The sequence below is a fragment of the Natator depressus genome, chromosome 2 (genome assembly GCF_965152275.1).
Source record: "Natator depressus isolate rNatDep1 chromosome 2, rNatDep2.hap1, whole genome shotgun sequence".
NCBI classification, from domain to species: domain Eukaryota; kingdom Metazoa; phylum Chordata; order Testudines; family Cheloniidae; genus Natator; species Natator depressus.
In genome coordinates this window covers 154,946,075-155,522,790 of record NC_134235.1, presented here as the reverse complement: position 1 = coordinate 155,522,790, position 576,716 = coordinate 154,946,075, and the positions used below count along the sequence as shown (strand labels likewise).

General features: G+C 42.3%; 1 protein-coding gene and 3 long non-coding RNA genes across 4 annotated transcripts; 1 reads left to right on the top strand and 3 right to left on the bottom strand.

Annotated features, from left to right (window-relative positions):
- Positions 1-13,977: 13,977 nt before the first annotated feature.
- Positions 13,978-20,618, bottom strand: LOC141981585 (uncharacterized). Its single transcript, XR_012637842.1, has 3 exons — positions 20,514-20,618; positions 20,182-20,325; positions 13,978-14,074 (listed from the first exon to the last, which is right to left on the bottom strand). It is a non-coding gene; the product is annotated as an uncharacterized LOC141981585 (long non-coding RNA).
- Positions 20,619-37,461: 16,843 nt separating this feature from the next.
- Positions 37,462-46,300, bottom strand: LOC141981584 (uncharacterized). Its single transcript, XR_012637841.1, has 4 exons — positions 46,262-46,300; positions 44,831-44,933; positions 42,853-42,946; positions 37,462-37,960 (listed from the first exon to the last, which is right to left on the bottom strand). It is a non-coding gene; the product is annotated as an uncharacterized LOC141981584 (long non-coding RNA).
- A 58,235-nt stretch (positions 46,301-104,535) lies between these two features.
- On the bottom strand, positions 104,536-511,123 carry MOCOS (molybdenum cofactor sulfurase). Its single transcript, XM_074945194.1, has 15 exons — positions 510,861-511,123; positions 462,196-462,285; positions 457,362-457,428; positions 347,648-348,289; positions 274,130-274,206; positions 190,605-190,804; positions 160,862-160,978; positions 157,853-158,284; positions 149,251-149,413; positions 142,540-142,621; positions 134,117-134,241; positions 133,372-133,471; positions 127,609-127,735; positions 116,283-116,387; positions 104,536-104,731 (listed from the first exon to the last, which is right to left on the bottom strand). Exons 1-15 carry the CDS (start codon positions 511,036-511,038, stop codon positions 104,585-104,587), a joined length of 2,652 nt encoding a protein of 883 aa, XP_074801295.1. The 5' UTR covers positions 511,039-511,123; the 3' UTR covers positions 104,536-104,584.
- LOC141981583 (uncharacterized) lies at positions 260,444-265,212 on the top strand. Its single transcript, XR_012637840.1, has 4 exons — positions 260,444-260,585; positions 262,666-262,718; positions 263,314-263,380; positions 264,153-265,212. It is a non-coding gene; the product is annotated as an uncharacterized LOC141981583 (long non-coding RNA).
- Positions 511,124-576,716: the final 65,593 nt, after the last annotated feature.

Below are 576,716 nucleotides of genomic sequence, written 5' to 3'. Positions count from 1 at the left end.
GGAAGGTTTTGTTCAGCCAGGTGATTAGCTATAATCCAAAACATGAGATGTAACTAATCTTTCTTTTGCTTTCACAGATGCAAAAGTTACTAACAGGCCACACAATTATTCAGCTACAGTATTTCTTCTTCTGACTCCCTGCAGTAGTAATTACAATACAGTATGAAGTAGTATTTCCTTTTATATTTTAAAAATGTACAGACCCTGGATTTCACATTCCCTTTTTCCTATATTATTCTTAGACTCATTCTCAGCTGCCTCTCTCTCTCCTCTATTATCTGCCTCGTTCCTAGATACACCATAACTTCATACCATTGAATGATTCAAAGAGGAAAAATTCTCTTGCTAGATTACACTATTCAGTGTTCCATTTGTTTCACATAGCCATCACTCTCCTCAAATATTACTTTAATTTGCCCCCACAGCCAGAAATCCTGATGTTATCTTTGGTCCTGATCTCCTTTCTTCTCTGCCTTCGTTGCCTGTGAAGGGAATTTTCCTCTTCTTGTCTCTGGAAGTGCTAAGCTTTGTCAGCACCTCTTCTCACTGCCCTGGTAAAGATTCTTATGTCTGCCTTAATCATGGCCCATTTTACTCACTGCAATTCCCTGTCTGATGCTTTTTGAAAAGCTGTAGAAGTCTCTAGAAGATAGGCTCTGGATTTGCAGGAAAGCATATAAACCCCTAGCATTTTATTAATCCCTTATGATTTATAAAACTCATAATTTTTTTTTTAAACACACATCAGCACAGGAATGAGAATCTGATGTGACTGTTTTCTTATGAGGAAGCACCCCAGCCTATAGAACATCAAAACATTGGCCTGGTAAAGGCTTAGAGTCATAGTCTATCAGGGTGGGAAGGGACCTCAAGAGGTCAGCTAGTCCAACCCCCTGTTCAAAGCAGGACCAAGCCCCAATTTTTGCCCCAGATCCCAAAATGGGCCCCTACAAGGATTGAACTCACAACCCTGGGTTTAGCAGGCCAATGCTCAAACCACTGAGCTATCCCTCCCCCCCTTCTAACACTATTCCACAGTTTCACTCTCCCCTGCTGTCCACTATCATGTACACTCAATATTTTCTCAACAGACGACCTGTTCAAGGAGGTGCTTATTACCTCTTGTAAGGTACTTGGACTCTGAGGGCTGGGAGGTTCCCCAGAGCTCAGGCTCCAGACCGAGCCTAGAAGTCGACACAGCAATGAAACAGCCCCGCAGCCCAAGCCCTCCGGGCCCGAGGCAGCTGGTGGGGGCCAGCAGCGGGTTTTTCTTTTCTGTGTAGACATATCCTGAATGACCTCAGTGAGGTTGTTCAGATCTGACTTGGAGAGAGCCCTGCTGAGTTGTGTGAAGGCCAATGACAGAGTGGGTCATCTTTTGCCAGGCTCTCTGACCTTTGAACTATTGGGCTCTGGTATTGAGGGTGTGCCCGACTACAAATGGCATGAAATATGAACCCTCTGGCTCTGAGCAAAATAAGTATAGTATTAGGGAAATCTTTGACCCTTTTTCTGATCATATTCAGTATCTCTGATTCTAGTACAGATTTTGTAGAGCCTAATGATTTCTGTGCAACACAAACACATCCTGGATGGCTATTATGGGAGGAAGGCTGGTTTTTCAGAAAGACTTACATGATTCTCAGCTTGGAATACAATTGTTTATGACAATAAATCAATGGACTCCACTGATGCCGTGCCATGCAAAATGACTTTGCGAGTTGGGGAAAAAAAGTTGTACAGAGAAGAGAAGGAGCAATAGCATTTCCCAGGCTACTTTGACCTTCTGAACAAGAACTGGAACTGGCATAGTAATTTAGATTCTAATCAGACTATCCAGTGTGTGGGCGTGCTCTGAGTCACAGCCACGATGTGCACTCGCTCCTAAAACAGGGCTTCCTAAATGTTTTTGTAAGTGTAACTTTGATTTAGCTATCGTTTGGCAGAATCCCACGCTACGAATGGCTAAAACCTCAAGTGGGAACCACACCTTGTGGATGGAACTGCTACCAACAACTTTGAAAGTTTTCAGATTTTTAATGAAGAAACCACAACTCAGATTAAGAGGTTTATTTTCTCTCAACCAGTTGCCAACAGCCACATCGGTCAGGCTTCAAGTGGTCTTTGACAAAAGTTTGTCCATGCTGCAAATAAAGGTCTAATTTTTCCCGCTTGGCATTTACTGTATTTTTTAATGGGTGCCTAATTACAAAAGACAACACACAAACAATTCCAGGGGCATTTACTGAGGACATTTCAACCAAATGTAACTGCCCAGGCATTGTGCAAACAGGATATATTGACCATGGATACAGTTAATGGCAGCAAAATACTTCAAGGAATCCTGCTCAGAGAAAAGTCTTTTTCTAGTGTTGTTACTATTACATAACTGGAAACAGAGAGAAACAGGCTTCAGTAAAAATCAGTTCACAGGTGCTACACACTGCTTTCTCTCTTTGAGATCCTGTTAATGGTGGTGATATGACCTTCTGCGTTAGTGAAATAAGCTTGAAAAAAATCCACTCATTCTATTCTGTAGGAGTAGAAAGGAATGAATAACTCCACAGGCCATAGATCTAAGCTGGACCTTCCCTCCAAATGGAAACAGTGGTTCAAGTTCTGCTCTCAGTTACCCCAGGTAAATCAGGAGTAACTCCAGTGACATCACACTAGGGTAACTGACAGCATAATCTGGCCCCAGGTGTCTATAGCAGAATCCTTTGCCAGATGAAGGGCCATGTAATCGCATGGTGAGAAAAAAAGGCAAGTCAGCAGAAGAGTTACGATGTGGACAGTACAGCAGACGGTACTAGTTGCTTCACTGCACAGCCAACTCTGCAGAATCAGCATGGGGTGTGATCAAGAAAACGTTGACCCCACCCACAAAGGGTGAAATACACCACAGAGAAGCAAGTCTTTCCAGTACTCCCAATGCAGTTCTCCAGTTCTCAGTAAATCTGCGGAACAATAAGAGCAGCAGGAAACAGATGCCCACCTGTACTATGTGAAAGGTATGCTAGGAAGGCTAGGAAATAGACATTCATGAGCCCACATTTCCTCATAGGCTCTGTCTACACTATCCTTTTTTGTTAACATTAGCCTTTGGTGTTGTCAGGGTCCCGTCCCCCCTGGCCTGAACTCTGAGGTACAGATGTGGGGACCCACATGGAAGACCCCCTACGTTTATATTCTACCAGCTTAGGCTAAAACTTCCTCAAGGCACAAATTCCTTTCCTTTTCCTTGGACTGTATTGCTGCTACCACCAAATGATTTACACAAAAATTCAGGGAAGGGTCACTTGGAATCCCTATCCCCCCCAAAATATCTCCCCAAGCACCTTCACCCCCTTTCCTGGGGAGGCTTGAGAATAATATACCAACCAGTTGCTTTAGCAATGTGAGCACAGACCAGACCCTTTGTCTTCACGACACTGAAATCAATCAGGTTCTTTAAAAAAAGAACTTTCTTTAAAAGAAAAAAGTAAAAGAATCTCACCTGCAAAATCAGGATGGAAGGTAACTTTACAAGGTAATAAAAAGACTTAGAACATAGAGAATTCCCCACTGGGCTCAGCTTCACAGTTACAAAAACAGGAATGAAATTACCTCTGTAGCATAGGAAAATTCACAAGCCAAAACAAAACATAACCTAACGCATTTCCTTACCCTGCTCACAGTTTCTGTGGTTTTGGATGGATTATTCCAGGTATATTTTCAGGAGATATTGTACCTGCTTGGCTTATCCCTCCGTCTGGAGAGGGAACAAAACACAGAACAAAAAAAAACAACAAATCCTTCCCCCCCCTTCCCTTTCCCTTCTTTCCTCATTGGTCCTTCTGGTCAGGTGCCAACTAGGTTATTTGTGGACTGTTTAACCCTTTACAGGTAAGGCAATCCAGTACAGCTGCCAAGGAGGGATTTTATGCGACTGCATAGATAAAGGTTGCTATGCTTCCCCCTATTCATGACAGGTGTGAATCTAGTATAGCCTGGCCACTGGCATTTTGAATGCTGTGTGACCCCTCTGCCCCGCAGAGCAGGTGTTAATGACCTGGTGGGTAAAACACAGGTGGACGTTGGTGGCCTGTCTGCACTGGCATTCTCACCCTTGCTACCATCAGAATAGCTCTGTATTGACAGGAGCAGCAGCAGAAGATTTTTAAGAAAAATGTCTCGTGCAGGCAAGGCCCCTGTATCTCCCATATCCTTGGGATACCTGGACAAAGTGCGCACAACCACAAGTCCCTTGGGAGGACTTTGACACTGCCTCAGAGTCCTTGTCTGGCCATGCTTGAGCCATTTCTTTAGGGCAAGTACAGTCAGCTTGTCTTCTGAGTGCATTGAGCAGCCGGTATTGATCACCTTAGCCTCAGATGTTTTTCACAGAGGCATGTCAATGGCACTTCATGCAGAAAGAGTCAACATAACTTATGTTGTCTGTCCAATAATATTTCTCTGCAATCTTTGAATGGTACAATGTTCATTGTGCTTCCACTTCGGCTCCGCTCCACCCATTGAGCATGCCCCTGTGGTTATAATCGGGCCTACAAGTTTACCCTAATTGTGAGTTCAACCATGAAAAGTGAACAAGAGATCATAAAGTATCACAGTAATAAATAACTATATATGCTGATGGGGAAAGTTACAAAGGGGAGAAAAAAGAATCAATTAACCCAAACAAGGTGGTCTACTAATATAGCACAAGGATTGTATTAAGATTATTCCTGGGAAACAAGAGAAGTGTGGGACCAGAAATCATAGATCTAATTTCTGACACCAATTAGTTCAAAATGGTGGACAAAATACTGGATGGGCTATTCTGCCCATCGCTCCCTTTTGGGGTTCTTAAAAAGGGAAGACTTTGGGGGCAAGCTGGTTACCATCACACAGGCTACCTTACTGATCAAAGAAGGGGAAGGAATGCCAGCCCTGCACTGCTGATCTCCTGGGACCCTGTCTCTAGCTATATCTTCTGTGGCCCAGCCCTCTGGCCAGGTCACCTCTTTCCAGTTTTGTCCCATTTTTGGCATAACAAGAGTCCAGCTAAAAAATCCACACCCCCATCTAAAGGGAAGATCCTTCTATCTCTCTTGAGCTATGCTGAAGTTCCCCGCTTTTCACTCTTGCTCCTGGGGACTGCAGAGTTCTCTCTTGGCTCGTTAGGCTGAATACAGCCTCCCAGGGCTTTTCTCTTGGAGGTCCTTCTTGCCTGTAGTTCCCTCGAGCCTGCCTTCACCAGGGCCCTATTCACAGAGAGGGTATTCTACTTGCTCCTCTCTCCTGGATCTCTTCCCTCTCCATGCACTTCTTCCTGACCCTTCCACAGCTGGGATCACTAACTGTTATTGAGTTCCCAGATGAGGATCAGCTGGGGGTTAACTGCTATGTCACAGGAAAGGCTGAGACCAACTCCCTTTAAAGGGCCAGCCAGCTGGTAGCATGGACCAATGGTGAATCTTTTTGGAAAAACTGAATGAAATCAATCATTTTTAAGTTATGTGAACATGGGGAAAATGTTGTGCCTTTTAAACAAATTCTTGGGTCATTTTTTGTGTTTTGGTAACTCAAGTTTTTGGTTGGTTGGTTTTGTAGAGGGCTTATTTGGTCTGTTGCATTTTTGTGATCTATTCTCTTGAAAATACAAAAATATACTTCTGGCACCTGCAATATAGGGGTGCTGTCATGCAGAACAAATGAACAGAGAATAGTGCTATAAAATAAATCCAACGATTACTAGTTAAAAGCTATCAGTAACCAAAACACCTGGCTCTGCAGGAGGAAAAAATAGAAGAAACATCCCAATATAATTTTTTAAAACTCTAGAACATCCATGAAATAGCTTTTCATATAGATACCACATGGATAATACAGTCTACAAGATTCTGTCATGTGGTCTAAAGGATTTATTGCCACTCCTTTAGAAGGAACCACATAACTCTGTTGTGACTTTGAGAAGATCACATTGCACACAACAGCAGCAAACTCCTGCTGTTAAAAGCCTTTATACCCCATAACACAATCACATTATCTTTCTCTTTCCTATAGCCATTTTTAACGAATCCTAATTAACGGAGGGTCAATGTTCTCTGCTATCATGATTCTACTGATATACATTGCCACACACACACACACACACACTCTGCTTTCTGAGTTACTTAGAGTTCTTGGTAAATATTGCTTCGATACATTTTTTCATTCCATTCAAATTCCATTTCTCTCAAAAGAAGTCTGGCTGGCAGGTTCAAAGGGGTGAGGAGGAAAGGGGTGGTTGAGACAGAGGAGAGTGCTGTGTTTTCAATTATTCTCAGATTCTTGGTTGCCCACACATAATTCCCCCTTTGAAGTTTTGATTCAGCAAAGTAACAATGGTGACAACAGTAAGAGTAGCATGAAAACCCTGTATTTTAATAAATGACTAGCAGTTTGGATGAGCCTTGTACTGTAATTGTGCCTGAATGTGATGTTTGCAATGCGCAGGGATTTACTTTGGCATTTAACTAGTTTTGAGGCAACAAAGGCAAGAAGAGATGCTGAAAGCTTAAGTTCACTGCCACTGTTCCAGGACATTTTACCCCTCTGCTCCTGTCATACTTAACACACAGGTCAGTGACAAGGGCAAGACAAATATAGTGCATGCAGCATTTATCACTAGAAATTCCAGGCACAAACATGTCCCCAGCCTCCCAAGATAACGCATGAAAGAAACAGAATGACAGATCACAAAACTGCCTGACTAAGATTTAAAGAGACAGGCAAAGTTGTCACCTTTTAGGTACGATTTCTCTCCCATGTCCTTGCCCTGTAACATTGTCTAACAGTTTTCTCTATGTGGAGAAACATCCACATACCTACGAAAACCATATCCCCTGATTAATCATGTGCTACGTTTCCAGTGATGGAGCCCCCTGTGTCCGACTGCATTAGGCTACACCGAGGAAGGTGGACAAATGAAGTGATTACCTTCAGCGTTTCTTTTAAAGAGGTTTAGCTAATATGTTGTTCTGAGATAGAGAATGGTACATAGAATACACATGGAAGTACTTGATCAATACCAGAAAGACCCTACATTTCATATAATGTATGCCATCATGTGCCAGCAATGCCCCCCCTGCTATGTACATCGACCAAACTGGACAGTCCCTATGTAAAAGGATAAATGGACACAAATCAGAGATTAGGAACAGCAATATACAAAAACCTGTAGGAAAAGACTTCAATCTCCCTGGACACACAATAGCAGATTTAAAGGTAGCCATCCTGCAGCAAAAAAACTTCAGGACCAGACTTCAAAGAGAAACTGCTGAGCTTCAGTTCATTTGCAAAATCTGACACCCTCAGCTCAGGATTAAACAAAGACTGGGAATGGCTAGCCAACTACAAAAGCAGTTTCTCCTCCCATGGTGTTCACACCTCAACTGCTAGAAGAGGGCCTCATCCTCCCTGATTGAACTAACCTCCTTATCCCTAGCCTGATTCTTGCTTGCATATTTATACCTGTCTCTGGAAATTTCCACTACATGCATCTGATGAAGTGGGTATTCACTCAAGAAAGCTTATGCTCCAATACGTCTGTTAGTCTGTAAAGGTGCCACAGGACTCTTTACTGCTTTTACAGATCCAGACTAACGTGGCTACCCCTCTGATACCCTACATTTCAGGATACCTGGCTTTGAGTTTTCCATCAATTATCACTAGCCCTGTTTGTTCTCCACAGCCGTTAATGTTTTCCTTTACAGTTTTGATGAGAGGAACTCAGCTTAAAGAGCATTACACCACTTAGCACTATACACAAAAATAAGGCCATTGTCCCGAAGAGCTGCATACTCCTAAAGACTTAATACACTGATCAACCACAACAAAAATATCTTCTTTAACACACTTAGGCTATGGCTACGCTACAAAAATGATGTTGCTCAGGGGTGTGAATTAGCCACCCCACTGAGCGACATAACTTATGTCGATTTAAGTGCCAGTATGGACAGTCCTATGCTGGCAGGAGAGCTTCTCCCACTGACATAGCTACCACTGCTCACGGGGGCTGGAGGAATTAAGCCAATGGGAGAGCTCTCTCCTGTTGGCATGGAGCGGCTACACCGATACAGCTGTGCCACTGTAAACTCTCTAGTGTAGCCATAGCCTTAATCAGTTATCCTACAAAGTGCTGATCTCTGTGGCTCAATCCAGAAAGCACTTAATTTAGTGCATAACTGCTTTTCTAGATCAGGTTAGATTGCGCTGCACCTTGCAGGACTGAGCACTGTCCAGCTTGATTTGGAATATTCAGTCTTAATTTTGTTTTTTAATTGATTTGTCAAACATGCCAACTCCCTTTTTAAAAAGCCAAGTAACTCCATTGACTTCAGCGGAGTTACTCCTGATTTAAACCACTGTGAGCACTGGAGGCTCCAGGTATTTCATCATTTGGAAGAAAAGGGTTCATTCCTCCATCAGTTCACTCCCTTTTGGTGCAGTCCTTGCTATAAAGATTTCTCTGTGTATCTGCTGCAGATTCTACAGTGCACAGCATGTTGCAGCAGGCTTGTTCTTATATAAAATATTAATTCAACTGAGTGCCAGGATTGAGGCTGGATAATCATTCACACTCCTTCGCAAGTTATATATAATACGGAAAGTTGAATAATTTAATAATTTCATTCACGTTCTGTTTTCAGTAAAAAGCAGCCATATAATTTCAGCCCAATGTGATCCTTAGTTTAGATTAAGGAGAACAACAACGAAGGACAAAAGTAAACTCTTCAAGGAAAGAGCACGACGTACACATTTAATTTGTACTGTACAGGCTGCAGCAGAAACAAAACAGCCGTCACCCCCAGAAACACTGATCTCATAGAAACGTAAAAGATGCAATATACAGAAAAAAAGATCAAGAACCATAGTTTCATAGCCACAAATACCGCAACTCTAAATATCATTTGGGGAGTCCTGAAAACATCCATTGCATTCACTTTACATCAGTTCCTACTAGGGACTGGATCCTTTGCCAGCCAAGCTGAGCCTGGTATAAGACTAATATGGGGGCAAAGAAGGCTTAATGCTGCCTTTTTAGCTCCCTGCTCTAGAGGCTTGCCAGGGAGCTCCAGGGATTTGTTCAGTCCCCATAACATCCCCGGTCTGCTCTAAGTTGCTTCCTACTACGGGGCACTTTGTCAGTTGGGGACAGCTGTGCTCTGACCACACCTCCTTGTGATCAGCCACATCCCCTACACAGAGGCCTGAGAGCAGGAGAATAGCTATTGAGTTCCCCTAAACTTTCCCTATGCAGGGATTATCTTTAGGAGGCCAGTTAAGCCAGATTTACAATCACTTTGAGCTGAGTGATGCAAAAGGGCTGAGGATGTGGCCCTGAGTCTTTCCCTTTGGGACCTATAAAATCTTCAGTAGTGGGTGCAGAAAGACTCTGCCGACTGCCACGAACAAGACAAAAGTACAAAACAATCAGGGAGGATCCGCCTCTTTAATGACATCCTTATCTGATTCTCTTCTTATTAATCAATGTAAAGAAAAAAATCTTTCAGGAATTTGGAAAACCCCAGAGAACATGAAACAAGCTACATTTCTATTTTCAGAACCAAGCTGATCCGTCTCCTAGAAGAAAATTTTAACTTAAGACATCCTACTTAAGCTGCCAAACCAAACAAGCCAAGCAATTTGAAAGCTTTTAGCCTGCCTCCGCTCTTTGCATCAAAGCTCCACTGTGGCAGCGTGTTCAAGTGGTTCATGGGCACACCAGTTCCAAATTCCACCCTGACTGTTTGGTTTAAACAGCTCCAGTTCCAAGTTATTCAACCCACATGCACTAGTTTGCAGCCAACTAAGCTTTCAGCTTCCTGCTACATGGTTAGTTGACGGTGCCTAAAATTCCCCTTGCTGTTGCCTGAAAGAGGGTTGATTCCCTAACATTAAAAACAAAAACAAACAGACAACGATTTTTTTCATTCACAAATTGTTTAATTTTTCCCATAATAAAGGAACTATTATGGATTGGCTGAGAAGCTCTGTAATGGCACCTTTTTTTCCTGGATCAATTTAAGACTCCTGTCATTGCGCTGTAATTCTCAGCTGACATTTGGACAAGGTGAAAGAGAGCTTGCTGGTGAGTCAGAAAAAAAAAAGTTTTGTTTTTTTTTGACAATGCAAAGAAAGACATTGCATGATTAAAAACACACTGTTGCTACAAAATGCTCCCACAGCACTTCAGTCTGTCACTCAAGTTATTTAAACTCATTGTTCAAGTCCCCTCCACTGAAGCAGCCACTACATTACTGTTCTTTGCTAATACAAGCAGTAAGTCCAACAATAAAAAAAACAACCTTTCAAGATACTTCACACAAGAGTCCTTCTCTTTTGTAAGTAAAAACCCTGGTCATATTGCAAGCCTAGAAATATAAAGTTAATTGTTTTCTTCTTTACTCATTTTTAAGATTTCCCCTTTTCCTCCCCCATGTCTAATTGTTAAATTGTTTTTTTTTCATTTCATCTATCCACGTCATGTTTTTGTTTCTTACACAAAAATCAAATGTGGTCACTTACACTTTTCTTGAGGACAAACACATCTTGATAACATCTCCTGCTCCACCATGATGCGCCTATTGGATATTGCAAAGATCCCTTGAATAGCACTTTGAAAAGCCAAGCTCACTTATGCAAACTTCTGGTCTTCTCTGATACGCTTGGCTCCTGTGCGTTGTCACATTACAATTCCTAAGTTGTTGTTATTTTCCCTCCTGAAAAACCTGTGAAACAGGTCCAGGAACACACATCTAATGTTGCAGAAGAGGTTTTAATTGATTCATTGCAACAAATATCCACCCTTAACAAAAAAATGCTCTGTGCAGTGTGTTGTTAAAGGGAGTAGTCACCTAACACTTCATCTGAAGTTCCACAACCCACAGAGTCTAGCAGCTTCAGTACTTTAAAGGGAAATTAGTTTAAAATTAATTTCTGGATTTGTGAAAAACACAGGAGAGAATTTAAAATAAAAATCACATACTGAATAAACTCTATCCATCTGCGTATTACAATAGGTCTGCTCTTTCTGTTATGTAAGTATTTGGGTGCTTGCTTTCATTAATGTTGCTTTGTATATGTCACTGGAAAACAGCCTTGTTGTATGGGCAGTTTGGGTGTACATATTTTGGTTGTGCTTGGGTACAAATGAAAAATACAGACAAATTAAAAAGCTATTCAATCATTTAATCACTTTGTCATTCTTAATGTTTGGTATTTGTCCGCTCTTCTATAAACGTCTGTCTCTTTTCTCCTAATAAATAGTGTTCTGGGGACTTAGGATATTTTGCTGCTGTGGAATAATTAGTGTTTTTTCTCTTTTAACCCTGGGCTGGTTTATTATTACATTCATGGAAGCACCTTACTCCCATTAAAGCCTCAAATGAAACAATATGACTGGTCAATTAGTAGAGGTTATTCAGCAGTAAATGCTTACACTCATTAGTAAAATGATCACACTGAGATAATAACATCATATGTCTGTGAAGTGCCAGGCACACATGGGCACTATGCAAATAAAAAGTGAATACTGAACAACTGAAAAAGGCCTCTTGGTTTTTCTTAGTTACATTAGATGATGCTTTTGTCATTTAGAAATAGAGCTCTGGATTGTTGTTTGCTCCTGAGCAAGTAATTACGGTGAAGACAGTGGTATGGAAACTTCCCTACCACTTATAACCCCATCTCTGCTGAAGCCAGTCCCAGTAGTCTGTACCACTACAGAGTGCAAGGCTAGCTCCTTGCTAGGGGCTCCTGGGATACACCTCACTCTCACCTCTGCACCAGACAACAAAGCTGGCTGGCCAAAGACGGGACAGACTCTGCATCCTCCTAACTGGTGGGAGAGCAAGAGCCTCCCTCTGTGAGCCAGGGAGAATAGAGTGGGCATTGTGCCAAAGATACAATGTCTTTTGGGGCAGAACAGCGGTAGACTACCCCAGCACAGTTCTGTGCCTTAATGGCACAAACTGTTCTTGAGTGATTTGAGCATCGTGGGCCCAATTCCATTCTGCATCTCCTGGGATAGGCAGCACAAAAGCTTGCAGTCCAAGGCGTTTTTACACCACCTTTGCATCAAAATGGACCTTGCCATAACTTAGAACAGCCTCAAGGGCTGCTTTTCCTTATAGTAGCCTTGGCCTCTGCTGTGCAGCCTAGCTGCACAGCGCTGCATGCTTCATCTACTCCCCGCCTCCTAACCCTTTCCATGCCCCTTCCCACTATGGTATGCCCTGTGTATACATCAGCCATAGGGTGCTCCTGCGCTGCGGGAATTCTCCTCCAGTCCAGTTATGGCCCCTCTCCTTTGCAAGAGTGTCATAGAGGGGCCAGCGCAGGATCCAGAACTGTCCCCCACGAAGACTGTATTCATTTATTAGATATAATGCCCTGCTAGACTGATTTTCTAACTGCAAGCAACAGCCAGTAACAGCCTCCTACCTCTGTTGCTACTGCATGCTTGTCCATACCATGCCATGTTGAGAGGGAGGCAGTACAGTTTAATGGTTAGCAGGTAACTGGAAACCAGGAGACCTGAGTTCTGTTCCTGACTCTGCTTCTAATTTGTTCCGTCACCTTAGGCAAGTTGCTTCATCGTTCCATGCCTCTTTGCCTAGCTCTACAACAGAGATAATGATAGTTCCCTCCCTTTGTAAAGTGCTTTGAAATCTCTGGATGAAAGAAGACATGAAGGAGCCAAGTGATGTAATTAGTCACTTGCAAAACATTATGATGAGTCAGACGACATCTGAAATGCCACATATATAAAGTGCTGTGTTTAAAGAAAAGAAATTAGCAATGGAATGTGACCTTATCATAATAATACTAAAAGAGATACTGGGTAATTTGGCAAACGTTCAATTTCTGTTCTCACCATGGAATCCTGTCAAACAAGCTAAATCACTTGTCACCTCTAGGAACAATAAGTCCTCATGGAAATAGCAAGTCCATTGGAGGCTGCTCAGAGGAAAATGACATAATATGGCAATTTCCTGTCTTTATCTCACCTGGATAAATAAAATCTCTCATTTTTCATACGGCTGGTGCATCACATTCTCCAGATATTGTCTGTCTCACTGAAACACAAACATTCAAAGGGTTATTTTCTCGTTTGTGGATAGTTTTGAACAGATATATTCCAGTTCAAATAGGTTGTGTGGCTGGACTTAATTTCATGTGAGTATTTTACTTAATACTTAGTCAACAAAGTAGACGAGTTGTTTGTATTTAGTCACATTTTGATGTGACTGCTCATAGAGGACACCCTCCATAGTTAAGAGTTTTGTAAAGAAAATATCAAGGTATAATTCACCCTTGCAGGCATAGGCGCCAACTCCATGGGTGCTCTGGGGCTGGAGCACACACGGGAAAAAAAAAGTGGGTGCTCAGCACCCACCAGCAGGCCTTGCCGATCAGCTCCTCCCCCTCCCTACCAGTGCCTCCCGCCCACTGAGGATGGGGGGAGGGATGGAGCGAGGGCAAGGCACACTCAGGGAGAGGGAGGAACCGAGCAAGAAGAAGTGGGGTGGGGTTGAAGCAGGGGTGGAAAGAGGTGGGGTGGAGGCAGAGCGGGGGCGGGAAGAGGTGGTGCTGGGGTGGGGCTTTGGGGAAAGGGGTGGAGCGTGGGTAGGGGTTGGGGCGGAGAGGGGGTTGAGCACCCCTTCGTCAGCTGTGTTGGCCAGCCCTGAGCTAGGATTGCAGGCATCTTGCATCATTGTACAGCCATTCTGAGACAGACTTTCTGCAACCAAGGGCCCACAGCCTGGGTTCCAACTGCAGAGCTTACTCCTTAATCTCCACGTTAGACTCCTACACAAAAGGCGTTGTTAATTTAGGATTAAGTTTGCTAGACTTCATATCCCACCAACACAAGGAAATACAATGTTCACTCATTCAATATCCCACCTACACTCTACTCATCAGTTACCTTTCTCCAGCCCACTCACCTCTTTTCTCCCCTCCACGGCCCAGGCACACTCATCCTGAAGAACCAGCTGACACGCTTAACTCTGCCATGATGTGCTGATGATTCACATAGGGCTGATAACTATTTGAGACAGATTTAATTTGGCTTTCATGAATTGCATTGCTTGTAGAGTTGTGCTGTTGTATTTAAGGGAGCAGGGTGATTCATTGATTCATTGTGCCCTTCTCCTCCTCCCATACTCACTAAACCAATTCCAAATATAAATCTCTTTATCGTTTTCCTCTTCTTTTTTATGAGCTAAAATGCTGGAGAATATATTGAATGGAGTTACATCAGCCTAACACTAGAGTAACTCAGTGGTGAATCGGACCCTCAAAATACAAAGGTCTGTATTTGAGCCTTTTGGCATTATCATCGTATGCATTGGTCAATGCTGACTGTGCAAAACACTTATGGGAAAGACTATATGGAAACATCTTTTCAGGAAACTCTCTCATTGTTTGCAAAATCACAGTGACCCATCCTGGAAGTTTGCCTTGCATCTTGATACAAAGCCCTGTACATGATTTAGCATGACTAGTCAGTTTTATTACACAGACAAATGGTAGATGTATAACGTGTTCTTTTCTTATTTCATAACCCATGAACTTCAGAGTCGGACTCTAAAGTTAGAGAGCTAGCATGTTACAGTAATTTTTGATAATGAGCGAATCTCTTTGCCTCTGTATGCCTCAGTTTCCCTGACTATAAAATAGAGCTAATCAAGGATTCATTTATTATCCGCATTTTACAGGGTGGGACACTGAGACACAGTTGGGGTTTATCAACACTCTAGGTCTGTAGCCCATTTGTAAGCCGCTGACTCCCACATGTTGTTCAGATCCTATGCATAACACCACTCAAAGCATGTGTTCTGTGCTCAGCCCCTATGGAACAGCTGGGCTGGACAGCCTTTTATCACTGTGCTGTGGGGAGCAGGTACTGGGCACTCCGGATCTGAAGAGGCTCTCAAGGTTACAACCCGTATAGGAAGGGGAGAGAGAATAAAAGTGGTGGGCTCGTGGCACTTGACATTAGACATATCATTACCTGTTTACAGTTCTTGGTTATTGAGAACCCCAAGACCTTGAATGGACAGGGGTCAATCTGCTAACTAACCCAGCCCAGCAGGGGAACCAGTTGGGGCTGGTAGAGTTCACTGAATCCAAACCAGGGAGCAGGTTCAGTTTCTCCTTTAGCACCAGTCTGACTTGTGGAAAGATAACTGAGTTCACATGGGGCACTTCCTATTGGGAGACAGACTGGGGAGGTCTCACATAGCCAGTAGTAAATGATCCTTGGAGATTTTAAAAAATTATAGATACTTTTCTAACACAAAGTTTTGGACCCAACTAGGGGTGACTGTATTGTGGGCCTCATTGTGGTGGAGAAAGATGAACAGATCACTGGACTGGGTATAACAAAAGCAGGTCCCTTCTTCCCTCAGGGAGGGACCTACAGGCAGTTGCTGAGGGAGAGCTCCTGCCTTCATTCAGGACCTGCAAGGTAGAAGTCCTTCCTCTTGCCCGGTCTGCCCACAAGTGAGCTGTTCTGCTCCCATCAGGGTTCCCTCTCAACTGTGAACTCTGGGGTACAGATGTGGGGACCTGCATGAAAGACCCCCTAAGCTTATTTCTACCAGCTTAGGTTAAAAACTTCCCCAAGTCACAAATCCTTTCCACGTCCTTGGACGGTATTGCTGCCACCACTAAGTGATTTAGACAAAAATTAGGAAAAGGACCACTTGGAGTCCCTAGTTCCCCAAAATATTCCCCCAAACCCCTTCACCCCCTTTCCTGGGGAGGCTTGAGAATAATGTGAGTACTGACCAGACCCTTTGTCTCCAGGACACTGAAAATCAATCAGGTTCTTAAAGGAACAACTTTATTTAAAGAAAAAGTAAAAGAATCACACCTGCAAAAATCAGGATGGAAGGTAACTTTACAGGGTAATAAAAAGATTTAAAATACAGAGGATTCCCCTCTAGGCTCAGCTTCAAAGTTACAAAAAACAGGAATAAAACTCCCTCTTAGCATAGGGAAAATTCACAAGCTAAAAGAAAAGATAATCTAGCGCATTTCCTTGCCCTTACTTACAATTTTTGTAATTTTAGATGCTCATTTCAGGTATGTTTTCAGGTGATGTTTTTCCTGCCTGGTCTCTCTCTCCATCCAGAGAGGGAACAAAAAAAGAGAGCACAAACAAAACCTCCTCCCCCTCCTCCAATTTGAAAGTATCTTCTTTCCTTATTGGTCCTTTTGGTCAGGAGCCAACCAGGTTATTTGAGCTTCTTAACCCCTAACAGATAAGGATTCAGTACAGCTGCTCAGGAAGGATTTTATGCTACCCTTAGCTGTATTTTTATGACAGCTCCCTTTTAAATCCTCCCCCAGTCTGGGCATCCCCAGCAGGTGTGTTGGGGCAGGGCTCAGCTCCTTAAGCTCTTCTTGCCCAGTGTGAGGTTTGTATTCCCCATCACAAGTCCAAACAGAGGGGAAAAAACCTTCACAAGTCTAAACAGAGGGGAAAAATTACAGCTTTCCATACTGTTAATGGCTAAGAAGCCCAGCAGGCCTGAGGGCCTATTTTTGCAAGTGGAGCTTTTTGTTATATTGGGTTCATTGATCTAAAGCGGCAGATGCATATTTTGAGTAGCAAGCTGTTACCGCACCTAGCAGTAACAATGTGAATTTTGAATCCTTTTTTATCCTGGCTTTTCCTTAACTCCTTGGAAGGTGGCTTTAGATGATGCTTCATGCATCGGGCATTCTTTTGCCCTATTTTGTCCTGGCTTTTCTTTTGCTGGGCTCGGGAGGAGGGTTTGGGAGAACCCACTCTGCTGCATGCAGAAGGCTGCCTTCTAATCCAAAAGTTAGTTAATTTTGATCCTGATTTCCTTCCTCTCATGGAAGGTGATGTTCAGAAGTTTTCCATGGAGCATGAATTCTAGATGACTTTTTCAGATTTCTGGGTAGAGAGAACTTTTGTAGACCACCCTCCCCTTGTCCCCAGTAGCTTAATAAACCATTGTATGCATTGATGTGCTGTTCACACATCATTTCCGTGAATAGATCCTCTGCATACTTTGCCTGGAAAATTACTAAGTTTTCCAATATTTCTAAAATATTAAGGGATTCCCCTGCCACAAAGAAAGTCAGAGTCAGTAAATTGGTAAATGTCCCCAAAACACAACTTCAGCCTATCCTGCATCAGCCATATCCAGCTTCTTAAGTTTTTGGTATTGATTTAAAGTAAAATCAACAAGTTCAGGGTTCAAAAAATAACTAGATAAATTCATTGAGGATAGGTCCATCAATGGCTATTAGCCGGGATGGTGTCCCTAGCCTCTGTTTGCCAGAAGCTGGGAATGGGTGACAGGGGACAGATCACTTGATTATTACCTGTTCTGTTCATTCCCTCTGGGGCACCTGGCATTGGTCAATGTCAGAAGACAGGATACTGGGCTAGATGGACCTTTGGTCTGACCCAGTATGGCCGGTCTTATGTTCTTATGTAAAATCAGGGTTACTCACACACCTGCACTGGGTGGGCTTGTGCGTGTGGGAATCTTCCAAGGGCAGAAACATTCCACAATGTTGCAAATCATGGCCTTGTTGACAGACAGAAAGCAAATTGGGGGATTCTTTCTCCCCCCCACCCGCTCCATGGTAATAGAATGAGTATTGCCTCTGTTGCATTCCTTGGAAGACACTCCAATACCTGCTGGGCCAAGCCTACTGCCTGAAACTGCGGGTGTAACAAGTGGCAGGCAGTAGGCCAGAAGGAGGAGGACCATGCATGAGCTTTTGGAGATAGGGGCAAGGAGGAGCAAAAAGCACCTTGCTTTCAAAAGAGCCAAGGAGGAGAGGGATACGGTCCATGAAGAGAGACTGCTCCAGGGGTTCCTGGATGAAGAGAAGAGAAGCGAAGCAGGACCAATTGCTCAGGGAGAGAATGCTGGATATGTGGGCCAGCAGGGTGGTTCATCCAGCTCACATCACAGTGCCAGCACCAGCGCATGTGCCAGTTGCAATGTCTGCAGATGTGCAGGTCCATGTAGACCTGACAGTGGAATGGTGTTCCTGGACCTGGTTCACAGTGGTTGGAGGGTGGAGTTTGTGGCAGGGGCATTGAGCAAAATAGCAGATGGAATTTCTGTTCCAAACTATTGACAGTTGTGTGTCTGAGAGAAAGATCCTCTAACCCCTGTCGAAGAGACATACCTGTCTCCAAGACCAGTGAGGTGGCAGAGTGCATACTGGTTTATGCCATATACTACACCTTTTCTGACCAGCCCATAACTCTCCAATTCCCTGATTAATGTTCTTCTGATACTTAATAGCCTGTATATTTTTGCCATAGCGATTATTCAGATGCTCAGCAAAATCTGCCAGGTCCTGCTCCCACGTGGTGCCTTACTTTCCCCCTCTCTGAAGTGGGGAGAATCCTGACCCATATGCAGAAAGTGTTTGATCCTCTGTGTTTGCTTCCCAAGTCCCTACCCTCCTTACCCAACCCGGCTTCTGCCCTATTCCCCAAACTTCCATGCCCACATTAGTGCTTCTCTCACTCCCAAATCTGCAAGGTCTCATACACAGTCCCTGCCAGCAAAGGGAAGCTGCCCTTGGCTCTGGAGCTGCAATCATATGCCCTGAGCACTGTCCTGCACCATATTCAGATAGATCATCAACTTCCATCTCTATCCCAGGTGCAGGATGGCCTATGGTCCTTGCTCCCTCAGGCAGCTGGAGCTGCTGAGATAGGAGTGGGGTTGGCAGAGCATGGGAACAGCCCATGAGGTTAAGAAATGGCAGGGAGATCCTTTTCCCTCCAGGGGAGATTACTTTGTCCCTCCATGAGAGGTCCTTTCTTTCTTCATCCTGTGCTTTGGTTCCTGACTCTGCCCAGAAGCCCAGCGCCCATCCCTCCCAACTTGGCTCTTCCATACCCTGCTGTGCACCTAACCTTCCCTGTCTTTCTCTCCTAGGGTCTTGTCCTCTGTGTTCAGCCTGGCCCCTTCCTGGCTTGTCCCTGACCTTTAAAGGATTATCCAAGCCCCTCCCAGGCCTGCTCCCCTTGGGGTCTCTCTCCTGGCTGAGCACAGGCTGCCCTTATATCTCCCAGCAGGCCTGGTTCCTAGTCACATGCTGCTCCTTGTCACATGACCCCTGCACTTATTCCCTTCACCCTAGGGAGCTGCATAACCTGAGCTAGGTGCAGTTGAGCTCCAACCCCTGTCCTGGCCATCTCACCCTGGGACAGGCCGAAACTGGAAGCCTGTGGGCTAACAGTAACTGTTTGCTATGTAAGGTGCTGAAGACACAATGGAAGAGGAAATCCTTTGGCCTGGATTTAAATTATTCCAGCTGAAAGTGAATGAGGGAAAATATATCCAGAGTTATCTTCCTAGCAGCAGAAAAATATTAAGGTACGAAAGGACCATTATGTCCATCTGGTCGGCCCTCCTGTATAACACAGGCCCTACAATGTCACTGAGTGGTTCCTCCAGCAAACCCATGACATGTGCCTGAGCCAGAGCACGTCTTTTGGAACGACATCCACATGCATTCGAGCCAGCTGGCTGACAGAAAATCTTTCTTCTGCAGTGACGTGAAGTTGAAGGAACATGGAGAAGAAGAAAACCTCTACTCGGGCTGTGACTGAAGTTGGAGTAGAGAGACCAAGATAACCAGGTCTAGGACCCAGTACTCACTATTAGCAGACCTGCCATTTTCTATTCCTAGCTTTTTGACCATGAGGGAATCTCTTTCCCTCTGTGTGCCTCAGTTTCCCCAACTATAAAACAGAGCTAATCAAGGTTTTGTTTATTATTTCTGTTGATCATTTGATATAATAAGTGATTATAAATGTTTAGGATAGGTTTTTACATTGTTTCCCCTCATCCATATGGACTTTGGTACTTTTCAATATGGAGTCAAATCTCCATTTTGTCCCCAAAGCAGGGAAAATTAAGGCACCAAAGCTGTGGCATGAGGGCTGGTTCAAACCAGTTGGAACTGACTTGTAACTGCCATCTCCTCGGAACTTTCCCGCCACTCACTCCTTATAAGGAACTGTGCTACGTCATCATGGGGCTATCCGTCCGGGGGGCAACCGTGTGCAGCTGGGCTTTTGCTTGGGTCTCCGGATCAAGAGCTGTGAAAGATCCTGTGACACTATCAACGTACCTGCCATCCAGGGTTATTTGGTTCAGCAACTTCAGGTCCAGCAGCTTGTCACTGTCCAGCAGCCGAGACCCAGTGTTCCTCCCCAAAGGCCAGCGTTTGGCCGAGGGTAGAAGGTCCTGGATCCACCGCTCCCTACCATCTGACCTGCCCATAGATGACATCTGATTAGCAGTAGGCTATACCTGGGATTTGTTATATTCTTGTTGCCAAGGGAGGGGTAAATTGGGTCTGAGCTTCAAGCTTCTTTGTTGCAGTCCACTGTTTGCTGAGTTTTATGTGTTTACTTGTGGTTTTCCCCTTACCCCTTAATCAACCCTTAATACACTGCTTACCTATTTCAAACATAACTTTTGTCTCTCCTCTTTCCTACACCACACTTGTGGGATAGGGGGTGGGATACAGGAGCTGCTTCCTCGGAGATAGACCCTGATAATAAGACCAAGAACCTGTACCTGTAAAAGGGAAACAGATAGACATACTGGGGTCAATTTAGTTTTAATTTTCCCTGATTACATTCCTATTTATCAGGGTGGGAGACTGAGACACAGTTGGGGCCTGTCTACACTCTAGGTCTGTAGCCCATTTGTAAGCTGCGGACTCCCACATGTTGTTCAGAGTCTATAGACGACACAACTCCTAAGCGTTTCTTTGTTCTATGCTTAGCCCTTATGAAACAGCTGGGCTGGATGGCCTTTTCTCACTTTGCTGTGGGGAGCAGGTACTGGGCACTCAGGATCTGAAGAGGTTCTCAAGGACTAATTCTTGAAAATAATTGTTATCAATGAACTAGAAGACACTATAAACGCACTGCTGATAACATTGGTGGGTGACAAAATACTGGCAGAGTGGTAATTACTGATGAGGACAGGGCAGTGATACAGAGCAATCTGGGTCCCTAGGTAAGATGAACCCATTCAAACAAAACAAGTTTGACCAGAGCCAAATGCAGGGTCCTATACCTAGCAACAAAGCATGCCAGCCACGCCTACGGAATGGGGAAGTGTATCCAGGAAAGCAGTGACTCTGAAGATGATTGAGGGGCCATGCTGGGCAAGCCATTCAACATGAGCTCCCAGTGTGGTGCTGTGGTGAACAGGGCTAAACCCATCATTAGATGTATAAACAGAGCCGTGAGTATGATAGGGAGGTGACACAGCAACACTGAGACTGATATTGGAATACTGCATCTAGTTTTGGTGTCCACCTTTGAAAAAGATGTTGAAAAATTGGAGCTGGGGCAGCAAAGAGCCACAAAATGTTTTGAGGGCTGGAGAAAACATGCCTTCTAGTGAGCTATTGAAAGAGCTCCACCTGTTTAGCTGATAAAAGATCGAGAGGTGACTTCATTGAAGTGTTGAAGTGCCTTAAAGGAGAGAAAATATCGGGTCTTAAAGGGCTTGTTAATCTAGCAGAGAAAGGCATAACAAGACCCAGTGGCTGGAAACTGAAAAGAGCCCAATTCAAATTAGAGATAAGGCACAAATATTCAACAGCCAGGATGATTCACCTCAGGAACAAAGTACCAAGGAAAGTGGTGGATTCTCCATCTCTTGACGTCTTTTAATGAAGATGAGATGCCTTTTTGAAATGTGTTTGGTCAAAAAATAGCTACTGTGCTATAAAGGAGGCCTGTGATATGCAGAGGCTCAGATTAGATGCTCTAATGGTCCCTTCTGGCCCGAAAGTCTACTAATTTATGAAAAACTGAGTGGAGCATGGGAAGCAGCCTGTGATGTTTTAATGTGTAGCCTGACGGATCCCCAGAATCAACAATCATTGAGTGGGGTGATCCACAGGGAGCAGCTCAAACATTCAAGGGGGCTGGCCAGGGGCAGGACATTTGCCCTGAAGGGGAGGAGTGGGTGTGGCAGGGACCTCACAAGGGCCATTGGCAGGACCTCAGCCTATTGGGCAAAGGTTGTGGGGAGATGGTGACCTCACAGAGAGATGCTGATATCAGCCAGGCAGGACGGGGCACAGGGCCAGGGAAACCTCAAAGACCCCTGTGGCTTTGCCTCAGCAAAGTTTCCTTCTCGAGGTCTCTCCTTGAGGACTGAGAGAGAATTCTGGTTCTCGTACGGGAGTGCTAGGAGGACCCTCTTTGGAGTTTTCTCCTTTCTTCTGATTTCACTAGAAAACAGATGTCCCTGTTTAGAAGGTAAGGGCCTCAGAGAAGTGTGGAACCTGTTCAGTCTGATCCATCTGGTACCAGCTGAATTCTAGGCATGGAGAACACTAGGTTAAGGTGGCAGAATTTTATTCCCCACCGAGGACTTTGTCCCTTAGAATCACTGGGGACATTGGGGTTTCTCCTTTTTGGTTTCCCTTTTCCTCCATCCCTTCCTCTATTTTCTTCTTTTCTTGTTTCTTTTGTCCTTTTCTCTGCTCCCATCCTACCTCCAGGAGCTGCGGGGCTGGGGGAGTGCACTGCAGCTCTCATTCTGGGAGGCCCACACAAAAAGGTGGGGCTGGAATATTTACATCTACAGTGAATCCCTGTGATGGTGACCTGGGCCATCCTTTGGGCTCTTTGGTGAGAACACTCAGCCTCACACCACTCAGTCTCTACCCTGATTGGAGGAGCAGGGGGCTATTGACAGGAAGGAGACTCAGGTCCTAGTTGTTCTCTTTTAAGACCAAGCAAATAAGTCATAACCAATTATATGTTTGACTAATTTTGATGCTTCTCTGCATTCATTGACTCTGAGCAGTTCATGATTCTCTCTAACATTCCAGTTCTTCTAAAATAGTTGCTGAATAATTACTAGGAACAATTGTTGGTCTATAGCTCATTTGAGAGCACTTTCTTCTGATCATTCAATGTGTGAAATTCAAGATATGATGGTTAATTTGAAAGTCAGGACCCCTGGGTCCTATTCCCAACTCTGCCACTGACTGGCTGTGTGACCTACAACAAGTCACTTCTCCTTTCTGAGCCTTAGTTTCTCCCTCTGTCAAGTAGAGATAACAATCCTTTCCTACCTACCTCACGGGGGGTGGAGGATGGGGATCCATTGGAGTGTCACTAGGAGCAGTGCATAATATGAGGTGTCCCATCATGTTAAGTCATATCAGATTATGACCTAATATAATAGCTGAAAGATTCTATTTTATTTGTATTTTATTATTTTGAAATTATTAAGAGCAGCAACTACTTAGCTCAGACTGAAGCATCTCATCTAATTTTCTAGATCACAGTGTCTCCTCTTTGTGTGCAACGAGACAATTTAACACACTGTGAGGAACAGGAGATGCTTTTGTATTGCAAACAAATATTTTTGCAAAGAATTTTCTTCCAACTCATTATGATTTCAAAAAACAAACTAGTTTAGTCTGAATGGAATTTCATGACAGAAAACTGTTTCCATGAAAATGTTCCCACCGTCTTGATTCCTAGGCCGTATCCCTGCCTCTGCGGGGTTTCTTGTCTGTTAGTTAGAACAGGAGTCAGGACTGGTGGCTTCTCTTTCTAGCTCTGCCACCGCCTTGCTGTGTGGGACCTGGGGTAGGTCACTTTCCTTCTCTGTACCTCAAGGAATAGGGACAATTCTCTAACTCCGGACAGCAGTGAGCCTGGGTGAGATAAGGGGCGTTAGAGCCCTCTGCGAAGGAGAAAGGGATGTTTCAAGGTGTTGAGTGACAAGGAATTCTAAACTTTGCTTAAATGGCTGGTCTGTGGAAAGAAGGAATGGCCAGGGCCAAATTTTAACCATTGTCTTTTTAAAACCCCTTTCAGGGATGTGAATCCCGCTATTTTAGTTACCTGGGGCTTTTTGCCAGGAGGAGAGAAGAGGATCCTGCCTCAATTTTTGTGGCCTTAATAAACCAGTTCTCTTCTGAGCTCCCAGGAAAAGAACATCTTTCCATCCATTAACAAAACAGGACGTATCTTTAGAAGGGGAATAAAGACAACCCCGGGACTTACAGACTACCCAGTCTCACTTCCATGTCTGGAAAGATACTGGAACAAATGATTACTCAATCAATTTGTAAGCACCTACAGGATAATTGGATTATCAGGACTAGTAAGCACGGCTTTGTTAAGAACAAATTGTTCCAAACCAAGCCTATTTCCTTCTTGGACAGGGTTACTGGCCTAGTGGAGGTGGGTAAAGAGTAGATGTGACATAGCTTGGTGTTAATAAGGCTTTTGACACAGTACGATAGGACATTCTCACAAGCATACTAGGGCAGTGTGGTCAAGATGCAATCAGTATAATGTGGGTGCACAACTGGCTGGAAGCTCATACTCAAAGAGACCTTCTCCATGTTTGGCTGTCCAAAGGGTGTACCTAGTGGGTCCGACAGGGATCAGTGGAGAGGGTGTACCTAGTGGGTCCGGCAGGGATCAGTCCGGGGTCTGGTACTATTCAATATTCTCATTAATGATTTGGAAAATGGAGTGGAGAGAATGCTTATAAAATTTGCATATGACACCAAGCACTTTGGAGCACAGGATTGGAATTCAAAACACCCTTAACAAATTGGAGAATTGGTCTCCTTGAGCCAAACTCCATGGCTGGACCCTTCTCCCAGCACTTTACTCTAGTGGAAAAGTATTAAATCCGCATTTGACTGCTGGGGACAGAGCCATAGATAGGCAAACAACTTGCCCAAAGTCCCACAGGTCAATAGGAAAGCTAGCAATGGAACCCAGGAGTCCTGCCTCCCAATGGCCTGGTCCAGTCACTACAGGAGAGCACACACCCTCTCCAAGGCAGGGGGACCGGACATGAGGGCCTGGTTGTAATGGCCAGGTGTGGGAGGGAGTGTGCAGCAGTGTTTAGTGAAGGGGCCTGGAAATAAGGACTGCTGGTCCCATCCATGGCTCTGACACTTGGTGTGACCCTGAGCCAGTAGCTTCCCCTCCCCAAGCTCTGTTTCCCATCGGTAGGGTTGGGGTCCAGTCCCTACAGCCCCGGGGGTTTGGGAGGCTTCATGAAAGTGTGTAAAAGACAGTTACCTTTTCCGTAACTGGTGTTCTTCGAGATGTGTTGCTCATGTCTATTCCACAATAGGTGTGCATGCTCGTCACGTGCACCTGTGCCGGAAGTTTTTCCCCTACCAGTACCTATATGGGGAGTGCCCCAGCGACCCCTGGAGTGGCGCCTCCGTGGCACGGTATAAGGGGAGCTGCGTGCTCCCCCCACCCTCAGTTTCTTCTTGCCAGACAACTCCAACAGAGGGGAAGGAGGGCAGGATGTGGAATAGACATGAGCAACACATCTCGAAGAACACCACTTATGGAAAAGGTAACTGTCTTTTCTTCTTCAAGTGATTGCTCATGTGTATTCCACAATAGATGATTCCAAGCTATATCTGTTGGAGGTGGGTAGGAGTTCACAAATTCCCGGGATGGAGTACAGCCCTGCTGAACCCAGCGTCATCCCTGGTTTGAGAGACGATAGCATAGTGTGAAGTAAAGTGTGAACCGAAGACCACATGGCAGCCCTCCAATGTCCTGGATGGGGAAGTGGGCCAGGAAGGCAGCCGACAAGGCCTGCGCTCAGGATGAGTGCACCTTCACAATTGGTGGCGGGGGAACACCAGCCAGATCATAACAGGTGTGGATGCACAAAGTGATCCAGTTGGAGAGTTGCTGAGTGGAGATTGACCGACCCCTCATGCGCCCAGCCGAGGCAATGAACAGTTGCGAGGACTTTCTGAATGGCTTAGTCTGCTCGAGGTAGAAAGCCAGAGCCCTTCGCATGTCGAGTGTGTGGAGGTGGTGTTTCTCACTGGACGCGTGAGGCTTGGGGCAAAGGACTGGCAGGAAAATGTCCTGACCCATGTGATAGGCGGAGACCACCTTAGGGAGGAATGCAGGGTGTGGGCGGAGCCAAACCTTGTCCTTATGAAAAACTGTGCACAGGGGCTCAGAGGTCAGGGCCCTGAGCTCCAAGACCCACCTGGCCAACATAATAGCGACCAGAAAGGCCACTTTCCACGAGAGGTGAGACCAGGAACACGCAGCTAGCGGCTCAAATGGGGGCCCCTTGAGACAGGATAACACCAGGTTCAGGTCCCACTGCGGGACCAGGGCCTATCATATGGGAAAGATGGTCCAACCCCTTGGGGAACTGGCTAGTCATAGCATGGGGGAATAAATACCATGTGCCCCTGTACCGGTGGATGGAAGGCCAGTGTGGCAGCCAGGTGCCCCTTGACTGACGAGAGCGCCAGGCCCTGGGCTCTAAGGTGGAGAAGGTAGTCTACGATAAGCTGGATCGGGGTGGCCACTGGGGAGACACCCCGTTCGGCTGCCCATCTGGAGAACTGGGACCATTTTGCCAAGTAGGCGCGGTGTGGAGGGCTGTCTGCTTTTCAGGAGGACGCGCTGGACCCTTTCTGAGCACGTCCTTTTCCCTCTACCTAACCATTGAGCAGCCATGCCGTGAGGTGGAGAGCTGTCTAGGTTGGGTGGAGGAGGCGGCCCCAGTCCTGGGAGAGCAGGTCAGGGCGGAGCGGCAATGGCCACAGTGGAGCAACTGCCAGGCCCATGAGGGTCCCATACCAATGTAGCCTGGCCACACTGGGGCAATCAGGAGGATCTGTGCCTTGTCCATCTTTATTTTTTCCAGGACCCTGCTGATCAGTGAGAATGGGGGGAAGGCATAGAGAAAACTGGCCTGACGAGGACAGGCAGAAGGCATCAGAGATAGCGCCCTGTCCCAGGCCCCCCCCAGAGCAGAAGCGGGGACAGCGCCAGTTCTGCTGCGTCACAAACAGGTTCACCTGGGGAGTTCCCCACACGCGGAAGAGCTGGTGAGCCACTTCCGGGTAGAGAGACCACTCGTGTTGGGAGGAGAAGTTCCTGCTTGAGCGATCCGCCCGCATGTTCCAGGTGCCCGGCAGATGGAAGGCCCTCAGGCAGATGTTGTGGGCTATACAGAAATCCCACAGCCTGAGGGCTTCGTGGCAGAGGACCAGGTCCCACCTTGCCTGTTGATATGGAACATCGAGGCCGTGTTGTCCGTAAGGATCCTGACCACCTTGCCCTGCAGGTGCGAGCAAAAGGACACGCACGTTAGGCGTACCGCCCTGAGTTCCTTGACATTTATGTGTAGGGACAGATCCTGCGCTGACCACAGACCTTGGGTCTGAACATTCCCCACATGGGCCCCCCAACCCAGGTTTGATGCATCGGACACCAGCTCCAGCGAACTGGACGGGAACGGAACGGGACCCCTTGGAGCATGTTGCTTGGGGTGGACCACCGCCGCAGTGAAGTGATCACTGAGTCAAGCACAGTGAGGACCTTGTCCATCCTGTCCCTGGCCTGGGAGAACTCCCAGGCCAGTCAGAGCTGGAGGGGCCCCATTCAGAGTCTGGTGTGGCGATCCACGTAGGTGCATGCCGACATGTGACCAAAGAGCTGGAGGCACGCTCTGGCCGTAGTCACCAGGAACCTTGTGACCGTGTCGATGAGCCTTTTAGGGTCTCGAACCTGTCTGGTGGGAGGGAGGCTGTGGCCGACGAGTTCTCCAGGAGCGCCCTGATAAATTCTATGCATTGGACCGGGACAAACGTGGGCTTGGCATCATTTACCGTACCAATGTACCAACTAGGGGCAGAGCTCTTCTTGTCCTGCTGCTCACAAATCGGGAAGAATTAGTAGGGGAAGCAAAAGTGGATGGGAATCTGGGAGGCAGTGGCCATGAGATGGTCGAGTTCAGGATCCTGACACAAGGAAGAAAGGAGTGCAGCAGAATACGGACCCTGGACTTCAGAAGAGCAGATTTTGACAACCTCAGGGAACTGATGGGCAGGATTCCCGGGGAGAATAACATGAGGGGAAAAGGAGTCCAGGAGAGCTGGCTGTATTTTAAAGAATCCTTATTGAGGTTACAGGGACAAACCATCCCGATGTGTAGAAAGAATAGTAAATATGGCTGGCGACCAGCTTGGCTTCACAGTGAAATCCTTGCTGATCTTAAACACAAAAAAGAAGCTTACAAGAAGTGGAAGATTGGACAAATGACCTGGGAAGAATATAAAAATATTGCTCGGGCATGCAGGAGTGAAATCAGGAAGGCCAAATCACACCTGGAGGTGCAGTTAGCAAGAGATGTTAAGAGTAACAAGAAGGGTTTCTTCAGGTATGTTAGCAACAAGAAGAAAGTCAAGGGAAGTGTGGGCCCCTTACTGAATGAGGGAGGCAACCTAGTGACAGAGAATGTGCAAAAAGCTAATGTACTCAATGCTTTTTTTGCCTCTGTTTTCACGAACAAGGTCAGCTCCCAGACTGCTGCACTGGGCAGCACAGCATGGGGAGGAAGTGACCAGCCCTCTGTAAAGAAAGAAGTGGTTTGGAACTATTTAGAAAAGCTGGACGAGCACAAGTCCATGGGGCCGGATGCGCTGCATCCGAGAGTGCTAAAGGAGTTGGCGGATGTGATTGCAGAGCCATTGGCCATTATCTTTGAAAACTCATGGTGATCGGGGGAGGTCCCGGACGACTGGAAAAAGGCTAATGCAGTGCCCATCTTTAAAAAAGGGAAGAAGGAGGATCCTGGGAACTACAGGCCAGTCAGCCTCACCTGAGTCCCTGGAAAAATCGTGGAGCAGGTCCTCAAGGAATCAATTCTGAAGCACTTAGAGGAGAGGAAAGTGATCAGGAACAGTCAGCATGGATTCACCAAGGGCAAGTCATGCCTGACTAATCTAATTGCCTTCTATGACGAGATAACTGGCTCGTGGATGAGGGGAAAGCAGCGGACGTGTTGTTCCTTGACTTTAGTAAAACTTTTGACACGGTCTCCCACAGTATTCTTGCCAGTAAATTAAAGAACTATGGGCTGGATGAATGGACGATAAGGTGGATAGAAAGCTGGCTAGATTGTCGGACTCAACAGGTAGTGATCAATGGCTCCATGTCTAGTTGGCAGCCGGTATCAAGTGGAGTGCCCCAAGGGTCGGTCCTGGGGCCGGTTTTGTTCAATATCTTCATTAATGATCAGGAGGATGGCATGCATTGCACCCTCAGCAAGTTTGCAGATGACACTAAACTGGGAGGAGAGGTAGATACGCTGGAGGGTAGGGATAGGATACAGTGGGTCCTAGACAAATTAGAGGATTGGGCCAAAAGAAATCTGATGAGGTTCAACAAGGACAAGTGCAGAGTCCTGCACTTAGGACGGAAGAATCCCATGCACCGCTACAGACTGGGGACCGAATGGCTAGGCAGCAGTTCTGCAGAGAAGGACCTAGGGGTTACAGTGGGCAAGAAGCTGGATATGAGTCAACAGTGTGCCGTTGTTGCCAAGAAGGCCAATGGCATTTTGGGATGTATAAGTAGGGACATTGCCAGTAGATCGAGGGACGTGATCATTCCCCTCTATTCGACATTGGTGAGGCCTCATCTGGAGTACTGTTTCCAGTTTTGGGCCCCACACTACAAGAAGCATGTGGAAAAATTGGAAAACGTCCAGCAGAGGGCAACAAAAATGATTAAGGGACTGGAACACATGACTTATGAGGAGAGGCTGAGGGAACTGGGGATGTTTAGTCTGCAGAAGAGAAGAATGAGGGTGGATTTGATAGCTGCTTTCAACTACCTGAAAGGGGGTTCCAAAGAAGATGGATCTAGACTGTTCTCAGTGGTAGCAGATGACAGAATGAGGAGTAATGGTCTCAAGTTGCAGTGGGGGAGGTTTAGGTTGGATATTAGGAAAAACTTTTTCACTAGGAGGGTGGTGAAACACTGGAATGCGTTACCTAGGGAGGTGGTGGAATCTCCTTCCTTAGAAGTTTTTAAGGTCAGGCTTGACAAAGCCCTGGCTGGGATGATTTAGTTGGGGATTGGTCCTGCTTTGAGCAGGGGGTTGGATTAGATGACCTCCTGAGGTCCCTTCCAACCTTGATATTCTATGATTCTATGATTTACCAAACGCCCGGGGCTGCTCCTGTGGACAGTAGAAGTGTCATGTGATCCCTTACCTGCGGCCGGGAGCTGACCGGGAGCCAATCGTCCAGATACGTAAAGATCTGGACCCCCCGGTGCCTGAGGTAGGCCGCTGCCACGGACATACATTTTATAAATACCCTGGGGGCAGCGGATAAGCCAAATGGGAGGACTGTAAACTGGTAGTGATTCTGCCCACATGGAAATGGAGGAAGCGTCTGTGCCCGTCAAAAATGTGAATGTGGAAGTATGTGAACTGCAGATCGAGGGCAGCGTACCAGTCCCCGGGGTCTAGGGAGGGAATGGAGGCCAATGAGACCATGCGGAACTTGAGCCTCACCATGAACTGGTTTAGATCCTGCAGGTCCAGGATGGGCCTGAGTCCTCCTTTGGCCTTTCAGCCGTGACCACTCTGGGAGGGAAGCACACAACCAATTGTAGAAGGGAAGCTTCATTGAGCGGTGGGGGATCTCTGGGGAGAATTGGCAGGGTGCCCCCAAGCGTCCCGTCAAAACCGCCTTTTTCCCGCCTGTTTGCCCTTGGAAGATCCAAGTTGCGGGACAGGCTATGACTGCCTCTGACGGCGCCTTTTATAGACCCTCAACTTGTTATAGGCAGCGTCGTACTTCGGCTGCGTGGCCTGAGTGGGAGCCTGCTGTGGCCTGAACTTAGATTTGGCCGGAGCTGGGACATAGAGATCCAGAGTCTGGAGGGTCATGCGGGAGTCCTTCATGCCATGAAGCTTTGTATCTGTTTGCTCTGCAAACAGAACTTTGCCGTCAAATGGGAGATCCTTCATGGCAGCCTGCGCTCCACTGGACAGCCCGGACAGCAGGAGCTATGATGCCCTTCTCATGGACACCACCGAGGCCATGGACCGTGCTGCCGTGTCTGCCACATCTGAAGCTGCTTGCAGGCATGCTCTGGCAGCTGCTGTACCCTCCTCCACTAGCGCCTTGAACTCTTTCTTATCACGCTCCTGGAGGGAATCCTTGAACTTGGGCAGGGAACCCCACAAATTGAATTCGTACCTGCCCAGGAGCGCCTGCTGGTTTGCCACCCGCAACTGAAAACTTGAGGGAAAATAAAGCCTTCTCCTGAAAGAGTCCAGCCTCCGTGAATCTTTAGTTTTTGGGGTAGGGGCTGGTTTGCCCTGCCGCTCCCTGTGGTTGACGACTTGACCACCAGGGAGTTGGGTGCTAGGTGGGTGTAGAGGTACTTGTGTCCCTTGGCGGGTACAAAGTACTTCTGTTTCACCTTCTTAGAGATGGGGGCCAGCGAGCTGGTGTTTGCCACAAGGCATTTGAAATTTTTGCCACCCCTTTGTTGAGGGGCAAAGCTACCCTGCCTGGTGCTGAAGAGGACAGCATGTTGAATAGGGAGTCCAAGGGTTCCTCCAACTTCTCTACCTGGAGGTGAAGGCTTGATGCCACCCTTTTAAAAAGTTTTTGATGGGCCCTAAAGTCCTCCTGCGGGACAGAGGGGGGCAGGGCCATTATCGCCTCATCCGGGAGGGCGAGGAGGCCGGCACGGTGCTCTGGGTGTCCGTTGGCACTGGAGGATGCACCACTTGGTCGGACTCCGGGGACGGTACTGAGAACGTATGTCCCACCGCCCCCCTCCTCGGAGGTCTGGAGAGGGAGGCCAACGGTGCCTCTGAGGCTCTGGCTACCGAGTGGGCCCCCACCGGGGGCACTGTGTCGGGGCCATGGTGCCCACGGGCTCTGGTTGTTCATCCTGGCTGGCCTGTCCCATGGAAGGGTGACTACAAGCGGAGGCCGGGCTGACGAACAACCTGCGCTATCTCGGGACTGGGAGGAACGGCGGTGCTGGAAGCGGCGTCGCCCACAGGACCGTAATCTCGATGTGGAGGACTGGTACAGTCTGTAACTGCTGCTCTGTGATCGGCTCCAACGGGTGGACCCGCGACTGTGAGGTGCCGGCGATCAACGCCCTTGCCTGCGGAGGCAATGCCTTGGCGGAGTCTTGGAGCGGTATTCCGAGCGGGAACAGCATCGACGTCCATGCCGTGACCAGCCATGGTAATCCCTATGAGACAAGGACCTTTGGTGACGTTTGCCTCGGTCCCATTGGTACTCACTCTGTGATGCGGAGGATGCCAAGAGTTTCGGTTGGACGCCACCCGACCAGACAGTCTGGTGGGAGTTGAGGGCAATCCATGTGGACTACACCCTGAACTGTCAATGGACGATGAACGGCATTCGGAACATTCCCTGGACTGAAACCGGTGCCGAGCTGGGGGTGACTGCGGAGAGCCCAGCGGTGGCTTGCCCCTGGAGCATGGTGCCAACATCGGTGGTGCTCCTGGTACCAGCATTGACATGACGACCCGGGCCGCTTGCAGGGCCTCCAGCATTTCTGAAGCGGCCAGGCTACTCCACTCTAAGTGAGTCAGAGGCCTAGAGGCTGGAGGGGATCGAGGACTGCTCAACATGGGTCTAGTCTCTGCCCCTGGATTCCCTCGGTGCCGCTGCGAAGAAGGCGTTTCCTTTGCCTTCTTATGCCCCGTGGACGGGGAGCAGTGCCGACTGGTCGAAGGTGCCGGAAGGTCGCCATGCACCGATGCTGCGGTGCCCGGTGCCGACTTGGAGCGGCACACCGGAGTCGGGGTCAGCGCCGACTCCATCAGAATAGCCCCGAGCCTAATCTCTCAGTCCAAGGTTTAAACAACTTGCAAATCTTGTAACGATCGCTGATATGGGTTTCTCCCAAACAGCGTAAACAGTCTGCTTGCAGGTCACTCCTTGGCATAGATCGCTTATAAGTGTCGCATGACTTAAAACCCGGGGCACGGGGCATGCGCGGGGCACTCTAACTGTAACAGCTAACTAACTACAGGTACTAGGACTGAACGAACAAAAAGTTCTGGGGACGAGCTACAGCAAAGCTGGAGCAGAGTAATTCCGATGCACCTTCACTGGCGGCAGGAAGGAATTGGGGCGGGGGGGGGAAGAGTGCAGCTCCCCTTATACAGAGCCATGGAGGCGCCATTCCAGAGGTCGCTGGGGTACTCTCCCTATGGGTACTGCTAGGGGAAAAACTTCCTGCACCGGTGCACGTGGTGAGCACGCACACCTATTGTGAAATACACATGAGCAATCACTCGAAGAAGAAAGTGCCAGGATGTCAGGAGCTGGGAGGCGCTGTCACCCCCACACTAGTGCAGTGTTCTGGACCCACTACTGCTGGCCGACTTTCTCCGTCCTTTGGCAATCAGACAGACTCTTTTTTTCACAGCCAGTCAATCGCCCAGTGTCATCACCCTGCTTGCTGGCTGGGCAGGGTAACTCCTCAGGTTACCACCCTCTCCAGCCTGCCTTGGGCTCGGGGAGTGAGGAGGAGGGCGAGGGGCAGCTGGCGACACTGAACATCCTCCATCCATCGCTCCATCACCTACAGCAAGTGAGTGGCACTAGGGTTCCTCAGTGGCTTCCCCGTCTGTCTGGGGAGAGGCAGAAATAGGGGGAGAGAATCTCTCCCAAAGGAGATTTGATTTGCAAACAGCTCCCAAGAGCCCCTCACTCTGAGACCTGGCAGGGGCTTCTCCAGAGCCATCTCCGGTGTGTTTGGAAACGTCTCAGCAATGGGGCTCCCAGCCCTTCCTTTGTGGGAGATGTTCCCCAGGCTGAGAGTCTCGGAGCAGGGCCAGACCCTGTGAGCAGCTGAGCATGGAAATCAATGGGAAACAAGGGGGCCCTGGGCTTCCTATGACTTGGGACTTTGTAACATTGATGTGGGGAATGGTTTCCCAAGAGAAGTCTGGACCCCTGGGTTCTGTTCCTTCTCTAGCCTGGGGGTGGGGAGTGTGGCCTGCTTCTCCAAAGTAACCGACGGTCTTTGTGACTGACCCCAGTGCTCTAAAAGGAGGAGACTCCCCGGGTATTGCAGCACCGGGGATGACGAGGGGCAATGATGGGAGCAGACCATACAATAAACTCCTGCCAGCGTGTGTAGCTTGCACTCCCTGCACCCCTGTGTGGGGAGAAGGAGCTGCTCTGGCTGGGGCAGGGATGGGGCGGGACCAAAAAGGCCCGTTTGTGAGAGACTGCCTTGACCCCGGTCTCATGCCTGCTCCCTGCTCGGTTCCAGGATGGCCAGGCTCCTGAGGGTCTTCAGGAAGAAGCTCTTCAGGTGGCCCCAGAGCCTGAGGGAAGCAGGCGCCATCTTTCCTAGGAGCCGAGCTGCCCCTTCGTCCCCACTGGCGGGGAAGCAGGTCTTGGCCAGGCCAGGAGGTGGAAGTCCCCAGCCTTCTGGCGGAGGAAACCTGCTCCCAGTGCAGGCGCCAAGGCAGGAGAGGCACCGGCCAGGCCCCAATGGAGCTGGCCTAGGATGCGGCTGGGCAGGCGGGACTCAGCTCAGGAGGGGAGCCGGGCAGGGTGGCTCTGGGGCTTGTTGTGTGGGCAGCACTGGCCCCAGGAGCCTAGCCCTGATTCCCAGCAGGAGATATCGCTCTGCCCGATCACTGAGGACCTTCCAGCCTCCCCAGGGCAGGAGGTGGAGGATCCCTGTCCCCCAGCACCAGCAGCTCAGCATGGGACAGCAGCAGCTCCTGGGACTCTGGCAGCAGCGAGGCTGATGGGCACCACTGCTTTGTTCCAGGTGAGGAGCTGGGCTGGGCTCAGGGAGGGTAGGATGGGGCTGTGAACACCCTGGGCCCAGGTGCTCTACCAGTGCTATTGGGGGTGGGTCCCCAGACCAGGTTTCTGGCTTGAGGCACACGAACCCCACTGACACCAGCAGCAGTCACAGAGCTGCCCCTGCAGGAAGGGAAACTGGGGGCAGCTGCTATCACTTTGGTCCCTGATGCTCCGGGGGGAGAGGGGGCAGACACCTGCTAGGGAGTCCAGGACAGTGCGGGAGTGGAGGGGGAAAGCTCTCTGCTATGGGCTGCTGAAGCTGTTGGGGGCTGAAGGCACATCGCTGAAAGGAGGGAGTGTGGGGCCTGATCTGCCCTGGGTCCCTGAGCTGGGAAGAGGGGACATTAACCCTACTCTCCCCACCACACCCTTTCCTTCCCCCGAGTGGCAGCAGGAATCACCCTGTCCTCTTCTGTCCCTGTTGCAGGGACCCCCAGGGACTCAGGGGACGAGGAGGAGGAGGAATGGGTGGACATGGCAACAGAGGAATCTGCTCTCGAGGTCATCAGAGAACAGCTCCAGGGCCGAAAAAGGTACAAATGTTCCCCAGCCTGGCTGGAACAAAGATTGTCCTGCCCCTTCCCAGGATCCCCACACCCTGCAGAGGGTCTTGTCCTTAATGATCCACCACCCCTAATGGGGACGTTTCTTCTCCATGATCTGGGACCCCCAACATGGAGGTGTTTGTCACACACCAGCCAGGGTCTACTCCCCCCACAGGCACTGTCCCAGTTCCTGACTCTGCTTGTGTAGGAGTTGTGGCTGATCTGAACAATGGGTGGGTCACCAGTAACCTCCATTGGGGCCTGAGCCCTGGAGCTGGTGTGGGTGGGGCTGGGAGGTCCGTGGCTAACAGTCTGTCTCTACCCTAACCCCACTCCTGGTGGGTGCAGGAGGAGGCCCAGCAGCTCATGTTCCTGTACGCCATCCACTCCGTGTGTCTTGCTGCACAGCAGAGAGGGCAGGACACGCAGGAGCTGCACTGCTGCAAGGCAGCTATGGTGGAGAGGATTGTGGTGAGCGAGACACAGAGCCTGGGACAGTGGCGGGGGGGCTCTCTGGAGGGAGGAAAGAGACATGGAACAGGCAGGGGTCTCCTCAGGCCAATGGATGGGGGCTGGGTGGTGCTGGAGGGGGCAGCAGAGGGCAGGGATTGCTCGGGTTGAAGATTGGGGAGAAGGGATGGGAGAAATTCTGAGATTGGTCACTAGTGGGCAGTGGGGGAATCGCAGGGCCGGAGGGGCAGCTGAGGCTGGGGGAGAACGGATCAGATGGTTCCAGCTCAGTAGTCGGAATGGTGTGGGATGGGGGCAGTTTTGACAGGGAGGAGGGAAGAAGGGGAATGGGGCCAAGTTTGATGGGCAGGAAGGAATGGGAAGAGCAGGAGGCGGGGGGGGGGGGAATCCTGCTGTAATCTCCTCACGGGGAAATGTCAGTGGGACCCGAATCTCACATGCGCCTTTGGGTCTCACAGGAGCTCATTAAGGAGTTTCCTGGCAACTCTCCACTCACTGGAGTCATCTTGGCCAACTCCCTGATCGCCGTGGGCAACCTCAGGTACCAAGACCTCCCTGCAGCTCCCCTAACCCCAGTTCTGCTCAGGCCCAGAGCTGGGAGTCACTGCCTCTCCCACTCCCAGGTCACCTCCCAAGGGTGGCTCCTCTGGCAGATGTGGCGGGAATGTCAGGGTTCCCTCCCCACTCTGAACTCTAGGGTACAGACGTGGGGCCCCGCATGAAAGACCCCCTAAGTTTATTTCTACCGGCTTTGGTTAAAAACTCCCCAATGCACAAATTCTCCCTTGTACCTTGGATTAGGTAACGCTGCCACCACCAAGTGATTTAGATAAACTCAGGGAAAGGACCACTTGGATTTCCTACTTCCCCCTAATATTCCCCCAAGCCTCCACACCCCATTTCCTGGGGAGGCTTGAGAATAAACAAGATGAGCACAGACCAACTTTGGGTTTTTTTAGGACACTAAAAAAAACCCCCAATCAGATTCTAAAAGAAACAGAACTTTATTATAAAGAAAAAAGGTAAAAGAAGCACCTCTGTAAAGTTAGAATGGAAGATAATCTTACAGGGCAATCAGATTCAAAAACACAGAAGATTGCCCTCTGGGCCAAACTGTAAAGTTACAAAAAGAAAACCAGGAATACACCTTCCTCTCAGCACAGGGAAAATCACAAGCCAAAACAAAAATAAAGTAACGCATTCCCTTGCTAGTACTTACTAATTCTAATGGAGTTAGATTGCTTGTTTCCTTGATCTGTGTCCAGCAAGCACACAGAACAGACAGACCAAACCTTTCCGCCCCCCCCGCCCCACCCACCGGGCCCCAGATTTGAAAGTATCTTGTCCCCTTATTGGTCCTTTTGGTCAGGTGCCAGCCAGGTTACCTGAGCTCCTTAACCCTTTACAGGTAAAAGGATTTTGTGCCTCTGGCCAGGAGGGATTTTATAGTACTGTATACAGCAAGGTTGTTACCCTTCCCTTTATATTTAAGACACGGAAGGTTCACTCTCTCCTGGCTGGGCTGTTCTTTTCACTCCAGTAATGCTACGGGGGCCTCGGGGAGAGGCTCACTCCCGGGGTCAGATACAGGAGGGGCAGCAGGGTCCAGGGAACAGGCGTTATTCCTGCCCTGCCACTGTCTGTTTGTGAGGCGTTGGCCTTGTCATTCCCAGGCTCGGTGCCTCAGTTTCCATTCTCACCAGCCTGTGCCTATTTCCCTGCAGCTTCACATCCGTGTTGGTGCCAGTTGCACCCCCATACTACACAGTCTAAAACCAGCTCCTCTCTTGCCAGCACCATGACACCTGCCCTGGCTCCAGAACTGGAGACCCACCTCCTGAGAAATGCCCTACACATGGTCTTCACCCTGAGCTCGGAGAAGGACACCACCAAAGTCCAGGTAGATCATCCTCCTAGTCCTCCCTGCCAGGAGCACGAGTGGCCTCTGGTCCCTGCTCCCTTGATTCGCTGGAGCTCCAGAGATAGCGGTGGGGTGGGCACAGATGGAACAAGCTGCAGGGGATTCCCTGGGGGATTTCTTCCTTCCTTCCTTCTGCTGTGTTTTCCCCAGCAGCCCAGCTTCCATCCATAGCAGTTTGTCTGTTCCATATTCTGCTGCCTATGAGGCCATCCACAGAGACCTGCTAAGCTCATGGATCCAAGAGCCAGCTGTCATCCTGCCATGAATCCTTGCTAATTGCCTACAGTGGGATGTGAATAAGAGAGGCCAGGATATGTGTTTGGGGATCTCACCGGTGCTTCCCAGAGACCCCTCTTCCCATTCTGTGCCAGGTGTAGCCCCAGTTTCCCTAACTTTGACCCATGGCTCTCCCTTGCTTTGCAGGCTCTGCACAAGGTCATGCCAGAGCTCCTGGATGCCATGCTGGGGAACCTGCTGGCAGAGTCCCCAGACACAGCCAGGCTCCACTACATCTTGGAGGTGAGCCCCCTGAGGTGGGCGGGAGGCCAATTTTACCTTAACTGTTAGGAGGACTGCTAAGGAGAGACTAGACAATCCATTTTCCAGTCTGTTGTCCCAGCTCGTCCTTGGTCGGGGCAGTCAGTGAAATGCAGTGTCAGGCCGTTCCTCCTTGAAGGACAGAGGAAGGAGCTGGGACTTCACCCAGAGCTCTGCCTGGTTCTGTTGAGCACTAACCACAGGGCCCCTGACTGGCTTGGGGAGTAAGAGTCTGAATCCCACAGCCTGTGAGATCCAGTAGATGGTCCTCAGAGAAGAGGCATATGCTAGAGAAACAGGAGGGCCCCCGGGGTATCAGCCCTTCTCTCCAATCGGTGCTGAGATTCCTGGAGGGATTGTGCTCACAGTCACTCCCTTCATCCTACCAAGGACTTGAGAGCCAGGGAGGGGTGAGGGGTCTGTCTCTTTCCTGGTGAGCTGTTCAGGAATCAGGAGTTCAGGGAGGATGGGACCAGCCCCGACACCAAACACTATCCCAATCTAGAGAGACACTGACAAATTGTGACCTGCAGGATACAAGCACCATCCTGGGGGCAACAATCCCCTTCTGAAGCTCTGTGATAAATGACTCAGATATTCCACCCTACACACAATGTTTCAGAGCCCTGTGGATGGGGAGGGGCTCATTTGCACAACTCGTGCACCTGCCCATTCATCCTGACCTGCCTCCTTCCCCCACAGCATGTTAATGTCTGGATCGTCTCCAAGGTGTCCCAGGAGAGAGTCTGGGCCATTAGGAGCAGCACAGCCCTGCTCAGATTCACCATCACCCTCCCTGAGTTTGACGTAAGTGGCCTATGACCCCAGCATCCTCACTCCAGGCATAGGTGGGCTGGCTCCGATGGGCTGTAGAATCTGCTGCTGCAGGGGCTGTGGGTTAGGAGTGTTCCTCTTGGGGAGACAGACAAAGTCAGAGCAGGGAATGAGTTAGGATTGAGTCAAGTTCTTTTCCTGGTTAAGTGGTGACCCCAGCCCTTTAAGGGGACCATGCTCCAGCCCCTGCTCCAACCAAGTTCATGCCTGGCCTTCGGTCCCTTCTTGCCACCCTGGAGCAGTTCTAGGCTCCCTTGGGGGCAGAGAAAATGAAGGGTCTAGCTCTAGCTTCTCTCCCCCAGCATCTCCTGCAGAGGGGCTGAGGGGAAGGAGACTCCTGGCCCAGGGGGGACTGGGAGCTGACAGGAAAATGCTGATGGAGTCCTCTCTCCCTCTCCCTTCCATTAGAACTCAGCAGAATTCCCTAGGATGGGTCACCATGTGACAGCTGGCTCTGTTTGTCAGTGACCCAGATAAGGAGATCAGCCGGCAGGCCAGCGAGGGACTCTACCAACTGCTGCTGCACCACAGGGGTAAGGAACCCAGCTGGGAAATGGGACCCAATAGGAGACGGAGAGTGACCGCAGGTGGGTAATGGGACCCCAGCCAATTTATCTCAGACTGACCCCAGCTGGAGAATGAGTCTATTTCTCTGTTCTTCTCCACCCTCTGCAATTCTACTGGACCAGGGATGCAGCGAGGACTCTGCCCACTGTGCAGCCACCAATGGGATTGGAAGGACACAGACACTTCAAGCAGAGTGACAAATGTGTGTGTGTGTCTCTGTCTCACAGGGCTGACCATCCATGAGGTGGAAGACCTGAGGTGCTGGGACTGGCACCAGGACAGTAGGCTCCTGGGCTACAGGAACACAGCCAGGGTGGGGGAGGTAAGGACACTCTGCCAGGGCATGACACGGCTCAGGGAGTGGGGCTAGCTAGGTTCCCAGCAGTGCCTACCTACTGGAGACAGGACAAGAGCCCACTCCTTATTTCCAGCTCAGAGTTCCTTATCCAGCACCCAGTGGGACAGGCTGGTACTAAAGGTCCCATGTTGGAACCTCGCTAGTTGCCCTGATTTGTTTGTCTGACATGGATCTATTGCTACGTGGCCTAAGGAGAATCCCCAGTGGGTGAGTTAATGTGGAATTATGACTCTGGGTGTGTCTCTGCTCTGTGTCTCCTTGGCTGATACCCAAGTGTCTGAGAGAAGAGCACTGGGTCAGTGAGTCACTATTGCCTGTCCAGACCTAGCACTTTAGCAAGGCTAATGAATTACAAGTGTTACCTCATCATGGACTTATATTCTTAGGACATGGTGCTATCGCTCCTGGGAAGGGCAGGAGAGTCCCCTAAGTGCCTTCTGTAAGCCTTTCCTGCCCGCCTCACAGGGCTGCACCCAGTTCCCTGTGGCCTAGTGTCCGTGTCACCCAAGCCACCACCCAGAGTTGCTCCCATCACTGGCAGCCTGGCAGGCCAAGGGCTGACTGGTGATGGCGACTGACCAGGCAGGGCTGAAGCACATGGGAGGGGGAAGCTTGTCTTGCTGCTGGCAGGCTGGGCCTGCTCTAGAGAGAACCAGAGGATTCAGTCAGCAGGGGCTGCCGAACTGCCCCATTCACGAGGGCTGCAATCCTGTGGCTTCAGCATTAGTCACTGAGATGATTTGGGGAAAGGCCTCAATCTCCACCCACCCCACTTCAAGGTCGCCACAATCCCTCCTGCGCCCCCTGCTAGAGCCCTCTCTCTGCCCTACCTGGGTGGGGTGGAGTGGAGGAGAGGGTTCTGAGAACTTGAGCTGTGTCCCCAACTCAGTTGGAGGTGGAACAGCTGTCAGAGGCACTGAGGGGGAGGTGGCAGGAGCTCACCCTAAAAGGAGGGGGGCTGGCACTGGCGGTCACTGGGGTGGACAACAAGACTCCATCCTGGGGGTCAGGAGGGTGAATCTATCCCTCAGACATGGGCAGCTGCTGGGTTGAAATGCTGCTGGTTCCAGGTGCCGTTAATCCTCCCTGATTACTGGGGGGTGTCTGAGTCTGTGACAGGTTCTCATTCCCCTGCAGCAGGAGGACGTCATGGCCAATGTGATGTGCCAGCTCCCCATCATCTGGCACTTGCACCAGGTGCCCGAGGTGCTGCAGGGACTGTGCCTTGTTGGATGCCTTTAAAGATTCACCTCCCATGTTCAGCAACTCCTGCTCTCTGCTGCAGGTACTGCTCTATCTCACTGTAAATAGGGGGCTGGCGGAAGGGGAAATGGAGCCCCTGGCACTAACAAAAACTCTCTCCCCTCTCTGTGGAGCAGGGTCCTTCTCTTTGCCCCCAAAATTCCTTCATCTGGGACAGGAGCTCTTCCCCTCACTCCCATTCCCCTCCCCCCATTTCCTTGGCATGACCCCCATTCCATTCCCCCTGCTCCCAGGCAGAGCTCTCCCTGCCCCATATGGTGCAGAAGGGCCTTTGTGTCAGGGCTACAGCCCATCTGCCCAGCTGAAGCTCAAAAAGGCCCACTTTTGAGGAGGTGGGGATGGGACAGAGGCTCAGGGCTAGCTTCACCTCCTGCCCTTTATTCTCCACTTGACCCTTCTATGGGGTCTCAGATTGTGAAATGAATAGGAGCCTCCTTCCCAGCTGTCTTCCAGGCCCTGGGATCTGTCACAGCCTCTAGATGGGCACAGCCTGCAGCTGAGACGCCTCAGGGAGCAGTGGGGGCAGGTCACCTTGTCCTACCAAACCAAGCAGTGCTGAGTCTCAAAGAGGCTGAGAGGAAGGACCCTGCTCCTTCATGGAGGTAAGAGCCATTTACTCCTTGGGGCATGGGGGTCTCTTGGGGGAGAAATGGGATCCCTGATGCATAGCCTGGCTGAGAGCTTCCCCCATCCCTGGATCCCAGCCCTGGGACAGAGACGTCTCCATCAGTGTTCCACCCTTGTTTTTTTCCTATGAAGAGGCTCCCCAGACATGTCCTTGTACCTGGACTCCTGAGAGCATTTCTGGAAGGAGGCTCCAGCCCCTCAAGCATGAAGAGAGCATCATGCAGTCTCGTTCACATGGCATCTTGGTCCCTTACCCCAAACTAGTCATGGGAATGTATACTGTTTAGTGTTAATTGACCCCTTCACCAAATGAATAGAAGGGTACCCGACCAGAAATTATACCGCCAGTACTACACTAAAGATGCTATTAGAAAATGCATTTAGTCAATTTGGTTTTCCCTGGATCATAGATTCAGATCAAGGCATGCATTTCACAGGAGAATTAACCAGGCAGCTGTGCATAGCACTGGGAATACATCAAAAATTTCATGTAGCTGATCACCCCCAATCTTCTGGCTTGGTAGAAAGATCAAACCTTACTTTAAAACTGCGCTTAGAAAAGTAATCAATTCATCTGGAAAAAACTGGGACAAACATTTACCTCTTATTTTGATGGCAATTAGATCTACTGTAAGTGTTCATGGATTTACTCCATATGAAGCACTCCTTGGAAGGCCTATGTTAACGCCTGAACAATGGTGGATGACAGGAGGGGTACCCCTGATGAGTACCACCCCAGAACTGTAATGGACAATTACGTAAAGTCAGTATTGAATACTATATCAGAGGTGCAGAAAGTTGTTGCGGTTAACTTGAAAGGAAATATCCACAAAGTAGACCAAAGGTTAAATAACAACTTGAAACATGTTGAATGGAACGTAGGGGATCACTTTTTTTTCAAGTATTTCTCAGAGAAAAATCATCCTCTGAGTCCTAGATGGGTTGGGCCAGTAACCATTCTCAATAAAACCAGCCCAACAACTTACCTGCTGGAGTTAAAGTCTGGAAAACACCGAGTTCAAAAGTGGCTTCATAGCTCACAACTAAAAGCATGGAAAGGAAACACCCATGCTGATCCCTCTGAAAGAGAAAGTAAAAAGAAAAGTGATCAAAACCCACCTTGAATTAATGATTAACACTCTCATGTCTTTCCTTTCACAGGTACCATAGGAAGCATGAGTGCTACTGGAAAACTTCTATTGTATATAGTTACAACATAGCGATACCTGTGGGCCAGTTAAGGTTTAACCATCGAAGAGAATGAACACTGGTTCTGTAAAGTCAATGAGAACCTAATTTACAAATGGAAGGTTCCCATTTTTGAATACGACGAATATGCTCAAGAGGATACAAAAGGACAGGAAGAAAGAATATATACCCAAGAGGATTTTGAAGATGAGGACTATAATGAAGATTATGATGAGGAATATGTTCACGGTTACAAGAATCATAAAGGAAGTGTTCAAAAGATATCTGAAGTAAATCAAATGAGACCAAGGGTACCACCTGAGACCCCTACAAAGCCATTTCCAGAGTAAGGCCAGATGAAACGACAAGGTAAGTGCCACCAAGGGTACGCATACCCTTTAGATTTGGAATGGGGAGGGGACGAAAAGATGTGCCCGTAACTAAAGTTCCTCCCACACCTGCATATTGGATCATACCTGAGGATGTAATGATTGGCTTGGCCACTACCTATGCATATGTGGCAGAGGGATACTGTTATTTGGTAATAAAGGAAATTAAAAGTAACAATTCATTGGTATCATTCACTCTGCATGACAACTGAGTGCAAGACCCAACAATGAATCCAACGGGGCAGCTGAAGTATATAAAAAAGTTATCCTATGGATGTGGTTGGATGTTGGATCCATCCCTTTTTTTAGGCTGCTCACAGGATGTAAAGGATTGGGATTCATCCAAATGCCTAAATCTTAAAATTAATACACCTTCTACAACAACTCCAGGACTCATAAACATCACTGCCATTTTGCACCATCATAATCTCTCATCTACCTCAGTCAAACTGTGTATCCTCTGCATGATCATGAATATTTAATTATGAATCTGTCCTGTCAAATTTGCAGAAAACAATGTTCTATCTCATTACATGGTTTTATTTCATCCAAGTTTTGTAAGTTAGACGATTCAATAATATACCATAACATTACTTGCATGGGCACTTTTATGTTCAATGTTAGCACTTTGCACTCCAGACAATGGACAGTTAAAGGCCCATTTCAAGTAGAAACATTGTTTAAGCTAACTATTGTTCTGCCTCTGCAAGTTAGCTATGTGGGACCTTTTGTTATTAAAAAGGATGTGGCAAGAGTCATGATGATAGAGCCTCAATTTGCTCTAAAGAAAATTATAATGCCTATCCAACTTTCCATCATTCCATTGCACCTGCCTTGTGCACCTTACGTGACACCTCTGCTAATGGGATGGAGGGCATGATTACAAGGGATTTTGCCACCCTCCACACAACAGAGGAAGAGAAGGGATGTTGTAGTGAAGGTACTTGCGGGTGTAGGGGCTGGTCTCAGAGTAATTAATGCAGTGGATCAGAACTTCCTCACCAAGAGAATAGGGGATCTAGGACATGACGTTTCCACCTTGTCAGAGCCCTGTCATTGGCATTGATGGTGCTGAATTTAATATTGTAAACATCCTTCCCTGCTGGTTAGATATACAGGAACAGGATCATCTGCAAGTATTGGGAGCTCTTGGCATCCTCCCATCAAACCTGTCCAAGGTATTTGCCTGTGTGGAAGCCCAGGAATGGCTGTTAAGTGTAGCAAAATCGATTGTGCAAGATGGCCTAAATGGAGACATGCCCTTGGAGTTAAAGAGAATCATCGGAAGTAACTCCAATGAGTTTGAAATAAATCATCATAGGTGGTGGAAACTCGTTCATTTTACATATTTCCCCTACAATGAACCTATCATAGCACTCGTACTTACATTAAAGTCAGCAACCGAGGAGAACATCAACCCTCTGGTTCCATTAGGACTCTTCACCAATCAATCCGTACTGCTGCCAATCGATGATTGCAAATGGGTACATCTCAAAGGCAAAGAATATAAGCCAATCAACCTACAAGCCTGTACCGAGCAGAAGGGGTTGGGGTACACTTGTACATCTGGAATATGGGAAGAAGCCCATGTGTGCTTAAACTCCCAGACATGGCCATGTAATTATGAATTGCACCAGCACTCCCTTAATAACCAGTCCGCCATAGTGCAAGTAGATAAACATTGTTTATGCATAAGAAGTTTGTGTCTGGTATTTACTGTAAATAGATTCTATAAAATTGTTGTTAATTTCACTGTAAATATATGTTCATGCCACATGTTTAGTTTAAGGGGTTGTGACATAAATGTCACCTTGCATGATTTAGAGTCGGAGGTTATTCAATCAGAATATCGTTTGTATGACTATATTGAGCTCATACATATTGGAGCTGACGTAGAAGCAATCAAAAGGTTATTACATCATAAACAGCTCACGTATTACATCAACAATTTAAGGTCAGAAGATCTTAAGACCCTCCTTACAGTCCATCATTCTGTAGCTAATATAAAGCGAATCCTTAAGAAGGTAAAGGAGGAAACTACACCACCATGCTGGTGGGAAGGTATTTTTAGTACAGATGCAGGTGAGACACATGCTGCTTGGTTCATAATGCTTCACCCGATCATGGTACTTTTAATACTTCAATTTCTTCTGATCTTCTATGTAATTATATTAAATGTTTGTCTGTGCAGGCTCAAGAAAGCTAAGAAAATATCTAAACAAACCCCTTTTGATATTTCAGCACTTAACGCTCTAACAGCTTGACTTAAAATACACGCCTATCCTCTTTTGTATTTTATACATAATGTTTTGTGCTAATATGTATAATAATGGGGTGGTTATTGTGATTGTTAATCTCAAATACCACCAAGGAGGGGATATGTTAGGTATAAATAAGTAAAGAATGTTGGTACTTTTTAATGTGTTCAATTTGCTGTCTTAATTGTATTTATGAGGTAATGTTATGTGAATCACTGGTTTTAATTAAATCCAACATGGAGTATATGAACTGTGACCCTTAGATTCCATCTTTGAAAGCTGACTTGTTTACAGTTAAGACGCTGGATTCCCCTGGCTCAAACCGGACAGAACCAGCTTTTCCTGCCAGAGCCAGCCCCCCACATTCCATTCCCTCAGAACTTTTCCCATCATAAAGGCTATATGAGATCTTGCTCAGTGCCTGCACGGGACTGTCCATTCCACCGGCAGCGCATGTACGGTCAGGTCTTCCCAACTCTCCAGAGCCAGTGAGAAGAACACCATCCGTCCCGTAGCGAGACTGAGGAAGGAGAGGCCTACCATCACCATCCCCATCTTACCTGTGAAGGGTCCTGCTGCTTTCCTGTGATCAGCATCCCAGAGGGTCTCTCCGCCTGCGACGAAGTCCATCAGTTGTCGGGACTCCCCAGTGGTCCTCCTCAAAGGCTTCCAATTAGCCAGAGAGAACATAAGAACATAAGAATGGCCATACTGGGTCAGACCAAAGGTCCATCCAGCCCAGTATCCTGTCTACCGACAGTAGCCAATGCCAGGTGTTCCAGAGGGAGTGAACCTAACAGGTAATGATCTAGTGAACTCTCTCCTGCCATCCATCTCCACCCTCTGACAAACAGAGGCTAGGGACACCATTCCTTACCCATCCTGGCTAATAGCCATTAATGGACTTAACCTCCATGAATTTATCCAGTTCTCTTTTAAACCCTGTTATAGTCCTAGCCTTCAAAACCTCCTCAGGCAAGGAGTTCCACAGGTTGACTGTGCGCTGTGTGAAGAAGAACTTCCTTTTATTTGTTTTAAACCTGCTACCCATTAATTTCATTTGGTGGCCCCTAGTTCTTATATTATGGGAACAAGTAAATAACTTTTCCTTATTCGCTTTCTCCACACCACTCATGATTTTATATGCCTCTATCATATCCCCTCTTGGTCTCCTCTTTTCCAAGCTGAAAAGTCCTAGCCTCTTTAATCTCTCCTCATATGGGACCCGTATGAAGGTACTGGGCCTTGCATCCGTATATTGTGTCCACTGTGCCTAGAAATAGTAGGGAAAGGTTTCTGAATTGGAGTATTGTTTGTTGTTTTCTCAAACACCAAGGGAGGTTTTGTGGGTCTGAGCTTTACGCTCCTAAACCAGTCACTGATTCACTGTTTTGTTTATGCTCATGTTTCTTCCTCCTATTTTACCCTGTTTCTGTACCTTTATCCTTAATATACTTATCTTTGTACCATATTACCCTGTCTTCTCTTTATTTTCACTGTACCACACAGGGAGGGAGGGACACGTCTATTGTCAGCAAATCTAACCGGTGACAGACACGGAAGAGAGTCGAATCTGCCCTTCTGAGAAAAGGGGCTTTCCTTTTCTATTTCCCCTCCTCTACCATTTCTAGAGTTTTCCCTTTTGAAGCGTTACCTTATTCCCCTTGAGGTAATAGCTCCCCAGCTCCACTTCTCAGAGCCGGACAAACAAACCCTTCATCTCCCAGAGTCCCGACTCTTTGACCTTCTTCCAATCAGCAGTGGGGTTTCTCCAGCTCCCTCCCCACGCCTGTCAGCCTCTGAATGATGAAGGGCCTGAATGTCAGAGTCACCAGAACAAGCAAACTCCAGTTCCACCCACTGGAGCCTGTGCTTACTCAGCCCCTCTGGAAACCAGGTCTGAAATGGGGAGCAAGGGCTTCAACCCAGTAATAGCAGGACTGGGCAAAGCAGGCCTGTAATAGGGTGCTTTCCCCTGGGCTGAAGAGCCTGGGGCTTAGCCAAGCTGATTACAGAATGAGCCCTAACTGAGATTGTACGGGGAGATTTTGGCAAACCAGTAAAGTGCCTGAATCATTATTGCTTATTGCTAATAATAGCCAAGTCAGCAGGCAGTAGACTGGCCATGCAGTGGCCTTAGTTTAACCAAGGCAGGAGGGGAGGAGATTTTGGGTGCTACAGAAAGGGCAGCTTGACCCCATGTCTTTCCTGCTAAGAATGTTGAAATAGCTGATATATGTATTTTAGAAAAACAGGAAGCTTGTCTACATGTGCCATCAGGAATGTGTCTGTCAGGGCCTCAAGGCATGCTCACTCTGAAATAAACACATCTGGTTAATTGATGATCAGAAAGAAACCTCTTGCTTGACCTTTAAAAACTGCTTCCTTAGCAAGTTTTCTTTAAGTGACATGTCATTGTATTACTAATGTATACATAAGGGGAAAAAGTTTGAGGTAGTTGGACTCTCCTGGAGGCACTCTTCAGGGACTCTCCCTCTGGGCGCATCTTGCGGTCTCCACTGGCAGACGTGCCACTCGAGAGCCACACTCAGCTTTGGTAATTATCAAGGGTTGGGGGTGTTTTACTAACCTGTTGTGGATGTGTGTAAGTGCTATGAAACTAAGTAAAGTTTACCTTTAAGTGAAAGCACGCTTGTGTTGTCCTGTTTGTGTCAGCCATCTATCGGTCGGATGGCTGTGTCTCCCTTGATTTATTTCCTGACACCACCTCGCACAGAGTAAAAGTTACCAAGAGCTTTGGGTTGAAAAAACCCAGGGTAACAAGAGGGACCATGTACCTTCCCCTAAAGAGCCAGATGTCTATACTGAATTTAATGTGTTTTTAACATATAGTTATAAGGAACTGTGTTAATTAAGGTAATGTGGCTAATGGACCCTCTGATTCAAAAGGGAGTCTAGACAATTAACAGCTCTTGATTCCATATTTGTCACCCTTCTTCTTGTCATTGTGGCAAGGAGTAACAGTCACGAGGGGTCCAGTTCAGACCAGGAATGTTCACACCATAGAATGTATAAAAAAACTGCATGCTCGAACCGACGGTCTGTTGAGAGGCAGCCGGTAACAGACTTGTTTATGTGGGCTACGAGGATCACCTCTATGGATCAAGATCCACCCTATAGATCTGGACGACATCTTACACCTGAGTCAACGTCATCTAACATCTGAGACAACCTACCTGATCCTGGTTCCAGCATTGCTATTTCCTGGTTCCTGTACGTGGATGGTCTGGTGTTCCTCCTGCCCTCAGCCATAAGGTCATCCATCATGACACAGTAGTTTTGGGGTATTTTGTTTAGGGTTTATTCTGTTGGAAATTATTGGGTTTATTCTGTTGGACGTAACAAAGGGGTTGTGAGGGACCAGGCTTCACGCCTACTTTTCTGGGGCAACCACAATTGCAGTTTATTGCTTCCTTAATAAATCTTTTAGGTGTTTTCGAAAAATATCTCTTTCTGTCTTTTCTTTATTAAAGTTAAGAGGGTGGTGGGCGGGATTGACATCTCTACTCCACAGGTGATAGATACTGTAGGCCAGCTCAAGTACCTGACCTCTGTCTACTAGTTTGAACGTAACAGATTCTGACGACTGCGGCAGGACTGGCAGAGGAGTAGCTAACCTTTGTCAGTCCTGACCTAGTGATTTTATTTAGTTTACCCTTTTATTTTGCATTGTGTTTGCAATCGGCCCAGTGACTTGGAGAGGGAATTCTACAGAGGGGAGATCGGCGGTTTGGATAGCTCTGTGGGCAAGCAGGCATCAGCTCGAATAGTTTGGTGGGCCTGACTTGTGGGCAGACATTGGGCTGTTGAGTGGCTAAGGTTGCTGCCACCCTTCCCAAAGCAACTGGCAATTGGGACTAGTGACCCTTTGAGGTTACTGGAAGGTAGTCCTGGGATTGCCTCACAAGGTGGTGAGGAACAATCCCGTTTGGAGGGAGCTGACTTTCCTCAAAGTGGGAGGAAGCAGTCTGGAAAAAAGTCTCAAGTTTCAGGGAGAGGCTTGGCCAGCCATCTGTCCCAGGGAAACTGAGCAGAGGCACTTTACAAGCGAATCCCCTGCTTGTGCCATTAAAGGGTCTCGGCTCATAGGAGTCTGGGTACATGGCTGCAGCTAGGGTCCTCGACAGGGCCTGGGGAGCTGTCAGAAACAGTGAACTTTACTGTGTTAGTCGGCGATAAGACAACTAAGGAGATGGAGAAAGTCTTCAGGATCTCGGGCTGGACAAGGCAGCTTAATAATACCTCACTCGAGTACTGTGTGTCATTATTTGGAAAGGCTAAAACCCATGGCAGGACGGGTTGTTCTCTGGGGAGGATTCCCTCCAGAAGTTAAGCAAAACATGGGAAAGGTACATGGTGTGCAAATCACAACCTAAAAAGAAAGCACAAAAAAAGGCTCTTATTTACAGTCTAGCCATGGTGAGCAAGGAGCTTGACAAACAAGCAAAATTGCTTAAAGACTCAAATGATCAAGCTCAAAATAAATTAGTGAGTAAAGTTCTGGACTTAGAAAAGCTGGCGATGAAACACAATGCCACAGCTGCTCAAGTTACTAACCAAACTATGCAGCTCACACAGTTGGAAGAACAGCTGCGAGACCTTAATGAGAAACTGATGACAGCTGAGCAGGAAAGCTTTGTCCTCAGTAAAAAGCTAGAAGAATCCCAAGCCACTGTAAGTCAGCTGTTAAAAGAAGCAAAACGGTCTGGTGAGAGCAGTGCTAACCATGATGCCTGCCAGAAGAAGCTGCAGAAGCTAAAACAACAGCTTCAAAAATCATAAGGGGTAATTCATGCTTTTGAGGCAAACTCTTTGGCTGGATTTGCCTCTGATGGGTGAGAGTCAGATGCAGGCTCTGAACATGAACGGTTACCAACAACCTACACACAGTATAACGGCTCATTACCATTGGCTCCTATCAGCCATGAAAAGAGCCAGGAAGGGAGGCAGTGACCCCTGTTCGCTCTGATAACCACCACAGTGGTTCAGTATAGACCAAATCGGCCACAAGAGACAAAATATGAGATTAAGGTTTTATCTCCAGAACAAGCGAGAGCAATCAGGAAGCAAATAGGTCCCCTTAAAGAAAGTGCATTTGATTGGCTCGCTCAGTTGAGTAGTACTCCTAATCTCAGCAAGGAAGATGCAGTGACTATTGTAGTGTACGGACGGTGAGGATTTCAATGCATTGCCCCATGAAATACCTCTGGGCAACATTAATGAAATGATTGACATTTATTTGCGGGTAATTAAATTGTTTTTCCCTTATAAAAACCTGATGGGGAAAGCATACGCAGAGATGCAGAAGCCCTCTGAGCGCCCTGAGAGATATTTAGCCAGAAAATGACTTTTATACTGGCTCACTGGGTTGGCTCCTGTGGTTAATGGAATAGTCAGTTATGATGCCCCTGAATTCCATGAGCTTTATGTACAAAGTTTGTTGCCAACGACAAGTCTGGCAATAGGTCTAGTGAATTCATGTGTGGTAAGCCTCAGGGAACTAGAGGCTAGGGCTCATGAAGCCTATGAACTGGGTAAGGAAGCTCACTGGGATCAGGTGGAAAAAGGAAAATAGCAGCATTTAATGCCACTGCTAAAACACAGGATGCAAGGAACAAAAACCCTAATAGCAACAAGGTTAATTCCAACTATAAGGAAGGGTTTAAACACCCTTCCAACACCAAGAGTCCCAAATACAGATGGTGTGTTTCAAGGCACTCCTGTGGAGTTGCGGGTGTTCAGAAACACGTTATGGACAAGGCTATTAAAACATGAGCCATGGGCCCAGATAGACAGTCTACCCATGGAATAATCCTTCCTAAAACTTTCTAAGCATGAAGGGAGCACACAATGAGGGAACAGTGCCCACTATAACCCAGGGTCACCATCTCCTCAGCATGCCTTCTGAGGAGGCCAGGTTCTCCCTCCCCCTGGATTTGTAGCCCCACTGACCAACGAGAAATGGGGGAGGCCAACAACAGATATCACGTTGGCTGGAGAGTTCGGTGAGTTTCAGCACAGGGTGCTGGTAGACACAGGGGCTTCAATGTCTCTGATTTGTACACATGCTGCACCTCAAGCTGGAAAGATCCCCATAAAGAAGATCAAGACTTCAGAAGTTATAATCACAAGGAAAGTGTGGTGCTATTTATGGTGCCATTAACATGTACTGTGGGCTCGTTTAAAACAAAAGCTTCACTGGGTTTATAGGCCTTGGATGGCTATGGCATACTGGGAGTTAATATCCTAAAAGATCTAAAGGTTATCGTAGATCTGCCTAACAAAATGTTGTGTAAAAGCCCTAGTGAAGATTATGGACTTGTCATCTCTGAGGCACACAGGGTTAGCACCCTAAAGGTGCCAACCAAACTAGACTTACCAGACTGGACAATGACATAATGATCGTGGTCAACAAGCACAGGTAAGTTTTTGCTAAGGACAAAATGAATTGTGGTAAAATAAAGGCTGCCATTAGGGTAGAAGATCCTGATCCTGAGCACCAGCAGCAGTACAAGTACCCGCTGGAGGCAAAAGAAGGCATAAAATCCACAATAGAGGCACCTGAGGCACAAGGGGTGCTCATTCCATGTGAAAGTATTTGCAATGCACCCATTTGGCCCGGCTTGAAGGCCAACAGGAAGACGTGGTGGTTAACAATTGATTATAGAGCTTTGAATCATGTCACTCCACGCTTTGTCCCAGTTGTAGCAAAGTTCCCTGAAATTATGTCCCTAATTACATCAGGTTCACAATGGTTCTCTGTTATAGACATTTTGAATGTGTTTTTCTCAATTTTCCTCCACCCTGAATCATTCTACGAATTCGCATTCACATATAACAATCAGCAACTGACATTCACGAGGGTAGCCCAGGATTACCATAACGCTCCCTCGATATGTCATAAAATAGTCGCTGGAACGTGGAAGGACCTGCCACATAAAAATAATATCATTAGTTATGTGGACAATGTCCTGGTGGCAACAACAACCAGAAAACAGAACCTAGAGGCACTAAATGAGGTATTGCAGAGAATAAAAGACACTGGGTTTCTAATTAATCCCCCAAAAGCTCATCTGGCTCAACAAAGGGCACTTTACCTTGGTGTGGAACTGGACACTGAGGGAAGGAGGCCTGATGCTGCGAAGGTTGATTTAATTTGCAAACGTCCTGCACCAACAGATATGTCAACGTTGTGCTTGTTCCTCAGGTAGTGGGGTTCTCTCTGAACTTCATTCATGGACACTCCGAGATGACATGGCCACTTTGTTTTCTTCTCAGGAAGAACCAGCCCTGGAAGAGGGAAGAACCAGAACAACAAGCAGTTTTTGACCTGAAGCAAGTGTTGATGCAAACCCCAGCACTCACGTACCCGCATACCACATCGCCATACCACCTGCAGCTTGCCACAACAGACAAGGCCATCAGCGCAGTGTTGTTGCAACATGCAGGTACCTTGTTAAAACCAGTAGCTTTCGGTTCTAAAAATCTGACCGAGGTAGAGAAGCAATTCTCTGCATGTGAAAAAGAAATGATAGCTGTGGTGTGGGCCCTCCACCACTGGGAATTCATAATAGGAATGTCTTCCATTGTACTCAGAACGACACATACCTCTGTGCAATATGTACTGTCTGCCAAAGCCAACTCTGGCTGGGTGTCTAACCCAAGGCTTGCCGGGTGGACTGTGAGTTTATTAAATCAGGAGGTGGAGGTCAAGCAGGTAACAACATTAGCTGCTATTAGCTTGCACTTCTTATACAAGGTCAGAATCATGAAAGCCCGTTCCTGGATGTCAAGATACCAACAATCAGGTCACCATTTAAATTAGAAACATGCTATGAGTCTGTCAAACAAGCGGAGCGAGAATTATGGGCGGTGGATGGGGAGTAGCTTCCATCACGAGGAAAGACCAGTGACAGGATTTGCAACATTGCAAGAAACATCAGACAAAGTCAAGCACCATTCAGCAAAGTCTGCAGAGGTAGTGGCTGTGATTGCGGCTCTCGAGTCTGCTGTGCCAGCCACTAAACTCATGATATGTACGGACTCAGATTGGGTGCTCCATGCTTAGTCGATTGGATGACAGTTTGGAAAGAGCCAGGCATGACATCTTTGGACAATAAACCGATAGACTATGCTGGGTATTTGCTGCATGTCTGGCACCTAGCTGAAAAACGTACTGGGGATACATTTATGTTTAAAGTAAGGGCACATCGACAAAACCAAGCAGAGCTTTCCTTACTAAACAACCAAGTGGACAAGCTGGGACCTGATAGTCTATAGGACAAAGCAGCTAGCACCATCAGTCGAGTCAATCAAAGCAACATCCCAAACCAACTGGACATTAAGCAGCTCCAAATGAGAGACACTGAAGTTAAGGAGCTTCTGCAAAAGCAGCAGTGCAGAGCTTATGAGGTGTTTCAACATAAGAGCGGCTTAATAATGGCAAGAAAAAGAGATAGCCAAGACAAAATCCCGGTGTTGGTCATACCATCCTGTCTTCAAAAAGAAATGCTAACTTTGGCCCCGAGAAGATGGATCAACAGTTACTGACCATCAGCTGGTGGCCCAGCATTGCAAAGGACATTGAGGAGTTAATCAACAACTGCTTAAGATGTGCAGAGGATAACCCCGATCACCGGGTAAGGAAAGGTCTGGTCTTGCACCAGCCAGTAGATGGACCTTGGCATCGAATACAGATTGACTTTATAGGGCCATTGCCTCTTCAGAGGGTCAATCTTTCCCTGAGACATGGGAAGGGGCTGGGTAGAAATGCTGCTGTTTCTGGTTGCTATTAATCCTCTCTTATTCCTGGGGGCATCCAAATCTTTGACACAGTTCTTATTCTCTTGAGGCAGGAGGACGCTAGGGCCAATGTGATGCATCAGCTCCACACCATCCGATCCTTTCACCAGGTGCCCAAGGCTCTGAAGGCCTGTGCCTCTTAGGACACCTCTGATGGGGTATATAAACCCCACACTGGGCCAGGAGCAGGGAAGCTGGAACTATTTTTATAGTGGGGGTGCTGAGAGCCAGTGAGCCAAACTGTAAACCCTGTATATGATGGAAACCACTTCAAGCCAGCGGGTGTAGCAGCACCCCTAGTTCCAGCACCTATAGCCAGGAGGAGTTAGAGAGCAGTCCTGGGCCACTGTGATCCCATCCCACCACACCTGCAGAACCTACTCAAGCGGGAGGAGGACTTTAAAAGGGAGCCTGTCATGGGGTGTATGTACCCTACACTAACCCTGCAACCAAAGGTTAGACTGATTGGCAGTCTAACAGCAGCTGGGGACATAAAAGGGCTGGGAAGCTGATGGGCAGGGCAGCTAAAGAGGAGAGAGAAAGCAGGAGAAAGGAACTCCTGTCAGCAGACTGGTAGAACGCCTCCCAGGGACAACACCCCAGAAAGGGGCGAAAAGGCCTGTGATGGGTTGGACCCCTTGGGAAGTCATCTGATGTGCTGAGATACCACTGAGTCTACCTGTTCTGCCAGCATGGGCCCCCTTTTACCTGTCTTGCTGAGCCAGGCTCTTAAAACTTTCTCTAACACATGTTAGGGAAAAAGGGTTTCCCTCCCGTCTAGGGTTGGGAGGGTAGCCTTCCCTGGACTTCTGTATTAGCCAAACAAACACAGAGTCAGGACTCTTAGATAAAATGAGGCACTTTAATGCTAGCAAGTACGACAGCTGAAGGGCTCACCAATTCCTACACAGAGGAATATGGCGAAGCCCAGAACAAAGAACAAGGTAGACCTTTTATAGCTTGGTTCAACATACTTTGTGATATCTCTTCCAGTTCAAACCGGTCAACCCCTGTTGGTCTGAGTCCTGAGGTATGAACATGGAGGCCCATCTGTATAAGGAATTCCTTCCCCAAACGGGGAGTACAGGTTACACATAGTTCAAATTCTTTCTACCCATAAACATAGGGAAAGGACAGATAAGCATAGAAAAAAGACAGAAGCCTAGCTTTACATGATTATAGGGTTGTTTTCTGGAAATGTCCGTGGAAAACCCAGTCACCTTACTGCAGCTCCTGGACTTGATAACTCAGGATCACAGCTGCCTCCAGCACCCGAAACTCATATCTCTTCACCTCAGGGCGTGGAAGCTCCATGTCTAACCCAGTGGAGCTGGTTTGTTCGGGTCCAGTCAGGGAAGTCCTCCTTGGCAGTAGGAAACTGTCTACTAGGGCTACCTGCCTAGCCAAATGGAAAAGATTCACAATTTGGTCTTCGGAATATCTCCCGTCTCCAAAACTCTCATCAATAACCATGATATTGGACTAACTCCTCCACCTAAAGTGGCAATGACTTTCTATGTCATCAGTAAAAGTCCACTTGGCTGCCATTTCTGCCTTCCATCCAGGTGTGGAGGGCCAGTCAGTCTTTGCCAATCCAATAGTTGCTTGTTTTCTTAAAGGTCTTGACAGACTATATCCTCACGTGCGACAGCCGATTCTGACCTGGGACCTTAACCTGGTCCATTCTAGGCTAATGGGGCCACCCTTTGAACGGCTTGCAACATATTCTCTGCTTTACCTCTCATATAAAGTGGCATTCCTGGTAATGGTAACTTCTGCTAGGACGGTGTCTGAGCTCAAGGCTGTAACATCTGAGCCTCCTTCACAGGCGTGCGTATGGGGTGTGCCAGGTGTGCCCAGGCACACCCTAATGTCTTAAAAAAAAGTGGCTTTGCATTTTAATTTAATCGCATGATACGCTCTTTTAGTTTTAAAGTATGGATTGTTGTATTATGCAATAAGCGCTGAACTGCGTACTACAGATGTTGCAGAAATGTATAGAAAGCCCGTGTTCGCTCGCAGCATGGGTCCCCACTACTGCGGCGCTGCATTACCATTGGTCCTCCCCTTCCCCCTCCGACTACTATTCTAGAAAATTCTTTGACCTATATAAGCGACTGCGTCAGGCGTGCCCAGTGCAGTGTCTACAGTGTTTGTAATCTTTGTCGCGTGTACTCTACTGAATAGCAAAACAAACCCATGGCTTTACATTTTAATTCAATCATATGATACCCCCTTTTAATTTTAAAATATGGATTGGTTTGTTGTTAAGATAAGAAAAGGAGCAGAGAAACTGAATTATAATGAATGTGCTGAAAGCAGTGCAAATACCTTGGACTCCTTGGTTAAGAATTTACATGAAGATAATGCCGCTACCAGTTCCAGTGCATGCAATAAACTGAGTAATGACCAACAGAAACAGACTTTGTCTCTTAGTTCAGGTCAGAGTAGTTCCTATTCAAAGCCATCAAACATTCCATCTAATGACCTGGTCTGTGATATTCCAAAAAATAGATTAGAACTTCGGTCTTGATTATCTAGAGGTCCTTATCAGCCTAGATTGAGTATGTTTCCTAAAAGTAAAATAGGGAATAAACAAACAAGTTTTCAATCCGATTGGTATGAAAAGTATAGGTGGTTAGAATATAGCCCATCAAAGGATCCAGCATTTTGCTTTTACTGCCATTTCTTCTCCTCTAATGATGCAGCAAACAAAGGTCACACTGATCCAGCATTTATTGATAAGGGATTCAGAAACTGGCATAGGGCTAACAAATGTTTTAAAAACCACCAACTGTCAAAATCTCATGTGTTGAGCTGTTCTTCATGGTTTTAATGAAGGGAAACCTATTGATGTATTGTTGGATGAGGGCAAGCAGGCTTATCTGTCTAAACAAGAAGAAGAATGGTGCCATAACCGAAGTGTAATGGAGCGACTGATTGACATTGTTTTGTGTTTGGCGAAAGGTGAGAGACCATTCAGGGGTCACAATGAAAAAGCTATGTTCTATAAGGACAAGGTTCGGCTTAGACTGCATACAGTCTTTCTCCCTAAGGTTGTCTCCCAGCTTGTTAACCAGGATATCTTTCTTCCAGTTTGCTACCCCAAGCCACGCACAAGCAGCAGGGAGCAAAAACTTCATTCACTGGACATTTGCTGGGTGTTAGCCTTCTATACCAATCGGACAAAGCTATTTCGAAAGTCTATTCAACTATTTGTCACAGAATGAAAGGGCTTCCAGTCTCTTCTCAAAGAATCTCAACATGGATTACTTCCTGTATCTGGGCATGCTACAATCTGATGAAAATACCTGCCCCTCCACTGACAGTACACTCCACGAGGGCACAGGCATCGTCAGTGCCGTTCCTGGCCCAGGTTCTGACCCAGGAAATTTGCAGAGCTGCGACGCGGTCCTCAATCCACACCTTTATCATGCATTATGCCATTACTCAGCAGACTAGACATGATGCAGCCTTTGGGAGAGCGGTGCTACAATCAGTGAACCTTTGAGCTCCGACCCTGCCTCCAAATTTAGGCTTTCTAATCACTTAATTGGACTCGACATGAACAATCACTCAAAGAAGGAAAATCAGTTACCTATCTCTCATAACTGTTGTTCTTTGAGATGTGTTGCTCATGTCCATTCTAATACCTGCCCACCTAGCCCTCTGTTGGAGCAAACTGGCAAGAAGGAACTGAGGTGGCGGCGGGTCAGCAGGGCCCCATATTCAGCACCATGGAGGCGCATGAAGTGACCTGACAGGTGCTGATAGGGGGAAAAAACCTTCCAGCTGCCATGCATGCAGCGCATGCACAGATAATTGGAATGGACATGAGCAACACGTCTCGAAGAACAACAGTTACAAGAGGTAGGTAACCGTTTTTTTCCTGGCTCTTCAGTGTCTAAGTGACAAGGAACTGAATCTGGCCTCCTAGGCCCAGAATACTAGATTTTGGAGTTGGAAAAGCCTGTTAGCTCCTCTCTCTGCCCAGGCGGCCTAATCCTTCTTGAGCCAAACTCCATGGCTGGGCTGAATCCCCAGAGCCAAAACACTCCTCACTCTGGGGTCTGTTACAATGCTGCTTAGGACTGACAGATCACCTGTCCTGGGGTACTCTCCCAGCACTTTACCATAGTGAGAAAGTATGAGATCCCCATTTGACTGCTGGGGACGGAGCCATAGAGAGGGGAAGCACTATGCCCAAAGTCCCACAGGTCAATAGGAAACCCAGCAAAGGAACCCAGGAGTCCTGACTCCCAATCCCCTGGTCCAGTCACTACAGCAGAGCACACTTCCTCTCAAAGGAGAGGGAATGGACACGAGGGCCTGGTTGCAATTGCCAGCTGTGGGAGGGAGTGTGCAGCAGTGGTTAGTAAGGGGCCTGGAAATAAGGACTGCTGGGTCCCATCCATGGCTCTGACACTTCCCCTCCCCAGGCCCGTTTCCCATCAGTAGGGTTGGGGTCCCACTCCCTACAGTCCAGGGGGGTTGGAAGGCTTCATGAAGGTGTGTAAAGTGCCTGGATGTCAGCAGCTGGGAGGCGCTGTCATCCCCGCACTAGGGCAGTGTTCTACACCGGCTGCTGGCTGAGTTTTTCCATCCCTTGGCAATAAGGCAGACTCTTGCTTTCACAGCCAGTCGATCGCCCAGTATCATCACCCTGCCTGATGGCTGGGCAGGGTAGCTCCTAAGGTCACCACCCTCTCCAGCCTGCCTTGGCCTTGGACAGTGAGGAGGAGAGCGAGGGATAGCTGAACATCCTCCATCCATCGCTGCATCACCTAGAGCAAGTGAGTGGCATTAGGGTTCCTCAGTGGCTTCCCCTGTATGTCTGGGGAGAGGCAGAAATAGGGGGAGAGAATCTCTCCCAAAGAAGATTTGATTTGCAAACAGCTCCCAGGAGCCCCTCACTCTGAGACCTGGCAGGGGCTTCTCCAGAGCCGTCTCTGGTGTGTTTGGAAACGTCCCAGCAATGGGGCTCCCAGCCCTTCCCTTGTCGGAGACTGTTCCCCAGGCTGAGAGTCTCTGAGCTGGGCCAGACCCTGTGAGCTGCTGCGCATGGAAATCAATGGGAAACAAGGGGGCCCCTGGGCTTCCTATGACTTGGGACTTTGTGACTTGGATGTGGGGAATGGTTTCCCAAGAGAAATCTGGACTCCTGGGTTCTATTCCTTTTCTAGACTGGGTGGGAGCGTGGCCTGGGACAGCAGGAGGGGGCTGATTGTCCAAAGAAACTGATGGTCTTTGTGACTGATCCCACGGCTCCAAAAGGATGAGACTCTCTGGGTATGGCAGCACTAGAGATGACGCGGGGGAACGTTGGGTGCAGATCATGCAATGAACTCCTGTCAGTGTATGTAGCTTGCACTCCCTGCACCCCTGTTGGGGGAGGAGGAGCTGCTCTGGCTGGGGCAGGGATGGGGAGGGACAGAAAAGGCCCACTAGTGAGAGGCTGCCTTGACCCCACACTCACACCTGTTCCCCGCTCAGTTCCAGGATGGCCAAACTCCTGAGGATGTTCAGGAAGAAGGCTTTGCAGGTGGCCCCGGAGCCTGAGAGAAGCATTTTCCCCAGAAGCAGAGCGGCTCCTCTGTCCCACCGGCAAGGAAGCAGCTATTGGCCAGGCCAGGAGGTGGAAATGCCCAGCCTTCTGGCGGAGGAAACCCACTCTTGGCACAGGCGCTGAGGCAGCAGAGGCAGCGGCCAGGCCCCAACGGAGCTGGCCCAGAAGGGGAGCCAGGCAGAGTGGCTCTTGGGCTTCTTGTGTGGGAAGAACCAGCCCCAGGAACTCAGCCCTGATTCCCAGCAGGATCTGCCCTGGGTCCTGAGGTGGGAAGGGGGGGACATTAACCCTGCTCTCCCCACCATGCCCCTGTTCTTCCCCCGAGTGGCAGCAGGAGTCACCCTGTCCCCTTCTCTCCCTGTTTCAGGGACACCCAGGGACTCAGAGGACGAGGAGAAGGAGGAATGTGTGGATGTGGCCACAGAGGAGGCTGCTCTCAAGAACATCCGAGAGCAGCTCCAGGACAGAGAAAAGGTACAAATGTTCCCCAGCTGGGCTGGAACCGAGATTGTCCTTCCCCTTCCCAGCATCCCATGTAGGGGACCTTGCCACCCCTAATTGGGACTCTTATCCAACATCATCTGGGACCCCCAAGATGTGGGCCTTTGTCTCCCACAATCTTGGGTCCCCTCCCCACACAGGCACTAACCCAGTTCCTGACCCTGCTTGTGTAGGAGCTACGGGTGATTTGGAAAATGGGCAGTTCACCACCATCCCCTTTTGAGGCCTGATTCCTGAAGCTAGTGTGGGTGGGGCAGGGAGGTCCCTGGCTAACAGTCTGTCTCTCCCCTAACCCCACTCCTGGTGGGTGCAGGAGGAGGTCTAGCAGTTCATGTTCCTGCACACCATCCACCCCGTGTGTCTCGCTGCACAGCAGAGAGGGCAGGACACACTGGAACTACACTGCTGCAAGGCAGCTGTAGTGGAGAGGATTGTGGTGAGTGAGACACGGCACCTGGCAGCTGGAGGGAGGAGAGAGACATGGGACGAGAGTGGTCTCCCCAGACAAATGGATGGGGGATGGCTGGTGCTGGAGGTGGCAGCAGTGGGCGAGATTGCTGGAGCTGAGGACAGGGGAGAAGAAATGGGAAAAATTCTGAGATTGGTCACTAGTGGGCAGTGGGGGAATCGTGGAGCTGAAGGGGCAGCTGAGGCTGGGGGGACAAGGAATCAGATGGTCCCAGCTCAGTAGTTGGGATGGTGTTGGATGGGGGAAATTTTGACAGGGGGGAAGAAGGGGAATGGGACCAAGCTGGGCAGGAATCCTGGGCCAAGTTTGATGGGCAGGAAGGAATGGGAGGAGCAGGAGGCAGGTGAGGGGGTCCTGCTGGCTGTGTGGGGTGCTGGCTGTGTAATTTCCTCACTGGAAAGTGTCAGTGGGGCCTGAATCTCACATGCTTCTTTGTCTCCTTTGTCCGCAGTTTCCCTAACTCTTACCCATGACTCTCCCTTGCTTTGCAGGCTCTGCACAAGGTCATACCAGAGCTCCTGGATGCCATGCTGGGCAACCTGTTGGCAGAGTTCGCAGGCACAGACAGGCCCCAGTACATCTTGGAGGTGACCCCCATGAGGAGGGGTGGGGAGCAATTTTACCTTAACTCTTAGGAGGACTGATAAGGAGAGACTGGAAGATCCACTTTCCAGTCTGTTCTCCTAGCTGGGCTCCCAGTGGGCCATCCTTGGTCAGGGCAGTTGGTGCAATGCAGTGTCAGGCCCTTTCTCCTTGAAGGACAGAGGAAGGAGCTAGGACTTCACCCAGAGCTCTGCCTGGTCCTGTTGAGCACTAACCACAGAGCCCCTAGCTGGCATGGGGAGTGAGAGTCTGAACCCCACCCACCCTGTGAGATCCAGGAGACGGTCCTCAGAGAAGAGACACAGGCTCCTTCCTAGAGAAACAGGAGGACCCCAGGGAATCAGCCCTGCTCTCCAATGGGCCCTGAGATTCCTGGGGGCATTGTGTTCACAGTCACGCCCTTCATCCAACCAACGACTTGAGAGCGTGGGAGGGGTGAGGGGTCTGTCTCCTTCCTGGTGAGTTGTTCAGGAATCAGGAGTTCAGGGAGGATGGGACCAGCCCCGACACCGAACATTGTCCCAGTCTAGAGAGACACTGAGAAGTTGTGACCTGCAGGATACAAGCATCGTCCTGGGGGCAACAATCCCCTTCTGAAGCTTTGCGATCAATGACTCAAATATTCCACCCTGCGCACAATATCTCAGCCCCCTGGGGTGGGGAGGGGCTCATTAGCACAACACACGCACCTGCCCATTGATCCTGACCTGCTTCCTTCCCCCACAGCACGTAAACTTCTGGATCATGTCCAGGGTGTCCCAGGAGAGAGCCAGGGCCATTAGGAGCAGCATGACCCTACTCTGATTCACCATCACCCTCCCTGAGTTTGATGTAAGTGACCTCTGACCCCAACTTCCTGACTCCAAGCGTGGGTGGGCTGGCACCGACAGGCTGTAGGATCTGCTGCTGCAGGGGCTGTGGGTCAGGAGTGTTCCTCTTGGGGAGGCAGAGTCAGAGCAGGGAATGAGCTGGGCTTGAGTCAAGTTCTTCTTTTTCTGGTTAAGTGGTGACTCTGGGCATTTAAAGGGACCATACTCTAGCCCCTGCTCCAGCCAGGTTCATGCCTGGCCTTGGGTCTGTTCTTGTTATCCTGGAGCAGCTGGGAATGCTCATGGAGGGCCCTGCCCACATCTCTTTGCTCCAGACTCCCTTGGCAGCAGAGAAAATGAAGGGTCTAGCTCTAGCTCCTCTCCCCCAACATCTCAGGCAGAGAGGCTGAGGGGAAGGAGACTCCTGGCCCAGGGGGGACTGGGAGCTGACAGGAAAATGCTGATGGAGTCTCCTCTCCTCTTTCTGCCATTAGAACTCAGCAGAGTTCTCCAAGATGGGGAACCTCATGGCTTAGCTGGATCTGCACATAACTGAACAGCCAAGGACATCAGCCGGCAGGCCAGGGAGGGGATTTACCAGCTCTATCAGCTGCTGCAACATCAGAGAGGTAAGGAACCCAGCTGGGAAATGGGACCCAAGAGAAGACAGAAACAGAGGGAAGCTGGGCAACGGGACCCCTGAAGAAATGACCCCACTCTCCTCCCGAGACTGACCCCAGTTGGGTAATGGGATCCCCGCTGAAACCTGCTGACTCCTCTGCGATTGACTCTAAGTTGATGATGAATCTTTCTCTCTCCTTGTTCCCCTCCCTAGTTTAGGATCAGACCCCCACAAGGCACCGAGGATGCTCCACCCACTGGAGGGAGCCCTGCTATTCCATTCAGCCAGGGATGAAGAAAGGGCTACTTCCACTGTGTAGCCCCCAATGGGACTGGAAGAACACAGACACTGCAACCAGAATAACAAATGTATCTCTCTCTCTCTCTCCCAGGGCTGACCATCCATGAGGCAGAAGATCTGTGATGCTGAGACTGGCACCAGTATAGCAGGATCCTGGGCTATATGAACACAGCTAGGGTTCGGGAGGTAAGGACACTCTGCCAGGGCATGACACAGCTCAGGGAGTGGGGCTGGCTGGGTTCCCTGCAGTGGCTGCGTCCTGGAGACAGGACAAGAGCCCACTCCTTATTTCCAGCTCACAGTTCCCTATCCAGCACCCAGTGGGAGAGGATGGCTCTGTAAGTCCAGGGTTGGAGCTTTGCTAATGGCTGTGGTTTCCATGGATCCATTCTTACATGGCACGAAAAGAATCCCTGGTGAGTTATTGCAGGATTCATTCTCTGGGGATCCAGTTCCAGTTCCTGTCCCTGTCTGCCTAGCTGACAAGTGAGTGGCTGAGAGGGGAGCGGCTGGGTTGGTGAGTGGCCAGGACACACCCAGCTATTGCCTGACCAGATCCTTGTTGGATTCCCTGCTCCCTGTGGAAGCCCAGAAAAGGGGTGGGGTTTGCCAAGTTCCATCACATGTCAGGAATCAGACCCCCGCCCCCCACAGGGGACTATTGTCTGTGTGATGGGATCACATCGATTATGTTATGCTGCAATTTGGATTCCCCTTGGAACAAATCCACAAACTGCAGACCCAGTTACTAGAGAAATCACAGAGGGGAGGGGAATAGCCCCACGCCCCTAGCATCAATTTCCAGGCAGTATCTCTGCTGAAGGCAATGGAGGGTACCCTAACATCTCAGAGAGCTGCACTCCAGAGCATACCAGCTCACCCACACAGATATATTCTCAGCACATCATGGCCCCTGCTGTGAATCCCACTCCAGAAAAAGCCACTAGAAGTTGCTGACCTCTCAGTGTCTGTGACTGGGCCACCAGACAGCAATACGATTCCAGTCCCAGGATTTGGAGCAGTCTCTGTGCAGTCATCTAAAGACTCATTTTCTGTTTGTTTTAGGTCTTCGGAAATATAGTCTCAGAGGAGCAGAGAAGATCGTTCCTCCAAACAGCTATGCTGGCCATCTATGACCCCATGCTATGGATCATCCAGGCTGGTCTGGTCTTAGCCTACTCCATTCTGGGGGAAGCCGACCAGCTGTTGGGGGATGAAGTAAACAGCTGGATTAGATTTAATGACCCGTGGCCTTTCGCCTCTAGACCAGGGAAAGTCATTCCCATTTTACTGCCATTTGGAGCAACAAGCCTGGAGGGAAATGAGAGTCAGAGTGGATGCCATTGGGAGAGGAGATTAATTCACCTCCATGACCAGGATGGAGCCAGTTTGTCCATGAACAGTTCAGAGCAGGCTCTTTAGCAAGGCTATTTAATTACAAGTGTAACATCAAGAGAGGAAGCTGCCATTGCTCATAGTAAGGTCAGGAGGATCCCCTTGAGATGTCTGTGAGCCTTTCCTACCCCATAGGGCCTGACCCAGTTCCCAGTGGCCTAGTGTCCATGTCACCAGAGCCACCAACCAGAGTTGCTCCCATCACTCGCAGCCTGGGAGGCCAAGGACTGACTGGTGATGACGACTGACCAGGCAGGGCTGAGGCACATGGGCAAGGGAAGCTTGTCCTGCTGCTGGCAGGGTTGGGCCCGCTCTAGAGAGAACGGGAGGATTCAGTCAGCAGGGGCTGCCGACCTGCCCCATTCACCAGGGCTGCCATCCTGTGACTTCAGCATTAGTCACTGGGGTGAGTTGGGGAAAGGTCTCAACCTCCCCACACCCCACTTCACCGCTGCCACAATCCTCCTGCCCTGCCTGCCCCCCCCCTACAGCCCCCTCCCTGCCCTATCCAGGTCGGAGGGTGGGGTGGAGGAGAGAGTTCTGACAACTTGAGCTGCGTCCCAAGGTGGGTGAGAGGCTGAACAGGTGTCAGAGGGAGGCTGAGGGAATGGAGGCAGAAGCTCACCCTTCACTGGAGTGTGTGTGTGTGGGGGGAGAGGGGGTGTTTGTCACTGGAGGTCACTAGAGAGGAAGACAAGAGTCCATCCCCAGGCTCAGGTGGGTAAATCTGACCCTGAGACATGGGCAGATGCTGGGTGGAAATGCTACTGGTTCCAGTTGCCATTAATCCCCCCTGATTCCTGGGGACCATCCCAGTCTCTGACAGGCTCTTGTTCTCTTGCAGCAGGAGGATGTCACTGCCAAGATGATGCGTCAGTTCCACACCATCTGTTCTTTTCATCAGGTGCCTAAGGAGCTGCAGAGACTGTGCCTTTTAGGACACCTGTGATGGGGTACAAAAACTCCTCACTGGACCAGCAGGGGTTGGAGAGCAGTCTTGGACCACTGTGAGCCTGCCCCCATTGCACTTGCATAACCTGCTCCAGCTGAAGGAGGAGTTTAAAAGGTAGCCAGACAGTTCGGGAGGGGGAGAGATAGCAGCGAACAAGAGACTTACCTCAAGAGCTCCTGAATAAGGGTGCAGCAGGAGTCCTGGCTGCAGGAGAGGTTCTGCTGGCAGCAGCTACCCCAGGCTCAGAGAAGGGGCTAACCCTCCCCTAAGACTAAGGAACCCTTTGCTCTAATGTCTGGAGGACCATGGGGGAGGCATTTGACCACATGCCCAGTGAAGAGGGAGGGTCCGGGCTCCCCTACCAACCCCCATTTTCATGGAGGGATCATAAAACCCATTCCCCTCCCTTGGAGAAGAGGAGAGGATAGAGACACTGGAAGCCCTGAGTCAAGGGTATACCACTCACAGGCGACCAGATGTGGGTTGAAGACCCTTTCTTTTGTGGCGATGTTGGACTATATACATTTTGTTGGACTTTCTTTCCCCGGAAGGGGGGTAACTAAATTGGTGACCTGGCCAGAGCGCCAAGTCACGTCTTACCGAAAGCTGGATGCAATAGTGTTGGAGTGATTGCTGGTGAAGGAGGCCAGAAACGGGAGAGTTGCGACCCAGTGACCTAACCACTAGTTGGAACCACTGGTAGTCCATCCCCCATCACAATTTGGCAGAGAAAGCAGGCAACATCCCAGATCTTCTGTAAGGCCTAAAAAAGAGGAAAAGGGATAGATATGGAAAAATTATTTAAGTGTCTGTTGGACAGCCAACAACAACAACAGGCGGCCCAATAGCAGCAACAATTGTACCTGCTGTTCCAACAAATGGCCACCCAGGAACAACAACAGGCAACAAAACAGCAGGAGCTTATTCAGAAGTTGGCAGTTCAGCAATAAGAACAGCAACAATACCTAGTCCAACAATTAGTGACCCTCTTACAATGCAGGGGCCAAATGTAAATTCTGCAGCAAGACCTTCAAGCACCACTTCAGCTCCAAGCATTCTGATAAAATTCACAAAGAAGGGGCCTGAAGATGGCCCAGAAGGCATCCTCATCATCTTGATCAGGTCATCATGGCTGCATAGCGGCCACCCAAGTACTAGAATCTTGTCTGATGGGGCCAGTACAAGCCTCATATTGTGGTCTGGATGCCAGGCCATGCCTGACTATGGTCAAGGTGGCCATCTTTGACATCACAGCCAAAACAAAAGAGTGCTTTCACTGGGAGACAGACCCACTGAGGGCCTGATCTTGAGCAGTGGCCTAGAGTCTTTCAAAACACTGTTGGCTTTGGCTCCAACCTGAAAGGTAACCTGGGCAGCAGGTGGCTGCCCACTAGTGCCTCTCCCAGTGGCTGGAGAGCACTTTGAGAGGATCGGTATGGTCAGGTGTGAAAGGACTTCCTGATAGGAGCTGCACCCCGCCCCCCCACTGCAATCAAGAAAACACGGAATCCTTTCACCTGCCCCCCCCAGACCTAAACCCGATAGCATCAAGCGTGAGCTTTGTAGACAAACAAAAGAATGATCTGAAGGTGTACAAAAAACTCGCCCAAGTAAATGGTGAACTAATTGACCTGCAACTGATGGAGCAGTGGCCCAGTTCTGTTTTTCCCCTTTTAACTTCACCCAGAGACTTTCAACAGGGATGCCTCTTTTCTCTTTGTGGCCCTCAGAACAAGTGTATACATTCTTGAGGTATGATGCAATCTAGCCTCTCATTTTTCCCTGCCTATACTTCAAGCTATACCCATCAATATCAATATTCTAGTTGTGCAGTTTATCCCATCAACTCTCTGTGATGAAGACTAAACCATAATTTTGTTTGTGTACTAAGACTTCCAGTCTGTCCTGTTTATTTCTCATACTCCTTGCATTACTATATAGACAGCTAAGAGGTTTGGTAGGTTGTCCCATTATTTTCCCTCTTGTCTCTCTTATGACCCTACTGCAATTTCCCATGTATCTGCCCCCTCTACCCTCCTCAGCTTGCAGATTATGTTCCAGGGTACCATTTTTACTTATCTGTGGGCTTTTGTCACTGGCCCCCTTCAGCCATAGTTTAGTGAGCCCTCCTCACTAGGTTGGTGAATTGGAGTCCTAAAATGTCCTTCCCCTTCTTTGTCAGATGGCACCCATCTCTTCCCTGCATATGTCTTCCCTATCATGCGATGATGTTCTGTGAATGCTAAAATGATTGGCTACAACCTGTTTATAGGAAGGACAGAGTAAGTAGAAGATGTGGGGAGGCTGGTGCTCTACATTAAAGACACCATTATGTGTCTTAAGAGTTATCAGTAGTTCTAAACAGCTGGATCGTCAATGCATATAGATTAATGTGCTAACTAACAAAGACCAGGAAAGGAACTGGTGGGGATCCCATGGAGATCACCAAATCAAACCAGAGAGCAAGACGAGCTTCTCTTAAGCACCTGTCTGTAATCTGTGGAAATAAATAGGGTTCGACTTTGAGTACTTGCTCATGTAGATTCCTATCAGGTGTGTGTGAGTACCATGTGCACAGCTGCCAGAAGGTTCTTCCCCTAGTGGTATCTGTCAGGTTGGCTCCGGTGCGCCCCGGAGTCATGCCCTCATGGTGCTGTAGGGCCCTGCTTACCCCCCACCTCTTCAGTTCCTTCCTACTGCCTGTGATGGTTGACCAGAAAGCTTGGTTCTCTCTTGCTTTCACAAGTGCTTCTCTAATAGACTTTTGTTTCTCACCTGTAGATAGTTAGATTAGTGTTAAGTTAGGGTAGTTAGGACCCCGCTAATCAGGGTCACCTCCCCTTTTTTTTCCTTCTCCAGGACCTGGGCATGCCTCAGTCTCCATGGTTTAACCCATATTGGGCTTGTCATAAATCTATGCCTAGGAGTGACCCCCTCCCACACACACAGCTTGCCTGAAGTGTGTGAGAGAATCCCATCAGAAGGATCACTGCAAAATTTGCAAGGGATTCCATCCCAGGAATAAAAAGGGAGCGAGATCAAAAGCTGAAGTTCCTCCTAATGGAGGCAGCACCCTGCCCGCACTCGGAGCTGAGTTCAGCCAACTGTCCATGCAGCATGTCCGTCCCGGTGCAGAGCACAGCAGCATCAGTGCCCAAGACTTCAGCACTGAGAAAGGACTCTGTCAGAGATTTTCGGCACCAGCAGGGCTCTCCGGCGCCTAAGAGCTCCGCACATGGCACTGCTCTCAATTGCCGGTGCCACACAGGAAGCAAAAGAAGTCACAGTGTGCTTGCCTACACCAAGGCCAGCAGGGTGTAAGGATTCGAGCTGAGTGCGCCCCGCGCCGGGCCACTCAACATCTGTACCACCCAGTGCGGTACTGTTGACTCCGGCCTCCATGAGAGGTCAGTTGAGTCCGGTCCTGCCAGACTCCCTTCCAAGGGAGACCCAAGGGAGATTTTAGAGCTTCCCTCCACACCAGAAACAACTGAGGTGACTATGGAGCTGAGAACCCTCATGGCACCACCATTTCCCACTAGAAGGGAGCGGGCACCAGACTACGAGAACACCAGCATAGCAAAGACCCTTGGTACTGTCAAGAGGGAAGCCAGCCATGGTACCACTCGCCCTTGGTCGCCTTCGGAGTCTGAGCCAGAGTCCTACACTTTGAGGGGGAGCCGGCACCTGTTGGAGCAGAGACATTCGAGGACTGACGTGGGGCAGCCCTTTCCTCCCATGCTTTGGCCTGCACAATGGCAAATGCCAGCACAAAGGTTCTTTTGGACACTATGGGCGTTCCAACAGGCTCAGGGGTCATATTCAAGGAGGTCTCTCTCAATGGTTTCGGAGAGCAGAGCTCCTCCCACTTCAGTTCAGGAACATCACGGCACTGAGCCAGATGCCAAGCTAGAGGAGCTTGTACCGCGTGATCCCCTTGGGGCAGAAGGACAAAAGCAAGGACCTGTCCCTGTCTGAGCATCATCTTCCTTGTCCCCAGACAAGGCTGTGGTGGGGATACCCACGACACCCACCTTTGAGGACAGTAAGACCCATGAAGAGCTCCTGAGGAGGATGGAGCAGAACTTGGGGCTTCAAGCAGAGTAGGTCTCTGAGACCACTGACCCCGTGATGGACATCCTGGCCCCTGTGGGCCCCTCCTGGGTCGCCCTGCTACTGATTAAGACTATTAAGGCCACAACTAAAACTTTGTGGCAGACTCTAGCCTCTCTGCACCCCACGGAAAAGAGGATGGAACACAAGTACTTTGTCCCATCAAAGGGGTTTAAGTATTTATATTCTCACCCACCACTGGGCTCATCAGTGGTAGCAGCTGCAGATGAGAGTGAGAGGCAAGGACAACAGGGACCCACGCCAAAGGCTAAGGACTATAAGAAGTTAGACCTCTTCGGTACGAAAGTATATTCTATCAGGAGGCTCAGGACTCCGCTTCCCAGATTGCCTAGAGTCCAGAGCAGAGACAGAACAAGCTGGAAGCTACCACCAGACCCAATCGTAAGCCAGAATTCAGAGACAAAGGGTTTGGTTTACTAATTACATTCACTTTTGGCTGTTGTTAGAATGGAGCAGAGAGAAGCATCACAGCCTGGGAGGTTCCCATTAAACTTCCCCTTCTGACCCAAGGGGGCTCTCTTGGTGGGTAGCTAGTGGGTCACTGAAGGATGTCAGCCCAGCAGAGACCTGCAACCCAGGAGGTTGAGAAGTGATTCCAGGTCAGGCTACTCAGAGCCGACCTAATTTTCCAATGGACTGCTGACCAGGGAGCCGCAGGATAATCCTACCGTTTTAGGGTGAAGACCTTGTAAAAAATCCCATGTTTGTTTATTTTGCTTGTGAGTTTTCAGCCAGCCAACAATTACAGTGCTGCATCTCAACTCACTATCTGCCTAGTCAAGTGCTGGGAGGGAGCTGGGTAACAAGGCCCATTGTAAGTGTTTGTGACAGGTTCCCCTGGGGTGCAATCTGGAAGTAGGGTACCACTGAGCCCCCTGACCCACCAGCCTGGGGTCCCTCTCACACTGTACTGCTGTGACAAGCTGCAAAGCCCTCCAGCCTGCACTTTCACCAGCCTTCATACAGGTAGGGCCACACCCAGCTGCAGTTACATGCAGGCTCTCTGACCAGCCCCTGCATAGGAAGGCTATAGCAAAGGCAACTCCCAGCTCCCCATGCACGCACTCCTGCGGAGTATAAACCCAAAATTATACCATCTTGCGCTGCACAGGGAACTGTACAGCTGTGAGGTGTACTGATACCTCACATGACTTATCTTGCATAAAATACATCATAATTATGTCATAATTGTATCATAACAACATCATTATGAAGAATATGGGATGCAGTGTCCCAGAGGGTTTAAGGTGTTGTGCTAGTGACTCCTATTCTTACATTATCCCCGAGCCTTTGTTCAATGTCCCTAATAAAGTTCCCCTGTTGTTGTATAATTACTTCGGGGCTTGTGATAATTATCTTAATTCTTGTATGTTGAACTACACACCCAGCAGGGGTGCTAGGACAATGTATATATTGGGGGGTGCTGAGATGAAGTGAGCTGTAGCTCACGGAAGCTTATGCTCAAATAAATTAGTTAGTCTCGAAGGTGCCACAAGTACTCCTTTTCTTTGAACCAAACTGTAAACCCTGCATATGATGGAAACCACTTTAAGCCAGGGGGTTCTCTTGCACCCCCAGTTCCAGCACCTATCACATCCCGTATATTAATTTATAGTAAACATTTTCCCAAGGGACAACACCCTGGTGTTCCAGGCACTGGGAGGGGCCCCCTTGAGTGGATGCAGCAGAAGCCAAGATACAGAACTCAGGGCCCATACCCCAGAGAAGAGAGGGGGAAAGCCACTCCAAGCAGCAGACAACTCGGAGAAAGTTTAAATCAGAACTGTCACAATAGTTATTGCAGCCAACAGGAGGCAAGTATTTTGTACCTCATTATGATTCTTAAAGATTAACTGATCACAAGACAGGAAGTTGGTGGTTGTTCAGGGACCAGTGATCATGACCTGATTATACTGAATACAGGCAAACAGAGGACAAGCCTAATCAGTAATATTTATACTTGGTACTTCAAAAGGAGAACTTTCCTGAGGCTGCAGAAAATTATTAGCAAAACCGATTGGGAGAAAATACGTAGCCAGAAATACGTGACTGAACATTGGAAGCTGTTTAAGACGTTTGCTGTGTGGGCAAAAAGGTACAGTCCATAATCAAGAATAACAGCAAATTTGGCTAAAAAGTGTATGCTGGTTAAGATCAGAAGCCAATAGCGACAGGTTCTTGAGCACTCACTGCTGCTAATGGGGGTAGGGAACAGCAGTATAGGCGCAAGCACAGCACATGGCTTCCAGCACAGCACAGAGATGCCTCACGATCAGTGGGGTTGGGAATCATTTTTCTACAGATGATCAGGCCTTGTGGAGTTCCTAGCATACTAGAAACTGACCCCTGACATGAGGCAAGGGTATTTGCCTTTGGAGACTTGATCCAGGTCATGCAATATGTCAGGAAATAACACGCGCATTTCTTTGGATTGCACCAGAGGGCCTGTTTGTCAGGCTCTTGCTACATAGCTCTGGAAGTGGGTTCACGCCCACTCCTTCAGTACCCAGTGACTCCACTGATAAGCCTCAAAGCCAAGACACACCTCTACACACCCCTGACTCCAGGGAAGAATCTAGTTCTACCAATTACTGTGTCACCCTAAGAGGGGGGAGGATTTACCCCTTAGGTACTATTGCAGGGGAAGCGAGGGTGAATAGATGGATTTTGCATTTTGCTCTAAATGTAGAAACATTAGTGGTCATTCTTGTTTAACCTGGTAGTGAGCGAAATTGTCTTTGCCTAGGTACTAGGAAGATTCGATTGGTTGCCCTATTGGTATGCAGGTCGTTATTGCAATGGATCAAAGCTACCTTGTGAGGTTGTTGTTACTGAGTCTCAGGGAGCTAGGCCCACTTTCACATGCAGGGCTTTGAAAGTCAGGGCAGAGATTTTGAACTGGGCTCTGGGTGAAACAGTACCAGTAGAGAGATCAAAATATTGGAGGAATATGTGTTGCCAGCCAAACAGGTAGGCTGCTGAACTCTAAAGCAGCAGGAGCTTTCTCAGGGCATCTCATTGCTAGATACAGAAAACTGCAGTAGTCGAGTCTAGCTGTTATGGCCAAATGTGAGTTCAATAAGATCAGGCTCAGTCTTCTGGCTAGTGCAGATGGCGATGACCATTCCTTAGCCCTGTGGTTATTCTGGTGGCCAAGAGCAATGAATAGTCTAAAGGGATTGCAAAGCTTTGAATCAACTTCATCATGACCTGGGGGCAGGTAACTTTATTGTGTGGGACTGTTACGGGGGTGGGGAGCTCTTTCTGTTACCATCACCTCAGTCTTGTTCATTTTCACTTTTGGCCATATTCCCTTTATGCATGTGCTGATTTCATCTAAGTACTGAGAAAGCTGGGAGAGGCTACTGTTAACACTGGAGGGAAAGGAGACGGTTGACATATTAATAACAAATTGAAAAACTTCTTGAAGGTCATGCTAAAACATGTTTTCTTCTACTAACTTCAATCTCATATTGCTTTGGAAATGTACCCATGTATAAGTGCTTCCTTAACCCTTGGCTTGCCTGTTTCTCAAAGGTCAAATTACAAACCATTGCGATCATTTAGCCAGTGTTGTTTGCTGCATATGAACAAAGTTGTGATGTGTTTGTTAATCTTTATCATCTCTAAAAACAACCTACCAAACAGCACCTGGCTCTTATTTTGATGATCTAGTTTTGACTGAGAAAATGCTAAGTGCGTATATGCCTTAACAAATGCATTTTAACCAGCACAGCCCTGTTTTTGAAAGGAGGCCTCATGATGAGTCACAGTAGCAGTCTGTCCTTTTATTTTCACATTTAGGCTGGATTGAGGGAAATACAAGTAATTCACAAATTAGCTTATTATAGGTTAGACTGAGCTCATACAGGGAGCATTGCTGATACAAATTAGATTCCTTCATTATTTTAAATTATAGGTTTAACACAGGAGTTGCTAGCTAAATATAGAATTATGTATTTATAATATGACTGTGACCAAACATAGTGAAGAGATGTAAGCTGCTGAGTGAGCCAGCAGGTCCAGGAACAACAAGGATCTTTCACAAAGCGAGTAATTTTCCCTAAGGCTTTCTTGAAACCTAAAGAGCACTATTTACATTAAAAAGGCTTTTTACAGAAGAAGCCCAGCCTCCGTTATGACCAGCCGATTAACAACTAGGTGTGGAGCTCTCCCTCCCCTCAGGCTTCTTGTAAAACCAAGGAACTCTTTCTAAAGTTCTCTGGTTTTGTCCTGAGTACCTGATCGGGTGTTTGGCTCTCTGATTCATTATCCCTGCCCCAACCCTGTACACCTGCAGAAGATCAAGCCAAGAAATTAGCTCCTTGCCTCCTGGCATTCTGGTAGGGCTTTGCATCTTGTCCCAGGGTTTTTTTAGTTTACTTTTTATTATATTGTTTGCAAATAGACAAGGAACAGCTCTCTTCTGGGCAAGATGAAGTGGTTGTTTCTAAGAAAGCAGCAGGAAGCACCCACTATGTACTAGACACTCAGGAGGACAGTCCCTGCTTTGAGGAGCTCACAATTAATCAAAGGAATGGGGAAATGATAGCAACAAGATACAGGTGGTGATCTGAAAGAGCAGATTTGGGATGGAGCCTACAGAAAACTCCATCCAGCCTTCTTCAGCAGTTCTCTCTTCTTCTTTCTGAGAAAGTACATTTATTTTTTGCTATCTGCTATCCTGAACACAACTGAGGATAACATATAGAATGGACCTGCAAAGCATAGGCTCATCCAGAAGCACAGAATTTTTTTAGAGCATCTTGATTAAATATTTAAAAGTATGATGCAGAAACATCACATAAATATACAGTACAATATAACCCAGACCAATCCAAGTAACAAATGTGATTAAAGTACCAGTTTACTTTCAAGCCCTATTCCAACTACATTTCAGACACCTCTCACATTATGTATATTTTTTCTTCTAAAATGGCCTATGAACTCACGAACTATATGTAAGGGGACTGTTGCCCCCTTACTAACATTCAGTGGGGGTGTTTTGGTTGGCTAGCTCCCGGTACTAAAAAGGGAAGGGTCTATGGAAAACCAGAACCCTGAGACTGATAATCCCCAGGAACAGTGGGGAGAGGCCAATGCTCCAGGTCAGCCTGAATGACAGGGCAGGCAGGCTAATCAGCGAGTCAGGAGGCCAGGGAGGTCTTGTCCTCCGTGTGAGCTGGATTTACCTGGGTCAGACAGAGTGGGGGCCGAGCTAAGGAGAAAGCAGGGGCCCAAGCTGAGCTGGGGAGCAGAGCTGTGCCAGATTCAGAAAGAGCAGATCCTGTCCTGGGAGCAGAGCTGCAGCCCCAAAGCGAGAATCACAGTCCAGAGAGAGCAGACTTGCCCTGGGAGGAGAGCTGCAGCAACCAGAGCCAGAGGGGCCAGAAAAGCAGCCCAGGAAGCAGGTCAGTGCTGGGAGCAGAGTCACAGAAGCAGCCTGCAGAGCAGACCTGTCCTGGGAGCAGAGCTGTAGCAACCAGAGCCAGAGGGGCCAAAGAAGCAGCCCAGGGAGCTGGAGGCAGAGCAGCAGCAGCACTGCTGAGACAGAGTGGTGGAGCTGGAGCAGTCCGGAGCTGGGTGTGGTGAGCAGCTGGGGAGAGCGAGGGGGACCCTGGGCAGCGGGCCCAGCAGAGGGAGACGCCTCAGCCAAGAGGCTCTGCAGGCCAGGCTTGGATCGTAACCCTGACAGGGCAGGGACAACGCTGGGAAGAAGGGTCCTACCACTTAGAGCCTGAGAGCGTGTGGCCACCACCAGAGCAAGTGTCCAACCCACAGCATCCCTGCAGCACAGCCAGGGCCTGAGAAGAAGGCCTGGGACTTATAAGGAACAGACTGTGAACTGCCCTGACGTTCCAGAGACACTGTTTGTGATGTTCCCTGCCACAGAGCGGGGTGATGTGTTTCCTTTAACCTTTCCCATTTTTCCTTATTCTTTTTAAAATTAATTATTGATTAAGTAACTTGCATTTGCTTTAAATTGTATGTAATGGTCAGTGGGTCAGAGAAGTGCCCAGTGCAGAGAGAGTACCCCGGAGTGGGGACACCCTAGCCCCTGTCCTAGGTGACCACAGCAGGGTTGGGGGTCGAGCCCCCCAGGAATCCTGGGCCCAGCCTTGTTGAGGTACGAGGACTCTGCCAGCAAGGAGAGTGGAAGGGGGGTCCTCAAGGGCAGGGAGGCCACTGGGTAAAGGAAGTGGGAGCGAGGACTCAGATCCTTTCGCTAGCCCACTTCACCGGGGTAGTGCAGAAGCCAGGAAAGTTCCCCACAATAGCGGGACTATTCCCCCGCTTACATATACTTCTCTATTTATCAAATGAACGAATAAATGACCTGCTGGATTCTGATCTTATTTACATTGGTTTTATTTGTGTGACTCCACTGGCTGTCCTGAAGTTACTCCTGATTGATGTTGATATGAGTGAGATTGGAATCAAAGGCAAAATATTCACAGGAGGCTGCTTCCTGTCTACTGGGGGAGTGCATGAGGAGAAACATTTGAAGAGGAGTGAGAGTTGTGGCTCTGCTCATGCCCTAATCCCCACACACACTGAGCAGCAGAGTTGGCAAGTTCAAGGGCGATAGGTGCACTCCACAAAGGGATGGGGTAGTTTCCATACACTCCAGGAGACCTGACATTGTGTCCTGCGGCAGTGGGACTACAACCTTCCTAAACTTTGGTGTCATTCGGTGTGTAATTTGCATGACCTATTCCCATGTGATTAGAAGCACGCAAAATTAATTTCCTCAGAGATTTTCCATTGATGTTTGTGCCAGGATGCCAGAAAAATCTAAGCCATGAAGAAATACAAATGCTTCAGGACTCTGACTGCGTATTTCCCAATAATACAAGGGGAGGAATAGAATATAAATTCCCTGAAAATTGATGCATAGGGTGATCACACGCATATCCACAACAGAATCATAATAAAAAAAGAACATAAACATGAACTGTTCAGCGGACGACACAGAATCTACAGCATGTATCACACAAAAGTCAGTAAGGAAATAAACCCTGAGCTCAGATCTCCCAGCAAGCACATGGCCACTCCTTCTGTCTCAGCATATTTTGCACAGAAGTCAATAACCTAATAATTTTCCACTCTGGCCATGGTCTTGTTTCCCCAAGAAGTTTCCTGGAGTTGTCCTGGCTCTCTAGGATGTGACCTTGGAAAACAAGAAGTATGTCTTTATATCAGTTTTGTCATTAGGAACTCCCTGAATATGCAGAAAGTAAAGCCTACTGCACTGAGACAGTTATAATAAGTTATAATACAGTTATAATAATATTATATAATATAATATAATTATAATATTATATAATAATATAAGAGCTAGCTACTTCTCTCTTCCCTGATGTAAAACCAAGGCATTACATTGCAGGGAAGTGTGTAATGCACCACAAAGATCTGTGTGTGGTCCGGTCTTATTTGACATCTTCACTTGTAGTCTAGAAGAAGGGTAAACAGCACATCAGTGTGATTGATAGATGACACTAAGCTGGAGGGTGTTTTGAGCCCTGGTGAGGGCAAAGAACCCATTTAAAGGGCCATAGAGAGAGATTAGAAATATGAGCAGGAAGCAAAATACGATTCAACAGGCAAAAATGAAAGCTAAATCTATCTGTGAAACCAGAGAACCAGATTAAGGAAGGAAGCTTTGTGCGCACTGTTGTGCCACGCCCTATGAGGATGGATGTACTGTGTGTTACAGGGTCAGGGTAATTGCACCAGTATCCTTCCCTCCATGGTCCATTCCAGGAGTGGCAATTCAGGTCTCAGGACTCCAGACATCATCCATCTCTGGACGGAGACCCTTGACCAAGAGTTTTAAAGCTGCACAGCTCCCTGCCTTACACTGTGATATCCCCAGCATGCCAGTCTGCCTAAAGGTGAGCAACTGTACTTTGTTCTCTCTTTCTGAGGACTATGAGCATGGTATTGCCAGCAGCTGCAAGTGACCACACAGCTCTTTCTAAGCAAGCACATCTATTCTTAAGGTAAAAGCATTACTGAGAAACATATTAAACAATAAACAGATTTAAACCCGCATGAAACATACCAGAGCTACCCACCAGTCTTAGGGTGCCCTAGTAGACCAAAATCTTTCTAATCTTTCTGCAAGGTCCGGGACCCCTTGGACAGAGGAGTCCTGTCTGTTTGCTGGATCAGATCAGAAGGGCCTTTTTATTCCAAAAGCCCTTTCCTTGTTTGAATCTCTAGAAAACGCAATTTAAACCAGGGGTTGGTACCTCTCTAAAACAGTTTAGCTTTAGCAAGTCACCTTCATCACCCCACTGTTTTTAGTTCCTGGAGAAGCTGTGGTAACCATACCCTCCTGGAGTAGAACACAATCATACTTGAACCATTCATAAATGTAATACAACTGTACCCAGAGATACTGCACGGGGTTGCAATATCTGTCACAGCATGTCCACCTCATTGCCAACCAACATTGTTGCCCGGAGCAGCAAAGGATTATTAGCTTCACCCAATCATTCCTTGTCCTTTTTGGGTGGCTAGTGCTTCTGGGAAGCTAAAAGGGAGCTCAGAAGAGCACAAGAACTTGAACTGTGGCTGGCACAATAGGGGGTGAATATGAAGAAAAGGCTCCTTGTGTTCCTGCAACTTGCACAGCTGTTAAAGTGCCAGCCACAATCTGGCTCATAATCCAGAGCACAGGTATGCACTGGGAAAAAGAAACCTGGAAAGCTGTAATACTGGAACAGGCCTAGGAGTGATCATGGTTAACAAATTAGACATGAATGTGCAAATACAATATGGCAGCAGAAAAAGCTACTGCAAGAGGCATTGCTTCAAAGAGCTGTGAGAACCTTCTCACTGTGGCTCTGCTGAGACCACACCATCAATATTGCATTGAGTTCTGGGGAATCTCATTATCACAACGATAATTACAAGTTAGAGGGAGTTCAAAGGGTACCAAAAATGATCTCAGGGCTGGAGGGATTGATCTGAGGAAAGATTAAGATTAGGTTAAGCAGTCATAAAGGGTATGAGCCATGATAATAATCTGCAGGTATTTGAAGGGCGTAAAAAGAAAGGAAGGAGACCGATTATTTAGGGCAGTGGAACTAGTATAACTGGGATAATTATTTATTTATACAGTGCTTAAAGTTTACTCAGATGTTTTACAGAACAAATAAAAATCCCTAGCCCAATCTACAATCTAACTGTAGACATTACACAACAAGTGACTCTAACAAGAAGAGGAGAAAAGGCAACAAGGAGGCTGAGGGTTGTAATAATAAGTAATGGGATGAAACTAAGAGAGGCCAAACTTATACTGAAGAACAGAATTAAGTGGAGATTATTAAGGTTGTGGAGATATCTCCCAAAGTAAGTGACAGACTCCATTGCTGGACTATTTCAACATGACTGGACAAAATACAATATGGAGCAGAGTACAGCATTGGTTGGGAGATGAACAAGATGACCCCCGCTCCCTCCAAAAAGTTTACAAAGTAATTTCAGACACGTCACCTGGGGAAAGTGACAAGGGCAGCTTGGACAGTGGCAAGGACTGGAGCGGAAGAAGGTGCAAAATGTTTTTGAAAAGCCCCTGCCCCCTTCAGTGTTAAACACAAAGCTTAAAGTACTGGGCTGGGAATACATTCTTGTTTTCCTGATGAGATGGCAGACAGACATATGGGCCTGATTCTCCACTGCCTTGCACCCTGTGGAATCATGTACACCAGAGTGGGTATGAAACACTTCCATATCAGAATGGTAGCATAGACACTTTGAAGTTAGGTGCCTAAACAGCTTTGAGGATCTAGGCCTTATTTTGTACTTATATAAGTGACTATACACGTACTGGATTGTCAAGGCTTTATTATTTGTACTTAAGATTTATACTGTGGTAACACCTAAAGGCCACAGATCTGGTATCATTTTTATTTCAGTGGATTTATGTCTAATTTACACTGTGGTAGGTTAGATCAGAATCAGGCCTCAGGGCTAGATTATCCATTTCTTGACTATATATCAAATTCCTTATACTTGCTGTTTAATTACACACCAGTAATGAAGTCAATGACTGACATTAATAAACAATGAGATTGTACGAGGTTTATGTGTGGCAAATACATCTGAGTCCAAAATGAGTGACACCCTTCATGATCACGTGCAGGGGAAAAGTTTTCATGAAACCTTGTCTTTGGTATAAGACTTCGCTAACATCCCTTACAAATCATGTTAAACAACAAAAGGCAAATCTTAAGGACTTTATATAACATCCTCTGACTTGTTTTCTGACAAATTGTTTTCTAAACAAATTTACCTAGGAATCTAGGACTTGCCATTCCAGGACTGACCGATGGCCCTGTCACCCAGGATGCTGTCTGCAGTGTGGCCAAGCTAGAATATATTTACTACTTTTGAATAAGTGACAAGATTCATAGAAAAGATCAAGTTTGCCATCTAGAGGCACAGTAAGGAAATCCACTTTCTCTTTTTTTACAGAGCCTGATGCTGAACAATTGAAGTCAGTTAGAGTTAGGAATAGGATTGGGCCCTGTCACAGGTGGTACCACTAAGATGCTCCGTTGGTGTGAAGGTGGACATCTCTACTGCCCCCAGGCATCCTTCTATCAGTAGGTATTGCTGTACCACTCTTTTGGAATGGGGGTGCAGTCCTCTGACTCTAAGTCTTAGGGACACAGCTCCCCACCCTTCTGGTCATGTCCGCAGTCCACAGTGCTGTAGCACAAAATGTGGAGGTGTCCTTCAGGAGAACCTAGTGGCCCTCCCTTTCCATTAATAATATTCCTTTACCAGTGTAATCAAAATATGCAAATAATGATGTGTGGCAATTCACAACTAGTAATTGACTGCAAATACCTTCAAAGAGAAACAAACAAACAAACAAATAGCCTGTTTTACTTTTGTCAGTGGATAACTACTGGAAAAAAAGTATAATGAGTATTTTTCTTGCCTTGTTTATGCTGAGTAATCTGGGGCACTGGAATAATTTTTATCATGCGGGTGCGGAGAGCCAGTGAATCACACTGTAAACCCTGTACATAATGGAATCCACTTCAAGCCAGGGTATGCGACCCAGAGCACCCCTAGTTCCAGCATGTATGTGACCAATAGAGTGCTGTATTGATGAATTGTTCTGTCAGGTCCTTGAAGTCCAGAGTCTTGCAAATGTCACTGTCTATGGACAACGTAGCCAATCCTACCAAATGCTCTTAAGACATGGTAGACCTCAAATACCTTTTTATTAACTTAAGCTTTGAGAAACTTCTTTCTGCAGGCACCACAGATACTGGAGCTGTGAGAAACAGTTGCAGAGCAATACATGTGTTTGGGGACACCATGGACAAACCACTCCAGAAAATGAATTGAAGCGTCTCAAGTGCATCCACAGACTTTGGCAAAACACCAGGAAGATGCTGGAGTTCACGTACCAGTAGACGTCTGCATCCATAATACTGCCATCAGAGCTGATTCCAGATTCCTGCACAATTTTTCCAATTCACTTGTTGGAAAAAAATTTGCAATGTTCTACACACCACACAGGAATCCAAACACATTCATGTGTTCTCACAATAATGCAAAACATTCTCCCAGCTTCATGAGAGCAGAGTGCATAGCAATACTGAAGAAGTCAAATATAAATCTCTTTTTTCCCATTGCCAATGACTTGATCCTCTGCTTTGTAGCTGAACAATTTCTTCTTTCTGCGGGCTTCTGTTTCAGCTAGCTCCGCATGCACTGATGTTTCTTCGACTATCTGTTTAGAAATTAACAAGGACTCTTCAAATCCATTTGCATGATAATTCTGTATTTCTGTCCAAGTAGCTTCAATTAATTTCCTGACATAATCAAAATCAAGCACTGAGCTCCGCAATTTTTTGCTTACAATATCAATTTTAAGCAGTTAGTTAAGCCAAACCACAAGTGAGACAATGAACTGAAATGAGGAGAGTTCTTCCACCAGTGATCCAGCTTCTGCATATATCCCATTATCTTTTGTCATTTCTCTCCGTTTCAACGGCGCCGATTGCACACTCTGTGTCTGAAACTGCAGGGCTGGAGAGAGGCTTTCATTTTTTTTCCCCACAAAGGATTTCAAAACTGTCCACCGACTTGTTCAAGCTGCAAATATATTGTACACTTCTTGAAGAGCACCACTTAAAAGTTTTCAACCATTTGAGGAATCTGCTGCACCACTCAACACTAGATTTAAGGAATGGCATCTGCAAGGAACAAAATATGCCTTTTTGTTCTTTTGTATTAAACGAGCTTGCACACCTTGCTGCTGTCCTCTCATGTTAGCGCTATTATCATATCTCTCTCTCCAGCAATTATCAAATGTCATACCATGTCTGGATAACTCCTGAAGTATCTCATCTGATAGAAGGCACATTTTCCCAAATCATTGCAGGAGCAGAGGGCATGTCCAGCTACTGGAGAGTTGTACATGCATTCTGGTGTATTCTAGACTTTTGCAAACATTAATTGCTTAATTGCACAGTGCTTATCCACGTCAGCACAAGAGTGTTTTATAAATAACACTAATATTAATTACAAATAATTAGGGCTGTCAAGTAATTAATAAAATAAATCACAATTAATAGCACTGTTAAACAATAATACAATACCATTTAAATAGTTTTGCATATTTTCTACATTTTCAAATATACTGATTTCAATTACAACACAGAATACAAAGTATACAGTGCACACTTTATATTATTATTGTTATTACAAATATTTGCTCTGTAAAAAACAAAAGAAATAGTATTTTTCAATTCACCTAATACAAGTACTCTAGTGCAATCTCTTTATCATGAAAGTTGAACTTACAAATGTAGAATTTTGTACAAAAAAATAATTGTACTCAAAAATAAACAATGTGAAACTTTATAGAGCCTACAAGTCCACTCAGTCCTACTTCTCATTTAGCCAATCGCTCAAGCAAGTTTGTTTACATTTGCAAGAGACAATGCTGCCCGCTTCTTGTTTACAATGTCACCTGAAAGTAAGAAAAGGAATTTGCATGGCACTGTTGTAGCCGGCATCGCAAGATATTTATGTGCCAGATGCACTAAAGATTCATATGTCCCTTCATGCTTCAACCACCATTCCAGAGGCCATGTGTCCATGCCAATGACTGGTTCTGTTCGATAACAATCCAAAGCGGTGCAGACCAATGCATATTCATTTTCATTATCTGAGTCAGGTGCCACCAGCAGAAGGTTGATTTTCTTTTTTTGGTGGTTCGGGTTCTGTAGTTTCCGTATTGGAGTGTTGCTCTTTTAACTCTTCTGAAAGCATGTTCTACACCTCGTCCTTCTCAGATTTTGGAAGGCACTTCAGATTCTTAAACCTTGGGTTAAGTGCTGTAGCTATCTTTAGAAATCTCACACTGGTACCTTCTTTCTGTTTTGTCAAATCTGCAGTGAAAGTGTTCTTAAAATGAACAACATGTGCTGCGTCATCATCTGAGACTGCTGTAACATAAATATATGGCAGAATGCGGAGACATGCAATTCTCCCCCAAGGAGTTCAGTCACAAATTTAATTTTTTTTTAACGAGCATCATCAGCATGGAAGCATGTCCTCTGGAATGGTGGCCAGAGCATGAAGGGGAATACAAATGTTTAGCGTATCTGGCACGTAAATACCTTACAATGCCGACTACAAAAGTGCCATGCGAACACCTGTTCTCACTTTCAGGTGATGTAAACCATAAGCGGGCAGCATTATCTCCCACAAATGTAAACAAACTCATTTCTCTTAGCGATAGGCTGAACAAGAAGTAGGACTGAGTGGACTTGTAGGTGCTAAAGTTTTACATTGTTTTATTTTGAATGCAGTTATGTAACAAACAAACAACATGTACATTTGTAAGTTGCACTTTCAAGATAAAGAGATTGCACTACAGTACTTGTATAAGGTGAATTGAAAAATACTATTTCTTTTGTTTATCATTTTTACAGTGCAAATATTTGTAATCAAAAATAATAACAAAGTGTGCACTGTACACTTTGTATTCTGTGTTGTAACTGAAATCAATATATTTGAAAATGTAGAAAAACATCCACAAATATTTAATAAATTTCAATTGGTATTCTACTGTTTAACAGTGTGATTAAACATGTGATTAATCACAATTAATTTTTTAATTGCGATTAAGTCTTTTGAGTGTTTCATGAGTTAACTGCGATTAATCGACAGCCCTACAAATAAAGTAATTTTTCTGAGAACATTTCTAAGCTAATATAGCAAGTCTGTACTGAAATCACAACTGACATTTTTCACTTTAAGATCTACCACTGCATAATTGGCCATCAAATTTTGTTAAGCTTCATGTCTTAAACTTACTCATTATTGGCCTTTCCAGGGTGCCCTTCCCTACTGGAACAATCCCAACCTAACTTACAGAAGATACAACATTTCCCCAAATTTGGGACAATACTGCATTCTCCAACCTGTCATTCAAAACTTCTGGTGGACCCTGGGCAGCAGGCCCAGCACAGGGAGACACCTCAGCCAAGAGGCTCTGCAGGCCAGGCTTGGATCGTAACCCTGACAGGGCAGGGACAACGCTGGGAAGAAGGGTCCTACCACTTAGAGCCTGAGAGCGTGTGGCCACCACCAGAAAAAGTGTCCAACCCACAGCATCCCTGCAGCACAGCCAGAGCCTCAGAAGAAGGCCTGGGACTTACAAGGAACACATTGAGAACTGCCCTGACATTCCAGAGACACTGTTTGTGATGTTCCCTGCCACAGAGCGGGGTGATGTGTTCCCTTTAACCTTTCCCATTTTTCCTTATTCTTTTTAAAATTAATTGTTGATTAAATAACTTGCATTTGCTTTAACTTGTATGTAATGGTCAGTGGGTCAGAGAAGTGCCCAGTGCCGAGAGAGTACCCCGGAGTGACCACAGCAGGGTTGGGGGTCGAGCCCCCCAGGAATCCTGGGCCCAGGCTTGTTGGGGTTACGAGGACTCTGCCAGACAGGAGAGTGGAAGGGGAGCCCTCAAGGGCAGGGAGGCCACTGGGTAAAGGAGGTGGGAGCGAGGACTCAGATCCTTTCGCTAGCCCACTTCACCGGGGTAGTGCAGAAGCCAGGAAAGTTCCCCACAATAGCAGGACTATTCCCCCGCTTACACTTATTCTATACAATCCTGCTTCACGCACATCTTCTTTACTTGATTGTTGGCAAACAACGCAAAGACTGTAGGAAACTGGCATGAGACTTACTACCAATTCCATAGTTTACATACGACTTTAACCACTGTGAGTGTCAAAATCCCCACCTCATCTAACTACTGTTGGTCTATTTGTAAAAAATGCAATTACCATCACTTCCGTGTTCTCTTCTAACTATTGTGCATTATGTATTATAAAACAAATATTAAGAATGCAAGAAAATGAGATGATTTCACATATTACAGAAAACATAACTTCTGTGTTATGTTTAACTTATTTCTAATATTGTGATATAAGGATCACTCTTCTATAAAAAGTTGAATATTAGGGTTCAATAGATGTTAAAACCAAGATGTGTCTCTTCTCATTTCTGTTTTTAATAGACTAAAAGTGAATTATGCCAAGCAGTTGGATTTCGCTAACAAGTTCATGCACATGCTGTTGGTGTGTTTCTGGTTAATTTTGGTGGCCATATTTATTTGCAAGTCTGAGGGTCTAAACATCAAAATTCAGCTTAGTAAAAACCATTTTCAAAATCTGTAGGTTCAAATTACATTGAAAAAAGTTGTTACTGACTTTTAAAAAAAATTCCTTTAGACCTCTTACAGAAGATTGACTCAGAGTTCCATATAGTCTAGCCCACATTGGCTGTTCAACAGCACTATGGTCACAACCTTTTCTCCCAGCCACACCCTCCAAGACGCCCTCTATGCAGAGCAGCGGCATGCTGTTCACCTAGTCGGCTAAGTCAGCTTTCCACCTACTTTGTGCAGCTGGAGCAGATCAAAGCATATGGAACAGAGGAGCAGGACGGGTGTAAATGCCTACAAGATACAAGGCCAAGGAGAATCAGGCCTCCTGGCTTTAGAAATGAAAGGGAGCTTGAATGCTGGAGTTTTCGGTAGGGATGCATTGCCATGTACCCATTTAAAAAATGCCAAGTAACTTCAAATTACTTTTGGAGGCTTAAGAATCCATTAATTAAGCAATAGGACACAGCAGGGTAAGTGCAATGGAGTAATTATTTATGTCTGGGTGTACTGCTAGGCATAAGGTCATCCACCAATTAAAAGTTGAAAGCATTGTTCGTAAATAAAGCCTCTACTTCAAACTTTGGCTTTGCCCTCTGGCACATATGCTTCAAAGAGTTTGCCAGCAGAGTGAGAACTACTCCTGTTTCATTGGCTAGAAAGTAATATCTCCTTCTGCCTTTAAGCACAGCAGGGTAAAAGAGTAAATAGGGCTACCGAGTAATTTCCATTACATTCAATGAGGATGACTTATTCAAATTAAACAAACTGCTCCATCCTGCTTCTTTAGAAATCAAACATACTTTTATGATTTGGGCCCAAAAATAGCAGGAGAAAAAATGTTATGTTTGTGTTTGCCCTTTCATGGGCATATTTATATAGGAGAGGGTGATGTGGTTAAACTCTGCCCTGGGTACAACTCTCTGACGTTCTGCCTCGTTACACCAGAGGTAAATTTGGTCAGACTGTTTGTTAACTAATTAGCTTCCTGTTCTTCCAAATTTACTTTCAGGGATCAAGGATAATCTTGTGGTTAAGGTGTTTAAAATACATTGAAAATCTCTCCCTTCCAATAAGTACATCACAATGAGATACCTTAGGACCTGTGTCTTGCTTGTGTATCACCACTTCTTTGGTGTCAACAAGCACTTGTCCTTTAGACTCAGACTTCCCAATATGGTGATAGCTCAACATGACATGCACCTATGGTTTAATCACACCATACTTCTTTTAATGAGACTCATTTATCTTTCTTTCATGCTTCAAACTATTTCCTGCTTTAATGAGATTTATGATGAAAGACAGAAAAATGCCTCCTAAATGATTCTGCTCAGCTGGCGTATTATCGCTTGCAAAAACTCAATCAGCTGCGGTAAACATCTGCTTGACATGAATTTGCCTTTTTATGTTCTGTTTTGGAAATTTAAGAACAGCTAACTTTCTTCTGGTAAAAGGTATATGATGAGCAATTTAAGGCCCTAATTTGAAAAATAACAGATAAAAGGAGGTTTGCAGTAGAAATCTCACAGACGTCTGTAGGGTTTAAAGCTATAATAAGATTTAACTGGCCAAATTGGCAAGAGTCCTTTAATTAGCAGTTTCACTTCCCACACTAACCTTTGTATATGAGCTATGCACATAACGTAGTTCTGGCAAAAATATGTTAATGCAGAATTCAAACCAGCTCAAAAGTAAGCAGTAAAGTGAAAGGAGGTTAAACATGGCTAAGTGTGCTGGCATCGAAAATCTCTTTCAGTCCCTTCATAGTATTCTTTCTGTGGCAAAGCACATTACTATATACTGGGGTCAAATTTATCCCTGACGTAACTTTACAGAAGTCAGTGGTGTTCCACCAGGAACTAACAGACCTCTTGGGAATCTTTCAGGTTACCTGCTGGCTTTAAACAGTTCCCCAGTACTTTCACTCACTAATCGAGTTATCAAGACATTTTAAGAGAGAAAAAACTCCAAACTAACCCAGTTTTGGCTGCTTTGGATAGTCCATCACTAGAATTCACTATATGACTGTAAAACGCTAAGATGCACAGGTAAACAGACTTATTTTTAAACTTATTAAGCTTAGCTATTATTCCACCAGCATTATCCAACAATTTCTAAGGCTATTAAACCAGAAAAGGGAATGGCAAGGCAAATTATTTTCTAGCTTTCTCATTTCAAGTGGACAAAGGCTTTTGGTTCCGCATCCTCCACCCAATCAAGCAGTCCCAGTGAACCTGATCCTTTACTGTCTTCTATCTTGTGCTGATTATTTACCCTCAAGAAAAGTGACTGGAAAATGTGACTACATCAGAATTCTCCACTTACACAGTGGTAGCCTTTTATGCTCACTTTGCATAGGTGTGAACGAGCACACAAGGCAGTGACAAATCAGGCCCGTTGACTGTTTAATCCTTTTTTCATTTTCAGATAGTTTTACAGCTGCCACTTGTGTCTTATTTTTGTATTAACATATACTGTCTGAACAGCACTTTTTGCACAAGAATATATGCTAAGATAAACATACAAGATATAACTTTCAACAGCTGTCACCATTTTGCCTGCTGGCATGTGGAAAGTCTTATAATCTCCATTTGGATTAAGTTAATTTAATAAAATACGAATATTGGCCGAAATTTTCAAAAGTACTTTGGGTGGCCAATTTGATACACCTTAAAGGTGCCTGTTTTTCAGCAAGTGCTGAGCCCACACCTTAGGAATATCAGACACCTGTAAAGTGTTTGAAACTGTGCATCAAAAAATTGGAGGCACCCAAATCACATATTACTTTTTAAATGTTTGAAGATCATTCACACCCTATTGAGGAAAGAAATAGTGATTAACTCCAGCCTTCAAATGGAGCCAGGATTTCATCCCATCAAAGTCAATGGGAGTTTTGCCATGGACTTCAACGGGGCAAGAATTTCACCCATGTTCACCATCCCCATCCAACTGTATTGTTAGATACACGAAAAATATTTACAAAAATATGCTTTTTCTTATCTAGCTCTCCTGGACTGAGTTGAAAAGGGAAGCTGCCAGCAAATTGGCAATAAGCAAATGAATATCCTGGATCTTAAAATGGGATAATGCTAAAAATGAAATTAACCCCATTCCTCAGTGTGAGTGAATTTAAAAGCCTATCTTGCCAGGTTTTTTAAATCCGGTAGGTAAAATGGAGATTTACTATTATAAATCCTGTTGCAATTTACTTTTTAAATTATCTGCTCAGTAGGTTACCTGTTTACTACTTCCATCAAAAAGAGATTATTTGAGAGAAATCCATGTACCAGTATCAGTGCAGTATGAATAACTACAGCCTTCATGAAACTTAATTTTTCAAGGAGGAAACAAGGCATGGGTGTTGTTGGGCACTGTTCAGTCTTTCCTTTCCCAGGCAATAGTTCAGGTTCCTTGCAGGTTCCTCCTGCTACCCGCCTGGTTTGAGATATCCACTTCCGGAGTCTTTGGTAAGTATTTAAACAATAGCTTTTATTAAGAAAGTAAAATCATTGACACTGGAGCTCTGTTGGACAGAAACCTGGCCAGCAAATAGCTCCTGGCCAGGCAATGCCAAAGAGCTGGTAACAGTATTTACCAATCAATACAGACTCATGTGGGAGTTATTGATAGGTTAACAGATTAACAAATCAATAGCTGTTGCTGGGTAAACTAGTAACTGTTGCTGGGCAGAGTAAGACTAGTACCCCCCCTCCTCAGGAGAGGCGTTCCTTCTGCACATGTGCAGATCCACAAAGGTCGTAGAGAGGACATTGTGATTGACAGCCCCTAGGCTGCACTCATACTACTGGCTCTATGCTATTAGCACAGCCCATAGGTGTAAATTTGGTGTTCTGTGCCTTTAAGGCAGCGGTCCCCAAACTTTTGAGGATCGCCTCCCCCCTCTTACCACTGTCCATGCCCCTTCCCCCCACCCCCCGGAGCTGGGGCCGGGAGCAGGGTTGCGGCTCAGGCGTGTGGGGAGGGGGGGACACGTGGACAGGGTTAAGGTGGCCGAGTCTGGAGCCACAGCTGGGGGTGGGGCTGGGGCTGGGAGCGCGGCCACAGCCAGGGGCCGAGGCTCGGGGCAGAGGGGGGAGTAGAGCTGCAGTCAAGCCTGTGGCCAGGTGAGTCTCTGCTCCTGGCCTTGCCCCCAGCCTCGGCTCTGGGCCGGGAATGGAGCCCTGCCATCCCCCCTCAATGTTCCTTCACACCCCCTTGGGGTAGGGGGGCGCCCCACACTTTGGGGACCTCTACTCTAAAGACACTGGGGATTCACAAACTTTTTCATTCCACTCACCACACCTTAAGAGGCTTACCCTCCCGGCCATTTGTGATTACATAGCATCCTCTTCTGACAACTGTAGCAATTACTTATATGGAAAAAGTCATATTAGGAAAGTATGTACATATAATCAGTAATGTCAGTAGCAAGAGTTCACAAATCATCAGTCCCTCCATAATCATGAGATTGTCTTAAAAACTGTGAGATTCATTAAAAATAATTCATTTGAGGTTTTGTTTCTTTGAGCCTTCAGGGTTTCCTATATTTATGGTTTCCTGCTTTTTTCTGCACCCATGAGGGCTAGTAATTTACATTTTCTTTTTAATGAAAGCTGAAATTCTCCCCTAATCAACTTCAAGAAAATCAGGAAACATCATGAGTCTCATGATAAAATCACAAGACTTGGCAACACTGGTAATTAATTGTCTCTCAATACAATTTCACACCTGGAAACTGGAAAAAACATCATCATATGGACCTGACAGCTCTCCCTATTCCGCCAGCAAGTGCACAGGACCACGGGTTAAGAACTTTTGGCTTAAATTTAAGATTTTCCCTGCTTTTAGAATTAATGCTCTTTTTATTTAAACTAAGGATGCACCCAAACAAAAATTCTGCAGCTAGCCTATGCTGACCTGTGGGAATCTTTGCAATCAACTTCATGAGTGTAACTTAAACAGCTCATCCCAACCCCATCACTGATATTCTTTACAATAGTTACTTGACCAACACTAGTAAGATTTTAAATAAGAGAGTGATTTTAGCTAGGACCCAGAAGTTAGTGAGTTGTAGTAATATGTGGAACCACAAAAATCAAAAAACCTTTCTTTTTCATATCAGTGAATTGCATAGGACTGAGACGATTTTATTTAGTTTCATTATAGTCAGTTCCTTCTTTCTTTCTAATATTAATTTTATACCTTATTCTGAGGTCATTTGTCTTCAGGGACTGCAACTGATAGCCAACAAATTCCATTATTTCCCTGTGTTCTGTCATTCATGGCCCCACACAGCTTTCCATTTCAATCTGTACCTGTATTGTGTAGCATAAAGCACACAGTTCACCATCAGAGATTTAAGAAAAATAACAGTGAGTAATGCACATATCTGAAAACCTTCCTATTATGGGTGGTTTCTAAGAGAGATATATCTGTATGTTAAGAAAATTCTCTCCCTGATAACAGTCCTTGCCCCAGAAACATAATAACTATCTGAATGTCTGCCCAGTGACAATTGTATCATCCTTGATTTTCTTCTCTTTGATGAACGTCATGGTCATTTTTACAAATGATTGAACATGTAATATCAAGATTATGGTTAACCGCCAGATTTTAGTCTTTCAGCTCAGAAATTCTGGGCATCCTAGGGCCAAGGAAAAATGAAGTATTTTTATTTTTGCCTACTCCAAGCAAAATGTGGATTGTTGTTTTTTTATATTTTTGCATTTCATTACTCTACCATGGAGCAAATGGTATGAGAAGAGATGAGAAATATGACAATAGGACATTCTTTCAAATCAATATGTTCTTATCCAAAGCAGGATATTTATTTAATACCATTCTGAATAAATATACCTATTATAGTGCCTGAGTATTTCATTGAAATTGTATTTATCTTTCAAAATAAATAATATTTTTCAATTTTTATTCATTTTTGCATCTAGAGAGAGAATCAGGAAGGAGTCCACTTGTTTCTTTTTTTTTTCTTAACATTTCCACCAAGGCCCAAATATATAAAGCTCTCAATCTTCTTTGACTAATTTAACCAATTGTTTCAGGTTAGTCACTCAATGAAATGTCACAGTCTCTCTTTCCTGACATATTCTTCTCTTTACACTTAAATAGTTTCAAATTAACATGCACCACCTGTGGGAAAGGCATATGAGATTCAATGAATACCAAATGAATTTGTTACACCAGTGTAAGAGTACAGAAAATAGTAGGACTTGACATAAAAGTGCTCCTCTAATACAATACATGCACAAATAACTAACTAAAATCCTCCAAGCTTTGCAAGGTAAATTAGCTACATCCATTGGCTTTTAATTGTAACAAGGATCTCTGAGTTAAGTATACACTAGTAGCTGAAAGCCCATGCAGCTGGGCCAAGTAATCCACCATCCCAGCAGTCTCCCTCATACACCCAATGAAGCTCTTGGATGCAAGTTAGCTGTAGATAAGGGTGGTGATTGGTTGAGTTACCTCTGATATCAGAATGGTCTAAGACTCTTGGGATGGCCTAGATATATGTGTCACTGTAGCGGTACACCTCACAGGTGTCATTCGTGAAATCAGAATGGCTGAGAACTTAAAAATTTGATGGTAATATGCTGCAAATCCCAGTGACAACTGAACCTCATGATATTCTCAACAAACAGAGCCTTCAGCCATGTTTGTAGCTGTTTCCATTACTTCACACTGGTTCAACAGACATTTTAGGCTTCAGAGTGAGAGAGACACAGCTGACAATCCTGTAATCTTATTATATAGATAATAATGCATTACAACAACAGCCAAACCTCTGCAGTGACATTGTGGTAACCAGGGATAGTTCCTAACCAAAACTCTAGATTTGGACATCCCTAGACTTTGGTGTTGTTGGAAATCCAAACTCAGGTCTTAGCTTAAGCATTGCCAGGTGCTCACTGGTTTATAAGGGGATAAACTGGAGCTTGAAAGTATGATTTCTTTGTTTTCTGTGTACTGAACTTTTACGTTTCTAACAACTCTGCCTGTTGACAGTGACAGCAGCTATTTTGTTTTCAGAGTTGCTGCTGCCTGATATTAAAAGACACACTGTACTCTCATGAAGACTTTACTTTTGTTCTTTCCTGTTTTTTCTTGACTAAAAGAATATCGGTTTAGAGGGTTTTGCTCTTGTGGATGGAAACACACAACACCATGCAGACTCCCAGCACTGAACTCTGAGGTGTTTGAGATCTGGGCCTAAACTTTGTGGCTTGGGCCTTATGTCTAATTGTAAAGTAGTGTGCTGTGGCCCACTATTATAGAATATTGTGTGTTTATTCTATTCGGGACCCTCTGTATTAGAATACTTGAAAGTGTTTTCCTCAGACTACTCACTGGTGGGGAAAAAACAAACCAGACCAGGGTCTGTCTTCTCTAATTAAGTCAATATACTGAGTTTCACACATCAAGTCTAATGATTTTACAGTCAAATACTTAATCATCTGAACTGCTGAGTAACTCAGTGGATTTTCATGCCTTAACCTATTGATTAAGATACTCAACTGATAAGAGGCAAGTTCACTGAATTGTTTAAGGACCTAATTTATTAACATTTTCTAAAAAGTCACCAAATAAGGGAAATGGGTAGGATGTGTCCAGAGCTATTTAAAGCTAGTTCAGATATAGCTAAACCCATGAAATGACAAAACAGTAATACACATCTCATAGCTAATTGAAATCACCTATCCAGAGGATGAATGCCTTAAATAAAGCAGTCATTGAAAACAACAGTATAATTTTCACTTTGAGAAGTGAAGAGAACAGAGTAAAAGCTTAAGACAGACATTGCAGGCCCTACACCTGTGTTTTCCTTTAGGAAATGAGAATTCCCGAACATTTAACAACTTGGGGTCATCCATACACTACACCTACCACATAGTAACATACTTTTCCCATAGACAGCAATTTTTCAAACACAGTTTGGTGAAAACTTTGACCATGCCAAAGCAAAATGGCAATTTGATCTTGTAACTGAGGGATCTTGTCTGCACCAAAAACCCTACCCAACATACTGTATAGTCTAGACAGAATATTTATATACTTAGAAAAGTCCATACAGAACCCAAGACAACCTCAAGGTTGGCATGCACTGATAATTCTTGGGGAGCTGATGTTAACACCCTGTGAGTATCTGCATTCTAGTTCTCTGCTGGTGAGTGTTGGCTCTGTGTCTGGAGTTGACTGGCTCAGAGCAGTAATAAGGATACCCAAATGAATGCAAGAGTGTGCATAGTTACAGAATACATTTCCAGAACTGCATCTCTCCAGATTAGTCATGAAACTGCAGTATGATGATCACACTAGGAACTTTCCCCAGTATTTTCAACTGTCCATTAATTAGATGGAAAACAGTAACTCAAATATGACCCACTCCAGTTTGGCTGAACTTGCATTCTAACATTATTATTGGCACAAAATGGGGATGGAACAAATGATCTTTGTGGAACCCCTTTGCCTCTCCATACATGTACCCAGGCTCCAAGACTACATGTTAGTCGGGAGTGCTACTGAACCATTTTCATTCTAGTCATGGATTGTGTTGTGCAAATAGTGGCTGAAGAAAAATGGAAACTTTGCATTAACCATTTTTGCTGGGGTATTTCAAATTAGATGGGTTTGCGATGGGTTGGATCACAGAAACCCCCGGGGGGCTGCCAACTGATGTGCCAAGACTACTTCTGCCCATGCTTTCCTGCCCTAGCAGCTTGGGACTTCAGTGCCCTACCTGGTTTGAGCCAGACCCGCTAGCCTGCTGCAAACCCAGACCCAGGTCTGAACCACATCCCCTAACAGCTGTAGGCTTAATTGAAAGCAGCTTAAGAAGTGTTCCTGTCTTTAACACTCAGAGGCTCAACTCCCAATGGGGTCCAAACCCCAAATAAATCCATTTTACCCTGTATAAAGCTTATACAGGATAAACTGATAAATTGTTCGCCCTCTATAACACTGACAGAGAGAAATGCAAAGCTGTTTGCCCCCCCCCCACCCCAGGTATTAATACATACTCTAGGTTAATTAATAAGTAAAAAGTAATTTTATTAAATACAGAAAGTAGGATTTAAGTGGTTCCAAGTAGTAAGAGACAGAACAAAGTGAATTACCAAGCAAAAATAAAATAGAAAACACAAGTCTATGGGACATAGACACACAAGTCTATGACACGAAACTGGGAGGAGAGGTAGATACGCTGGAAGGTAGGGATATGATACAGAGGGCCCTAGACAAATTAGAGGACTGGGCCAAAAGAAATCTGATGAGGTTCAACAAGGACAAGTGCAGAGTCCTGCACTTAGGATGGAAGAATCCCATCCACCGCTACAGACTAGGGACCGAATGGCTCGGCAGCCGTTCGGCAGAAAAGGACCTAGGGGTTACAGTGGACGAGAAGCTGGATATGAGTCAACAGTGTGCCGTTGTTGCCAAGAAGGCCAATGGCATTTTGGGACGTATATGTAGGGGCATTGCCAGCAGATCGAGGGACGTGATCGTTCCTCTCTATTCGACATTGGTGAGGCCTCATCTGGAGTACTGTGTCCAGTTTTGGGCCCCACACTACAAGAAGGATGTAGAAAAATTAGAAAGAGTCCAGCGGAGGGCAACAAAAATGATTAGGGGACTGGAACACATGACTTATGAGGAGAGGCTGAGGGAACTGGGATTGTTTAGTCTGCGGAAGAGAAGAATGAGGGGGAATTTGATAGCTGCTTTCAACTACCTGAAAGGGGGTTCCAAAGAGTATGGATCTAGACTGTTCTCAATGGTAGCTGATGACAGAACAAGGAGTAATTGTCTCAAGTTGCAGTGGGGGAGGTTTAGGTTGGATATTAGGAAAAACTTTTTCACTAGGAGGGTGGTGAAACACTGGAATGAGTTACCTAGGGAGGTGGTGGAATCCCCTTCCTTAGAAATTTTTAAGGTCAGGCTTGACAAAGCCCTGGCTGGGATGATTTAGTTGGGGATTGGTCCTGCTTTGAGTTGGACTAGATGACCTCCTGAGGTCCCTTCCAACCCTGATATTCTATGATTCTATGTCTAATACAGTAAGAAAACTGAATACAGATAGAACCTCACCCTCAGAGATGTTCCAGTAAGCTTCCTTTTAGAGACTAGTCTCCTTCTAGTCTGGGTCCAGCAATCACTCACACCCCTGTGGTTACTGTCCTTTGTTCCAGTTTCTTTCAGGTATCCTTTGGGGGTGGAGAGGCTACCTCCTGAGCCAGCTGAAGACAAAATGGAGGGGTCTCGCACAGGCTTAAATAGACTTTCTCTTGTGGGTGGAGACCCCCTCCTCTCTCCTATGCAAAGTCCAGCTCCAAGATGGAGTTTTGGAGTCACATGGGCAAGTCACATGAACATGCATAACTCAGTTTTTACAGGCAGCTGCCGTTGCCCACATCCTACCTTGAATGTCCTCAAGTAGCCTTCTTATGTGGATTGGAGCATTCCAAGATCCATTGTTCGTTAAGTGCTTCTTGATTGGGCATTTAATTTGCACATTCCTTTCTCAAGAAATTGACCAAATGCTTTACTAAGGCTACTTAAAAATCAAGCAGGTACACAGCCAATATTCATAACTTCGAACACAAAAACGATACATGCATACAGATAGGATTAATAGATTCAATAGATCTTTACAGAGATACGTTACGTGGCATACGTAGCATAAAACATATTCCAGTTATGTCATATAGACATTCATAAGCACATTTCCATAAAGCCTTATAGGGTTCACCATCACCAGGCTCAACTGTGCCTATGAAAAAGGCAGTATTTGGGATTTTTTTTCATGTTCTATGTACTGCAATGGGTAGTATGTATTTCAGATACTCTTGCTGACTTTTTAATGGCAACTTTAGAGCTTGCTACCGCCGACCTCGATTTTAGCATGATCGTTCTTTCTTCTGAAGGCACTTCGCCTGAAAATGGTCCTCTCAAAAATGGCATGTGAGCAGTGGGAAGAACAATGACTTACTAGTGCTGTGCTACATGTACATAGATGTACCACTATTAGCAGTATTTCTGCACATGGCACCCAACCATAGGGAACCCTACTTCAGGATGGTTCGTGCCACCAGCTCTCAGTGAATTCAAGGTTAGCTGCATTCCATAATGATGAGTTTACTGCACAACTAGGCATGTCAGGTGTACTATATATTTTATTGGTCTCATTTCTGAAAGTGAAGCAATGAGAAAAAGAAGAAGAAATGCCAAGCATAATCTTAATGTAAAGGCAGCTCCTGAGGGCCTTACTCAGTCCTTCGTTCAGCTTTTATGGGAATTTTATTAACTGCATGATGACTTTGTGATTTGGTCCTCATTTTATAAAATGCTTGTCAAAAACATATATAAAGACTGTGTCTGACGTGTCCTAATCGTGTTAAGGAACCGAAAGTTCGGAGGCTTAGGGTCAAAATACTGATTTCCATTTAGCAATATTAGCCTCTTAGCTATTATTAGAACTTGTCATTATTTTTTTTTCTGAGATTTGAGAAGGAGGTCAGCCACGCAGAAAATAGAATGCATGTGAATAATTTATTGTAAGGAAATATGGGTTTGGTCTTCCAGTACATAGAGAACTTACTATGTACATTATTCTGGAAATACTTTTATTAAGTTGATTTTCTTCCACAAAGAGATTGAAGTACTGGTAGATATATATTTAAAAACTTATTTTTGCAGCAGCTGGAGTACCTATTTGCAAAATTATATGTCCCCATGAAACTGTCTTTTTCCTATATTCTCAGAACGTGGATGTATAACCCATCAAAATGACAGTTAAATTCTATCTATTGACTATATATTCTATTGAGGTATTTATAGCTTTTTCATTACTGTGGGACTTGGCCTTGTACTATGAAAGGCTCTTTCTTACAATGTTTTCAAATTACTGTAAGGATATTCTCATATAAAACTTAGAGGACATGTAATTTAAAAGGTTCTAATTTCTAGTTTTTCTACAAAGTGCTTGGTACCCTGCATAATTTGCCATCACTCATGGGAACAACAACATTTTGATGCTGATGGGAGGACTCCTGTTATTAGGAGGAAAAATACTATCGTCTGCTGAAGTGAGAGATTCCTTATGTGAGATCCATCAGTATAAAGCAGTGTGGAATTTTCTATCATCATAGCACAAGGATATGCCTTCTGCGAAATGCACAGTTATGCTGTTGAATATGTTCATATATCAGGGAAACTGTATGTTAAATTACAAAATTATTGTTGTTCTAATATTACTAAACCACAGGACAGATAAAGCATAATGGCATTGTAAATAATAGGTCAAAGTGACCAAGCATGACTTTTTTAAAGTTCAAATTCTCTCATCCTTAGTTATCTTACATTGTACTAAAGCTATTCACAACCACCAGTTGTCAAGCTATTTTGTACTAAAGTGACTTATTCTGTTGTATAGCCAATAACATGTGAAAGTGAGGCTATTTCCTTTTCTAATTCTTGTGCCATTTTAAACAAATGGCATATTGGAAAGTTAAAGTCAAGCAGAAAAAGGTGTCGGTGATCATCTGAAGGCCAAAATACAGCAAGTCTTCTCACATGGAATCTGCCAGAACAGTACTGACATTGTATCCAATAAAAGAAAGGTTTTTATGAGAGATTGTTAAATTATTATGTTTGTTAAATATTATGCATTTCTAGCAAAAATGACAGTTTTGATAAACATAAAACACCTCTTTTTTTTCTGAATATTAGGGAAGTTCCTACTTGCAAGAAATAGATACTGTCTTTCCTAATTTCCATCACAAAGCTTACTGTTTAGAGAACTTTTCAAATCTACAATGGTTTGGATACATTCCCTCTCTCCAATACATCGGATTCTGTGCAGGGCAGTGAACACCTAGTAACTAACAGCGGAATTTCTGTGGGAGTTTGGCCTCAGAGGAGAATGGTAATTTTATGTCCTGACTTGATCCAGTGTTTGCTAATATTGCTTAACAAGGGAGAAGTGATGATCTAGTTTGGCTAGGTTTACAAGCCAGTCACTAGAGAACATTGGAGCAGAGAATGGCTAGCAGTTTCAGCAAGAGTTTGAGGGCCAGGGTCGGGGGTTGTGACATTATGCCCCATATTCTTCATAGAGATGTGTTACAATATGAATATGGCATAACTAAGATGTGTTTTGTGCAAGATGAGTCATGTGAGGCATTATTGGAAAGGTTATGATTTACTGAATATGATTATCCTATTTGTATGCATGTATCATTTCTGTATCTGAAGTTAGGAATATTGACTATGTATCAATTACAAGTGGGTTTACACCTGGGGAGCACCCACCAGACAGAATGCAATCAGCCTGGATGGGCCATTAGGGGGAACAATAGGACTTTGAAGATGATAATCTCCCACCTTCCTGACAAGTTTCCTGGGATGCTGCAAACAACCTTGACTCATGGCTGCTTTGACACTGCAAGGTCATGTGATCGTGTCACCTGGTACTGGATTCCATCTTGGACTACTAGTATTTTTCCACTAATAGGGGATGGGGATCAAACTGGGAAACAAAGGATTCCCGTCATATGTAAATCCTATTTAAGGCAGGGAAATGAGTTAATTTTGGTTCATTCTTCACTGAATCCCCGCTCAGGATGACTGCTGGAAACATCTAAGAAACAAAGAGAAAGGGGGAGAGAAGGACTGAGCCCAAGCTGGAAAAGGTGTCTGGCCTGTGAAAGAAAGGCCTAAAACAACATTTAGGGTCAGAAACTACTACTTGTAACCAGTCTTTTTAATGTATTAAGCTTAGTTTGCGTGTTTGTTTTATTTGTTCCGTAATGTGCTTTGATCTGTTTGCTATCCCCTTATAATCACTTAAAATCTATCTTGTGTAGTTAATAAACTTGTTTTTGTTTTCTCTAAACCCAGTTTGTGGAATTCATAACTGGGGGAGCGGGGCAAAAAGCTGTGCATATCTTCCTCCACTTTGAGGGAGAAGGCGAATTTCAATTAGCTTATGCTGTACAGTTCTCTGTGCAGCACAAAACAATATAGTTTTGGGTTTACACTCCACAGAGGATATGCACTTGAGTGCTAGGCAATTCCCTAGTTGAAAGCCTTCCCATGCAGAACTGATTTCAGTGTCTGTGTCTTTCTGCAGCTGGGTGTGTCCCTACCTGTGTGTGTGCTAGCGGAGGCCTGGCTCAGCAGGGCAGTGTAAGGGAGCCCAGACTGATGGAACAGGTGGGCTCAGTGGTACCCCAGAAGGGGGGTCATCCTCTCTTTTTCTTTAGGAGCAGGGATTAGGAAGAGAAGACAATGATGGCTACTGAGGCAGCACTAGAAGCGACCCAAGGAGGGGAGGAGACAAAATAGATGGTAGGATGCAGAAGCTGCGGGAGGTATATCATCCTTGAATGGGTATCTGATGGAAGCTACTTATACATGCTAGATGCATGATAGAGCTCAGGGCAGAGAAGATCCAAGGGTTAGAGATGCAGCTAGACACAGTGATGGAATTCAGACGGGGATTTGAAGATATAATGCATTAGAAAAGAAGAGGTGGTACAGACAACTCAAGATTTGTAGATGCCTGCTGAACAAAAGGATCTGAAAGGCAGAGTGCAGAACAAGAGTGTGATCCATGGAAAAACGTGATGCTAAGGACAAGGCAGAGGAAGAGACCAGCTAGTAGGGGTGCAATGGAGTAGAGAAACAGTTTTGCTGCATTGGGGCACAACGATGAGAAACAGGCAGTAGATGGGGTGGTGAAGAAGAAAAGAAATGAAGCCAATCCCTGCCAAAGAGAGGAAGAGGCAATGGAGATAGTTAGGGACCAGAGCATAAGAAAAAATGAGGATGGTGTACAGGGGACTGCTAGAGAGCGTAAAGAACAGATTGATACCAACATCAGGAAGAGACTGATCTACGTGATTGGATTCTCCATACTAAGAAGAATCAATGGTCTGTCAGCAGTCCATATTCAGAGAACAGAAGAGTGTGCTGTAAGGAGCAAGGATACGAGATCTGGATGTGAGGCTGAAAAGGATCCTGATGGGAGTAAGGGGGAAAATGCCACTGACCATGCTGCATGTTGGGACGAATGACACTGCTAGGTTCTCACTGGAATGGATCAAAAATGATGATGCTTTGCCATGTAAGATGCTTAAAGAAGTGAAAGCTCAGGTGATCTTCAGGGGAATACATATGGTCCCTAGAGAAGGAGAGTGAAGGCATGACAAAATAATGAAGAAGAACAGATGGCTCAAGGACTGGTGCTACAAGGAAGGTTTTGGGATAATCAACCATTGGGTGGACTTCACAGAAAGATGACTTTTTTTGACAGGTGGAATTCACTCGTGTACCTGGGGCATTAACCTTTTGGGATCAAGGCTGGCAGAATGGATAAAAAAGGCTTTCAACTAGGAAATATGAAGGGAGAAGGTTGGGAGAAACTCTTGAAATCTCCATGCCTGGCTTCAAGACCCAGAATTAAAAGTAGCTAAATGAAGAAATAGTAAGGGATAATGGAACATCATAAGGTAAGGGTATGGACTGCAAGGAGAAAGAAAGCACAATTATTGATTGGAGTAGTAGTCAGGGAGGTGAAAGGACTATATCTAATCTGTCTAGAAAACTGGGTGAGGTCCGAGGGAAACAACTGAGATACTTGTCACAAATGCAAGATGTCTGGGCATTAAAATGGAAGAATTGAACTACTGGTGCAGGAGGTCAAACCAGATATTATAGGGATTACAGAAACACGGAATAGCACTCCTGAGTGGAATATAGATATTGATGTATATGTGCTGTTTAGGAGAGAGAGAAATAAAGGTAAAGGTGGTGGGACAGAACTGAACATCAACTAAGTGGTTGTGAGGGTCTGTACTCTTATGATCACCCTTTTTACAAGTCTATGATACATTTTTTAAAAAGTATGCCTTGTGAGCTATCATTTGAAACTCATAAACTGTTGAGCATTATTGTCCTGGTAAAATCTGCGTGGCAACACTGTATGCAAAGTTATGAAATTCTACTGCATAAGGCATGTTCCAAGTCTGGGGAAACAGCTTCAGATCACTTCCACAGAGACAAAAGTCTAGCCAACACCTCATCCAGGTGTAAACATAATCAAATGAACTGTCACCTGGTTAAATGACCATTCTTTGGCAGAAAGAATGTTGTGAGTGAGACATTTACATCTTAGCAAAGAAACAGACTTGCTGTCACCTGAACCCAGCTGGAGATGATTCTCAAAGAGGAGGAAAAGGTATAAAAATGAGGCACAGAGGCCCCCAGATCACCTCTCTTCTCACGGCATTAATGATACCTAAAGGAACACTGAACTGGGGGAGGAGTCCTGACTGAAGGTGTTCAGCCAGTAAAAGCATGTGGTGAGAAAAACCTTTGCTTTGAATTCATTTATCTTGTTGTTAGGTATTTGTTTGCGTTTTACCTTTTATTTCTTTGTAACCAATTCTGACCTTTATGCCTCATTACTTGTAATCAGTTAAAATATTTCTGTAGTTTATAAACTTGTTTTATCTAAACCAGTGTATGTTTAGATTGAATTGTTTGGCAATCTCCATTTGAGATAACAGGTTTTGTGCATATCATTTTCTTTTAATAAAATGATGGACTTTCTATGAGCTTGTATTGTCCAGAAGGAAAGAGCCAGGCAGTACAAGAGGCACATTCCTGGAGACAAGTCTGGGACTGGAAGTTTGCTGGTGTTGCTCTGCAATATAATTCAGGAGTAGCTGGCTAGAAGCACTCATATATTTCAGCTGGGAGTGATTTTACTTGCTGGAGGCTATGTGTGAACAGACCAGGAGTGGTAGTTCTCAACGAAGCAGCATAAAAGCCACCCCAGGTTGGAGAATGAGGGGACACAGCTGTCCATCAGTCCAGACTGTACCCTGGGGAATGGTCACAGCAGTAAATGGTAAAGAAATACTAACTGATACCCTGGACAAAACAGAATCTGTTTGACTCAAAAAGATTCTGTTAGGATAGTGTTAGAGGTCTGCTCAGTGTCAGACTCGGATATGGCTCATCAGTTGGAAGTGGCAGAGGAGGAGAGAGTCCTGGGTGTACTGGTCAATCACAAAATGTCTATGAGCTACCAACGTGATGCAGCAGGGAAAAAAAAGAGGCAAATGTGATCCTAGGATGTATCAAGCAAGGCAGTTCCAGTAGAGATAGACAAATGTTAATGCCATTGTACAAGGCACTGGTAAGACCTCATGTGGAATACTGTGTACAATTCTGGTCATCCCCATTCCAGAAAGATTAATTCAAACTGGAACAATTGCAGAGAAGAGCTACTAGGAGCTCAGGGGAATGGAGGGCCTGTCTTATGAGAGGAGACTGGAAGAGCTTGACTTGTTTTGTCTAGCAAAAAGAAGGCTAAAGGTGGATGTGATTATTCTCTATAAATATATTGGGGGGTACACACCAGGGAGGATGAAGAGCTATTTAAACTAAAGGATAATGTTGGCACAAGAACACATGGGTATAAACTGGCCATGAACAAATTCAGGCTGGAAATTAGAAAATTTCTAACCTTCAGAGAAGTGAGGTTCTGGAACAGCCTCCCAATAGGAATCAAGTGAGCAAGCAACTTAATTAGTTTTAAGAGACAGCTGCATACATTTCAGACTGGGGTTATATGATGGGGTTGCTTCTGTTCTTAAAAGGACATGCTTGAGGGCTTTAGCCAGTCATCTGCAGGGGTCAGGAGTGGATTCCCCGCAATAGTTTGTTGATTGTGTGTGTCCTTCCTCTGAGACATCAGAGAAAGCCACAGCTGGAGATGAGACTGGGTGGGGAGAACCAGTGCTCTGAGGTGGTACCAAGCATTCTCTCTCTCTCTCTCTCTCTCTCTCACACACACACACATGCAAGCACACGCTTAGCTGGCTAGTTCTTGCTTACATGCTCAGGATCTAATTGATCACCATATGTTGGGTTGTGAAGTGATTTTTCCTGAAAGTCAGATTGTTAGTGACTTTGGGAGGTTTTCATCTTCCTCTGCAGCATGGGGTGGGGGGTCACTTGGTATATCTGAGTATATCTCAATCAATTCCTTGCCATTGCAAGGACCTCAGACATTCATACACCTCAGTCCCTCCTATTCTCTGCCTGTAACACGTAATAGTTTAGTTTTCTGTGGGCTGTAATACTTTGACCTAATTTTAGCTGTTGGGTTTAGTGTGTGGGTCCTGGCTGGTGCTGGTGGCCTCTGATGTACAGGAGGTCAGACTAGATGATCTGGCCTTAAACTCTATGTTAATAATTCCTGTTTCAGACTGACTGTTTGACATACGACTCTCAGCAGGCCTACTTTTGTGCTTTCAGGCTCTATTCAAATTTGAAATAACCAAGGGTTACCGCAGATCAGAAGCCTTATATACAGCCTACGCCAGCTTTACTCCAGGGAAACCCCAGAGCATACCAAGTGGAAATTCTGACATCAACTTCGATAGGGCTGGAATTTCACCTACCATAATGCAATAAATAGACTGAGCAACCAGCCTAAAGTCAGTAATCGGACTTCAGACCCACTAAAAGGATGAGAGCATCCTTGAAGAGAATATCAGAAATGGTTGGACTTATTTGGGGGTCAGGGAAGAGTTGATCTTCCCATCATTAAGATTTTTTTTTATGACAATGACATTAAACTTAGTATTGGAGTCATCCACCCTGCAATAAATCTCGCCCAAACCTGTTGCATCTTAAAGCAGCTGAGTAAAGAGAGTTGTTAGGACTGATGTAACATATTCACAGGAGGGTTTAAAAAAAAGAGTTGGTGGTGTGTAATTACTAGGTGTATAAAGACTGAGGATTCTAACATCTTCATCAAACAAAAAAATAATTAGAGTAGAATAAAATTAGAGCAAATCCATGGAAATTTTTTTTTAATAATTACCAGATTTTTTTAAATACATGTAATGTGTTTGTTAAAGAGCCTTAATTATGCATGTACAACTTGTCCAGCCAAGGATGCTATCCTGATGTTTTTTCTTCATTGGATAGAGGACTTCGAATTTCTCTATCTTCCTTCAACACTGGAAATACATGAGATCCCACTGACAAGATATTTGGAAGGGATGAGCACAGGGACTGGTTCATCAGATATATACCAAAGTTTGTCTGAAGAACAAGAAAAAATAATCAGTGTATGCCAAATCCAGAACTGTCAAATCTCTAGTAGATCTCATGACAAGGATAATGTTTATAAGCACAATGTTGCTATAAGGGCAAAACTACCAACTCTATATTATTAAATAAGTTTTCATTAATTAAATACAACAGAGTGGTAACCAAAAGCCAACGTCAGATTATTCAAGATACAGACCTAGAGAGTAATTGGATAAATAAAAGAATATTTCATCACCAGTCCCTTAGTTTACCTATTTAATTTACATTCCCTCACAACCCAGTAATCTAATTGGGATTCTGGCTTTCTGAACAATACATTTAATGTATTTCTGAGATAAATATCCACAAGCTAAACAGAGTAAGGATGCCCATATGTTCAAACAGTGAAGCAAAGCTTTGGATCTCCTACTATGCATTATTTGCTTTGTTAATAGAACGTTGTTCTGACTAGCCTTTGTGACTGTTCCCTTCATTTGTTTTTGTGCATATTTTGGTAAATTTTACTGAAAATATTCTGGAAGTGTGTTGATTAGTAACACTGTAGCTTGGTGTCTGTCATTAGCTGTGAAGCTATCCAACAGATAAATATTAGAAATATTTATATACATATCCCTGCGATACATGTGAATACTGAACAATGGAGATAAATAATATTGCACAGCTGCTTTACTCATTGATAAGGCTATGGTTATGTCACAGAGGTCACAGAATCCGTGACTTCCATTGACCTCCATGATATTTTCTGTCACTTGGCTGGAGCTCCCAGCCAGCGGGCCCCCTGCCCCGTCTCCCAAACCCCACAATGATGGAGGCACCCTGCAGTTGCCAAGCCTGCAGTTGCCAAGTGGTGGCCCCGGGAGCCCCAGCAGCAGTGGGTGGTGAACCTGCCTCCCCATTTTGTCAGGGATATTTTTAGTGAAAGTTAGGGACTGGTCACAGGCTTCCGTGAATTTTTGTTTATTGACTGTGACCTATCCATGACTTTTACTAAAGATATCCATGACAAAAACTTAGCCTTACCCATTGACCTTTCATCTATCTGGTGTGCTACAGTTTGATTCTCTAAGGTGCTGAGCAGTCTGGCCCCAGTCCAGCAAAGTACTGACCACATGCTTAATTTAAGCATATGAATAGTCCTATTGACTGCAATAGGTGTTTGGATGTATTTTTTAAATGTTATGTTAAATAAACTGATCACTACCCAAGTGATTCAGGGTGTGTTTTCCCCAACATGCTTTTCTTTCCTAACTGCTGGTAATTTTAAAAATGTGCAAGAAAGGACTTGCTATCAGTCTTGCTATCTTGGACAAATATTCCCAGATCCTTAGAATAGTTTTAGATGAAGAAAATTGTCACTTGTGCATTAAAACTTTTTTTAGAGTGAAAATTGAGTTTTAAACTAAATGAAAATTTTCACAGAGTGTCTGCTTGACTAAAATTTTTTTGATTTTTCATTTGAAAACCAGAAACCTGAAAACAGAAAATTTTCAGCTGCAAACTGCAGTGTTTCATTTTTTATTGCAGATTTTGGTCAATTTTTTGGTTTCAGGCAGTCCGCAGGCAAATTTTTTCAGTTTTCAATTTCTGAAAACTGTAAAAAATTCAGGTTGAGACATTTGACAAAAAGTCACAATTTCCCATGAAACCCTCTCTCTATTTTCTGACCAGCTCCGTTCTCAGTATTCAAATAAAGTAACTAAAATTGAGAAATAGAACAAACCTATTCAAGTTAATTAAATATTTGCTAAGTAAATGGGTCTTTAGTAAATAAGAACCATGTAGTAGCTGAATGTAGGAAAGTATGCTTAATACCTTTCTTGTCTTATGCAAGGAAGGTAACATGGAAATATACAATAATTTTAAGTCTTAATGCAGAATTAGTGAGCATGACTCAATGCAGAGGTCTTCTCCTTTTAGACAAGGTGAATATTGGACAGCAGGGGCCTGGAGAGTGTCTCACTGGGGCCTGAAACTCTTGTCTCAGTTTTTAATTTATAATCTTGAAAATAAGAAACACTGCATGGGATTATTTTTGTTTTACTCCTTATATATGTTCCCGCAGACTCGCTGGGATCTCATACATCCAGCAAAGCTGCGAGGACTGACCAGTGTTTACCATAAATGCCTCCTCCTTGCCACCAGGGCCAGTGCAGCACCAGCGCCAATGGTGTCTTTCCGCCTTCACTCTCAATGATTCGCTATTTAATGAATAATTGACGTATGTGAATATTGTCTCTACCATATGTAAAGGTGAGGCCTGACCTAATTTGCACTGCTATTTCAAGTGTGGTACAATGGTACCATATTTGAGAATCAGCGCTGTACAGAAATTCTGAAAACCACTAAGGTAATAATGATGTATCAAGATGCTTTTCAAAAACTGTAGCTACCAGATCAGCCATAACATTAAAATTCAAATATTACTATCCAGTTTATTTAAAAATCTTCTATTGCATTAAATGATTACTCCCACTTTGCTTTTTCTGGGCAATAAACTGCTTTCTTCGTGGGCATCAATTATTTGTTTTCAGCCTTGCAGTTAACCTACTGGGAATTGGTTTCTTTCCCCATAACATAATACAAAGCTAATATTGTGCCTTAATTATATTATACTTTCAAAAATCAGGTAAACAGAAACATAATATTGTAAAATGAAAAATATTAGGTTACAATGCAACACATTTCACACAAATTTCATTACTCCTCATTCTAAATAAACTTACTCTACTATTTATAATAAAAATCTATTTCTGTGTACATGTTATTGTATTGACTTCTTGGTTTACTTCCAGAACAGAATTGGACAAATTATTCACAATTTATCTTTTTTAAAATTTATTTTTCTGAATTATTTCAGACCCAACTTTGATTTTTACAAATTTGTTAATTAGCTGAAATTATTAAACAAATGGTATATGTGAACATATTTCAGAATTTTGGATTGCTCAAACACTATTTCAAATACTCACCATTCAATATTTGCTGCTTGATCAGCCACCTAAGTGATATTATTTATTTATTTAGCTCCCTAACTGGATGACTTCCAAAGAGCTTTCAAGATGGCTGTGTGTGAATAGTTGTGCAAATACTTATTTGGATAAGTAATGTGTGCTAACACAGTCTCATGCAAGTATTCCCAACACTTTCATTTTGTACACATTCCTGGGAATAAAATTTTGCCTCTGCTCACTAAAAGTAAACAAAAATACTTAATATCACTGAAGCAAATTTACCATTTTTATTGAATTTTTAAAAATATTAGATCAGCAATATTTTTGACAATGAATAGCAAAACAAGCCTTCCTAAAAAGACTTCCATGCCAAGCCAATTTTACTTTGAAGACCACAAAAACTAGGATTTTGTCCTTTTAACATTTTGCTATTAAAAATATGAGGCTTTCAGTCCCTGAGATTATAGTTTGCAATCTTAATCTCTCTGTGTGGCTACCCCTTTCTGACTTCAAGGGCATTTTATTCTGCATACCATTTCTCCAGTACAATCCAAGAATAAAGCAGAGAGTGCTGAGCTGTGAGGTCTGTGGCTTTATATACTACTGATCTCAGCAAGGGAGGAGTAACATTAGCTTCCATTGCTCTTAATCACCATAGGGGAGAAAACTGTCAAACCATTGGTAAAAGCACAATACAAAACAGCAGGCATCTGAGTGCAATACACTTATCCTCATAGGACTGTCCTTATCTTCCCTTTGGGTGATAGATATAAAGTATTGCCATTCTTAAGTGTTATTTCAATTACATATACCACATAAATGGGTCCATGCAATGCATAGTCCTTTATTCACATATAAATATATTGGGTCTGATTCTCCACAAGACACTAGCCTGAGGTGCTAGGGCTGACAAAAGGGTGGACAGCAGAGACTTTAAAATACTTCTCTTCATTTTCTACTTAGTTCAGATTATAACGTGATGAGAATACAGCCTTGCTGGAACTGGTAACCATCACATTAAAGGTTTAGAGTAGCAGCCATGTCAGTCTATATCCGCAAAAAGAACAGGAGTACTTGTGGCACCTTAGGGACTAACAAATTTATTAGAGCATAAGCTTTTGTGGGCTATAGCCCACTTCATCGGATGCATAGAATGGAACATATAGTAAGAAGATATATCATTATCACCATCATCTTAACGATACAGTGTTTTACACTGTGTTAGTACCTTTCATTCCAAAGATCTGAAACACTTCTAGAAACATTGATTACTGTAATTAAACTTGGCAACACACTTGTGAGTTAGTGAATTGTTTATTATATCCTTTTGCTACATACTGTATGGGTAAAATGGTGCTGCATATTAGCACTTAATTCAGGGGGCTGAGAGTTAGCACTCCTTGATTCCATTCATAGACAGCAATCCTCTGGCCGATCCATCAGTTGACTAATTAAACTCGCACACTGCCTCATTTTACCTATATGTAGCAAATGGATATAATAAACAATTCACTAACTCACAAGTGTGTTGCCAAGTTTAATTACAGTAATTAATGTTTGTAGAACAGTTTCAGATCTTTGGAATGAAAGGTACAAGCACAGTGTAGAGCCCTGTATCATTAAGATGATGGTGATAATGATTCATCAGATAAGAGAAGTAATTATCTAGCTTTAGCAAAGTTTGTGTAAACAGTCCAATAAGCTAGAGTCTCATTCTGCAAGATGACAAGCACTCCTAACTCACGCTGACATCCCTGGGAGTAAAGAGGCGCTGCAGCCCACAGGAGAAACTTGGCATCTTGCAGGACCACGTCCCATAGTGAGTATATGCATGGTAGGGAAATTTGCCTTGGTGTAGCTATATCCATGTACAGTAGTTACACCAGAACAAACTGGCAATGTCAACACACTGCAGTGGTGCATAATGGGGTTTGCAACAGTGTGACTAATTCTGGTAACTGAACAGCAAGCCAGTCTTACAAGGTGATCTCCATCTACACCGGGGGGGCTCCACTACAGCAAACGCAGTACAAACGTTAATGAAAAGATACCCAGGAAATGCACTGTGTACATTTCACATAGGGAGCACCCTAGAGTTAGTGGGTATTTTGACTTCTGTTTGATTTATATTCTTGTCTAGTCTTTTCCACTCTACTATAGAACATACACCTAGGAACCTCCAGCATCACAGAGTTCTGTCACATTAGGAGAGTTCATTTTTTTTTCAACTCGGCCACAAAAGTTAGAGGGAATTCTTAACTAATGTTATGTTAAAATTGATGGCAGTGCTCATCAGGTTTCCTTTGCAGGTGTGTTTGAATGTTGATTAAAACAACATCATCAAAGTTTTAATAAATAATACATGCAGTTGGATAGGCTGCATTGTTCTGGTTTATGTTAGGTTATCAACAACAATGCAAATCTGTGTGTCACTAGTTAAAATTAGTGGGGCTGATTTTCAGCAGTGCTAGGCACTTGTAGAGCCCATGGTCTTCAACTGGAGCTCCAGATGCTTTGCATCTCTGAAAAATCAGGCAAAAATACTATGTCAATAAACATTTGACGATCTTTGTATTTCTTACTGTGACTTAACTTACTACTATATCTCACTGGCAAAACGCTACTGTAGGGCAACTAGGTTGCTAAAGTTTGGTATATTTTTGTCATGGAAAAACTTACTACAGTAAAAGCTGTGTTATCCGGCACTTTACTAACCGGAAAGCTCTATAAACTGGCATTTCTGATCTTCAGTAGGGTTGCCAGGTGTCCGGTTGATGTGGGGCTGGCAGGCTCCCTACCTGGCTCTGCGTGGCTCCCGCAAGTGGGGACGTGTTCCTGCTGTTCCTAGGTGGAGGAACGGCCATGGGGGTTCTGTGCGCTGTCCCTGCCCCATTCCACAGCGCCCATTGGCCAGGAAGTACGGCTAAAGGGAGCTGCGGGGGCAGTGCCTGTGGGCAGAGGCAGTGCACAGAGCTGCTTGGCCGCACCTCTGCTTAGGCGCAGTAGGGACATGTTGCCACTTGCGGGGAGCTGCCCAAGGTGAGCACTGCCTAGATCCGACACCCTGAAACCCATCCCGGGCCCCAACCCCCTGTCTCGAGCTCCCTCCCACACCCAAACTCCCTCCCAGAACCTCTGCCCCACACCCACCTCCCACGCCCCAACCTCCAGCCCTGACCCCCTCCTGCACCCAAACTCCTTCCCTCTTAGTTAACCAGAATTTTTGACTTACCGGCACCCCCCATTCTCCCAACATGCTGGATAACAAAGCTTTTACTGTAATATGAAACATGGGGAAAATGACCAATATATTTTGATACTTAGCTTTTTTATTGAACATGTGGAATCTGATATCATAGAATCATAGTAATGTAGGGCTGCAAGGTACCTTGACAGGTCATCAAGTCCAACTCCTTGTGCTGAGGGGCCACGTAAATCTAGACCATCACTGACAGGTGTTTGTCCAACTTGTTCCTAAAAACTTCCAGTGATGGGGATTCCACAACCTCCCTTGGAAGTCTGTTCCAGAGTTCAACTACCCTTACAGTTAGAAAACTTTTCCTAATATCTAACCTAAATCTCCCTTTCTGCAGATTAAGGCCATTACTTCTTGTCCTACCTTCAGTGGACATGGAGAACAATAGGTCACCATCCTCTTCATAACAGCTCTTAACATATTTGAAGTCTGTTATCTGGTCCCCCCAGTGACCTGAAGAAGAGCTCTATATAGCTCGAAAATTTGTCTCTTTCACTAACAGGAGTTGATCCAATAAAATATGTTACATCACCCACCTTTCCTTTCTAATAGCCTGGGTCCAACACAGCCACAACAATACTGCAAACAATCAGTCTTCTTTTCTCAAAATTAAACACACCAATTTTTTTAAACCTTTACTCAGATGTCAGGCTTTCTAAAACTTTTATCATTTTTATTGCTCTCCTCTGGACTCTCTGCAAGTTATCCATATCTTCCTGAAGTGTGGTGCCCAGAACTGGACACGGTACTTCTACTGTGGCCTCACCAGTGCCGAGTAGAGTGGGACAAAATTACCTCCCCGGCTAACATATAACACTGTTATTAATACACCCCACAATATTAGCCTTTTTTGCAACTACATCACATTGCCTGGTCATATTCAATTTGATATCCACTATAACCCCCAAAATCCTTTCCAGCAGTACTACCACATATCTCCATTTTTGTAGTTGTACATTTGATTTTTCCTTCCTAAATGTAATATTTTGTACTTGTCTTTATTGAATTTAATCTTGTTGATTTCAGACCAATTTTCTAATATATCAAGGTTGTTTTGAATTCTAATCCTGTCCTCTATAGTAATTTACAACCCCTCCCAGCTTGGTGTCATCCTTAGATTTTATAAGCACACTTTCCACTCCATTATCCATGTCATTCATAGAAATATTGAATAGTACTGGACCCAGGATTGACTCCTACAGGACCCACTTTATACACCCTCCCAGTTTGACAGTGAACCATTGATAACTACTCTTTGAGTATGGTCTTTCAACCAGTTGTGCACTCACATTATAGTAATTTCTTCTAGACCGTATTTCCCTAATTTGCTTATGAGTCATGTGGGACTGTGTCAAAAGCCTTACTAAAATCAAGATATATCATGTGTACTGCTCCCTCTCCCCATCCATCCACTAGGCGAGTATTTCTGTCAAAGAAGGAAATGAGGTTGGTTTGGAATGACTTGTTCTTCACAAATCCATGCTGGCTATTCCTTATAACCCGAATATCGTCGAGGTGCTTACAAATTGATTATTTAATAATTTCTTCCAGTATCTTTCCAGGTATCAAAGTTAGGCTGACTGGTCTATAAATTCCCTGGGTCCTCTTTGTCCTCTTCTTATTGCCTTTTATGTCGCTTGCTACGTGTAACTCATTTTGTGCCTTAGCCTTTCTGATTCAGTCCCTACATGCTTGTGCTATTCTTTTCTACTCTTTAGCAATGTGTCCATGTTTCCACTTTTTGCAGGATTCCCTTTTGATTTTCAGGTCATTAAAGAGCTCCTCATGAAGCCATATTGACCTCTTACTATTCTTCCTAGCTCTCCTTCTCATGAGGATAGTTTGCAGTTGTGCCTTTCATTTTGTCTCTCTGAGAAACTGCCAGTTCTCCTCAACTCCTTTCCCCTTAGATTTTCTTCCCATGGGACCTTACCTAGTAGTTCTCAGAGTTTGTTAAAGTCTGCTTTTTTGAAGTCCATTGTTCTTATTCTGCTGCTCTGACTACTTCCTTTCCTGGGAACCATGACATGTATCATTTCATGATCTCTTGTACCCAAATCGCTTTCCGCCTTCACATTCACTACCAATTTCCTCCCTTTTGATCAGAATCAAAACGGCTGCCCCCTGGTTACTTCCTCCAATTTCTGAAACAAAAAGTTGTCCCCAGTATATTCCAAAAACTTACTGGAAATTTTATGTTTTGCCATATTACTTTAACTACCGAGATAGCTGTTGGAAAAGTCCCTCATTACTACCAGATTTTCTGTTTTGGATATTTCTGTTATTTGTTCTAGAAATGCCTCAACCACTTCCTCTTCCTGATTTGGTGATCTACAGTGTTCCCGTAACCATGACATCACTCCTATTTCGACCTCCCCCTTTTTATCTTATACCCAGACACTTTCCATTATTTCCTTCTGGACCTCAGTACAAGTGTATATATTCTGGATGTATAATGCAACACCGCTTCCCTTTTTTCTTCCTGAACAAGCTGTACCCCTTGTATTTCAATCATGAGACTTATCCCCCCAAGTCTCTGTGATGCCAGTTAAGTCATAATGTAGCTTATTTCCATAATGCTAAAATATCTACACAACATTGCCTTTAATAACTTGGCTACCCGAGCTGCAAAAACAGTGCATTTATTTATTTATTATGTATTGATTCACCATGTAACAACTATTAACTTAAATCCTGTTCACTGTGTTTGCTTGTTGCACTTGTAATAACTATCCTATGGACAATTATTTACTACGAACACTTTGCTGGGGTTCTTCCACTGCATTTGTATCATTGTGTACTGCTAGCTTCCTGTGACCCTCAAAAATAAAAAATAAGTAAACACCTCTGAGGAAAAGAACAGGGTGAAGATGTGTGGCACCTGAAGTACCAAAGGAGCTGCACATCTTCCGTTGTGTAGGCATTTGAACCACCCTCTCCACTATGAATGGTGAAAGGTTCAACAATAGGGGAGCAGAACTCTTTCCCCTTTGTGAATAGCAGCAATATGTTTTCCAGCTCTCTCTGTTTGCTACATTTCACTTATCTGATGCTAGGTTTTAAGGAGAGCAGATTGCTCCCTTTGCTTGAATTATGTGTCAATGCATTATTTGGTTCTAGGGGTACTCGTATCAAGAGAGCCTTTGATTCTGATTAAATCAGAAATGCAAACAGAAGCTTATCACTGCGGTGGGGAGTATGCTTCATTTCGGTCTCTTCTGTGAGCTCACAGCCCAGGGACAGTTTTCTTCCCTCTTGAGAATTCCCTTGAGTTTGGAGAGGATTCCCTCAATGGAGACTGAGTAAATCCTAGGGGCCACGTTGAGTGTGGGTGGCACTTGTGAGGTGGAGAGAGTCTTATCCAACACCTCCCTCCACCAAAGCTGTTATGCAGCAGGGCAGGATTCCTATCTGATTCTCAAGAGGGCACAGTGCAGTGGCCCAGTTACTGCAACAGCTGCTCACCGTTACCCTAAGGAGCTCTTGTCCTGAGGCTTCGTGGTGTGGCCAGGAGCCCAGCTACTTAGTGCACATGATGCTGTCATCTGTATGTACTAGCTGGGAGTACATTCTGCTCCTTTTCAAATCAGCCGTAAATTGTGCCTCGAAATGCATCCCCCCAACCTATCCTTTTTTAATCATCTTACTCTGAGCCAGGCTGGTTGGCTTTTAGAACTGACTGAACTGTTCATTGCAAATAATATTCATGACAAACCTTGTTTGGTTAGTGAGTTGTTCAAAGTGATCCTGTTTTTTTCCAGTGAATAAATTCGTTTATCTGAAACCCTATTATCTGAACCTGTGCATTATCCAAATCCATTCCTTGTGCTCCAGCATGAGATATGTGCCCTCCACAGCATGTATCATATGCTAGGGGATGAGGAGGCAATTTGGATAATGAGGAGGTTTGGATAATAGAGTAGAGACTCTGTCCAGGACAGCAAGGAAGAAGGAATAGCCCCCAGCTGCAGGGGAGGCCACCCTGCTGCTGAATGGCACCCACAGCAGCGCAGGGAGCTTTCTGCAGCCCTGCTGTCACAGGTGTGAGTGAGTGACCATGGAGCTGCAGAGAGCTACCCGCACTGCTGCAGGGCCGGTGACGCCCGATCCCTGCAGGCTCAAGCAAGGTGCAGAGAAGGCTGCGGACCTGGAGAAGCAAAGCAGAGTCCTGGCTGGTGGTCTCTGCTGTGGCCCACCAGGACCACAGCCTCCCCCCATACCTTGTGCCTGCAGGGATCAGGTATCATCAGCCCTGTGGCTATGCAGGGAGCAGGGCAGGGCAGAGCAGAGCAGAGATTTCGGGGCAGAGCAGAGACCCCTGGCCAGAACTGAGAGGAGAGGAATGAACCCACAGGCCACCCCACTGCTGAATGGCTCCTGCCCTCTTGAATATCCGAATTCCCGATTATCCAGATAAAATCCATGTGCCCCGTGCTATTTGGCTAATTGGAAGCATACTGTATCAGTGTTTGCTGCAGTCTGAATGAATAATTTCTCCACAAACTGTTAGCTTTGACTATGTGCTATTTTTAGTCATATTGTATGACTGATCAGCTATGTCACATGGTATGGCTTTTGCTCCCTGGTTGGATAACAAATTGTATAAACAGGAGAATAATGAACAGGACATAATCTTGAATTTATTGGATGAATTTTCATCTACACAAACATTCATGGTGAAATTTGTGATTCTTTTAGGATTCATGAATACCTAGTGGCTGTCTGAATACTCACAGTTCCAGACCAACATGACCTCAGGAACCACAATGAACCATACCAGGCCTTTTTATTCACAGATATTCACAAATCAGTTCTTTACTATTTGATCAGCTCTCTCTTCAACCACACTCACATCTCGGATCCACCCTTCCAGGGTTGTGACTTCCACAATAAAGGCAAGATTTCCGTAAGTAGGGGCTAGGTTACAAGCTAACCGTATAATCACAAAACATGGTGTAGGCTAACAATGATTTTCTGCAGATCTCTATTCCTGAACAACAAAAAAGGCCCATAGGAATCCATTTGGTTCCCAATGATCAAAATAAATATGTCAGAAAGCTGAAGGTATAAAAATAATCATAGCAAATATTGGTAAAAATACATATTCCATCTCCTGTACATTGATGACCAATTTCTGAACCAAGAATGAAATGAACGTTTTTATATAAATAAACTATGTCGTGTTAGGATTTCAATGCAACATCTTTCTGCAGACAAGACAAATGAAGATCATTGTTACACCTTAAGATTGAATATTCCAGCAAACGATGCTGCATTATACATGTCATCAAGACTCTAAACCTTTCTGCATGGATATTTTACAGGTAACACTGACCTTTCTACCTCTGGTGGAGGACAGAGTCTGCAGAAATTCTTTGTTTCGTTGTCCAGTTTGTGGATCTATGCAGATTATTTGGCATCTGTTGCATGGACCTACAACCTGAAATTTCAACAGAAATAGGTTCTCAGACAGTTACATATTAGTCAAACAGTTACATATTAGGACTTGTCTCTGACCTTCATGGTATTTTAATAACTGAAACATTTCAGAGACCTTTTTGAACATTTTTTTACTATGTAAAAGGTCTAAATCATGTTCACCTGACTCAGCTATGTAGTCAAAGGGTCAAATTCTGAAGTCCTTACTCAATTTTTGCTCACTCTTTACTCAGGCAAACTCCCACTTGGCTAAGTCTGAGAAATTCCGAGCACCTGTAGTTCGCACTGACTTTGTTTGGCTTATTGACTTAAAGGGAAAGTTTGACTGGTAGAGGAATGAGTAAAAACTGGGTAAGGCCTTTAGGATTTGACCAGAAGAGTTCTCTCAAAAGTAAGATAATAGGATGTGGTACGTATTTGTTCACTGTGACTGAAATGAACAGATTTGTCCTTATTTTGCATTCTTTTCCGTGGTATTTTGTGAATGTTAGGAAAGCAAGATCTGCATTTTCTTAAAATGAACTATAACTACACTGCTGTGAATTTCTTTTTGTCTTTTTTGGGGATTAGAATAAAGATGACACATGCCAATTCCACTCAATTACTGCATCAGAAATTTTTGCAGAACAGTACAGTAATCAACAGTTCTTACAATATTTCAACTTCCATTATCTCATACAATTTTACCTAGTTTTGTAAGATTAAGCATAAAACTCAAACAGATAATGGGGCAAATAATCAAAGGTCATGTTGTAAATATTTCTATATGCTGTTTTGGGTGTCATTTGGATTCTCTAGGATGTATCTATAGCGAATAGTAAAACTTTCCGGTGTAATCATCCAAACCATACGTTTGGCTCTGATTCTTCAGATAATACATTGCTAATTCTAGCATAGTCAATATTTTATTAAAAAGAGAAAGAATAAGAGATAAAGAAGAAGAAGTTACTCATCTTGTGCAGTAATGATGTTTCTTTGAGATGTGTGTCCCTGTGGGTGCTCCACTCTAGGTGTCGGTGCGTACCTGCGCAGGAGATTTCTTGCAGCAGTACTTGGTAGGGGGAAGGGTGCGCAGAGGAGTTGTCTCGTGCAGCCGTTGGCACCTCCTGTAGCGCGCACTCCCCGGACCGTCCCTCTGTTCCTTCTCTACCACAGAGCTCGGCTGTGTGAGCTCCAAAGTAGAAGGGAGGAGAATGGGTAGTGGAGCACCCACACATCTAGAAGAACCATTGTTACTGCACAAGGTGAGTAACTTCTTCTTTGAGTGGTGTCCCTGTGGGTGCTCTACTCTAGGTGCTTATAGAGCAGTACCCACCAGGGATGTTAGCGGTTCGGAGTATAACTTATGTATAAGTTTGTGATGAAAGCACTGTAAGGCCAACGATAGAGTCTGAGACAAGGCCTTGCAAATGTGTGCTCCGATAACCAGGTTGCAACTCTACAAATATCTATTAAGGGGACATTGTTCAAGAATACAATCAATGTTGCCATGGCTCAGGTTGAGTGGGATCTGATGCCCATGGCGGGGTTCTTTATGATGCAGGAGGTAGCAAGTTTGAATACAGGTAGAGACCCATTTGGAGAGTCTCTGAGTCAATATTGTAGAGCCCTTGGAGCGCTCTGCTGTAGAGACGAATAGTCTTGGTGACTTGCAGAATGGTTTAGTTCTGTCCAAGTAGAAGGCTATGGCCCGTCTGACATCTAGCATGTGCAACGTTGCTTCTCGAGAGTCGTTAAGTGGCTTGGGATAGAAGGCAGGTAAGTGTATGGTTTGGTTAATATGAAAATTTGTAGCCACTTTGGGCAAGAATTTTGGGTGAGGATGTAACATAATTTTATCTTTGGTAAATACAGTGTAGGGTGGTTCAGCCATCAGTGCTCCTATTTCACTGGCACGTCTGGCAGACTTGATTGCCACTAGGAATGCAGCCTTCATTGACATATGAAGGAGCGAGCAGGTTGCTAGAGGTTCAAAGGGAGGTCTTGTGAGACATTTTAGCACAAGATTGAGATCCTATGGTGGTGCAGGTTGGCGTACTTCTGGGTACATGTTCTATATATCTGCTAGAAAGTGCCGTGTAATCAGGTGAGCAAATATTGAAGCCCCTTCTGTCTGTTCATGGAGGGCCGTAATGGCAGTGAGGTGTACTTTAAAAGAGCTTATGGCTAACCCCGTTTCCTTCAGTTCTAGTAGGTAGTCTAGGATCATAGATAGAGGCTCCTTGGTCACATCCAGCTGTTTTTGCTGACACCAAAAGGGAGAATCTTCTCCACTTGTGTTGGTAAGTATTTCTAGTGGTGAGGTGATGGCTATTTAGTAATACCAGTTTTACTTTCTCCAAACAGTTCAATTCTCCATGTTTGAACCAGAGAGGAGTCACGCTTTGAGATGGAGTTCTGCTGGGTCTGGATGGAGTGTCAGGCCTTTGTTCTGGGACAGGAGGTCTGTCCAGAAAGGCAGCGGCTGTGGGGCACAGACTCCTAGACATGAGAGATATGGAAACCAAGTCTGACTGGGCCATATGGGGACAATGAGAATGATGTATGCTCTGTCGAGTCATATCTTGCGGATGACCTGTGAGATCAGTGGGATCAGCGGGAAAGTGTACATGAGTGACGCGTTCCATGGGATGAGGAGGGCATCCCCTAACAATCCCAGTGCTAGGCCTGCCTTGGAGCAAAATATTGGACATTTGTGATTTGTTGCTGAGGCAAAAAGGTCGATTACTGGGTGACCCCATTTTTGGAATATTTTGTCGAGAACACTGTCATGGAGTTCCCACTCGTGTTTTTGTAAGAAGTGCCTGCTGAGGTTGTCGGCTGTAGTATTTTGTCACCTTGATAGGTATGATGCTGTGATGTTTATATTGTTGCGGATGCAAAAGTTCCATAAATTCATGGATTCTACGCATAGCGAGTGAGACCTGGCTCCTCCTTGGCGATTGATGTAAAACATGCATGCCACATTGTTGGCGAGAATAGAGATTGAGGTTTCTTGTATGAGTGGGAGGAAGTGTTGGCATGCATTGTGTACCACGTGGAGTTCCAGGAGATTGATATGTAGTCGGGTTTCTGTCGCAGACCACTTGCCTTGTACATTGTGGTGACCGAAGTGGGTGCCCCAACCTATCAGGGAGGCATCTGTTATAATAGTCACTGATTGGGGGGGTCTTGTTGAAAGGGAATCCCGGAGCATACATTCCCTGGCTTTGTCCACCATTGTAGGGAGAGGATAATCCTTGGTGGTAGTTTCACATGTCTGTTGAGAGAGAGTGTTTGCTGGGTGCATAGACCGTGCTCAACCAGTGCTGCAGACAGCGCATATGGAGTCTGGCATACTTTACTATGAAAGTTGTAGCTGCCATATGTCCCAGAATCTGAAGGCATGTTCTCACTGAAGTTTGTGGACTGATGGTCACCGTGGAAATAAGATTGGTCAATGTAGTGAATCTGTGGTTTGGCAATATTGCCTTAGCTTGTATGGAGTCTAGGTCGGCTCCGATAAACTCCACTTGCTGGTTGGTTCCAGGGTGGATTTCTTTTCATTTTTCTGTAGACCTAGCTGGTGAAACAGGTCTATTGTGGTCTTCAGCATGCCTGCCGTTTGTCGGCTGGCACCCTTGAGAAGGCAATCATCCAAATAGGGGAAGATTATGACTCCTTTGCATCTTTAATGTGCTACTTCTACCGTGAGCGTTTTTGAGAATGCGCAGGAAGCAGTGGACAGTCTGAAGGGAAGGACCCTGTATTGGTAGTGGTTGGGTCCTACTGTGAACCTCAGGAACCGTCTGTGGGCAGGATGTATTGTAATATGGCAGTATGCATCTTGAAGGTCGAGGGCTGCAAACCAGTCCCCCCATCTAACACTGGGATTATTGTGGCCAGAGTGACCATTTTGAACCTGTGGTTGCGTACAAACATGTTGAGTTTTCGGAGATCTAAGATTGGTCTCCATCCCCCTCCTCTCTTTTCTGTCAGGAAATATTTGGAATAAAAACCCCCTCCCTCGGTATTGATGTGGTACTGGTTCTACAGCACCCAGCAGTAGGAGGTGGTCTACTTCCTGTTGCAGAAGGTGCTCATGAGAGGGGACCCTGAAGAGGGATGGGGAAAGGGGGAGGGTAGGGGGGATAGCTGTGAAAGAAATGGTGTAGCCAGATTGCATGATCTCCAAAACCCATTGATCTGTGGTTATCGCAGCCCAGGCATGGTAAAATGTGTGTAGGCGGTGTCCAAAATTGTGGGATGGGGTATCTATTGGTGCTAGAGGTGTGGAGAGGTCGTGCATACCCTTGACCAAGACTTCAAAATTGTGGTTTAGATGTGGGTGGACGAGGCCTGGTTCTGTGGCGCTCGTCGTCTCTAAACCCGTTGTTTGGGTCTGTTCTGAGTGAAGTATTGTGGTTGTTGATGGTTAAACGAGGTGTCTCATGACCTCTGGTATGGTGTAAAGTGAGGGCATTTGTCAGGCGGTGGGTGCATGCCTAGTGTATGCAGCGTCGCTCGGGAGGCCTTCATGGTATGGAGGACGTCGTCTGTTTGAGTCGAGAATAGTTGATCCCTATCGAAGGGGAGGTCCTCCACTTTTAGCTGTAGTTCTTTTGGAATTCCCAAAGCCTGCAACCATGATGTTCTTCTCATAACCACAGCTGTTGCGGTTGTTCGGGCAGCTGTGTCCGCTACATCCATTGAGGCTTGCAGCGCTGTGAGGGATATTAACTGACCTCATTGATAATGGCGTTGAGTTGAGAACATTTATGCTTGGGGAGGTCTTCCACGAGCTCTTGTAGTTTACTATAGTTAGAGCAGTTGTAATTGCTGGTAAAGAAGAATAGCTGGAAACTCTAAGCAGAAGGGTGGCTGACAAGTAAACTTTCCGCCCAAAGAGGTCCAGTCTCTTGTGTTCTTTATCTTGCAGTGAGGAGTGGAAATGAGGCTGTTTACTGCGCTGGTTGGCAGCCTCTACCACCACATAACAGGCTTGAGGGTGTGAAAACAAAAATTCCATGCCTTTGGCTGGAACAAAGTATTTTCTGTCAGCCCTTTTGTTGGTGGGTGGTGCTGATGCCGGTGTTTGCCATATTACCTCCGCAGGCTCCATTATAGCCTCATCCATGGGGAGGGCAATCTTGGTCGATGATGGGGGTTGTAGGATTTTTAACAACTTATGTTGTTTCTCCTGCATCTCATGTAAAGCAATTTCTTGGCTGTTTGCTACTCTTTTGAAGAGGTCTTGGAACTGTTTCAGGTCATCTGGTGTTGTAGGGGTAGATGGCGTCACTACTTCATCTGGTGCAGAAAATGAGTGTGGGGCAGGCGGTGAATCATCCAGGTCTCCCGGTGATAGTATCTCTTCCTCTTCTATCTCTGTCTCAGGGGGGTCAGAGGTTTGTGTGTGTGGTAATGATGGATGTACTCTGGAACCTCTTGCTGCTGGGGAAGGAGGACCAGAACAGGGGTTCTGGTATGTGGACCAAGGACCCCATTGTGGCCATTGCATGGGGTAAGGTGGTAATGGGTAAGGCCAGTGCTATGCATACCAGGGCTGTGAGTGCTCGGAGGGATGAGGCTTAGGCTTCATAGTGTTCCATGTAGGTCTCCTCTGTGATGGGGATGAACGTTGAGAGGAGAAGCGGTTGTCCTGCACGTCTCCTTCCTTGCCACTATGCATGGAGAGTGGTGCAGGAGATGAAGGTTAGTACTGCACTATGTAGCTCGGGGAGTGTTCGGTGCTGAGCAGTGGTGACTGCGGTGCCAAAGAGACTGATATGTCAGCAGGATGCAGGAGTTGCACTGGTCCTGCCTTGGGGTTCGGTCGACCGTTGTAGAGCCGACCAGTGCTGGATTCAGCTTGTTAGGCGGCAGCAAGTCTTGGGTCGGTGCCAGTGGTGGCAGCATTGATCGTGGTGCCACTGTCTGTGCCGCACTCTGCAATGTGGTAGTCGGTGCCGTGGAGGAGACTTGACATCTCAACTCTGGTGCCTCACGTTGGGGCTCAGCAGGGGTCCTCTGAGGGATGGTGCTGGAGGAGCCTGGTGCCTCATCAGTGCTCACTCTGGATGAGTTGAGCACTGAGGGTAAAGACCTTGCTGGGGAAGCCCTCTTTTTCTGAGAGACCCTTGCTGGAGAAGTCGAGGCTCGCTTCCTGACAGTTTTGGAAGTCGGAGCCTTGTCAGAACTCAGGGATCTCGGTTTATGAGACTCCCCAGAGGACATCTCTTGCGGAGGTTGGAGGGATTTCTCTAGCAGAAGCATTTTCAAGTGGAGATCCCTGTCAGGTCTTGCCCTTGTTGTCAAGTTGGTGCAATGTATGCATTTCTGGGAGATAAGAGTTTCTCCCAGACAGCGAATGCAGGATGTGTGGCCGTCAGAGACCGGTACTGGTTCACGACAGGACTCACCCTTTTTAAATCCTGTGGAGTCCGGCATGACTGCAGTTAAGCCTCTCCCGCCTCTCGAGAGATAAGGGTTAATTGTAATGGTAAACTGTAGAAACTGTTCCCAAATGGGGAGTAAAGGAGAGAAAAAGTCATCTTCTTTCTTCTCTTTTTTTTCCTTTTTTTTTTTTTTGAAGTAAAACCTCTCAGAGGAACTAATGAAGCTATATAACTATGTGTACACTAAGAGGAACTAAATAATGTAACTAAGTATAGACTAAAAAGAAGTTCCTATGTAACTTATAACTTTTTTATTTTTCCCAGAAAGTATCAAGGAGAGCACTGCTGTGGAGTGCCGTCTGCAGCCGAGGATGGTTGAGAAGGAACTGAGGGACGGTGGGGGAGTGTGCGCTACAGGAGGTGCCAACAGCTGCATGAGACGACTCCTGTGCCACGCCCTTCCCCTGACCGAGTACTGCTGCGAGAAATCTCCAATCTCTGGCGCAGGGACGCACCGACACCTAGAGTGGAGCATCCACAGGGACACCAATCGAAGAAGGAGGAGACTTTTTTCCTCTGCTTTGCTTTGTCTCAGTGCAGTAGCACCTTCTGCTACCATTTCACTGGCATCAAGCACCATGAACATAATTCCTCCTGTTATTTCATCAGTATTTGCATCAACTCCAAGTAAGGATTTACCAGAGGTTGGAAAAGACCATTTAAGTTGCAGGCAAAGGGTAAAATTTCTAAAATCATTCAGCTATAATATTTCTAAACTAGCGATCATCCAGAATCAAAACCCCAGCTCCAAATATCCTTAAGTTTGGGAGTGTTTGATATCAAGATCAGTTGAAAATTTTGCTGCTTCAGACAATCTCTACTTTAAATTGGAATGCAACTCTGTTCTCTGTTTTTACAATACCTAGCACAATGGGGTCCTGAGTTAGACTCCTGAGCACTATGGCAGTATAAATAATAAATAATAATAATTCTAAAATGATTTGGCCGCAGGTCAAGGCTGTCCTTTGTAAAGTGTTTTAACCCACAAAGAAATTTCTTAACTTGATGTGTCCCATATTTATTATAGCTAATTGAGCAAAGAACAACAGGGGCTCAGACAAGCAGAGGCAAGTCATATATTTCCATCTGGTACATACTGTAGACAAGCTGCTAAACAATTGCCTCACTTCCTTTTACAGTGCACTGAGCTCAGGAAAGGGCAATTATTTTCATGAGAGCATCAGCACTTCTGCTGTCCACACATTTATCACCATCATTAAGCAGAACAGTGAACAAGCCACTTCTATGTTCCAGGTGTACATTTCCTACAAATACACATCGTATAGATATGGACCAGTCAAACAAATCAATGTTCAACGCATATGTGGATCGCTACCTAAGGTTTCACACTTGGCTTCTTCATTGACGAAATATCATAAATGCAACCCAGATTTCTGTCACAAGAATTACTTGATCCATTGGCTTAACCTGATAGTGCAGTATTTTCTTGGCAGTTAATGTTGTATTAGGCATAGGATTGCATTAGGCATGGTTCACAAGGTTTACATTAGTGATGTGTATCTATGGTGTTATATACAAATATTAACAAAATAATCATATTGATGAGGATTGGTGAATCCCAAAAGGTTCATTGTTTATCTGAAGCATAACTGACTAGTACTCATTGATTTCGTCCAGATTGGAAATACCAGGGGAGTAGCCTTTCTACCATATTTAGGTAAGAGATGGCCTCTAGGAACAAAACCTTCTCCTGGCCCAGCCTCCAACCCCTTAGGGTGTCTACGCAGCAATGTAAGCCCAGGCTTGAGCCTGGGCTCAAGCCTTGCGTCCACACACCAATTGTGTTAACCTAGGGCTTGAACCTAGGGTCCCAGGACCCTGGAGGGCTGGACAGTCCGAACTCATATTCAGGTGGGACATAGGCTCTGAGCCCTATTGCTTTCCTGTGTGTACATGGCCGCAGTTTGACTGGGGTCCTGGAAGTCCTCTGGATGCATCCCAGAGTTCCCTGGGGCAACTTCCTTAGTCCTCTCTATGCTGACAATCTGTAGTGCAGTCTACTGCACTCTATTGCAAAAGGAAGCCACACCTCCCTGTGCACAGCAGCTCAGATCAGTGTTAACCCATTGTCTGCTGAACACCGATCTGCCAGCATGCTATCAGAGAGACTGGCGGGTTTTCAGTGGAGACTGATCAGAAGAAGCTTTTTGCAAAGAGAGCTGCTCCCTGGTCACAAGAGCACAGCCAGATTTTGGTGCATGGTGCCAGGATGCCCCTGCACACGCAGCCCCAGGGAGGGAGGAGGCGGCCCAGGAGCAAGGGCCAGAGAGTGCAGCAGGAACTAAGCGACTGCCCTGCAGGAATGGGGAACAGCAGGGCTCCCAGCTCAGCACGGCTGGGGGAGGATGACCCCAAATTCCCCAGCAGCTCCCACTCCCTGCAGGACAGCCACCTGGCCCCTGCTCTGTTCTCGCCCCTGCTCTCGGGACAGTGTATGAAGTAGTGCCTGGGCAGCGTGCACTGGCAGGGTGGCGAGTGGGAGCCAGCCCCCAAAACTCCACAGCTTACACTGCTGTGTGGACATACCCTTAAAAATCTGGGCTGCTGGGACCTGGAGTCATTGTTTGGCTCATTACAAAGGTAGAAGTCATTTGCCCAATTTTAATCTAGATCTGAATGCTGATCCCTTCTTCCACAAAGTTCATCCCTGTAGTTTTGGTTTGTATTCATCTCTAATTTCACTATTCCAGAAAGAAACCAGGAAAACTGCTAAAGTTCAGAAGTGAAAAATTTTTCACACCTGAGAGAAATTTAAGTTGAAGTTTTGGGTGAAGGCCCAGGTTGCTTCTTGTTCTAGTTAGGCACGGGTGAATGAGTTCTGATGAAATATTATCTAACATTGCAACTGATACAATGGTAGAATTTAAGGGTCTTTTCTTTCAATGCTAAAATAAATGATGAAACAAAAATAGGCTCTTGATTTTTTAATTTTTTTTTTGCTAGCCCTAAAAATAAGAAAACAAAAAAATGGCAAGATTTTCTTTAAGACAAAAAAGACATTGATAAGAATAGGAAGAGACAATCTGAGTGAACTGACACTGAAACTGTTAAGATTTGGACTGCTAAGATCCTTTAATAGATAACTGCTACAGCTTGCACCCAATTTGCGTAGCCCAAGAGTCAAAGGTGCCCGTAATCTCCATTCATGCACCTATATATAGGGAGAAGAGATGCACCAAAAACAAGGCACGCAATCCCCACTAAATGTCCCAACCAAAAGGGCTCTGTGGAGCTGGTGTACCAGCAGTGGGTTATCTAATAGAGTGCACTATCCAGAAAAGTACACAGGAGGTTAATACAATTTAACCCCATTCCCAAACCCCCTCACACACATATGCAGACAGCTCAAGATGGCAACCCCAGTGTCTCAAAATACTTACGAGGCTGTAAGCCACAGAAATCAGCATATCTCAGCAGTGGCTTGTATAAAACTTTTCTAAGTTCTCTTTATCCTACGTTCTCTGTGCCTATCGCTTGGTGTTTGTGTTTGTGTGGGAACAACTTCCATTTGCTGCCTCTACTGTTGCTACGGCATTTTTCAGCCTTGGTTTTATTCCATCAGGCTTGCTTCCTTCACAGTGAGCAGCCCGTAGCTGATCTTAGAACACTGATAAGACTGATTCCCTTGCTGCTTGACACAGCTGTAAAGGTGTCTGACAATTCTGATGAACTTTGTGTGTGACTGTGTGAAAGGGTTGTGTTGGTCCAGCACAACTTTTATTTTGGGCAGTCGTTGTCATTAACATGTCTTCATTTAGCCACTGTGGTAACTGTTACTGTAATTATTTCCCATTCTAAGGGTGTGTAACTTAAAAACCAAGTGGGCTAAATAGTGACTTTGTAAAATTCTGATTCATGGAATTAAAACTATGCCTAGATACTATGGTGTCAAGCAGAAATACGAGAAATAGTGAAAATTCATGATTATACACCTTACCCCTTAGCTTAATTTTAACTTTTAAAGTACTCATATTATATTTACTAACAAGCAAAACTCCTCAGTAAAGAATGTAGTTGTAAATCAAGTGGTGTTTTAAAAATTAAACTGTGAAGAAAAACTATGTCTTCATTGCTTTTTTAAAGGCATATGAAGGCACAAAATATCAAAAATGGCTTCTGATTTGGGTACACATTTTGAGGTACTTTATGTCTCAAGTGAACATCCAAAATTAGGGCATTTGAAATCGACGGTCACTTCTCATAATCTGGGCTAAAATATTCTGTGGATGTGCCTCAATCTATAAATTTTTAATGAAAATAAGAGGCAAAGGTTTCTGCCTCAAAAACTGCCAAGAAGGACTTTTCTTGGTGGTGAAAAATGCTTTTCATTTAGAAAGGGAAATTTGCGATTTGGTGAAATTTAAAAAATGACAACATTTGACAGAACCTGCCTTTACATCACAGTCAAGACTTGTCTACATGTATAGTGATGCAGTGGGGAAGCTGCACTGCTGTAGCGCTTTAGTGAAGATGCTACTACATGGACAGAAGAGCTTCTCCCATTGGCATAGTTAATCCACCTCTGCAAGAGGTGGTAGCTATGTTGACGGGAGGTCTTCTCCTGTCAATGTAGCACCATCTCTACCGGGGGTTAGGCTGGTATAACTCGGTTGCTTAAGGGGGAGGATTTTTCACACCCCGAGCAACATAGTTATACCGACGTAAGTTTGTAGTTTAGACTTGGCCTAAGTTTTGTGAAGAATTGCTCTGTTTTCAAGTCAGAACACTTTATAACATAAAAGTACTACTGAAGTCAGACTGTACCTGGAAACGCAAAGCACCAATGGAAATCTCAACCCACTCCTCTTCTTCAAAAGACACTGTTGCACTGATCACAATGTTGGCACGGAAGCGCTGAATTAGTTCCTCAGTTTGTAATGACTCCTCCAGTCTGTCCCAAAGATTCACAGAGCAGAAGAAAATAAACCATACTAATTAGCCTGCATTAATTATTGACTCACTTAGAATATCCAGTTGCTGGTCTTATTCAGTAAGATTTTTCTTCTACACAATTGTTAAGAACATGTTTAAAATGCAATATTATTACAGAAGTTATGACAAAGGGACAGGTATTTGAATACAAATTGTAGTCTGCTAGGAGGCATTTTGAGAGGTGTAAACTAGAACAAAAAGGGTAGATATAGAAGTAGGTGGTACTGCAATGATAAATATGCACACCAGGGAAGGATCACTGTAATTTAATTTCAGCATTAGCTACTGTACTGAAGGGCTGTAGTACAGCATTTGTGGATCTTTTGGGTAACTGATCAAATAACTGGTTAAATCTAACTAAAGAGGAAACAGAACAAATACAGGGGGAAACTCAGAGGACATTCAGTGGCCTGTGAAAGCGACAAGACCAGTAAGAGAATGTTGTGAGAGAGAACTTATCCCTGACATTTTTTGGAATGCATCAGATTGCACCAAATGGCAGACATAAAAATAAAAAATCCACAGGTGAAGATTTCCACACCTCCCTACGAAGTGTTTTATTTGCCAGCGTATGGATGTGTGAGTGTGTTGTGTTTGTGTGCATGTGCAAACGTGTGTATGTGAGAGAGACAGAGTGGCAGATAGCATATAGCATAGAAATTTCACAGAGCTGGCTATAACCTGGAAATCTCACTCCTTTCTTTCATTTTTAAAGTGGAAACTTTGCTAGTGAAAAGAACAGGCCAGCCTTAGGGTTTTCAGAGAATGCTTTCTCAAGTGCTCCACCACTCCTAAGCATATGAGGGCCATTTAATTTTGTCTAAGCTCAGATGTACATGAACTACTTCAAAAGACACCACCACCTGAGACCTGAGGAGTTTTAACTGTCACCCAAAATAGAGACAGAAGCCTGGAGATACAGAGAGGATTCTCTTTTCGAAAAATATTTTAGGAAAATATTAAAAAATATTTTAAATTGTTTTGTATTTTAATTAAAATGGTGGAAAACTGTGTAAAAAAACTTCTACAAAAATTGTTAGCTTCAAGCAATTATCTTGGTAAAATTGATGTGTGTTTGTTTTTAAAAAATGAGCTTGTCTGGTTCAAAGTAGCATGGCTTTTCCTTTAGGAGACAAATGTGCATACTAATAAACATGTGTATGTAGATTTCCACACCAAATCACACAACCTGGCCCCAACATTACCAAAACCTAGATGTCTTACTGTATTGCAGAGAGTCTAGGGATTAGTTGTTGGGGGGCAAAATTCTCCATAGTAATACTACAGCACATCACACACTCTTTTTAATAACTTCAGCATATGAGAGTCAATAAAAATTGACACTGGGCTACTGATAGTTTATAAGGGAAGAAATTAGTGTGTCATAAATAAGCAATCATTTTACATAGGTTTCTTCCCTGTGTTTGGGATGGGGCATGAATGGGGGCATGGAGTGAAGGAACATTTACATTTTAAAAGTGTGGAAGTATATACACTTTGTCAGAGCCAGCTTTCGGTATGGGCGGGATGTGCTATTTATTGCACATTAAGGCCCTGCACAACACAGGGTCTTGGTGCTGGACCAGAGAAAGCAATAAACCTTGTTGCTGCCAGTGTTTCCAGTTTCTGGAATTAGAGAATAATCTATCTTTTGCTTTGATAGTTGTGGCTGTCCCCAGGGGACAGTGCTCCTCCACTTAATAGCATACGCTCCTGCTGATTCTTTGAGGATCACCATGTCTCTTGATCTTGTTTTGAAGCCCATACATTTAGAAAGGAGTGGCTATATGTAGAACTGTCAGTGGAGAGGGTGTGGGGGAATTCTAGCAGTGGAGAGGGATTGCACTTGTCACTGCACTAGATGGGAAGGTTTCATTAGATGGGAGGAGGCAAACAGGAGAATTGTTATTGGGGATGCAGAAGGGATGGGGAAGGGCTGGCATTAGGGTCAGGCTGATGTACTCATCACTTGGAGGAGGGGGAAAATTTGGCATGGGACCCATAAACTAGAACAGTTATAGATATTTATTTCTAAAGAAGAAAAGCGTATTCACTGAGTTACACAGTAATTTCATTAACTCTGCTTAATGCTCCATAAAATGCAACATATCTATGGTTCTTATTTGTTGTCCCTGTCTCATTAGAGATGGGACCATGGCATAGGAGTGGGTTATATGTCCTGCTTAGGAAATGCTGAACAATCCAGGGAATATGGGTGTCTTACCAAGTTCATGGGGGCCATCCCAATAATTAGTGCACACTAAAGTATTTGCAACTACATGAAATATAGTTTAGTGCCAGACAGAAGCTGGGTTTTAGGAATATTCAGATCTAGGTTTCCATTCTGGCCAATTAGAAATCCAGAGGCTGGATCCAGAATCTTAGTTCAGGTCTACCTCTCTTATTACATTTATTTAATAAACAAAACTAAAAATAATTACGTGCATCTTCCAGTGCATATTTCAACCAAAAAACTTGAGTGTTAGGTCAGACAATGGCATTTTTTGTCCATCTTCAGGGAGGGAGTCAGCAACAATAGCACCAGAGAGATGGATGCCTCTGCAGGGATATGATTCTGCAGCATTTTGTTACATTCTTATTTTTAATTAAATTGCAGTTACTGTTTTAGATCACCTCCCTAGAGCTGACTGCAAAGTGGAAGATTCATTTTTACATTGGAAAGGTAAAAACAAAGAAAACTATTAAAACTGAATTGAAAACTTAAAGTGTCTACAAAGTATAACCAATTTTCATCAAATAAAACAACCCTATATGTAAAGAAACTAATTACTGTTTCCCGGGGGAAAAATAATTTTAATACAGACTTCGCAGGTATAGGTTTTTGAAAATAAATCCTGCAGTTCAGTATTTGGAAAGTTACCATCCAGTGATTTAGGAGCAGCTACAGAGTGGTGCTGCACCCTTGGGCTAAAATTCTCTTCTCAGCACCCTTATAAAGTTGCTCTGCATGGTGGAATGGGGGGGCGGGGGGAATTCTTCCAGCCTATGCTGGTCAACAAGGAAAGAGAGAGGGAGTTCCATGCATAGGAAGCAGGAGGCTTGTTAGGAAGAAAGGCAGGGAGGTGGGAAAGGGGAGGAAATGAGAACAACGAAGTAGCGTGGGGCAGTACTGGGCAGAGGCTTGAAGTGAAAGAAGATTGAATTTGAAGTGCAACTTAGGGAGGAAAGCTAGTCCTAGTGATATACTGTAAATAACAAACCAACAATATTAGCTTTTAGCATTTAGATTCTAAGGGTCTGTCTTGTGATTGACGGAATGCTTGGTTTTTTGTTTTTATTCCCCATTTTTGTAAGAATATAGCAACATTCAATTAAGAACAAATGACAAAATAACTCTTTTGTGCTGAACATTTAGCTTTCCAGTAAAGAGATAAAGACTGTCAAAGGGTATTAAGAAATGTTATGTTTTCAGTTTAACATGTGATCCTTCAAGAGATTTATCTTGTGCAGTGTTGCATCCTAGATGAGAAATCTAATTAATATCTTGTTCCCAGCAATTGGACTGACTTGTTGCCTGAACCTTAAAACATATTGTCAACTTAGATGTTGGCATGTTCCTAACAGATTTCTGCAGACAGATTTTTTGACAAGAAAATGGGTTGCATTTTTCTGTAGGTTACTGACAGATAGATTAGGTTCAGTCATTTAACCTGAACTTTCAGATTAGTAGCTGAGTATGATTGTGGTAAATATTAATATAGCAGTTTGCGATTTACAGTTGTAAAGGACACAAGTTTAATTGCAATTCATCCATTTACTTCTGCAAACAGCTGAAATTGTTTTCAAAGGAACTTCGTTGGAAAAACACTAAAGGGGACATGAAAGTAGGTATATTACAAATATATCATATGGGTATTAACTGCCTTCTTTTCCAGGTTAAGAGTTACGGATAAATGTGATCCTAAAAGATACACTGTAGGGAGACTTTCTATTGATCTTAAAGGAACCATATGATACTCTCAAAATAGTGCTATTTGCTGACCCAGGGTTCATAAAGGTTTTCAAGAACCTGAAATAATACTTAAAGATATTTTCAAATAAAACTTGTCTTAAAGAGTATTATTTGATCTGAGAGCAGATCATCTCCTCTGAAATATAAAATATTATTCAAGAATTCAAGTGATTGCAGTCAGCCTTTTTCAAAAAGAGGTTATATAGTTCTGTACTTAGTCACTAAGAAGGACTAGCGTATCAATTTTTGTGTGAAAAATGTTAAGCATGAAATAAGAAAGAAGGAAAACACAGACTCCTGGTAATGACATTTTGTCAACAATTCATCATTTTCATAGATTTACAGAGGAAGAAAAAAGTGCTGAACCAAATCCTTAAGTCTTTGGCCTATATTTTCCCACTGATTTTTAGACAGAATTCCTACTTAAACTAATTAATACTCTGAGTCAGGTCTTCTGCATAAAGGGACCCTCATTATTCAGCTTTTATTCATTCCTTGCTCTGGCCAAACTCTTACTGAGGTCACTGACTGCTTGATCAGAATAAGGATTCAGTAGAAACAGCTTTAGGGTTGGACCTGATGAAACCCTGTGAAAAATAAATGGTAAATTTGGAAATTATAACCGACATGTATGTGAGATCTACTGATTGGTTTTACACATATATTTAAAAAAAACAATAAAAAATGCATGGCTTTAACATATGTGCCAAATTCCAGTGGTCAATCACATACTGATTTCTGATTAGTTTCAGTCTTCTCCCTCCATTTGTTTTGAATGACACCTTTACATGTCTGCAAGCCGCCTAGCAGGCTGTTAGTATGTCATTAATAATAATAATAATAAAAAAATATAGATGAGAGAAATGGCTACTGCATTTTCCTGGCCCACAGATTCTCTCTTGTCCATTATGAATAAGTATGAACCCTAGTAATCCTAGAGTGGGCTCCATTAAATAATGCTGCAGTAATTTAAATTTATGGTGGATTTTCTGACATTTTCCATTCTTAGGGCCAGACTGTGCCATTAAGGCACAGTACTGAGCACTGGGGCAATGTGAAGCTTCACCAGCAAAGGGGAGCTTTTCTCAGTGTGGCAGGCAGTTCCATTGGCTGATGTGGTGGGAAGGGATAGGACCATGCTTTGTCCTGCACTGATTCAAAGTCTGAAAAGTAAAAATCAAATTTCTCAACGGTAAGTTGGTATTTATTTCTTATGACAGGATTCTGGATGCCCATGCCACAGACTGAGAGGGGACATGATAACAGTTTTCAAGTACATAAAAGGTTGGAGGGAGAAAATTGTTCTTCTTAAGCTCTGAGGATAGGACAAGAAGCAATGGGCTTAAATTGCAGCAAGGGCGGTTTAGGTTGGACATTAGGAAAAACTTCCTAACTGTCAGCGTGGTTAAGCACTGGAATAAATTGCCTAGGGAGGTTGTCGAATCTCCATCACTGGGGATTTTAAAGAGCAGGTTGGACAAACACCTGTCAGGGATGGTCTAGATAATACTTAGTCCTGCTTTGAGAGTAGGGGACTGGACTAGATGACCTCTCGAGGTCCCTTCCACTTCTGTGATTATATGATTCTATAAGAAGGCTACCTCATCAGAGGGGGCTCTTACCTTTCAGTAATTTTCTCTTTCAGTTGTAAAATACTTGCTGTATTTATCAGGAGATATTGTGCTTCATTCACAAGAGAAAGCGAGACTGTTGTAGCCTGACCTAAAATCAATACAGCATTATAAAATGATTGTTAGAAACAATGACTATCATACTGGTAACTACCCCCACCCCTCACCCCAATGACCTTATCCGTTTTAATTAAAGAAGTTATTCATTAGACTTCAGTTGCTAAGGAAAGATTCTATCCTATTAAGTTTAGAAGCATGGATCCTCTCAGACTCATAGGGATGCAATGTATTTTAGAATCGAGATAAAGCTGAGAAGATATCCCCCCCCCCATTTTTGTGGAATAATTTTATAATTGTAATCAATATATATGGATTTTCTAAACATTCTTCTCAATTTATTCTGTTCAGGAAGGAATTTCAGCATAACGATATTTTCAATATTAATAGATTTTTCATGTTTCTAATTGTTATAACATTTTCAGATGGAAAAGTGATGGGGTAACAAAAACATAGATCTATAAAGTTTCCCCATATGCACCAGACAGAGGAATAGCATAGCAGAGTATGAGCATATATGTACCCTTTGTTGCCTATTGGATTTAATACCTCAAGTCTTCTCCCACACCTCTTCATTGAGGGGATTTTTCACTCAGCATAAAGTATGTGAGTCATGCTAATATTTTAATATGCTGAGCTGGAGTATCTATTTTCTAATAACCATGCCAAATTGATATACCTTTTTCATGTTTCTGATTTGCATTTCTTTTGAAGTCTGAACTCTGCCTGATCAGGTGACACTGGCGACCAAGTAATTCAGAGAACCATTCTGCTATTCTCTCTCCACAGTCATATGTCTGTACTCTATCAAGAGGGGGAGAGAAGTGATTAGTATTAATTTAAGCAATAATCTGACTGCTAAAACCTTCATTTGCAAAACTAAGGACAGCTGGTGGAGATATTTAATCAGATATCTGCTCTGCCGGTTTCAATCCACAATGCAGCATCCATTATAACACTAATGAATGAAACAGCTGAGATGTGAAGTACTATTATGCACAAATATATTTCCCAAATTTGCTGGAATTCTGTCAATCTTGACTTCATTATTGATGAGACATAATTCAGTTTTATATAACTTATGGTGGGATAGAAAGTCTGTATAATTATAAAAAATCATGGCACTGACTCTGAGACACAGTAATCCATGTATGACAAACGAAAAATGACCCTTTTTTTCAATCACAGTACTTGCAAATACTTATAAACATATAGCTAGTAATGCTGTCCTCTCTATGGCCCCAATCCTGTCAACATTTATGTGCATGAGTAATTTTATGCAAGTATGCAGTCTGACCATGTCTATGAAACCTAGATAGATCTCTAACATGAGTAGTCCCATAATGTGTATAATGTTACTCACATACATGTATAGAGGATTGGGGCCTGGATTAGAATTTTCCAAACACCTGAACTTTTGAAAGCAACCAAGTCTATCTAGAATTATGCATCTCTTTGCCATCCCACCAGCTGTTACACAAGAGTTACAGAAACCTCATCCTTCTGACGGATCTGGACTAAATGTATTTGTCTAACGATGACATCTAATTAATCTATATCAATCAGCATTCTCAAGTGTTTTCATAGCACAGACTACATCATAGCACTGCCCTTCCCATTCACTGTCACACAGCTTCCCTGTGGCAACAACAGCAATTGCATATATGGAAAAATAACGTTAGGACAATATTTAACCACAGTCTCTTTTAATGCAATATTATTGATGGAAATATGGAGGAGAGCGAGCACCAAGAGTGAACAGTCAGTTTTCTGTGGACCATTATGTGGAAGCTTCTGTTGTAAATGAATGTAGCACATCTTCTTCAGTGCGCTAATACATATGCATTTAAAAGGGGGTCAAAACTGGGTAAAACGTGTAAGGGATAGCTTGATTAATTATCATTATTGTTGTTTGTATTACGTAGGTGTTATAATAACACAAATAAGAAAATAAAATAATAAATAATAGGAAGAAACAATTAGGGGAGCCTCCATTGTGTTGTAAATTTTCAAATAAAAAGCTTCTTAATCCCAGTATTTTAGCCAAGAAAGGTGTTTTAAGGGAGTCTGAATGTTTTTGGTTTTGTAACTCAGTGGCACAATCACAGCTGCCTTTACTCCTGTCCCCTGGAGCCAGACAGTAAGAATTTTTTAAATGATCCATCAGTTACAGTGTTGCCCACTGCCTAATTCAATCCATGTTCTTAGTACATAAACTAACAGCAACGGAAACAAGATGGTAGCTTGAAAGGTTGCTCCTATCAAATGGTTCCTTTAGTACTAATTCCACGATGGTATTCTTCAGGGTTGGTGGACAGATTTTCTCCTTCACCTGTAGTTCTGATAATTAATCATAGAATGGCTTCTGGATTCTCTCTCACAAGTCAAAAAGGCCATGGAGACACCCTGTTAACCATTAGTGCCCTCATGACTACGGGGAGAATTATTGGAAAGAGGATGGCAGTGTGTTTTTGGTCCTGTGGTCGGCTTGCTGTTTCTTCTATCTAGAAAGATGATTTTGAATGCAGGTGATCTACTTTGTGAAATAAAAAATAGTCACCACAGCAAAAGATGCTAAATTCTGGGATTGAGCTTGGAGGCAGTTTGTCTTTGTAAAAGATATGCACACTCAATTGATTTACATTGATATGATGCCAATATAAGTGAGATCAGAAGTAGGACTCCTATCTCTTTTCAGCTGATGTCTGGAATTCTGAAGAACATACTGAAAGAAAAGATTTTAGCCAAAACAGGTCAAAATTATTGAGCCATCAATATCAATTCTCTTCCTTGTTCTTTTACACAATTTACTTGAATCCTGATTTTACTACAACTTTCAAGCTCTGGCCTAACTATATCCCACTCCCCCACGCCCCATAATGGGGTCCTTTTTGCTGTTTTCTGTACACATCAAAGTCAGCTGACTGCTTTGCTATATATAGTTAAGGGTCTGTCACAGAGCTGTGAAAAAAATCTCACTATTTGTGAAAACAGTGAAAAATCATGTTAATGAGGGTGAAACATTTGTCATGTTTACTTGAATATTTCATGTTTTCTGATGTCTTAAGGCAGAGGTATGTGAAGGTAAAAATTGCCTTTCATCTTAGCACATGGCCTGTGACTCATTTCTATCTTCACAAGCACACATGGTTGTTATTTAAACCAGTAAACAGCTATGACATACATACAGTAAATTCTTATCATGACTTCTTTTCCTGATTCACAGTGAATGCAAGCAATTCCTTAGATTTTCAAACTCAGTTTTGAAAATGTTCTCATAAGTGCAGTAATAACTTCTGTATCCTCAACAGCCCCAGTGGCAGGGAGAAAGAGGCTAAGGCCAACACGCAGGGCTGCTGCAGTATGGTGGGGTGTGGAGAGTTCATTTACACAAATTCTTTTCCTTGCTCAAACTCCTCCTGCCCACAGAGCAACTAAAAGCCCCCTTCCTGATTTTCTGTGCTTTATATGGTCTGTTGGGGCTTACATTCGCCTTACTACTGCATAAACATGTCTCAAAATGTGGCCCTCTTTTATTACATAGCTAAAGTATTTTACACCACACAGTGGCTGAGATGAAAAACTACAGCTATAGTGTATTATAGTATTTCATCGAAGGTCACTGTGTAGTTTCTGAATTCTGAGTCTGCTTGGTCTCAAATTGCTTTCCCATATTGTCTAAACATTTTCAGAGTGAAGCCCATTGTCTCTTCAAGGTCCCTGTCAAAGTCCTTCTGCTGTAGTTCAATTCCATTCATTTTGTTCGTGTGTTTATTTTGCTTGAGTATTACTTTACATTTGTCAACATTACATTTCATTTGTCGCATGTCAGCCAATTTATAAAGCGGGCCCTAATTCTTCCAAATTTTACCTGCTGTGTGTCTTGTGTTCACTACTCATACCACTATTGTGTCATCAACAAATTTAGCTTCAGTACTTTACAGCTGGTCCCTCCAGATAGGTAATTTATAGACTGAAAAACAAGGACAGCCAAAGTCTGAATATTGATTCCAGTGGGATGCCACTTACATTCCCCCACAACAAGCTGAATTCACTTTGTTTTGCTTTTTAACCAGTTCTTTGCCTTTTGCTACCATTTATGCTTTCCTTGGCCTTCTTGGTTTGGACCCAGCTTGTGTAGACATACCCGTGCAAGCTCTGCTCAAGTTAGTGCACTGAAAATAGCAGTGTAGCCAGGGTAGAATGGGCGGCAGCTCAGGCTAGCAGCCAGAGTACATACTGTGGGGGTCTGGGCAGGTATGAGCTCAGGTGGATAGTCTGAGCTGCTGTCCATGCTACCCTGGCTATGATGTTATTCAGTGCACTAGCTCAAGCAGAACTAGCTCAGGTTCATCTATGCAAGCTGGGAATCACACCTCCCAGCTCAAATGTAGACATACCCAAGGAACTCCTTCTGGTGACTGTACAATAGATTTGGGCCACATGTTTTTCCCAGCTATATCAGCATAAATCCAGATTAATTCCACTGAAGTTAATTTACACTGGAATAATTGAAAGCAGAATTTGTCTAGGTCAGTCTGTCCTCATGTAAAGTTTCTATTGATTTCAAGCATTTCTTCTGAGTTGGAACAATGGCCAGTCCAGTGACTTTACCACAGACCTCCCCAGTTAGAACATAAAAATGGCCACACTGGGTCAGACCAATGGTCCATCTAGCCCAGTATCCTGTCTCCCAACAGTGGCCAATGCCAGGTTCTTCAAAGGGAATGAACAGAACAGGCAATCATTGAGTGATCCCCTTGTCATCCACTCCCTGCTTTGCTGCAGAAATGTGGTGCCAATCTCAATGTATGAGATATACTGGGAATAAAGTTACTAAAAGCTGAAATTATATAACAGAAACAGGAAGCCTGGTAAGACTGATATTGCAACCATGCCTCCAGTTCTGGTGGATGTAGAAAAGAGCCACAAAAATGATTTGAGGAGGAAATGCCTTAAAGTGAGAAATTGAAAGAGATCAATCTGTTTAGTTTATAAAAATGTAGATTGAGTGGGTGACTTTATTACAGTATGTAAGTACCTTCAGAGAGTACTAAAGGGCTCTTTAATCTAGCAGAGTAAGGCATAACAGGAACCAATGTCTGGAAGCTAAAATCAGATAAATTCAAAGGAGAAATGAAGCACACATTTTTAACAGTGGGAGTGATTAACCACAGGAACACACTACCAAGGGAAGGGGTGCATTCTCCATCTTGAAGTCTACAGATCAAGATTGGATGCCTTTCTGGAAGATATGCTTTAGTCAAACACAAGTTATTTGTCTTAATACAGGGTAACTGTATGAAATACCATGATTTGAAATATACACAGGACAGACTAGATCTAAATTCCTTAAATTCTGTGACTCTGTGAATCTATGGAAGATCCCAATGAAGTCCATGGGTGCTGTTAGCATTTGGCACCTTTGAAAATCAGGCTACCTTCATTTAGCAGGTTTACTAGGTCTTTATCTCTAGTTTTTTTTCATATGGTGCATTTCATCATAACATCTGAGTGCCAAACATACTTTAGTGGATTAGCGTCACAACACTCATGCGCATTGAGGAAACCGAGGCACGAAGAGGTAAAGTGACTTGCCCAAAGCACAAGATGTCCAGCAGAGGTGGGACTAGAATGCAGATTTTCATTCAGAATCCAGTGACTTTACCACATGGTCATCTTGCCTCTCTGTTAACCATTGTGAAACAGGTCTTAAGATACGGTCAATTATCATTATTTATTCTTCTTGGATTGCTCAGTAAACTGGGTGCAAGTAAACACTATGCATTTTAATAAGCCTAAATGGAAAGGTATACATCTAGGAATAAAGGACGTAGGCTGTACTTCTGGGATGGGAGACGGTATCCTTGGAAGCAGTGACTCTGAAAAAGATTTGGGTCCTGGTGGATAATCAGCTAAACATGAGCTGCCAGTGCAATGCTATGGCCAAAAGGGCTAATGCACTACTTGGATGCATAAAAAGGAGAATGTTGAGGAGGAGCGGAGAGGTTATTTTATATCTGTATTTGGCACTGGTGCAACTGCTGCTAGAATACTGTGTCCAGTTCTGGTGTCCACATTGAAGAAGGGTGTTGATAAATTGGAAAGGGTTCAGAGAAGAGCCATGAGAATAAATACAGGATTAGAAAACATGGCGTATAGTGACAGACTCAAAGAGCTCAATTTGTTTAGTTTAATGAAGAGAAGGTTAAGGGATGACTTGATCACAGTTTATAAATATGGAGGAGAAATTTTTGATAATATAATCTTCAAGCTATACAAATTTATAACATAATTCAATGGCTGGAAATGAAAGCTAGACAAATTCAGACTGGAAATAAGGTATACATCTTTAACAGTGAGCGTAATTAACCTCTAGAACAATTTACCAAGGGTCACGGTGGATGTTCTATCACTCACCATTTTTAAATCAAGATGGATGTTTTTCTAAAAGATCTGCTCTATGAATTATTTTGGGGAAGTTCTATGGCCTCTGTTACTCAAGAGGTCAGACTAGCTGATCACAATGGTCCCTCCTCGCCTTAGAATCTATGAGTGTCTTGGATTTCATTGCCCTCCTTATTTGTTTAATGGAGCTACTTTTTAACATACATTCTTTCTCTCTGTTATTTCCAGTATTACCCTTATTCCCTTTGGCTACCATTCACTCATTCTGCTTTTTCTGTTACCCGTATCTTTTACCTGATAGCCCTAATTGACTCTGTATTCTTGTTTGGTTCCTTCCCTGCTTTGCCATTTCCACTGCAGGCTTCTGTGCCCCTGAGAACTTTGAGCAGCCTCTCATGAAAATTTCCCTTTTCATACAGTTAAAAAAAAAATGCAGCCAATGACATTGAGACAGGCTATGATGGTATTACTGCGAAAGAAATGCAGAGAGAGCAAGGCAATCAAGGATATTTTAAAAGCAGGGTCTATTAGAGATGGGCTAACCTCGGGAAAGATAAGGATGAGTCAACACTAAGGGAAATTGGACAGATGGTTAGAACAAATGACTTTTGGGTGGTTTCCGCTATCCAGACATTTTTTGGGAAAAATATGCTTCCAAAGAAAAGTCCTTTTTTATTACTTTAATTTAGTGGAGGATACTTTCCTAATACAAAAGGTAGAAAAGCAAAATTGTGTGTGTATTATACATGATATAGACATATCTTACGCATTCCATTTAGACTATTCATGAAAGCAAACTTCATGATAAATTGATTAAACATAAGAGAAACTGAATTGAATTGTCCATAAACTAACTGAGTCTAGAAACACCAGGCAAACAAACTGTGGCAAAATACCTTGTTCGCCTCAGCAGGCTCAGTCCTTTTTAGCCTTGGAGACTCAGGTTTGGGGCAAGGCGAATCCTTATAGGTGGCACAGGGTCCTGCTACTCCTGTCCTCAGTCAGTCCCTTGTGCGTGTTTTCCTTCCCTTCTGGGGAGTGAGTGCAGCCTCCCTACTGGGAAGGTCTGGTGTCTTGCTGCAAACAGCCTACTGGCAGCTTTCCTGCTCCTCTCACTCCCTCACTCTCCCCCTCCTTCCACCCAGGGGAGGGTTTAAAAAGGTCCCAAGTAGTTGGAGTCAACTGAACCTAATTGGTTCCCTAGCAACCCCTTTTCCAGTTGAACCTTATTGCCCTGGGGTTCTCTCTCCTCAGTGGATAGAGGGGGGCCTTTTAATCCCCTGGGACTAATTAATACCCCCCTTTTGTAGCTGTTTGTCCTGGGTTTACCACAAAACCAAAATGTTAAACTATGACATAGGGCCAAAACCTCCCTGCTGCCATGGGGTGTGCACTAGGGGGAAAGAGGGTGAAAAGAGCCTCTTCTCTCCTTACAGCAGTGGGGCAGCATTCCAATCTGGCACGCAAGAAGTTGCCAACTGGGGGACATGCTAACTACCATCATGACCCCATAGGAGGGCGTTCAGGTCCAATGACAACTTATTGCTGTTTTGGGAAGCAAGTGCTAGAGGGGTAGAGAAAATAAACTTGTATCAAAGAAAATATCAGAAAAATCTTGGAATTCCTGCAGTGCTCAGGGCCTGACGGAAGGTTAGTGTGGGTCCAGTCTTTAAAGAGGGAAGTACAGTAATTGTGGTATGTACATATATGACCTCTAGGCTGGACTTCAGAACTCTGAAAAATATCTGAAAACTTATAACTGTACCATGGACAAATTAAGAGAGGAAGCAGAGTGCAGTAAATAACTGTCGGTGAAGCACAAGTTACTCAAATCACTTTAATCAAATGGCTTCTTTGGACATATCAACAGACTTGGTGGGTCAGTGGAATGCAGTAGATAATGAACATGGATGTCAGCAAGTCATTCAGTACAGAGCTACTCAGAAAACTGATGTTGGAGAAATATTTGTTTTATGGATAATCATACCACATGATGGATAAACACTTGGCTCACAAATCGGAAACAGAGTTATTAATAATAGCAGTGTTATATCTTATTGAAAGACAATGCATGAAACGGTGTACTGCAGGGAGTTGGTGCTAATGATATTCAACATATTTACTAATAATTTTTCAAAGAAGTATAACTGAATACTGAGCAACACTGGTGCTCAAAATAAGATTAGGAGTTCTTGTGAATATGGAAAATTTATTTTAAAAATCAGCTGGGTCTAGAAAATTTGAGACAATGCAATGGGAAATGGGACAAGTTACTAACATCAGCACAGGTGAGTAATTTAACAGAAACGGTATATGCCAAGTTGGGGCAGCCACATAGCATGTGAAAACGTACAGGACACTTGCACAGTTTTCTTATTGATAGTTTTCTGATGGCAAACCAGGCAAAGATCTTTCCTAACTTATGGGCTGCAAAATCCTCAAAACCTGATTTTTATTTGTTTTATCAGACCTGCTTTGTGTGCTACATTTTCCACAGAAGTCTAACCCACTCTGCTGTTTGTTTCATTCCATCATTGAACTTTTTTTCTTCTCTTCTTGTTTTATTTTGTTTACGCGAATATCTTCTGGACTCTCACATAACCCTTGAACTTGCATTCCAATTATGGTCATCCTGAGCTGTCCCTGCAAAAGGTCATCAGCTTAGAACCTTCTAGGGTATCTGTTCTCACTCACCTGTGTGCACAAACTTTGCTCTGACCAATCTGAATCTCTCTTCCGGTGTTTTCCTCTAGAGGCACGGATATGGGGTCCATTCCTTTATGTATCAAGAACAAATTATAAGAATTAAGTATTTGGGCAGAATCATATGTTATGAAAAAAAAGTACATATTCCCTGACTGTTTTGGACTACAGCAGTCACAAATTCTGCTCGCTTTTTGACAGAGTTATATTCTCTGCCTGCAGGTGGCTCCAAATGATAATACAAGAACAAAGGCTTTGGATGACCTAGGTACCCAAACCACATTAACTAATATACAATTTCAGCTTTTAGTAACTTTATTCCCTGTGTATCTCTTACATGGAGATTGGCACAAAATTTCTGCAGCAATCATGGCTGTTGTTGAAAGGACAGGCTTATCATAGCTCTACTATCCCTAGTAAATCAGGATATGAGTATAGCCATTCTTAGCGAGAGAGAATGGAAATAAACACATTTTAAAAAGATAAACATAGTGTTCAAAAATGAAATATGTTTCACAAACTACTTAGCTGTGTAAAGGGGCATACATAATCTTTGAATTTAAACAGTATAATAAAGCTCAATGGGCTGAGAGGAGGGCCATGCTATACTGATTTATGAAACAGAAAAAAACCCATACAGCACTGCTCTTTGTTAATTGAAAACAATAATCTTAAATGGCCAACAAAGCATTTTACTATCAGGCTGCAGTGAACCCTAATGCTCTCCATATACACTTCCACATAAAGCAGAAAAGACTCTGATCTCATGTACACTTGCTTTACATCAATGGACTTTGATTTCACTGAAGTTACTTCTGATTTAGGCCAGTGAAAATAAAACGAGAATCGGATTTGTTTGATTTTATTTTGAAGAGTAAGGAAGTTTAACTCAGATTCACCATGCCACAATTCTGTTCTACATACACGATTTCAAAAGAGAAAGGTTTATGGTATTTGTTAACTTCAGTATCATCCCAAACTCGACTGACTGGTGGTATTGCTGTAGCACAGAATGATAAAGATGATAAGAGAACATAAGAGCTGCCATGCTGGGTCAGACCATGGTCCATCTTGCCCAGCATCCTGTTTCCCGTATCAGTGATTCAGGGGGAGTGTACAGAACAGAGCAATTAGGGGGTGATCCCCCCGCCCCTCATCTTCCACTGCAGATTTCTGGTAGTCAAAGATTTAGGGTCACCACAAGCATGGAGTTGCGTCCTGGACAAATCTTGGTTAATAGCCATTGATGGCCCTATTCTTCATTAATGTATCTAGTTCTTTTTTGAACCCTGTTATACTTTTGGCCATCACAACATCCCATGGCAATAAGTACCACAGGTTTGTTGTGTGAAATTTAATTCCTCTTGTTTGTATTAAACCTGCTGCCTATTAAGATGGGAGAAGAAAAGCTGGACACACTTGGAAAACAAAACATGTAAGCAACAAATCAGTTTAACCCAGCTGCAATAATCCAAGTAAAAACTGACAAATATTACTATCTTGGGAGTATAACAAACACCCTTCTATGATTATTCCGCCCACATCCCCCATGGAAAAATATCAGTGTCATTCACTTGGAAGAAAAGAAAATAAGAAAGGTTTGAACTTTTTGTGGGTTTAACTGTAATCATTTATAAAAACAATTCTTAACAGAGAGCACACATGCAAGTTCCTCAGATGGGGGCTCAGGGTTTTATAGGTGATTGATTTTACACATCAGCCAGTATATCATACTCTGATTGAAACACACACATTTTACAAAAAGAAAAGGAGTACTTGTGGCACCTTAGAGACTAACCAATTTATTTGAGCATAAGCTTTTGTGAGCTACTCACGAAAGCTTATGCTCAAATAAATTGGTTAGTCTCTAAGGTGCCACAAGTACTCCTTTTCTTTTTGCGAATACAGACTAACACGGCTCTTACTCTGAAACACACATTTTACAGCCATATTTAGGTCAGTTTAACATTGTTAATTATAACTTTATTCCATCTTAAGAAAAAAAAGCTGGAAGATTGCCAGTAACTTAACTGTAAAAGCTGGCATTCTCCATGGTCATTTGCTTGATGATAAATTTCACAGATGTGTTCACAGTATTAGTAATAAAGAAAAAAACCCCTGCCTTTAAAGCTACTCTTTTGAGTCAATGGCAAAAATTAGAAGTCTGCTATTTCAACATACTGAAATATAAACTATTCATGTGCATTCTCTCTTCAGCATGTGCACGTAATTCCTATTAATGTTACTGGCAGTACACATGAGCATCGAAGGGAGAATAAAATCTATAAAGTGTAATTAGTTTCACAATTTTGCTAGTATCTTTCTACTTCAATGTTTTAAAGAGATTTCACAACACTCAAAATTCTTGCTTCTGTGCAACGACAAACTAATTCACAACTTGCAAGAGTAGTGCTGACTCTGTTAGCTGAAATGGAAAGAGATAAATTGGCCTTTCACAGCAGCATACTCTCCGTCTAATTCTCCTCTCACTTACACCAGTGTAATCAGGAACAAGTCCGGTGCAGGCAGTGGAACAGTTCCATATTCACAGCAGCTCAATGGCAACCAGAATTTGGCCGTCTGCATTTAACAGAGGCAAGACAAGAAGGATTCTATTTTCATAACATGCAATAGATTTTTTGAAATGGAGGACCTGCTCATGCTGTCGTTCAAGTCAATGGGAGCTAGGCCCAGACAGAATAGGCTTTCACTTCCAAAGAAGCTTACATAAAATTGTATTACTGGTTTATCAGAGATAGTCTTAATATGACAAATGTTTGTTATAATTTGCATATGAAAAAGCTTTGTGGTGAATATAACGAACGTTAGCCAGAAAACCTGTAGCTTAGGAAAAACGGGCTTAACAAAACTTAAAATATGATTCTTAGAAACCACAGATACAATAAGTTCACATAACACAAAACAACCAAGTACAAAACAAACACCACAAATTCCCCTCTTCCACCACTCCTCTCCTCTCCTCAAGCTTAGGAGAATAGATGGAGTTTGTAGCATGCTGACAGGTTAACAGATTGAGCTATTTCAGAGAGCAAGTTCCTAAGTCATGTGGCGCTAGAGGAAACACCCTGAGCATCTTTACTTACTACAGCGGCGGCAGTATCGCATAGAGAGAGAGGTGATCAGTAGAGGCTCCTCCTAAGCCATTCAGGACTTCCTAGGTCAAAACCAATACCTTCAGCTTTTATCAGGGGGGGAATCAATGCAACTGATGAGAATCAGTATATCATACTGCTGGCAAGATACACCATTTAGCTAGCAGAATGCTGCCAAACTGTGTACCAGCTTTAGTTCGTTGGTGGAGTTAATGTATGGCACAATATAGAGACCAATTGAGTAATCTAATCTTAAAGTGACAACGGTAGTGTGAGACAAGGTGGGTGAGGTAATATCTTTTATTGGACCAACTTCTGTTGGTGACAGAGACAAGCTTTCGAGCTTACACAGAGCTCTTCTTCAGTTCAGGAAAAAGGCCATCATGGCCACTGCTGTTACCTGATCATGTAACAGCAGCTGGGATTGCAAATTCAGGGAGCAAAAAGTCCTTCAAAGGGACATATATAAATCCTCACTTTATTTTCTAGTTACTTCCCCCAACCCATCAACATCAGCTCAGTCTTATCCAGGTTAAGCCTGAACCGGTTAGTCGTCATCACTACCCCAGATGTCAGGCCAACAGTGGGTCAAGGCCACTGCCAACGCTGGCTGGATTAGATAAGAAAGATACAGAACTGGGTATCGTCAGCCTACTGAAACCACTGCAACCCCTCTCTCCTTATTAATGATCTGAAAGGCCATGTCCAAGCTTACCGTGGCACAGCTGCATGGGGACAGGGACAGAGCTCTCCTGTCGACATAATAAAACCAGCTCAATGAGTGGCAGTAGCTATAGTTGTGTCATTCAGGGTTGGGGACTTTTTACACCCCTGAACGACAAAAGTTTTGCCAACATAAATGCTAGTATAGAGTGAATAAAGAGCAAGATAATGAATTTTTTTCATGGTATTAAGCTGAGAGGGGCAGCATATACTAACAAAGACAGAGAAATCATACTAAAAGCAGCAAGGGAAGTGGAAAGGAGAAAGAAAAGATTAATCTTGGAAAGATGCACAATAATACAAATAATCCAGATGAACGGTATCCACAGTGCTGGAAAAAATCACAAAGAAATAATGCTGAGAGAGAACTAGAGGTGATCATAGTCAACAAATTAAATATTATCAATTTGAAATATGAAATGACAGCATAAAAGGTAATGAAGTTTGGGCTGCAGAAAGAAAGGCATCACATCACAGGACAAAGGGCTGACAGTTTCTCTCTGTAAAGATGTGGTGTGCCTATATGAACCTGAAATATGGCATTCAGTTTTACACACCTCATTAGCAAAAATATTGACAAATTGGAGGGAATTCAGAGAAGAGCAACAGAAATGATTTTGAGCCTGAAGGACTGTCTTACAAGGAAAGATTAAACAAGTCAAATAAGAATAGCTTTACTATGAGGTGACTAACTGGGAGATGTAACAATCGTTTATATGTCTGAAGGGTGTAAACACCAGGAAGAGAGAGTAATTATTTAGTATTGTACAATGGAATATAATTCTGAGGTTGAAGTTAAGAGCAGGAAAATTAGACAGGATATCATGAAGGTCTTCTCAATTAGTGTAACTATTCAGGCTTCCAGTCAGGTTCTTATATGCCCCCATTACTTGGTATCTGACTGCATGTAATCTCTGGAATAATCCCCTTAAGTAAACAGCAGACATCACCACATGTTTAGTCATTTAAAACTATTACTAGACTGAAACTATACTATAAATACTAGAAAACAGCATTGCTATTGCAAAGGGGTGGGCTAGATGACCTAAGGTATTTAGGGACAGTTCCAGATCGTTCCACTTGACAAAGAGACATCTCTGTGAACAGGGCAAAGCCAGATCATTTATAGGTGGGTTTTCCAATTTGATTTTCTTTTTGAACCCTATCCTATATCCAGTATCTCCCACAAGAATCACCCTGAAAATAGTTCAGTGGTGACACTGCATTACCGCTCACTGTATATTTAGGAGTCTAAAAAAGTGCCTCTCCTTTCTCTTTCAGCATGAATACATCAAAACATGAAAAAGAGTCAATACAAAATAAACAAATAAAAAAAGATGAATATCCTCACCCAGGATACCCCTCCATTGTCCAGATGAATAAATGAAAAGCCCCCCTCCTTCAACCCTATTTATACTCTCTATGCATCCCATTCTTGAAAACCCAGCTACATGCATAAGGCATGCTCTGAATAATCACACCCAGGTCCTATACAGGACCTTTCAACAGTAGACCACAAAGCAATTGGCAAAAAAACCCAACCCCCCCGCCCCCCCCCCAAACCCCCCAAACCTTAGAAGTAACTTTATCCCCATTTTATAGATGGGGAAATGGAGGCTTCCCCAAGGTAATCCAGAAGGCTAGAAGCAGCACTAGGAATAGAAACCAGGTCTCCACAGTCCCAGTCTAGAGCTCTATCCACTAGGTCACTATTTGAGCTTTTGCTGGATCTAGGGAGATACAACTTTCTGAGTCAAATGCCCTTCATCAGGGATGCCCTGCCAATTAAAACAGGGAACTTGTAGCTCAAACACTCCCACTGATTTCAAATGCCCTAAGAGCAAATGAGAAGAGGATGGGGACTCTCACTGCACAGGTAGGTCCTGTTGACCTCACTACTGTAGGGGTATCATAGAATCTGCGCCTTAGGGCTCTGAAGGTAAAACCAACATCCTGAGGGAGGAATCTCTTGTTGCAGTTCCGCGAGGAAAGAGAAAAAACCCTGACAATGAATTATGACAATAGGAAAAAACCTAAAGGAGTTAACTTGTTTGGGCCTAGCTGCTCAAATATGAGCATATACATTATTAACAGATGGAGAGGCTGAGCAAATGTTAGACCCCAGGGAGAAGGTAAATACTGTTCAGTTATATGCAAACAAGGCGTTAATAATGAGCTCTGAAGACGACAAGCCTGCTGTTTAGTTCAATGTTAATAGTTTTGTCAGTGAAAGAAACAGTATATCCCCTCAAGTTGGGAAGAACTTTCCAGAACCCCAGCACTCTCCAAATATGGTTCTCTTGTGTATTCATTGATAGTGTGCTCAGAAAAGTAGCCAGAATGAAATATTTTCTTTTATCTGAAAGGATACTGTAAAGCAATCAGTTAAAAAATGTTATGTCATCACCTCAGTGAAACCAATCCCCACTGATGATCTACTCAGCAAGCAGGAAAGTCTGTCCCCATTGCACAGCCCAAGTAACCCAGCTGTGTGCTGAAGAGATTGTGGCCAGCTGTGGAGTGGCCAGTTCTTCAGTTTCCGGGCTACAGTAGCCCCTTGAGACTGGTGTACTGTCTCCATGATGTGGAGAAGCAGAATGGCCAGTGGACCTACATAGTTGTGAATTTCACCAGCACTGTCCATCCCTGCCCTTGGCACCCACTCCATAGTTGCATGTAGGGAGCCACTGTGGAGATCTCCCTTCCCCATACATAACCCAAATCTATCCTTTGTGGTGAAGTCTGGAACTTCCATACCCACAGCTGGAAGAGCAAGATTTGTTCCTAGTATATTAGTGATTCATGACATTCTGTACTTCTTTTTTTATTATTCAGTAAGGGAGAGGAATGGATGCTGCTTACTAACCTTCTGCTTTGATGACCATAATCCTTTGCTCCAGGTCAATTAAGGGGTGTACCAGACACAGTCTAGGTTCCTGCTTCTGACTGATGCAAACGCCATTCTGATTCACAACCATCCAGCTTCGGTCATAGAGCAATCCTTGGTTTCCTACAGGCCACTCAGAAACCTGGCATAGCAACAGAAAAAAAAAATACAATCGGAAAGAAAACTCAACATCAATTATTTAATAAAGATCTCTAGCTGCAGTAGTGGAAAGGCACTGCACAAAAAGGAAAGGGAAAAGAAACTTTCCCTTCGTGAAATCCTTTGAAACTGAAATAGGAAAACTCATGTATATGTCAGTGTCAGCCTTGTTAACAGAAGCTTTAATTATCAAATCAAAGACAAATATCTCTGCAAGAAGGTGCCAGATCTAAATTGAGTTTTATTGCTATTGTTTGTTACATGTCACCATGCTTTTAGTCACCACAATTAACAAGTGGGGCTGTGAGAAGATAGTGAACATCATTCGTGAAATTTGTTGGAAAATGTTCTCAGCTTTATTCTGGGCCACTTTAGGATTCTCGCAATTCCACTTTTCATATCCAACTATAGGACATTTAACAAAATGTGTCTGAATGCAAAAATCAATTTTTTTAAAAAAGAACAATTTGAAATTCAACATATTGAAAATTTCAAGATTTTTTGCTCAAATGAAACCCTGAGTTTTTCTGTGAAACTGAAACTACTTTATGAAATCCAAAGTAAAATGAGAGAACCTCAGTTTAAGGATTTCCATTTAGTTGAAAGCTGGGCTTTTAAACATATTGCCTCAGATCATGTGTACTCTCCAGTAGCAGTAAAATATTTAGAGAGTTAACCATGTCTAAGCTTTGTTGTATTTTCAGATATGTTAGTTGAGATACTCCCTGAACAGTCCATGTGATTATTGGGGAGCTAACTGGCAAGATACCTCTAGCAAGTAAATATTGAGGGCCAAATTCTGCTCTCAGATACATGTATACACTTCCTATTGTGCATCTACTGGAGGGCAAAATTCAGCCTCGAGTGACTGATAATGTCAGCATAATTTACATTTTTTTTAAATCAAGTTTCTGATAGAACATCGTTAGCATCTCCACAACTGAAAACAAACTTTAAAACTTCTAAAAGGCTTTATTTTCCCCCTTGCTGATATTTATAAGGGCCTTTGCAACCTCTCAGTCAGACCTTTCAGCAGCAGCCGTTTAAAATTCCTGGCCAGAGTGCTGTAAAATGCATCAAGTGCACAAACAAACAAATATTTTTCTACTTCCTTTTAAAAATTAGAATAATTTTATGTGTTCCTTGTTACCTATACTGTAGGTATAGAATTTTCAGCCAGAAATCTGATATTCAAGCTGGCGAATAAAGGCAACACGACTTATGAACATACTTAGAACTAAACATGTCTTAAGTGCCTTCCTCAATCAGGGCCTTAAATAATGCACTATATAGCGATAGGCACTATTCAGAAAAAAAATCAGATAGATAGATAGATAGATAGATAGATAGATAGATAGATAGATAGCAACAATCATCCCCTGCAATTTACTTTGCTGATTGTAGATTCAGGATGATTATAGGAACCTCCATGATCCAACTTTGAGATGCTGCACCCCTGACTGCATGTCCACAACACAATTCTCCCTCTTCCTCAGGATATTGATCACTATTGCATAGCTAACCTAAGGTGCCCAGTAATAAGGCCCCTCCACTTATGTCACTGACATTTGCCAAGTGCTTCCTTTTCCCTCTACATCAGAACTCCTATCATCTTTATACTACCAGGATCCCAGATAATAAAGTTGCAATAATATAAGCTAATTGCATGCCCCACCTCTTGGGCACAGCATCAGTAAATGACACAGTTAACTTTTCAGCATATGATGTCTGGAGATGCTCAGGTGAATATGAAACGCCTCCATTCACCTATGTATCTAGGCCTGAAACTCAGGAGGATCAGAGCTTGACAATCCATTCCTTGATTGCCCATTGCAAGAAGGGCAGGAGACCAACAGAAAGACCAAATTCTTCCTATTTCCCACACTGGCTAATCTTCTTCTCCACCAGTCATGAGCCAGATCATTGCATAATAAAGTCAATTCACGTTATTGGTCCACCGATTGGCCTACCTGCTTTTAGCTAAAAAGAGTTCTGTGCAAATCAAACAAAATTTAGCCAGAAAAGTAAGCAGAGCACAGTGCTTAGTGATGCTACAATTCAGATTTTCCATTAGAAACCCCTGTTTTCATCTTTTTAGAATTCTTTTTTAAAATGCTTTTTGACTTGATTTTTTTTCTAATTACAATAGAGTGGGTATTACAGTTTGGAACATATGAAGAGAATTAACTGAGCAGATTTTAAATTATACAAGTGTAAGAAAAGTTTACGTTCACACACCTGTATATATTGTTGTCCACTGATAACTAAAAGTATATGTTGTATTTTCAATGAAAACTATTTATATAGTCTTGGGTGATACCATGTAATTTTTATAGTTTAGAATCTGTGGTAAGAATAATAAAGTTATTAATGTTTAAAGTCTTAACCTTTTTTCATTGAGCATGGTGCATTATGTAACAATACAAAATTAATGGACATGAAATGTTCATGTTTAAAAATGCATACTTTAAACAATCTTGTGTATATTAAAAGAAGGTGGGTGAGGGTGAGAATTTCTTCATCTCTGGTTTGATTGTCCCCCCCCACTTGCCTGAAATAAAAACTGAAAGGACATGAAAGTAGAGCTTCCTCCCCAAAAGTCCATAAAACGTCCTCTTCCATCTGGGTCCTCTGCTTTCTGTGCATTTGGTAACACGTGCATGGAGCAGGACTGGGCAGTAGACAAATTCTCCTTGTCAAACACATTTTATAAGATATATGGAGTAGAAACTAACTATCCCCCTGTTAGTTCCAGATCCCCACCTTAATTTTTATCCCCTGCAGTCTCATTTTCTCTTGGCATCCCGTGCCTTATGTGCTAGGGCAGCTAGACACAGGAGGAGTGAAGTTTTAGAGTTAGTGGGTTATATTAACAGATTTTTCACTAGAGAGGAGGTCAAACAGCGATTTTTAATTAGTCATGAGATTGGGTATGGAGGTACCTGCTGCATCTTGCAGTTCTACTCCTAGTCATTGAAAAAAGGCCAAGTAATACACATGTTCACCAACTTTATCTTTTGATGACCCAATCCTGCACCCAATGTCAATGGCAGTTTTGCCAAAGCACAAACAGTTTAACAGAACTTTCTTCTGCACATGCACAGTCTGGCATTTCTTTCTTTCTTTCTTTCTTTCTGAAATGCAACAGAACATGTTCTTGCATTCAGACCTATTTACTCTCCATGCCAAGTTTTCAAACTTAAAAGCATGGGACTCAAGCCTGCATTGAAGTAACAAACCTGATCTTGATCTCCTGTATGGAGGCAAAAGGCAAGAATGCACTTACTGCAGTATAAAATTTAAAGCCCTAATAGTTTAGTCCATTTAGAGATGTTCCACTACCATCAAAAAGTAGAATCCAAATTGTAAGTGGTAAAAACTTTTTTATCCCCCGATAAAAATGACCAAAGGGATTTTACTTTTAAAAATTGAAATGGAACTGAAATTCTAAAGAAATAGAACCTTGTAACCAGTGACTAAGCATAGACAATTTCAATCAAAACGACAAATGTTTCAGAAAGTTATGAGCTTTGTGAAGGCTGGTATTAGAACATATATTGTTCAGCAACATTAACTGAAACAGTCCCTATTACTAGGATCACTATATCTGGAGACTGGCAAGTCTGTGATTTTCTGTATAAGCTAACTTTTTTGTGACAAATGACAGAGATGCAGAATGATCGAATTCCTGTGACAATCTGAAAGGCCATATTTAGTTTTCAAAATTTCATTCCTTCTCCATTCCTTTTTGGGAAGGTAGTTCTGGAATGTTTCACTTCAAACACCAATGTGTCTAGCATCTGAGCCTTTCACCCTTCAAAATGAGGAAGGCTGAAGTTGCAATAGTGACACTTAGGGTATGTCTACTGTGACAGGGTCGGGCCAGATGGCTACAGAAGAGTGATAGAAGGCAGATATATTAGCCCCAGGTTAAGTAGGTCCCTTTTCCCTGGGTAAGGTAACAGGGAAGGTTCCAGAACAATCAGGAACTTTCTGGAAACAATTAAGGCAGACAGGCTGATTAGAACACCTGCAGTCAATCAAGAAGCTGCTAGAATCAATTAAGGCAGGCTAATCAGGGCACCTGGGTTTAAAAAAAGAAGCTCACTTCAGTTTGTGGTGCGTGCAAGGAGCTGGGAGCAAGAGGCGCAAGAACCTGAGAGTGAGAAGACGTACTACTGGAAGACTGAGAAGTACAAGCATTATCAGACATCAGGAGGGAGGTCCTGTGATGAGAATAAAGAAGGTGTTGGGAGGAGGCCATGGGGAAGTAGCCCAGGGACTTGTAGCTGTTATGCAGCAGTTACAGGAGCCACTGTAGACAGCTGCAATCCACAGGGCCCTGGGCTGGAACCCGGAGTAGAGGGCGGGCCCGGGTTCCCCCCATCCCTCCAACTCCCTACCTGATACCGGAGGAGTTGAACTGGACTGTGGGTTCCACCAGAGGGGAAGGTCTCTGGACTGTTCCCCGATCCACTAGGTGGATCAGCAGAGACTACGGAGATTGTTTTTCTTCCTTTCCCCATGCTGCCCAGTGATGAGGCTGAGTGAACAGCAGATTTGAGCCGTGAAAGTGGCCAAACTGAGGGCTGTCGTGAACCTCTGAGGCGAGAAAATCCGCCAATAAGCGCAGGACCCACCAAGGCAGAGGAGGAACTTTGTCACACTACCCTGTAATTAAGAACAGCAGACTTGGGTTCATGGGGCTTGGGCCAAAGGGCTGTTTATTTGAGGTGTGGAGATCTGAGCTCAGGCTGGATGGAGCCCAGGCTCTGGGACATTGTGAGGCAGGAGGGTACCAGTGCTCAGGCTCCAGCCCAAGCATCTACACCACAATTAAACAGCCCCTTAGCTTGAGCCTCGTGAGCCCATGTCAGCTGGCACTGGCCAGTTGCAGATGTCTAATTGCAGTGTAGACATATCTCTACAGTCTTAGAGAGAGTGACTCACTCTGCAATTAGCAATGAGATGGGGTGTGGAGATATCTGCTCCATCTTGAAGTCCCACTCCTAGCCATTGAAAAGAGGCCAAGCAGTAACTGGATTTAGAATGGATTTAAGTGACTTCCATGAAATATTGATAACCAAAGAAATCTCATCTGACTTGAAAAATACCATGTCAAAATAAACAATAGCTTTTAGATTTTACCCTCAGCTGGACTGGTAATAAAATGAGGACAGTAAGCCTTTAGGGCTTTTTACAAATGGTGAGCTGGGGGTTGCTATTTTTACTGCTTTTGCAGGCAGAAAATTTGATTGAGTGATTTTTCATAGGGCAGACCTACACATCAAGTGGTGAGTGACAAGTCTAGTTCTGTTTCTAAGAGTTTTGAAGCAAGAACTCTGTGAAGACAGGTGTGAATGATGAGGATAATGAAATTCCTGACCTGCTTACCTTCTTCCAGTTCCACATCTCTTCCTGCTTCTCTAACATCTCCTCCTGGCGGTCTCATCACCAACTTAAAATTAACACAATCAACACTGAACTCCTAGTCTTTGCTTCCAAACCCTTTCCACTCCCCCTATTCTCTGTCACTCTTGATATGACCTCCATTCTCCACATGGCTGGAACCCATAATCTGGGGTCTTCTCAACTCTTGACCCTCCCATCCAGGTCTGCTTCCATGCTGTTCTTTATGCATAAAACATCCTTCCTGAACTGATCAGCAAGGCCATTTTACTCTCTTTCTACCAGTCCCTCCTCAGACCCTACCTCTGCTCTGACATGTATAAGAAATGGACCAATTAATGCTGGCCAGTTTGAGGTGAGGATAGCTGAAACTTAGATATATATAAACTCCAATATCTAATGCACATAAAGCATGTATATACTTAATTGTGTATCCACATTATTGCCCAGATTCTTAAAGGTATTTAAATGGGAGGTAGATGCCTAAATACCTCAGAGGATCTAGGCCTGTGTCTATTTGTATTTGTACAGTGCTTAGCACACTGGGCCTGATGCTGATTGAGCCTCTATCCACCGCTTCAGTGCAAGTGTCAAATACTAAACAACTATAAATTACATTTCTAATACTATTAAAAGCTGACTATAAACCTGGGAGGCTGGATGGCCATCTGTCTTGGATGGTTTAGACACAACAAATCCTGCATTTTGGCAGGGGGTTAGACTAGATGAGCTTTGCGGTCCCTTCTAACCCTATGATTCTATGGCAAGGCTAACAAAATTTCATAATCTACCTGCAATTTCTCAGCTAACTTAGATATGTTTAGTCTATAAGCATATACAGTAGGTGCTGCACCACAGGGGTGCATGGGGAAGGCCGGGTATCATGAGAGTGCAAAGAACCCTGGAGGCCTGAGCCAGGCACAATCACAAAGCGGTTCTTCAGGGGAGTGCAAGGTTTGAGTGAGTTTAGCACTGCTGTGATGCTAACCTCCCCAAAGTGGGCTTGGAGGGAAGATATCTGGCCCTGCTTGTGTGGGAAAAATGCATAATGCACCGTTTCACTCCAAGATACATCCTGCCTGTGCCTGGATACACAGCATCCAAATCCTCTAGCAGAGACTTATTGTGTGGCACAACTCTCCTGACAGCAGCCTACGGCTTAAAGCCACAATTTAACCCTATGCATGCCTGCCTGGTGTATGGACGTCTAGGCAGCAGTAAAACATTTTGGCAGGAGTGAGCTTTTATAATACAACTCAAAAAACTGCAGCAGTTGAATTAAGGTTAAAACATTCTTTTATAAAATGCAGGGTGTACTTGGCTTTTGTAGACAGGTAATTAAAGTTTGTTTTTGTATTTTCCAAGGCTGTGTTTTTGTATTTTCCAATTAATGGCAGTGTTCATCATACACAAAACCAAGACATTTTATATGTTTATATAAAAATTGACTTCCATGGTCATACTTCATTATATTTTGTTTTAAACTCCCTCATATTTTAAAAATATGATTATCGTATCATTTGAGAAGCTATATTTTAAACACAGGTGATTTGTCACCAAGCTTGACCCCAATTTTCACTCAGATGTGAGATAGTGACCCGCACTGGTAAGTTTCCATAAGGAAAGTTATACCATTATTGACATTCATTAAATTGCTCCACAGCACAGTGCGAAGCAAAGTCAGATTCTAGGTCAATGTGCAGCACATACACCTATTTCATCATGCATTATTTAAAAAAAAAAAAAATCGCAGCTAAGGTGACCATATTATTAACTTGGCAAAAAAGCAATTAAAATCTTCAAAGACTGAACTTTCAAATAGGGCTGCAACACTTAAATGTCATATTTCTGTTGCAAATGCATTTTTAATGATAACATTTCTTTGTAATGTAAATTAGCCTCTTCTCAATTATAACATGTTAATCAAGTTATTTCTCAATTGCTGCACACCCATCAATGCTTGGGCTCCATCACGTGTCATTTAATATAAGCATACTAATTACCTGACTACAATTTATTCAAGTTTTTCGGAATCCAAACTATTCATTTGGATACATATTACATGACGATTTTCTGGAGGGGGGAGGTTGGGAAAATGTAATAAATTTGCATTCCATGACTTCAGTCTAATTGAATTTCCCTCAAAAACTAAATATCCAAGTGTTCAGGAAATTTACAGTATAATTTTGAGAAAGTGAGCACTGCTCCTTGAAATAAGATTAATACTCACCTGCTATTGCCTTATACTTAACACAGAATATTCCTGAGAAGCTACGGGGGAAAAAATGGGGGATGGCTCAAACGAATCTCTAAAATTCATTTAAAATATATACAGTAACTCCTCACTTAACGTTGTAGTTATGTTCCTGAAAAATGCAACTTTAAGTGAAACGATGTTAAACGAATCCAATTTTCCCATAAGATTTAATGTAAATGCAGGGGGTTAAGTTCCAAGGAAATTTTCTGGGGCAGACAAAAGGCATTATATACTGTACTGTACTGTGGTTGGGAAGTGCTCCTGGCTTACCCCACACAGGCACAGCCCGCTGCAGGCAAGGACACTAGGAAGCACCTTCGCAGCAGCAGTGGCAGCTTACCCAGAGAAGAACAGGCGCCGACTTTGCTGGGGGATGCTCTAGGCCCACCTCTTCCCATCCGTGCTCCACTCCAGTCCCACCTCTTCCCACCCCCACTCCACCTCCTCTCTGGAGCACGCCGCATCCCCGCTCCTTCCCCGCCCCCAGAAAGTCCTAAGCGCTGCCAAACAGCTGTTTGGTGGTGGGGACAAACTGCGAGGGAGGGGGAGGAGGCGGAGAAGAGGAACTTGTGCAATGCTCCCTTGTAAAGTCGCTGCTCTTCCACAAAATCTTACATGCAGTGTACAGATCAGGCACCCAAACAACGTTATAAGGGACCATTGCACAACTTTAAATGAGCATGTTCCCTAATTGAGCAGCGACGTAACTTTGAAACAACGTTAAGTGGGAGGACATTAATTGACGAGTTACTGTACCTCAAATGCAGAACAAGATTTGATTGGGTAGAGGTAAATGTTGGTGACAGTGATTGGCTTGCTCCCACTTCTGTATACTGGTATAGCACTCTCAGAAACAACAGCCCTGCTAGTCTCAGGTGTCTTCAATGCTGCAGATGAATTATTCCAGTGTCCCATCTCTGAGACAATAGTTTTCAGAGAGAATTTCTTTGCATTGTTATTGGCAGAATGGTCATTCTGTATTGGAGATTTGACTGACTGTGTAATAGTCTCTCTTGTGGTGGTTTGGGAGGGAAACTTGAAGTCTGATTCAGATAGCCTGGTTGCTATAATGAACTTTAGAAAGGTTTGTGCATCTTCAAAAGTAGACATATAGCCAAATGATATTCTCATGGACCCAGTGGGACGTCCATCAATTATATCTATGTCATCTCCACAGACATGGCCAGCCTAGATTGAAATAAAAGGAAAAGCAATGAGCTATTACAAAAACTTTTCATTTTTTCCCTTCTTGTTTTACAACTTTATACTTCATTTTGCTAACTTCAAACAGAAAATCCATTCCAAAAACAGCATAATGAATACATGAATAGATTGGGAAAATGGAGAAAATCTTTTCATCTGTCTCATTTGCTACACATAATATCTATCTGTTCATCTAACTAAGGTACTTATATGTCCCCAAATACCATATAGGTAAGAACCTTGTTTGTAGACAAACACAAGCATAACCAACCCATACCATGTTTTTCCAGAGCTCAGACATCAGCATTGCTATGAAATTGCTGGGCTGTATTTAACATCATATGAGCAACATGCAAAACACAGTAGAAGACTCCAGAGGTGTGTGAGAAAGAACAAGATGGTGAGAGCTTTTAGTTTGAACAATCTGGTTTAATCCCACTGATTTATTGTTTAATGTTCAGTCAAAATTAAACAATGTGGATGCCTATGGGGGAAAATAGTTCATTTGGGTCACATTACAACCTTCAGTTACAAATCTAGAGAATCACAATTTAAATGGACGAAGTTACTGTGGATTTACATTGGTGTGACTGAAGTCTGAATCTTGCCTTTTGCTTAGATTTATTATTTCTTCCAAAAATGTTTCACGTGTAGTATACATGGCAATCTATAAAATACTAACAATATTAGATGACCAGTTTTCATGAAGTTTAATGGTAGAATACATTTGAAAGATCTTTAAATTGTGTCCCCATATCACATAACAGGAGCTTTGGTGGCACTTTCACTATTTCCATGCCTGCCATGAAATCATGATTTACATAGGGTCCTACATCTAATTGCAGCATCTATGTATTTGCAGCTTGTATCTAGATGTCTGAATGTAATTACGAAGAACATACCATATCAATACCGTCATAAGTTTTTTATCTTTTGAAAAATGTCTTTAATAAGCTTTTGGGCTTGTTCCCTGCTAATTCATTGTAATATCAAACGATGACATGTTTACAACTATGAAGTCCCTCATGGTTTTTTGTAACATATGCTGCATACTTACCCAAATCTTTTGAATGACAATCAGCAGAAAATAGCTCACAAGAGTGCAGCTAGCAAGTTGAAATTTGTTCATACTTTGGCAACTTAAAGTTTAAGTTGCTCCCTATCTAACATATCTCTAATCTCTGTAGACATGTCATATGCACATGTCTTTTTAAACTGTCATTGGTCTCTCAATGTTAGAGTACTTTCTTATTGTTTTTCCCCATCTAATTTTGGTCTCTTTTAGACTATGCATCCAATGGGGAAAGACTAAGGGCAGGTGTACACTTAAAATGCTGCACCACTGTAGGGCTTAAATTAAACCGCTCCTAAATTAAGAGCTTCTCCCAGCGGTTTAGTTAATCCACCTCCCCGAAATGCAATAGATATGTTGACAGGAGATGCTCTCCTGGCGACACAGTGCTGTCTACACAGGGGATTAGGTTGGTAAAACTATACCACTCAGGGATGTGGATTCTTCACAGCCCTAAGCAACAGTTATACTGATATAGGTCAATAGTGTAGACTTGGCCTAAGGCTGTGTTTACACTGCCACTTTCAGTGCTAAAAGATTAGTTGTTCAGGGGTGTGGAAAAAGCACCCCCCTTAGCGACAAAAATTTTAGTGCTGAAAAGCGCCAGTATAGACCACCGTTCGTTCGGGGTGTTTTTTGTTTTTTATTGCTGGAAGAGCTCTCCCCCAGTGATAAGGGGAATCTATACTGCCCATGTCACAGTGCAGCTGCAGCCACACTGTAACATGGACAGTGTAGACATACCCTCAGTCTTTATTTCTTGAAAATTGAGAAGCACAACTAAGACACTTTAATAATAATATAATAAACATAAGATGATCACGAGAACTGATCAGGAACTAGAATTTCCATTGTGTGGAAAATTCTGAGATTTCATTTTTTTCCATTCTGAATCAGAAAAAAAGGTCAAAAATTCATTCCGGTGAAACAAAAATTCAGAAGGCTTTTGTTTCAATAGCACTGAAACATTTTGTTCTGATAGTGTCATTTGGATTAATTTATTTTCAACTTTAACAGTACATGGTATATATTGTATATAATATTACAATTAATATTTTAATGTTTAATAAAATATTAAAGTCAAAATGAAATGGATCGAAATGAAACTATTAGAATGAAATATTTTCAAAAGTTTTGACTTTTTCCCCATCAAAATCAAAATCCCATGAAACATTTTGATTTCAACTAAACCACATTTTTTGACAGTCAAAAAATTTTCAACCAGCTTGAATGAAGCAGGTGCTATTAAATGAAGGTACCTTCAGTAGTAGTGTGTTAAACTGAAGTCTAATGGAGAACAATACAAACCTGTCACCATTATATAAATTGTCTCCCTCCCAAATCTAAAGCCCATGCCCCGTGATACATGAGGTATATACATGCTTTAAACCCACGTTTAACAATACTCAGTTTTTATTCTTCCCTTCAACCCTCTCGTTATTCAATCATTCAAGTAATTTTACTTGGCCTCAACAGGATTTGGTCCTGACCTGAAGGTTCCTTTTGACATCCTCATTGCTGAGCCTCAAATGCTGCTGGCAGGCGCCAGTGTTACAGAAACATCCTGTACGAATATGTATGTTGTAGAGACTGGCAATCTTGTCCACCTTAAAGAATGAAAGAGATAATATTAAATATACTCAGTTTAAATAAAGGCTGCTTGAAGTAAGTTATTTCGCTAAATTATTAACAGTTTGGTTGTTGGAGCTGTTATATTTTCACATACACTATGAGGAAAACAGGTATTTTTCAGCTTTATTATTAAAACAAAGACGGAAGAAATACAGACAAATAAGCCATAATCCTGCAAATGCTTGCACACATGCTTAATTTTGAACAACACATGGAGAAGCCCATTGAAATCAGCTAGGCTAATCACATGCTTAAAGTTAAGTACATGTGTAAGCGCTTCCAGGGTCAGTGCTTTACACTGTAACATTCTGCATCTGAATGGAAATAAAGCAGCAACTGCTTTGCTTGGAGGTGGGGGGTTGGGAGCTGCTCTTCAGTTAAATCTGCGGTATCTAGCCCAGTGATTCTCTAACTTTTTGTATTGAAAGGACGACTCCTTTCACACAGCAAGTCTCTGAGTGTGACCCCCTCCCCCGTTATAAATTAAAAGGGGGGGGATTTAATTTAAATTTAATTTAAGAGGGGCTCAGGCTGTCAGTCCCATGCCAACTTGTGACCCCCAGTTTGAGAACCCCTGATCTAGCACAACCTGGTCCATGCCTGGGATTTCTATGTACTGCCACAACCCAAATAATAACAAAGACAACATCTTTCCTTTGCAAAGCTACATACTCCATGGTATAAGGGATACTGTCAGTGCAGGAAATTATTGAAACCAGTGAGATTTCTGCACACTTGAGATTTCTGCAGGCTTGATGGATGAGGCCATAAGTAAGCAATAGCATGTGACAGGGAAGACACTAGTCTGGAAGGACAGGACGAGAGAGACCTCTTTGAATGTTCCACACATGAACACTTTGTTCACCAACTATGCTGACCCTGATGTTATGCTTTTACGTCTCTGAATATTTCTAAAACTGCCAGTTAAAGAAAAAAAACCTGAATAATTAATGGACACAAATACAATAATGAATGGATGAATCATTGGGATGAATAAATTATGTGAATATGAGAGAGAGAGAGAGAGAGAGAGAGAATGAACATGTGAGTGTGCAGGGGAGATGGGAGATCATGTCTGTCTGTACAACAGAAAGAATCTCACAGAACGAAGAGACCTGTGGCAGGAGAGGAGGGATATACTTTTAGGGACTCCCAGTACTCCTAGAAAAGCATAAAGAAGAAAGACCGTTAGAGAAACATTATGGCTCCCCAAACTCTCCAAGTAAATGGATTTTAACAAGAGACAACAAGGGCTGTAAGGATAATATGGTATACATGATTATTGCTGGAGTATGGGAACCAGGGTCCTGGGCAGATGGGTTAGCTCAACACTGCCGCCTGTGCTACTGTGGTTTCACTGCCTTATATGAAAGTCTTTACTTGCTGCAATCACACTTCCCATGTGCAGTGCAATGTAGTATAATAGCCTTATTTATATAGCCTCTGTAATAGAGGAAGTATGTATGGAGCAGATAAATTAAGGGACTGGCTTAAGTTTTATTCCTGACTTTGCACATTCCTACCTGCATGATTTTGGCCATGTAACTCAACCTCTCTTCAGTTTACCCATTTAATACACAATAAAAGTAAGTTCTTGTGGAGCTTGATTGTGCGAGTTGCTGAGCAACCTCAACTTCCACTGTCTCCAATACTCCTTTGCTTAGCACCTTGCAGGATCAAGCCCTACATTTCAACCTAGTGCAGGAATTATTTAGTCTGTGTCAATCTTTAGACCTGCTGAAAGCAATCCTAACAGTATTTGGTGCACACAAAGCATCTGGAGCACTTTTATGTGTGGATACAAGGGGTTTTACACAAGAATGCTTGGGGAAACAAATGGAAATATAAATGTAAGACACCTGCGTAAAGTGAGTGTGCAGCAAGTGTAAAACACAATCAAGCGACAACTGGGAATGGTTCTACACCCACTTGGCACAGCTGTATTTACCCAAAACTCAAAACAGTGAAAAATCTGGCTCCTTAAATTGTCTGTTAAAATAACTAAGGGTTGTTTTAAATTAATGGTCCTGGTCTCAAAATCACAATTTATTACCCAGGACACAAAGAATAACCATGAAACTAACCGTGCATTCAATTTCAGTGAATAGAAGGTGAACTCACATGCTTTGTTGCATTTACAAGGGCAAAAATTGTTTGTCTCTGTTTATATTATATTTATTATTTGGGGGTGACATATTTGATCCAGGGTGTACTCTTCAATTTCGACCAACGTACACGAGTAAGAGTGTCTCTGTATCACTAACATTAAGACAAGGAGTACACTTTTCAAAACCACCTAAGTAACATAGGAACCTAAGACCCACTGATTGTAGATCAATGCTAGAAATGGCAGAGGTTGACCTCAGTGAGATTCCGCATGGGGAGCTAGCGGATCCTGTTATCCAGGCCCTAAAACACCAAAAATATCATAGATAGAAAAGAGTCAAAGAAAATGCAGGCAAAAATGATGTATGTACACAGCCAGGATATTGTTATGCAATGTACTAATCATGTCTATCCTTATTTTGGTACAGCAGTGGGACCCCAGTCCTGATTGAGGCCTCTGGGAGCTATCATGATGTAACTATTGAATAATTATACCTATGTATATTATCTCATTAATTACCAGAGGAGTTGCATTATTAGAAATAAAATATATATCCTTCAATTGACTGTACTCTTAGTAATTGGAAAAGGCTGCAGGTGCTGTATCCTCTTGTCTGACCTGGTTAAGCATGTGTCCTTGATAGAAGCACTCATTAAAAGCATTACATTTTTACTTAAAAAAGGATGGAGAGTTGCAATCATGGTTGCAAACTTCTCAATGAGATCTGAATGGGTGAATCCCTGCACACCGAGGTGCAGGGATCTGTTCTCAAGGAGCTCATTGCAGGCTCATGGTCTTAGCTCCCAATCCTGCAAACTCTTGTGCATGTGCTTAAATGTACTCATGTCTGTATTCCTATTGCCTTCAATGGGACTCCTCACAGGAATTAAGTTATTCCCATCAGTGTGAGTACTTGCAGGATCAGGTCCTCAGTGCCAGTGTAGACTGCACTAAAACAGGTCACAATGAAAACAGTGAGGTGGTCCTCCCACTGCTTCCTGACTGTGCATTAGGGTTCTTTTGAAGTTTTCCAGAACCCACTGCTTTTGTGCAATAAGTTACCAGAGACCATTGCAATTGAAACACATTAGAAAAACGATATTATGGCACAGGCCGAAACTGCAGCATTGCAGAAAGTAAATCAGCATATTCGTGCTTCAACTGGTTCTGTCCTCTTGCTTCAATTATGAATGGTTCAGTTCTCTAATGTAAACACAATCAAAAGCACGACACAGATCCTGATTAGCAAGTGCAATGGAGAATCAGACCCAAGGTCTCTATTTATGATTAGTGCATCTGTGCAGTATTACAAGCATGTTTCTGAGAATCAAAGTCACAGTAAAAGGCATCTGCTGAGAAAAACTGTTGTGGTGTCATTTAACTTTGTTTTGTCAGAAGGCGTCTATCTGGGAACCGTGACATTTTCTTGCGTTATTTTCTCATTTGGATGAGAAAAGTTGTCATCCTGACATTACAGGGTTTGTCATGGTTCTAGTGACTTGTGGGTGGATCTATCATTCAGTTAATGATGACAAGCAGGGCAAAAATCATGACAGTTATTTCACTGCTGAAGTTGTTCCGCATTTAGTTTGGTTTGTTCACTACATTAAAAGCCTTAATCCAAAATTTATAATCTTTCTCAAATAATAACCCCTTTCACTTTGTTTGAACAGCCTTGCTTTTAAAATTACAGGATGTTTAAAGACGGAGTTGCCATGCCCTGACTTCAGGAAATGTTTTGCAAATAGATTCTCTCTTTCTTCTTCTCCTTTTGTTTTGTTCTTGTCAGATAAATCATCATTATTCATTAATGCAAAACCTGGACTTTTGTTCCATATAGGCAAGTGTCAGAATTCCAGAGAAAAACACTGCAACGTAAGACAAAACCGTTCTCAAATAACACTTTTATATGATCGGTTTATGTTCATTTTTAGATTAGACCAGTGCAAGGATTATTGGCAGAGAAAAAAAGAGACCAAATTAAAGGAAGAGAGAGAATTATTTTGAAGACGAGAAAGACCAGTTAAGCATAACCTTTTGTATGAACTCTAGAGAGCTTCATTACCAATCTATGCAAAGCATAAACTCACATGGGAATCCTGCAAGTAACACTTACTAATATGAAGTGCTCCCCATTGCCATCAATTGGACTACTTGAATGAGTAAAGATTGCCGGATGCAATGCTACTGTAGCAGTGTCAGTCCCGGGATATTAGAGACCAGGTGTGGGAGGTAATATCTTTTACTGGATCAACTTCTGTTGGTGGGAGAGACAAGCTTTTGAGATTACATAGAACTGAAGAAGAGCTCTGTGTAAGCTTGAAAGCTTGTGTCTCTCACCAACAGAAGTTGGTCCAATAAAAGATATTACCTAGAGTTGCCAACCCTCCTGGATTGCCCGGGAGTCTCCCAGAATCAGGCTCAATCTCCCACAGGCTACTGAAGCTGATCTAGGAGATTTTAGGCTGCTAAAAACTGGCAGTGAAGTGGGGCTAAGGCAAGCTCCCAACTGCCGTGGCTCCATGCAGCTCCTGGAAGCAACCGGCATGTCTGGCTTCTAGGCACAGGGGTAGCTACAGGGTCTCCGTGTGCTGCCCCCACCTGAGAACTGACTCTGCAGTTCCCATTGGCTGGGAACTACAGCCAATGGGGTCTGCGGGGGCAGTGCCTGGGGGCAGGGGCAGTGCCTGTGGGCAGAGGCAGCATGCAGAGCTGCCTGGTTGCCCCTGAGCCTAGGAGCTGCACATGCTGGCCGTTTCCCAGGAGCCACCCGAGGTAAGCGCCGCCTGGCCAGAGCCTACACCCCTCACCTCCCCTGCACCCCAACCCTCTGCCCCAGACCTGAGCTCCCTCCTACACCCAAACTCCCTCCCAGAGCCCACACCCCTCACCCCCTCCTGCATCCCAACCCCCAGCCCCAGCCCTGAGACATCTCCCACACCCAAACTGCCTTGCAGAGTCCACACCCTGAACCCTCTGCCCTAGGCTCAGCCTGGAGCCCCAGGCTCAGCCTGGAGCCCCCACCACACTCTGAACCCCTGGGCCCCGCCCCCAAGCCCAGAGCCCACTCTTCCTCCTGTACCCCAATCCCCTGCCCCAGCCTGGTGAAAGTGAGTGAGGGTGGGGGAGGGTGAGTGATGGAGGGAGGGTGGATGGAGTGAGTGGGGGTGGACCCTCGGAGAAGGGGCGGGGCCCCAGGGAGGGGCAGGGTAGAGGGCGGGCAAGGGTGTTTGTGCGATTAGACAGTTGGTAAAAATAATATTACCTCACCTACCCTGTCTCTCTAAAGATTGCAGGACTCGACCTACGTTCTTTGGACAAATGCTTGATTTTCACTTGGACATATGCTGTTAGGTCCTGTTGCTCAGCTTCACCCTGGAAATATGTTACTTAAGGAGTTAATTTCATCTCTTTCTGTGGTGTTAGCATACAGCAAAACAAATAGAATATAAACCATCTGTTAGAGTCTGTTCGATGAAAAAAGTCTTCAATAATACACATTTTGAAAACTGCCATAAGGAGCAATAAGAAGTATAGACCTATGGGTTGCAAAGTACAGCAGAGTGTTTGCAGCTCAGCATGTAACAACACAGGTTGCCATTTAGGAGCCAGGGATATGTTCATCAATAAGGGCATGGAAGCGTGAAAAAGTGCTAATGGCAGGTACACAGGTTTAGGTACTCAGATCATCAGTTTTGGTGCCTTCCTGGGTCTGATATTTAGAACTAGGGTGACTTGGTCTTTTATAAACTTGATTTTTTACAATTTAAATGCTATCTAATAGACCTTACAGCATTTTTATTGATTCTATACTGAATGTACATGGTAATTAAGACACTACGAAGACCTGGAGTCCTTTGTATCAGCTAACCCTTAGTATTCAGTCCCATTTCTGAAGCAGTTTACTATGAGCCTGAACGTGCCAGGATGCCAGGCATTTCCTGGATGGGAGTGAGCACCCTCATATCCCTCTTGAATTTAATGAGAGCAGAGGACGCTCATTGCCTTGCAAGGCTGGGGCCTTTGTGCTTTAACAGGGATAGGTGAACTAGCTAGGAAACAGACATCTATTTTTTACTAAGATCACACAGTTAAAACTTTATTCTTCTTTTTCAGAGGTAATTTCTGTTTTAACCACAGTCAGCGCTCCTACTCCTCCTTCCTTTTAATGATGCCATTTTGCTTTGATGTCTGAGCATTTTTTTTAAATACTGCTTTATTTGTTGTTTTCTGCTAGGGTTGTGAATTTTGGTTGGACATATTCCTGGAGCTTTCATCGCATGACATAATCTTTCATTAAAGATTAATCTTTAATTTCTGGAGACTCCAGGACAATCCTGGAGGGTTGGCAACCCTATATTACTACTGTACTTTAACTGTTTAGTGTCTGGAGCATCTAAGTTAGAGGGATTCATGAATAATAACTACAACAATAATAATGTATAATCCGAATATAAATCCTCCTCCATATTCTAGTGCTATTGATAGGCTTGACAGCAATAATACTACTGTAAGCAGATTTGAAATATGTAGTAGTTAAGATTTATAGATACCATATGGGTTTGCATTATTTTAAATCACTAAAAATGGAAGGCACCCACTTCTATTGGCTCCTTTAAAAATCTCATCTTAAATCATAGGACACATAACTCAAACAAGCAGTCCTTACTCATATGAGTTGTTCCATTACAGTCGACAGAATTACTCATATGAGCAGAAGTTGTCAGACTGCGCCATTAATCTTGACATTTTTATAATTTCGTACGAACAGGATGGAAGAAACTACCCAGTTCAAGAAGCCTCGTCAGAACAGTGTTTATTCTCTTGGAAGAATGGCAGTCTGGATTTCTACTCAGTTTTTAGACTGTGACCAAACTTCAGAGCATAGTGTTTCTGGAGTAGGTTTGTCAGATGGATTTGCTCATCACAAGAATTTCACTGCACACTACTGATGGCTGGTTATAAAGCTGACTTTGTGACACTCTTCTCCAAATCAGCCGGTAAATTAATTCACTGATTTATTGCATGAAATTGGAGAGAAAGTAAGTTAGCTCCTTTTGTCACCCAGCTTTTGATTGTGAAATGTTGCGACTGCCAAAGATGCATGCTTAATCTCATTTAATGTAATTTAATCCAGAAATAGATCTGAAGAGAAATCAGCACTTGTTTCCAAATCATTATTTAGAAGAAGGAAAAAAATGACATCTTTGTTCAGTTACTAAGACATAAAAGTTTAACCAGATCGTCTCCTGCAAAATGATATTTTTTATACAAAACATATACATTCCCATCCGAGGCGCTAATTTCTAGTTGGGACAGAGCCCATATTGTCTAAAGGTCTGATTTTCTTCTCCCTTGCATCTTCTGTAGTCATTTACATATGTTTAAACTAACTGCAAAGTGGATGTAAAGCACTCCCAGATCAGAATGGTAGCAGTTTACACCCATTCAGTGCTTACTTTGCTCCAGTAAAATGAATACACTGGATACAAGGCAGTGGAGAGTCAGACCTTAAATGTATATTGGAACTGCACATTGGATGCATTGAGAGTGGGAATGGTAATGTATTACTATTAGGCATTTTTGAATTGATGTATGTACCAATTTGTCTACTTGCCTTAGGACCGGTCTACTACTAAAAATTAGATCCACGTAGCTAGGTGGCTCAGGGCTCTGAAAAATTTCATGCCGGTAGTGCCGTAGTTAGGTTGACCTAATCCCCATGTAGAAGTGGCTAGGTTCATGGCTTGGTGGATGGACTGTTGAGCTACCATCTCTCAGAGAGGTGGATTAACAACATTGACGGAAAAACACCTTCTGTCGAAAAAGGAAGCATCTACGCTGTAGCAGTACACAGTAGCTGTGCTGCTGTAGGGTAGGCCTGTACTTAGAGTTGGGCATGATCTGGTACTGATCTCTTCTAAACCTTATGGGTGCTCTGAAGCAGGATTTTATTTGGGGCCAGTTGTTAATTGGTTTGAAATTCTATGTTAAATCTCTACCTGAGATGTTTTAATTGGGAAGTGTGATGAATATGGGGGAATCTGGCACATGCAGCACAAGGATGTGTTTATTGGTTGCTCATAAATGTATTCATTATTGTTGGACTGAAGATCTAAGTGGAGATTAATAATGTTGACATTTTTACTGTTGGGAAAAATGTCAGCCAGAGAAATGGATGAAGTGCCAGGTGTCTAGCAGATGAAGAGACCCTTTCTAGAACTTCTGCAAAAAGGCAGCTCACTTGGTGGAACTGTCCTAATAGCAGGGAACATCCTGGAAAAAGAACCAGAGGACCCTCTGGAAGGGTGAGTAAATCAGAATATGTAGGTAGTCATCCTGTAGGACCCTGCCCCAGAAGATTTCTCCTGCTTGTTCACATGCATCCTAAAGAGTCCCTGAGCTCTGTGAAAGGTATATCCAGAGGAAGAAGCATAGGAAAGTGAGAAAGTATGGCAAGAGACCACCCTGGCAAGAGACCACCCACCCAGGAGATCTTCAATGCTCTAAAAAAGAAAGAAAAAAAAAGAGTCCTACAAAAAGTGGAAACTAGATCAAATTACAAAGGATGAACATAAACAAATAACACAAGTATGTAGGGACAAAATTAGAAAGGCCAAGGCACAAAAGGAGATCAAACTAGTTAGAGACATAAAGGGCAACAAAAAAATATTCTACAAATACATTAGAAGCAAGAGGAAGACCTAGGACAAGGTAGGCCTGTTACTTAATGAGGGGGTGGGACTGGGGGGCAGGACGGGACGGGACACAATAACAGAAAATGTGGAAATGACAGAGATGCTTAATGACTTCTTTGTTTTGGTTTTCACCAAGAAGGTTGGTGATGATTGGATGTCTAACATAGCGAATGCCAGTGAAAAAGAGGTAGGATCAGAGGCTAAAATAGGGAAAGAACAAGTTAAAAATTACTTAGACAAGTTAGATGTCTTCAAGTCACCAGGGCCTAATGAAATGCATCCTAGAATACTCAAGGAGCTGACTGAGGAGATTTCTGAGCCATTAGCGATTATCTTTGAAAAGTCATGGAATATGGGAGAGATTGCAGAAGGCTGGAAAAAGGAAAATATAGTGCCCATCTATAAAAAGGGAAATAAGGACAACCTGGAGAATTACAGGCCAGTCATCTTAATTTCTGTAAACTATCCCAGAAAGATAATGGAGCAAATAATCAAACAATCTATTTGCAAACATCTAGAAGATAATAAGGTGATAAGTAACCATCAGTATGGATTTGTCAAGAACGAATTGTGTCAAACCAACCTGATAGCTTTCTTTGACAGGGTAACAAGCCTTGTGGATAGAGGGGAAGCAGTAGATGTGGTATATATTGACTTTAGTAAAGCTTTTGATACTGTCTCGCATGACCTCCTCATAAAGAAACTAGGGAAATGCAACCTAGATAGAGCTACTATAATGTGAGTGCATAACTTATTGGAAAACCATTCCCAGAGTCACGATGGAAGGGTATAACGAGTGGAGTGCTGCTGGGATCAGTTCTAGGTCCAGTTCTGTTCAATATCTTCATCAATGATTTAGATAATTGCATAGAGAGTACACTTATAAAGTCTGTGGATGATACTAAGCTAGGAGGGGTTGCAAGTGCTTTGGAGGATAGGATTATAATGATCTGGACAACCCGGAGAAACGGTCTGAAGTAAACAGGATGAAATTTAATACGGAAAAATGCAAAGTACTCCACTTAAGAAGAAATAATCAGTTGCAAACATACAAAATGGGAAATGACTGCCTAGGAAGGAGTACTGCGAAAAGGGACCTGGGGGTCATAGTGGATCACAAGCTAAATATGATTCAACAGTGTAACACTGTTGCAAAAAAAGCAAACATTATTCTGGGATGTATTAGCAGGAGTGTTGTAAGCAAGACACGAGAAGTAATTCTTCCGCTCTACTCTGTGCTGATTAGGCCTCAGCTGGAGTATTGTGTCCAGTTCTGTGGGCCACATTTCAGGAAAGAGGTGGACAAACTGGAGAAAGTCCAGAGAAGAGCAAAAAAAATTATTAAAGGTCTAGAAAACATGGCCTATGAGGGAAGATTGAAAAAATTGGGTTTGTTTAGTCTGGAAAAGAGAAGTCTGAGAGGGGACATGATAACAGTTTTCAAGTACATAAAAGATTGTCCTACCTTCAGAGGTTAAGAAGAACAAGCAGCAATGGGCTTCAATTGCCACAAGAGAGGTTTAGGTTGGACACTAGGAAAAACGTCCTAACTGTCAGGGTGGTTAAGCACTGGAATAAATTGCCTGTGGAATCTCCATCATTGGAGATTTTTAAGAGCAGGTTAGACAAACACCTGTCAGGGATGGTAGAGATAATACTTCAGTCCTGCCATGAGGGCAGGGGACTGCACTAGATGACCTCTCAAGGTCCCTTCCAGTCCTATGATTCTACATATGTCAAATCCAGAAACTGCTAGATGTTTTGGGACTGGGGAATTAAAGTACGAGAAAAGATTTGAAATACTTTCTTGATTCTTAATGGATGATCTTGCATCTTCTGGACTGCCCTTTTCTTCTGTTTGGTGCATCTTGTGAACTGAAAGATTAAATCATTGAATTTCAATAGGCCATATATGCATACCTGATGGACTAATCAAGCAAGATGGTGTCCAAGACTCAGTGATTCAGCCATGCCCTGGAGTCTTCCCCTGTAAGGGGCATATTGCCATGGACCTATGTATCTTCAGGCAGAAATGTTCCCTCTCCCTGGCCACTCATTTACCTGCATTCATACCCAAATACAATTTGGGCTCATATATAGGATATTTAAAATGCCATCCAGCATAGGAATGAAAAGTACAAAAAGAAAAACAAAGAAATAAATCATCTGTGACATCATAGATAACTTAATCAGAGCTTCCTCTCATGGGTATTGAAGCAGGCATATGTAATCCAATATGCATCTCTAGCCATTCTTCAGGATAATAATTATGCAACGGATTAGAGCAGGCAAAGCAAAGGTGCATGGTGTGGAGGTGAGAAACAGGGCATATAAAGCTCCTCTGCCATTCTGCACTCCTGCAGAGGGACCAACCAACATAATGACAGGGAAAAATAGAACTGTGATAGACTAGTGGTAGTGGCAACTCTAGCTTGAACTTTGGGTAGGAAGGATGATGTAGTAGATAAGACTCAGTGACTCAATAAATCTGTGTTCCATTTTTGGCTCTAACCTCAGACTTCTTGTGTGACCTTGTGCAAGTCACTTAATCTTGCCTTGGCCTCAGTTCCCCATCTGTAAAAGAGGGATAATTGTACTTCCCAAGCTCATAGGGATGTTTTGAGGATAAAATTCCATTCATGCACCTGAGGTGCTCATATTTGACAGTGATGAGGGCCATATGAATACTCTGATAGACTCCCCAGAGGGGACAGGAAGGAATAGGCAGGGTGATAGTAAGATGGAGCCATGCTCCTACTTTTCGCTGGCCAATGGAAGTGGGCTGGAGGGTTAAAATTGGATGCTGCACACTTTCTAAGGGTAGCAGAGCTGCTTTGCCACAGTCCCAGGAGGAATTCCGGCAGAACCTGCTGCTAGTGGGGATTCTTGCTGATGCCCCATGGTTTCGTCTCACATTCCCTCTCCCCCTCTTCAGTGGAGTCAGTGACTTAGAACCTCACTCTGGTTCCATATCTACATATTTTTGCTTTAATGTTCTCCCTTAGATGCTTTCATTTTAAGAGCTGCATGAGTTTCTTTCCTTTATCTCCATCACAGTTTCCCTAGCAACACAAAGCACACAAGGACACTCAAAAGTGGTGATGTCAGACAGCCTCCTCAGCATAGGATTTGATGGAGCTTTGTAATAGCAACCCTTTCTTACTAGCATTTCAATAGTAGGAGATTTCAAACACACCTGCTAGGATGCTTTTTGCTCCCCACAGAGCTGAACTATTACAAAGAACAATCCCACCTGATCCCTGCCACCCAACTTGCTCAGCAAGTAAGAGACCTGAATTCGCCTGCAAGGATGCTTATTACCACATGTAATCTAATCCCTCTACACAAGCACAGCATATCTCCGGCCTGCATGCTAGGTCAATGAACACAGAGTCCCCTGTTAGGAGAAATGACTTTTGATGTCTAATACCACATAACTAACTTCCATTAAATGTAAGCAAGGACACATATTGTAATGACCCATCTTGTCAGTTTGAGATGATAACACACCATTATAATGACAACTCTGGTTTACTGGACCACAAAAAGGTCTCTCCCAGTAGTACAGGAGATAATGCAAATCACTGCTGTGGCAAGCATGCCTCTTACAAGATGTCTACAGCACAAACTGATGAGAACCAAAGAAATTAGTGGAGTTTTAAAAAGAGTCATCGCAACAATGTTTTTCTCCTTGTAATCCTGTTTGCATTCTACACCACTGGTCTATCAGCTGCCCCTGGTTTCCTGAAGTCTTAATAGCTAAATCAATAACGAAAATCAATAGCAAGCAATCACCCCAGTAATTTTTAGGTAGCTGTTGGGAACATGGCCAAAAATCCCATTAGGCATGTCATTAATATTTTTCTTTCCTTGAGTCATCGCATTTAATGTAATGAGTGGATATGTTCCAAAAAGCATTAGGGTAAGTAATTCAGAGTCTTTTGACCATCTTGTACAGACATATTCTTTGTTGGAATTAAAAAGTGTTTGTTCCCTGCTCCTACACTAATATTTTAGAAGAAAAATATATGGTGCATACTGTCAGCTTATGCATCTACACAATAATAGTTTTACATGATATCTAAAAACACCGGTGGATCAGAAATAAATAGATAAACATGTATGTATGTATATATATACATATACACACACATATATATAAACTGAAAAGATCTCTTGATTAAGTTGCTTTGTCTAAAAAATAAACTCACCTGTGCAGATAAGAATGTAAAAAGGACACCTTTTTTCTGCTTAATATCAACCCACTAGCAGCTCTAAGGACACGGATTATGAATTTCAGGATAAGTACAGTTACATAGGTAGGTTGACCAAAATCCCTTTAGTGATTTTGACAAATTGATCTGGCAACTCCCTTCCATTTGTGAGAAATGCAGTAGTTTTTTCATAGCTATAAGCTGCTCTTCTAAGAACACAGACATCTACTAGCCTAGAGTAGGACTGGCACACTACCGAAACACAGGCTACTCTCTGAGAAAGTCACTTTAAGTGTCCTGCAACTACAGTTGCTCCTAAAAAAATCTACTTATCTTAGGTAGTTCCATGGTAGCTATTATCCTGTTGATATATCTGTGCACCTCACAGTCTTTAACATACTTATCCTCACTATACCCCTGTGAGGTAGGGAAGTACAATTGTCACCGTTTTACAGATGGGAAGAGAAGTGCAGAGACACTCATGTTTATGCCTACACTGCAGCTGGGAGCAATTCTCCCAGACTCACGCTAGCCAGACTCAAGCTAGCGTGTTAAAATCAGCAGTTTGGACCTTATGTGTGGTGGCTTCAGCTAGCCACCTGAGCTCAGACCAGTGGACCGGGGGTGCTGGAGAGCCGGAGCTACCACCCAAGCTACAATGGCCACACTGATATTTTTAGCATGCCAGCTCAAGCTCTGCTAGCACAAGCCTGCATACCTGTGCGACACTGTGAGCACCCTATCTGATTTGCTCCAGGTCACACAGGATGTCTGTGATACACCAAGGAATTGAAGCAGTTTTCCAAGTCCCAGGCTAGTGCCCTAACCCCAGGACCATTTTTCTTGTCTTATAAACATCTTATTAAAGTAGTGTTAAAGGAAATCAAAATGTACAAAATAGAAAGGACAGAAAATAATGAAGCCAGTGCCAAGGAAGGCTACTGTGTATTAGGGAATGTTTCCCAAGACGGTTCTGAGCATTTGGTTTGATTATACCAACGATGTGGTATTTTTCCCACCTAGACTTACAAAGCTCTGCCAGTGCCCAAGCCTGGATCAAAAAGGAGGAAGGTTGGTCGATGGGGAGGCTTCCCATCACCGTAAAAAAAGTTCTAGCTACAGAAACTACTCACATAAGCCAAAAATCATGGTGAGGAGAATGGAAAGTGTTCAGATGCACATAGGAAAGTGGATGATCAAGCCCATTGGGAAGTCATCCACTCGATGGTCCAAATTCTGACGGCCAAAAAGAATATATCCATAGCTACCTGGAATGTATGAACTCTAAATAGTGCAGGAAAATTAGCACAGGTAATCAAAGAAATGCATAGATATAAAATTGACATCTTAGGACTTTGTGAGAGTGTAAAGTTAGATGGAAAGATCAAGGTATGATAACATCTGGAGAAAAAACAATGTGCTATTCAGGGAAAACCAAACATGAGAGAGGTGTAGGAATCATCATGAATAGCACTGCACAGATATCACTAATGAATTGGCAGCCAATATCAGATAAGCTTCTGGCAGCTAGATTCCACTCTCGGCACATTAAATGCACCATAGTCCAGACATAAGCTCCAACAAACGATGCAGATGAAGAGGACAAAGAGATTCTATACAAAATTGAACAATGTAATGAAAAAAAATATCAAAACATGATCTTGTCCTGGTTATGGGAGATTTTAATGCCCAGACTGGAAATGAAAGAAGAGGTTAGGAAACGATGGAACAATGACAGACAATGGCACAAGACTTCTTGAATTTTATACTGAAAACAATCTTAGCATCCACAATTCTTTCTTCCAACATAAAAACATACATAAAAAGACATGGATTTCACCAGATGGCCGTACACAAAATGAGATTGACTATATCTGTGTTAGTCAGAGGTGGAAAACATCAGTGTTAGACACAAGAGTATTCAGAGGAACAGATATAGGGAGCGATCACTATTTGCTGAAAGCAAATATCAAATCAAAGTTCAAAGTGCTTAAAAAGAAAGAACACAGACTAAGATTATTCAATACGCAGAAACAACAAGATTGCAGGATATGAAAAAAGTACCAGATAGATGTCAAGAATAAGTTTGAGGCCCTTATAGATCTTGAAGAAAACAAAGTGGAAAAATATTGGGATCTTTTGAAAACAGCTATGCTAGAAGCAGCTGAAAAGATAATCGGTAGAAAGAGAGGAAGCAATAATGAACAGTGGAAACATGGAAAATTATAGACAAAAGAAGAAAACAAAAGGCTTGAGTACTACAACATGCAACTGAAGAAACAAACCAAACCTACAGAAACCTTAACAAAGCAGTAAAGAAATAATGCAAAAAAGATAAGTAAAATTGGATAGAAAGTAAGGCTAGTGAAGCTGAAGAAGCAGGGGAAAGAAACGATACAAGAACAGTCTACACACGATCCTTAAACAGTTAACAGGATATGGATCAAAATTCAGAAGTGTCCCAGTGAAAGGGAAACAAGGAGAAATTTTGAAAACATAGGAGGAACAAGAAAATGGGTGGGTGGAACACTTCAAAGACGTGCTAAACCAACCAGAACAAATTACAAGACTGGAGTTTAACCATGATAAACCATTAGACCTAGATATGGATGTATCTGAGGTAAAAATCAAAGTAGTAAAAAAAGCATTGCAGAAGCTGAAAAACAACAAGGCACCTGGTCTGGACAGCATTCATCCTGAGATGCTCAAATATGGAGGTGAAGATGTGGAATCAGTCATCTGTTCACTGTGCAACAAAATATGGATGGAGGAGAAAGTGCCGGAAGAATGGACCCTCGGTATCATAATCAAGTTACCAAAGAAAGGTGATCTAAACAATTGTTCAAATTGGCGGGGAGTAATACATCTATCTATCACTGGAAAAGTATTAGCAGCAGTCCTCCTGAACAGAATGAAAAGAAAGATGGATACCATCCTACGAGAACAACAATCTGGATTTAGACAAGGGAGATCATGCACAGATGCTGTTTTCACCCTGAGATGGATTATTGAGAACACAATTGAATTCCAAGGCAGTCTTGCCATCAATTTTGTGGACTTTCAAAAGGCATTCAATAGTGTAAGCAGAGAAACAATGTGGAAAATTGTGGAACAATATGGAATTCCAACAAAATTAATTAACATTATGAAGGCATTCTAAGCCAATTCAAAATGCTGCATTAAAATGAAAAATGGATTGAGTAAGCCATTCAGCATCCAGACAGGTGTAAGGCAGGGGTGCGTCCTATCTCCATTTTTGTTTGTGCTAGTCATAAACTATGGATTAAAACAATGAGACAGTGATACATATGGCCTAAAATGAAACACTTCAAGACTATTTGATGTAGACTTTGCTGACGATATTGCTCTTATCAGTGAAGATGCCAACGGACTACAAAAATGCACAAACCAAGTAAAAGAAGTAATTGAGAAGATAGTTTTGAGATACAATGCAAAGAAATGTAAAGTAATGTTAATGGGGACTATAGGGACAGAAATCAAAATTGAAGAAGAGAAACTGGAAGGTGGACAATTTTACGTATCTTGGAGGTACCATCAGCCAAGATGGTACTAGTTCCGAGGAAATAAGAAGAAGAATTGGGAAGGCAAATGCTGCATTTGGAAGACTCAAAAACATCTGACAACTCAAAAACATCTCCCTTAAGACAAAACTGAATGTGTACAAAGCAATTCTTATTGCCAGCACAACATATAGCAGCGAGACATGGCAACTTACCAAGAAAGATATACAAAAGCTGGATGCATTTAATCACAAATGTCTGAGATGAATATTGGGAATAACATATAGAGATAGGAAGATGAATGAAGAAGTCAGAAAATTTACTGGACAAGGTACCCTCACACAAATAATCTACAAAAGACATCAGTGGCTGGGACATGTGCTGAGAATGGAAAAAGAACGCTTACCAAATACCACCTTTGAATGGAAGCCAGAAAACTCAAGAAGAAAGAGAGGAAGACCTCAAATAACATGGAAACGAACAGTTCTGAATGACATCAGGCACCTCAACATGAAATGGGAAGATTTGGAGAGAAGGGCAGTTGACAGGCAAGGATGGCAAATGTGGGTAGCCCAATATGCAGCATAGCATGGGATGGACTAAGGTCTAAGGCAAGACTTACAAACCCCATAACATTCTATCCACATTTACTGTCATACCCAAGTAATCTAAAAATGTGAAAAAAATCACAACTTCACATTACTGATAAATCTCTCCTTACCCCACTAACACCTCTCCCCTGCGATAGAGCTTCTTGCTGCTTCCCCATTCCTTCCTTTTACCCTTGTCCCTTAATCTGGGGTTTCCCTTTCGTTCCTTTCTTTCACATACTGGGATCTCTCACCTTGCCCTGTCCTTTCCCCACACCCTCCCTTCTAGCAGCATGGAGAGGAAGGAGCTGCCAGCTGGGGAGCAGTAGAAGAAAGCTGAGTTGTTGATCAACTGAAAGACACTGGGTGGCCTTCTGTTGTGCCATCCTAGGTAACTACATGGCCTACCTAGCCTAGAGCAGGGCCAGCCCTGATATTTTCATTATATTCTGTAAGGAAAAAAAAAGTAGATAGGAAAATACAATCACATAGCCATCCATCATCCAAAGTCTCATTATTAAAACAAGAAGCAGAGGAGCAGACAAAGAGAAAACGGCATAGTATGGAAAAAAGAGTTCAACACAAACAGGTGGGAGACTACAGCACCTATCACATAATCACAAAAGGTGGGATTTTCCAAAACACCTAAGTGATTTAGGAGCACAAGTCCCATTGGAAGGGTTCTAACACTTTAGAATTATAGAAATTAGAGATGGAAAAGACCCAGTAGGATAGGGGTCTATCCTCTACCAGTACAGGTTTAGGGGGGAAATGCCATGGTATATAAGGTAGGTGCACAACTGGTTGAAAGACCATACTCAAAGAGTAGTTATGAATGGTTTGCTGTCAAACTGTGACGATGTATCTAGTGGGGTCCTGCAGGGATCAATCCTGGATCTGGTACTGTTCAATACTTTCATTAATGACTTGGATAATGGAGTGGAGAGCATGCTTATAAAATCTGAGGATGACACTAAACTGGGAAGGGTTGCAAGTATTTTGGGGAACAGGATTAGAATTCAAAATGACCCAGATGAATTAGATAATTGGTCTGAAGTAAACAAGATGAAATTCAGTAAAGACAGTGCAAAGTACTACCTTTAGGAAGGAAAAATCAAATGCATGACTACAAAATGGGGAATAAGTGGCTAGATGGTGATGCTGTTGAAATCATTCTGGGGACTACAATGGATCACAAATTAAATATGAGTCAACATAAGTCAGATTGAGGCGTATTAACAGGAATATCATATGTAAGACATGGGAGGTAATTGTCCTGCTCTACTCAGCATTGGTGAGGCCCCAGCTAGAGTACTGTGTCCAGCTCTGGGCACCACACTTTAGGAAAGATGTGGATAAATTGGTGAGAAAGTCCAGCGGAGAGCAACAAAAATTATAAAATGTTTAGAAAACCTGACTTCTGAGGAAAGGTTAAAAAAAAACTAGGCTTGGTTTAGTCTTGAAAAAAGAAGACTGGGGGTGGGTACGGACCTGATAACAGTTTTCAAATATGTTGAAGGCTGTTATAAAGAGGACGGTGATCAATTGTTCTCCATGCCCACTGAAGGTAGGACTAGTAGTAATGGGTTTAATTTGCAGTGAGAGAGATTGAGGTTAGATATTAGGAAAAACTTTTTAACTCGAAGGATAGTTAAGTTCTGGACTAGGCTTCCAAGGGAGATTGTGGAAATCCCATCATGGGAGGTTTTTAAGAATAGACTAACACCTGTCAGCGGTGGTCTAGGTTTACTTAGTTCTGCCTCAGCACAGGGGGCTGGACTTGATGACCTCTTGAGGTCCCTTCCAGCCCTACATTTCTGATTCTATGAAAAGCCATAATGAAAATTGCATTCTAGATCTGGGCTGCATGTACATATCCTGAGAGGTATCTGTTGAGAAGCAGTGTTGGAAAAGTTGGGTTTTCATAAGTTTACAGTGTTGCGCTTCTCTCACTCCTCCTGTGCAGATAGGATCAGCCAGGGAATGTTAACATACACTTAGTCTACATTTACACTACCACCACTTTCGGCAGCATGTAGGATACGTGTAGCTACACACCACAGTAAAAAGCAAGCTGTGTTCACACTGTGGTGTGGAACTACATATGTCAGTGAAAGGTTCTGACAGGGGGAGACAGCAGCAAAAGGCTAGGCCTTTCCCTACAGCCTCACCCTTTCAGGACTTTTCCCTGCTGCTTCCCTCCTTGCAGGGCCTTTCCCTGCCCCGGAGTATTTCCTTGCAGTGAGGAAAGGCTCTAGCAGTAGGGAGCTGATGGAGCCCTTCCCCCACTGCCTCCCTCCTGCCACAGCCTTTCCCAAATGCTGGAGTCTTTTCCTGTGCTAGTAAAAGGCTCCAGCAGCGGGAGAGTATATGGCTAAAAGTAACAGCATAGACAGGAAGGCACAGCTTGAGCGAGTACGAGACTTGCCTAAGCTGTGCCTCACTGTCTATACTGCAATTTATACCCATGCTAGGGGAATTACTTAAGTATGTACTCTACAGGCTGCCAGAAGAAGCATGCAGTGTAGATGTAGCCTGATTGCCAAAGTTGACCACAACCTATCTGAGAAGTGTTCTCAGTAATCTTAAGAGAGGTGAGGAGGGCAAAACTCACTGACATGTAAAGCTACAGTCAGGCGCCTTTTGAGGAGAACTGAAATGTTCGCCTTTCCTATTTTTTGCAGCGGCTGCCTGTTTTAGCAGTTTGTCTATCAGACTGAATGTGATATGGCCGGGCTATAGGTCGGAAAACTGGAGCTGCTAATGAACTGTTGTTTGCTGTCTTCCTGACAGGATCGCTAGCAGGCATGGCAAGAATGCGAGACATTGAAGAAACTTTTGCAGGTGAGGTGATCAAGGAGGACTACCTTCTCTTTTGCTTTAGGCTATAGGCAAAGGAGGTAGAGATGAGAAGTTGAAAGGAACCTGCTAATCCTCTGCTGAACTGATGGTCACTTTTCAAAGGTAGCTATGAGGTAAAAAAAAAAAAGGCTTAAGGCACAAACAATTAGAGAGGAAAAAAGTTCTCTCAGGACTCCATAGAATGGAAGCAAGTGAAGTTTCCTAAGAGAAGAGTTATTTTTCTTGAGGACTAGAGCCCAGCGAGCTGCATAATGGCACAGAGGTAATTAAACTGGGGAATAGCTATGCATGGCATATAATTAAAAACCAATTAAAGTTGCCAAAAATTCAGCTGGCCTTCTCTGGCTGTTACCAACTCCTCACTACACTAGCTAGCTGTGACAAGTGCTTAATTTGTAATGAAAAGAGGTGCCGGGCCTCAAGCAATTTTTTTGCATTCGTAACCAATACAAGAAGCCCAGAGGTGCCAGGGCTATGAACTGCCAAGCCTAGAGGTGCCAGGGCTCAGCCCTGGCAAGCCCTGGCACAAATTAAGCATCGTCTGTGACCAAATACAAGACTAAGTTATGGAAGAGGGGCAGGTATGGGAGCTGTACCCCTTATGAAAATATGTAAAGCAAAAAAAGAGTATTTCTTTAATTGAATATATTGCCACATTAAAGAAGTAAGGAAAGCAAAAGTGTGCAAATAATAACAGCACAACAGGCATCTTACAACAAAGCCTATATATTTTTCTAGATCTTGGAGTGGAAGAAGTAAAACAGATTTGATCTAATTTCACATGAATCAGGGTGGGGGGGTTGTTAGTTTTTGTTCCGTTTTCTGTCACTTTATTGTCCTTGTTTTTTAAATTTCCAAACAATTTTGCTTTCTTACAGCTGTTCCATCTCCTCTTCCTGTTGCAAGAAGAAGATGCTGGAACCTTAAAAGTTGCACACATATGGAGTTATTTACAAGTTTCAAACAACAAATAATTATAATGACAACTAAGAACGCAAACTGTAGTCCACTAATTGTCCAATGGTTATCGTTTGAGAGACTGGAGAGCTTGAGTATTTGTAATGAGATATGAATATGATCACATATTTGAATACAATACAAATGATAACTATTCATTATTATTAATGATCCAATGGCTGTTTCATGTGTGGAGGAGTCCAGGGCCTAGTGAACGTGTGACCTCACTTTTGTGACATCACAAAAAGCACAACCACATCTCGTGTTAAGTGGTACCCTTCCTGGCAGTCTCAGTAGAGAAGCAAAGGATTGCTACAGAGCTACTTTGGTGAAGCAGTGTTAGGAAGCCAGCACTGTTACTTCCCATATTGTACCATCACTCTAGATAAACAGACGTCTTCGGTCTCCAGCACTGTTACTCTGCTACCTTTCACAAGCACCACGTGTGCTAAATATTTATACGTTGCTGCAAATATCAATAGAAAAAACTTGTAATGCCTATGTTTTAGTTAGTAGAGTCCACACAGTATTCCATAAAGAGGCAATCACCATACTGCTTGATATATGCAGCAAAAGCTAGACAACTTGTGAGTCGAATGCAGGTGTCTCTTCAGTTCATTACTATAGCAGGTTACAAATGGTAGTGTACAGACCGCTTTACTCAGAGGAAGCATTTTCAGGGGAAGGAATAGGAGCCCTAAGGGGCTAATAGAAGAAAACTATTATTTAGTATAGTTTAAGAGCAAGAAGATTATTGAGACTTCAAAATCAAAATAGCCAGGCCCTGGCTCAGAAAGCAAATTTACATGGAAAGATTGGGATGTTAGCAAAACCTTGTGAGTGACTACTGTGTTTGGAGTCTCCAAATCACTTTTGTTTAAATCATTTTAACTGGCAGCAGTGTGCTGAATGGATTCCAGTGACTAAGCTGCCCATTAAATTGATAACATACTTTTAATATTCAGGTCAGGTTTCTTCAATGAACAATATTTGAAAATAGTGATAACCTTCAATAAATGAAAAGATATACTTAAATAAAAATGGGATAACAGCACAACTTTTCATAATTATTTCACTTCCAGCTCATAACTTCTAAACCTTCAAGCATTATAAATCACACCTATTGGGACAGTAAGCTGTCAAGAACATTGTCACCCTTCAGAAATGCAATCATGACAAAGTCTAATTTGTGCGTTATGCTTCAAGGGGATTCATTTATTTGATCTTCAACATTTGAATGAAGTGTTTACTCAGGGATCAGTCTGAAGCCCATGGCTATTCCCTCACTGAATAAATGACCCTGTGTGTGTAATTCAAGTATGTTTGTGTTTAGTAACACAATCTTGTTAACTGTGGATGATAATACTCTGACAATAGTTAGGAGCGGACTTTAACATTAGTATCAGGCTAAGAATTGGTTCCTTTCAAAATGCTGCACAGACAAAAGACATGATTTTCCTTGCTTTCATGTTGCAGTAGCAGTGTTAAATGTCACATATTTGATTGCATGCCTTTCAAATCTTAAATATCTTGGACTTATTTCAGAGTTTTGAATATTGAGTAAATTATGTAAATCTCAAGGATTAACTGTAAGCTTGGTATCCTCCAAAGAGACTGTCACTTTTACTTTTAAAGTCTTTCTGACCAAATGCAAATGCTACAAATAAAATTCTCGCAACCCTCACCATAAAATTCTCTGTAGAATGAGTAATTCAGCTCAGATACCATGGCAATGGGCACAGAAGAAATACCAAACAGACAGAAGAAATTATTTGAATGATTGGTTATGAATACATTATTTACAACAGAGGCATCAACAGTAATGAAATAAGACATTTAGGAATTTGTCTATTTGAATAAATTAACTGGAGCACAATCTGAGTAATTAATTAGTAGTTAGGTGTCTACTAGTAGACAGATACTTCTCGGAAGTATTATTTTTCTCAAATAGAAATGTTGTCTGATTTTCCCTTAATTAAGTGATCCCAAGACCAATGCCTTAACCAACTGGCCTCTGAATCTGGTGTCTTCCCTACATAAGTGGATGAAGTTTACATCAAGGTTGAGATATGTTGTATACCAAGCAGTGAATCCTAAAATCAAAGACAAACTTTAAGCAGCTTTCAAATTAGCAGGTCACAAACATGACTACACTAAAGTAATCATATTTCATTTCCATACTAAAGAAACCAAACTATTGGATTTTGCTCTGATTTGAATAGACCTACCTGTAGGTAGACATATATAAAAACAATGCTGTTCATATAAAGCAGATGAGATTACACTGCTAGTTGGACGTAGCTTTCTCAGCACTGGATATACTCCTTTTGTCAAATCAAACTTTTCTACTCTTCCACCTAGTATACTAGATCTGTGAAGAATGTGACTACATATAAAAGCCAAATGGGGTTCATATATATTCTTTATATGGACTGCACTGTGTTACTTGGATGTGAATTCTAAAATATATGAAAACTATACATTATTTTAACTAAATAATTAGCCTAACATCTAGTGCAGATACAATGTTGCTAGCATGTATTTTTAAAAGAAATGCTTACTTACTGTAACTGTGGTTCTTCAAGATGTGTTCACTCAGCGCATCGGAGCCGGAGAAAATTGCCTAGCAGTACCCATAGAAGGGCAATGCTTGTGCCTCATGGCCTTAGACCTTCCCCCTGGCTACATGAGGTGGAGCTGCGCTGACCCTCCCTCAGTTCTGTCACACCAAATGCCTAGAAATGAAACTCCGATGCAGAAAGGACAGAGGGTGGGTCGTGGAATACACATCTGCATCATATCTTGAAGAACTACAGTTACAGTAAGTAATAATTTCTTCTTCTTTGAGTAGATGCAGCTGTGTATTCCATGTAGGTGACTCACAAACAGTTACCCCCCGCCCCAGCAAAGCTGGAGTCAGAGTCTACCAAAACAAGGACTGTAGGAATGCTCTACCAAAGCCTGTATCCACCTTGGAAGAAGTGGTTAAGGAGTCATGAACGTATGTATCAATGACCATGTAATAGCCCTGAAATGTCCAATATGGAAACATCACTGAGGAATGCCATGGACATTGCTTGTGCCCTTGTAGAATGAACTAGCACCCGCTGAGGGTGCGAAGCCGAAGCTATTTCACATGCAGTCTTGATGCAGCATGTTATCCATTTGGAGTTTGTCTATGAAGAGACCACTTGACCTTTCATGTGATCAACATATGACACAAACAAATGAGGTGAAGCACAAAATGGTTTAATCATGTCCAGATAAAAGGCTAGACACATCTAACATCATCCTCCAGAGATCAATAGATTTAGGAAAGAATACAGGTAAATATACCGCTTGTTCAAATGAAACTGAGAAACCACTCTGGACACAAATTTTGGATGGGGTTGTAAAGTCATTTGTCTTTGGAGAATTGTGTATAAGGAGGCTCTGCCACCAGAGTCTGCAACTCACACACTCTGGTTGAAGATGTTATCACTAAAAGGAACACAGTTTTCTGACATAGAAGTAGAAAGAGACTAGATGCCAGGGTTCAAATGGAGGCCCCATTAAGGCCACTAGGACTGAGTTAAGGTCCCACAGAGGAACCCGTTCTTAGATCAGAGGATGTAGACAAAGGAACCCTTTAAAGAATCTTGTTACCATGACACTGGAGAAGACTGATCTTCCCTGAATAGTGGGATGAAATGCCAGTATCGCTGCCAGGTGCACTTTCAATGAACTCAATGCTAGCCCCAATGACTGAAGGTGCAACGGGTACTCCAAAAGGCCAGTGTTGGTTGGATTCCATGTGCTAATGACCACACCAAAAATAACTTCCATTTAGCTGACTAGGCCATCCTGGTGGAGGTTTTTTTACTGTTAAGGAAGACTTGTAGGTCAGCAGCCGAACACAGGTCTTCCTTCTCGTTCAGCAATGCCGTGTGACATAAACATACAGCTAAGGGTAGCGTAAAATCCCTCCTTTACCTGTAAAGGGTTAAGAAGCTCAAATAACCTGGTTGGCACCTGACCAAAGGGACCAATAAGGGAAGAAGATACTTTCAAATCTGTGGGGGAAGGTTTTTGTTTGTGCTCTCTTTGTATTCTTTCCGGGACAGAGAGGGAACAGGACAGGAAAAATACATTTCCTAAAGCCATATCTGAAATAAGCATCTAAGATTACAAATTGTAAGTAATAGCAAGGAAATGCATTTGGTTATCTTTTGTTTTAGCTTGTGAATTTTCCCTATGCTAAGAGGGAGGTTTATTCCTGTTTTTTCGTAACTTTAAAGTTTTGCCTATAGGGGAATCCTCTGTAATTTAAATCTTATTACCCTGTAAAATTACCTTCCATCCTAGTTTTACAAAGGTGCTTCTTTTACTTTTTTCTTTATAATAAAGTTCTGTTTTTAAGAACCTGATTGGGTTTTTAGTGTCCTAAAAACCCAAGAGTCAGGTCTGTGCTCACCTTGGTTTCTCTCAAGCCTCCCCAGGAAAGGGGGTGAAGGAGCTTGGGGGGATATTTTGGGGAAACAGGAACTCCAAGTGGTCCTTTTCCTAAATCTTTGTCTAACTCACCTGGTGGTGGCAGCGATACCGTCCAAGGACAAGAAGAATTTGTGCCTTGGGGAAGTTTTTAACCTAAGCTGGTAGAAATAAGCTTAGGGGGTCTTTCATGCAGGTCCCCACATCGGTACCCAAGAGTTCGAGTGGGGAGGGAACCCTGACACCATGTGATGCAGGGAACTGAGTGCTGGATGCAAGGTGAGGCTTTGTTTCTGAGTGAATAAGTTCAGGATGGAGAGGGAGCAGTATGGGAGGTTGAAGAGAAATCAAGAAGGTTGGAGAACAAGCAATGTATTAGCCACACCGGGGCACTGAGAATGACCTTGGCCCAATCTTCCTAGAGTTTGAGAATGATTTGAGGGATGATCGGGATTTGGGGAAGGCATACAGGAGCGCCGACTGCCAGAAGAACATCTACTCAAAGAAAAATCTTTATTAGCCTTTCATTCAACATACTGATGTCAGCAATGATCAGAGTCTAGTGCAGTGGTTTCCAGCCTGTGGTTGGCAGACACCTGGGGGTCTGCAGACTATGTCTAAGATTTCTAAAGGGATCCACATCTCCATTCTAAAATTTGTACGGGTCCGCAAATGAAAATAATCTTGAAAACCACTAATCTACTGTATTTCAAAATCCAGAGCATACTGTTCACTAAGTCATCTTTTTATGAGCAGCTCTAACAGCAAGCAGCAACAATGAAATTACATGACTAAAAATATTTTTCTTTAAGTGTTCAGAGTATTTTTTATGTTTAAAAACATTGTTTGGCTCAAGCAGCAGTTGTGTTTAATTTTTGCTTAGAGCTGGTGGCAACTCAAAGGGAATGTTGTATGGTTGTTCCCAACTACAGTACATAATGATGATAATAATTAATAACTTCACTACCTTATTTTTATATATCACCTTTCATCCTGAAAGTCTGCAAAGCACTTTACAGACCATATGTAGAATTCATTCATCCCTGAAATGCAGTGACCTCTGGAACAAAATGTGGCAACTGTTTAACACAGCATAGTAACACTAAAAAACAGTTTTTAGGTGACTAAGAAAAGAATAATAATGTCTCCAGCTCTATAACTTCATCAGTGTGTTACATGAGCACTTAAATACATAAAAATGCAAGTTGATGTTCTACTGTTTCACTTCTCTCTTTACTTCAAAGGACAGGATGTATTCTTCTCATCATTTAATTATAGAAAAGTTATGGCACAGAGATTGGAGAAGTAATCTGTTCAGATGGTGGTAAAATTTGTGGCCGTTCTCAACTGCTTTAGTAGTGAATGCCACAGGAACCATTTCAGAGAAAGTTTTTCTCTAGCTTGCACTGATTTCTCCTTTGCTGTTCAGAGTTTCATCTTCCCACAGGAATGCAGCTGTCTTGAAAGTTCTTGCTTGCAGAGGGAGAGGGGTTTCTGAGGCAGCCTGGGCCCAGATCATTGAAAATCAAGACAAGACTCTTGAACTTGACTTGTTTGATGGGCACTCAGTGAAGAGAATTAAGAAGTTAGTATTAAGCAAAACTAGTTTTATGTGCTCTCATTGGCCTAAGTTGCTCAGCAGGAGGACTGCTGCTTTCTGGACCAACAATTTTCTTCACAGTCGCTGATTACACTCCCAAATACAGTGCATTGTGTTGTAAAGTTCGAAGGTCAAGAAGTCATAGATGACCATGGCCAAGTCTCATCTGTCTGAATGGGGCAAAGTCTCCTGGATAGCCATAGGATGGGGAAAGGTGCTATCTGAATTGTTGCAATTATAAGGGTACTATACATAAGGCAATCTTTGGTAGTCAAAACTGTGGCATAGGGCCATTAGGTGGATCCTACGAGTATGTAACAGGAAGTAGAGTGAGAGAAACATTGAGACAGACTAAGGACCTGTCTACACATTGTGGCGATGTTTATTATGGGGACATGACCTCTAAAACGTTGCACTTTAATTGATCCTTGTAGACCTGCTGGTGCACTTGAAAGTTTCCCTACTACGCTTTAATGTAGAGCTGCTAAAGCGCCCTCGGGAACCTTTAGTATGCACCAGCAGTGACTACAAAGACTAATTAATGCACAACATATAAAACATAAGAACGGCCATACTGAGTCAGACCAAAGGTCCATCTAGTCCCGTATCCTGTCTTCCGACAGTGGCCAATGCCAGATGGCCCAGAGGAAATGAACAGAACAGGTAATCATCAAGTGATCCATCCCCTGTCGCCCATTCCCACCTTCTGGCAAACAAAGACTAGGGACACCATCCCAGCCCATCCTGGCTAATAGCCATTGATAGACCTATCCTCCATGAATTTACCTAGTTCTTTTTTGAACCCTGTTATAGTCTTGGCCTTCACAACATCCTCTGGAAAGGAGTTCCACAGGTTGACTGAGTGCTGTGTGAAAAAATACTTTCTTTTGTTTGTTTTAAACCTGCTGCCTATTAATTTCATTAGGCGGCCCCTAGTTCTTGTGTTAGGAGAAGGAGTAAATAACACTTCCTTATTTACTTTCTCTAAAGTGCACTTTAGAAATCACATCCCCATAGTGAGCAATACCTCACCATGTAGACAAGCCCAAAGTTTAGGGGCTTTCTGAATCAGATAATGAATCTGATTTAAAAACATTACTCTGTTCATGTAATCATTAAATAAAAACATTTCAATGAAACCTAAAGTCTCCCTGCTTCCTTAAGAATATTACAAAAAAAAAAAATACTGCTAGAGCTAAGTAGAGAAAGGTAATTCTGTTTTGTGGAGGTTTTTTTATTCTGAAATTTGGTTTCATTACAATTTGGAAGCCCTGACGTCCCCAACTCCCAGGCAGTTCACTCTGGAGCCAGTGACCTGGAAAGCCTTGAGGTCCCTGATTCCAGGGCAGTCTGGCAAGCAGCCAACCAAGAAGCCAGGCAGACAAGCTGGCAGGAAACCAGGCAGGGTTCTGTTGCAACTTAGTCAAAACTGAAGTCTCCATGGAATGTTTCAATTTTGACAAACAGACAAATTCTGACAAAAACAGTTGTTCTGCAGAATTTTGCCAACCATCTCCAATAATTATCCATATTGGGAAATGGGGATTAATCCTGGTATCCTGGCCAACTGCTTGCACTTCTGTGGAATCCCTTAGGGACAAAAATGACCAGGACATCATTTTTCAAACTTATCTAAAATGGCAGCACATGCCGTAGCAAAGTACTCCCTAGCACCATGCTGGAGCATTGGTTGAAAGAAAGAGGAAAGGTGCCTCCTATACTGAATCATCCCCATATTTTGGACTGCTAATGTTAAGTCTAATTCTACGCCAAGAGCTAGAGGTGTGATTCCCCAGCTCGTGTACACCTATTCACATCTGCTGTCATAGAGCACGTAAATAGCAGTATAGCTGTGGTAGCATGGGTAGCAGCTGAGCCATGCTGTGTACATACCCACCAGTTTCAGGCATGTTTGTACACAGCTTGGCTCAGCCAGGCCTCCATTGCCACCACCCGTTCTACTGCAGCTACACTGCCATTTATACTTGTGCTAGTTTGGTGACAGCTAGCGTGAGTATGTGCACACATGCCGGGGAATCACACTCCAAGATCATAGATGTAGTCATGGATAAATAACACAGGATAAACGGAGGACAAGTTTTTAATACTTCAGCACAGGTCCAATATTAAAAACTGCAATAGAAGTTGGCATCAGCTACTATACACATTACATTCGGTAGACATTTTTATTGCCCTATCTTTCAATTACTTTAAAAATAAAAGAAAAGGAGTACTAGTGGCACCTTAGAGACTAACCAATTTATTTGAGCATAAGCTTTTGTGAGCTACAGCTGACTTCATCGGATGCATTCAGTGGAAATAATGCTCAAATAAATCGGTTAGTCTCTAAGGTGCCACTAGTACTCCTTTTCTTTTTGCGAATACAGACTAGCACGGCTGCTACTCTGAAACCTTTACAAATAAACAAACACTAAATGTGTCATCTAGAGGTATGAAGAAAAAACATACATATAGGGAATATTTTATGTACAGCATATTTGGTGGGGAGGAAAAGATAATCACAAAGGTGTTTAATGTATAAACTGAACATTAAGATGAGCAAAATGAAATTGTTCGTGTACCTGGGAATAGCCGATTACATCTCCATTTTCATCCAGTACATTAAAATTAATTATTGGACCCTGGACATCAGGACTGCTGAAGTCTGAATCACTGTAGATACGCACAATGGATGCTCCATTAGCATATTTTAAGGTAGACAGCACTGTGTAGGTGTAGCGAGATAAAGCAAAGGTATGATGTTTTATGTTCTCCATGCCACCTAAGAGGTAAACAACATATCTGTCAAATACTTTATTCTCTTGAAACTTTTTGTTTAAAAAGATAGCACAGCTAGAAGCCAACCCGTGCAAAGCCTGGAAAGCCAAAATTAGCTCTTTTAAATCATCATACTTCTCAAAATTTTCTTTTCTTACAATGAGCTTTAGTGGTGCTATAATGTCACAAGAGCCACCTACCTCTGAGTTAATCCACGTCACTTTTCAGCTGGGAAAATTTGAGTTTAAATTTGAATGGGTTCACACAATGAATAATTGTGTTGGTTCCAGTCTGTACACATCACAGAATCATTCTGGCCTACATTTGTTAGAATGGTAGTTTTTGCTCAGGAGTGCCAAGGACTGGAAAAGTAATGCTGCAGATCAGGAAACTACATCAGTACTAACATAGGATGGAAGATTAGTTGTAGGGCATAGTCCTATATGAGGCTACAAAACAAAGGTTTTCATTTGTGATCCCATGACAGTTATTTAATATTATACAGAAGGGATACTCTTCTCAGTCTACATTTCTGCAGAAGAGGAAAGAGAAAGGATGGCCCATATTCTGCATTAGCTCACACTCATGAAAACCATTTGTTTCAGTGGGGTTATACAGGGAGTAAGTCAGCACAGAATTTGGCCTGGACAGTAAATAGGAGTATGCTTTCTTTCCCTTCTTCTTTGCTACACCCAACAATTCGAAAGTGCAGACCTGCAACCGAGTACCAGGATATCTGGAAGTTGCAACATTAAGCTCTAATCTCCTCTGAGCAGCAATTGTGTCATCTGTTTGTTCTCGTGTGTATTTTTAACACAGAAAAGAGCTGTCGACATCTCTGAGGGTATGTCTATACTACCTGCCATACTGGGGGCAGCGATTGATCCAGCGGGGGTCGATTTATCGCGTCTAGTCTAGATGCGATAAATCTATCCCCGAGCGCTCTCCCATCGACTCCTGTACTCCACCGCCGCGAGAGGCGCAGGCAGAGTCAATGGGGGAGTGGCAGCAGTCGACTCACCGTAGTGAATACACCGCGGTGAGTAGGTCTAAGTATGTCGACTTCAGCTACGTTAGTCACATAGCTGAAGTTGTATAACTTAGATCGATCCCCCCACCTAGTGTAGACCAGGGCTGAGTCTAATCAAAATAATAATAATATGCTTTTACTGGCTGAAACAGAAAAATTACATTATGTTTGTAGTATTTATTTCCAGTTTCAAAATGGCATGCTGTCCTTTTTAGCTATGTTAGTTGGGAAAATGAAGTGAGTGTAGTCATAGAAATGGTGGACATATGGTGAAGAACCTCTATGTTCTGCATAGTGAGGAGAAACAAGATTCAGGATGAACACCAGAAAGCCCTTCAAGGAGTCTTGTGAGAAGCTATTTAGCATGATTTGCTGATGTTTGTCATGATAAACTTGGCAAACTTCTCTCTTAACACTTAGTTCCCAAAGGACTTTCATAGTGTCACAGACTTTGAGAAGAAAAGGGCTGCCTAGCCTAAGATGTCCTGCACATTTTCTGCTAGAAGGTGGTAGTGTTGTTGAGAAAGCTTATTTCTGCGATACTGCCAGTGCTATTATTAGATCTGACTGCACTGTCCGTTTCTGAGATGTCTTTAATCGCCAGATGCAGAGCTTTTCCAAATTGGCAGGAACTTTCTGATGGAATATTAAGATACTTTCTTTGTGACTTGTTGAAGAAATCTCTCAGTCTATTTTTCAGAGCACAGATCCTGCCGTCGTTACAGCATTAGCCTTTAGCCATTCTTGATTTAAAGTTTCTTAATCACATTTCTGTGTGCATTGGTGAGAAACTGATGAGTCTCTTAATTATTTATCCTCACACAAATGCAACAGCCTGCATGTATCCCTTCCCTACTCCTGCCCCCTGCCAAGGAGGTAGATGGCAAGTAATGTAGCCAAGTGCCTGTATTTTCACATAGCAGAATAAATCACAATTAGGGCTGATGGATTGTCAAAGAAAATTCTTCAAAACAATTGCCAGTGGGTCATGGTTGATGCTGACCAAAAAACAAAAAAAAATCACAAATATATGACTCAGTCATGATTTTTTTTTTTTTTAGAGAATGATCTGTGCTGCCCCCTACATAATTTTTGCGATTCCCCAACCTCCTTTCTGCTTGCTGTGACCCAGGGAGTGGAAGGAGGGGGAAGAAGAATTCCAACAGATCTTCAGCCTCCCACTGGGGGTATGTGCTTGAATCAATGCATGTCTAGCACACGGTCATACATGGTGGTAGAAGGGAATAAAATCAAGGGGGTGACGCTATTTGAGATAAATAAGGTTTGGTTACCATATGTTACAACTGATTACCTGGTATTTGTTAGTGTATTTGTTAGTGTATTCTGCATTTTGTCCCCTGCATATAAATTTCTGTGACTGTTCTTATGTCAGGTTCCTTGACACTGAACATCTGGATTTATTTTTTTATTAAGTGCCTATTTGGTGTCAGGCACAGTGGCAGATTTTAAGTCTTTTGAAGAGGATATATTTGGGGATTGGCCTGTGATCTTCAGCTCATTGCAAGCGGGGTCTAAGACTCACTCAGTCTCCATAATTTTAGTGAATTTTAGCTGTTTTATTAAGAGACTGCAGTTATTTATTAATCTAAATGATTTTTAAATGGTGAGCAGCATACATGTTATATACTATTATTTTAGAGATGGACACCTATCTAGGGCAGACCAGGTAACACTTACTGATGGAGTTTGATTACTACTGTTGACCAAAACAAGGTGTGCAGGCACATATCTATTGTAAAGGTTATGCATGGATGTGTAATTTGCATTCACTATTGTATACCTCTGCCTAAGGCACAAATGCATAACGTAGACTTCCTTGTCTGGTCTAAATTTATATATTTCCACTAATACTTTTCTTATTGCTTTATCCCTTGCATGTATATTATATGTGTGTGTGTGTGTGTGTGTTTGTTTTATTAACTTAACGTCATTTCAGGCTGTAGCATTTCACATTTTCTGTTTCTAGTGACACAGCATTTTTTACACTATCTGTTGGCACAGTGAATAGCATAACAAGTATTTGCAATGGTTTTTGAACATCAGAGATTGCCGAAAGCAACTCATTACTTTCCCGCACTGACCCCCTTCCAGCAATATGCCATTTACCCTGTGGTGTTAGTGTTAGGTACCATGCAATCCTTGCTGGCTGTAACATTTCTTTGTTTGTGCCCTGAGGCATCATGACAGTGTCAGCACAGGCATCCACACTGCTGCTTTACCCATGAGCTGTTCATACTGATTACAGAAACTGATGGGGTGGTGGTGTTGAAATGTCACTGGGTCCGAGGTGTTCCTTTACTCCATGGCTGCTATGGTGCTGTTGCCATCACTCCTATTGGCTAGCTCATTATGGTATACTGCTCAGCCAGAGCAGCAGTTGTCTGTGGAGGGCATATTGCAGGTACAAGTTCATATCCTGCCTTTTTGAAGCAGACTATATTTCTTCGGTCTGGATTTGTTCTCTTATGGCCTGATCCAAACCCCACTGAAGTCACTGAAAGTCTTTTCACGGACTTTGATGGGCTTTGCCTCAGCTCCTCTCATGTGTAATTTTATTGCCCCTCTGCTGTTGTGCAAAAAAGAAAAGTGTTTCCTTTCTACTGTCTACCATTATACTCAAATGAAAAACAAATACTTCTTTTAAATGTGCTTGGCTGCTGAGTAGCTTTCTAGGTTATATCAAATCTATTTGATGCTGCCTGGAAATAAATCCAATAAACATTATACTTTATTCAGTGATGTACACAAACACAATGTGGGATTTCACTCTATTCTGCTTCCTTTTCAGTGCTCCATATAGATTAACCTAAAATGAATTCCCAGTCCCTAGACTGTGATGATAAACAAATAACATAGAGTTATTACTGATGTCTTATGCAAGTAGGATACACAAGTCAATACAGACTGAGTCTGTTCCTGCAAAGTGCTGATGCCTCCGACTGAGCTTAGCATCCTGCACGACTAGACCTCTGCCAGTGTATTCTGCCTTCCCACACCTATTCACCATGAACAGGAACAACATGGCCAGGCAGGAGGGTGGAAGCAGAAGAGAACATGTAGCTTTTTGGTCTTACTTCTTCTGTAGAACCAGGGAACAGACCTTATGTAGAGTTTCATCTAAACGGAGAAAGCATAGAAGGTATAGGCCAGATTTTGAAATCCTTATCCACGCTAATGGGTAGTTGCTCGCTAGAACAGTCCCATTTATTTTAATTATAAACTATATGAGTGGAAATTATTTTTTAAGAATAAAAATATCAGTCATGGGAAAGATTGTTACCTCCTTATTCATACCAATCACCCCATCGATGGGTCTATCTGTGTGAACACGGGGAGTCACAATCTGTCTTACTCTTGGGATTTTTATTCCTCCAAATTAATTTCTAGCCATGTATAAATTATGACACACTTTCTCATATGATCTTGGGATACAATAAATAATTCACAGAAGGAAAGAAATTTCACTTTCTGTGACCAACATGTGCTACTTTCCCCACAGGACCAAGTGTCTGTGCCTAAAGTTGGATAGAGTCTTGCAGCATATTCAAATCTTCAAAATGCACCTACTGTGTGTACAATATGGAGGCCTTGTACACCCACAGCACTAATTCCATACTGTGTGCAATATAGGGATCCCTACTCTCTCAGCACTAATCCTGTGCATAACAATTTTAATCCTTTTATTCTCATCTCTCTTCCCCACCACCTCAACAGTTTTAGACTGTGGAAAGCAATTGCTTAATCCTCCATTCAGGACGTTCTCCTGAGACCAAACATGAAACAAATATTCGGTGTTTATCTTAATGAGCAGAAGGCTTTTTTGCGGCCCCATCTCTCAGTTCTTTAGAGAAGCTAGTTTACACTCCTGTCTTTATATGGTAAGGAAGGTTCAGAGTCTTTACTCTGAGTAAACTAAGCAGAACATTCTGAGAAAAGCAGCTATTAATTTTCAAACATCACAACCTCAAGAATTTCCTTGTTCTCAACTTCTTGGGAGCAGTGTGGAGAGGAGATGCTGCACACATTCTTTGGCTTGATTCTTAACATATCTATTTTAATTATTAGTGAAACTCAATTTTGTTTAGGTATTTCTTTGATGGAATACCATACAGTGCTACAAATCAATTACAAATTTAAGTCATTTCAATGACTACTTGCAATGAGATCCCCCCCTCCCACTCCCTTTCATGAACACAGGCTTTGGTCATATTACTAAAAAGACTATAAAAAGCATAACATTTCAGAATGGCCCTGGCCCACCAGAGAAGTGGTAGGATAAATGAGAACAGAAATAGAGAGGATTTTGTAAAACCCAGGATATTTAGTACACTATATATAATAGCTTATAAACAGACTAGCTCTCCAAAGTACTCAGGTGATATAAGTCCTCAGAGTTTCTTTAACAGAGCAATAAATCCATACCCAAAAAACTTACACAAGCAGAGCTCCAGAGCTCCCAGGGTCTTTCCCAGTCCAGCAGACACCACTTCCTCCCTTGGTAGTCCTCTCAACCATTAAATGGGAGAGGAGCTTGTATTATAAAGGCACCGAAATCTTCCTCTTTTCCAGCATCACTTGCAAAGAGGAGTGTGACAGCCAAGCCTCTCTATTGCCCCTCTGTTATGAGTGGCTCAGACAGCCTCATGTGGCTTTCTCCTTTCCCTGTCTACTGGAGTAAGTCTACCCCTGTACAGTGTCTTGAAATCATCATGTAAGAGCTTTTCCAGAGTTTGCTTCTTGGTTTTTCCAACTCCTGAAACCCAGTCTGCTGGTACTGAGAAAATCATGAAGCTGTGACCTCTTCCTCTCTCAATGCTCCAATCTCACGCAGACGGGTAATAAATCTAGCTTACTGTTAAGCACTGACTTTTTTTCCCCAAGACCCTTACTTACTTTATTCCCCAGCCACATCTTCTTACTGTGCATTTTATTATGGCAAAGGGGCAAAATGTACTTCATTATGGCTAACCACCAGAGCAACTTTTTACACTAGTTATTCCTCTACCTTGCTTGGCAAGAGAATCTCTGACACCAGCCGGACCTGAGATAAATGCAATTCCTCTCTCCAAGAACTTTTCTTTGGGGCCTCAATCTGCAGTCCTATTTTGTCTACTTGAAGGCCTCATGACTTCCTTACTGGTCCAGTAGTTTGTTCTGAATGGGCCTGGAGATCAATGTAATATACATTTAACCAACAGCTTGTAGCAACAATAATCTTTAAGGAAAAACTGAAGTGCAGTTGTCACAGAAAGGGATTTCCCTTATCAGCAGTGAGAGTAGCTTACAAAATCACACACAAAAAACCAGCAATGTTTTCCTTACTTTTTCAGAGTAAGACAGATCCAAATCAAAGTCATCACTAGGGTATAAACTAGGCCCCAATCAAAGCTCACCTTCCTTCCCGTGCATAATCAGAGTGGGTATTTCCCCTTTCTTCTTCTTATATTTAACAGCTAGGTCCTATAGTTTAATAAGCCACTTAATCCTTGCTGGTCTGGCTCTACCTTACTGAAGGCAATACCAGACAGCTTGTACTAGGGCCTTTTCAGAGCTGGATTGGTAGTTTAACCCAGCATAGCAATATAAGAGCTAATTACACAAAAGAAAAATGTACAAAGTGTAAATGTAAAAAAAAATAATGGAATTGACAAGTGGATGATGCAAAAGGAAAGCAGATTCTATTGCTGTACCTGAGCAACTTCAAGCAGTGCATTAAGCAACATGATTGAGATCTGTTATGTGTTGTTTGTTCATTCACCTTCTCCCTGGAGGGAAAAGTATATGCAATGGAGTGGATGAAGTGGCCTTGCCATTAAAAACCTATGGAAATCTGAAAGTTTAACTTTTTGTAGGTAAGTTCTATTGTTTTCCATTTTTTATTTAAATAACAAAACTTCCCTTATCTCGACTTTGAAGCCTCCTTATTGCTTTCATAAGACAAAGATGATTCTTTGACTTCTGTACTGCCCCATCATGCTAGGCAGCATCATGAGAATAGCAGCAACCACTGAAGAAACACCAGCCTCATTCACTCCATGGAGATACTGAAACAGTGACAACTATTGCTAAAAACCTACTTTGAAATTGCCTTTATTTAGACCTATTTTACAGGTATTAAAGATTATTTAGCTAATATCACAAATCACTGGAATTATTGGGCCAAAGCCACAACTGAGCTACAACAATTTACATCAGCAGAGAACTTGGCCCATTGCCTTAACCAGTCAAAATGACACTACACAACACACAGATAACTCAGTGATTCAGGAACTTCCAGCTGAATAATTGTGTTTTACCCTTTTATATTCTCTTTTACCCAACAATCGCAAAGTGCTCAACATTAATTAGTTTCACCTCACAACATGCCTGCGGGGAAGGGAAGGACAACCTATCACCATATTTTTCTTTACACATGAATTTCTTCTGGCAGGGTCTGGAACTACAAAGTCCTTCAGGTTCAGGACTCATGTAGTTTCTCGGCCATGTACTTGTGTGGGCAAAATTTTTGAGTCTTCATAAAATTTCACAAATTAAAGAACAGGAGATTTGAAAAGCAGAACTTGCTACTTTGACACAATGCTGCACACTCTTAGGGAACAAATCTGGGTGATCATGGCAATTTCCAGTGCCAGTCTCACTCATCAAGAGGTCCTTCAAGAAGACATGAGAATTCCAGAATTCTTAATCAAAGTACAGCCAATCCTGAAGGATATACTCAATCTCCTCTTCCAATCTCCTGTTCCAGTGGTTCTGTTTCAGTGCTGCACAGTGCTGCTATAGGTTAACCATCAGTAAGTCATCATCACAGTGTTTGGTCCTAATAGCTTCTGAAATCCCTGGCACCTAAAATACTGTGTGCACTCTAAGTACCAGGAAGTAAAAGTAATAATAGAGTATGGTGGTTAAAAACTGAATACCCATAATTTTGTAAAAGTATAGGGTAGATGTATTTTGATCAGTTGCAAGTGCTCAAGGCCACTAAAAAGAAAACTAAAAGAGAAAACAGGCATAAAAATATCAGAAACAGTAAACAGGAACAGTAAAAAGGAGAAAAATATTGATAATCTTGTTATAGTCACAAAGTATTCCTAGATTATTAAAATAAATTTCAATAAAGCAATAATTAAAATTGCTTATTTTTTTGCTTCCTAGTTAAGGAAAATTACTTCCTAAATAAGTAGTGTCTTGACTAAAAGCTTTTATGCAGCATCCTAAATATACTTACTATAATGACATAAATAAGCAGCAATTCCCCAAACAGATGGAATCTATGCTTTAGATCCAGTTCAAGAGACCTGAAGTATTTTACAACATGTGTGACTCGTGCTTGTAAATTAAGGTTTCCGAGTCAAATTAATATCTGACCATATGCATCAAAGTAGAGAATTGCCTCTACAGATAATTCTCCATCCTGGAGGCAGGAGCAGATAAAGACCTTGGATTCAAATGGAAATTCATAAGGGAAAACACTTCCAATTCCAGCTAGAGTCGTATATGAAAGAAATGAAGGGCCTATTAGTAGTGTGGACAAGAGACACACTAATAACTTCAGACCTTCCTTCCTCAGATGCCACCTCTCTTCCTGTGACATACTGCTACAGATGATGTGAGCAGAAGCACTTGAGCATGTCCCCTCTCAGTGGAGGGAAATAAGAGAGTATAAAAGAGTGGAGTTTGCTAGCAGGATGTCCCATGTGAGGCTCTCTTTCTTTTCCCCATACCTTGGTCTAAAACTGCTGAACTTCAGGGCATACAATGAGATATTTATATTTTAAGATGTCTGCTGAAGAAGTTAATATTATTAGGGGTGATAGATAGGAGAAATGGAGAATATGGTTTATTTTTTGTACTTCTTGGCTATTTAGTACTGTATGTGATGTGGCTGTTTCTTTTTTGATTTATTGTATTTGTCAAGGTTACCTGGAGTGCAGAGACAGGTGACTCTAGTTTCATAAAATAAATAAATAATAAACTGGGCTCTTGGTGTTTAAAGAACTACATGTACAAATAATAATTTCTTTCTTCCTGCCTGAATCATCCTGCCCCTCAAAATGAGAAGGAGACGTGCAGTCCAGCTACTATAAATCAAAAGCATGACTATGAAAAGGGTTTGGTACTTACAGCATTATCAAAGAGCAATCTTTAAAAATGAGTCAGAGTCCATATGACTGCTATACAAAACAGATAGTAAGTATTATTTCTGTCAGCAAAGAAAGTTGACACAAGTTTAGCTGAATGACCTTTAAATACACAGAGATGCTTCAGATTATGAAAGTTTACACATCTCCAGTTTTGCGGCACTGAACAGATTTAATTACGATAGCCTTTATGCAAAAGCATGGGTCCCTTGATTTAAAAAAAAATCAATTTATAAAATGCTTTTCTTTTTTATTTTGATTTATCCTTCTGCATATTATTAGGCCCAAATCAGTGTAAATACTAAATATTTGCAAAAACAAGCCAAGATAATGCTCCTAGAGTTGCCAATTTTGGTTGGATGTATTCCTGGAGGTTTCATGACAATCTTTAATTAAAGATTAATCTTTAATTCCTGGAGACTCCAGGACAATCCAGGAGGGTTGGCAACCCTAACTGCTCCACACAGACAGAAGTATAACAAAGGGAACTCATTAATCACAATACATGCTTACACACTGATACCATTAATACTACTATTTTGAATTTCTACAGTGCCTTCGTGATCTTAAAGAGCTTTATAATCATTAATGTAACTTGAATATAACATTGCTCTGAGGTAGGTATTTCCTTATCTATTTTAGAGACAGGTAAATTGACTTTCATGAAAGGATAGTTACTGGCCTACTGTAAGACCTTTTAAATCAAAATATAATCATGTGAATGTAAAAATTTTATGTGAGTAATATATGTTCACCTAATGCTCGTTGGCTTTCCCATCCTAATGGGTTCTTTACTCAGTCTGTAAGAGGCATTCAACATCTTTCATTGAATATTAAGGGATTACTGTTTATACTGCCTTGTCTGGAGTTAGCCTCACTTGCCAATTAATTTTGAGGCTTATTTAGCAAGATTCAGTCATTTTTTCTCTTTTTGTTTCCTAGGACACTTTATAGAATAGATACCCTCTTCTGAATTAAGTAAAGACAGAGGTCAATGTAACTTGGTTTTTTGATGCTGGAGTTTGTGATACTTCTATAAGCATATACCAAGGTCTCTGGTGGTTTTGGTTGTACTGTGACTGAGAAGAATCCTAAAGTAATAATGCCAACCCACAGTGGCAGATCTTAAGAGCTGCACTGAAATGCTGCAAAAGAACCAATTCAGGAAAAGCTCTTAAACCTTAACCAATTAGGGCTGCAATGATTAATCAAACTGTTCAAATATTTAATTAAAACCCACAAGGAAAAAAAAGCTTTGATAATTAAGAACTGCAGTTTTAAATGCTGCCTGTGTCAGGTGTGAATGTGTGCACATTTAGGAGAAGTTTACTCATTTTACTCAGTGTAACTCTCCTGCATGATGGTGTGTTTCAGGACAGGGGACAATCAATATGTCAGGGAACATTATCGTTCAGTTTTGTAAGAGAAAAAGCATCTGAGACAAACTGTGTGGTCCTTGGCAAAACATTCATTGAACTCAATGGAAGTATTACAAGGACTTCCTAATTTGGCCATTCATGTTTAAAAACCACTTGGATACCTTCCATTTGTTCATTACTATGAACAGAAATTACTGCACATAGTTTTAAACATGAAAAGTTACTGAGTCACTGAAGACAAGTTTACTTTCATGTAATTCTGTCACTCCTCCACCCCTTCCATCTCAGTCTGCTTAAAAGTTGTGTGTGGCACACATCATCCATAAAAAACCAACCTTCCACACAAACTTCCTCGTGGCTGGACTTTACTAAAACTAGACAAGCCATTTACGACACACACTTTGCTTCTCTACAAAAGAAAAAGGACACTAAACTTTCTAAACTACTACATGCCACAAGGGGCCACAGCAATGGTTCCCTCAACCCACCCAGCAATATTGTTAACCTATCCAACTATACTCTTAGCCCAGCAGAAGCAGCTGTCCTATCTCGGGGCCTCTCCTTCTACCCCTCCACCCCCACGAACATGATACAGTTCTGTGGTGACCTAGAATCCTATTTTTGACGTCTCCAACTCAAGGGATATTTCCAACACACCTCTGAACAACATACTAATCCACAGAGACCTCCCTACCAACACTACAAAAAGAAGGATTCTAGGTGGACTGCTCCTGAAGGTCAAGACAGCAGACTGGACTTCTACATAGAGTGCTTCCGCCGACATGCACGGGCTGAAATTGTGGAAAAGCAGCATCACTTGCCCCACAACCTCAGCCGTGCAGAACACAATGCCATCCACAGCCTCAGAAACAACTCTGACATCATAATCAAAAAGGCTGACAAAGGAGGTGCTGTTGTCATCATGAATAGGTCGGAATATGAACAAGAGGCTGCTCGGCAGCTCTCCAACACCACTTTGTACAAGCCATTACCCTCTGATCCCACTGAGAGTTACCAAAAGCAACTACAGCATTTGCTCAAGAAACTCCCTGAAAAAGCACAAGATCAAATCCGCACAGACACACCCCTGGAACCCCGACCTGGGATAGCCTATCTACTACCCAAGATCCATAAACCTGGAAATCCTGGGCGCCTCAGCATTTCAGGCATTGGCACCCTGACAGCAGGATTGTCTGGCTATGTAGACTTCCTCCTCAGGCCCTACGCTACCAGCACTCCCATCTACCTTCGAGACACCACTGGCTTCCTCAGGAAACTACAATCCATTGGTGATCTTCCTGATGACACCATCCTAGCCACTATGGATGTAGAAGCCCTCTACACCAACATTCCACACAAAGATGGACTACAAGCCATCAAGAACACTATCCCCGATAATGTCACGGCTAACCTGGTGGCTGAACTTTGTGACTTTGTCCTTACCCATAACTATTTTACATTTGGGGACAATGTATACCTTCAAATCAGCGGCACTGCTATGGGTACCCGCATGGCCCCACAGTATGCCAACATTTTTGACTTAGAACAACGCTTCTTCAGCTCTCGTCCCCTAATGCCCCTACTCTACTTGCGCTATATTGATGACATCTTCATCATCTGGACCCATGGAAAAGAAGCCCTTGAGGAATTCCACCATGATTTCAACAATTTCCATCCCACCATCAACCTCAGCCTGGTCCAGTCCACACAAGAGATCCACTTCCTGGACACTACAGTGCTAATAAACGATGGTCACATAAACACCACCCTATACCGGAAACCTACTGACCGCTATTCCTACCTGCATGCCTCCCGCTTTCACCCTGACCACACCACATGATCCATTGTCTACAGCCAAGCTCTGCGATACAACCGCATTTGCTCCAACCCCTCACACAGAGATAAACACCTACAAGATCTCTATCAAGCATTCTTACAACTACAATACCCACCTGCGGAAGTGAAGAAACAGATTGATAGAGCCAGAAGAGTTCCCAGAAGTCACCTACTACAGGACAGGCCTAACAAAGAAAATAACAGAACGCCACTAGCCGTCACCTTCAGCCCCCAACTAAAACCTCTCCAACGCATTATTAAGGATCTACAACCTATCCTGAAGGATGACCCAGCACTCTCACAAATCTTGGGAGACAGGCCAGTCCTTGCCTACAGACAGCCCCCCAATCTGAAGCGAATACTCACCAGCAACCACATACCACACAACAGAACGACTAACCCAGGAACCTATCCTTGCAACAAAGCCCGTTGCCAACTGTGCCCACATATCTATTCAGGGGACTCCATCACAGGGCCTAATAACATCAGCCACACTATCAAAGGCTCATTCACCTGCACATCCACCAATGTGATATATGCCATCATGTGCCAGCAATGCCCCTCTGCCATGTACACTGGGCAAACTAGACAGTCTCTACGTAAAAGAATAAATGGACACAAATCAGATGTCAAGAATTATAACATTCAAAAACCAGTCGGAGAACACTTCAATCTCTCTGGTCACTCGATTTCTGATCTCAAAGTGACTATCCTTCAACAAAAAAAACTTCGAAAACAGACTCCAGCGAGAGACTGCTGAATTGGAATTAATTTGCAAATTGGATACAATTAACTTAGGCTTGAAAAGAGACTGGGAATGGTTGAGTTATTATAAAAAATAACCTATTTCCCCTTGTTTATTCCTCTCCCCCCCCCCACTGTTCCTCAGACATTCTTGTTAAACCCTAGATTTGTGCTGGAAATGGCCCACCTTGATTATCATACACATTGTAAGGAGAGTGATCACTTTAGATAAGCTATTACCAGCAGGAGAGTAGGGTGGGGGGAGAGAAAACCTTTTGTAGTGATAAACACCCATTTTTTTCATGGTTTGTGTGTTTAAAAACATCTTCTGCATTTTCCACAGTATGCATCCGATGAAGTGAGCTGTAGCTCATGAAAGCTTATGCTGAAATAAATTGGTTAGTCTCTAAGGTGCCACAAGTCCTCCTTTTCTTTTTGCGAATACAGACTAACACGGCTGCTACTCTGAAAACTATGAGCTAGGGGTGGGATTCCCCTGCTCGTGTTCACTTACTCTCATCAAACTAGTATTAGTATAAATAGCATTGTAGCCATGGCAGCACGGGTATCAGCAACAGAGGCAAGGTTGAGCCTTCATAAATACCATGACAAATAACCACTCATAGCTCTGCTGCCAATAGTAGTGCTGTCACGGCTACACTGCTATTTATATTTGTGCTAGCTGGATGACAGCCAGCATAAGTAGTTGTACACAAGCAGGGGAATCCTAGCCCCATCTAGTAGTGTAGACGTAGACGTGATATCGAGCATTCCCCAAATAAATTTGGCTTACATGGTGTGATACATGGCTAGAAAGGGTTAAATATCTCGTAAAATAAATAACCCTCAAAAGACATGAGGGGAGATAATGTTTGTAGTTTTGTGTATTTACATATGTATGAGTAGGGTGGACAACGTAATCAACAATCCCTGTCTATGCTGTATTCTGATCATTCAGGGGTCAAAAGAACATCCTATTATGTAAATGAATTTGTCATAAATATAAAGGGAAGGGTAAACACCTTTAAATCCCTCCTGGCCAGAGGAAAAACCCTTTCACCTGTAAAGGGTTAAGAAGCTAAGACAACCTCGCTGACACCAGACCAAAATGACCAATGAGGAGACAAGATACTTTCAAAGCTGGAGGGGACGCAGGAAACAAAGGGTTCTCTCTGTCTGTGTGTTGCTTTTGCCGGGACCAGAGCAGGAATGCAGGTCAGAACTCCTGTAAAAAGTCAGTAAGCAATCTAGTTAGATATGCGTTAGATTCTGTTTTGTTTAAATGGCTGATAAAATAAGTTGTGCTGAATGGAATGTATAGTCCTGTTTTTGTGTCTTTTTGTAACTTAAGGTTTAGCCTAGAGGGATTCTCTATGTTTTGAATCTGATTACCCTGTAAGGCATTTACCATCCTGATTTTACAGAGGTGATTCTTTTACTTTTTCTTTAATTAAAATTCTTCTTTTAAGAACCTGATTGCTTTTTCATTGTTCTTAAGATCCAAGGGTTTGGGTCTGTGTTCCCCTATGCAAATTGGTGAGGATTTTTGTCAAGCCTTCCCCAGGAAAGGGGGTGTAGAGCTTGGGGGGATTTTTGGGGGAAAGATGTTTCCAAGTGGGCTTTTCCCTGTTATATTTGTTAGACGCTTGGTGGTGGCAGCAATAAAGTCCATGGACAAAAGGTAAAATAGTTTGTACCTTGGGGAAGTTTTAACCTAAGCTGGTAAAAAAAAGCTTAGGGGGTTTTTCATTCAGGTCCCCACATCTGTACCCTAGAGTTCAGAGTGGGGAAGGAACCTTGACAGAATTGTAAACACAGGATAGCTCAGTATTCATCTCTCTTTGAAATGTACTGTGAATGGTGGAGGAACAAGCAAATGGCCTTATGTTAATCTGTATAGCTAAGTACCGGTGATGGACCTCCATCAAGGCATCCTAACTACCTTTTGTTCCCTGGGGAATCCCAACTTGTCAAAAGACATGAAATTGTATAAAAGATCCTTGGTTTCTGATTCTGTCACCTCAGATCTGCTTAGACTTCATCAGGGGAAGTTTGAGTCACAAGACTGAGGTCCCAGTTATGCTGGTACACCCTGACCATGATATTTGGACATTGGACTAAAAACTATGAACTATTTCTGAAAGAACTCTTTGCAACCACAAAGCTCACCATCTCTGCTATGAATCTGCCCCTAAATGAATTGAACTCATGTCTGTATGTATTGTGACAGGGTCGGGCCAGATGGCTAGAGGAGAGTAACAGAAGGCAGATATATTAGCCCCAGATTAAGTAGGTCTCTTTTCCATGGGTAAGGTAACAGGGAAGGTTCCAGAACAATCAGGAACCTTCTGGAGACAATTAAGACAGACAGGCTGATTAGAACACCTGCAGCCAATCAAGAAGCTACTAGAATCAATTAAGGCAGGCTAATCAGGGCACCTGGGTTTAAAAAGGAGCTCACTTCAGGTTGTGGTGCGTGTGTGAGGAGCTGGGAGCAAGAGGCACTAGGAGCTGAGAGTGAGAATGTGGACTGTTGGAGGACTGAGGAGTACAAGCATTATCAGACAGCCCGCTTCTAAATTTAACAACTGGCCAAAAGTGGCGCCTTAGGCGCTGACTCGGTGGGTGCTACGGGGCTGGAGCACCCACGGGGAAAGTTTGGTGGGTGCAGAACACCCACCTGCAGCTCCCTGCCCCGCACCCAGCCCACCTCTCCTCCGCCTCCTCCCCTGAACGTGCCGCCCCGCTCTGCTTCTCCGCTGCTCCCCCCCAGCTTCCCGGCAATCAGCTGTTCGCGCGGGAAGCTGGGGAGGGCTGAGAAACAGGTGGCAGCTTCCCGCTCAGGCCCAGGGAGGCGGAGGTGGAGTGGAGGTGAGCTGGGGTGGGGGGGGCACGAGGAGGGCCACCCGTGCCACAGTGGGTAACCTGGGGGGCACGCAGGGGAAACGCTCCCTGCCCCAGCTCACCTCCACCACCCTCAGCCTGAGCGGGAAGCCACCACCTGCTTCTCAGCCCTCCCCAGTTTCCTGCGCGAACAGCTGATTCGCTGGAAGCTGGGGAGGGGCGGAGAAGCAGAGCGGGGCGGCATGTTCAGGGGAGGAGGTGGAGCAGAGGTGAGGTGATCTGGGGCCGGGCGTGGGGTGGGGAGCTGCTGGTGGGGGCTCTGCACCCACCAAATTTTCCCCGTGGGGGCTCCAGCCCCGGAGCACCCACGGAGTTGGTGCCTAAGGTGCCACTTTTGATGTGATCAGTGGGAGGAGCGGCCGCTCCCCCTGCTCCCCCCCAGCTACGCTACCCCACCCCTAGGAGCCAGAGGGGCCTGCCAGATGCTTCCCAGAAGCCGCCCCAGATAAGCACCACCGGGACTCCCCACCTCACCCCCTGGCAGGTCCCTCTGGCTCTTAGGGGCGGGGTGGGCACCCACTACGGTGGCCCACGAGACCCTCCTGCCCAGTTCTGGGGGCAGTCAGGGGACAGGGGAGGGGGGTGGATGGGGCAGGGGTCCTGGGGGGGAGAGGATACAAGGAACGTGGGGGGTTGGATGGGGCAGGAGTCCCAAGGGGCGGGGGCGGGCCACGACCCCCTCATGGGGTGAGGAGGGAACCGGTTGTTAAGATTTTGGCAGCTCATCACTGGACATGGGTACCTGGATGGTGGCCTGAGGCTGGATCACTTTAAGGGAACTGTGTTTTTGGACTTCTGAGTAACCAGTAAGGGAATAAAGAAGAGGTTTTATGCTGGCTTGGTAAATCTAAGTATTGGAATATCCAGCACCTTTATGGGGATTGTCAGCCCCATTCTTTGCAGTCTGTCCTAACTGAGTGACTGCCGCTGACTCCCCACTAGGACCCCAGTCACACATGGTGAGGTCCCTAGTGGACTTCACTGAATCTTTTGCTCTCGTTCCTTCCCTGCTATAGAAACATTTGGGATATGCCGCTATAATTTTCCCATTGTGCTTATTATTGGAAAGCGGTTTTTGTTTTTAAAAGAGAAGGGATTGAAATATTCTCTAAAAGTGGAAGTGGGCATCTCTGGCCACAGCAGGCAGTCCACTCCAAGTCCCCTCATTGTCTGAGTAGAGAGTCCTCTCTCAGTAGGCTAGTACAACCTCCATGACCTGGAATTGTAGGTCCAAATCAAGGCACAGCTGGAAGTTTGTAGAGTGGAACCCTTCACAGATTTTGCTTTCTCCTGTCACTTTGTCCGCTTTCAGGAGAGAATGCACTGGCTAGAGAGTGAGAAGCTACAGCTCTCTATATTTCTCAGTTCTTTCCAAAAATACACTATGTCCTTCCTTTTCTTCACTCTGTCTCACTCAGCCCACTCCCTGAGCATTGCTTAAAGAGTGAGAACAACTGACTGCAAAAGCAAATATATCCACTTTCAGAAACTGCTTTGTAGTTGTGCGGAGGGCTTGGACAAACACCGAGGGTACAATACCTCTCAAGAGTAAGGTGTATTCCAAGGCTGTAGTATCGACACTAATTTAACCTTAACTAGCAGCTTTCTATAATTCCTGCCTTCTGTAACACTCAGGGAAAAACAGTAAAATTAATCCCCATAAACCGTGGTAAGACACAATATATTTTAAGTGGCCAAAAGTTGAAACACCTCAGTTGTCTGTTTGATGGTAAAACTGATGATAAAAAATAGAGAATGCAATTGGAAGGTCAAACCCAACAGGACTTTCCTCGGTCAGCCCAAAGAGTTTAAGCCCCAGCTTGCTTCAGCCAAGTCCAAAGACAAACTTCAAAGTGCATTTTATTCAACAGCCAGAGTCAGCTATCACTGCTTCTGTTCTCAGCTGCTGCCCTCTATATCTTGACTCTCACTCAACCCACATCACAACATCCATCTTACATACTGTGGTGCAGGTGAGGGGAATTAATTCCCCACAGCTGACTCAGCCCAGCTATTCTACGCCCCCTACACTAACACTGCCATTTTCCTCCCTCTGGTCGGGTCCCTCCCTGTTAACCTCTGTGTAGGATATATTTATCATTTACTCGAAATACATTCTATAAACAGGAAGCTAAACACATTATTATAAAGTTCTGATCTTCCTATGGAGAGGCGCCTGTAGCGATTAGTTTGCTTTCCACAGATTTTGCCCCTTGATCTTCACACATGGAAGAGACAAACGTGTGTGTCATAGGGATCAGACAGTTTAATGTCAGTTCCGTGTTAGCCCGCTTGCCAGTAATGTATTTAGAGCTCATTAAAATGGACAAGATTCTTAACAGCTGTAAAGCTCTTCTGGACTAATCCATAAGAGCTTCTTTCTGTCCCACATGATATTGAAATGCGAATCCACCTTTTCAAAATGTTATCACGTTAGCTGAACATTATGAAATTTTATCATGTTAGCTGAACATTCTGTCTGTTTGTTTATATATATTATATAATTAATTCTGTTTTGCAGTGGGGACAGGAAGTCTTTGACCAAATGACAGAGAGGCCAGGTCTCTATTTCACACAGCTGTTTGTTGAGCAGACATTTACTTAAACCCGTACCTGTCAGAACAGAATGATCTATTAGTGCTACAGAATGGCAAGATGCCCAGAGACAGATTTTGAGAATTTCTGATGTCAGGAACGGGAAGACATTTTTTAGGACCAATTTATGAAACAGAGTGCACAATATATATTACTGATCACTTAACACAGCCATAAAAATGGACTGCTTTTAAACACTTATGATGTTAGTCAATTAATGGATTAGTTTTGTTACTGGGTAAGATTCTGAATTTATAAAATGCTATCTATAAAAAGGCACTAGTTTCAACTTCTAGCACTTTCTACACCCCTTATTTTATCTTTTCCTTGTTCTCATTTTTCCCGTTACTAACTCCTTGCTTTTGTAGTTTATTAAAGAAAATCAGGAATGATCTCTAACAGTTCAATTAAATTCTGTTTTAAACAATGTGCTTGCTTTTGCCTTTAGAACTACATTGCAGATTTTCAGCATTCAGAACAATCAAAGGCCATATCATTTTTATGATATACTATTATCATGAAATGTGCCCTTAATTAGTCCCAGACAGGAGTATGTTAATAACGGCTACATGAGCCTCCCACTTTTGGTTAACCATACCCCATTTTTGTTAACTACTTGCCCTGCCATAGGAGTGTTACAATCGCTTACAGGCATACCCCTGATATAGGCACCACAATCTTGGGCTTTTGCTGTGTGGTCTAAGCAACTATTTCCCTTATGCAACTTTTGGTGAGTTGCTCCCCTTACCCCAATCTCTCTTGCTGAAAATGGTTTTATGTTCTGGTTTATTGATTTTTTTCCCCTTCTAATTTTGTGGCTGCCCATACTTTTTTACTTAACGTAAAATTTATACTATACAACCAATCCCCCTGGGGTCAGCCTTTCCCTGACCACTGAAAGCAGATAGTTTGGCACAAATACACTAGAAAATTGGGATAGAGCTCTTGCAAAAACAGATTTACTTATACAATTTCAAATATTTTCTACTTGTAACAGAGTCAGAAATACAACAAAAGTAGCCTTTCATGTGTCTCTCTGGCCTAACACTGGAAACTGCAGAAGTGCAGGAAAATAAATATACAACACTTTTTTTTTAGTTAAAGATTTGGTTTAAGGGATGGACAAACGGCATTGCTAATCCCAAGCATTCAAAAGTCATGATTTAGCTCCTCCAGAAGAGAAAGTGGGCTAAAAACCGGAGGGGTGTGTGTGGGGGGGTATTGCCTTTTCATTTTTGAGCTTCAGGTTTCACATTCTCAAGTTCTTCTCCACAACCACGAGGGCTAGCAAGTTTGTTTTATTTATATAATGAAAGAGGAAATTCTCATGTAATCACATGACTCTAGGAGTTTGGGATTTCAGAAAAACACCAAATAATATAAGACCCATGACAGAAATCACTGGAGTTTCTTACTAGAGAAACTTACTGCTTCAACTTACAGTTTGTACTTAAATTCTAACATTCTATGCTAAATTAAGTCATGTAAACTTTGAACACTATCGTAGCAGTCTTTATTTTCTGTAATTTCATTGTAAACTTAAGTTCTATCAAAGTTCACCTATGCTTTAGCTTAAACAACCTGAATTTCAGTGAATGTGTCAGAAGCTTAGTATGGTTAATCAGTTGGTTAAAATTATTTAGTCAGTGATATCATCTCTGTCCTAATGGTCTCTTAACTGACACACTTAAAACAATTTTTCTGTTTTCCCCTTTTCTTATTGTAACTCTATTTGTTTCAGTCAACCTTATTGTTGCTGTTTAAAAGTCTTAATAGTAAATGAGGTTAGTTCCTTTCCTATTTGAAGGAAGACTCTAAGAATTGAATGGAATAGTTTTTCTCTGAAACTTGCCTTCCATTTAATGGCATGCTGCTGCCTAACATGGTGTGTACAAGACTTGTAAAGAACTAGTGATACTTTTACAACTTACATATTTTCCAGGGTGCAAAATATATGGGAAGACAGAGTAGGTGGGGGAGTGGCACTATATGCGAAAGAAAGCATGGACACAAATATAGTAAAAAACCATAAACGAATCAAACTGTACCATAGAAACTCTATGGATAGAAATTCCATGCTTGAATAATAAGAATATAGTAGTAGGAATTCACTATGGACAATGTGACCAAGATTGTGATGGCGACTGTGAAATGCTTTCTTTGGTAGATTAGAGAGGCTACAAAAATAGAAAACTCAATAATAATGGGGGATTTCAGTTATCCCCATATTGATTGGGAACATGTCATCTCAGGACAGGATGCAGAGATAAAGTTTCTAGGCACCATAAATGACTGCTTCTTAGAGCAGCCAGTTCTGGAACCCACAAGAGGAGAGGAAATTCTTCATTTAGTCCTAAGTGGGGCACAGGATCTGGTCCAAGAAGTGAACATAGTTGACCCACTTGGTAATAGTGCCCATAATATAATTAAATTTAACATCATTGAGGAGGAGGGGGTTCCAGGCCAACCCTCTGCTCTGGGTTCCAGTCCAGCGACCCTGTATTAAGCAGCTACATCTACTCCTTCAGATGTGCTGCTGTTTCCATGGGCCACATCCTGCCTCTAAGACTTTTGTGCTGCTTCCCTGCAGCCTGCGGTTAACACAACCTCTCCTCTGCTTCCTAGCCCTCTGGCTTCTCCCTAGGTCCTCCTAGCTCCTTCTTTCACAGCTGAAGCACTTCAGGACTGCCTCTCTGTGACTTGCCTCCTTTCCATAGTCCATCCTAGGGATTAATTCCATCCCTGTGGCCTGCCTTCCCCAGACCCTTCCCAGAGAGAGGGAACTCCTTACCTCCTCTCTCCTGGGTTTTTCTGGAGCTCACCCCACCTTCCCCCCAGCTGGGCCTGATAACAAATCAAGTCTGACACACACTCCAGATGCAGCCAGGTGGGCTAACTGAAACCTCTGACACCTGTTAATATGTTGGGGGTAAACACTCCCATCACAGGACCAAAATCTTTCCTACAGGAAAAACAGGCCATATTCTGATCTAATTTAGGGTACGTCTACACTAGCAACTGTATATGTCTCCATGATCAGGCTTGTGCCAGAACCTCCCCATTGTCCACATTTAACCCTACAAGCATTTGTCTCAAGGTGAGTGGAGAGCAAATAAGCTAGCATGCCTTAGGCTGTGGCACAGCCCTGTTCTTGTTTGCTGTGTGAACAGGGGTAAGGGACACATACTAGGTCTCTAGTTTAATTAATACTCCACGCCCATTCCCACAATGCACTGAACGCTGTTCTTCTGGACCCTTATGCAGTCCAGGCCCCCCGCCCCGCTATGCGCCGGCAGCAGCCTGCTGCACTCACTGACTGCAGCAGAACAGCTTTTTTGCTGTGCTCTTTCCAGGTGAAAATGGATCCAGCTCCAAGACCAGCAGCTTGGTTTGCACACGTACTGGGAAATTTCATGGCAGCTGGAGCAGGCAGGCACTCAGTGGACCCCGTCCTAGAGCTGGGAATGCATGAAGCACTTGAGACTTCTGTACTGTATTTTCCACTGAATGCATCCGATGAAGTGAGCTGTAGCTCACGAAAGCTTATGCTCAAATAAATTGATTAGTCTCTAAGGTGCCACAAGTACTTCTTTTCTTTTTGCGAATACAGACTAACACGGCTGCTACTCTGAAACCTGTACAGGAAGGCCACTGATCTGGGAGGGCTCATCATACATCCCCCTTCTACGAGGAGCTTGACTGGGTGATATCAAGGGCTTCTAGTACAGAGCCTGAAGTGGCCCATGATCCCCTCTTCAACCCTGTTGACCTCACTGTCCAACAGGACACTGAGGAGGGCCAGGGCGAGGAGGCAGCAGTGACCCCAGAGGAACATGTGATTCTGCATCTCTACCTGGAGGAGCAGGTTGAAGGCGCTCACCTGCTGAACCTGAGGATCACCCCAAGCCATGGCAGGAACCAGAAACCAGAATACAAAAGGACTGTCTATAAATATAACCACCACCAGCGCTCAAACCCACTGTCTCCTTCGTGGACTGAGAAAAGAAATGGGGCTGGCAACATGTCTAGAGGGTTTACAAATAAAGGCTCTGGCAAACCAGCAGGAAGAGCTAAGGTATAAAAAGCTAAGTTCAAAGCTAAGGACTCCTCTCACTGAATGCCCATCAGCTTGCCCCATCTTGTTTCATTGATAATGTTTACAGGAGACACAGAAATTGGGTAAATAATGAAGAGGACAGGTCACTGATTCAGAATGATCTGGATCGCTTGGTAGATTGGGCACAAGCAAACAATATCTGTTTTAATATGGCTAAATGTAAATCTATATGTCTAAGAAAAAAGAATGTAGGCCATACTTAAGTGATGGGGGACTCTATCCTGGGAAGCAGTGACTCCGAAAAAGATTTGGGGGTTATGGTGGATAATCAGCTGAACATGAGCTCCCAGTTTGACACTGTGGCCAAAAGAGCTAATGCAATGCTGGGATACACAAATCGGGGAACCTTGAGTAGAAGTAGAGAGGTTATTTTATCTCTATAGTTGGCACTGGTGCCACCAGTGCTGGAATACTGTGTCCAGTTCTGGTGCCCACAATTCATGAAGAATACTGATAAACTAGAGAGGGTCAGAGAAGAGCCATGAGAATGATTAAAGGATTAGAAAACATGCCTCATAGTAATTACAGTCTCTGAGTCTATCTCTTTAGCTTAACAAATAGAAGGTTAAGGGGTAACTTTCTCACAGGTTGTACATACTTACATAGGGAACAAGTATTTAATAATGGGCCGTTCAATCTAGGAGAGAAAGGTATAGCACACTCCAATGGCTGGAAGTTGAAGCTATACAAATTCAGACTAGAAATACGGTGTAATTTTTTAATGGAGAGAGTAATTAGCTATTGGAACAATTTACCAAGGGTCATGGTGGATTGTCCATCACTGTCAGTTTGTAAATCAACACTGAGTGTTTTGCTAGAAGATCTGCTCTAGCAATTATGCTGGGGAAGTTCTATGGCCTGTGTTTTACAGAAGGTTGGACCAGATGACCACAATGGTCCCTTTTGGCCTTGGAATACATCCATCTATACATTTCCTCTTTAGTCCAGCTGAGAATTCCTGTCTGCTGAGAAAATTCTCAGCTTGGTGGCTGTGGCCAGATTTTGGTCCCTCTATATTGCTCAGAAACAGAGATTTTAGCCCAGTAATTGTTAACAGGGATTTTTGGATTTTGCAAACATTCATTCAAATATAAATGTATAAAACTGTTGCTTTAAGAAGAAGATCTTTGGTGTGATTGTTGTTGTTTTGTTTTTTATTTTAAAAAGAGAACATTACAATAATTAAATCCCAAATATTTTTATTAAATGGTTGTAAATGTCCCTCAAGGATCACATAACACCTGTAAAACATGGAAATTTTGCAAGGAAATTTTGATTGCAGTCATAAAAAGGTACATTTCTTGCAAAGAAAATGTAAAGAGCATTATGCTTAATAGGACAGTCTCATATTTTTGACATACAAGGCAACACCTTCAAGTTTCAGAATATTTTAGTAGAGTCCTACATATACATGTTAAAGCAATTGCAAAGAATTAAATCATAGAGTCAAATTCTTCCTTCAGTCATATGCACACAATTCCCACTGAATGCCATGGAAGTTATATGTGCTTTTATGAATGCCTGAGTCATTTTTTAAAAAATTTTGTCTTGATACAGCTCTACTGGGTAAGACTGAACCTCTACAGTAGCACAAAGCTTCTTTTTTATATTCTCTAATTTCCAGGACTCACTGTAAGTGTGCTTCACTGCATTTGTCCAGAGAGTGCAGAGCACTTCAACTCTCCACTTCTTACCTACCTTTTTAGGTGTGAATGTACTTCTGTTAAAAAGTTTCCAAAACTACCAATACAAGGCCCTAAATAGTAGAAGTATAAGCACATTTTGTGATGAATAAATATTGGGATGAAGAGATTCAAATAAAAATAATTGTTGTTTTGTGATTAATTTTTGTATCGATTTTTGTAAAGAAAAGACAATGAAAAATATAAAAAAGGTAAATGACTTACAGCTTGTATATGTTTATAAATATTGCATGCTTCATGGGGCTCTCAGCACAATTATGAAATTACACAATTTTACAACTTGTCGAAGCTTTTGCAAGACCAGACAATAACAAAACCCGACAATACTACACAGACATAACCCATTAGGATGCTCTTTTATGCTCAAAGCAAAGTCACTGAAAGCATGTTGTAAAGTAATGGGTTGAGATAGTGGTGGCATGGTCTCTCTGTAGCTACACACTACAAATATTCTATTCCACAGCAATAGCTTCACTCTTTGCACGTCAAACATTTTTGCTGAAGGAATATATGTTGGCCTGGACAGCAGGGTTATTCCATATTCTTTTTCAAAAAGCCATTTAAATCATCTGAACTGGTATCAGAACCTTGTAAAAGGGACCTTGGTGCAATCTCTCATTCAAGGATGGCACCTCTGACAAGTGCAGCAAGCCCCCAGGTACTGCACTATGGTATTTATGCTGAGTCATAGGTTGGTAATTGCTCAGCATTTTGGTCCCGAGGCAAGAGCACTAATATGGGGATGGTTGTGTGTGTCACACTGATCAGTGTTGAAGGCCTGGCTATTAACATGCTGCCAGTCACTACACAACAATACACAGAAATGGAGAGAGAAAGGGGCAAGTGCTGAAAAAGGGGATTAACAAATTAAAGAGAAAGATACTAAAGCACCCAAAAACACCATTTACTAGCAGTTATTGAGGAAAGCTGAGGGCATGACAGGTTTTTTGAAGGGTTTTTGTTTTTTTATTTTGTTGGGGTAGGGTATATTTTGCTGAAAGAGTGGCTGATCTTGCTCATTTAATTTTGTTGCTTCTAGGCTGCGTTCTGCTGCTGGGTGGTTTTTCTTGTAATGAATGTGGCCTTTTAAGACTGTTGTAGATGTTTATATTTTTCTGCATTTAGATCAAAATATGTAAAACAAAATGTAAAGAAAGCCTGTTCTGTTTTACATGTTTACCGTGACACCACGATGTTTTCTATTTTCGCTTTGACGAATCCAACAAATTTAGCACAATCAGCCTATGCTCCTAATGACAAATAGATTACATTAAATGTAAGTAGGTGTCTGAGATGAAATGAAGTAGAATTTTGAGCTCCCGAGAATAGTTTTGCTATCTCTAAGCAGATAGCAGCGACTGCCAAGTATAACAATGGTATTTCCCTTCCCCCACTCCAGCCCTCAGCCTCCTTTAACTTTTCTAAGCTTTGAAATGAACATGTTCTTAATACCATAAAAAGAGGCTTTGCATATGAGATAAAGGGAACGTTTAAACTCAGATGAGATGCATCCATTTAGGGCAGGAAGAATTGCATGAAAGAAAGATACCTTGTGATCTTTCCCTTCTTGATGCTTATTGTATCATTGTTGTACCGTCACTGGAAATGGTTTGTCCAAGGTCACTCAGTTGTTTGGCATTTATGAGTTAGCAGCCCATCACATGCAGAAATGGCACATACAATCACTATTGATGCTGGCAGTCTCCACACTTGACGAATGCAACTTGTTCTGTCAGCCAGTCTGCTAGCTTGTCACAGATGAACATAATTATTCTTTGAGCAGTATTTCAGATTTGCATTTGAAGGGGATTGTTTGATGACAGACCACAACTAAGTATCAAATGGGTCATACCTATTATAGTACATGTAAGTCAACAACTACTGTTTACTTAGGGTTAAATCCTCCCATCCTCAGCAAAACTGGAATATTAAGCTGTGTCCCCGGGGAGCTCAGTGGAAAAAAATCCCCCCACACTCAGCAGACTGGGGTGGTGGAATTGCTCTGTTAATACGACTGTAGCCCAGATGCTACAGAATCCTCCATGACCATATTGTTCCATTATCCAGAGAGGATACTGGCAATGGACTCTCCCATGGACTCCACCCTGTCTGTCAAGCTGAACTCCTCACATCTTGCCCCTTCCCCTCATAGAAAGGACTATCAGGGGATCTGTAGCTATGGGAGGAGGAGTTAGGACTAGATCGTCTCATGAAATTTTTTTGATCCATGAAATATGTTGATGAACAAACAGTATTCATTTTAATAAAAATATTTCTTCTAAAGTTTTCACTGAAAACTCCAAAAGAAACTATTTCAGTGAAATAAAACAAAACCAAAAAAATTTGGTCTTCAGACATAAGTTTTCGGTGTTCACTGCAGAACATGAAAAAATTCAATTTGTTTAAACTTTACAAATTTTATCAAAGCAAACATTTCCCACAGAAACGTCTGTTTTGACAAAAAAGCCATTTTTGTAAATAAAAAATCCAATGAAAAATTTTACCCAGCATTAATTAGGACAGTTATTTGCTACTAATACTAATTATTTTAGCAGGGCCATCCATAAATATATCATTCCCCATCTACCTTGCAATAGACCCTGTATCCCAGGGAGCATGTGCTTAGAGACTGGAGCTATAAAGTACTGGACAATCAATTCATTTGGTTTACAACTTTAAATAAAATCTGGTTGAAGGGAATCAGAACATGATATTATCTATTATTTTAATATATTCTGTCAAAATATGTACTGATAAATAATCTATTCTACGAGAATGGGAAGAACATGAGTGTTCCACTATTCACAAAACTATGGAAAAGGTGGTACTGATATTTCCAATAATAATTTGTATTTTGAAGGGATTATAACGCAGATGTGAAAGTTCACTCCATTTAAGACTTGACATGAAGACCAGCTGAAATCTGTTTGGCAATATTTAGATTTTAAAAGTAGGAAATTCTAGAATGGCAGTTGGTTTTAATATTTTTAAAATAAATGAATATTATTTTTAGTGAATATATTGCTCATGAAAAGTGCCAGATTAATACCATCTGAATATGAAATAATTATTTATACGTAGACTAACGGGGGTTATGATATGGATGTTTGGCCAGGACTTAGACCACAAAGTCATTTTACATAGACCACATGAAAGCCATTGAACACTAATGAATTTGAAGTTGTATGATTCCTTTTTGCAGTGTTATCATTCAAAATTAGCCCTGATTTAAAGCCTCATACATCTGACAAGCGATCAGTCCATAATACATACCCCTGTAATTTTTGGTTTGCTGGAGAAAAAAAATTAAAAACAACCAAAATTAAAAACTTTTTTTGCGGAGGTGTGTTGCCTCTCTTTTAGAGCCATATTGTCTATTAAGAATGTGCACAAACGTTGGGCTGCATGTATGTGTGTTTGAAGAAGAGACCTTTGACTGTTACTGATACACACACTTCATCAAAGGTATAGCAGTTTCACTCACTGTAAACACAACCTTAACCACCCATGGACTTTTACTGTTTTTCCCTTTTATTATGATATTGTATATACAGATCCTCTAGTCTGATGTATACATACCTCTAAAGATACTGTCATTTAAGAAGAATACTTAAATGCTTAAACAATGTGCTTTTGAAGGAATACTTTCTGAATGCAGAATTACTACATCACGGTGACATTATCACGTAACTTTGACTGGAAGTTTAAACTTTATTAAGGCTTCAGTCCTGCAATCAGTTTATTAATTTTAATTAATACTTTATGTTCTTGTAAGAAAACCTTAATGTTAAAGTCCTATAAAATGTAATAAGATGTGATCCATTGGGTTCTCTAGAAATTACTGTGAAAACCCAGAGAGCTTAATAGTTTTATGATATACTTTCTACAGGTTGGGGAGGCGGGGGTTATTTATTTTTTTATTTGTCTTTAAAGCAATCCTATAGGAGTCTACATCAAGGACACAATTCTCTATTAAATGCTCTCACATGGTTAGAAAAGTTATAGAAAAGTTTTTATTTTTTATATAAAATTCTTTAAAAGATTCTTTCCAGAAGGGAAAAAACCTTGAATATTTTAAACTAGTTTCAACTATTTTTTTATTACTATGCCCACATCATCCTGCAACCCCCACTTTCCTCTGTTACCACCATAAATATGCATACACTATACATTTGTTCTTATCCTAAATGGCACTCCATCCTCATATACACCAGAAATTCACTAAATCTTGCTATTGAAGGACTGACCATATACCCACTGAAATCAATAGGAATATTGTCATTGATTTCAATGACTACTGGATCACGCCCATATTCATTCTCACCAAAATCCTGGTGCTCTTGCCCAACTTCTCTTTATAGATAGAAGACATAATAAAATACACTTACTGCTGAGGGCCAAAATCCAGGTATTCATTACACAGCCCAGTGAGTCAGCTGGGTAATAGGTATCTCCAACATGGGGATGGTGGAGGAAACAATCCTTCTCCCCTCAAAATAATAGAGCAGTTACAGAGGCTACTTCAGTGCAGTCGCAGAAGTAGTCTTAGGTGCCCAGCCCATTCTGACTGATATATGATATTATATATGTTAATATTTTGACAGTAATAAATAAGCCAAACTTTAGTCTTTATACTGTCCCGATGTCTAGAATAAGTATCACACCAGCTACATCCACACCTTCAGTAGGAGTTGGATCAGAGACCGTTGGAGAGTGAGGAATGCAACAACCACCACTGAGAGGGGAAAAAAAGGCTTCAGTGGATTTATCCTGCACTATAATTTCAGACTCAGCTACCCTACCCTTGCTCTGAAACCTCTGACATTAACAGAAACAGATTCTTCAAAACAACCAACAACAGAGTACCCTGCCGACCCAAACTTATAAATATGTACATGCTTTTATGTACGTGAATTAACAAGTCTATGTGAAAACATTAATTTTATCAGTTGTATTACTTAGTGTGTTTTTAAAATGCATATTCATAGCTAAATCATAATCTAGCTTTATTTGCATTTTTCTATTGACTAATATGCTTAATAGTTAAAGACATGATTAAGGTTCTCTCTCACTCACGTTTAGAAATATAATTTAAGTTATTGCTTGATACCATGCTTTCAGTTTTTAATCCTTTTTGTTTTGATTACTTGTAGTGCATAATTACATGGCATATTTTGGAATTAATGGCCCTGCTGCATGATCATTCAAAATGCACTAGGTTATATGTGCCGCTGACTGAGTTACTCATTATGAATAAATTATCTGGCAAATTTAGCCTTTTATTTTTCTTGTTCAAAATCACTGGGAAACTGAATTTCTACTAATGTATTGGGTATTTGTAAATATTTTCTAAATAATTTGCATGAATAAATTTCAACAGGTTGTTGATCACAACTTGCTCATTTTGAAAATCATAGCTTAATTTAGCTGTATGTAAGGTGTGCAACTGGTCACCTAAGTTATAAATTATTTTTTCTGCTCCCTCATTAGATGATTGACACTTTTGAAAAATGGGAGAATGATGAGTAATTCACATCTGGTACTAATTTTAAACAAATTATCATTCACCTTTTATTTGGAACATGGATTTGGGCACATTTCCATGATTAAAGTGGTTGGCAATTTGAATTTTCATGAACAATGCATAATATTATCCCATGAATAACAGCGGACCCCACTCATCATAATTGCAGTAACTAAACAAATAATATTTTATATTATTTAATATGCTGTAATAAGGTGATTTCATAATTTGTGGACTGGAATACAATTCCAAAAAAATGTTAGCTAGGTTGACCTATACCACTATTCAATTATCTATTTTATAAATAATATTTACTTACATAGTGCTTTACATATTCTGATATTAACTAATAATATTCCTTTAACTAAGCTTCACAACAACCACAAAATAGCATTATCCCTTTTGTAACTAAGAGTCTTCATGAGCCTGATTATTCACTATCTTGCACCTTGTATACTCATTTACATACAGGCAGAGGAAGCGTAAATGCTACCAAATCAGGATGATTTTGTTTTACACTGACTTAGCACTCATTCTGGATAGATGTAAATGACTACATGAAGTGGAAGGCAGGGGACAATCACTTGCTGGGAAATTCAGACAGATTAAGAGCAGGACCCAAAATCCCCTGAAGTTAAGAGAAAGATTTCCATTGACTTCAATGGGATTTGGATCAGGCTTGAAGTACAAGAACTTACTGTGGGTTGTTGAGAGACACAGGAAATGAATTTAGGAATTCCATCTCTAAGTCCTATACATGCATCATTAGTCTGTATATAAACTAGCATATTTATTTATAGTTATAAGCCTTTTAGGTGTAGTTTATTAAGTAATAACAGTAGATTGGATCTGAATTTCCATTCTCAAAAGATGGATCATGAATTTAATATACAGCCGTCCACTAGATTTGACCAAATATGAACAATTGTGCTCACAATTTTTATATTCCATACTATGATGTCTCCTATTGCTTTAGTCACAAGCCTGCATTGGGAGCAGTGCAGTATTGCATCTCTTATGCAGGTATATAGAGGCATTACATGTTACCTCCTGGAGTTTCCTGGCAAGAGGAGGGAAAAGCCTGATCTTACATCCTGTACAGAATTCTCTCTCTGTGTGTGTGTAGCTAGCCAGTTCTACTGGCTGGTATTAGAGATTGGCTAGCACTCCCTGGGGTGCCATCCCTGTGGTTACGAGGTCTCCTTGCTGCTTCTCCATCTCTTAGTAACATATGTAAGGCACAGTCTGGCCCTATAGCTGTCTCAGGCTCTTTCATATGTACAAACAAGAGGTCATCACATACCTTATTGCAAGAAAGCAAAAAGAGGTATAGTCTGAAAAATCAATTTGGAAGGAACCAACTCTGAAATTGTTTGGACTTTTTGGTGAAGTGAAAAAGTCAAAATTGGGTCTGTACCACAGCAGGGATTCAAAGTGGGTCTCCCACATCTCAGGTGAGTGCCCTCACCTCTGGGCTAAAGGGCAGCAGAAGCAGCAGCACCATCAGCTCCTCCTCCAGCCATTTTGTGAATGGCCATATCTCTTTATGTCAATTCATGAATAGTTTCAGGGCACAATGTGGATGAGGTAATATCTTTTACAGAACCAGCTTCTGTTGGTGAGAGAGAAGCTTTCGAGCCACCGAGAGCTCTTCTTCAGGTCTCAGAAAGGTACTCCAAGTATCACAGCTAAATGCAAGCTGAAGCATAGTATCCTGGGACTGACACAGCTACAACTACACTAAACAGATGAACACACCTTGATAGATCATCTAATCCAGTCCTCTGCACTGAAGCAGGAGTAAGTGTTATCTAGATCTTCCTGGACAGGTATTTGTCTATCTGCCCGCCCTTCAAAACCTCCAATGACAGAGATTCCACAACCTACCGAGGTAATTCATTCCAGTGCTTATCTATCTTATGGTTAGGAAGTTTTTCCTAATGTCTAACCTAAATCTCCCTCTCTGTAGTTTAAGCCTATTATTTCTTGTTCTGTCCTCAGTGGATAAGGAGAACAATTTATCACCCTCTTTATAACAACCCTTTACGTATTTGAAGACTGTTATAAGACCATTATCTCCCTCCTCAGTCTTCTCTTCTCCAGACTAAACAAACCCAATTTTTTCAATCTTTCCTCATAAGTTGACCTAGACTTTTCAAGTTGTTTTAGCAAGAGATCTCAAGCCTTTCTATGGAACGAGTAAAGTCTTGACTTGAACATGAGTCTAAAACTCCACAATACTTTGAAAGGCCTTTTTGGCAGGACGCTGTGTTTGACTGCAACATGGCAACCTAACATGAATTTTCTGCTATGAATGCATGACATTAACATTGGTAATATTGTCTGTGCACTTGTTAAACTGAATAAATGAAAACAAACATAGATGCAAGAAACTCTCCATATCACCCACAAGGGTCAGAATGGAAAAAAAAGTGACGGTAATCGCTGAAGCCCCACCAATGAAGCTCTGTGCACTCCTGAAAAAACACAGGCCAATTGACAGTTACCTAGTACCAATTAACTCTATCAGTCCATACAATACAGACTGCTTAATTCTTCCTTCCAACATTAATTCTGCCTCTACAAAGGACACCCACTCAATTCTGCACCCCACACTCGGCACAAACCCTCCATGCACAAGACTGATACAGAAACCCCACCCAAAGACTGTTGATGCAGACCTCCACACAATGTAGAGCCTCACCACAATTCAGAAACACCTCTCTCTCTACATAGAAGCACACACAAACAATTAATGAAGACCTCCCACATTTGGTGAATTCCACACATTTTACAGACCTCTCCTGTCACATACCCACAGAGGCTCCTCACAGTTGATGTGTTCTCTGCAGACCATGCCCTTCGCACACAGGTTCTCCCCAACTGATATGCCCTCTATAACTTATATCAACCTCCACCCGTTCTCCCCCCACCACACACAATTTATACACCCACTCTTCTATGCCCGATGGGTGTAACAGTATTGGGGGACCTTCATCTTCCAGACTGAGTGGGAAGCAGAGGAACAAAGCTACTGTTCCTCAACCAGCTCCAGCATTCAGGAGAGAGCGGAACACTCATCAGAAGGTATGGAAGGGGTGGGGACCCTCATCAGCACAGGGAACAGTTTTGATAGGCCAGTGAAGTTGAATGGGTGGGGCACGATGGTGGTGGACTCACAGCAGTGCCAGTACAGCATGTGGGCATGTACCAGCTCTTTCTGAGCCCCGGTTTACTCTTTATATAGTTGTAGACAAGTTATATGTATAAAAACATGATAGAGATTTCATTTATTTTATGAGGTGATTTGCTTAGCACACATTTGCAGTGTGGTTTCCCATATTACAATTCTGGAAGCATGTATGTGCAAATATCAGGCTAGGGAGAAGTTTGTAAGCTCTGGGCCTGATATTCTTCTCTCACAAGTGTAAATCAGGAGTAACTCTGTTGAAGTTACACAGATGTAAAGCTGGTGTGGGAGCAGAATCAGTCCCTAGATGTTTCCCCTACCCCAGAACGTAAAGTGGGCATGGATGTTTTCTCTACATCTGAAGGCCTTAACGCTGTTTTGCAACAGTTCTGCCAGTTTCATTAACTGCACTTCCTTTCCAATCATTTCATAAGAAGACAGTACTTATAATCTGGCTATTTATTCTAATCTTTGATGTTTCTGACTCATAAATACATTAAGTTGGAATGCAGAAAAGTACTTTGCATGACAAATTTGAGATTTCTGCTGGAAACATTTGACTGAAATTTATTTTTGTTATCCATAGGGAATCATAGAATCATAGAATATCAGGGTTGGAAGGGACCCCAGAAGGTCATCTAGTCCAACCCCCTGCTCGAAGCAGGACCAATTCCCAGTTAAATCATCCCAGCCAGGGCTTTGTCAAGCCTGACCTTAAAAACCTCTAAGGAAGGAGATTCTACCACCTCCCTAGGTAACGCATTCCAGTGTTTCACCACCCTCTTAGTGAAAAAGTTTTTCCTAATATCCAATCTAAACCTCCCCCATTGCAACTTGAGACCATTACTCCTCGTTCTGTCATCTGCTACCATTGAGAACAGTCTAGAGCCATCCTCTTTGGAACCCCCTTTCAGGTAGTTGAAAGCAGCTATCAAATCCCCCCTCATTCTTCTCTTCCGCAGACTAAACAATCCCAGCTCCCTCAGCCTCTCTTCATAAGTCATGTGCTCTAGACCCCTAATCATTTTTGTTGCCCTTCGCTGGACTCTCTCCAATTTATCCACATCCTTCTTGTAGTGTGGGGCCCAAAACTGGACACAGTACTCCAGATGAGGCCTCACCAGTGTTGAATAGAGGGGAACGATCACGTCCCTCGATCTGCTCGCTATGCCCCTACTTATACATCCCAAAATGCCATTGGCCTTCTTGGCAACAAGGGCACACTGTTGACTCATATCCAGCTTCTCGTCCACTGTCACCCCTAGGTCCTTTTCTGCAGAACTGATGCCTAGCCATTCGGTCCCTAGTCTGTAGCGGTGCATTGGATTCTTCCATCCTAAGTGCAGGACCCTGCACTTATCCTTATTGAACCTCATCAGATTTCTTTTGGCCCAATCCTCCAATTTGTCTAGGTCCTTCTGTATCCTATCCCTCCCCTCCAGCGTATCTACCACTCCTCCCAGTTTAGTATCATCTGCAAATTTGCTGAGAGTGCAATCCACACCATCCTCCAGATCATTTATGAAGATATTGAACAAAACCGGCCCCAGGACCGACCCCTGGGGCACACCACTTGACACCGGCTGCCAACTAGACATGGAGCCATTGATCACTACCCGTTGAGCCCGACAATCTAGCCAGCTTTCTACCCACCTTATAGTGCATTCATCCAGCCCATACTTCCTTAACTTGCTGACAAGAATACTGTGGGAGACCGTGTCAAAATAAGAATAAGACATTACATCATTAGATTGTTATACACATTTTGGTAATCGCATTATGAACCTCCACTAAGAAATGAAATGGGAATGTGCCTTTTTTTCCCCATTAAGAACCAAACTTCTCCCTACCTACTCCCCATAAAAACAGAGTCACTTAAAGAGCAACAGAAAATTAAAAAGAAAAAACTAATATAAATGCATTGTTTTATTTTCAAGTATTTTGAGATTTCAGCAAATCTTTTTCAGAGTCACTCCTTCCCAGGATAGAGTCCCCCCACCATATAAGTATGGCCAACATTCTTTGTTCCTAGTGGTATACATCTACATTTAGCTTTATTAAAGTACATATTGTTTGCCTGTGCCCAGTTTACCAAGTAATCCAGATCGCTCTGAATCTGTCCTCTTCATTATTTACTACTCCCCCAATTTTTGTGCCATCTGCAAACTTTATCAGTGATTATTTTATTTTCTTCCAGTTCATTAATAAAAATGCTAAACAGCAGAGGGCCAAGAACCAAACCCTGCAGGACCCCACTGGAAATGCACCCACTATATGTTGATTCCCTGTCTACAGTTACATTTTCAGACCTACCATTTAGCCAGATTTTAATCAATTTAATGTGTGGATGTAAACTTTATATAGTTCTTGTTTTTTAATCAAAATATCATATGGTACCAAGTCAAACTGCTTACAGCACTGATTCTCAAAGCTGGTCCACCGCTTGTTCAGGGAAAGCCCCTGGCGCGCCGGACCAGTTTGTTTACCTGCCGCATCCACAGATTTAGCTGACCGCGGTTCCCAGTGGCCGCGGTTTGCTGCTCCAGGCCAATGGGAGCTGCGGGAAGTGGCGCAGGCCAAGGGATGTGCTGGCTGCCCTTCCCGCAGCCCCCATTGGCCTGGAGTGGGGAACCGCAGCCAGTGGGAGCTGCGATTGGCCGAACCTGGAGACGCGGCAGGTAAACAAACCAGTCCGGCGCGCCAGGGGCTTTCCCTGAACAAGCGATGGACCGGCTTTGAGAACCACTGCCTTATAGAACTCTAAAGATATTACACCAACACTATTACCTTTAGCAATCAAACTTGTAATCTCAAAAAAGATTAGGGCTATCAAGAGATTAAAAAAATTAATCACGCTTAATTGCGGGATTAAAAAAATTAATCACAATTAATCACACTGTTAAACAATAATAGAATACCATTTATTTAAATATTTTGGACGTTTTCTACATTTTCAAATATATTGATTTCAATTACAACACAGAATACAAAGTGTACAGTGCTCACTTTATTTTTGATTACAAGTATTTTCACTGTAAAAAAACCAAAAGAAATAGTATTTTTCAATTCACCTAATACAAGACCTGTAGTGCAATCTCTTTATCATGAAAGTTGAACTTACAAATGTAGAATTATGTACAAAAAACCCCAAATCAATGTAAAACAAGTCCACTCTGTCCTACTTCTTGTTCAGCCAATCACTCAGACAAACACGTTTGTTTTCATTTGCAGGAGATAATGCTGCCCACTTCTTGTTTACAATGTCACTTGAAAGTAAGAACAGGCATTCTCATGGCACTGCAAGATATTTACATGCCAGTTGTGCTAAAGATTCATATGTCCCTTCATGCTTCAACCAACATTCCAGGGGACATGCGTCCATGCTGATGACAGGTTCTGCTTGATAAAGATCCACAGCAGTGTGGACCGATGCATGTTTATTTTCATTATCGGAGTCAAATGCCATCAGCAGAAGGTTGATTTTCATTTTTGGTGGTTCTGGCTCTGTAGTTTACGCATCAGAATGTTGATCTTTTAAGACTTCTGAAAGCATGTTCCACACCTCATCCCTCTCAGATTTTGGAAGGCACTTCAGATTCTTAAACCTTGGGTCGAGTGCTGTACCTATCTTTAGAAATCTCACATTGGTACCTTCTTTGTGTTCTGTCAAAATTGCAGTGAAAGTGTTCTTAAAGTGAACAACATGTGCTGGGTCATCATCCGAGACTGCTATACCATGAAATATATGGCAGAATGCAGGTAGAACAGAGCAGGGGACATACAATTCTCCCCCAAAGAGTTCAGTCACAAATTTAATAAACCCATTATTTTTTAACGAGCGTCATCAGCATGGAAGCATGTCCTCTGGCCAAAGCATGAAGGGACATATGAATGTTTAGCATATCTGGCACGTAAATACCTTGCAATGCCAGCTACAAAAGTGCCATACAAATGTTTGTGCTCACTTTCTGGTGACATTGTAAATAAGAAGATGGAAACATTATCTCCTGTAAATGTAAACAAACTTGTTTGTCTTAGTGACTGGCTGAACAAGAAGTAGGTCTGAGTGGACTTGTAGGCTCTGAAGTTTTACATTGTTTTGTTTTTGAGTGCAGTTATGTGACAAAAAATCTATATTTGTATGTTGCATTTTCATGACAAAGAGATTGCACTACAGTACTTGTATGAGATGAATTGAAAAATACTATTTACAGTGCAAATATTATAATAAAAATAATACACACTTTGATTTCAATTACAACACAGAATACAATAGATATGAAAGTGTATCAAAACATCCAAAATATTTAATAAATTTCAATTGGCATTCTATTATTTAACAGTGCGATTAAAACTGCGATTAATCGTGATTAATTTTTTTAATCATGATTAATTTTTTTGTGTTAATCATGTGAGTTAACTGCGATTAATCGACAGCCCTGAAAAAGATATCAAGTTAGTGCAACAGGATCTACTTTTCATAAACCCATGTTGTTTGCATTATTACACTACTCTCTTTTAATTCTTTATTTATGGAGTCCAATATCAGCTGCTCCATTATGTTGGCTGGGATTGATGGCAGGCTGACAGATCTATAATTACTCAGGTCATCCCATTTATACTTTTTAAAAATTGGCAAAACATTAGCTTTCTTCCAGTTTTGTGGAACTCCAAGACTTATTGAAAATCAACATTAACTGTCCAGCAAACTCCTCAGACAGCTTTTTTAAAAATCTTGGATGCAAGTTATCTGAACCTGATGATTTAAAAATGTTTAACTTTAGAAGCTTCTGTATAAAATTCTCCAGAGATGCTAGTGGAATGGAAATCATCACCATATGATGAGACTATATCATATGTTTTTCGCTAAATACAGAACAGAAATATTTATTGAACACTTCGGCCTTTTCTGTGTTATTATTGATAATTCTACCATTACCATCTAGTAATGGGTCAATACCATTCTTATCATTCTTTTTGTTCTAAATATATTTGTAATACTCCTTCTTCTTGTCCTTAACACTGCTGGCCATAGATTTCTACTTCTGTCCCTTTGCTTCCCTTATCAATTTTCGACAATTCCTAACTTCTGATTTATATTCATTACTAAGGTTAAAATTCGGTCACAGGTATTTTCAGTAGAAGTCAGGGACATGTTGTGGGCCAAATACCCTGGGGGTGGGGGGAACAAACAGAGTAGTGCTGGGGTTTGCACTTGCTCCAGCTCTGCTGCTGCTCCAGAGGCAGGGCTTACAGCTGCTGCTCCAGCCCCAGAGGGGCTGACCCAGCCCTGATCACTGTTCTAGTGGACCAGGAACTGCTACCCTGGCAGTAGGCCACTGGTCAGCTTTCAGCAGTCCCGGGGCTGACCATTGGTCAGTTTTTTCCAGTAGCTGCTGCCGGGGCAGTGGTTCACAGCCCGCTGGAACAGCAGCCAGGGCTGGGTTAGCAGTCAGGCCCAGGGCTGCCGGAACAGCCGACTGGGGCCACAGAGCACAAGCTGCTGTAGTCAGCTGTTTGTGGTGTTTAGATGTTGCTTGTAATTATTAGAATTGGGACCACTGGCTGTTGGGTGTCTGAAAGGACAGGAAACAGGAAGGAGGAGGGAGGAGTTGAAGAGGCTGAGGGAGAGCGACTGAGGGTGCAGCAGCAGCTTGGAAAAGAGGTTTCCACTTTGAAAAAATAAAGTCCTCTTGAAGTTTGTTAGTATCTTGCCTGGCTACTACAACATTTTGGTGACGAGGATAGATCTGCCTCTGAACTCACCTGCACCCTTTCTGCAAAGCCCAGGTGAGCCCCCAATTGCTTTTACTGACTGGATCCATATGTTTGAGACTTATCAGTCCTACAGAGACTTCTGAAGTAAGAAAATGCAAATTCACTGCCTTGGAGCAGAAGGGCAGCGTATACTTTACACTTTTCCCCTTGCAGATGATAAACACGAGCCTGCACTAATTGCATTAAAGAACTTTTTTGTACCAAAAGTGAATCTAGTAGCTAATCGCTACAGATTTCGCCAGCACGAGCAGAAAACAGGGGAGACTATAATGCAGTATATTACTTCCCTGAGGAGTCTGATTGTAACTTGTGACTTTGGGAATATGGCAGATAAGATGATTAGAGACCAGTTCATTGAGAAAACAACCATGCTTCGTGTAAGAGAACATTTACTTCTAGAACCACAACTTACACTAGAAAAAGCAATAACCATTGCTACCCAGATTGAGTCACCTACAGCTGAAGCCAAAATAATGAGCATGGATACAGGAGGCACAGTCCAGGCTGTGACTCCTTTGCAGAAAAGTTCACTATCCCTGCAGACAAACAATTACAAGAGGAAAACTAATGAAAAACCACGAAATCAGCAAATTCAAAATACAGCAAAAGCATGCTTTCGCTGTGGATCCCCCAACACCTTGCAAGCTACACAGGACATCTGGCAAAAGTGGCTCAGTGCAATCATTGCAAAAAGATTGGACATTTTGCTAAAGTATGTCACAGCAGCCAGTTCAATCAACAGGTGCATGCAGTTACAATACCAGATGTTACCGTGCTGAGCATGGACAAAATCACTACTGCACATAGTCCAGAACAAATAAAGTGCACTGTAAATGTTTCCGCCATACCCTCAGGCAAATCACACTCTATGCAGCTAATGTTGGACACTGGCTCAGGTGGAATCAGGTAGTATAGATACTGCTATCTGCATTATTTTAAAGATATGCCTCTTACTAAACCCAAGCTTCAGCTGGTGTGCTATCTGAAAAACCATATTCCAGTACATGGCTGCCTGCCAGCAATAGTTACTTTTGGTGATTGCTGTGTAACTGCAGAGTTCTACATTGTCCACAAAGGCACTCCTATTCTTGGCAGAGATTTATTGGCTGCTTTAAATCTCAGGGTAGTTAATGGATTAATTGATCTTCCTCAGCAAAGCACTCTTGCGGTACAGACACCAGTTTCAGCTGGGACCCAACACCACGTTGAGGAAAAACTCAGCTGTGCTTATGGGTTTCTGCATAAAGTTAAAATGCAGAATAATGTGATGCCTGTACAACAGAAATCATGGTGCTTACCATTTTCAGTCAGGGAAACTATTTCAGAGAAACTTAGAAAACTTGTTCAAGAGGACATTATTGAAGAGATCGACCCCTCGGAATGGGTTTCACCTATAGCAGTGATGCAGAAGAAGGGTGGAGGCATTCGCCTTTGTGTGGACTTAAGGGAGCCAAATAAAGCTATTGTGATTGACAGCCATCCTCTTCCTCACATAGAAGAAGTATTTGCAGAACTCCGTGGAGCAAAGATGTTTTCTACTCTTAATTTGCAGAGCACATACCACCAGGTTATGTTGCATGAAGATACCAGAGACCTCACAGCATTTATTATACACGAGGGACTATTCTGTTTTAAATGTGTTCCATATGGTCTCACATCTGCCCCAAGTGCCTTCCAAAAAATGATGTCATTGATTCTGAAGAATCAACATGGAGTTCAGTGCTATCTGGATGATATTACTGTGTTTGGAAATACTTCGGAGTAGCATGACAATGACCTGCAGTCTGTACTAAACTGCATCAGTAAAGCAGGCCTCAAGCTCAACAGGTCCAAATGCAAATTTAGACAAACTGAACTCTCCTTTCTGGGGCATACAATTTCACAGGCTGGACTAAAACCTGATCCGGCTCATATCCTGGCAATTTCAAATGCTCCTCCTCCAACAGATTTGCAAACCTTACGTTCCTTCTTGGGTCTTACCTCCTGGTATGCAAAATTCATTACCAATTATGCTTCTGTCATTGAACCGTTACGAGAATTTCTACAGGGAAGTTCAACCTTAGCGTGGACAACGGATGCACAAGCTAGTTTTGAAACTGTGAAAGACTTGATTGTACATAGTCCAATACTTGCACTATTGAGTCCTGCATTGCCCACAATTGTAACCACTGATGCTTCTGATTATGGACTTGGGGCTGTCCTCATAAAGTTGTGTGAGGACAACACAGAGAGAACTGTTGCATTTGCTTCAAGGACACTAAGTAATGCTGAGAGGAAATATTCTACAGTTGAAAAAGAAGCACTTGCTTGTGTCTGGGCTACTGAAAAATGGAGAACTTACCTGTGGGGCCGCATGTTCAAGTTGTGCACAGACCACAGCCCTTTGACAATGTTGCTCACCACAAAAGGACTGGGAAGAGCAGGATATCGTATTGCTAGATGGTCTGCAAGACTACTCTCTTTCAATTATGAACTGGAATATAAGCCTGGAAACTAAAATGTGGTAGCTGATTGCCTTTCTCGCCTGCCTTTGCCTTCACCAGATGGTCCACCGGAGGATGAGGATGTAGTAGTTGCGCTTATTACAAGCACTCTTACTGCAGTTACAAGAGAACAATTTCAAGCTGCTTGCTTAGTGTGTCCAATTCAACAAAAACTACAGGAATTTCTGACAAAGAGATGGCCCAGTAACCATAAAAATCTTGACCCAATTTTGCTGCCTTATTTTAGAGTTCAGGATGAACTTTCTTTGTTTGATGGCTGTGTGCTACGAGGCACACACCGGCTACTTGTGCCAGAAGAATTACAGTCAAAACTCATACACCCGGCACACGATACTCATCAAGGAATTGTCCGAACCAAACAACGACTACGGGATCTGTATTGGTGGCCAGGGATGGACTCTCAAACTGAAGCACTCATAAAATCCTGTGTCACTTGCCAAATGCATGATAAGACAGCAGTGACATGTAACCCTCCATTACAGCCTCTTCCTCTTCCTGAACCTGCATGGGAAAAAGTGGCGATTGACTTTGTAGGACCCTTTGATACTGCTCCAAGTGACTGCCATTATGCCATCACTTTAATAGACTATTTCAGTAAATGGCCTGAGGTAGCGTTTACATCGCAAATCTCTTCTGCTAAAGTTCCTCTCTTCACTTTTTAGCAGGGAAGGTAACCCCAAAGAACTGGTTTCAGAGAATGGTAGTCAATTTACTTCCCTGGAGTTTGAAACTTTTCCAGCAGAGAGGAACATTTTACACAGAAGGTCATCCCTATATTACCCTCAAGCCAATGGGGAAATCGAACGGTTTAACAGAAGTTTGAAAGAGAGTTTGCAAACGGCTAAACTGGAAGGATGATTGTGGATACCCTTCACTACTGATTTCTTGCAAGCATACCGGGCCACACGACATGCCACAACGCAAAGATCACCCCCAGAGTTACTGCATGGGAAACAGATGAATACTAAACTGAACATTGCTGGATTGTTAAAGCCATGACCTGATGCCCCAAACAAGGATGATGTGAGAAAAACAGTCGAACAGAACCAAGCAAAGTCTAAGGCTTTCACAGACAAGCGGCGGGGTGCTAAGGAACAAAAGTTTGAGTGTGGTTCCTTCATTAGAATACAAAAACCTGGAATTTTACGCAAAGGGGACCATAAATTCACAGCTCCTTTTAAAATCATAGAGGAGAAGGGATCTTACTCCTATCGACTTCCTGATGGGCGGGTATGGAATGCTTCTTATCTCGCACCTGCCAATGCACCGAGAGGAGATTATGCCAACACCCAGTCTGCATTGGATGACTCCACTGTACTATCAACACAACAAGACATGGCACTGGAACCGGGGCTTGAGAGATGGCCTGTCAGACCCAGACGACCACCTGTCTGGACTAGAGACTATGTTATGTAGTATCTACAGTGTTTTCAGTGTAATATTTCTGTCAATAGTATAGTGCCTTGTTTCCTATTTGTTCCTGTGGTTAGAACAACATTTATTGTTATTGGGAGAGTTTCTGAAGAGAGGAGGAATGTGGTGTTTAAATGTTGCTTGTAATTATTAGAATTGGGAGCACTGGCTGTTGGGAGTCTGAAAGGACAGGAAACAGGAAGGAGTGGGGGAGGATTTGAAGAGGCTGAGGGAGAGCTACTGAGGGTGCAGCTGCAGCTTGGAAAAGAGGTTTCCACTTTATTTTTTTAAAGTCCTGTTGAAGTTTGTTAGTACCTTGCCTTGTTGGATCATATTAAAGAAGTTCTGTATTAAAATCACAAATGAGTTTGATTCCCCATAGTTTAAATTCCAGGGTATTACTAATTAAGAGGTCTCTTGGTTTTTGGTACTGTTTCTCTCCCTCTATGTGTGAAACTTGCAAGCTGCTAATTGCGTTAGTACATTCTAAGACAGAGTCTGTTCTCAAAGCAATTCACACAGAGAGACTCAAAGCAATACTCTGTAACAACAGAAACAGCACCCAGAGACTCCCCGCCCTTTTGTTGTATTAACAATTGTGATTAAAATAGAGATAGAGGATGTATGCGGATGGATGCTTGGTGTGGATAATAACTGAATGATCAGGGAGGTGCCAGCCTAAGAATCCAGTGTCCATCGGCTGAAGAAGGCGTCAAGTGGAGATAACCAGAGGACCCCCAGAGGGCAGACTGGAATCCACCCAACAGCCTCAAGAATGGGAGAACCAAAGAACAAGATAACATCTAGCAGCACGGAGCCGTCAGGAATGTGCTATCTGCTGATTGATTCAGCAACAGCATGATGAAGCAATTCCCATAGACTGGCATAGGAAGAAACTCCTATAAAAATGGACTCTAGAAAGTGAGAACTTTGGGGTCTGATTCTGCAAACCAACTTCCAGGAGCATCAGATGAGCATCTGACAAGGCCCTGCTCCCTCCTCATGTCCAGGCCACCTGGCCAGTGGCTTGGCATGAGCAACTCTAAGGCTGGTAACTATGATGATAACCTTGCAGAACCTGTGTATCTGTGTGTGTGTATGAATGTGTGAATAAATATGAAATTGAATGGAATATTATAACTATAACTAACTGCTTACTATGATTCTTTCTGTATTCACAATAAATGTGGTATTTTGCCTTTTCCTCTTTAATAAGATCCCGCTGGTTTTTATTTTGTTGGTATAACAGCCTGGCTACTACAATACTGTTCTGACGGCCCTGGGCTGACTGCTGCTCAGCTGTTATGGGGGCTGCTTCTGCTCTGGGGCTGGCCACTGTCCTGGTAGCCCCTGGGGCTGGTTGCTGGCCAGCTGTTCCAGAAGCTGCTGTTTCAGCAGCCCCAGCACTGACAGCCACTCCAGCCCTGACACAGAAGTTGTCACAGAGGTCCCAGAAAGCTATGGAATCCATGACCTCTGTGACAGAATTGTATCCTTATTCATTACTATTAATTTCCCCTTTCTTCCATTTGCCATCTATTTTTTTAATTTTTTTTTTTTACAGCTGCCATCACTTGCCTGCTAAATCAGGTTGGTTTTTTAACCAGCAGAGCCTTCCTCCTCAGCTGTGGGATTGTGGATTTTTGGGCATGTAATAAAGTGTTCTTAAGTAATTCCCAAATATCATTCATATTTTTCTGATTAAATATTTTCTCCCAGCTGATTTGGCTCACAGAGTTAGATGAGCTGTTTTGAGAAATTTAAGAATTCCTACTGTATTTTACATCACTGTAATGTCTACCACTCATGTAGTAGATGATATATGCTGATAACAGATAGAGGGTTTCACAATGTAAAGTTCTGTGTTTGATTAATGGAACTATGGCTACCAATTTAACTTTTATTTTTCCACTAAAGAACTTCCTCGAAAATAGCACAACTCAATGTCTCTGAATTTATCACGTGGAAGACAAAATAGCCTGTAGCTTGAACTTCATTGTTTTGTTTAACAATTAGATGTACACTGAAGCTCAACTATCCAGGTCAATAGTGCATGTTGACTAGCTCAAGGCCACTTCATTGGTCTTTGCACATATGGCACATTAACCACTATGATAGGAGCATGCAACCCCCAAATCCATTTAAATTTTTTTGTACTTATTGAATCAAGTGGCAGATGAAGAATTGGATTGTCCTTACAGTTTCTTTCCCTACTTTTGAACAGATTTTCCCCTTGTGGTGATTTATAAACTTGCTTCTGAGAATAGTAAAGGCCATTCCAACTAGCAATAGTTGGAATCCAATCAGAGTCTTTTGTGCACTAGAAATAAGTTTTGTGCTTCTCAAAAGATGTTTTAAATCTAAATAACCATTCTACATTTTGATAAATAGAGAACTCTTAAAAAGTCCCTCTAGCAAACACAGAAAGATGACAACCTACTGATTGTGCAATACCTTCTTCAGGTTGGTTTTAATAAGCTAGATAACGCAAATTGCCACAACAATAAATTTAAGCTTACGTAACTCTTCTCATCTTTAGGTCTCAAAGCACTTTACAAAGATGTATCAGCATTCTTTTTTCCAATGAGGAAAGTGTGGCATAGAGAAATTCAGTGATTTGCCCAAGGTCACATATGTTAATTGCTGATCCAGGAACATAACCCTGGTCTCCTGACCCCAAATGTAGTGACCTATCCACTGGATAATATTATCCCTATTACATTATCAAATTAGTAAAAGTATGATAACATCAACTCTGGTGCATGAGACTACTGACTCCATATAGTTATTTCTCTATGTTTTTGGTAAAGACTGCCTTTAATTATTTTTATTTATGAGCACACCATCAAAGCCCAATGAACTCAATAGAAAAAGTCCTTGAGAAGTCATCTAGTTCAGTCCCCTGCACTCATGGCAGGACTAAAGTATTATCTAGACCATTCCTGACAGGTGTTTGTCTAACCTGCTCTTAAAAATCCCCAATGATGGAGATTCCACAACCTCCCTAGGCAATTTATTCCAGTGCTTAGCCGCCCTGACACTTAGGAAGTTTTTCCTAATGTCCAACCTAAACCTCCACTGTTGCAATTTAAGCCCATTTCTTCTTATTAAGAAGAACAATTCTTCTCCCTCCTCCTTGTAACAAGCTTTTATGTACCTGAAAACTGTTATGTCCCCTCTAAGTCGTCTCTTTTCCAGATTAAACAAACCCAATTTTTTCAATCTTCCCTCATAGGTTATGTTTTCTAGACCTTTAATCATTGTTGCTCTTCTCTGGACTTTCCTCAGTTTGGCCACATCTTTCCTGAAATGTGGTGCCCAAAACTGGACATAATACTCCATCTGAGGCCTAATCAAGGCCGAGTAGAGCGGAAGAATTACTCCTCATGTCTTGCTTACAACACTCCTGCTAATAGATCCCAGAATGATGTTTGCTTTTTTTGCAACAGTGTTACACTGTTGATTCATATTTAGCTTGTGGTTCACTATGACCCCCAGATCCCTTTCCACAGTACTCTTTCCTAGGCAGTCATTTCCCATTTTGTATGTGAGCAACTGATTGTTCCTTCCTAAATGAAGTACTTTGCATTTGTCCTTATTGAATTTCATCCTGTTTACTTCAGACCATTTCTCCAGTTTGTCCAGATCCTTTTGAATTTTAATCCTATCCTCCAAAGCACTTGCAACCCCTCCCAGGTTGGTGTCATCCGCAAACTTTATAAGTGTACTCTCTATGTCATTATCTAAATAATTGATGAAGATATTGAACAGACCCAGACCTGATTCCTGTGGGACGCCCCTCATTATGCCCTTCCAGCATGAATGCGAACCACTGATAACTACTCTCTGGGAATGGTTTTCTAACTGGTTTTGCACCCACCTTATTGTAGCTCCATCCAGGTTGCATTTCCCTAGTTTGTTTATGAGACGGTCTGCGACACAGTATGAAAAGCTTTACCGAAGTCAAGATATACCACGTCTACCACTTCCCCCCCATCCACAAGGCTTGTTACCCTGTTAAAGAAAGCTATCAGGTTGGTTTGACATGATTTGTTCTTCACAAATCCATGCTGACGGGTTACTTATCACCTTATTATCTTCTAGATAATTAAGCAATCAATTTGCAAACATTTGCTCCATTATCTTTCTGGGTACAGCAGTAAAGCTGAGTGGTGTGAAATTCCCCGGGTTGTCCTTATTTTCTTTTTTATAGATTTACACTATATTTGCCCTTTTCCAATCTTCTGGAATCTCTCCAAAGTTTTCCATGATTTTTCAAAGATAATTGGTAATGGCTCAGCTATCTCCTCAGTCAGATCCTTCAGTATTCTACGATGCATTTTATCAGTCCCTGGTGACTTGAAGACATCTAATTTGCCTAATTAATTTTTAACTTGTTCTTTTCCTATTTTAGCCTCTGATCCTATCCCATTTTCATTGGCATTCACTATGTTAGACGTCCAATCACTACCATCCTTCTTGGTGAAAACCAAAACAAAGAAGTCATTAAGCACCTCTGCCATTTCCACATTTTTTGTTATTATTTCTCCCCCTCATTGAGTAATGGGTCTACCCTGTCCCTGGTCTTCCTCTTGGTTCTAATCTATTTGTAGAATGTTTTCTTGTTACACTTTATGCCTCTAGCTAGTTTGATTTCGTTTTGTGCCTTGGCCTTTCTAATTTTTTCCCTACATACTGGTGTTATTTGTTGATATTCATCCTTTGTAATTTCACCTAGTTTCCACTTTTTGTAGGATTTTTTGATTTTTAGATCATTAAAGATCTCCTGGTTAAGCCAGGGTGGTCTCTTGCCATACTTCCTATCTTTCCCAGGCAGTGAGATAGTTTGTTCTTGTACCCTAAATAATGTCCCATGTACGTTCATGAATTTATTGTCACACCACTCCTCTGAGGTAACCCCATTTTACAGGCAAGAACTGAAGTACAAAGACAGGAAAGGCGAGATTTTACCTCTCCCTGCATGAGAGGGCTGAAGGAAATTGCTCCTCAGTTTGCACACCCTGCATAAGACAGAATTAGTGAGGCATTGTTACAATCCCTCCTTACTCTTCTGGAGACAGAGAGCACTTCAAAGGGGGCTAAGAGGGCCGAGGAGGAAGGGGTTCATCATGGCTTTAGTACCCTCTCCCACTTCACACCAGCCACTAGAATGCTCTAAAGTGTGCAAAACATGGGACTGGTTCCAAAATCAGGATGCCATAACCAGCTCCTCTGCGTTCTCCTCTCAGTTGCACGCACAGGACAAATGATAAATCCAACACAATACGTTTTGCCCTTGGTACTTCATTATGCACAGGAACTGAGGAATTGCCATACTGAATCAGATGTGTGGTCCATCTAGCTCTGTATCCTGTCTCTGCCAATGGCCGGTTCCAGATGCTCAGAGGTAGGTTCAAGGAACTCCACAGTAGGCTAATATAGAACGAGTCCTCCAAGTGAGTCTCTTCCTAAATTCTAACAGACATTACCTTTAACCCTGATACATGAGGATTTACACCCCTTCCAAAAACTACTTTAAAAAAATATTTACTATAAACAACTCTGGTTGTTTTTGTTACTCATATAAACATCCAATCCCTTTTTGAATCATGATATGTTTTTGGTCTCAGTGACATCCTGTGGCAATGATTTTCACAGTCTAATTATGTATTATATGCAATACCATTTCCTTTTATCAGTTTAATTGAATGTCCCTTCTTGTGTTATGAGACAGAGAGAATAGCTCCTGATCTACTGTCTCCAGTCATTATTTTGTATACATATATTTATCATGTACTCTCTTATTCATCGCTGTAAACAATCAATGTTTTTCAATCTCTCTTCATGAGAGAGCTTTTTTATGCCTGTAATCTTTCTTGTTGCTCATCTGTAAACTTCCTTTGATTCTGCAAAATTTTTTGAGGAGGAGGGGTGCTATTACTGCACACAGTATGTCAGATAACAGTAACTGATTTATAAAAAGGCACTATAATATTTTCTGTATGATTCTCAATGATAACTCTATGTAAAGTTCATGTCCTCTACGCCTAACATATTATATTACAGTTATGTCCTATTTCACACCCTGAATTACATTATTATTTTTTTAACTTTTTATTCACGTTGGTCTATATTTTGTATTTCTTGGTGTATTTATTGCTAGTAGAATACGACAGGTTTACATTATGATTCTCAGCTGGGGTACATGTATGCTGGAGGAATATATAGGTCTTCCAGGGGGTACATCAACTCATCTAGATATTTGCCTAACCTTTACAACAGGCTACATAAAAAGTACTAGCGAAGTCAGTACAAACTAAAATTTGATACAGATGACTTTTTTATACCGCTCTATCTACTATACACTGAAATGTAAATACAATATTTACATTCCAGTTGATTTATTTTATAATTACAGGGTAAAAATTCTTCAGTAATAATGTGCTGTGACACTTCTGTATTTTTATGTCTGATTTTGAAAGCAAGTGGTTTTTAAGTGAGGTGAAACTTGGGGTAGGCAAGACAAATCAGACTCCTGAAAGGGGTACAGTAGTCTGGAAAGGTTGAGAGCCTCTCTTAGATCTTTATATTTTTGCTTTTCTTTTTCTCTCCATCACTATATCCCACTTAATTTTACCCCACTTTTCCAGAAATTTGCTGTTTTGAATTTTTGTATTATAATTATCCTTTGGTTTGAGCTAATTAATTACAGATACCAATTACACTCTGGTCCTATTCTGTGTCCATATTTTGCGCTAAAAGATTTTTTTCCATTTCTGGGACACGCCCCCCCCCTTTTATATTGTGTGAATGAGTATTCCCATGCCCACTTATGTATTGCTTGAGTTAACCCAGCTGCTTAGTGTCCCAGTTCTTTAGCTTGTTTGAAATCTGTTTCATCATTACATAATATATAGTACAAGCAGGGGAAATAGATACACACAGAGAGAACTTGGGCCTGATTCTCTTCTCACTGACACTACTGCCGGAAACTTAGGGTACATCTGCACACACTGAAAAAACAAACAAATAATAAAAAAACAACCCATGAGAATGAGTCTCAGAGCCCTGCTCAACGGACTTGGGCTCGTGCTACTGGGCTAAAAATTTCATTGTAGATGTTCTTGCTCAGGCTGAACCCCAGACTCTGAAACCCATCCCCTTCTTGGGATTTCAGAGCCCGGGCTCCAGCTAAGGTTGACAGGCATCTGGTTTTCGACTGGAACGCCCGGTCCAAAAGGGACCTTGGCGGCTCCTGTCAGCACTGCTGACCAGGCTGTTAAAAGTCCGATTGGTGGCGCAAGCAGGCTCCCTACCCAACTGTCAAGGTTCATCCCCCACTCTGAACGCTAGGGTACAGATGTGGGGACCTGCATGAAAACCTCCTAAACTTATCTTTACCAGCTTAGGTCAAAACTTCCCCAAGGTACAAAATATTCCACCCTTTGTCCTTGGATTGGCCGCTACCACCACCAAACAAATACTGGTTACTGGGGAAGAGCTGTTTGGAAACATCTTTCCCCCCAAATACTTCCCAAAACCTTGCACCCCATTTCCTGGACAAGGTTTGGTAAAAAGCCTCACCAATTTGCCTAGGTGACTACAGACCCAGACCCTTGGATCTTAAGAACAATGAACAATCCTCCCAACACTTGCACCCCCTCTTTCCTGGGAAATGTTGGATAAAAAGCCTCACCAATTTGCATAGGTGACCACAGACCCAAACCCTTGGATCTGAGAACAATGAAAAAGCATTCAGTTCTCTACAAGAAGACTTTTAATAGAAATAGGAGTAAATAGAAGTAAAGAAATTCCCTCTGTAAAATCAGGATGGTAGATACCTTACAGGGTAATTAGATTCAAAACATAGAGAATCCCTCTAGGCAAAACCTTAAGTTACAAAAAAGATACACAGACAGAAATAGTTATTCTATTCAGCACAATTCTTTTCTCAGCCATTTAAAGAAATCATAGTCTAACACATACCTAGCTAGATTACTTACTAAAAGTTCTAAGACTCCATTCCTGGTCTATCCCCGGCAAAAACAGCATATAGACAGACAGAGACCCTTTGTTTCTCTCCCTCCTCCCAGCTTTTGAAAGTATCTTGTCTCCTCATTGGTCATTTTGGTCAGGTGCCAGCGAGGTTACCTTTAGCTTCTTAACCCTTTACAGGTGAGAGGAGTTTTCCTCTGGCCAGGAGGGATTTTAAAGGGGTTTACCCTTCCCTTTATATTTATGACACCAACTCTGAGCAGCTCCCAGGAAGCTGCTGGCATCTCCTTCTGGCTCCTAGGCGGCGGGACAGCCACAGGGGCTCTGCGAGTTGCCCCCACCCCCGGCAACAGCTCAGCAGCTCCCATTGGCCAGGAACCATAGCCAAACCCCAAAGCCCTTATCTCTGGCCCCACCCCAGAGCCTGCACCCCACGCTGGAACCCTCACCCCCTCTCGCGCCCCAACTCCCTGCCCCAGCTCGCAGCCCCCTCCTGCACTCCAAACCCCTCATCCCTGGAGTCATCGTGCCTCCATGGGTCACAACTGAGAATACCAAATTCAGGACAAACTGCTAAGAAATAGGGCAGACACACCCCAAAAATGATGGTTATTCTCCCATAAGATATACCAAACCAGCAACAAAAGTAAACTTCTGTTTCACCACAAGAAGTCAGAATAGCAGTTTCCTTAGACATTCCAGTAGTTGTATCACCACCAAGACACTAGACTTAAAGATGAGTGCCTATTTAAAACCAGTTTAATCAAACAAAAGGTTCTTCTGATCCCATAGGACAAGCCATACACTCAGGTCAATATCTAATTCAGATCTTACCCAATAATCACGCTGTTGCCAGTCCTTAAGTATCTAATATCTAAAGGTTTATTTATAAAAAGAAAGAAAGAAAGGTAAGAGTTAAAACTGGTTAAAGGAATCAAATACATACAATAATTGCGAAGTTCTTGGTTCAGGCTTGAAACAGTGATGGAATGAACTGCTGGCTTAAGTCAAGTCTCTGGTTGCTTCCAAATCATTGGAAGATCCTCAGTTCCTTGGTTAGAATGCTCCTGTTAGTATAAGTTCATAGTCCAGAGGTTTGAGCAGGAAAAAAGAAAGAGGTTTGAGCAGGGAAGAGGCAAAATGGAGATATTTCCAGGGCCTTTTATGGCTTCTGACATGTGGAGGGAAATCCATTGTTTCAAACAAAACCCTCAGCACAGCCAGTGGAAAATTACAGGGAACAAGATGGTGTTTGGAGTCACATGGGCAAGTCATATGTCCCTGCCTGATTTTGCTTAGTCACAGTAGAAGCTATTACCTATACTTCAGATGGAACTTTCACAGGAAAGTCCCTTCAGTGTAGATGGGCGTCTTCCATTGTAAGTTAAGTGTTCTTTTGATGGGCCACTTAACTTGAATAGTCCCTTCAAGATGTGCATGCTAAATACCTTGTGGGCATTGCTGCAGGAGCCAACATATTTGAAATACAGGTGTAGAGCCAATGCTCATAACTTGAAATACAAAAATGATACATGCATACAAATAGCATAATCATATTCAGCAAATCATAACCTTTCCATAGACACCTTATTTGACATAATTTGTACAAGATTTGTTACAATTATATAACAGTGCTAGCAACAATGATCTACATGGTCATATTTTAATCAGATAACATCACACTCAGCCCCACCCCAGAGCCCCACACCCCCATCCGGAACCCTCACCTCTTCCTGCACCCCAATTCCCTGCCCCATGCCCTGTGAAAATGAGTGAGTGAGCAAGGGTGGGAGAGAACGAGCAATGGAGGGAGGAGGGATGGGGTGCAGCAGGGGGATGGCAAGGGTGTTCAGTTTTCTGCAGATAGAAAGTTGGCAACCCTTGCTCCAGCCTGGGCGGGAGCATCTATTCTAAACTTTGTGAGCCTCACAAAATTGATTGACTTGACCCAGGCTCGGAGACTCGCTGCTGCAGTATGTGTTGTTTTTTTGCAGTGCAGATGCACCCTAACTGAGATCAGACTCAGGCCCCATGTGTTTAATATGAGGCAACATATTTTCTCAACAACAACAAGAAAAAGAACAAATCCTCCTACAACACACACAATGAAGTACCAAGAAGTAAGAAAAAGACTCTAATTGACCCCATGTGTTCCGTGACAGATGATTACATAACCATGTTTTATCTGAAAACAATTAAAAATATTTCTGTAGTGCCTCAACCAGCAAAAATGCTCCCAGTTTAACACAAAATATATTGCAATTAATGGGGAAAATCAAAAGTGGGTTAAAAAAAAAATCAAGAGCAGATCTGTGCAAAGTCCTTGATAAAGCAGTACTGGGATTTTTCCTCAGTTCTGGTGTTGTTCATTCCCACAACAAAACATTTTAAAAGACAGAATATTATAAGCATTAAATAGAACATTCATAGTTCCTTCTTAATCATATTATCACTCTCTCCCTCATTCAACATAGCTTATGCTTATTCATTAAAAAAACAAATGCAATAACACTTCATGCTTAACATCCGCTTGCAAGAAGGGAAGCCTATCATTAGTATGACCTTTGAATACATATTGGAAAAAATAATTAAACCCTAACCTCAAAACAAAAAGAACAAAACAAAAGCCACCCCAAACCTAAATGCAACCTTTAAAAAAAATATAGCTCCATAAGCAACCAACCAGTCTAGTCATCTCCTAAGTCATCTAAAAACTTCATTCCTTTTGTAGTCTTAGATCTCTTTTTGATTAAACTTCCTAATGAATGGAAGATGTGCAAATATCTAACATTTCATCTCTAGCTTCAGTAGAAACATTATTTCTGCTATAGCATGTTGCTAACTTTGGGTGTCATCAGGAAAAGAAACACAACAGAAAGCTTGATAATGCAGTCTCCCTGCTGGCATGTTGATGTCCAGGACTAAATTCTCTGCTGGCATAGTTCTGTTGATGTCCATGAAGTTATGGCACCAGAGAATTTGGTTCTTAATATTTTAAGAATGTTTCACAACTATGCCTATAAATGGCATCTTCTTCCACACCATAATTTACCTGTGAATTTAAGGATGTCAACAAATCCTTCCCCAAACAACTCCTAGAGAAACTCTACAACCTCCTCCCCCACAAACCCATACCAGGGACTTTCTACATCCTTCCTAAGATACACAAACAACTGAACCCAGGCAGACCCATCATATCTGGCCATGGCACTCTTATTGAAGCAATATTGGGACTCTCAGAAATTATCCTCAAACCACTCAGCTTCCTCCAGGACACAACTGACTTCCTCCACAAACTCTGCAACATTAACAACCTCTCTCAAAACACCCTCCGTGCCACCATGAATGTCACCTCCCTATACACAAACATCCGCAGACCAGACCCTACTAGAACAATGATGCAAAGCCTCTAGACATATCTCCATCACCATGATGAGCAAAAAGAAAAGGAGTACTTGTGGCACCTTAGAGACTAACAAATTTATTTGAGCATAAGCTTTCGTGAGCTACAGCTCACTTCATCGGATGCATTCAGTGGAAAATACAGTGGGGAGATTTATATACATAGAGAACATGAAACAATGGGTATTACCATACACACTGTAACCAGAGTGATCACTTCAGGTGAGCTATTACCAGCAGGAGAGTGGGGGTGGGGGGAAGGAAAGACAGGACAGTCCTTGCCTACAGACAGCCCCCCAACCTGAAGCAAATACTCACAAGCAACCACACACCACACAACAGAACCACTAACACAGGAACCTATCCTTGCAACAAAGCCCGCTGCTAACTGTGTCCACGTATCTATTCAGGGGACACCATCATAGGGCCTAATCACATCAGCCACACTATCAGAGGCTTGTTCACCTGCACATCCACCAATGTGATATATGCCATCATGTGCCAGCAATGCCCGTCTGCCATGTACATTGGTCAAACTGGACAGTCTCTACGTAAAAGAATAAATGGACACAAATCAGACGTCAAGAATTATAACATTCAAAAACCAGTCGGAGAACACTTCAATCTCTCTGGTCACTCGATTACAGACCTAAAAGTGGCAATACTTCAACAAAAAAACTTCAAAAACAGACTCCAACGAGAGACTGCTCAATTGGAATTAATTTGCAAACTAGATACAATTAACTTAGGCTTGAATAGAGACTGGGAGTGGATGGGTCATTACACAAAGTAAAACTATTTCCCCATGTTTATCCCCACCCGCACCCCCCACTGTTCCTCAGACATTCTTGTCAACTGCCGGAAATGGCCTACCTTGATTATCACTACAAAAGGTCCCCCCCACTCTGCCCCCCGCTCTCCTGCTGGTAATAGCTCACCTGAAGTGATCACTCTGGTTACAGTGTGTATGGTAACACCCATTGTTTCATGTTCTCTATGTATATAAATCTCCCCACTGTATTTTCCACTGAATGCATCCGATGAAGTGAGCTCATGAAAGCTTGTGCTCAAATAAATTTGTTAGTCTCTAAGGTGCCACAAGTACTCCTTTTCTTTTTGCGAATACAGACTAACACGGCTGCTACTCTGAAACCTGTCATGATGATCAAGACACTATTTAAGATTCATGGGTCCTACACATGCCTATCATAACTTGTGGAATACCTCATCCAGTGCAGTTAATGCCCCCAATAAAAGCTATGTGGGTGAAACCAGACAATCACTATGCTCTCAAATGAACTCACCAAGAAAAATGATGAGACAAAAACACGATATCACCTGAGGGTATACATTTTTCACAAGCAAACACTCTATATCTGACATCTTAGTCATCATTCTCAAATGAAACCCGTACAACACGTTCAAAAGAAGAACCTGGGAACTTAAATTCTTAACTTTTCTAGATACTAAAAAAACAGGGACTGAACAGAGACACTGGATTTATGGCTTATTACAAACAATCTGTAAACCACTTTACCAGCCCCTGCTCTTTCCCACCTGTGACTGGAGAGGTGTTAATGGGCCACTTCAACATGAATGGTCCAATGTGTTTACTACTTATGCTAAACTGTTCCACCTTGTATTTAGCAGTGACACTCTGAATACAATTCCCAGACCTGAAGAAGAGCTCTGTGGAAGCTCGAAAGCTTGTCTCTGTGACCAACAGAAGCTTGTCCAATAAAAGATATTACCTCACCCACCTTGTCTTCTTTGGTGGCAGCCTTCAGGGGGAAAATCCTCCACTGGTGTCAGTGGAACTGTTGTCACCAGCTGAGATCTAACACCAAGGCTTGATTATCCATTGCCCTGCACCACAGGCATTCATTTACATAAGTGGAAAGTGGGTATAAAATGCTGCCAGATCAGAATGGTAGCATTACACATTCACTTTGTACTGGAGTAAAGGACTGCACATGATGCAAGTCATGAGAAAATTAGGTCCTCACATTTGAATGTCATTTCTGTTCCTCCTCCCAAGCTAAAGTCTTGTCTATATTTAGATGTTTTGCCAATATAGCTCTACCATCAAAACTCTCCTACTGTAGACACAACTTATACTGGCAAAAGTGCTTCTGCTGGTACAGAATATTCCAGTTCAGCATGCAAAATAAGCTATAACACAAAAATACTTTTTGCTGGTGTAACTGCACTTACACTAGGGCTTCTGCCAGCATAACCATACTGTTAAAATGTCATCACTTCACACCAATATAGTATGCCAGCAAAACTTGTAAGTGTAGAAACTGTTGTCCTTAAATCCTCACTGCTTTGGCTATTAGTAATACTCTACATTGTAGCCAGAGATCTGATTATGCTGGACCTTTTATTAAAGTTACTTTGTCCAGTCTGTCCCAAGGACTGAATAATGTAAGAAGTCTCTTACATGTCTACCTCCTCTAATTACATCAAAGTAGCCTTTATTCAATAGAATCTTACTGAAGAATTTTCAAGATTTGTGTTGCTGTACTGTTTCCAAGCTCAGCTCCATTTGATAGTGTTGAGGATATCATTGACATTGGCCTAATGGTTACAAAATATATAGATTTTTATGATTGTCTTAAAATCTTATGAGCCATAGCATGCCTGTAGAAAAGACAGTAAAGGTTCCATCTGCTTCTCAAATTTATGTTTTAAAATACAAACCAAGCAAGAATTTGAGCATCAAGGAATTTCAGTTAATACAGTGAAAAAATACTGAAACTACTAATTGAGTCAAAATAATAGTATTGATTGAAATTTCACTTCCAATTTGAGACAGCACAATGAAACAATCAGTATTAGCAGCAACCCAGTTACACTCAATAAATCATAGGGACTTTGTATTAAAGTTAGTTCAATAGAATATAATCCTTTGTTAGGTCCTCCACAAAACATGTAAAGCTGTTTTAGTTTAATACACCAATGTCACCAAAAATAAATATAGGATGTAATGGAAATGTACAACTGACTAATTGAAGGAAAAAACACAGAGTGAGACAGTAGGCCTATCTAAGTCCCTTTTGTACCATTCTGGGTGGGCAGAGGAGACTTCAAGCTGTCCCCAAAGGGTAACTGAGGATACCCCTGACATGAAGACATCCCCAAATGGAAAAGAACTGTCCTACCGCTTTGTGCTCTAGCAATCCCCCCCTGCACAACGGCCCTTAAGGGGCCATTGCAAGATGGCATAATTAAGAGCAGCTCTGAAGCTCCACTTATTTGGGCAAGGGGCTGGAAATTACGCCCAGGATTTGGTGGCAAAAAAGTATCACATCATCCTCTTTGGGCCCCCTTCAAGGTACACAGAACAGAGTTCTGGCACACTGAAGAATGTATCCTATCGTCTGCATCAAAAGTGGCTCAGTGAATATTTATCTCAGAGAACAGTAACATTTTACTTAAATAAATACAATTACTTTAAAAACAAACCACTGCCACCATAGGTTTGTAACAGGAAAAGCTCATGTCTGTTACTATGACTCCATTAGTATTTTAAATCCAGACTTTAAAAGATAGGTATTATTTAATATATTTTACAAATTGAAATCAACAATAAAGAAGATATGCATGGAGAACACAATCAGGAGCCCATTTTCAGTCTCTTGGAACAGTAATCTAATCAAAATTGCAGAGGGTAAACTGAAAAGCAGAGTTATTATACCATTTTTTAAAAAAAGGCTTAAAATTAATAAAAAATACTTAATCTCTTCACTTCCTTTGATGATTTAAGTAGACCTAATGCCAAATTCAGTCCTGGTATAAGTGGACACCTGTTAAGAGAATGTCAGGGTTTAGCCTACTGCAGGGAGAGACAGGACTATTCTGCTGATCCATGCTGGCTTCTGCAGAAAGCCAGACCAGACTGGGGTCACTAAGATAAAAGAGGGTTGACTATGTTGACATTAGATTTTGTTTAATTTCCTAGCATTGTTATCCTTGCCACAGATCCACAGGTGGGAGTACTGGTGGGAACTGCAATGTAGATCAGCTCCGAGCGTTTTAACCTCTGCTGGCAGCAGTACTCCCACCAGTGCTGCAACGGGTGGAGGTGCACGAGTGACAGCAAAACAGTGTAGACAAGACCACTGAGATATAAGAGGAAACGAAGGGCCTTACTGAGAGAAACAAACAAACCAAGCTAAGGAGAAAGCTTAGGTTGATAGTTATATTTTGTTATTCTATTGAACAAGAAGAAACTCGAAAAATGGGGTAAGAACTGGATATTAAACCAGTTAGTGTGTTTGGTATGCTGACTCTTCTTATTCACCACATAAAAGACTATGGAGACTTAGTTTGGCTACTGTATCATTTTAGTATCTGTCCTGATCTCTTGAGGTGGGGTATTCCTTTAATCATTTTCTCCCTCTTTTTTTAATTTTTCCCCCCCACTCATATATACACCTCCAATTATGTTCAGATTCAAGAACAGAAATGCAACAAGAAAATTATTTTACCTTTGGTAATTATTTTATTTGATTATACCTATAATATTTCCTCTGAAGTAATAGTATTAATGCTTTCTGTATTCATGCAAAGACTCAAAACCCTTTTAGTTTTCTTTTTAAAAGGTCTTCCTTGTGGAAGTGAGAGAAATAGAGTCCTAATATTTAAACAGGGGATTGCTGGTTCATTTTTTAAAGACAGCCAGCAGATGTCTCTGCTAAACATGTTGTAGTTAATATAAGTAGTTATAAACTTCAGTAGGAGCCATGGGTCAATTTGCATCTTTTCACCTTAAAGTTAGGAAAAAATAAACTTTACAGATGATTTCTGAAGACTTTTATTTTAAAGTAGCCAACACAGTAACAATCAGTTGTTATTTATTTAATGTCTAATGACTTCTAGCTCATTAAATATTCCTTTTCCCTCCTAATATCTTGCAAAAGATATCTTATTAATTATTATTATGTGTGTTATCATAGCACCTAGTCATAGACCCCACTATGCTACCTAATATCACAAAAGGCTGAAATGATATGTTAGAATTCTTGACAGTAAAATAAATAGAATATTCATTCTTGAAAAAAACTAAACTCTGGCTTTTGAGAGACACAACAGTCCCTTCTAGAATATGGCGTATTTGTTAACCATTCCTATTTCCAACAGAGAATATTATTTACTTAATATTCGCCTTCTTACCAAAAATCAGCATGTCGAACAACAAGCTTTTATGTTTATGATATTCTAAAACAGCACAGTACACTATAAAATAATTGTACCCCCAATGGATACCATTCTAGTGATCCTTAGATTTTATTTACATCTATAGGTTATCGGGCATTCCTCTTATTTGCAAACACAGTTTCTGAACAGTGAAACTACTATTAGTTTCTTTTAATTGGCACTTGCCTTTCACATATAGAGCTGTTTTCTGATTAACAGTGAAAAAAAAGTCTCATAAGGCACAGAGCAGCTGGAAAGGTATCTGTTTAAAATATATACACAGTAACTAGAAGAGGACGTCAAACAGACGATTACATATTGCATGGGTATATGTCAAAGAGCATAAAGCAGTTGACTTAACCCCAGGGTTACTTCAAGAGGATTTACTATATCTAGTGTTTGTGATTAGCACCATATAATCTGGAGCTGCTGAACAACTGGAGTTTTACACAATATGCAAATTTTATTTTGCTTTAATTTAGCCCTTCTGGATTTAGCATAAAATCTCTGCATTTCATCAAGAGCTGGAACAGCTGGATCCAGTTAGTTCAGGAATTAAAAATGTAAGAAATGAAATAAGGTAATCCTTGCTATGGTACCCAATATGCATTGGAATTAGAACATTGACATCTGCTAAAGGATGACTAAAGTGCACATATAAGATTCCACTGAGATGCATACTCTTATGAATGCCAAAAACCGATACATTCTCTAATCAAAGACTGCTCTTCTTTTTCATATATATTAACTCTGTTTCACCAGCCTGTCAAGATTAAGTCCCCAAGTGTGTTAGGTAAGGAAACAGATCATACAGCAGTCAAGGAAAAATATATCCATAAGGTAACATGTTTTTCTTTGTGTTTTTTTGTGTTTCTTTTGTTTTTTCCAGACATATTAATAATTAACTGAAAATGCAGAGCATTGTTTAACATTTTAATGGAATTTAATTTATGCATAATTTTTCATTTACCTTTCAATTACAATTTATAGTTGTAACTTTATAAATATCCTATATAAATAGAAAATATTTGAATATCCCTTAACTGAGGTTTTAAGAATATGAGCACAACAGGGAAATAAGTTCCTAGGCTAAAGATCACATGTAAACCAAGCCCTATATTTCAAAAATTAAAAATGAAAATATGTCTAGTTGTCAATTTGATTTTATGGTAATTTCACACATTCTCAATTTAGATGGGGATCTCCAATAGACACTATTATAGGAACTTATCCCACAATCCTTATTCAAGTCCTCGTTTCACACAAGGAATTCCATAGGCTTTCATGACCTGACTGCCCAATGTCAAGCATTTTGCATGACACTTGCATTGGCAACTCTTCCATGCCTACCTGGCATCTGGGGGTGGGTAGGCCAGGAAAGAGATACACAAATACCCTTTGCCCTGGGGGAAGTTGCACCAAGCTAGGAGCCAGGGGACAATAGGTTCTGGTATTACCTCCTAACTGTTAATATTTCTACACACTGCACAAGCCTTATTACAGACCAAGGTCTCAAATCTTTACTCCCAAGAGGCAGTAAACTATTATTTCCCTCATTTAATAAATATGGTAACAGGGATTTCATGATGCCACTTAAGGCAGAACTGGGAATAGAATCCACCTCTGTAGTACAACTGAGCCAAGTCATCCATTCACTCACATAGGCTTTTCAGATGGAATATGTGTACTTTGCTATCCAGTCTGTGGCTGCTGCTTTAAACTCTGGACCACACACTGCTCCCAGAGAAAAGAATAGAGCCCTGGAACCTGTTATCTAACATGCCACTACTCTCTTACAAATAATTGTATAACCTACTTGCAAAGGGTTTGTGTCACGTCTCCCTCTAAGGACTGGTCAATAAGAATACAGCTTATACATCTGCCAACAGTTACTTCTCAAGCTCAAGTGGCAGGGGTCTTTGCTCTTAAAGTACTGGATTCAAAGACTAAAGATAATCCATACAGGGAAAGGGATAATATGTAAACATGGAAATGTGAAATTAAAGTCTGTAGCACAATCCACACACACAACAGACCTGCTGCATTAAGGCTGGACCGCTCACCTCAATTCTGACATCCCCGGCTGGTGGTGAAATATACTGATATGCTTCACCAGTGCAAAGCCACTAAATATTTGTTAAGATGACACTATAATTATATGTAAATTATTTGAAAATATAATAAATGAAAATGAAATAAAAATAAAGTAATTTGCATATATGTCATATAGAGCTGCACAACACATGGTATGTGTGGATCACAGGAACACACCTATATACTCCTATTCTATGGGGGAAAACATGATTTGGCTGAGCTTTTTTTTAAATCATGTCTATGAATTTTTTCATATAATCAGGCATAATCTTCTGTGTTTATAAACTAGCCTTCTGTTTTATTTTTATACATCAGATTTGGCCAGAAACATCAATATATCATTTTGAATAGTGCACCACATCTTTGCACAATGTCAAGGGGCAGGTGGGTATAGGGACACAAGCTCAAGTAGGCACATTTTATGTCCTGATTCATGCTTTCAAGTAGGAGCTATCATAATTAAACCCTTTCTTTTCTCCTGATATCACATACCAGGGTCCTGAATTGACAGGTGATACAACTTAATGAAAAACCACAGCTTAAGTTCTAAAACCCTAGATAACCTCCATCTATTAGCTCAACAGCACCAGAACATATGTTATTTTATATTAAAAACAAAATAGGAACATAAATAAATATATCTTAACTGACCATCTAGCATTTCTCCAGGTACTATTGTATGGATAGGGAGACTAGCTTTAGGTTAAAGTAACTATCCTCTAGTTTATTAGTTTTGATCCAGCTTAGGTCAAGTGCTGCTGAAATTCAGCATCATTTGATGGGTGTTTGGTAGCCTAAGTAGTTAGTTGTCTCAATCAGATTTCTTGCAGACAAGCATCAACATCTCAAAAATCAACTTCAGAAATGACATGTTTTAGTAGTCTCAGCAAAAGGACCCTGGACTCCATGGGGACGGAACTACTTGAGCAGTCAGGTGGTCTCTAGAGGTTACATTTAAGGCATATGGGTAAGTAGTACGGTGAAATTAGCTCTATTACTGACCATGATGCATCTGTTCTGAAAATCAACAGAGGACTCTATCTTCTAATTTATGGTAGGAAGGAATGTCTTGGGGCTGGTCACTGGATGACGACGCAGGAGACATAGGTTCAATTCATAGGTTCAATTCCTGGCTCAGACACAAAATTCCAATGAGACCTTGGCTATATAACTTCATCTAACCTATGCCTTGGTTTCCTGTCTTTACAAATAGAGATATTTCCCTACCTCGCATGGATATTAAGAGGATAAAATCTATTAATGTTGTCACATACTCAAATGTTATTATGGTGAAGGCTAAATAAGTACCTAGGCAGACAGGCCCCCTAGACCTTTTAGTCCAGCACATTTCATAACCACTACATTCATTTGTTTTTCTTTTCATATTTTTTAAATGATTCCATGGTACTTTTCTACAGTTACTGTGAAGAACAAACTTGGATGCCTAGAATTAGGCATGTATTGTAAATAAGTGACCAGACTGGCAGAAGTGCTCAGCCTCCAAAGCTCTCATCTGTGATAAATCAGACCACGTATTTAAGTGCCTAGATTTTGATTGAGGTGCATAACTTTAGGCCCTTAAGCTTGTTGACCAAAGTGTCTTAGCCATCATACCCAGATAGGGTGACCAGATGTCCCAATTTTATAGAGACAGTCCCGATTTTTGGGTGTTTTTCTTATATAGGCTCCTATTACCCCACACCCCTGTCCCAATTTTTCACATTTGCTGTCTGGTTACCCTATGCCCAGACCTGGTAGAAAAAGTTATCGTGGCCTTGGCTATAGTATGCAACAGCTGTTGTTGACTGAACAATGGATTTGACCTACATAATTAGAGTAATGGCAACATTTTAATTAAGGAATTGGTCAATATGATAGTTTGGGACACTAAGTTTACATCAAAATCTATTTTATATTTTCTCACAGTCACACAGGGATGTTTCTTGACTATTTCCTAATAGTCTTTAATTGCGGAAAACTGTTTTTTTTTTAAACTAATGGTTATAGATAGAATTATGTGCTGTGCTAAGATAAGCCTGTCTTTCCTAATAAATTAATACTATTCCCAACAAAAGCTTCTTTCTTTTCTTTTTTGGCTTCAAGCGAAGCCCAAATGAACTTGGCCTTCTAATCCTCTTTAGTCAGTATTTTAAAAATCATTACAACAGTTGTCATGCTTCATGCAAGATGTCTTCTTGACTGTTCTTCTCTAGCATGGATGTTCTAGTTTTTGGGATGGGGATTTTTTGCCTTTGTGGGATTGCTTATGTGTTTTCGTATTCTGCATTAAGTGCTCACTGATCTTCTAAAACTCTTAAATTAATAGATTTCAATCCCCTGTAACCGATAATACAATCAACATGGCAATGCCTTGCTGGCTGTAAACCCATCACCCTTGTCACTGTTTGAATCTGCCTTCCCAGAGAGAATGGCATTTATCTGCGTGAGCTTGGAACTGCAACATAAAAGACTTGCTGCAATGGAATAATGACTCTCAGGAAGAGAAAGAAGGAAAGATAAAGGGTTTCACAAACAGAAGGTCCCATGCTGATATTGAGATGAGGGACGTAGAGAATAATCTTACAGGGCATGATGATATTACGCATTTATAACTTCTTAAATGAAAACAGAATGTCTTAGCTAGCACAAGATAGTTTAAATCCTCATTTTATTTTTCAGGCTATCAGGCAGTCCACCTAAAATCTCTAATAAGTTCATCCACGCTGATAGGAGGTGTTGGACCCAATCTGCGAACTGACAGTGGATTCCCAGTGTTTCACTGCAACCTGTAGATTTATTAACTTCACCGCATTTAGAAGGTATATTGGAGCATTTCCCTGCAGTGTGTAGGATTGACCAGTCCTCTGGCAGGAACCCTAAAAACAACCAAACAATGGAGAATTCTGGGGCATAAATTTCAGTTATACTATGAAAATTATGTTTTAAAAAAACCTATATTAAAAATATTACAGTTACAAAGTCAAGCACATACATTGTCTTGTCCAATATAACATAGGAGGAATGAGGCACAGACAGGAATAGAACCCAGCTCTTTAACCAAAAAAGAACATACTTACTCTTCTTACAACATTTTGCCTTATTCACTGTCCGTCTTATGCAAGCAATGAAACATGGGTCCAGTAGAACAAGCAGTACATGAAGTTATAATTAAAAATGGCAGGGGAGATTTTCAAAGGCACATATGGGAGTTAGGTGCCTAGCTGGCAGTTAGGTCCCTAGCTGCCACCTCTGCCTTTGACAATCAACCTGCCATAGGGTATATGAACAAGGGGCCTGACTTAAGTTTGCATGGGCATCCTTAATTTTGGCATTTCCTAATTTTTGAATATTTGATGTTGCAACCTTAAAGTTCTTTCAACAAATTAGCAAAAGTGAATGGATTTTTATGGATAAACTACATCCAACTCATTTTACTCTTGGTTTGTTTTTTGCCAGCAACAAGAGCACAAGTCTTGTGAACTCTATCATGCAGATTGTTCCAGATCTTTAGGGTACAGCAACCATACAAGTCATCACTATCCTTAAAACTTCATGGTGAAACATTCAAGGGCACACATGTTGGTTAGGTGTCTAACTCTCCTTGTCCTAGACACTGCAGAAAGATGGACAAGACACTGAGAATGTGGTAGGCTACAAATTTATTATATAATGCACTTGGGAACTATCCAGCAATAACTTGTCAAGTTCATATCATCCTTCCTTATGTAATCTTTACCACATGGTGGTAAAGACTGCCATCAGCCCTGCCTCCCCTCCACTCCTCCACACCATTAACCTTGTCCCAGCGTTGTTGCTGGACCTTAACACCTCCCCTCGTATGAGGGTTAAGGTGGTAGGGAAGAAGTGGTTGTCTCCTCTTTGTACCAGATATTAGAAAGCCCAGCCCAATTCCACACCTTCTGTAGGAGATGCCTTCTCCTAATCCACTCCCTGTTCTTGTTTATGGGGGAACAGGACCCCTATGGAATGAGTACCTGCACTGAGCACCTTCCAAGTTGCAACAAAACAAATCTTACACCTTAACCTATCCACTGGGTCACTGGGCTGCTGAGAGGAGGGTGAAAAAAACTTGCCCTGGCCAGACCAAAATGGCAGTGAGGGAAAAATTCCTTCCCAACCCCCAAAAGGCGACTAGCATGATGCCCACAGCAAGGCTCAAAAGGCCCACTTCTACTCTAATTCTATGGGGAGAGGGAGGAGGGGAAAAGCTTTTCTTCTCAGCACAGAATGGCACCCGAGGCAGGGGGGAGGGCTTATAAACCCTCGCCTTTGATGAGCAGCAGCCAGTAGGCTTATACTGTACCTTTCTGTCCAGCCAATCTTCTCTCCCTCCTGAAGCCCACAAGGAGGCTGAGGGCACACAAGAAAGGGAGGAAAAAGGGGAGGGGCACAATCTTGAATGGAGCCACAGGGTTTTATTCCCCCTTGCTGGCCCAGATAAAGGCTATCCAATTCCGAGGCTGCAGGAGGTTGGGATCATTTGTGCCTTTGAAAATCATCCCCACAGTCACCATGATATTATTATTACAATGGATGCTTATTTTCTTCTCTATCCCTATATCCCATATTTGCGATGGAACTTGCCTCCTGGTAACTGTTCAATGCTTTTACTGAGATCTAACTGTAAGCCTTTTACATCTGAATTAGTAAGTGACAAAGTCCTATTCTGAATCTATTTAAATTCAAATCCATTTTGAGCTGGTGATTCTCTAATACTTTTCCATGTATAGAAAAGATTTGTATTAATTGTTTCCCTCTTTATGCTATTTTTGCATTTATCTTGCCATTTCAAAAGGAACTGCTGATGAGATCCCACATCTAATAAGGGACTGTCAGGTCGCATGAGTACAAAATTTGTCAAATTACTTTATTTTTCTTTAAACAATTCACCCCAAAGATCTGTAGAAGGGACTGCGCAAGAACAATAAAAGTAGCTTCTTTAACTCGTTCCATCCCATTCGTAGATCTCCAAGTGCATCACAAATACTAGGGTCCAGTTGTGGAACCCATATTCACATAGATGAGCATTTTACCCTTTTGATAAATCTGTCTTAGGTACTTAGATGGCCCCCACCACCTTAGTATCTGAGCATCTAGAAATCTTTAATGTATTTATCCTCACAACACCTCTGTGAGATAGCCAACTGCTATTATCTCCATTTTACAGATGGGGAACTAAGACACACAGAGACTAAGTGAAATGTCCAAAGTCACACAGGAAGTGCATGAGAAGCAGATCTGAGTCTCAGGCTAGCACTAGTCCGTACTTCCTCTCATAGTCCCAGTGTCTTCATTGGGATGGCTCACATAAGTGCTCACAAATGTGAATAAGGAATCCCCAATGAGATCTTGTAATGAGTTTAGCATCACAGCATCCCTCTGAGGTAGACAAGACAAAAAGTTCACAGAGCTTAATTAATCTGTGTGAAGCAGGCTATACAGAATTATTAACCAAAAGAACTAGATTGTGCAACCCTTCTCCACTCATGTGAGAAAGTGCACACTAGTGTGAATACAGACTGCACAGTCTAATCCAAAAGAAACAGAATCACACACAACTGTATTCAAAAAAGGTTCTTATGCTCAGTGACTTAGTACACCCCGAAAAAGTGTATTTATTTGGTTAAAACCATCACTGATTCTTCTGAATGAAGTACCATCCACTAGCAATTAATCACTGAACTTAACGGATTCTCCTGCCCCGTTTCTCCAGTTCTACTCTATTGTAACCCCACTGAAATCATTGGGGCTACAAGGGCATAAAATGGCATAAAGAGTGGAGAATCAGGTCCAGAGACTTAATTCTGCCTAGAGTGGAGTTACCATCTGAAGAACATCTCAAGGCAAAGACAGTCAACAACTTCCTTGAGGGAACAGAACTATCAACATGCAGACAAGACAGATTTAATCTAACCAACTCATATGCAAAAAGATTATGCATCTGTATTCAAATCTCTTCTCTTCATTAGGTGTCGGGGAACTGTACCAGCATCTCCCACTCCCACATCCTGGGTAAGTTCCTTAACCATGAGCTAAAGGTTAAAAGAGAGGCTGTCCACCTGCTCCCGCCAGCTATTTTGTGAATCTATCCTTCCTTTGCTTTTGTCAAAATACTTGAAATTGAGAGGATAGTTTGACTTTGTCCATACAAAAACACTCAGTTTCAACTTAAAATTTAGATGACTTTTCAATCCTCCCAAAAAATTGAAAAATTTTGTTTCTGGTTGAACTTTCTTTTTTCTCTGGAAGTGCCAGCAAACAAAAACATCCATTATTTGCTCATCTCTCAGCTGCAGCTGGAGCCAATGGGAGCTGAGCTTGTATACATTAAGTGTCACATAACACTATGTACACTGAAAAACCAGATCCTAGGCATCTCAAAGTGTGCACTTGAATTTAGTGGATACTTTTGACCTTAACTTCCTTGTGCCTCAGCTTCCCATCTGTAAAATGGGGATAGTACCACCCCTACCCCTCACAGGGATTTTGTGAAGATAAATTTATTAGTGTTTGTGAAGTACTCCGATATTACCGTGATGAGTATTATAGAAAAGAATTATTAATTTCCTCAGGGTCTGTCTTCATAGCAGGTTTCAACAGTGTGAAGTAAATTGGCTTAGGGCCAGGCACTGAACAATGATAAAACAATATATTAAGTAGCTCCTCATTAAGTGAGCACCATTCATTCTGTGCATTGAATAAGGTAGGAATGCTGTGGGGAAAAAATAGTGTGTGATCCTGCAACTAAACACTGTGTCACAATACATACGCACAAGGTAAGGAAATTAAAGTTACAGAAGCAGCCTTAATTCTGGCATTTCCTAACTTTTGTGGGTTTGACCTTGCAATCTTAATAGTGTTCTTTAAATGTAGTGGGGTTTTTTTTGTGTGTGTAATACAATATATACAGGTAAGATGTTCCTTACAGGTCACTCTAGGCTCGATTATTAGACAAGTTTAAAATGTATATGAGAGAAGACTGAAGCTCACTGTCTTTTCTCTTATTGCTGCTGTAACTTTAAATGGAATTTCAAACTTCTACCTAAATTTATTTGTTAGTAAGATTAATCAGAAAGATGCTGACCTTTTCATTCATTTTTTTATTTACTTGAGGTATAACATAATTAAACAGAACAACAAAAAACCAGAAAACAAAACAATTATATATACTGATTTCTCCCACATTAATACAATTGTAATTTCTGTATCTACTTTCCGGGGAAGAACAGAAAGAATGTATCCTAATCAAAATGACCAAATAATGATAGAATGTATCCTAATCATAATGACCAAATAATGAATTTTTAAATTATTGTAAATTATTTACATTGCTTTTTTTTCTAAATGGATAAAATGTAGGAAAAAAATATTTACTAGCTAATACCAAGCATGTGTTAAAATGATAAAAAAAAAAGATCTCTGAAAAAGAATTAAGTAAACACGCCCCCACACACTATGCTGCAATTTTAACAGGAAATACTCCTTCTTGCTAAATGTTATCTGAAAGTTGAGATCAGAAAGATCAGATTCAAACAGTTTTTTGTTTTAAAACATATTCTTATTATCAAATTCTACTGCCGATTTACATTCCATTGGTTGTTTCCTTCTTAAACGTAAAGCATCACACTGTTACAATTCAAATCCAATCCATACGACATGAACCAGAGGTGCTTTTATTAATATTTGCACAAAAGGGAAAAATTAACAACAACAACACTTTGTTTCTATCCCAATCCATTTGTGTAGGATTCATACGGGGTTCATGCACTTGGCAACATTCAGGGTACACCCGGAGTGTTGTGTAGGAGCAGTGCACACACTGCTCCATCCAAGGGCATGAACCTTGGAATCTCGCCCAGATGACATGAACCGTGGGAAGCCTCCCAGGACTGGGCTCAAGGCCCGAGAGCAAGGAATGCGGTAGATAGAAATTGGTAAATAAGAATGTTAAACAAAGCCAGTGTATTCCTTTTATCTGTTGGAGAATGTAATGCGCAGGGGGAGAGAAAGAATAAAGGAGAGGGTGGAAAGCTGACAGGACCAGTCCGTTGGCAGACCAGCCTGCTTGCTTGCTTAAAGCTTTGTGCTGTCTTGTCATTGAACCGCAACAACTGGCGCCCAAACGTGGGGCCCTCAGCACTCACCTCGCCCGGCAAGGGTTTCAGACACGTCACTCATCCGCTTCGCGGATCCCGGTGAGTATTTTTCATTGTGGTAAGTATGGGAAGCTCCCTCTCTGCTTTGCAAGTGCAACACCGTAATGAGCTATAGTATTTGCTGCGTAAGGCTCAGCATGATTGCCCCAATCAAGAACTCACTCTCCTGCTACAGGAGGTGAGTGCCCAATGCCCGTGGTACCCTGAAGCCGGAACCCTTAAGCTAGCGGACTGGGAGCGGTTGGGCCAGACATTGCACAAAGAGCCTCGGGCGCCTGTGCAGGCTTTACATGCCTGGCACCTCTGCCGCGACGCGATACAGCGTGTCGCCTCGGAAAGGCCCTCCCTCGCAGGGCTGGTGATCTCGCCTCCTGCAGCCATCCCCCCTCCTGGCGATGCGACACAGCGTGTCGCCTCGGAAAGGCCCTCTCCCGCGCCAACAGAGGGGCTGCCGATCCCGCCACCCCCGTCCGCTCCTGCAGCCATCCCTCCCCCTGCTTCGCCCCCAGTGCCTCTATTACCACCGCCTCCCTTGCCTTCCCCACCGGAGCCGGTGTGTGATCACCATCCCCCCGTGGGGCCCCATGCTCCAGGGCCCCCCGGGGGGTCGTCCGCGTCTGCTCAGGGGCTTTCGCTGGTGCAACAAATGGTTCACGCAGCGAAGACTCGCCCAGATCTTACAGCAGAGGAATTAGCTGATCTGGTCTCAGTTTGCCCGGTGACCTGGCAGGATGATGGCCAGGGCAACCAGGTTGCAAACTGGGTCAGTTTGCCCTACTCGGTGATCTGGGAGGTAAAGAAAGCGATTCGCGAGTTCGGCCTGACTAGCACGTATGTACATGGTCTCATTGAAGGGCTAGGTTCTGGGTACACCCCGATCCCTGAAGACTGGAAGGCGCTGTTGCGCATGATGCTGACGCCCAGTCAGTATGTTATTTGGCTTAGTGAGTATCGGCAGATGGCGGAACGCCAAGCCCAGGTATATAGAGAGCAAGGTGTCATTTATGAGCACTTGGCAGGGGAGGGCCAGTTTGCTACCGTTCAGATGCAGTTTCAACTCCCTCAGGCCGTCTTCCCCATTATTTCCACCTGCGCCCAGCATGCCTTCCGGAAGGTCCCGGATTCAGGCAAGCCTACAAAAAGCTTTGCCAGTATCCGTCAGGGTGCATCAGAGTCCTTTATGGATTTTACCAACAGATTGCAGGAGGCTATCCTCCGACAGGTGGATAACCCTGTGGCAGCTCAGGAGATTCTGTTAAAAATGGCGGTTGAAAATGCGAACGAGGATTGCCGCCATGCTCTCCAGGCAGCACAAGCCGCTGGCGTTCTAGAGCTGTCGGACATGCTGCGGGCGTGCCAAAACATCGGCACACAAGCACATAAAGCTGGGGTTCTGGCCGCCGCCCTGCGGAAAAGCGGGAAGGAGGGAAGCGTTGTTACCGCTGTGGTAAGGAGGGTCACTTTCAGCGGGAGTGCCACTCATCACGGCGCCCGCCCGCCCCTCAAAGAAGTGCCCCAAGTGTCGGAAGGGCTATCACTGGGCTAATCAGTGTCGTAGTGGGTCGGGAAACCGCACGACGGGTCCCCCCCAAACCCATGGCCAAAGGGGGTGTTCCCCACTCAGATGACTGTTCCTCTGCCTTAAAATCCATAGACTCCATGAGGGCGGCGACTGCTGGAAGTGCAGGGCTTGATTTGATTATGCAGGAGGACGCTGATTTTCAGTTGCCGGGGGACGTTTGCGCCATACCTACACAGGTGACGGGACCTCTCCCTGCCGGATTTGTGGGTCTGGTTCTCCCTCGCTCACACGCTGGGAAACAGGGGTTTTTTGTCATCCCAGGGGTCACTGACACTGATTACACCGGCGTTATTAAGGTTCAGGTGTGGACCCATCTTCCTCAGTCGCTCCCGCGTGGACGGTCAATTGCACAATTGATTTTAGTCCCCTATCAGGTGCCAGCCACAGAGGATCGAGCCCGGGGCGGGAACGGCTTTGGATTGACGCTGTCTCAGTTGCCGTCTCACAACACGTCCTCTCCACTTGTTGCTCTAACAATGTCGGTCCGCCCCTCGAAACCTCAGTTAACACTTCTCTTAAATAATGTTCCTTTTACAGGGCTGGTGGACACTGGAGCTGACGTTATGGTGATTCGTGATCCGGAGTGGCCGGTCAGTTGGCCAACAGTTCCTTCTAAAGAGTTGTGGGGGATCGGGGGTAGCAAACCCGGGCGCCAAAGTTTGTTTTGGGTCACGGTCTCTAAACCAGGAGGCCGTGCCCTTGCTACAATCCGCCCTTTTGTGCTCCCTGTCCACCTCAATATTTGGGGCCGTGACTTACTTACAAAGCTGGACACCACCCTCGATATTAATATATAATGGCCCAAAATCCTCCCTCACCCACCTTGCCCTCCGCATTACCATTGGTATGGCAATCCTTAGAGACCGTATGGATTGACCAGTGGCCCCTCCCCCTAGAAAAGCTGAAAGCGCTTCATTCACTTGTACAACAATATTTGCATGCACAGCACTTGGAGAGCTTTACTAGTCCTTGGAACTAGCTGCTGTTATTTTGGCCTTTCAATTTTTTGCTGATTGTCCCTTTAATTTGATCGTGGACACGCAAATGTTTATCAGGTAATTGATCATTTATCCCTTGCCCTCAATTACCCCTTCAGGTCGATGCGGACCTTCTTCGCCTGTTTTTGTCCTTACAGTATCTCATCACCACTCATAATTTCCCTTATTTTGTTGCTCATATTCGCAGTCACACCCCTCTTCCTGGGCTACTCACTGAGGGCAATGCGCGCGCCGATCGCACATTACGTGGTCAGGTAAATTCCCTTTTTTCTGACCCCATTGAAAGCCATTCCTTTTTTCATCAGTCTGCCTCTGTTTTGGCCCGACAGTTTCACATTCCTGCTGATCATGCACGTTCTATTGTTCGTTCTGCCCCCCACTGTGCCGCTGCTGCCCCTACCTTTTCTTATGCCGTCAACCCCAGAGGTACCGCAGCGAATCAGTTGTGGCAAATGTATGTCACTCACGTGCCACAATTCCGCCCCTATTTGTTTTTACATGTTTCCGTTGATACCTATTCGGGATTCCTTTGGGCGACCCCACAGCGTGGGGAAGCCACTCCCAAAGTTATTCACCATTTGCTAGCCTGTTTTGCTGTTATGGGTCGCCCGAGCCAGATAAAAACGGATAATGCCCCAGCCTATTGCTCCACAGCACTTTTTACCTTTTGTGCCCAATAGGACGTCCGTCTCAAATACGGGATCCCTTATAATTCCACAGGCCAAGCTGTTGTTGAACGTGCAAATCGCACGCTAAAAACCTTGCTTGACAAACAATTAAAACAAGGGGAGCTGCGTCTCTGAACCTTAGGAGACATTCAGCAACAATTGCATATCCTTTTGTTTACTTTAAATAATTTAACGCTGAACGCAGATCAGCAGACCCCTGCGGATCGGCATTTTCACAAATCCGAGGTACTGGAAAGACCGCGTGTCTATTACCGTCAGCTGCCTGATCCGCAATGGCTGGGCCCAGTGCCTTTAATCACTTGGGGTCGGGGATATGCCGCTGTCTCTCTCCCTGCAGGACCGTTGTGGGTTCTGGCCCGGTGTGTGCGACCGGCACTGAAACAGCATGGCGTGGCACCAGGGGCTGTCGAACCCCATACCGGAGTTTCAGCTGACCTTGGAGGAGAATGCGGTGCCTCCCAGGTCGACAATGGCGGGACAGAGACGGAGGAGACGTAGCGTCCCAAGCCAGCCCGTGACATGGGGAGCAGTGAAAGCATTGGTCGCCACGGCTCAACGAAGACTAGCAGCAAACCAACAGCCAGAGACTCCTGAGACTCTGTTTGTGGCCATTCTCGCCCAAATTACTGCTAATTTTGTATTGATTGTATGCCTTTTGTGCCTGCTATTTCCTGTAGGGGTTGGCTCGGGAGCGCTTCCTCCGTTACGGGCCCGAATGACATATAACCTATGGGAAAGATTGGCTTCAATAGCAAATGTTACTCACTTTTGTTTATTTGATTTTGTAGCAGCTGAAGAATTGTTAGGTACGTGCCTTATTTCAGTATGTCATCACCCTGAGGAAATAGGGAATGAGATGATGCTCACCTCTTACGCGAACCTCTCTTCCCAGTACTCTAGCATGGCTAATTGGGGCCCGGCCAATTACACTTTACCTTCTTGGGCTTATTTTTTGCTGTTGCTGTGTGCAATGTATTTCCTTTTTGTTAAGGCTTTGTCGAGACCCGCCCTGGCAGGCTCCACGAGTTATGACCTTGTCTGTCCGGGAGTTAATTGGCTTGCAAAAGCAAATTGATGGCTACCATGAGATGGCCGAGCACAAATAAACAAAAAAGGAGGGGATGTAGGATTCATACGGGGTTCATGCACTTGGCAACATTCAGGGCACACCCGGAGTGTTGTGTAGGAGCAGTGCACACACTGCTCCATCCAAGGGCATGAACCTTGGAATCTCGCCTAGATGACATGAACCGTGGGAAGCCTCCCAGGACTGGGCTCAAGGCCTGAGAGCAAGGAATGCGGTAGATGGAAATTGGTAAATAAGAATGTTAAACAAAGCCAGTGTATTCCTTTTATCTGTTGGAGAATGTAATGCGCAGGGGGAGAGAAAGAATAAAGGAGAGGGTGGAAAGCTGACAGGACCAGTCCGTTGGCAGACCAGCCTGCTTGCTCGCTTAAAGCTTTGTGCTGTCTTGTCATTGAACCGCAACACATTTGAAGCCCAGAATAAGAATCTGTTTTTGTGTAAGATGAATACAAAGCAAATCATAGAATATCAGGGTTGGAAGGGACCTCAGGAGGTCATCTAGTCCAACCCCCTGCTCAAAGCAGGACCAATCCCCAACTAAATCATCCCAGCCAGGGCTTTGTCAAGCCTGACTTTAAAAATTTCTAAGGAAGGGGATTCCACCACCTCCCTAGGTAACACATTCCAGTGTTTCACCACCCTCCTAGTGAAAAAGTTTTTCCTAATATCCAACCTAAACCTCCCCCACTGCAACTTGAGACCATTACTCCTTGTTCTGTCATCTGCTACCACTGAGAACAGTCTAGATCCATCCTCTTTGGAACCCCCTTTCAGGTAGTTGAAAGCAGCTATCAAATCCACCCTCATTCTTCTCTTCCGCAGACTAAACAATCCCAGTTCCCTCAGCCTCTCCTCATAAGTCATGTGTTCCAGTCCCCTAATCATTTTTGTTGCCCTCTGCTGGACGCTTTCCAATTTTTCCACATCCTTCTTGTAGTGTGGGGCCCAAAACTGGAAACAGTACTCCAGATGAGGCCTTACCAATGTCTAATAGAGTGGAACAATCATGTCCCTCGATCTGCTGGCAGTGCCCCTACTTATACATTCCACAATGCCTTTGGCCTTCTTGGCAACAAGGGCACACTGTTGACTCATATCCAGCTTCTCGTCCAATGTAACCCCTAGGTCCTTTTCTCCAGAACTGCTGCCTAGCCATTCGGTCCCTAGTCTGTAGCGGTGCATGGGATTCTTCCGTCCTAAGTGCAGGATTCTGCACTTGTCCTTGTTGAACCTCATCAAATTTCTTTTGGCCCAACCCTCAAATTTGTCTAGGTCCCTCTGTATCCAATCCCTACCCTCCAGCGTATCTACCTCTCCTCCCCAAATACTCTGGGGTCAACGGAAAACAGACAATTTATAAGCAATACACGTCTCCCTGTACATCTCACCACAGAAAATTTTAGGACAATTCAAGTGTGCGAAATGTGCACCAAGTGGTTTAACACAAATCTGCAACTGTTTTTTTAATTAGGAAGTGTTTCTCAGCTAGCTCACATTGTATAAGTGCAAATACTGATGACCTATTTTGCATTGATTGTGCAGGCATAAGTATATACAAAGTACAGTATATGGAAAGCAATGTGCCAAAGATTTGCCCACAGGTGACCCAGCGCACAGCAAAAGCATACAGATTGTTCTGCATTGTACACACCTCTATCCTTTGCCACCTCATCTCAGTAGGGGCCAAAAGGGGCATGTTGGGGATTAGGAATGGGCAGAGTCAAGGCTCAGAAAGTTCACCCTAACACTAACTACTGTAAGCAGGCATGCAGAAGACATTTTTGCACTGAATAATGCACTGCTGCTCCATACTACGGGTCATGCTCTACATATCACCACATCTTCCAATCACCTTTCAGGGCTGTGCATGGTTATAAATACTTGATCTGGTCTCTGCAGGATCAAGCCCTTAATGAAAAATATTCTGCTGCTTAGGCTATGTCTACACTTAGGGCAGTTGTAGAGTACCTATGCTGCACACCCTGTTAGCACAGGTATATATAGCAGTGTTAGGGTGACCATATTTTCGCAAAGGGAAAACGGGACACTGCATGGAGTGGCCTGAGGCCCTGCGTGAGCTCCCCCCCCCACCTTCCCTGCTTCCTGCCCTCAGGGCTGGCCCAAGGCCCTCCTTTCTCCCCCGCGCGTGAGGTTGGCACAAGCCACCACCCCGCCGCCAACCTGCATGGGGTTGGCTCGAGCCCCCCTTCCACCTGCCCGCCCATGGGACTGGCATGAGGCCCCCTGCCACACACCCAGGACTGGCCCGAATTTTCCCTCTACCCCTTGCACTCGGGGCCAGCCCAAGACCCCCTGCCACCTGCCCATGTCGAGCTGGCCCAGCCTGAGCCACTCTCCTGAGCCCTCCCTCCTGCGCAGGGCTGGTGTTGTTGCTCACCCCCCTGCCACATTCCTCCACACCCCACTAAGGGTTGCACTCCATGTTTTTGGCAAAACTGTGCATTTGTCCAGTTCGCTCTTGCCAGCTGATGATCAAAATTAGAATAATCTGAGACCACAAATGCTACTACAGGATCACATGAATTGTAGGCATAGTTTGGAGAAAACAGTGTACCCACTGGTTAAGGTGCTAGCTTGCATTCAATTTCCTCCTTCGCCACAGACTTGTGGGACCTTGAACAAGTCACTTAGTCTCTCTGTGCCTCAGTTCCCAATCGGTAAAATGGGGACATTATTATTAATCATGTTTATTATGATAGCACCTCAGGGCCCATCAAGCATGGATCCCATTGTGATGGACATTGTGTAAACAAAGAGTAGTAGACAGTTCCTGCCCCATAGAGCTTACAGAGGGCAGGGAAAAGGGTAGAACACACAAGCAGAGTAAACAATGTGATGGCGGAAAACGTCATGTCAGTACCACAATTTCTTTTTTTAATGGGTTTAGTCTGGAGGGGATCCCCTAAATGGGAAGAAGAAGGAGGGGAAGGGGGGTGAGGGGAACACAGCAGGGGAGGAAAATGAAGGAGGGGCAGATGAAACTGAGATGAAGGAGGAGGATTGGAGCAAACAGCCTATCAGCACAGGGCAGAGTAAGTTGCAGAATTTCAACAGGTTTGCCTGAAATATTCAGCTCCCGGCTTTGGCTGCAGCTCTGAATGGCTGCTCTCTGCAGTTTTCCCCCAAGGATACCACCTGGATCTTAGTTTCCCAAAGTCAGGGAGTAGGGTCACCCCTGCCCAGGAGGGTGCAAGGGATGGGGGTGGCCCCGTCTGGGTCCCATTTTATCCCCTTCTCCTAGTGCAGCTGTATTTCCCTCGATGTGGTCAAGACAAAGACATTAAAATTGGGAGGCACTCAGATACTACTGTTATGGGGGCCACAGAAGAACCTTAGCTAGATTTGTCACACAGAAGAATTACTGCTTAATCTTGTGATGGAACATAATTAGGTACAGCTGGTCAAGAAACTGGGGGAAATTGTTAAGTCACTTTTGTTCCACACAGGTTTCAAAAAGCAATAATTTTTAGTTTATTTTAAAATTTTATGTGAACATTTTTATCACACTGTTTAGGTTTCTTAAATTTCATTTTTGAACTTTTTCCTCTCCTCCTCCACTCTCTCCCCCTTTATTTTTATTTTCCTCCCCTTTTCCAAGTTGCCACTGAAAAGCAAGGAGTGGGGAAGGGGGAGGTGGAAAACCAAAACTGAAACATCCAAACAGACAATTCCCCCCTCCCCTAATTCGTAGTTTTCCAATTTTTAAAGAATATTTAATACAAAACAAAACACCTCCTCAGTTGCACTTTAAAAAAATCACTAAAATTTCCAATTTCAAAAAAGGGTAAAAATAAAAAAGGTCAGCCCTATAGCAAGAGATATCAGTGGAAAAAAATTAAAGTTCATCCTAATATTTAATTTTAAATCACACCATCTACAGTGTATTGCAAGAAAGAATTCTAAATTATTCTATGAAGTTATTTCAATATATAGACATTGTTATATATAAAAATTATGGCAAACTTATCGAACCATTTTTAGACTCTTGAGAGTAAGCAATGTATAATTCTTCTGAAGGTGATAATGAACACCATAAGCTCATTAGAAGACCGTTTATTCACCCATATTGGCCACGAACATGGTCAAAAGGCGGTTTGAGCAAATACAATAATTCACCACACTCACCCCAGAGTAGTATAAAAACATCTGATTTGCAGTTAAACATGGCTACCGATGAATGATAGGGAAAATAAAAATTTGATGTATCCAAAATACCAGAGACAGATCTTTTCACACAGAAAGCCATCATTTCAAGCCTGTCCTTGTGAAGCAATTTATTCTTGCCTTGAAGCCTTAGTTTGTATTCTACAGAAAATTCATGACAAGAACTGACATACAAGCCAGACAAAGAAAATGCTGCCTCAAAAAAAATAAAAAAAAATAAAAAAATAAAAAAGTCCACCAGTGACAAATGAATTAGTCCAAAATTAGAAGACAAAAGACACTGCAGAGAATTTAGACAAATCTACACACACACACAAAGTCTTTTTTTGTGTGTGTATGGTCTTAGATTTTCATCACTCATACAGACCAGGAAGCAAATCAAAAGCGGGAACAAAAGGTCTCAAACTGTTCATTCATGCCTATATTTATCCTGTCATCACATTATTATCACGCATCTTATCCAGGACCAGGACTGGAGGGGAGCAGTTTTTTCCTCAGCCTAGTACCCTCATTAGATTTATAAATTCTTCAGCTGAAATAGGTGCCAGAAGGAAGCGAAGATGAAAAAAGAAATGCATTGGGAGGGATGATGTTTTGCCTCCTTTCCTGTCAGGTCCCTGGTAATGTTTGTGCACTGTCAACCAAAGAAGTTTGCTCCTGAATTCCACAGAACTGCTCCTTTACCACAGAACATGTTTGTCTAGTGAATATACATACTATTAAAGCAGTTTATTCTATGGATAGATCAACAATATACCAAAGTCTCCATTTCTGAACTGTAGTCTGTATACGGAGAGCGTCCAAAATCTCCTTATTCATTTGGGTCTCAATCCTGCTCACATTAACATCAATGAAAGCTCCGCTATTGATTTCAAGAGGAGCAGGCCCTTGAGGAGCTATAGAAGTTGTGACTCTGAATGGAATCGGGGGCGGGGTGGCGGGCACTTTAGGATATTATGAATACCAATATTGTAAAATTGCAGTGAGTTATGCCGGATATGCCATGGAAGATATCCGCAAAAATGTTATAATTTGCCAGATGTGATAATCTCATTTATGTGTTTGTATCACCTTTGTATTTTGGGTCATAGGCGCTGACCTCCCCTCTTCCTGGTGGGTGCTCAACCCCCCCGCACCCCTGGCCCCACCCCTGCACCGCCCCCATTCCACCGCTTTCCCAAAGTCCGCACTCCCATTCCATTCCCTTCCCCCAAGTCCCCACCCCTGCCCCGCCTCTTCTCCACCTCCTTCCCTGAGTGTGCCGCATCCCCCTCCCTCCTGGAAAGTCCTAAGCGCTGCCAAACAGATGTTAGGCGGCGGGGCGGTGGGAAACGCTGGGAGGGAGGGTGAGGAGCAGGGATGCGGCACGCTCAGGAGAGGTGGTGGGGGGAGAAGGAGGCGAGGAGGGGGGAGCTTGGCTGCCAGTGGGTGTGGAGCACCCACTAATTTTTCCCTGTGGGTGCTCCAGCCCTGTATTACAAAATTTGTACTATGCTTCTGGGTGACATCCCCAGAAAGTTTGGTATCAGCACTGCCTAGCCTGCTTGATGGCTCATTAAGGACCATCAGCTATACAACTGGCCCATTGAGAGAAGACAAGGGATACACCTTATGACTCAGCAAGGGATGCAGGGGCATGCCTATGGACAGAACTCTAAGGCTTCCAAGCCATGTGCTGGGCAGCTTGTGTTTGGGACAAAGGTAGCACAGGCTGTGTGGGAAAAGACTATAAAAGGCAGTTGCATCTTCTCCAAAATTGTCTTCAGTCCTGCTTCTTGTCTTCATTCCTGATTCTTACCTCTGTAGTAACATTTCTACAAATGAACCTCTGAACAAAGGACTGAATGACCCATCCAAGCTGTGGATGTGTTCCAGAGGGACTTTCAAACCAGCAAACTTACCAATACTGCTAGGAACCTGATACATGGATGTTGAAGTCTTTGTATGTATGTGACTGTTTTACCGTTTAACATCTCTCTTCTTGTTCTTTCTTTTTTTTTTTTTATAATAAACGTTTAGTTTTAGACTCTAAAGGATTGGTTGGCAGCATGGTATTTTGGGTAAGATCCAAACCTATATTGACCTGGTAATGTGGCTGACCCTTTGGGGTCAGAAAAACATTTTGTATATGTGAGCAGAGTTTTTTAAATAACTTCTCACTGTACTGGACTTATGTGCTAACTGGGAGCCAAAGAACTGAAATGCAATAAAGGTGGCTGTGTGATTTCTTTTTTTGCTTTTTGTTAACCAATGTGAGGGATCAGAAGCACAGTTTGTGACTGGTTGGGGAGTTTAACTTCAGTGTTACCCCCAGGCTTGGAAGTATCTTTTCTCCCTTTTGCAGCCTGCCCTGACCTTGGCATTTCTAGTGAGGGCAGCCCCAGGCACTCCGGGTCACAGAAGACTCCTCACAAAATCCTTGGGACATCAGAAAGGAACACAGCCACTTTTCAAACACTGGGCCAAATCCTCAGGCACTGAACATCTGAAATCACTATGACAGCCAGCAGGTATTACAAAAGCCCCACAGATGCTTAGTGCCTCTCTGGATTGGGGCCACTGTTATGTCAGGTATGTGTTTGATGCATCTGTGCTTGAAAATAACAAATTGAAGAGTGAGCTGAAGAAAGTTGAGAGATGTAGGCCTTACACATCACCTATACCTACATTTGCGCCTGAAACTGATATGCCAAGAACACATTTCATAAGCACAATATATTCTATGTGTGTGCTAGTAAACAATGCAGTTAAGCCTCATCCTATATGTTGTCAATAGGGAACTCTCTGGCTTCATGTAATTTTATGTATCTTTCAGAAAAATCTCTGACTTAAATGCAAAATCTGGCATTAATGGTCATCTCATGGATTTGCGACACTGGGCCAGATAAGCACCAGCTGATGCAAGGAATAATGTGTTATACATCCTGGAGTCAAGAAGACCCTTTGTGACTCTGGGAGACTCACTTTAACATGGAACTGTTGGTTCTAATACCCTTCATTCCAAAGGTTTCCACTAGGGAATGCAGCTTTGATTCCTGCCAAGGGCTTCGCAGGAGCTCATACAGAGAAGGTTCTGAGTGAGGACATCTCCTGGCAGCCTTGTTCATGCCCCTTTTGGGGTATGGTTGGCAGCCCTCCAGGATTGTCCAGGAGTGTCCAGGAATTAAAGATTAAACTTCAGTTGAAGATTATGTCACGTGATGAAACCTCCAGGAATACCAACCAAAATTGGCAACCCTACTTTGGGGGCTGTTTTGTTTCCTTAAAACTCCCAAATCTCCTGCACAAAGGAGGCTATCACAATGTGGCCACTGTGACCTCCTCTCCAGTGGACCTTCTGCAGAGATTTAGACTAGTTTCTGGAGAACTTTTATTCCATAAACCAATGAGTAGCACTCACCCATATGCATCTTTTTACGTGATCCACCCAATGGGATATGGGGTAATAGTAATAAATATGGGTAAATATGTGGATAACGTTTAATAAACCTCAGTATTTTTCAGTGCCAATTACTAACAGAAGCTGAAAATACTTTTCATTTTATGTAACTGTGTCCTACTACCATGTAGGACAGTGGTTCTCAAAGCCGATCCGCTGCTTGTTCAGGGAAAGCCCTTGGCATGCCGGACCACTTTGTTTACCTGCCGCGTCCACAGGTTCGGCCGATCACGGCTCCCAGTGGCCGCGGTTCGCTGCTCCAGGCCAATGGGGACTGCGGGAAGCGGCGTGGGCCCAGGGACGTGCTGGACGCCCTTCCCGCAGCCCCCATTGGCCTGGAGCGGCAAACCGCAGCCAGTGGGAGCCGCGATCAGCTGAACCTGCGGACGCAGCAGGTAAACAAACTGGTCCGGTGCACTAGGGGCTTTCCCTGAATAACTGGCGGACCGGCTTTGAGAACCACTGATGTAGGAGACAACACAGCAGAAAGGAAATCACTTACCCAAATGTGAAAGGGGACTGCAAATTTCATGGAACGTGGTGTGCATCTCAATAAATAGGAAGATTTTTTTTGAGGGAGGGGATTACTATTTTTTCCCCAATGGATGCATGTCACTACTTAGGTGGGCTACTATATCAGATTGTTATACTATACTACTATATCTGATTGTTATAACAATGCCATCTAATTATGCAGAGAGTCACATTTGAATTATAGAATATAAATATTTATGAAAAAAATAAAAATGAGACAACACAGAAATTCACTCATAGGATTAGTTTTAAATCATGTCAGCCGAGGATAGGAAGCCTTCTACAGAACTGAATTCATCAATATCTTTCAGATTCTTCTATGAATGATCTAAAAAGTGATTACTCATACTCAAATCCTTAAATTATTTCTACAGTGGCTTCACAGTCATGTATTTTTTTCCTGAGATGTAGCTGCCCAGAAAAAAAAGGCTGAATAAGGAATGTAAAATGTAATCTATTTTAGAATGGTTTCCATTAAAAGACATCATGATAATGCAATATATACTGTTGTAAAAAGTAAAATTGCCTGGAAAGTTTACTGCCTGAAGGTAGCCAAACAGACAATGGAACCCTATTTCTTATTTAACAAGAAGCTTTTGGGAATTCACTAAATTGTTTTTACTGGTTTCCCTATCACAAAATAGCTCTTCAGCACCAAGCCACATCATCAAGTTCGAATATGCAGTAGGAAAAATTACTGCTGCCAACTACAGCTGAATGAAGCCCAGCTAATTAATGCAAATATTTTTCTACTAAATCCTTCCGTATATCTGTGAATCTGATTCAGGTTACAAATGTGTCACCTGCTCAAAACTTTACACGTTTATTTAGAAGAATCCCATTGATGTTTTGTTTTTCTTATAGATAGTGACAAAATGGCTTGGAAAAATCTGATATTTTAAAATTGAATACACCACTGACACGCACGATTCCAATCTCAAATGAGTGAACAACAGTCATAACTCTATCCAAGTGAATTAAGTTAGTGGTGTCAACAAGATCAGAATCAAGCCCTGTGTATTAATCTGGAACTTCCTTCTTTGGTGTTAGAGTTATATGTGCGACTGACCTGTAAGTCTTTCCAAAGCATCAAATCCATGTTTCAGTGCAATGATATCAAGGAACGAAACAGTGCCATCTTCAAACCTGCAGAAAAGGAGAGGGGAACAAATGAGCCCAGTAAACCAATCACGTAGCTACTCTACATACATGATTTTAAATACATTTCATAACACTATTAGAAATCTAGTGAAACTAATTCACAGAGAAATGCGTTCTTCCCATAGGGATTCATCTCCCACTCCTGTACTATCCTGTGCAGTCAGAATATACTCTTTGGGCTAGATTTCCACATGGGCTGTACACCTCCACCAGGGGAACAATACTCTCAGGCATGACCTTGAGTCTGAGGGCATAGGGGTACGGAGCACTATGCAACTGCTGACTCCTCACCTTAACTAGCTAGTCAGGAAGGGCTGGGGAAAAGTTGGAGCTGTGCCTCTTCCCCTCCCCCACACACCAATCCAACTAATGCAAGTAATAAATTACTTCCCTTCCCCAGGGCAAGGAGGAAAAATAGTACCATAATTCCCACCCTGCACTGCTCCTGGAAATGGAAAATAAGTCCACTCTAATACCACTGTTCATTAGAAATGGTAAGAAGGTAGACTGGGACATTCTGTTCACCCAGTCTCATAATGCTAGAACAAGGGGACATGAAATAAAATTGAAAGGTGACAAATACAAAACGGATAAAAGGAAACACTTTTTCAAACAACATGTAATTAGACAGTTGAATTCATTCCCCTAGAATGAAACTGAAGCCAAAATTTAGCAAGATTCAAAGAGTAATTGGATGTTTACATGGATAAAAAGAATATTCAGAATTATAATAATTAATGCTAATGGCAAAAGGATTGGAAGGGAGATAAAACCTTATGCTTCAGGGTTTAAACCGATCTCTGATTATTAGGGATTAGGATGGGTGCAGATTATCCCACATCAACCTGATCTGTTTTTTTCTCTACCTTTCTCAGAAGCATTTGGTACTGGCCACTGACACAATACTGGACTAGATGGAGCATGAGTCTGACCCAGTATGGCAATTCCTGTGTAGCAAAGCATTATGCTGTGTCAGCACACATACACATGCACAAAAAATGCCCTAGAGAACAGATTTTGGCTTTTTAGATATGACACAATCGTTTTCAAAATATGGAAAAAAGATTTGTCATTGCCACAACTAAAGATAGAGTAAAAAAGGCACAGAAAGGTTAAAAAACAAAAATCAATCTGATCCAAACTACATGTCTTTTTTAAACAAACAAACAAAAAAACCCACCCTTAATAGAATGGCATAATAGTTCTCACGCTACCTCTTGAAAAGTGAGAAAAATCCCCTGAATTTATCTTTTTCACTTATCTACAATTATCAACTAATTCAAACAATATACATTACACCGTTAGCCCATACATATACATTAGATGTACTATACACCACATTAATAGGTAGTAGGTGCATGATATTACTGTAATATTACATTTTATATATGGAAGTTGGGAAGTTATGTTCATGTATTATGCTCTTCCCACAATTTTGTTCACCCATGTCAAGTATCTCACAACATTTTGCAAAGCTGAAGTCAGACTAGAAAATAGGAAACTTGTCAAAGCAAGCTTTGTGAATACTTTGTACCAAGTACTGTTAGGGAGTACTTTCAGGGCTCAGCAACACTTTGAATGAAGTATTCAAAACACAACATGAGAAAGTATAGGAGGACACCTTCATGGACAGTACCTGGAATGGTAGTATTCAAACAAAGATAACAAAGGTACAGAACTAGTTAAGGAACTGGTACACACTTGTGTGTTGGATTTTAGTGATGTGTAAAGAGTTTTGTAACCTATAAAACAAATACTACTGTATAAATACTGCTAGTTGACATTTGTAAGGTGAATACACTGTGAAAATTTGCTTCTCAGAAAGAGGATATGTAGGCCTCCTTTTCATATTGTTCTTCTTTGTCTTTAGACAATAAATTTGGCTAAATTTAGTTATTTAGTCTCTTGAACACTTTTAAGAATGAACCATGAGTGCAGTAAAACAACTGGCTGCGTCTTTTAATCAACAACTCTAATAGGAGAATCGAGTGAAGGAGAACATATAATACTTGAAAAAGAAGTTTACTTTCACATAAATGACTAATCTAAAGTTAGCAAGTACTGTCTTGATGGTGAAATGCTCAATTGAGTAAAATAATTGTGTGGATAAAAGAGGCCAGAGAATGGGGTAAATAATTACAGATCTAGTAGGAATAGATAAGTGGTGGACTGCCACAAGGGAGAATAGATTAATAGATTTTAAGGCTAGAAAGCTAGACTAATTAGGGCCCAAGCCTGCTTCCAGAGAAGGCAATGGAAAAACCTCTCTTGATTTCAATAGCAGCAGACACAACCCAATGCTATACATTAGTGACCAGTAATTAGAGATCAGCTTATGCACATTTGCAGGTGATATGAAATAAGAGAATGCACCAATGCCTCAGAGGGGCAAGACTGAATCCAAAGGTGTAACACAGAGGCCCACTGATGCCAAAGCACAAAGCGTTCACTGTTCTTTACAAGCAACTTCTGTCCCAGACCTGATAAAATCACTACACCTAATACACTACTCTCATGGTATGTATCCATGAAGGTCTATACAGAAAGCTTGTAACTCATCAATACACATAATCATCGTGAAATGTTTATATAGGAAATATTTAAGCGATAATGTATAGTGAAAACAATGCCTTTTGGGTTTTGGAGTAAAAGTGAGTCTCCAGGGAATCGCATGTCTCAGTGATGGCACATTCAAGTGGGAGGGAATTGTCACCTCCCCCTGGTCAGCCAGTGGTGTAAAGCCAGGTTCAGTTGTCTACTCTTGCCCCATCCCACAACAGTCAATGAAAAACCATCAAAGACAACTCCAAGCAATCAAAACCCTTGGAGGTAAAATGGAACTTTATAACAGATCACCCTTTCTGTGAATTAAGATGAAAGACTGGTTAAGTATATCACAGGGTAGAGAAAGACACTCTGCAGCCATTCACTGAGGAGACTCCTTGTTGAACAGCGTGTTTCATGAACATTTGTATTTGGTTCCTGGGATGCCAGCCAGCTCTGCAACAGACTGAACTTTGTGGGGAAAACCTACTTTATTAGATAGGAAAGGTAACTATTAATAAGTGTAGGCCTTAATTCACGTTTTATGGTTTTCTTTTGTATTGTAACCATGTTTCCATCACTTGCTCTTGTTTCTAGTGGAATCTCTATTTTATTTTAAATAAACTTTCTTTGGACTTATTACAAATGCTCACAAGTGCAGTGTGTTAGCAGTGGCAAAAGGGAAAATTGGTCAACTGGGGTACACTGTTCCTTTGGGAGCAAAGGATCAGGGATTTCTTTGAGTAGCCAGTGTCAGGGGCTGGATATCACAGGGCAAATGCTCAAGGGGACTGGGTAACCTTTTGTTAATCTGCAAGGCAAAGACAGGTCTGGTGTAGCCCAGAGGAGAGTGCTTGAGTGGCTGAAAGGCTGGTGGTGTTAGGGAGCTGACACCCAGGAAGTACAGGGAAGACTCATTCATTCTCTCATTAGAGGCAGATGCAACAACATGGCTCAGTCCAGGGTGCCTGTGACAGGTGTCGGTCGGTCCTCCGAGCCCCTAGGGGCGATGGAGAGCTATGGTCTCCGTGGCAGGCCTCAGCCACACCTTTCGGGCGTTGGGGAATTAGCAGGGAAGGTGTGCAGGCCGGAGTCAGTAGCGCGCCCCTCAGGCAGGGGTGCGCCGGCAAGAGTCAGTAGCGCACCCCTCAGGCAGGGGAGCGCCGGCAAGAGTCAGTAGCGCGCCCCTCAGGCAGGGGAGTGCCGGGGTAGGGGAACGCAGGCCCACCCAACTCCACTGCGTTCCAGCCCAGGGCCCTGACAGTGGCGGGAGGCGAAAGTCCCGCTGCTGGGTCAGCAGGGCCGTCCGTGCCCGCTGACCAAACACACCCACCCCACGGTGTAGTTCGGCCCCTGGGCTACTTCCTACCCGGTCTCTCAGGCGGGTCGCTCCGGTCCCTCCATCTCCTCCGGGTATTCCGTGCGGGCAGCTCCGGTCCCTCCATCTCGTCCGTGTATTCCGCTGCGGGCCACTCCGGTCCCTCCATCTCGTCCGTGTATTCCGCTGCGGGCCACTCCGGTCCCTCCATCTCCTCCGGGTATTCCGCTGCGGGCCACTCCGGTCCCTCCATCTCGTCCGGGTATTCCGCTGCGGGCAGCTCCCGCTCCCCCTCGGTATCGGACTCACGCTGGCCCGGGCTGCAGTCAGGCCCCTCCAGGTCCTCTGGGTATTCAGCGGCTGGCAGCCCTGGTTGCCACAGGCCTTCCTCCCGGTCAGGCTCCTCCTTGCCCAGGGCTTCGCCTGGGTCAGCAGCAGGATCGTGAGGGAACAGCCAGCAGCCTGTGTCTGCCTCCCTCCCTGGTGCTCTCTTCACTGGGCAGAGGGCCCCCGCCCTTTGTACTTCCTGTCCCACCCTTTCCCTTCCGGGGATTGGCGGAAGCTTGGCCTGGCCCTGCCCACTCAGGCTGAAAGGGTGGCTCTTTACCCTCTGGTTCGGAGGGGAGCCACCTTGGCTCCCTACAGTGCCTCAAGAACCATCACAAAGGACAATGGCAAAAAGGAGTGGCTTTCAAACTGAATGTAGGAAAGGATTAAAGATGTAGATAAGTTTGGGAAATGGCTTATTGGGTTAGGTCCCACATAGTCCCAGATGACAGGTTATAGAAAAGACCTGAGAGAGAGACTTGACAGAAATATACTATACTCAGCTCATTAGCTAGCCACAGTTAGGAAAGCAAACAAACCTCTGGAACTGTGTCAATAAAGAAACAGAGCAGAAATGCTGGCACTGTACAGAACATCTGTGAGCAAAAATAACCTGGAGCCCTGCACAATTCAGAGCATGCTGGTACAGGAAGGAAAATGAAATATTTCAAAAGGTAACAAAGAGGGCTACAGAAAAGATAAAAGGCCTCAGGAGTCAGAACTACAGTAAGAGGAGAGGTTAAGAAAATTAGGATTATATTCATGAGAAAATAAGCAATTAAGCAAGGAGATGATTGCAGTATATCAAATTCTTTATCAATATGAGATATGTGAAAGCCACAATACTATTTTAGAGAGCAAAAGATCCATTCAGTCAATGGATCTGAACTTAGGAATCTCTTCCTTTTTAAAGCAAACAAACCATCTTTTTTTTTTTTTTTTTTTTAAAGAATTGCTATAATGGTAGTATGATTAAGAAAATAGCATACACAAACTACATTGTCATGAACTATATTATTACTTATTATTTCCGTTTGCATCTATTGTAGCCTCCATAACAAACACAGAAAATAACTAGTTTCAGAGTAGCAGCCTGTTAGTCTGTATTCGCAAAAAGAAAAGGAGTACTTGTGGCATCTTGGAGACTAACAAATTTATTTGAGCATAAGCTTTCGTGAGCTACAACTCACTGCATCCGATGAAGTGAGCTGTAGCTCACGAAAGCTTATGCTCAAATAAATTTGTTAGTCTCTAAGGTGCCACAAGTACTCCTTTTCTTTTTAGAAAATAACTATAAATTTATAAATATCTGTCCATATAGTTGTGTCCCCCACCAGCACAGTCTCTGACCAGAAGAATAAATCTAAGGACCATTACATTTTCAGCTGATTGCAAATGGTTACCTAGTCACTACTGAGATGGACTCATTACAAATATGATATATTAGATTCAATTTCCAAAGAGAGGCAGGCTTCCAGATACATTTGTAGCTATAGCCTACTCTTTGCAAATGCCCATTTTGTATTTTATATGTTTATATCCTCCTGACCAAAGTCTAGTTATGCTTTACTTTTTGTTTATCATTTTATACCCTTTGCTGAAGTCAGAACAATTCTTCCATTATTCCTAGAATTTGTATATTTACCTTTTCTTTAAGTGATTTTCATCCACACCTTCATCGTTTACTCAATCCCAATACATGCTATTTCGGACAATCATGTAATCTCCCCACTATTCAGTTTCTGAACTGAACACTACTTACAAACCCCCTGTGCCTCTGGGAAATTTGTGGAATGCATATATAATACTGTTTTTGTAATGAACGAAGCCTTAAATGCCTTGGCAATTTTAATTAGTATTAAGCTAAAGCATAGGGCTACAAGGGGTAGTTATCTACCTCTTGGGACATAGGGAGCGTTCTAACTGAATATTTAACAGCATTTTAGGTACAAGAGCAAAGAAACTCCTTGCATCACAATACATTTATTTCAATGGCTACTTTTATCTTTGATGTAATTGATGCTTCAAATAACTTGTTTCCCATTCAACCGTAGTTCTGCTAGAATAATGAGCTTAATCTGATCTTCATTTGAATGCTGATCCAACAGTCATTTCCTGAAGTATCAGAGAGTTCTCACAGCAGACAACATAGATGCATTTCAGACTACAAAGAACACCTCTTCAGAATCTCAACAACTCACTACAGACTAGCTCCCTTATCTACTTTTTACTACAACTGAGCCCACATAATTGCAGCCTGGATCAGCAGCTTAATGAGATGTTTAGAAAACCTATATCACCTTATATTAACCAGTTATCTGACTAACTGGTTAAAAATAACAAGGAGTCTGGTGGCACCTTAAAGACTAACAGATATATTTGAGCATAAGCTTTTGTGGGTAAAAACCTCACTTCTTCAGATGCATAGAGTGAAAAGTTACAGATGCAGACATAAATGTACTGACACATGAAGAGAAGGGAGTTACCTCACAAGTGGAGAACCAGTGCTGACAGGGACAATTCGATCAGGGTGGATGTAGTCCACTCCCAACAATAGATGAGGAGGTGTCAATTCCAGGAGAGGCAAAGCTGCTTCTGTAGAACTAAAATTCATTTTCAAATTTAACACCATTAATTTGGGCTTGAATAGGGACTGGGAATGGTTGGCTAATTACAGAAGCAGCTTTGCCTCTCCGGGAATTGACACCTCCTCATCTATTGTCCCAGAGGTCATGAAAGAACTGCCTGTGAAAGCAGTTATAGCAGAGGTTGGGGACTTGCAAATGAATGAGTTGTTTAAGCAGTTTACTTTATTACTCTGTCCCCTGTATATAATATCTTAACTATTTTGCAACCTACTTCTTTGACTTCTAGGACTAACTGAGGACTTTATTCTTCTATCGAAACAGCTTTAGAGTAAATTGTCATGTTAATGTATCTAGAGCCCGGGACAGGTGCAGGAAACAGATCTAAACATACAATTTTCTGTCACATATTTTAGAAGACAAATCGTTTAAGCATTAACCCGAAGGAAACTGAAGACACATATATGTATATGTAAGCATCCGCAAAAGCATTCACTTGGTTGGCAGTCTGGAAAAATCCAGAGGTTCAAGAAGCTGCTGGACTGTACTTGGTTTTCATCATCCAGTTTCATACTTTTATCTTCCCTTTGAAGGAAAATCCTGAGCAACTGGCCTGGCCAGCACTCTCACACTACATTAATAATACACATGGTCAAAAAATCCGGCTCTTTCTGTATGGTTTTGCAGAATCAATGCAAGAGAATGCAAATAGCAGAAATTTAATTATGGACCATATTATATATATATATTATATATATAATTCAGCTCTCATTTATGAATGTATGTATCTAGAATAACTCCATTTAGGGTCAAACAAGCAGAAGTTGTCCCTTGTCTCTAAAGCAAGCAAAAGTGAATCTGAATATACAGAGAAAGCAGATTTCTTGAATAAGCTGCTTTTTTTTCTATAGTCCTTTCTCAGAATAGAACTGCACTTTGAAGTGAGATATTGCAGAAGTTCCTTTCATCTTTTCAATTCATTTATTTTCATCTAATTAAAAAAGCATAACAATATGGGAAATGACTGACATATATATTTAAAAGTAGCTCATTCATAGCTTATTTTCACCTTTTAGATCTGTTCTGTATTACCTATATTTGAAACAAAATACCTTGATAAAATGTTATTTTTTATGTTTTGTAGAAATACAACTGTTTCGTTTATTCTGAACTGCCATGTAGTGGAACTAACGTGGAGCTGAGGTCTTGAAATGCTGAAAGTATGACCTCAGGAACAAACTACTTTCAATCATATACAAGCTTTAATGTTAGTGGCAAATGCAATCTCTAAAATTATCAGGGGAATGGAATTTAATTGATTCACTGCTTATTCACAACAGTAACACCCACCATTGGCAAAATAAGCTATATTTTCTCTCTCTCTTTAATCTAAACATATAACTACTGACCACTTAAATAAATAGGGCCCAATTCTGTCTTTAGACAGGCCTACAAACTCCAATTGTGCTGGGTTTCTGGGCCCCCTTATAATTATAGCTGGGGCTCTCCACTGGAGACTGACTTACCATACCACATGCTGCTGATTTAGTGCAGCCTCCAGTTAGTTTGGAGTTGCCTCTCCTGAGCCAGTGCCACGCACTTTTGGCGCTGTACCACCTAGCTGCAGTCTCATTGTCATTAGTCACTTCTGAAAACAGTGGCCAGAGTCCATGGGAATGTCAATCACTTTTGAAAATCATGTGTGAACTCCTAGGCTCATTAAAGTCAATGGCAAAACTCTGCATTAATTTTAATGTGTCCTGGATTTCAACCCTTGGCTTCTGATCCTGCCCCACTGTCTGAGGCCAATGGTAGCTTGCCATTGACTTCACTCGGAGCAGGATCAGATCCACGGATCTCAAAAATTATTTTTACAGATACATAACTTCATTATCATTTGAATATATTTGCCTCACAGTTATTTCCACATTCCCATACAATAGATGCCACCTGTACAAATAAAAATCAAATTTAGAGGTGGCCCATTGTAAAGGATATGCATGCTATGGTTAATCTATACTTATACAGTAATCTGAGTTTCCTGTAATTGCCTGCACAATGGTGTGCTTCAATGAACCAAGAATTTGAATCATAGCAGGACTGTAATAAATTACAGACTTCTAAACAAGACACCTTTCTAACCATTTCAGCAACTCATTTTTACCTCAGTTAGAGATACATTACATGTTCATGAGTGATGACTGTTTCTAATGCAATGAGATTAATATGCTTCAATGACTACCATTCGTGGGGTAGAAAACAGAATGAATCAATCAATTTTTATTTCTCAGATACCGCTGTGCCACAGGGGCGACAGCCTCTTGTATTGGATCTGCTTTGGTGAACTTCTAATTGCTAACCTTATCCACCATTTACAGGTGTAAAAATCATCCCTCTTTCTGCAAAAAAAAGTCTTTGAATTCGTTACTCAAATCAATCTGAATGACACATTCTGATTTTATAGATTATCAGGACCCCTCAATCTGTGAACAAGAGTGATGCTTCTGAGAACTAGATATTACATACTGCATTTCAATTAGTTTCAGCTAGATGCAAATTTTTAATAAAATATTAAAATTCTTGCATGACTTCAATTTTTCAGCTGGTAGTCTACAGTATTATTTTTTAAAGAAATGACTTAAACTTCTCTTACCACCACTTAAACCATATAGTGTTACACTGCCATTCAACAAAAGATCATTTGCATCCAGAGGATAAAAAATTCTCCACAATGTGATCTCTACAAGGCCACAGAAGATTAAAAATTAATTGTTTTTTTTCCTAGTGAGAAGTTCCAGAAGTTACAAAAATCTTTATATTACTACAGTCATTGATAAAAGATTCCCTTCTGGATTCATAAATTGCACCAGTAAGACTGTATTTGTTTCAGAGTAGCAGCCGTGTTAGTCTGTATTCACAAAAAGAAAAGGAGTACTTGTGGCACCTTAGAGACTAACCAATTTATTTGAGCATAAGCTTTCGTGAGCTACAGCTCACTTCATCAGATGTTGTTTCCTTTAAAGATTCCATACAGCATAGGAATGTCTCTTTATGAAACATAATGCATTTAAAAAAATGCCCAAAGACATCAGACTTGCTGGCTAACAGACGCTTGTGCTATGCTATATTACTCTTTAAGATAAAAGTATAGTTTACCTAATCTTGTTTCAAATCTAGTTTTTTAAAAAGAAATAAAAACATAAGGGCCAATTTCTACCCTGAGATATGCACTGGCAATAACAGTTGTCCTTGAAGTCAGTGGCCTCTTCCTGTGTGCATTTTGAAACAGTATTATCCCATTTAAGTATAGCTCACTCTTATACTTTCAATGTTAGTTACATGTAGAAGTTTGCAGACTCTGGTAAGTTTCTTTTATTTAATCATTGTTGTATGAATTTGACATTCCAGACAGAATGAGACTACATAGAGTGGGTGGAACTTGACCGTGGGCCAAATGTACCACTGGCTCAAGTGGGCACAATGCTGTTGAAGTCAGAGTTGCATTGGCCTATGCCAGTGGTGAATTTGGCCTGTTGTGTGGCCAGGTACTTTGCAAGCTTTCCCACAAAGTTACGCCAATGCACCTCAGTCTGAACCTCCTTCTTGTCCAGTTTGTAGTGGGCCAGCTGCCTCCCACTCTGAAGCCCCCTGCTTCCATTTCCCACTCTTAAGGTCCCCTGACACAGACTCCACACACCGTTTTCTGTGGTCAAAATATCCCTCCTTGAGGACTGAGTTTATTCACAGAAAATAACTCAAACACAACGCATAGTTGCAAAGTCTAAGTTCAACAAACAAACATTTCTCTTCCTACTCCTAGGCATCTCTGCCTAGAGAGCTTTTGCACTCTTTCTGCTCTTAGCTCAGGTCTTCTCCTGCTTCCGAAGGCAACTCCAAGCCCTTTCTGGCTGGAGTCTTAGGTCTGATCTACACTGAGAAGTTACATAGGCATAGCTACATCTCTCAGGAGCATGAAAAATCCACAACCCCGAGAGATGTAGCTAAACTGAGCTAAACTCCAGTGTAAACAGAGCTAGGTCTTCCATCAACCCAGCTACTGTCCTTCAGGCAGGGGATTAAGTACAGTGATGGAAGAATCCCTCCTGTCACTGTTGTAAGTATTGTGACAAAGTTCCTGCTCTACCTTGGTGGGTCTTGCGCTTATTGGCAGATTTGCTCGCCTTGGAGCTTCACGGCAGCCCTCAGGTTGGCTGTTTTTCTGAACCCACAGACCAGGTCGACTCCTCCTGTGTCTGACCAGGAGTGGGGAGGATTTGGGGGGAACCCGGGCCCGCCCTCTATTCCGGGTTCCAGCCAGGGCCTTGTGGAATGCAGCTGTCTAGAGTGCCTCCTGGAACAGCTGTGTGACAGCTACTACTCCCTGGGCTACTTCCCCATGGCCTCCTCCCAACACCTTCTTTATCGTCACCATAGGACCTTCCTCCTGGTGTCTGATAATGCTTGTACACCTCAGTCCTTCAACAGTGTGCGTTCTCACTCTCAGCTCCTAGTGCCTCTTGCTCCCAGCTCCTCACACGCACACCACAAACTGAAGTGAGCTCCTTTTTAAAATCCAGGTGCCCTGATTAGCCTTCCTTAATTGATTCTAGCAGCTTCTTGATTGGCTGCAGGTGTTCTAATCAGCCTGTCTTAATTGTCTCCAGAAGGTTCCTGATTGTTCTGGAACCTTCCCTGTTACCTTACCCAGGGAAAAGGGATCTACTTAGCCTGGGGCTAATATATCTGCCTTCTATTACTCTCCTGTAGCCATCTGGCCCAACCCTGTCACAGTATCTACACTGAAGTGTTGCAGCAGTGCCACTGTAGCATTTTAAGTGGAGACATAGCCTTAGTCCCAAATCCCAGGATTCTGCTGGAGCCTGCTGTGGTGTTTAGATGCTGCTTGTAATTATCAGAACTGGGACCACTGGCTGTTGAGAGTCTAAAAGGACAGGAAATAGGAAGGAGGGGGGAGGAGTTGAGAGGCTGGGAGAAAGCTACAGAGGGTGCAGCAGCAGCTTGGTAAAGAGGTTTCCACTTTAAAAATAAAGTCCTGTTGAAGTTTGTTAGTACCTTGCCTGGTTGTTACAACATTTTGGCGACGAGGATGGCATCTTCTGCCTCTGAACCCACCTGCATCCTTTCTGCAAAGCCCAAGAGACCCTCCAATTGCTTTTTCTGCCTGGAGCCGTATGTTTGAGACTCATCTGGTTGCAATCAGTGCTACAGAGATTTCTGAAATAAGAAAGCGTGCTCTGCTAATCCACTGCCTTGGAGCAGAAGGGCAGCATATATTTTACACTTTTCCCCTTGCAGATGATAAATATGAGACTCCACTCACTGCATTAAAGAACTTTTTTGTGCCAAAAGTGAATCTAGTAGCTAATCGCTACAGATTTCGCCAGCGCGAGCAGAAAACAGAGGAGACTATAATGCAGTATATTGCTTCCCTGAGGAGTCTGATTGTAACTTGTGACTTTGGGAATATGGCAGATGAGATGATTAGAGACCCGCTCATTGAGAAAATGACCAAGCTTCATTTAAGAGAATGCTTACTTCTAGAACCACAACTTACACTAGAAAAAGCAATAACCATTGCTACCCAGATTGAGTCACCTACAGCTGAAGCCAAAATAATGAGCATGGATACAGGAGACACAGTCCAGGCTGTGAAAAGTTCACTATCGCTGCAGACAAATGATTCCAAGAGGAAAACTAATGAAAAACCACCGAATCAGCAAATTCAAAATACAGCAAAAGCATGCTTTTACTGTGGATCCCCACAACACCCTGCAAGCTACACAGGATGTCTGGCAAAAGTGGCTCAGTGCAATCATTGCAAAAAGATTGGACATTTTGCTAAAGTATGTCGCAGCAGCCAGTTCAATCAACAGGTGCATGCAGTTACAATACCAGATGTTACCGTGCTGAGCATGGACAAAATCACTACTGCACATAGTCCAGAACAGAGAAAGTGCCCTGTAAACTTTTCCGCCATACCCTCAGGCAAACCACACTCTATTCAGCTAATGTTGGACACTGGTTCAGCAGTATCTATACTACCTGATTCCACCTATCTGCATTATTTTAAAGATGTGCCTCTTACTGAACCCAAGCTTCAGCTGGTGTGCTATCTGAAAAACCATATTCTAGTACATGGCTGTCTGCCAGCAATAGTTACTTTTGGTGATTGCTGTGTAACTGCAGAGTTCTACATTGTCCACAAAGGCACTCCTATCCTTGGCAGAGATTTATTGGCTGCTTTAAATCTCAGGGTAGTTAATGGATTAATTGATCTTCCTCAGCAAAGCACTCTTGCGGTACAGACACCAGTTTCATCTGGGACCCAACACCAGGTTGACGAAAAACTCGGCTGTGCTTATGGGTTTCTGCATAAAGTTAAAATGCAGAATAATGTGATGCCTGTAGGACAGAAATCATGGCGCTTACCATTTTCAGTCAGGGAAGCTGTTTCAGAGAAACTTAGAAAACTTGTTCAAGAGGACATTATTGAAGAGATCGACCCCTCGGAATGGGTTTCACCTATAGTAGTGATGCAGAAGAAGGGTGGAGGCATTCGCCTTTGTGTGGACTTAAGGGAGTTAAATAAAGCTATTGTGATTGACAGCCATCCTCTTCCTCACAAAGAAGAAGTATTTGCAGAACTCCGTGGAGCAAAGATGTTTTCTACTTTTGATTTGCAGAGCGCACACCACCAGGTTTTGTTGCATGAAAATAGCAGAGACCTCACAGCATTTATTACACAAGAGGGACTATTCCGTTTTAAACGTGTTCCATAGGGTCTCACATCTGCCCCAAGTGCCTTTCAAAAATGATGTCATTGATTTTGAAGAATCAACATGGAGTTCAGTGCTATCTGGATGATATTATCATGTTTGGAAATACTTCAGAGGAGCATGACAATAACCTACAGTCTGTACTAAACTGCATCAGCAAAGCAGGCCTCAAGCTCAATAGGTCCAAATGCAAATTTAGACAAACTGAACTCTCCTTTCTGGGGCATACAATTTCACAGGCTGGACTAAAACCTGATCCGGCTCATATCCTGGCAATTTCAAATGCTCCTCATCCATAATTCATTCCCAATTATGCTTCTGTCATTGAATCGTTACGGGAATTACTACGGAGAAGTTCAACCTTAGTGTGGACAATGGATGCACAAGCTAGTTTTGAAACTGTGAAAGACTTGATTGTACATAGTCCAGTACTTGCACTATTGAGTCCTGCATTGCCCACAATTGTAACCACTGATGCTTCTGATTATGGACTTGGGGCTGTCCTCATAAAGTTGTGTGAGGACAACACAGAGAGAACTGTTGCATTTGCTTCAAGGACACTAAGTAATGCTGAGAGGAAATATTCTACAGTTGAAAAAGAAGCACTTGCTTGTGTCTGGGCTACTGAAAAATGGAGAACTTACCTGTGGGGCCGCATGTTCAAGTTGTGCACAGACCACAGCCCTTTGACAATGTTGCTCACCACAAAAGGACTGGGAAGAGCAGGATATCGTATTGCTAGATGGTCTGCAAGACTACTCTCTTTCAATTATGAACTGGAATATAAGCCTGGAAACCAAAATGTGGTAGCTGATTGCCTTTCTCTCCTGCCTTTGCCTTCAGCAGATGGTCCACCGGAGGATGAGGATGTAGTAGTTGCGCTTATTACAAGCACTCTTACTGCAGTTACAAGAGAACAATTTCAAGCTGCTTGCTTAGTGTGTCCAATTCAACAAAAACTACAGGAATTTCTGACAAAGAGATGGCCCAGTAACCATAAAAATCTTGACCCAATTTTGCTGCCTTATTTTAGAGTTCAGGATGAACTTTCTTTGTTTGATGGCTGTGTGCTACGAGGCACACACCGGCTACTTGTGCCAGAAGAATTACAGTCAAAACTCATACACCCGGCACACGATACTCATCAAGGAATTGTCCGAACCAAACAACGACTACGGGATCTGTATTGGTGGCCAGGGATGGACTCTCAAACTGAAGCACTCATAAAATCCTGTGTCACTTGCCAAATGCATGATAAGACAGCAGTGACATGTAACCCTCCATTACAGCCTCTTCCTCTTCCTGAATCTGCATGGGAAAAAGTGGCGATTGACTTTGTAGGACCCTTTGATACTGCTCCAAGTGACTGCCGTTATGCCATCACTTTAATAGACTATTTCAGTAAATGGCCTGAGGTAGCGTTTACATCGCAAATCTCTTCTGCTACAGTAATTAAGTTCCTCTCTTCACTTTTTAGCAGGGAAGGTAACCCCAAAGAACTGGTTTCAGAGAATGGTAGTCAATTTACTTCCCTGGAGTTTGAAACTTTTCTATCAGAGAGGAACATTTTACACAGAAGGTCATCCCTATATTACCCTCAAGCAATGGGGAAATCGAACGGTTTAACAGAAGTTTGAAAGAAAGTTTGCAAATGGCTAAACTGGAAGGATGATTGTGGATACCCTTCACTACTGATTTCTTGCAAGCATACCGGGCTACACGACATGCCACAACGCAAAGATCACCCCCAGAGTTACTGCATGGGAAACAGATGAATACTAAACTGAACATTGCTGGATTGTTAAAGGCACGACCTGATGCCCCAACCGAGGATGATGTGAGAAACACAGTTGAACAGAACCAAGCAAAGCCTAAGGCTTTCACAGACAAGCGGCGGGGTGCTAAGGAACCAAAGTTTGAGTGTGGTTCCTTCGTTAGAATACGAAAACCTGGAATTTTACGCAAAGGGGACCATATATTCACAGCTCCTTTTAAAATCATAGAGAAGAAGGGACCTTACACCTATTGACTTTGTGATGGGCGGGTATGGAATGCTTCTTATTTTGCACCTGCCTATGCACCAAGAGGAGATTATGCCAACACCCAGTCTGCACTGGCTGACTTCACCATAGTATCAACACAACAAGACAGGGCACTGGAACCGGGGCTTGAGAGACGGCCTGTCAGACCCAGACGACCACCTGTCTGGACTACAGACTATGTTATATAGTATCTACAGTGTTTTTTGTGTAATGTTTCTTCCAACAGTATAGTGTCTTGTTTCATATTTGTTCCTGTGGTTAAAACAAGAATGTTTATTTTAATTGGGAGAGTTTCTGAAGAGAGGAGGGAATGTGATGTTTAGATGCTGCTTGTAATTATTAGAACTGGGAGCACTGGCTTTTGGGAGTCTGAAAGGATAGGAAACAGGAAGGACGGGGGGAGTTGAGGAGGCAGAGTGAGAGCTACCGAGGGTGCAGCAGCAGCTTGGTAAAGAGGTTTCCACTTTAAAAATAAAGTCCTGTTGAAGTTTGTTGTTACCTTGCCTGGTTGTTACAACATTTGCTCACTCCTAACAGTCTCTGCTCTCCATAAGCATCCCCCTACCGTCACTGCAACTTCCAGTTGCTTGTTACAGGGGACTCACGTGATCCCTCTTAGATGGGGCTCATTCTGTCATTAGGGTTTGCTTAGCCACAGACTCTCTAACCCAGTGGGCGATACACGCTGTTACATGAGTTTTGAATGTTTCAGGGAAGAAAATTGTAAACTGTGGTCCTGTGATGTAGACAAAGGGCCACTAAGTACTGAGCTGGGGGAAGACATCATCACCTAGAGGATTGGATGTATAGGGTTGGGAATCAGGAGTGGCTCAGCTCTAGTGCTGGCTCTTATCACTGTGTGTTCTTGGGCAGGTAGCTTCACCTTTGTGCTTTAGTTTCTATGTCTATAAAAAGGGAGTACCAACATCTGCCTACCTTCTACACAGTGATACTCTGGCGATCAAATAGTTAGTGCTGGGACAATGCTTTGAACACGTAAACTGCTAAGTAAGTTCTAAATATAACTGCAGTTCTTATACCAAGTTTAATATCACTGTCTCTGTCCCACAAAGACAGAAAACACAAAACCTCTAAGATTTCTTCATATTTTCAACACTTCTAACATGAGCTTTTACTTCTGCAGTATAAGCACACAGTATTCCATACAGGGCTATTCAAAAGTAGAAGTCTTTGTTCTGCTGAAAAATGATGAACACGCTTTTATTAGAACTGAGCAAATACTGCAAGATAGTGCTCACCAACACTTCTCACATTTCAAACAGTGATTTCTTTTGATCATATGCATGTCCCTTGTTAATTGGCTGTTTACAAAGAGATCTGTGAACAAGTTTATCACATCATATTTGGGAAATGGCTGTTCTACATACAAATGCCTGCTGTGCAGATTGTAATTCTCTTTTAGTACCTTACACCATGAGTTATCCTATTGAAGTCAGTGGGAATACTTGTTAAGTAAGGTAATACTCAGTATGAGTAAGGGTCTCACAATCTGTTTCTATATTTACCGGTGAACATGGTATGCACACTAACAAGAGTATTTTGATTGCTATTTGTTATTCTATTTAGGTTGTAATCTAATCAGGGAGCAGATATGATATCATGTGAATCTGATGTCCAGTCAAGGCCACAAATAATAAATAATAATTATAAATATTATTATTGGGGGGAAAATGTAGTGGAAGGGGAGGGGGGAAAAGTTAGAGAGGGAGACCGTGTCCTGCCCCACACTTGGTTACTTTTTTCAGCTGAAAAAGAAAAAGTTGGTCAAAAGTTACTTTCACTCACACTTTAAACATTTTTAAAAGATGCTGATGAGGAAGAATGAACAAGAGACTGAGTATAATCTTGCAGGATCTGAGCATGCCCTGGAAGTTGACTTCCCTAAAAGTTTAGGTTGCTTAGCACCTCAGAGGATCAGGCCGTACATGAATTAATTTGGTGAACATTCAAGGCCAAATCCTTGGCAGCTGTAAACTGATGGAGCTCCACTGAAGTCAGTGACTAGATGAAATTCTGACCCTCAATGTTCAGCGTAGCAGTAATAATGATAAATTGTACTTATCACCTTTCATCTCTACATTGACTTGAGGCAAGGTACAATTAAGAAACTATTTTCTTTCCTAGAAATAGAAATGAGAATTGAGAGTATGTCATATTCAGAAGCCTGCATTTATATGTCGGTTATGTAGCAGTTAGCATCAAGAATACAATGTTATCAACGTTTCCTACCAGTCATTTACTGTTCTTTCCTTCTGATCAGAATATGTACATATGTGGAAGTGTCTACAGTCACTGGTTTATGTTAACTATAAAGAACCATTAAGGGGTAAATGCTAGGCTGATAAATTATGTTTAATGTACAATATACACAAATGTCAACTTAGGTATCAAAACAGGTTGGCAGCGTGATGCAACTGGCATTATTAAATCACAGTTATAAAGCTGCTTGGATCCAGAATAAAATCTGATTAGCTAGTTTGCATTTTGAGACCTTTGTGATAATAATAAAATTGTCACGGCAGGTTGAAAAGGGAGACAAATACAAGTAATACTTCTGTGCACAGTTCTCATCTAATGATGACATCCTAAGAAACATGTTGGTTGCCATGTGCACCACACACTTCAGAGACAGGGGTGCTTGGATATAACTCACCGAGAGGCGATTGTACGAGAAATCATTTCCCGTTTCCCCTCTTGCTTGATGAAACACTAACAATAAGATGTGGCACATCAGTTCAATAACATTCAGGCAATAAACTGCTTTATTGCAATACTGGGTTTAATTCTAGACAAAGTAATCAGTTTACATCTTAGGACTGAAGAATCAGTATAATAGCTGGAATTTTTATGTTTCAATGTTAAGCCTTACAACAGCCCTGTGAAGAAGGGTAGTATTACTATCCCACTTTACAGATTAGAAAGTGAGGCTGAGCTGTTAAGTGACTTTCTCAAGGTCCTAGCCAAACTGATTTGCAGAGTTGAGACTGGAACTCAGGAATATGTGATTCCCAGAGTCCCATATTCAAACAGAAGCAGATTTAACAAGCACTCCGAAATTTCCCCCTGCAGTGGGGAATTCTTGAGCAGGACAGAGTTTAGGGTGGCCAACTTTCTAATGTCTGAAAATCAGACCCCCTTGCCTTGCCTCTTCCCCTGAGCCCATACCCCGCCTCTTCCCTCGAGTCCCTGTCCCCCACTCACTCCTCTCCCCCTCCGCCACTGCTTTCCCCCCTAAACTCCAGTGTGAGCAGCCCCAAGGGACTTGCAAACTCCAGCTTCAGCGGGCCACCTGGGAGTGCAGGTCAGAGGAGTGCTATGGCCACACGGGAGCAGCCAGGCAGTCCTGCTGGCAAGCTGGGACGTGGCCCTCCTGCACAGAAGCCTCCCGCCTCGCTCTGTGCTGCCTGCCCAGCAGCCCTCTTCTCCACCTGCTCAACCCCTCCCTGCCCTGGAGATGCCCGTGAGCGCAGCCAGAGGAAGAACTGGCTGCTGGGGCAGCATGCATTCCTTCCCTCCTGGGGAACGTTCGTTCCATGCCAGCTGGGAGCTCCTTATCCTGCTTGCCATGGGCCCCCATACTCTCTCCTCCGCCGCAGCCCTGCAAACTGTCTCAAAAGGGCTGCCTGCAGCCCGAGCTGGTGCATGCACGCTGCTGTGGGAGCCACCACTTCAGGGCCAGGTAACAGGCTGCCACTCCTCCCACCCAACCCACTGTAACTGGATTTTTAGTGTCCGGTCAGTACATCCAACTGGACACCAGCAGGTTCCCTTTTCAACCAGACTTTTAGGTCAAAAACTGGACACCTGGTAACCCTAAGAGAATGGACACCTGCTAACTGGACACCTGCTAACCCTACACTTGGCCCAATAGCTCAAGTATGACTGTTGTGTAGATTATTTTTCTCCCCATATTATTTATCTTGCAATTCAGTTAGAAGCTATCCTGGGAAACAGCCTCATAACAGATGTTTCAAACTTTTAAAAATATGCCAGTTGTGTAGTTGGATTTTATCCTGTATCTTGTTTTACCGGATAATTTTGCTAAACTTGAATATGGCAGCATACACTCTTATACTTTCAATCATGTCACCTTCTGAAATTAGCTCACATCATCAATTTTTACTTCTCCACAGCTGAAAGTACTTGTTATTTCAAACTAAGACAAAGCATGTGGTGGATGAGGGCTGTTTTCTTTGAAGTTGATATCTCATGGCAAAGCACCTCCTTTGCCTCACTGGGCTCAGCGTTTCCCCCCTCCAGAGAATTTTTATTCTCCAGTGGGGTTTTATTTTTCAATATTTACAAGATGGGCCTTAGGGCAGGCCCAGGCAGTACTCTTCGCTAAACAAAAAACCCCCCAAAAGGAAATACCTCTCCCTCTCCTCTCACTCTCTAACCAGAAGAGGGGGTTTTAAGGGTCACAGGCAGCCCTTAATTGGACTCAGGTGTCCCTAGTTGACCTGAAGTTACCTCTTTTCAGCTCATAGGGAAAAGGGCCTTTAACATTCTAGGGCTGACATACCTGCTTTCCCCTTCAGGTTCCCTTTTTTTGACCCTTTGACTTTTCACACCTGTCCTTGTTATTTCTTCTGTTGTCCCCCATAATTATTTGAGTCCCGGGCTCAGTGGATCCTCCCCATAGACTGGGGGAAGGTCCTTTAGCCGTGGGCCGGCTTGTGCCCGCCCACCTCCCCGGAACCCAGTGGGACCATTCTCTGTCCATCTGACTTTGTCACAATATGTAATCTTTAACTCTTTGTGATTAAGCAGGGTCCACACAAAATATATCACTAAAATCATATTCAACTTTACATCACTACGCCTTCCTCAAAGCAAAGCAACACATGGGAGTGTTACTTTAAAGGGGAAACATTTACCTTTCTGCAAAGTAAACACTTCATTGCAATACTAGACGCTAAGGATCCAATCCTGGAAGCCTATAAATGCATGTAAGCTGTGTGAAGGCCCATTTACCTCCATTGGATTCTGTGCAGGTGTCACACTCTGGCCATGCAGGTCCCCAGTAAGGTCTAATACACATTATTTTACTTATGGTTTATAGTTTACCTGGAGAGCATCGTAAAAGAATGAAATGCAACTGAAGTTTCCTCCAGGTGAATGGCATGGCTATCTGGCCAGCATGCATTGGAACTGGACTTGAATATTGGTATTTTGTTGGACCTGGTCCTTCCCCCCCCCTACCATTCACAGCTGTGCAAAGTCTGCAAGCTGCTCTGTGGTTTCCTGCCTTCAAACAATTTGCAGGTCCAGAGTTCCTTGCGTACATCATTCTGCTGTCTCAGCTCCTTCCCTTCATTCCATTACAGGAGCAAAGCCCCCAACCTGCTTTCTCCCAATAACATCCTGTCTTTTGACACCCAAACCCAGCAATCCTTTCACTACATGGAATCAGATACCTATTTGAGGAATACAAAAGTAAAGTACGCGACAGTCAGTGAATCTGAAAACAGTGGGGTCAACCAATTCCTTATGATCCAGTCTGTTGTAATTAGTTCTATTCATAGTAAATTAAAATGTTACTATCATGCTACCACAAGTACGTGACATTGCTAGTTAAATTGCTCATATTAAGAGCAAAAATAATTGCACTTAGTAACACCCATTTTGTTCTGAATTTGCACAACATTTTTATCAACATAATAGTATGATTTATTGACTAGTTCTGAATATTTCCAGTTGCAAGGATCTCTGGTTAAAAAAGTGCAATAATTTTAGTTAGATTGTCTTGAAATTTGATTTTGACAGATGTATGATTTTATAAAATCATGCTAACACAATAAAAATACCACCCCTGTGAATGCATCTCTCCCTCTCTGTCTGCCTCAATCATCTCAGATACAATAGAATTGTCAAAAGAGAATTTGTGCAGAGACATTGCAATACAAAATACTCATCTGGCAATCTCAGTTTGTACCATTAAACATGTTATTTATTCACTCTTATCAATAAAAGCACTTGCAGAATCCAGCTCTCAGTGCATGTGTAATCCTATTGCAGGCAATATACTGATTCTTAGAAACATTGCTGGGAGCATGATAGTAAACATAAGATAAAAATGGCAGCATGAAAACCTCATAGAATTATATCCTTCCCCAAACAAAAGGATGTATTCTATTCTTCTTTTTCTTTCATATGGCTTGGGTAGGTAGCAACAACTACAAATTTATATCTAAGTTTGATAGCCAGCACATTGCTGCAGCAGTGAGGTGGTGAATGTCCTTCAGGCCCCCGGCAAAAGAATGAAGGGGCCATTCAGATATGATGTGCTCTATCGCTTGTGCCTGGTGACCAGAGTCACATACGGATGTTTGCCTCAGGTTCCATTTAAAGAGGGTTTGTCCACATCTCCCATGAGATGTCCTGATGCGATTCAATCTGCACCAGTCTTTCCGACATAAATCAAAACCTGGTGGTTCCTCAGCTGGATCAACGATGAGCTGTTTGTTTTGAGCGATCGAAGTGCTCCATGTGACTCTCCATTGAGCCTCAGACGATAACAGAAGCACCATGTGAAGGTTAAGTGCTGGTGTTTTTTGTGCTGTGTTTTGTGCAAATCCACCAATATATCAATGTTGTCAATTGGCCACTGGACATTGTTTTACCGACCTCCCAGTGAACATAGCAACGATGTATTCTATAAGAACTCTCCTAGACAGGATTTTTTAGTTTGTCAATTTCAAGTCAACCGCAGCTGAAAATGCATGTACCAGATCTTCTCAATTACAGAATTCACAGATATCAGGAAAATATTTTCAGGTAACAGGACTCAGAATTACCTGACAAAACTGCCACCTAAGTTTGCTCTAAGTACAGTGGCATCACTTTAAGCTTCCCAACAACCTTAGATAATTAAGCATGTGGCTGCAAGTAGGTAATTCAGTATCCACAGAATTCAAGGAATTTCAAGCAACAAATATAGGAAAGTACAATGGAACTTAAATAGATGTTTAACATTATGCATGTACGTAAGTTTTCACAGAATCAGGTCCTTAGGAAGGTAGCAGATAAAACAGAGTGGAAATCCAAGCTTGACTGAATCTACATAGCAAATTCTGTTTCAGCCAACAAGGTGCCATGGCACTGTGTCATCATGCGACTGGGCTTATGTCATGAGGCAAATGTAACTAAGTCATAAAATCATCTCAGAACAGCCTGAGCTCCAGGGACCTTTGGGCTTGTTTATACTGTGTATTAGTTTGCACTAGAGAGGGGTAAATTCTAGTATGGACTAGGGTGCTAACTGGCCCATGTGGACCCTGCTGGTGCACACTAAAAGTTCCCTAGTGTTCATTACTCTAATACTGTTGGAAACAAGACTACATTAATACACACTAGGGACCTTGTAGTGCATCCCAGAAGGGTCCATGCGGGCCAGTCAGGGTATGTCTACACTGCATTTTAAAACTCGTGGCAGCAAGTCTCACAACCTAGGTCTACAGACTCAGGCATGCGCTACAGCACTAAAAACAGCTGTGAAGACGTTCGGGTTTGGGCCAGAGCCCAGGCTGCAGAGCCTGAGGCTTCAGAGCCCGAGCTCCAGCTTGCACCCGAACATCTACACCACTGTTTTTAATGCCATAGCACGAACCCTGCAAGCCAAAGCCTGTAGACTCGGGCTCAGTTGCAGGTTTTAAAACACAGTCTAGATATACCCTTACTGCACAATACCCTAGTATGCCCTCTAGTGTGGACTACTGGACAATCCCGTCATTTCCCAATGCAAAATAGACTAACTCCTGTTGAATTATAGGAGTTACCTGTATGCTGCAGAGCGAGTTCACAGGTAGAAAAGGAGGGCCGGTGAGATTCTCTTAGATGAGAAATGACAACAAAAATATTAAAAAGATGAAGCATAAAAATATGGACCAGATGGAAGGTTTTTAGAAAATAAAGGATATACAACTAGTGAGCTCTAAAACTCAGTTCAGCACAGCTCAGTGTAAATAAACAACAGAATTTTTATAATATCTAGTTTTTTGCATCAGAGAGCTGAAATATTTTCAGATCTCAATTTGCTTAATAGGTTTGTACCATTGCACATTTTGGCCCCAATCCAGCAAAACACTTAAGCACATGCTTAATTTTAAGACTCAGTAGTCCTCTTGACATGGAAATGGTATTATATTTTGGGCGTTGCATGAGATAGCAGGGGACTAGATTCAATGACTCAGGAGGTTCCTTCCAATCCTATGTCACTATGACAAAAGATTTACTCATGTGCTTAAATTAAGTATGTGCTTAAGTGGTTTTTTTTCCAGCAGAGCCTCTGATAACTTACAAAAATGGGATGTGATCTGGTGTGGAAGCCTTGCACATCATTATAAAGCAGCATAACCATCTGGCTGCTGCAAACATGTTTTGATTCCAAAACAATTAATTTTACAAAACAAATTTTGAATAAATTCCAGATATTTTGATGTCTCTTTTTTAACATATAACAAATGTAAGTTAAAAAAAAAGGCCTATTAAGACTTGTCAGGCCATTCGATATTTTGATACATTGCCTGTGTTTATGAAAGACTCCCCCTGTATATGTAAATGTTTGCCTTTACAGGCTATAATTACTGAAAAGATATCCAGTTGAGATTAGATTTCAGTTATAATTAATGATGAATGTGTCAACGTATTATGATGTTGTTTATCATGCTGCCTGCAATGTAATTCGGTGCAATAATACTAAGACTTGCTATGTGACAGTTATTTAGCATTTAAGTCTTCTTAAGATTCTCTGCAGAGTATCTTGAATGTTAACAATGTGAAGATTATTCTATACAAAAGCAGCTTCAGGCAAAATGTAGCGACAAGTTGCCAGAACCCAGCAAAAGCTCTTTAAGTCTTATGTCATCTGTTAGGTGAAATATGATCACTAAATAATTTAGACATGTAGTAAAGTTAATGATAAATCCAAAAGTCAAAAATAAAAATTCATATTATCAGATGGTATGTGGGGAAAATACTCTTTGTTCTTTATGCTAATGCATTTTAAAAGATGAGACATCTCCCTCTTGAACACACAGACACAGGGTTGAAGATTCTCAGGCTTAACCCCACCCCCCAAATTTTAGGCCTGCTATAGATAAGATAGGCTTCAAATGTTTATGTTATTTCCCGTCAGTTTCTGTAGTCAAAGTACGATCCCATTTGGTCACTTTAGACTCAGTTCTGCATTAGAATATTGTACCCATGAGGAGTCCCATTCCAGCCACAGTTGTTCATGCTAGCAGATCCTTGTGAAGGACTGGGGTCTTGCTTCACAGCTTCTCTTGAAGAGCTACACACCATATTCTTATAGTACAGATGTCAGTGACTCTCTCAGATTTTTGTGGAAGGTAGTTTTACATTTATTAATGCACATTAAAAATAAACACATTTATAACTGATAGCTCTAACTGGTGTCCCAGAAAGTTAGCATCTGTTTCTACTCAAAGGGAAAAGATTGGGCAGAGAGGAAGAAATAGCCACAGAGAATAAATTCATTACTTTCACAGTTGAAAAACAAATGGTACAGGAAGTCAGCAAAGGTTTATACGAAAATTCTACTCTTAGGAGACTGTGTAACCATATTTGAAGGGAAAAATTTAATTCTCCCTGTGTTCTTTGGGGTTTTATTTTTTATTCTTTTGACTTTGTGACATACTGAATGCTGGCCAGATGGCTTTTGCTAGAATTGGGGGAAAAGAAATACAGCCCTGCAAAAGTGTGCCTCACCACACATCATTTCTGCACTGTTATTCTGTGGGAATATATTCTTGTAGGAGAGTTGATATTCCCTGATTTTGATTTTTCAAACTCCTGCTTAATCACGTTACATTAACAATGATGAATTAATCCTCTATTGTTAGAATTTTGCATGTCTAGTGTGAGACATTCCATTAAACTCTAATTCATCAATACTTTCCTTTAAAGTAAATAACATGTTATTAAATATGCTCTACAGTGATCTCTTTAGAGAAAATCACATGCTTGCTTGGATCAACATTCTCGATGCAAAAATGAACTCTAAAACATAAGTATAAATAGTATGGGCCAGATTCACTGAAACTGGCACAGAACAGTATGAATTACATCTTCCTGTGTGAGCTAAATGTCTTGTGTCCAGGGAGGATTCACTCCTAGGGAGGGAGGACAATGCTGCTATCGCTGACCTCTCGCCAGGTCTGGAGCCAATGCTCCACTGGTGGAAGCTGCAAGGGATATGCAATGAATCAGTATTCCCTTCCACCACCACTTGTAGCTAGCACCACCCTCCTTTTTTGGACTGTTCTGGGCCCCTACAGATCTCTCAGGAGAAGGAAGGTTGCAGCCACTGTACATCTCCTGCAGCCTCCTCCCTGGGCAGGCTTTCTGGCTGAAACCATAGTATACCCTATGCTGATGCTGGACCCTTGTATTTTTGGTCTTCCACCAAATACATTTATTTTAAAAACATCAACATTAATTTTCTGAGCCTCACATTATTTAAAGGTTGGGTCCTTTTCGATTTTTAAAATTTTAAAACAAAAACGTGTAGGGTCAGTAAAAATATAACGGATTCTGTGGCTTGCAGCTCTCCTGGCTGCTTCTGATAAACTTTGTCTCAAACATTACTAGGTTATATGCTTAGACTTTGTGGCTTTTTTGATTAATGTGGCCCTGGAGATTTAGCCACACTGTGACCAGTAATCCCTACCAGCTGCCTCTGTAGCTAGATGTGGCTGTTACAGCACCATCCACTGGAGCTCTCCCTAGAGGACCAGACATGATGAACCCCTCAGCAGGGAGCCAACCAGATGGAGAGAGGGGCATGGCCACATAGAGTAGGCATCCTAGTCCTAGAAGGATTTTTGGAGACTCAGGCCCGTCTTTTTTCTTCAGCCGGCTGCATCAGCTGACAAATGTACTGAACTCACCACCTGCTGGAGTTCGCAACAACTGAGCTCACTAAGTAGGCAAAACCACTGTATTCAGGAGGTGACACCAATAAAAATGTTTTGGGTACTTGTCTTGATCTGCTGGCCAGTGGGAAGTATGTCCAAGTATCTGGATTGGCTTAGAGGATGGAAGAGAGAATAATAATGTGAGCAATAGGAAGAAAGCAAAATCTAAGTGAGGCTTGTAGAACACCAGATACCAAAACCAAGAATTGGTTCCCAGATCTACTACTACTACTATGACTGACCACACTGTAGAATTATCATTTAGAATCTCAAATACTAGAAAAATAAGACATATACTTTTCTCTGATTGGTTGAGAGAGAGAACAGAAATGATGCAGTCTCTTGCTGAGGAAACAGTTAAAATAGCTTCTGCTGAACTCCCTGAACACTTGAGGCACACACAGCCAATGAGAGAACAGGACCATTGATAACATGTGACCTCCAGTGACCAGCTCAGTTAATAAGAATACTTGCCCCCTTCATAAAATATTTTGAGATTTACAGATGAAAAGCACTAGGTATTATTAATATTATAATTTAAAATGTGAAATGCACGATGGCCATCCAAGAGAGGAGAGGAGAGAAACACTGTCCAAATTTGTCATCATTGTTTGCTGATAACAATTGTGTATGAAACACTGTCTGGCTTGAGAATCATTTGAAACTCAATACTATGTAACTTACAAGTCTTTTTAGTTTTGCTTGTATACTTCATTCTACTCAACACTTGTCCATTAATATGCAGTAAGCCAATCCCAGTATTGTTAAAGTTGACACTAAGGCCTCAGTTCTGCTCTTAGCTACGTAGCTGCAACTCTGTACTGAAATCGTTCTGAAGGCAGAACTAGCTGCTAAGTATTTAAATTAATATCATTTACAGCTCAACTGAGATATGAACGATGTTTAACCTTTTATTGAGCTCTGCCAATCTTATGAAAACAATACTGAGACACCATTACTTTGGTAAAAAGAAAAGGAGGACTTGTGGCACCTTAGAGACTAACCAATTTATTGGAGCATAAGCATCCGATGAAGTGAGCTGTAGCTCACGAAAGCTTATGTTCAAATAAACTGGTTAGTCTCTAAGGTGCCACAAATACTCCTTTTCTTTTTGCGGATACAGACTAACACGGCTGCTACTCTGAAACCGGTCATTACTTTGATGTAAACCTGTAAAGACACCTGAATGACATCATGTTATTGTATTTGATGTGTTTTATGAACTTACCTCTAATCCCCTTTCAGTTATAACCCCTTTAAATAACTGTTGGCTTACCTTTTTGAAATAATCAAATTCTCTAAGGTACCTCCTTAGCAACTCAACATTAACTCCTTTTGATACAGTTGGTGCTTGTTGCTATGTATTTTCTTGGTAAGAAAGATGCAGCTCACACAACACACTACCATGAATATTTATCTAACACAAAACTGCATTTTCTAGAGTTGTTTTAACTAAATTTACTAATGGACTTCAGCTCTGCAGATAACGTTTCTAATAGAACTTGGCTAATGTCTGTGTTCAATTAGCTTTTGTGCCATCTATCAGAGCCCTGATGTTTAATTTCACAACAGTCTTTTTCAACTGATCTCTTGAGAAAAACAAAGTGCATTGATAAAGTATTTAAAATCTTCTCCCATACAAGTATTAGGAACCTACTCTTCAAAAAGCTCCCCAAAAGTTTTTGGGATTTTTAAACTATGCAAAATCAACCAGAAAGTATCTATAAAACATGTTTTATTTCACCTAAATAAATGAATACGAAACAATTGAATTCACTGAGGACTATTGACTTTATGATGAAGAAAAAACAGACTGATGCAACAGAGACACCATGTGACGCAACAACAGAACCCTGGATGAAGGCTTTTGCTGAAGACACAGCTCTCTGAAGAAGTGACAGTTCAACAAGCACGCAGATAGAGACCTAAAAGCTGTCCAGTATCACCACAAAGATGGGAGTAAATAGTTATGAAAAACAATTCTAATGAGAACCCCAGCAACCCCCAAATCAACCATTATTTTAGACGCCAAAGCAATACAAGAGGTGAGTCAATTCACATACCTTGACAATAACGTGCAAGCCAACAGGGATGTCCGGATGGAAATAATATCACAAATTGGCAAGACAGTAGTTGAATTTACATTTAAACAAGATTAGATCATTCAAAAATTACAACTCATAGGCCAAACTACCAATCTGCAACTCAGATGTTATTTCCATCTTAACATGGCAATGTGAAAGCTGTAAATCCATCAAAGGTGCTTTCAAAAGCCTTAGAAAAACACTAAGTATTAAAAGGAATTAATTTATAAGAAATGCAGAGATTTGTCAGAGAATTCAATAATCTCTTATCTCTAAAGTTACCCAGAGAAAAGAAGATGGAAATATCTGGGACATGTATTAAGAATAAAGAAAAGGAGTACTTGTGGCACCTTAGAGACTAACCAGTTTATTTGAGCATGAGCTTTCGTGAGCTACAGCTCACTTCATCGGATGCATAGCATATTGTGGAAACTGCAGAAGACATTATATATACACAGAGACCATGAAACAAAACTTCCTCCCACCCCACTCAGGACAGTGGGGTGGGAGGAAGTTTTGTTTCATGGTCTCTGTGTGTATATAATGTCTTCTGCAGTTTCCACAATATGCTATGCATCCGATGAAGTGAGCTGTAGCTCACAAAAGCTCATGCTCAAATAAACTGGTTAGTCTCTAAGGTGCCACAAGTACTCCTTTTCTTTTTACGAATACAGACTAACACGGCTGTTACTCTGAAACATGTATTAAGAATGAAGACACAGCATGTACCGTGGTAGGCATCCGATTGGGTAGCAGAAGTATCATGCAAAAGGGGCTGTCTGAAAGAACACTACTAACAGAGGAAAACATATGGGGCTTAACACAACACAGAACATACAAAGAGCAGCCCAGGGTAGATGTGGATGGCAGAGCCTTGTTTGTGCCCTGTCAGGGTTCCTTCCCCACTCTGAACTCTAGGGCACAGATGTGAGGACCTGCATGAAAGACCCCCTAAGCTTATTCTTACCAGCTTAGGTTAAAAACTTCCTCGAGGTACAAACTTTGCCTTGTCCTTGAACCCTATGCTGCCACCACCAAGCATGTTAAACAAAGAACAGGGAAAGAGCCAACTTGGAGACGTCTTCCCCGCAAGCCCTACACCCCCTTTCCTGGGGAAGGCTTGATAAAAATCCTCACCAATTTGCATAGGTGAACACAGACCCAAATCTTTGGATCTTAAGAACAATGAAAAAGCAATCAGGATCTTAAAAGGAGAATTTTAATTAAAGAAAAAGTAAAAGAATCACCTCTGTAAAATCAGGATGGTAAATACCTTACAGGGTAATCGGATTGAAAACATAGAGAATCCCTCTAGGCAAAACCTTAAGTTACAAAAAGACACAAAAACAGGAATATACATTCCATTCAGCACAGCTTATTTACCAGCCATTTAAACAAAAGGAAATCTAATGCATTTCTAGCTAGATTACTTACTAACTTAACAGAAGTTCTGAAGAGCATTCCTGACCTGGTCCTGGCAAAAGCATCACACTTGTCTCCTCATTGGTCATTTTGGTCAGGTGCCAGTGAGGTTATCTTAGCTTCTTAACCCTTTACAGGTGAAGGGGTTTTGCCTTTGGCCAGGAGGGATTTTATAGTTCTGTATACAGAAAGGTGGTTACCCTTCCCTTTATGTTTATGACATGCCCTAAGCAATGTCAGATGCTACAGAAAGATTCATACTGAGGACACTAATGTTTTATAGAGACGTGGAGAATGTTTAACTCTGAATAAGCATGAGGTCCTATGGCTGGGGACATTGGATCACACAGATACTAACTTAAAAGGTGACCTGAAAAGCTCGATTCATTTTTTTCTAATGGCACTCATATGCTAGCAGTGACATCACAAACTCCATAGACTTGTTAATAACTATAATTTGAGTTTGAGAGCATTTTACCTGAATAATATTTTCCCCTTCCCATACCCTGTGTCCTGGGGAACACTTTAACCCAAACAACATAGCCTCTTTAACACAATGATGTATAAATAAGCAGGGAGAGTGAGAGAAACAGGAATGGTTTTTCCTCTGCTTGGCCTGCAAATAGCAATGATGTCAGCAGGGGGAAGGACTTTAAAGGTTGATTTATATGGGAAACTGACCTGAAGAACTACTGCAGAATAAACTATTCTGGAATTACTCCCCTCATGTGGATACTTATTCTGGAATAAATGTGTCTATACAGGGAGTTACTCTGGAATAGCCACAGTGTTTAAATTCACACCCTATCTTACTGCAGAATAACTACCCCATGTAGACAAGCTTCTAAGTCTGTCACACTTGGATTTTTCCACAAAGAGAGTGGGGCATCAACAACTACTGTTTTTAATTTTAAAAAAATATGAAAATGGGGGTTTGACAAAAATAAATAAAGCAGAAGATGCTCTTCAAGGCCCAAGGAAGACGAAAAAGGGAGCCCACTCAAAACAAAAACCACACTGCAGGTCACATTTACTCTTTTCCTTAGTCAAGCAAATCCTTGCTCATTTTGGGTTTAGTTTATGAGCAAGGTACATCTCTGTGAACTATCCTTCAGTATGGAAAGATATTTTCTAAATTATTTCAAATCTCACTCCCATGTGCCAGTGAGATATATGACTTCAACCTCTGTCTGGCACAGAGCTTTTCTTGACTAGATTAAGAGGTTGGTTTTTTTTAAAAAGAATCAGTTTCAGAGTAGCAGCTGTGTTAGTCTGTATTCGCAAAAAGAAAAGGAGTACTTGTTGCACCTTAGAAACTAACAAATTTATTTGAGCATAAGCTTTCATGAGCTACAGCTCACTTCATCGGATGCAAGTGAGCTGTAGCTCACGAAAGCTTATGCTCAAACAAATTTATCAGTCTCTAAGGTGCCACAAGTCCTCCTTTTCTTTTTAAAAAGAATGTTAGCTAGCACATTCTAAGTAGCACTTTCTGCAACAGGGAGAGACTAGTATTCAACTCAGCCAGCTAACATGCTAAAGACAACTTGCCTTGTCTTCACAGGAGCTTTAGAACATCCTAGTTAACATGTCTACAAAACAGCTTTTATCTTAGTAAAGACATAACCATAAGGAACACACAAAGGCCATAAAGACAGCCCTGCAATCCAGGCAAGCTATACTAACTATGCAAGGTAGGGTTGCCAACTCTGAGTGAAGCTATTCCAGGAGATTTCCCCCGCCCCCCTCACCCATGATGTAAAGTCATTTTCTTAAAATAGCCTATTAAAATCTCCCAGATTGCTTTCAATAGTCATCGGGAGATCAATGCTGATTCCAGGAGACTCCAGGCCAATCCTGGAGGGTTGGCAACCTTAGTATAAGGTATTATCTTTAGTTACATTCTTTTCTATGGTGATCACCACCACAGAATCTGAGACCCTCACATTTGTTAATTAATTTATCTTCACAACACTCCTGTGAGGAAGTTTCATTATCACCACTTTACAGAGGGGGAACTAGCACTGGGATTGAGAGAAGTTGGCCAGATTTTCAAAAGTGATTTTGGGTGCCCAATCTGAGACATCATAGACTCATAGAATATCAGGGTTGGAAGGGACCTCAGGAGGTCATCTAGTCCAACCCCCTGCCCAGAGCAGGACCAATCCCCAATTAAATCATCCTAGCCAGGGCTTTGTCAAGCCTGACCTTAAAAACTTTTAAGGAAGGAGATTCCACCACCTCCTAGGTAACGCATTCCAGTGTTTCACCACCCTCCTAGTGAAAAAGTTTTTCCTAATATCCAACCTAAATCTCACCCACTGCAACTTGAGATCATTACTCCTTGTTCTGTCCTCTGCTACCACTGAGAACAGTTTAGAGCCATCCTCTTTGGAACCCCCTTTCAGGTAGTTGAAAGCAGCTATCAAATCCCCCCTCATTCTTCTCTTCTGCAGACTAAACAATCCCAGTTCCCTCAGCCTCTCCTCATAACTCATGTGTTCCAGTCCCCTAATCATTTTTGTTGCCCTCCGCTGGACTCTTTCCAATTTTTCCACATCCTTCTTGTAGTGTGGGGCCCAAAACTGGAAACAGTACTCCAGATGAGGCCTCACCAATGTCGAATAGAGGGGAACGATCATGTCCCTCGATCTGCTGGCAATGCCCCACTTATACATCCCAAAATGCCATTGGCCTTCTTGGCAACAAGGGCACACTGCTGACTCATATCCAGCTTCTCGTCCACTGTCACCCCTAGGTCCTTTTCCGCAGAACTGCTGCCTAGCCATTCAGTCCCTAGTCTGTAGCAGTGCATTGGATTCTTCCATCCTAAGTGCAGGACTCTGCACTTGTCCTTGTTGAACCTCATCAGAATTCTTTTGGCCCAATCCTCTAATTTGTCTAGGGCCCTCTGTATCCTATCCCTACCCTCCAGCGTATCTACCTCTCCTCCCAGTTTAGTGTCATCTGCAAACTTGCTGAGGGTGCAATCCACACCATCCTCCAGATCATTTATGAAGATATTGAACAAAACCGGCCCCAGGACCGACCCTTGGGGCACTCCACTTGATACCGGCTGCCAGCTAGACATGGAGCCATTGATCACTACCCTTTGAGCCTGACAATCTAGCCTGCTTTCTATCCACCTTATAGTCCATTCATCCAGCCCATACTTCCTTAACTTGCTGGCAAGAATACTGTGGGAGACGTGTCAAAAGCTTTGCTAAAGTCAAGGAACAACACGTCCACTGCTTTCCCTTCATCCACAGAGCCAGTTATCTCGTCATAGAAGGCAATTAGATTAGTCAGGCATGACTTGCCCTCGGTGAATCCATGCTGACTGTTCCTGATCACTTTCCTCTCCTCTAAGTGCTTCAGAATTGATTCCTTGAGGACCTGCTCCATGATTTTTCCGGGGACTGAGGTGAGGCTGACTGGCCTGTAGTTCCCAGGATCCTCCTTCTTCCCTTTTTTAAAGATGGGCACTACATTAGCCTTTTTCCAGTCGTCCGGGACTTCCCCCGATCGCCATGAGTTTTCAAAGATAATGGCCAATGGCTCTGCAATCACAGCCGCCAACTCCTTTAGCACTCTCGGATGCAACTCATCCGGCCCCATGGACTTGTGCATGTCCAGCTTTTCTAAATAGTCCCGAACCACTTCTTTCTCCACAAAGGGCTGGTCACCTCCTCCCCATGCTGTGCTGCCCAGTGCAGTAGTCTGGGAGCTGACCTTGTTCGTGAAGACAGAGGCAAAAAAAGCATTGAATACATTAGCTTTTTCCACATCCTCTGTCACTAGGTTGCCTCCCTCATTCAGTAAGGGGCCCACACTTTCCTTGACTTTCTTCTTGTTGCTAACATATGTGAAGAAACTCTTCTTGTTACTGTTAACATCTCTTGCTAGCTGCAACTCCAGGTGTGATTTGGCCTTCCTGATTTCGCTCCTGCATGGGGATCAATATGAAAATTGAGAGGTGGATAAGGAACCGGTTAAAGGGGAGACTACAGGGGGTCACAGTGAAAGGTGAACTGTCAGGTTAGAATGAGGTTACTAGTGGAGTTCCTCAGGGATCGGTTTTGGGACCAATCTTATTTAACCATTTTATTACTGACCTTGGCACAAAAAGCGGGAATGCGCTAATAAAGTCTGTATTGCAAATACAGAGAAGGACCGGGATATCATACAGGAAGATCTGGATGACCCTGTAAACTGGAGTAATAGTAATAGGATGAAATTTAATTGTGAAAAGTGCAAGGTCATGCATTTAGGGATTAACAACAAGAATTTCTGTTATAAAGTGGGGACGTATCACTTGGAAGTAACAGAGGAGGAGAAGGACCTCGGAGTATTGGTTGATCACAGGATGACTATGAGCTGCCAGTGTGATAGGGCCGTGAAAAAAGCTAATGCAGTCTTGGGATGCATCAGGCAAGGTATTTCCAGTAGAGATAAGGAGATGTTAGTACTGTTATACAAGGCACTGGTGAGACTTCATCTAGAATATTGTGTGCAGTTCTGGTCTCCCATCTTGAAGAAGGATGAATTCAAACTGGAACAAGTACAGAGAAGGGCTACTAGGATGATCCGAGGAATGGAAAACCTGTCTTATGAAAGGAAACTCAAAGAGCATGGGTTGTTCAGCCCAAATAAAAGAAGGCTGAGAGGAGATATGATTTCTCTATATAAATATATCAGAGGGATAAATACCATGGAGGGAGAAGAATTATTTAAGCTCAGTACCAATGTGGACACAAGAACAAATGGATATAAACTGGCCATCAGGAAGTGTAGACTTGAAATTAGATGAAGGTTTCTAACCATCAGATGAGTGAAGTTCTGGAACAGCCTTCCAAGGGAATCAGTGAGGGCAAAAGACATACCTGGCTTCAAGACTACTCTTGATAAGTTTATGGAGGAGATGATATGATGGGATAGCCTAATTTTGGCAATTAATTGATCTTCGACTATTAGAGGTAGATGTGCCCAATGGCCTGTGATGGGATGTTAGATGGGGTGGGATCTGAGTTACTACAGAGAATTTTTTCCTGTATGTCTGGCTGGTGAGTCTTGCCCACATGCTCAGGGTTTAGCTGATCGCCATATTTGGGGTCGGGAAGGAATTTTCCCCCAGGACAGATTGGCAGAGGTCCTGGGGGGTTTTCACTTTCCTCTGCAGTGTGGGGCACGGGTCACTTGCTGGAGGATTCTCTGCACCTTGAAGTCTTTAAATCACAATTTGAGGACTTCAATAGCTCAGACATAAGTTAGGGGTTTGTTACAGGAGTTGGTGGGTGAGATTCTGTGCCCTGCGTTATGCAGGAGGTCAGAGTAGACAATCATAATGGTCCCTTCTGATCTTAAAGTCTATGATTCTATGATATACTTGGCATCCTCTTCATGCATATAAACTGAGGCAATGGGCAGCAAAATCCATGTTCATTCCTAACAAATAAATTAACTTAAGATTTAATTCTTCTACAGTGAGCAGTGTTGTGAGAGGAGTTTGGTGATAAACTATACACTGAATATTGTGTAATTACATATAATTGTAATTGTATTGGTAATTATTTTTCTTAATTTGAGGCTTTATCAAAGTACTGAGAAAATATTTGTAATGTAATTGTCACGCTTATTGGCACAATCATAATTCAAGCTGCAAATACAGGGCACACTCTACAGCTTTTCTTAAGAGCTGAGTATAATCAGAGGATTGTAATAAGAAAATAAAAAAGACAATAGGGAGAAAATAGAATAATAAATCAATCCCTCACTGGGATAGTCTTACAAGGAAAATCCTAAAAATATAACTTAAAAAAGTGTGTCACTAATTTTGAGTTTGAATATCGACATTTTCCAAGGAAGCAGAGTTTCTGCAAATAGGATTATTATTGATCCACCTATCATATGACACCAACTAAGTCTGATTTCCTTTGGATACTGCTGTAAGGCAATGCTGGAAGGGAAAAGACAAACTTTGAACATCTGCATCATGAAGTAACACTAATTTTAAAAAGTAATCAAATTCCATGGGGCAAACAGATTTAAGTTCTTACCACAACATTTGCTATGTTCCCCAGAATCTAAGAAGGTTTCAGAGTAGCAGCCGTGTTAGTCTGTATTCGCAAAAAGAAAAGGAGTACTTGTGGCACCTTACAGACTAACAAATTTATTTGAACATAAGCTTTCATGAGCTACAGCTCACTTCATCGGATGATTATGCTCAAATAAATTTGTTAGTCTCTAAGGTGCCACAAGTACTCCTTTTCTTTTTGAGAATCTAAGAAGTAATTGAAATAAACATATTAAGGTAGGATATTGAGAATAGTGTAATGTAATGCTGTCTTGTGAAGTCTGCACAAACTAAAAAGAAAAAACCCAGAGGCCTAACCGTCCAAACCTAATTGTGACTGTCTAGATGGGTACACTACTAAACAAATCGAGAAAACACAACTGTCAGCATGTATCATTGAATTTTAATTGCAAGAGGTTGCAGAGTCAAATTCATTCTGGAGTCTAAGATACCATGAAGAAAATTAGCAAACTAACAAATCTCCCAGACAAAATCAGTCTCCAAACTAGACACAGCTCATTTATACTGATTTAGGAGTTTTAAGGTTAAAAAAAAGTACACTTTTAGAGAAAAGCAAGATTAGAAGACTCACTCTATCTGTTTAGGCTTAAGGTTTATCCATAAGTATACTGCCAAATAGATTATCTTTGTTTCCTGTGCCGTTTAGCCTGCTGTTATCCAAGAGTGTTGTCAGAAAAGGCAGAATTCTTTTTTCTGCAGCAAATTGAAACAGATGCCACACAGATATTTTCCCCTGTGGAAATCAGACAAATGACACTGTCATTGTTTTCTTCTTCTTCCGCCTTCTACCCTCACAGATTTGTAATGCCTTTAGAAATTATAACCCCACGGGATGTCAAATCACTGCTGTGTAATGAAACCACAAAATTTCTGTTAAAATTAATAATTATATGTTCCAAAACAAGTAAAAATATGCTGTACTTTTTTAATTAACTATTTTTCATCTTTGTAATAACGTTGAGTTTATGCAAGTTACACATGAATTTGGTTCCCAGTTTAACTAGCAACGAACCTGAAATAAAAGGTCGTGTTTGGAGCTGTATTCAGTTTCAATGGTGAATCAAGGCTAGGTTCTTGATTCAGTAGTGCTTAAATCTCATGAGTCACTCTGGCAAGAATTTGGCCAGGACAGGAAAACAGGCCTTTTCTGGTTTTGAATCCAATCAGAACCAAAATCACAGAAGCAGATTCAGAATAAAATCTGTAACAGCCCCACTTGCAAATTAAAGAGAATTAGGCTCAAGGTTCTGGTTTAACTTAACCTTTGAATTGGAGATCCCTCTTAAATGTTTATGTTTCTGTGCCAACAGGAATTCACACCACAATAATAGCAGTAATACTCCTAAATTAAATGTTATAATACTTAAGAACAGGAATATGCATTTCAAACATTAAACACTTCTTTTTACATTTTTCAAATTTTTCTTTGTAGTTAGTTCATCACTTTAAATTAAAGGAGGAGATGCTGTTAAACAATGATGTTCACAGAAACTTATAACATTCAGATTTTCTGAATCCAAAGAAGTTCTGAAATTGACAGAGCATTGTCATGTTTACTAGGCCAAACGCGGATATACGTTGGCATTTGACATACCATCAAGTTCTTACAGTGCTTTCTGGACTGAGATGTTTGTAACCAATCCACATTTCATCCCAAATTTTAACAAAAATACAATTCTGTCAGACTAACAGTATCTAACCCTGTATTAAGACCAAGTTCTTTAGTGCACCAAGACTTACTTGATGAATATTAAGGAGCTTGTTACAGCTCCCTGAGTCTCAATCTGCCCTGGCCCCAGTGTAAATTAGATCTGCCTAGGGGCTGCTCTAAATTACAACCGGAGGCTATGGTCTCTAAGGAACTGTCCTCCAACATTAAAGTGGCAGAGCAGAGCTACAGCCCCTGCTGTCTCAAACACTTTACACTGGAAGCAGGGAGTTCTTATGACATAGGAGTCAAATTCTCTGGCTTTACACCTTCAGAGAATTCTTCCCCTCATGGGAAAGGAATTCTGAAATAGGCACCTTAAGCCAGATTTCAGCCTGTTTGCACCACTCAGGAGATTCTGATGCTCAGTATTGTATTCAAGAGAAAACTGTTTATCATTTGGAATAAAATATGTGTGTTCCTATAGATTAGAAACCATTTGTCTGATAATCCCATGAAAAACTGCTGATGCACTAATCATATTCCAGTTATTTTTATGGGTACATTTTCATATGGATTTCTTCCCTTTTTTTGGTGCAATTTGCACCTGCAAAATGTGTTGGCAATATCATTTGTAGGCATAGATCTAGTGAAAACTCCCTGCACCATCTCTCCTCTCTAGTACACCCATATAATCACAAGCATTATTTAGCCTTCCCTGACAAATTTGTAAAGCATTGTCTTCTATTTTTTCACATCCTTTCAGTTCTTCACCACAGATTCAGATGCATATAAAGGAACAATACACAGCTGAACAGTTCACTTAGCTACAATTGTGGTTGTGTCCCCCCCCCCCTTTTTTTTTTTTTTTACAGATTATTTGCAAACCTGAAGAAGAAATGTATCAGAAATATTAAATTAATATATAGTTAATCCTTGACCGAGAAAGGTATCTGAGATAAAAAGAAAATGTTTTCTAAAACAAGACATCATGATGAGAATTTTTATAAGCATATAAAATTAGAAAATTCTTTCAGCTATTTAATTTGCTAAAGGTAGGTCTCATTTGCTGCTAAAACTGCTTCATTAACTATGAAATGATCTCCCTGAGACTTACCCCTAAAACACAGAATTTAAGTAATTTAAGTTACAATGATATATCTCATTTTATCTTTGATTCATGATTCTGATTGTGACTCTCACTCTTACTCTCTATCTTACTTAAATGTATCAAACTGTACCACAGAATCTCTATGGCTAGAAATTCCATGCCTGAATAATAAGAGTATAGCACTATGAACTTACTACTGACCATTGACCAGGAATGGTGACAGTGATTGTGAAATGCTCTGAGAAATTACAGAGGCGACAAAAACAGAAAACCCAGTAATAATGGGGGATTTCAACTATCCCTATGTTGACTGGGTCACTGCAGAACAGGATGCAGAGATAAATTTTCTAGACACCATTAATCACGGCTTCTTGGAACTGCTAGTCTTAGAATTCACAAGGAAAGTGGCAATTCTTGATTTTGTCCTAAGTGAAGCACATGATCTGGTCCAAGTGATGACTGTAGCTGAACTGCTCAGTAATAGAAGATTTAATGTAATTAAATTTAAAATCCTTCCAGGTGAAAAAATACCAAAAAAAACCCCACCACAGTAGCATTTAACTTTAAAATGGAGAACTATATAAAAATGAGCAATCTAGTTAAGTAGAAATAAAGAGGAATAGTCACAAGAGGGAAATGCCTGCAAACTGCATGGAAACTATTTTAAAACACTGTAATAGAGGCACAACCTAACTGTATACCCCATTAAAAAAACAACAAGAGAGCCAGAAAAATGTCACCATGGATAAACAAGAGAATAAAAAAGAGGTGATTAGAGGACAAAAGAATTTGAAGAGGAACTACTAAAAGACTTAAAAACTGACAGCAAAATTGTTTTTAAGTACATCAAAAGCAGGAAGCCTGCCAAACAATCAGTGGGGCCACTGGATGATTGAGGTACTAAAGGAGCACTCAGGGAAGACAAGGCTGTTGTGGAGAAGCTAAATGAACTTTTTACATCAGTCTTCACTGCAGAGGATCTGATTCCCATACCTGAGCCATTCTTTTTAGCTGACAAATCAGAGGAATTGTCCCAGATTGAGGCGTCAGTAAAGGAGGCTTTGGAACAAATGGATAAATTAAACAGTAATAAGTCACCAGGACCAGATGGTATTCACCCAAGAGTTCTGAAGGAACTCAGATATGAAATTATAGACTGTGGTATGTAACCTATCACTTAAGTCAGCCTCTGTATCAGATGACTAGAGGATAGCTAACGTAACACCAATTTTTTTAAAAAAAGGCTCCAGAGGCAATCCTGGCAACTACAGGCCAGTAAGCCTAACTTCAGTATTAGGCAAACTGGTTGAAACTATAGTAGAGAATGGAATGATCAGACACAGATGAACACGATACATTGGGGAAGAGCTAACACACATTTTGTAAAGAGAAATCATGCTTTGCCAATCTATCAGAATTCTTTGAGGGTGTCAACAAGTATTTGGAGAAGGGTGATCCAGTGGATATAGCATGATTGGACTTTCACAAAGCCGTTACAAGGTCCCTCGACAAAGGCTCTTAAGCAAAGTAGGCAGTCATGGGATAAGAGGGAAGATCTATCCAAAGAGGATGGATCTAGACTGTTCTCAGTGGTAGCAGATGACAGAACAAGGAGTAATGGTCTCAAGCTGCAGTGGGGGAGGTTTAGGGTGGATATTAGGAAAAACTTTTTCACTAGGAGGGTGGTGAAGCACTGGAATGCATTACCTAGAGAGGTGGTGGAATCTCCTTCCTTTGAGGTTTTTAAGGTCAGGCTTGACAAAGCCCTGGCTGGGATGATTTAGTTGGGAATTGGTTCTGCTTTGAGCAGGGGGTTAGACTAGATGACCTCCTGAGGTCCCTTCCAACCCTGATGGTCTATGATTCATGGATCGATAACTGATAGGAAGCAAAGGGTAGCTATTAATGGTCAGTGTTCACAGTGGAGAGGGATAAATAGTGAGGTTCCCAAAGGATCTGCAGTTGGACCTATGCTGTTCAATATATTCATAAAAGATCTGGGAAAAGGGATAAACTGTGAAATGGCAAAATTTGCAGACAATACAAAATTACTCAAGATAGTCAAGTCCAAAGCTAACTGTGAAGAGTTACAAAGGGATCTCACAAAACTGGGTGACTGGGCAATAAAATGACAGATGGAAATCAGTATTGACAAGTGCAAATTAATGCACATTGGAAAACACTATCCAAACTATACATACAAAATGATGGGTACAAAATTAACTGTTTCTACTCAAGAAAGAGAACGTGTATAGTTCTCTGAAAACATTGTGTGGCAGCAGTCAAAAAAAGGAAAGGGCTAGATAACAAGACAGAAAATATCATAATGCCAGTATATAAATCTATGGTATGTCCACACCTTGAAGAGTGCATGCAGTTCTGGTTGCTCCATCTCAAAAAAGATATATTAGAACTGGAAAAAGTACAGAGAAGGACAACAAAAATGATTACAGGTATGGAACAGTTTCCATATGAACAGAGATTAAGAAGACTGGGACTGTTCATCTTAGAAAAAAGACAACTGAGTGGGAATATGATAGAGGTCTATAAAATCATAAATGGTGTGGTGAAAGTAAATAAGGTAGTGTTATTTACCCCTTTACATAACAAAAAGAACCAGGGGTCACCCAATGAAATTAATAGGCAGAAGGTTTAAAACAAACATAAGGATGTACTTCTTCACACAATGCATAGTCAATCTGTGGAACTCCTTGCCAAGGAATGTAGTGGAGGCCAAAACTACAATTGGATTAAAAAAAGAATGAGAAGTTCAGCAATGGTTATTAGCCAAGATGGTCAGGGATGAAATCCCATGTTCTGGGTACCCCTAAATCTCTGACTGCCAAAGGGGATGGATCATTTGCTAATTGCCCTGTTCTTTTCATTCACTCTGAAGCATTTGACACTGGTCACTGTCAAAAGACAGAATACTGGGCTAGATGGACCACTGGGCTGACCCACTATGGCCATTTTTATGTTAGTCTAAGGCGTTTTGGGGCATTACCACAATGCAAAAATTCATAACAAATTGAAAGATTTGAGAGATCTTTTGTACTTTCAGGGAGTTAGCTATGTGCTTCCTATTAAAAATCAATGTGAGCTTTCACATTTAAACAAAATATAAACAAACAAACAAACACCTTACGTGATATTTTCATTTCTATGTATCCACAATTTAATAAGCTTGATCCAAAACTCCTATAGTATTGCTCAGTTAGAGTCTGCAGAATTTGATCTTCCACATAGCATACAGTATCTCAGATTAATATGCATTAATACAACTATGGGCTAATATCTGTTCTCAGATCTATAAAGCAAATCTGCAAAAGAGTGAATATGTTGTATGACATATACATGTGTGACCCTAGGACCTCCTCTAGGCACAGGGCACGCCAGACATTAACTCACATCAAGTCTGACACTCATTGCCCCAACATGCTGTCGTCATAATATATATCTCAAAGGTGTCATGTAAGGTGTTGTACATAAATTAGTGATACGTTAGTCCCAACAGTCATTGTGTGATGCATGTACGGCTTGGGTATAAAGAATTATAGATATGTGCTGGAAATGTGTTATTAAAATGTGTTTGGGAGGCAGAACATAAAACCGAGCCAGCCCTATTCAAAGAAATGTGTATGTACCTGTCCGACCAGATTGGTTACAGGCAGAGGACAATGCAAGTACATTTACAAATAAGGTAAACAAAGCCATCAAGCTAAGCTAGCGGGGAAGAGGAATGTTTAACAATTACACCAGGGGACAGAATCTGCAGCCCAGGAAGCCTTCCTGGCTCTTGAGGCAATGGACTTTGAGTAATATAAGGGGAGAAAAAAGACCTTTTAGTTATCCAACACTGAGGGGACATAGGGTACAGCATGCTCTGAGCCTGTGAAAGTTGGATCCCACAGTCTGGAGGTCTAGGGATGCTGATAACTTAATGTAAGGAAGAAAACTGCTTCAGCAAAGATTGTAACTTGCTAAGATGAAGTTTTCATCACTAGAAAGCAAGTTTTGTTTTATTTGTAACCTGGTCTGTCTCTTTTACTCTGTCTTAATACAGTTAAATCTCTGTTCTCTATTAATGAACATATTCTTGTTCTCTTACAAAGCCCTCTGACTGCTGTTTATTAAACTGAAGTGTGAGTATTCAGTTAACCTAACAGGCTGATGTGTGCTTTGTCCCTTTGGAGCCAGCAAACCTAATAATTTCTGTAAGTGTTCAGTGAGAGGACAGGACACTACATGTGGATGTCTATGGGAAACCTGGGAACTGGGGTTCACTGATTGTTACCTAAAAGGCAAAGTTTAGACTGGCAGAGTCTTGAAGAGTTTGCTGGCAAGGCAGAGAGGCTGGTATGTCTAGGAGCAGACACAGTTTAGCAGCAGCAAAGCTCTCTCTATTGCTAAGGCAGAGGAGTAAGACAGTGGCTCAGTTTTGGGTGTCCTGAGCATGACATCACTACATATCCCTAGCAATACACTAAAAATCAGATGTGCATTCATTATGATCTGTATGAAACAGGGTGGCTTTCAGGATCTGCATCCAATCCAGGTGTGAGAATGCACATTCAGAAACAAGGAGCATAGCTAAACATGGGATGAGTGTTTCACATGCATAAATAAAACATAGGAACATGCAGTATTCAAAATGGACACATATTGTCACACAATGAGTGTATACATTTATGTTGACCCTAGGTGGAACCGTATATACCATGCTCATTAGCTAACATAGGGTATGTCTACACTGCAATTAAAAACCCATGGCTGGCCCGTGCTAGCTGCCTCGGGTTTGAAGGGCTCAGGTGAAGGGGCTGTTTACTTGAGGTGTAGATGTTTGGGCTAGGGCTGGAGCCCAGGCTCTAGGACTCTGTGAGGGTTCCAGAACTCAGGCTCCAGCCTGAGCCCGAACACCTACACCTCAATTAAACAGCCCCTTAGCCAGAACCCTATGAGTCCAAGTCAGCTGGCACAGGCCAGACATAGGTGTCTAACTGAAGTATAGACACACCCATAGATTCGAGTTCATATGTCATATACACACCATCTGATCTAGCATACTAATGTCTGAATACACTGAGATGTGCTCCTAATTATGTACTTTATGAGATCAGAGTGACATATCTTTTGGGGGATATTCTTTGGTCCTAAACCTCTCACACATTGCAAACTCCTTTTTTAAACTAAGAAAATTTCTGCCACATGGAGATGAGATTTGAGCCACATTGGAAAATGACTGTCCATTTACACAGTATCAACAAGATATGACTAGATAAAATTTTGTCTTTACACATTATGTGAAGGTTTATGAACTCAAGGAGAAGAAAAATATTTATTTGCATATATGTGTCTTGTTTAATTCAGTCACAGCTAATCCATTTCTAAGGTTGTTTTTTTCTCAGCTTTAAGTTTTACTTTAGATTTGAAAAATAGGAACAAAAAGTCTGATGCTATTGATGCTTGTAGATTTTGTGTCTGTTGACAGCACCAGAATGTAAATGAAGTCTGCTTTAGCAAGTAGGGTTAATTTGGGTATCACAATTTGGTTTTATTTCCTTTTATGCCTAAGAAGGCAGGCTAGGCTCTATGTATTGTTGATTGAAAGTTAACAGAAAGGGCCTCATTCCTCTCTACACTTACATTGGTTGTACATTGGTGTAACTCCACTGACACTCAGTGAAGTTGCTCCTGATTTACTAGTGTGAATAACAGGAGAATACGGTTCTTAATCATCACCTCGTTGTCAGAATCATCAGGTGGCTGGCTGAGGCAGGAACAGGGGCTGGCTAGTGTTGAAACAGGCACAGGCTAGAACAGGAGCAGGAACGGTTTGTTGAAACAACGGGCAACGGGAGTGTTCTCAGCCAGGCAGTACCACTGAGCAGGCTAGAGAGACTGCTTCCCTTAGGAGCCAATATACCTGCCTTAGGATCACGTAGGAGGGTCCTCACCTGTGGATTGGCTGACTCTGGTTGAATGAGCTGGGGCCTATCACAAGACCTTCAGTTAATTGCGTCTGATCACTCATCACACTCTCTGTCTCAGGAATGACTCATCAGGCAGGCTCAGGCTCAGAGATAACTCAGGCTTAGCCAACTCCTCACACTAGTACAATTCAATGTTATGAAAAAAAAATCTATGCAGATTTTTTTAAACTTAGTTTTATAAAGCAAGCTTGACAAAAACTGGGCAAGTTTAGATTGGTTCCCAAAATCAAAACTGCAAAGCGTCTGCTCTGAAGTGTGAAATAGGAGATTTAATCTGTTCAGCTTCAGTACATATTCTTCCGCAAGTCTGAAATCTTTTTTTTTTTTATTATAAATTGTACCAGAAATGAAGCTATTACAATCTCTGGATGTAGTTAAGACATACAGATTTTAAATGATCATACAAATGTGTGCAAAGTGAAAATAAATACATTCTAATAATGTTAGAGAATCCCTCTGAACTTGTTTTTAATTGAATGTGAATGTGCTGAACCATGATGGCTAAGTGTTTCACCAAATCTTAGTAATTTCTGTTTCAGTAAACTTTGGGTTTTAGTTCAAAAGTCATGGAATGATTCTAAATCTTTTCGCTTAATAGCAGAAATTGTTTCCTTTTTCCTCTGAATTGAGAGCTTCTTGAGAAAGTCTTAGATGTTTCTTTTCCATGTTCCCAACAATAGAGATACAAAATGCATTTTTGCACACAGTATGCATTAAGAAGATAAAATAAATATGGAACTTGTATTTCCACAACTAATCTTCAAGTATTATCCTGAATGATATAATCTAAACATTTGGAGTGCCCACTGTCTCTACAATAATTCTTGTCTTCTACTCGAAGAGTAAATGTCTACTAGCATTTTTAAAATCTAGTCCCTTATAGTTTAGTTTAACATGTAAATAAAATACACAATATTACAGAAACCTTCCCAAAATAATCTTTTCTGAGCATTTTAGTTTGTAAGACTCTTTTGTGATAATTCTGCTATTAACCCACTATTTTCTATATGCACTGTAAACCGCTGTTTCACTGTATTCTTTGTTTAGGCTACTTATTGGTGGTACTTGGTTATCTCACAAAGATATGCACAAGATTACATGGAACTCACCAAATGGTCAGACCAAAAACCAGACTGACCCCATTACTATCTGTAAAAAGTACAGCTGGTCACTGTTGGATGTTAAAATCAGTGGTGGATTAGCCACTGGGTGGGAGCCCCGGCCAATTCTGGAGATTTGGAAAAATGGGTACACCCATACCCCGACCCACTCCTCCCACCCGGCACTCCTGCCAGGGAGCGGGTCAGGGTGCAAGGGCTTGCCCGCTCCTCCCGCCTGCCCGGCACTCCTGCAGCCCCCCAACAGGAGCACTGGGCAAGTGAAGCAGGGCAAGCCCCCGCACCCGAACCCCGATCCCTGGCAGGAGTGCTGGATGGGTGGGGCAAGCCCCCATACCCTGACCCCATTTCCCCAGCAGGAGTGCCAGGGATGGGCAGGGGGACTGCACACAGAAGAGGTGGGGAGGGGCCCCCATTTGCTCAGACCCAGGGGCCCCACAAAACCCTAATCTGCCCCTGGTTAGAGTATATAGAAGTGCCACGTGTGGCAGTGATCAGGAACTACTAATGGGAATTATTAAGATTAAAGTTCAAGAAAAAGATGGGTCCAGCTAGAGTCAAATTCCACCTTGACAGGTTAAAAGGATAGTTCTGTGAGGGTGGCATGATGCTTGGAGGGATTTTAGGCTATTAATTTGTGGTGATGAAGAAGATCTCACTATAAACTGGATGGGAAATAGTCAAGGAAGTGAGACAAAGTACAGTGGAGGACATTATTGGAAGGGATAAGCAAACAAGGAAAAGCTGGACAAGCAATGGAACAAGAACATTACAGAGAAAGTGTAAACCAGCCAAGACTTCTGGGAAAGCAGTAGAAGTAAAATCATTCTGCAAAGCGGTGAAGAAATCACAAAGAGCGGAAAAGCCAATGTTTTGGAAAGAAGAGGCTCAACAACTAGAGGAGGTTACAACTAAAGGAGGAATCAAGAAAGCAAGATATGAAAACAATATATAAAAAGGTTAAATTGCTGGGAAACACAATCAGGCCAACAATGCAAGTGGTAAAAAACACTACCAGTGACTGGAAACCAATGCTGAAGAGCTGATGTAATATGGAAGGAGCATTTTGATTGCTGAACCCTGCAGACCGTCCAGGTTAACATAATAGATCAATATTTGTAAATAAAACTAACAAAAAATATTTGAACGTCTCCTTTAAAAAACTTAATTTCCCACTCATCACAGTAGCAGATTAAAGCAGGTCAATAATTAAGAATTGTTTACATTCTTTTAATTCCTTATTGCTGATGCTGCAAATCAATATCTAAGAGAATAAGAAAGAATGCAAATGCACCAGGAGGAAGTATCTAGGGAAGTTAAAGGAAGCAAAAGACACATCTGGAAATTTATGATGTCATATTGATAGGAAGAGAGAAATCATCAATAGGAGCTACTTTATGCTTGTCTTGGGGAATAAACACTCTGATAGTCTGGACCACTGGCAGTGAGCTAGCGCTATAGGTTACTCCTTTTTATTGGGGTAAAAGGGTCAGTCTCATTCTTGAGGAGGCAAATGCTGCCTTTTCAATAATCCTGCAAAATGCTAATCCAGGAGCAAGACCTTTCTGGATTAAGGCTGTATAATATTAGCTACTTTCTGCTTGAATCTGAAGGACAGAGTAAAATGGGATTAAATTCTAAATGAAGTTGAACACTGACATTTGCCCTCAAAATAATCTTAATTATGCTATGAACTTCAAAGCTGAGGAAGCTTTGGTCTGAAGACTCACCAGGCTCTGGCGGGTTCCTTGGCAGCATGCATATTTAGGAAATCATTAAACTCAGTCAGTTATTACTGACATTTGGACATGCCTAAGAGGTTCTTACACCACATGTATTTATAAGATAGATAGATAGATAGATAGATAGATATAAAATACAACTCATATCACAAAGTGCAGATATTTACTATCATGCCATTAAGCATACACAAAATGACACCAGCAAGCTACATTGCAGCCCAACCCCACCCTTTATTCACATTGCTGAGATCAGTGAGACTACTTGTGTGAATAACTACCACTAGTGAGAATAATAAAGGTCACAATTTGGCCTGAAGACATTTTAGGAATGGGAAAAATCTACCTGGACTAGTCTGTCTCAGTCCCATTTTCTGTATTTTTTCCATTTCTCTAAATCCCATTTCCATTTCTTTTAGAATATCCTTTAATCCAGTGTTTCTCAACCTTTTTAATACCAAGGACCAGCTTGCTGCCTTTCTAAACTGTGTCAGGGAGATCTCAGGAACTGGCACTTGTCCATGGACTGTAGGAAAAAAACCGCTACCTAACAAGAACCTTTGCTAGAAAAGAGTTAATGGGGCATCCAGCTATCACCCCAAAACCACATCACTTTTTCTTTACTAAAATCTTACACCCTTACAATGTTAGAACATACAGAAATGAACTAAGGGATCCAGCCAGTTCCCCACTGTCACATAATCCATCAATACCTACTGTGACCCCATCAGATTAATTCATACTGCTCAGTCAACCTTGAACTTTAGCAAAATGGCAAACTATCCTTCATTTACAAAATCTCTTTTAAGCAGAATAGCAACACACTGTTTCCTGCTTCTTCCTTTCTACCTTATTTGCCCTTGGGGAGGGAGAACATTTCCTCTTCCCCTTGGGGCTACTCTCACAGCTTTCCTGAGACTGCTTTTATATCCTCTCTCTAATAAGTGTCTAGTTATTATTTATATTACAATAATGTCTAGAGGCCCCAGTAATGATTGGGCCGCATTGCACTTGGCAATGTACAAACACAGTCCCAGCCCTGCGGCATTTATAGTCTAAATAGAAACAACAAATAAGAGCCGAGAAATATGAGGTAGTATCATTCCCTTTCACAGATGGAGAATTGAGGCAGTAAAAGATTAAGTGACTTCCCTGGTGAAACACAGGAAGTCTGTGATAAAGCCAGCAAATAAACCCAGATCTCCTGAGTCCCAGTCCAATGCTATAATCGCAAGACCATCCTTCCTCCCACTTTCTTTCCTACTTACCTTAATGTAGGGTTTATTATATTATAAACTGTTCAGTTTATATAACTCCATATTTCCTTAGATTCCCTCACAAAGACATTTCTGTAAGAAGAGTCTTATATATTCCGTGATTCTGTGGCCACTGAATTCACCTGAATGTGCAGAATTTTGCTCCACAATCTGAATTTTCATTTTTTAAAAATTATGCTTTTTAGCCCTTATGGTTTTGGAGAAAAATGAACAGACTGTAAACCAAAGCAGTGGGTCCTGCGCGACCCTGCAGACAATCTGAAACAATAGCTCTGAGAGGTGTGAAAACTGCCTCATTCATCTTTTTCAGGGATCCTGGGATGCTGCAATTCTGCCCCGTGACACCAAACAACTCAACGTTTCTACCATGGAATTTGCAAATTTTTTGGAGCCAGGCACCGTATATTTTATTTTTAGTCTGGAACTGTCTGCCTGCTCTTTAGTTTTGCCCGCAAGGGGGAGTTCATTTGGATAACTGTGCAAGCTCCCTGCACTGTTCTATGCAGCCAGGCAGCAGGCAAGTGCGGAGCCACAGCTGGAGTTCAGCTTGCAGCCAAGGAGCAGGCGGACCCAGGACGGGAGTTGGGCAGCCTAGAGACCACAACAGAAATCAAAGTACAGGGTGTGAGAGCCAGGTAGTCTGGAGAGCAGAAAGAAAAACTATCCTTTAAAATAATTATATACAAAACCAAGCAATAAGCGTTATGTCATTGACTATATTCAAGAGGGAGTCGTAAACTGTGTATGTTTGTGTGGGGATGAGATGGAAATGAAGGATGTCTTACGGCAAAAGAATAAATTAATATTTCTATGGGTTTGCTGCCACCGGACACATTGGTAAAAAAAGCCCTGAATCCTTGATTATCCCATCGCTTCCACCACTAGGGCTGGGAAATCAAGATCTGAAAAATCCTAATGTAAACAAGGCACATGGGGAGCTACTACTTGTTAGCCAGTACATAGTATACACCACATTAATGGATATTATGGAAATGGTATTAATATGTTATATATATGGGAGCTGGGAAGTTATATTAATGAAATGTATTATGTTCTCCCCACAATTTTCTTCACCCATGTCAGGTATCTCACAACACTCTGCAAAGCTAAAGTCAGCTTTGGCATTTGAAAATAGGAAGCCCGTCAAAGCCAAGATATGTGAATGGTATGTCCTAGAAGAGATTGGATGTAACTCTAAGCCCAACTGGTTTGGAAACAGAGATAAGTACTAGGGCTGTCAAGCGATGAAAAAAATTAATCGCAATGTTAAACAATAATAGAATACCATTTATTTACATTTGTTGATGTTTTCTACATTTTCAAATATATTGATTTCAATTACAACACAGAATACAAAGTGTACAGTGCTTACTTTATTTTTATTACAAATATTTGCATTGTAAAAAACAAAATAAATAGTATTTTCAATTCACCTAATACAAATACTGTTGTGCAATCTCTTTATCATGAAAGTTGAACTTACAAATGTAGAATTATGTAAAAAAAAAAACCCTGCATTCAAAAATAAAATAATGTAAAACTTTAGAGCCTACAAGTCCAATCAGTCCTACTTCTTGTTCAGCCAATCATTCAGACAAACAAGTTTGTTTACATTTTCAGAAGATAAGGCTGCCTGCTTTTTGTTTACGTCACCTGAAAGTGAGAACAGGCGTTCGCATGGCACTGCTGTAGCCAGTGTCACAAGATATTTACATGCCAGATACTCTGAAGATTCGTATGTCCCTTCATGCTGCAACCACCATTCCAGAGGATGTGCATCCATGCTGATGGGTTCTGCTTGATAACAATCCGAAGGAGTGCGGACTGACACATGTTCATTTTCATCATCTGAGTCAGATGCCACCAGCAGAAGGTTAATTTTTTTTTTGTGGTGGTTTGGGTTCTGTAGTTTCCGCATCAGAGTGTTGCTCTTTTAAAATTTCTGAAAGCATGCTCCCCACCTCATCCCTCTCAGATTTTGGAAAGGACTTCAGATTCTTAAATCTTGGGTGGAGTGTTGTAGCTATCTTTAGAAATTTCACACTGGTATATTCTTTGTATTTTGTCAAATTTGCAGTGAAAGTGTTCTTAAAATGAACAACATGTGCTGGGTCATCATCCGAGACTGCTATAACATGAAATATATGGCAGAATGCAGGTAAAACACAGAGTAGGGGACATACAATTCTCCCAAGGAGTTCAGTCACTAATTTAATTAACACATTTTTTTAACAAGGGTCATCAGCATGGAATCATGTCCCCTGGAACAATGGCCAAAGCATGAAGGGACATGTGCTTTAGCACATCTGGCAAGTAAATATCTTGCAACGCCAGCTAAAACAGTGCTATGAGAACACCTGTTCTCACTTTCAGGTGACATTGTAATTAAGAAGTGGGCAGCATTCTCTTCTGTAAATGTAAACAAACTTGTTTATCTTAGTGATTGGCTGAACAAGAAGTAGGACTGAGTGGACTTGCAGGCTCTAAAGTTTTACATTATTTTGTTCCTGAGTGCAGTTATGCAACAAAAACCCCTACATTTGTAAGTTGCACTTTCATGATAAAGAGATTACGTTACAGTACTTGTATGAGGTGAATTGAAAAATACTATTTATTTTGTTTATCATTTTTACAGTGCAAATATTTGTAATAAAAATAATATAAAGTGAGCACTGTACACTTTGTATTATGTGTTGTAATTGAAATCAATATATTTTAAAATGTAGAAAAGCATCCAAAAATATTTAATAAATTTCAGTTAGTATTCTATTGTTTAACGGTGCGATTAATCATGATTACTTTTTTTAATCGCAATTAATTTTTTTGAGTTGATTGCATGAGTTAACTGCAATTAATCATAAGAACATAAGAATGGCCCTACTGGGTCAGACCAAAGGTCCATCTAGCCCCGTATCCTGTCTTCCAACAGTGGCCAGTGCCAGGTGCCCCAGAGGGAATGAACAGAACAGGTCATCATCAAGTGATCCATCCCCTGTCACTCATTCCCAGCTTCTGGCAAACAGAGGCTAGGGACACCATCCCTGCCCATCCTGGCTAATAGCCACAGATGGACCTATCCTCCATGAATTTATCTAGTTCTTTTTTGGTCTTGGCCTTTACAACATCCCCTGGCAAGGAGTTCCACAGGTTGACTGTGCATTGTGTGAAGAAATACTTCCTTTTATTGTTTTAAACCTCCTGCCTATTAATTTCCTTTGGTGACTCCTAGTTCTTGTGTTAGGGGAAGTAGTAAACAACACTTCCTTATTGACTTTCTCTGCAATCAACAGCCCTACTAAGTACAAAGCAAAACAACAAATTAAGGAACTGTTGCAAACTGGTGGGTTGGATTTTAGTGACGTGTAAAGAATTTTGTAGCTTGTACTATAAATACTACCAGCTGAAATGTGTATCTTTGAAGCACACCTTCTGTGAAAGGAAAACATGCTGCACAGTAAGGGCATGGCTACACTTGCAAATGTGGAGTGCTTTGAGTTAAACCAGCCTTCGGAGAGCACAGTAGGGAAAGTGCTGCAGTCTGTCCAAACTGACAGCTGACAACGCACTGGCGTGACCACATTTGCAGCAATTGTAGCAGCATTGGGAGCGGTGCATTGTGGGCTGTCCCACAGAGCACCTCTTCCCATTCTGGCGTTGTGGCTTCTGGGAAGGGGGCAGTGGGTGTGGGGCATTCTGGGTCCTGTCCCAACACCCCATGATGCATCGATTCGCATCCCAACAATCCCTCTGCTTCCGTCCACAATTGGCGCCATCTTTCAATGGTTTTTGTGCTGCGCACGCTGTCTTCCTTTTGGGTCTGTGGGAATGGAGCCCAAACTGCTGAGGAATATGCTGATGAGTCTCACCAGCACATCACGTTTGGCAATCGAGTTACTCTTTAAGATCCAAAGTGACAGTGAGGACTCCGACGATGATATCAACTCAAGTAACGCATACGACACGAGATTGCTTGTGGCATTCACGGACGTGCTCACCACCGTGGAATGCCGCTTTTGGCTTCGGGAAACAAGCACTGAGTTCTGGGATCACATCGTCATGCAAGTCTGGGATGACGAGCCATGGCTGCAGAACTTTCAGATGAGAAAATCCACTTTCACGGGACTGTGTGAGGAGCTCGCCCCCACCCTGCAGCGCAAGGACACGAGATTTAGAGCTGCCCTGCTGGTGGAGAAGCAGGTGGCTACTGCCATCTGGAAGCTGGCAACTCCAGACAGCTACAGATCGGTCGCTAAGCAGTTTGGAGTGGGAAAGTCGACCGTTGGAATCATGTTGATGCAAGTTTGTAGGGCCATTAATCGCATCCTGCTCAGAAGAACCGTAACACTGGGTAATGTGCATGACATTGTGGCTAGCTTTGCACAAATGGGTTTCCCTAACTGCGGAGGGGCGATAGATGGGATGTATATTCCAATTCTGGCACCAGCCCACCTAGCCTCCAAGTATGTTAATCGGAAGGGCTATTTCTCTATGGTTCTCCAGGCGCTTGTGGATCACTGTGGGCGTTTCATTGACATTAATGCAGGCTGGCCCGGAAAGGTGCATGATGCATGCATCTTTCGGAATACTGGCCTGTTCAGGAAGCTGCAAGCTGGGACTTTTTTTCCAGACCAGAAGATTACCGTAGGGGAAGTCGACATGCCCATTGTGATCCTTAGAGACTCCGCTTACCCTTGAATGCCGTGGCTCATGAAACCCTACACAGGGAGCCTTGACAGCAGCAAGGAGCAGTTCAACAACAGGCTGAGCCAGTGCAGAATGACTGTGGAGTGTGCTTTTGGCTGTTTAAAGGGCCGCTGGCACTCTCTATATGGGAAGCTGTGTTATACCAATAAATTAAAAACCAGCAGGATCTTATTAAAGGGAAAAAGGCAAAATACCACATTTATTGTGAATACAGAAAGAATCATAGTGAGCAGTTAGTTACAGCTATAACATTCCATTCAATCTCATATTTATTCACACATTCATTCACACACACACACACAGGTTCTGCAAGGTTGTTATCATAGTAAGCAGTTAGTTACAGCTATAACATTACATTCAATCTCATATTTATTCACACCATTCATACACACACACACACACACACAGGTTCTGCAAGGTTATTATCATAGTTACCAGCCTTAGAGTTGCTCATGCCAAGCCACTGGCCAGGTGGCCTGGACATGAGGAGGGAGCAGGGCCTTGTCAGATGCTCATCTGATGCTCCTGGAAGTTGGTTTGCAGAATCAGACCCCAAAGTTCTCACTTTTTAGAGTCTATTTTTATAGGAATTTCTTCCTAGGCCAGTCTATGGGAATTGCTTCATCATGCTGTTGCTGAATCAATCAGCAGATAGCACATTCCTGACAGCTCCAAGAAGTTATCTTGTTCTTTGGTTCTCCCATTCTTGAGGCTGTTGGGTGGATTCCAGTCTGCCCTCCGGGGGTCCTCTGGTTATTTCCACTTGACGCCTTCTTCAGCCGATGGACACTGGATTCTTAGGCTGGCACCTCCCTGATCATTCAGTTATTATCCACACCAAGCATCCATCCGCATACATCCTCTATCTCTATTTTAATCACAATTGTTAATACAACAAAAGGGCGGGGAGTCTCTGGGTGCTGTTTCTGTTGTTAGAGTATTGCTTTGAGTCTCTCTGTGTGAATTGCTTTGAGAACAGACTCTGTCTTAGAATGTACTAACACAATTAGCAGCTTGCAAGTTTCACACACAGAGGGAGAGAAACAGTACCAAAAACCAAGAGACCTCTTAATTAGTAATACCCTGGAATTTAAACTATGGGGAATCAAACTCATTTGTGATTTTAATACAGAACTTCTTTAATATGATCCAACAGCTGGACCTGGCCAATAACAGCATCCTGCGGTTATATCTGCGTGCTGTACCCTCCATAACATTTGTGAAGGGAAGGGTGAAAGATTCACTCAGGCATGGAACTCGGAGGTTCAACACCTTGAGGCTGATTTTGAACAGCCAGAGAACAGGGCTATAAGAGGGGCCCAGTGCAGCGCTGCAAGGATTAGGGATGCCTTGAGGGAGTAATTGGAGGCTGAAAGCCACCAATAATATCTGGTGCCCTGCACAGGAGTGAAGTGCAGTGGTTCCAATGTTAGTAGGAATCTGTATTTGCTACGTATGATACACTGACTTGCAGTGCCTGTTGCTTTCCTGGGATAAGATATCTTTTTACGTTATACAATAATAAAGAAGGTTTTCAAAAAAAATCCATTTAATGAAAAGAAAATGCATTTATTGAAAAGAAACAACTGCTTGGGAAACACAAAGGGCAAGGGGGTGGGGTGGGGAACGGTACAATCACAGGTTTGTGTATGTCCTGTTATCCTACTCAGACTTCCTATTTGGAGTGCTGTGCAATGAGTGCTGCACTTCAGGATGGCTGTACTGCATGGTGATGGGGGTTGAGTGCAGTGGGTAAGGGTCGTAGTTTTCAGGGCTGGGTGGTGAAGCTATAGGTATTGGAGGCAGCTGGTGGCGATAAGAACCCTGATGTTGGGGAAAGTGGGTTGCAGGTGACACGGGGGCACAAGGGAAAGAGTTTTGGGACAAGGGCTGCAGTGGGGGGCGGGCACGGTAGTGCTCCACCTACATGGCTACGAGTGCCTTGCTCGAGTCCTCTTTGCGCTCCATGATGCTTATCAGCCACCCTGTGCTTTGGTGCCATCGATCCACATTCTGCTCGTGGACCCTCCTTTCACTCTCCCGCCACTCCTGCACTTTTTGATTTTCATTAAGGGAGTGCTGCATGACTTCATGCAGCATGTCCTCTTTGCTTCTACATGGCCTCTTCCTGATCCTTTGCAGCCTCTCGGACGGTGATAACACGGATGGCTGAGATCTCAAGGTTGCATCTGTAAAGGCAAAATGCAACTTAACAGATGCAACATTGTTCACACCAGACAGAGCAATGATTCCACCGTACTTAAGGAGGGCAAGCACAGTCTACACAATAGCATAATTTGTCCATCCCAAAGCGAGTACACATAACTCCCGGGAGCAAAAAAAGGTGAGTAGGCACAAGATCAAGGGGGACTGATTCTTTCATGGCTGTAGTGTCCTCTGGGTTTCTGTGCCTTGGGGAGAGTCAACAGCTGCAAGGGGCCCCTATACTGAACACTGACCCCACATTTTCCATTGGAAGATATCTCACTGCTGAGGGTAACCTGGGATGCAAGGGAGGGTCTTCTACTACAATGCAGCTTCCACCCTGGCCCATATGCATCTTGCCTGTGTGCAGCAATGGTCCCCTCACCCCTCACGGCAGAGTGGCGCGGACATGTTAACCTGACTGGGACAAGGACCACAATGGCTCTTCCACGAAACCTGCACAAGTGCATTGCCCAAGTTCTGGATGAGACCTTTGAAGAGATCACTGAGGCTGATTACCGCGATGTCAGAGAGCAAATCAACGCCCTATTCCGCATCTAGGCATGCATGCAGCCCTAACCCTCCTCGCCCCAGGAGCCCGCACCAAATAACTTCCTTCCCAAAATAAAAGCAGCTTACCGGGAGACTCCTCTGGTGTTTGTCCTTCCCCAAGCACCGGCCATCGCGACTGGCTAACTTCCTCCTGGCTTGAGAACAGCTCCTGGCTGCATGCATTTAGGGATGCCAGGGTGTCTTCCTCCTCCTCAGCACCCTCGCTCCCGCTTTGCTCCTCCTCCTCCTCCTCCCCCCTTGTTGGACTGTTCTCTGAAGTGTCCATGGTGGTACTCAGAGTGGAGGTGGGGTCGCCCCCAAGTATCGCATCCAGCTCTTTGTAAAAACGGCAGGTCACGGGCGCAGCACCGGAGCAGCTGTTTGCCTCGCGGGCTTTGTGGTAGGCATTCCGCAACTCCTCACTTTAACCCTGCACTGCAGTGCGTCCCGGTCATGGCCCCTTTCCATCATGTCCCTTGATATCTGCCAGAAGGTATCGTAATTCCTACAGCTGGAGTGCAGCTGGGACTGGAAAGCTTCCTTCCCCCAAACACTGATGAAGTCCAGCACCTCGCCATTGCTCCATACTGGGGATTGCCTGGTGCGTGGAGGCATGGGCTCCATACTGGGGATTGCCTGGTGCGTGGAGGCATGGTCACCTGGAAAGATTCGCTGAGAGCACTCCACACCTGGCTGAGCAAACAGGAAGGGGATTTTCAAAATTCCCAGAGAATTTAAAGGGCGGGCCTGGCGGTTGGTCACCTGAGGGCAGGGCAGTAGAGCTCGAAGTGCTGACCAGAGTGGCTAGAACAGGCATTGTGGGACACTTCTGGAGGCCGATCACAGCGCACTAACAGACCAGGGCGTCCACACTAATGCTGTGGCACTCCAGCGGGGGCGCATCAAACGTTATTCAACTCGCCGAGGCGGAGTACCGGGAATGCTCTAGCTGTGGAGTCAGAGCGCTCTACTTGCCTTGCCAGTGTGGATGCATCATGAGATAGAGCTCACTGGGATGCTTTAATGCACTCTAACTCGCAAGTGTAGCAATGCCCTAAGAATTGCTTCCCCAAAGGAAGGTAGGTATGTCTCTTTTTTACTGCTTTGTCTTCAGACAATACATTTGGCTAAGTTCGGTTATTTGGTTTCTTGAACGTTTTTAAGAATGAACTGCGAGTGTAGTCAAACAATTAGCTACACCTTTGAATCAATGTACTCAGTGTCACTAAAGTTGGCAGAATCTGGTTCTTAAAAAGAGTAAATGAGGCACAAAAATTTTACCTCTATCACCTATGGAGTTAGAGAGACAGGGCTGGTGGGAATGAGAAGGATTGGAAGCTGAGAGACAAATGACGGGTCTGGGACCCAAGAAAATTTAAAATAAATATGTACCCTAAATGACAGCCTTGATATTCATTGTAGAGTGGCAGCTGCATGGAGTCTGTTACAGCTTCCTGATTCAAAACAACACAGCTCACTGCAAGTTAGACACAGGGTCTGCTTTAGCATAGGTCAATGGCAGATTGAATAAAGTGCAACCCTGCTTTGCCATACCCACTGCCCCTCATATTGCTGAAGTGTCCCATCTCTTCCACTTTTATAGGGGTTGACTGACATAGCCACCTCTACCAGCACAAGGAGGAGACTCTCCTCTGGCCTTAGAGCAAAGTATCCTTAGCTGACCAGAGAATCTGGCCCTATGATTTTTAAAAAGCATATAATTGCATTCTACATATTAGCAGGTTTATAAAATGTATTGTACAACAACAGTACTGACTGTATTTTTTTCCCCATGGCTCTTTTGGAGTCTACCGCTCTGTATATAGCAGTAGGGATATATTACTGACCACTTGACCAGGATAGTGATAATGACTGTGAAATGCTCAGGGAGATTAGAGAGGCTATAAAAATAAAAAACTCAATAATAATGGGGGATTTCAGCTATCCCCATATTGACTGGGTACATGTCACCTCAGGATGGGATGCAGAGATAAAGTTTCTTGACACCTTAAATGACTGCTTCTTGGAGCAGCTAGTCCTGAAACCCACAAGAGGAGAGGCAATTCTTGATTTAGTCCTAAGTGGAGCACAGGATCAGGTCCCAGAAGTTAATATAGCTAGACCACCTGGTAATAGGGACAGTGCCAAAAGCTAAATTCCTGCAGGGTGCATGGAAACTTTTTAAAGACACCATAATAGAGGCTCAACTTAAATGTATACCCCAAATTAAAAAGCATAGTAAGAGAACCAAAAAAACTGCCACTGTGGCTAAACAACAAAGGAAAAGAAGCAGTGAGAGAAAAAGGCATCCTTTAAAAAGTGGAAGTTAAATCCTAGTGAGGGAAATAGAAAGGAGCATAAACTCTCGCAAATGAAGTGTACAAATATAATTAGGAAGGCCAAAAAAGAATTTGAAGAACTGCTAGCCAAAGACTCAAAAAGGAATAGCAATTTTTTTTTAACAAGTATATCAGAAGCAGGAAGCCTGCTCAACAACCAGTGGCACCACTGGACAATCAAGATGCTAATGGAGCACTCAAGGATGATAAGGCCATTGCGGAGAAACTAAATTAATTCTTTGCAATGCTCTTCATGACCGAGGATCTGAGGGAGATTCCCAAAGGTTTTGAAACAAATTGATAAAGAAAACAGTAATAAGTCACCAGGACCAGATAGTATTCACCCAAGAGTTCTGAAGGAACTCAAATGTGAAATTGCAAAGCTACTAACTGTAGTTTGTTACCTATCATTTAAATTCTGTACCAAATGACTGGAGGATAGCTCATGTGATACCAATTTTTAAAAAGAGGTGATCCCAGCAATTACAGGCCGGTAAGCCTGACTTCAGTACCAGGCAAACTGGCTGAAACTATAGTAAAGAACAAAATTTTCAGACACGTAGATGAGCATAAGTTGTTGGGGAAGAGTCAACATGGTTTTTGTAGAGGGAAATCATGCTTCACCAATCTACTAGAATTCTTAGAGGGGGTCAACAAGCATGTGGACAAGGGGGATCCAGTGGATACAGTGTACTTGGATTTTCAGAAAGCCTTTGACAAGGTCCCTTACCAAAGGCTCTTAAGCAAAGTAAGCTATCATGGGATAAGAGGGAAGGTCCTTTGATGGATTGGTAACTGGTTAAAAGATAGGAAACAAAGGATAGGAATAAATGGTCCGTTTTTCAGAATGGAGAGAGGTAAATAGTGGAGTCCCTCAGGAGTCTGTACTGGGACCAGTCCTATTCAACATATTCATAAATGATCTGGAAAAAGGGGTAAACAGTGAGATGCCAAAATCTGCAGATGATACAAAACTACTCAAGATAGTTAAGTCCCAGGCAGACTGCAAAAAGCTACAAAAGGATCTCACAAAACTGGGTAACTGGGCAACAAAATGGCAGATGAAATTCAATGATGATACATGCAAAGTAATGCACATTGGAAAACATAATCCCACTCTCTCTCTCTATATATATATAAAAATGATGGGGTCTAAATTAGATGTTACCACTCCAGAAAGAGATCTTGGAGTCATTGTGGATAGTTCTCTGAAATCATCCACTCAATCTGCAGCGTCAATCAAAAAAGCTAACAGAATGTTGAGCATCATTAAGAAAGGGATAGATAATAAGACAGAAAATATCATATTGCCTCTATATAAATCCATGGTATTCCCACATCTTGAATACTGCATGCAGATGTGGTCACCCCATCTCAAAAAAGATATATTGGAATTGGGAAAGGTTCAGAAAAGGGCAACAAAAATTATTAAGGGTATGGAACGGCTTCCGTATGAGAAGAGATTAAAAAGACTGGGACTTTTCAGCTTGGAAAAGAGATGACGAAGGGGGGATATGATTGAGGTCTATAAAATCATGACTGGCACGGAGAAAGTAGATAAGAAAGTGTTAATTACTCCTTCTCGTAACACAAAAACAAGGGGTCACCAAATGAAACTAATGGGCATCAGGTTTAAAACAAAGGAAGTATTTTTTTCACACAATGCAGTCAACCTGTTGAACTCCTTGCCAGAGGATGTTGTGAAGGCCAAGACTATAACAGGGTTCAAAAAAGCACTAGATAAGTTCATGGAAGAAAGGTCCATCAATGCCTATTATACAGGATGGGCAGGGATGGTGTCCTTAGCCTCTGTTTGCCAGAAGCTGGGAATGGGCGATGGGGATGGATCACTTGATGATGACCTGTTCTGTTCATTTCCTCTGGGGCACCTGGCTCTGGCCACTGTTGGAAGACAAGATACTGGGCTAGATGGACCTTTGGTCTGGCCCAGTATGGCTGTTCTTATGTTCACCCTCTGCCCTATAGCTAGACATCATCTTGAGCACTCTGTGTGAAGAGCAGTGAAAGATTTGCCCACCGTTGGCTGATATGTGTTTTCAATATTCAGCATGTACCCTAAGCATAGTAGTATTCCGGGTGATTATTTCTCAGTAATAAAGCTGCATTGTTGCCTGAAAATGTAGAGGGACTTAACACAATCACAATAAATCTGCAGTACAATTCACCGAAAATGTAAATATATAAATAAAGAAATCCTCAAGGGGTTGAATATTCAAGTAGGAAAGGCACTGTTGATAAATGAAGGAAGGGGTTCTCTGTCTTGCATGCATACCTTTTATTTGGTCACTTAGGGCATGTCTACACTGGAATTTTGCTTCTGTTTTAACTAGAGTTACTGTTGTTGACTGCCAGTCAACCTGAGTTAGCTAACCTATTTGTAGGTGCTAGTCTAGACTAGAGGTGGGTGACATTTTTCAACTGAAAATCAATGGGAGTTAGGTGCCTCTGAGGATCTGGGAATATGTCTGTAGAATTTATTAATTCCATGTGAGATTATGAACCCTGTGTATCTGTGTTGGGGTGAAAACTTCATTTTGAATGTGCAGCCTTTTGTCTTTTCTATTGTCTGTTTGCCTCCATGTTGGGGTGAGATTCCAAAGGCTGGTGGCAAAAGAATAACAATAGGAGGTAGTTGACACTAACTACCCAATTGTTAGAAATCTAGTCACTCTAGACAAAGGACTGGTCCCTGCCCAGGAAGTCACCTTAACCACAAAGTCACCTGGCAGGGGATTGTACTCATGTGGGGAAGTGGGAAAGGGTGTCACCTGACACAGGGTGCTATAGGTTTTAAAGGGGCAGAAGTTGGTCTTAGTGGGACAATTTTCTCCAGTCCATAAGGGAGAGACCACTCTCTTCATAGTGCATCCTGCACGAGGCAGGGGACAACCTGCCTGCCTAGCTTCCTGAACCCAGGTTGTCCCCCAAAGACTCCATAGGAAAGGGTGAAATAGCAGGTGACATGTGTAGAGCTTGTTGTTTTGTATGACTAGTACTCTCCTGTGCTTTACATGATTAAGTATAAAAGTGCATAAAGGTATTAAACTCCTGTGCAAAGTGTGTGAATGTGTATTAACTGCTTCACAACTGCTGCATGCCCCTGAGAGAGTTAAACAGTAAACCAGAAGCTTCACACCTTTTGGGTGGAGTTCTGGGAGAGTAACTAGGATATCTTGGGGGTCAGTGCTGATCCTGGGGGCCTAGAGCAAGTCAGATGAAGAGCCCCATTTCAGAGAAGGGATAGCAGACTGAGAGCCACTACCCAGGAAATGTACCAGAGAGGCCCAGGGATGAACCAGATCTGCAGACTGCTGAGGCTCCAGAAGCTTAACACATCCTAGGGAACCCAGAACAGCAAAGGTTTGGATTCTCCTTGCCACAGCAGCCCTAGTGGGTGGAGAGGAGGGGGTGCTCGCTAGGCACTGTCACAGATCCTAACTCAGGTGCTTTTATAAATCAGATTGGGCAGCAATCTGTCTCCTTGGGAACCTACATCTGACCTCTTGCTTTAGTTTTCTGGGTGACAGGGCAGAGTCTCCTTGGGCAATTGGGGCAAATTCTGCCCAGGAGCATGCACAAGGGGGGCCAAGCAGGGGCATGGAGCCCTCCAATAATCATCTCCACCACAGCCCATAGCTTCTGCCATAGCCCCTGCCCCAGGAGTCCCTCCCACGAATTTGCTAGGGTGGGAGCCAGGTTAAGCGTGGCTAAAGAGATGTGCTTGGGAAAAGCCCTGCAGCTAGCACTCTCGCTGAGCCCCACTAGATGGCACCAGGAGCAGGGAAGCTGGGCTGGTAGCACAGTCTGCAAGATGGGGTGCAGGAAGCAGGGCCCAGGGCATTGGGTAGGGGGCCGGTGTTTAAAGTGCCCCCCCTCTCCCCCCCCTGCAAAAGTAGTCACATTTAAATCCCTGCGCACATCCCTGATTCTGCCTCTTTCTCCAACCTGGCCCAAGTCATCATACCACAAACTCAAGCTTAACATTAACTAGAAAATCAGATTTTTTATTATTAGAAAGAAAACAAATGTGGAGTTATACATGGGATTTCAAATGAGTATTGTCGGGATGAGAACAAGACTTGAAGGAAAGGAATTCCAATGCACACCTATACTTGATTTTTCTCTTTGATCAAATTTAGCTAAGGGAGTTTTGCCTGAGCAAGGATATGTGTATGCAATCACAATAGCAAGTTGTCATGATACATGTTTGACCATGTGGTGTTCCTACTCTCAAATTAGAATCAAGTCTTCACCTTCAATCTCTTGGAGAAGCTTTGTAAACTGTTAGCACAGGCTGTTGGGATTTTATAGCATTTGATTCCCAGTGACAAATTTATTGTATTGTGTTATTTGTTGTACTCTGTAGGTTTCACATTGGTTACTGATCATATTGTTTGATAAAAGAAAGAAGATATTAAGTAGTTCAGTGTAACAATAAAATTGTTCATTCCAGTACTCTAGTTATAAGATGTACTTATACATTCATGATTAATCATATGTAAAAAAGTGAGGCTGGCTTTTGATTCATACAGTATTTAAAATATACACACCAGTCCTGTTCAAATAATGTTCAGGTACTGATTTAAATCAAAGACCAGGAATTAAAGCATCTTGCTCTATTTTTGCCTCTGGCGGTTCTGCCAGGAATGGTATCAAATCCTTGATGGTATACTATATAATTAGTATTGTGCTCCTGAAATCTTAGCCACAACAGCATGAGTCGAGGAGGACAAAGTGGGAAGCTATAACTAGTACCAGGGGGTTAATTTAGACACTCAACATTATTTAAACATAGTTTTTATGTGTTTCAATTCCTTTGGCGTGTGCTTTTTAAATTAATTGACAGTGTCACTGAAATCACCACAAGTTGGCTATTGAAATTTTATTGGCTTCTTTGGAATCACTTTAATTTCAGGGTATAAAACACTGCTAGTGGTGCATCAAAATATGCCAAGCCTTAGCAATGCTAGATAGTGAGCTAGACTGGGCCTTTAGGCACAGCCCTGTGTAAGGGACAGCATGTAGCTATGACAACCCAAGAGCAGCCAAAGAAAGAAATTGTGGCTCAGGGCATGTCTACGCTATGGGGGCTGCAGGAGCAGAGCTGCAGCTATGCTGCGATCGCGCCATAGTGCAGTGGACGCTTCCTACATCCTGGAAGGTGTTTTTCTTTTGTTGTAGGCAATCCACCTCGCTGAGCAGCAGTAGTTAGGTTGACAGAAGAGCTCTTCCATCATCCTAGGTGCATCTGTTAACTATGGTGCTCAGGGGTGTGAATTTTTCACACTCCTAAGCAACATAGCTACTTCGATCTAAATGTTAAGTGTAGATCAGGGCATAGTCATTAATGCTGCCCTGATTTTTTCAGCTTGTTCCCAGGGAAGAAATTGCTACTATCCCTTTCCAGTGTCCGATGATTTACTTCCCACTCCCATTACCCTCTCCCAGTGCTGGCCAGAATATTGGGAGGCAGAGTCTAGATACCACCTACTCATGGCATGTAATCAACAGCACAGCAGGACCCACTGTGTGTGTACTACCTGTATCAGAAGTGTCAATGTAGAGAGGTTGAGCAGAGGAGGGAAGAAAGTGGGTGTTATCCTATACTCCCCTCTTATATCCTTAAGTGGCCACATAAGGCTGGGCTGCAGTCTGGTCCACTGTATGTAGTATGGATTGAATGGTATAGTACAAACGAGTGATGAAACACAGTCCCTGTTTCTAAGATTTACGCTCTCAACAGACAAGCAGAGACAAGGAGGAAGAGGATGAGCTAATGGTAACCACAGAGTAGGAAAAGGAAGATGAAGGGTTAAGCGTGGCTACAGTGACACCAGGCAGAACAATATAATATAAAATGCCATTTGCCAGAATCAAACCTCTAAAAAGATGACAGACTAAATTGTAAGAGGCTTTCTGGTACATATTTACACTTGAAGCAGAGAAGGAAAAGAGTAATAGGTCAGCTGAATGTATATTAACTCAGCAAGCAAAACGTCCCTGTTCCTTTTTACACCTTTGTTTTAGAGTGAATTTGGTGGTGGTTGTGAAAGCTGACAGAGTGATAGCACTGGAAATTGAAGTGCTTTATTTATCCTTAGAACAGGGACAGCAGCAGCATGATCTTCCTACACTACTCAGCTCAGGCGCGACAGTCCTGTCAGCTGTCAGGGGAGGATAGTTCATTTTCTGCAGCCTGGTCAGTCCTTGATGTCTCTGTTGATGCTGCCAAGTGCCAACAAGACTGTCAACAGTAGTGGTGGTTTCATAATGGTTTCTAATCAACTAGAAACTGGACTGAGACCACCAGTACATTCTACAAAGGCCTTTAAAAGACCCATCAAATAGTTTTTGCTAACTTCCAACTAGAGATGCATTTGAACTGGTGACCTAGAGACAGGACCGGATTAAGCTTTTGTGGGCCCGACACCAAACATTTTTGTGGGCCCCCATGGGGAACGATTATAAAAGACAGGAGATTGACACACAAGTTGTCTGACACAGCACACAGGTTTTATTTAAAAATTTAAGTTGCAGATGGAGGTGGCTGCCACTAGGGTACCAGCAATGGGAGCCCTAGGGCAAAAAGAATACACACAAGTGTACATAAAATAAATTATACAGTAAAAGAAAATATACAAAATAAAACACAGTGGGTAAAAACAGCTAACAAAAGCTAAAGCTGGCCAAAACAGTAGCCAAGTGCTGCTCCCACTAAAAGGCAACCTTCACACTATTGCACCATTTCTCATAGGAACTATCAAGATTTGAATTAATTTTTTGTATGAAATTGGGGCAGACATAAAACTGTTTTAAAATAAAAAATATGAAAAACTTTAATACATTTTATTTAGTGCCATTATTCATATTAGTCTTGCTTCAGATAAGTAATTTGCATATTACATAAAAAGTATTAACGTGAATAACTTACTCAACAAAACCATTGCATGTAGCTATTGTTCTATTTACAGAGATGAAAAATTTCTTCAGATTTTTCAGCATGCCTTTACTGCAGCAAATGTTTCAATTAAACAGGAGAAGTCTATAGAATAAGACTATCAAGTCTTTCTTGAACCACTTTAGCACTTTTTAGACTTTTTAAATGTGAAAAAGACCTTTCTCCATTGCAGTTTGAGACTGGTAGTGTCAATTAAATGTGTAGTGCAGTAAAGACATTTGGAAAGGCTGTTTGCAAATTATGCATGTTCATTATGGTCAGCATTTGCAGTGATATAGGCAGAGCTTGTGATAATGGCTTGGAGGCAAGTTGCTTTACAAGTGAGCATCACTGTACCCATTTTTCAGAGATCTTTTAATTGAGTTCATCTGAATAGAATTCAATTAAACTTCTGAGAGACGCCTTAACAGCAGTACTCAAAAGGTCAAAGCAAAGCTGGGCGGGTCATGTAGTCCACAAGCAAGACAAGAGGTGGACAACCCACATCAGTGACTGGATCCCCAGAGACCACAAGTGATTGCTGGGCAGACTGAAAACACGCTGAGCTGATCCCATGACAAAACTCTTTGGTCAGAAATGGAAAGAACGTGCTCACAACAAAATAGAATGGTGTGGTGTCCATTTGCATTCATGGAGGGATGGACGAGGACAAGTCGGACAAAGGAGACTGTCAAGGTCACCTGTTAAAAAACAGAAACTGTTGTTTAGTTCTGAACATGCATGAATTCTTCTGTTGAGATGGCTGACAAGTGAGTCAACTATGGCAGAGAATGATTCAACTTTGAACTTCTCTTCACCAGTCAGCACAACAGCAGTGTCTTCACTATCATCCATAGGTGTTAGAACAATTTTTATAGTGGGGGTGCTGATATACAGGGTTTATAGTTTTGTTCAATGGCTATGATGGAAATCACTTCAAACCAGCGGGTGCTGCCACACCCCCAGCATTCCTAGTTCCAGCACCTATGCTATCATCAGCCATATGCTTTGGATGATGTTACCACTTTAATTGAAAGTTAGTTGTAGAACTTAAAGAGGTCACAAATTCATGGTATTCCTCAAAAATTTTCCGTTGTGCTGCGACAAACTCAGATAGTCACCCCAGCAGTGCCACAGCTGTGCCTAAGTCCATTGTTTGAGACTGCAGAAGTTGACTTGTTTTGTTTATTCTTGTAAGGATATTACTCCAAACTGTTGTCAAAAATGCAGTCTCCAACTGATCCATGGTTTCAGCTAATGGGTTTGCCTCTGCTTGTGTGTCACTCTTCTGCAGAGTGTCCACACCAAGAGCCTGAGGCACAGATTTGTAGCTTTTGTGGTTGCATGATAAACTGCAAAGTGCATCTGCTCAAGCTGACCACCTTGTGTCACTGAGGCACTTGGGGAAAAATTTTCTCTTACTGGCCTCAGATGTCTCCTCATTCAGAGAATCTCACTAGAGGCTCCAGCGATAAGTTGATCCTCAGAAAAAACACATACTGTTTTTGGACAAATCAAAAAAATTTAATTACATCAGTGCATGACTGTGCAGCAGGAACACCACATAGATCAAGTGAGTGGGTCATGCATGGGATGTACACTGCTTTCTTGTTGACCGCGATTACCCGAGCTTGCACAGCAGAATAAGTGTCAGACATGTTACTAGCATTGTTGTATGTGTGACCTCTGCAGTCCTTTAGATTGATATTTAGTGCATCACTTAGGGTTTCATTGATGACATTAAACAGATGAAGACCTGTATGCGGATGTAATTGGAAAAATTCCAGAACTGTTCCACAGGTATACAGTTATTCAGCACATAGCCTACAGTAAATGTCAGCTGATCAGTATGGCTAATATCTGGCATGGAATCAATGCTGGCAGGCCAGGAAAGGGTCGTACTCTGCTAAGAACTCTAAGCAGCCAAGGAAGTTGCTACTATTAAGACAGCCAAAGGTTTTATTAGTCCTTCTCAGTGGCAGACCTTGTTTTGTCAGAAATGTTATTGCTGATACGACTTGCTTCAACACTGTCCAGTAATTTCATTCTTCAATATATGCACCTGCTATATGTTTATCAAGGGTTTGAGTCTTTGATAAACATATTGTATAAGTGGCGAGAGCTTGTCGGTGCTCAGTAGAACTTTCATGGTCACCAAGTCTGCCAATGTGATCCCATGAATCAAATCCTCTCTTGGCTAGTGCAGATGTGCTGTTCAGAGAAAACAATTTGCACACAAAACAGAAGACATAGCCAGTCAATGGCGAGTATATGAGCCAAGGCCTTTCAATAGTTTCAACATTCGGGGACACTTGTTTGAAGGCTATATCCCAGAATTTCCTAAAATCAAAAACATTTAAGTATTAATGCATACTCTCCAACATTTGAGATGAAAAAAGGCACACTAGTGGGACATTAAGAGAGTAAGCTGCTCATAGTATAGTAGTGAGCAACCTAGAATGTACATTTTTACATTTAGATACAACAAAAATCTGTTTATTTCAATTGTCTCACAAAATTAATGGTTAAGTCAACCCCTGCTGGAAAAAACTTGATCTCATAAAATGACTCAATATATATAAAAAAAGCATAAAAAGTTATAATTACCTTGTTCTGTCCTTATGTGGTCTTGATGACATTGAATATTTTCCATCACAATTTCAGCAGAAATTGGGGCCCATGTCTATGCAGTACTGTTGAGTGAAAACATCAACAGTCCACAGGGCAGCATCAGAGGAAGGTAATCGTGATGGTGTATTTTGCAGCAGCAGGTTATTGCTGTGTTCTTTATTTGGCAAAAGGATTTAATTAGAAGAAACAGCATGTTCTTCAGAGTCATGATCAATGTAGGTGGCACCTGCTGCCATACTAGTATAATCAGTTACATGCTCATCATCATTATGAGTACTGCTAGTATTATTAATATAATCACTGAGAGTCTCTGTACTGTTATTAATGAAGTAACTGCTTAAGCAATGCAGTTTTGCATTCTGATCTTCTGATTCTGCTTTACGCTTCCATTTGTGAGTGCCACTTAAATGTTTTTTCCTAATTATTTTATTTATCACTTGGACTTGTTCATTCATTCTATGTTTATAGTTTCCTGCTCTGCACCTCATCCGTGCCTGCAGTAGACTGCAGTATGTGCATACGCACATTACACCATTGACAGTGTGACGCAATGCGCCTTACTGTAAATGACTTCAGTGCAGAAATAAAATGTAAACTACAACACCATAACAATATGATTATGTGGCACGTAAAATATGTATACACTTTTCAAATAGTTTGTTTTTAAAAATGTAGCACCAAATTCTTAATATATACACACATTCTCTATTGAAATGTATCGCGATTCATGAAGTGTACCCTTAAATATAAATGTAGTTGCTATGGGCCCCTTCCGAGTGTGGGCCCAGTGCAACGGCACCATTGGCACCATAGTAAACCCGGTACTGCCTAGAGGTTAAAGTCTCTGTAGCTCTTTAATGATCCTTTGAGCTTTCCAGTCACCAAAATCACATTTCTTAAAGCAACTGAGGGGAGAGACAGAGTGAGAGAACATACATTAGGGATGGGTGAATTTTTCTTAGTAATTCTGTGAATTTGAAATTTAGAAAATAACAAGGATTTTTTTGGTAGGGACCTTTACCACTTTAAATACTATAGTGCTGTAGAAATAATAGAGTAACAAAAGTCTTTGAACATAAAGAACTAGCTAACGGGGAGAAATTTATCCAGATACAGACCCCTATACAAGCCCTATCTACAATTAAGTAAGTAAGGACAGATTGCCTTTTACTCGGTGGGCATGGACCTAGTGTACTTTTGTAGTATAGGGAAGGCAGGATTCTAGATAGAGCCATTTAGGTATTATGCCCTCACTGTGTGAAATACAGGTGCACAGAAGATCCCCACTTATTGGTATGGAGAGTGTGTTTAAAGTAGAGTCGGGGAGTGGACCAGAGCATCCACCACTACATAGATCCTCTGGTCTTTTCCTCCCGCTGAAAGAAGGGGTGTAGTAGAGCTACAGGGGCTATTTACAACAGCCTGTCAGCAGAAGTAGCCTCCAAAGAGTGGATCTACTGCTGCTCCACACAGAGATTTCAGCTCCTGCAGCACTCCCCGGTACCCAGCCAAGGTAATTCGGCTACATACTGTGATCAGAACTTGCCCTTTAAAATGGGTTTGAAGTGGGAGCTAAGTAGTACATTGGCCCTTGTGTAGCCCCTGGAGTGGATGTCAGGGTGCTGGATTTCAAGGTTGTTCTTAAAAGATACACTCAGAAATGAAACGTGCTCCCCAAACAAGCAGTTAACAAGTTGGGATACTCCAGATTAGTGGATAGACACAACCATCCTATTGACAGGTATAGAAACAGCTTCTGGTGTCTTTTAGTTAAGTATTCCAGAATGATCAGCATCGGAATAGCAATCCCAAATACAAAGGAAAAATAGGGCAGAGGATGAATATTTTATCACTCCACACTTGCTGTACAAATCATATGTTATTATCCCCTGATGTGCAGAAAAAAAAAGACAGAAAATGAGGCTAGATTGCTGAATGACGATAATCTGTCAAGCTGTTTGATACATGGATGAAAATATAAAAAACTAAGTTTTTAAGGGTGTTTAGGGATAGGAAGAGAGATTACTACCATACAATGGGAAAAAATCAGAGGTGAATTTAAGTGAGTCTATGGAATCTAAAAGAGTCCAAGATGATGTCAATTATACCTTATTTTGGTGCTCTCAATATGGAAGTAACATCAGCAAAAGTGTACCCATAAGGCAAAAGTATCAATTGTGTCAGCCTTGAGAAGGAATGACAAGCAAGCCACTACCTTATAAATCTCCACTCAAGTCTCACACAGCCTTGCAAGAAGCCATTTCCTTAGTAAACTAAGCCCTGATTATGTGTGGACAGGGAATTCCTTCCGCCAGATGGGTTTCCGAGATACATTTTCTAATCTACCTTGTGAATATTTTTTAGTTTAAAAAAAGTTTCCTTCTGAAATAAAATATATATCTGAATATGTCTTCTTATATTCCCTCCTAGTGTGAAGCTAGCACTTTAAAAAGAACTTTTTAGCACTTTTAAGAGACTAGCACTTTAAAAATATTCAAATATCAAATGATAAAAGACAGAAGGAGCCCCAAAGAGGTGCATCTGATAATAGAAGCTGGCAGAGTTATAACTTGGCAAACGTTACTGTCTCTATGAGCACAGATGACCCTATTTGCTTCAGTCATGGGCCCAGAAATATGGTTAGCATATTAGCCTTGTCAATGATGGCCAGGAAGTACATTTTAAACGTAACAGCTGGGTCCCAACAGTTTGATCTGTTCCAGTGTTGTGACTAGAAATAACACTTACAACAAAATCTCATAACCTTGTAAAGAAATGTCTTGATAAATAGTTGAGAGATTCAGACTGAGATTTTCAAAGCCACACAGGTTCCCATTAATTTCTAATAGGAATTTAACATGCAAATTCCTGATGTAGTTTTGAAAATTTCAGCCTCAATAGTCAAAACTGTAGACAGGCATAATACCGTTATAATTCTGGCTAGCACTGACTATATGCTAAATGTGAATAACTAGAAAATATTATGAGTTCATATAATCAATAAAGGGTTAGACATCAATATTCAAACACGATGACTAAAATCCAGCATTCAGATACTCATATTGATACTTTGGTATGTGAAATGGTAATTTATGTGCTTGAGTATGCAAAGGCAGGGTCTGGGTATCTAAGGCCCCCCATATTTGAAAATCAGATGAGGAATCAGATTGGAAAATGCCCTTATTTCCAACTATGTAGTGGAAATAAATAAAACTAGCTTCTTTGGATTTAATAGGACACAGCCTCCAAAGCTCACAGTCAGAGTCTTTTAGGCAAAATAGCATGGCTGATAATAGGACTGTCAGCTGAATATTTTTGAAATAAGTGCTATAAACAGATCTCTGTTCAATGACAGACTGACATTTTTAAAATAGCAAAAAACATTTCAGAACATTTTATCTTACACACAGTCAGTTTCAAAGAATAACATTCTCATAACAACCAATTCCCAATTACCTCTAGAAATACAGTACTCCCTAGTTGAAATATGCATTGGTCAAATTAATGCTCATTAATACTTGGCTTTCGATGGGAGGCTGGGGTTCCCTGAGATCCTATCATTTTGGTGTCATTTACCCTCACCACCACCACTACCTTCAAATACCTCCATCATACTTAGAATAAAAGAATCGTAGGACTGGAAGGAACCTCGAGAGGTCATCTAGTCCAGTCCCCTGTATCCAAGGCAGGACTAAGTATTATCTAGACTATCCCTGACAAGTGTCTGTCTAACCTGCTCTTAAAAATCTCCAAAGATGGAGATTCCAACTTCTAACCCCTGTTGGCCTGAGAAGCAAAAGACTGAGCTCGCTGTTGGAGATATTTTAAAAAGTAAACACTAAGTGTTCATTCAGTGTCGATCATCATTCAGTGTCGATCATCATTCGGGAGATAATAAACAGCCTGCAACTATAAAATGCAGCCAAAATGAAAGTACCACTGCACACATGTGGAACATTCTAAATCTAGTCTAACATACAGTTAGGTGAAGAATGCATGCAGCCGTTTGCACTATATGTAAAGCAGAGACAGGTAAATTATTACAGATACAGGCTTTTGTACAGCTGACATGTGTATACATTATGATAGTCATTTCTATAAATGAATGATGGGCATAATTGGTTTTACATACTATTCCCCTCCCCTCCCCCCCCAACTATTGTAGTTTAATTTTAAAGGCTAACCTTAAGCCTGCCCTCTGTACATTTGTGCTGGATGTGAGAAACGCAGGAGGGACCCACATCTCTTCAGTGCATCCACATAGGTGGTTGCTAGCACTGAGGGAGTGGAGGAAAGAACCCAAATATCACTGAGCTCAGCTTTCCAGTTTCCAGAGGGGCGTGTGTCTGGGAAGAGGGGGAACGTGGCCACAGCCCCAACTTTCCTTACACGCCAACCCTCCGTTCCGTCCCTGAGAACTGCTCCTCCTCCAGGCAGAGCTCCTGCTCACAGAATCACAACAGACCTTGGAATATTTGCCCAATGTAATATACTGTATTGTAAGCACAAAGACTTTTACTCTGATTAATCTCCTAGTAACAGCAATCCCAAAACCCTTTACCGGGTATACCTATGGACCTTAACTTCAAATTTAATTGTGACCTATCACCATGTATGTCCTACTGTGGTTTATTTGCTCAGAATTTGGAGATTCCAAAAGACAGCTTTATTTCAGTGAGGTCTTCGGTTCTAAATTAAATAAAGCCATTGACTGGCTTTCATGTCACGAAATGAATGCTTGTATTTTTACCAGTCACAACAAACTATGTCAAGCTAAGGATGGGATATTTTTAATGAGGATTTTTAATAAGAAAGGAATATTCAAATACTAAGGAACCAAGCTAGATATTGAGTTCTTTAAAACTGCATACATAAATATGGATTTATTTCATAGTTTAATAAATAAGCACTGCCAGAACACACACACTTTTCTAATGCAAACAACATCCACATAAATCCTGATTTTGCGAAAGAACACATTACCTTTCTGCTACGGATGGTCTTGGGGAGTAAAATTCTTCTCCTGCAAGGTACCCAGCTGCAGTTCCACCTCCAAAATAACTTTTCCTCAAGAAGGGTGCAATTTGGTTGTTTACCAACAATGCTCCTAAACCAGTAGGGAATCCAAAGATTTTATAGAATGAAATGGGGATAAAGTCTGGTTGGTGAACTGTTAAGTCTAATGGAGAGGTACTGACATATGAAGCCGCATCCAGTAGAACAAACCACTTTCCTGGTGTTGTGATGGGGCAGAGCTTTCCTGATTTTATCTCCTGTATCCATGAAAGAGGATATTTGGTACCTGAAAAATTGCTCTGAGCTGGATAACAGAAAACATGAGGTGTCATGCAGTTCTGTTCTTTAGCTGGTACTCTGTTTTTCTCAGATAATAAAATGTCCTTGGGTTTCACTGGAACAGATAACACATTCATCGCAGCAGTTATCCCCCTCATACCCACCACAGATGTGTGGCTGTCAGTTAGGTAACAAAATCGACTGCTGGGATGCCCCGAGCCTTCAGGTATCCAAGGGAATGTTTCTGCTACCAACTTAAGTGCAGCTGTACTTCCAGATGTGAAAATGATAGTGTAATCTTCTGCAGTTGTATTGAAGTGTTGTAATATTCTGCAAAGAAAAGAAAAAAACCAGATACCAAAGGAGTTATTTTCTTGTATTTCATATCTGTTGCGCATTGTATCAAACAGTAACATTTGTTTTTTTCTTGCTATGAATTATTTTACCCCAGGACCTAAATAAAATCTAAGTCAACAGGCCTGGCCAAGTACTGTTCCCAGTTAGCAGAATGGAGTTGCACAAGTATGACTGAAGTTACTCTATTCACATTTTGCAAAAACTGGCACAACAGAGTTGTACTGATGTCACTGTGAGCAGTGTATGTCTCAATCCTACAAAATATATACCCAACTCTGCTTGCATTGAAGACAATGGCAACATTTCCCTTTATTTCAATGGCAGTCTATGGTTGGGTGGGTTGAACTCTACATGAATTTTGCTTGAGTTCTGGTTTTGATCACAAACTTTTAATGAAAATCAAAACTGGGTGAAATTAACACAATGCAGCTGCAAGCACAATGTCTATTCACCATTTAAGCCTCACTTAATCCCAGTTTTGATGTTTTATGCATCACTTAAATCACAAAAATGCCGTCTTCTGGCCCTCCATGCAGGGTTGAATTTCACCCAGTATACACAGTGATGGAACACTCTATTAGGGTCTTGTATTTTTATTAAAATGAGATAAGCATGTTCTGATTTCCCCTAGTAGTTGTTGAAAAGCCAGAAGAGCACAATACAACGTTTATTACCAACAGATAACGATAATTTTTTTTAGTTCAAGTATTGAACCAGTTTATTTTGGATCTGAGAAATCTTAATTCAGATCCTAGCAAGAACAGACTTATTCCATCTTCTGTACTTTTTAGTGTTAGAAATATCATTAGAGAGAAGTAGACTGCTCTCAGAAATCAACAGGTGCAGACTTAAGTACTTTGGTCACTGTGGGCATAGAGATAGAAATAAACTTATCATGCAAGGAAGGTTATCAAGCAAGGAAAAGTGGTGGGTCACTATGGTAGGGGATGACCAGCGTGGAGATGGATGGAAGGGGTGTGCAGTAGATCCCTATGAGGTCAGCTGTTGAGAGTGTGAAGTTAGCGATGGATTGAGAAGGCTTCTGAAAATTCTGCTATGATGTCACCAAAAGTAAATGAACTTACTTTTTAATGATGATGTTTGAACTGTAATAGCTAGATGGAGACCCACCACCCACTCTGTCCAATTCATAACTCTCAAGCTATTTTAGATTGTAAATTCTTTCAGGGCAGATTAAGTGTCTTTCTGGATAAAGTAAATTCTAACCTCTCTTATCCATTGTACACCCCAATGAAAGTCAATGGGATTGTATGGGGGAGTACGTTAGCACAGAAAGTTGCCCTCTGTTTGTAAAATACTTATACAATAATAATACCACCACCAAAGATAAGAAGGGGGAAGCTGGAATAAGCAGATGAGATGGATAAGGCTGTTCTCGGTGCTGCCTCATGAGAGACGCTACATAGAAGCAACCTTGTGACTTCCCGTGATCCAGACTGAGAAAACTGAACATGTTTCAGAAGTGACACTTGGTCTCTTAGGAGGGAGACTAGCAGCTGCAACTCTTATGCAGTTTCCTTGCTAGCCACAGGGGTCTTTACTTACGATGCGCATTCATAAACTTCCATTAACATCTATGAGAGTTACACACAGTTATTTAAGAGAGAATATACCTGGCATGTGAAGCAGAACAAATCACAACTCTGACAGAGAAAATCAGAGCATAGGTGCTGCTGACTCCAGTGAGGGAGTTATTAGAACTGGCCCTATTGCATGGCATTGCTGGGAGTGTTGTAATGTATTAGTCCAGTCTGGTCCGCGGGCTGCCAGCTTTACTCCAAGCACTGGGTTCTACAGATCTAGCCCTCGATGGGTCCCCATAAACTTTTTAAGTAACAGAAAATTCCTTTACTAAGGCAGCCAGAAACTAAAAGGTGCAATTCTCTAGGCACCATTACTTCAGATCAACCCAAGGCTCCCTAACCCATGAGTGGGCAGGAATCCCTTACAGTTTAGGGCCTGCCTCAAAACGCAAAAGCTGGGCCTGGCATGCAACTCTGATAGGCATTGGACAAAACAAATAACCAGTACGAGTGATGGCTGAGAACTGAACACAGAGTTAAAAAATCATGCTGAAATTATTCCAACTCCACCTTCATGACCACCAGGAAATTTTAATTGTGCTGGAAATGAGGTGACCAGACAACAAGTGTGAAAAATCGGGACAGGGGGTGGGGGATAATAAGAGCCTATAAAAGAAAAAGACCCCAAAATTGGGACTGTCCCTGTAAAATTGGGACAACTGGTCACCCTAACTGGAAAGAAAATAGACTGCAGCAGATTTATCCACACACGTGTGTTCTACTAAGTATTTTCTTGACTGTACCTTTCAGTCTGGCTTCTTCAGAATATTAGCTTTTTGAAATGTGATGTAACCAAGACTCAATTGAGGTCTTCAATGAGTAAAGAAAAACTCTTAGGATTTGCAGTAATATCAGTAGAACCTGAATTTAACCTTTAAATACAACTGTTTGATTAATCTGAAAGAAATTAGATAGGTATTTCTGAAACAGATCAGCTGAGTTTGAGTTTCTGCAAATGTTTATAGTCTGAGAGTGTATTTATTTTTTAGGATAATTTATAGAGCAACCAGATAACCACACTCAATTTCCAGCATATTTGTCTTGGAGGGGAAAAACCTATAGCAAGAGATGCAGATTAGCCTGGTGGATAGGACACTAGATTGGACTCAGGTCACCTGGGTTCTAATCCCAGCTCTACTACTGATTTGTTGTGTGACCTAGGAGAAGGCACCTCTCTGTTTCCTGTCCCATTCTGTGTCTATTGGGATCTATTTTCAGTATGTTTTTGTATAGTAACCTAGTACAAAGGAACCCTGATCTTAGTTGGAGCTTCTAGGAGCTGCCATTATTTTAGTAAGAGGGGATGTTTAGGTGTGCAGTGAGAGAAGCGTTCACAGGATGAGTGTGTGGGCAGGAAAGAGAGTGCAGATTTCTCCCTCTTACATTTTCTGTGCTTCTGTCCTCTCTTCCTTTTCCCAGACATTTTCTCTACTCCTTTCTCCCCCTTTTCTACTGTAGGTCTTGGCCTCATATCCTCACCACCCACCCACCCATTCATTCTATCACATCCATAGTCCCTGGTCTCCACCCTTTGTACTCTCCTACCTCCAATACTCTGTCCCAATCTGGAGCTCACATGCAGTGCAGAAGAAGTGAACAGAACCCTGGCTGGGACAGTAGCCCTCTACATATGGCAGTAGAAGGGTAGTTGAACTGCCTGCCTTGACATTAATCTGACTCAATTAACCTGATTCTCTTCTCATTCATTCAGATTAATGCAGAGAGGTGTGCGGATGGGGGACTAGAATTGTCAGAGCCTGGATCAGCTGACTAACTGCAACTATAACACCTCATTGACCAGAGCACCTTATTGCCTAAGTGGCATTGCCAGGTCCACTCTTAAGCCCAGCAATGGCTGTTGCTAGCAACTGCTCAGTGCTTCAGACTGCAGCTGTGATAATTTCTATGTGATCATTCCCAGCTTTGCTCTGACCATTAGGCATGGCTGCCCATGCCCCAGTCCCTGACAAGTCCGTTAGCTTTTTTTTTTCTTGGGGAAAGGGTGGAACAGGAATAAGTAATTTTTTGGTGGGTGGGTGAGTCAGTAGGATTATCTGTGGCCAAAAAATAAATTAAAAAAAAATTGCTAAGATCACTTCTGTAGCCATGATGTAGTGCCTGTAACATTAAATTATAGCTAGCACTCTCCCTCTGTGTGTGTGTGTGTATATATATATAAATAAAAGAGAGACCCTAACTATAATCACAGTGGGAGATTATAGTTAGGGTCTCTTTTTTTTTTAATTGAGTTTTGAAAGCATTTACAAAAAGCAAGACTGTGCGATTACAAGCCAATCTCTATAACACAGTGAGCTCTTTATCTGTTGATGCGTCTCAGCATTGTAGCGAAATATATAACCACTCTCAAAGGATACATTTTGAGCCCACAGTTTTATTCCAGAGACCAGGTAACATGAACAAACCACTCAGATTTAGCATCTTTTCATAAGAGCAAAACAGCCGTAAAGAAAATTTTATACTGAAGGAGCTTATCAGATCTGTCTCAGCTGAGCCCTCATCTATCTTTTAAACATTCCTTGCTCTTCTTCCCAGCCAGCCTTTCTGTGCTGCAAAGCTGAGATGGAAGAGAGGCAGACCTAGACAGAGGGACAAATTCAACCCCAGAGTAAACAGGGGCAACTCCCACTGGGAGTTGTACTCACTTGCCCCATTACTAAATTTGGCCCAAGACTTAAAATGACAAAAGCTGAGATACAGGAATGGGGGGATTAGAGTTTAATAAAACCATGCTGTTGCCTAACAACGCATAGCAGAGCAGGTGAATACTCTTGTAATAAGACACATGAATGAATATTTTCCATCATTTAAAGGGAACTTGAGCATACACACAGCTTTGCAAATCTACAGCGGAAAATATATTTTGGTTTCTGGTTAAAAAATAAGGATATGTAATTCAACTATGTAGACTTGAAAGAGTCATATATGCTGAATAACTGACCTTGAAGAGAAATCAATATTTTAACTCCACTTACTTTTATACGTTAAATTTAGGAGCTGCGAATAATTCTTAGAATAAAATCTATGGAATATTTTTGCTGTATTTGATTCTAAGTATTTCAATTTAGCCGCTGCAGGTGACAGTTTCAAAGAAATGAATCAAGATTTAGGGTAAAAATTAAGTGCCTACATGACTTAGAAGCCTAATGGGCCAGATTTTCAAAGGTATTTAGGCACCTAAAATGCAAATAAGTGCCTCATGGAATTTTCAAAAGCACCTAAGCAAGTTAGGGGCCTAGGTCCAATTGGCTTCAATGGGAGTTAGGCGCCTAATGGGACTGACAAAAGTGTCTAAGCAGGTTAGGTGCCTATCTTTAAGTGCCTGAATACCTTGAAAATTTGACCCTAATTGACTTTTGAAAAAAGGGAGTTAAGACCAGATTTTTAAAGTTATATAGGTGTTATTCCACTCATTATTGCAGTGCCAAATTGATTTAGGAGCGTAAGCCTCATTTTCAAAAGTAACAGGCATTTAGGCACCTAATCTTTAAAATTAATGGGAGTTGGGCACCTAAATTACTTTTGAGATTAAGACAGTCTCCTAAATCAGTTAAACATCGCAACACTGAGTGGAGCAACACACGAATAACTTGAAAAAAATCTAGGCCTTAGTCTGATATTTTGGCTGAAGCATTTTTGACATCAAAAAAGTAAAAAATCAAAACAAAAAACCACCTTTAAAGTAATTTTATCCTCCCAAATTACTCCTGTTTGAGAATTTATAGTCTACACTAGAACACAGTGCTGATGAAAAAAGTTGACCTCAGAGCACCTCAGAATAAGGTTTATAAAAGAAATACCATCAACCCCTGAACTATAGCAGCACTGCCATAACTAAATCAGAGTATTTAACGGTAGTAGCATTCATACTTCTGAATGAACACTGCAATTCACAGTACTATAGTCTCCTTTTTGACATAATTGGGAAGCACTGGCTATTTATTCCACATAGACTCCCTAATGTTCTGTGTCTCAGTAGAAAACATATCCCATTATAGTGAAATGCAGTTCATGTTCATCACCTTTATTACACTCTTGAAGATTTTATTTATCGCAGTACATAAGGTGGTGGTGTCAGCGGGACTAGAGACTTGCTGTAGGAAGCTCTGATGGCTTGATCTACTGTAGCTCACTGCTGCAAGCTGTAGTCGTATTTTATATTGTTATAAACTTTTACCATCCAAAAAACTTGCAGCAAGAAAGAAATGATTACCAGGATAATTGTTTCCTTAAAGATACTGATGCCACTGCCATGTGGGGAATGATGAATGAAAGTCCGAGACCTGACTTGCTCCTTTGCTGTGGTGCGAGCAGGGTTTGACAGGGCTGAGGAGGCAGCAGTCCCAGGTTTTGTAGTCCAGCAGGGGAAGGTAAGCAGAGCAACTGGTGTTGCTCGGCAATGGTCCCTCTATAAGCTGATCAAAACAGGAGAAGGAGCTCACAAATTCTGGTGGGGGTCACCACAGGTCTTGAAGTCCACTACAGAGAAAGTGCCAGCAGCCACTGATATTTAAAGCACTATGTCATCTAGATGAAGACTAACCAGGATGAGACAACACTGTGGCAGGACTACCAGTAGCCATCTACACTAGCACCTCCACTGTGGCTACGAATGGCAGAGCTATAGCAGCGCTTGAATAATGGTGGAAGAGTTCTCCATCCCTAACATGGCTAGTGTAGATGCAGCCTTGGACTTTCCATTTTCCTTTGAGAGAATAACTGATGTGAGATGATTTGATTCTTAACAGTCTTTGTTTTGTTTTTAGGCTTTTAGGCTTTAAACACTTTCAAAATGTGCTACCTTGCAAAGTCCTGCCTCTACCCTCCCTACTCTCTGAAAATCAAGGGGAATGAAAATTTTTCCAAAGACTTTTAAAACCCTGATAAAAACTCACATTGCTTGATTTGCTTCCCATGTTACAATATAATTAAAACTGGTTCCCATATATTCATGTTACTGTTAGCATGACCCAAATGTAGCAAAGTAGTTTGTGATTTTTAGTGCTGACGTTTACATTCACTTTTGAATTGGATATTTTTTCTGTTGGTGTTAGCTGGCAAAGCCATTTACTCATGGCTAGGGTTTGGGTTAGGGTTTCTGAATTGAAGATATGGCCATCATTGCCTATTGATAGGCATTAATTTAAATCATGCTCAGCAAACAGGGTGTCATCATCAGCTGCCCTTGTGCACATAATTCTTTACTTTTATCATCATCAAATACTTTTGTTACCCTCATGCTCAAAGGCTCCACTCAGACTCTGGGACTCAACTGTGGTGCACAGTCCTGGCCCCAAAGACTTCACCATCTCTGTGCTTTTCTGCTCTGGAACCAATCTCTCTCTCTTTGAAAGGGTGTAACATTTCTCCTTGATCAACTAAGGGCCTGATCCAGTTCCTGGCAAAGTCAGTTGAAAGACTGACTTCAGTTACAGTCCTGCTCCAAATACGTGACTTCAGTGAGGACTAAAATTACACCCTAAAGCAATGTACACTGTTGTAGTCATTAACAATATCTGCACAGGACCCAGCCGAGAGTCAATAGAGTCATCATACTACTGAACCTGCGATATGTAGCAATGACCCTTTTAGTGTGTTCTTATTTCCTTCTTTCTTTACATGACCCCTAGGCACAGTACCCTCAGTTAGGGTGAAATCCACCCCAGTGCAAAACCATGTGCATCACTTAAACCAATAGCACACTCCAGCATTTTCCCTTCTTTCCCTGCAGGCAGTAATAAAAGTGCAGCATAGCATAACTACTTATCATTATAACCCTCATTTGAGCATTGATTATCTGAATTAAATAGAAAGCTCTTCAGGAAATGTCTTGTACTTTGCGTTGAACAGATACAATTTCTTCATTCCCTGTTTTCCACAGCATCCAGTGAAAAGGTAGATCTCCTTTCCTTATTACGTACATCTCAATTCCTAACCAAAACCAATTTGAAACCTATACATGTTTTATACACTAAGCATCTTCAAGCAGGAACCTAATCTACCCAGTTTATCTTTCCAAAGCAAAAAATTCTTTGGATGAGAAAATATATAAGTTTTTCTTTTTCTTAAAACTGTTTTCAAAGCAAATCTAAGATGCACTATCTCCCCTACATGCACACCAAGTTAGGTGCAGCTCCACTGACTTCAATGAAGTGACCCTCATGTAAATGAGAACAGTATTTAGTCCTGTGTATTTCTCTTTCAACATCCTTTTAATTGCTTTTTCCAGCTTCAGTTTTTTTCTTTCTGCTGCCAACATGCGAGTTACAATCATGCTCCAAATACCTGATTCCCTACAGTTACACTACTTATACACCAGTTACACCCAGTTATACTCATTTTCTGATCAATTTACACAAGGGTCAGATTTGGATCTCAGCTACTCCCACTATCTCTGATGTACATGAGAATGGAATCTTACCCACTGCATGTAACTTACATCACTGCTGCTTATGGCATCACTGAATTTGGCCCACTAAATCTATAAAATATCCTGCCAGTGGGGATGTACTTGATAAGCTCCAATTGTCACGGCTGGAGGATGGAAAGATTCCTCTTTTTCTATTTGAAAGCAATACATTATTTAGCCACTTACAAGTCTGAATTGAAGCATTATGTTCCATTATATTTATCTCCCTGGGAACCAATTGATCCATAAGAGATATATAGTGGAATACCCATTTGTTTGTCCATGGACATGGTTGGTTTTTACTAGGTGAACCTCCCCCAAATTCTGTGAAGCTACTAACGTAGCAGTCTGTATGAGATTTGCCTCATGTTATGCTCAGAGTAATATTTGGAGTCGAAAGGCTACCTGATGGTCTCCTGCAGGAGAAGATGCACAAGCTGGTAAAGTATACAGAAACATACACTGCAAAGTAAAGATACTGTTCAACCCAAGTTATAGAATTAAAAATAAAAATAAAAAAAAAATATCTATGAATTCAGTCCCAGAAGGTGTTTGGATCCTGGGGTTTCTCTCAGGCATATCTGAACTACACAGTAGAATTTCAGTTGGTATTATGGTATCATATACAATCTGAATCTTGACACAAGCACGGGGCACTGACAAACACACCAAGCAATATCCCCCAGACTGACTCCACATTGTTGGAACAGCATTGTTGTAAAGCAAAAACATCCCTATCATCTTTGACAGCAGCCCGCGCTAATAAACATGGCAGGCATATGAAAAAACCTCCATGTGGTAATTGTGAATTCTGTGTAATTAAGCCTACATTTTCTCTGATAGACAAGGGGATAAAGAGTCATACAGTTTCAAAAATGATTTGTGAACATTTTAGTGAATAAAAGTTGCAAAATCATTTTCCTATTAACTGGTAGGGATCAGGTATTTGGATAGCTGCCAGGTATTTGTGAAAATGCTTGTGAATCCCAAAAGTTTCATCAGTTGTAGCAAGTCTGCAAATTCCCACCATAAGTCTTTTATTTGTTATTTTGAATTAATTATTCATCGTGTGTATTATTTGAGCCATCCTGCCAGGAAGCACAAAAAATACCCTGTAATTTAGGTGACCAATTACTCAAGACTACACATGATTAGTGAATAATCGCTGTGAGCAGTTTATGAACAAACCATAATGAAATTTATTTGCATAATCTATTTGGCAGATACTTACAAATAACAAATGAACTAGAATAACTCAGAACGAGTTTGTGAATGATCTGTGAAGTAAAAACCAGGCTATATTTACAGCAAATATTATTTCCAATGAATAATTAAACCACTTGTAATAGACACCAGGAAGAAGCAAGATCACAGGCAGCTATCAGGAGAGCTTCTTACTAGTATGGACATTTCTACTACATCACAAGCTATTGCTGCCTAGGCCAGCTTTAAATTTTGATGGGTTTATTATATCATTTTACCCTGAAGGACACCCTGGCAAACTACTGTTACTGTATTCCTCCCCCCCCCACAACTCCTCCCATCTTGCTACAGACCATACATTCCTTTTTTATGCATCTCCACATAGTCTATACATTGTAAAATGTTAGGGCTTGAATCTAGTATATCATAGGATACCAAAAACCACTCAACTTTTACAAGAACTGCTGGAGGCAGGTTGAGTAACCTGTTTCAGACTTCATGCCCAGCATACTAGTTACAGGCGCATGTAGCAAGTTATTCATTTAAGGTCTTTGTTCCTAGAATAATCCCTATTTCTGATTAGCAAATCTAAGGGCTTGTCTACACGACAAAATTAAGTCGATTTATCTAATTTGACCTCGAGCCTCTGAATTAATTAAGTTGATTGTACGTGGCCACACCATGCTCATTATCTCGGTGGAGTGCGTCCTCACTAGCAGTGCATCGTGGGTAGCTATCCCAAAGTGCAACTTGCTGCAGTGTGGTTTGGGAAGTTTGTGCAATGCCGCAAGGGACCAAAACATTGTCGCAGGGGAAGAATGGGAACATTGCGTCGGCATCCCATGATGCACTGTGCTCAATGGCAAACAACACAGTGGTTTTCGCATCTTAAAACTGCCGTGCATAGGCCATAACCCCAGAAGCATGGAGCCTGCTCAGCTGTGCACTCTTGCTGTAAGCATCTCAAACATCTCGCGCTTTCTCCTGCAGTATTTCCAGAGCCAAAGTAGGGTCCGCCACGTGGAACATAGCAATGTCCTGCAAGCCGCCCTGCTGCAAGCCATTGAAGAAAACAATTCACAGTTGCTGCTGGCAGTCACAGAGCAGCTGCACTCTGTTGAGCACCGTACCTGGTCCCATGAAACAAGCACTGACTGGTGGGACCGCATCGTTTTGTGAGTACCGGATGATGAGCAGTGGGTGTAGAACTTTCAGATGTGGAAGGCCACCTTCCAGGAACTGTGTGCAGAGCTTTCCCTGTCCTGCAGTTCAGCAACACAAAAATGAGAGCTGCTCTTACAGTGGAGAAGTGAGTGGCGATCACTATTTGGAAGCTTGCAATGCCAGACAGTTACCAGTCAGTGGGGAATCAAGTTGGAGTAGGTAAATCAGCTGTGGGAGCTGCTCTGCTTCAAGTGTGCACGGCCGTTAATTGACTTCTGCTACGAAGGGTAGTGAGCCTGGGAAATGTGCAGGACATAGCGGATGGTTCCCTAATTGCGGTGAGGCGATAGATGGCAAGCATATTCCCATCTTGGCACCAGACCACCTTGCCAAAGAGTACATAAACTGAGAGGGATACTTTTCAATGGTGTTGCATGCGCTGGTGGATCACAGGGGGTGTTTCACCAACACCAGCGTAGGAGGGTCATGAAAGGTTCATGATGCGTACATCTTTAGAAACTCGGGTCTGTTCAAAAAGGTGCAATCCAGGACTTGCTTTCCAGACCACAAAATGAACATTGGTGATGTTGAGATGTCTATGGTTATCCTGGGGGATCTTGCTCCCATGGCTCATGAAGCCATACACCAGCCATCTGGACAGCAGTAAGGAATAGTTATAGGCTCAGCAAGAGCAGAATGGTGATTGAATGTGCCTTTGGTCGTTTGAAAGGGTGCTGGAGAAGTTTACTAATGAGGTCGGATCTCAGTGAAGAGAACATCCCCATGGTTATAGCTACCTGCTGTGTGCTTGTAGCGGGGTGGTCACCTGCTCCTGCCCTGAAGGGCCTAAAACAGCCTAGGAGAGGGCTGTGGCTGGGAGCAAGCAGTTCCCAGGCTGATTGGGCGAAGCAGGCTCAGCTATGGCCACACCCCAATCAGGGCTCAGCTGGCCCTTATAAGAGGGCAGTGGGCCAGGAGCAGACAGACTTTCTGCCTTTAGAGGGAGAAGGGCCTGGCTGCTGGGGAGTGTAGCTGGGTACCTAAGGTGAAGCAGGGCTGGGGAAGGCCAGAGGAGCTGGGAGGCTCCAGACTGGAAAAGCCCCAGGCTGCAGGCCTGGCAGACAGCCTAAGATAGGTACTGGAGTTGCAGGGGGGCAGCCTACGGGTAGGCAGAGGCAGCAGGTCCAAAACCCCCTTGCCTGTGATGACTGGCTTATATACTGCAGTCTGCCCCAGTGAACGGGGGCTAGATGGTGACTGGGCAGTAGCCATATACTGAGGCGAGGTGGGGATAGTGGGTGGGGGTTCCCCTGGGAGGGAGAGACCCAGATCTGTGGAGGTACTGCAGGGGGCAGCACCCTGGGTAAAAGGGCACCGTGGGTCGGAAGGAACATGGGGGGCCAGCAGCAAGTGGGACACCAGCCTGCAGAGGGCACTCCGGAGGCTGGAAGAGCTAATTCCCAAGGACGACCAGCAGGAGGTGCTGCAGGGGTGAGTCTCGCCCTGTTATAGTGCTCCATAATATCTGTGGAAAAAAAGGGGGGAAATTTTCCTGCAGCAGTAGGCATTTGAGACAGATCATATGGCAGCCATTTTTGAGCAGCCAGACACCAAGGCAATAAGAAGAGCACAGCAAGGGGCGCTGCATATCCGCGAGGCTTTGAAAAGCCGTTTCAGTAATGAGTCACAGTAATGTGAGCTATTTGTCTACATTGTGCTTTCCCAAACCTTCACCTGCTTTGTATCACTGTTCTTGTAAAGCTCAAGCTCACTGCTTCTACTCAATAAAGAACATTTATTTCTCGAATCCATTTACTTTATTTAACAAACGTAAGTAAAGAGGGAGAACAGAAAAAAAAAAGGTAACCTTGGGGAAAAGGAGTTGTAAAGTTGGAATGGGAGAAACATTTTCAGCTGTGTAACATAACACCAATTCCAGACCATCAAAAGTCTGTGAATGGGTGCCTTCTGTTCCTTGTACCCTCCCGCTGAGTTAAGTGAAAGGGATAATGGACTTTTTGCCCATGCCTCATAGAACGCTTGGGGGAGGGTGATTCTGTGCCAGATGATGCTGGCTGCCTGTCCACCAGGGTCTGCAGAGGACTCTACCCTTCTGTTTCCGTTCCTGCAGTTCAACCAGATGCATCAACATGTCTGCTTGGTCCCTCATAATCCAAAGCATCTCATCCTGCACCCCAAGCTCTGGCTCATTGGAAGCTTTCCTGTTCTCAATGTCCATGTCTAACTTCTTGGACAGTGAAATCCTCCATGCGCTCAGCTCTGTCTCAGCTGTCCCAGAGGCATTCATTATCTCAGTGAACATGTCCTCCCGCGTTCTCTTTCCCCTCCTTCTAATCAGTGAAAGTCTGCTTTCAGGTGTGGGTGACACTCCAAAGGACAGATTTCCAGCCGTCAGTCATGGGGGAAAAAAGAAAGGCACCACTGTACATGAATAAAATGTTTCCATAGCAAGGCTATTTTCATTTAAAAAAAACCAATCCTTATTACACTAGGCGAAAGCCATAACATAATCAGAATCCGTAACCATTCACTGTGCCATTTTGCTGCTCCAGCCATGGTGAGTAGGCCCCCCCCAGATCATGGGTGACCAAATTTTAATGAAGTTTATGGCAGGCTCATGTCGGGAGCAGAGGTAGCTAGTCGAACAATGATCCTTCCCCATAGCATCACGGGAAGCTGTTTACGAACAGGGCAGGGAGGAACATTTTCACTCCCAAATTGTGGAATTTCTCATGTGGGGCCCCAGTCCTCTATCAGCCACTTTAAACTACTTGCCAACCCATGCCGAGGACAGTAAAAGTACATTAGCTGCCACATGGTTTGGTGATCCGGAATGTGGCAGGGGAGGGGGGTGTTTACATGCCCTTTTTTTTCTTATAAGAGCACTTTTAATGAGAACTTCCCCGTTTCCCCTAGAGGACCCTATGTGATGTGATAATCTCCTGAGGGTAACAGAGGCAGAAAGGAAGGCGATGCTACAAGTCTCTGGGTATAGACCCGGTCCTTATGCTGCGTACCGCAATGATGCCAGCAGAATTAATTCAGGAGTTGCGTGGGAAAGTCTCCTACCATGGTGGAAGAAATAAGACTGCCCTGCCCAGAAACCTTCTGCAAAGGACTGCAGAGTACCTCCATGAAAGTTTCCTAGAGATATGCATAGAAGATTCCTGGGCTATCCCAGTCCACATAAACAGTTTTTTCCGGGGGCCACCCTCTGTGTAGCTGGAGCAGCCTCTTGTAAGCAGAGAACCACAGCACCTCGCTTTTTCTTCACAGTAAGCATGCAATGCCACCGAATGTGTGTGCCTGCTAAAGTTTAACTGGACTTTGATTGTAACTATTGTGGCAGAGCTCCGACCTTGTCCCTGTGGGTCCTGCACTTCCAGATGGTTTATGCTAGCTTCAGAGGCTCACTGCGACCCTCCACATAGCCCTTCTCTCTCTAGGGCCAGGGTACAGTCTACTGAGCCCTTTTCATCATAAGCCAGCAAGGAGGTTGGTGAGAGAACTCCCACAATCTCTGTTGTCCCTACAGGGTTATTCAAGAACAGTTTAACCTCCTGTCCTAACAGGGGCCTGTCTTCCCCTCCCAGGAGGTGTTTCTGTAGTGGCAGGTTGAGGGGAACCCAGGCCCACCCTCTACTCCAGGTTCCGGCCCAGGGACCCTAATGGCAGCAGCTGTTGGCAGCCAACCTTTCCCTGCCAGAGTTACTATATTTCCCTGGACCACTTCCCCACAGCTCCCCCACTTCTCTCTCTTAACGCCTTCTTCACCCTTACCTTAGGGCTCCCTTTCCATTGGTTTGAAGGTGTCTTCCTTACCCAGCCCTTCAGCCGCACTTCCTCTCCTCTGGCTCCCTGGTTCTCTCTGGCCTGACTGGAGTGAGCCCTTTTATAGTATCAGAGGGGCCTTAATTAGAGTCAGGTATTCACATTAGCTTAACAGTCTCACCTGACTCTTTGCAGGCTAATTGGAGTTGTGGTGTTTTTATTAGCCTAACGACTTCAACTGACTCTTTGCAGGCTAATTGGAGACGTGTCCCCACCCTAGCCTGGAGCAGCCCCTGCTCTGGTCAGTCAGGGAACAGAAAACTGCTTATCCAGTGGACAAAAATGCCTTCTACTACTCTGCTGTACCCAACTGCCCTGGGTCTATCACACTATATACTCACCAGAGGTGCCTTCCCCAGCATCACGGTCAGCCACTGTGATCTCCTGTGACCTACAGAGCTCCAGGGTTCTCGGGGAGAATGGATCCACCTCTCACCACTTGTCTCCCATTCTCCTCCTCCTCCTTCTCATTCACCATATCATCCTTCTTGTTGTCCCGAGACTCTCACACCTGTGAGGTGTCCACATTGCTTGTGGGGGTGCTGGTAGGGTCACCTCCGAGAATCACATGCAGCTCATTGTAGAAATGTGGGGTTCAGCACCAGAACAACTGTTTGCCTCCCTTGCCTTCTGGTACGCTTGGCAAAGTTCTTCTATTTTCACACGGCACTGCTGTGTGTCCCTTGTGTAGCCCTTCTCCCCCATTCCATGAGCGATCTTTGCATAGATGTCAGCGTTTCTTCTGCTGGATCGGCACTCTGCCTGCACAGACTCTTCTCCCCATGCAGCAATAAGATCCACCACCTCCTGTGCAGACCAGACTGGAGTGCATTTGGGGCGTGTAGTCTCCATGATCAGCTGTGCTCAAGGTGGTGTGCTCCCAATGCTGATCAAACAGGAAATGGGAAATCAAAAATTCCCAGGGCTTTAGGAGGGGAGGGGCTGTTTCCTGCGTGCCTGGCTGCAGTGCAGCAGAGTTGACAATTATCTCCAGAGCGGTCACAGATGAGCATTGTGGGACACCACCTGGAGGTCAATTAAGTCGAATTACACAGGGCTGCATCTGCACTACCTCTCAGACGACCCATGAAAATTGAATTAAGCGCTACGCCTCTTGCTGAGGTGGAGTACAGAAGCTGACATTAGAGGTAACTTAGGTCAGCGTAAAGGACCAAGTAGCGTAGACACATATATTAACTGGTCGATTTAAGGCGGCTTCCTTCGACCTAACTTTTTAGTATAGACCAAGCCTAAATCTCTAATTACAGCACATTTTCTTAGCTCTTAGCACAGAGCTTCACCCCTTAGCACAGATTCTCCAAGGTTTCAGTATCTCTCAGCAAGCATCATCTGTGTAATGTCTATATATGTGATGAATACTTGCTTATAACTGGCCAGCAATTAGTTTTATTTGCTTGCTGTTCCTGGTAAATCTAAATGTAAAAGCTGGCTGTTTTATTTCCTCCCACAGTGCAGAATAATGTGATAGGTGAAGATTTAAAGGCTGTTTGAAAAAAATGTTTAAAGAAATAGTCTGCTTGGGTCTTCTCCTGACTCTAGTCTCTTTAGTCTGTTACAATCCTTGACCTACTAAATAACCTCTCAAGAAATTAAAAATTCTTGACACTTCCACCAGAAATGCAAGGTGTGTATGTTTGTTTATAATTGACATTGCTATCAGATCTTTAAAAATGTTATTCTTTGCTTAATTTGTCTTTAAGGGGGTTGTTTCTATTTGAAATGTGCTCTTTCTACTATACATTCCGGTGAACTTCTCTTCTCTCAGGCTGTCTGCATCTTTCAAGAAGTGGCTTTGCACCCAATTAAAGTCAGCAGGAAAAACATTCTCAAGACATTGGAAGGAGTAGAAAATTGATTGGGATTAAATTTTATGAAACAATATGGCCAGTACTCTAGACACTATAATCCTAGTCAATTTCATTCCACTACTGGTGCCAGAGAATGGATTTGCAGCAGCCAGTAATTGAATATGGTCAATCACAAAATAGATTTCCAAATGGAAAACTATAGTTTTACACATCTGCATGTCATTTTGTGTTTTCAATAAGTGCAGAGACCATTGCAAAGCATAGATTCAGACCCCTGACATTTTCACACGTTCATGCTATCGAACGAGAATGATGCTCACCCTGATAAGGAGGACCCTCTTCACCACTTTCCCGCCCTGGTGGGATTGCTTGGGACTGAGGATGGAGTTGGAGGTACTGGCAAAGGAGCGTGAACTGGGGGTGGAAGGGGCTGTTGGACCACTGCATGCCGGTTGGGTTCTCTATACTGGCCCCCACGCAAATCAGTACAGACAGTGCCACAGGGGGAGAAACAGAGGAAGACATGAGATAGTGACCACAACACCCCACGTTAGTGCACAGAGTGTACTTGGTCACTACCCCAGCCCACAGACGTAAGGTGCCCTGGATTGCTGGGGCTGGATTTCACTTCCCCGATTCACCTCCTCCAGAACTTCACCCACAAAGCCCCTGGTTTTATACAGGTGCAATGAATTTCACCCCAATGGAATAATCAGAACAGCCATGTGAACAAGGTGCAGTGTGCATCATATCTGAATCCCGTTAACATGACTCACTTCATCTCAACTGAAACCCCATGGGCTCTGTTCTCGTCTATCATTACTAGGCATTTCACTTGTATCTGTTGCATCTTTGCTTTACAAATTCACACAGGAAAGGACTCCTTAGTCTGAGTTCACTTGACCAAGGATCCCAAGTGGGGTAGGTTCCAGACACCCTTCCTTCCCTGCCTCTTCTTAAAGGTTGGAGGTTATTTCCCAGCTGTGTGAAATCCCCAAACAAATGAAGGTGTGAAGCATCAGAAGTTCCATTCAATTCATCACCAAGGCTTGTAGCATTAATGAAATAAAAAAATCCTTCTCCATCCATCCCCCCACCCCCACCCCCCAGCAGCTTGCTAGGAAACTGTCCCTTCATTCTGGATGAGAATCTGGTCACAATGATACATGCCTCTGTCACCTCCAGGCTAGCTTACTGTCGTTCAGTATCTGTGGCTGAATATGGAAGCAGTGCACAGGCTACAGCTTGTTCAGAATGCAGCTGCCTGCCTTCTCAAAGGGTTGAGCCACTGTGAACACATCACTCCTGTGCTCTCGTCCCTCCACTGGTTCCCAGTTCAATTCAAAAGCCAGTATAAAGCCTTGGTCCTGATCTTCAAAGCCACTAACAACAGGTCAAGACCCAGCTACAGCACTGATCACATTTTCCATCCTTGACCTACTAATACAGATGTCTTCGACTGGGACAATTAATTTTACAAAGCCCAGGATGAAGTGGGTGGGAGCCACAGCAAAAGCATTCTCAGTCAAGGGGATTGTGCTGTGGAGACTGACAAATACCAGGATGACCTAAAAGATCCTCCTCTTTGACAAAGTATTTTGATCATAACAGGCAACGATGGCCATTAAAAGTATTATCCCAGAAACAGAGCCTTCTTATTCAAGGAGAGGAGAAAATTCCTTGAAACTCACTAAGGATCTCATCATTAAGACCTAATTTACCTGGAAAGTGTACAGATTCTATGATGATGGGGGCTATAGATAAATGAGCACTGATCCACCAAGGGCTGTATATCACAGCTACCAAGCTTTTCCACGTTAATTGTTTTGAATGGAGGGTCAACCTGAAAACTCAATCTGCTTTTAAAAGTACAAAGTTTATATAATTCTATTAATACATTTCAAGATCATTCTCCTTTATATAAAATCTGAATCCTGGACAAACTAAAACTAACCTGCAACTTTGGCTTCTACCTCCCCTTGCACAAAGGAAGAGCTATAACTTATTTATTGCTATTCATTTTTTATGTTATATGGTTGGCCACCTAAGTGCCCTGATATTGTTTCTGCTAAATAGATGGCTGCAACATTTTAAACAGGAGGACAGATGAGTGAATATTAGTATGAATATTAGAAAAAATAAACTATTTGTACTAGAATCCTTGAAACTTTCAGTCATCTCATATATTTTTTATGAATAATGGCCAGTTGTCTGATCACTTGTGAGTTACAAATAACAGAATACCATTACTAAACCCAACTGAGTGATCTTATTCATGAAAATATTCCCAGATCAGGTTCATTATTTTTTTTAAATTAAGCCAGTTCAAATTATCAGTGTGCTTCCATTTCATTCATGTTCACATTTTGGTTGAAACTCTTAAGAGTTATGACATGCTATTGATGGATGCTAGTTCATATAGGAAACATCATCTCAGCCTGTCAAGTTGAGAACTGCACTTAGTTCATTTTAAATCCTGACAACTATGTTTCCATTACTTCTAGCAGTTGAGGGAGAGACTGTTCTACACATGACAGATGCAATAAGGCATAAATGACTGTTTAGGGATATTCCTGACTTCTCTTAAACAGGATCTGCTTGCAGTCTATGACAAACATAAGGAGACACCATAACATTTTAAAAAGTTTGGAAGGGGATGTTTTTACAATCATGAAATGCAACCAGCTTAGGGAGCTCTCATAAAATACAGAATCATGAAACTCATGTAAAAATGTCATTGCTTTACTAATTTCAACAGAAAATGTTATTCTGGTTCAAGAACTAACTATGTGAGAGAGAGAATTTGGAGGATTTCTGTAATCCACTGCCAAATTTCTCATGCTCTCTGAGACCATTCTGTTTCAGAAAAAGACAGACAGAAAAATCATAGTCTAAGATTAGGTAATACTGTTTAAAGTCTCCGATCAGTTCATTCTGATGTAAATTTAAAACCCCTATTAATAAGAAAGTTCACTTTATAGGACACCCATTTTAATTAAGCTTTCCTTTTTGCACCTTAGAGGCACAATTACACTGCTTGACAGTGAATAAAAATGTCATGAAATCCAAAGGTAAGTAGGAAGTGCACCGAAGAGCACAATTTTCTGCAATTCTTCTATATAAAGAGTGTTCTCCTTGTAAAGGTTGCTAGTCATGAAATCAGAATAAAAGACTGACAGTTACCTTTGGATTTCCCCTCTCCTTTTCCAGTATTTAGCAGATCGGGAAATCAGGATGCACACGGGACCTAATCCATTTGATGAATGTGTTCCAAGTATTTTGGAACAAAACTTTTTAAGGACACAAATGATGGCCAGAGCCTCAGTTGGTGTAAACCAGTGTAACTCCACTGAAGCTAATTGAATGAGCCAATTTACACTAGCTGAGGCTTTGGATTAGTATCAGTGAGCTCTGAGGCAGGTTAGTTCCCTTTTTTGAACACCACCTTGTAAATAAGGAAGTGAAAGATGTTCTGTGAGGTCATATCTCAAAAAAAAAAAAAAAAAAAAACCAAAGCCCAAACCAACTCAATCTGTGTAATTCAAAAAGTCACAACCAGGTGAATAAATCTTACCCCTTAACACAGATACCTCCCCTCCCCTATCCACACACACTTAGCATATAAGTGAAATATAATAAAAGAAAGCTAGGCCTCCTTTGACTTTGTCTTTTGAATCCTGTTTTAACTGCATGGCACTCTATGCACTGGAATAAGATCCAGTTTTTGAACACATTCTAACTGTGTGTTGAGACAGGCAACACCCAATCAAAGAATCTAAAATTCATGCCATCCAGTTATGCAAAACAAAATAAAAACCTGTGTTTTAATTAGATATGTCATAAGATTTTGCTCTGTGTTGAGGAGTAGAAAAGGAGCCATTATAGACAACAGGAGAAAACAGATTTCTCACACCACCCCCGAACTTCTTTTTACAGTAGGGTGGTTATTGGTTTGTATACTATGCGAGAATTAGTGGCAGTGCTGTAACTGTAACATAGTAAAAGCTGAGTAGCAGTTTCTGTATCAAACTGATTTTTCCAATTTTTTCTACAAACCATATGTATAGTCAGATTGGCCTAAAACAGGGGTTGGGAACCTTCGGCATGCAGCCCATCAGGGTAATCTGCTGGCGGGCTGTGAGACATTTTGTTTACGTTGACTGTCCACAGGCATGGCCCCCTGCAGCTCCCAGTGGCTGCGGTTCACCGTTCCTGGCCAATGGGAGCTGTGGGAAGCTGTGGCCAGCATGTCCCTGAGGCCCATGCCACTTCCTGCGCCTCCCATTGGCTGGGAATGGTGAACTGTAGCCACTGGAAACTGCAGGCAGCCGTGCCTGTGGACAGTCAACGTAAACAAAATGTTTCGCAGCCTGCCAGCAGATTACCCTGATAGGTTGTGTGCCGAAGGTTGCTGACCCCTGTTCTAAAAACTGCTATGCCAAGAGAGGGGAACTGGGTAGAGTTTGTAATGCAGCTTTGAGGGTCATATAGTGCACAGCTCATATTTGTTCTTGCACATCCGCAATAATATTCAATTATGGCTTGATCCTACAGAATGCTGAACATTCTGATCCTGACTCAGCAAAGCACTGAACTTCAACAATTTTAGTAGTCCCATTGGACTATGTGACACTGTATGGAATCTGGGGGACACTTGAGGATATTATGAATATTAACATTATAAAATTGTAATGAGTTATGCCAGATATGCCATGTAAGGTATCTGCAAAAATGTTATAACTTGCCAGATATGATAATCTCATTTATGAGTTTGTATCACCTTTGTATGAGTAGTTATAGATATGTATGTCTGTATTTCAAACTTGTGCTATGCTTCTGGGTGTCACCCCCAAACAGTTTGAGCATCATCTCTACCTAGCCTGCTTGATGGCCCATTAAGGACCATCAGCTATACAACTGACCCATTGAGAAAAGGCAGATACACCTTATGACTCAGCAAAGCATGCAAGGGCATGCCTATGGACAAAACTCTAAGGCCTCCAAACCATGTGCTGGTTTTTGTTTGAAACAAAGGAAGCACAGGCCGCATGGCAAGAGGCTATAAAAGGCAGTTACATCTTCTCCATTTTGTCTTCAATCCTCCTTCTTACCTCTAGAGGAACTTTGCTACAAACTGAAGCTCTGAACAAAGAGCTGAATGACCCATCCAAGTGGTGGATGTGTTCCGGAAGGACTTTCAAGCCAGCAAACTCAGCAATACTGCTAGGAACCAGATATATGGACTTTGAAGTCTTTGTATGTATGTGACTGCTTTACTATTTAACATCTTTCTTCTTCCTCCTCCTTTTTTTTTTCTTTATAATAATCCTTTAGTTTTAGACACTAAAGGATTGGCTGGCAGTGTCGTATTTTGGGTAAGATCCAAACCTATACTGACCTGGTAATGTGGCTGACCCTTTGGGGTCAGAAGAACATTTTGTATATATGAGCAGAGTTTAAAATAACTTCTCACTGTACTGGACCTATGTGCTGATTGGGAGCCAGAGACTGGAATGCAATAAAGGGGTGTCATAAATATAAAGGGAAGGGTAAACCCCTTTAAAATCCCTCCTGGCCAGAGGAAAAATCCTCTCACCTGTAAAGGGTTAAGAAGCTAAAGGTAACCTCGCTGGCACCTGACCAAAATGACCAATGAGGAGACAAGATACTTTCAAAAGCTGGGAGGAGGGAGAGAAACAAAGGGTCTGTGTCTGTCTATATGCTGCTTTTGCCGGGAATAGAACAGGAATGGAGTCTTAGAACTTTTAGTAAGTAATCTAGCTAGGTATGTGATAGATTAGGATTTCTTTAAATGGCTGAGAAAAGAACTGTGCTGAATAGAATGACTATTCCTGTCTGTGTGTCTTTTTTGTAACTTAAGGTTTTGCCTAGAGGGATTCTCTATGTTTTGAATCTAATTACCCTGTAAGGTATCTACCATCCTGATTTTACAGAGGGGATTCCTTTACTTCTATTTACTTCTATTTCTATTAAAAGTCTTCTTGTAAGAAAACTGAATGCTTTTTCTTTGTTCTCAGATCCAAGGGTTTGGGTCTGTGGTCCCCTATGCAAATTGGTGAGGATTTTTACCAAACTTTCCCAGGAAGTGGGGTGCAAGGGTTGGGAGGATTTTGGGGGGAAAGACGTGTCCAAACTACGTTTCCCAGTAAACCCAATTAGAGTTTGGTGGTGGCAGTGGAGATCCAGGGACAAAGGATAAAATGAATTTGTACCTTGGGGAAGTTTTAACCTAAGCTGGTGAAAGTAAGCTTAGGAGATTTTCATGCAGGTCCCCACATCTGTACCCTAGAGTTCAGAGTGGGGGAGGAACCTGGACAAGGGGGCTGTGTGATTTCTTTTTTTGCTTCTTGATAACCAGTGTGGGGATCAGGAGCACAGTTTGTGACTGGTTGGGAGGTTTAACTTCAGTGTTACCCCCCAGTCTTGGGAGTATCTGCTCTCCCTTTTGCAGCCTGCCCTGACCTTGGCATTACTAGTGGGAGTTGCAGCGGGCACAATGGGTCACAGACTATTCATATGCTTATAGTTAAGCACATGCTGATGTAGTCTGTTGGATTGGGTCTGAATGCTCGTAACCCATACTCTGACAAATAATAAATACAAAGTTCAAGAATTTGTGCTGAATAGGTTACCTTCCACATTAGTCACAAAAGAAGACTGTGGCTCTTGTTGCAGCATCTGACTGGATCCCTTAACACTTGCCTTGTTTGGAGGGGGTGTTGTACTGGGATGTTCACATGTGACCAACCCCTTAGTCAGATTCATGGGACAAAATTTTAGCTACATGAACAAACAAGAGTAGTATGTAGCAACCCACAGGCAAAATCTGGATTATAGCAGCACCTAGGAGCCCCAGTCATGGACCGGGAACCTGTGGTGCCAGGCGCTGTACAAACACAGAACGCAAAGATGGTTCCTGCCCCAAAGAGTTTACAATCCAAGTACAAGACAAGAGACAGCAGCTGGCTATGAGCAGACTGATGGGGTAGTTCAAGGAAACAAGGACAGAAGATTGGTCAGCATGACAGGCAATGCTCACAGCTGCAGCCTTTCAGTGCCCTCAATCCGCCAACTAACTGAGTCTCTTGCTAGTAAAATCAGGAAAACCATTTTTCTCTCTTAAATCTAGACACTTTCGGACAAATGTAGACTTTGCTAGGTGGGCACAACTCCATCATTGCACATGCTCACACCAGGTCTGAATTCAGCCGCACGTCCCCTGCTCGCAGCTGTTCTTCCCCATGCCCACAATCAGTAGTTTGTATTGTTAGATTTGCATGCATTGAGGCAGTGCCACCTATCATAGTCACTGGGCGGGGAGAGGGCTGAGAGTCACATTAGACGGTTAGGTAATTGCAGCAACACATACAAGGGAATCCTCTATTGATTATAAATTACAGTTACTTCTAAGAAAAAATAGCCTTCAGAATTTATTGGCATCCCAAATGAGTGACAGCTGCAGGAATCAAAGGTCCTAAAGTCTGTTAAAGCTCAGACTAAGGACTAGCCGCACTAATGCATATGCTATTGGATTGCACAATGATAAAACCCTTTTGAGAAAATGTAATTGAATGAATAAATCTTATACCAAACATGGATATAACCTGTAACCCACTTATTTTAGGTAATCTAACCGTACTATAAATTCACCAAAATTGGAAAGTGGGGCGGGGGGAATAGTCAGAGTTTTATTGATTGCCAAAAGAATTATACTCCACAAAACTGAACATGCCAACCATCTCCATCCATTACTGAGCTACACCATTTGGAGTAGATTAGGTGCTCTGGAAATAGTTTCCTTTTAATATGAACCAGATCAGATATAGGATGTAAGAGCTGGTCGGCTTTTACAAACAATTGACAGCTTTAGTGGTCTAAGCATCAGGTGTGAGACAATTCAATCCCCTGGAAACCCAGGTTCAGATTCCGGATCTCAGACCTCACATCCGTGAGGCAGGGAAATAGAATTCCACACAGGTTAATGTATAAAGGTCTTTCATATTGTATACAAATGGTCCTCTCGGCTCATTTATTTGATGTTTTACACAAATTCATTATGTCTTTTTCATGCCCTTTGTGCGTTGCTTTCTGGAAACATATCTGCAAATCAGCAGTGAGTTTTAGAATGAATATTACAGAATTTTCAAGAGAAGCAATGTTGATCTTGTAATCTTGCTCTAGAAACCTGATTTTAAGAGTCATGCTCTGCCAGTCAGGGAGCAGAAACATAACATGTGACTTGTGTCCTATCAAACAACTATGATTTTGAATAGCAAATGCTCAAAACAAGCTACTTGTGTACAATCTATGGTGCAAGAGTGATGTACAAAAACTACCCAGTTACTAATAAATGCTTTGTGGGCAATGTCCAAAGCAAAAGAAGCAAAATTCATCAGATAAATTATTCATTCTAAATTATATGCCTTGCTCTAGTTATCGCTCTTTCATGCCTTGCCAGGAATTTGTCTGGAACTGGACTCCGTGAGGCAAGGTATTCAACCTCTCTTTTCACATAGACCACTTTTTGAAGGAGAGTGTCTTCAGCATAATTTCAAACCCTGAGTTCAATACCAGAGGGATTATATTATATCTGTTGTGCTGCAGGACTTGTTTTTAGCCATTATAATTTCAGATTTCCCCATGTTTATTCCCCCCCCTACTGTTCCTCACACGTTCTTGTCAACTGCTGGAAATGGCCAACCTTGATTATCACTACAAAAGGTTTTTCCTCCCCGCTCTCCTGCTGGTAATAGCTCATCTTACCTGTTTACTCTTGTTATAGTGTGTATGGTAACACACATTGTTTCATGTTCTCTGTGTATATAAAATCTCCCCACTGTATTTTCCACTGCATGCATCCAATGAAGTGAGCTGTAGCTCACGAAAGCTTATGCTCAAATAAATTTGTTAGTCTCTAAGGTGCCACAAGTACTCCTTTTCTTTTTGCAGATTTCAGGAGATGTAAGTGGGGGGTGGCTATTCAGTGTTTATACTATGGTCATCAGTTCAGACCATCTGGCTTTGACTCAACTGTGTGAGTAGCTAGAATTAAGGGTGACTGCATGAGTTATCAAGGGAAACTATCGAGGGAAGATACCTATGGCAACTGGGGGAGGTCAGAAATGTTTAGGGGAGAGAGACTCATTTTTAACTACAGAAAGCGGAGGAGTTCTTTACAAATCTGCTTTCATACTGGCTTAAGTGATAGCTACGTCCATTACAAAAATCTGATTGGTGCGGGGAAATTTCTTTTTCTCTCTCTTTATTCACATTACATAGTTATCATGCTTTTCCTCATTATGCAAGGATCTTTTTAAAAGTTTCTAAAGGGATGAGTTTATTTTTTAAACTTAACACCCTCCCCCTCCTAAACCTTCAGACCTTTCATAAACTTGCACCTTTGTTGTATATTAAGCTATAAAAACCAAGAGCAAAATGATGGTCCACGCCACAAAGCCCCACTGAAAGGGCTCTATGCAGGTGACATGAAAGGGGAGGCTAGGATGGGGCAAGACATACTTTCCCCTAACACAACACATAGGGTAACATCCTGGCCCCACTGAAGTCAATGAGCATTTTGCCATTAACTTCAGCAGAGCCAGGATTTCATCCATGGGGTCCTACCCAATCAGCCAGTGGTTACTACTATAATTCCTACATAGGATTTGTTGCAAGTAAATCTGTGTAGCTCCCAGAGTCATTGGCCATGTTCTCCCCAACTTCGGTTGGGAGAGAATTGCTATGGTGCCCAGTAGCAGAGCCCCCCTGTGCGGTTTCTCCACTTGGCATCCATTCTACAGAATGTTAGGCCCTTCGTCACTACAGAAAGACTGGCAGGATTTGGGTTTATAGTTTTAAAAGCTTTATTTTAGATTTATTGTAGGGGGAGAGGGCAGTGACTCATATTTTGGTTGCCTAACAGTTTCTATTATAAAAAATTTCTTGTGCCTTTTTCTGAACATCTCTCACACCTCCATCGTTTGAAATTTAAATAATGATCGCTGCAACCAAAATAGCTTTCTTTTAACACAGGTATTTTTGGTATATAAAACTGTCTTCACAATCGGTGCACTTGAAACAGTCACTCCAGTTCAGAGACATTACTGGTTCCTGCAGTATGACCTATTTAAAATCTCTCTGAAACCTTTACACACTGAAACCAGAAAGAATGTTCTCAGTGCATGCTTTGGCTAGATATTGACTTCATATCCAAGTTTCATATTCCTCATAAGAATCCAGACACCAGAACCACTCTGCTTCTTTGATTTCACTTCAGAACCACGCAGGAGACAATTATTTTATCCCAAAAAACGTAACTTAACTGTACATTTTTGTTTATGCCTACAGCTAATGTATAGCTCAATATCCAAGACCCACCACTGCTAACTATTGACATTTATACCATATAAATCATTTCAGGTGACTGTCTGAATATGCCTCTGAAGGCTAAGTGCCAAAAACTGTTGATTACGAAGAAGACCTTGCTGCAGTATGTTTCCTGAACAGTTTTTCATACAACAGATGCTGGGCAGACTCTTCGATTCTTTTCATACAGCTACTGATTAATTTCTTTTCTTGAAATAAGAATGTGACTGTTCTCTCCCCATCCCGCACTTGGTAGCTATTATAGACAGCTCTGCAGCATGTGACTTTCACATCACGGCCTTTTTTCATTGGAAGCTGCAGATGTGGTGAATAGGGAAGTGTTTTTGTGATGCGTTTGTGTTATAAAATCACAGTAGATTTATTGGGTGCGTGGGCCCTGATTCAGGAAAGAATTTGAGGATGTGCTGAACTTTTAGTAAGTGATTAGTTCCATTGTCCTCAATGGACTACTCATGTGCTCAGAGTTATATACCTGCTCAGGTACCTTCCTGAACTGGGTCCTTAGGTCTGGTCTACACTGCCACTTAAGTCTATGTAAGTTACATCACTCAAGGGTGTGAAAGAATCACCCCTCTGAGCGATGTAGCTTGCATCGACCTAATGCAGTGTCTACACCATGCTATGTTGGTGGGAGATGCTGTCCCACCAACTTACCTTCCGCCTCTTGGGGAGGTGGAGTACTGAAGTCAATGGGAGAGCACTCTGCCATCGACTCATAGCATCTACATCAGACCCACTAAGTCGACACCACTGCATTGATCACAACGATGCCAATTTAGCATGCAGTATAGACAAGCCCTGAGTTTGCAGTCCCTTCAGGGCAGAAGGCTTTCTGCCCCTCGTGAAGCACCAGGCATGCTATTAGTGCTTAAAAATACCAAACCACAACTAATGCTCACCATCATATTTCAGATTTCACTGAAATATAAGCTATATAGGAGTACTATAGTTCTCAAAAAAACAAGCCCATTGAAAGTACCCCCATCAGAATGTCTAAAGTAGCTATTTTCTCACATTTACATGTTATTTGAACTCAGTCTTCTTGCTTGCACATTATTTTACACTACAATTTAATCAGAAATAATTCAATAGGAGTCTTCAAAACACAATGTTCCATTTCCCATGGTATTGCTGATGTGTGACTGGTCACAAGTCAAATTTCTGTTCCCTGACGTAGCCACTGAAGCCTTGGTCTTCCTCAAAGAGGATAGCAGTTTAGGGACAAGAAGCAGATGAGCAGGATTATAATGTTTTTGGTGCCACGGACTGATTGTTTGCATGGATATCCTGCAGGCAGCAACTCTAAGAAATTATTCAAGTTACAGAGATCCTGGGAGAGAAATGCTCAGTCTCCTAAAAGCACTGCACTTCCACTAGCAACATGGTAACACCTCCAAGATATAATTGCCTCTACATTCAGTTAAACAGAACTTGAAAGGTTATCTTTAGTAGTGCAACCTAGTGAATTCCCATATTACTACAAAGATAGAAAATTTTTTAAAAATTGTAAACAGTTGCCTTTTCTGACCACACAGTCTTTACCTAGAGCATCTTTCCTAGAAAAAATAAACTACTATAAAATTAAATAGAATAGGTGCAAAGTGAAAAATGGATTTTATTTCATTACAGAGAACCATATAGTGGCATGGGTCTACATATTATTATAGGCATGCAGCAATTCTCAGAAAGGGCCATATAGTTTGGTGTTTAATGTACTCACTCTAAACACACCACATCATATATCATTTGAAAGCTTATTTTCTGTACATTTAGACGAGGCATGATGTGGAGCTGTTGAGTGGTGTCATAAATCCATAGGTGAGGTGGAATAAAGGTACCCAAAATGAGAAAGTGTCATTTTTAGCACAGTTCCAGAATAACTGAACAGGACTATGATGACAGTTTTTACTGTTTAAGTTAATTTCAGCACCTTAATGTCATGTTTATTGGTCACAACTACCTACCTGACAATGTATGAAAAGACTTATTGGTTTTGCATGGGCAAGTAATTCTTTCTTAGAAATGTTGAGGCTGTTTAGCATGTGGCAAAAACGGTGAATATCAACATTTTGAAAAATACTAACATGAAATGTTTTCACATCACATATTCATAATTGTCAAAGGATCTCACAAGTGATTATTACAGTTTTCTATATTTTCAACTGAAATTTGTTGACCAGAACAGTCTCCTACTGACAGTTGTGCACCAGTAGCAATTGATTGCATGGCCACAATTTGTACGGCATAGCGGGTAGTTAAATGTATGTGAATTCCTGTTGTAATGCTTCTCCATTTGTAAGCTTTTGTACATTCAATGTAGCATCTAGGCTGCCTAGTAGAAGGTTTTAATTTGAATCCATGAACCAAGGGCATGCAACAAAGACACCACAGTGTACACCAGAGATACCCTGGCTATCATACAAATGATGGCTGGAGACAAATTTCACATTTGATAAATTAGGTGCGAGTATTTGAGGTACGTCCTAAAAGGATTTGACAAAGCTAATTCTGTAAGCGAAGTCTTTGGAAGACATGACAACAGTAACTCTGTGAAAACTGCAGAAAGACAGCGCCAGAAAGGATCTACGGTTGGATGTAAGAAATACCAGGCAACTGGTGGACGCCCTGCACCTCCATGGAAAAAATTTCTGAATGTGACATCCAACAAGCAGTTACTTGTAAAATTCCTGTATGTACATATGGTTCAAAATGCACCTGAGAGCGTAGGAGCACGTTCAGCAAAAACACTCCTCCTTGCTGGAGGCTTTTCCAATGGTGAAGTAGCAAAGTTCATCACCAGCAGAGGTGTTGAAGAAGTCCAAGACTTGTACAGTACTCAGTAGGAAGCAGACACATGAATGCTTCTGCATGCTGTATCTGCCAATATGGCTTTTGGGTCTCTTAGTGTCAAAGAAACCATAGTAACTAGGTCACCTGATACAGATGTTTTGGTCCTTGCTGTTCACTACTTTCCAAAAATGCAGCACATAGAAACGATGTAGATTGAAGCATTGACCCATTACCAGCACAACTGACAAGTGTTGCCTCATACCTGTGCATCCAAATTGTGACGCACACACTCCTGACTTCTGCAGCATACTTCCTGCTATTTGTGCAATAACAGGATGTGACTCTGTGTCCTCCCTATTTGATATTGGGAAAAATCTGTGTTTAAAGTTGTCAAATCAACAGGAGTTTATTGCTTCAGAAATCTTGCCAAATTGTTGGGAAGAGTGACAGACAAGCATAATTTCTGCTGCAAGGATGCTGGAAGCAGTGCTGTGTGACCAAAGCGAGAAAGAAAAGGAGAACTCACAGAGCCCTGAATTGCTTGTGCCTCAATCTAGCCATCAACAAGGAAAAGTCACTGGCCAAACTCCCACCATGTGATGACAGTTTTGAACAGCATGTCAAAAGAGCATCTTGAGAAACAAAGATTTGGATGTCTTTGCACATGGGTAAACCAGATATTGGACCATCATTGCCACATGGATAGAAACATGTGGATGATGAACTACTTCCTGTATCCTTCAAGGGCCCAATGGCACCTGAACTTCTACAAGTTCTTATCTGTGCCTGTACCAGTAAGGGTCAGTGCAGAATCAACTGGATCTGTAGTCAGAGCAATCTTCCCTGCACAGAACTGTACACATGCCAAGGCAATGAAGACTGTGGTAACCCTCGCACTCTCAATGGAGATCATAATGATGAAAAAACATGACGATAATGACGTTGACTAAAAATGTTAGAAGTGCTATTACATTTCAGTGATACTTATACAAATTAGTAGATTTTGTTTTATGCTTTAGATTGTTGTTTCAATACTTTGAGGTCACAGAGAAATCCAATTTTGTGTCTTGAAATAATACATGGAGTCATTAAAGTAACAGGAGCAAATGCAAGTATTCAAAAGTGGTCATTTTCACATGTTGGTGTCGTCATATTTTATACCCATTCATAGATTCATAGATATTAAGGTCAGAAGGGATCATTATGATCATCTAGTCTGACCTCCTGTGCAATGCAGGCCACAGAATCTGACCCACCAACTCCTGCAAAAAACCTCTCACCTATGTCTGAGCTATTGAAGTCCTCAAATCATGGTTTAAAGACTTCAAGGTGCAGAGAATCCTCCAGCAAGTGACCCGTGCCCCATGCTACAGAGGAAGGCGAAGAAACCCCAGGGCCTCTTCCAATCTGCCCTGGAGGAAAATTCCTTCCCGACCCCAAATATGGCGATCAGCTGAACCATGAGCTTATGGGCAAGATTCACCAGACAGATACCCAGGAAAGAATTCTCTGTAGTAACTCAGATCCCATTCCATCACAGGCCATTGGGCCTATTTACCATGAATAGTTAAAGATCAATTAATTGCCAAAATCATATTATCCCATCATACTATCTCCTCCATAAACTTATCTAGTTTAATCTTAAAGCCAGATAGGTCTTTTGCCCCCACAGCTTCCCTTGGAAGGCTATTCCAAAACTTCACTCCTCTGATGGTTAGAAACCTTCATCTAATTTCAAGTCTAAACTTCCCGATGACCAGTTTATATCCATTAGTTTTTGTGGCCACATTGGTACTGAGCTTAAATAATTCCTCTCCCTCTCTGGTATTTATCCATCTGATATATTTATAGAGAGCAATCATATCTCCCCTCAGCCTTCTTTTGGTTAGGCTAAACAAGCCAAGGTCCTTGAGTCTCCTTTCATAAGACAGGTTTTCCATTCCTCGGATCATCCTAGTAGCCCTTCTCTGTACCTGTTCCAGTTTGAATTCATCCTTCTTAAACATGGGAGACCAGAACTGCACACAGTATTCCAGGTGAGGTCTCACCAGTGCCTTGTATAACAGTACTAACACCTCCTTATCTCTACTGGAAATACCTTGCCTGATGCATGCTAAGACTGCATTAGCTTTTTTTACGGCCATATCACATTGGCAGCTCATAGTCATCCTGTGATCAACCAATACTCCAAGGTCCTTCTCCTCCGTCGTTACTTCTAATTGATGTGTCCCCAGCTCGTAACTAAAATTCTTGGTATTAATCCCTAAATGCATGACCTTACACTTCTCACTATTACATTTCATCCTATTACTATTACTCCAGTTTACAAGGTCATCCAGATCTTCCTGTATGATATCCTGGTCTCTCTCTAAATTGGCAATACCTCCCAGGTTTGTATCATCCGCAAACTTTATTAGCTCACTCCCACTTTTTGTGCCGAGGTCAGTAATAAAAAGATTAAATAAGATTGTTCCCAAACCGATCCCTGAGGAACTCCACTGGTGACCTCCCTCCAGCCTGACAGTTCACCCTTCAGTATGACCCAATGTAGTCTCCCCTTTAACCAGTTCCTTATCCACCTCTCAATTTTCATATTGATCCCCACCTTTTCCAATTTAACTAATAATTCCCCTTGTGGAACCATATCAAATGCCTTACTGAAATCAAGGTAAATTAGATCCACTGTGTTTCCTTTTTCTAAAAAATCTGTTACTTTCTCAAAGAAGGAGATCAGGTTGGTTTGCCACCTTTTGTAAAACCATGTTGTATTTTGTCCCAATTACCATTGACCTCAATGTCCTGAACTACTTTTTCCTTCAAATTTTTTTCCAAGCCCTTGCATACTACTGATGTCAAATCAACAGGCCTATAGTTACCCGGATCACTTTTTTAAAAACTTTCTTAAAAATAGGAATTACTTTAGCAATTCTCCAATCATACGGTACAACCCCTGAGTTTACAGATTCATTAAAAATTCTTGCTAATGGGCTTGCAATTTCATGTGCCAATTCCTTTAATATTCTTGGATGAAGATTATCTGGGCCCCCCAATTTAGTCCCATTAAGCTGTTCGAGTTTTGCTTCTACCTCAGATATGGTAACATCTGCCTCCATATCCTCATTCCCATTTGTCATGCTACCATTATCCCTAAAATCCTCTTTAGTCTTATTAAAGACTGAGGCAAAGTATTTGTTTAGATATTGGGCCATGCCTAGATTATCCTTAACCTCCACTCCATCCTCAGTGTTCAGCGGTCCCACTTCTTTTTTCTTTGTTTTCTTCTTATTTATATGGCTATAGAACCTTTTACTATTGCTTTTAATTCCCTTTGCAAGGTCCAACTCTACTTGACTTTTAGCCTGTCTCACTTTATCCCTACATGTTCTGACCTCAATAGGGTAGCTTTCCTTGCTGATCCCTCCCATCTTCCACTCCCTGTATGCTTTCTGCTTTTTCTTAATCACCTCTCCGAGCTGCTTGCTCATCCACCTTGGTCTATAACTCCTGCCTATGAATTTTTTCCCCTTTCTTGGGATGCAGGCTTCCGATAGCTTCTGCAGCTTTGACTTAAAGTAATCCCAGGCCTCCTCTGCCTTTAGATCCATAACTTCTTCAGTCCACTCCACTTCCCTAACTAATTTCCTTAATTTTTGAAAGTCAGCTCTTTTGAAATCAAAAACCCTAGTTGCAGATTTATTTTTGTTTGTCCTTCCGTTCAGTTTGAACTGAATTAGCTCATGATCACTTGAACCAAGATTGTCCCCTACAACCATTTCTTCTATGAGGTCCTCACTACTCACCAAAACCAAATCTAAAATGGCATCCCCTCTAGTCGGTTCAGCAGCTACCTGATGAAGGAATCCATCAGCTATCGCATCTAGAAAAATCTGAGCCCTATTTTTATTACTAGCATTCCTCCTCCAGTCTTTATCTGGGAAGTTAAAGTCTCCCATGATCATGCAGATTCCATTAGAATTTACTTCATTAAAAACATTAAAGAGGGCTCTATCCGTATCCAAATTAGATCCCGGCGGTCTATAGCACACTCCAAGCACTATCACAGGGGAGGCTCTAATAGTTTTCTTCCCCAATGTGATTTTTGCCCAGACGGACTCTGTCTTATCCATTCCATCGCTTCTTATTTCTTTACATTCTACCTCATCATTGATATACAATGCTACTCAACCACCTTTACCTTTATTTCTGTCTTTCCTAAACTGCACATACCCTTCAATACCTGTAGTCCAGTCATGACTACTATTCCACTATGTCTCTGTTATCCCTGTAATATCTGGTTTCACTTCCTGGACCAGTAGCTCTAGTTCCTCCATTTTGTTACCTAGGCTCCTCGCATTAGTGTACAAACATCTTAATTTTTGCTGTTTGGCCTCGCTCACATTCTGTACCCGATTAGGCACGGTCATTCTATAGCCAGTATGACCTATTAGACTGGTATCCACACTGCCCTTCCTCCTTATGTCCATTCTCCTACCCACGGCTGTATCCTTTCTTACTTTGTTTTCTTCCCTCTCAATGCTAAAATCAGGCGTGGAGATTACCTGGACTTCTCCCAACCATCTCCCCCAAATTCTAGTTTAAAGCTCTCTTAATCAGTTGTGCCATCCTCCATCCTAGAAGTCTATTTCCTTCCCTACTCAGATGAAGTCCATCCCAAGAGAACTGTCTTCTGTCCATGAATGCCTCCCAGTGGCCATACATCCCAAAGCCCTCCTTATAGCACCACTGCCTAAGCCATCTATTGACAGTCATAATCGTGTCACACCTTTGTTGCCCTTCTCTAGGAACAGGCAGAATCCCACTAAAGATCACCTGAGCCTCGATTTCCTTAAGCGTCTTCCCCAGCCTAGCATAGTCTCCCTTGATATGTTCCAGTGAGAATCTACCGGTATCATTTGTTCCCACATGAAGGATAATTAGGGGATTCTTTCCCACTCCCTTTAGGATCCTTTTCAACCTCAGGTCTACATCCCATATCTTAGCACCTGGAAGACAGTACACCCTTCTATTCTCTGGATCAGTTCTGGTTACAGGCCTGTCTATTCTTCTCAGTAAAGAGTCCCCGATCACGTAGACCTGCCTTTTCCTGGTGACTGTGCTATTCTCCAGTCTATCTCCTGGTCCCTCTGGCTGCAAGTTCTTTCTATTCCTATTCTCCCTTGTAATCCTCTTCAACCCATCCTGTATCCTCCTGGGACTCATATTTGGTGTAGTCTCCATCGACTCTTCCCCTTTTCCTATAGGACTAGCTGCTCTTCTCTTCTTCCTCACCCTTACACCTTCAGTGACCACCTGCTGAGCCCCTTCTTCATTTTCCAACTCTGCAAACCTATTCTTAAGCTCTCTTTCTCCTTCACTAGCCCGTCTTTTCTTCTGCCTGGTTCTCTTAGTCACATGCTTCCACTGTCCACTTTCCTCACCCAGCAGTCTCCCCTCAGAATTCTTCAGTCCTGCTTCTATCTGCAAGTCTGAGCTTTTCCCTTCAGCTGCCTCATGTCTTTGCTCCATAATCTGCTCAAACCCCCTTCTAAACTCAACCAGACTTTCCACCTGCATCTCCAATCCTCGGATCTTTTCCTCCATCAGCTCTATAGACAGCATTTCATGCAGACAAAACTCTTACCATTGCTATGGTAATGGCACAACTTGACAGCTCAGTGTCATACCTCATCTTAAAGAAGACATATTAGGCTTTCAAATGATGTATGATGTGCATGCGTGTAGAGAGGATACATTTAGTCATCCAAATCATTTGTGTCTATTAGTATTAATTATTTGTATCACTTGAGTGAATAGGAGCCCCTAGTCATGGACCAGGACCCCATTGTGCCAGGTGCACAATGCGGAACAAAGAGACGGTATCCCTGCCCCAAAGAGCTTATAGATACACCTGACCTCCCATTGATCCCCCAGGATCCATGAGGTTTGTGGCAGGACCTTGTGAACCACTTCACTGCCAGGTAGAATGACTGGGAAGAATTCTGAGGAAAACCCTGTAGTTTTCACCTCTTGCTGATTTTGCTGCAGGAGAGGACAATCAGAAACAAAGAAAGGATTTTTATTGTATGCTTTTTTATTTAATATATATAATTTAATGTGTAAATTTCCTTTTTATATTGTAAATATCCATTGTGCGCATAGAAAAAAAACTTGTAAACAAAGCAAGCATTATTTCAGAATATTTGGAAGTCTTTAGGATATTTGTGAAGCTGCCTACTGGGTATCAGTGTGGATACTGTGCATTAGAGCCTTCTTCCAGTTCCCACAGGACAAAGCTAATTGATCAGCGTGCATGAGAAATAGCAACTGTGAAAACAACAAAAGCTTCTGTGAGGTCTTCAGCAAGAATTCTGTATACAGTATTTGGAACTTAATGCGTACACATGGAGATAATTTTCTAGCCTTGTTGTTCCCATGAGTTTTAAACCTGTTGTTTTTAAATATGGCTCAGCAACATTACAGAGCAGGAAAAAAAACACTCCAGGATAGATTGGCCACAAAACTGCATTGCTTTATAATCAACAGAGGTGCCATTAGCACAGTCTGAATGAGAAACCTGGCAGAGGTTTGCCTTTCAACCATGATGTGGAGCTGGTAAAAATGGCTGTTATTTATTTTCTGCATTACAACTACTGCTCAGAAATCAATGAACATTTCATCCTAACAGAGCAGGTGAACAATCAGAAAATTTTGTAATAACTTACAAAGTGAATGCAGTATTTGCTCAGATATCAGCTTAGAGTTCACTTGTAAAATTAAGGTTCAGCTCTGCACTGTCCTTTTGAATGCCTCCAGCCAGCTATGGCACTTCTCCCATTCCCAGGGCCCTGCTCCTTGCCAATTTCTTTCTCAGTAATTTGCACATTTGTGTCAAATAGGTGGGGCTTAGGCAGGAATTGCAATGTGCTAGGCCCTTGAGTGCTTCTTGTACCCTCACCTCTGTGCACCGGCATAAGGGTGAGCTACATTTTAACTAGAGCTGAGGCAATAATTGATTTTTCAGCCTGGTGGTCAAACCAAAAGATTAAAAAAACAAAACAAACACGTTGGCTCATTTCATTTTAAATCAGACCTGATTTTTGTTTGGTTGTTTGTTTTTGTTATTCTGAATGAAATAGTCCCTCCCAGTCCCAAATAGCTCGGTTTGAACAAAACGTTTTGAAAATGTTATTTCAAAATTGATTGTTTCAAAAATGCTGAAACAAAACATTTCAATATTTCTAAGGAAAAAAAAAAAAGAAAACCAACAATTTTTTTTCAGCCAAGACTATTCACCAAATTTGACTCAGAACAGGTGAAGAGAGGTTTGGTGCCCTGAAAATGCATATTTTGGCAAATTTATTCACTAGAGGAGTTTCACCCAGCTCTAAGTCTGACCCCTTAATGTTCATTTGAAGCCAGATCTTGCAGTCCCTCTTCAGCGCTTAGTCAGGCTAAACTCTCTTTGAACTTCCTCAATAAGGACCGTAAGATCTGAGCCATAGAGTTTTTAAGTTTTAAAGTATGTAGGCCAGATCCTGCAAATCCTCACCTAAGCAAGTAGACCCAGTAATGGGATTACATGCATGAATAAGGACTGTAACACATAATTAAAAAGTAACTGTGTCTCTGGGTTTTTTTCTTGACCAAAATTATTAGCATTCATTGTTTCTTTATTTCATTTGAGTCATTTCCTTCTATTTCTTGAAAAATTATTGGCTTTTGAATTTCTCTGAATCTTTCCAAAGAATTGAGGATATCTCATATGTCACGGCATAACATCCCAAAGATATAGCCTTTCCTATCTATTCACACACCTAAAACTGGTGTCCAGTCACTCCTCATATTGCATCTCAACTACCACAACACCCTCTTCTCTGGCCTTCACAAATGCAATTGTACCCCACTAATATCCATTCAAAATGCTGTCCCAAAGATAATTCTCCTAGCTGGTCACTTTGACCATGTCTTTGCATCCCTCCACTAGCTCCCCTGTCTCTATCACATCAAACATAAATTGCTTCACTTTCAACCCTTTATAGCCTTTCCCTTGCTATCTATCATCTCTCATACGCGATCAAGAAGTTGACTCTTGCCTCTGATTGGTCAGTGATTCCAACTTTCATCATCCACTTATTAAATTTTAAAACAGTCATCTTCATACTTTCTCCCACACTTGCCCCTCTAGCTTGGGAGTTGCTCCATGTAAACATCCACAAAGTTACCTCATTATCCTCCTTCAGATCATTATTTAAAACTCTCATGAGTTGTGAGAACTACAAAAATCTTGACAATGGTTAGGCAGATGGTGTGCTGAGACCACAGCCTACCACCATGCTGACCACAATTGTCTCATTTTCTTCCCGTGCTCCCCCATCTGTCTGTATCCATCTGCTACCTTGTTTCTTATACTTTAGATTGTAAGCTCTTGGAGCCAGGGACCATCTTTTTGTTCTGTGGTCCTAGCACAATGGAGTTACTAGTTCCCAAATATTATTTCGTTGTATTGCAATAATATTCATATGATAACTTATCTGCTAAATTTTGGATAAGGAATTCATACAGTGTGAAATTACTGGGAAAGGATGCAAGTAGTAAATACAAATTAACGTAATGATACTTCGCAGTTTTACAGCACCTTTTCAACTTTGGATCTCATTGCATTTTGTAAAGGTGGGTAAATATTATTACCCCCCTTACACAGATGGAATAATGGAGGTTCAGAGAGGTTAAGGCCAATGTTTTCAAAAGTCACCTTTGATTTCGGTTACCTAATTTAACACTACCTCTGAAAATCAGGCTCAGGAGAAGTACCTACAATACCAACTGATGTCAGCAAGATCTGCACTCACTCAGTACCTTTGAAAATAAGGCATAAAGAGTCTCCAGTTGGGCACTCAAACTGAGCCACACAAAATCAGAGTCCACTTTTAAAAATTTTGGCCTAAGGGTAACATTTTCAAAAGCACCTAAGTGACATAGGAGCCAAAGTCCCACTGAAAGTCAATTTAGGCACTTTCTGATCATTTTACCCTAGATGCCCAAGGTCTCTCCTTTGAATAGTAAAACCTAGAATGTTTCATGATAAGTGCATTTCTGGGCAGGTACCTATTAGTACCAGTGAGAGAGAAACAAACAAACAAAACATCGTTATGCAAAGGTTCCCCAGAAGCCATAAAATATTCTGAAAACATGAAATTTTGTGGCATCAGAGCTCTATCTCAATGCCAGAAACGCAGAGTAAACATACTACTGGGACCAGCAGACCCTATTAAGATACATCCTTATAAAAGTGTCCATCATCAATAAAATAATAAAAACATGGAAAATGATAGATGGACTATTCTTTTGATCCCAAGATGATTAAAATTATAGTGTATCAGTTTGAAGTTGCTCATAAGTAATAACTGATATGTAATAATTTGCCAATAATCAATAACCAATTAATTGATAAGTAATTGACAGATAAGAGTTTACTGTGATTACGTGTCTAGCAAGAGGAGTTCTCTCTAATAGCAACAACAAACTTCAGGTAAGTCAGCTTGGCTGGATTTATTGATTAACAGTTAGTAAAAACAGCTCAGGCACAAAGAGGCATGCAATTTCCTGCAGCTGTGGAAGACCTGCCCTATAATTTTCTGAGGATCTGAATCCAGTCTGTAGATAGCCTTACTTCCTCCTGATGTTCTAAAGTGTTTATACCCTTTGTTGTTCTAGCCCTTTTCTGTTTCCTCCCTTTTTGCACATAGGAAATAATCCAAGGTGATAAGAGGTAACACATTTTGCACTTAATATTGTTAATATGTTTGCAACAGCAGTTTTCACACTTTGCAGGTAAGATTGCCAAAATCTCTATAACAAACAATTTTGCAAAATATGCTATGGGTTACTGTGTGGTAACATTCCACTGTTTAAAGTCATCCTTGTCTTAATTGCAGAGCACCATGGGAATCTTGCTTCCAGGCAAGCCTTAGAAACTTTCTTGGTCAATCTTAGGTATCAACAAAGTGCATAAATCACGTTTCCTTTAAGAGATAACCGGTCGTATTTCTCCTTATTCTTCGTAACCTACACCTTGTCCCATCAACTTGGAAGATGCGCTTGACAAGAACACTTGGAGATGAAGAGTAAGTTGACATCAGCCTTCTTCATGTCTTCCTTCACCATCTTGAACCACATTTTTCAAGGTCTTCCTTATGGTCTTCATCCCAGGACTACTAGATCTTGTACTCTCTGGCCAACATATCCCACATCTCATTGTCTCATATGACCTGGCCATCTCAGTCAATACTCCCTCAGCTTTTTGTGATGGGGACTACCTACACCATCACTCAGACCATTTCATTACATAGCCTGTGAGCTCCCTTTTACTCAGTATCCACTGGAACATTCTCATTTCAGCAGTGTGAATTAGTTGTTCTCTCTTCCTAAATGAATCATAGAATATCAGGGTTGGAAGGGACCTCAGGAGGTCATCTAGTCCAACCCCCTGCTCAAAGCAGGACCAAGCCCCACTTTTTGCCCCAGATCCCTAAATGGCCCCCTCAAGGATTGAACTTACAACCCTGGGTTTAGCAGGCCAATGCTCAAACCTCTGAGTTATTCCTCCCCGCTCCCAATGACTAGCATTCCAATCCATGTTATGACCGCCCTAATCATGACTGAGCAGGACTTTTTAGGAACCCCTCTGCTCACCCCATACAGGGAAGGGGCTAGAAAAGGTGCCCCAAAAATAGGCTATCCCACCATACCTGATTGGATAATCATTTCCAGAGGGATCACTCCCAATGCGGTCGAAAACCAAAAATGTTTCTTGCAACAGGGAATGTCTGTACCCTACTAGATGAATCAAAAAGTGAAAGACCCAAACGCAGAACATCAATTGTTGCCCGAGAACTCTCGAGGTACAACATTAACATCTCTGCTCTCAGCGAAACAAGACATGCAGATGAAGGCCACTTGAGGGAAGAGGGCGGTGGTTACACTTTCTTCTGGAAATGAAAAACAGCAAGCAACAGGCGAATACACAGTGCTGGCTTTGCAATCAAGAACCTTCTAGTCAACCGCCTGACTGAGCTCCCCATCAGCATTAATGAGCACCTTATGACCCTCCGCATCCAATTTGCATATGCACCAACACTTGACGCTGAAGAAGAACAGAAAGAATCCTTCTACACTGACCTTGACAAAATTTTGTCATCCATTCCAAAAACAGATAAGATAATCTTCTTAGGGGACTTTAACGTAAGAGTTGGCCAAGATTCTAATGTATGGAGTAGCACCATTGGGAAGGAGTGGGCAAGACCAATTCCAATGGCATCCTTCTACTCAGCAAATGTGCAGAGCACGACCTTTTGATCACAAACACAATCTTCAGACAAAGAAACAAGTACAAAACAACTTGGCAACAACACTGCTCGAAACAGTGGCAGCTCCTAGACTATGTCATTGTAAGAACACAGGATCTAAGAGATGTCCAAATCACTTGTGTCATGAGAGGAGCCAATGACTGCTGGATGGACCACCACCTGGTGAGGTCAGTCATGTCCATCAGGATTGCACCGAAACATAGAAAGCAATCCATATCACAGACAGCGATACAACATCCAAAGACTTCAATCCTCAGTGCACCAAGAGAACTTCCAAACACTCCTCAGTGAAAAAGTGACCATATGAACATCTGGAAATGACAACAAGTGTTGAAGATGACTGGGAAGCCCTGAAACAGACCATCCAGGAGGCTTGTGAGGAATTCATCAGCCTTCCTACCCACCGCCATCAGGACTGGACAACAACATTAAGATTACATCCCTTTTGGACCAGAAAAGAAAAGCCTTCTGTGACTGGCAAAACCAACCACTATCTAGTCAGAAGCAGAGTTCTTTCCATCAGCTCAAAGCTGAAGTCCAAAGGAGGATCCAAGAAATCAAAAACAAATGGTGGGAGGACAAAGCAAAAGAAATCCAAACATTTGCTTACATTTAATTATTAGTTAAATTGGAAAAGATGGGGATCAATATGAAAATTGAAAGGTGGATAAGGAATTGGTTAAAAGGGAGACTACAGCAGGTCATACTGAAAGGTGAACTGTCGGGCTGGAGGGAGGTTACCAGTAGAGTTCCTCAGGGATCGGTTTGGGAACAATCTTATTTAATCTTTTTATTACTGACCTCGGCACAAAAAGTGGGAGTGCGCTAATAAAGTTTGCGGATGATACAAAGCTGGGAGGTATTGCCAATTTAGAGAAGGACTGGGATATCATACAGGAGGATCTGGATGACCTTGTAAACTGGAGTAATAGTAATAGGATGAAATGTAATAGTGAGAAGTGTAAGGTCATGCATTTAGGGATTAATACCAAGAATTTTAGTTATAAGCTGGGGACGCATCAATTAGAAGTAACGACGGAGGAGAAGGACCTTGGAGTATTGGTTGATCACAGGATGACTATGAGCTGCCAATGTGATATGGCCGTAAAAAAAGCTAATGCGGTCTTAGCATGCATCAGGCAAGGTATTTCCAGTAGAGATAAGAAGGTGTTAGTACTGTTATACAAGGCACTGGTGAGACCTCACCTGGAATACTGTGTGCAGTTCTGGTCTCCCATGTTTAAGAAGGATGAATTCAAACTGGAACAGGTACAGAGAAGGGCTACTAGGATGATCCGAGGAATGGAAAACCTGTCTTATGAAAGGAGACTCAAGGACCTTGGCTTGTTTAGCCTAACCAAAAGAAGGCTGAGGGGAGATATGATTGCTCTCTATAAATATATCAGATGGATAAATACCGGAGAGGGAGAGGAATTATTTAAGCTCAGTACCAATGTGGCCACAAAAACTAATGGATATAAACTGGTCATCGGGAAGTTTAGACTTGAAATTAGATGAAGGTTTCTAACCATCAGAGGAGTGAAGTTTTGGAATAGCCTTCCAAGGGAAGCAGTGGGGGCAAAAGACCTATCTGGCTTTAAGATTAAACTAGATAAGTTTATGGAGGAGATAGTATGATGGGATAACATGATTTTGGCAATTAATTGATCTTTAACCATTCATGGTAAATAGGCCCAGCGGCCTGTGATGGGATGTTAGATGGGGTGGGATCTGAGTTACTACAGAGAATTCTTTCCTGGGTATCTGGCTGGTGAATCTTATATGCTCAGGGTTCTGCTGATCGCCATATTTGGGGTCGGGAAGGAATTTTCCTCCAGGGCAGATTGGAAGAGGCCCTGGGGTTTCTTCGCCTTCCTCTGTAGCATGGGGCACAGGTCACTTGCTGGAGGATTCTCTGCACCTTGAAGTCTTTAAACCATGATTTGAGGACTTCAATAGCTCAGACATAGGTGAGAGGTTTATTGCAGGAGTGGGTGGGTCAGATTCTGTGGTCTGCATTGTTCAGGAGGTCAGACTAGATGATCATAATGATCTGTTCTGACCTTAGTATCTATGATATGTGGAGCTTTTTTTTTTTTTCTTTTTGAGACAAAGACCCTGTATGAACCAAACTCATGTGGCCTCACACCTCTGAGATCCGAAGATGTAGTACCTTTCTTAAAGATAACGAATCCATCAAAGAGCACTGGAAGGAACATTACCAAAGGCTTTTCAGTTGAGAATTGACTGAGACTGACGACACCATTCCTTCATTCCTCATCACCCAATTTGGGAAACTCTTGCCAACCCACCCACACCTGAGGAGGTCTGCAAAGCAGTTAAACAAATGAAGAACTATAAAGCACCAGGTCCTGATTGCATGCCAGCTGAAGTACTGAAAGTGGGGGGAGAAACACGGACTAACAAGCTTCATTTGCTGCTCCTCAAAATCTGGCGCACCGAAGAAATCCCTGCTGATTTACGTAATGCTAACATCATCACCATTTTCTAAAAGGGAAACAGGGCTAACTGTAGCAACTATCGAGGCATTGTCCTCCTCTCCATCACTGGGAAGATTCTTGCTAGAATCTTACTGTTATCGCCTGCTCTGTCTTGCAGAGGAAGTACTTCTAGAGTCCCAGTGTGACTTTAGACCATCACAAGGCACCACCGACATGATTGTCACAGCCAGACAGATCCAGGAAAAATGTCAAGAACACCAGGAGCTGTATATGGCCTTTATCCATTTGTCCAAAGCCTCTGACTCTGTCAATCACGAGGCTCTGTGGAAAATCATGTCAAAGTTTGGCTGACCAAGCAAAGTTATCATCATTGTAAGACTCCTCCATGACCAGATGACTGCCTCCATCCTGTGCAGTGACACTACCTCTGAGCCATTTGTCATCCAAACTGGCATAAAACAAGGCTATGTACTGGCACCCACCCTTTTCTCCATTTTCTTAGAAGCTATGAAAACACTAACCCAAGACTGTCTACCACGAGGCATTGGCATCCAATATCGGACTGACGGCAACCTCTTCAACCTTTCTCGTCTCCATGCCAGAACTAAGTAATATCAGCAACAGTAACTGAACTCCAGTACACAGATGATTGTGCTGTAGTTGCACACTCAAAGGAGCTCTTAATTCCTTCTCTGAAGCTTACAAAAGCCTAGGGCTAACTCTGAACATCAGCAAAACCTCCATCAGCCAGTCCCTGGTCAATCATCAGACCCAGCAAGGAAGATTCACATCGACAAAGAATAACTGGAAAATGTAGAATACTTTGCCTGTCTTGGCAGCCATCTCTCACAAAGGGCAGACATAGACGTCGAGATTCAGCACAGAATCCGCTGTTCCAGCCTTGCCTTTGACACACTGTCTCGTTCAACAATCACAACATCAAAACACATCCTAGACTTTTAATTTATAAAGTGGTGGCAATCCCAACTCTCCTCTATGGCTGTGAAACTTGGGTGACCTATAGAAAACACCAGAAAAACCTGGAACGCCATCACCAGCACTTTCCTCAATATAAAGTGGGAGGATTGTCACACTAATGTCAGTATCCTCACAGAGGCTGACATCTTCAGCTTTGAGGCTCTGATTATCCAGCACCAGCTGAGGTGGAGCAGGCACCGTGTGCTCATGCCTGATATACTCTTACCAAAACAACTGCTGTACACCCAACTCATGAAAGGAAAATCGCCTTGCCCTGGTCACAGAAAACCATCAGAAAAGAAAGGAAAGACAACTGTCACGCAGCAATCGCAGCCCAACCCCACCCGAAATGTCTGCCAATGAGCCTGTGGCTCAAAAATTGGACTCCTCAGTCACCAAAGGACCCATGAAAAATAAAACCTGTGAAAAAGGTCATCCTCAACCTCAAGGGATTGCCTATGAATCATGATCTTATATACTTTGCTATTTAGTTTACTTGACATATTCTTATAGAAGAGAATTCCTGTCAGCTTCACCCATCTAAATTATTCATGCTTCATGAGGCTCCTAACATAGAATCATAGGGACCCCACAAGGGTCATCTAGTCTAACCCCCTGCCAAGATGCAGATTTGTTGTGTCTAAACTATCCAGGATGGATGGCCATCCAGCCTCCTTTTGACAACCTCCAGTGCAGGAGCTTCCGCAGCCTCCCTAGGCAGTCTATTCCATTTTCCTACTGTTCTTACAGTTGGGAAGTTTTTCCTGAGATTTAATCTGCATCCACATTCCCATCATGGCTCAAAACTAAACAGAGATATTTAAATTGTTGCACAGACTTTATCTCCATACCACCTAGTTTGGCTGGCTTCTTGTTGCCCCTCTCAATGAAGCATTGCATGTATTCTGTCTTTTGTCAGCTGATTTATAAAACATTTTCTTCTAATGCAGTCCCTTTCCAGTTCATATTTATTTTCATGGAACAACATAATGCCAGCTAAACTATTACGCTATTCAAACAAAACATCCACACAGAAAAAGACTAATGACAAATTATTGTAATGTAAAAGTAACTAAATTAAAAGAATATCTACTATCTCATTAAAATAATTTTTTCTTTTAAAAAAACTCAGAAGAAACATTGTGCAGTACTCAGAAAACCCATCTATCCCCAAAAGATTCTGAAATGCTAAGCTATTATTTCTGGATACCATATGTAAGTAAAGTGCAACCACTCTAAGTGCAGTCTATGTTAGGCTGATCAATAATGTATTACCTCTGTGCTCAAAATAGCAGGTCATTGTCACTGGGGATTAGCAGGTACTGCAGCTAAAAAGAAGTAAGCAAAGAACATCTAAAATTAATTCAATATACGAAGGGCCAAATGCTGCAGCTTTTACTCCGTCCATAGACAGGCTAATCTTACACTGAAGTAGTGGAAGCTTTGCCTAAAAATAAGGACTGAAGGATTTAGTTAAATATAAATAGTTGACCAACTCTTCTCATTCTTGGTGAGTTCAGCCTCTGGGGAAGTAGTTAATCCCCACATGGATGTGACCTGGGGACTGGCTAGTTTTCAGCGTTTTCCCTGTTAACGGATATTCCCTTTTTAACTCGAAGATGTAAATTTACAAAAATCTGGCATAAAGTTTCTTCATACCCTGTGTCTCTTATTACTTTGTTGCCCCCATTAGGAGTGTGTCTGATCCCTCTCTTCCCTACCACTCTCTTTATGCCCGTTATGTTTTTCCATACACCCAGAGAAACTTCTAGGCTGATTCTTTTTAACATTAAGAGAAAGCAACAAAACAAGAAAGAACAAAAGTGAAATGAGAGTACAGAGTGTGTGGCTCTTCACAAAATGGCTGCTGCCCCAGGAGACTCAGAAATGTAACAATAAAGTACACAGAAAAAAAAGGCCTACATTTTTAAACACAGGAGCTTAAAGTCAGGCTCCAAAGTTCATACAGATGGGATTTTCAAAACTACTTGTGTGACCTAAGATCACAAGGCCCACTGATTTCCATATTTTTGAAAATGTTGGCCAAAATTATAGTTACCATTCTGCCTTCTTGCAGATACGAATGTCTATGTCATTATGTGATGAAAGCCTTTAACAATGGACAACAGGAGATGCAAGAGAACAGAGGGCTTTACCCATAATGCATACTTGCAAGCCTGCAGAAATGAAAGTGGTTGGGAAAGGGGCATCTCATACCATTGATATTAAAGCATTTCATTTTCATCAGACAAACAAGATGGTTTTGTTTAGTTTTCAAAGAGAGTGATCTATCCCCATTAAGGACTCAGTGCTTTTCAGATCCTATTTAGCAACATTTGAGGTATCTGAACACAAAAAAGAAGAAAAACCTACAAAATGTATTTTCTTTTATATGTTTCTGTATTACAAAATTGAGTCCTGATTCAGAAGCACATCCCTATTCAGGACAGCACTTAAGTACATGCTTAATGTTAGGTGTATGCTTAAATCCCATTGAAACAGATGCTAAGTTCGGATTTAAACTCATGCTTCAGTGCTGTCCTGAATAGCAATGGACTTAAGGATGTGCTTAAGTTCTTTCCTGAACTGAGGCCTGAGAGAACAACATTTTCCAAACAATTGGGGGGAAGTTCATTCTAGTGATAAAACCACCTATATCAAACTCTAGCTACATCTGTTTAGGTTCTTATGGTGCCCATCACCACAGTATATGAGTGCTTTACAGAAGAGAATAGTAGTATTAAATGCCAAAAGGCCAGTGGTCTAATTTTCCATCTTATTTCACCTAAAATAGTCAGTGATTTAAGATAATAATAAAATAAGAACGGCCCTAGTGGGTCAGACCAAAGGTCCATCTAGCCCAGTATCCAGTGCCAGGTGCCCCAGAGGGAATGAACAGAACAGGTCATCATCAAGTGATCCATCCCCTGTCGCCCATTCCCACCTTCTGGCAAACAAAGACTAGGGACACCATCCCGGTCCATCCTGGCTAATAGCCGTTGATGGACCTATCCTCCATGAATTTATTTAGTTCTTTTTTTAACCCTGTTATGGTCTTGGCCTTCACAACATGCTCTGGCAAGGAGTTCCACAGGTTGACTGTGCATTGTGTGAAGAAATACTTCCTTTTATTTGTTTCAAACCTGCTGCCTATTAATTTCATTTGGTGACCCCTATAGACAGGGGTCTCTTTCTCCTCCTTCCTTCTTGTTTATTATTTTTATTTGTGTCTGCACGAATGAGTTGGAGACCTCAATTCTTCAATGGCATGAGGTTCAGGAACATAAGCATGAACCTCTTCCATCTTTCTTTCAGCTCAGAAGGAATGCTTGCGCTAAAATAAGCAACTATGGGTGTATCTACACTGGAAGTGGAAAATGTAATTTCCAGCAAGAGCAGACATACCCGCACTAGCTCTGACTAAGTGTGCTAAAAATAGAAATGTAGCTAGCTGCCTCAAGTACAGCCCCCCAAAACCACATGTACATACTCAGGAGGCTGGCCCCTCCCTCTGTGGAAGCTATACTTCTATTCTTAGTGCATTAGCTTGATCAAAGCTAGCACAGTCATGTTTATTTGAGCTGGAAATTAGACCTTCCAGCACAAACATTGCATTGTAACACCCACTTGCTTATTCAGATCATCATTTCTTTTCTTTTTTTTAATTTCCTCTCTCTATTTCTAAGCTCCTGTTGTACCTGAGCTGTATTGAATGTTTGGAGCAGGAGGTTTGTTTTAATCTAACCCACTAAACAAATAGAACTACCTGCACAAACCAGAATGGACTGTCACCCTGATTCTGATCTGTTTCTCTTACAAACTTTTTGTCCTTCCTTTGCTGAGGAGCAAGAGGGCCTTTTTCAGCATCATTTTTGAGGGTTTATTTGATGAAGCAGCCTTCCAATCGATATGGTTGATTCAGTCAGCTTGCTGCTGTCCAAGTAGCACAGGGAAATAATGTTAACTGATTGTAGCTTCTAGTACCACTGGGGAACCTGCTGGCTAATAGTGCATTTGCAAAAGCAGAAAATGTGCTTGCAGAGTTCTAAAGACATAAAATTGGAACCTTAGCATGCTGACTTGTTATTGATTGGGGAAAATTACCTTGATATTTTATATAACTCCACATTTTCATTCTCCCTGTCCTCTTTTGTGATGTTAATAACAAACACAACAAAAAAGTTCTTGTTGCTTCTGTGAAGGATCTGTTAAGCAGGGGACTATAACCCCTCCCCGCGACACATCCCCTTCCCCTGATCAGGCAGGGAACCCAGGAAGTGGCCAGGCTCTGTTTGGAAGCAGCAGCTGCATGATGAGATAGGAGCTGCAGAGAAGATGGATGGAAAGAGAAATCCCCAAGGCTGTGACTGCCAGATATCACAACTGGGTGCAGGTCTCTGTGGGACCTATGGGGGAGCAGCAGTAGCAGCTGGGCAGGGAGTCAGTGCAGAAGGGCCCCAGTGAGAAAGACAAACTGAGCCTGGCTGGAATCCAGTAAGCACCTCTCTCATTGTTCTTCAATTGGTGGCCAAGAGTCACTTCCAGCCCACCGACCGCCAAGTGTCAGCCATTCCTTCATGCCTCCTGGGAAGTAGCAGCGCTTTCTCCTCCTCCCCTCAGGATCCTAGCCAGTTCTCATGCGGGGGAGGGGGAGCAGCAGTTTGTGCTCCCAGAAAGGGAGTGGTGAACAGAAAGAGCCCTGCCGCTTGGCATGGCTCCTCTCCTTCTTCACCCTTCCCTTTTTGAGAGCAGGGATGGTTCCTCTGCTCTTTCCCCCCTGTAACACCCGGACTGGGAAAGACGAAGTGGGGGCAGAGGGGGAAGAACCCTAGAGCTGCTCCTGTCTGCAGCCCTCCTCCCAGTCTGGGATGGTGGGGTAAAGAACCCTAGTAGGAGCAGAGGCTGGAGAGCGGAGAGCTGAGAGCTGTAAGGGCTGAGCAGACAGGTGCACTACCAGGCAGATCCAATGGGGGCCTGAACTGCGGGGGGCTGGGTAGATGCACTTCAGTTTATTTTCCCTCTGTTTACCATCATGCCTTGTATTTAATTTAGAAACTTTTCATTTGCATGTAAACATATTCAAGCTAGACTGTGTTGATCTATTTCAACCTATAGTGGTACACTTTTAATCAGGCACTTAATGAGGTGCTTATACAACATAAAGTGATCAGTAATTGACATGCTTTTATTAGTTAACTTGATAGCTGCTCAATTTTATTTCTTTTTTTTTTTAAAGACAAGTGTCAAAATTTCAGGCAATAGGAAAGGGAAATTAGATGGCCATTCTTTTCTTGCGAGTTTAACTTCTAGTTTTAATTTAATAGGTTTAATAGAATTAATAGCATGCTGTTTAAATAGTATTACAGGGTATCTGTATAACTATTTGTTTGCAGGATTTCATTGGTATTTGGACTACTGGCATGTTTAACCTGTTATTTTGAGATTAATAAATACAGTCCAGCACACCGTCCTGAAATGGTCACTGTGATCCGCGGCGGGCTCAGTATAGAACAAACACTTGAAGAGCCCTTTGGCCTGCCAAGATTTGGATATTGCCTTAGCCAGGCTGCCATAAAATGTAATTGAATACAACTATGCTATCTGCTTGAGTAGAGACCTGACTGAAGAGGGCACCCCAGGCAGTAGGCCTGAAAAGTCCTAGCTCTCAACTGGACTGCTCCAGGGACCCAAAACAATTAAGTCTATTGCTAACTTGAACTGTAATATTAAGCCTCTGTACCTAAGCTATCTGCAACCTACCCATTTCCTGACAGCCCCAGGTAGCCATGTGTCTGAATGGTTATTGGTACCTACAAGGGTTAGCTCCTATAAGGCCTAGCTACTGAAGCACCTTCTGTGCTTGCCTTGAAGTCATGGGATACCCAGTACGCTACTGCTACCTTAAGGGTTTGCAGTACTCGAACTCTGAGCAGCTTCAATAATTACACTTCTTTAACATACCCAGTTCTGAGTAAAGAAATCAACAACACAGCAAACAATAAGAGAAGCTTAACAAAAGAGACTCCCTGTAAAAAGATGGTATGCAGACAACTCTAGAAGCAAACAATACACTTGTGATTCAATTCTTAGCCACCCCCAACTTAGACCTCACTTTTCTGCTTGTTTATAATTTAGAGAATCCAGGGCCTCTAGCTAAAGTGTTGAGTCCCCACCAGCATACAATTTTCCTTAGATGTCACTGATGGGAAGAGAGATGCAATAGCCTCTTATCTTGAGATGCCAACCCTAGAGCTGAGCAGTATTAAAACAACTTCACATTAAATACCAAGGAAAGCAGAACAATGATTGTTTTCTTAGGTGTAGAATTAAATTTAATTTTGATCAAGAAAGTTACTCTCTGTTTATGGGGCTCAATCCTGCTGAGTGTCCTGGCCCAATCCACCAAAGCCCTTACCCAGTGTGTTTAACTTTAAGTACATGAGCAGTCCCATTTAAATCAATGGCCTTTAGACTCATGAACTTTAGTAAAGTGTAGGATCCCTACAGAGGATTCTCAGCTGTTGTAAATCATCATAGCTCAACTAAAGTTATCTCCATTCAAACTAGGCCAATTTATATCAGCTGAGGATCTGGCCTATCAATTTACATGGAAGAACAGTAGTTAGAGTGCTCTTAAAGCATACTGGTTATTTGATTTATGATGTGGTCTCGTTAGGAGAAAGTATCCTATGGCTTGCTCACCATCAACAAAATCATAACAGGCCTTAAGTCTGAACTAAGGAAATGGGGAGTTATTTTAAACCATTTTATCAATTAACCTTTATATTTTGGTTGGGTAATTTTACTTAAATGTTTTCATTAAACCAAGGAAAATTAAAATTTTACACCAAATTTTTCAAGGTAAATATTGACTCTAATATAGAAGGTGATAAAGAACAATGACGTAATACCATGTATTTTATAATGTCAGTGTATAATGGATCTAAGAATGTTGACATCATCTTATTAAGGGCCTGATCCAAAGTCCAGTAAAGTCAGAGTAAAGACTCCATTGACTTCAGCTGGAGCTAGATTAGAAAAAGGTGCTGAGCATTCCTCCAAGGGCTGAGCACCCTCAACTTCCAGTGGTAACATTAGGTGTTGAGAGTTCATGGCATATCCCAAGAGTGCTCAGCATGCTCCAACAACTCTACTCTTAGCAACTTCTTCTGTCTAGAGAAGAACAGAGATCCAAAGATGCATGTTTGTTTTAAATGGCAATAGTAATCAAAAGACTATACGCCTGAGGGATGTTAATAGGTTCAGATTTTAAAACAAAGCCTCATTCTCTTTTGACTTAGTTATAACTTAGCTATAATCAGCACCTACACCTTCACATTTTTAACTAATTGGTAGGCCTGTTTAATAATGAGAGCAAGAAATATGATTATTTTACTGGAAACGCATTTATGTAGCAGTAATCAACAGCTAATTAATGCAGCAAATAATGGTTGTATATTCATTAAAATCAGGTAATAATTATTTATCAAAATACGAATATTTGGATGTCTGTTTCTCACATTAGAATATTCAGTAGCCTATTGTGCTTTTCCACTTGATTAGTTCATGATATTCACTGGATTTCTCTTTAAGATGTATCTTGGGAATTATCAAGAACACTAGCCTCTGAAAAAAAACAGAACAGAACACACTGATAGAGTATGTTGCAAATGTACCACCTCAGCACACTCAGTCAATTATTTTCCCCACAGAGTCTCTACAAAGAAATCAATCTTTGTTACCATGCATATAATGCCAATCGTAGGTCCTGTTTATGTAGTAGTAAAGGTCATGTTAGCCCCGGCCCTGGCAATAAATGGCCAACCCACTATGTGCACAATATTGGAGATGACCAGCTAAACATCTAGCCAAAAAATTAGTGGGTCGGTGTCACTTTTGAGTGTTTTTCCAGGTGGTTAGGCTTTTTATGTGCATTGATCAAAACTGGAGTGCACTGGGTTTTTAGATGTGCATTAGCATGGACAAAATGTAAAAATGAAGTCCCAACCACTTGTGGTTATTACAGATTCCCATGGCACATTTCACAACAATAGAAATTTGTTAAATTAACTCTTGTGCTTTGGCCTAATTTTGACTTGGATAATTACAATATATTTTTCCTTTTCCTCACTTGACTATACTATTCTTTTTCACTTCCTCTAACGTACTCTTGTATAGTGTTGCTGTTAAAACAGCTGCTGTACTTAACCTCAGTGGCAGGTGAAGTGATCATTGGGTGTGGGGAATGAATTGTGCATAGTTCTTTTTGTTTTTGATTTTGCTATTTATGACTGTATGTTGGGGAACAGATCATCTGTTAGACAGTACAAGCACAAAGTAGCTATTGATTTTGGTAACAGGCCACAGTTAAATTTTTCTGAAGATTAAAGTTTCATTTTTAAAGATTTAAAATCTTTTTTTTTTTTGAGGACTGCCAAATAGTGTTGGGTTTTTACAGCCCATTATTACTATTAACTATTTGTAATACCATAGTGTGACACTACGCCCCATATTCTTCATAGAGATATTCTTATATGAATATGGCATAACTAAAATTGTTTTATGCAAGATGGGTCATGTAAGGTATCATTGGAAAGGTTATGATTTACTGAATGTGATTATCCTATTTGTATTCATGTATCATTTCTGTATCTGAAGTTAGAAATATTGACTATGTATCAATTACAAAAAAGTGTTTGCACCTGGGCAATGCCCACCAGACAAAATGCAGTCAGTCTGGCTGGTTAGTCAACAAACCATTAAGGGGAACAATAGGTCTTTGAAGATGCTAATCTCCCACCTTCCTGGGATGCTGCTTTGACACTGCAGGGTCATATGATCATGTCACCTGGTACTGGACCCCATCTTGTCCTGCTAGTATTTTTCCACAAAAGGGTGGAGACCAAACTGGGGAACAAAGGATTCCCACCATATGTAAATCCTATTTAAGGCAGGGAAGTGAGTTAATCAGGGCTTATTCTTCACTGAATCCCTGCCCAGGATGACTGCTGAGAAGATCTAAGAAACAAGGACTGAGGGGGAGAGAAGAGCTGAGCCCGGGCCAGAAAAGATGTCTGGGCCGTGAAAGAAATGCCTAAAACAACATTCAGGGTGAGAAATTACTACTTGTAACCAGTTTCTTTAGGGTATTGAGTTTAGTTTGCATATTTGTTTTATTTGCTCAGTAATCTGCTTTGATGTGTTTACTAACTCTTAAAATCTATCCTTTATAGTTAATAAACTAGTTTTGTTTTCTAAAACCCAGTTTGTGGAATTCATAACTGCGGTTGGGGGGGACAAAAGCTGTGCATATCTTTCTCCACATTGAGGGAGGGAGTGAATTTCACGACCTTACTCTGTAGAGTTTTCTGTGCAATGCAAGACAATACAATTTTGGGTTTACATTCTAGATGGGGTATGCACTTGAGTGCTGGGCAATTCCTGAGCTGAGTCTTCCCATGCAGTGCTGATTTCAGTGTCTGTATTTTTCTGCAGCTGGGTGTGTCCCTACCTCTGTGTGTGTGTGCTGGAGGAGGCTTGAAGGCCTGGCTCAGCAGGACAGGGTGAGGGAGCCCAGGCTGGTGGAACAGGCTGGCTCAGTGGTACCCCAATATATCAGGTGGCACCCTGGAGTGGGGGGTAGTAGCCTGTCACATATAGCACCTAGGACCCCTAGTCATGGGCGAGGATCCCATTGTGCTAACCACTGTACAGATAGACAGATGATACAACGGCACTGAACGTGCAACCCCCGCCCCCCTCCAACGATATAAGAACTTTTCACACGTTTTGAAATAACATAATAGAAATAAATATTTAAGCAGAAAAAATGCATCATTTTGACCTGGCAAATAATTTTTATGTTGGAAAGTGTCATCTTTCCTGTAAATATCTGTAATCATACAGGCAGAGTATATTTCTAACATTCACTATGGTCCAGATAGCAACGCTTCACTGTCAGTTGCTGACATAAATAAAAATCAATCATGGAAGATGCAAGTATTATCTAGCTCTGTGCAAAGCATGGGACCTTCTGAGCTACCTAATTTTACCTCATCTGACTTCCTTTCTCCTTTGCAGAGACTAGAAGCAGACACCAGTAGCATTAATTATTGCAACCAGGCATCCATTTTTCTGGTGCACGTTTCAGTACTTGAACAACAAGTTTCACCATAAAGCCACATGCATAGGAGGAACAAAACACACAGGGTAGAATTCTCACCACTGCTCTGGCCCTTTTACACTGGGTAAAAGGGCAGGAACGGCAAAAATGGGCCCTACGCTGCCTTCCGTGGACCCCATCACCAACTCTGGTGTGTGCAGTGTGCTCAGCGCAGGTGGGGTGTGTCAGGGTGGGAATGCGGTGCACAGCATACAGAAAATTGAGGGAGTGCAGCAAGCCATAGGGACACCCAGAGAGTATCTCATAACTTAGATGTGGATACAAAGGTTGTCTGAGGTATGCATGGGGCTTCTCCATCCCTTGAAGCAGCTCAGAATCAGGGGACACAACAATGGCTTAATACCACCTTTACTTGGGGGCTGTAAGTTCAGTGCTACCCCTCTCATATGCATAGCACAGAATTTCACCCACATGCCTTAATAAGGAAGAAGGTGAAAGATAGAGCAAAGTTTATCTGGTCTCCACAACCTATGCAAATGTGGTAGTAGATGCTTCTCATGCAAATAAAGGTACCTGCCATCACCATGCTTTTACTACAGTTTTGGTACTACCTGGAACCAGGGCAACAAAAATGATTAGGGGTCTGGAACACATGACTTATGAGGAGAGGCTGAGGGAACTGGGAATGTTTAGTCTACGGAAGAGAAGAATGAGGGGGGATTTGATAGCTGCTTTCAACTACCTGAGAGGTGGTTCCAAAGAGGATGGTTCTAGACTATTCTCAGTGGTAGAAGATGACAGGACACGGAGTAATGGTCTCAAGTTGCAGTGGGGGAGGTTTAGGTTGGATATTAGGAAAAACTTTTTCACTAGGAGGGTGGTGAAACACTGGAATGCGTTACCTAGGGAGGTGGTAGAATCTCCTTCCTTAGAAGTTTTTAAGGTCAGGCTTGACAAAGCCCTGGCTGGGATGATTTAATTGGGGATTGGTTCTGCTTTGAGCAGGGGGTTGGACTAGATGACCTCCTGAGGTCCCTTCCAACCCTGATATTCTATGATTCTATGATTCAGCAGCAAAGCTAAGAAGTAAATAACCAAGGGACCCTGAACTAACTTCTTAACCCAAGAAGTGACCCTTCTAAAACAAGGTTGTATTGAGAAATGATCAAGATATTCACTGGGAATAAATTATCTGACCAGTAGAGCTCTCTTTTTTTGCTTGTAAATTGTTCATGAAGTAGTCCTGATTTCCCTTATTGTAGGCTTTTAGCCAGTAGTTGCTGAATAGTTTAAATGAACAAACTTTAGATCAACGGTGTGTTCATAAATTGTTACTTTGGCTATTCACAATTCATTAACCTTGGTGAATGATTGGTCATCTGGTACATGGTAATCTTTCTGCCTCCTGAGTGGATGGCAAATAGGAAAAGCAATAAACAATTAGATTACAATGGGTGGGATCTGTGCTTGTTTGCATACATATACCCTTATTTACTTGTGGATGCAGGTATCTGAACAAAAAAACATCATTCTGAAATCAGTCATGTAACCAAATACATATTCAAGGAAGATTCAGAAATAGTGAATTAAAAGAGGTGTAAACATGGTTCAACAGGACAGCCATTTGGAAGTCAAGCAAATACTCACTCTGATGTCTATTTAATGTAAATAAGAGACATCCAAAATACGAGAGCTGGGCTGGTAGCATGAATTGTTATGTCATGTCCTTTATGGTGCATGAACATCATAATGCATTTACTGTGAACAAGCACAAGGAGACAACAATGGTGAAAGCACTACCCTACTTTCATCAATACTAGTTCTGTCACATTCAGTCATTGCTAGTTGAAATATATTGCCAAGGTAGTGTGTGGTAGCTCTCCCTGCTACTGACTAGGTGCTACCCGCTACTCTGTGAAGGAAATTTCATTCAGCAACTTTCACTCTCACTAACTTCATTCTAAAACAGTGGTCCTTAACCTATTTATCATTGTGGGCTGCATTTACAGAGACCCCACCACAGAGTGGGGCTAGAAGTGGAGTCCTGGGCACCATGCTGGGTGGAAGAGCAGCCCGGACCCTGACTCCGGGGGGCGGGCCAGCAGCCCGAACACCGACCCCAGACCCTAACCCCATGGGGCAGCCCCCGGACCCCAGGCTCTGTAGGGCCAGTCAGCAGCCCCTGATTCTGGACGCCGCAGAGCCGCCCGGCAGCCCCGGGCCACGCCGCACTGTCCGACAGCCCCGGGCCACGCTGGACAGCCAGGCACCTGGGAACCCAGACCTTGCTGCATGGCCAGGTGGCCTTTAGCACACAGCTGGGCTGCAGCTGTGTGCTAACTGAGCTGCAAGCCGGGCTGTGGGTTGAGAACCGCTGCTCTCAAAACAAACAAACAAAAACACTTAAAAGCATGAAAACTGTTGTCAGGTCACGTGACAATACATCTATTAGGTCTACATTGGGCTCAGCAGAGCCAGGACATATGGCATAAACAGAAAAGCCAAAATCTGTATGTTTCCATCCTGAGAGCAGAAGAGGAATCATTTGCTTAGCATGATTAAACAGCATGGTAGATGATTTTACCACATGGAGCTTGCAATCACACTGAAAGGATAAGCTGTACAGCCTCCATGTAGCAAGAGAAGCTGACCAAATATGCCACTCCAAAATGTGTGTGGTGTGTTGGATGCCAGTTGGCTGTATTGCTCCCTACAACAGAAGCAGCACCGTTGTTAAGCATATTGTTGTGAACTGCTTCTTGTGAACAACGGGAGCTACAGGTGCTCAGTACCTAAGAATTCCATCCACTTCTTATATATAACAAGTGGATATATATATATATATATATGAAAATGGTCTTGTGGTCAAAACACTGGACTGGGATCTGATGACCTGGGTACAGTTCATAGCTATTCCATACACCTCCTGTGGGTCCTTGGGCAAGTCGCTCGAACTCTGTGTCTCAGTTCCCCATCTGGAATTGTGAGGGGAAACTACTGTCTTTCTCCCACCATCTGTCCCTCTTGTCTGTTTAGACTGCAAGATCTTCAGGACAGGGAATGCACAGTGTTTCCAACAATGAGGTCCCACTCTCAGCTAGGTGCGGTACAGGTGCTACTGTAATACAGATTATTATTATCTCAGTGCCTAACTCTGGGCACCAACTTAGTGGCCTATATAAATATAAAATGTTAGAGCAAGACGGACCCAAGCGGGAAGATTCAGACCCAGTTTTGAACTCTCCTTGAGATGGGATATTCAGATCTGAAGCTTTGGGTTGGGTGAATCTAGAAATAGGGACCAGTTGTGAAATTTGGGTTTGGATTCAAATGTCCTCATGCTTTCAGAGGCAGGGCTAGCATGTTGCACAGGGGAAGTAAGTTGAAGAGAAGCAAGAGAGTTCTTTCCACTCTTCTGCCTTAGTATGAATGAGCGGCAAGGGTCAGAATCTGGCCCTGTGTGGTCTGTCTCTAAGCTTATGGCACACATCCATCCACGCGTTTTAAATTAAAATGTTGATATTGACATTGAAATGACAAAGACTTACAGCAGGAAGTTAAATGCATAAAAATGTGTAACCGTAAGGTATCAATTAAACTACACTGATGTCTATGTGAATTCTCTTTCCATTTTAAAACAAGCATTTTTGTAAATCAATAAACCATAGTTGCCATGTCCGTACTTTTGCCAAGATTAATATTCCCTTCCCTTTGTTTGACTGTTCAGTTTTTAAATGTCCAGGCCCTTTTGGCTTGATAATAATTTCCTCCGTTTTAATATGTAGTTTTACTACCATACAAATGCTGATGTTCTAGGAAAGATTGCTTGCCTCTTAAAGTATCAAATGGCATGTCCTCTTAATGTTCATCTTCAAGCAGAAATCTGCCTTCTGAAATCACTGATCTTTGGCTTCTGCTGTGTCTATTTTTAATACCCCCGATTTATAATTTAAATGAATTTTATCTAGTTAAAGTGGTTTAACATCTGCAAACACACCTAAACCTGAGATAGGAAGTCGCTCTAGTCACAAAACTAGATTTATTTTAGTAAAGAACATACATTATTGTACAACATGTACATTTCAGAGACACAAAACAAGAAACATGCTCACTTATATGGTGGTATTATTTACTAAAACCTTGATCATCTAAGGTACTGATAGCTTCATAGAAAATGCGAAGTGCCCTCAACTTCCCTTGACCTAGAAGTTGAAGAGGCTCAAGACTTCCAGGAAACTCAATAACTCATAAAAGCAGGCCCTAAGAAACATGTTTTCCTTTGCTGAGTTGTAGGAATATAGACCCATATTAGGCCTGAGTGATCTGTGGTTTTAAATTGAGTTTGAATATTAGCATGAGCAATACACCCAAAGCACATTGTGACGGTGCCCCACATAAGGCTTTATGGAAATATGCTTGTGAATATATGACATAACTGGAATATGTTCTATGCTATATATGCCAAGTAACAACATATCTATGTAAAGGTTATGATTTACTGAATCTATTAATCCTATTTGTATGCATGTATCATTTTTGTGTTCGAAATTATGAATATTGGCCGTGTACTGGCTTGATTTCTAAATAACCTTAGTAGAGCATTTGGTCAGTTCCTGGAGAAAGGAATTCGCAAAGTTAAGTGCCCAATCACTTAAGGAACAATGCATCTTGGAATGCTCCAATCCAAATAAGAAGTCTTCCTAGAGACATTCAAGATACATGTGGGCAATGGCTTCTGCCTGTAAAAACTGAAAGTCATGCATGGACATGTGACTTGCCCAGGTGACTCCAGAACTTCATCTGGGAGCTGGAATTTGCATAGGAGAGAGGAGGAGGTCTCCACCCACAAGAGAAAGTCTATTTAAGCCCATGGGAGACCCCTCCATTTGGTCTTCAGCTGGCTAAAGAGAGCCTCTCCACCCCCAAGAAAGAAACTGGAACAAAGGACAATAACTACAGGGGGTGTGAGTGATTGCTGGACCTGGACTAGAAGAAGATTAGTCTGTAAAAGGAAGCTTACTGGAACTGGTGAGGTTTTGTCTGTATTCAGTTTTATTAGACAGACTTGCGGGTTTTATTTTATTTTGCTTGGTAATTCACTTTGTTCTGTCTCTTACTACTTGGAAACACTTAAATCCTACTTTCTGTATTTAATAAAATCACTTTTTACTTATTAATTAACCCAGAGTATGTATTAATACTTGAGGGGGGGGCAAACAGCTGTGCATATCCCTCTATCAGTGTTACAGAGGGCGACCAATTTATGAGTTTACCCTGTATAAGCTTTATACAGGGTAAAATGGATTTATTCAGGGTTTGGATCCCATTGGGAGTTGGGCACTTGAGTGTCAAGGACAGGAACACTTCTGTAAGCTCCTTTCAGTAAAGCCTACAGCTGTTAGGGGACATGGTTCAGACCTGGGTCTGGGTTTGCAGGAGGCTAGCGGGTCTGGCTCAAACCAGGCAAGGCACTGAAGTCCTAAGCTGACAGGGCAGGAAAGCAGGGGCAGAAGTAGTCTTGGCACATCAGTTGGCAACCCCAAGGGGGTTTCTGTGATCCAACCCGTCACACACATGGAAAAAGAAAGAATGAACTCATGAGAAAGAAAGATCATGTGTGTTAAGAGTAGTGACTCTTTCGAATACCAGAGTTATTGTATGTAAGGTTTGGGAAATAAAGAAAACAGTTAATTGGGCACGAGGGGTAGTAAATAATTGGTGCTTAGTCCAGTAGTAGGGGAAAAATGTGGCAAAGTCAGATAAGGAAAAAACCCTTGAAAAGAGCAGAGTGCAGCCCTAAACTGCTTCAGCTGACTTTCACTAAGATTCAATAAGTTAGTTAGCAATGCCATCACTTGTTTGTTACAGTGTATAAAAAAAAGCAAGGTTTTCTAGGGGTTCTTTGTCAGACTTTTCCTTACCCCTCTGAAGTCATGCCATGATGGGAAGGGGTCTCCTGGGGCTGATCAGGTTGCGGTATTCAGCAAATGCTTATAACTGTATTGTTGCAAGGATATAGAATATGAATATAGAATATGAGGGTGTATATGCTTAGATTGATAACAAGTAGCCTTTGGACTAATCAAGGATTAATCAAGGAATGCTTGTTGGGCAACTGAGTCATGGTGAACCTTAATAAACGTATTAGGAAAATTATTTTCAACACAAATAAATAATTTACTAATGTTTCAAGGAGATATAAAGTAGAGTGGGTCAGATTCTGCCCAGATTTACACCCTACACCTCTCCACTGAAGTAAAAAGGATTGCAAAGGCTGTATGTCAGCAAAGAATTTGGACAAGCAAGTGAACAGGCCACTATTCAAGATGCGTCAGGATAGGGGGAATGTCCCTTAACAAGTATAAATGCACCTCCTAGTAAGAGTGTGGAATGTGGCTGACAGAACAACCACAAACTCTCATTTCCAAAGATTAAACTGGAAACCAGCCACAACAGAATGTAGGACACTGCTTAGCATACACATGGCGTTTGAGTTTGATCCAAAGCCAGACAAGTTGTAGTGGCAGGATTTGATGTTTGTATTTTGTATAATTTAGAATGGAGGATAAGACTAATAACATAGCATGCATTAAATGTATTGGTGTATGATTTGACCATATCCTGCCAGCCACACTTTCTGAAAGCAGAAAGGAGTGGCCTAATGGGCCATTGGGTAAAGATGCATCAGCCAGAATCTGTGTCTGAAGCTGATTTCAAGGCAGACACTGACCTTTAGGGTCACCAGTTTGTTGTGGGTTTAGCATTTTAAAATAAGTAAAAGACTGCAATGGTTTTTTTCTCCTGAATTGCAATTTGATATTTCTGTTCAAATGCTCTGTGTAAATCAATCCCGTTTTGTGTGCGAATGAGGGATGTGTGTGTTAGAAGATAAGTGTGAAGGCCATCACCGGACCAGATGTTCTAGGGAGGAACCGAGGACAAACGTGAGGGCACTAGGAGATTGCAACACCCCCCTATTGAAATGTCAGAGGAAGGCAGATTGACAACTCTAAAGCTGAGACAGGAACCTATCAATGGGGACAAGATCACTGTGATCAAAACCAGCATGGGATAACTCCCTGAGAGACTTGACGAAAGAACAAGATAAAGGACAAGAACAGTTTAAGAAAACAAGCACTCGTCGAACAACAATTGATTACAGCATAACAGTGCAAAACTCATTGGTCCCAGTGAAAGAAAATCACTATATAAAAACAGGTTTATTTGGGCATAAGCTTTTCTGAGTAAAAAACCCACTTCAGATGCCTGGAGTGAAAATTGCAGATACATGCATAAATATATATTGGCACATGAAGAGAAGGGAGTTACCTTACAAGTGGAGAACCAATGTTGAAGGCCAATTCAGTCAGGGTGGATGTGGTCCACTCCCAATAACTGATGAGGAGGTGTCAATACCAAGAGAGGGAAAACTGCTTTTGTAGTGAGCCAGCCACTCCCAGTCCCTATTCAAGCCCAAATTGACGGTGTTAAGTTTGCAAATTAATTGTAGCTCTGCAGTTTCTCTTTGAAGTTTGTTTTTGAAGGGTTTTTTTGGTTGAAGAATGACTACTTTTAAATCTGTTATTGAATGTCCAGGGAGATTGAAATGTTCTCCTACTGGCTTTTGTATGTAACCATTCCTGATGGCTGATTTGTGTCCATTTATCCTTTTACGTAGAGGCTGTCTGGTAATGTATATGGCAGAGGGGCATTGCTGGCACATGATGGCATATATCACATTAGTAGATGTGCAGGTGAATGAGCCCCTGCTGGTGTGGTTGGGTCCTATGATGGTGTCGCTAGAGTAGATACGGGGACAGAGAAGGCAATGGGGTTTGTTACAGGGATTGGTTCCTGGATTAGTGTTTCTGCGTTGTGGTGTGTAGTTGCTGGTGAGTATAAACTTCACCTACAAGATCTCTGTCAAGTATTCTTAAAACTACAATACCCACCGAAAGTGAGGAAACAGATTGACAGAGCAAGATGGGTACCCAGAAGTCACCTACTACAGGATAGGTCCCAACAAGGAAAACGACAGAACACCACTGGTCGTCACGTACAGCCCCCAGCTAAAACCTCTCCAACACATCACCAATGATCTACAACCTATCCTGGAAAATGATCCCCCACTCTCACAGGCCAATCCTTGCTGCAAGGCAGCCCCCCAACCTGAAGCAGTGCTGTCTGTGAACGTATTTCCTGTGCACCTATTGCCATGGCACATAGGCATCAACATTAACGCTATGTTGGATGTTGAGATCACAAAACTATCATTCGTGATACTGTAACTAATAAAACTGTTTTTCCCCTGCATAGGCACTTGAGGCCCCGAGCAAACATTCACACAACACACAGTCAACCTGTGGAATTCCTTGCCAGAGGATGTTGTGAAGGCCAAGGCTATAACAGGGTTCAAAAAGCAATTAGACAAGTTCATAGAGGATAGGTCCATCAATGGCTATTAGCCAGGATGGGCAGGGATGGTGTTCCTAGCCTCTGTTTGCCAGAAGCTGGGAATGGGTGACATGGGATAGATCACTTGATGATTACCTGTTCTGTTCATTCCCTGTGGGGTTCCTGGCCTTGGCCACTGTTGGAAGACAGGATTCTAGGCTAGATGGACCTTTGGTCTGATCCAGTATGGCCTTTCTTATGTTATTTCAAAAGAACACACAAACAATATAGAAAATGGATGAAGTATTAAAAATATGGGGAGAGGCAGGGATTTCCTCCATGTTAGATGAGTGAGTGAAACTGAAAACACCTCTAGAAAAAGTTGCTTTCTCCTTCACTTTTGAAAAAGGCGGGGGTAGGGGGAAGGGTAGGAGGGGAGAATGAACACATCTCATTTTTTTCCTGAGGAGCAAGTTCCAAACTCTAAGGGCCTCTGCAGCAAATTTCAAACATCTGACAACCTACAGTGTGATAATGGGACCCCTATAGTTAGTTGTATCAGAGCAGAGAGGATTGTCTGTGTGAGGTTCATAGAAGATGGCTTAAATAGAGCCAGACTTTAAATTCAACAGGGGCACCTTAAAACAGTCCATCACTTTATAGGCCGTCAGTGTAAAGAATGCTGGTAGAATGTAATGTGATCACAGCCGCTCAGTCTCAGGAGCGGCATGATGCCACATTTTGCAATAGCTGAAAGCCCTACAATGGGAAAATTACAGGGGTTGATCCTCAAGCTGCTGTTGAAGTTGCTAGGTGTTCTCACTGTATAAATAATGGCAGGACCAGGCTCTACATTAAAATTGCATAATCCCAAAGGAACAAACTTTGTTCTCAGATGCAGAAGGTCCCCAGTGACTTGCAACCAACAGGAGCTGTGTATCAAACGGCAAAACTTGGCTCTCAGATTATTATTGTACTATCAAGATGCATTCCAATAGGCAAAAACAGAGGGGGAAAATAATACATTTTCTCTTGGATAGGTATAGCTAGCTGCACACTTGTTTTGCTAAATTTCAACTATTTGAAAAATCAATTTATTTAATTTATCACAACAAAATAGTCAAATATTTGCTACCAGCTAACCTTAGTAGTCTGCTACTCAGCACTCAAAAAGTCTGATCCAAAACTCCTGAAAGGCAATGGAAAGACTTCCACAGGCTTTGAAGCATGACCTTAATGAAGATTTTGTACATTACAGGTACTAGAACAGTGGGTCTACTATTTCCAGTTTTGGGGAGAAAAATAGCAACTGTGCCATCCAGTCCCAGGCAACACTTTCTTTGAAACGTGTTAAGATAAGAGTTGCAATTTTTTGTTATGTAGGAGCTGCCTTCTCCTCCTCTTTTTGACCTTATGTACTGTGCTGTTTTCCCTCTGCTGTCTTCTTACTGGAGACATGATGATGATGTCATAAATATGATGATGGCTGTCATAAATAGAAAGGGAAGGGTAATCACCTTTAAAATCCCTCCTGGCCAGAGGAAAAATCCTCTCACCTGTAAAGGGTTAAGAAGCTAGGATAACCTCGCTGGCACCTGACCAAAATGACCAATGAGGAGACAAGATACTTTCAAAAGCTGGGAGGAAGGAGAAAAACAAAGGGTCTGTGTCTGTCTGTGGGATGCTTTTGCCGGGGACAGAACAGGAATGGAGTCTTAGAACTTAGTAAGTAATCTAGCTAGATATGTGTTAGATTATGATTTCTTTAAATGGCTGAGAAATTAAGCTGTGCTGAATAGAATGAATATTCCTGTCTGTGTGTCTTTTTTGTAACTTAAGGTTTTGCCGAGAGGGATTCTCTATGTTTTGAATCTAAATTACCCTGTAAGGTATTTACCATCCTGATTTTACAGAGGTGATTCTTTTTTACTTCTATTAAAAGTCTTCTTGTAAGGAAACTGAATGCTTTTTCATTGTTCTTAAGATCCAAAGGTTTGGGTCTGTGGTCACCTATGCAAATTGGTGAGGATTTTTACCAAACCTTCCCCAGGAAGTGGGGTGCAAGGGTTGGGAGGATTTGCGGGGGAAAGACGTTTCCAAACAACGTTTTCTCAGGAACCCAGATAAAGTTTGGTGGTGGCAGTGGAAGTCCAAGGGTAAAATAGTTTGTACCTTGGGGAAGTTTTAACCTAAGCTGGTAAAAGTAAGCTTAGGAGGTTTTCATGCAGGTCCCCACATCTGTACCCTAGAGTTCAGAGTGGGGGAGGAACCTTGACAATGGCTCTTGTCACATTTCTCTAGACACATCCCTCTGACATTGCAGGTGAAAAAAACAATTCTGCTGTCCTCTGGATTATTTTCCAGTGTCTGCTCCATCATTATCCTTGAGGGAGAACATCTGTTACTTGGCCAGGAGTTCTCCTTTCTTCTTCTTTAGATCCTGTTTCCCTCTGGGATAGTCTGCATCTTGCTACATTCACACTTTTAGATGTCCTTTGTTCTCTCTCCTTGGAGAAAGTTCATTCGTTACCTTAATATTTTAAGTGCTTCCTTTTTCAAATTAAGTCTGAAGAAATTCAGTAAGGACTAGAAAGGGGTGATCCAAGGGAGAACAGCTGTTCTTTCAACTGACAAAAAAATTACTTCTTTTGACATCAATGGACTTTGGATCAAGTCTGTCACTGTATAGATGCAAACCCACCCACTTCTAGACTTAATTTCTACAAGATGGGATTCTCCTGGGCTTTGACCAAAATGAACACATGCTTAAGTGCTTTGCTGCACTGAGACCCTAACAGGGGCACCATTTCAGAAAATTTCTGGGACAGAGGTGAAGTTGTGTCAGCATCCTTGCTTCCACCTCCCCGCTGAGGCCATGGCTGCTCATCAGGCTGATCCCATCCTGGAAGGGGGTGGGGAGTGGCGTGCCGGTCCTATTCCGGGGAATGGGGCGGGGAGAGCAGGCCAGGGGCTGCACTAACAATGCAACAATTAGGAGCCTGGCCAAGTCTGGGCCCCATGCCTGGGAGGCCAGAGTTAGACACTATAGTACCAGCAGGTGAGGAGCTATGAAAAGTGGATGAGGGATACAAACCAAGATCTGGGGAGGCAATGGCCCCCTTTCCCATAGCAAATGATACCCCTGACCCTAGCTAAAAAATAATAATAATAATAAAAAAAAGACAAAATAAATTAAAATGAGGGAGTTGAACTAGAAAAAAGTTTATTTCCTCCTGCAACACACCCAAAATACAAGGACAAGTACTCTTTAATAACTGAGAACTCAGGAGAGAAGATCAAAATAAACTAAGTTATTTTCATTCTTATGACAATATATTTCAATGCATCATATGTATAAAACGGTCAGTCCAAGTGCTATTTTCCAATTAAGAACATGGATAGATAGCAGTTATATTAGCTTTTAGCCACTAGCACATAATTAAGCTAGTCAAATCTAAAGATGCAACCATTTCTTTTCAAAGCAGTAAGTTGCTTGTATTGTGTACAGTGCCAGCTCTAGGCACCAGCAAACCAAGCACATGCTTGGGGTGGCACTTTTCAAGGGGCGGCACTCTGGCCCTTCTTTTGTGTGCGCGTGCGCGCGCGCTTGGGGTGGCAAAAAAACCTAGAGCTGGCCCTGATCGTGTAATGAATTTGACTTGCTTGCATATAAGTAAATTACAGTTAGTAAAAAACCCGAGACAAGATGTATTGATTTCAAATGGATTTAAAAAACAACAACAAAAAACACACACACAGATGCACATGCTGTGTAAATGGCCAATATGAAAAACCTCTTAGAATATCAACGTCTTGCAGCTTGAAAATTACAGTAAGTGTTATGTTCTCTTTTTGATGTCAAGGAATGCATAAATACTGCTCTCTTTTTTAGAAGTGACTCCTAATTATGGGCCCACCCTAAGTTCTACTTAAATCAACAGGACTTGTGCAATTGGCTTCAGTGGGAGCATGGTCAGTCTCCAAGGGCCTAATTCAACATCCACTAGAGTCAACGGAGAGAATCTCATTGACTTCAATAGGCTGTGGATCAAGGCCTAAGTTAGCAAACAGTCTAGATCTTCATTTGGATCACTTCTGAAAGTAAGCAATATGCAAAATGTCTTGGTAACTGCTACACTTGTGGAAGGACTTAAACTGAGAATTTTACTCACTCCTTATATCTAAAAAAAAAATTAATGGAAAAATAGCACATTTATTGCCCTCCTTGAGCTCCTTTCCACTCAAACACACACTTTCTTTAGGCCTGGAAATCTACAGAGAAACAATCATCTAACATTTTACACAGCAACAAAGAAAGGCTGTATGAGGTTTTTCAAAATAAAATAAAAAGATGGTGCCAGTGGAGTTTTAGAGCAGATTTTGTGTTTTTGTTTTTTGGTAGGGGTGGGCTAGAGGAAGAGGGCTGATGATTTGTTTTACTTCATTGGAAATCTAATACGTTCACAGACTTTGTTAATACAGAGGCCCCCCTCCAAAACCTGAGGCCAGATCAATGGTAAAAAATCAAAGAAAATTCTCAATAACTAATATTCTAACAATTGACACTTAGGAACAAATATTCAGCTGAGCTCCTTAACTGCTGCAGGCAAATATATGGGGCAGGGGGATTTTTTGTGCTCAACAAAACTCCATTTTTAAAAAAAAAAAAAAACACACAAAGAGCATTTGCACATATGAATAAAGCAAAGGATGGTTCCTGCAGTGTCGCTGAGGGAGGCCAGCTGAAAAGTTGGCCCTTGATATCCCTGCAAAGCTTCAATCTTATTTTTTAAAATAGTGCTTCTCTTATGTGGACAGTGATTTTCATTTATATTTGGGATGGGTGAACACATTTGACTGATTTTCAAATCTATTATAGCCCCATGAGTATGAAATAGAACTGAAGATTCTCTTTTATTTATTTATTCATTCATTCCTTTCTTCCAAGGCTGGAGTTCAGTGTCACCTTGACAAAACAAGTTTACATCCTGCTTGAAAAATGGCTTTCCTATTTTGAATGAGGAAGTAGTCACTGTCTGGTGTCAAGAGATACTTCTTGTTTCCTACCCTTGATACAAAAGGAGAAGAATTACAGTCATATGGGATTCTTATCCCATAGAAGCTGGCAGCTCGGTGACTAACAGACCTGGTATTCCTCTAACCCATAAGTAGCACAGGTCAGAAAATGGGAACCTTTTCTGTGAAAGATTTTGTGAAAAGGATTCCCCCCCTCCAAAAAAAACTTTGAAATGTTTCAGCCACCTCTATGCAGGAATTCCTCCACTGAAGTCAACAGAGCTCAAATTGGAGTAGAACCAAATTTAAATGAAAGGGGAAACAGGCCCTTTGTGCTGAAGTCATCTGAAGGGAGATGTGAGCAAGAGGGAACAGGAAAAGGTGAAAAAAATGTCTTACAAAAACAGTTCTCTGTAAAAGGTGCAGCCGTAGGTGCCCTTTATTAGGATAGGTCTATACTGCAAACCCCACCAAAAAGGCATTTGCGAGTCTCAGAGTCTGGGTCTACATGCTCAAGCTCGTGCCATGGTGCTAAAGATAGCAGTGTAGATATTCCCACTTGGGCTGGATTTTAGGCTCAGACACTGATTCCCCCATTCCTCGATTTCAGAGCCCTGACTTCAGCCTGAGTGGGAATGCCTACACTGCAGTTTTTAGCACCACAGCATGAGCCCAAGTCTGGAGACTCAGGCTCTGAGACTCGCTGCTGAGAGGTTTTGTTTGTTTTGCAGTGCAGACATACCCTTAAATCTCTATTTAGATACCTAAAACCCTTCCAGATTTTCAGTGGCGTTGAGCACCCCTAGTTCTCATTTCAGTCACTTGTGAAAGTCAATCTTGTTTTTCTATACTGTCCAGCCATTCTAATAGCTGATGTGATGTATTGTGGCCGCTACGATATTACAGATTTCCTTAAAATTACCAGAGCTGTGGTAGATTAGAAAAATTAATGTTTTTTCTGTTGCTGGAGGTGGATATTGTGGAAATGAGGAACTTGGAGATAACATACTATCGTACAGCAGAGCAGTGAGGTGATAATCATAATGAGGATGTTTTTTCCAAGGATCCCATCAGAGCACTAATACTGGGTCAATTTCTCTATATCAGTTTAGTTAAAGCCAAATGAGAGAAGTGATACCTGCTACTGCTAAAGACAAAATTGGCTATCATATCACTGACAAGTCCTTGGTGCTTACAAGATATGGTACTACTACCACCGTTACTATAATTTCATGCCCCTATTCTTCTAAAGATTGGCATCCATAAATAACGGACCCACGAACCCTTCTCTCCTACTTGTGGAATGTAAGATTTAGAACAAAGTGGATAAAAAGCAGAGCAAGTGGCTACATTATTTCCTTGTTCCATACACCTATTATTTAAGCCTATTGATCAGGTCACAGAGGAGAACAAAACACAGGGATGGATTTTAAAATGGAAGACTGCAGCTTGATTAATTTTTAACTTTGGACGGGTGGGGCCTAATACCTCCCTAAAACACTGTATTACTTGGGTCCAGTGTGGTGTTCAATGGCCTCCGTGCCAAACCACCAATATTCAGAGTTGGCCCTCTTCAGCCTAACCCCTAGGTTCAGCCCACCTCTGAACCCTCCTGCAAGAGGAAACGAACGTACACTTGTAAGATACCTCATTCTGGAAAAAAAAAAAAATTAAGGTTTCCCTTACTTCATCCAGGCTTCACCAGTAATATCTCAGGTCTCATGTTTACCTCTGGGAGCTGGCCCCTTTTGTCCTCTTACCACCCTGGGCAGCAGCCACAAATTGCAATAAAAATACAAAAACTTACAACTTTTAAATCCTGCCCTTACTGCTCATTAGCCTACACCGGGCCTCTGGCTGCTGCTGTTGGATCATATTAAAGAAGTTCTGTATTAAAATCACAAATGAGTTTGATTCCCCATAGTTTAAATTCCAGGGTATTACTAATTAAGAGGTCTCTTGGTTTTTGGTACTGTTTCTCTCCCTCTATGTGTGAAACTTGCAAGCTGCTAATTGCGTTAGTACATTCTAAGACAGAGTCTGTTCTCAAAGCAATTCACACAGAGAGACTCAAAGCAATACTCTGTAACAACAGAAACAGCACCCAGAGACTCCCCGCCCTTTTGTTGTATTAACAATTGTGATTAAAATAGAGATAGAGGATGTATGCGGATGGATGCTTGGTGTGGATAATAACTGAATGATCAGGGAGGTGCCAGCCTAAGAATCCAGTGTCCATCGGCTGAAGAAGGCGTCAAGTGGAAATAACCAGAGGACCCCCGGAGGGCAGACTGGAATCCACCCAACAGCCTCAAGAATGGGAGAACCAAAGAACAAGATAACATCTAGCAGCACGGAGCCGTCAGGAATGTGCTATCTACTGATTGATTCAGCAACAGCATGATGAAGCAATTCCCATAGACTGGCATAGGAAGAAACTCCTATAAAAATGGACTCTAGAAAGTGAGAACTTTGGGGTCTGATTCTGCAAACCAACTTCCAGGAGCATCAGATGAGCATCTGACAAGGCCCTGCTCCCTCCTCATGTCCAGGCCACCTGGCCAGGGGCTTGGCATGAGCAACTCTAAGGCTGGTAACTATGATAACAACCTTGCAGAACCTGTGTGTGCGTATGAATGTGTGAATAAATATGAAATTGAATGGAATGTTATAGCTATAACTAACTGCTTACTATGATTCTTTCTGTATTCACAATAAATGTGGTATTTTGCCTTTTTCTAGAAAACCCACCAGATACCTTGTCAATCCTACCAGGATCAATTCCTTCCTGGTGATCAGTCAGACCCATACTGTGCTTCCAGGATAGGGCAATGGGAGGGTGGGGCAGCAACCACAGTAGAAATACTGCTGTATGCCCTAGGGGTGGGGGTGGGAGATGCAAGACACAATCAAGTCTCCCCTCCACCTTCCTGACCTAGCCAGTAGCAGCAAGGAGAGACTGAGAAATCGGTTTCCCCTAACCCCTTCCCCCAGACCCGACCCTCATAAACATTCTGGACAGGAAAGGAGGGGGAAGACCACAGCTCATTATCCCTAACTTTCTCAGGACCCCAGGTGTTGTCTTTACCCCCCATCAGTCCAATCACACATCCTGTTAGTTAGATTGGGGGCAGCCTTTGTGATGAACACCTTAGTTGTAATGAATCTGGACCAGTTATTTCTACCACAAATGAAAAGGACAGCATGTCATCTGCAAGTTGCGCTTCTGTGGTCAGTAAACTGGATACCGGCCATACCCTCTATATGACACCAGAACATAAGAAGAGATTGATACTGTTTAGGATCATACCTCTAATATCAAACTAAAAACCATTTGTGTAACCAGGCCCTTGGGGATGACCGTGATTGTTGGTGAAATTTTCTTTGTTTCTTTTCTCTTTTTTCCCCTCCCCAAAAAGGGTGACAATTTCTGAAGCCAGAGATACTACAGTTATCATCCCTGTTTTTATCTCCACTCCTTTTCCTACCTTGACTAACTCCATGAGTCCACCCCTGCCCCACCTCCCAAAAAAAGTGCAGCTTTCAATGAGATTGTCACAAGTGCCCAAATATAAGAAGTTTACATGTCACATATTTAAGAACAGAAACAATACTTCCTGAAGACTCATCATCATGACAAATCTATTGCTCTCACTCCAAGATCTGAGAGGGGAATTATGGATTTTATGTCCTTTCCAGTGGTTGTGAATAACGGTTGGTGGATACTCATTTAATGCAGCACAGCATTACTCTGTGATTTCACTTCCCCTCTGTGCAAAATCAAAACACACTGAGCCTTGTGGGTCCCATGCAGGTACCTGGAGGGTCATGGTCATAGACTCTCTTTCTTTGTTTACTGTAAACACTTGCAAGGCCACCTGCAAATGGCACTGCTGAGTCTGAAAGCCTTTGCCAGGTCTCTTATTGTATGAATCGTGTCAACAACAAATGAGAGAATGTCCTTCTTGACAAGGATGCATTTTAGTGTCAATGTGCAACCACTGTCAAAGCACTTAAGAAGGGTGGCTTTACACATTCTGGCATGTTTTACACACTCCATTTTGTAATTAGGAGTTTTGGGGAAATGAATGAAAAACAGCAAGTACAGAATATGGTTTCAATTACCAGAAAATAAAAAGGTGGATCATTTAGTCAGTCTCCCGAGGCTTTGATTGTTGTGGTTAGCCTACAAACAAGCTGACAATATATCCTCTCTTGCACCTGACAAGTACTCCTATCAGTCCAAATTCTGAGGCCTATTGGGAACTACGAGTGGAATAAGGTAATAGACAACACCAATAAGGGTACCAGAATCTGGCCCATTATTTTTCTCTTATTTAGGAGCTGACATCTCACAATACCGTATCATAAATGTGTGCACGCAATTTTTGTATCTTCTAACATTTTAGCAGGTTTCTTACTCAAGCCTGTGCCCACAATTCCTTTGCATTTCACAGTCTCTAGTATTCCCATTGTTATTTAGCTGCCTGGATTATACAGAAAGCATAGGGATACACATTGTACCTCCAGGCTTTGCCCTTTCATCTTGGTGTCTGCTAGTTTTCCCAAATTGGATGAGTGACTAATCTTTAGGCACGTGTGATGCTGTGTCCTGGCTTGCTTTGAAGATTATAAACACTTTTTTGTGGCCAATCTTTTTGCTGTACTGGTGTTTCGCACAGGGCCGTCTCCAGGCACCAGCTTTCCAAGCAGGTGCTTGGGGTGGCAGCTCTGCCGCTCTTCCAGCCACAGCAGCAATTAGGCAGCAACTGCTTGGGGCGGCAAAATTGGTAGAGCCGCCCCTGGTTTCATAGATTTTAATCCAGAAGGGACCACTATGCTCATCTAATCTGATATTCTGCATAACACAGGCCATAGATTCAACCCAATAATTCCTGCATCAAGACCTTAACTTCTGGCTGGGCTAGAATATATCTTTTAGAAATGTGTCCAATCTCGATTCAAAGACTTCATGTAATGGAGAATGCACCACATCCCTTAGTAAATTGTTCCAATGGTTAATTACCCTCACAGTTTAAAATGTACACTTTATTTCTAATCAGAATTTGTCAACCTTCAGCTTTTAGCCACTGGATTTTTAGGTTTATCTTCTGCTGGATTAAAGAGTTCTCTACTACCAAAAATCCTTTTGTAAATACTTATAGGCCATGATCAAGTCACCCCTTGTCTTCTCCCTCACAGGCTAAATAGATTATTTTTCTCAAATCAATCTTGTAACTCTTTTCTGAGCCCTTTCCAATGCTTCAGCATTATTTTTCAAATGTGGACACCAGAACTGGACATAGTACTATTCCAGTAAAGATCTGATGAATACTTCATAAAGTGGTAAGAACACTTCCATTCTTCTACTCACTGTTCCCCAGTTTATACAGACAAGGATCACAAGTGCTCTCTTAGCCACTGGTCATAGTGGCTATCCACCATGTCCCCATAACCTTTTTCTGAGTCGCTGTTTTCCAAAATACAATCTTCCATCATGTAAGTGTAACGTATCTTCTTTGTTTCTAGATATATGATCTTTTCTTTAGATGTATTTAAACACATATTGGTTAGGTGAACCCAGTTTACCAGGTAATCCAGATTGCTCTATAGACCTGCCTTTATTTACCACCATTTTTGTGTCATCTGAAAATTTGACCAGCAATAATTTTAATTTTTTTCCAGATCATTGATAAAGATATTGAATAGCATTGGGCCAGAAACAGATCCCTGCAGGATCATCCTAGAAATGCTCCCACTGGATGATGATTTCCCATTTACAGTTACTTTGAGATCATTTAGCCATTTTTTAAAATCAATTTAACATATGCTACATTGATTTTGCATAGTGCTCTTTTTTTTTCAAATCAGGATGTCATGAAGTACTAAGCCAGATACTTTTCAGGCGTCTAAGTATATTACGTCAATAGTTACCTGTGTCAATTAAACTTGTAAACTCAAAAAATTATATATAGATTTATCATAAAATCATGTTGACTGGCATTAATTATGCTGCCATCCTTTAATTCTTTTACTGTTTGCATCTTATATTAGCCTTACTATGATTTTACCCATGATCAATGTCATGTCACCTGGCCTAAAGTTACTTAAGGCATCCCTTCATAGGAGATCAAATATCCTTTGCTTCTATAAGCCATAACCATTTCAAGAGACACATTTGAACCACCCCACTAAGCTACATAAATATCAAAATGATACTATACATATTTTCCTCTGAAATAAGTTATTAGGTTCTGTGACAAAGTTCCTCCTCTACCTTGGTGGGTCTTCTGCTTATTGGCAGATTTGCTTGCCTCGAAGATTCATGGCAGCCCTCAGTTTGGCTGTTTTCATGAACCCACAGTCCAGGTCAACTCCTCCTGTGTCTGATCAGGAGTTGGGAGGTTTGGGGGGAACCCGGGCCAGCCCTCTACTCCAGGTTCCAGCCCAGGGCCCTGTGGAATGCAGCTGTCTAGAGTGCCTCCTGGAACAGCTGTGCGACAGCTACAACTCCCTGGGCTACTTCCCCATGGCCTCCTCCCAACACCTTCTTTATCCTCACCATAGGACCTTCCTCCTGGTGTCTGATAATGCTTGTACTCCTCAGTTCTCCAGAAGTACGCCTTCTCACTCTCAGCTCCTAGTGCCTCTTAGTCCCAGCTCCTCAAATGCACACCACAAACTGAAGTGAGCTCCTTTTTAAAATCCAGGTGCCCTGATTAGCCTGCCTTAATTGATTCTAGCAGCTTCTTGATTGGCTGCAGGTATTCTAATCAGCCTGTCTGCCTTGTTTGCAGAAAGTTCCTGATTGTTCTGGAACCTTCCATGTTACCTTATCCAGGGAAAAGGGACCTACTTAACCTGGGGCTAATATATCTGCCTTCTATCGCTCTCCTGTAGCCATCTGGCTGGACCCTGTCACACTTTCCCCCCGCCCTTTGCTCAACACCATGGGGTTGGGCAACTTGGGACGTCAGGCAGTGTACCCTTGACAAGCCATCTGCATTGCCATGGTGGCTTCCAGCCCGGTGTTGTATGGTGAATTGGAAAGGTTGTAGGGACAGGAACCATCTGGTCACCCTTGCGTTCTTCTCTTTATTTCGCTGCATCCACTGGAGGGGTGCTTGGTCAGTCACAAGGGTAAACCATCGTCCCAGAAGGTAATAACGTAGCGTTTCCATGGCCCATTTCACAGCTAGTCATTCTCTTTCAACCACGGCATACTTCTGCTCTCTCAGGAGGAGTTGCCTGCCGAGGTAGAGGATTGGGTGATCATCTCCAATCATCTGCGATAGGACAGCTCCCAATCCTACTTCAGATGCATCTGTCTGTAAAATGAATTCTTTGTTGAAGTCTGGGGCTATAAGTACAGGGTTACTGCAGAGGGCTGTCCATAGATCCATGAATGCTTTCTCTGCGGCATCTGTCCACTTCACCATGTCCAGACCCCGGGCTTTTATCACATCTGTTAGGGGACTCGGCTCTGGTAGCAAAATGGGGAATAAATAGTCGGTAGTACCCCACCACACCCAGGAATGCCCAGACTTGCTTTTTCCGATTTGGCCGGGGCCAATTTTGGATAGCCTCTAGTTCGTTTAGTTGGGGCTTAACAATGCCCCTTCCTACAATGTAGCCAAGGTATTTAGCCTCAGCTAGCCCTGTAGCACACTTGGCTGGGTTGGCTGTGAGGTCAGCCTGATTTAGCGTGTCCAGAACCGCTTCCACCTTTTCTAAGTGGGTTTCCCAGTCGGGCATGTGAATAATCACATCATCCAAGTATGTCGCTGCATAACTGGTATGGGGTTGTAGCAACTTGTCCATAAGATGCTGGAAGGTGGCAGGTCCCCCATGCAGTCCTAAAAGGATGAACAGTATATTGAAACAGACCCTCTGGTGTAGAGAATGCAGTCTTTTCTTTCGCATCTTTGGCAAGGGAAATCTGCCAGTATCCCTTTGTTAAATCAAGGGTGGTCAAAAAATCAGGCATTGCCCAGGCGGTCAACTAACTCATTGATACGGGGTATGGGGTATGCATCGACTTTGGATATCTCATTCAGCCGGCGAAAGTCATTACAAAACCTAGTGGTGCCATCGGGTTTGGGCACCAACACAATCGGGCTTGACCATTGACTATGGGACTCTTCCATGACTCCCAGCTCCAACATCCTTTTTACCTCTGCCTTGATCTCCTCCCTTTTTGCCGCTGGGACACCATAGGGCCTTAAAGTTCCTTTGCCCCAGAGTCTGTGATAACGTGGTGATATGCTTCGGTGGTCCGACCTGGTTTGACTGAAAACACATCCTGGTATTGGTTGATCATCTCAGTTACCTCCTCCTTCTAGTTTGGTGTCAGATCAGTGGATATCCTGATCTGCTCCTGCATGTTATTTCCCTGGATCGGGGTCTCTTGGGCCACTACACACGCCTCTCGTTGGTGCCAAGGCTTTAAGAGATTAATGTGAAAAATTTGTTCTTGTTTCCAGCGTCCTGGCTGCCGCACTTTGTACATTACTTCCCCCACGGGTTCAACCACCTCATAGGGCCTCTGCTATTGGGCCAAAAGCTTGCTTTCTGCTGTGGATACCAACACCATCACCCAATCCCCTGGTTGGAACTGTCGGACTTTTGCCTGGCGATTGTAATGGGTTTGCTGGGCCTCCTGTGCCTTTTCTAAATGTTCCTGTACAACAGGGGTGACCTGGGCTATCCATTCTCGCATCTGCACCACATGGTCAATTATATTTCTCCCCTCACTGGGTTCCTCTTCCCAGATTTCTTTCGCGATATCTAGTATGCCACAGGGGTGGCGTCCGTATAATAACTCAAAGGGCAAAAACCCAGTTGAGGCCCAAGGTACCTCCCGGGCTGCAAACATAAGGTAGGGTAGTAGAGTGTCCCAATCCTTCCCATCCCGACTTACCACTTTCCTCATCATTGCCTTGAGGGTTCGGTTAAACCATTGTACCAGCCCATCGGTCTGCGGATGATAGACTGAAGTTCTCAGGGTATGTATATAGAGCAGCGTACAGAGGTCCTTCATTAGCTTTGACATAAATGGGGTACCTTGGTCTGTTAATATCTCCTTTGGTAGCCCCACTCGGGCAAAGATCCCCACCAACTCTTTAGTTATCATTTTAGAGGCCGTGTTTCACAGGGGGACGGCTTCTGGGTAGCGAGTAGCATAATCCAGAACGACTAGTATATATTGGTGGCCCCGGCTGTCTTTTCCAGGGGTCCCACTAGGTCCATGGCTATTCGCTCGAAGGGGACCTCTGTGATGGGAAGGGGTACTAAAGGTGCCCTCGAGTGGGGACGGGGATTGTGCAGCTGACACTCTGGGCAGGATGCACAGTACCTCCACACTTCTTCATATACTCTGTGCCAGAAGAACTGTCGCAGGACCTGTGCCAGGGTCTTCTCTACCCCCAAAAAGATGACTATGGGCCAGACTTAATACAGCATTCTGGTGTTTTTGAGGTACTAGGATCTACTGTACCTTCTGCCCCTGTACTGGTGCAACCCGGTATAAGAGATTCTTCTTCATTATGAAGTAGGGTCCTGGTCCCTGGGTTTTCCCTTCCACGGGGACCCCATCTATTTCGGTCACCTCCTTCCTAATGTTGTCATACCTTGGGTCTTCAGCCTGGTCCCATTCAAAATTTCCTCTCCCGGGGCTAAGCTGACCGAGTCTCTGTTGCCTCTACTGGTTCAGAGGCGTTAGGGTGTGGGTCAGACTCGGGTGCTTCTCCCTCCTGGGTCGCCTCCTTTTCAGCTGCTCAGGTCTATCTACCTATGAGAGCGACCCTCTGGCTTTGGGTCAGTATTTGGGTTCCCAAGGCCTTAGCTGCCCTCCTTTCCCTTTTCAACTTCCTACCCTGTCTGGGAGTGGAGAACAAATCTGGGGATATTTCAGAGAAGATTGGGCATTGACAGTCTACTGTGGATGCCTCACTAACTTCAGTGTTTCCCCCTTTCTCCAATTCCCCTACCAGGAGTAAGTCTCCAAACCCTGGGAAGTCCCTCCCTGTGAGCACCGGGTATGAGAGTTTAGGGACTACACCTGCTGCTACCTCAGTAGTGTTCCCCTGAATCTTGATTTTTACTGGGATGGTGGGGTAATAACCAACTGTCCCATGGATGCATGTTATCCCCATATGCTTAGCCCACAGCAGCTGACTATGCTTCATGAGCTTCCCGGAGTCAAGCGTGATAGCACTCCCCCAATCAACCAGTGCCGTGGTCTCTACCCCATTTAGCTTCACTGGTCTGGTGTACATAGTGGTGTAGTGAGACCCCCACAAGGTGGATGAGGGAGCATGGGTTTGCCCTGTTGCCCAGGTTACACTGCACAGGCTCCTCAGCATTAGGACACTGTGCAGCTACATGTCCCCACTCCCCGCAGGCAATAACATCTATATGGAGCCCTAGGCGTTCCCCGGTCTCTTGGTTTGGGCAGTCGAGCAGCACAATCCTCTTCCCCCACAGTGCTCTGACTCTTTGTGGCTTCTGGTGGGCCTTCAGCCCCTCTTTTTCTACCTGGGCTCTCCTGGTGGCCCAGTCACCCGAGCTCTAGGGCTTGGTGCTGCTCATTTAACCCAGGGTGCTTCTTCCTTAACTGGTCGGGTCAGCTCCCTTGCCGTCTTTCGCCTCTCTATCAGTGTGACAACCTTGTAGTAGCTGGAGGGTTTGTTCTGGCTTACCCAGGCGCGAAGGTCTGGTGATAGTCCTCTCATATACTGGTCGATGACAAGAACCTCTTGTATCTCCTCCGGACTCTGGAACTCAGTTTGTAACCACTTTCATGCAAGACGGATGAGGTCATATAATTGGGACTGCAGGGTTTTGTTTTCCTGGTACCTCCACTCATGACATCGCTGGGCCCGCACTGCGGTCGTTACCCCAGATCTGGCCAGGATCTCTGCTTTCAGCTGGGCGTAGTCTGCCACAGCCTCTTCAGGCAAATCATAGTAGGCCTTCTGGTCCTCCCCACACAGGAATGGAGTGAGAATGCCAGACCACTGTTCTCTGGGCCACGCCTCCCACAGGGCTGTCCTCTCAAAGGCCAGGAGGTATGCCTCTACATCATCCTCCTGTGTCATTTTCTGCAGCCAATTGCTGACCCGCATCCTATCATGGCCGCGGTTCAGCTCTGTAAGGACCATTACCTGGTTTACCAGTTCCTGCAACATAGCACGGTCTTGAGCAGCCTGGTCCATCAGCAGGCGATTAGTCTCTTGCTGCATCCGCACTGCCTCCTGATGGGTGGCTGCCTGGACATGGGTAGCCTCCTGCTGGGCAGCTGTGGCTTGTATCAGTACCCACACTATGTCCTCCATTGTGGTGGTGGTGGGGAAATAAACCCTCTTGTTTTGTTTTTTTAAAAATCACCCTCCTTCTTCAGCCACGCTGTGCACACCAAATCCCACCCCTATACCTCTACCTTGGTGGGTCTTGTGCTTATTGGCAGATTTGCTTGCCTTGGAGATTCATGGCAGCCCTCAGTTTGGCTGTTTTTGTGACCCCACAGTCCAGGTCAACTCCTCCTGTGTCTGATCAGGAGTTGGGAGGTTTGGGGGGAACCCGGGCCAGCCCTCTACTCCAGGTTCCAGCCCAGGGCCCTGTGGAATGCAGCTGTCTAGAGTGGCTCCTGGAACAGCTGTGCGACAGCTACAATTCCCTGGGCTACTTCCCCATGGCCTCCTCCCAACACCTTCTTTATCCTCACCATAGGACCTTCCTCCTGGTGTCTGATAATGCTTGTACTCCTCAGTTCTCCAGAAGTACGCCTTCTCACTCTCAGCTCCTAGTGCCTCTTAGTCCCAGCTCCTCAAATGCACACCACAAACTGAAGTGAACTCCTTTTTAAAATCCAGGTGCCCTGATTAGCCTGCCTTAATTGATTCTAGCAGCTTCTTGATTAGAACACCTGCAGCCACTCAGCCTGTCTGCCTTAATTGTTTCCAGATTTAATTGTTTCCAGAAAGTTCCTCGTTGTTCTGGAACCTTCCATGTTACCTTACCCAGGGGAAAGGGACCTACTTAACCTGGGGCTAATATATCTACCCTCTATCACTCTCCTGTAGCCATCTGGCCTGACCCTGTCACAGTTCATACTTTCTTTTGACTTTCAAAGCCATCTGTGTGTTGTAGAAATTTGCTTCAAACGTGTGCAATTTGAAACCCATCATTTTACACAACATGTACAATCAATTTGAAATTATTTAGAAACAGCCAAGTAAACTGCCTCATTTAACCCTTATACAAGAAAGGATGGTGAACATAATAAAAGCACATACATGCAGTGGATTACAACTGATTGAAGTAGTGATGAATGAGATTATTGAGCTAGTTATTCATAAAGCAAGGTAACAAAACCTCACTTTATTTCATTGCCAAGACCAAAGTGCACAGCTCAAGGAGATTATGCAAATTATCTCAGAAAGAAGCCATTGTACTTTGCAACTTGGCTACGAATTATTCATCTCTATTACATATCACAATCCAGGGTTTTCACAAAGACAATTCCCACACAACTCTGCACCTTCCCCCCCCCCCCCAATACATTAAAAAGGAAGTCATTCTAGATTTTCTTTTGTGACTGGTTCTCGGGATACCCAGGACTGTGAATCACCTTGTTACCTCCCCCCAGCCTCCAGCTGGTGCTTAACTAGGATGTCAGCTCCCTGATGTCTCCAGTCCATTAGCCATCTAAGAAACCTCCTCTGGGCTATGCCAGCCCTGACTTTGTCTTGCAGGTTAACATCCAGTGCATCCCACTCCCTGAGCCCCTTTGATGCATTCCCATGTAGTGTTCAGTCCCTTATCCACTGAACACAAAAAGAAATATCAGATCTGCTGTCCCCAGAGGAAAAGCATACCACCAGCTTGTGGGATTCAACTCAGGATCAACTCCTTGTATAAAACCACAGCACTGAGATATATTTATAGTGAAAACAACAACTATTACCAAAGATTCCAGATTCAAGAGATAGTAAGTAAGGATAATGAAAACAGGGTTACCATATAAAAGAAAATCATAAGATTTCCAGAGATTAAACTTACCTTAACAGACTAAATTTTCCTAATATCCTTTGGAGAGTTTCAACCAGCCTGGCTGAGATCCCACGTCCATAAAGGTACATGCACTGTCCATTTACTTCCTACCTGCAACATCAAGGGGTGTCTCCTTGTCTTTTACTCATATCCCCAATGTTCATTGTCTGCTCGGGGGACAGTAAAAAACCCTGTCGCATGTTTCCTGAGTCCTGCTTCTTCCCTGTTGATTTCACATCCCTCTGTTGACTTCGTATTTAGATTGGGTTTTGATTGTGTTGGCTTACAATGCTTAATTTACTTGCTTACTCCTTGCAAGAAACACTTTTAAAGGGTGCTAAATTTAGGCTCTAAATCCCTATTTAGGGTCCTAAATAAATTACCTTATTTTTAGAAGTGCTTGCTGCCCAGAAGTCCCTACTGAATTCAATGGCTACTCAGCACTTTTATTTATTTAGGCTTTATAATGAGAAAATAAAGAAAGACATCTATGTAGGGCCAAAGGCACCCTGGTCATAAGTTACAACAAATAAAAGTAAAGCTCTTATAGAACTCAAAACTACCACCCCAAATCTGATTCATTTCAGAAGCCCAGATCTGCAGTCATCTGCAGAAATAGATGCATCTTGCAGCATACCTGGAAAGTCAATAGATTTGGGCTATTTCAGACCGGGTAAGTGTAGACCGTTCCAGAGATGAAGGAATAATACCCTATGTCACGTATTTCACTACCTATTTTAACAATTTGGTTAAAATTGCGGATTCTATTTCCAGTTCCAGTTAACATCCAATGAATCAGAAAAATAAAGTGCATATTTTAGCCCTTAACTCCTCATAGCAGACATTTAAATTTAGGATATTAAGAGCCAGGATGCAGACTGCATTTTGCCAAATTACCAACATTTAAAAGCTATAAGCAATACTTGCAGTAACTGATATGACCTTCTTGTGCTACATTTTTTTTTAAAAGGTTAACATTTCTACTCACAAAATTAAAAAATGCCTGAAGAAACTAAGTGGCCTCAGAGGTTTAAACTAGCAAACTATAAAATAGCAAGGATATTTCCATAAGCATAAAACTCACTCACAACCATAACAAAATATCTATCAAATTACAATAGTTATTCAGGGTCTGAGACTTAAGCTTAACGGAATTAAATTTCAAAAACTCAGTGGAGTGTAAGCTTGTTTAATTAAAGCAAGTTGAATTTTATTTGTACTGCATAGTTAAGAATACTACCTATATCATCACATTTCTGTTCTATGGCTTAACTCCAGTTGTATATTAAAAATAAACTTGAACACACTGGTTTGCAGTTCATTAGAAATGTTAATGTCTTTCACTATTTACTGAAATATTTTCCTCCTTTGAGATATTTAAATGTGTATTAAAGGTGCTTATGTGGCACCTGTGAAAGAGAGCATTAGTGATCCTCTCAGTTGATTTTAACTCTGTTGATGCCAGTTGAAAAATAACCACATGCCAAGACAAACACACTTCAAATCAGTTTAGAATATTGGATTTGTAAACCCTGTAACTTGATATAAGGTCTGCATTTCATCACTGTTGCTGCTCCTCAGCTTTCCACGTGCATAAAGGAATTTTATTATTATTAATAGCTCTAATGAAAGGGGAGAAGAAGATGCCCTGCTGCAAATCCCCTTCCTAATTCTTTGTAGGTAGCGGAAGAAAGTTTGCTGTTCCTTCCTTCCTAGGCCTGAGCTTGAGGAGAAAATGCGTCGTTCTGTTTATCCCCTTCTGAATGCCTAGAAAAAAGAGGGTACTTTGCTGAAGGCAATTTGTGGGGGTGAGACTTCTTAGATGCAGATAAAGCCTTGACTACATCATGTCTGTCTTCTTGAAATATTCCCCTGTTGCTAACACCAGCCCAGCTAAACCCAGTACAAACAACAGTGGGAGCCCTAGTGTAGACGAGGTTCTCTTGGACACAGTTGTTAAACACCTAGTGTCAAGGTTCCTTCCCCACTCTGAACTCTAGGGTACAGATGTGGGGACCTGCATGAAAACCTCCTAAGCTTACTTTTACCAGCTTAGGTTAAAACTTCCCCAATGTACAAACTTTTACCCTTTGCCCTTGGACTTCCACTGCCACCACCAAACATGTATCTGGGTTTATTTATTAGGAAAGCGTTGTTTGGAAACGTCTTTCCCCCCAAAATCCTCCCAACCCTTGCACCCCACTTCCTGGGGAAAGTTTGGTAAAAATCCTCACCAATTTGCATAGGTGACCACAGACCCAAACCTTTGGATCTTAAGAACAATGAAAAAGCATTCAGTTTCCTTACAAGACTACTTTTAATAGAAGTAAAAAAGAATCACCTCTATAAAATCAGGATGGTAAATACCTTAAAGGGTAATTAGATTCAAAACATAGAGAATCCCTCTTGGCAAAACCTTCAGTTACAAAAAGACACACAGACAGGAATATCCATTCTATTCAGCACAGCTTAATTTCTCAGCCATTTAAAGAAATCATAATCTAACACATATCTAGCTAGATTACTTACTAAATTTTAAGACTCCATTCCTGTTCTGTCCCTGGCAAAAGCATCACACAGACAGACACAGACCCTTTGTTTTTCCTCCCTCCCCGCAGCTTTTGAAAGTATCTTGTCTCCTCATTGGTCATTTTGGTCAGGTGCCAGTTGGTTATCCTAGCTTCTTAACCCTTTGCAGGTGAAAGGATTTTTCCTCTGGCCAGGAGGGATTTTAAAGGTGATTACCCTTCCCTTTCTATTTATGACACCTAGTCAGTTAGACTTGCTGTGAGGACAGAACATAGGGAACAATCAGAACTGTCCCTCCAGGCAACCAGTTCTCTCCTCTCCTCTTGGCTTAATCATGGAATTCTAGCTCTGAGCACCAGGCCAGGTTCTCTTCTTCTCTGGCTCAATGCCATGATGAAAAGATGCATCTTACAGTGTGACCTAAAACTGGTAGATTTCCTGGCACAAGTCCTCCAGCCTGGAGGTTGTATTACTAGGGAAGAAAGGAGTTGAGGGTGCTCAGCACCTTGCAGTATTATGGCCACAAATGTCTCTAAAGTAGAAGATATTATATCCAGCTATATGACAATCCCCAAACCATTAGCCCTGAACCCCAGCATGGAATATCATTAAAAAGATTTGCAGATAATATTCTATCCATCACTCGAACAATGATTCTGCAAATCAGAAAAGCCCTTAAACTGTATTGATCTGTGTGTTAAAATTTAATAGGTCACCTTACAGTTGAAACTGAACAAAGAACACAACACTCTACTGATTTTCATGTCAGTAAGTGGTCTTATTTCTCAGATCATGTTGGGTCAGGATAAATTCAAAATTAAATACACAGCAAAATGCAAATATACATTAAATAAAGATAGTGTCTCTTTCATTTTTAATAGTAATGTATCAATGTATCTTCTATTTCAATTGACATTTACTATGATTTATATGTAAATTTTTATTGGCAATGTGGGTAATTTTTTTGTGAATTGCTCCATTAATTGTGTAAACTTGAAAGATGATAAAAATAACATGCTAGTGAAAACACACAAATCTATGACCATCATTCAGTGTCCCTAAGTGCACAACCGTAGAGAGATTGTATAGAATTCTGCTGTTAAGAGCGCTTCATATTTTCAGCTTATTCAGCAGAAATTTGAAGTCAGACCATGTTTTCTAGCCAGCTGCTTAAAGCCCCAACATTTTGCTGAGAATTATATTGTCTCTTGCTACTCCATGAAACATTATTCCTAAAGAGCTATGAGAAAGTGTTCACATCCTCTGCAAAAATAGACATGATTAATATGTTTTAGCTAGGTTTGCAAAATGGCAAAGATTTGTGGCTTTATACTTCACCATTTTGGTCTATTCCTTGGTGGCAATTTTTTTTTAATTGAGTTTGCAATCTCTGTTTACTGTTCCATCACACATTTAAATAATTAACAAAAATATATTCCTCTTAGTGCATTTTGTTTCCAGTCTCAAATCACACATTCAGTGAAACTTACCTAGCAATCACAAGGAAAATATATTGTCCCAAGACTGGCAATGGCTGAGAACATTACCACTGTGTCACTTTTTTTAAAAAAAATATTTCAGTCCAAAAGAAAGGACTGCAATAAAACACATTGAAAATCAGAGTTTTTTCATTGGCTTCAATGGGCTTTGGATCAGGTCCCTTTGATCCCTGCCCACTCGGAACTAGACTAAGGGTGCTGCCACTGCTCAACCCAGGCAGGATTCACAATAATGATACAGAAATAAAGGCTTCTCCATCACATATTACCATTCCTCTCAGCAACTGTCTTTCCCCAAAAGTTTGTGCATGACCTCCTTCTACTCAGGTTTCTGTATTATGCTAATATCACCGTATCTCTGCTGGCTTCAGAATTATAGTAACAACAACTGCCAATAATGTCTCTAGTTTCAATATTTTCTGCTTCTGTCATTTCAAAAATTGTTTTTTCCTTACCATATTATTGGTGACCTGCTGATGTTTCTCAGAGCAACTGAAAATATTTCTATTAATTTTTATGCTTCATATCACCTTTTTGCCTCTTACAGTCAGACTGACATCACTAAAACGCTACAGAAGAGAGGATCTGCTCACCAAATATTGTACTGTCCATTGCATATACAGTACATTTTTGCCATAATGTAATGTAGCATCAGAATTCCTCTCAACTGAGCAGTCTCTTGGACCTGAAACAGGCACGTGATACAGTCTAAGACATTTGCTAACCAATCTATTCTTCTAAAATGATTGATCAGGTCTAGTTGACACAAGTTCTGTCCTAGCTGATCCAGAAATTATTTTTTCCTGTATAAAATTTAGATGAAAACATTTTCAATATTTTTCTTGAAAATATGTTTGGCTTTCATGGAAAACTGAAAACCAGAACACGTTCCCTCCCCCCCACCCCAAAAAAATATCCACAAAATGGGTTGTGTTTTTTAAACTAAAATTTTCATCAAAAATATTTTTATTGAAAAATTTCAACCAGCTTTTAGCATCCACCTATTTCAAGTTTTGAACAAGTGGACATGGCTTCACTTTTTCACTTTCTCGGTTTATTGAAATCATTTAGTGCTTAGCATGACTTCTTAGTGACAGCAACAGCTAAAAGGATGATTACCAATTAGAAGTGTCAAATATATAAGATCAGTGTATGAACTTCCCCAGAAATTTAAATGGATTTCATTTACTATATTTCATTGTATGGATTTTTTTTCACTCAACACCACAAAGTAACTGAAATCTGGCATGGTAAAGTATTCTAGACACTGTTGTGTGAAGGAATTAACATTTTATGTGTATATACCCTTTGTACTAGATTTGTTCAGGCATTGACTGGGACTCAGGACATCTGGGTTCATTTCCCCGCTCTGCCCTAGATTTCTTGTACGATCCTGGACAAGTCACTTATTCTTTCCATTCTGTAAAATGGGGATCATATGTCCTTTCTTCCATCCTGTTGGTCCTGTACATTAAGATTTTAAGGTCTTCAGAGGAGATGCTGCTTCTTCCAATACAGACGCTCCCCGTGTTACACAAGACCTGACTTACACAAATTCACACTTACAGAAAAAGCTCCATAAGCCAGAAACAGGATTTTCGAGTTGTGGAAATTTTTGCTTAATGTACTGGTGTACATTTCCGACTTACACAAAATTCGAGTTACTCAAGGCTTTCCGGAATGGAACGATTGCATAAGTTGGGGAGCATCTGTATGTATGTCCCATAACTAGCACAATGGGGCACTGATTTTTCTTGGGTCCTCTGAAACAGCTTCAGCTACTGAAATGCAAACAATAATAGTACCAGCATTCAGCTAGATTCAGAAATGTACTCCTGAGGCATCAATGGGATTCCCTTATTAAAACTCTGCCACCAAACTGAAGAGAAATTTGGACCAATTTCCTTGCCTCCAATAGAATCACTTCTTTTTGGAATATGCAATCTCATCTTAAAAAGGGTGGACTTTTCCCCAAGAATCACAGAAATGCTTCTGAAGAGCAATTGTTTAACTTTGGAATGCACCATATGGAACCGAGTTTCAAGTATTTAAAAGGTTAAATCAGATACTCTTGGACTCCTCTGCAAGGCCAAAAGTTTCTTGTCCCCATTCTCTGCTTCCCTTCCTCCCATTTCAAATTATACAAGTCTAACACTGTATGAAAGAAAAGGAAATATTTCCAGGTAATGCATATAATATGCGTTTGCTTGCCATGCACTGCTACCTCCTTTCTTGGCTATAATAGCAAGAAAACATTTTCATTTAAATGGGAATATATATTAATATTTCCAATACCTCTTCCACCCACTACTTGTTTTATGGAGTTTATAAGAGGTACAGAATAAAAATCATAGAAACCCCTTGTTAAAATATTGGCAGCACATTCCTGACTAGGTTGGAAGAATTCATTGCATAACATCTACATAGATTTAATCAAGGGAGCTGAACTAAACCAGCCTGCATTTACCCTGCAGCATGCCCAAACTACAGTGGGTGCATAAACAAACATGTATCCTTTGATAACTGAACACTCAAGATGGAAGGTCAAAACAAATTAGCAGCCATTTGCATTTTTGTGACAGAATATATTTCCCAGTTTCATGCATATCAAAAATGTAGACTGCAGTACAAAAATGTGGCATTTTCTAATTAAGAACACTGGTACTTTGTATCATCTAGAAATTGATATATTTAAAGTACAACCAGTCATTTGCTACAATTCACTCATTTGTCTTCGAAGCTGTACGACACTTATATTGTGTAATCAGTTTGACTTGCTGGTAAATAATTAAATTCAAAACCAGTGACAAAAAGCAGGCAAGTTTTATTGATTCTTAATAGATAAAAACCCAGACCCCATCTAAATTGAAGCATCCAATATTAAAGACACTTTGCAACATCAACCATGTCCCGTTGCTTGGATACTTCCTTTACTGGCAATACACTGCCTTGTCACATCTTCACATGTCTGGCAGTGAAACAGTTCTAACAGCTTGGCTAGAAAAGAAGACCAATGCTCCAGACATGGCAACTGTGGAGGGACACGGCTTCCAAATAGCTCACCAGGACTTTGCAGCTACCGAAGTAAAGAAGAGCATTCCCAGATCATTCTTCCCAGGTTTTACACTGAGCTCAGTGCTCACTGATATTGGACTTTGGCCACATTGGGATTAAGCCACTGGCCAGCTTGGGTACAACGACGACTTGTACTGCCATGGGGGAAGTTTAGAGGGGCTTGGGCTTCAGAGAGGCTCAACATTTCCCTGAGCAGCCTGGTGTTTTAGGGGGCCTGTGCAGCCTACTCTCCTCAGTGCCCTGACCCCTCCCCCCCTTGCATTCTCTCTCTCTCATTTTTTTGGAATGGCCAGCAAACTGAAACGCAACTCATTTGCGTAGCTCTTTTAACATAGTCACACAGGGAAGATCTTACCAATATAACTTGGTTATGTCTCTTGCTGTCAATTTCAGTGCCTTGGTTAATGGTGCTCCCACTAAACAGGGGATATAAGACCCACACCTTCTACGTTGTACTTTTTATCTAAACATTAGAAGAGGATTACCAACATTCTTGAGTGCCTGGTTATGTTAGTTTTCCAGTGCAACTATGAGCCAGGATCTACCCAAACCTGACTAGGAGCCTGTGATAGGGTGCAGCCCTCTGCTTCTGTCTTCACATACATGTTAGTATATAGGCTTGCTTGTCAGCCTGAGATAGAATTTTGGGTTTGACTTTCTGATCCCCTTATATCTTATACTAATAAGTGTGAAGAGCAATGCACAAAGACACTGTGCATTGAATTTCCCACAACCAGATGGGGCAGGTATATTTGGGCCTGCTAAGGAGGAGATGGGAATAGAGAAGAGGGAAGGGGGGACACAAGCAAGGCTCTGTGGCATCAGAGCTGGAAACAGAACAATGGGAAACAGACTCTGCTGGCATGTAGAGCTATGGATATGCTTGCTTGGAACTAACCCCAGTAAACATTGCATTGCCTGCACTTCAGATTTCTGATCTTCTGCTTTCTGTCTGCGTGACAAGAACCAAGGGAAGGGAAAGCCTTCTAACACAAATGGCTCTAAACACCTCTGGTTTGTAAACACCAATGTATACTTTATTTACAGTATCTCAACCACCACTTACAGTGACATATCATCCCCTTTTGTCAGAGGAGAGATCTCTATGAAAAGCTCTCTCCTTACCTGGCCCTGCTAGCCTCTCCCACACACACTTTCATCTCTCCTCCCCACCCCCTTGTACTTCCTTCCTGTCTGCCTTTCTATTCCTCCAGTTAAGGGTTAACTAGCTCCTTAGCTTGCCCCACCTCAGATCCATCTAGTAATTAGCCCCAGCCAGGGCCAGCTCTAAGGTTTTTTGCCGCTCCAAGTTCCGAGTGTGTAACTGCCCAACACAAAAAACCAGGTGGCTGGAATACCGCCCCCGGAATTGTGCTGCCCCAAGCACGTGCTTGCTTTGCTGGTGCCTAGAGCTCGTCCTGGCCCCAGCTTCCCTCAATCAAACCCTTCTCCAGGGATACTAATTGGACTTACAGTGACCAAAATGCTGGTTCAGCTGCTGGTTCTCAGCACTGTCACACACCCAAACATGGCCCTTAGTGCAGAATTCTTCATTAAGCAGAGAAGAGATTGGCTGGAATGTCCAAAGTGACAACACAAGGAGATGGAGATTGGCTGCCACCTAGGAAAAGGCAGCATCTCTGTCAGACACATGTTATTGGAGGGAAGGATCTGGGGTAACCTGGTAGCTGACAGAAGCTACCTCAGTCAGCTTCTGAAGTTTTCTTTAGCAACTTAGTTGTGAGGATGGCTGCAATGTCAGGGAAAGGCTGCTCAGGACCATAGCCAGGCAGAGGCTCAAAAGAAAGCCCTGCTGTAGGATCCTAGATGATGTGCATTTTCTCCCCTTTCATCATCCAACCCTGCCCCTTCCAGCATCACTACTCCGCTGGTGAGTGTACCTGTTCACATGGACAGAAAATGGGCACTTGATTCAGCTTTCCCTAACAAACAGCCAAAGCGTACAATGAAAAGGCACCAGGAATACATTACTGGAAAAACAGATAGAAGGGAGATGTTTCACTCAGAGCACTGTATTAACTAATTGGCAAATTAAACAAGAACACCACTACCAAAGTTAGAAATGTCACAGTAATCTCAAAACACGCGATTTGCCAATCCCAAGCAATCAAAAATCATGAGATCTTAAAAATCATGATTCTTGTTTTTTAAAAAAGAACATTCAGATTCTTTTTCTATGCTTTCTGGGCCTTCAGAGTGCACTTGGGTCATGTTTTCAAACTTCTCTGCAACCACAAGAGCTAGAAACTTACTTTATAATAAATGATAGCAGAGATTCTCCTCTAATAACTTCTATCCAGAAGCTAGGGCTAAGGAAAGCACCAGTTATTGCAAGACTCGGGATAAAATTAAAGAAGTTGGCCACACTGACTAGAGCAAAAATGCTTCTGTTCCCAGGTCAGTTCAGCTTTTGGGAGCAGAAACTCCAGATTGCAGCTTCAGTGCTACAGCTGGATCCATGTAGGTGGGCCTCTGCTACTCACCTAAAGCGTCAAAGGGACTTTGCATGGGCACCAGATGCACCTGCACAGCTCCAATTGCAGGATGGAAGCTTTAAGAGGCAGAGGTGTAGAAATACACATCCAGTATTTTACCTGACTTTGTGCAGGACACTTCCAATAGATTGCCTTTATGCTGAAAGAGTGCCGTGTGGCAGTGTACAAGATCCCTTTTGAGTGCTATAGAGACAGACACCTTAACAATCCTCCCCAGAGGCTGGCAACTGATGCTTTTCCAGAAGCAGCAAGGGCTGATTTCAAGATTTGTTTCACTGAGGGCATATCAAGAGCAGAGTGAGCTCCCAATGTAGCTTTTTTTAAAAAACAGAAAATAAATCTCAAAAGCAGCTCAGCTGTCAGTGAGACACTGCTGAACAGGTGGCACAGAGACTACAGCAGGCAAAAGCAAGCCAGTCTGCAAAGAGGAGAGAAGAAAAATCCCATTTTAAAGACATGAAACATGTATTTGGGGAAACATCTTAAAGCTGTGGAAAACAAAGTGACAAATAGCCATGTTTCTCTTATTCTACTCCTCAAGTACAAGTCTTCCCTGTCAAATTGGAGATCCTCACCCCCACTCCAGCTCTTTTATATTGGGTAAGAGCAGGATAACGGACCCTAAAAGCCCTGATTTCCCTAATGCAGGTACTGTGAATATAGCTATAACTATGCTCGTCAAGGACCCCTTGCAAACCCTGGCTTGGGTGCAGTGCATGGGGGACAGAAGAGGCGTGATAGGGGCAAGGCCCACAGTGCTGTGGAGAGGCTGCTGTGACAGCCCCACCCAAGAGCTGTCTAAAGTACAGTTGGGTCTCTCCAGTTCCTACAGCAGCTCAGGATCAGAGGGCATAAAAGTGGTTTCATGTCACCTTAGCCCCCATCTCTTCCCCTGCACTGTGAGGGATGTGCTATTAGAGGTGCAGCACACAATCTCCTCCCTCTCATCTCTCAGTGACTTCCATATCAATTTGCTCAGGTCACAAAAGGAGAGATTTTCTTTTCAGCTGGCCAGCACCACAAACTCAAGCCGGGTTTTCTTTCTTTCTGTTACATCACCAGCTGTAATCAAGATTCTGCAGGCCAAATCCTGGGAATTGCATAGCTGTAACGGAGGGGGAAATTAAGATTCTGTTCTCCCTTGTGCAAGTTCTACTCTTCCCTCTTTCCTGTAGCTGTGTCAGTTCTTCAGGGCTAACAGGAGTCAAAAGCCATAAAAGCTTATTTGCGTTACTAAAGTCAGCAGTTAAGCCTATGGACACACAAGGAGCAGACTGGCAGAGAGAAATGATGCTATCTTTACATTGTCACCTTTCAAAGAAGTTAAGTTATTCTTCATAATGGAAAGATTTATCTAAAATAGAGAAAATATATTTTAATGTAATTACAATTCACTTATATATATATATATATATATATATATATATATATATATATATATATATATATAGAGAGAGAGAGAGAGAGAGAGAGAGAGAGAGAGAGAGAGAGAGAGAGAGAGAGCGAGAGCGCGAGCGAGCGAGCGCTCATATTTGTTGGCTTACAACAAACTGAGTATGGTGGTCTTCAAGGAGGACACAAGACTTTCATTTTCAGAGCGCTTTTCCCTTCACTGTGTTTCATTCCAGGCAACTAGGCTATCTAGGTTTTTTTTCTGGCAACAGAAATGGTTGTTTTATCAACAGCCCTGGTTTTCTCTGCCCATTGGTGGTAGTTTAGTTATTTATGTTTTTAATTTTTCCTATGAAGCAGCTAGTTATTATATAAAATTAACAAATAAAATAAGTAAATATGTTCATACTGTGGAGACATATCAGCGGCTGTGCTTAGTGGTCTATAGATGTCCTACTTCCTGAAGGCCACCAACCAGCGGCATTTGACTCTCAATGCATCAAAGGAATATGCAATCATTGACCAATAAAACAAACCCCATCGTGTCTTAATGTGATAACACTCTCACAGGTTGCCTTAAAGTTCCCCATCTCCTTCCCCCCCTCCCAGTTTTCTAGTGGCTTTGCTTCTCCTGTACAAAGCCATGCCTTCCTTAGTCCTGGATCTGTGGTTAGAGCCAGTGACACAGCCAAATCAGATTTAATGCCCACTGATGGGAATATTGTGAGTCTGGTGAGCAGTAAAGTCCCAAAATAAGGTCCCCTACCTGTAATGTGTGACCATGCAGTGAACTGCTGGGTTGGAGCCTCAGTCTCGTTTCTGCTTTCACTTTCATGGTGTAAATCAGACATAACTTCAGTGGAATTACACAGATGTTCAGCAGTTTGAGAGGAAAATCTCACCCTAATTAATAAGGCTTGCTCCTCCCCCACTATATACTATAAAAAGATAGAACAATGACAAGTTTAAAGAATAGTCCTGCACAAACTTCTAAAAGAAAATCTAGAAGGAAAAGATGCAAGAGGAGAATTCTTGTTGTGGGGATTCAATACATATTTTGCAGGTAGGGCACCAAGTTAAAATCTATGGACCCAGTTTTACAAGTCACTTATGCACATGCTTAACAAAACACAAAAGTCTTTCCATTGCTCGTCAGCAGAGCACTTAAGCACATTGCAGGCACTTAAACATAAGCATGCGCTTAAATGCTTTGAATCAGGACCAAATGCTTTGAATTGGTGCAGAGCTATGCTAACGCTTGCTTTCTCAAAGTATATTTTATGGTTAACATTTGGAAAAAAGACTCCAATCTGTATATCATGGAGAATTTCTCCTCAAAGGAATGTCTTTCAATATGGTTATAAGAAAAGTACAACAATATTTACACTTTGAACCTTCCCACAGAGCTACTGTTCACAAATTTTAAAATATGCTCTATGCTCTCCTCCTCAGTAATTATATTCTAAGTTATCAGGTTCACCCATATTCTTTTTCTAGCCAACCATGTGTGCTTGAAAGAAATTGCTTTTGAACATGCCTATTTTAAAGCCTTTATTTTACAGATCGTATATATTCAGACTGTATTAAACATTGCCAAGCAATCAGTCTCATTTAAAGTGAACTACCAGAAAAGGTTCCTCGTGGACCATTATAGTATTACACAATATAATTCTGTCTTCTTCAAAAGTAATGTTAGATAACACTTTCACACTAAGCGACTCTGGAACTTAAGCCCATTGAAAGTCATAGTTTTAATGGGACTTAAATGCTAAGCCACTTAGGGCTAGTGTCACAAATGACTATAGGTACCTAACTGCCATCTTGGGCACCAAATCCAAAATTTAGATCCTAAATTTCCCACTGGTAAAATCCCTGAGGCACCTGAATTTCTACTTGTGGGTTGTCACAAAGCTGCCTAAATTCTGAAGCCGCCTAAGCCTTGGTGAGATCTTCAGACTAGGCATTCCCCCACCTCTCTTGCCTATGGGTCCAATTGCTGAGCATGCTGAAAGGCTGCTTACCAATTTGGGACCCACATAAAAATGGAAGAGGTGGTGGTGCCCTCTTATGCCCAATGAACAATAGTTAGATAACTCACCCAGGAGAGGGGGGGATTTGAAGCTGGGTCACCCATATGCCCGATTCAGAGCAGGGACTTTAACCCAGGTCCCCCACCTCCCAGGTGAGTCCCCTAACCACCAGGCTATAACTTCTTCTGGGTTGGCAGTCTCCATGTCTCCTGTTGAAGCCTGGTTCAATTTTTTTTGCACGAAAGGGATGACCTGGCATACATGCCAAATTCCTGGAGGGAGTTCACATTTGAATCCCAAGTGGAGGGAGATGCCTACCTTTGGTCCAGAATTAGGCATTTAACTCCCTTTGAGGGACAGGGCTTAGCCCCCTCTCCTCAGCATTTCTTATTAACTAATTTAGGTGACTCAGCATTCTGACTTCTGTGAGTCCCATTCTTAGCTGCCTAATTCTCCTCATGCATTGTATAGGGAGCCTGGAAGCCTAACATGAATCTGAGGATTCCACTGGGTGACAGGGCATCTAAACGTTAAGCATTGCAATCCACATGTTCCATAGAATCTCTATGGATAGTAATTCCGTGCTCTAATAAGAATATAACAGTAGAGATTATTATCGACCACCTGACCAGGACAGTGATAGTGACGATGAAATGCTAAGGGAGATTAGAGAGGCTACCAAAATAAACTCAATAATAGTGGGGGGGATTTCAATTATCCCCATATTGACTGGGTACATGTCACCTCAGGATGAAATGCAGAGACAAAATGTCTCGATACTTTAAATAACTGCTTCTTGGAGCAGCTGGTACAGGAACCCACAAGAGGAGATTAGTTCTGAGTGGAGTGCAGGATCTGGTCCAAGAGGAAACTATAACAGGACCACTTGGAAATAATGACCATAATATAACAACATTTAACATTCCGGTGGTGGGAAGAACACCTCAACAGCCCAACACTGTGGTATTTAGTTTCAGAAAGGGGAACTATAAAAAAAAAAAAAGAGGAGGTTAGTTAAACAGAAATTAAAAGGTACAGTGACTAGAGTGAAATCCCTACAAGCTGCATGGACACTTTTCAAAGACACCATAATAGAGGCCCAACTTAAATGTATACCCCAAATTAAAAAGCCACAGTAAAAGAACTAAAAAAGAGCCACCATGGCTTAACCATGTAAAAGAAGCAGTGAGAGAGAAAAAGGCATCTTTTAAAAAGTGGAAATCAAATCCTAGTGAGGTAAATAGAAAGAGGCATAAACACCGCCAAAATTAAATGTAAAAATGTAATAAGAAAAGCCAAAAAGGAGTTTGAAGAACAGCTAGCCAAAAACTCAAAAAGGTAATAAAATGTTTCTGCTTCTGATGTACTTAAAGCCTGCTAAACAACCAGTGGGGCCCCTGGATGATCGAGATACAAAAGGAGCGATAAAGACGATAAAGTCATTGCGGAGAAACTAAATGAATTCTTTGCTTCAGTCTTCACGGCTGAGGATGTTAGGGAGATTCCCAAATCTGAGCCATCCTTTGTAGGTGACAAATCTGAGGAATTGTCACAGATTGCAGTGTCACTAGAGGAGGTTTTGGAATTAATTGAGAAACTTAACAGTAACAAGTCACCGGGACCAAATGGCATTCACCCAAGAGTTCTGAAAGAACTCAAATGTGAAATTGTGGAACTATTAACTATGGTTTGCAACCCATCCTTTAAATCAGCTACTGTACCCAATGACTGGAAGATAGCTAATGTAAAGCCAATATTTAAGGGCTCTAGAGGTGATCCTGACAATTACAAACTGGTAAGTCTATCGTCAGTACTGGGCAGATTAGTTTAAACAATAGTAAAGAATAAAATTCAGATACACAGAAGAACAAATTGTTGGCAAAAGTCAACATCGTTTCTGTAAAGGGAGATCAAGTCTTACTAATCTATTAGAGTTCTTTGAGGGGGGTCAACAAATATGCGGACGGGAGGATCCACTGGACATAGTGTACTTAGATTTCCAGAAAGCCTTTGACAAGGTTCCTCACCAAAGGCTCTTACCTAAATTAAATTGTCATGGGATAAGAGGGAAGATCCTTTCATGGATTGAAAACTGGTTAAAAGACAGGGAACAAAGGGTAGGAATAAATGGTAAATTTTCAGAATGGAGAGGGGTAACTAGTGGTGTTCCCCCAGGGTCAGTCCTAGGACCAATCCTATTCAACTTATTCATAAATTATCTGGACAAAGGGGTAAACAGTGAGGTGGCAAAGTTTGCAGACGATACTAAACTGCTCAAGATAGTTAAGATCAAAGCAGACTGTGAAGAACTTCAAAAAGATCTCACAAAACTAAGTGATTGGGCAACAAAATGGCAAATGAAATTTAATGTGGATAAATGTAAAGTAATGCACACTGGAAAAAATAAACCCAACTATACATGCAATATGATGGGGGCTAATTTAGCTACAACTAATCAGGAGAAAGATCTTGGAGTCATCGTGGATAGTCCTCTGGAGACGTCCACGCAATGTGCAGCGGCAGTCAAAAAAGCAAACGGGATGTTAGGAATCACTAAAAAAGGGATAGAGAATAAGACGGAGAATATCTTATTGCCCTTATATAAATCCACGGTATGCCCACATTTTGAATACTGTGTACAGATGTGGTCCCCTCATCTCAAAAAAGATATACTGGCATTAGAAAAGGTTCAGAAAAGGGCAACTAAAACGATTAGGGGTTTGGAACAGGTCCCATATGAGGAGAGATTAAAAAGGCTTGGACTTTTCAGCTTGGAAAAGAGGAGACTAAGGGGGGATATGATAGAGGTATATAAAATCATGAGTGGTGTGGAGAAAGTGAATAAGGAAAAGTTATTTACTTGTTCCCATAATATAAGAACTAGGGGCCACCAAATGAAATTAATGGGTGGCAGGTTTAAAACAAACAAAAGTTCTTCACTCAGTGCACAGTCAACTTGTGGAACTCCTTGCTTGAGGAGGTTGTTAAGGCTAGGACTATAACCGGGTTTAAAAGAGAACTGGATAAATTCATGGAGGTTAAGTCCATTAATGGTTATTAGCCAGGATGGGCAAGGAATGGTGTCCCTAGCCTCTGTCTGTCAGAGGGTGGAGATGGATGGCAGGAGAGAGATCACAAGATTACCTGTTAGGTTCACTCCCTCTGGAGCACCTAGCATTGGCCACTGTCAGTTGACAGGATACTGGGCTAGATGAACCTTTGGTCTGACCCAGTATGGTCATTCTTATGTTCAATGCTGAGCCAAAATCCCCTTTGTGGATCTAGCCTGTAGGTACTTTCGAAAAAATGTCCTTTTGTTATTTTTAATACTCATGATGGAGACAAACAAAATACTTCAGATTATGAAAATATTTGTCTGAAGTGACTCCAATGCATTCATAGCCATAGTGTGTTACCTACCCTTTCAAAAATTTGCCATCCCATATATCATGGAATCATAGGACTGGAAGGGACTTTGAGAGGTCATCTAATCCAGTCTCCTGCGCTCAAGGCAGGACTAAGTATTATCTAGAGCATCCCTGGCAGGTGTTTCTCTAACCTGCTGTTAAAAATCTCCAGTGACAGAGATTCCACAAGTCCCTAAGCAATTTATTCCAGTGCTTAACCACCCTGAAAGTTAGGAATTTTTTCCTAATGTCCAACCTGAACCGCCCCTGCTCCAATATAAGCCCATTGCTTCTTGTCCTTTCCGTGTACCAACCTTTTACATATTTGAAAACTGTTATGTCCCTTCTCATTCTTCTCTTCTCCAGACTACACAAACGCAATTTTTTCAGTCTTCCCTCATAGGTCATTTTTTCTAGACCTTTAATCATTTTTATTGCTTTTCTCTGGACTTTCTGTGGTTTGTCTACATCCTTCCTGAAATGTGGCGCCCAAAACTGGAGTTTACTCCAGTTGAGGCCTAATCAGTGTGGAGTAGAGCAGAAGAATTACTTCTTGTGTCTTGCTGCTTTTTTTTGCGCAATAGTGTTACACTGTTGATTCAAAAACTATATGGTTTTTGAGTGTTACCCCAGCAATGGCTTGTAAGTACATAGCTAATTTATTTTAGTAGCTGAAGTAAATAAACATGGAAGCTATATATAATTGCATACAAAAACCAACACTGAGAAAATTAATGCTATTTGCAGCATTGGAGCAGTGTTGGTCCCAGGATATTAGAGAGACAAGGTGGATAAGGTAATATTTACTGGATCAACTTCTGTTGGTGCAGAAGACAAGCTTTCGAGCTACACAGAGGTGGTCTTCAGGTCATTAATGCTATGAAGTTAAGCACTCAAGTCAGGAAACATTAACTCTGCTTCTTGTGCATATTTATTCACTACTGTCTTCACTTACATGATTGCATAGTTTTTAAAATAAGTTATCATTAACACCTTACATACATTTGTGTAGCATTTTGTAACATGTTTATCCTTTTCTACTCCCACTAATTTCATTGTCCTAATGATGCAATCCATTCTCTTCTCTAAGAAATATATTTTAATAATTCCATCAGAATTCTTGTACTACATTTTTTTTTCAAATCAGCAGCACAGTTTGTTACTTGCAGTGCAGGGAATGAAGCAGTTAGCATTGGCATTAGTATGTAATTTCATAATCTAGAGCTATTGGGCTAGACACTACTAGAATGTCTCTGCCCTCACAACTTATGATTGCAGCAAGGAGTCACTCTCCTACAAAGTTTTGGAGTGCCACAAAGTGCCTTCCCTAGCTGTCCTGTGGAGATGACAGACCCAGGAGACTGTGAAAACAATCTGGCATTCATCCCAATCATTTTGTGTTTACAAAGACTCTCACCTTCTTCTAGTGGCCACTACGAATAGTGGCTCTAAACATTCACCACCACTAGTGCCACAAAACCATGCCCATTCAAATGGTATCTGAGCTGCCGAGCTCCTAGCATACATTCTGGCCTCATTGAAATCATTGGCAAAACTCCCCTTAACTTCAATGGGGCCAGGAGGTCACGTCTAAAGTTTACCACAGCAGGATTCCTTCCAACGCATTTTACAAAGTTAGCAGGAATCTTCATTCAAACCCTTCCCACTTTACAAGATCCACAGGAGCGCTTAATCACTGGTTGTCCCTACTGCTTCACAGGAGTGTATTGTATCGCACTTCTCACTGTGCGGCTACACTAGACATGCACAAGACAGATAAACTAACATTCTAACACCTTCAGCCCTCACACTAATTGCGGTTACGTCTGTGAACTTCTTGGGCTACATTTAATGGAAGTTAATGGGTTTCATTTTCACTCAATAGTAAAGTGCCTAAAGAAACTAAAATGGCCGCAATTAACATGCAACAGTCAGGATATTTCAGTAAGTATAAACAGCTTTTGAAACATATCAAAATATCTTTCAATTTACAGAGCCTGAGATGTGAGTAACAGAATTAAATTTCAAAATCTCAGTGAAGTGTAAGCTTGTTTAATTAAAGCTGGCAGAATTTCATTTGCACTGCATTGTTAAAAATACTACCTATATCATATCACATTTTTGCTCTATGGCTTATCTCTGATTGTATACTAAAAATACACTTCAAACTCATTTTTGCAGTTCATTACAAATGCTAAATTCCCAGCACTATATACTGGAATAATTTCCTTCCATTGAGATGTTTATACACATGAACCTGTTCAGACAAGCTTGGAGATGCATCTGAATGCTCTCTGCTTTTTCAAATCAAACCTTTTGTGGCTGACCTGTCATTGTGAAACAGATTATATCCACCCATATTCAAAAGTCACAGGAGGGAATCAAGGAGGAGGAAAACTGAACAAGATTCCCCTTTGTGTACCTGCTCCCAAACCTTGTCAGAGCAGTGGAGTTTTTCTTCATATGGATGAAACGGGTCAAAACCTCATTTGAGGATAACAAGGGACTTCCCACTGATTGCTGGAAGGAAAGATGCATGTTCCCCCCAGTCTATCCTGCCAACACCAGGCCTCTCCTGGCACACCCTCCCACACTATGCATGACCTTGGTCCCCTCTATAGGCTTTGGGCATGCTAAAATTCCCCCACACGGGGGATTAAATCCGTGCCCAGAGGACTTACAGGAAACTATACATCGATATCTGCTCATTGTGCTGGGGCTTTGGCTGGATCAGGCAGGGAAATGAACATCCTTAGGAAACCTAGAAGGATCAGAAGTGCCTCCTCTCTCCCTTGGCCAGGTTTGTCAGCCATATGGGAGTGGTAAGCAGCAAGGGCATTGACCACACTCCTTTTAGGACAGGTTGGGGGAATATAGATGGTACAGGAAGGCTTCGCTTCCTGGTCCTGACTGGGGATGTTTAATTTTTATCCCTGACTAGGGTAACCAGTATTTGCCTTCCCCCACGCCCCTTCTACTTACTGCCCCTCAGAAGGCTTGGTTCATTTAATAAAACTGCAGCCTCAGCTTACATGAGCGTGCCCAAGTCTCATTCTTCTCTGGTGTTTCAGATAATTCTGTCACAGTGTCACCCTATCATATTGTACCCTATTATTTAGCTCACCAAGTATCACACGCATCGGGTACACGCTAAGCTTCCATATGGACAGAAAAGCATGTTATGTTAATAGGAGGAGATAGCAATAAGCAACAACTTTCATTCCTTAGGATGATCTTCAATTCCTAAAAGTAAAGGAGATGTAAAAATATAATGTAGCCTACAGGAAGAATCTATATTCAAGCAATATGACATGACAGATGTGGCTCATTAATACACAACTCAAGTGCATAGTGTGAGGGATCAGGCAAATTCTACCTACATACAGCCTGCCAAAAAGAGTTGGGCAAGCAAACAGGTTACTAACAGTGAGCAGAGAGTGGACACATCAGGATGGGTTGCATAATCTCCTTCCATCACTAAAAGCTATAACAGGAACAACCTTGTTCATTGGCACTTTGCTAATGTATGTACCTTATAAACTAGACATGCAAATTGCTGTCCCTCTATCTCAACAAATGCCGCGTCAAAATGAGGTCTCATTTTAGTAGGTCTTATTTTTATAAACCACTAGAACTCATTCACTGATGTTCTGTAAAAATGCCTGTCCTGTAACACATTACTGCAAAGTAAGAGTGAGTGACAATTGTCAAATAAATTATATAAGTTTTGTAATTGAGTTTTCTTGCTCTCTGTTTTAACCTGTTTGTCCACGTACTTGCTAATTAGCTAAGTGACAATAGGTTTTCCATGTGAGTTTAAAAGATTTTATTGTGTATAATCTAAACCAGGGGTGGTCAACCTGTGGCTCTGGAGCCACATGCGGCTCTTCAGAAGAGAATATGCGGCACTTGTATAGGCACTGACTCCAGGGCTGGAGCTACAGGTGCCAACTTTTCAAAGGGCCAGGGGTGCTCACTGCTCAACCCCTGGCTCTGCCACAGGCCCTGCCCCCTCTCCACCCCTTCCCGCCCCCTCCCTTGAGCCTGCCATGCCCTTGCTCCTTCCCTGCACGCCCCAAAACAGCTGATCAGGAGGTACAGGGAAGGAGGAGGCGACGCTGATCGGCACGGCTGCTGACGTATTACTGTGGCTCTTTGGCAATGTACATTGGTAAATTCTGGCTCCTTCTCAGGCTCAGGTTGGCCACCCCGATCTAAACAATCGAAAGGACAAACGGAGGAGTCTCTAACTTGAAGTCTTTAAATCATTATTTATTTGAGGTCTTCAGTAACTCAGGTAGAGGTTAGGGGGTCTATTAAAGGAGTGGGTGGGTGAGGTTCTGTCGCTGTTGTGCATTGCTAAACAATACTGTCATAAATCTTTATAGTCCAAAACCATAAACAAATGGAGTGCACATTTATACTGCCAGGTTTTTTAAGCAAGTAGAACATGGGTGTTTGGTGGCTTAAGGTTCTAGAATCTCTCCTACCACAATATGGGCACTGATTTATGTGCCTTCAGGAAAAAACTCAATGTAAATCCAGAGAGATCACTTTATAAACTTCAAAATGAATGATCAGAGAAAGCTAAAATCACCTTTAAAAAGGCAAAGAAAATTAAATACAGAGAGAATAGCAGGATGGCTGAGAAATGGCAGTGTTAAACTAGACACTGTTGGATGAACAGTGAACGGATTACAAGCAGGAGTTTTCATAAAGATTTCATGATGTGCACATCTTACTCTGAAATGGGCTTGCTTACCTTTTAAAAAAGGAATTCTAAATATTAGAAACATGTTACTCAACTGAAGAATCTCCCATAAGACCAATCATAACGCATTTTTCCTCCTGCTCCGAAACACAGCAAACAAATAAAATCTAGATAAATTCAAAAATTAGACATCGAAACACTAAGTTCTTTACTGGTTACTAACCCTCACAAAAAAAAAAGCAGCAATTATGGGCACAGATGTTGCCCAACTCTATACACATCTTTCATGCTCCTACATCCTATCATGGCTCAGATTGCTTCTTGAAAGAATTCTTCCTTTTCATTACTTGCAGCAATCATAACACAAGAAACAGTATCCTTAAAGCAGCTCAGAAACTTGAATCACTGAACTGTGTAGCGGGATAAAAGTCAGGATTTCTTCCAGATTGATTGGGCATAATAAAAAGGAGAGGTTTTTCTTAAGTCAAAAGAAAATTCTATATGACTGCCAACAATCTGCAAAGTTCCATGAAGTTTTTACTGACACATTTGCTGTGCATTTTCAAGCCACACATGAAAGCCCATGCATTTTACTCTAAAGAACTAGTTGCTCTGTACAACAGAGCATCAGATCAATCAAATGATTTTTCCTTTCAAGAAGATGTAGGAGTTACATCTGTCTGTGCAAGTGCTCTTTTTGCTCAGTTTGGCGCTCAAATCAATCTCATCCACTTTACAGATCATCTCTTCAACATTATTCTGGTATGACACTCTAAAACAAAAGCATTCTGCAGAGAAAAGCAAATGCTTTGGCTTCCAGCAATTTCTAAGGATTCTGCCCCATGCCCTCCCGCCAAAAGCATAACTCCAATTCAGTAAACTATGTGCTGCAATCCATTCTGGACTATACAAACTTATCTAATCTTTGAACCAAAGATCTAACCTATATAGTGCCTCTGCTTTCCTCCAGTTCAATCAAACCTGGTTTTTATGCAGTCAGTAGCACCCCTTCTGTTACTGTATCTTCAACAGCATCACCCAGACTTGCATGATTCTTCTGATCTGGCTTTGCTGAAAATTGGCAGACCATGATCCCTGCACATCATTGGGCTCTCCGTTTCTCACCTCATCCCCAATTAGTTTACCACTCCCAATTTTTGTCTTATCTTTATCCATCATCAACACTCATCCATTCTTCTGAGCCTACGAAATGTATTTGTTTTTCTCTCGCAGAATTTTAATCACCTCAACCTGTAACTTCTGTGTTTCTCAATTCATTATGTCTTCTCTGGTCTGTACATTTTTTAAACTCTGTTGCTACTTTGGCCCAGCAATATTATAGCAGCAGATTTGTGGCTTTTCTTCAAATGCAACAGAAAAACTGAAGGTCATAGGCTCATCTCTCTCATTCAGAACTTGAGTTAAAAACATTTACTTTGTTTTAGGGAACAATTTAGAAATCAATCCAGGTAAAGCTTGACATCACTGCCACAGAGGCTGTTCCTTCATCAGAGGGGGTGTCAATCTGGCTTGACTGTTGCAGTCTGGATTCTAGAAAAGGCAGAATAGGTTATAACTGCACCTGTGTCCCCTTTCTGGTCTCTTAGAGCACATCCCTTTAGGTGTAAGGCCTCCTGGTTTTATCAATCCCATGATTCTCCCACTCCTAAACCTGGCACTGGGCTATAGTACCTTATGTATCAACCATGCTTACTAAACAGGGCTGGCTGGGTTTGAGCACCCGCAATTCTTCCCTGTGGCAATCTGTGACCAGTGGTGTATACAGGAACCCCAAACCACCTTCTTAAGCTATTGTTTATTGTGCAGTAGGAACAAAGCTTTTAGAGAAAAAAGATTTTAAACACAACAGCCTACACAAGTCTCTCTTCCCTAAAGGATTACCATCCTATGTGGTAATGTAGGCAGGCCTAACTTCTTCATATACTTCCCAGCAGGAACCCTGAGTCTCACTATATTTCCCCTGAACAACTGCCCAACTCTTTAAAGAGACTCACTCTTTAAAGTACCGATGTTCTCTTCTTCATTCCCTGGCCTTGGCCTTTCTGGTCAAAACCAGTTTTTAGTTTGGCTGGAGCAAGAGGTAAAAATCAAAGCTAATCATGGTCTCTTAAGTGATTGCAGAGGCATCTTGAAGCATTTTTTTCCTTCTTGCTCATTGTCCCCCAACAGCACATATTAAACTAAATTATATTCATACAGTAAACCTCCCACTACCCAGGTCAACATACAGAATTCATAAATCATGAAGGTACCTCCAAGTCCATCACAGAAGTAATCAGACTCAAAATTCCAAATTGAGATTTCCCTGCCCACCCCCCCAAATACTGAATTACATGCTTCACCTAGTCTTCTTACCTATAAGCCTCAGAGGAAGTATAAGGGTGGTCACAATTACTTCCTGGTGGGTCCTTACATTCATATTCATGGGCACATTAAATACACACACAAAAAAATGTAGAGCACAATCCTGTACACCTTATGTAAATAAATCTCTGGTTATAATCAATGGGAGATTTGTCTGAATAAAGCCATTAAAAAAACAACCCTGTGTGTTGCGGAATGTTATCAAGTGCAGCCTCCAGATTTTATAATATTTTACATATTTAACTGATTTTTTAAAACATTTAGCATTTCAGATTATGTAACTGGGATTTCTTAGCATGCCAACACAAACATTATGAATGTTTAGATGTTATTTATTGCAGTCTCTTTATGGGGAGTGCAGATGCCATAAAGCCTGCTAGCAGTGAGAAAACAGATAACGTTATGTCCTAAAGCTCCTACTTATCAAGTAAACAGTTAATGAATTTATCACTACAGAGATGAGAGTCCAGGAGCTGACCTAACAAAGTGGAATAAAGAGGTGTTTCAATGGCTTACGTTGCAAGTGAATGTAATTCCAAGCATAATGGGTTGGTCTGCCAATTTATTCCTGTAGAATGGTACTTATAGGCCTGCCTGCAAACTTTTACTAGCCAGTTCAGTACTTGCCACAATGAGCAGTCCCTAAAGGAATGAACCACAGAGACAAGTGTCAGCAAAACTGAGGCCCAAATCCTCAAAAGTTATTTAGGCACTTAACTCCCATGGGAATTCCTCTTTTGTATTTAGAAAAAAAAGTGTTTCAGCAAATAGGTGAAAGGCTGCATGCTGGAGGGAAAATTGAAAGTGGTGCTTTGTTGAACAGAATGGTTTACATCACCATTTTGTTGTCATTCAATGCATTATGGAACATTAATTCAGGTCATGGGTTCGGTCTATATGGGCACAATGGCTTTTTCCCCGCTCTCTTACGTGCATGCTACATTTCCCAGACCTGAAGAAGAGCTCTGTGTAAGCTCAAAAGCTGGTCTCTCCGCAATAGAAGTTGGTCGTCCAATGAAAGATATTACCTCACCTACCTTGTCCCTCTACTATCCTGGGACCAACACAGCTATGACAACAGTGCATAAGACATCTCCATGCACACTTGAGATCGCTTCTGTGCATGACTGATATTGGATATATGAACCCTGCAGAAAAATGAGCACCTCCCTCGCCCACAAAATTATCAGGCCCTTCCCCAAAACTGTTCTTTTTCTCTAATTATCCTGTATTGCTAAGGACATCAAAATGTACCCTAGTGACAGTCATCATACTGACTTCAGCTTCTATTGGTTTGACTTTTGACATTAATGTTGAGTTGAATATGCACAGCCTTAAATGTGCAAAGCTTGCAAGTGGCTAATTAAGCAGGGCTGGGATAAGGAAGAAAACCCCTCCAGATGGAAGAATTTCAGGGAACTTCAGGTGTTTCTGCTCTAAGTGGAAACAACTCACTGAGGAGCATGGAACCTTTAGCTCTTTAAACGTGTAGCATTTCTCCTTACTGAAAAATAGAAGTGCTGTTACTTCAGTATGGCCAGCTGGACCGAAGGCAGCAGCATTAGCTAAAGAAAGATTTTTATAAACCCAGTATTGTAAAAAGTGAGTCACCCTGATTTTTAAGCAGGGTTTCCATGCAGCTGTGCACCATTAGGAAGGGCAGAATGTGGTGCTCAGATTTCACTCATCCATACAGTCTCCAGTTAGTGACATTTAGAAAGGACAAATCAATACTAAGAAGATACTGTGTCTGTTTCTTACTGCGTATGAAAGGTCAAGCAATTTCCATGTATGTAACCATTCCAACATTGCTGTTTTCTGACACAGAAATTGCTTAGCCCTGGAGAACTATGGTAGAGAAAGATTTCTGATCTTGTGTATCATATTCCAGAAATCACAATAACTATTTTTAAAAATAAGTCTGGCACTGAAACTCACCATCTTTTATTTGATTAAATAATGTATGCTATCCATACAGGGTAGCAAACTAAAGCTCTGCATGTTACTAAATGGTTTATTGAAATACACGAGAGAAATTATCCAAAAAACGTAAGACTATTTTCTGGGCAAAACCCAATAATACTTAACTGTATATATTGCTACAGAGGTACAACCATTTTCATAGTAATGAATTTTACTCCTGTATCACATTTTCAATTAGTATTCCCAGGCAAGAGAAATTATTCTTCTCCTGTAGTTTCTTTAGACCTATAAAAAGGTTACTGAGTTCTTTTCAGCATATCTGGAGAGAAAGCAGTCATGAAAAGTATATTGGTCTAGTTCTGGACCCAAAACTTGTTCCCCTTTAACTCAATTGCAAAAACCCCATTGACTTCAATCAGAGTAGGATCAGGACCATTCTCTGGATCCCACCCCATTCTGTACTATTGTCTTGGAGATAATAGGAGATCCAAGTTTGGTGCTGAAACCTTTTGCTGGGGAATTTCTTGATTTCCCCCCACCATATTTAGATTCCTGAACTCTACTTGTGTTTTTTTAACCTTACAGTCAGGCCCTTGATTGAATAAACTGTCATAGTCCCATTGAATTCAATGATAATATGTCAACTTACATCAGCTGATGATTTGACCCTATATTTTAAATACATTATATAGATATAGAAAAATGAACATCCTCTCATGCAGTTGTCTGATTTAATGACTAGAGAGCAGTGATGCAATGTCTAAGATCGCAAGTTCAAGATCTGAAAGAGCAACTGTTTTAAAATATTCAGAAAGCAAATATTTTCACATGCCTGCGTGAGAAACAAACTAAAAACAATGTAACAACTGTTAACCTTGTAAACTCAGGTATTTATACAGCACCAGAGGTGTGAATTACAGTCACACTCTTTAGCCTTTATGAAAGAAACTGGAGCGATGGTATTTCCATATCATGGATGAACAGAAAGGAGCATGCTTCCAATGCACAAGACATCAGCTAAGTACACTAAGGAACTTTTAGCATTTATTTAAGACTGTCGTGAGATAAATATCGTAGCATCATTAGCTAGGTGTCTGTTTGCAATATTGTCACTTAGTATATCGAGCAATGTTTCCCAAACTTGGGGCACCGCTTGTTCAGGGAAAGCCCCTGGCAGGCCGGGCCGGTTTGTTTACCTGCTGCGTCCGCAGGTTCGGCCGATCACGGCTCGCACTGGCCACGGGTTACCACTGCAGGCCAATGGGGGCTGCGGGAAGCAGCACAGGGGTGTGTGGGTGTGTGTCCTATTAATGTAAAACATAAAAGCTTAATTTCTGTTTTAACATAGTTGCTTGGATCCTCTGTCAGAGAAAAAACCCATCTAAAATGGCTGCCCCATTGTGGTTATGTCAGAATATTGTGAACTTTTCTAAAAGCCATTTTCTAAGTAGAGTTTCTGCTCAAATTAGATTTAAAAGCAAACAAGCATTTTAAAAAAATCTAAATCTGCCAGCTGGACTTTTTCCTCTATTGAGGAAATCAAAGATGGTGGTGGTGATGCAGAATACAGATGCCTGCCTCATCATCTTGTCACATTGCAACAAAATCAAAAACAAGCAATGTCATGAAAGTACAGATTTTTTTTTTTAAATATATTTTATTGCTTTTTTGACAGCTGATTTATGGAGGGGGTTTTGGGGGGGCTCTTTTCCTGAACCTTTATGAAAAAGCTGTTTTGATGATTGTGCTTTTCAAACTTTTATTGGAAAATAGACTGTTAGAAAGTTGACCGTTAACTGGCTGACAAAGCCTATTAGGTGTAGTCTAGTACATGTCTGCATGGGGGCAGAAGAGCACAGGCTGTTTTTACTCAGATGCTTCCATGACCCAAATCCTGCTTTCCTTAATTTCTGAAAATTTAGCTTTTGCTTATACCTGCAACAGCCTCTGTCCAATGGGGTGCAGGATTACAATCTCTTCAGGACAGATTGTATCATTTTATACTTTTGTAAATCTCCATTATGAGATCAAAGAGCAAAAGGATAAGTTACAGATTTTGTTGATTCAGAATTAGAACACTTTCAAAAATCAGTGGTATGGCTTTATGGATTTGAATTCTGTAAAGTGCTTTGGGATATACTGTGGTTTATAAGATGTTATACAAAATAAGGGCCAAGACCTCTGTGCTTTGGGAAAACAGTGCATTAAAGACAAAGGCCCAGAGCATACTGTTATACTATGAAAGTGTTTTTATACTTAGCTACATACATAAATTAATTTTATAGTTGCCAGTGCCACCAATTAAAACCAATGACTGACTAAACTAATCCCAGCTTCCCTCTATTTTGGTACATTAATGGCTAAGAGAAAATTCTTAGCATATCTATCTCAGAATTATTTGGAGACGGGGATGGTCTTATATTTGAGCTCCCCCTCTAAACCAGAGCAAAAACCACTTAGTATCTCAGTCTCCATTTAATATTCTTTGTTCTCCTTAAAACTAAGGCTATTTTAAGTAGTTTAGTAATTTCTGTAAAGTAACGTACAAATTCCTGTAGTCCATTAGGTCATTTTTAGAATGCCTCCGGCCTTTGAACCCTCACACCGTCTTGTTAATCACTACCACCAAAACAGGGTTAACGTTTCATCCCTTACATCCTAATGCAACTGCAGGCTCGGGCTCCATCATCATGTAATTACATAAATACAATTGTGATACTGAGAGGTGGGGGGGAAGCATTGGTGATCCCCTAATCCCTCCAACATGAGCCTGACCAATGCTTCATGGAACTTATAAACTAGATGTACTATCACATGCAACAAACAATACACCAAAATGACTAACTCCAAGGAATAATCCAAACAGTACATTGGAAATCAAAATGCTAAATAAAATACAGATTATTCTACCTGTATCGGACATGCTCAATAGTGTCGTACGTCAGCTTGCTGCTGATGCTCTGACTATGAGGGTTGCCTAGGAGACAGACATAGAAGTCAATCATTAATCAGTTTTGTTAATATTTTTCTCTTTATCAAAGTACTAGACCAAGCCAGTGAAAAGATGACAAAAAGAGTTAATATTTCACAGTGTTGCCCTGAAGCTCCTGAGAGTAGTCAGTCAAGAGGAGAGAAACAGAAGAAAGCAATTATGACAGACCTTGAAACTTCAGCTGGCAGATAGTATTAGTAATTGATCTAATTGTAAGAGAGTTCCATTAGAAGGAAGTTACAGCTGTACTATTCTGTTAAGAGGAAGCTATAGAGAATGCATGTGTAATACACACACGTACATTAACAAGCAAATAACAGAGGGTTAAAAGGTATGGTATGTTGAAGTGACAACCAATTAATTTTTGGACATCTGGGTTTAAAAATCTATCCTATGTTTTAAATGGGAAAGATTCTTGTGGTTTGACTGCAGGTCTTAGTGTATATCCACTCCACCACAAAATTATCAGCCAGCTTCACACTATTCAAAACAAACTGGCAAGGTCTGTTCAGAAGTTAAACAGAGGCAATAAGCCTTCACTGAAGTTAGTGTGGTAGATTTTATGAGAAAGTATGTGGACCTGAAGGCAAGCACATCACTCTTTCATGTTAATAAGCACTTACATTCACCTAATGACTAAACATTTGAGAAATAAAATTTAAAAAAAAGTTAAATTGTTAGATCCATATAATTTTTGCAGTAAAAGGGAATGGCCTTAGCTAGTTTACATAGTTTCTAAAAAAAAAATAATCACCGAGTTTCTTACTGTTGCAGGGATTAGAGTAGAGAGACCTTAAAGAGAAGAATACAGTTCTAGCTTAGAGTGAAGTTTCATTGTGAAAATGGACTATAAAATAGGTTCCTTGGGCTCTCATAGTTGTATCTAATTTAGAACTAACTATTCCCCCCCACCCCCAGCTTTCAGCAAGTTGTGGTCCTTTAGACCTGTGAATAATCACCAAAAACTAAGATCTGCAATCAAGGTCTACCCTTACTTACGTGGGTGTCTTAATACTGTCCTTTACACCTGTGTCACCCAGCAGCACTAAATGAGGTTGCATGAGTAACAGGGGAGAGAAACTGGCCCTGTAATTGAAATTTAATCAATTTTGATTAAAAGGGGAAAAATATTAGGATTTAGTTCATTCTTCCATAGCAACTGCAGATCCGATAAACTTGTGGTTTAAGCGGTTAGTCTAATGCTCATGCATGTGAAGTAACTCACTAATTTAACAGACTTTTTAAAATTTATATATCAAATTTCAGCTCAAGGTTATTTGAAATAGCTAAGATTAGACAACAAATATTAGGCTTTATAATGGGTATGGTGACTGAGCATTAATTTTTTATCACCAATATGCACTTGAATAAAAAAAATTCTGAAATAAAAGCACATTGCTAAGATCAAATCAACTTATACAATTGTAATACTCATTCATAGGTCTACATTTCAAGCTAAAGCCTCTACATGAAGAACTATTTCTAAGTCTTGGTGTAACTTAGCTGCATTCTAAATTCTGTTCTCTGCTTCCCTGTCATGGCAATGGAGAGGGAGAAGCAGCAGTTGTGTACAAAATGAGCACCAGCCAGAATCCATCTGTGGCACACAGGCAAGTCCAGCCCTAGACTAAATGGCACCCCAGGCGAGGAATGTCTTCAGTGCCCCCACTGCATTTGTTAAACTTTTGAATATCTTTATTACATTTGTAGCCCATTCCATGACTTTGATGCTCGATTTGCATGCATGATTTATCCCTGTCATAGAAAATGATAAATTTGCACACTAGGATCTGCAAATCATGCCATACGTAAGCAAATAAAATTCAATTTCCTCTAAACTTACAAATTTTTTTAAATTAAGAACGGAAATATACCAACATCAAGAAATTGGTGTGCACCAACATTGGGTGGACCAGTATTAAAGTAGGTGACAGTCTTAGAATGTTAACCCTAGTCCTTTTGTTCAGAGGGTCGCTTTTCTCCCCTTTGCCCTCACGAACTGAAGCTCGGTGTCAGAGAGATCCCAAGACTGGCCAATTGCACTTTCAAGTGACAAAATAGCAAGTGATGTCTGTCTCTCATTGGTCATCGTCAATTGATATGTTTTAATGAGCCTGAGCTTCTAAAAGGTGCGCTCACCATTCACGACTGACCTGCAGCATGAAAAGAATTTGCAAAGCTATCCACACATTAGGAAGTGTCCTTCAGCTCATGAATGAATTTGAGAACTTGGACTAGAGAGTGCTTCCTATATTACAAAATATGATTAATGTTGTTCAGTTCAATATACAGGTCTTTAGCATTGACGTCTGAACATCCCCTATGTGTCAGTGCCCAGTGGAGTTCTGTACCATTGTTCAAGAGTGTTTTCGTGTCCACCAGCAGCTTACTAAAGTCATCGTACCAAAAAAAAAACACCACACCAGGTCTTTTCATGGTGCTTCAATTCTCCAGATCTTTGATGGACACTTGAGCAGTGTCAATAAGAGCAAGAAGACCTCCCTCTTGAATTTTTCTTTTAAGCTTTCCATCACCTCATCTTTGCTCTCATAACCAAATCTTCTGAGGAATACGAGTTTCCTTGAAGATAAGCTAAACTCCTAAGTTTTCCGCCATTTCTTTGGCAGCAGTAATGGTATCTTCAAATTTGTCGTCTCTGTGGGCCAAAACGTAATCAAGGCAGCTTCTCAAAGTAGTAGCGGTTGCGATGTCCATCGACTGAGTTTGTAATGCTTTGCTTACAATGTTTACTTGGAAAAAAGAGGTTGTGCCAAACCACAATTGAGACCAGAAACTTGAAGTTAATGATCTGGCTTGCCAGGCTTTGCACCACATGTCAAATTCCGGCCTCAGCTTTACTTGACTGCACCAGTTCCATTAGGGCATCGTAAACCTCAGTCACTTGGTGCCTTACACTGTCCATGTATCTCTCCCAGAGAGTGTCACTTAGTGGCTTCACAGTCAGATTTGTAACATTATTGATGAGGATCTTACTCCTGAGAGTTGATGCTGAAAACAGGACGTATATCCTTTGCAGTACTCCTAAGAGACAGAATAAATCTAAAGAAGATGATGCTGCCATGTTGAGGGAATGGCAGCCACAAGGCAGAAAGAAAGCTCTTGGATTCAGTGCAAGGATCCTTGCCTGGATGCCACTGTTTCTTCCCTTCATGTTTATGCCATTGTCGTAACCTTGCCTACAGCAGTCCAGAGGTTTTATTTTATTCTCATTCAAAACATGAATATATCTGAAACATGTACTTCGAATATTCTATTTTTCCTTTTGTTGCTAACAGAAAACAGCACCCTGAGCCGGATGCCCCCCAAGCCTAGCACCCCAGGCGGTCACCTGGGTCGCCTGCCCCTAAATCCAACCCTACACACAGGTGACCTCAGTATTACACCCCACAAATATGTTGATGTGTGTCCCTTGCCTTAAAGGCTACGGCTTTCTGGTTAAATGGTAATTGCTGGCTTGGGAACTAGCCATCATGTGCTCAGAACTGAAGGGAGCACATACCAGAAACAAAGGGTCCACCCAAAATGAGGCCACTCACTTTCTGGCAGCCCAGTTCCTGCCCATTCCTCCCATGCAAGTCCTTAACCTGCTGAGATACCCACAAAGAGAACTGACTTGCCTCCCTCTGCACATGAAACAGGACAAAAAAAAACCTGTGTATAGAGGACCCCTCTGCATGTCAGGACAAAATGGCATGGAGAGTTTGTGTGCCTCTCTCAGGGTTACTCAGTGAGTTAGTGACAGAGCTGGGACCAAAGTCAAGGCAGGACTAACTGATGTAGCAATTTCCTACAATATCCTTGGAAGACCTCACTGAATTAAGTGTAAGTATCTTTGGGGTCCATTATATTAAATGAATGGTTTATGTATTATTGTGAGCCTGGATTTTATCTCCCTCCTTGAGAGGTGACATACATGTGAGATCTGGGGGTTCAAAGGATGATATAGAAGAAAGTGCCAGACAAGAATGGACTTTTTAGAACAAAAAGTATAAAGTGGTTTGTCTGAGGAACATGTAGGGGGAGGTCAATGGAAATTCCACGTGTGTGTGTGTGTGGGGGGGGGGTATAAACTGTATGCCAAAACCCAGCCTTTTGAAGCTGGATGAGCAGGCCACTGTCTGCTGATCACCTGTTATATGAGGCCAAGATCAAAGGCCCAAGCCATATAAAGGAAAGAGTGAACTATTCATGGTTGTTTTAGTTCTGAATCTGAGACCGTTATGAACTCCTAACCACAGGGAAAACCCAGTTGTGGGTTTTGAAGGGATGACACCTACCAGAACCTGAAGTTGGAGTGGGGGTGATGTTGGGCAAGCTTTTAGCATGCATGTTCTTTTATTGTTTTTAATGTTTTCTCTGTAATGCTTTCACCTTAAGAATAAATGTGCTTGCTTATAAAGAGGTGTGTGGTAACTTATAACTGTGGCAATTACACTGTTCATAGCCTCTTGAGAGAAAGCAAAACAGATGCTGGCATGTTTAGGTGATCTGGCTTGCTGGGAATATCATAGTGTAGAGAGGGAACTGTGCAGTATGGGAAAAAAACCCTGCCAGGAAGGAGTGAGATGTATGTCTCTGACCAATAGAGGTGATGGTTGAGGAGGTGCAGTTGTCCCAAACTATGACAAAGACCATCATATTTGTCACTTGATCACTGCAGTATATAGTATGTAAATACTCTTGCAGTAACAGGAAACACGTTAGCCTATGAGAAAGTTGCTTGGTACTTACCATAAATATTTTTACTGAGATCATCAGTAAACTCCTTAAGAAGACTGTGTGGAAAAAGTGCTGTACCTGCATGGTCAAGGTAGGTCATTCCTAAGATAAAAAAAGTACAATATATTAGCGTCTTAATATTAAATTCTAACCTCCCATACAGACTAGATTTACCAATGTGAAGCATAAGGCACTTGAGCAAATTTAAAAGCTACAGTATATACCATGGCACGTCCATTTTGTCCATAAGCTCATCGGTATGGCTTTTTATTTCTCTAAGGAGTTTGTGTCGCAGCCATCACTAAGTGCTTTCCCAGTAAGTTTTTAGCTCATAATCAGCAAAATACAGGAGGGCTTGTCTACATGTACAGCACTGCAAAAGTGATGTAGCTGTGCCTCTTAGTGAAGATGGGAGAGCTTCAGCTTAAGTACCCCACCTCCGAGAGGCATTAGCTATGCCAACGGGAGAAGCCGTCCTGTCGACATAGCGCTGTCTACACTGCGAGTTCGGTTGGTATAACTGCGTCACTCAGGAATGTGGATTTTCCACACCCCTGAGTGACGTAGTTATACCAACATAAGTTTGTAGTGTAGACGAGGAAGGCAGGTACTCTGCATGTAAAGAGATGATCAAAACTTTGTATATTTTGAAATTAGAGTAACCTATTTTAACACCATTTCTTTTCTTTTAAAGATACTTCAAATCATAAACTCTTTGGGGGCAGGGATTATTTTTTTGTTCTGTGTTTGTACAGCGCGCACACACACTAATGTTGCCCCAAGTCTTACTGACTAATCAGTCTCAAGAATTAGTAAGGCCTGAGTAGCGTGCATGGGAAAGTTTGAAGCTTCCTTAACCTCAAATACAAGAACTTAAATTTCAATGTATTTAAATATTTCTTCCCATTTTGTTGCACTTAAGTCTCAGTTCATTTTTAAATTTTTGAAAGAAAAGCTTATTCTAATGAAAAAAAAAAATCTAACGGGACACTAAGGTCTTTTCTTGTTTAGCTATTTCTGCTTTCTTAATCTTTGGCAATTATTCTCCCATTTCTTCAGAGTGTCTCAGGTCCATTGCTAGTCTTTCATTTCACATCATGTAAATATTTCAACCTGTTTCAAGTTTTAATAATGATGAATATGATTAAGATTAGCATTTTAAAAGCTCTTTCCTTTCCACAAGGATTTAAGGCTCAGTTAAGCTCTTAACTAGAATCCTTGACACTTGAAAAACATATATATTACTATGGTGCTAAAACAGTAACTTGGTAGGTGAGGATGTGAGATACTTTCAATTATAAAACCAATCTGGACACCCTTTATCCCTCAAACTTTCTGCTTCAAATTTCTCATGCGTAGTCCCTAGCCAAAAAGTTTTTTTTTTTTAATTTGAAGTTAATCAGGAAAAATATTTTGAAGAGCTTCAGAAACCACCCCCCCCTCTTGTTTTTTTACTTCTGAAAAGCCTTCTAGCTTCCCGCCTCCCTTCTTTGCCCCCAAAAAGCATCTCAGTTATTTTCTGGACTAAAATCAAAAGATAGATAATTACTAACTGACACAGAGATATAGAAAAAGTGGCATATGAATTTGGAAGCCAGGATATTTTAATACCTCATCTTTTGATGAAGTTTCTACTTTTCCTCCAAGATGATGTACAAAAATATCCATTCTTTCTACCTAAAAATCCCTTAAAACAGGAAAGATGTTCATCACTTCCAAGCCTGTTGCAATATTATACAATAGATTTTAGGACATCAAATGGCTGCTGTCCCAGGCGCTTTTTCCTTTTTCCCTGGGGTGCTCAAACCCTGCTTCACCCTAAGGCTCTGCCCACACTCCACCCCCTCCCTGAAGGCCCCACTCTAGCTCCACCTCTTCCTGCCCCCACTCCACCCCTCCCTGAGGCTCCTGTCCACCTGCTGATCTCCACCCTCCCCTCAGCTCCTTTCTGAGCTGCTAAACAGCTGTTTGGCAGTGGCACCACTCCTCATCAGCTGTTAGGTGACAACAGCAGTGCTCCCACATTAGCTGATAAGTGGGGGTGGGGAACTGCTGTGGCTGGTGGGTGCTGAGCACCCACTATTTTTTCCCCATTGATGTTCCAGCCCCGGAAAAACTCAAGGTGTCGGTGTCTATGGCTGCTGTTTTGTCCCAAAATATGGCTGTATTTCAGTGGCAGATAGAATGAAGGATAATACATGAAGTCAAGGTCTGCCCCTAGATACCTACACCCAACCCTGGGGTTATCTTGATGTTAACTGGAATAGGATATACATATTTGTTAGGAAAAATGACCCACAGTTTGCAAAACACTGAGAATGCTCACATTGACAGGAGTATTTATGAATATACAAATATTACCATAACTATATATTATGCAGAGAACAACAAGAGACCTATTGAAATCAGCCTCTTAGGACACTAGTAAACAAGGGATGCTGCTGACAAGAGGAAGAATCTACCCTGTGCAGAACAGAAATAACACTCAAAATTACATTACAAGAGGTTCCTTGGATAAAGTGCCCAGAAATGAGCATTTAAGCTTGGTTTCAGAGTAACAGCCGTGTTAGTCTGTATTTGCAAAAAGAAAAGGAGTACTTGTGGCACCTTAGAGACCAACCAATTTATTTGAACATGAGCTTTCGTGAGCTCACGAAAGCTCATGCTCAAATAAATTGGTTGGTCTCTAAGGTGCCACAAGTACTCCTTTTCTATTTAAGCTTGTTTCATTCTGTGGCTAAATATAGCGGCTGAAATCCTTTCTCCATTAAAATCAATGGCAAAATGCCTTTGACTTCAAAGGAGCCCAGGGTTTCACCCCAGAATGCATTCTGGGAAAAGTTTACAGGAGTTCACTTGAGAGAAACAAATTACTAACTGTTAAACATTCTCCCTTTTTATATCTTTAATGTTTGCTGATTAATTGAATATTCAATGCTGTTTACTGTCTTCAGTCTTAACCGACTGAAAGGAGGAGTTTATGTAAATTGAGATTGCATTCAACAAGTGAATAGTATCTTTATTAGAGGAAAATAAAATCATATCTTTTCATTTCAATAGACTTGCTTATTTCTAAACCGAAACATTAGTCCCACATGCATAAGATGTTATTTTATTTGCACTTTTCCCCTTTAAAAGCATTTTCTATTTTAACTTTATTTAATAAACTCATTAACCAAACCGATGTGTTAGTACAAACTGGATAATTTAGATCCCTTTAATTCTCTATGGTACACAGTATACCATCTGTCAACAGTGTAGATTTGTATTATTTATTAAAAGCATCAGCTGAAAGAAAATATATGTATTGAGGCCCTCTGTTTTACCTGGGTGGACGGGAATTTAATGCCATATTGAATATAACTGACATGAAGACTACTGTCTCTTGAAGAGAGTGAGGTAATTTCTTTTATTGGACCAACATTTGTTCATGAGGGAGACAAGCTTTTGAGCTTACACAGAGTCCTTCTTCAGGTCTGAGAAAACACTGCATATTTTAAAGTGTAATTTATGTCTGTTTCAGAAATGATTTGATCTTTTGATGAAATCTACATCCTTGATCAGTGGTTCTCAAAGCCGGTCCGCCGCTTACTCAGGGAAAGCTCCGGCAGGCTGGACGGGTTTGTTTACCTGCCGTGTCCGCAGATTCAGCCGATCGCGGCTCCCGCTGGCTGCAGTTTGCTGCTCCAGACCAATGGAGGCTGCAAGAAGTGTGGCCAGCATGTCTCTTTGCCTGCACTGCTTCCCGCAGCCCCCATTGGCCTGGAGCAGTGAACTGCAGCCAGTGGGAGCCACGATCAGATGAACCTGCGGACGTGGCAGTAAACAAACCGATCCAGCCCGCCAGGGGCTTTCCCTGAACAAGCGGTGGACTGGCTTTGAGAACCACTGTCCTAGGTGTCTGTCCAAAAGGGTTAATTTTTAGCTACCAGTTCTGGGAAGGTGGTTAAGAAGTGTTTATTTAGATGGTAAAATGCCTATATTTAAATATACCTGCAAAATAATTCTATATATGGAGTTCTTTGAAACAGTCTCTATTGCTTATCTATTCTCTTCATGTAGTGGACTTAATCTCTCTCAATAAAGCATGGGTTATTTTCCTGTTGTCCCTCCCAACTCTTCATATTATTTAAAGTACAACCACCACACACACAGCCTTCATCGGGGTCAGCTCCAGCCTCTTCCTGGTCAGGGGAGAGGAGTTGGGCTAGACAGAAAATTGGGGGGCTGTGCTATACATCTTGTGGGCACACATACTTATTGTTAAAAAATATAAATACACACTTAAACACTGTTTATCTATATTAACCTCAAATGGAGAATAAAAATTATATACAGACAGATCGGTTTTAAACTTCATCTATGACAGCTCAGTGCTGCAACATTTATTCACAGAAAATCAACAGGGAAAAAGGCCAATAACTAATAAACAAATGCAAGCTACTGGAAAAAAATGGGTTAAATAGCTAATTACTTTAAATGGGATAATATATTGTATTATATTTGAAAATTAACCATTTGCACATGGCAGAGATAGATATTTGGAAGATTTGGCGACTCAGCCATAATATAACAACTCACACTGTGGTCAGTATGGAGCAAGGGCCCAATGCTAGACAGGGTTAACTGATCCCAGGTGCAGTTGGAGGTGTTACAGTGCTCTGTCCTTCATCCTTAGCAGCAGCTGGAGGAGGCAGGGGGGAGGGAAGGGGGATGGATGCTAGGTCTTTGCGGCTCCTGAGCCCCAGCCAGTTTGCTAATCTAAGCATCCTCAGCCTGGGCTGGAGCATGTGCAGCTGCAGCATGCAAGTGGCAGGGAGCCGCATGCTGGGGATGTGAACCAGGCGGGGAGGAAGCAGAGGTATCATTTCAGATTCTGGTGGGATGAAGAACAACTTTAACTGTGATTTAGGCACCTGAAAACTAGATTTTTTTTGGCAGATAACTTAGAAATGAGCTGACAGGAGCACCATATCTAATTCCTATATAAAGGACAAAATTTTATAAACACACCAATTAAAGCCATATTTTAAGTTTATATACAAGTTTAGAACAACCAGGAGATAATACAGCAAGATATGACCAATCCCAAGCCTTGAGGTATCAGTTCTGGAGCCTTAACACAGATATCGGAAACAAATTTGATTTGTGCTTGAAAAAGCAGGACTTCAAATCAAGCCAGGATGCCTTTTGGGAAGATATCACCTGGTGAATTATCTCTGGTGAGAACATTTTAGAGTGACAGCCTGCAGGTACTCTTGCTTTACAAAGCTTTTGTTCTTGCTGTTTATTAAGATTAACATATGATTACTTAGTTAATAGGGCACACCTAATTATTGCTGCTTTGGTAATATCAGGCCTTTCTCCACTCATCCCTGCCCTTTTCCTTGGCAACCATAAATTCCTGGGCTGTGACTACTGCTTTCAGAAATCCTCCTTTATTTGTCCACTAAACATGGCTGCCCCAAGTTCTACCCATTATAATAGCCAAAGTGGATTTCCATAAAAATCTACATGGTTATTACCACAGAGCTGTCCAGCCATTATGCAAATTCTTGCAGTCCAATTGTTGAATTATTGTCTGCCAATTAGATTACTGGGAAATGTGCAATGGAGAAAGAAGTGCATAGTTATAGGTAGTACCAGCATCCTGAATTTTGATTGGCTGATACAATTTTTACTCATTACACACATGCATGCACACCCTGGATCACAGAGTATTTAAAAGACAGAAACATTAACCAAAAACAGCATGAAGCAGACAATATAAAAATACTAAACTGAATGCAAAACAAAGTAGCATCAATAGAAACAGGTAGGTAGGGGAAGGACTCTTCTACAGGGACTGAAAATAATTAAAAGAGGAAACAACGGTGACACAGAAGCATATTTAATATTTTAAAGTGGGGAAGGAGGGCTGAGGCAGATATTTCACTCTATGTGGCTAGGCAGGCTGGACGTAAGGTACCAGCAGAGCAGCGGGGAACAGCGGAAGTTTGCCTGGGATTGGTGAGTATCCGAGTGTGTGTTTGCTGGGAGGCAGTTTGAAAGCCTGAGCGAGTGCCTGATTGGGTGGTAGCCTGCAGGGGGCGGGTATTGGGGGTGTTTGTTTGTTTGTTTCAGGGAAGCCTGGCTGTTTAAAAATAGCCAGAGCTCCGCAAACCAGCTGAGCGGCGGCGGACCAGCTGAGCAGCGGGGAACAGCAGAGCAGCAAACAGCAGGAGTTTGCCTGGGAGTTCGCCTGGGGTGAGCCCAGTGAGGCTTACATCTTGCCAGCTTCTCTGAGGAAGCTCATAGTAGGAAGGTGATATGGGGGAGGGGTGGTGTTCAGCTATTGTGACCTGCACTGGATGTGCCATGTTTGTCTTTCTTCCACAGGACAGAAGCGACTTTGTCTGTACAAAGTGCAAGCTAGTATCCATATTGGAAGAGAAGATTGAAGGTCTGAAGCAACAGATATCGACCCTGCGTTGCATACGAGAATCTGAGGATTTCCTGGACAAAAGTCAGGATATGCTTCTACGGGCACAAAGCTCTAAAGATTTAGAGCAGGTTGCACAGCGGAGCCAAGAGGCCAGTGAAGAAGCTTGGCAACATGGGACCTCCAGAAGAAGGGGGAACGTCTGGGTACCAGCAACACAGACACAGGTAAGTAACCGTTTTCACGTTCTCTCCACAGGTACCACTGCGGAGAGTGGACCAGATGATACATCTGGAGGGAGAAAGCAGAAGGAGACTACGCTGGTTGGAAGGCATGAGATGCGCTGTCCTAAGGTTGGGGGGTTCCATGACCACCACTCCCAAGAGAAGGAGGCGGGTGGTGGTGGTCGGGGACTCTCCCCTCCGGGGGACTGAGTCATCTATCTGCCGCCCTGACCGGGAAAACCAAGAAGTCTGCTGCTTGCCAGGGGCTAAGATTCGCGATGTGACGGAGAGACTGCCGAGACTCATCAAGCCCTCGGATCGCTACCCCTTCCTGCTTCTCCACGTGAGCACCAATGATACTGCCAAGAATGACCTTGAGCGGATCACTGCGGACTACGTGGCTCTGGGAAGAAGGATAAAGGAGTTTGAGGCGCAAGTGGTGTTCTCGTCCATCCTCCCCGTGGAAGGAAAAGGCCGGGGTAGGGACCGTCGAATCATGGAAGTCAACGAATGGCTACGCAGGTGGTGTCGGAGAGAAGGCTTTGGATTCTTTGACCATGGGATGGTGTTCCATGAAGGAGGAGTGCTGGGCAGAGACGGGCTCCACCTAACAAAGAGAGGGAAGAGCATCTTTGTGAGCAGGCTGGCTAACCTAGTGAGGAGAGCTTTAAACTAGGTTCACCGGGGGAAGGAGACCAAAGCCCTGAGGTAAGTGGGCAAGCAGGATACCGGGAGGAAGCACAGGCAGGAATGTCTGAGGGGAGGGCTCCTGTCTCATACTGAGAATGAGGGGCGATCAGCAGGTTCTCTCAAGTGCCTATATACAAATGCACAAAGCCTTGGGAACAAGCAGGGAGAACTGGAGGTCCTGGTGAAGGCAAGGAATTATGACGTGATTGGAATAACAGACTTGGTGGGATAACTCACATGATTGGAGTACTGTCATGGATGGTTATAAACTGTTCAGGAAGGACAGGCAGGGCAGAAAAGGTGGGGGAGTAGCATGACTGCTCAGAGCTCCGGTATGAAACTGCAGAAAAACCTGAGTGTCTCTGGATTAAGTTTAGAAGCGTGAGCAACAAGAGTGATGTAGTGGTGGGAGTCTGCTATAGACCACCGGACCAGGGGGATGAGGCTCTCTTCTGGCAACTCGCAGAAGCTACTAGATCGCACGCCCTGGTTCTCATGGGCGACTTCAATCACCCTGATATCTGCTGGGAGAGCACTACAGCGGTGCACAGACAATCCAGGAAGTTTTTGGAAAATGTAGGGGACAATTTCCTGGTGCAAGTGCTGAAGGAGCCAACTAGGGGGAGAGCTTTTCTTGACCTGCTGCTCACAAACCGGGAAGAATTAGTAGGGGAAGCAAAAGTGGATGGGAATCTGGGAGGCAGTGACCATGAGTTGGTCGAGTTCAGGATCCTGACACAAGGAAGAAAGGTAAGCAGCAGAATATGGACCCTGGACTTCAGGAAAGCAGACTTCGACTCCCTCAGGGAACTGATGGGTAGGATCCCCTGGGGGAATAACATGAGGGGGAAAGGAGTCCAGGAGAGCTGGCTGTATTTCAAAGAATCCCTATTGAGGTTACAGGGACAAACCATCCCGATGTGTCGAAAGAATAGTAAATACGGCAGGCGACCAGCTTGGCTTAACAGTGAAATCCTTGCGGATCTTAAACATAAAAAAGAAGCTTACAAGATGTGGAAGATTGGACAAATGACCAGGGAAGAGTATAAAAATGTTGCTCGGGCATGTAGGAATGAAATCAGGAGGGCCAAATCACACCTGGAACTGCAGCTAGCAAGAGATGTCAAGAGTAACAAGAAGGGTTTCTTCAGGTATGTTAGCAACAAGAAGAAAGTCAAGGGAAGTGTGGGCCCCTTACTGAATGAGGGAGGCAACCTAGTGACAGAGGATGTTGAAAAAGCTAATGTACTCAATGCTTTTTTTGCCTCTGTCTTCACGAACAAAGTCAGCTCCCAGACTGCTGCACTGGGCAACACAGCATGGGGAGTAGGTGGCCAGCCCTCTGTGGAGAAAGAAGTGGTTAGGGACTATTTAGAAAAGCTGGATGTGCACAAGTCCATGGGGCCGGATGCATTGCATCAGAGAGTGCTAAAGGAGTTGGCGGATGTGATTGCAGAGCCATTGGCCATTATCTTTGAAAACTCATGGCGATCGGGGGAAGTCCCGGACGACTGGAAAAAGGCTAATGTAGTGCCCATCTTTAAAAAAGGGAAGAAGGAGGATCCTGGGAACTACAGGCCAGTCAGCCTCACCTCAGTCCCTGGAAAAATCATGGAACAGGTCCTCAAGGAATCAATCCTGAAGCACTTAGAGGAGAGGAAAGTGATCAGGAACAGTCAGCATGGATTCACCAAGGGAAGGTCATGCCTGACTAATCTAATCGCTGTCTATGATGAGATTACTGGTTCTGTGGATGAAGGGAAAGCAGTGGATGTATTGTTTCTTGACTTTAGCAAAGCTTTTGACACGGACTCCCACAGTATTCTTGTCAGCAAGTTAAAGAAGTATGGGCTGGATGAATGCACTATAAGGTGGGTAGAAAGTTGGCTAGATTGTCGGGCTCAACAGGTAGTGATCAATGGCTCCATGTCTGGATGGCAGCCGATATCAAGTGGAGTGCCCCAAGGGTCACTCCTGGGGCCGGTTTTGTTCAATATCTTCATAAATGATCTGGAGAATGGTGTGGATTGCACTCTCAGCAAATTTGCAGATGATACTAAACTAGGAGGAGTGGTAGCTACGGTGGCAGGTAGGGATAGGATACAGAGGGACCTTGACAAATTGGAGGATTGGGCCAAAAGAAATCTGATGAGGTTCAACAAGGACAAGTGCAGAGTCCTGCACTTAGGATGGAAGAATCCAATGCACCGCTACAGACTAGGGACCGAATGGCTAGGAAGCAGTTCTGCAGAAAAGGACCTAGGGGTGACAGTGGACGAGAAGCTGGATATGAGTCAGCAGTGTGCCCTTGTTGCCAAGAAGGCCAATGGCATTTTGGGATGTATAAGTAGGGGCATAGCCAGCAGATTGAGGGACGTAATCGTTCCCCTCTATTTGACATTGGTGAGGCCTCATCTGGAGTACTGTGTCCAGTTTTGGGCCCCACACTACAAGAAAGATGTGGAAAAATTGGAGAGAGTTCAGCGAAGGGCAACAAAAATGATTAGTCTGGAACACATGACTTATGAAGAGAGGCTGAGGGAACTGGGATTGTTTAGTCTGCAGAAGAGAAGAATGAGGGGGGATTTGATAGCTGCTTTCAACTACCTGAGAGGTGGTTCCAAAGAGGATGGTTCTAGACTATTCTCAGTGGTAGCAGATGACAGGACAAGGAATAATGGTCTCAAGTTGCAGTGGGGGAGGTTTAGGTTGGATATTAGGAAAAATTTTCACTAGAAGGGTGGTGAAACACTGGAATGTGTTACCTAGGGAGGTGGTAGAATTTGCTTCCTTAGAATCATAGAATATCAGGGTTGGAAGGGACCCCAGAAGGTCATCTAGTCCAACCCCCTACTCGAAGCAGGACCAATTCCCAGTTAAATCATCCCAGCCAGGGCTTTGTCAAGCCTGACCTTAAAAACCTCTAAGGAAGGAGTTTAAGGTCAGGCTTGACAAAGCCCTGGCTGGGATGATTTAATTGGGGATTGGTCCTGCTTTGAGCAGGGGGTTGGACTAGATGACCTCCTAAGGTCCCTTCCAACCCTGATATTCTATGATTCTACTCTTAGCATGGGCAGCAGTGGGTAAGCTAGTAGCCTGGGGCTCCTAGATTGCTAGGAAGGGGAGGAGAGGAGGGAGAGTGGTAAGCATGACAGCCTTTGGGTGCAACCCGTGAAAGGACTTAGGCATTGAAATTCTGAGCATCATGGCCCCTAGCAAAACATAGGATCCACAAAGCTGAAGTAGGTGCCTAAACTCCCTATACAATGCCTGGGGAGAGAGATGCACCTTAGAGTGTGTGACCCAACATGCTAGGCAGCTTCCTACCTCAGCAAGTCAACAGGAAATAGTGATGTGGTAAAGCCCCGCCCTTTTCTCAAAAATAGGCAGCTAAGGCCAGGCTGCAAGGAGGCGTTTAGCTCTGCTAGCACTACACGAACAGGAACCCTGCTCCTGGCTTTGGTGGCTCTGTAGTTTCTTCTGACAGCGAGTTAGGTGTTTGCCTTGCTCCACACAAAATGGCAGGAGAAAGAGGTAGGGATGCTTACCTGATAGCATCTATCCTAATGGTGAAAGCACTTGCCTATGGTCTGAGAGACGTTTGATTCCCCCCCCCCCCCCCACTGCCCTTTCTTTAAAAAGGAAAGGGCCAAAGAGAAGGAATGACTCTGAGGTCCTGTGGGTCGGGCACCCATCTGAGGTGCAGAAGACCCTAGGCCAAGTCCCCCTGCTCCAATCACTTTCATTTGTCCACAGTAGAACAGCTTCAACAGGAGGGATTGGGGGAGCCCCAAATCAGAATATCCCTAGATAGAGCACTCTGATAGGTGGGAGACCTCTTCCAATCCTCCCCCACTGGGAGGGAGAGTGAATCGAAGCTGTCTCCCACATCCCGAGTGAGTGGTCTAACCGCTAGGCTAAAAGTTATAGGGTGGGCAGCACCATCCCCACTGCCTCCTCCTGACAGCTTTTCAATGGAGCCTGATCTGGAAGCCATGCTCTGGATCAGGTGTCTCCCATGACTTAGGTGGCCTAACATCTATCTTCCCCGCTTCATGAATCACTTGCACTTAGGTGAGTAATAGACGCCTGGATGTCTAGAGCAGGGGTGGGCAAACTTTTTGGCCCGAGGGTCACATCGGGGTGTGAAATTGTATGTAGAGAAGGCTGTGCCTCCCCAAACAGCCTGGGCCCTGCCCCCCTCAGAACCTCCCCACCCATCCAACCCACCCTGCTCCTTGTCCCCTGACTGCACCATCCTGGGACCTCACCCCCTACCCCTAACTGCTCCCTGGGACCCCACCCTCTGTTTACTCCTCACCCCCCCACTCCCAAGCCCCTGACTGCCTCCCCCAAACCTCTGCCCCATCCAACCGCCCCCTGACTGCCCCCAGGGACCCCCTACCCCTTTTCAACTTCCCAGCCCCCTTACCATGCTGCTCAGAGCAGCATATCTGGCTGCTGCACCGCCCGGCCGGAGCCAGACACGCTGCCGTGCCGCCCTGCATGAGTGGGCAGCCCTGCCGCCCAGAGCGCTAGCTATGCGGGATGGGGGCGGACAGTGGGGGAAGGGCTGGGGGTTAGCCTCCCCAGCCAGGAACTTAAGGGCCGGGCAGGACGGTCCCATGGGCCACATGTGGCCTGCTGGCCAGTGGCCCACCTCTGATTTAGAGTGAGGCAGCAGTGCATATGCCCAGGGGCAAAAACATAGGTGCCAAGGGACTTTTCACTTTGAAAGTGAGTTTAAGTGGTCTGCAGGGTTTGTCTGGAGTTTTGTGGATTGCAGTGGGGGATTTTGGTGCCTAAAGCTGGGTTTAGATGCCTAAGTAGCTTCATGAATTCCACCTCTAATAAGTGCATTTGCACACATGATGCAGTGCATATTACACACAGTGGGAGTGCATATACCCAGATAGCTAAAGATTAGGTGGGATAAGCCATTCATGAAATTGGTTTAATGAGAGGGAAAAAAACCACACACTACAGCATAAGGCTTGGGATTCACTTTATCTAGACGTACTCTGGGCAAAAGATTTAGCACATACTGTAAACCAATCCTTATCTGTACCTTCAATTCCTTTTAGGCATTGATTTGAACAAAAAAATATCAAAACCAGAATCTGTTCTCTCAATGTCAATGTGTCTTTTACCTAAAGTCCCACTTGTCCTACTAGGCAAGGTGCTTCCCCCCACCCCGCATTGCCTACGGCAGCGAACTTTTGAAAAGACCACAAAAAACAAGATATTACCTCACCCACCTTGTCTCACAAAAACAGTGAGATTGACAAGCCCGAGATTCTGAAAGCTTGAACAGTTTTTAGGCAGATAAAGGAGACTGTTCCTCAGTATGATCTCTAATTGCTACAGGCTCTGTTAAGTAACTGAGTAGTCCATCTGCTGCCATGGGGCAATTTCTAGGTTCCATTATAAGTGAATCTACAGAGTTTGTCAATTTTAGTGATCAAAACTCTACTTGATTGCCAAATGCTAATCTGGGTTGTCCGCATATAACCCTGGTATCAATATTTAAAAGACTGTTTCAAGTTACTAGACATGATGGAAAAGCAGTATTTAATTAATGCATTTGGGGTTCAAGTTTTCAGATTTGTTATAAAAGGCCCAACAACTAAATGCATAATTACATTTAGGTATGCCAACTTCTTCTTTTTTTTCTCCATTTCCTGTTGGGTTATTTTATTTCCTCTCATGGTGGTGTCGTCAGTAGTGAAGAATACAGATTAAAATCAGTTTAACAGTGAACATTATATACTTGTGCAAACTCTTCTACTATATGTTACTTCTCTGTAGAAATCGGACAGATTCCATGAAAGTTCTTTATATATCTGGATCCTACTCCACCAAAGTACTCAAGCACATGCTTTACTTTAAGGACATGAGTAGTCAGGAGAATTCAACTGCTTAAAATTAAGCATGTGTTTATGTGCTTTGCTGGACTGGGCTCCAGATGAGCAGCAAAAGAGTCAATGACTTCGCCTTCTGAACCTTTGCCTCATTCACTTCCCCATCATACAAGAAACATCTTAAATAGTTATTATAAAAGTGATTGTAAGATATCATTGAATTATTTGTTAGCTCCTGCACAAGGCGTATGCTGAATGGGGCAAGGGCAGATGAAGAGAGACCTGGTAAGGTGGGCATTGAATGAGTCATCATCTAGGATATTTTGCTTTATTCAAAATGTACTTCACTGCTCATGGAATGATGCCTTTGTCAAATTCAACGTGACCTTTTCTTCACAGTTGGCCCCTAATTCAATGCCAGTTGAAGTCAATGAGATTATTCCCATAAACTTCAATGCCTTCTGGTTGAGGCACTTACGTTTTGTACATGATACAGGTAAGCTAGCCATACAAGGAATGCACATGCGGTGCAGCTTCATAATGTTGGTTTGAAATAAATATATAAAAAGCTAAAATACTAATCTCAAACACTGCAAATTTGCCAAGATCTTCAAACCCCCATAGCTCAGCCATATCAAATCCAATTTTCAGGGGAAAACTCAAAGACACTACTGCTCCCTTCACAATGAGGACTATTACCCTGGCAAATTTCCATTTTCTAGCCCCAGTCCCTTTGTCACTAGAGCAATTGTTCAAATGAAAGAATTTTCTTTTTAAATAACAGAAAAGTGTTATGTTCTCCTCATTGAAAAATGCCTGAATTGTTTTTGTGCAAACTTTCATAAAATAGTCACCTTTGGGTAGACTTCAATTTTGTAAAATTATCAGTAACTGACAGCATAATTGTGAAGGCAGGGCTTAGGGAATCTTAGTTATATTTGTTTACAATAAGGATCATTAGTTAAAACTATTCCATTATTTTCTCTGACTTTTGAGTTTCTTTGTTAGTCACATAAACAATCCAAAGGCTCACTGCAATATGTCAAGATAATACCTGATATTGACCAGAAATGTGCTATGACCTGGATCAATCAGATTCATATGAAACCTTGGTACAAATTAACTACTCCAAACTTTCACTAGCAAAATACATCAAATTAAATGTGCACTGACATATGGAAGCCCTTTTAAAAATGATTTTATTAGTCTCCAGAACATTCAGAAAAAACAAGTTCAAGATAAAAGGGAAATGCTTCCTTACATACAAATATCAAAATAAACATTGTAGGTTTTGCAGATGACAGCATCAACCGATTCAACAAATAACCTTGGTACAGAATAAAAACTCTTGCATAACAATTAGTGAGGGCAAGAAACTAAGTGACATGCAGATGAAATCAGTATAATAGATCTAGCTCTTTTACAGCACTTTTTATTAGTGATCTCAAAGCACTTCACTGTCTAATGTATTTATCCTCAGCCATATTGATAAAATAATTTCTAATAGCTATTTCTTGTTAGTGATGAGACGCTTGTCATACACTGGTTTAGAGTGCATGACAATATCTCACTCCAGTGGCAAGCTCCAGCAAAGGTAAGTGCCTGCTACTTATGAGAGAACGAAGTTATTCTTTAACTGAATTAGTAGCGTCTCTTATTTTGTTGGTGGAGTTACTGAGTTCAGTCCATTCTCACAACCATGGCATCTGTATATAGGGAAATCATTTGCTTATACTGATGAATGACATTCTTGTGTTAGGATCAGATTGTAATTGATTTATTGTCTAGTATGTGAATATCAAGAAAAGAAATAGTAAGAAGTAGTCTAAGAAGGCATAAACTAAGAACAAAGAAACTGAGTAATGAGTGATCTGTTGGAGTGGAGTAGCTTCCACTGAGAAATGGTGGAACCCCTATCACTAGTGATTTAAACTCAGCTGAATATTGGAGAATATATTGTAGGGAACACTTTTGTCAGACACCATGTGATCAATTAGATGAACTAACTGGTTTTGCTATATCCCATTTCTATAATCCTTTGAAATTGGGAAGCTGAAAAAAGTCAGCCAAAGCCCTAAACCCTTTCTTTCCACTCCAGCACAGTTCTGAGGGTCAGGGGAAACTAACTATAGCAGGAACTAGCTGTCCTTGAAAAGGGGGTAATCCGAAACAGCCTATCACATTCTCCCAGGTCAGCTTTTCACCTGAACCTAGTCACCAATTTATACTGGGACCACAAGTAAAACACAGCAGCTGCTTTTGACAGCAGAGTCTTCTGCAGTGAGACTCTGGCTGTAAGTTCAAATCAAAAAACAATACAACAAACCTTTATTTACCTTTGATTAGTCATACTGGGAACCTCTTTAAATAAACTACAGATACAGTGTTTATATCTCTGTATATCATGAAAGCTCCAATCTTGTCTCAGTGGGTCCCACACTTCCTGGCAGATTACACAAGCCTCAGAGGCTCACTGTGACCCTCCACATAGCCCTTCTCTCTCTAGAGACAAGGGTCACAGCCTAGTGAACCATTTTCATCATAAGCCAGCAAGGGAGGGGAGGAGAAGTTATCCTCCCTCACACAGTCTCAGTTGTCTCCCAGTCTCAGTGATTAGTCAAGGAGGGGGAGCCCAGGCCCACCCTCTACTCCAGGCTCCAGCCCAGGGACCCTGATAGTAGCAGCTCATGGTAGCTGACTTTTTGGAAGCAGGACAAAGTATGATTCCCTGGGCCAGTTCCCCACAGCAGCCCCCCCACTTCCTCAATATCTACATCACCCTTACCTCAGGGCCTCCTTCCTTGTGCTAGATAAGGTTTATACTGCTGTATTTCTCTAGCAGTATGGTTCCTTTCTACAGCTCCACACACCCACCTGCCCCACTAAGTGGGAGGCTTTTAACTAGTTTCAGTCAGCCCCCTGATTGGCTTCAGGTGTCCCAATCAACCTGTCTCCACCACTTTCTGGAAGGATCTTAATTGGCCCCAGGTGTCTTGATTAACCTGGAGCAACTGCCATTTGGTTACCATGGTAACAGGGATTTGTTTAGGCTGGGGCTAACATACCTGTTTCTCACTACTTTCCTATAGCCATCTGGCCTTGCCCCATCACTATATATATATATATATATATATATATATAGTTACATGGTTACACATTGCAGAGATCAGGGAAGCTACATTAAAAATATGTCTCCCAAGTGTAAGTGTATATGGTGAGCAGCTATTTCCCCAGATAGTGAGCCCGTTTAATGTTTATTCTTCATTAGTTTGATCTTAGCTGCTGCTTGAATGGAGACTTCTTTACTTATGTAATTGTTGAACGCACTGATCTAATCAAAAGACTAAACTAAATTAATTACTTTCACTTCACTCAAGTTCACAGACTATATATTATATATGTATATGCTTCAATAATACTAACTCGTTATTCTTTGAATCTACTTTACTGGGAGGGGAGCTGTTTTTTCAAATATTAATGCAGAACCATGTGTGACTGGACCTAATTTTCTAAGATCTCCATATATAGTGTAGTATTTTGGTAAGGAATATGTCTTCAGACTTTAAAACTACATTTTTCCACTCACAAAAAAAAGTCTGACAGAAGCAAATTCTGTGCTTATTGTCAATAATTTAATAGGAATGCAATTATAAATCTGTGTCGCTATTTCATTAATACTTTATTATATCTGGCCTAAATTAATTACTACAGCTTGTTTTCCACTAATTAGGTACCTTTCTCAGCACAGATTCAAACAGTCTCCAATGACCATTTCCAGGGGTGTGTTAGGAACGAGAAAAGTAAGTTTACCGGAAAAATTATATGCTGCCGCAAACCACATTTCCTTAGAGTGAAATAACATGACAGCTGTAGAGATTCACTAACTATTCATGACGTGTGTGTGTGTGTGTGTGTGTGTGTGGTGGGGGGGGAAATCAACTTGCTAATGAACTTGGCTGAACAGCATTATATATTGAAAACCCAACCTACCAAGGGCCTTTTTTGAATAAAAATAGCAGTGTATGGCTCTTACACATTTTGGAAGTTAAATGCAGTACAATATATTTTAGTAAGTGTTGAATAAAATGATTTAATTAAAGGGACACTGTCAAATACTTAAGGACCCAAGTTAAAATTACTATCACCTGGAGCACAGGTTACACCACATATAATTTTTTTGGAAAGACCACAAGTCATTACCGTAGTATAGCGGTTTGGTGGACTGAACCTGTGGCTCTCTCAGATCTGGTTCTCCATTTCCCCCAAACGCAGACACTATGGACTCCTTCCTCCTCCAGTGGCTAAAAGAGGCAGGGCTTTGAGTGGAAGTCAGATGATTTAGACTCAATACTGAAGTGATGCTGACCGTCAGGACGAGTGGGCTATATGCATGAGGGTGCTTTTTGTTGGGGTTATTTACCAGACTATTGCCAGTGCAGTTTGTAGTGATATTATCAGATCCATTGTTGCTCCTGGATCCCCAACTGACAGTAATGGCACATTGGGTCTGATCTAAGGTCCATGAGTAAAGAGGATCCAAGGTCCTTTCTACTGAAGCTTTCAGTTTCTTTTATGACAGCCCAAAGTAAAGGGCGTTGCATTCAGCTAGCTTTGCAGTCACAGAGGTGAGGATTAGTCAGAGTCCCTATCTCTGAGGAATGGTCACAGACTCCAAGCAAACTGCACAAGAAAACATACTTCAAAGAACTTTGAATCAGACCCATAATGCAATGGGAATCATTCTGTTGGAGCTAGTGCAGAATGCAGCAGTTTGCCTTTGTCTGTGACATAAGCCATTAATGGGCATAAAAAAAAAATCATTGCCACTCTCAACACTCTTTTTGGTTCCCGTGGGTTCTGATCTACCAAAGACCCTAAATGATCTTGGACCCTGAGAGATAACCTCGCTTCTTATAGAAAACTTGCTGTGTTGCTTCTGCTAGTCATTCTTGGGGTATACTCCACTGGACATTCTCAGTCTCTGGAACCTTTGCCCTCTGGAAGCCCAGAGCCCAAGTCTGGGGAACTTCAAGGCTTAGTGCAAGGTGTACCTATTTGGTCATGGTTTTCACTAATCCACCTATACTTTTAGGTGCAACACTCGCAGATAACATACAGAGGGCCAGATCCTCAGATGGCCTAAATCAGCATACCTCCATTGACAATGAAGCGCTATGATTTATACTAAATGAGGATCTGGCCCAGCATCTTTTTTTGTTACTTCTGTATTTAATTTGGTAAGACATCCAGAAGATGAGTGGTGGTCTCCACAGATATTAATATACATGCATAGATAAAGATATATAAAAATCAAAAAATAAAATCCTTAAGATCCTAACTATGTTTATTCAGTTGCTTCACTTCGCAAAATTTAGGGAAACAACATGTAAGAGGATGGGGATCGTATACATACACAACCCTCTCTCTTTGCCTGAGTTGTCTCGCTCCCCTTTTTTCATCCATTATAGGTGCCTATCAGGGGATTTTCTGAGTAGGTAACAATCATGCAGTTGTCCTACTTTCCTATGAAGAAGCTTCAAATATAAGGTCTGATTCCCATCTCACTTACACTGGTGTAAATTAAGAGTAGCTCCATTGAAGTCAGTGGAGTTACAATAGTGTATAACTGGTGTGAGATTCAAATCGGTCCCACGACGGTTGCTTACATCATAGTCTGCTCAGGGACATGGGGACTCTTGTTAAAACTAACACTAAGTGCTTGTTAATTCTAATGCACCATTAAACTTTGAAGAACTTATCAGACTAGAAAAGCCTGAAATACTATTCAACATTACAGTGCAGTACACAATGGTTGTGGTGTTTTTATACCCTATTATACTTTACCCTTAAGAATGTCTTGTCCTAGTGAGAGAGAGAGAGAGAAAGCTCTCCTTTGTCAATTTATCATGTTTATATCAGTGGGAAACAGACAAGGGGCCTGACAAAAAGCTAACTGAAATCAATGGGATTCTTTCAAATCAATTCAATGAGCAATGAAAAAGAACTAAAATCATTTACTAGCTTATAGTCATAAGGTTCTACAAGACACTATCAACAACACTTTCAGTAAATTAGTCAAACTGATCCTATCCTGCAAACAATTTCAGTTTTCACAAATCTCCATTTTGTAACAAAAAAAATTCACTGAAAAATTCCCAACCTGCTCTAATGCTTACACAACAAAAGCAGTCTTTTTTTAATGCTGCACAAAAATTAACATTTGCTTTTTAAATTTCTTAAATGAACTAGTGGTGATTTTTTACCTTGTTTTTTGTTTGTTTGTTTTGTTGTTTTGTTTTTAAATAAAGATGCTTAAAAAACACGTGGTTATGCCTTATCAGAAGACAATTTTAAAGTCAGTTAAATTATGTGCGTAAACCACTTGATAAAGTTGTTTTGAATAAGGAAACCTATGTATATAATTTAGGTCAAGATTAGTCCATTCAGCCCAGTTCTCATTTCACCTACATCCAGGCAACCCAATTGAGATTAGTGAAGTCATGTGGGTTTAAATGAAAGCAAAATTTGGAATTCTGTCTTTGGTGCAGTTCATCTTGGTTTATGTTCATATAATTGAGAAAACATGATATCTTCATGTCGTGAGCACAGTGATACAGAGGGACTCACTAATGATACAAACAGAATTTTATTTCTGGAAATGACCTTCTGGATAAGCTCATTCTGCTAACATGAAGATGCACTGCAGATCCTTTTACTCATTTTTAGGTCTTACATTAAAGCAGCTAAAAAGAAACTGTTGAATGTATAAATGTACATGTACAGAAACAGTGTGCTGCACATGACCAACTCATGCTTCCAGTTTGATTCTTCTCGGTTAAAGAATTCCTTTGAACACTAATGACATTAGAAGTCTGGGAGAATTACTTTCAAAATAAACAGCTTGAGATGAGCAATTATCCTCATTGGAGTACATGAGAAGGGCCTTATTCATGTTATGCTATACTTATTTTTGGAGCAAACAGTCATGCTTGACAAATTCACAAAAACTTCACGATTTCCCTAATCACAAAACTCTCAGCTGAATATCACAATTCACTATCACAAAATCAGCTATTGCATTTTGTTTCTAGGTCTGGTGGTAGAAAAAGTTAGGAGTTATGGCTTGATTTTGATTCTCCTAAAGTCAGTAGGAGTTTTGTCATTAACTTCAATGTGACAAGTTCAGACCCTTCATTTGTAATAATTATACCTTATTTTGTTAATGGAGGAGAAATCCTTGAAAAAACAAAGCAGATTAAAACCCACAAAACATGCCATATATCCTGAACAGATTCAGAGCCTGATCCTGAAGTTAATGGATCAAATTCATACCTGGAGTAAGTGGCAGTTACAACTGAATTTGAGTTGCAGACAATAACACCAGGTCTGATGTTTTGAAGCACACAAACATTTTAATATTATATTTGTGTGTGTGTTTATTTATGCACTTCAGATGACTGACTTTTTCTCCACTGAGTTTCAGACTTCTGTCATCCCAATATAGTTTGAAATTACACACACACACACACACACACACACCCTGCACTGGAAAGCTTAACTATTATAAATAAAGGAAGAGCTGGTATATGTGTAGAGAAGAATGTAACCAACCAACGTGATTATTCCTCAACCTACCACACAGGGAGAAGGCAAGGACATCAACCAGAAAGTACAAGCAGCGAGGGCACGCATGCAGTGGCTGCATACTGGAATCAGAAGAGAGTGAATAACAAGCAAATGAAAGTGCATGACATCAGAGAAGCATCAAGGAAAAGGGCATATATTCTGGATGTGGGACATTCACGGGCATAATAAATATTTGGTATCTGTATAGCATTTTTCATCTGCAAATCACAAACCAATATGAAAGAATAGGAAGGTAACATTTTCCCTGTTAAACAGATGTGGAAACTGCAGCACAAGGAAATTGTTAACTAGCCCAAAATCCTATAGAAGCCCAGTTGGCAAAAAAAAAATGGAACCCAAGTCTCCTGACTCACAGGCTGTGCCCTGTTCACTAGAGTATGTTGCCTCCCTGAAAAGATGTCTCTTCTGAAGGTGTAGTACTAGACGAAATAGGTTGATAAGCAAATGGATTCCTTATATGGAGAAGGCACGTTGGTTGGCAAACGAAGCACTGGAAGGAGTTAAAAAAAAATGCAAGAATTAACTTGGTTACATGAAACAATGATATCAGAATGGAATGGACTTTCCAGTGAGCTGAACATTTTTCATGACAATGAATGTTTAAATTAATAATGAGAAATGTTATCACAAGCAGAAAAGTGGTAGTAATTTCCTAATATTTCGAAGCTAATTTCTATTTGGCTAATTTGTAAATGCATCCTCAGAGTAACTAGCCTAACAGCTATAGCTAAAAGTGATATCATGGAATAATATTTAGGTCTATGTTTTTGAGTAAACCCTAATATTACTGTGCAAATGTGTGAATTTGTTTTTCAGTTCAATAATAATAGTACAAGATCTAAAACATGAGTATATACACTGCTCAAGAGAACGTTTTTATGTGTTCAGTTGCTTATCATTTGCCATTTAGATTAATATTAATTTGTAATTTCTGCTTATTTTTAGAAATACTTGAAAAATTCTTTACCTAAAGAATCTAAAATCTACCCTAAAAGTTTCTTGTTACATGCAAAGATGCTCTAAAAAAGTAATTTTACAAACTATTGTAAAAAAGGCAGTTGGGGGGAAATCAGACTAAGAGTTTTGGAAAATAATAAAGAGCAGATAAGAATTATGAACAGAGGAAGCAAAAAATCATTAAATAATTCTAGCCACAATGGATAGATTTTCGTATTAAAAATAATAGCTAAAGGCCAAGATTTTCAGAAGTGACTAGTGATTTGGGGTGTCTGATTTTGGGGGACCCAAATGAAGACACCTTAAATGGGACATGATGTTCAGAAAGTGCTGAGCACCAACTCTTTGCAAATCAGGTCCAACTAAAGCATCTCAAACTGCTCCTCTCCTCCTCCAAAAATATTTAAAACTCCAAAAATTAGTAATCATTTAAAAAAATATTTTGGTCTAATGCATATTTTAATAGAGTTCTCATGTATAATAAACCTACCAAAGCGATAAACGTGAAGAAGAGTATCTAATGCAATGTGATCAGTTATCCATTGTTCCTTTTCCTTCTTCTAGGTGTACAGTCAAATAACATATGTAGTCATGGAAGATTTAGATTTTTACTGAAAAATGTCAGTAAACATTGATTTCACTGTACCCAAATCAACAAAAAAAAATTCTGTCAATAATCAAATTTACAGATAGGCAAAGTAAGAAAAATGCTGCTTGGCAACTTATTAGAATTTGATTCAAGGATATTTACTTTGTATATTTTGACATGTGATATTGACAATTTGTGTTTTAATGGTTAATGGTTATAAAGTTTTAACCAGGGCTGTCAATTAATCGCAGTTAACTCACGCAATTAACTCAAAAAAATTAATTGCGATTAAAAAAATTAATCACGATTAATCGCAGTTGTAATTGCATTGTTAAACAACAGAATACCAATTTAAATTTATTAAATAGTTTGCACATTTTTCTACATTTTCAAATATTTGATTTCAATTTACAACACATGATAGAAAGTGTATAGTGCTCACTTTATATTATGTTTTATTACAAATATTTGCACTGTAAAAATGATAAACAAAAGAAATAATATTTTTCAATTTACCTCCTACAAGTACTGCACTCAAAAACAAAATGTAAAACTTCAGAGCCTACAAGTCCACTCAGTCCTACTTCTTGTTCAGCCAACCACTAAGACAAACAAGTTTGTTTTCATTTATGGGAGATAATGGTGCCCGCTTCTTATTTACAATGTCACCTGAAAAGGAGAATAGGTGTTCATATGGCACCATGGCATTGTTAGGTATTTACATGCCAGGTATGCTAAACATTCATATGCCCCTTCATGCTTTGGCCAGCATTCCAGACGACATGCTTCCATGCCGATGATGCTCATTAAAAAAATAATGCATTAATGGAATTTGTGACTGAACTGCTTGGGGGAGAATTGTATGTCTCCTGCTTTGTTTTATCTGCATTCTGCCATATATTTCATATTATGGCAATCTCGGATGATGACCCAGAACATGTTCGTTTTAAGAACACTTTCACTGCAGAGGTGACAAAACGCAAAGAAGGTACCAATGTAAGATGTCTAAAAATAGCTACAGCACTCAAACCAAGGTTTAAGAATCTGAAGTGCCTTCCAAAATCTGAGAGGGACGAGGTGTAGAGCATGTTTTCAGAAGTCTTAAAAGAGCAACAGTCCAATGTGCAAACTACAGAATCCAAACCATCAAAAAAGAAAATCAACATTCTTGGTGGCATCTGACTCAGATGATGAAAATGAACGTGGGTCAGTCCGCACTGCTTTAGATCATTATCGAGCAGAACCCATCATCAGTATGGACGCACGTCCTCTGGAATAGCGGGTGAAGCATGAAGGGACATAGGAATCTTTAGCGCATCTGGCAAGTAAATATCTTGCGACGCCGTCTACAAAAGTGCCATGCAAACGCCTGTTCTCACTTTCAGGTGACATTGTAAACAAGAAGTGGGCAGCATTATCTCCTGCAAATATAAATAAATGTGTTTGTCTGAGCGATTGGCTGAACAAGAAGTAGGACTGAGTGAACTTGTAGGCTCTAAAGTTTTACATTGTTTTATTTTTGAGTGCAGTTATCTTTTGTTCATAACTCTATATTTGTAAGTTCAATTTTCATGACAAAGAGATTGCACTACAGTACTTGTATGAGATGAATTGAAAAATACTATTTCTTTTGTTTCTTTTTTACAGTGCAAATATTTGTAATAAAAATAAATATAAACTGAGCACTGTACACTTTGTATTCTGTGTTCTAATTGAAATCAATATATTTTAAAATGTAGAAAACATTCAAAAATATTTAAATAAATGAAAAGGAGTACTTGTGGCACCTTAGAGACTAACCAATTTATTTGAGCATGAGCTTTCGTGAGCTACAGCTCACTTCATCGGATGCATACTGTGGAAACTGCAGAAGACATTATATACACAGAGACCATGAAACAATACCTCCTCCCACCCCACTCTCCTGCTGGTAATAGCTTATCTAAAGTGATCATCAAGTTGGGCCATTTCCAGCACAAATCCAGGTTTTCTCACCCTCCGCCCCCCCCCCCACACAAACTCACTCTCCTGCTGGTAATAGCCCATCCAAAGTGACCACTCTCTTTACAATGTGTATGATAATCAAGGTGGGCCATTTCCAGCACAAATCCAGGTTTTCTCACCCCCTCACCCCCCTCTAAAAACCACACACACAAACTCACTCTCCTGCTGGTAATAGCTTCTCCAAAGTGACCACCCTCCCTACAATGTGCATGATAATCAAGGTGGGCCATTTCCAGCACAAATCCAGGTTTTCTCACCCCCCCCACCCCCATACACACACAAACTCACTCTCCTGCTGGTAATAGCTCATCCAAACTGACCACTCTCCCTACAATGTGCATGATAATCAAGGTGGGCCATTTCCAGCACAAATCCAGGTTTTCTCACCCCCCCACACACAAACTCACTCTCCTGCTGGCAATAGCTCATCCAAACTGACCACTCTCCTTACAATGTGCATGATAATCAAGGTGGGCCATTTCCAGCATAAATCCAAGTTTAACCAGAACGTCTGGAGGGGGGGGGTAGGAAAAAACAAGGGGAAATAGGCTACCTTGCATAATGACTTAGCCACTCCCAGTCTCTATTTAAGCCTAAATTAACAGTATCCAATTTGCAAATGAATTCCAATTCAGCAGTTCTATTATTGCTTAACATAGCGATTAATAGCGCGATTAATCACGATTAATTTTTGTAATTGCTTGGCAGCCCTAGTTTTAACTTTAAGTCTACTGTCATTAAATAATTGTCTGACCCACTAATCATCTGAGCCCTCCATAATTTCCTGCCACTGTAAAAATTTAAATAGAAAAAATAAAAGTTGAAAAGTAAATATTGATATTATCCATCAAAAATTTATAAAAAACAAAAATAAAATTCTGCCAAATTTACATATGTTTGTGCCATGCCTAACAAAATGGGAACCAAGCAGACTGTGATATTTAGGGACAACAGAAATGTAAAATAATAATAATAATAATTAATAAAAAGGTCCTCATGTTTACCATTCTTCTGAAGAAGCAACCCATTTAACTAACTATACCGACTACCAGGCAGTTCTAAAAATATAGTTACAATTTTTAGTTTGAAGTTTCAAGGAACATAGTTTTCAGACGCATAGAGAGACTCCCCCAGTGTTTTTAAAAAGTATAGTATATCTGAAAACTGTTTTATTTTTTAAGCTTAACCTAATATCTATTATGTTAACTCAAGTTAAAAAAACCTTAGAAGCTTCAGTTATTGCTCAGTGTATTTAGTCTTCTCCCCTGAGAACTGACTTTGGATTAACTTTCTCAAACTTCTGCTGAACTTTTTCTAAGAAAGGCAAGTCTGATATTAAATGCAAACTTGGTATTTCCATGAGAAACAATTTGCAAGCCATTTTTAATCCGTTGCCTCTCTAAGGAAGATAAATTGGCTTATTGTTATGTTCTCTTTCTTGTAAAGCAATCACAATCTGTTTGTGCCTTATAATTGATCTATTAACTATGCTTGCAACATTCTCATCCTCCACTATAACTGGCAAAGCAACTTAAAAATAATCTAAAACTGAAAACTTGGAAACAAAGATTTTTCACTGAAGGATAAGCAATGCAAAGTTATGAATGGGTGAAACAGCCCACGATATTAGCGATATGCTGGAGGGAGCCTTCCAGGGGTTTCCGAGGGTCCATGTTAAAATTCTCGCACCAATCAAAAGAAGGGTTAGGAAGATTTCTCTGCCTCTGATGTAGACATCCCCTCTCTGGAGACTGCTAAATCTAACTTGTCAGAGATGACTTGTGCCTTAGGCTCAAAAAAGTACTACTAAAAAGCAAATATTTTGGATTTGGAATAAACTAGATTGCAATAGGTGTCAAGTACTTTCCAAAAAATGTCCCTGGGAAAGGGCCCTTCTTCTCTGCACTAAAAAATCCACCAGATGAACACTGCTGTACCATCTATACATTCAGTGCATTCTTTGGGAACAGAGTAAAACCATTTCCAGTTAAGTGGAACTTATATCACTGCAAGTTTGTCTGCTCAGTTACCATTGCTTCCTTCTTTGGTTCACTGTATTTTCCACTGAATGCATCCGATGAAGTGAGCTGTAGCTCACGAAAGCTCATGCTCAAATAAATTGGTTAGTCTCTAAGGTGCCACAAGTACTCCTTTTCTTTTTGCAAATACAGACTAACACAGCTGCTACTCTGAAACCTTCTTTGGTTCTATTTATGAGAAAGTGCTTTCATTTAAATAGTAAAAGAACTGATTTTGCAGTCTCTCACTCCCCTTCTCTGAAAGCTCATGCATTGTTACACAGACTTTAGCATAGGTTCAGGTGAAACATTTTATTACAATACTGGCAGTGCGTCACTGGTACAGTTTGAGAGCCATTAACCACAAGTAACTGTGACATAGTTTCTTACTGACTAGGTCCTGTCTTGCAGTTGTTCAACATACACAACTCCCATTGAAGTCAATGCAAGTTGAGTATACATATTGTGTAAATGTAGATATCAATATTACAATTACTCCAGACAAATATTCTGTTTAGCTGACACCGCTGGATGGTGAGTTAAATCAAAAAATTTAGCTCATCAACAGTGAAATCCAGCTGAGGCCAGATTTTAAAGGAACACTGGCTTCTATTTTGCCAGCAGTGGATTGCTGTCTCCTGAAGAAGAATGGAGGGGCCCTGCTGAGGACTGCTTCTTAAGAACCACCTAAGGAGCCACGGCCAAGAGCTACCTCCTTTTCCTAGCAGCAGCACACCCTAGTCCTCTTCCTCAGCAGCACCACGCAGCCCTCACCAACTCTCCTTCTGGCATCTCTGGTGAGCAGGACATGGCTGCAGTTGTACAACTTTTGGGGAGGGTCAGGTACTTCCCCTCTTCTCAGGAGTCTCTAAAGCATATAGGTCTTGTGTTATTCTGATGAGCACTGTCTCCACCACCAGCCATAAGCAGAGCAGCACCAGAAGCTCCTTCAATAACAAGAGGCAAACAGGGAAAGAAAATGTATTTTTAAAAGACTCTCTGTCTCTCTCTCTCACACACACACACACAATGGGCTTTGTTATAGAGAATGTTTAAAAATTTAAAGTCTATTTGAAGCAAACATCACACTTCAATTCTGGGCTGTCCTTTTTCTCATGCAAATTATATTTTCCCCAGCCCAGTGCTTCAGCAGCAACCACTTTTTCAGAAAAAAACAAAACAACAACAACACACAACACAACCTTTATAAAGAAACTGCTAAACCAGACTGGATAATAGACATCTCTAACTAAGACTACTCCCTGAGGATTTACAAGAAGGCAAATATCTCCACTCCACATAGAATCTGTTTGGCCCACACAAGGTTGTGTTTAGGATTAGTTGGCCCTCCTGTGTAATAAGTTTGGTCACCACTATTTGTGATGACCACATTCCCTGGCAGCTACATTCCTTGTGAGAACAGGAGACTGGGCTTTCTCTTAGAATCATAGAAACATAGGGCTGAAAGGGACCTCGAGAGGTCATCTTTAGTCCAACCCCCTGCGCTGAGGCAGGACAAGTATACTTAGACAATCTCTGACAGGTGTTTGTCTAACCTGTTCCTCAAAACCTCTAATGACGGGGATCCCACAATGTCCCTTGGAGGCCTATACCAGTGCTTAACTACCCTTATAGTTAGAAAGGTTTTCCTAATATCCATCTGAAATCTCCCTTGATGCAGATTAAGCCCATTACTTCTTGTCCTACTTTCAGTGCATTTGGAGAACAACAGCCTTTAACCTATTGGAAGACTGTTATCAGATCACCCCTCAGTCTTCTTTTCTCAAGACTAAACATGCCCAGTTTTTTTTAAGATTTCTTCATTGGTCAGGTTTTCTAAACTTTTTATAATTTTTGTTAATCTCCTCTGGACTCTCTCCAATTTGTCCACATCCTTCCTAAAGTGTGGTGCCCAGAACTGGACACGGCACTTCAACTGAGACTTCACCAGTGCCCAGTAGAGCAGGACAATACAACATTCCTGTTAATACACCCCAAATTGATCATAGCCTTTTTAGATACAGCATCACACTGTTGACTCATTTTCAGTTTGTGATCTACTATAAACCCCAGATCCTTTTCAGTAGCACCTAGCTATTTACTCCCCATTCAATAGTCATGTGTTTCATTTTTTCCACCCTAAGTGAAGTATTTTGTACTTGTCTTTATTGAATTTCATTTTGTTGATTTCAATTCTCCGATTTGTTGAAGTTGTTTTAAATTCTAATCCTGTTCTCCAGAGTGCTTGTAACCCCTCCCCAGTTGGTGTCATCTGAAAATGTTATAAGCATACCCTTCACCCCATTATCCAAATAATTAATGAAAATATTGAATAGTACCAGACTCATGACAGACCTCTGCAGGACCCCATTAGATACATCCTCCCAGTTTGACAGCAAACCATCTTTGAGTACAATCTTTAAAGCAGTTATGCACCCACCTTATTGTAACTTCATCTAAACCACATTTCCCTAGATTGCTTGTGAGAATGTCATGTGGAACTGTGACAAAAGTCTTACTAAAATCTAGCTATATCATTTCTACTGCATCCCTCTATCCAGTAGGCCAGTAATCACGTCAAACAAGGAAATTAGTTTGGTTTGGAATGATTTATTCTTGACAAATCTATACTAACTATTACTTATTACCCTATTATCTTCTAGGTGCTTAGAAAGTGATTGTTTAAACATGTTCCAGTATTTTTCCAGGTGTCGAAGTTAGGCTGACTGGGGTATAATTTCCCAGGTCCTCTTTTTTCCCTTATTTAAAAATAGATTCTATGTTTGCTTGTCTCCAATTCTCTGGGACATCACCTGTCCTTCATGAGTTCACAAAGATTATTGCTAATGTTTCCTAGATTGCTTCAGCTAGTTCCTTAAGTACTCTGGATAATTTCATCAGGCCCTGCTGACTTGAATATATCTAAATATTCTTCAACCTGTTTTTCCTTATTTTGGCTTGTGTTTCTTCTCGCCTTCCCCCCATCATAAAATAGTGAAGCTTTACAAAGCAGAGGCAATTAGGTGGTCAGAAGGTGTGCCATCAGGATAAGGGCCTAGGGGTTACAACTCTTAATGACAGGAGACTAGAATGACCACAAATCTCACTGCCTTCAGAAGGAAGTGTAAAACTCACTTTTGATTTAGCTTTTCAACAGCCACAATAAAACCACAAACAGAGAAGAGAGGGGAATGGAGAGGAGAAAGGAAAAATAAATTATTGAAAAGAAAACCTGCCATGGTTGCCTTAGGAAATGATGAGAGGAAATAATTTCACTCTCTGATTATTTTCTCTTTTTAATATACTTGGCTTCTAAGGAAAACGAAGCAGTGCTAGAGCATACACCCTCAGAAGTCTGATACTGCTGTAAAAGGACTGCTTCTTCGGGAGCCTGGGAGCCATTTTCCTGTCACACAATTAAAAAATGCTGCCAAACTAGGTGTATTTTTTAAGTTTTACATGAATCCTCACAAACGGCACTCACTCTTGATTTGCAGTACGTATTCTGAGCTTAATTACACCAGTCATACAAAATCTCTCTTGCTTTTGAGAAAGGCAGTATGGCCCCGTAGAAAGAGCAATAGATGGGGGCTGAGTTCTATTCCCAGCTCTGCCACTACCCTGCTGAGTGACCTCCACCGCTCCATGCCTCAGTTTCCTCCTCTGTAAAATGGGGATAATGTACAGACCTCCTCTGTAATGCACGTTGCTATCTACTGATGAAAAGTGCTATATAAGAGTTATGTATTATTATTTTGTGCCCACTGTTAGCATACATATCTGCCTGTAACTTTCACTGGAGCCTGCCATAGGTTGAAAGTTTCTTGTTTTTCTCCTGATGCCTCATGTCATCTTCTGGGTTACTTTAATATTATGTGATTGAATTATATTTTCCTGAGCTTATTATGATTGACAAAAATGTATATTAGAGTGGCTCTTGGAGGTACTAGTCAAGATAGTGGGTCCCATTGTGCTTTACAATCACATAAGATGACATGTTCCCTGCGCTGAATGAAGGGAACAGTGCTTTATGGCTGGGGGCGGGGGGGAGAGAGGAAAACTGCTGCAAAAGTGGAGGAGGGGTCAGCATGGTCTCTGACTCATCCCCTGGAAATGAAGGGCTTAAAAGGGGCAGCTCTGTGTCTGAAGCCCCCTTTTACACAGAGCAGGCTGAGGCAGTACCCACTCTCCCTTCCCTTGAGGTGGTGAAATACCAGGTTTGGTCAAGACCTGCTGTGGGCATTATGCTAGCTGCCCCTTTTTTAGGAGGCGTGGGAAAGAATTTTCCCTTACCACCATTTTGGCCTAGGTGCAGTTGGGTTTTTTTCCGCCTTCCCCTGCAGCGGGTTCAGAAAGGGCTCCATTCATGCATGGCATGAAGTGGGGTAGGCCATATGTTGCAACTCATTATGTAAGTGTGTGGCAGATGTCCAGTGCAGGTAGTCCATAGGAAAGGCATACAGTGACCGGATAAATGGCTTGAAAAGGATATATAAAGGAAGGGTTTGTTAAAGGAATGAACGGGAGGGGACTGGGGACTCCTATGATTGGTATGGCAAGTGATGCCCTGGATTTGAGGGGTGTGTATACCCCAGAATGTGATCAAGCTAACTGCAACCATATTATGTGCATTCAGCCACCCTGAATTAATGAAATAGAACACCGCCTAGTTAAGGATTAATGTGGAGACAGGCTTTCAGAAACAAGGTCAAAACTAGCTACAGTTTCTGCTCATCCGAATGGGAGGAGGGGACAGACAAGTAAACAACTGAGACTGAAAACCTTGGTAGTTGGAAAACCTTGAGTCTAGACGCCTCTGATATTAAAAGTTTACTGAAAGTTAGAAAAGTGATGATCCAGTAGGGGTCATTATGACCTATGTGTTTTGTAGAAGTTAGTTACAAAAGATTAGCTAATAGAGTGTACTTTGGAGCAGTCCTCTGAAGCCATCTTGAGAGACATTTTTCCTGACACCCTTTCTCCCCTGTGGGTGAACAAGTGGCCACAGCAAACCTGCTGTTAATTACTTAGTACCATTCTAGATGGGAAGTAAATATCTGGGATGTGCTAAGGAGGTTCTCAAACTGGGGATCGTGAGGTTATTACATGGGGGGTTGCGAGCAGTCAGCCTCCACCCCAAACTCCGCTTTGCCTCCAGCATTTGTAATGGTGTTAAATATATAAAAAAGTGTTTTTTAATTTATAAGGGGGGTCGCACTCAGAGGCTTGCTATGTGAAAGGGGTCACCAGTACAAAAGTTTGAGAACCACTGTCTAAACCTATTGCTTATGTTTGTGTGTGCTTAAATCTAATAAACTGCAATTTTAGATATAGCACACTTACTGGCATGAATCTTATCAGATGGAAGTGCCTGCTTCCTTACACCGCCTGGAGTAAAATAGTTAAGTTGCCCCTGTTGAGGGTTCTGAAAATCCCAGATAACACAGGGAGCCAACCCACTTTCTTATAGCCCACCTTAACCCTCCTACGGGGGAGGTTGGATGGTAAGGTCCCAGCAATGGATTGGCTGGGGGCACCTGAATGGAAAAAGAGGGGGTTCTGGGGGAAGCTCCCTGGGTTATTACAGAATAAACATGGGGTTACCTGTACTGTACACTTTTATCTGCCGGGTAGTCCCAGACATGTATTAATAAAGTTACAGCCTGATTAACCCCGTATCAAATGTCTCCTGTCCTTCTTTCAGTATAGCCAGACAACTGTGTAATTCTATGTGCCTTATGAAAAGCTCTCAATATTCCAAGACTTGCAATAAAATCAGAACTGGCAACATGGCATATCTAGAGAAACAAACCAAGTGCTTTACTTAAAACACATACATACTGTCAAGATAGACACCTACAGCCAAGATAATCTAAAAAGAAGTGGCTTTTCAAATCCAGACCTGTGAAAGTATAAGCCATTCTGTTCTATGGGAACCCAGTCCTGTTCTCCGTAAAGTCAATGGCAAAACTCCCGATGATGTCAGCCAAAGTAGGATTGAGCCCTCAACTAAGCAATATAGAAATAGTTTCCTTACTGTCCCCTTCTTTTCTCCCACCCCCTTCTACCCAGACCAAAGTTTCACACCACCTGTTGTTTCCCCATGGGTTGTTATTAGGGCTGGTCAAAAATTGGCTTTCAATGGAAAATTGTGTTTTCAACTTAACAAAATTTTTCATCAGAAGTGTCTGATTTTTGTAGAAAATTTTTATTTTTCATTAAAAAAAAAAAAAAAAGCTTGAAAACCAAAATATTCCTAGCTGGAAATACTCCCAGGATGTCTTTTGGGAATAATGGTTCAGTTGCCTAATGTCTCTATTCTCTTTTATGGGCAAAGCTGTCCAGGCAGACTATATCCCCCATGATTCAGCGTGGCTAGAAACTTCCCTGATAGACTGCTTCTCCTCTTCAAGAGGATAGACCATGGTGCATCATGGGAAATATTGTCCAACCAAGGAGCCCAGCGTATAGAGGAGACTGGGAGCATGAAACACCTGGACTATAACTCCCTTGAAGCACCACAGCTGCATTTCCAAATAGAAATATTTAGATTTTTGGCTGAAACAGTTTGATTTCTGAATTTCCATTCCCCGCCCTTCTCCCAACCCAGCCCCACCAATTTTTTTTTTTTGAATATTCCGGGGCGTGTGTGGCAATTTTCAATTGGCACTCGAGACCTGAACAAAACTGGCTGACATGAATACATTTCCTAAGAGACTAAAAAGAATATTGGAGCTCTCTCCATTTTTCTCTATACTCAGGAAGGTTATGTTACTGATTGTTAACAATTCTATTCAGCTGAAGTACTCAGATACAGAGCTGATGGAGTCCTTATAAAAACTGAGATTGTTCTTAAAGACATTATGGGCACTTTGATTAATAAAATTAAAGGGCTTTTTTGTGAAGAGATTCTAATTACCCATTTCTGCATTTGTTCTCTCTGCCTCCTTAGTCCCAGTTCTTTAAAGGAGCTCTGAGAGTAGAACATTAAAATCTGAAGTCAATTTTCATTATTATAACACATGTAACTGCCATCTGGTCGCTCAATGTGTAATCATATTTACATGCCACTGCCACTGTGGAAAGTAACAAAAACAATGACAATTAACGTTAAATGTTGATATACCAGTATATATTGACTCTAAGATAGGAAAATTTACTTCTTAATTTTTGCACTCCCTATTTATGAAAGAACTGTTACATTTGCAAGAGATTAGTTGCATTAATGTTCTCCCTAATGCAACGGTACTCTTTTTAGCTTGAATGAACTCCACGGTAATCACTGTGACACCTTACAGATACACCCTGTCCTTTTCTGTACTTGCAGAAATGGATAAGAAAAAGCTGCTTGTGGTTCTGATAGAAACAGCACTTTAATCTTGCGGAAGTCCTGATATGCTTAGGGTGTTTTCTGACTACCTTCATACACTTAGAAGTATGTCACGCTATTACAGCTGTGCAGAACTCACCTGTTTCAAGGCGCTGGAGTTTTGGCAACTGTACTGATGGATTTGGTTCACATGGGACCAGGACCCCAGAGTTTACCCTGGTATTTCAGTTGAGCAAATCAGAAATTTTGTTGAAAACAATGGTCCAATGAGAAATGAGGGGTAAAAATTAACTAAAATGCTCAGGAAAAAGTTCCCATTTCCTATCAACTCTCTGGTTTATTTAAGCACCTACATCCCGGGTGAAACCATGAAAGATGACTGAAAATGAAACTGGCATAACGCACCTGGAGTCAAACTTTTCATAGGTCATGGAACACCCACCCCAATGCCCTTATCTGGTGCTCTCTTCTGCAGAAACAGCCAAGTGGCCAGCTAAACCCAATTCTTATGAGGGGGATTCAGGCTAGGCTCTCTGAGGGCATCAGGGTGGATTTAGCTGACCCATTTCCCCATCTGTGAGAAGGGCTGTGAGGAAATGCTCATTCCCCACACCACCACGCGTTCCCAGGATATTTTCTGAGGAGTAGGCAGCTTTGCCTCCCTGTTTTTACATCAGGGAGACCTAGATGGCTCTGCTGGCTTCTGCAGCTGTCTATACAGTGGTATTTAGTGTATTCTGGGGACTATTAGCCCTTTTCTCACTTCGCCTGGCCACCACAAGTCTGTCTTTGCTTCAAGCCTAGAGGACACTCCAAACTCATTTTCGAACTGAAAAACCAAAATGAGATTTTAAACACCTCCCAAATTATGTGGAGGCTGTTTTTTACTTACAATGAGCTATCAAAATGGTCATAGGGTCAGAAGTGGCTGCTAAAAGGACAGCATGTGCCATAGAAGAGAATATAAAAATATTATGCTCTTTCCCTTGCGCTCCCATCCTGCCAACTCATCCCTCCAGTTCAGCTGCTGCATTTTGCAGGCACATCAGGAACTTCAAACTTTTGCTGAATTGGGGATCAGTGTTCATCATCGTTACCTACAAGTTTATTTCACAGTATAAAATAAAATAATGATTGAAAAAGTGCCTATGTAAAATTGGCCATTTCTTGGTCAACAGATCTGCTCCCTTGTATTATGAGTTATAGCTAGTGTACTTATTTTGAACACAGAAGAAATGCTTTAATACTTGTTAGTCATAAGAGCATTGTAGAGCCAATAAAGCTAAGAGTATATGAACTGGCTGCTATTCCACTGACAGAATTATTAACTACATTCCAAATACAGACTTATTACTGGTGATGATGCACAAGTCAGAGAACACACTTGACTTTCAGATCCAAGTAGTTAGAAAAAAATATTTGACTGTTAAAACACTGAGCAAATTCAATATGGAAATCATTGAAAAACACAGAATCCCACAAAACAGTTTATTCCAGAGTGACTTTCTGAGTATAACTACATTTAACTGGAAGCCTAGTCTGCATAGAAACATGGCTGTGACACTCTGTACCTCAAAATAGCACCTTTTTGGTTGAAATGCTTGGGGAAGCTCAGCTCAGATTACAAAGGCTGGTGCATGTCCACTCTCCTTTGACAAAGTGGCAAACTAATGAGCTTGCATGGTCCAAAGGAGTCTTGAGCAGTGTAAAACAGAATATTTCTAGACTGCAAGGTGAGGGGCTGGTTTGATTGGCTGATGCCTCTCTCTGTATGATTCATGAGTGGCTTTGAGCGCGTTCATGCAATTTCACTGAGTGTGAGTCTCCACACGCTGATGGCTGAGTGATCACAGCACCTGGAAGGGTTTGTCAATGGCACAGCAGTGTGAGAGACAGCCCAGGCTGGAGAATTAAGGGGGCATAAAAGTCCCACGGTTCCAGGTTGTACCACTTAGCATAACTCTGATAAAGTTAGTGATAAATCTGGCCTACTAATGGATAAATTAGGAATAATGTTTTCAATAATATCTAGATACAGACATGAAATCCACCAAAAACAGACAACCATATGACCAGTGGCTTTCCACTGAAAGTATGGCTCTTGCAGTCAGTTAACCCACTTTGGAAAAAAAATTTTCAAGATGTTTTCATAGGTTTTTTCCCCTTTCCTCCATACTCCCTCCCTGACAAGTTTAAAGAGCTACTCAGATGGACAAAAGCACATTAATACTTGGTGTTCATAAAGCATTATACAAACTAACTGGCTAATCCTCACAATCTGAGGTAGTCAACTTTTACTGTCCTCATTTTATAGGTGGGGAAATTGAGACAAAGAGACCTAGTCAAGACACGAACTGCTGTCAGCAGCAGAATGGAGAACAAACCAATCCAGTCTAACTGGATGGCACTGTCCCAGGAACCATGCAAAGTCAGCTGTGTCACAGCTTCTCATGAACTTTTGTGAAGTGGTTTCTACATGGATATTTTTGCTTGGTTTAATATCATATGTCCCATTCTGTTTTGTGTCGTGCCTACTGTGCTTTTACATGATTTTTTAGCATTGTATATCCCATGGAACATTTTTGGACCTCCCAAAATCCAATTTGCCTGTTGTGTTAACAAGTATTTGCAGTTTGCTTTTATTTACTTGATCGAATGCTAAATGGTCTCCTTTAGTACAGCTTGATGTATAACCATCAGTTTCCATTTCTATTATTATGCAGTTTCTGCAGCGCTTTGTATCTGTCACTACCTTTCTGCGGTTAAGGTGTGCCAATAATTGTCCTCTTCTTATTATCTCTAATGATCCCCTATGACATTCTAGCAAGAAACGCCACCTCTAAGATGTTCGCATTGTTTATGGACAGAATTTAAAGTCCTTTGCTAGCTAATCAAATGTTTCATCTGTTTGGTTGCAAGCACTGAATACATGATGCTCCAGTAATATAGTTTTCCTCAGAGTACAATAATCCCCATACATTCTCATATGAATGTCAATTTGGTTCACTTCCCAGTTTTAAAAACACAAGTACCTTTATATCTCCTGGGTATGTTCTCCTGAATAGCAGAATTAAGTACTGCAGCTTTTCCAACATTATCTCTTTGCAGCATTCAGATAGCTTCAACTATTTTTGGTCTTTTCTAGTTTTTTTAAATATAAATATTGTTCCAGTCAACATTTATATGAAGAAGCAAAGAGCAATTTCTGAAGAAGTAGAAGATAATTTCTGGTAAAATCCTTAGTTTCACTCCAGTCAGCACCATAAGCACAGAGCTTTCCTGTTTTTATTTATCTGCTTCTGATCCAACCTCAGTGTGAGAAGGAATGTCACCACCAACCAAGAGGTAAATGCAGCAACTGCTGGCCACTACTGATTGGCAGCCTCACAACAGCTGGGAGAATAAAAGAGCAGAGAAGCAGTGGGGTGGAATGGCTGCTAGAGGAACAAGCAGGCCAGAGAAAGAAGGTCCTGCCCAACAAGCTGGTGAGAAGCTGCCCCAGAGTGACAACAACCCAAAGAACGGATGCCCAGAGCCACAGGCTGGAGACGCCTACAGAACCAAAGGCAGTAGGAGAGAACTCAGGGTATAGCAGGAGAATTGTGGAGGACTGATTCTGCCTGGCTTAAGAGGCCTGAGCTGGAACCCAGTGGCGTGGGTGGGCCTGGGTTCCCCTACCTGCCTCTAAAAGGCCTTAAGAGCAAAAGGGGTTCCAGGCCCCTTGAGGGCAAGGGGGATATAATCCCTGGCAACATAAGGGGAAACCTGTACACCCCAGTGAGACAGATATTAATGTCCTTGGCTCCAGAACAGGACTATAAACACGCAAGAAAGGGGGATTGACATCCCCTCTGATCTGCGCAGACACTGCAGTGCCCTATCTGACCAAAGGAGGATGCTGACACACTGGGGTACCAGCCTACAAGACAAGTTATTCACCATTCTATATGGCTTGGGCAGGGGGAAACGAAAGGGCCATGTTCTGCTCTCTTACGCTACACATTTTTTCATTTTGGTCATTTATTGGTTTTACCCACAGATGTGTGGTAAAACTGCCGGGGACGGGGAGGAAATGACTCCATACTCTTCTCTGTTTCAAAAGATAGATCTTGTTATACACTTTTTTCCACTTACATTTTATTTGGTAAAATGCGTTCATGATTTCACAAAGAGATTATTGGCAAGTACAAATAAAAGGAAAAAATGTTGTTCCCAATCACAGGCCTCTGCTTAATATGCTGTTGGAGACATTAATGGCTCTAGTGGATGGGACCATTACCCATCATCAGGTCCATCCTGTTTTAATGAAAGGGCATTGGTACGCATACACAAAGGCATACATATCACGGCATCCTTGAAACTATTAGTAACTACCCAACAAAAGCAGTAATTATGATAACTTCTTATACACAGTGTTATAAGAGCGCAGGAATCTTAAAAATCTGAAAGTTTTGCACCTTCGATTTCTCTCTCAGATAGGAGGTAGGATGTTTGGGCTGCATCCTTACTTCAGGTGATTTATGTGGCCTTTAACCTTCAGCTGCACTCTTAACAAGTATGCATAGGGATGTGCATAGTGGTATTCAGTATCCTAAGGTCGTATGTTAATAAAATTCTCACAAAATTACATTAATGAATACTTGTTAAAATAAGGTTGTCATCTTTCCAAACGTTAAACAAGCACATGATTCCATCTCCAGAGACTCAAGTTCGAGTACTAGTTATTTTACTAGTAAAAGTGAGTTTGTTGTTGTTATCCTACTCCTTCATTTATGCATGTCACAAAATTGGATAAGTCTCTACTCAGGGGAATCCAGAACTGAGAAAAATTTTGTCTGATTAATATTGTTCCTAAGATGCTCTGAAAATGTTTTAGATCTTGTTGCTTCAGAGCCTGGTCTGAACGAACACTGAAACCCCATCTTCTTCCTCCTCTTGCAAATATAATATTCCCTTGAATTCTCCTACACAGGGGAGAGAGGAAGATAGTAAGAAATAGGACAATAAGAGAATGATAAATCTTGTTTGGGGAAATTTCTCTATCTGGTTTCATACCCAGATTTCATACACCAGATAGAAAACGTGGTGGTGTAGGGTAGCAGCCCCATGACAAGTACATTATACAACTTATTTTGCAATCAAGGATAAATTTGAGAGCACAAAAACACAAAAAAGTGACTCACTGTTCATAAACACTTTCAGTTCCCTTTTCGAACTGCTGTGTTCTGAATCAGTGACCTCAGTGCAGTACAGAAAGATTCCTAACAAAATATTTTAAAATGCCATTTCAAATAAAATATGCCTAGTATACATTTATACCTGATGCTTAGAAACCATTGTTATAGATGCCTTAGAGACATCTTAAAAAGCTCTACATGCCCCCTTTTCCCCCACCCCAAATATCTTCCCTGGACAAGATTCAGGTTTCCTTCACCATCCTCTCTGCTCTGCCCATGTTCCCGGTCTTGTCTGCCCATTTGTCAGCTTCTCTCATTGGTGATTTCTACTAGGCAGCCCCCTGTGCATGGTATGATCTTCCCAAGCTTAACCATAAAGGTTCTTTTCACATTTAAGACCCTCTTAAAGATCCACTTCTGCTATGATGTATACAGCGAATCAAGTTGATTGGCATATAAACTGCCCCTCCCCTCTCTGTGTATTTGTATCTGTCTGGAGACTGGGAGTTCCTTGGAGCAAGTATCCGTCCCTTCTTGAATGTCTGGAAAGCACCTAGCACATGGTAAGTGATACCACAAACAAATCACTAATAATACATGGACATAGCAGAAGCTTCTGTGGGCCAGATTCCAATCTCACTTACACCAGTGTAAATCTAGAGTAGCAATTCCACTGATATCAACTTGACCATGTCTCTGTCTTAAAATGTATGAAATTTCTTTGGATTAATAATCTTCTCTTATTTTTAAAAAAGAAATAGCTCTATATCTAATAGAATGGTATGTGATATGTACATAGGTGTTTTCTAACCAGTGTATTTCTATCTTACACATGGAACTATCACATGGCAACATTACAATGAAAAAAAAACCTTAATTGGAAGTAGTCATTGCTGAATATAAAAATTCAACAGCAGGAATGTTTTTGAGCAACAAAAGTTTCATATATGCTCAATTTGCTCAGTGAATGATCAGAAAGCAGCTTCTCCTTTTACAATACAATCTCTTCCCTGTACTGACATTTTCATATACTATACAACAAAGTGGACACTACTATGCCTTATATAGATATCCCTTATAGGGATCCCACACTAACATATCTGAACATTAAAACGAAAATGTTCAAACTTGGGGGCTGAAAATTAGTCATTAGTGCCTCAGAATGTGCAACACCCATTGACTTCCCAGAGGCACCTCTTTCAATCAAGACATTGATTTGGAAACAGGAGTCTAAATGTGGCTATAAGTGCCTAAGGGACCCAAATCTGAACCTTTTTCGCCAAAGGATCCAGTCACAACTGATCCTGTCTGTACTTGCAAAGTACAAATGAAAAGTCTGAATTTGCACCCTTACTTGCAGCAGCAGCAGACCTGTTACTTACAGACTTGTTTCCTAAACTCTTCAGCTGAGCTTACAGTTTTAAAAGCCTCATACTATAACCCATGTATTTAAATGAACCAATACAATGGTTCCTCAAACACTTTTGAGAAATGTATTGCAATGACAAAGCTGAGGTTAGAAACTACATTCCATATATCAGCCTGAGTAATGCAACTGCCAGAAACAGAAGACAACCCCTGAATCTTTGGGGAAATCTTTTTCCTCTTACAAAACTAAAAATTCCTTCAATTTTGAAATATTATGGCAGTTTCATGATGGGGACTACTATTTATTTGGAGCTCAGTCCACCAACACCAGAGCAAAAGATCAAGCAGCACTGCAAGAATGAACCATCATTCCTACACCAAGCATACTAGTGATAACCTTTTGAATCATGATGTGCCAGATGGCTGTTTCCTAATGACATGTTGCTGCTATGAAAATTTGTGAAGGAAAAAAAAAATTGAAATATCTATGCATTGTTGACTTTATGCTTATATTTGGTATTAAATCCTTTTTACACTCAAACAGCTCCTACTCTACTTCTTAATGTGAGCTCATTAGATAACACAGACAAACATATTAAGAAATGGTCATATTCAGCTAACCATTTATACAATCAGAAACTACAGGAACTGTTAGTAAGATTGTGTCATATCACATTGTTGTGGTGATAGCAATGCAATCAATTGAACAGCCATATAATAAGCTGCATGTAACATGGCCCTCTCACCACCAGCACTCCACCCATTAATCCATCTTCCTTGGGGTATGGATTCATTTGCTACAAATCTCCAAACAGCAGCTTCTTTCCCCTAACAAACCAAAATTTACCCCTTTAAAATGCAGTGCACCATGGGGAAATATTCAGTACTGGCCCATGACAGGTTTACTGTCACGTAATTCATGCCTAATGGGAGCTAGAAACACAAGCTCTGTGTGGTTGGGGCAAATCCCAGTTTCCTCTACTCACTCTCCTTAACCAGTAGGTTTTGAGATACTGGGGTTTTAAGTCGTGACCTTTTTTATGTCTAGAAAAGATACTTAAGATCATTTTTAGAGGTTTTTAAAATGTATTTGTTATAATTTTCCTCTCCCTTCAAGTCCAGTACTTCTGGATCACCTAGCTTCACAGGAGACATGCCAAAATAGCCCCACAAGAATTTTTGTATATTCTCTGAAACAGCTTTTTCCTGCGTGGCTTACGCAGAACACATGACAGTGTGATGTGGTATAAAGGTTATACTAGCATGTTATTGAGATGACTACCATTACTGATGTGTGTAATGTGACACTCCCAAACTCATGCTGGTGCACCTTTATAGCACGCCACCATGTATGCTATCATTACCTGGGGGTAAACCATTTATGTGTGATCTAGCCTAGAGTGTAGTGTTGTACAGCCAGTGGAGCAGCCCAAGGCGGAGCTTGTTGTTTAGACCTGGCTCTGGGCGGTAGTAATTGTTGTTAGGCTCCCACCCACTCCATGCCCTCTCCTGACCTTCCCACCTACCTGTACAATGGGGGGTACATAGCAGCTCTGCAAAGTTTGCTTCACTCTCATGCACAGAAAGTGGTCGTAGGGTGCATCAGTCCAAGAAAGTAAGGTCACCTACTGCCCCTTCTCCTGCCTTGCATTAGCACACAGGACAGGCCATGTTCTGGCCCTTAGATTGTAAACTCTTTGGGGCAGGGACTATCTTTTTGTGATTTGTGAATAGCACCTAACACAATGAAGCCCTGATCATTGATTTGGGCGTCTGGCGCAGCCATAATACAAATAGTAGTAAATCTCTCAGATAAGTTTAGGTAGCATTGTATTCTATTCAGTGCTCCGTTGTGCTTTAGGTCGCTTGTTTGTATCTATGTTTCTCACATACTTGTTTGGCTTTTTTGTTTCTCTTTTTAAAAGGACTGAGGATTCATGAGTGTGAATTAGAGCTGGTCAAAGTTTAAACTAACATTTCTTTTGGTTGGCGGGGGGAAAAAAGGCCCAGTGAAAATGTTCATGAAAGATTTTTAGGAGATTTTAAATATTCTTTTTTTTCTTTTTTTACTGAAACTCAAAAATGAAAAATTGGGGTGAGTTTGCTTTTCCCCTTCTTCCAATTCTCCCTTCCCCCTTTTTCAGCAGCAAAATGGAAAAAGAGTCACAAAGAGGAGGCCGCAGTTCCTGGAGCGAGAGGGACTGCAGGATGAGAGGGTGGTGGGAGAGACTGCCGGAGGAGTGCGCAGCACCTGCCCAGAGCTAATTCCCAGGACAGCCAGGAGGAGGCATCACTTGTGGTGAGTGACCCCTGTGACACCTGGGCCTGGCCCCATCCATCCCCCTGCACCCCAGGTTTGCTCCACTGTGACAGGAAGGGGGAGCACTGGTTTCCATCTGCATGCTCACCTGCTCACACCAGTGAAGACATTTTACTTTTTCAAAAGGTATAATACCTTCAGCCATTGTGAGGGGCACGGGTGGCTCAGCTTTTGACAAGGCATAATTAAGTTCTTTCTGTCTGATTATAACATGCCTGCACTTTTTTTTTAACCTGGTTGGGGATAATTAAATTAGTGACATAAATATAATCCTAATTATCAAATTTAATCTTTAAACACATATTGAGACTAGACCATTACTAACTTGTTCTCACGTCCAACCCTAAATAACAGAAGTTTCTGCTGAAGGGGAAAGCAGGTCTCTACAAAACAAAGATTAAAAGGGCAGACGTGCCAGTGTACAAATCATTACTGTTCTGCAAATCAGCAGGGATTCATATACATATGAGACAGCTCTCAGATCAAACACCAAAATGATTTAATCTTTACAATTGCGGAGGAAATAATAAAAGTGAGTGGTGCTGGATTATGAAAAGATTTAAGGCTAAACATTAATTCATACCGTGAGAAGAAGAAAAATCTTTCCAACCTTCATTCGCTAGTTCTTGATTTCAACCAGGACAGAAATAATAGGAGATGAACCCATGCCTATGATTATTCTCCTCCCAGAGGACAGAACTGACACTGCTTGTCTAATAACCCTTACCAACAAAATAATGCTGTCTTGAGAAGAACTATTTGCCCCACTATCCTATTTAGAGACAAAGTCCTAGGATAACTGTTAACAGAAATATGAGAAAGTAATTATTTGGAGAAGACAAAGGTCAAATACCTAAATGTTGTTTGTTTTGTTACTGAAAGACAGAATGAGAACAGGTGACAACTTTGAGTGACCACTGCATTTCAAGGAAATAAAGGACAATTTTATTAATAATTCAAGACTAAATTTATTAAGAGACTAACACCCATGATATTTTATTAGTTGTACAAAATTATGCACAACAACAAAGTCTACACAGCACCTTAGTATTGTATGATTTTTTGCATGATTATCACTGAAATATGGGATGATGAGCACCATCTATTAATTTGATATGGGATTTGGGACATTAGGCAACAAGTGAGGATTATTTATTTCTTAAAAGACAGGTGCTCACTCTAGTGCCCTGTTGATTCTTCTCTCTGGGTGCATCTGTATATACGGCTGTGCTCATCCTGTGCTCATTATTCTTGCAACAACTCCCACCGAAGTCAATGAGAGCCTTCTCTAGGAAAGGAGTACAGGAACAGACCCATAACTGGAAAAGTACTTTGGGATTAAATGTAACATACTATATTAGATACAGTACGCCCACTTCTTCTCAAAGACATGATACAGCTTGAACGTGATTTTTTTTCTTTAGTGCTGTGATTTCATTATAGCAAATCATTCAACATAAAGTATATTAGATCCTATTGCTTAAGAAGAGACTCTGAAACATTGTTGATTTTTTAACTGTTTCTAAATTAAAGGTTAATATTCTGACCCTATTTTATAGGTAAGTGTTTAAGGCCAAGGTCACACATTGTGTGTACTCTCTTGCCTATAAGATAGGAATCAGTTTAATAGCCTCCATGCATATGTTTAGAAAGTATTGCACAATCTGTCAGTTAATCGTCCTCCAAGGAGAAACTTACAGATAAACTTTTGCTTAAAAGGAAAGTCTTAAGGCTTATGTGTTAAGCATAACAGACCCCTGATGATTTAAGGAACTGCACTAGTTCTTTTTATCTTTTCACAGAGCTTTTATAAGAGGGATTTTTTTTTTCCCTCCTGGAATCAGTGGTATAATTCCCATTGATTTCAATGGGAGTAGGGTTAGGTCAATGCTGAGCACTTTGGCAAATCTCACCTTTTATTTTAGGCTGAGCAGATCTGTGTTTTATACCCACCATTAATTTATTTCCAATAACCATGAGAACCATTATGCATTTAGGGCCACAATCACTCAACCCAGCATCCAGGGCGAGTAGTGGAGCTGTGAGATGGATGTCTGTATAGAGACTGGGGGAGGGACCCTACTCATCCCAGGTCGCAGTGTGACAGCCGAGCTTCTCAGTGCAAACCACCAAACAACTGCAACAGGCAGCCGAAACTGAACTGAAAATTATAATGGGGGCTTTGCTTGATTTGAAATATGTAAAGAAGTAAGATACTCCCCCAAAAAACATCAGCCCTAATTCACATATAGTCTGTAGAAAGATTCCAAAAAAGCATAGGCTTAAAAATTGCACAAAGTGATGAACTTAGATATACATAAAGAAATGACATCTCTAAGTGCAAGAAAGTTTGGGCTTCCCTACTTTAGAGAGAGGTTCTGCAGAACTGAGAGATCAAAATAGGATTCCTCTTGTAGCTACCTTGTAGATGTCTTTGTTGGGAAGATCCTGAGGCTAGCCGTAGAAGCCACCCTGCCTCAGATCAAGCGAGCCTTGATATGGCCTTCTAACTTTTAGGCCAGTCACACCATAGCAATGCAAGCTACAATCAGAGAGCATTTCAGCATGGTCCACTTAGTGACAGCATCATCTAAGGAACTGATGTCAATTGAAAACAAAAAGTTGGAAGGACTTTGAATGCTTTAGTTCACGCCAAGTAGAACTCCAGGGCATTTATCCTCTTGCATTATGAGAAAGGCTTTCGGATGGGTATACTGGGGGGGGGGGGGGAAGAGGGGGGAAATGTTGTCAAGACAAGCTCATTAAGGTGAGATAAGGACACTGTCCACCTTGGAGAGGAATCTTGGATAACTCCAAAGGACCACTTTGTAAAATCTGGTATAACATGGATCAATCCCTAACGCTTGAAGCCCGCTCATTTTGTAAACGGATATGTCATTCTGGGATGTATTCACAGGAGTTTCATAACACACTGGAGGTAATTGTTTGGGGGTACACAGCACTGGTGAGGCTTCGGCTGGAGTACCATCCAGCTTGGGCACCACACTTAAAGAAAGATGTGAACAAATTGGAAAGAGTCCAGAGGAGAGCAATAAAAATGATGAGGTATAGAAAACATTACCTATGAGGAAAGATTGAAAAAAATGGGCATGTTTAATCTAAAGAAGAGAAGGCTCGGGAGGCCCTCATAACAGTCTTCATATACGTTAAGGGCAGTTATAAAGAATGGTGATGAACTGTTTTCCATGCCCACTGAGGGTAGGTCAGGAAGCAACAGGCTTAGTTTGCAGCAAGGGAGAATTAGGTTAGATATTAGGAAAAACTTTCAAACTCTAAGGATATTTAAGCACCGGAACCTGTCAAGTGCGGAGTCTGTGGAATCCCCATCATTTAAAGACAGGTTAGACAAATACCAGTCAGGGATGATCTAGGTCTACTTGATTCCTGCCTGGCATGGGGAGAAGGACTAGGTCATCCAAGGAAAACACAAGCAATACTATCCTGTGCAGATAGCCATGACTAAGCATTTCACAAAAGCTTGTGGCACCAGTGCCAACCCAAAAGGCAAAACACTGAATTGGCAGTGCTGTTCCTCTACAACAAATAAGGTATTTCTAGTACTTGGGGAGTATTCCTATGTGCATGTAAGCTTCTACAAGGTCCAAAGTTCATAGTCCTTTGCCATCCTCTAGAAATGGTATGATGATTCCCCCGGTGACTATCCTGAACTCTTTTATTGACCACATATGCATTGCACCCTACTGTCTTATTCATCATCAGGAACGACTAGAAATAATTTTTCCCACTCTTTCACCTCTTGCTCAATTACTTTCTTTACCAGAAGGGATGAGTTTTCCTGCAGCAGACATGGAGAAGCCCAACAACATTCATTCGGCTAAGGGAGGGACAATCTGAAGGTTAGTTTGAAAAACTTTGTATGCTCCGGACCCGTGTTTACAGATGAGATGGAGCCCTCCATGACACAAAGCTTCTAGTTGTGGCCCCAGTAGGGAGATCCTGACAGGTTACTGAAAACTGCTGGTTGGCTAAATGCTCTGGAGCCTTTTAAACACTCAAAAAAATTACATCCTGAAAGGCGGGGAGGGAGGGACAGGCAAAGTAGAGATATCTGAATGCCAGCTAGATTGGGCAATTCAGGTCACCCTGCCACAGACTAACATACAATTTAGGGTTATCATACATTCCATTTTATGCTCAATATTTATTTTTCCCTGGAAACATTATAAAATATCTAACACCCATAGTCTATTGTAACAAAATCTATTAAGACTTGATTTTGTGGCATATATATATATATATATATATATATATATATATATATATATACACACACGCCAAAGTTTTCCAAAATGGATACCTAAAGTAGAATCCTAATTCCCTTTTTAGACCCTGATTCTGCAATGTGGGTGCAGAGATTTATTCACAGAGAGCTCATTGAAAGACCAGATCTATGGACACTTAAAAGGCTTGATTTTCAAAAGTACTGAAGTTAATAGGAGCTACTGGGTTCTCAGCACTTTTGACAATCAGGTCACATGTTTCAGTGTCAATAGGGATTTAGAATCCTAACTTTAAGCACCTATTTTTAAAATTTTGGCCCAGGTTTATTTGTCACACACAAACCTCTTTTCAAACTTTCACAAATATGAATAACTGATGTCAGAAATGCTACGTCTTCAAATTAAAATTCTATAAATCTTTGTTTCTTTAAAGAAAAAATCCTCAAACATCTCAAACTATACCTTGCTCTCTTTCACCCTTTTCCTCGTTTTGGCCTTTTGATGTAAATTTTAAAGGCCAGTGTTACACATTAAACCATTAGTGATTGAACACAGATCCTATAATCTATTACAAGAAACATTTATTACAAGAAGTAATAAAAGAGAGTGACAAGATAAAAATATTCTTAGTAAAACAAGCATATTGACTTGATCACAAATCTAGGATTGGATCTGTGGGTATTTTGCTCCCTGTTTCAGAGTAGCAGCCGTGTTAGTCTGTATCCGCAAAAAGAAAAAGAGTACTTATGGCACCTTAGCGACTACTCCTTTACTTTTTGCTCCCTGTGTTATTTTAACTTTTCCAAAAGTCTTGTAGCCACGGCAGCCATGGGCATGGATCTTAAACATATAACAATACATCATTATTCTTATTGCCAATATAATATCGGCTTGGGTATGGGAAAGCAAAGTTTGACTTTGAAAAATAAAAATCTATACAAAGAGAAATGTCACTCAGAGAAATGTTGAGATTAAAATCCTTACCCGCCTAAATGCTGTGAATTCTACTGTTCTTTTTAAAGCTATTGCTGTATGTTGTCATTATTTCCCTGTGAAGATGTGTCATTTTACACCAATACAAATACAATTTTAAAATGTTATAAATATATAAAAAGGAATGTCCTTTACTTATGTCACTATTGAGACCAATGAAGATAATTTAAACCCGGTTTAAAGGTGACCTGAAAAGGTGGGAAAACGAGCAGGGCTTGTGTCCTTTTATTTGCTGCTTTTAGCCATATACAATATTGCTTTTTATTTTTAAATGGGCTTTCCCCCTGGCTTTTTACATTAGAAATTCAAGTCCTGCCTAGGAAGGTGAACCAGTCTGGTGACATCCAAAGGACGAAGGAAGGGAAAGGTGAGCAAGGGACAAGGGAGAGAATATTTTTTGCCAGACTAATTAGAGCGCTTGGTCTCAAACGCTACGGACCGGGCCTGACCCTTTCAGCAGCAAACACCCAACCTTTGCGGGGGTAAACTCTGTGCTGTCTAGCTCTGGGGCGTGCTGAAAGGATGTTCCGAGTGTTTGGGGTCCTCTCCTGCAAGGAGCCTGCACTTACACTCCAACCACGCCACTTGCCAGCGCTTCTTCAAACTTCTGCGAAGGAGGGAAACTTGGTGTGTTACTTTCGGTTTAGCTGCGGCGCGTCAAGCCCGAGGGACTGTGCCGAGTAGGGGGAGGCCAGGGCAGAAGTTGTATAAGCAGCTGCCTGTCCCAGGCCCTCTCAGTGAACGAGCCGAGCCCACAGCCCCTTCCCTGGCCGCAGGGGGCCACCCCCCAGGCACCTTCACTCCAGATCGGGTTACCTCCGAGCCTGCGGAACTCGCTTTCCCGCATCCCCTGCATGCTGCCCCCGCTGTAGCCGTAGCCGGCCCCGGGGGGACACATGCGCTGGAAGGACTGGAAGGACAGCAGCTCTCCCCATGGCGGCGGCGCCGCCTCCTGCTGCTGCAGCTCGGCCCTGCTCTGCGGCTTCCCTGCCATGATGCAAGCCCTGAGCTGGCGCAAACTTTCCTGGGCGAACCCCTCCCAGCAGAGCACGGACGCTCAGCTGGGGCAGGCGGAGATCCGGCGAGCTCCTCCCGCCGCCCTCCCCCAGCAAAGGGCGCGCCACCCAGCGCCTGCCTCCGCTCTCAAGCCCTGTTCCTACCGCTGGCTTCATCCCTGCGCCGCGCGCTCACAGCCCTCGTCCCGCTGCCGGAGGAGGGGAAGCACCTGTTCTAGGTTGTTGAGCGAAGCCCCGGCGTGAACGAACCCAATGGTGTCATCATTAATAATAATCATTCATGATTGTACTGTATTTCCCAGATTCAGGATTGGCTTGGATCTGAGGTTGGATGTTCCCTGTGCCATTGTGACATTCCTCTAGGGCCTGTGGCGGAGGTATTCTGGAAAGAAAAGAAAAGAAGAGGATTGTCTTTTCTTTTCTTTTCTTTTCTTTTCCAGGTGCCTGTTCATTGCACTACCAGACCCACATGAACGGGGGTGAGAGGAAGCGAGTTAAAGGCTGACCTTGCAAACCCACCAGCAGCCAGCAACTCTCCCCCCCCCCCCCCCCGGCCCTGGGCAATAACTGTAAAGTGACCTCAGAGAAGTTGGTGGTGGTGACGTTGGATTAAGGGGGGCAGGTGGGGAAGAAGATAGATCAGGAGGGAATTTCTTTGGCAGGAAGGAAGCAGAGAGAGCAGGGGGAGGGCAGGAGGTTCTTCCAGAGAAGAAACATAATGTAACCACCAAAATAAAGTGGTGATGGGGGAAGTAATGGAGTAGTTCTCTATCCTAAAGTTGGGAAACAAAGAGTTGGCTCCACAGATGAGCTCACTTACCCGCCTCATGAAAGCTCCTAAGTAGCACCATGTCCACTGTGTAAGCTCAAAACTTCTGTCTTTCACCAACAGAAGTTGGTCCCATCAAAGATATTACCTCACCCACCTTGTCTCTTTAATATACAAAAGCAGGTTGTGTTGCTACACACAACATGCCTGACACCCGCGTCTCCCCACCCTTACTAAGCAAGGTAGTGAAAAGTGAAGCCACCTTACATAATATTGGCATAACAAAATATAAAGGTGTAGGGGAACGACAGACCCCTGAGGTGTTGCACAGGTGAGTATAACCCACCAAGGGTTCAGTTACACCCCTGGGCTTGATCTGCTGTGTCCATTTATCATTACTGTCCATTCTTGATCTTGTGCTGTGTAGTGTAATACCATCTCTGCTATTTCTCTCCTTTCTCCCAGGCTGAGGCACAGATTTTCCTCATCACTTTTTATTGAGACATCTTGTACGATTCCTGGTAGCTCAAGGAAATCTTTGTCGCGCTCATACTTCCTGGTATTTGGGGTGTTGGAGACTATGCACCACAACCTTAACTCTGCCCATTCAGCCCAACCTTCTGTATACACTCCTTTACCAAAGTATCTAATCCTGTTAGTTGAGGATGTTAGGTGTAGTAGGGTGTGGTATTGGGAGGGGGCAGTTTGGTAAAGGGGTGATGTCTGGCATCCCTCGGGGGCAGAGTTAATGCTGTGGTATATGGTAGTCATCATAATGTGCCTAGGCAACTTTAGGTGGCTTAACATCCCAGAACACAACCCTGGCTATGGTGTTTCTACGAGCTGCCACCATTATCTGGGTGTGCCATCTGTTTGAGTGTGAGTGAGCATGACGGTGACTATGTATGTGTATAGCACTCTGTGTCCCATCCCAGGACTTAATTCCCCACCGAACCAGGGTCTAGATCCCTCTGTGTCCACCCCAGTACGGTATATCTGTGTTCCACAGAAGTCTGCCCCTGTCCTCCATTTTTCTGTATCTTACTGTCACCTACAAAAATGGTCTCCAAAAAAACCTTACACCCTCTAAAAACTCTGCAGCAAGTGAGCCCTACAGGTCAACCTGGTAATCATATTTCAGGAAAAATATCAAACCCAAACAGACATTATTACAGAAACATGGAAGTTTTACATATTCTAAATCAGGGGCTCCTAAACTGGAGTATGTGTACCACTGGTGATACATAAGCTTATTAGAAGTGGTACCACAAAAATTCCAAACAAAACCTTTCAGTATCAAATGAACAGTCGCATGCAGTGCAGTGCATCCGAAAATACCCAGGAAGCAAAATGCGTGAATGACACTTGGCAATCATGCCAGCATAGTAGTTTTATTTAGCAGTATGTTGTACACTGTTGCTGTGCAGATGGGCATTGTACTCTCATTTGCTGCACAGCTGGCTGGCTTTCTGCTAGGCCTAGCTGTCAGTTTGTGCTGGGCCACACAGCTTGAGCTACAGAGATAAGCTTGTAAAGTTCCATATCATGCCACCAGAACTTCTCTTGCCCAAACAGACACAGGTATACAGGCATGAGTCAGAGCAGCTGCATAACCCGTAATCTCATGAAGCCCCAAGATCAAAGGGCCTTCACACAGGAAGGCACTGCAGAGCAGGGGCTCCCTTTGCACTGACTGATTGCTCTGCAGGGTTGAGAGGCAGGTGCTGCATGGGAAATTCCCTTCTGGCTCTGCAGGGAAGTTTGGAGGCATGGGGGTCAGTCTGGTGGATAAAACCTTGGCTACAGGACTGAAAGTCGTCTGGCTCTTCAGCAGCAGAGCAGATGGCTGGCTGCAATATGAGTTTCCCAGCAGGGCAGAGGCACTGTGCAGTTTGTCCAGCATTTGCAGACATCCAGAGACCTTGCTTGGGATGAGGGTGGAGCTTCTGTGGACCAAGACACACACACACTCACAGCAGAGCCCCTCTGCCCTTTTACACACAGAACCCCCTTTTCATTAATGGCACTTTTTTCCATTTTCTCTGAGAACGACTCAAAACGTGTATCTTTCTTGATTTGCGTTTTGTCAAAGGAAAGCAAAGTGAACTCTGGTTTGTGTTCAACAACAATCCAGATAAGAATTAGCAGGAGCTTTGAACTTATATTAGACAAGTTAAAAAGTCAAGCCACTGAATATAGTTCAGCAGCATACCAAAACACATCATTGTCACTGAAGACATATTCTGTTGTTTCTTGTAACTTGAATAGCACTAGAGACAAATAATAATCATAAGGGCTGCTTCATTGTGTATCTTTCTGATGTCTAAAAACCTGAGATGTTTAAAAAGACTATTATAATCAAACATTTTAGGCTTGCTTAGGCATTTATTTTATTAGAGTCTAGAAATACTTAAGCCTACCAAGGCCTAAAATAAATGCACACAAAAAAAGAGACATTTGAATGTGGTACTTCAAAAATCTATTTTTTAAAATGTGGTATGGGAATCAATAAATTCTGAGAATCACTTTTCTAAGTTATATATATCTGGGCCTTATCAGCATATCCAGCATGGGGGCTTACCGTTTGAAATGTCAGCAAAATTTAACATGAGCAAAACAACATTTTTCCCTAGCTTCATTTTCAGTTGTTTTAAATACATTCAAAATAACAAGAGCTGGTAAAAAATCTTTTTGTGAAAACCTTTTCAATGTAATGAAAATTTTAGCCAAAAAAAAATCCATTTTAATTGAAAAACATTCATGTTTTCATGACCTTCCCCCTTAAAAAAGTTCAGTTTGCAGCAACAAAAAAACAAAATATATTCAGTTTTCATAGTTTCAGATTTTCAATGAAAACTCAACAAATTTCCAAGAACATTTTTAATGAAACAAGAAACATATTTATTAAAAATTTTCACACACAAAAAATTCTAAGCAGTTTTATTAAAATATTAAAAATATTTTCTGACACTAACACAGTAACATTAGATTTTTTTTCTATGTAATTATTTTTATTTCTCATTGCTACCTTCACTTCCCCATTGAACCAGGATGGGCTTTTACCCAAATTTGTCCTATTTCTTTATTGTGAATGTGGCATTTTGCCCATCTAATAAACTCTTCTAATAAATCTAATAAATCTGATGAGGTTCAATAAGGATAAGTGCAGGGTCCTGCACTTAGGACGGAAGAACCCAATGCACAGCTACAGACTAGGGACCGAATGGCTAGGAAGCAGTTCTGCGGAAAAGGACCTATGGGGTTACAGTGGACGAGAAGCTGGATATGAGTCAACAGTGTGCCCTTGTTGCCAAGAAGGCCAATGGTATTTTGGGATGTATAAGTAGGGGCATAGCCAGCAGATCGAGGGACGTGATTGTTCCCCTCTATTCGACATTGGTGAGGCCTCATCTGGAGTACTGTGTCCAGTTTTGGGCCCCACACTACAAGAAGGATGTGGATAAATTGGAGAGAGTCCAGCGAAGGGCAACAAAAATGATTAGGGGTCTGGAACACATGACTTATGAAGAGAGGCTGAGGGAACTGGGATTGTTTAGTCTGCAGAAGAGAAGAATGAGGGGGGATTTGATGGCTGCTTTCAACTACCTGAGAGGTGGTTCCAGAGAGGATGGTTCTAGACTATTCTCAGTGGTAGAAGAGGACAGGACAAGGAGTAATGGTCTCAAGTTGCAGTGGGGGAGGTTTAGGTTGGATATTAGGAAAAACTTTTTCACTAAGAGGGTGGTGAAACACTGGAATGCGTTACCTAGGGAGGTGGTAGAATCTCCTTCCTTAGAAGTTTTTAAGGTCAGGCTTGACAAAGCCCTGGCTGGGATGATTTAATTGGGGATTGGTCCTGCTTTGAGCAGGGAGTTGGACTAGATGACCTCCTGAGGTCCCTTCCAACCCTGATATACTATGATTCTATGATTCTTTTTACAGAACTCTCAATTTTCATTCACATTTTCTGTCTATATTTGTCCTTGCAATCAATATCACTCATAATTTTCTTCAGCTTTGGAAAATTAGACTTTTTGAAGCAACAAGTATATTCTAATGAGTAACTGTCCTCTGTTTGCCCAGATTGAATGTAATCAGGTCATGATCACTGGTTCCTAGGCAACCACTAACTTCCAGTCCAGTGATTAATTCATCTTGATTGGTCATGATGATGTCCAAAAATGAGTTACCTCATGTTGGGTGCAATACCTCTTGTGATAGAAAATTACCATCTATAATTTTTAGAAACTCTAATGGTGTTTAAGTAGTGGCTGTGGGAGACTTTTGGCATGTCTCTCCCAACCTGAAGTCCCCCATAACAACACAATTTTTCTTTTCATACATTACAGATAGGTGGCTAAGGAGTTCATCCTGTTCTCTTGATATCTCAAGGTACAAATGATATCAGATGCTTGTTAATATGTGATTAGGCCACATAAGTATGAAGGTAGATTAGATTAGACAGATAAGAATGAAGGTGCTGTATAGAGATTCTACTTCACAAGAATAAAATTCTGAAATGTGTGGCATTCCTTTCCATAACACTCAGTTATGGAAAGGAATGCCATACACACACATACACACACACACACACACCCCCATACACACACAGAGTTTAGTGACTGAGAGTTTCTTTACTTTTCTTTGGAGGCCTGAAACCACAGGTAAGAGAGAGCAGTTTCACTCTTTCCCTTGTTTCTTTGCAGTGTAGTAATGTTTAGAGGTGGTGAAATAGCAAGCACATTGATTTGTGAGTGTTCATGAAAACATCTGTGAATCCTGAAAGTTTCATGACTCTTACAACCAATTACTTTTCATCTAAAAATTCATACTGGAAATCTGTTATGTAATATTTACTATTTTTTATTCTCCTGTTTTAAAGGATGAATCAGGGAGCTGAGACAATATCATGTGACTTTTGTAACTAATCACATACCACAAAAACGTCAATAGAGAATAATATCAGCAAACAGTTTGCAAACAACGCATAAACTGAAAATTATTAGCTCATCAGGGCAGGGACTATGTCTTCTTTTACATTAGTACAGTGCAAAACAATGGGGTCACAAAATTGATTGGCTTCTTGAGATGGTACTGCAATGCAGATAACAACTATTAATTAGAACAATATTTCCCAGTTATTCAGAGGGCACTTATAAATAGTGGATACTTTTGAAAAGCAGGATCAGTTGACAAAGAACGTGATAACCAAGAAAGAGGCTAAATTTTAATAAATAGTTCTGGTAACAAATATATTGACCAGATGTATTAATGTTAACTGCAGAGAAATCAAGGTTCCCATGGACAGCCTGACATATTTCCTGATGGTCATACTAGACAATATATTAGACATAAAATGTTGCATATTGCATAAAGACCAGGTATCATAAACCTCCAGTGCTGAAGCCTTTGTCAAATCATGCTCACTATCATTAAACCATGTGTTGGGATGCCCTCCAGAAATTTTTTACATGGTACATACAATGCATGGTGCCCCTCTGCAGGTTCTGACCCAAAGTTTCTTCTCCAAAAACACTCCAACCCATAGCATGGAAACAAAATGGAGTCATCTATCGAAACCTATCACTGCTCCTGACGCAAAACCCGCTTGTGTCCACCACCCTCTAGGGCTCCCCACCGTCCTTCTCCTGCGTGGCTCTCATTGCAGCTTGCTCTACTTATAGCAGGCCTTGATTCTGTCACTGAGTGAATCATACAGGCAGAGCAGAGGGGACACGGGCTGTTGGAAGAGGGGTGAGGCCAGGAAGGGGAGTTCTGGTACAGGAGCTGGCCCTACAGTAGCGGCGAGGAGGAGCAGTGCTGGCCAGCACATAGCCCTCTCAGGTTGGCCCAAGAGCCTCTCCATCATGACTGGGGGCAGCATGGCCAAAACTGTATGAGTGGCATTGCGACCTGAAGCATGGTAATTGCAGCACCACTCAGGTTTGGCCCTGCAGCTCTCTGCCATGACCTGAATGGTGCTGAGACCCACATGCGGCAAATCATAGAATATCAGGGTTGGAAGGGACCTCAGGAGGTCATCTAGTCCAACCCCCTGCTCAAAGCAGGACCAATCCCCAATTAAATCATCCCAGCCAGGGCTTTGTCAAGCCTGACCTTAAAAACGTCTAAGGAAGGAGATTCCACCACCTCCCTAGGTAACGCATTCCAGTGTTTCACCACCCTCCTAGTGAAAAAGTTTTTCCTAATATCCAACCTAAACCTCCCCCACTGCAACTTGAGACCATTACTCCTTGTCCTGTCATCTTCTACCACTGAGAATAGTCTAGAACCATCCTCCCTGGAACCACCTCTCAGGTAGTTGAAAGCAGCTATCAAATCCCCTCTCATTCTTCTCTTCTGCAGACTAAACAATCCCAGTTCCCTCAGCCTCTCCTCATAAGTCATGTGTTCCAGACCCCTAATCATTTTTGTTGCCCTTCGCTGGACTCTCTCCAATTTATCCACATCCTTCTTGTAGCGTGGGGCCCAAAACTGGACACAGTACTCCAGATGAGGCCTCACCAATGTCGAATAGAGGGGAACGATCACGTCCCTCGATCTGCTCGCTATGCCCCTACTTATACATCCCAAAATGCCATTGGCCTTCTTGGCAACAAGGGCACACTGCTGACTCATATCCAGCTTCTCGTCCACTGTAACCCCATAGGTCCTTTTCCGCAGAACTGCTGCCTAGCCATTTGGTCCCTAGTCTGTAGCTGTGCATTGGGTTCTTCCGTCCTAAGTGCAGGACCCTGCACTTATCCTTATTGAATCTCATCAGATTTCTTTTGGCCCAATCCTCCAATTTGTCTAGGTCCCTCTGTATCCTATCCCTGCCCTCCAGCGTATCTACCACTCCTCCCAGTTTAGTATCATCCGCAAATTTGCTGAGAGTGCAATCCACACCATCCTCCAGATCATTTATGAAGATATTGAACAAAACCAGCCCCAGGACCGACCCCTGGGGCACTCCACTTGACATCGGCTGCCAACTAGACATGGAGCCATTGATCACTACCCGTTGAGCCCGACAATCTAGCCAACTTTCTACCCACCTTATAGTGCATTCATCCAGCCCATACTTCTTTAACTTGCTGACAAGAATACTGTGGGAGACCGTGTCAAAAGCTTTGCTAAAGTCAAGAAACAATCAAAATGCCACTTTTTCAAGTTTGGCTCTGCTGGCTCCCGTCAGGATGAAGAGCCATGGAGCCAAACCTGTGTGGGCAGTGAGGCGGCCAGAGCTGTTTCTCCTCACCACTGCTGGCTCTGCCCCTGCCAATGTCACGTACCTTCCATAACGTGTGCACAGCTGCAGGCACCGCTGGCTGTGTCTACACTGAGCTATGTCTCAAAATCTCCAACCACTGCTGTAGCACAGGTGTAGCTCCATGGATGCTAGAAAAGGTGAAAAGACTAATGTAAACTAGCCTCCAGCATGTTTAATACCATAGCATTTAAACTAGCTCTGGAGCTAGACAACACAGTAAAAATGCCAGCAACTGGTCTGCGTTAGGACTCCGAATGTTGCTAGCGTCAGTGGAGCTGCCTGCACTGGAGCTACACCAATAATGCAAAATGGAAACAGTCACAAAATCCTCAGTGTAGACAGAGCACACAAAATCAAATTCCAAAAATAGCATTAAATGCATTTTATGGCATGAAGCATTTTTGCCACTCCAGTTAAGTGTTGGACAAAAAGCATGCCACAGCCAAAAGGTATTTTGTGACATGCCTTTCAGTTCACTATCAAGCGAGCCACATCCCAACAAATGGCACAATCCTCTCTCACAATATCTATAAACAATCTTCCTCCTGTTATAGGCTTTCTGACATGGTATCCTGAAACAATCAAAACGAACAAAAAATGTTTGGCACAACGTACAAAAGTTCAGATCTGGATATGAACTTTCCCAAAGTTTATTGATATTAGGATCCAGGGTTTTTGTTCAAGTCCATCCCTGATTTTTAATTTATATTAATATCTTATTTTGATTGCAGTTTACTTAATAAATTAAGATTATCCACAAATAACTACCACTCGAGAAAGACTACATATATAGTGTAATATAATTAATTCAATAGTTTTTGGACCTCAGGATTTCCCAATTAGCATTACAGATCCATATGATGCCACTGAATACTGGTCTTTGCCTTTGGGTCTGATTTAACTGAATAATTTGTATACTTTGGGTACTGTAGGAAGCTGATTGCCCATTGACTGCTATCTGAGGAGGTTCGGGTGTGTTGTTCATTTCACCATGTATATAAAATTAATTACTAGAAACGGTGTTTCTCATACATCTGGTTGAGACTGTAGGATATGAATAATTGATACAATATGTAGATCTAAGAGTTAAGACTTGCCACTTTTGGGTAAATCGTGTGCCCTACCAGTAATATTCCAGTATAGGTTTAAAAGATGTAGCTGTCTTAACATGTAATTTTTGGACATCAGAATAACAACAAAGCTATTGTTTCATGAGTAGGATGATGTACAGCCCTCCCAGATTATTGTCTTTAGTGATATACATGTGCACGTTTCTCCTGAGATTAGGCTTTAAGACTGCAAAACATTTAGACTGTCAGCCTGTTGCACTCCCCTATTTATAATTTTTTAAAAACCACTTTAATACTCCCCAACAAGCTGAATATCATGCTGCAGTTATAATAGAGGAAAGCATGGACATTGAATTTTGGTGGCACTAATGGAAGAACGTTATGTGATCAAATCGTAGAAAATTTATCAGCAGTTAAGGGTCAAATGCTGGCCTGAATTAAGTCAATAGGGTTATTGCCACTGACTTTAATTATTAGAAAAAGAATCCCTGTGGTACTCCATTCTCCCTGCCCGCCAGGTGGCAAACAGAACATAACTATAGAGCATGGGTGTGCTGCTGATGTAAACTGAACTGATTAATGCATTGACTCTGCAAGGTGCTCAGTGTCCTCCTGACTTCAGCAGCAGAGAAATTCCAGGGAGGGGCCAGAGAAACTCTCAAGCCAGCATGAGCAGACATAGACGCAGCCCTCAGCGAAAGGGGGAAAATTGGGATCCAGCCAGTCCTGGTCTTCTCCACCATAGCACCCCTAACACCCAAAATGGTGAACCCCTCCCCTGCAAGGGAGCTAGGAATTATGCAGCACTCAGCCTCCCCCAAGTCACATGGCCTTCACCAAAAAAAGAAATTCCAGGCAAGAGCCAGCTTGGAGGACCACAGGAACTCTTAAGTCAGCAGAGCAGACACAGAATTCGCCTCAGGAGCTACTCAGACACTGAAGATGTCATCAGACTGCTTTCTACAGTTCTCACACTGGGCATTCTCTTCCCTGTGCTGTCTGTCTGCTCCAACCCTCTTCTGCCCTTTTGCTTAGTCTCTTCTCCTCTGCCTCACTGCACCTGTCCTCCATCCTCCCCTCCTTCCTGTCTTCTTCCCTGCTCAATCCCTTCAATGTCCTCTGTCCCTTTTCCTTTCTGTTTAGCTAATCCATTCCCACATAACCCCCACCTAAAGAATTAGCCCCATCCTCCACCCCTCCAAAAAAAAATTGTACACCTAACATGTCGTGTGCAAGCCAGCACTCTGTTCACTCAACTTGTTCTGTCCCTTTCCCCTACCTTTCATCAGGCTTGCATAAACTCTGGGGCAGAGACTGTCTATTAATACTGTCTACTATTACTAAGTATGATTGTACCATGCCTAGGCACGGTACAAACATACTTAGTAATAGAATAGAAATATATATATAAACACACATACTTAGTAATACTAATATATCAGTAATAATGGGTGGTTGGGTGACTGGACCCTTATAGTGCCTAGCAAGATTAGGCCATAAGTACAATGATAAAAATATTTAATTTCTGAAAACGTTGTTATAGAACTTTATCAGGAGTTGAACATTTACTAAAATGCAATTGAAAGCAACAGCACAACAAAGTTTTGTGCCACTAAATAGAATTCAGGCATTCAAAGGAAGATCTGAACACACAAATCTGTGTCTTCAAAAGGATGGGTGCTAGGCTGACCAGATAGCAAGTGTCAAAAATCGGGACAGGAGGTGGGGGGTAATAGGTGCCTATGTCAGAAAAAGGCCCAAAAATCAGGACATCTGGTCACCCTAATGGATGCATTTATTGCCAAAATAACACAGAGGTTTGGCAAACCATGATTAGTACATTTCTTGTTAAGTCATCCCAGACTGGTCACCTAATGGCCCAAGCAAATTTAAGTGGAGAGATATTCATTTGCCTGCCTTCTTATCACTGTGAGAGGTATTAAGAGGCAACATGAGGCAGATGCTAGGTAAGTGCTGAAGTAAACACAAAAATAAACAAATTCTGCTAATCAGAGATGAATCAAACCAAAACTTTGGATCTAAGCACCCCAACACTTTGGAGAGATCCAGATCTGGACCCAGTCCAGATCCAAATTTTACAACTTGCCTTAGGGTTGCCAGGCATTCAGTTTTCGACTGGAATGCCCGGTTGAAAAGGGACCCTGGTGGCTCCGGTCAGCACTGCTGACCGGGCTGTTAAAAGTCTGGTTGGCGGCGCAGCAGGGCTAAGGCAGGCAGGCTCCCTGCCTGCCATGGCTCCACACAGCTCCTAGAAGCAGCAGCATGACCCCCCCTCCATCTCCTAGGCATAGGGGCAGCCAGAGGGCTCTACGCACTGCCCCCACCCGAAGTGCCAGCTCCGCAGCTCCCATTTTCTGGGAACTGCAGCCAATGGGAGCTGCGGGGGCAGCGCCTGAAGATGGGGCAATGCACAGAGCCACCTGGCTGCGCCTCCACATGGTAGGAGCCAGAGGGGGGATATGCTGCTGCTTCCGGGAGTCACCTGAGATAAGCACCACATGGAGTCTGCACCCCTCACCCCCTCCCATGCCCCAACTCTCTGCCCCAGCCCTGATCCCCCTCCTGCCCTCTGAACCCCTCAGTCCCAGCCCAGAGCACTCCAAACCCCTCATCCCCAGCTCCACCACAGAGCCCGCACCCCCAGCCAGAGCCCTTACCCCCCCACACTCCAACACTCTGCCCCAGCCTGGGGGCCCCTCCCACACCCTGAACCCCTCATTTCTGGCCCCACCCTGGAACCTGCACCCCCAGCCCAGAGCCCATAACCCCTCCCACACCCCAACCCCCTGCCTCAGCCCAGAGCCTCCTCCCATACTCCAAACCCCTCGGCTCCACCTCCCAGCCTGGACCCCCTTCCTGCACCCCAAATCCCTCATCCCCAGCCCCACCCCAGAGCCTGCACCCCCAGCTGGAGTCTTCACCTCCTCCAGCATCCCAACCCACTCTCTCAGCCCAGAGCCCCCTCCCGCACTTTGAATTCCTCATATCTGGCCCCATCCCAGAGCCTGTCCCCCCTGCTGGAGCCCTCACCCCCTCCCTCACCCCAACCCCCTGAGCCAGCCCAGTGAAAATGAGCAAGTGAGTGAGGGTGGGGGAGAGCGAGCAACAGAGGGAGGCGGGATGGAGTGAGCGGGGGTGGGGCCTTGGAGAAGGGGAGCAGGGCCTCAGGAGAGGGGTGGGGGAGAGGGCGGGGCAAGGGTGTTCGGTTTTGTGTGAGTAGAAAGTTGGCAACTCTAAGTTGCCTCCATCCGTACATCCATGGCTTTGTGTGTTGTACTAATTTGTAACTAAAGAGAAAGTAAAGTTAATGATAATACCACTTTGCTTTTAGAATTCTAGATTTCATATTATAGCACATCCACCGTGACTATAATTTTGCATACTAGCACTTTTTATTTTATAGTATACTGTACCCAGAAAATGTAAACTCTTTAAATCTCTGACAGCATGTTAGGCCTACAAGAGGCCCAAAGATATTTCACATAATGTAGATAGCAGAATCATAATGGTGCTGGTTGAGGCTTAGTGATACTGACTTTAAAGGATAAACTGCTTTCTGCAGTGTTTGGATTCATATATATAGTGACGTTTCATATATATCAGCATACAGAGCTGGGCTGGAGGCTTTTGATGATAGCTACAACAGATTCATGTATATGTTGTTTACATCTATGATGGAGGCTTATGATTTACCCCTATAGTAGCACGTAGTACAAAGTAAAAAAATACCAGAATTCAAGTTATAATGTATTGGCATCTTTACATGAAACTATATTCCTTTATATTTCTTTGAGATACTCTGGCTGATTTTTAAGAGATCTCTTTGGATATGCAAACATATTTTTCTCTTTCTTAGAGGTTTGCTATCCCCAGCTTGATTATTTTTGCCTCAATAATTCAAATGTCTTTTGCACAGACTTTAAACAATACCAGTTATATGATGACCTACTGTTGCCAGTTGAGTCTCATTATTTTTTGAATATATTGTTCTGAATTATTTTTTAACTACTGACTGTGTCTATGTCGATGCCATATTTGACATATCTCTCCAAACATAAAGTTAAAGTCCATTTGCTGCTGGTATTTATTTATTTTATTTTATTTTGCCAGTTCTGGAAGCACTGTGAGATGGTCTGAATAATGATACTTTTTTATTAGAAATTTGCTTTATATAGAATCCTTCCCTTAGAGATGTGGATTTCTGTACAAATATTAAAGGCTTTACCTAGAAGATGCCTTGACCCTTAATCTCTGTGAAAGACAAATGAAAATAAGCTCAGTGTTCTCATTAATTTTAAGTATCCTGTTTTCACTGAGTTTTGACATTAATTTCTCCATTTTCAAAAAGGTGTCAATTCACTACAAGAAAAATACCCTTATTCTGTTTACTCAGCACATTAAATATCAGATCTACCGATTATCGTTTCCAGAAAACATAGCCGTGAAAGGCATACTGTAGGCAATAGATTCTACTTGTAAGCAACAACTTGGTGCCAGCTGTAGCCAATTACTTCATTTTATCATTCATTTATTGCAGTAGTTCTCAACCTTTCCAGACCACTGTACCCTTTTAGGAGTCTGATTTGCCTCAACTGCCCCCAAGTTTCACCTCACTTAAAAACTACTTGCTTACAAAATCAGACATAAAAATACTAAAGTGTCACAGCACCCTGGTACTGAAAAATTGCTGATTTTCTCATTTTTACCATAGAATAAAATAAATCAATTGGAATATAAATGTTACTTACATTTCATTATATATAGAGCAGTATAACCAAGTCATTGACTGTATGTGAGTGCTCTTATATAGCCTGTTGTAAAACTAGGCAAATATCTAAGCGAGTTGATGTACCCTCTGGTTGAGAACCTCTGAGTACCCCCAGGGGTACATGTACCCCTGGTTGAGAACTACTGATTTATTGTGTGTTGTGTGATGTTATGATTAACTAATATGCTATATTATATATAATCATTGTATGCTATATAGATTTAAATTGTAGAAGTATAAGATTGATCAGTAGTCAGAAGGGATAAGTATGCGTTAGGCTGTAAAAGAAGACCTACAGGCTGAGGCCTGTAAGGTTTTAGCTTAGCCATACTAGGCCTTAGAGTTAAGAAATGCTTGACATAAATGACCAAAGAATTACCCTATGCTACAAGATTACGGGAAAAGATGTGCAAAAATTAACCCTAATTTTTTATTACAACATACCCCATAGTCACATTTTTCTAACACACGCACATGTACAGAGTGTTAGCTAGAGTCAGAAACACAAGCTAAAAGAGAGTTCCCAGACTGGGCAAAATGAGTTCCCTATGGAACAACTCCACAGGAACCGTCCCTCCCCTGATGATCAATTGGCAAGACGTGCATCGCATCAAACCTTAAGAATATCATAAAGGATGTGAATATGACTATATTTGTGCATAGGTCTTTATAGGATTTCTGTATGCTTGGGTAATCATGACCTTAATTGTAACTTTAATAAAATTGATAAAACAAACTAAACCTTGCACTTGGAAATATATGTGTGGTCACTAGCCTTGATCTTTATGTGTTCCTAGAGACTCTACATCTGAAGCAAGCAGCAAAGGTGACTTTCACTCTGTTAAGCTTGAAACTGTAGCCACCAGAGCTGAACCCACAGTAGCGTAATACAACGCTTCTAGACTCATTTTAAATATAATAAAAGGCTACACAGCAAAAAGTTGCCATTATCTGGCAGTTGCCAGTAAGTAGAAGGCAGATTTGCAGGGCTGCAGCACTGGGACGTGCCTTCCCTAGCCATAGTCCTGCAAGTGGGGAGAGGGGCTGCAGCCTGGATGCTAGAGTTTTCTGTGAAGTATGGGGGTCCTGGGGTCCCACAAAACTGCATGGTACATCTCCCTGCATTCTTCAGGGGTTAGGGGCTTAGCACATCCCAGCGCTTCCTTTCCTAATTGCAGCCTCAGCAGGCTGCAGCCTGAAGAACTCAGGGAGAGGTACCTTGCAGCTTACTGCCCTGGCCCCAGCCTCCCCTCCCAGCCTGCAGCCCTTAATGCAGGTTTGGGTGGCTGCAGCCAGAAAAGACAAATTCCAGCAACTCCTTCTCTGGCTGCAGCCTTGCAAACCTGCCTGCAGCGGGGCCTTTTTTCCAAAAGATGTTCTCAATAAGCAGCATATTGCTACCAGTATCTGAATCCCATTAACATTCAAGTCAATGGTGCGCAACTGGTTCCCAGCAAAATGTTGCTATTAACCTGAAGTTGTTAATATCTGGGTTGCTATTAAGTGGGATCTGCCATAGTTGATTGTTGTTGTTGTTGTTTTGAATTTGGACTTTTCCCGTAGTGATTTCTGCTCAGCTGCTGTCTCAGAAATAAACCTCTTAACTCAAGTTCCTTTCGTGATATTTTCTCAGCGACTTGAAATTCTGTCATACACATCCTTGGATGCGTAAACTGGGGAATTGAATAGGAGAAGGGAGGTTATATTACCTCTGTATTTGATGCAACTGCTGCTGGCATTCTGTGTCCAGTTCTGGTGTTCATATTTCAAGAAGGATGTGATTAGAAATAGTTGGTAAAATCCATGATTTGCAGATAAAAATCGATGACTTTGATTGATAAAATTACTTACCAAGGGTGAAATCCCAGCCTCGTTGAAGTCAATAGCAAAATTCCCATTGACTTCAGTGGGATCAGGATTTCATAAGCTTGGAAATAATCTACTGTCCTACGGAAGAGATATGAAAGATAAATCAGGAAAAAAGAAAGAGAAAAATATAATTGCATTAACAGCCCTGTGGCTCCAGCCCCAGCCCTCAGCCCTGCTCCCGCTCCCTGCCATGGCTGCACTCCCAGCCCCGGCCACAGCTCCACTCCTGGCTCACAAATGTGGGCCCGCTCCCAGCCGTGGCTCTGCTCCCAGCCCCAGCTCCCAATTGCAGCTCCTGGGGGGGCGCAGACAAATTCCATTACGGGGAAAGGAGGGTGTGACAGAGAATCTCTGTGAGTGTTTTAGAAAGGCTTTGCTGATTGGTCACTCTCATTTGATTAATTTAATTTGAAGGTTTCCTGAAGAGGGATAGTGTAAATGCTGATTTCAGAATCTCTATTGACCATGATAATTAATCTCAAAGGATTAGCTTAGTACATTGATTTATAAAGTGTGACGAGAAAGGAGGAGTCTGATTGACTGGTGGAAGTTCAAACTATACATCTACAATGGGCACAGAGTTCCTCCTGTTTCTGGAGATGGTAAAGGTTTCACAGATATATCCTTATACTTCAAATGGGGAATAACTCTAGAAACAGAAGAAAATTTTTTAAATGCACCCGTTTTCTCTAGTGAAACTTCACAGGCTGGGTCTTTTCATCGTGGAGTTTGCAGTCAGAATGGAATACAGGGAATACAGCACTCCAGCTCATTTAAGGAGCCTTAGTGAGCCAAGTTCTCTCTGCAGTAACACCATTGATTTCAATGGATGCTGTGGGTGCTTACCCCCACTGACAATTTGGCATTCATTTCGGTGCTGTAGTAGGGTCCACAAATCCAATACTGAGCAGAGATGGAGCGGGGGTGGGGAGGAAGAGTCTCTCCTGTTTACAGGCAAGCAGCTTGATCACAACCCCTCACAGCTGCCAGAGCTGCCACTCATGGAGGCAGACTCCCACAGCTGCAACCAATAGAGGAAACAAGGCTTGCTATAAAGGGGATAGTACAGTGCTGGAAAGGGAAGTAAAAAGGCCTGGGAGAGCAAAGGAGCAACAGCCCCATATGAGGCTGTCTCCAAGAAAACAGCTGGGAGACTGAAGGCGACTGCAAGCCAGAAAAGTGAAGGGCTGACAGATTAATTGGAGGTGAGGGTACAGGAACTGATTTGACCGAGGGGCAAACTAAGGAGGGTCAACCAGGAGAAGCCTGGACCCTTCAAGAGAACCCACTAAGAGATGGTGACAGGTGTGTATGCATGCATTCAGGGATTAAGCACCCACATGTGAAAATTTTGACCTGTATATATGGTGACCTGCAGGAGTGGCAATCAGAGTACAAGTGCAAGATAGCTGTCAGGCTGCTAGCCTTCGTCCGCCTGTGTGGTGTGATGATTTCTGTTTATTTGATCTGGACATGGTGGTGAATGAGGACAAACACAGGGATGGCTTTAATTAAACTCAACACAGAGGAAGGCCACCTGTCCTGTCACCCATACACACAAACCAGGTATTTGAAGTGGTTCCAGTGCAGGGATTACAGGGCTCCTACCATATGATTAGGGCCCTACCAAGTTCACGGTCCATTTTGGTCAATTCCATGGTCATAGGATTTTAAAAATAGTAAATTTCACGATTTCCACTATTTAAATCTGAAATCTCACAGTGCTATGATTGTAGGGGTCCTGACCCAAAAAGGAGTTGTGGGGGGATCACAAGGCTATTGTAGGGGGGATTGCAGTACTGCTACCCTTACTTCTGCGGTGGTGGTGGTGGTGGTGCCGCCTTCGGAGCTGGGCAGCAGCGGCTGTTGGCCAGGCGCCCAGCTCTGAAGGCAGAGCCACCACCAGTGGTAGCGCAGAAGGAAGGGTGGCCAGGTATGGTATTGCCACCCTTCCTTCTGCGCTGCCTTCAGAGCTGGGCGCCTGGCCAACAGCCGCTGCTGCCCAGCTCCGAAGGCAGTGCAAAAGTAAGGCTGGCAATACCGTGACACCCCCCTCCTCCCTAAAATAACCTTGTGACCTCCCTGCAACTCTCTTTTGGGACAGGACCCCCAATTTGAGAAACACTGGTCACCCCTATGAAATCTGTATAGTATAGGGTAAAAGTATGCAAAAGATCAGATTTCAGTCTGATGTATTTTTCATAGCTGTGAATTTGGTATGGCCCTACATATAACACATTACTCAGCATAGACTCTCCTCAGCCTACTCCTATGACTCAGCTAGCTCATTTGCATTCTAGAACCTCACAGAGGGTACTGAAAGGGCGACCCTCAGGTTCTCCCCCCTATCCCAGGAGCACAAGGCCCACGAGCATTGGAAACCATTCGCAGGTTGTAAGAAACTAACATTCTTACCGCTAATTACTAAATCCTATTCGTATTTAACTTAACTGTGCCTCCAGGATGGTGTGAGGAAGGACAACCCCCCGCCCCCAACCAGCCTATGCTAGTTTGGTCCCTACAGGAAGAAGAGAAAATCCTTCCTGGCCCTCTGACCTTAAAAGAGGTGATTGGTCAAACGTGCAGCAACCACAAAACACAGCTCCAAAGCTATCAGTACAGGATGGGGCTACTGAAACGGAGCAAATAGAGGCCCAGGCTAGCATTTAATTTAATGAAAGGGGAGGATGAGGAACCAATCAGCTCCCATCCTCCCTCCACTGGCTAATGAGTGGCGAGAGACTCTGGAGCGGGAAGCGTCACCTCTGCATTCCCCAGTATGTTCTCCTCCTCCTTTCAGTGGGGGCTGTCCCAATCACCACCAGCCCCATCAAGTTTTCCACCCATTGAGACAAGTGGGTGGCACTCTCTAATTTCATAATTTTGTTTGCTCTAGTTTTTGATTCACTTCTTTACTTTATATTAGGGCTGTCGATTAATCGTGTGAGTTAACTGCAGCTAACTCAAAAATTAATTGTAATTAAAAAAAAATCATGATTTAATCACACTGTTAAACAACAAATTTATTTTTGGATGTTCTACTTTTTTTCAAATTGATTTCTATTACAACACAGAATACAAAGTGTAAAGTACTCACTTTATATTTTTGATTACAAATATTTGCACTGTAAAAATAAGATAGTATTTTTCAGTTCACCTCATACAAGTACTGTAGTTCAATCTCTTTATCGTGAAAGTTGAACTTACAAATGTAGATTTTTATTACATAACTGCATTCAAAAACAAAACAATCTAAAACTTTAGAGCCTACAAGTCCACTCAGTCCTACTTCTTGTTTGTCTTAGTGATTGGCTGAACAAGTTTTACATTTATGGGAGATAATGCTGCCCGCTTCTTGTTTACAATCTCACCTGAAAGTGAAAACAGGCATTCACACGGCACTTTTGTAGTCAGTGTTGCAAGTTATTTATGTGCCAGATATGCTAAACATTCGTACGCTACTTCATGGTTCAGCCACCATTCCAGAGGACATGCTTCCATGCTGACAATGCTCATTTTTTTTTTAAAGTGTTAATTAAATTTGTGACTTACCTCCTTGGGGAAAAATTGTATGCCTCCTGCTCTGTATTCTGCCATATATTTCATGTTATAGCAGTCTTGATGATGACCCAGTACATGTTTGTTTTTAAGACTACTTTCACAGCAGATTTGACAAAATGCAAAGAAGGTACCAATGTGAGATTTCTAAGGATGGCTACAGCACTTGACCAAAGGTTTAAGAATCTGAAGTGCTGTCCAAACTCTGAGAGAGTTGAGGTGTGGAGCATCTTTTCAGAAGTCTTAAAAGAGCAACAGTCAGATGTGGAATCTACAGAACCCAAACCATCAAAAATGAAAATCAAGCTTCTGCTAGTGGCATCTGACTCAGATGATGAAAAAGAATATGCATTGGTCCGCTCTGCTTTGGATCATTATCAAGCAGAACCCGTCATCAGCATAGACGCATATCCTCTGGAATCGTGGTTGAAGCATGAAGGGACATACAAATCTTTAGCGCGTCTGGCATGTCCAACACTGTCATGTGAACGCCTGGTCTCACTTTCAGGTGACGTAAACAAGAAGCAGGCAGCATTATCTCCTGAAAATTGTCACCAAACTTGTTTGAGTGATTGGCTGAAGTAGGACTGAATGGACTTGTAGGCTCTAAAGTTTTACACTGTTTTATTTTTGAATGCAGTTTTTTTTACATAATTCTACATTTGTAAGTTCAACTTTCATGATAAAGAGGTGAATTGAAAAATACTATTTTTACTGTGCAAATATTAGTAGTAAAAATAAATATAAAGTGAGCACTTGTATTCTGTTTTGAATTTGAAAATGTATAAAACATCCAAAATATTTAAATAAACGATATTCTATCGTTTAATCATGCAATTAAAACACAATTTGTGTCTTTAATAATAAGAAAGGCCATAGTGGATCAGACCAAAGGTCCAAGTCCAGTATCCTGTCTTCCAACAGTGGCCAATGCCAGGTGGTCTAGAGGGAATGAACAGAACAGATAATCATCAAGTGATCCATCCCCTGTCTCCCATTCCTAGCTTCTGGTGAACCAAGACTAGGGACACCATCCCTGCCCATCCTAACAGGTTCATCAATGGCTATCTTCCATGAGTTTCTCATTCCTTTTTTGAACCCTGTTATAGTCTTGGCCTTCACAACATCCTTTGGCAAGGAATTCCACAGGTTGACTGTGCGTTGTGCATGTGGGGGAAATACTTTTGTTTTTGTTTTTTTTTAAATCTGCTCCCTATTAATTTTATGTGGTGGACCCTAGTTCTTGTGTTATGAGAAGGAGTAAATAACACTTCCTTATTTAATTTCTCCACACCAGTCATGATTTTATTGACCTCAATTATATCCCTCCTTAGTCGTCTCTTTTCCAAGCTGGAAAGTCCCAAACTTTTTAATCTTTCCTCATACTGCAGCCGTTCCATACAGCTAATAATTTTTGTTGCCATTTTCTGAACCTTTTCCAAGTCCAATGTATCTTTTTTGAGATGGGATGGCCACATCTGCATGCAGTATTCCACCACCTCCCTAGGTAACCCATTCCAGTGTTTCACCACCCTCTTAGTGAAATAGTTTTTCCTAATATCCAACCTAGACTGCCCCCACTGCAACTTGAGGAGACTGTTCCTTGCTCTGTCATCTGCCACCACTGAGAACAGCCTAGCTCCATCCTCTTTGGAACCCCCCTTTGGGTAGTTGAAGGCTGAAATCAAATCCCCACCTCATACTTCTCTTCTGCAGTTCCCTCAGCTTCTCCTCATAAGTAATGTTCCCCAGCCCCCTAATCATTTTCGTTGCCCTCCTCTGGACACTCTCTCCAAATTGTCCACATCCTTTCTATAGTGGGGGGCCCAAAACTGGATGCAATACTCCAGATCGGCCTCACCAGTGCCAAATAGAGGGGAATAATCACTTCCCTCAATCTGCTGGCAATGCTCCTACTAATGCAGCCCAATATGCTATTAGCCTTCTTGGCAACAAGGGGACACTGACTCATATCTAGCTTCTTGTCCACTGTAATCCCAGGTCCTTTTCTGCAGAACTGCCGCTTGGCCAGTCAGTCCGCAGAATGTAGCAATGCATGGGATTCTTCCTAAGTGCAGGACTCTGCATTTGTCCTTGTTGAACCTCATCAGATTTCTTTTGGCTGAATCCTCCAATTTGTCTAGGTCACTCTGGACCCTATCCCTACTTTCCAGCATATCTACCTCTTCCCCCACTGTCCCGCTTAGTGTCATCTGAAAACTTGCTGAGGGTGCAATCCATCCCATCATCAAGATCATTAATGAAGATGTTGAATGAAACCAGCCCCAGGACCGACCTCAGGGGCACTCTGCTTGATACCGGCTGCCAACTAGGCATCAAGCTGTTGATCACTACCCGTTGAGCCCAACGATCTAGCCAGCTTTCTATCCACCTTATAGTCCATTCATCCAATCCATACCTCTTTAACTTGCCACCAAGAATACTGTGGGAGACTGTATCAAAAGCTTTTGATACAAAGTCAAGGTATATCACGTCCACCGCTTTCTCCATATCCGCAGAACCAGTTATCTCATCATAGAAGGCAATCAGGCTGGTCAGGCATGACTTGAGCTTGGTGAATCCATGTTGACTGTTCCTAATCACCTTCCTCTCTTCCAAATGCTTCAAAATAGATTCCTTGGGGACCTGCTCCATGATTTTTCTGGGGACTGAGGTGAGGCTGACTGATCTGTAATTCCCCAGATTCTCCTAACAGTAGTTAGCTGTGTTGAAAATTGTTTGGTGATTGACCGATCGTTCTGCCAGGAAATATTTAATCACTTAACCGATTGGGGTTTTTGTGCATTTTGGCCAAACAGAGCGAAAGCTTTATTGGACTGACCAATGTCTTGTTCAATCAATTAGCTCTGCATAATACCAGAGTCATACACTGCTGTCTGACTAACTGATAGTCAATCAGATGCAAATGACATGAGCAAAGGTACATCCAGGTCATTTTGTATTTGTTGGAAAGACAGTATGTGATGCTTGGCACATCTTCAGTAGAAGTAGGCCACTAGTGTTCATCTTGCCAATGCCCATGTTTGCCAAGTATGCCACGCCACGTAAAATCCTCACCACCAACCCAAGGGTTAAAGTCATCTAAAATAATTAACTTGCCTTCTCAGGAAGTCAATTGGGTCAGGTCATTTTATTCCAAACTAAATTCTTCCTTACTCTCATCAGAATTAGTCATTGTAGGTTCCTAAGCACTGATCAGTGAAGCATAACATCCACCTCTCGGGGGCAGTCAGAGCTTCATTGGTCTGTCATTTATACCACAGGGTAGGTTCTCCAAACAAGAGACAAAATTCTTTTTGACTGCAAAGCCGCCTCCTGTGTTGTGTGGCTCATTCTGTGGGCATCCCTTCCAGAAGAAAGTATACTCAGCTCTGTCCTCTGTTGACCCTCTTCAGCAAGTTGCATCTTGCTCAGTGCCACAATGTCAATATAATGGATTTTGAACTGTCAAGCAACCAGAACAGTCCACCTGAAAGAGCAGTCAGTTTGGTTTGGACGATCAAGAAGTGAACCATGTCACAACACTGAGACAAAAAAAACCTCTGAAATTTGTTTGAATTTTGGCCACATGATGGAATACCCTCCAGCCACAATAAGCTGGTCACGGCTGTTCAGGATGAGCAATTTTTAGGGCATCTTTTCTAGCCCTCTCCTTGGATTGAGGTCTGCTGTACCATCCTTGAATAAAGCAGCTGAGTTAATCAAGATGCTGCTGGACTACAGTGTCATACCAGGTCAATGCAGAGTGACCAAAGTCTTAACCCATCCCCAGCAGTGTCCATCACTTTTGCCATTTCCCCCATCGCCACGGGGGAAATCGCTTACTAGATTTTTGAAGGGTGCCTGAGAATTTGTTTTAAATGGACAAGCAGTTTTGCACCAACTTGCACGCTGTCTTGGCCAGCAAGACCATTTCCAGTGGCAAGGTAAACCAAAACAATGGAAGGACTTGCTAGCTGCAGATTTAGAGTAACCTTCTCTTAGACCAGTTGCCCAGTTACCCAGGTTAATGAACTTGATCCAGCCAGCCAGAGCCCCATTAGCCAGTGTGTTTCATGCTCAGCAGAGTGTTGTGGACATGGTCTTCATCATTCGAAAATTACAAGAAAAATATCACAAACAGCACCAACCTTTGTACATGTTTCTCGAACTAATTAAGCCATTTGATAGAGTCAATGGCCCTGCCCTCTGGAATTGCTCACCTAATTTGGATATCCAGACAAATTAACTATCATAATTCGGCATTTTCATGAAGGCAGGGCTTAGAGTTAGAATTGGTGGTGATCTAACACATCCACTTCCAGTCATGAACAGGATGAAGCAGGGATGTATCCTCACTCCTAGCCTTTTTGGTCTATTCTTTGCTGCTATGCTAGAGAAAGCCAGGGCGCTTCAAATGACATATTTATGCACTTCCACACTGGCAAGCCCTTCAATCTTTCCTATCTATGTGCAAACACCAAGGTGATAGAAGCGTTGATCCAGGAATTTCTCTGTTTGTTGTGCCCTGAAGATACCTTCTGAAGCAGCACTACAAGATTGTACAAGCCTTTTTGCTGTGGCGGCTCGTAACTTTGGCCACACCATCATCCAAACAAAAACAGATTACATACCAGCCAGTTTCCTAACAACCTTACCAAGAGTCATCAATAAGCCTAGAAAGCATCACACTCCAAGCTGTCAAATGGTTTACTTATCTCCGCAGCATGCTGAACAATGAAGCAAGAATTCATCACAAAGTGGGTGCGTGAATTAAGAAAGCTAGTGCCGCATGTCATGGCTTCTATCACTGTATCTGGAAGCAACATGAAATTTATCTAGAGAACAAAATCAAAGTCTAGAACGCTGGTGTCCTCACAACATTCCTCAATGGGTGTGAAACATTGAAAAGCTTGGCAGCTTCCATTTGCAACATCTAGAACTATTGTTGGGCATCAGAAGTTAGGATCGGGTTTTCAACATAGAAGTCCTGGACACAGCTGATTTGGTTGGTATAAAGGCTTATTTGATGTGTGCCCAGTTGAGATGGACTGGCCACGTAATTCAAATGCCCTGAGACCCATCTATCAAAACAAGTCTTCTATTCTGAATTAAGCTCCTGCAGTCATAAGCATGGAGGGCAGATGAAACACTTCAAAAACACTCTGAAACAATCGCACAAAACAAACATTTTTGACTCTACCTTTGAGCAACTGGCAATCGATTGCATCGCATGGCGCCACACCATAAGGGTGGGTGTCCCCAACTTTGAGAAGAATCACATGGAGCAGCTGGAAGCCAGCACCAGGCATGGAAATAACATGCAGCTCAATCACCACAACTAGACAAATGGCTCTGTGGCCAATGCAGTAAATGTTGTTCTTCCCACACTGGTCTATGGAGTCGCACAAAGACCATTAGAACAAACTATGATTGCCAATGTCATCCTTGATATTGAGGAGGTCAGCATCAGACCAGCCTCGTAGTAGCCCAGTTCCAAAGATATCTGGCGCAATCTTTGGTAAAAATCTGTGTGACAGTTTGTCTGCTGAAGCTCTTTTTCTCTTGTCTTATGGCTGAAAATAATTCAGCTGGATGGTAGTAAATTAGGAAAGTCATGGAACTGTAAGTAGCAGGAGTGCCGTTATACTGTAGTTTATATTTTTAATAGACTGCTTATAGACCATACCAATAAGACTTAAACTCGGTGGGCCAAATTCATGCCTGGGCTTACACCAGTGATGGATTTGGCACATACTGATTCTCTTCTTCAGGTTGTACTCATTTTGAAGCATAGCTGTTTTAACTTTGTCTTTTACCTATTCATGGGTCTGAAAAGGTTTGTAGGATTTACACCAGAATTACCAAAAAAAAAAAAAAAAAGGCTGATCCAAAATCTAGTGAATTCAATGGGACTCGTTCCACCGATTTCAACAGACTTTGAATCAGGCCTGTCATGTATAATCAAAAGAAGCTACATTTCCTAGCCACAAAAACAACCACCTGACATTAAATATAAACAAGTATTATTAAATAGCTATGAAATATTTTATCAGAAAAATTGTTAAGCCAATTTATGGGATAGTGCTTAGTATCAGACATGCTAGAGCAATAGTACAAATACACTTTATTTATCAAGCTATTGCTCCTAAAATATTTCATTTTAAATTTTTATGTTTTACTTCATAAAAAATTAAAAGAAATAGAATTTTCCTGCAATTAAGAAGTACTTTGGGTACTTCTATAAGGGACCGGATTTTTATAACAATTTGGAGGTAGTGTTCTGTAATTGGAGTTGATACTTGGCAATCTGTACATATATACTTGCCGTTGCCAGTATGTCTGTCTCTCATCTTGCCTGTGTGCAAAAGGAAGCATCACTCAACAGCAGCTGATTGCCAGACAGGAGCCCTCAGTCAGGTATTCAGTTTGCCAGAATATCCCTGCAGAGTGCTGGAAACAATCTGGTATTATTTATAGTACACAACAAAGCCTTAGATGATCTGTGAAAAAGAAATTGAAAAGGGAAACAATTTTTGGTGTCCCTCAGATTTGTAGAAAATATTATCCGCTAAGGGGAAAGGACTACAGTAATATTTTGTAAATAAGTGAAATGCCAATGGCAATATAATGTAGGAACCCCCTTAACAAAAATGAGACTCCCACCTACCTGCTGTCATTTAAGCAAAAGCAGTTCATGTTAGATGTTGGCCGGGCAGTCAATGGTGTTTGTTACACAGAAATTGCTCAGAGAAGTTATCTTGTGATGACAAGCTTCTTTTTGCTAGCAGTAGGTGAACAAACAGAACGTTTTTTAAGGGGTCCAGCCCTCATAAAGAACCACATTATAGATTCATAGATATTAAGGTCAGAAGGGACCATTATGATCATCTAGTCTGACCTCCTGCACAATGCAGGGCCACAGAATCTCACCCACCCACTCCTGCGATAAACCTCTCACATATGTCTGAGCTACTGAAGTTCTCAAATCATGGTTTAAAGACTTCAAGTAGCAGAGAATTCTCCAGCAAGTGACCCATGCCCATGCTACAGAGGAAGGTGATAAACCTCCAGGGCCTCTTCCAATCTGCCCTGGAGGAAAATTCCTTCCCGACCCCAAATATGGCAATCAGCTGAACCCTGAGCATATGGGCAAGATTCACCAGCCAGATACCCAGGAAAGAATTCTCTGTAGTAACTCAGATCCCACCCCATCTAACATCCCATCACAGGCCATTGGGCCTATTTACCATGAATATTTTAAAAGATCAGTTAATTGCCAAAATCATATTATCCCATCATAATTATGAGCCCTTTATTCAGAATGGTGATCAGTTACTCCTGGAATTACTCCTGTCACTGCACACTAGTTTGAATAAAGGGTTCACGGTCCTTAGTATGACACATCTCAGATTGTTGCTGTAGCCGTGTTGGTCCCAGGATATTAGAGACATATCTCAGATTCTCATCTCTATGCAGTTTGAACAATATCTGGGAAAAATGGAATAATGGTAAATTCTTTCTGTTCTGGCAGTCTTCCTGTGTTTCTCCCGGGCGTTTAGCAGTATGAGCCATGCTTATAAAGTCTTATGCTGAGAACAAGATGTGCCTGCTACTGGAGAAACTGAGGTTCTGGAATTAGTAATAACCTCCTATCTGAAGAGATTTTCAGTCCAAGGAAATGGGGTGATGTAGTTTCAATTTAAATTTTCTGCAGCCAAGTAGTCAGAATTCACTCTGTAGACACCAGGTGGGCTCTTGAGTAGGGTGACCAGATATCCCATTTTTATAGGGACAGTCCTGATATTTGGGGTTTTTTTTGATGTGGGTTCCTATTACCCCCCCATTCCCATCCCGATTTTTCACACTTGCTGTCTGGTCACCCTACTATTGCGTGAGGCTGGTCAGGAGGCTAAAGCCTGGGACTGACACAAAAATTAGCTACTTCTCTTAGCTAGAAAGGATGTGGCCAAAACATAGTGTTTCCTCACAGAAAGATTTTGTATTCCACAGCTACTCCTAACAGGATCTGTGTTCTAGGAGTTAACCTCAGAGAAATCGTGCATGTGTCTCTTGCTCCTGATCAAAACTAACACTGTGTATTCTTATTGTAAATTATGAAAAGCTAAATCTGACACTGAAAGAATAAATTTAAGTGTGATTTGTCCATCCTCCAATTTTTGTTTCTCTGACTGAGCTTAGCGTGCAGTGAAATAGAGCGTGTAACACAGAGATATTGCAAAGGATGCATTGACAAAGTAAACCACTGTACTGTAAACAGGTGGTCCTGATCACCAGCCTAGGGCAACACAACAATCAGCCATGCCTGGCTCCGCTGGTAGCCCTTTTTCCCTGGTCTCTGTTTATTCTCCAAGACCAAAACATGAAATGGAGAATAACAACAAAAGCAATAGTCCTGTTTTTGCCTGCAGTTCTGGAGGCCCTCAGTCTCTGGTAACCAAAGGGTCCGGACTTTCCCAGCCCAGGGGAGGTACACAGGACTGGCTTTCCCTCTTATGGCCTTCTGCTGCAGCCACAGGGGTGTGCACTCAGCTCTCTCCTGGTCCCAGGTTCCCTTATGGTCCTCATTTATATCCTCCAGCTAGGAATCAGACCTAATCATTAGCTGCTGTCTAGTTGGGTTGGCAGATTCCCAGCATCTGCCTGCTGTACTTTCCTCCAGAACAGGGCCAGTTGCTTCCTGGCCCTTAAAGGGAGACCACCCTATCGCATGTTTCTTGAGATAACTTTCCTTTCTCTCCAGTAATGTGTTTCCTACCTTTGCAGCTGCCGAGACATATGTCCATATCTAAGCAACAGCCAAATCAAGAAAAGAATGTTGTGTGTCCGAAGTTACTTCATTTTATTCATGAAGTTTGTGTAATATTTGACTGGAATCTTGTTTCTAATATGTCATGTGATGGGGAAAAATATCAGTTTGGAGTGGAGAGCTTGCTTTGGACAGCAACAGAAAACCTTCTCTGTGTTCAGCCCTAGAAACATTTGAACAATGGCCGTCCACCTTTAGACCTTTCTTGTCAAGCATCAGCCTAATTCTGCTCTGACTCGCACTCTTCACTGAAGTTGCACAGCGTGTAACTCAGGGAAAGACTTGACTCAGGATGCCTAGCTCTCAAGCCAGCCTCATGGCTTTTTGGGTAGTCCTGTGAACCGACCATGCAAATGATTCATGATCCCGGTTCCTACTGTCTGGGTTAGGAGGGTCTGTGAGTGCTGCAGAAGCAGGGTGCTCAAGCTCTAGGGAGAAAAGAAGAGGATCACCCCATGTCACCTTCAATGACTGTCAGGTCATCTAAAAGGGGCTTTCTAAAGGGAATCTGTCCTAACTGGAAAGAAGGTTGTTTTGGGGATTCAAGGAAAAACAGGGGGATTCTCTCTCCTAGAAACCTGAAAATATACCTGGTTCCCTGAAAAATAAACCTTGGGCCCAGTCCTGCTTCCACTGAAACCATTGGCAAAGCTCCCATTGAGGGGAGCAGAAGCAGGCTCCTTGTTGCAGGAGGAGACATGTACATGTATTTTTTTTTCAGGCTCTTGCTCATAAAATATAGAGGGCTTAGCAGCTGCATGTCTTGTGTGGCTGCTTACACTGCTGCATATAGTCAAAGTAAGAAAGGAGGGGGAAAAAAAAAAACTTTACACAAAATGCCAAGCTGAGTCCTGTGAGATTCAGAATCAGATGCCATCTAAAGATTTTAAGTCTCTTATGCCAGTTCACCAGTCAGGAAGGTCAGGTGGGACAGGGGACAGCACAGCAAAGTCACAGCATAGGTAGAGTCCTACTTGTACAATACACCAACAAAATATATATATCTGCTTCAAGGTTCAGAGACAGTTTCACATTAGCAACAGATGATACGAGCCTCTCTTTCACCTCACATAGTTTACTTCCTTTCCCGGGCAGCGAAAGAGCTACTTGCACTTATCATAGGCAAACAGAAGGAGAATCTTCATGCTGGAAGAACCTGAAAAGTGTAAGTCCTGAAACCACTATTGCTGTAAGTGACATGTAGGCAATTCAGCGTCTCCATGAGTACTGTTCTGGGTTGTACAACTTGCTCACTTCTACCACTAGCTCCAAAGGAAATGTGGTTTTCAGATTTCATCTAGCGCTGTATAATAGAGTTAGTATCAGTAATAGTTGGCACTCATGCAATGTCTTTCACCCAAGGCGATCAAAATACTTGACAAAGATTAAAGTCTGGAACGGATGAAAAAGTTCATGCTTAAAGGCATAAGTCAACCGCTAATTCCAGGTTAGGAAGAAAGTTTGCCTAGAGGCAAGTTATTCCATAAATTCCCAGTTTGGAGTTTCTTGAACCTTGTCATCAGCCTTTGTTATAGACAGGTTACTTGACTAGATGTATCACTGGTCTGATCCAGTATGATAATGTTAAGAGTCCTATTGTCCCCATTTTATAGATGGGAAAGCTAAGGCATAGAAAAATTAGTCTAGGAAACCATTGTGATAGGTGCCTTAAATTCGATAAAATAAGAAAAAGTGACTGGACAACAGCATGGAGGGAGTTTGTGGTAGAAATCTGATTTTCAGCTGTATACTTTAAACACTAGATCATATGCCCTCCCTTACGTCTAATACCATTCAGTCACCTCACAGCTGTTCATAGAATACATTTTTATTGTATTCAGAAATATTTGTAGTCCAGTAGGAAATGAAATATACATTTATTTCAGCTTCAAAGATAAAATATTACAGTGGCAAACAACTTATACGTATGATACTCTCCCCTGAAATAAATGACTTTGGCTTTTCCACTTTATGGTGTGTTGGAACATGGTTCCTTTTAACAGGTGAAAAAAGATAGGAAAGTAAAAGGAACTAACTGGGTGTGTATTTTGTTTGGTACCATCTCTGATCCAGGAAGAATTTGTTTAGTTACTAAAAAACTGTAACTTACTCTTGTTACAAAATAAGTAAGATTAAACATGCTGTGTTCTCTACCTTTTGTTTTAAAAAGCACTAAAATAATCATAATTGGAATAATAAAAGGATAACTATTGTCAACATAACAGTATCTGTCATGCTGCATATTGAGTAACAGAATAATGTAAAAAAATATACTCCATGGCTTACAAACACTGTAATTAAATATATGAAAAAGTACAGCTATACAATGGTTATCCTAAAAACCCTTTACGAAGCGTGGGGTGGATTCACTCCCACTGATGCAGGTGGAGCCAGTAAGGAGATGCCTTATCACACAGCCTGTTTGTGCTAAACTCTGCTGGAGACTCCATAGGAACTCCACTGTTGGAGGCTGTTAGGGGATATTTTGAATGTCCCTGGCCCCACTCCTACCTTGGCCAGATCGGCCTATTTGTGCATTGTGGCTTAACTGAAGCCATTAGCTCAGTAAATATTGTATGAATCTTGCACAGTGTGACCAAATCCTCCCAGACAGACTTGCAACCTTGAAGACTTGCAATTTATTATTGTTGAATTAATGTTGCAATGATATTTACGGTATTCCTTTAATAAGTATAGGAAATACTAGGAGGTGATAAGTAAACTAAGTAGTAATAAGGAATATTGTGAATACCTCATTAAAGCAAACTAGACAAAATTTTAAATTTTTTAATGATGCCCACAGTTGGGAAAACTATCTAATGTACTCTTAACCAGCTTCAGGAAAGTAACTTTCTTCCACAAAAGCAGTTTTGCTATTTTTCTTTTTCTTTTTTTTTTTTTTTTTTTTCTGCTTTGTTTCAAATGGACTTCAAGAAGGCAGACATTAGCAATCACCGAACTGGTAGGTAAGATCCCTTGGGAAGCAAATGTAAAAGAAAAAAAAAAGGTCGGGAGCATTGGTAGTTTTTTTAAATAGAAATTAAGGGCACAAGAGCAAACTATCCCAATGAGTAGGAAAGATAGGAAGTATGGCAAGAGACCCGCCTGTCTTAACCAGGAGATCTTCAACAACCTGGATCTCTCTCTCTCTCTCTCTCTCTCTCATATATAGATATAAAAACTGAAAGTACGTCAAATTATGAAGGATGAATATAAAAAAGAAGACGAAAACAAGTAGGTAGGGGCAAAATTTGAAAGACCAAGGCACAAAACAAGATTAAACTAGTAGAGACATAACATTTTACATTAGAAGCACAAGGAAGAGAGAGGACAAGTTAAGCCCATTACTGAATGAGGAGACACACACACACACACACACACACACAATAGCAGAAAATGCAGCAATGGCCAAAGTGTTAAATGCCTTTGTTTCAGTTTTCACCAAAAAGATGAGCAGTGATCAGACACCGAACATAGCAAACATCATTGAAAATGGGGTAGGACCTGAGGCTAAAATAGGGAAAGAACAAGTTAAGAATTACTTAGACAAGTTAGATGTCTTCAAGTTGCTAGGGCCGGAAGAAATACATCCTAGAATACTTAAGGAACGGGCTGAAGAGATCTCTGAGCCATTAGCGATTATCTGTGAGAACTCATGCAGGACAGGAGAGATCCCAGAGGCATGGAAAAGGGCCTATATAGTACCTATCTATAAAAAAGGGGAATAAAGACAACTCGGGGAATTATAGACCAGTCAGATTAACTTCAGTACCCATAAAAATAATGGCGCAATAATCAAAATCAATTTGTAAGCAGAAGAAATAAGTTGATAAGTAACAGTCAACATGGATTTGTTGAGAGTAAATCATGTCAAACCAACCTAATATCCTTCTTTGACAGGGTAACAAGCCTTGAGGATGGGGGCAAGCAGTAGATGTGATATAGCTCAACTTTAGTGAGGCTTTTGCTACTGTATCACACGAACTTCTCATAAACAAACTAGAGAAATGCAGCCTAGACAAACCTACTATAAGGCAGGGGCACAACTTGTTGGAAAACTGTACTCAAAGTATTTATCAGTGGTTCACAATCGAGCTGGAAGGGGTCCCACAAGGATCTGGTCTGGGTCTAGTCAATATCTTCATAAATGATTTGGATACTGGTATAGAAAGCATACTTACAAAGTTTATGGATAATATCAAGCTGGGAGGGGTTGCATGTGCTTTGGAGGACATGATTAGAATTCAAAATTATATTGACTAACTGGAGAAATGGTCTGTAGTAAACAGGATGAAATTCAATAAGGAAAAATGCAGAGTACTACATTTAGGAGGGAATAATCATTTGCACACATACACAATGGGAAATGACTGCCTTAGCAAGAAGCACGGCAGAAAAGGATGAGTCAACAGTATAATACTGTTGCATAAAAAGGAAACATCATTCTGGGATGTGTTAGTGGGAGTTCTGTAAGCAAGACATGAGAAGTAATTCTTCCACCCTACTCAGCACTGATACGGCCTCAGCTAGAGTACTGTGTCCAGTTCTGGGCACCACTCTTTGGGAAAGCTGTGGGCAAAGAGGAGAAAGTCCAGAGAAGAGCATCAGAAATAACTGACAGTCTAGAAAACATGACCTATGAGGAAAGATTGAAAAAAATGGGTTTGTTTAGTCTGGAGAAGAGAAGACTCGGGGGCAGGGGAGGGTGCATGGTAAGTCTTCAAATATGTAAAAGTTTGTTATAAAGAGGACGGTGATAAATTGTTCTCCTTATCCACTGAGGACAGGCCCAGAAGTAATGGGCTTGGATTGCAGCAAGGGAGACTTAGGTTAGATGTTAGGAAAAACTTTCAGTCAGGGTATTTAAGCGCTGGTACAATTTACCTAGGAGACCTGTGAAATCTCTGTTATTGGAGGTTTTAAAGAACAGGTTAGACAAACACCTTAGTCCTGTCTCAGTGAAGGGGACTGGACTTGATGACCTGTCGAGGTCTTTTCCAGTTCTACATTTCTGTGATTTTAGGATTCAATTTGAAGTGTGACTTTAAAACATATTTAAAAGCGAGCAGTTAATAGCAGGGGTTGTTGCCAGACGGTGTAGGAGGGAGTTGTGCAGCTTTCACCACACAGTTGTAACAATACATCTCATTCCTGATCTGCAGTTCCCATGATAGCTCAGCCCTAGGGCTTTCTTGAGCTGAGAATGACAGCTGTGCTAAATATTGTTTAGTAGTTTTGTGGTTCTTTTGATGTGCATAATGGACTAGGATGAGAATGACAAAATCAGTTGCACTTGGGACCCCCTGTAAAACAGGAAGACTAATCCTGTCTCAGTGGGAGTTTGGCCTGAGGATGAGGAAGGCAAGATCAGGCCCAGGACTGCAACAGAGAAATTCAAGAGCTGAAAAGCTGTACAAAATGCATGTCATCACACACACTAAATTAAGACAAAAATCGGTTTTCTACAGTAAAACTGTTTCGTATCCAGCGGAAATGAACAAAATGAAGAGCAGTTAGTGTAGACGTGACCTTAGTACAACCTTTTGCCAACACAAGTTATGTAGGCCTAAAGCTGCTACAATTAGCATATCACCTACATGTGTATATACTTAGCTTCTTGCATCAGTGCTGCCAGTACTCACCAGCAGTGCTTATGGCAGTGCACAGAGTGGCACACCATGGGTACATATCCCTGTGTGCAACCCTCCACCATCTAGCGCATGGTCTTATGGGAAGTTTTGACAATGCATGGTGGGGCAGAAGCAAGTTGCTCAGTGGTGCAACTGGGAGCATGGGGTCAACAGTATGCAGCGGTCTCCAACCTATAATGTCATCTATATCCCATAATTTTCACATCTTTTTTAAAAAAAATCCCACAAAACTGCATGGCCCTCCTCACTGTTCACCATCTCTGACAGAAGCATGGAGCCTGCACAGCTCTGGACTATTGTCGTAAGCGTTGCAAGCACAGGATGCACAGTCCTCCAGTATTTGCAGAGCCACAGGAAGAACTGAATCAGTGGGGAACATGATGATTTCATGGAGGACAGATTGCTGTGGGACATAGCAAGAACTAGTTCAAGGTTGGTGACATTCATGGAGCAGCTGCAGATGGTGGAGCACCGCTTCTGGGCCTGAGAACTGAGCACTGATCAGTGGGATCACATCAGAATGCAGGCTTGGGAGGATGAGCAGTGGCTGCAATACTTCGGATGTGCAAGGCAACATTCTGTGTGCTAAGCTCACCCAACCCTCCAGCACAGGGACACCAGAATGAGAGCGTTCATGTCTGTTTTACGTACACATACAGCAATGGTGGCTCTCACAGGTCAGTGTATCTGAAACTCTGGCTGTCCTTAATGTCCTCCAGTGTGGAGTAGTAGGGGCAGGGATGTGGCCCCTGATGCCATGTGGAATATTTGGGTGTGTGCTTAGGGAGGTGCTGTAATGGAGTTCTCCATGGACAGCAGAGAGAGGCAAGCCTGGGACTGTTGAATCTGTAGGTCCAGAAGAGTCTGCAACATCTGTGTTTGCTGTTGGAGAAGACCCATTATGTCCTGGTGCATCTCCCTCCCCTTTTCGTGCTGGGACTCCCCTGGGACTCTCTCCTGGCTGCTCTTTCCTTCTCCAGGCTGTCTGCAATGTTCACCCTCCAGGCCATTTGCTCACGGTCTGAAGCAGCACGGGCTGGCAGGATCTCAGCGAACATGTCATTGGGTCCTCTTTTTTTTCCTCCTCCTTATCTGGCTCAGGCATTCTGCTGATGTGGAAGAGGAACTCCCCAATGCCACAATGACAGTAGCTACAGATAAAACACACAGAGTTACTGTGACATACTGGGGCAGAATCCAGACCAGTGAGGGGGCTGTGTCACCCCTGCCCTGAAACCCTTGAGTGCCCTTACAATACCTTGCTGAAGTAGCTCCCACCTGGACTGCTCACAGTCTCCAGCATGCAAGCCACACCCTGAGTGTCTCTGTGTAATTGCAGCCTGCCAGCTACACCCTGATTCTCACCAGCCTTGGTTATACTGCAGGGTGACCACAACTTTCCCCCAGTCCTAGATCTTCCCCCAGAAATGTATGTTTTGTACTGCCCAGCCCTCTCCTGGACAGTACAAACATATTAAGTCTGTTATTCCTGTAAAGGAGTAATATGCCAGATTTTTAATGTAAATAGTTATCCATACACTTCAGTTTAAACATACTGGATTAGATTAAAAAAAAACAGTAAAACAAGTTTAGTAACTACAGAGAGAGAGAGATTTTTAAGTGAGTATAAGTAATGAGGCATAAAAATCAGAAACGGTTACAAGAAAAATAAAGATAAAAACATATACTAATATCTACTTAAGAAACCATCTTAATTGCAAAACAAACTTTCTTACCACATGCTCCAGCAAATTACTGATTAAACTTTTTAGGTCAGGACCCCTCCCTTAAAGTCCAACAGCTGTTTCCTTTTGTCTTCTGAGATGCAGAGAGTGTGATGGACAGGAAAAGAGAGGGATCCTTTGGAATATTTGTCCCTCCTTTTTTATAGTTTCAGTCCCCCTCTTGAAAAAAAATTTCCATTTGAGACCCAGGAGAGAAAAAGTCTATGTGGAAGGATATTTCCTGAAAGTTTTTTCACCTGTTTGAACTTCCTTTGTTTTCCCTTCCGCTTGATGACTTTGCTTACAGCTTCAAGGCAAATTAAGGCAGACACACATTCCTCTGTTTAGGACAGACCCATTTGCTGACATCTGCTTGGGCAGGGCTGTGGGGTTTGGAAGGTGTATTAATATCATCATACAGGGGATTCTTATCACTTCACATACAATGTTAACACACTTATTTTACCAGGACAATACTGACCACCCAATTTGAGTTTTCAAATGATACCTTACCAGGCATACCTTGTACAAAGGTTACAGTAGTGTTTAGAGTGTGGACACAGGGGTGTATTCCATCACAGGTACACTTGTCAATGTCGTCACAAAGGAAAGCAAGAGTTAAGAGTTAGATCTCGCTTCCCTTGCTGCCTTAAAATTTTAAACAAGACCTGTTTATTAACAGTTCTGCTTGGGAATGCTTGTGCACAGCACCACTCACAGCCCCAGCCATGGTGAGTGTGGCCTGCCAGGGGTGGGGGAAATGAGGAGGGAATTGTTTGGTTGCATGAAACTATGAAGGCAGTGGCACTGAATCTTGGCACCCTTTTCTACAGGTGGTGATGATTTTAGCTGATCTCACACCTGAGGGTGACAAAGGCACAGACAGCACAGCTGCTGGTGTCTCAAAGCCACCTAGGCCTTATGTTGCCAGCTTGTTTACTGCAATGGTGCTTGCTGAAGTCACTGCTAAATTGCATGGGGAAATGTCCTATTGCAGAGGAAGAAATAAGGCTGCCATCTATAGACACGTTCATGAGAGGACTGCAGAACATCTCCATGAAAGTTTCATCGAGATCTCTCAAGAAGATTCAAGGGGCATCCCTATGTCCATAAACAAACTGCTCTGCATGGCCCTCCTGCCTAACTCTACAGGGGAATGAAACCCAGATAACAACACTACCTCAATTTGTTGTACCACTGCCTCTTGTAGTATGAGTAAATGAATGAAGAGTCTATTGCTGTGTCCTGCCAAGTTGGGTGGCACCATCAGTGTAATGGGAAATAGATTTGCATGCTTACCTGAAGTTCCTTGCCCTGCATCAGACTCACCTGTGCTCAACTGCCGTCACTGACTGGACTGTAGTGGAGTCTCAAAACAGATCCTGGCTCGTGGCATAGCTGTACCCCCTTGGTCACATGTCCCCCATGCTCCTCCTCTTCCATCCTCGTCCTCGCTGTTCATGCCAGGGGCCTGTGACTCAGGCTCCTTGGAGGAATCCAGGATGGTCTGCAGGGTGCTGGCGGGGGTCTCTGTGAAGTATGGCATGCAGCACTTTGTAAAAGTGACAGGTTTCAGAATAGCAGTCGTATTAGTCTGTATCCGCAAAAAGAAAAGGAGTACTTGTGGCACCTCAGAGACTAACAAATTTATTTGAGCATAAGCTTTCGTGAGCTACAGCTCACTTCATCGGATGCATGCAGTGGAAAATAAAGTGGGGAGATTTTATATACACAGAGAACATGAAACAATGGGTGTTACCATACAGACTGTAACAAGAGTGATCAGGTAAGGTGAGCTATTACCAGCAGGAGAGTGGGGGGGGGGGGAAATCTTTTGTAGTAATAATCAGGGTGGGCCATTTCCAGCAATTGACAAGAACATGTGAGGAACAGGGGCGGGGGGGAACAGACATGGGGAAATAGTTTACTTTGTGTAATGACCCATCCACTCCCAGTCTTTATTCAAGCCTAAGTTAATTGTACCCAGTTTGCAAATTAATTCCAATTCAGCAGTCTCTTGTTGAAGTCTGTGTTTGAAGTTTTTTTGTTGAAGAATTGCCACTTTTAGGTCTGTAATCGAGTGACCAAAGAGAGTGAAGTGTTCTCCAACTGTTTTTTGAATGTTATAATTCTTGACATCTGATTTGTGTCCATTTATTCTTTTATGTAGAGACTGTCCAGTTTGGCCAATTGTACATAGCAGAGGGGCATTGCTGGCACATATCACATTGGTAGATGCGCAGATGAATGAGCCTGTCATAAATATAAAGGGAAGGGTAAACCCCTTTAAAATCCCTCCTGGCCAGAGGAAACATCCTCTCACCTGTAAAGGGTTAAGAAGCTAAAGGTAACCTCGCTGGCAACTGACCAAAATGACCAATGAGGAGACAAGATACTTTCAAAAGCTGGGAGGAGGGAGAGAAACAAAGGGTCTGTGTCTGTCGGTACGCTGCTTTTGCCGGGGATAGACCAGGAATGGAGTCTTAGAACTTTTAGTAAGTAATCTAGCTAGGTATGTGTTAGATTATGATTTCTTTAAATGGCTGAGAAAAGAATTGTGCTGAATAGAATGACTATTTCTGTCTGTGTGTCTTTTTTGTAATTTAAGGTTTTGCCTAGAGGGGTTCTCTATGTTTTGAATCTAATTACCCTGTAAGGTATCTACCATCCTGATTTTACAGGGGGGATTCCTTTCCTTCTATTTACTGCTATTTCTATTAAAAGTCTTCTTGTAAGAAAACTGAATGCTTTTTCATTGTTCTCAGATCCAAGGGTTTGGGTCTGTGGTCACCTATGCAAATTGGTGAGGATTTTTACCAAACCTTTCCCAGGAAGTAGGGTGCAAGGGTTGGGAGGATTTTGGGGGGAAAGACGTGTCCAAACTACGTTTCCCAGTAAACCCAGTTAGAGTTTGGTGGTGGCAGTGGATATTCCAAGGACAAAGGATAAAATTAATTTGTACCTTGGGGAAGTTTTAACCTAAGCTGGTAAAAGTAAGCTTAGGAGGTTTTCATGCAGGTCCCCACATCTGTACCCTAGAGTTCAGAATGGAGGAGGAACCTTGACAGAGCCTCTGATAGTGTGACTGATGTGATTAGGCCCTATGATGGTGTCCCCTGAATAGATATGTGGACACAGTTGGCAACGAGCTTTGTTGCAAGGATAGGTTCCTGGGTTAGTGTTTTTGTTGTGTGGTTGCTGGTGAGTATTTGCTTCAGGTTGGGGGCTGTCTGTAAGCAAGGACTGGCCTGTTTCCCAAGATCTGTGAGAGTGATGGGTCATCCTTCAGGATAGGTTGTAGATCCTTGATGATACGTTGGACAAAAGTGGCATGTCTGTGGGTGGCTCAACACCAGATCGATTCTTGGCCTCCTGATAAACAGGTCCTTTGCTTTCATGCAGCACTGCTGCAGGTCCCTGGTTTCTCCTGAATGCCCCATACTATCTGCTTGTAGATGTTCATGTTTCTACAGCTGGTCTGTACCTGTGCTTGTACAGTCTCTTCTCCCCATAGGCTCAGGAGATCCAACATCTTCTGTGTACTCCAAGCTGGAGCATGTCACCAGCATGGTAAGCTGGGTATTTTCATACAACAATGGCGAGCTGCTAAGCCTGCTTCCCAAACTGAACAATCAGGAGAAAAAGTTATTTCAAAAATCCATGGGCCTTTGAGGGGGTGGGGGTATGGGGCTTTCCACTCTCCATGACCCCCAGGCAGTGGCGTTCACAATTGTGACCAGAATGGCCAGTGTCAGGCACTGTGGGACAGGTGCTGGAGGACTGTTGGGATCAACATAGGTAATGTAGTGCCTACACTCATGCTGCACCAACAATAGTTCCTTGACCATGGCTCAGTGCCACTCAGGGCCTTTACAGTGGTGGGAGACAAATTTAAGTGTAGACACATGCACAACTAGTTTGATGCAAGGTGGCTTTAGTTAATCTAACTTTATAGCATAGACCAGGCCTCAGAGTCAAAGGCTATGGCTATGGCTACACTGCAACCTACAGCAGCACAGTTGCAGCTCTGTAGCGAGGTTGACAGAATAATTCTTCCCTCCACCTAGGGCTGTCTATACCAGGGGTTAGGTCGGCTTAACAATGTTGCTCCAGGGTGTGAAAAATCCACGCCCGTGAGCAACGTAGCCGGGTCAACCTAAATTTTCAGCTGCAGACCAGCCCTATGTCTATAGTGAGGTTGCTGTGAAAGTCTCCCGAGTGAGAGAGGCCATACTGTGAAACAGTACTCGAGCTGCAGAATGATTTGATTAGCACAGACAGAGAGAGCTATTGGATCAGCAACTGATGAGTTGTATGTAACCTGAGCTGCTGCTGCCTATCCATTGTGTGTCTGCCTTCAATCCACAGCCCCTGATGGGCCAGTGAGCTCAAGCTTAAAGCAATTTTGGTGCCTGGATGGGAGTTGGGTTAGGTGCAAAACTTGTTATTCTTTGAATGAACAATACAGTGAAGACAAGCCCTTATTAGATGACATGGTCATAAAAACACTGATTGCTGTTCACCACTAGCCCCACCTAGTGTAGAAAAGATTCATAGGAAATTAAAAAGAAAAGGAGTACTTGTGGCACCTTAGAGACTAACCAATTTATTTGAGCATAAGCTGTAGCTCACGAAAGCTTATGCTCAAATAAATTGGTTAGTCTCTAAGGTGCCACAAGTACTCTTTTTCTTTTTGCGAATACAGACTAATGCGGCTGTTACTCTGAAACCTAGGAAATTAAAGAGTGAGATATGTATGTTAAGAAATAGTCAGGGAATTAAAATGTTTAACAGCGGTCTTCTTCTTCCTTTGAATTTTTTTTTTTTGTGATTTAGATTAGTCATATCTGATTCCCCACATACTCTCATATGACTAATTCTAAACAAGTATTTATCTGTTTTGGGCTTTTATGTCAAGATTTCTCAGATTACTTATATCATCCCATTTAAAGTTCTAAATTTCTTCTACAGGAGATTGGGAGAGTTGTGATTTTTCCCTCTGGTCAGACTGTTTTTAACAGGGAAATGCATTGGAATGCATTGCTTGGGTTCCCTGAGTTTCCATTGTACATCCTGAAGATGTCATTACCAACTCTCCTAAGCTCATTTGTGTAGAGCTGTTGAAAATGGCTTGACATTGACTGCATTTCCTTCTGTCATTAGTTGGGGTTAAACTGATGATAATGGTAAGGGTAATTAATTTTAAACAGGCAGTAAGCCCTACACCCTCATGTCTCTTGGGACTTCTCTACATGAAAAAGTGAATAGGAACAATAATAGAAATGTGGAATGAAAGTATCATGGCAATATCGTGCAGTTCTCTCCTAATACCAGGACTGTTTTTTTTTAATGTAACTTTAAGAATGGCATGTGCTTCTAATGGCTTGTACCTGAATTTATCCAATCTATTGCTTTTTTTGTTACAGATGCTGACAATTATGTGGCAAGCCGGGGTTTGGCACGAAGGAATCCACTATCAAGCAGCAAAGTTGTACCTGTTCGCCCAGGTTAAAATGCTGTTGTCTTTTAGAAACTTTGACTGTCATTTAGGGTGGGATCCACAAAGGTACTTAGACACCCTGCATTGCAGTTTTACACTCCACTGCCATCCACAAAGCTCCTACCAAACCCTGTAGGTGCCTAAACTCACTTGGCCCCTAACTTTTCAGGGGAAAAAAGTTACCATAGTGCCTATATTTCTACATGTGCACCTGCACTGCTGCTCCCTCGAGGCGGGCGGATGCCTATCTCGTGCCTAAGCCCCAGAGTGACTCACAGACCAGGGAAAGACAGGTGTTTGACCATTTAAGTCTCATGCAGGGCCTAATCCTGTAGGTGTGCTCAGAAGGTGCCTGCTAGATTGGATCCCATTAAAAATCTAGGCAGATGAGGAGGTGGTGGCTGTGCGGTGCCAACCTTACAATTTGTAACCCAATGGTTAAAGCACTCACCTGGGCTGATTAGTTTCTGTTTGAACCAGAGCGTATGTTTTAGAAAAAGCATCCCATCTTGATTAAAATATTGCCAGGGATGGAGAATCAACCACAACCTGTGGTAAGTTACTCCAATGGTTAATTACCCTCACTGTTAAAAAATTGTGACTTATTATGCTTTGCAGACTAGCACAATCAAATAAAGACCAGACCAGCATAATCAAATAGTATACTACTTTTCCCCCTAAATGCAAATGATTATATATAGGGGTTTATTTCAGAGAGAGTTTTTCTTTCTGCATTTGAAAATATACTAGGCACTCCAAGACATCATGAACTTACTTAATTTTATAATAATTTATAATAGAGGTGTAGTTTTAAAGAATAACAGAAGAAATTTCAGGTAAACTCTCGGCATAGGTTAGTGTCATTTGAACAAAATGAATCTAGACCTTTATCCAAATTGTTTGTGAAAGCAGCCACCTGAAAGAATCCATAAAAGACTTCATCTTCATTATTGTTCCAAATACCATCCCATCTAGTTCTATATTCCTCTTTTGACTTTCTGTAGGAGCTGCTTCATAAAAAGTATATTCTGGAGTATATATTTTTACCTCTGCAGTTTTATTAACAGAAGATGGTACACAATTTGGGGGACATTTCTTGCATTTTCCAGATTTTACAAAAAAGCAAGAATTCATCCCTGATTTTACACTAAGCCCAATGCATGCTGAGACAGGGTTTGGGAATTTTAAATTTACACTGTGTGAATACTCATGCAGTGCAGGTATTATCAATAAAGCCCAGTTGTGTACCTCAGAATTGAATCTCTGTGCCTTGACTGAAAAGAGTCATGGTAATGAGGAACACAGAGGACACCTGCTGAGGTGTTTAAAACCAAGAATCCTTTTTTCATGGGACTAAAGTCTTTTCTGATGCTAACCACTTCTAGTCTTGAATCCAGGGAAAATGGGACTTTGCAGCCTCCAAGTTCAATGTTTTTCTAAGCCTTTGGTGCTTGGAGGATTCTGTTGTTTTTTTTTCACAAACGTCTAACAATGTAATGAGTGCAAGCTGGTGGAATGCTCAAATCAACATGGTCAACAGCAAAAGAAAAATAAGCACAGTCTCTGTCAGAAGGAACTCTTCCTTGGGGTTTTATTTTTGAGGGCTGGAGGGTTTTAACACGAACCAGAAAAAAAATTGTGTAACATAGCCAGAATCATAGAAATGTAGGACATGAAGGGACCTTGTGAGGACATCAAGTCCAGCTCCCTGCACTGAGGCAGGATAAAATAACCTAGACCATCCCTTACAGGGGTTCGTCCAACCTGTTCTTAAAAACCTCCAATGACGGGGATTCCACAACCTCCCTTGGAAGACTATGCTAGAGCTTATCTACCCTTAGAGTTAGAAAGGTTTTCCTAATATCTAACCTAAATCTCCCTTGCTGCAGATTAAGCCCATTGCTTCTAGTCCTACCTTCTGTGATCAGTTTTTCTCCATGTCCACTGTCTTCTTTATAACAGCCCTTAACATATTTGAAGACTGTTAACACGCCTCTCTTCAGTTTTCTTTTCTCAAGACTAAACATGCCCAGGGTTTTTTTAAACCTTTCCTCATAGGTCAGGTTTTCCAAACCTTTTATGATTTTTGTTGCTCCTCTGGATTCTCTCACCAATTTATCCACAGCCTTCCTAAAGTGTGGTGCCCAGAAATGGACACGGTACTCCAGCTGAGGCCTCACCAGTGTCAAATAGACTGGGACAATTACCTCCTGTGTCTTACATATGACACTCCTGTTAAGAGACCCCAGAATTATATTAGTCTTTTTTCTCAGTTGCATCATGCTGTTGATTCATATTCAGTTTCTGGTTCACAATCCTCTTTAGCAGTACTACCACCTTGCCAGTTATTCCCCATTTTGTAGTTGTGCATTTGATTTTTCTTTTCTAAATGAAGTACTTTGCACTTATCCTTATTGAAGTTCATTTTGTTGCATTCATACCAGTTCTCCAATTTCTCGAGATTGTTTTGAATTCTAATCCTCCAAAATACTTGCAACCCCTCCCAGATTGGTATCATCTGTAAAAGTTATAAGCACGCTCTCCACTCCATTATCCAAGTCATTAATGAAAATATTGACTAGTACTGGATCCAGAACTGATCCCTTCATGACCCCCCAAGATACACACTCCCAGTTGTGCACCCACTTTATATTAATTTCATCTAGATCACATTTCCTGAGTTTTCTTATAAGAATATCATGTGGTAGAGTGTCAAAAGCCTTATTGAAATAAATCTACTGCTTCCCTTCCTATCCACTAGGCCAGTATCCCTGTCAGAGAAGGAAATCAAGTTGGTTTGGCATGATTTGTTCTTGAAAATTCCATGCTAGCTATTCCTTGTAACTATATTATCCTCTAGGTGTTTAAAAACTGATAGTTTAATAACTTGTTCCAGTATCTTTCCAGGTATCAAAGTGATGCTGACTGGTCTAAAAGTCCCCAGGTCATCTTTGTTCCCCCTTTTAAAGATAAGTACCATGTTTGCCCTTCTCCAGTCCTCTAGGATCTCTCCCATGAGTTGTCAAAGATAATTGCTAACAGTTCCAAGATTGCTTCAGCTAGTTCCTTAGGTACCCTAGAATGAATTTCATCACGTGTGGTCACATGAATACATCGAAATTATCTAAATATTCCTTAACCTATTCTTTCCCCATTTTTGGCTTACTTTCCTTCCCCCTTGTTATTTAATAAGATTTGTATTGAATATCTGGTCACCATTAACCTTTTCAGAGAAGAATGAAGCAAAATACCCCAACTCTCTTGATGTCACCCATTTTTAGCTCTCCTTCCCCACTTTTTAAAATGACCTACACTTTCCTTCATTTTTCTCTATCTTCTTATTCCCTTTTATGTCCTTTGCTAGGTGTAACTCATTTTGTGTCTTTGTTCCTACATGCTTATGCTATTCTTTTGTACTCCCCCTTAGCAATTTGTCCACATTTCCACTTTTTGCAAGATTCCTTTTTTATTTTCAGGTCATTAAAGAGCTTCTAATGTAGACATATTGACCTTTTATTATTCTTCCTATTTTTCTTTCACATTGGGATAGTTTGCAGTTGTGCCTTTAATATCATCTTCTTGAGACACTGCCAGCTTTCCTGAACTCCTTTTTTCCATAGATTTTCTTACCTACCAGTTCTCTGAGTTTGTTAAAGTCTGCCTTTTGAAGTCCATTGTGCGTATTCTGCTTCTCTCACTACTTCCTTTCCTTAGAATCATGAAATGATAGATTTCATGATCACTTTCATACAAATTGCCTTCCACTTTAGATCCGCTACCAATTCCTCCGTTAGTCAGAATCAAGTCTAAAATGGATGTCCACCAGGGTTACTTCCTCTGCAAACAAAAATTTGTACCCAATGCATTCCCAGAACTTACTAGAAATTGTGAGTTTTGCCATATTATTTTTCCAACAGACATCTGGGTCATTAAATTCCCCTGTTTGTACTAGGTCTTGTGTTTTGGATAGGTCTGTTATTTTTTCAAGAAATGCCTCATCCATCTCGTCTTCCTTAATTGGTTGTCTATAGTACACCCCTGCCATGACATCACCCCTATTTTTATCCCTTTTATCTTAATTCATAGACTGTCAACTTGTCTGCCCCCCATGCCCTTCTGGACCTCAGAAGAAATGTATATATTCTTGATGTATAATGCAACAACTCCTCCTTTCCCCCCCCACCTGTACTTCTTGTACCCTTCTATACCAAAATTCCAGTTACGAGATTTATCCTACCAAGTCTTCATGATGCCAATTAAGACATAATATAGCTTATGTACTGATACAAAAGCTAAAGCAGAAAAACTATGGGCACAATAAACCTGTAAGTGCCTTTTGAAAGGCTTTCAACTTCTTACCAAGTGGCTTTTCTTACAAAGTGTCCTCTACTCCCTCTGAGGGCCTGATTGGGCCTTCAGTCCCCAGGCCTGCTTCATTACTCATCCTTTTTAACATCTTTTGAGGGTTAACCAAGTAAATTCTTCCTGGGAGTGGGGGAAGTAGGGCCTCAGGATTCTGTTTTATACAATGGCAAATGTTCCATGTGTTCTTTGTTTGTTTTTTGGTAGGTTAGACACTTCCACGTAAGGTATCTAAAGAAGTTGCTTAATTTTCCGAATTGACTGTGAAAATGGTTTTGTAGGATTCCAGGTTTATTATTAAAGCTGGTCAAAATTTTTCCAATGGAACACTTTTCTGTTGGAAAATGCTGAATTGATGATATTTAAATGTTTCATAGAAACATTGATTTTGTCCCAATTTTCGATAGTTAGTTATCAAAATGCTTCAATAAGGTTCAAATGTTTCCATTTGGCTTATTATACAACTCATAAAAGTCAAAATGATAGTCAAAAGGAAACATCTGAACTTTATTCAAATAAAATGTTTCAACCTTAGACACATTTCATTTCAATAAGGTTGAAACAAAATATTTCAGAATATTTTGTTTTGCAAAAAATTCCAAGATTTTGTCTTTTTGTCCCAATTCAGGATTAAATACAATTTCATAATCTCAGAATTTCCTGCAGGATGGAAATTCTGTTTTTTGACTAGCTCTATTTATTATGTTTCAATGACCCAGTTTCAGATTTATTCAATTTATAAGTAATTCTGTCCATCAGCCCTCCTGAAAATTTCCTGTGGTATCAGAAATTCAAACTGGATTCTTTCCTTTTCATCCATCTTCATTAGTCTTAAAAGGTTTTCTGCAAAACCAGATTCGAGCTTCAATTATATCTGCACAGCCCTATTGCCTTTAAATTGTGCTCTCAGTGACAGTTATGCAATCCATTGCCATCAATGCATTGGCACTGATGGACCTGTTTGGCTTTTAGTGAAAAAGTCTATTGATGGCACACAAGAAAAACCCTCTTAGCTGTGATGGCTCTGCAGGGCAAACAGGGATAAAAAGCAGTGCAATTGTATTTTAGTGGCTAAAGTTAGCAGATAGGACTCTGAATACACATGGTCACTAAGCAGATCACTAAGTAAGATGGTGCTCTTTTATGGGGACACTTTTCAGACAAGGACTACAGTTTAAGAGAAACAACTTAATACTATCAGATGGTTTCCTCAAAATCTGACGAAGAAAATGTCACTATACTCATGAAAGTAATTTACATGTTAATAGATCAGATTTTTTAAAAGGGAAAATAAAATAAGAAGATTATTGGGAGCATGATATTTGAAAAAAAAAACAGTGTTGTGTTGATGCTGAATAATACAAACGTAAGAGGTACATAATCATTAACTCAAGGCTTTTGAATTGTACAGATAAAATAGATAGTGCCATTTGGCTTGGGACATTTGGTTTTGATAGGGTGTCCTGTGCCAGGTTGACAAAGAATAATATTAAACATGGAACCTGCATCATATTTCACATACAAATGAATTCTATTGAATTTGAGTGTGTCTCAACAACTGAATGGAAACATGTCAAAACAGGCAGAAGCAGCTGTATCACCATCCTTGGTGGAGTTTAGGACAACAAAACAAGTTGAGGTTCCGAGGATTCTATGGGATTCTCTTTCCCCTCCTGCAAAATTGTCCCATGCTTCTCTGGTTGGTTAAAACCAGTGAGGAATACTTCATTCTGGAATGCTGACATCATCATTACCTCACTCATGGAAAGCACCCTGACAACCACCTAGAATCAAATTAAAGTTTTACCAGTGCTAAAGAAGCCATGTCTCAACTCTCGTGAATCTGATCCATCTAAAACCTCTCTTTTCTGGGCCAAATCACTGAAAAATACTGGCATCATTAGATATCCACCGATACCCAAGACCATTTTCAACTAGGCTTCAAATCTGGATATGAAATGGTGACAATTCTGGTGGCTTTGAAACATGACTTCCTTCTGGCCCTAGAACCGCAGACAATGGTTCTGATACCAATTACCATGGGTTGCTACTGTCTATTTTACAACACTTCAAAGGAATATAGAGTTGCTTTAATCTAGGTCTGCTCACTCCTCTCTAACAGACCCCAGAGAGACATGAGGAGCAACTGCTTCTTGTCCTTCAGGGCTGGTCCATACTTCTAAAAATCTACATAAGCCCATTTGGGGAGTTCATAAGATGCCTGTAGTAGAGCTACTGAATGACTAGTTTCAGTCTCCCTCAAAGCAATCACTGAAATGATCCCAATCAGGAGCACTACAATGGGTCCAATTCTGCCAACCTTTCTTACGTTGTACAGGATTGTACCTTATTCAGTGAGTTGTCTCACTGATTTTAATTTGACTACTCACTGAGCAAGGTACTAGATATAAATGTGGGAAAATAGACTCTTAAAAGAGGGAATATCTACACTATTTTTAGCCAAAATATATGGTGCCATTTATGTATATATGATCTCAGTACTATGGTGATGGCATTAGAAATTTATTGACAGAGTGTATAATTCTTAGGAGCATCTTCATGCACTGGAACAGATTCTGTGCAGCTGTAATTTATGACAGGCTGCTTATGGACTATCACATCCCAGAATTATTATTATTTTTGAGATTAATTTTGCATTCCCATTTGGGATGGAAATTTTTTTTTTGAAATATTGAAAATTGTCATGGGACAAGACAATTGTTTCCTGTCCATCTCCAGTTGTAAAATTACAATATAATCCTATCTAATCCATTGGACAATGGGAATGTGAGCCTTCTCATTCACTTAAATTATATGACATGCAAATTAATTACTAGGAAATAAAAATATAATCAGTTTGTCATATCCATTTGATTTTTCCCGAGCCACTTGTTTTCTGGCGAAGCAAAATTTATTGTGCTCTATTTTGGGATTTAGCTGATTAGGGCATAGAATATACCATAATATGAGGATTCAGAATACAATCAGTGCTGTCTTCCTATTTCTGGATACTGCCTCACTCCTTTTAAATCTGAGAAATTGATAACTCTGTATCTTGTTAACTATAAGTGTGGTGTGAAATAGCCTGTCACCTGCCTTTTGCAAGTTATTTTTACAGTACTGAAGGACAGGAGTAAAACTCACCAGCCACCATGATCAAGCCAAAAAATGGGTTTTGATAAGTAAATATTAAATGTGTATGTGATGGAGTCGCCTATCAAGTTTGATGAGCTATAGCCACTTATTGTGAGTCCTGAGATGAGACCAAAGACCAATTTCAGACCTGCAGCCCCATCTGCAAGTGCCCCAGGAGAAGACAATTGTAGTTTAATGTGTGCTGCTTTTAGCTATATGCCTCACACATCTCTCCTTGAGGGCATCAATCTGCGAGCTCTTGAAATGTCTCAGTCCAAGGAGGCAGAGCTGCTGCCATCGGATCTCGTCATGGACGAAGAGCTCCCAGGTGCTGAGGTCAACTCTGAAAGATTGGCTTTCAGAGTGTCTTTGCAGCACTTTCTTGGTCTGCCCCTAAAACAAATTCCAGTCTGCGTGCATTCGTGTGTGTGTGTATTCACAATTAAGAACAATGGCAGGTAAACCTTAATTTTATGAAGAACTTAGGTTTCAAAAAACATGAACTTCAGTATCTCTGCAGATATTGAACATGCAACCTGCTGTGAATTTCAAACATCACAGACATTTGATTATTGAAAGTTTGAAAACTCAAGACTTTCCTATTCACTAGCTGGCCAAGATCATAATTTATGATTAAAGAACCCCTTGCCTTACCGATGGAATAACCCAAATGGGGGATTAGAACAGGGGAGTTTGTCATCATGGAGTTTCCTCTTAATTCTTTCATCGTACGGGTGTGGTTTGTAATTTTAGCCACCTTCCAAGTAAGCACAAGTGGAATGGCTTCTAAGACAGCAGATCTCCTCGGACTCTAGAGTTCACAGGGGATTCAACAAAGGCAGAAGAGCCCCCATATAGAATCCTAGTGATCTGGAATGCCTCTGCCGCTCCGCTGAAAGGGAGCCATGCTGTCTGGAATTCCACCAATTTCCATTGTCGATTTAGGATAGGGGACTTTAGAAGACAGTGAGGAAGCCATGCAAGTTATTGGTGTCTTGTGGAAACAGGGCGGGAATATTTGGTCCAAAGTTATTAACTTTGTGACCATATTTTATAAATGCGGATACGTGTCTGATAGATTAAAATAACTTTGTGTATTCCTTTGTTTATTGTTTTATTTTTAGCTAGATACAAGAAAAATGCTTGAAGTAGTAAAGGCCAGCTGATATGGTATTACTTTCTTGTTAGTACAATATTTCAAATGCCTGTTGTATTGCTTTATTTGTTATTACAGTACCCTGTACCTATTCTGTTGCTGAAGAACCTACTTATAATTATGACTTCTTCAAATCAATAAAAATAGATTTTTTTAAATAAGCACCTTTTTCACTTCCCCATATAGTCAGAGTAATATACATTTTATATACACAGACATGCTCTTGGTGGTTGCTTTTTCTTTTAAAACATTGCGGCAAGTCAGTTTCTGTTTTGTCAATTTATGAGTCACTCTGATTTGGGAGAACGAATTTTAAAGACTAAAACCAATGCTTTACAAAAAGAAAATGTGGGCATTTGCCAATAGATAATGAAATGTTTGACTTTGTTGGTCTGGTATGAGGAGAACTACTACTGTTATCTCTCTTTCATTCTTCTTTAATTGAATGACATCCAAGCTCTATATGTTTACAGTAAACTAAATGTATGGCATGCATGTGCAATGGACTGTATGGCTTATTTACTCTGCCCTAGAGACAGAAAAGCTGAATAAACTGGGACTTCTATCTTTCTGTATCCTTCCAAATCCATGTCTCTTTCCATCTGCCTTCTCCACTGCTCTTCCCATCACCTAAAATTCCAGGGCCTCCATTTTGTTTTTCTATTGCTTGCTCTTGGTCCAGACCCTTCTTTCTTTCTTTCTGCAAAGACCATTTCTGTATTCCAGAGGCCTGATCACTCCCTACTGCACAGAAGAGTGTGCAAATGCTAGAAATGTGCCCAAAATTGCACAGGTACACCAAGATGTTGTCTGCAGGCAGCTGTGCAGCACAAGTTTAAAAAAAAAAAAAAAGGTGCAAGGAGGCAGTTGGAAGAGATAAAAGGAGTGTTGAGATTCCAAATTTGAGTAAGGGGAGGATGGTTAGAGCTTCACCCAAAATGGCCTGAAAAAAGTCTCTTCAGAGGAGACCAGTCAAAGCTCAGTCCTCTGCAATGCCACTGCTGTGGTCCAGGATCTAGTAGAAAACAGCCGAATAGAAGATAAGCCTGGGTGAGAGCATTCCATGCATTCCTAACCATGTCAGACTGTAAGGAACACCATAACCCCACACTGAAAAGGAAACAAGTCCCCATGTGATGGATCTTGCATAGTCCAGGGTGGGAGTTTCTAGAGTACATCCCAATTGGAGATGGAATTACTTGGTAAAACCCACATCACATGAAGAAAAATGAGTTGCAACAGAGAGGCAGAAGCATAGCAAAGTATGGCTTTGAGCAATATTGTAGTCACACTGATATGAAGGGGCCAGAGCCTCTAATAGCCCATAGCTGTGATATCAAAAGTCTTGCAAAACATACCTGTGCGTCCAAGGCTTTGCGGCGTTGAAGGGTAAAACTGCCCATAGTTATACACCTTCCACTTCTGCACCTGGTATGAAAGCTTTGCTTTAGAGATGATGCTATATGCCCCTACCACTGTGTGCGCATTGGACTGTGCCTCACTCTGTTTAACACTTTGCATCCCACTGACATAAAGAAGCAGCACATGGCATATCACCTCTGCACTGCACATGGGGACAGGACTTCTGCTTTAAATCTTTTAAATTCACATTACACAGTTACCTTACATGACTGGCTAATACTGCTCCCCTCAGCACTGCTGCACACTGGGTAGTAAAGGGGAAGATTGGGCCCCAGGACTGTATCCAAACCTCTTTGTTTGACCATCCCATCTTCAGGGGCTTAACTTTGCTACTTACAGCTAAGGATGGAAGAGCTTTGACGAGCATAAACAGCTATCATTGTAACCTGGGAGGGAAAAGGAAAGCAGCCACTGATGCAAATGCTCCCTCAGATTACCTAGTGCCACTGAAGGTAAAAAAAAAAGAAAAAAAAAAGGACAGATTCTTGGGTAGTCACAAATGGAGAAAGTCTCCACTCTTCCTAGGGTTTGCCATCTTCCCTCTTGGACATTGGGGGAGGCCAAGATATGGCTGTGGCTCCAACCCATTCACTCTGCTGGGCTGGCGGCATGCTGCTGCTATCATCCAGAACTAGCTAGGTTGATTAGAGGAGTGACAGTGAATGCCCTCTGTGGTAATCACTCTGTATTTAAAAAAAAAAAAAAAAAAAAAAAAAAAAAGAGAGATCCACATTTTTCTATTAACACTCACAGATAGTCCCAGGTTTTGGTTTTCAGAGTATTTATACAATTCTCTATGGTTGGCAACCCAGCTAGGAAGATTGAGGTTCTGTGTGTGGCCGAGTGCTTAACTGAAAGCAGATTCTTCCTGACTTCAGCTATCCTTCGCCAAAGTGAGTTTGAGAAAAAGATTCTCTGCCATAACAACCGATTATTATTTAATCAGATTAATATTAATCAAAGCAGAAAGGGTCAAGTAGCGGCCTGGACTCTGCATGGAGAAACCTTTGTTCTTCTCTAGCCTGTTTGTAGCGCAGAGGCAATTTGGATTTGTGACAGATGTTGTCGACAGAATACATTACTCTGCAGTGATATAAATGAGTCAGTATTGCAAACTGTATTTGTACAAATGCTTATTAGATAAGAATAAGAATGCATGAGAGTTGTGCTTGTTCTTTATCACCATTGCTGACCTGTTTGTTCATAGAATCCATAAAGGAAGAATCGTAATAGCGGCTGGAAATCAAGAATATACTTTATTCCCTGGATACACCCAGTTGTTTATCACTGAGCCACAGATGATTATTTCTGAAATAGTGAAACTAATAGGGGGAAGTTTGTATAATTTCAAATTATAAAGTTAACTGGGATAAATCTGAGCCATCACCCGTATCCAAAGGGTGATATAGGGCACATTACAGAAATTGCAATTTCACATGCGAACTGAAGGGATAAAATATTTAGGGATTAGAATAAAAGAAGGCTGAATGAGAGAGCCAAATTTAATTTAAGAAACAGGGATAAGTATGATAAAAATGGATGTAGGCAGATGGAACAAGCTGAAACATCTCTCTGGGGAAAGGTTAATGTTGTTAAGATGAATATCCTAAGCTGCTGTATATTTTTAGCTTCTAACCCATATATACATCAAAATAGTTTCCAGAGGGGTGCTGTCACATTTAGTTTAGACTCAAAGCTAAGTTGTTTTAAAAACTTTTTTACAAAAATCCAAAATTACTAAAATGTTTCCATTACATTAAAAAAAATCTTTTTTTTTCAAAATAGAAATATTGCCTTACAGCATTTGCAAACTAGATATTGCAGCATAATATTACAGCATGAGAGCTGGAAGGTAAAAGGGACAAGAAAATGACTAATAGCAACATAACGGGAAGGTTTTCCATTGTCCATCCCGAATAAAGCATTTAACTCTGAATTAGAATTAAGAAGTGCAAAAAACAGACAACATTAATGGAAAGTAGTATTAGATTTTACTTTTTATTTAAATAACCTCAAGTGTTAGGAAGACAAGTAAGGAAATTTTGTGTTTATATCTTTTCAGTTAGATAGAGTCTTTCTAACGTTGCTGCAAGTGTTTTTTAAATGAACTGTCTAAGAAGTCCAAAATATTTTGCGGGATGGGGGGGGCGGCAGGATGTGTCTTCCAAGCCAGGGTGGAGGGATGAGTTAAAAGGAGCAGAATGTTTAAAATCTAGGTCCTCTTTTGAAAATGGTTCCTTAGTGGGAAACAACTTCATCAATATACTAAAAGCATGAAGGGAGGCAGTGTGATCTAGGAGTCAGGAAGAGGACAAAGAGTCAGGACTCAGGGTTCTAGTCCCATTTTTCCTACATGCTTGGTGTTCTCCTATAGGGTGTTTCACTCAGTACCTCTGTTTCCCAATCTGTGAAATGGGGATAATAATGCTTACATTCTACAACTAACATAGCGAATATCAATATTAATAGGGTAGACGTGGAGGCTAAACTAGGAAAAGAGCAAGTTAAGAATTACTTAGATGAGTTAGATGTCTTCAAGTCACCAGGACCTGATGAAATACATCCTAACATACTTAAGGAACTGGCAGAAGAGGAAGAGATCTGAGCCATTAGCGATTGTCTTTGAGAACTCATGGAGGATGGGAGAGATCCCAGAGGACTGTAAAAGGGAAAATCCAGTACCGATCTATTAAACAAAGGGAATAAGAACAACCCAGAGAATTATAGACCAGACAGCTTAAATTTTTGTATTCAGGAAAAATAATGGAGCAAATAATCAATCAATTTTTAAGCACTTAGAAGAAAATAAGTTAATAAGTAACAGTCAACATGTTTTGTGTCAAGAACAAATCATGTCAAACCAGCCGAATATCCTTCTTTGATGGGCTAACAAGTCCTCTGGATAGGAGGAAGCAGTAGATGTGACATATCTCAACTTTAGTAAGGCTTTTGATACTGTTTCACATTACCATCTCATAAGCAAACTAGAGAAATATATCGTAGATGAACCTGCTATAAGGTGGGTACACAACTGGTTGGAAAACCGTAGATAAGTTACAGTGATTCACAATTGACCTGAAAGGGCATATAGAGTGAAGCCTCACAAGGATCTGTCCTGGATCCAGGTCTATTCAGTATCTTCATAAATAGTTTGGATAATGGCATAGACAGTACACTTCTAAAATTTGTGGACAGTACCAAGCTGGGAGAAATTGCAAGCATTTTGGAAGAAAGGATAAGGCTTCAAAATGATCTTGACAAACATGATGAAATTCAATAAGGACAAATGCAAAGTACTACATTTAGGAAGGAATAATTAATTGCACATATACAAAATGGGAAATGACTGGCTAGCAAAGGGTACTGCATACAAGGATTTGGGGTTTACAACAGATCACAAACTAAATATGGAGTCAACAATATAATACTGTAGCAAAGAAAGGGAACATCATTCTGGGATGTATCAGTAGGAATGTTGTAAGCATGACAGGAGAAGTAAGTCTTCCACCCTACTCAGCACTGATCAGGCCACAACTGGGCACCACACTCTGGGAAAGATGTGGAGAAATTGGAGTAAGTCCAGAGGAGAGCAAAAAGAATGACTGATGGTCGAGAAAACATGACCGACGAGGAAAGATTGAAAAAACTGGGTTTGTTAAGTCTGGAGAAGAGAAGACTGGGGGACTAAGTTCCCTCTAAGCTTCACGGCTACTCAGCAGCCTATTTAGCACCACACTGGCACTGAGGGCTACAGCGGGGCGAAATTCCTCTCCCGCAGCCCTGGACCCAACCAACCATGGACCTGCCGCAGACATGGGAGAGGCACCCCTCCCCCCGGCCTCAACCCAGCTTGGCCCAGACCTACCGTGGCCGTGGGAGAGGTGCCCCTCCCCGCCAGCCCAGGTGCTGCTGCAGGGAGAGAGGGCTGGGGGAAGTTCTCTCTCCCCATCACAGCCCCGCAGCAGCCTGCACCCCAAACCCCTCATCCCCGGCCCCACCCCAGAGCCTGCACCCCCAGCTGGAGCCCTCACCCCCCCATACCACAAGACCCTGCTGAGCTCCTCATCCCTGGCTCCACTCCAGAGCCCACACTCCCATCAGAAGCCCCCAACCCTCTGCCCCAGCCCTGAGCCCCCTCCCTCACTCCGAACTACTCAGCCCCATCCCTGCCACACATCACCTCCATATTGGTGCACATAATAAATTCATTCTGCACATGGGTGGGAAAAATTAGGGGGAACACTACTGTGGGGTGGAGGGGAGGGAACATGATAAGTTTAAGTATGTAAAAGTTTGTTATGAAGAGGAAGGCGATAAATTGTTCTCCTTATCCACTGAGGGTAGGACAAGTAGTAATAGGCTTAAATTGCAGCAATTACCTAACTGTCACTGTAGTTAAACACTGGAACAATTACCTATGGAGATAGTGTAATCTCCATCATTAAAGGTTTTAAAGAACAGGTTAGAGAAAACCTGTCAGGAATGGTCTAGATAATCCTTCGTCCTGCCTCAGTGCAGGGAACTGGACTAGATGACCTATGGAGGTCCCTTCCAGTCCTACATTGCTATGATACTTTATAAAGTGCTTTGAGATCCTTGGGTGTAGAGCCCCCTGCATGAATTCTTCTCAACGTACTCCCACATGGCACCAGTCCACCTGCCTTTTGGAGTTGTAGGTACTCACCACAGGATGGATGAAAGGGGCAGAGGATTTGTTCCTTTGAAATTTGAAAACAGATGCCTATAAGCATCTCATTTTTTCAAGTGGGCTCTTTGGGTCCCGTTCAGCAATGGCTTCAACTCTTGACTTTTACTACTCTACTTGTTGGGGGCCTCAGTTCAGCAGAGCATTAAGCATGTACTCTGAAGTCCCATTGACATCAATAGGTGTTAAGTACATGCCTATAGTTAAGTCTGTGCTTAAGCATAACACTGGACTAGGTATGGACTGTTTGAATTGGGGCCATGGAAACTCAGAAGGTTCAGTTGGATTAATCCAAAACAAACAGCAAGGGCCTGATTCTGATTTCTAACACCAGTTTCACAGAGTGTAACTCCATTGATTTATGTGGAGTTATTCCTGATTTACAGCTATATGTAACATAGATAATAATTTAGCCTCAAAGTATGGATTTTTGGGTGTTTCACCACTGGACTACCCCAGTTTGACTCCACAGTAAATCTACTGAAATCAATGGACTTACACTGGCATGAAATTGGAAAAAGCAAGTATATGTGGCCTTTTGGGCTATATTTTGCCATCCCTAGTCAGCTGGATTCTCTTTTGTAAAACCAAAGCTGATTAAGGTTCAGATCCAGATCACATTTTACCCCAGTCACCAGCCTCTGCCAAAGTTTGAGGTGGTCCAAAGAAATCACTTCTGTTTTAGCCCATCTGTGTTTGTGAGTCTGTTTGTAAGGTATAAACACAAGTTCTTTGAACATGTGAATACAGAGATGTTTCTCTCTGTATTAGAAGTGTTGCACATATCCCCTTTTGCTAAACAAAGTCACAACACACCATGCCTTATCTGCTCTTAATTTAAAATGACACGAATTACAGCCTGATTTTATATAATGTTACTCTTTTCTCTTAAGTAATGAATTTCTTTCTTCTCTTCAGTAACTTTAGAGTTGAGTGAACCAGACAGCAAGTGTCATCATGGTCACCTGAATGTGTTACTGCCTCACTGGAGGATAGTTTAACTTGAGTTCCCGCAAAAACAAAACAAAACACCATGTTACTCTGAACAAGTGTAACACATTTAGGTGACTATGCAGAAACTGGCATGCATCAATGGTGAAGGACTGCTACAGGTTTAAACAAACAGTCCACATATCCCCACAGAAACCACCAAACTATTGGCATATACTCTTTCAACACAAATAGCAATAAAGTAATAACTACAGATTATTTCTAACAATAGTTTGTGAAACAACAGCAAATATATATTACTATGCACAGCCCCAAAGCTTTCATTCTCCTCTCACTCACACCACTTTACTGTAGTGTAACTCACTGACATGGATTACACCAGAGTGAGATCAGAATTGAATCCACTGATTTCAGTTTGTCCATTGCTCTTGGTTTATACCAGTGCAAAAGAAAAGCAAATCAGACTTGCCAGGTTGTTGTGAAGAAGATAAATACATTAAAGACTGTGAGGTACTCAGATACTATGGTGATAGAGGCCATAAAAATACATAAGATAGATCCAAAAAGCTTGCCCTGTGCATGAGGCACTGTGCAAAGCCACTCAGCTCTTTCCAAGCCTATATTATTTTCCTCCTACAGTAAAACAGTAGATTTATTGAAGGCTGTCATAAATATAAAGGGAAGGGTATATTTTCTGTATACAGTGCTATAAAATCCCTCCTGGCCAGAGGCAACATCCTGTTACCTGTAAAGGGTTAAGAAGCTCAGCTAGCCTGACTGGCACCTGACCCAAAGGACCAATAAGGGAACAAGATACTTTCAAATCTTGGGGGGAGAAAGGCTTTTGTTTGTGCTCTTTGTTTATGTGTTTGTTCTCTCTTGGGACTGAGAGAGGCCAGACAGAAATCCATCTTCTCCAACCCATCCTAATCCAAGTCTCCAATATTGCAACCAGTATAGGTAAGCAAGGCAAGGTGGATTAGTTTATCTTTTGTTTTATGTGAATTTTCCCTGTGTTAAGAGGGAGGTTTATTCCTGTTTTCTGTAACTTTAAGGTTTTGCCCAGAGGGGCATCCTCTGTGTTTTAAATCTAAATATCCGTAAAGTATTTTCCATCCTGATTTTACAGAGGTGATTCTTTTACCTTTTCTTTAATTAAAATTCTTCTTTTAAGAACCTGATTGTTTTTTCATTGTTTTTAAGATCCAAGGGTTTGGGTCTGTGTTCACTTGTACAAATTGGTGAGGATTATTATCAAGCCTTCCCCAGGAAAGGGGGTATAAGGCTTGGGGTGATATTTTGGGGGAAGATGTCTCCAAGTGGTCTCTTTCCCTGTTCTTTGTTTAACATGCTTGGTGGTGGCAGCATACAGTTCAAGGACAAAGCAAAGTTTGTACCTTGAGGAAGTTTTTAACCTAAGCTGGTAAGAATAAGCTTAGGGGGTCTTTCATGCGGGTCCCCACAGCTGTACCCTAGAGTTCAGAGAAGGGAAAGAACCCTAACAAAGGCTAAGAAAATTCAAAATGTATCTTACCTCAAAGAGAAATTTTCTCCTCAATAATGTTAATTACTAAATTCAATATATAAATCTTACAATTGCTTGGTTTGCTTGTGAAGAGTAGCCTGTTGTAAGTAAATTTATTTTAATACTTTTTCAAAAGGCATGCATATTTAACTGGTACAAATAGTAGATTTCATTTTAGTTCCTCTTATTTATACCAATATATGCAGATTTAAACAGTTTATATTGAGTGTAAAGACAAATTGCACCATGTTCTCCAGATACTAGAAATGGTTCACTCTGCCTGTCCACTAGGAGCACTGTTTGTTTATCATTGCAAAGTTCACCAGGTAATTTCCTCATTATCTGTTCATCTGATTTCACAGGGATATGATAATCCTTAGGTACTGAGGTCATGGCCCATCAGAAGTTATAGTGTTTCTAATTTTATATCTGATTTTGGGTAATCTTAATTTTCTTATCTCAGTTCTCATATATTGACTAAATTGCTAGATTCTATTAAAATCTCAACCAGCTGTCAGAGATTTAAAACTGAATTATTGAATTGACACTTACTGAATTATTAAAATATTATTGCCAGTGTGAGTCAGTAAAATGATAATTAAAATACACGACATTAATAGGACTTTTTAGTGCCTTTTATGTAATTTGAATTTAAACTGAATGTATTGTACATGCAGAATATAAAATATCTAATCACTCCAGCTACTGTAACAAAAATATATCCTGGTAGCATTTTTCCCCCTTCTGCACAATTACACTAATCTCAAAGGTAAAAAGTGTTTTCATACTTAAAGGTTATAACACTAAAAATAATCATGTGAAGTTTGTTCAGTGACATAAATGTAATTATTTTATAATAAATGTGCATTACCTTTTATTCTGCTTTAAATTGTACCCTCTGTATGCAGTTTCATTTTACCATATATACTGAAAGTAATTTCCCTTTCAGGAATATTTTACATCCTGTAAGGATATTTTTTAAACTTGCCACTCCAATCTCCTAATTCTGTGTCAAATCTCCCTGGCTGTGGGAAATGCCAGCTACTTGGAGATGGTCACCGTTAAACCCAGTATCTCAGCTTTCGGAATTGCGGCCATGTAATTCCGTTACTGGAGGTATTTGCCCCACCCCTCACCCGATCGATACCCACTAAATCCCTGGGTGTCTGAAGATCGAAGGCGCAATTGGAAAATGTGGTGGATGGCTGAAAGCCATCCAACGAAAGTGTAAATCCTCTCTATGGCGCAGTCAGTTGCTATAGTTACTTCAAGCCACGAGGTGCTGCTGCACACACAGCACCTCTATTGCCACCACCCCAGGGAGGACACCCACAGAGGGCATGGGAAGTTACAGGGAGGCGCAGTGTCTTCACACTTCCTTCTGGCCTCCTGAAGTACTTATAGCCTTACAGAGAGGGACTGCTAGCACAGTCCTATGACATGCCCTTCTGGTGAGCTGCTGGGCCTCTGGGGAGCTGGGACTTGCCAAGCTCTCAGGGTCTGAGGCTCCATGATCTCCCAGGCTCAGTCGCAAACCACCAGGTGAACTGCCGCATAAACTGTGCTCCCAAGGATTTCAGCCTCCCTAGCTGGCTGGCTCCCCGGCTTCCCTCCTTCCCGTGAAAAACGTCACAGTTTTCACTTTTCATCCCAATTAGGGGATCAAAAAAATCAACAAACCAACCCAAAAACACAGATGACATTTTTCCACAGGAAGGGATTTCCATTTTCCAGCTCGCTCTAAGGCCAGTTCTGTCTGCATACCTACCCCCCAAATTGTATTGGCTCATTTTGCTGACATCTCACATCACGTAACACTGCTGTTTTCTCACCTCTGTTTCCAGTCTCTCCGTCTCTGACTGCCAACTCATCTGTCGCCCTCTACCAGGCCACTTATGCGCTGAAAGGGGACAGCATAAGATCGCATGAGTTGCTCCATCCATCTTGCCAGTCCCAAAGGGCCCCTGAATTTTGAGTGGTGGATGACCTGCATCTGGATCTGTGGCTTCATGAACCCACCCTCAAACAGGATCTGCTGTTTCTCCACTTAATCATAATAAAACTAAATCTAGTGTTTGCTTCTAGTAAGGCCAATGAGACTTTCATTAACGAGTCCCACCCTGGGATCCACCCGCCCCCCCTTCTGAAAATGCAGAGAAAGACTCTGCATGAAAAATACATTTTAAATACCAGATTTGTAAACATGGCATGCATTCTAAATCTCAGTGATTGCTTGATGGTATTTTTTTTTTTGAAAGACCCTAGTTTGTCCCTCTAGGAGTGTCACTGGAAGATTTTTAGTTGTGGTTTAATTTATTTGTCAATCTCACGCAGTGTAAGTGATCAGAAATTTATTATTAAGCTTGAATGTTGGGTTGTATGAGGAAAATCCATATTACTTTTTGGCTCGAAGAGCCTGAGCACCTGGAAATAACATTGAGTTCAGTGGAAGTTGCAAGCACTTGGTACCTCTCAGAACGAGGCCTAAAGTGACTGGAATTGATGACCTAAGTCAGCGTTTCCTGGACTGTCTGTTGTGACTACTATAGTATCAGGGGAAGGTGGGTGTCACAAGATGTTGAGAAAATGGGGCCGGGGATGGGGGAGGGGAAAAAGGGAACCCTGTCTTGGTGGAAGCAACTCCTGTCCCAGGGGACTGGCTGGGCTTGGCTCCCTGCTTTGTAACCTGGCCTCCTGATGCATGGAGTCACAAATACCACTCCGTCAAATCTGGCCTGGCCAAACCTGAGCGGCACTGCAATGTGACCCCATGCTGCAGAGTGAGAGTGGGGTGGGCTTGCTCTGCAACTCTCCCCCTTCTCAGGCCACCCACCCTCCAGAGGCAGCAATCAACCTTCCCCCTGTGGGTCTCTCAACCCCCAGGAGTAGCACCTGACACCCACCCACCCTCTCCCTCCACACACACACTTTTAAATTTTCAACTACCCCACCTCTGAGACCCTTGCATCTCCCATTAACAGAGGTGAGCCCAAAGGGGGTTGCAGCATGAAAAAGTTTGGGAACCACTAATCTAATTAGATAGACCTAGGAATAGGAAAAGTATAGAAACTCCTCCATTTTCTTCTTACTGTCTTCTAGTTTTTCTACTTTCCACATTGCTCTTGCATGCAAAGTCTAACTTATCTGAAGATAAGACTAAATCAGGAATTCTGTTTGACGTGTAACAACATTGCAGCCTAGAAACATTTTAATTCTGCATTTGGAGATCTCACCTATAAATCATCTTCTATTTCAAACAATGGATCTGAGAAGAAATGTGTAACGATGTATAAGTCTACATAATTAAAAGGAACAAAACAAACGCCTGCCAGGCAGCTTGCTTTTATCCATGAAAAAAGAATAATTGATCCTTGCAAATACTAAGTTTCATTATTTTATGTTGAAAGAAATAGATAGCCCAACATGGTTGTTTTCTTCCAACCCTGTGAGTAGCTTTTGTATGCAAACTTGTATTTCTTTTAAGCTACCTCTAGTATGAACAGCGTCTTCCATTAAGGCAAACAAGATACATGTTGCATAAAAGTATTGACTAGAACTGGATGGATTTATATTCACTAGGAATTTAGCCCTGTTTGTGAATTGTTTATAAACAAGTACTGATTTCTATGTATTACGTATGTATTGAAAGTAGGTATTCACCAAATAATTTGGACAAACTCTTTTCAGTGTTTGAAACCCTTCCCTTTGACTACTTGCTATTTATAATTGGTCCCAAGTTACATGACAATATATGTATGCTTCCTGACTGGATGCTGGAAACTTTTTAAAGAGGAGACTAACAAATGATAAATAGCAAACACTGATTTAATGAACAACAAATAATGCACTTCAGGTCTGAATTGTTTGATGAATAATCTCCCAGCCAAGGAATCACGAATCAGTCAGGATTCATGAACATTTTCAGGAGCTAATGGCAGTTGTCACAAACAACGAATAATAGGGCCCCAAGAATAGCAGCAGAGTGAAGCTGGCTCATTTATTTACAAGTGTATTCAAGCACATGTGTTTCCTTCATCCTGAGTATCCTGAAGTGATCAGTTTTTCTTTGTGGCTATTCCTGCTTGACCAGCTGCATTACTCTGAATAGTGGGAATCTGGCATCCTGCATCATGAACCACTGAAGATTTTTTAAAATTATTGGGAACAAAAATATGAAGAAGGCAGGTATTAAAGTGTGATGCTTTTTGTTTCCTCTTCATTGCACCTTTAAATTCCTAAAGGCACCCACTGTGGGTGGAGTTTGGCAGCCAGCTTGTTCTCCAAGTTCAGTGCGCTGTCGAAGGAGACACAGGAGTCTCCTGGAGGAGGAGGAGGAGACTCACATGGAGACCTTACTTCAGTTCTTTCCAGATTTTTTGTTCGCTTAACCTAAAATAGAAGGTCATTCAGACTGAACGTTTCTGTTTGCTTATTGTGTGTCAATGAACACATCAAGGGCACCTTTTAGCTTTTTAATAATAAAAACTTGCAAGTTTCATCCATAGACCTCAAAGCACTTTACAGAGGAGGTCAGTATTATCCTCCCTATGCTACATCTGGGGGAACTGAAACACTACATGAAGTTGTAACCCAGGCCTGCTCGGTGTGGCACTCGGTCCCCTTCTAGTGGTGGTTAGGCCAGGCAGAGATTGACGAGTCTGCTACAGCTTTGGCTAAGAAAGAGGTGTCTTAACTCATGCAGTAAAGGTTCATGCACTAAGCTCAAGAGACCCCAGCCGCCACTGACCAGAGTCAGTCAGTGTTACAAAGTGACTTGGCCAAGGTTACTCAGCAGGCCAGTAGCAGAGCTAGGAATAGGACTCAGCTCCCCTCAAGTGCCCTATCTTCCTGGCCATGGCCTTTGCCTCTTTTTATACCTCACAGTTGTCTTTGCTTTTGTAAATACTCTGCACTTAGGGCTCAATACTATCTCCCTGTCATTGCCATTCCCCCGCAGGCATGCCAATCCCAAAATGCAGAGAAATAGGAACATTTATTTGCTTGGGAAGGGGCTATGTTATAGTGAGACCATACTGAAGGATTCATGCAGACTGCCAAACACTGCATTGCAATGGTGTCCTCCTTGGAGAGGAGCTAAGAGACAAGGCTAGAGAGGCTTAGAAGTATATGCAATGACACCAAAAGCCATATGGATCTACCAGCCAAAAACCCTGTGTGGGAGGGGACAATGACCACAGCTATGAAGTAGTTCCAGTCCTGCAAAGACTTGCATTTGCATGATTTTATGCACGTGAGCTATCCCACTGACTTCAATAGAACTGCTCATGTGTACAGTTAAACGTGTAAATCTTTGCTGGATCAGATCTTGGATAGTACAATCTGCAGGGCACAGTCTGTATTTTCTTCTGGTTTTGAAAATATCTGGGCACATTTTGGGTTCTGCTCTAACATTAATAGTAATTAAGGGTGCTCAGTACTAGAGCTGGCCAAACAATTTTCAACAAATCATTTTTCCAACAAAAAATGTTTCATGGAGATGTATCAGTTTAGAAAATTTCATCAGGAACATTTCACAGGATCAGAATGGAATTTAGAGCAAGACCTGCCCTAGTAGAGCCAATAGCCCAGGCCACTCACCTGAGAAGCGGTAGACCAAATGGCTGCTCTGCTTGATTTAGCCCTGGGACTTGAACCTGGTCTCCCACTTCCAAGATGTATACCCTAACCATTGAGCCATTGGCCATTCTACCGGTGGGTAGGTCTCGCTCTCTGTTTTTCCCACCACAAAAATTCTCATATTCATTCCACATCAGAACAAAAATGAATTTTGAAACCTCAAAATTATCTGCAAAATGGAATGATTATTTTCTGGCCAGCCCTACGCTTCTCAGGAGGTTCTCACATGGGCGGCAGGTATGGTAGGCAGGGGGAGGCAATGCCTCTCCAAACAGCCTAGCATTGCCCCGCTCACCAGGCCCCCCTTCTGCCTGCTGCTCCATTCTGTGGCAGAGAGGCTGGGGCGGCAGTCTGCAAGACCATGCCACCACCCATCCTCCCAGAGCTGAGACCACGCTGGGGCTGGAGGTGCTTCGGCAGCACTGCCTGCCCAGCACTTGGACGCATGGGGTGGGGTGGGGGGTGTGCTCCGGGCTCTGGAGGGGGCACAGAAGAGGTGAGACCTCAGGCAGAGGGGGAGGGGCTGGGAGCTAGCCTCCCCCAAGGGCACGTTTACCGCCGCCCATGGGTTCTCGGCGGATTTGATTCAAAATTAAGCTGAGCAGGACCAATTGAAAATGGAGTCTGACCCTCTGGATTTGTCCCATTATTGTTAAGTGACTGAAGCTCAGAGAAATAGTTCCTTTTATGATTTTTTAAACTTTTCATTTTAAATCTTGAACCTATATATAGTAAATTATATTTTCCAGTAAAACATTTAAAGAGAACATTTCTTTATAAATATGAGTTTTGCATTCAGATTAGTGCTATGGCAACATTTTATTAAATCAACCAGTCTCTACCATTTGCATGTTTATAATATTGCTGATAGACATCTCCCAAGGCTTTATCCCACTGAGCATCATTACATCTCTGACGATCCATCTATTCTTAATTCCGCTAGCACTCCCACTGCTGGAAATGATACTGCTCTGATTAGGCCTATTTACATGTTAGACATTTTCAGCAGAACGAAAAAGGATAATTTCTTGGAAATCTATGATTAAAGCAGTTTTCCTTTTCTTAGATGTTGACATTACTTCTGATATAATGCCTCCTATAATACTACAGAATTCCCAATAGAATGAGATCTAGAGAAAATAGTTATTTTATCCAGAGTTTACCATGGAAAATTACAAATACATAAAAAGCACCAAATCAGGTTTTCTAAAGACAAAACTTTATAAACATTGCTACATTCTTATTGAAAACGGTTGCATGAGATTTTTTCAAATCTAAATTGTATTGCATCTAGTTAACTACGTTCATATAAGCACCATCTCTAGACTTCTGAAATATTGTTGTAATAAAGCAAGCATATAGTATTTCATTGCTATCATGTCAGCCTTGCATTGAGTGCCGCTATTATGCTGCATTACTATTTGTGGGGCTGATTCCGCAGCCTTACCTATGCAAAAAGTGCCATTGATTTGGGCATTGATACAAAAAGGATCTATTTTGTACTGTGCAATTATAATTAGATGATGTCTGAAGTGAAGATCCTTGATTTTATTTTGCTGTGAAAATTAGCTTGTTGTGATGTCTGGCACAAAAATTTGCTTTTCACCTGAGTCAAGTATTTGCTGTGCTTCGAGAAGTTTTGGAGTCCCTGGTATAACTCCACTGATATCTGTGACACAACTAACGCAAGTATGGAGTATCCCAGTAAGTATGAGCTTGAGGATCCGGCT

What these genes read in the sequence shown, in the direction of transcription:
- MOCOS (XM_074945194.1), bottom strand. Translation starts at nt 511,038, where the DNA reads ATGGCAGGGAAGCCGCAGAGCAGGGCCGAGCTGCAGCAGCAGGAGGCG. An exon ending in CGAGTTCCGCAGGCTCGGAG is followed by an intron (nt 462,286 to 510,860) that starts GTAACCCGATCT and finishes TTTTTATCTTAG; the next exon opens with GAATGACCTACCTTGACCAT. An exon ending in AGACCATCCGTAGCAGAAAG is followed by an intron (nt 274,207 to 347,647) that starts GTAATGTGTTCT and finishes CCTTTTCTGCAG; the next exon opens with GTTTGAAGATGGCACTGTTT.